The sequence below is a fragment of the Narcine bancroftii genome, chromosome 2, assembly GCF_036971445.1.
Source record: "Narcine bancroftii isolate sNarBan1 chromosome 2, sNarBan1.hap1, whole genome shotgun sequence".
Classification (NCBI taxonomy): domain Eukaryota; kingdom Metazoa; phylum Chordata; class Chondrichthyes; order Torpediniformes; family Narcinidae; genus Narcine; species Narcine bancroftii.
This window is the reverse complement of record NC_091470.1, coordinates 153,966,801-154,517,147: the sequence shown is the minus strand read 5'-3', so window position 1 is coordinate 154,517,147 and position 550,347 is coordinate 153,966,801. Positions and strand designations below refer to the sequence as shown.

At 41.2% G+C, this 550,347-nt stretch overlaps 8 protein-coding genes, 3 long non-coding RNA genes and 1 pseudogene across 25 annotated transcripts; 5 read left to right on the top strand and 7 right to left on the bottom strand.

Annotated features, from left to right (window-relative positions):
• Nucleotides 1-1,405: 1,405 nt before the first annotated feature.
• LOC138752971 (taste receptor type 1 member 3-like) lies at nt 1,406-22,779 on the bottom strand. The gene is made up of 8 exons (XM_069915571.1): nt 22,755-22,779; nt 12,120-12,258; nt 10,927-11,227; nt 7,473-8,252; nt 6,464-6,682; nt 5,546-5,663; nt 4,353-4,462; nt 1,406-1,873 (listed from the first exon to the last, which is right to left on the bottom strand). The coding sequence occupies exons 1-8, from the start codon at nt 22,777-22,779 to the stop codon at nt 1,406-1,408; spliced, it is 2,160 nt and encodes a 719-aa protein (XP_069771672.1).
• Nucleotides 22,780-23,262: 483 nt separating this feature from the next.
• Nucleotides 23,263-23,601, top strand: LOC138752970 (large ribosomal subunit protein eL27-like). The gene has a single exon (XM_069915570.1). The coding sequence runs from the start codon at nt 23,263-23,265 to the stop codon at nt 23,599-23,601; it is 339 nt and encodes a 112-aa protein (XP_069771671.1).
• A 22,012-nt stretch (nt 23,602-45,613) lies between these two features.
• LOC138752969 (taste receptor type 1 member 1-like) lies at nt 45,614-59,782 on the top strand. Its single transcript, XM_069915569.1, has 4 exons — nt 45,614-45,877; nt 48,080-48,832; nt 52,235-52,496; nt 58,833-59,782. Exons 1-4 carry the CDS (start codon nt 45,614-45,616, stop codon nt 59,762-59,764), a joined length of 2,211 nt encoding a protein of 736 aa, XP_069771670.1. The 3' UTR covers nt 59,765-59,782.
• Nucleotides 59,783-69,298: 9,516 nt separating this feature from the next.
• errfi1a (ERBB receptor feedback inhibitor 1a) lies at nt 69,299-79,058 on the bottom strand. 3 transcript variants are annotated; one of them, XM_069918662.1, is made up of 5 exons: nt 78,913-79,058; nt 74,167-74,264; nt 72,835-73,028; nt 71,931-72,016; nt 69,299-71,046 (listed from the first exon to the last, which is right to left on the bottom strand). In XM_069918662.1, exons 3-5 carry the CDS (start codon nt 72,954-72,956, stop codon nt 69,896-69,898), a joined length of 1,359 nt encoding a protein of 452 aa, XP_069774763.1. In that variant the 5' UTR covers nt 72,957-73,028; nt 74,167-74,264; nt 78,913-79,058; the 3' UTR covers nt 69,299-69,895. The 3 variants fall into 3 exon arrangements, with proteins under 3 accessions (XP_069774763.1, XP_069774764.1, XP_069774762.1); XM_069918663.1 differs by having other exon boundaries at nt 74,182-74,264; XM_069918661.1 differs by lacking the exon at nt 74,167-74,264.
• Nucleotides 79,059-127,280: 48,222 nt separating this feature from the next.
• Nucleotides 127,281-239,332, top strand: slc45a1 (solute carrier family 45 member 1). Of its 5 annotated transcripts, XM_069918655.1 has the most exons (12): nt 130,345-130,520; nt 138,439-138,646; nt 174,842-174,962; nt 194,102-194,411; nt 201,179-201,610; nt 208,162-208,254; nt 218,461-218,685; nt 221,485-222,179; nt 225,145-225,298; nt 226,995-227,171; nt 230,604-230,809; nt 231,880-239,332. In XM_069918655.1, exons 5-12 carry the CDS (start codon nt 201,217-201,219, stop codon nt 232,141-232,143), a joined length of 2,208 nt encoding a protein of 735 aa, XP_069774756.1. In that variant the 5' UTR covers nt 130,345-130,520; nt 138,439-138,646; nt 174,842-174,962; nt 194,102-194,411; nt 201,179-201,216; the 3' UTR covers nt 232,144-239,332. The 5 variants fall into 5 exon arrangements, with proteins under 5 accessions (XP_069774755.1, XP_069774757.1, XP_069774756.1 ...); XM_069918653.1 differs by lacking the exon at nt 194,102-194,411; XM_069918657.1 differs by lacking the exon at nt 194,102-194,411 and having other exon boundaries at nt 130,348-130,520; nt 201,179-201,208.
• A 3,729-nt stretch (nt 239,333-243,061) lies between these two features.
• Nucleotides 243,062-246,682, bottom strand: LOC138754417 (parathymosin). Of its 2 annotated transcripts, XM_069918658.1 has the most exons (5): nt 246,469-246,681; nt 245,038-245,112; nt 244,454-244,517; nt 244,161-244,273; nt 243,062-243,861 (listed from the first exon to the last, which is right to left on the bottom strand). In XM_069918658.1, the coding sequence occupies exons 1-5, from the start codon at nt 246,511-246,513 to the stop codon at nt 243,805-243,807; spliced, it is 354 nt and encodes a 117-aa protein (XP_069774759.1). In that variant the 5' UTR covers nt 246,514-246,681; the 3' UTR covers nt 243,062-243,804. The 2 variants fall into 2 exon arrangements, with proteins under 2 accessions (XP_069774759.1, XP_069774760.1); XM_069918659.1 differs by lacking the exon at nt 244,454-244,517 and having other exon boundaries at nt 246,469-246,682.
• Nucleotides 246,683-246,943: 261 nt separating this feature from the next.
• Nucleotides 246,944-472,738, top strand: LOC138754411 (putative oxidoreductase YteT). 8 transcript variants are annotated; one of them, XM_069918645.1, is made up of 14 exons: nt 246,944-247,208; nt 273,625-273,722; nt 285,178-285,262; nt 286,476-286,549; nt 294,241-294,300; nt 304,947-305,054; nt 338,453-338,509; nt 348,250-348,377; nt 352,220-352,274; nt 353,566-353,658; nt 374,086-374,220; nt 374,720-374,821; nt 461,170-461,334; nt 470,328-472,738. In XM_069918645.1, exons 2-14 carry the CDS (start codon nt 273,630-273,632, stop codon nt 470,448-470,450), a joined length of 1,278 nt encoding a protein of 425 aa, XP_069774746.1. In that variant the 5' UTR covers nt 246,944-247,208; nt 273,625-273,629; the 3' UTR covers nt 470,451-472,738. The 8 variants fall into 8 exon arrangements, with proteins under 8 accessions (XP_069774746.1, XP_069774745.1, XP_069774747.1 ...); XM_069918644.1 differs by lacking the exon at nt 246,944-247,208 and adding an exon at nt 266,343-266,582; XM_069918646.1 differs by lacking the exons at nt 246,944-247,208; nt 470,328-472,738 and adding exons at nt 266,343-266,582; nt 459,641-459,866 and having other exon boundaries at nt 461,170-461,254.
• On the bottom strand, nt 246,963-264,479 carry LOC138754413 (uncharacterized). The gene is made up of 4 exons (XR_011351750.1): nt 264,375-264,479; nt 249,051-249,128; nt 248,599-248,846; nt 246,963-248,077 (listed from the first exon to the last, which is right to left on the bottom strand). It is a non-coding gene; the product is annotated as an uncharacterized lncRNA (long non-coding RNA).
• On the top strand, nt 313,785-313,906 carry LOC138755931 (U2 spliceosomal RNA; annotated as a pseudogene).
• LOC138754414 (uncharacterized) lies at nt 319,523-321,368 on the bottom strand. Its single transcript, XR_011351751.1, has 2 exons — nt 321,150-321,368; nt 319,523-319,902 (listed from the first exon to the last, which is right to left on the bottom strand). It is a non-coding gene; the product is annotated as an uncharacterized lncRNA (long non-coding RNA).
• Nucleotides 322,898-331,021, bottom strand: LOC138754412 (uncharacterized). The gene is made up of 2 exons (XR_011351749.1): nt 330,830-331,021; nt 322,898-323,183 (listed from the first exon to the last, which is right to left on the bottom strand). It is a non-coding gene; the product is annotated as an uncharacterized lncRNA (long non-coding RNA).
• odad1 (outer dynein arm docking complex subunit 1) lies at nt 469,807-517,004 on the bottom strand. The gene is made up of 15 exons (XM_069918643.1): nt 516,942-517,004; nt 516,177-516,260; nt 515,097-515,196; nt 511,843-512,032; nt 510,852-510,974; nt 507,930-508,043; nt 506,774-506,841; nt 504,585-504,772; nt 498,622-498,756; nt 498,035-498,117; nt 495,691-495,859; nt 489,723-489,886; nt 486,843-486,946; nt 479,488-479,581; nt 469,807-473,179 (listed from the first exon to the last, which is right to left on the bottom strand). Exons 2-15 carry the CDS (start codon nt 516,238-516,240, stop codon nt 473,111-473,113), a joined length of 1,665 nt encoding a protein of 554 aa, XP_069774744.1. The 5' UTR covers nt 516,241-516,260; nt 516,942-517,004; the 3' UTR covers nt 469,807-473,110.
• Between the last annotated feature and the right edge of the window lie 33,343 nt (nt 517,005-550,347).

Here is a 550,347-nt window from a genome sequence, read left to right as displayed (position 1 = left end):
CATTTTTGCATTCATCCTGTGTATTATTTTAATGTTACCCTCATGATCTGCACTTGGCATAAAACCTAATTACAGTTATTGAAATACATCCAATTGGATGTTAAATGGAAATAAAGCACCTACAGCTCTAATCGATTATTCTGGCAACCTGGATGGCACATTTGTGAGTGAAAGCAATGAGTGGTCAGTCTCTTGACATAGCCATTGATCGAGCAGGTTTCTAGTCTGCTCTCTACCAGGAGGCTGGAAGAAGAAAATAAACAAAGACTCCTAATTAACTTTGCCAAATTAACTTTGGCAAATAGCCAAATGTTGTGTCCTCTGAATGTTTCATTACTTGGATTATAGGTTGAAGACCTGAATTATGTTTTTTTTGTATTCTTTTGTGAAATGTGAGTGTCACTGTCAAGACCACTACTTAATGCTAATCCTTAATCACTCCCATATAGGTATAGGTGGAATTGCTGCTGGACCTATTGCAGTCAATGTGTTGATTTTTTTTTGCCACAGTGGTGTGAAGAGAGGAGCACCAGAGTTTTAATCCAGCAGCAATGAACGAACAGTGATTTCCAACTCCGGGAAATATGTATGTTTGAGGGAGAATTTCCAGTTGATGCATTCCCTTGCAATAACTCCACTTTTTCTAAGGAACAGAGAGATATGAGTGGATTGAAAGGCAATGTCAGAACATGATCAGAATGGATGTTGTGAATTTGGAAACCATAAAGGGATTGGAGGAAGTGTATTTTAGGTAGCTCTGGTTGCTTGAGATTGCATGAGATATCCTGAAATGAAAAAAAAAAGGAAGGGATGTGACAGAAGAGGACCATGTGAAAGTGAGTAAAGACTGGTAACAAGGATGATTTGGGTGAGAACAGGATTGATTGTGAGCACAGAGGGGTGTACTGTACTGATTCAGTCAACAGTGGACCAGAGAGAAAGAATACAGTAAAATTCCCATTATCTGGAATTCAAGCAACCGGCTTCCCCAAGCAATTGGCAAATAAAATTGCAGTCGAAAAATAAGAAAGTTTAAAATTGGTACCCCTAATGGTTAGTTCACCAATCATACAACATGCAATCTCAAGCAACCAGGAAATACATTTATCCAGCATCAAGCAATCACCATAGGTGCCTGATACCAGTGGTTTTACTGTACCTGAATAATAGTGAAATGAGCTAATCATCAGAAGCGGGGGGGGGGGGGGGGGGGGGGTGCGGTATGTAAAGCAAAATTGAGTATGAATTGAGATCAGTCCTTCCTAGCATGCCCCCTGACCCTTCCCCCAACCCACTCTGATGCATTTAGATTGCAAACATTTTGAATTTCATATAAAGAAAGAGCTTGCAGGGGCTCTGAGAGGTAATAAATGAGATGCTGTCATTAAAGAAATTTGCTGGTGAACTAGGACGACATATTGACATCCTCTGTGTTGGAGGAAGGATTCTCTACACACCCCTGACAGTAAGATTCTGTGTTGTACTCTGGTTTAAAGAGGATGATGTAACATTTGGGCAGGAAGTAGGCTACGATGATTCCATACACACTCACAAGACCTGCAAATAGTTGTGTGAAGGAGATGAACTTGTGTCCAGCAGTGGTATAGGCTGGGATGAAGAAGACCCAAGTGGAAAGGTAAATGAGCATGGCAAAAGTAATGCGTCGACTCAGATTATAAGTTTTGGCTGTACTTTTGCCCATGAAAGTACACAGAAAACATGCAAGGGCAAGCAAACCATTATAGCTCAGCAGTATCCCAAAGCCAGTCAAAGAGCCCTCATTACATTCCATGTATATTTCTGTGACCGAAATATTGTAGTTTGCAAAGACAAAGGGAGGGAACATGTACTGCCAAATTCCACACAGAGCAACCTGAAAGAGGAGGAAAAAAAAGATAATCAGACACCTGCCATTTTGCCAGAAGAACCCAGGGAGCCATTGTGAAAGGCAGCTGGCTATTCTAAACAAACCACTCACTTGAAAGGACTTTACCAGCATGGCTGATAAACAACCAGTCAACCCAATTGCGAAAAAGGGCTGCCGAACTCTACACAGCAAGCAGTTTGGCTTGACCAAGAAAGAGTAAATGCTGCAGCACGTTATGGCCAGGAACAGCAGCATCACCAGGCAGATTGTCCCTCCTGCCATTTGGACCATGGGACTTTTGAGATTGAGGGTGAAAATGCCGATTACTAGCAAGATGATGAGGAGACCCATCGTTGTCAGCATGACCAGCAGGATGGCCAGTGTGTTTGTCCATTGGAAAAATGTAATTACTTTCTTTTGACATGTCACACTTTTTGGTGGCGACCATTCATTTTTCTGACATGGTAGGCACTGTCTGTCTGTGGAGGAAAGAAACATTTTTACCAGATTGGAGAGAAACATCTATCACTCATTTTGCCCTTCTTGGTTCAGAATCCTCATTCCTGAGCCTCTACCTTTAGCCAAGAAAATTTTCTGGGTTTGGATAATATGGTGAAAACACAGAAAGGCTGGAGGAACTCAGCAGGTCTTGCAGTGAAGGAGGTAAAGAGGTTTAACCGACATTTCGGGCCTTAGCCTTTCTTCAAGGTGAGGTCTTTACCTTCGATGGAACCCGGCTGGGTTCCTTCAGAATTCTGTGTTTTCACTACATTCACAGCATCTGCAGACTTGTGTTTCACTTGGATAACAACTACGTCTCAGTGATTCAGTGTTGAACAGTCAATGGCCTGAACAGTAGACCTCTTAATTACCAGTTAGGATCTGAATAGTGTGGCCCTGGGCTGTTATGAGCTGTGGTCAGCCTTCAAATAGCTAAGTCATGGGTGGGCAGGTATTAGACATTTGGATCCTGGATCTTCAGGTGCACAATGGTTGATCATTAAAAGATCAGACCCTGGAAGGTGAGGCCTTGAAAATAAATTCAGTGCTGCTCAGTGATTTGCAGGGGAGAGACGTTGATGCATTCCTCAATTCACAGACTACATTTCATCACTTTTTGCCCCCTGGGCCAATCAAACCCATTTCAACTACCTACAGTTTACTCACAAGATCTTGGAGCAGATGTAAGCTCATTGGCCCATCAAGTCTGCTCTGCCATTTTAATGTGCTGATCCATCCTCCCACTCAGCCCTACTCTCCAGCTTTCTCCACGTAATCCTTGATGCCCTGACTAATCAAATGTCTGTCAATCTCTACCTTAAATACACTCAATTACCTTGCTACCACAGCCGCCTATAGCGAAAAATTCCACAGACTCACAATCCTCTGACTAAAGAAATTTTTCCATGCCCTTTTATCCTGAAGTTGTTCCCTCTTGTCCTAGAACCCCGACCAAGGGGAAACATCCTTGCCACATCTACTCTGTCCATGCCTTTTAGCATTCAAAATGCCTCTATGAGGTCCACTCTTGTCCTTCTGTACTCCACAGACTACAGTCCAAGAGCAGACAATCATTCCGTATATGCTAAACGGGGTGGGCAACATCCAGCCTGTACGCCGGATCTGGCCCGCAAATCAAATTTATCCAGCCAGGTGTGTGGCTGACTCCCTCGGTGTGAGGCTCCTTCCCACCCCCCCAACTCTCTCTGCTTTGTAGATCCTCTTCCCCCTTTTGCGGGTAGATCCCCCGCCGTCTTTTTCGGATACACTCTCCCCCCACCCCCCGTGCTAGAGACTTCCCCTCCCCACACTGGAGACTCTTACGCCTCCACCCCCACGGTGGAAACTCCCCCCACCCCCTCCTCTGCCTTCTGCCCACCCCTCCCCCACTGGCACAAGACTCCCTCCCCCATCTGCCTAAATCCTTCTCTCTGTGACATTCCCTCTCTGTGCATGAGAGCCCCCTTCTTTGTGTGACATTCTCCTCGCCCCCCCCCCCTCACTGCTCTCTGTTTTGAGGTTAGTTATTTTGTTTTCATTGTGACTAATTTTTCTTCTTTTTGAACTTTTTTTTTAATTTTGTAATTTTAATGACTAACGTGATTTTTGGTGCATTTCCAGATTTGATGATGCCTTCCCTGACCTGAAATGTATTGTCATATTTATTTATTTATCTATTCATTCCATCTATTTATTTGATTTATGGTAGCATCAGTGTGACCTGCCATTCAACCACTGACACACCATCCATCCCACGCATGGTGAAAGGTTTCCCTCCCCTGTGCTAAACCTTTTATTCCTGGTATAATTCTAGTAAATCTTTTCTGAACCCTCTCCAACACCAGCATGTCTTTTCTTAAATAAGGCACCCAAAACTGGAGACAATACTCCAAATGAGGTCTCATCAATGTTTTATAGAGTCTCATCAATACATCCTTTTCTTGTCTGCTATTGCTCCAGAAATAAATGCCAACATTGCATTCACCTTCTTCACCACCAACTCAACCTGGAGATCAACCTCTAGGGTACCTTGCACAAGGACTCCCAAGTCCATTTGCACCTCAGATATTTTAATTTTCTCCCCATCTACTACTTCTACCAAAATGCATGACCATACACATTACAACATTCTATTTCATCTGCCACCTCTTTGCCCATTCTCCCACTCAGCCCTACTCCCCAGCTTTCTCCACATAATCCTTGATTATCTATCCAAGCCTTTCGTTGTCTTCAGCACTACCTCTCTACCACCTATTTTGTTATGTACAAATTTAGCCATTATCCAAATCATTTGTATTCAATGTAAAAAGAAGGGCCCCCAATACCAACTGCTACAGAATACCACTGGTAACTGATAGCCAACCAGAATTGGCTACTCTCTGCTTCCTGTCAACCGTGCTCATGTCCTTCCTGTAATTCCATGGGCTCTCATCTTGTTTAACAGCCTTATGTGTTGCACTTTGTTGAATGTCTTTTGAAAGTCTAAATACACAGCATCCACTTAATCTCCCCTCCATCTCCTTGTGATCTCTTCAAAAAATTGCAATAGGTTTGTCAGGCACAATTTTCATTTAAGGAAACCATGCTGACTGGGCCTATCTTTTCATGCATCTCCAGGCATTCCATAACCTCATTCTTGATCATTGATTCCCACAGCAATGTTTTTATTGTCCTGTGAGGTTTTTGTTTGACTAGTGAAATGTTAAATGTCACGGGAGGGGGAGGGTATGGAAGGGGATAAATTTGTTCTCAACAGAGGAATGTAGTATGAATTTGAATAAGTTGTAATCAGTGTTGATTGTACTCACTGACAATAATATTGTTGAAAGCTCTTTGAGTCCAAGTCTGGAAAATAATAAATAAAATATTCAAAACAAATTTGATTCCAACAGCTTCCCAGCCACTGATGTCAGTCTGTCCAATAGGCATTTCTGCTGCCTTGCTCCCTCATCTAGGAAAAACACTCTAAAGTTAATTTCATGAACAAGGAATATATAGAGGTGTTTATCGGACATTTGATCTTTGGGTTGATGGTCTTGATACACAATAGTGGCTATATCTCTTTGGGTCCTTCTGACTGGCAAGGCATAGACTTGGTGTCCATCAGAATTTTAGAGATGAACACTAAGTGTCTGTTCCTGAGATTAGAGTTTGGAGACAGAGGGAGACTGCACTTACCATCACTCTGAAATGTTCCAGCTTGGCAATCTGCACACTCATAACAGCAAGAAATATGTTCCTCCACTATTTTCACCTGTCCTGGTCCACAGGAAGTAGAGCAGTTGGAATCAGGAATCTAAAGATGAGAAATAGTAGCATTACTTTCTTAAGATTTGGGTTCCTTTGTTATTGAAGGAATCTGAACAAGGAAAGATGAGCTCATTTGCAAACTCCTTCACTCGTCTACTTCATCTGAACCTTTATGGTATCTCATACAGTATATTCAAATAACTCTTCTGTTAGCTCCATGTCAGTGTATCATCGTCAAAATGTTCTGCTTCTCCTTGCATCTCTCCATGCTTTGAGTACTTCACTAACACTTGTCACAACAAATCCAGCTTGGAGCTGCCTGGCTGTGCGTGCGTGCGTGATGTTTTTCAACTTGAAAAACTTCACTCAAGATTATCTATAACATTGTCAATATTCAAGTTTCTGTCACAACTTTCTCCTGCTGTTCAAGGTTTTAAAGTCTGTAACATAAAATATCCTGTAAAATAAACACATTGTGTGGAGATTAACAGGATGAAGTGAGGAATGTAAATGGAAACGATAGTTTAACTTGAGAATGAAGTTATTGAGACAATTCCCACTGGAGTAGAGAAACCTGAAATTTTTTTAACGGAACAAGCTGTTCCATTTTTTTTATGGAAAGTTGATCCTGAGGACCCACTGGTGTGAAGTTGTATCTGAGAGTAGAGTTGATCCAAATTAGGAGACATTTCTTTATCCAGTAGTTATTAGTATTTGGAATACTTTGTAATAGAGTGATTGAGGCAAAAACCATTGCACCTTTATAGAAGATTAATCTTTAATGCAGCCTTATTGGGGGGGTGGGGTAGAGGGTATGGAAGGTAATTAAGGATTGAGGTACCTTACCTTATTCTGCTGAGTGTTCCAGTCAATCAGAAATGGATTAATTAAAAGCTCTTTATCCTGTGCTCTGTATTCACCAATCACTCTGAATTCTGGAAATGAATGCCTGCCTTTCCATTGCCAATTAATGATGTCATACCCTGTTGGTGGGTTTCCTTCTTTGTCAAAGAAAATGTGTCTATGGTGGAGGGTGAAGTTAACTTCTGCAACTTCTTTAAGGAGCTGGATGGAAATTGAGAGTTATATTCAGTAATAAAAAATACAATTTCAAATATACATAAAATACTGTCTGAAAAGTATTCAGTCTCCAAACTGCACAAGGTGGGGGCTTCCCATGATGAGTTACGATACTTGAGCAAGAGGAGAAGCCTGAGGCCCAGTGAAAGGCAGCCCCTTCGGGAGAACACGAGAGACTTGGTTAATTCCTTGTTCCATTGAATTGAGAGATTTCAGGTTGACACTTGCCATTGAAAAGGAATGTTTCAAGGAAATATTGGTTATGCTACATTTCAAATTAGACCTTTTTCTGCCTTCTGTATGTTAAGTGACATAATTTGATATGCATAGAATTTCTCTGTATCACTCTGGTCAAGAGTGATCTAGATTTAAATTTCAGATATATTGTTAGAGCATATACATGACATCACATTCAACCCTGAGCTTTTTCCTGTGGGCGAAACAGAATCACCACTTATTGGCAGTGCAGAAAAAAAAACTGATTCAATGTACACATGTAAACAAATAAAGAAATGTAAACAAACTGTCCAATACAGAGATAGAGGGGAAAAAAATCAAATCAATTCAAAAGTAAGAGACCTTAAATAAGTCCCTGATTGAGTTTATGTGAGGATTCTGAAGGTAGATCTCTCAGTTATTGTAAAAAAAAATGGCACATTTGCTGAAAAGATGATGTTAGAAATCTAACGCTTTTCTAGTACTGACTATATCCACAGCTAGGACCCAGCTTCTTCGTTACTAATCCCACTGTCTCCCTTCATCATCTGACTCTCACCTGCCATGGGTAAATGTTGCTTTTGTTGCAGGATCTTGAGTCACAATGGAGCAGGCTATGGAGAGCGTGAGCTACAACATACACTGCTGAGTAAACATTAAACGAAATGCGTTGCAAGCTTTCACCAATAACCACAGGTTCTTCTTCACCTGATAGTTGTGTACAATTGTAGCACTTCCTCTTTTCCGTACAGATTTCACCGCTACTACATCTTTGAGACTTCTCTTTGAGCATTTGACTGAGAGCCAGTGCAGTGGAAACATAGAACTCAAACCCAGGGATGGTTCCATTTTTAATGCTTACACCCAGTATGGCTCCGATGCTTGAGATGTTTGGGATGCTGGCAACTGTTTTAGAGTTAACCCAGCTTTCACTGGCAATCCATACTTTCCTTGTCATATTCTGCTTCAGGGTTACTGTCAGCAATGCCTTAGCATAAATATCATTAGAAAACACCACAGTGACATTAACCTGCGAATGAGCAATGAGTGAGATGATAGATTCCATTTTCTTCTGAAGTTCAAAGCCATGTAGCTTCAGAGGAATCAACTCCTCGACTGCAATGCAAATCCCAGTTTTTGAGACCAGTTTTGTGAAGTGAGTCATTGCCCTTTGGCCATATGCATCATCTGTCCCAATCACTGCTAGCCAGTTCCACTGAAATTTTTCCACCATCAAAAGCATGGCTATAGCCTGGGCCTCATCCGTGGGAATTGTTCGGAAAAATGATGGGAAATTCATTCTATCATTAAATAAATTGCTTGAAGCATAATAACTAATCTGTAAAGGAAAGAAGTTTGAACAGGTAAATGAACATAATACATGGAGTTTGAAAGAGGCACTTATTGTGTTACAGTATGAAGGAGCTGAATTAATGGCATCAAAAATAGCATCTTTGTGGCACAAGAGAAGTGATTAAAAACATAGCTGGAGGTAGGTCATCTGATCTGTTGAGCCTGCTCGACAATTCAATGGCAAGATCGAATTGTGGATTCAGCTCTGCATATCTGCCCGTTCTTCATAACTCTTTATTTCCTTATTATTAAACATCTATCTTCTGAGTTTTAAATACATTTAATTATGTAGTCTCTATTGCTTCTTTGGCAGGGAATTGCACAGATTCTGAGAGGAGCAGTTCCTCCTCATCTTGAGACTATGTCCTCTAGTTCTAATCTCATTTGCCAGTGGAAGCAACTTCCATGTTTCTATCTTAAATATTTTTATAACTTTATAGGTTTTTAATAGTTCCCCTTCATTGTTTGAAACTCCAATGAGTATAGACACAGGATCCTTGATCTCTCCTCATAGGCTAAGCCCCTCATTTCTAGAATGAACCTGGTGAACCCCCACTTCACTGCCTTCACAATAAAGTATTGTATAAAGGATGACCCGGAAAATACTGTATATAACGTCATATAGGACAACCCTGGAATTTTCACCTAAAATTTTGTTTTTCGAGCGATATCCTTTGTATATGACGACCCCAAGTCTGGCACTTACCGCTGACTAGTGGGTGCTGTTAAAATCAAATCACGATATTTTATTAACAAATGATCATTTAAAGGTTTAAATTTTATTTGGATATTTTAAAATAAACCACTGTCGAATCCTGCAACAGGCTGTTTAAAGCCTGTTCAGAGCCAACAGTAGTCTGGACAAGGCGGATGGACCCCATGGAGAAACGCTGAGACCTAACAGGGCTTGTGTGAGATTGCATTGGAGCCGGAAGGAAGATGACAGCAGTGTTGAGACTTCGTTGTCAAGGTTAGAATTTTTAGACTAAGTGTATAAGACAACCCTGATTTTTAAGGTGTAAATTTTTTAGTTTTGGGTCATCCGAGACAGCGGCATATATGGTACATCCTTTCTCCATAAAGGAGACCAGAACTGCAAACAGTATTATAGGTACAGTCTCACCAGTCCCCTGTACAATTGTAGTCTTGCATTTAAATTCAATCTCTCTCACAATGAAGGCCAACATTCTATTTGCTTCCCTGATTACCTGCAAACTAACTTTTTGTGATTCATGTATAAACATCCCTAGGCCTCTTTGTGTGCTGCAGTTTTTCACCATTTAAATAATGGTCCAATTTACTAATTTTCCTTCCAAAGTGGATGATGTCACATTCACCAAAGTTCCACTTCTTCTGCCAGGCCCTTGCTCTTCTATATTTATCTGCAGACTCTTTGGGTCAGTAATTACAACCATGCACAATTAAAACCCGTCACTTTGTAAGAAGATGCCCTTACCTAAAATATTTGTCATTAAAATGATGAAATCTATTCCAGAGTTTAAGAAGGAAAATCCCGATTAGCATCTTTTGTTCATCAGGGGTTCCTTCCTAGCACTGGAAAATAGAATGCCAACCTTTGGTCACACTTTGTATTTTCCTAATTGACTGTATGAGTGCAGCTGGGCTGTTTGATCGTAGGGATGATTTGAGCTTTATCCAAGTGTTTCTTTACCAACAAAAATGCTAAATGAAGCCGAGTATTCTTATTTGATGAATTGTTATAATCTGGAATACTTGGACAATGGAACTATACTCAACTTCCTAGAGGATCGGACAAGGAACCTTTGCAAGATTATTGGATTGGTAGTCATGGAAAGACTGTTTCAAATACCAACACAAGCACAATGGGCTGGTGATCATTTATTTTGTACCTTGCTTAACTTATCCGTCCTGGTAAAGTCAGCAGGTACAGTAAAAATACAAAATTCCGGAAATCTGGACTGCCCAAGAATCTGGGCTTCTCGACAACTCTCAGCTGAAATCAGGACCGCCCAAGAGTCCGGACCTCGACAACTCTCAGCTGAAATCAGGACCGCCCAAGACTTCTCGACAACTCTCAACTGAAATCAGGACCGCCCAAGAATCCGGACTTCTCGACAACTCTCAGCTGAAATCTGGACCACCCAAGAATCCGGACCTCGACAACTCTCAGCTTTTGTGTGTGTGCATTGCATGTGAACGTGCATGCATGGCATAAGCACCACAGATGTACTGCCTGAAAATCCAGACTGACCCAATCCCTGAGCAGTCTGGATTTTAGGGATTTTATTGTAGTAATGGCTGACTACCTAAGATAATTGTGCTCCCTTCCTGGTATCTGACTGATTTGTTGAAGTAACTCAGAGTGCAATGATCTGTTGAGATCTTGACCATGTCTGTGCGTTACACTGTCTGCCAAACAAACAAGAAATGCTGTCAGTAATGCTGAAGATTATACTTGGATTATGTGGAACACTGTATCTTAAAATCATTGTATTGATTCCCTGGAAGTGCAGTTCAGATCATTACCTGAACCAAAAACACTGCTTCACTTTGACTTTTCATGCATTATTTTTAATTTATTTTTGTAAGGTGGTTTATATGAATGTTTGTACTATGACGCTGCAACAAAACAATGAATTTGTGACTTGTTCATGACAATAAATTCTGATTTAGATTACCTGTGGAATGAGGAGGAAGCTGAAAAGTCGAGCAGTAATTTTGGAAAGCTCTGAAGTAGAGGGGCCAAGGGTGGCAGACACTCGTGTGTTATAGTTTGTGTAATCACACTTCACTTCAAATGCATCTCCATCTTTCTTAGTTAAGAAGGAAAGGGCTGAGCGCATTGCAACAGAAGACATGAGACAGGTGTTCTGGATATCATATCCCAGCGTCACATTTGGGAGGAGAGTGCTTGAGTTATTGATCTCTTCAATAGCAAACTTCATTGCTTGAATCCAGAGGAAGCCATCGATCTGGAATCTATGAAAAAAAAATGGTTAGAGGAAAAAAAACAAGCAAAAATCAATGGCTGAATTGAACCTCAACAAAGAGGCTTATATTCACAAAATCACTTGGAAGGAAGTGAGGGTGTGAAGAATTAACAGCAGTAGAGATACAGTCAATGACTTAACCTGCCTGGATCTTCCTAACAAATGTAAATAAATTGAGGGTAACATGCTTCTCTACCAATAGAATTCTACCCAACTTTTCCAGCTCTGCAGCCCTTCCATTTTTCCAGATCAAACAAAGTTGGACCAACTCTTGATTTCTCCTCATTCCCAATCATTTCTCCCTTCACAATTCTGCAAGAATCACTGACTGACTTAATCTCTGTCAATGAGATGATTATCCAAAATGTTTATTCCATCTCACATCAAGTTCCACTAACCCCTCACAGGTTTGTTTGATTCCAGCCCATCAAGGCACTGATATTAAATTTTTCACTCTAGTGTATAAATCAAATAATTGTATCTTGCTTCCTGGTGCCTATCATCTCCTCCAGATATAACCCTGAAAGCTTTTTATGCACCATTTCTAAATGTTCTTGATTTCCTTCACACCATGACAAGCAGCTACAAATTCCTCAGTCTTGCTCTAAACTCTGTATTTTTCTTAAACATCACCACCTCCATACCTCTCACATGTCCTTAAAATCCTGGGTGAAGATTTCAGTCACCTAAGATATTAACTCCTTCTGTGGCTTCTTGCACAAATGTTTCTGATACAGTCCCATAAACATGTAGTTACACAACAAACTCTTCAGGAAACAACATTTAAAAAAAATACACTGTACAAGTCTGTATAAGTCATCCCCACAACTGGCTGCCTGGAGTAATTAACTATAAAAGGGGAAAAAAATAGCATGCCTTACCTTTCACACTTAGGAGATTCTGAATTTGTTCCATTAATTCTGTTTGGGTTACTGGAGTAAAGTGGAAAGAGTCCTCCGAGGATGTAGTCCCCATTGGCTTGAAGCCAGCCAAGTGGCTCTCCTTGGGGTTCTGATACAGCTGTTCCACAATGTACATTTGTAAAGAGAAACAAAACCAGCCAGCAATGACAGAGAAGCATGTCAAACTGCAGCTGAGAAAGAGAAGCAAATCAGTGTACTAATCCAGCACTTTCAGTGTCAATGATGCCAACACAAGTCACAGATTTCGCTCACTCAATATTTGCATCAGAAGTCACCACCATAGGGGGAGTCACGTGATGGAGTAGTGGCCGGACGGTGAACTCCAGCCCTCTCCAGAAAAGTCGGGAAAAACAAAGAAAAACACAAAGGCACAGAAATAAAAGTTACAGAAAAGTGAGTATAAAGGTGGAAAGAAGATGGCGACAAAAAAAAGAAAAATCGAAAGCAACGGTAAGAAGAGAGGAAGAGAAGACAAAGGAGGAAAAAGGTGAAGGCCTTACCTGTCCGAAGAGGCCCGCTGCGGAGAGAGAAACCCGCTCCCTCAGGTCGGTAAATAATGGACTACAAAAATGGCTCGCAGAGCCGAGTAAAAGTGCGCAACCGCGCATGCGCGATACTTCGCGCATGCGCGATGCGAATGAAAAAAAACACACCGACGGGAGGGGGGACCAGCTGGGGAGTCGATCTCCACAGCCGGCAACGATAGCTGCAGAACACCTGCAGCAAGAAGAGACCATAGAAGACAATAGAAACAAGAAAGAAGAGGAGGAAAGGGCACCAAAGAAACAACAGATGGCCAACCCAGAGGAAGAAGAAGAGGAAGAGGAAGAGTACAGAGAAATAGAAGAAGAAAAGAAAGGCAAGGTAAAGGATATACTTGCTCTTATTAAAGGATACATGGAGTCATTTAAAGAATGGCAAACACAGGAATTTAAGGATTTAAGAAAAAGAATAAACAACACAGAAGAGAAAATAAATAAAATGGAGATGACCTTAACAGAAATGGGAAAGAAAATGGACAAGATGGAAGAGTGGGCAGTAGCAGCAGAAATGGAGGTAGAAGACTTAAAAAAGAAATTGGAGAAATCTAATAAAAAAAACTAAAGAGACACAAGAACTACTAGCTCAAAAAATAGATACAATGGAAAACCATAACAGAAGAAATAACATAAAGATAGTGGGCCTTAAGGAAGATGAAGAAGGCAAGAATATGAGGGAGTTTATAAAAGAGTGGATCCCTAAGACCCTAGGATGTCCAGAACTACAGCAAGAAATGGAAATAGAAAGGGCACATAGAGTATTGGCCTCTAAACCACAACCACAACAAAAACCAAGATCTATTGTAGTAAAATTCCTAAGATATACTACAAGAGAAAAGGTACTGGAGAAGACAATGGAAAAAGTAAGAGAGGGCAACAAACCACTGGAGTATAAAGGGCAAAAAATCTTCATTTATCCAGATATAAGTTTTGAACTCCTAAAGAAGAGAAAAGAGTTCAATACAGCAAAGGCGATTTTATGGAAGAAAGGGTATAAATTTATACTAAAGCATCCAGCGGCATTGAAAATATTTATTCCAGGACAACAAAACAGACTATTCTCGGATCCAGAAGAAGCACGAAAATTTGCAGAACAATTACAAAAATAGACTGAGGGAGGAAGACGGGTAATGAGAGTTAAAATGATCACGATTGATATGTATGTGGGTAAAGACAAAATAGACTGAGGGATGAAGACGGGTAATGAGAGTAAAAATGATTACGATTGATATGTATGCGGGTAAAGAGGTATAAGAGTGAATAGAGACAATGAGCATACATAAATGTATCTGTACTTAGAGGAAAATATAGATAGTATAGACAAGAATTAATAAGGGAAGGTAATGGAATAGAGAGAATAAGGAGGGAATTAAAAGAGTGACCTTTGTGACATATGAAAAGTGAAATCTTTTCTGGGGGAGGCGGGGTGGGGGGAAATAGCGGTCACTGCAAAATCAGTTGACGCTTGCGAGTGGATTCGCAAATCGAAATGGAGAGGGGAGATGTGGTTGTCCGACAAGGGATAAAGGACAACTCAGGAGGTGAAGGGGAGATTGGGGATAAATAAGATAGAAATAGGAGAATAAGGAAAATGTTGGATGTTGTAGGAATGTTGTCTTATAAAGAGTTGAAAATAAGAAAACAGAAATGGAAAAGGAGGAAAGGTAATGATGGAAAAACGGAAAGAGAAGATAAACAAAATATAAAAGGGCTACGCTGAACTATATGTCTTTAAATATTAATGGAATACATAACCAAATTAAAAGGAAGAAACTACTAAATTTAAATGAATAAATGTATTCCATTAGAAAAAATAACAGATAGGTTAAGGAATAATATTGAAATATTCGAGCAAGTATAGGAGCCTTACATTAAATACAATAGCGAAAACCTACCGGGGACAAACAGTACCTAAGTTGATGGAAGGAGAAGGAAAGAAAAGAATGGACTCAGTAGAATTTCTGGTGTAATTTTGTTGAATGACAACATTGTCTGACTGACTTAATGCAACCTAGATTGTATACCTAAAATGGATGAGGGGGGGTGGGGGGGGTGGTTTGGGAGGAAAGGGGGGGGAGAAAAAGTCACTGTATATGTGTGAAAAAGAAATAGTGTATATCATGGCTAATGTGATTTATGGTGTGAAAAAAAAAATAAATAAAAAAAGTCACCACCATTATGCACAAATTATGGGAACAAATTGCATTTCTGGTTCATTGTCTCTACCCAAATATCATTATCTCAATTTCTTGATCTGCATTCTGATTTTTCTCAACATTTCATTATTTTGGACCATGTGTGTTCCTTCCACATTATTTAATAAAAATGGTTTGCATATTTATGAATAAAGAATGTTATTAATCTGCTGATATTTGACCAATGTTGCATATTTTCTAATAACTACTGTTATGCCTTTTCCTTTTACAATACCTTCCACTTGTCACATTTTATCCATAATATTTTGTTCAGAAATTCAGATGGCATTCTCTTGAGAATGGAAAGCTAAATGGCAGTTAAGGGTATCAATAGGTATCTGAAATAAAAAGGGAACATCTGCAGCTCAGACAGCATTTGTGGAAAGAAAAGCAAAATTAAAATTTTTACTTGAAGACTTTTTGTCAGAATTGGGAAACAGAAAATTCAATTTAGTTTTACTTTCCAGAAAAAGTTGAGGGACATCTAGCAGAACATCTGTCAAGTCCTTGGTACAAAACATGCAGACATACAAACAGACATAGCACACATACAGAAAACAATGCGTGTGAATATGCAAACAATACATGCCTGTATCTCTGATATGGTGGGACCAGGATTGCTGCATGGATAAACTGTAAATGAAGTTATCTGTTTGATAGATTCATGAGAAAGCTACAAAATGCAGAGTTGTAAGGAATGACCAGCAGCTCAAGCCATTCTAGTGGAACTATTTAAAAAGTTGGGCAGTGTTGTAGATGGAAGACTGAAACCAGAACTGACTAGTTCAGATAGAAGCACAGAAAGTGGGTTACTTGAAACTGTAGAAGGTAGAATGTTTGCCATGTGCCCAAATGGAAGATGAGTGCACTGTTCTTCAAGCTTACATTGCATTTCATTTATAATCATGTTGGAAGGCACAAATGGACAGGTCAGAGTAAAAGTGAGTTAAAGAATTAAACCCAGATTGGAGGAAGTGCAAGTGAATCATAGGTCCATCTGTAAATACTGTTGGTCCTCGAGATGGTGGGAAGGGAAGAGGTCAAAGCACAGTGTTGTCTTTCCTGTGATTACATGGGAAGATCTTTTAGGAAGGAGAGTGGCTGGTGGAGATGGAAGACCAGACCAGGGAGTTGCAAAGAGAATAATTTCTTTAAGAATGGTGAAAGGGACGGTTAGCAGAAGATGTAATTAGAGGTGTAATTGCTTAGAGCTAGCAGAAATTATAAAGGATATTGTATTGAACATTGAAAGTGGTGGAGTGGAAGGCAAGAAATCCAAGAGAGAGATTGAGTGCAAGAGTGTGAAAACTAGATGAGATGTGGTCAACCATAGCTGAAAACTTCCCTTGCCTTAAAGTTGATTTGTATCTACACGTATAAGATCAATTGAAGCCTTGATTTTCAAGTCTTTGGTCCTGATGTCATGCAGTATCTCAGTCAATCTGTGATGTGTGCATTAGTGCTGCCTCAACATTCTAACTGCAGAGTAGAACCAAACCCTCATGCATATTCACTGCCACATCTCTTCTTCCTCTTGTGGTTAAAATCTAAAGCCATACTGATCTCTGCCCATCTTGGGCTTCCACAAAATACAGCCTTTCTGCACAAATTCTGAGTCATCTATGAAATTCACAACTCATGACTTAATAGCTGGACACTGAACAGTCCTCAAAAATGCAAGATAAGGAATTAATATGCCATGAAAAAATGTTGAGATGATGTGGGGAGGGGGAAATGGGAGGGAGAAGTTGGGAAGGAGTTAGGGAGAGAAACAGGGTAAAATGTGCTGATAATGTACTATTCAATGCAGATATATCCTTCTCAAGATTAATGCCCAAAAGTGAACACATTAACCATCAGAAAAAAATCCCATAGAATTTCCTTCCCTTGTATTCCAATCATCTTTTGATATAGACCAGCATTCCCTGATTTTTGTTTTATTAATTCGAGGGATTTAGGCTTTCCACGCTGAGCCAGCATTTAATTCCCTATCTCTAATTGACTTTGAGAAGATGGTGGTGAGCTGCCTTCAAGAGCCACTGCAATCCTTGAGGCGTGGACACCTGCACTAAGCTGAGAGGGAGCAAGTTCCAGAATTTTGAAGGAATGACAATAAATCAGAATGGTGTGTGGTTTGGAGAGCAACTTTCAGGTGGTAGTGCTCCCATGCTTTTGGTGTTCTTGACCTTCTAGCTGGTAGAGGTCGTGAGTTTGGAAGGTATTATCTAATGATTCTTCATGAATTGCTGCAGTGCATGCTATATGGGGTATGAACTACAACTCATGTGTCGATAGTGGTGTGTGTGAATAGGAGTGGATTGAATAGCCTGGTATTTCATAGATATTGTACTTCTCAAATATTATTGAAACTGTACTGTTCCAGGCTTTTGGAAAGTATTCTATCACACTCCTTAATTTTGCCTTGGCAGGATTTGGAGGGGCTCTGAGGAGAGTTAATTGCAGTAGTACTCCTAGCTCATGATTGATTTTTATAGCCACATTATGTATATGCCTTCTTCAGTTCAATTTCTGGTCAATATGGTAGCCCTCAAGACATTGTTAATGGGGGAGTCAGTGAAGCTAATATAATTGAAAGTCAGGGGTGATGGCTGAAATTTCTCTTGTTGGATATTGTCATCGCCTGCACATGTGTGAAGCAAATGTCATTTATCACTTGTCAGCCTATGCCTCAATATTGTCCAGATATTGCTACATTTGGTTGTGGAGCGCTTCATTTTCATTATCCAAAAGGTCACTCATCGATGGTGCTGAACTACTGAACATTATGCAATCCTCAGCAAGCATCCCAACCTTTAACCTTACAATTGAGGAAAGGTCATTGATTGTGTAAAGCAGCTAAAGATGGATGGGCCTAGCTCGTACTGGGAAACTCCGGCAGAGATGCCCTGTGAGAGAAGATTGACTAAAAACCATCAGAATCTTCCATTGTGCTAAGTATAATTCCAACCATTGAACGATTTTCTCCCGATTTCTATTTTTCACACAGAGTGGAAATGTGCTGTCGGCAATGGTGGTGAAAGCAGATACAATAGGATCTTTAAAGAGTAAAACACAAAAGTCTTCAGACACCATGATTGAAGTAAAAACAATGCTGGAGAAACTCAGCAGGTTATGCAGTGTACTTTATATAGTAAAGATAAGATACATAACCAATGTTTTGGGCTTGAGCCCTTCATCCTACCTTGATGAAGGGTTCAAGCTCAATGTTGGTTATGTATAGGGATCTACTAAGAGACTGAGAAAAATGGAGGGTTATTCAGTAGTGAAATTCTTGGTAGTTGTTAGAGGAGGTTATTAGGTTGGCACAACACTGTGGGCTGAAAAGCCTACACTATGCTGTACATACTGTTCATGTTCTATGTCTCCAGTTAGCCCGGTCGTCTTGATGCCATACTCAATCAATGCAATCTTGAATTTAAGAGCAGTTACTTTCACTTCACCTCTGGAATTCAGATGTCTTGTCCATGATTGAACCCTAGCTGCCATGAACTCAGGAGCTGAGCAACTGTGGCTGAACCCAAAATGGACTTCTGTGAGCAGATTGTAGCTGAGCAAGTGCTGCTCGATAGCTTCATGAATTTTCCCATCTATCACTTTGCTGATGATTGAGAATAGACTCGTAGGACAGCAATTGGCTGGGTTGGAGGGAGGTCAACTCCATGCAAATTGTTAGATATTTTATTATCATTGTTTTTCAAGGAACTGTGATGTAAAAGAAGTTTATTTTGAACATCTGTGAGCATGGTTCCTGCACCAAGCTGGTGTATTTACATGTTGCATCCTGTTTGCATGCAAGCTCTCGGGGATTGTTAAAACATGCATGCTTTGGAAGTCAAATTGAATGGGGTTAACGCTATCTTGCCATCTGTTTGATAGTGTACACCCAGTTCAAAATTAATATTCATGATACATTTTGTTTCTGTTTTGGAATGTGCATCGTGAACTGAAGCGAATAGCTGGCAGGTGTAATATGCTGGTGAGTTTGGTAGATTTTCTTAGGAAATGAGATCTAGTACAAGAGAGGTAGTGAGGTTAAGATGTCCTTGGTCATCTTCTGACAGATGCCTATCATGATCAAAGCACCCAAATTCACCGAAAAGATCACCAAAGGAAACAGTGTCGAAGTGTACTGGAGCACTGAACAGGAGTTCAAGGGACATGTAAAGCAGAAAAGCCTCTTGAGTGGAGACTATGTCATCATTTCTCCCTTGGAAACTGCCTGTGGTTACACTCAACACTTAGACTGTCACCTGAAGAGATAGAAATAATTTCTAATTGCAACTGATGAGTGTAAGATTCAAGCACATTGAAAAGACACTGATATTTACCTCTGTCAGTAAGACTCAACTTATACCAAGTAAGCTGAAAATGAAACTCAAAGAAATATTCTAAAGGTTCTAAATGCCTGACTATCTATACCCTATTTAAAATCCAAAGTGATTTCTATTCTCATTTAAGTGCAATTTTCTCCCCATTTGCTTTATATTTCTATAGACGATTTTATTGCCATAGTCAATTACTTTGTTCCATCATGCCTCCACCAGATGTGCTGAGTTGGAGATCCTGATCTTCTCTGGGGTCTATGGTTTGCTGAGGTGAAGCTGATGGTATTGCTGATGGAACCGCTGCTTAGTTCTTGATCTGAGCTGCTTCCTCCTTGTGCTTTCTTTTTTCAAGGTTGCTATTTTGTGTTGTATGTTAAACACTTTATTTCTCCAAGATTCCTATTGTGGGGTTGCCAGCAAAGGGGGGGGGGGGGAGTGGGGGTCCATTCTTGCCATTCCCGAACTTACAGAGATGAGAAGTACTGGGCTCTTTGCTCCCCTCACAATTTCTTAGCTGAGGTTTTTTCTATTTCCTTCTCCTTTCATTTAGCCACTCCTGTCTTCAGGCAGAGAACAGCTGGCTGACTGGGAAATTTGTTGTATTTGTCTTTCATCCTCGTATCATCAACTGTTCTTTTACTATTTGGAGAATTATTTATCAATTCTCTTCTTTGCCACCTAGTGCCCTCCTCCACGCTCCCTTGCTGCTACCATTGACTGTTGGCTAGGGATTGGCGACTTGGGCTAGGGAATTTACTGCAACTTCACCTTCATATCATTCATGATGTTCTTGACTGGGGCCTTCATGGGAGAAGTGCATTTACTGTTCTTAACAGAAGATTTATTGCTGTCTCCCTGTCTATTGCCTGTGCATGGTTGAAGGAGCATTTGGAGCAGGCTCTGGCAGTGGTCCATCTCCCCAACACTGGTTGCAACATTTATTCTCTACTCATCTCCTTCTAGTTGGCATTTGGTGTCACATCTAGATTTGTTGCAGGTATAGCATTGTATATTATATTGTGAACACCATGTAGCCACACTGTTCTCCAAAGTCAAAGCTGGAACCTGGCTGATGATACTGGCTGATATTCACTTGAAGTGCCACTTTATATGTTATTTGATTGATTTGATTCCTTCTGATTTTTGTCTTCAAGTACTTGTTCCTGGATTACAGGAACAACAATCTCAATATGTTATTTTTAATACAGTTTCCTGTTTCTTCAACACATCTGTCAAGGAAGATCAAAACACCTGCAACCAGAATATGAAGGCTACACTCCACCCCCTACGTGTTAGGAAGGTGTCTAGAACATCTACCATAAAGAATTATTGTGATACTCCACTCTTCCCACCTCCCCCCCCCCCCCCCCCCCCCCCCCCCCCATCCTGAGACCTGCAGAAACCTCATCCAGCTGCTTTGAAATGCTGGAAATAGGTGTCAGATGGGTCCCTGAGATCCATCACTGCATCAGTAATTAACATCAGTCCTCAGCTTGAAGGAACATCAGGAAGTAGTGGAACCCTCAGCATGTACCCTCATCCTTGAACACAAACAGCTGGGTTCTCATGGGAAAGCAGTGCACTTGATTTTGACAAAATTTTAATATAATTTAAATGTATTCTCACTGCATATTTGGCTTCATATCATAAAAAACGCTGAGGTCAGTTTTAAACATACTGGAAATACGCAGATATTTAGGCAATTACAATATGTCGTTGAGTCACTTTGAAATTGAACTTTGTATAAAACCTCGCATAATACCTGACAAAGAATAGCCTCCTAGGGCTTTTATAATATTAATATATTCTCCAAACTAAGGAATATTCATGGGCAGTGTGTTCTGTGTGCCCTACTGGTGGAACGCATAACATAACTTATAAGAAAATTTTAGGGCTATGTATTATACCACTAAATGTGCCAATCATAATGTATAAAACAAAAATTCATCACTCAATGTCCAAATATATAAATAACAAATTGGGCAACTCTTAAAGAATAAATCATTTACTTATTTACTAATATATATTTGAGCTGGAAGTTTACACTTGTAAAGCCACTCAGTTATTTTAACAGTTGGGCTGAACCAACATAGCTTGTTTGAACCAGAGTTGTAATCATGTTTGACAGTTAGTTTTGCTGTAAAACATTTCTGCAAAATGAAGGAAGTCATTCAGATGGTCCCATAGGAAGTGGAAGAGTTTGGAACAAATTCATGAGTAATATTATCTACGGACAGAGTAAGCGTAGAGTATCTATGGATAGATAAAAGGTACAGTAATATCAAAACAGGTTGACTTAGTTATAACGAGAGATGGAAGAGACACAAACCATAAGTGATTTAATTTTCAGGTTCAAAGTTTGGGTGAATGGAGTTGATTCTTTCACAGACACCTATGTTCTGCAATGCATCCTGTCCATTCAGCCCAACAATCTATACTGGTGGCTGGCCTCTAGGATATCCTATCTCGTGCTCATTCCCTCATTTTGTGCCTACACTATTGGCCTTGACTGACTCTTAAGAGAAATCACCATATTCCTTCCACTTTTAGGCTCAGCAGAAAGAAGTATTTTTCCTGAATTCCCTGTTGGATTCAGTAGAACTCCTATATTTATGTCCTCTAGTCTTGATCTGTCCTGCTAATCTGCATGGTTGCTCTCAGTCATTTCTGTCCCTATTTCTTGTTTTCCATCCCAGAGTTTGTTTTCTTGGAATTTCATTACTGCTTGGGTCTACCTGAATGCAGCAGATATCTCATAGATTAAATGTAACACCTGCAGTGATCCATTATTAGTGTATTTTCAGTTGATTAAACAAGTAGAAAGTCAGTCATTATTGGGAGAGAATACAACTCTTTAGTGTAGCGGCTTGGAGAGCAGCATACAACCTTTTGTGATTTGGGTCCATGATGTGAAGATATACGTCATTGTGTATTAACTGATAATCTCACATTGATAAATGCTTATATGATTGCTTTGTCTTCAGAGCCATTTCAGTGATGGTACAGTGAGGAGGGTTATAAAGGTAAACAAGAAATCTCCGGATGCTGAGGTTTAGTGCAGGACACAAAAGTGCTGGAGAAATTCAGCAGGTCATATAATATCCATGGAAAGTAAATGCCATCCAATGTTTCTGGTTTGTACATCTTCCTGATTTTCAGCAAAAACCTATCATCTGGCAGCCTGTGCTCCTCCCCATGTCTCACCCTGAATACAACAGAATGCATCACACCTGTTGTGACATTGACTAGATATTTCTGCTGTATTGAATCCTCCTGAAGACAATAAATGCTGTTGTTAAGTACACTCACTGAAGAACATGTGCATCAACATGGGTTCAATCTATATTAATGTAATGCCCATCATCTGTACATGTGAGCTGCTTTTCTATTCATAGGACCATAGAACATTACAGCACAGTAAAAGACCCCTTTGGCCCTTTTAGTCTGTGCTGATCAATTTTTCTGCCTAGTCCCACTCTGTGCTGATCAATTTTTCTGCCTAGTCCCACTGACCTGCACCCAATCCATAGCCCTCCATATCTCTCCCATCCGTGTGTCTGTCCAAATTCTTCTTAAATATTAAAATTAAGCCTGCATTCACCACTTCAGATGACAGTTTGTTCCACACTCCTCCCACCACTCACTCTGTGAAGAAGTTCTTCCTAATGTTCCCTCTAAATTTTTCCCCTTTCACCCTTAGCCCATGTCCTTTGGTTTGTATCTCACCTGCCCTCTGTGGAAAAAGCCTACCTACATTTACTCTGTCTAGACCCCTCATAATTTTAAATAATTCTATCAAATCTCCCCTTCTTCTTCTTTTGCACTCCAGGGAATAAAGTCTTAATCTGTTTAACCTTTCCCTTTAATTCAGTTCCTGAAGTCCGTACAACATCCTAATAAATCTCTGCACTCTTTCCATCCTATTGATATTGTTTTTGTACTGTAATTAGGTGACCAAAACTTCACACAATATCCAAATTTGACCTCGTCAATCTGTTGCCATTGAACAGCAGCTGCTGGAATGGGGAAGTTTATAAAACCTGGGAAGGTGGTTCTGCTGCTGGCTGGTCGCTATGCTGGATGCAGAGGTGTCATTGTAAAGAACATTGATGATGGGACTTCTGATCGGCCTTACAGTCATGCCCTTGTTGCTGGTATTGATCGGAACCCTCAAAAAGTGACTGCAAAAATGGGTAAGAAGAAGGTGGCCAAGAGATCCAAAATTAAGTCCTTTGTAAAAGTGTACAATTATAACCACCTGATGCCAACCAGGTACTCAGTTGACATTCCCCTGGATAAGACCATTGTGAACAAAGATATTTTTGGAGATCCTGCTGACTACGCCAAATGTCCTAGGTAAACTTGTACCTCTCACTGTTCATTTTAGATTGGTCATAGTGTTTGAGCTACCAAAAGAAAACAGAGACACACACAGAGAGCACTTCAGTTTATACAAATCTTTATTACTAAATCTAAAGCTGAATTCAAACTACAATATGCAAGCCCTTCCCAATTATACTTATCAATGCCTGGACTGGTCCCAACTGCCGAAGCGAGGCAATGACTACACACTTGCAATAGGTTGTCTGGGCACCGGTAGCAGCTTCTCCACCTCCCCTGACCGGGACATTGGTTGGAGTCTAGAAGTTCTTCTTCTTGCTGAGAGATGTTGCCACCTCTCGGAGAGTCTCAAACTTCAGCAGTGGGACCATGGCTTATATTACCCAAAAACTGTTTACTCATAGCTTATCTCTTTGAATAAATGATTAAATTATCTTCAAGGTCTCCTGACAGTCTGCGACCAACAAAAGACAACTGCATCTCTGGGCCTCATGGTGGCAATTAGATTATGTCTACTGATTCATATGCATCCTGGGCCTCATGGTGTAAATTGGATGTCTTCTTATTCAACTGCATCCCTGGGCCCCATGGTGGAATTTAGATTATGTCTTCTGATTCATCTGTATCTCTGGGCCTCATGGTGGAAATTAGATTATGTCTACTGATTCATATGCATCTCTAGGCCTCATGGTGTAAATTAGATTATGTCTTCTTATTCAATTGCATCTCTGGGCCTCATGGTGTAAATTAGATTACGTCTTCTGATTCAACTGCATCCCTGGGCCCCATGGTGGAATTTAGATTATGTCTTCTGATTCACATGTATACATTCTTGCATAAGCTGGTCTCAATCCTCCATTACACCAAAACTTCACACAATATCCAAATTTGACCTCGCCAATCTGTTATACGCACAACTTTACCACAATATCCAACTCCTTTACTCAATACTTTGATTTATGAAAGCCAATATGCCAAAATCTCTCTTTACAATTCTATCTGTTTGTAACACCACTTACAGGGAATTATGTAACTGTATTCACAAATTCTACCACACTCCTCAGTGCCCTACCATTCACCGTATATGTCCTTTCTTGTTTAGTCCTTTCTTGTTTAGTCCTTCAAAATTGCAACACCTCACATTTGCATGCAGTAAATTCTATCTGCCATTTTTCAGACTAATTTTCCAGCTGGTTCCAATCCCTATGCAAGCTTTGAAAACCTTTTTCACTGTCCACAATACCTCAATTTTAGTGTCATCCTGACTAACCCATTTGACATGCAATCCCCATACGTTTTTAACATTGGGAGTAAAGTAGAGCCCCGAGGAAAGCCCATGCAGACACGGGGAGACCATACTAACTCCTTACAGACAGTGTGAAATTTGAACCCCAGTCCCAATTGCTGGTCCTGTAACAACATTTCCGCTCTCTACGCTAACCGTGATGCCCCAGTCATACCTAAAAAAAAAAGCATGATAGGAAAATGTTATGATGAGTAGCCCAAAATCCATAAAATACACCCAAGTGTTCAGGAAGCAATATCTTCATTGTCCAGTGTAATCAATGATAAACTTTGGCCAAGAATGAGGAGTAGGACACCCAGTGTAGAAATGATCAGTGAGATCATAGGAAACAGGTGTTCATTTTTATGCAACATTCTCCTTTTCACTGTCCATATCTCTTGATTAATCTATGTTCCCCCACCTCCATCTAATTGCTTTCCACAATCCAATCTCCCCTCTTTCCATTTCCCCCTTTCTACATAAGACCCATTTTCTATCCACATCTTTCCCTCAATCTGAATCCTTCCCTCTTTCCGATCTATCTCTAAACCTAATTCAAGAATTTTGTATAATTGAGGTTGGTTCTGTGTTGAAATTTAAATATTATAAACCTGGAAGTAATCACTGGTATTGCATTGTGGCTTAAACCAAAGAACAAAACATTTGGGGATGAAATAGGCACCGAGAATTGCCAAAGAGCTGAGGAGTATGGCGGAGATCTGTACAGCAGGTGCATGATTCTTGTTTACACCTGGGTAGGTTGGGATGAAGCAAATCCAGATCGTAATATAGAAGATCATGGAGACACTAATCTCCCGGGCCAGATTGTAGGTTCGAGGTGGGGTTTGGATCAGAAAGGTACACATAAAGCAGGCTAGTGCCTGCAGGCCACTGTATCCCAACATCAGCCAGAATACTAGCTCTGAATCACTCTTACAGAAGAGAAAAAGGGTATCTTCAGAATCACCCCTGGTCCTCACTAGAAAGTCGCCCTGTGTGCTTAGCCATAGGTAACAAATGGCTCCTTGCCCCCCGAGACTGGCACAGAGGATAAAGTACCTTCCACAGTGTTGGTATGTGTCAAGGAAGTGCTTGCTTAAATGGGTGAGCTCAGTGGTGAGCAGGATCTGTATTGAGTTAATCAGCAGAAGAGAAGTGCAAATGGTGAGGCTGAAAGCAGTTATGGGCTGGCGTGATTTACAGATCAGTTCAGTGGGTTTCCCCAGGAGCAGCAATGAACTGCTGCATGAGAGTGCGAGTGAAATTAGGATGAGTATGTTCCCTCTCCCTCCAGTACCTTCCACGATCGGAGTTCCAGAATTCACCAGGAAAATCAGCAGAACTGTCACGATTAGTGCGAGCTCAAGGATCGTGAACAACAGCAGAGTCACTCCGAGAGGCGAGAACACGGACAGGGATTGTAGAGTTTTCTTCAAACACAAAGGGCTTTTTGGCGGAGACCACTCATCAGATTGGCACCGATAGCAGGTATAGCCACCTGAAACAGCAAAATCAATCAATCTTTGGAGAGCGCGTCGAAAGAACCAAAGACTTGTCGACCCAAACCAAGGCTTCTATTAACTAAAAGACTGGAGCCTATCACAAGTAGGTTGACCAGTCCAGAATGACCTGGTCTGGCTAGGAACAACACTTTAAGACCTGCCAGTAGGTGCAGCTACGCTCTCAGCCAATCACAGTCATCCTACACGACCATCTGTACATATACACATTGGTGATAGAATCTGTGTTATCACAATCTCACAAAAAACATACATCACATGAAGTGAGAGAATTCCTTACATCTTATACCTTCACGAACTGCGAGGCTTCTTAACTAGACTGCAGACTGTGAAGGTGTCATCCTGCATTCAAATCACCTGAGCCCCTTGCTTACATGTGCCCCCAATTTCTGTAATTGATTCTGATTCTTGACTATATTCCAGTCTACTATATCTGTTATTCTATTAACAAACTCAAACTTTAAAAAAAACTCGAAACTATAACTCAGTTCCTGTCACCTGCTACTGTATTTATAAAGAACCTAAAGGATATTCCAGTCTACAAATTACTGCCATTACATTACATTATTTATAAACCTCCATACTCTTGTAGAATTGCAGCTCACTCTTGGTAAATCTCAGTCTATCAATAAGGTTGCAAACTCCTATATTATATTCCCGTTCTAATACACTCCTAGGTGTCAGTCATTTTATTTACTCGTCAGTTAGAATTCTGAGAACAATATAGCAAAAGTCAAACTTTTTAATTAGCCATCAGTTATTCTCCACATTAAAAAGTTCAATCTTCTCAATTAGATACCACCCACAACTCTTCTATTGAGTTCTCTCTATAATATCATCCAATACCAATAAATATAGATTTCTTGTTGTTATTAAAATGTTTCAGAGAATGATGTATTTCAATTCCTTTGCCCTTATGTGGTCTGATGCATGTTAGAAGAGAAGTATTCGGGCTCACCAGATGAGTTCTGGAATGTTCCACTTGGACAATCTTCACATTTAAAACAGCAGGAGTAAGGACTGATGATAATTTTCTTCTGGCCCACACCACAGCTCTTGAAACAGTGCGACAGAGGTATCTGTGAGTACAAGTAGCATGCTGGTTACTTCCTGGTTTGATGGATTCTCTGTGAATTAGTCACTGAGGACCAACAGCAAATGGTTAAGTCTGTATTAGGTACAGGGACACTAACTGAAATCTGTGACAGATTTCCTCCACTGTTTGGATAGTTTTGGTTAAAGAGCCAAGCAACAGTTAAAATAATTGTTGAAATTAGCTCAGAAACTACCACTGGGGTAAATACCCAGTCTTGTCATGGAATCAGATTGCAGGATCCAAATCCAGTGACAGGCAGACCTGGGGAAACAATCCAAAATTTCAGATCTGCATGCAATCAGCATAAAACCCAATCACTGCCATGGACAGAACAATTAAGTTGCAGAAAATAGAATCTTAATGAAGCCAGAAAATCACCTATTACTTGGAAAACATATATAACTGATGCAACAATAACTTCTGATGTGTAACATATTTTATAGAGAAGCACTGAAGTGTCATTACAAACAAATGAAGGTCATGATGGGAGATAAGAAAAACGTTGGCTTAGGACGAGAGCAGGACGAAGCCCTGGAAGAGGTTCAGCTTTGAAGGATGGGAAAAGAGAGGAATATTTCAATCTTCATAGCAAATAATTCAGGATCAGGATTTATTGTCATGAGCAATTCATGAATTTTGTTGATTTTGTGGCAGCATCACAGTGCAAACATTCATATAAACCATCTTACAAAAATTAAATAAAAATAGTGCAATAAAAGTCAAAGTAAGGCATTGTCTTTGGTTCATTGATCATTCAGTAGTCTGATGGCGGTGAGGAAGAAGCTGTCCTTGTGCCACCAAGTGCACATCATTAGGCTCCTCCACCTTTTCCCCAATGGTAGCAGAGTGAAGCCTGGGTGGTGGGTTTCCTCGAGGATAGAGGTTGCTTTCTTAAGACATCACCTCTTGGAGATGACAGCGATGGAGTGAAGTCTGGTGCCCGTGATGTCGCAGGGCGAGTTAACAACCCTCTGGAATTTTTTTCTTGTCCTGAGTGTTGACACCTACGTACCAGACAGTGATGCAACCAGACAGAATGCTCTCCATGGTACACATGTAGAGGTTTTCAAGTGTCTTCGGAGACATACCGAATTTCCTCAAACATCTTGCAAATTATAGCTTCTGGCAAGCCTTTTAGGCTTCAGGACAGATCCTCAGAGATGTTGACACCCAGGAATTTTAAGTTATTGACCCTCTCCTCCACTGAGCCCTCGATGAAGACTGGATCATGTTCTCCTGACTTTCTCCTGAAGTCCACAATCATCTCCTTGGTTTTGCTAATGTTGAGTTCAAAGTTGTTGGTGTGACACCACTCACCGAGCTGATTCCTTGAACTCCTCATACTTGTTGTTGGAAGCGAGAGAGGAAGAAGGGAAGAAGGTGAATTAAGGAAGGTGAATGGCCCATTCTGGGAAATATTGAGCAGTTCAGGCAATGGAGTGCAGGATTCAGTTGTGCATGATATGTTACAGTCAAATCAGGCAATGTCTGAGACACATGGTCAAATTTATGTCGGTCAGACTTGGAGCAAAAATGAAGGTCGAGCCTAATGGTCAGTGTGAACAATGGATTAAAAAAAACAGCTTGCATTTATATAGCAAATGTGCCATAATGAAGGATCCCAATGGAATTAGCAGCAACATCATGAGACAAAAGTGACAGTGAGACAACAACAGAAGATATTAGAATGATGAATAATAAATTTCTTTCAATTTTTAAGGAGGGCCCATAAGATAAAGCAGAGAGATTTGGGGAAGTAGCTGCATAACAACAGATCAGGCACCTGATGGTAATAATGGACTACAGAGAATGGTGGATGGATACTGTTTAGTATGAATGTCACCAAAATTTACCTCATTATTGTCTGTTTTCCACTGAATCTGAGAAGCATTGATTGTCAAGTGATCTTTGTAACTGCCAATAACTGATAGTTGGAGCTGACCCAAGTGCTGTGTCAAGGTAATTACATCATAACTTCTCTGTGTGCTTCCTTCAGCGTTGAATGAAAAGGCAGCGTCATTGATTGTGAAGTTAATTTGCTTCAATTCTTCCAGAAGCTGTCATGAGAAAGTCAGTCAAGAACAGATAATATCAAGAACCTTTGGCCTCGGAAATCCATCAAGCTTGAAAACAGGAACACTTTGCTAAAGCAGTGCACCTCCCACCACCAAACCTTTGGACAGCTGATTTGTTTCTGCTGCTGAGAGGTGCACATCTGTGTGCATTTTCTGCCTCCTATATTGGAGCTCAGGTGGTTCATTATACTTTGGACATGAATGCATTTTTTTAAATTGAGAGATACAGCACAGTAAAAAGCTCTTCTGACCCATGAGCCCGCACTGCCCAAATATACACTCGTGACCAATTAATCTCCTAACCCTGAAAGTCTTTGGATGTGGGACGATACAGGGAGAACCTACAAACACCTTACAGACAGCACCCAGGTTGCTGGCGCTGCAAAACTATTGTGCTAACCATGCCGCCCAAAAGCAGACAACATTTCAGGCCTGAGCCCTTCGTCAGGAACCATCAGGAAGAATGAAAGAGGTCCTTCCTTGAAGAACATTAGTGAGCCCAATTAATATTAACAACATTAAATTTATTGTTCATCTTACTCATGCAAGTTTTCATTTTTAATTCCTTATTTTTATGTAATTACTCCAATTTCAGTTCCTCAGTTGCCATGGTGGGGTTTAAATTCATATCTCTGGATTGTACTCTAGCTGCTGGTCCAGTAACTTACTCATAATGCTACAGGGTTGGAAAATTCCAGATTTAACTCAGCAAGGAAGGTGCCTCAGGAAGCAAGTAGATGAGGAGCAGCAGAAAGTGATGGTGGGCACCTGGGGCCTAGATCCTGCTTCATGAATGTGGCAGTGTTTAAAATAAGATTGTTTAGAAAGGGACTTGATGACCTCTGTCAATTATCATTTTTACCCCTACATTTCTCTTTTTTTTAACAGATGTATGAAATTCAAACAGCAGTTCATTATTTCTCTGAAAAATAAATGCCTTTGGTGGTCATTTTTCAAGCGCAATAAAAACATTAAATTTCTTCATTCAGGCAGATAAAGTGGACTTAGTACATGCACTTTGGTCCTGTCCCAGATTATGATACATCAGTATATTGGTGACTTTTCAGGTATTCAAATTCCCTTTTGCCCCAGACTTTTTGCCTTGGGAGACCTCCTTGGGTTATTGGTGGATAAATACTCTCAAAATTGGATTCAGACAAGTATAATGGTTGGAAGCCAAATTATACTTTGAGGATGGAAGAATTTGGGGATCATCATTTCAGGAGAGGGCCTCAGAAATGGCCCAGTGCCAGCATTTGAACGCACGTCTCACAAACAGTTTGATAAATTGGATATCGATACACAAAAATATGGTAAATATCTAGGTTTCCTGGGGGGTATAGTGGTAGATGTTGTGGTGAAGCATATTAATGAATAGCAGTTTTGTTTTTGTTATTAGAGGTCTAGATAGACACGTGATTATTATATTGATATTTTTGCTGCCATGTTTGTTTATTTTATGGATAAGTTTATGTTTTGTAACTTATGATTTATATAACTTTAACTGACTCAAGGAGAAACTTTTTTTAAAGAATAAAATTTTAATAATTGTAAAAAAAATTCCTTATTCAACATTTATACTCACATTTGACATCCAGAACCTGCAAATCTTCCCCTAGGATATAAAAACTGGAGAAACTCAGTAGGTCAAACGAGGTAACTACATATAGCAAAGATAAAGATACATAACCAACACCAAGGTATGGGCACTTCAAGGTAGTTTGATGAAGGGCTCAAGCCTGAAATGTTGGTTATGTATCTTTGCAATATGAAGTAACCCTGTCTGACCTTCTGACTTTCTTCAGCATTATGTTTTTACATCAATCACAGTGCCTGTAGACTTTCATGTTTAACTTCCCCAAGCGTTAAAGATCCTCATACTTTGACCATTGAGTGCCCTGGTCCTCAACTCTCTCCCCCACCCCCCCCCCCCCCCCCCCACCGGGCCAGGACCAACAACTGTCCTGAGCTGATGGAGTCAACCATCTCTCTGTACCTCATTTCCACTGAATCTAGGACAGAGAGATAAATAAGTCACACCACTAAGGAATCCATGATCATAGGATGTGATCACAGGATCCAGTGGACAGACCCTGTGAACAGGTGGTGCACTTCCAGAAAAAGAAATCAAATCTTCATACTATTTTTGACCCTGGGCATAAACATTAAAACTTTTAGTACCTGCCAGGTGTACCATATTGTTGCAGTTTGGCATCTTCCAGTGTGGCACTTTAGTAGAGTGTGTAATGCATGAGCAATACTGTACACCGCCGTGTACACACTGAAGGTGACCCATCTTACTGACTGATCCAACACAATGGACAGATTATCTGGAGACAGGTGCTGAACATCTCTGAGGAGATGATGTGAAGTGGGATAAGGGCTAAAACAACGCATTCTCTGTTCCCTCGAATCTCTGATGTGGGTGAGATGGTTTAAAATGTAACCCTCGAAACCTGGCATGCTGCCGCTGTTAATGACTGAGCCAATCACTGTGCCAATGCGCTCAATGCCTGGAATATTGTTAACAACATTCAATTTAAGCCAGGCTTCACTTGCAATCCAAACTTTCCTGGTGATGTTCATCTTTACTGCCTCTTTCAACAGTTCCTGAGCAGGTCCCTCACTGGAGAAGAGGATAATAGCATTAAATTTCATTTGACTGATGTGGTCCAGGATCTCCAAAAGTTTTTGGTTGGTGCCAGGCAGGCCGGGGTATGTGGGGATCTTCTCAGTGTAGCCTACACAGATACCTTGGAGTGATGCATATCTCTGGATTAGTTCTATCCCATGTTGGCCATATTCATCATCACTCCCAATTCCAGCAATCCAGTTCCACTTGAACTTCCTGATAATAGAGACAATGGCAATGGCTTGGTTATTATCACTTGGCACTGTTCGTAGAAATGATGGGAAGATCTTCTTGTTGCTTAGTCGAGCACTGGAGGCCCCATAACTAACCTGAAAAAGAAGAGAATCCATGATTGGATCTTTGCACTTTGCATCTTCCTCATTCCAACTGTGTCATGTCACTTTACAAACAAATACAGTTCTGCGCACTTTTCCTTCCTCTTCTTCCGAAGTCAAGATTATTGCACCTTTCCTTACTCTTCACTTTTGTAAACGTAGAATTTAAGGCTATTGTGCTTGATCATTAATTTCAGGTTTGGTCCAGTGCCTGATCTCTCAATATGGAAAAAATGATTTACATTTGAGTGACTAACTAGTTCCATATTTATCCAGCTTCCTTTATGGTTTTCCATAGTATAGTATTGTATTTTTCATGGAACTAAGGCTGCCCGCTTCCTCCAATAACTTGCGCATCTGTGAAGCTAGGTGCAAGGTGTCCAGGGTGAGTCTTCCTGGCCTTTGTTCTCAGGGAACAGTTAGTTCCCCAGAATATAAGATTCCATAACTGGTTAAATTTTGGTTTACTGTGTCTTTTTCTCATTGCTCTGGAATTCCCTGTGATTATCTCCACTTGATATTCTGATATTTCTCCTACTTTTGGTCATGACAGGGCTTTAGGCAGTGATCAGGAAATGAAAACCTGACTGGTATCACTAGTCTCCGCTCCAGGAGATTACTTGACTGTGGTTATATGCTGAAAGTAACTGAAGTATGATTATTATTTTAAAAAAGAAGAGTTGGAGATACAAGGACAACAAGCTCTTCCTGAATATCAGCAAGGCTGAAGAGCTGTGTTATAGGCATCTGGAAGAGCAGCAGAGCTCAATGTCTGGTCTGCATCAACGGTGCTGAGGTAGAGACAGTAGACAGCTTTAAACATGTCCAATGATTTAACCTGGTCCACCCAAAATGATGTAATGACCAAGAAAATGCACTAGTGCCTCTATGACCTTAGAAGCCTGAGGACATTTAGCATGTCACCTGCATCTCTTGACAACTTCTTCTGGTGCACCATTGAAAGCATCTGATCACAGTGCACCACTGCATGGCATGGGATCTGCTCTAGCCAAGACCACAGGAAACTACAGAGGATTGTGAATATGGTTCAGACCATCACACATACCACACCCTTCCCCTCTATTGACTCCATCTATAACTCCTGCTGCTTTAGAAAAGCAGCCAATATTTTAAAAGACTCATCCCATCAGGAATAAGATTCACACTTTTGAGATCACGCACCATCAGATTCAAGAACATTTTCTTTCCCACTGTGAACAGACGCCTGAATGAACATCAAAATAATAAAATTATGCTGCCTTTGCTCTGCACCAATTGATTTCTCTCTGTAGCTCTGCACTCTTGTGCTGTGTCTTACTTGTATGATCCATAAAGATGGATCTACTTACAAAACAATCTCAACCACTGCAGCTTGGGACGTGGCAATAAACAAACTTTTTGATATTGGTTGAAATGAACTGTCTTCACAACAATTGAAACAGAACCTCAGACATATCTGGAAACTGAAGGACAGAAATTCAGTTTTGTGCTATAGCAGAATAGTTGCAGAATTTAGACTGAGCCTAACTTCTTTTCCACAAATTCCCACAGGATTCAAAACTTATTGCTGATTTTATGATGGCTCCAACTAAGATCAAGAGCAAATCATGAAGTGACTTACTTGTGGAAGTAAAAATAAACCAAACAATTTGGCTGTGGTAATTGCCTGTTCCGATGTCCACGGTCCCACCAGTGCTATCACTCGGCTCCTGAACTGTGTGTAATTGCAGAGCACATGAATCCCACTCCCTTTGTCGCGAGATAAGAATAGAAGGCTAGGCCCAATGGAAACCAAAGTCTCGAAACAGTCATCGTGGATTTCATAACCCAAGCGTATGCCCGGCAACAGGGAAGTGGAGTTATTTATTTCGTCGATCGCAAATGCCATTGCCAGAAACATTCCATAACCAAGAAGGTAAAAGCTTAAACAGAGATAAACAAGATATTAGTGGCGTACAGATATTAGCTTTGAAAACATGAGGACAATATTAGCAAAGTAAAAGAGAGAGAATACATGAACAACCAAAACAGACAAATAAAATCCAGGATTTAGAGACATTGGTTGGCATACAGTGCCATGAGCCAACTGCAGCCTGGCAGAAGAGATTAGCTCACATGCCAACTCACCAGGGTTGGGTGATGGGATGAGTATGAGGTTTCTCACCAGTTCTGCTTTAGATGACTTTGATGGAACAACTAATAATGATTATTGTACAAAACTTTCTTCAAATGTTAAAAAAATTTTACAGTATGGTAAAAGCCATTACGGCCATTTAAACCCATGTTGCCCAATTACACTCATTTAACCTAAAACCTCATACATTTTGGAGGGTGAGAGGAAACTGGAGCACCCAGGGAAAAACCGCGTAGGTCATGGAGACAACATACAAACTCTTTACAGACAGCACTGGATTCGAACCCGGGTTACTGGCTCAGGAGTAGCATCTCATTAACTGCTACACTAATTGAGTCATCCTGTTGGATTGTTAACTTGCTTCTGGATGTTGAGGAGCTGATAGCTTAAATATTTCTGTGCAAGCTGTGTCAGAAAGGTGAGGGACTAGAGAACTTCTAGTTATTTGTGGGTTGTGGACGCCTCTGCTAACGTTGGTATTTATTTTGCATCTGATCAACAAGGTCGATGAGTGTCAATCTCATTGGTAGGTCTAAGTTCACATATCAGAAACAGAACAGGCAAGGATCAACATTCATTAATCAGATGGGTTTCTTGGACAATCCAATACTTCCATGATTACCAAACTAAAACTGGCTTTTAAAAATTCCAGACATTTTATTTTAATTTAAATTACCCACATGCCATAATGGGAATGAAATCCTCTGGCTTAATGGACCAGAATTCTAGTCTTCAAACATAACCATTATATTACCATAGCAATCAGAAAATGAAGGCAATTAGCAACAATAAAAAATGTCATGAATGAAGTCCTTTTTGTTGTAGTGAGTAATTAGAGCCTGAAATGCAGTAGTGGAGGTTAGATCAATTTTAGATTTCAAAAGGGAACTGGATGAGTGCTTCAAAGAAAAAAAGAGTATGTTCAGGGCTGTCCACTTTGGGAGTCAGTAAAATCAAAAAAACAGCAGGATTGGGCTGAGGTACAGTGATGGAGAGGACTAAGTACTTGGGAAGAGGCGAACTGCCACACCAGGGGAGATCAGGTAAGCAGAGAATTTAAAGATTATAGTTTCTTACCTGTCACAAGTCACCTTCTCAGGGATGAACCGATGAGTTAGACTAATACTTGTCTTGTGAAAAGGGAATATGGCTCCTATGGTGTAGTCACCGGGCAATAGGTACTGTGCATTGATTCCATGAAGTCCTGGTGCCTCAGTGATAGATTGCCTGCTCAATAGAAAATAGAAAACCAACTGCAAAATGCAGCAAGTCATTTCAATCCACAATAATTATCTCTGTATTAATGGGATATTTTTTCCTGTCTAAACAGAAAATGTTCTGATTTATTTGTGTATATTTTAATCTGTTTTCTTTGTCATCAAATAGTTTGATTACCTTATTTGAGCTTATTTGCATTTCCCACACATGTTGAATGACATTTAAAACCAAACTAGCCATGGAATTTCTGTTTTAAAATAATCCAAGGTCATTGTTTTTTTCTGAACCTAGTTCAAACAAAGGGAAAGGCCAAACTTTGTGTATACAAGTTCATTTTCAAAGACTTGTGCTTGATATAAACATAGGAATGAGGGGACACTTTGGCAAAGATTAAACCTGCCTATCCCAATTCCCGCCTTAACATCAAATCCTTCAATCCACCAAGACCCATAACCCTACTGTCTATCTTACTGTTTCCTTGAATGGCACCTTGAAGATTTCACTGAGCAAGTCAGGGAACTGACTCGACAAATCGGTTAAAAATGAACTCTTCAGCGGATATGAATGTGGACTAGACAAATAGCGCCTTTGGAAGACTACACAAAAGAGTCTGGAAAAACAACCAACTGAAAAACCTCACAAAGATAAGCGTATACAGAGCCGTTGTCATACCCACACTCCTGTTCGGCTCCGAATCATGGGTCCTCTACCGGCACCACCTACGGCTCCTAGAACGCTTCCACCAGCGTTGTCTCCGCTCCATCCTCAACATCCATTGGAGCGCTCACACCCCTAACGTCGAGGTACTCGAGATGGCAGAGGTCGACAGCATCGAGTCCACGCTGCTGAAGATCCAGCTGCGCTGGATGGGTCACGTCTCCAGAATGGAGGACCATCGCCTTCCCAAGATCGTATTATATGGCGAGCTCTCCACTGGCCACCGTGACAGAGGTGCACCAAAGAAAAGGTACAAGAACTGCCTAAAGAAATCTCTTGGTGCCTGCCACATTGACCACCGCCAGTGGGCTGATAACGCCTCAAACCGTGCATCTTGGCGCCTCACAGTTTGGCGGGCAGCAGCCTCCTTTGAAGAAGACCGCAGAGCCCACCTCACTGACAAAAGGCAAAGGAGGAAAAACCCAACACCCAACCCCAACCAACCAATTTTCCCTTGCAACCGCTGCAATCGTGTCTGCCTGTCCCGCATCGGACTGGTCAGCCACAAACGAGCCTGCAGCTGACGTGGACTTTTTACCCCCTCCATAAATCTTCGTCCGCGAAGCCAAGCCAAAGAAAGAAAGATGTATATACCAACTGATGACTCATTGTCTTGGACCAGTGAGTCAAAAACATGTGACTGAGACCCAATCAAAGCTTGAATCAAGAGGTAAAACACGAAAGTCTTCAGACACTGTGGTTGAAGTAAAAACACAATGCTAGAGAAATTCAGCATTTTATATAGCATTTACTTTATAAAAGCTTGAATCAAGATCTTGCTGTGAAATGTTCCCTTAACTCTGTCAAAAAAATATTAATTCTAAATAGAGCCCAATCATTTCAGTAAATAATAATTTACATCGAAGACCAAAAAAAAGTGTCATCTAGCAGCCAAAATAAAAGTTTTTCAATGATCACTCACACGCGGTGTGATACTGAGGAACCAGCAATGGAGGTGAAAAGTAATGATAGCATATACCAGAAGAAACAAAGCAACAAGCTGAAATAGAACCTTGAGGAAACCATTCTGTCCATCATGGCTAGAACAGCTGTTTCAAAGAGTTATTCAATTGGACCACTCATTGCTCCTTTATTACTGTCCTGCAGATTTCTCCTTAGGAACTGTATGAAGATTTGAGGATTTTGGCTGAATAGTTAAGATGAAGTAGTAGAATCAAAGCATGGGTTGTTGATCAGCAGATGTGAGTTTAAAATTCACTGTGGCAGTTACATTTAATTATATATAAGTAAAATATATATTTAAGGTGACATTACTAGATTGTCAGAAAAACATTCAGCCAAAATTTTTCTGACACTATACCACACTTATACAGTTCACACATTTGAAAGGGAGGGCAATGCTGAAAACAAGCATAAGCCTTCAAACAACCCTAAGCAGAAAGGCATTCATTCAGTTCTTCAGCTAACAGCTGGAAGAGCAGAGTCATTTCACAACAACTTGTGTCGTGAGTCGCAACACAAGTAAATGGCAAAAGAGAAGCCAGTGGTAGGGACTCAATGCTTCGGGCCTTACTGTGCTTTGGGGTACCTTGAAAAAGAAATTCACCTTTAGTCTATGATATTGTGGAAATATAATTGATAAGCTATTAAATGTTTCACTGCTAAAATTTATGTTCACGTCTCTGGCATCACAGTCAAGACCAGAATTCCTTCCCTATCCCTAGTTCTCCAGGAAAGAAGGGGTTGGGCCCTCTCTGTCTGCTGGTGTGGGAAGCAGGTTCCATCAACTGCAGCAGACTATGGATCATGGATAAGCCAGTAATTTTTATCATTTTAAGTTCATTGTCAGAGAACGTACGTGACATCACATACGATCCTGAAATTCTTTTTCCTGCAGGCGAGGCAGAATTACCACTTAATGGTAGTGCAAAAAAAAACTGTACTCAATGTAAGTATGTAAACCCATAAAGAAATGTAAATAAACCAGTAGCAGTTGCTTTAGACGCAGAGAAGGCCTTCAACAGAGTAGAATGGAATTATTTGTTCAAAATATTGCAAAAATTCAGTTTACCGGAGAAGTATATTAATTGGATTAAAGCATTATATAAGGGACCGTTAGCGAAAGTGACAGTAAATGGACATGTATCAAAGCAATTTAACTTAAGCAGGTCAACGCGGCAGGGATGCCCACTATCACCATTATTGTTTGCGCTAGCTATAGAACCACTAGCAGAATCGATAAGAATAGATAATAATATAAAAGGAATAAAAATAAAAGACAGGGAATATAAAATCAGTCTATTTGCGGATGATGTGATAGTGTACTTAACAGAACCAGAACTATCAATAAAAGAACTATATAAGAAATTGAAGGAATATGGAGAAGTGTCGGGATACAAGATAAACGTAAATAAAAGTGAAGCAATGCCTATGAACAACGCGGATTTCTCAAAATTTAAGAAGGAATCCCCATTCAGATGGCAAATGCAGGCAATAAGATACCTAGGTGTACAAATAAACAAAAATCTAGTCCAATTATATAAACTCAATTACAATCCACTAATGAAAAAATTACAGGACGATTTAGAGCATTGGAAAGAGCTACCACTAACACTGATAGGAAGGATAAACTGTATTAAAATGAACATTTTTCCAAGGATACTATACTTATTTCAGGCATTGCCAATACAACTGACAGAAAAATTCTTCAAAGAGTTAAAGAAAATAATAAGGAAATTTTTATGGAGAGGGGGGAAACCGAGGATAGCACTAGATAAATTAACAGAATGGTATAAACAAGGAGGCTTACAATTGCCAAACTTCAAAAATTATTATAGAGCCGCACAATTAAGGTACCTATCAGATTTTTATCAAACAAGGGAAAAACCAGACTGGACGAGATTAGAATTAGATAAAATAGGGGAAAAGATACCTGAACACATATTATATAAATGGGACGAAAAATTGGTACAACACAGAACTTCTCCAGTATTACACCATCTCCTCAATATATGGAAGAAGATTCATGTAGAAAGAAATAAAACAAATTATCAATTACCAAAACTAATATTGACACAAAATAAGCTACTCCCTTTTACAATAGACAACCTTTCCTTTAGAAAATGGGAGAAAAAAGGGATCAAAAGAATAGAAAATTGTTTTTCAGGAAGTAGATTCTTATCCTTTGAACAAATGAGAGATAAGTACAATATAACTGGAGATACAGCGCTGGCATATTACCAACTGAGATCCTACTTGAAAGATAAATTAGGAAGCAATTTGAGTTTACCAGAGGGAAGTAACCTTGAATATGTGATTACAGATACAATGTTAATCAAAAGATTTATAACAAATATGTATATTAAACTGCAAGAAAAGGAGAATGAGGAAACAAATGGTAAAACTAAACAAAAATGGGAACAAGATTTAAATATAAAGATAAAAAAGGAAACATGGGAGAAATTATGTTCTGGAACGATGAGAAATACAATAAATACGAGGCTGCGTATGATACAATATAATTGGTTACACAGACTATACATTACACCGCAAAAGTTAAATAAATGGGACCCAACAGTATCTGATAGATGTTTTCGATGTAAAAAAGAAAGGGGAACAACAATTCATGTAATCTGGACATGTGAGAGAGTAGAAAAATTTTGGGATGATCTCAATCAGATATTAAATAAAATAACAGAAAACAATATACCAAAGAATCCAGAGATCTTTCTCCTAAGTAACATAAAAAATAAAGAATTTGGAATTGACTTGGAAGATGCACAAAAAAGATTTGTTAAGATAGCCCTAGCCGTAGCAAAAAAATGTATTATGTCAACCTGGAAATTGGAAGATAATTTGAAAATACAACAATGGTATATAGAAATGAATAAATGTATTCCATTAGAAAAAATAACATATAGTTTAAGAAATAATATTGAAATATTCAAACAAGTATGGGAGCCTTACATTAAATACAATAGCGAAAACCTACCGGGAACAAACATTACCTAAGTTGATGGAAGGAGAAGAAAAGAAAAGAATGGACTCAGTAGAATTTCTGGTGTATTTTTGTTGAATGACAACATTGTCTGACTGGCTTAATGCAACCTAGATTGTATACCTAAAATGGATGAGAGGGGGGGGGTGGGGGGGTGGCTTGGGAGGAGGGAGGGGGGGGGAGAAAAAGTCATTGTATATGTGTGAAAATGAAAAAGTGTATATCATGGCTAACGTGTTTTATGGTGTGAAAAATAAAAAATTTAAAAAAAAAGAAATGTAAATAAACTAACTGCAATGTAGAGAGGAAAAGAAAACTAACAAGTGAGGAAACAAAAGTCCCTGAATGAGACCCTGATTGAGTTTGTTGTTGAAGAGTCTGATGGTGGAGGGGTAGCAGCTGTTCCTGAACCTGGTGGTGCGAGTCTTGTGGCACCGAGACCTCTTTCCTGACGGTAGCAGTGAGAACAAACCATGTGTTGGGTGACGTGGATCCTTGATGATTGCTGCTGATCTTATACGGCAGCGTTCTCTGTAGATAGTCTCAATTATGGTGAGCATTTTGCCTGCGATGTCTGGGCTGTCTCCACTACCCTTTGGAGGGCTTTATATCAGGGGTATTGGTACCCGCATCCCAGACCATGATGCAGCAGGTCAGCACACTTTCCATGACACATTTGTAGAAATTTGCTGGGGTATCCAATGTCATACCAAACCTCCGTAGACACCTGAGGAAGTAGAGGTGCTAATGTGCTTTCTTCACAATGCCATTAATGTGTTGGGTCCAGGAAAGATCCTCTGAGATAGTGACTCCCAAGAAATTAAATTTGCTCATGGTCTCCACCTCTAATCCCCCCAATAACCACTGGATCATACATTTCTGGTTTTCCCTTCCTGAAGTCAGTATTTGGTTTTGGTGACATTGAGTGTGAGGTTGTTGTTGGTGCACACTGCATGTGATAATTTGTCCACATTCTTCTGTTTGCAGAGATTCACACTTCAACCGTGGGTCGGCTGGGGAGTCCGCTCACTGGCTGTGAGCAGATAAAAATCATGTTTCCAAGTGTAATATACCATGTGATTTTCCTCTGACTTTCTGCCTTCCACATAGGAACCAGATGGAGGATGGTTGGGTGGGGTTCTTGGCAGATGTGGGATTTTAATTTGCACCTTAACAAATTTGCACCAAAGAAGCCTGTTAGCCTGAATATGCCTGAGATTGTCTGATCTCAGAACCTCAGGCCTGCTCAGTGTGGTGATATGTAATTACATATCACCACACTCAGAACTTGGAGGGGAGACCTACCTCGGAACACCAGGTGCTGTAGGTTTCTGAGAGCGGCACTGGACAAAGTAGTGACTCTCTATATGCCTTAGCGTAGACAAAAATTAAAGAATTTCATGTATGTTGCATTCTAAATGTAGTATTATGTGACAATAATGGAACCTTTATCTTTTCCATTTTATCTCTTAGTGCATGGAGCCAACTAGAAGTTGGTGTTGGGAATGTTGGTGATGATGTGGAGCCATTTCTGCATCACACTCAACTTGTGTAAACAGTGAATATTATACAAATCCATGCAAACAATCATTTGGCGCTCCAGCCATCCCTCACGCAGCATTCTTTAAAAGTGGAAGTATCAAACATCACCTTCCTCAATACACAGAAATCCCTCCATTCCCTGCAGCAGAATGTACCTCCTTCTGCCCCTATTTGTCTGCACCACAATACTGGGGCCCATCAATGTAGTCTCAGGAGGATGTTCAGGGATATTAAACTCACCAGGAGAGTATGTGATTGGGGGTTTATTTCCAATTCACATTACCCCAGCTGAAGATGTTAATCGATTGGAGGCAGTTGTCCCCGACTGTGAGAAGTAAGTAACAGCTGAATAAATATATATTCTAAGTTCAACTACCCCTGGTTCAAAATGTACTGGGGGTTGTAGGTCAATTGGGTGGGACGAGCCAGTGGGCTGAAATGTCCTGTTACCATTTTGTATGTCTCAAATTTTAATTTAATTTTTTTTAAATTATACTTATAAATTTGAAAAGATATTACATCAAAATGCAAGCACAGACTCTATGTGTATATTGCTAGTGTATGTATGGATACAGGTTCTTTGCATATCAGTCACAGATGTGAGTGTGTAAATTAGTCATTCTCTAAGTTAGGTAACAGCCCAGGCTTAAGGTTTTCTGAGCAGAATGTATGGACCCTATATGCATAAGTCATAGTGTAAGTATAATTGAATCACTGTATGAGTATGTAAGATTACAGAGGTTAGCAACAGCTGTGTAAATAATAAGTTCATACTTAAATTATATTCCACTTGAAACTGCACCCGGCTTTGCTGTTCCAAATCTATCAGCATCATTCCAAATGCGTATCCTTCCCTCTTTAAATTAATTAATACTATTTGCTTCATCTGTTCCTGTTGACCCAGGTTCAACATTCTCATCACCCTTGGTACTGAATTTTCTATTGTATCAATGGCCTCTGGTGAAATTTTCCCCATAAATGAAAGCATCCTTTCTGTATTAACATAATTACATTGTTGATTATGTTAAGGACCTTTGTTTGGTCATCATTTAGCTTCCTATGGTCAAAAGGAAAGACAATCAGTCTCTTTGTCCTTTTCTAATATTTACACCCTCACACTTCGGGCATCAGTATTGTAAACCCTCTCTGCACCTTCTCCATTCTATCAACTATTTTTTTAATATGGGGATCAGAACTGTGTTCAGTGCCCCAGTAGTGGTTTAACCAAACTTAATTGTTAACCTGTGGCAAAACATTTTATGATTGATTTATTTGTGTTCCAAGATCATCCCCAACCTTTGAAGAACAATTAGAAATGGGCAATAAATGCCAACTTAGTCAGTGATGCCCAATTGCTGTGAATTAAAACATTTAAAATATGAAGTTACAGGAATCATCAAGGAAGTTCCAGTCTTCAATTCAAATGAGAAGTGTGGGTGGTTTTCATACATATTAACTAAGAATGAGGTGCATATTAGTCACAGGATTTGGATGGTTTATATGGTGTAATAAATATTTAGGACTGAGTTACTATCAGGATGATTCTCTTGTATAAAATTAAAGGGAACCTGCCAACAAGTTGCTTATTTCAAACCAGAGAATTCTCCAGTTATGGGATCCAACTGTTGACTCCAGAACATAGAACAGCACACAGCAGTGCATTCCAGACACCCACCAAACTCTGTGGGGGTGGGGGGGGGGGGAAGCACCTCTGATGCCCCCTCTAAACTTTCTTCCACTCCCCTGGAATTGACCATTGAGTTTTGACCATTGGAATTGACCATTGACCACAGAACAGCACACAGCAGTGCATTCCAGGCACCCACCAAACTCTGTGGTGGGGGGGCGGGTGGAGAAAAGCACCTCTGATGTCCCCTCTAAACTTTTTTCCACTCCCCTGGAATTGACCATTCAGTTTTGACCATTGGAATTGACCATTGACCGTAGAACAGCACACAGCAGTGCATTCCAGGCACCCACCAAACTCTGTGGTGGGGGGGGGGGGCACCTCTGATGTCCCCTCTAAACTTTCTTCCACTCCCCTGGAATTGACCATTCAGTTTTGACCATTGGAATTGACCATTGACCATAAAACAGCACACAGCACACTCCCCTGGAATTGACCATTGCACCTGAGGAAAAAGGTGCTGGTTGTATATCCTGTCTGTGCATCTCATAATCTTAGACACCTCTATTAATTCATCTTTCATTTACTGTCATTCAAAAGAGAAAAGCCCTAACTTGCTCTACCTTTTTTTGTAAGACTTGTTGTCCAATCCAGGCAGTGCCTTGATCATCTTCTCTGCACCCTTTCTAAACCTTCTACATCCTTGTTACGACGAGGTGAGCAGAACTGAATACAACGCTCCAAATGTGGTCTAACCAGTTTTATCCAGCTGAAACATTAAATCATAAGAAATAGAAGCAGGAGTAGGCCCATCCTGATCTGATGATAGGCTCATCTCTACCTAACTGCCTTTTCCTCATATTCCTTAATTCCTTTAACTAAAAAATCTATCTAACCTTGTACTTCACGACCCTTGAATTCAATCCCCAACTAATAAAGGCACACCATATGCCTTCTTAACCACCTCATCAACCTAAGGAGCAACCATGAGGAATTTATAAGCTAGAATCCCAAGATCCCTCTGTTCCTCCACATTGCTAAGAATCTTGCCACTAACCATGTCCTCTGCTCAAGGTAGAGCAAGTTAGGGCTTTTCTCTTTTGAATGATCAAGTTTGATCTCTCAAAGTGTATCACACTTTTCTGGATTGAACTCCATTTGCTAACATTTCCATCTATAGCATTTTTATTTCTCTCTTTCACACTACCTGAACTTGCTATCAGAATTCCACAGCAAGCTGATGGCTGAATGTTTTCATTGTGGCCTGGAGTTCAATTTTCAGAATTATCAGATTTGAACATTGGTTCGGCAAGTATCAGTCTCACAACAGTGCATTTCCTTGATTAATGAAAGCAGCAGCTGCAGTCCAACTGAATCCTGTTGTTTTGTGCAGGTAAGCATATCCTTGGATTCATGCTGGAAAATCTCAGTGAGGATTGTATCATAACTATCCAACTACTTGAAGCATGGATGACTGGGTCAGATTAAATAGAAGCATTTATTGTTTGGGCAACTTGAGGAAATGTCTGCTAGATAATCTGAGGTTGGTGTGTACTCATGAGAAGTAGATGACTTTAGACCTTTAGTTCCCCAAGCTCTTCAACCATGGCTGCTTTTCTCACCTCATGCCTGTGTTTGTTGGACACATAGGTAGAAATTAATTGCCTGAATTAGTCAATAGCATCACTTTTGTCTACTGCAACCAGTAGGTGAACTGGATAGGTCTTTCTTTTTTCTCTCTTGCAATTTTTGAGTCCCAATGGTTTTTACAAATGGCCAACATCTGAGGATTTGTGATTTGTGAATTTTCCTGCTAGTATCAATTTAACTGAAATAAATAATGTCTCCTTAGGTCAATCTTCAAGACAAAGATATTCATCTATTTCCAAGCTATGAGATTTGCCATTGAAGAAATTAATAACTCAACTGAGCTGCTCCCAGGTGTTTCTCTGGGCTATGATGTAGCTGACAGTTGCTTTGACGTGGTGGACATCCAGGCCATGTTCAGATTCCTGTCAGGCAAGCAAGGAACTGAAGTAGAGATTTTAAGCAATTATACATCCTATCAGCCCAAAGTGATTGCTGTTATTGGGCCAGCGTCAACAGACATAACTATGACTGTTGCTCGAGTGTTGGGTTTCTTCCTTATTCCTCAGGTAAGCTTTATTGTGACTACAGTTAAAATTTGAGCTGAAATAGTTGTAGGTTGTCCAAATCAGTTCAGTTCTCTTAATTACCATCATGTTTCAAAGAGCTGTATTGTCACGGTCTATTTAAAACATCTGCTTTAGTTTGCCCTCTGACCCATCAGTGGTAAAGGCTTTCACAGAGATTCAGGTCCCTTCTGTTCTGAAAATATCTAAACCCTGTGGATTCTCAGACAACCATTAATTATGTTTAAAAAAATAGTTCTTAAATGTTTGCTGACTTTTGGGGGCATGTTAGCCAACTATATCTGAGGGCCAAGATCAGGGATTTCCAGCCAGGGTTAGGTCTGGAAATTATTGATATTCCTCTGCCCAGGGCAAGATCAGCAAGTTCTTCGCCTGGGCAAGAAATAAAACACACTGCTCCTTTGCAATGACAACTGATATGATCAGAAAGTATTTGTGTTATTGTGAAAAAAAAATCATTCCACTTTATGACATCCAATTTCAGTCTATATCACCTCTCATACACCACCACTTCCTTTGTGCTGTCAAACTACTCTTCTGAGATCCCATCTTGAATAAGTTATAATAAACATTTCAAAAATGGAAGTTTCTGTCTTCAACCCTCAGGATAGGTTTCATACCATCACCACTACCTCTCCCTTTTATGGCTTCTGCATTTGGCTGCACCAGGCACACATCTGTTATATCTGTTTGTGTACTTTATATGAACAAGGTAATCAATGTTGATTTCCATCTAACACATTTAATGCTCTGTTAGTCACCTTCCTAACTGCTAAGTTTTGTAAAGTTTAGGTCATCTGAATTGGCAAATTTTTTTACCACTTTTTTGGGCAAAAAAAGGTGGTGGTCGACTTTTACACTGGTCAAACTTTTGACCTTGGTCAGTACCTGTGTCACTCAAGATGTTTAGAGCTTGGATAACTGGTCGGGTGGCCAGGGCATCGGGAGTTCAGATGAGTGGTGACTGGAGTGAGGATCTGCAGTTGAGAGCTCAGAGCAGGTGGCCAGGATGTCAGGAGCTCCAGTGGGCAGGCAGCCAGGTCAAGGGTCCACTATTGGGTGTCGGGATGGGCAGCCTGAGTGCCAGGAGTTTGGATAGGCGGCTAGGGAGACGATCCGCAATTGGGAGCTCAGATGGGCGGGTGACCAGGGCATCGGGAGTTTAGATGGTCAGGCAACTGTGGTGAGGATCTGCGGTTAGGAGCTCAGATGGATGGGTGGCTGGAGCATTGGGAATTCAGATGGGTGGGCAACTGATGCCAAAAATGGGGGGGGGGGGTCAACTTTTACATGGGTCATACAAAAAATACCCGATTTTTGGGCCAAAAATGGGGGGGGGGGGGTGAGGTGAGTCGTGTCAACTATTAAACATTATCAACATTTACACAAATATATATGGTACATCAGGCCCCATTTATTCATTTCCATGTTCTTGATGACCTAGCTTTGTTTGTGGTTGAAATGCTTTCATGGTCTCATCCTCCATAATCCTGAAACTTCCTTAAAGCCTTTTACATCCAAATCTTACCATGCTCAAGTCTTCAGTTCATGTGACTTTCTCCTCACAAGAATCCCTCTTCTTTCCTTCTGCCTTCTATGATTTTCAAGTTGCTCTCATCCTTCCACAGCTTTATTAAAATGCAAACTTTTGTTCACTCCTATTATCTCCTTCTTTGGTATGGCACCATTGTTCTGATAAGACAAAGTTAAAGGTGCAATAACAACTTAATTGTCCGAACCTTGTGTTAGGAATCCCAACATTTTTATCAGAAAGCACCAAATTATACTTTGGCTGGAATGACCCAAGAGAATGTTAATTTACCCTGTATGGAGCATATTTCTCAGTGATGACACTCCTTCAAGCCAAAATTGAGTTGAACATTAAAATCCAAATTGGGACAGCAATACAGCAGTGATCTGTAGCTACACTGCCAGAAGTGCAATCTTTCAAGTCGAGATTCTTCTCTGACAGAGAATAAAGGACTTCTTCCTGGAGTTCCTGGCATTTTTTGTGCAACTGACACCAGGTTCGTACAACAGACCCTTTAGTCCTTCATATTCCTTTCATTGCTGTTTATAGAATCTTGCACAGATTGTCTTGCTATGGGTTGATCCTGTGAATTAACGTTAAAAGATTGGATATGAAATGCTGCATTAGTGCAGGTGTTCTCTCTGTTTCTGTAGATAAGCTACCTGGCATCTGGAGAGATTCTGAGTGATAAAATCCGTTTTCCATCATTTTTCCGGACCATTCCAAATGACAAGAATCAAGTAGAAGCCATGATTCAACTGATCAAAGAATTCCAGTGGAACTGGATTGCTGTTGTTGGCAGTGATAATGAATATGGGCGCAAAGGGGTTACCAAAGTGGTGGAGATGGCCTCGGCGCTGGGAACCTGCATTGCCTATCAGGGTATCATCTCCACTTCCCCCGAGATCATCACCCAAGTGATCAGCAATATTAGGAGCACTGTCAATGTTACTGTTCTCTTTTCTAATGAGTTAATAGCAAGAGAATTTTTCAGTATTGTTGTGGCTCAAAACCTTACTTCGAAAGTGTGGATCATAAGTGAAGCTATTTCATTATCGGAGGACATAACAAAACTACCAAACATTGAGAGTATTGGGACTGTTATCGGCATAGCAGTTAAGGAAGGCAAAATGGCACACTTTACAGAGTTCCTAAACAAACCTCTGAGCCGCGTTACTGCAGCGACCATGGGGCACGGAGACTGTACTGATAGAGGCACCTGCAATCAACAGTGTAGCAAGTGTAATTGGCTGAAGGCTGAGGACTTGAACTTTTCACACATTCTTGAGAAGAGAATTTCCCACAATGTATATGCGGCTGTACACGCTGTTGCCCATGCATTGCACGATCTGCTCCAATGCAATGCAACACACTGTAATAAATCACGAAGCATTCTCCCGTGGCAGGTAGGTGTGAGCCCATTCAGTATCAATTATACAGCAGTATGTGAGCATAAAAATTGTTTGAATCAGGAAAAGCCCTTGAAGGATAATAAATCTGTTCTGGTTTTAACACACTCATCCTATCCACCCTCAATATTCCCTCAACTTTATTTTATTGACAGCATGGTAGAAGCCAATTTCAGCCATTCAAACCCATGCTGCCCAATTACACCCAAATTAACCTACAATCCCATATGTTTTGAAGAGTGGGAGGAAACCGGAGCACCAGAAGAGAACCCACACAGACATGGAGAGAATGTATAAGCTCCTTTCAGACAATGCTGGGTTTGAACCTAGGTCACTGGCACTGTAATGGCTAATCTTATCTCTTTAATCCTGACCCTTATCTTCTCCCATGACTCTCAACCTCATCTGCATCACATACCACTCAATGTCTCCTCATAATTTCCCTTAACCCATTTCATCATCTTATTCCTCACCCCAAATCCTCAACACCCCCAAATTCCCACCTTAGTTTTCAACATCTTTTAACCATATCTGCAAATCCTGACTACCTATTGCATTCCTCAGTGCTATCCATTTTCTAACCTTTGCTCTCAATCCAACCTTCTCCTTACATCTCAGACCCACCTATTGCCCTATTATTTCAGTCTCACTGGTGCATTCTATTATTCATCCCAATCAAAACTAATTCTCCATTCTGCACTCATTACTTGTTGTACCACTTAATATCACCTTTTATAAAAAAAATGGAATAAATTGATGCATTGATAATGGAGAAAGTGAATGTTTAATGTGGTGAATGTTACCAAACTTACCAAATGTTCTTGAAACAGCACTTTACAGAGCAAGTGATGACCGTTCCATCACACTCTTGACTTGTGCCTCTTTCGGGTCAGTGGGCTGGGAAAATAAGCTGAAAAAAGACGTCAGTAGATGAATGGTGACGTATATTAGAATAGCTAGTTCATAATACCCAGTGGGAGTTCATCAGATCAGGTTAAAAACTTTGACTGTGGTTTTCTACTTTCCAGCCCAGAGGTGTTGAAACAATATGTACTCTCTTTTGGTGCCATATCATTCAAAACTTGTAAGAGTTCGCAGTGAATCTATTTAACTCTGATTTTTAAAAATTCAGACTATTACCCTTTAACGAAAGGCTCATGATACGGTATGAGAAGATAAATCGTCTCATCTTTTTCTTAAATTAATCACCCCTTATTTTTAAACAGTGACCTCCTAGTTCTAATTCCTAATTTGAGAGAAATGGCCTCTATAAATCTTCAAGACCATTCAGAATCTTGTATATTTCAATCAAATCAGCCTCAAATTCTTCTGAACTCCAGCTAGCCTGCCAACCTCTCCTTTTAATACAACCCACTCATTCCAGGTATTAATCTTGTAAGCCTTCTCTGAATTGTTTGCAATTCATTAAAATATTTGTTTAAATAAGACCAATGCTGTTCACAGTACCTATCCCCTGTATCACTGAAGCTATACCTCCCTGATTTTTGTATTTAGTGGCACACGAAAGTTGAAGGTATCACTGAAGCTATACCTCCCTGATTTTTGTATTTAGTGGCACACTGTGATTGTGATAAAAACACAAAAATGCTGGAAGAACTCAAATAGAAGGCTCAAGCCTGAAACGTTGGTTATATATCTTAACCTCCTATGGTCATTGCATGACCTGCTGAGTTCATCTGGCATTTTTCTGTTTTTACTTTTGTATTCAATTCCCAGTGTGTTAGCTTTGCTAAATAAGGTGGCCATTCCAAAGGAGGACATGGTTGTAGGTTACCATTTATTTCCATATATATTTAAATGGTATTGCAAAAACAACTAATGCATATATATATATATATATATATATATATATATATGTGTGTGTGTGTGTGTGTGTGTTTTTATACACACACACACACACTCACACACACTCACACACACACACACTCACACACACACACACACTCACACACACACACACTCACACACTCACACACACACACACTCACAAACACACACTCACACACACTCACACACACATTCACACACACACTCACACACACACACACACACACACACTCACACACACACACACACACACACACACACACACACACACTATGATATATGACCATGTCCTTTGGAATGGCCGCCCTAAAATCCTGTACCTGAAAATTAGTATTTAGTGTGCCATACATTCAAACACTCGAAGGATTGAATGCCTTTAATTATTTTGACATTTATTGTCTTAAAAGTCAGCCAATGTCCAATTCAAGTTTAATCAATCAACTTATGCTGACCTGTCACTAAAAAACTTATACTTTGTCGTATTTAAGATAATCTTTATTTAAAACCAAAATTAATTATAATTGGAAAACTGGAAATTCTATAATCAAATATCATCAATCAGATGAAAGAGAAAGGACATCACAAACTAGGTGCTAGGAACTTCAATGCAACACCAATTTTTTTTATCATAATGTAGACAATAACACTAAATAAAACTATAAAACACCCAAAGAGCTTCACAAACTAGAAAGCTCAAAAAAAACTATACCGTTGAATCTTTCTTCTTTTCTTTCTTTTCTTTGGCTTGGCTTCACGGACGAAGATTTATGGAGGGGGTAAAAGTCCATGTCAGCTGCAGGCTCGATTGTGGCTGACAAGTCCGATGCGGGACAGGCAGACACGGTTGCAGCGGTTGCAGGGGAAAATTGGTTGGTTGGGGTTGGGTGTTGGGTTTTTCCTCCTTTGTCTTTTGTCAGTGAGGTGGGCTCTGCGGTCTCTTTCAAAGGAGGTTGCTGCCCGCCGAACTGTGAGGCGCCAAGATGCAAGGTTTGAGGCGATATCAGCCCACTGGCGGTGGTCAATGTGGCAGGCACCAAGAGATTTCTTAACAATAATCTCTAAGTAGAATGGCCAAATCTGACTTTCACCAAGCAACAAGTGAACTCCTCTTCAGATACTAACCCTGTACTCCATCAACCTCAAATGTTAAATTCCAGTTCAAGTCCAATCCCAAAATCCAATTCCATGACCTAGCAATTGATTTTAAGATATGACTTTGAAAAACAAAGACCTTTGGTGGAATCTGCCAAGATAGATATTTCTGCAGTTGAAATTTCAATAGCCACATAATTGATATTATAAAATATGTTTGAAGTTTCAAAAACTTCAATAGCTCATTCAACAAAAAGAGAAGTAACCCAAGAGAACTTAGGCAAAAAAAATCTAAAATCTGATATTAAAATGGAAAACTAGAATTAAATAATTTGAGTCAAATGAGTGTTATTTCCAACTCTAGTTCTGCATGAGAGCATAATTTCAACTGGTTGGATGCCCAACTCCCAATTTTGACCTCATCTATATGTAATAAGTCATTTTAAACTTGTGTCTCAGTTACTCAGCAGATTGAAGACAGTGAAATTTAACCTTCAAGATTACCATCTTTATTTTGATGAGAATGGAGATCCACCAGCTGGCTATGACATTGTTTCATGGGATTGGACAAGAGGTGGAGCCCACTTTAAATCGATTGGTTCATATATGCCAACTACAAGAAAAATCAGCATCAATCCATCCTTGATCCATTGGCATTTGGATGATAACTTGGTGAGAATTCAGTTTGTTCATGCCAGTCAGAAACATTTGCACTTATACAGTATGTTAATAAATGCCTGGCCCCAAGTGTTGATCTTGATTCAGTAGTTACATTTTTACCCCTAAAATAGTAAGGATTCAAGCTCCCTTTCAAAAACATACAAAATAGTGACTGACAACATGGCACTGCACTGAGGTTGTTGGAGATCCCATCTTTTGAATGAGACCATAAAGTGACAAATTGTCTACCCTCTCTGGTGAATCTTAGGGAAGTTCAAGGGAGTTATTGCATCCTTCAGTCAACAACAGTAAAACAGATTATTTACCTCTCAGTTTTTTGTGGGACTTTGCTGTCTGCAAACAAGCTGCTATTTTCCCTATTAAAAAAATTATTGTTAGGAATCCTGAAGTTATGAATGACTCCATAATCATACTTCATGGCAGTCATTCTGAACCTTTTTTGTGGCTATGGTCCCCCTGCTCAAAGTTTATTGGTGAAGCAGTCTAGTTTGGTTTCTCTTTTTTTCTTTGCCTTGGCTTCGCGGACAAAGATTTATGGAGGGGTAATGTCCACGTCAGCTGCAGGCTCGTTTGTGGCTGACAAGTCCGATGCGGGACAGGCAGACACGGTTGCAGTGGTTGCAAGGGAAAATTGGTGGGTTGGGGTTGGGTGTTGAGTTTTTCCTCCTTTGTCTTTTGTCAGTGAGGTGGGCTCTGCGGTCTTCTTCCAAGGAGGTTGCTGCCCGCCGAACTGTGAGGTGCCAAGATGCACAGTTGGAGGCGAGATCAGCCCACTGGTGGTGGTCAATGGGGCAGGCACCAAGAGCTTTCTTTAGGCAGTCCTTGTACCTCTTCTTTGGTGCACCTCTGTCTCGGTGGCCATAGAACACAATCTTGGGAAGGCGATGGTCCTCCATTCTGGAGACGTGACCTACCCAGCGCAGTTGGATCTTCAGCAGCGTGGATTTGATGCTGTCGGTCTCTGCCAGCTTGAGTACTTCAATGTTGGTGATGAAGTCGCTCCAATGAATGTTCTCCTACCGACTAAATAAAAACCATAAATGTATTTATGTTACTTAAGGTGAAAGAAAACAAGGCTTTTATTTAAATGTGCTGCCCCCCCCCCCCCCACCACCAGCGGGGAGGAGGGGTGTGCGGCGTAGGGCTCCCATTGAGAATGGCTGCTCTAGGGTGTGTGGCTCAACAGCAAACTATTTGTTGTGTTGCAAACAAAGTCAATCTGTCAGAAAACTTAGAATCTAAAAAAAACATAGCCGAGACGACAGTCAATGACAGAAAAAGTCAGAAATAGCAGGACAGACAACATTTGTGAAAGAGAAAAAAAGTTAACATTTCAATGGTGACCATCAGAACTGGGTGAACAATTAAATAAATTAGTTTTAAGTTGCTTGTGGGTGGTGGAAAGATGAATAGAACAGAAGGAGTATCTTTGTTACACCTTGAATCAACTGTTTCAAACATTAAGAGTTTTAATTTCAGATTTATAGCATCTACATGTTTTGATTTTCCACTACAGTGAATTATTTTTCTCAAAACTCTAATTACATCATTCATGTAGAAGCAGACCATGTGCCAGTAAATCCTTTATTTTCATTGCTTAAGGGGATCTACCCATGTAAAACCCAGAACATGGAGTCAGCCCATTTTAACTTATACCTACCATTACGATGGTCATCTTTGGCAGCCATCCCACTGCCTCCACAGCCTTTCTTGGCTGCACCCACATCTGCTTTCAGATTCTTCACTTCGTCCCAGGACCCCAGCGGTCTAATTCCTCCATGCAGTCCTGTGGCTTCTGTTCTGACTCATCTTCATTTCTCAACTAATCTATCTCTCCTCAGCAGTCAACTGTGACTTTACTCCCTCACCAATCTTCTCCCCCACCCTTGTGATTCTGTTTGCTCATCGCTCCTGTCTTGTTCCAGCTTCAACCTTCACAAGCTTTCATCCCTTGCAAATCCCACTCCAATCTGCACCCAGATGTACCTGAAAGATCGTTCCATGAATGAAGCCCAATGAGTAACACATGAAGACTTGGATCATGCACATTTCTAAATTTTGCAATAGTGAGCTATTAACAGTGCTCAATTTGCCCATTCTGCACTGCCCCTGAATGCACCGAAATGGTTGCCATTCAATTTCTAGACTATAACCCTGCCACTTTCTGGACTGGAAATAATTCAGACTGACAGTCGCCAGTTATTTTCAACAATTCACGAGAATTTCAGAAGGATTTATAGCTCTGACTAGCAACACTATGACAGTAGGAAGAATGAAATTCTGGAATTTTATGTTTTCCTGGAGTTTCTAAGCATCTCCATATTTTTTGTGCAGATGTTTATAAACTCCAAGAAAACGATAAGGTTTTTGCCATTTTTACAATGATCAAACACAAGACATGCCCTGTTTTCTCCTTCCCACCCTCACCCAATATCATCCCAAAGCATTTTAGCCAGGTCTCTTTGCACAAATTAAGTCTTGTGTTTTTTTGGTACTAGATCCCATTTTGTAATTGTTCAGTGATGTGTGAACCAGGACAGAAGAAAGTCCCAAGAGGGATCTTTCCCTGCTGCTTCAACTGTGAAGATTGTCCTTCTGGAACATTCCTAAATCAAAGTGGTCAGTAAGCATCTTTATCCACTACATCTTAGCTGGTTTTTGTTTCTTTATTTTTCCCTTGATCTCATTGGATTTTAAGGATTACATTATTGGTAGCTTACAAGAAATTCTGTTAAAGATATATTGTTGCTCCACTTTTGTCCTACTGGATCAGTCAAGCTAAAAAGAACTGTGGTATTTATTTATCAATATCTTGTTTCTTTCTCTTGAAGACCACTTCAGGTTAACTTCATTTTTTGAGGGGACATGGTGAGAAGATAGAACCTGGAACATTAAAGCACAGTATAGGCCCTTCGGCCTTTGATGTTGTGCTGACCTATATATTCCTACCAAAAGAAAAACCAACTCTTCTTCCCTCATAACCCTCTATTTTTCTTTCATCCATGTACCTGTCTAAGTCTCTTAAATGCCCCTAATGTTTCAGCCTCCACCACCACTCCTGGAAAGGCATTCCAGGCACCCACAACTCTCTGTGTAAAAACTTGCCCCTGATGTCTCCCCTAAACTTTCCTCCCTTCACTTTGTACAAATGTCCTCCAGTGTTTGCTACTCCCACCCTGGGGAAATAAGTATTGGCTGTCTACCTTATCTATGCCTCTCAGGATCTTGTAGACCCCTATTAAGTCACCTCTCATCCTTCTTCATTCCAAAGAGAAAACTCCTCCCTCTGCTAATCTTGCCTCATAAGATTTATATTCCAATAAAAGAAGGATGGGAGGTTGGATATTAACTTGGCATAGAAATTATTCTACTGAAGCTTTGTATCTAGAACATGTTGTAAAAAACATTTCATAAATGCAATCTGAAAGAAACACACTTTAGGTCTTCCTTAACGCACTAAAACTGGATGACCAGAAAGATAAAAGTCACCTATTTTAAACGTGAGGCCTACAAATTGTTTATTAGTGAATGAGTGCCCTAATAAGTCCAAAAATGACTGCAATGCAAACATAAACATAATTCTGACTGGAAGACTGTAATCCATCATGCTGGCCAAGAATGTGCTGTAGCATAGCAAATATGATGCCAACCTTAAGCATCGCAACTAGCTTCAATGAAGACCTGAATGCTACCTGATTACAGAACAGTCACACACCAACGTTTAATCTGAGAAGAGGCTGTGACCAGGGTGATGGAGGTCCTTATGATGCCTCACATGGCATCAACTGTGAAGATTGTCCCACTGGAACATATTCCTAAATCAAAGTGGTTAGTAAGCATCCTTCTGAATTCCTGGGCACTTGCAAAACCAGGCTATGATACAACCAATCCACAAACCTTACTTAGTGCACCTGTATAGGTTTAATTGCATATCTAATGACATGCCAATTCTCCTCAGACTCCTTAGGAAGTAGAGGTGTTGGCGTGCCTTCTTCACAGTTGACTCAATGTGCTGGCTTCAGGAAAGGTCTTTTGAAATATGGACTCCCAAGACCTCAAAGGTTCTGATCTCCACCTCCATCCTCTTTCTTAAAATTAACAATCAGAGCGGCGTGGTTGGCAGAGTGGTTAGCACAATGCTGTTACAGTGCCAGCATCTGGGGTTTGAATCTGGCGCTGTCTGTAAGGAGTTTGTATGTTCTCGCATGTCTGCGTAGGTTTCCTCTGGGTGCTCCAATTTCCTCCCACCATTCAAATAACATAATGGAGTTGTAGGTCACTTGGGTGTAATTAAGTGACACAGACTCATAGGGCATGTTTAAGTCTCTTATGTCTTATGCTGTATGTCTAAATATTAAATCTAAAACCTCTTTGTCTTGGTGATGTTGGTGATGTTGAGAACAAGATTACTATTCTGGCACCAACCAACTAGGTTCTCCAACTCCATCCTGTATCTGATTCATTATTTCCAGTTGCTTCCTTTTGACCTCTTGCAACAAAAGGTTGAAAATATCTGAAAATTCCAGCTAGTTACTTAAAACATGGGTTTTATGGGCATGACTAGGTACATCTGGTCCATACACTTTCTGAAATTTCATCCTTCTCATGTCAGCCTCAGAGACTGGGAGCACAGAGTCACTGGGGGCCATGTGGCTCATTTCTGAAGTGAGCAGAGGGCACCAAGCTCATGTGGAAGAGCTTGTACCTTGCTTCACCTAATAGGAATATAATGATCCGCAAGCCCAGCCAAAGTTGTCACACTTCTGAGATTCCAAGTTGGTCCAGAATTGTCCCTTTGAGTTAGTAATGGCCTTCTAGAAGTTGTACCTGATCTTTCTGTATGTCGCTGAATCTCCTGTCCTAAATGCAATTTTAGGATCTCTTGGTTCATCTATAGCTTCTGAATAAGATACACCCATATCATATTAGTAGGAAAACAGTAAACTCTAAATGAGTGAAGATGAGGAACTTGAAGAAATTAACAATGACAAAAAATTCTGGTAATTTTTATTAGAACATCTCCTATTGCCCTGCACTTGAGGATTATGAGACATTTCCAAAGATGTAGTGTCAGAGATGTTGTTACAGTAAATCTTAACAAGGTGTTTCCATTGACTGGAGAGTTCAGAACTAAGAGACATACTTCCTGGATAAGAATTTAAATTTTCTGATTCCAAGGCTGATATTGATAGAGTTTATGTGAATAGGTGAGAGAGTGAAGTCGGTATAAAAGTTCACCCATGGTCTTATATAGTCTCGTATAGTTCTCCTGCCTCTATTTCTGTTCTTAATGTATGTTTTATGTCCCCAAGGAGTGTCTGATGGAAATGAGCATCACCCTGCATCTAACCTATGCTATACTAATCCCGAGTATGCCTTTGATAGGAAATCGTGCGCGCACACACACACACACACACACACACACACACACACACACACACACACACACACACACACACACACACACACACACACACACACACACACACACACACACACACACACACACTCACACACAGCTTTACTTTTTATTCAGTCCATGGTATTTCTGGCAGTGTATGATGGAGTCCTTTGTATCAACTCTGATGTATCTGCCCTTGGAGTTTGTTACTGATAACACTAGACAACAAATTTGTTTCCTGAAAAATATTGGGGACTATGACAGACAACATCAAGCTAAACACAAAGATAATTTCAGATTTGCTGTATCACGTAGGAATTTCGAGAAACATTTTAAATGAATTGTTATTGAATTTATTATGTTTAATCACATAATGATGTTGACTTATTGCATGAGTTCAACTGACCTAAAAATGTTTTGCCGCTGATTTTAGTTTGTACTCAGCATCTCATGACAGTATCCAAGAATAGTCAGCCAGTATAAATGGATTTCAGTTTCCCTGATACTTTTCCATGGTCGCAATGTCCTGGTGAAACCTTTCACTATGTTTGTCACTGACTGCACGAAGATCAGCAGAGAAGACGTCCAAGTGCAAATGCAGAAAATAAATTTTCAATGACATGTGGCACTTCATGGTTTTCTATGCTTGAAATAGACTTAAAATATGGCAGGAAATCATAAAAATAGGTTATATCTAAAAAATGGTACTTGATAGGTAAATTTTAAAGTGATTTTTGTGATCAGCAGCCCAAAATCCATAAAATATACCCCAAAGTGTACAGGAAGAAAAATTATTGTTCAATGGAATTAGGGCCCAAAATATTCTTCATTCTAATATCTTAGTTTAATTAACACAGTGTTCATCAGGGTTCAGAACATCTGAGAGACCACCTGTCACTGCAGTGTCCCAGTGCATAGCCAGTTTCTTTTCAGCTGCCATCCTTGAGGATTTATTACATTGACATTCTTTTGCAGATCTCTACTCCTGTGCAGATTGCCTCTCACACCAGTGGTCACCTCCAAAGAGCCATCGCTGCCTAGATCGGGATCTAAAGTATATGGAATGGCATAACCCATTCTCTATATTCCTATTGATTTTGACAAATGGTGGACTTTTGCTGACCATTATCATTGCAATCATCTTTAAACTTAATCACAATACTCCAGTGGTCAGGTCTGCGGGTGGCAGAATGTGTTTTCTCATGCTTGTGTCAATGTTGTGCAGCTTTTCTTGTGTGATTTTCTACATTGATATTCCAAACAAAATATTCTGCCAAATAAGACAGCCATTTTTCACAGTCAGTTTCACCATCTGCCTGTCCTGCATCTTAGTAAGGTCATTTCAAATTGTCTGCATATTCAAGCTGGCCGCCAAGCTGCCGAAGGCCTATGAATATTGGGTGAAGTATAATGGACAGTACATTTTCATCTTTCTAAGTACATTCATCCAAATTATCATTTCAACTGTGTGGCTAATTACCGACCCACCCAAACCTGATAGCCATATCATTGAGAAAGTCATTGTCCTGGACTGCAACACTGGTAACATCATTGCCTTCTCCCTTAGTTTTCTTTACACTGTTTTTCTTACTGTAGCATGTTTTCTCTTTGCTTACATGGGAAGAGACCTCCCAAAAAACTACAATGAAGCCAAGTTCATTGCCTTCAGCATGATGATCTGCTTTGTATATTACATTCTGTACATGACATCAATGGTCACCCCCAATCAGGAGAAGTACACCTCATTCATACAGGCTTTCCTAACCGTCACTAGTGCCTTTAGTATTGCTCTGGGCTACTTCGTTCCAAAATGCTACATCATTTTGTTTATGCCACAGAATAACACCGTGATCTATTTTCAATCCTGCATTCAGGATTACACAAAGAAGCAAAATGAATCAAATTAGATTCCTGAGTTTCTTACTCACCTGATGCTTTATCATTTCATGCTTTGCTTGTATCAGAAAGAATTCTTGCATTTATATCTTAATATTCATTACCAATAAAGGACTTTCAAAAAACTGTAGTTGTAATACTGAAATTTTGGCAGCAAATTTGCATACAGCAATACTCCCACAAAATGGATAAGATCATCTGTTTGCCTGTCATTGCTTATAGATTAAATATTAACCAAGAGGATTTTCTTCCTTTATTTCTAAATGTTGGAATTGCTTCCCTTAAAATCCTGCTGACATTCACAAATTTAGAAATTAACATTAGAATTAATGTTACTCTATATACTCTGGTACCAAATGTTGGTACTGCCTGTTTTCTGAAGCTAAATTCAGGGCCCAAACTCAAATATTTAATCAAGGAGCCAAGTTAATTCTGAGACCAGGTTCTAGGATCATTTACCCTCCAAGCAGGAACCGCTTAATTATACTATAGTTATATTCAAAAATTATGTGAGCCCCAATAGTGAGATGTCTCCTCAGCAGAGAAGTTGATAACTCAAGCAATTAGTAAAAAAGGTTTCAAGGGGAGTTGAGGAAATCCTTTATCTTACAGAGAACTTGTTGTCCAAGTCAAATGTCATGGACACTACGGGCTTGAATGACTACTTTCTGGGCCTTAAACCTCCATGATTTTTTGAAAGACCAAATCCAGGGACTACTTGAGGTTAGGTTATACAATGAAACTTAAAGGCACAATATTACAGGTGTGCACCTACATGGGCCCTATTTACATTGAGATTTATTTATTCTGGCACAATAACCATCTTGCTATAAAAGGGCAGCATGCTCTTTGCTTAATTGGTTGCTTACCTGCTTCTTAAATTCCAATAATTTCATTTATTTAGTTATTAATTTCTTAGGATCTAGTATTGCTGACAATGGTCATCCCAATTTCCCAAAAGGCAGTGGTGAATCGTTTTGTTCAACTGCTGCTTTGGCATTGAATAAGGGTTTCTACTCTACGACGTTTCTGCTGAGAGGGGTCGATGGTCCCAATAAGCATTATTACTGACCATATCCTGCCAAAATTTCAACTTCCACTTAACATAACTGGGAGAAAAATGAATGAGCACCCAATTTCTGGGAGTTAAGTGTGGCACTAGAGTTTCACAGTTGACGTGCAGATGCATTGTTTGCTTTATGATATTGCAGCATCCCCTAGTGTCCAGTATCTGCATCTTTACAATAGAGAGATCTACAAGGAAAGGCCAAGGTGCAAGTTCTGACCACTGTCCACCCAAGTACACAACTCCATAAGCTCCACTGAATATGTAAAACAATTCAGTGATATCTTCACAGATTAGTATATCGATGATCAGCAAATATTTTTATGCTGGTAATTAAGGCGGAGTCTAAAGACCAAAGGTTCAGGGTCCTTCTATTGGGATGACAGCAGAAGGATCATGAAAGAAGCACAGAAGCTGCAGATGCTGGAATCCTGAACAAAGAATTACTGGAGCATTTCAGCATCCATGGGTAGAAATGGTCAGACATCAGGTTAGATATCATCCTCTTCCCTTTAGGCATGATAAAGGATTCAAATCTGAAACATCGACTGACCATTTCTTCCCATGAATGGTGTCTCATCTGCTGAGTTCCTCCACTAATTCTTTGTCTGGGAAGGGTTGTGTGGTTTGGTTATAGATTTTGGAGAAGATCATTGAGTAATTCAGTAAGTATAGAACACTCAATACTTCAGAATTCAAGGAACAGTTCCAAAACAACTGATGAATGATCATTTAAAACTCCATCTCATTTGGTATAACCCAGGACAAAACTTGTTTTGTACAGCAAGGCATGTGGGGTTGTGCAGAGTAACTACGAGATGGAGGTCAGAATGTTGTAGAATTGGGCCTCTAAATAAGAGTTGCATGCCATTCGACACCTCTTACAATGCTCAGGCTTCTCTGCATCTATTCTCAATATTTACATCAAGGTCTGAAAGGATGTGAAGCTCAAAGTTGTACATGCTGTGGGGAATTAGATTGTCAGAGCTACTCTGATGTGTACAGGGATATAGTAAGCATATCCCCATGTATGTTTAATCTTTCTTTTGCTTGGCTTCGCGGACGAAGATTTATGGAGGGGGTAAAAAGTCCACGTCAGCTGCAGGCTCGTTTGTGGCTGACAAGTCCGATGCGGGACAGGCAGACACGATTGCAGCGGTTGCAGGGGAAAATTGGTGGGTTGGGGTTGGGTGTTGGGTTTTTCCTCCTTTGCCTTTTGTCAGTGAGGTAGGCTCTGCGGTCTTCTTCAAAGGAGGTTGCTGCCCGCCAAACTGTGAGGCGCCAAGATGCACGGTTTGATAGGTAGCATAAGAATCACATTTAAACCTCATTCAGATGTAGAAAGGTGAGAGGAAAAAAATGCAAAAATCAGCGACCTATTTTATTAACTTTTGACTCACAATTCTGCCCAAGAATTTCTCTGGACCTTGGTCTTGGGAGGTTCATTGGATCCAGCTGCTTCAGACTGACAACTGCAGTACAGAATTGGATAACTCCCAGTGCATAAACAATCTGGAAGCTGGCTTCGGGAACCAGAGTGAACTGGAACATGTTTAACACCATATTCAATGGGAAATGATAGAGCTCACGACATTGGATCTGTGGTGGCCTCGTATGTAAACATCAAATCTCTGAACTTCCATCATCGTGTGTGACATTAATTTGGGCCACACAATAGAATTTCATTGGAAAAGTGATCGCTAATATTACATTTAGCTTCACGTCCTTTCAGACCTTGATGTAAATATTGAGAATAGATGCAGAGAAGCCTGAGCATTGTAAGAGGTGTCGAATGGCATGCAACTCTTATTTGGAGGCCCAATTCTACAACATTCTGACCTCCATCTCGTAGTTACTCTGCACAACCCCACATGCCTTGCTGTACAAGACAAGTTTTGTCTTGGGTTATATCAAATGAGATGGAGTTTTATATGATCATTCATCAGTTGTTTTGGAACTACTCCTTGAATTCTGAACTTTTATTTTTTACTGTGTACTATGTGAATGCAGAATTTTTTCACATGATACAGTTTCATAAAGACTTTGTTTGTTGTCATAGTGCAGGTACTGGACACTAGGGGATGCTGTGATACCACAGTGCTTTCCAGTTCCCTCCATCAAGCACCCTGGTTCTGTATCTTCATCCCTCACTACAACCACTCTTCAATTCAGTGCTTAGTGCCCAATTCACTTAACTAAGATTCATATATCTCAGATCTCATTTTAATTCCAAGATGGCCCAAGTTATTGAATAAATCTGAAATTTAAAAGAAGATAGTTTCAGAAATATGATATTCAAAAAAAATCTATCATTGTTTATTTAGGGGAGGAAATCTTCCAAATCCAGTTTTGTCTAAATGTGACTCAAATTCATTTGCTCCATCTCTAGCAACACTTTCCTTTTCTCGATCTCTCTGTCTTGATCTGAGACAAACTATTGACAGTCATCTTCTACAAACCCACCAATTCCCACAGCTACCTCGACTACACCTCTTCACAACTTGTCCCCATAAGAATTCTATTCCTTTCTCTCAATTCCTCTGTCTCCCAGATTGAGGACTTTGATGCCAGATCTTTAGAGATGACCTCCTTCAAACAACACTCCTTGTCCTCAACGACCACCCCACCATCCTCCACATCCAATATATATTCCTCCGCCATTTCTACCAACTACTATGTGATCTCACCACCAAACAAATATTTTGCTTTCTGCCTTCTGTAGGGATCGCTCCTTGACTCCCTTGTCCACCTCTCCCTCCCAACCATTTTCCCCCTTTAGCTCCTACCCATCTGACCACAGGATATGCTCCACTTGCACCCATACCTCCTCTCTCACCACCATTCGGTGTCCCAATCAGTCCTTCCAAGTGAACTAACACTTCACTTATGAATATACAGGGGTTATCTATTGCATCCAGTGCTCTCGTGGTGGTCTCCTCTGCAGACTGGGAGATTATTTCATTGAGAACCTCAGCTCTGTCCACTACAATACTGTGGATCTCCCTGTGGCCATCCATTTCAATTCCCCACCCCATTCCCTTGCTGACATGTTTGTCCATGGTCTCATGCACTGCCAGACTGAGACCACCTGCAAATTGGAACACCTCATCTTCTGTCTGGACATCCTCCAATCAAATGGCATTAATATCAACATCTGTTTTCTGTTGAAACACCCCCCCCTCCATCTTTTTTCTTTCTCTCTCCTTTCACTGAGCCAATTTCACTGAACCAAAATCAATTCTCACCTTTCCTCTTAATATATCCAATTAACACCTTTTGTCTTCTGTACTCCTCTTCCTCCCATTTCCCCCCCCCCACCGGTCTTTAATTCAGATGCCCATCTTTTTTTCATTTATACCTGGAGGAAGAGGTCAGGCTCGAAACGTCATTAATATATCTTTATCTTCTATGGATACCGCGAGACTGACAGTTCCTCCAGCATTTCTGTGTTTTGACTACAATCGCAGCATCTGAAGTCTTTTGTGTTTCACTCCACTTGTTGCCTTTCAACTGCTTCCTCTCAGAGGCAGTAAGAGACAGATAATGGAGGCCACTGTCATCTACATATTGTGAATAGATTAAAACATAAATCCCTCTGAATATCCCTGTTTGGAATGTTGCTTTACTTTTTTTGTCTCATTAAATTGAAGGTTACTTTAATGTTAAATATACTGCAGAGAAACACAAACCAGCAGATAGTGGTTGAGTGAACAGAGGCAGGAACGACTCTGTAAGTCAAGCAACATCAATGAAGAGAAATTATCAAATTTTTGGGTCAGTTCCTTTTATCTAGACTGTGCAGATACTCATCACTGAGCACTCTTTGGACATAACAGTACGGAAAATGGAGATTAGGTGATGATATAGAATGATTGGTGATGAAAATAGATTGGAAATTGCCACATTGGAAGAATGGGATAAGAATTTCCATCATGTCGGGGATGACTCTTGTTAGTATTAGTAGCTCATGTGAATGCATCTTTCCTATTTCACATTACAATGTCAAATTATAACAACTCACTGACAGGAGTTAAGCCATACTATTTCTGAATGTAGAAAGCATCAGTTGATCCAGCAACTAGCTTTTCTGAACTTAAATGAATTGAGCCACTTCAACAAAAACAGGTGTGGATAAATGACACAAAAGTGTCGACTCATTCTCTGTTGTTCTATTGTTCGGGCATTTTATCTGAGTGCCTAACCTACATCTCACAACACTGCAAATACATTCAAACTAATCAACTTAAAATCTAAAGTAATTCAATAGTAGCATTTCTAATGGTTAAAAAATATCTTTTCCCTGCAGGCATAAGAGAATGTATGACATCCACAAGGCATGGGTCATATAAATGTTTATAAATGAAGTACATTTGGCTCCCCAGAAATATTTCCAAAACACCTTGGTGAAATGAAATGATCCATTTGTGATAGAAAAAGCTGATTGAGAGAAAACAAATGGGGAATTAAAAGACGTGATCAGTCAAGATTCCTGTGATTATAAACATAAAAATCCAGAGAGTGCTTTGTTATTCATAGATTACTTGGGTTCAGGGTTGAGGAGTTGATTTATAAACAAGTGATTCTGGTTTAATACTTCAGGACCACGAAAGTAGAACAGTCTGAGGATCAGGTAATGCAGGACAAGAACAGAACATGGTAAGAACTTCCATTACTTTTACTATTTCCTTCATAACGGAAACCAGCGTGATCCCATGTTAAAATATCTGAAATGTTAGCTTCCTCCATTCTTTTCTCAAAAACAACCATTTGCAGTTTCCCAAGTGAAAGGGACCCTTCCAGGATATAGGGTATTTTGAAAGTTCACAAGAAATACACTATTACTGAAGCATTTCTATTAGATTGTTAGAATGCAGGTCACAAGAAATTTGTTGGTCTCTCAAACCACTAATTTACATATCTTTTTATCAACTTGTATTTATTGTTTTAAGTCTCTCATTTTTAAATTTTTTTACTAGTTTTGTATGAACTGTGAAAACAAATGGAAAATATCTGCCATTTTTTAAGGCAAGCCACAGACAGAAATCATAAAATATTTCTTTATGTAGTCAGTAGGAGAGAACAGAAGAAGCCAAAGCTAGCAAAACTTCTCAGGGAAGGGGGCCATAAACTTTGAGCAGAGTCCTAAGAGGCCCATAGTCAAAAAAAGGTTGAGAATGTAACACAAGGCGACATCTACTTAGGCAAGGGTTCAAAGGGGAATGTCTGGCTGAATGAATTAATCTGTTATATTCTAAACTCATTGATGGATAAGATAAAGGAAGCTGGAACTGGATGCAAGGAAGGTTTTAGAAACTATTTATCTGGTCATTTCTTTACCATACTGTTATGAACAGTTTGCTCTGCATAAATTGGCTACCATCTTATACCAGCAGCCATATTTCACACTGACTAAAATTCTAACAGCCTGTGGCATTGAATGGTACTATGTACTGTATATGCAATTTTTTTTAAAATTTAGTACGTACTTTCCTGAAAAATAATTCATTCCTTCTATTATGTTCATCTCATGTGTGTGCATTTCAGTCCAAGTTCCTGTACATCTGTATCCACCAAGCAGGGAACAATTGACTCCTGTGTAGCTGGTTTGGTGTGAAGGGCCCACCCCTGCACATCATGTGTAAAACATTGCTCTCGCTTCCAATTAAGCTACAAGAGAACAGAAAGTCTGTAATGTGCCCCAAGGGAGAGACTTTTCAACAATTGCTACAGGTCAAAGTCAGAGCTTGAACAGTGTGTAGGTGCAGTGCTGTTCATGCATTGAATTTTCATTAGCTTGTCACAGTAGCAAGTTTATCACCAAACTGCATTGGGAGAGCAGCTGTATATGGAGAGAAATCAAAATCCCACCAACATATACAACTGAAAAGAAAGACAGCCAAGATTTTTTAAAAAATAAATGTAATAATACTGCACAGATCCACAGAAACATTGTTCTGAGGCTTTTCAACAAATATTATAGAAACAAAATATGATACAGCCAGTGAGTATAAACGAGAATATAAGCCTTCATTTATGTTACATACGGTTAATTAGTTTCTAATATGCAAAACTTCCCAAAAAGTACTGCATGATTCTTCATGTAGGTCCCTAGTCCAATCCTATATCATGTAAACTAGCTTGTAGGTTAGTATCAAGCCTTTTATCACGCTACCCTTTACTCAACCCATTTTAATTTATTATTACAAACATAGTTGCTTATCTCCAAGGTTTCTAATTATGCTCATATTTATTTATGAGGAGGGTGAAGAATATTGTTTTATTTCTGAATCAAATTCCTGTTGAAGTATCCTTCCTTTTCACTGACATTCAGCAGGGAGCTTTGTCAGGACAGAAAGGTCCAACATTCTTCAGTCACTTACTTCCTGAATGGTTTCTCTTTGTCTTCCTTCCTCCTCCCCCAATTCCAGATGATAGAATGATGCCAAGTACAAACTTGGCGAGTCCAAGGCCTGAATCACTAAAGGCCATACACCACCAAAGGTAGGCACCATGTTTCTCCACAAACACATGGCAAGAACTCCTGGAAAGTAGCTATTGTGGAGTGTGGTGGCTATGTCTAAAAATCTAGTACTTGGCCCCGTATAACATGCATACAAGGTCAGAATTTGGCTGTACCAGAACATAGAGCAGCTGAACACAGAAATTACAATGGCTGCACTGACCATGATGGCCAAACCAAACCTCTACTACTTGCACATGATGCATATCTCTCCATCCTTTGACAATTCATGTGTCTATCTAGAAACCTCTCAAACTCCACAACTGCATCTGCTTCCATCACTACCCTGCAGCCAATACCAGGCACCTTCCAATTATTGTAAAAACTTATCCCACTCATCTCCTTTAAACATTTCCCCCTTTCACTTCAAACTCGTGTCCTCTAGTAGGTGACAAGTATCAAGGGAAAAAGATAATCACTATATCTATGCATTTTTTTAATATAAACCTTCATCAGCTCTCCCTTCAGCCTGTAACACTCCAGAAAAAAAAACAACCCAAGTTTGTCCATCACCTCCATTATTATGTTTTGGTTCATCATTTTTTAAAATTTATGTATGCTATATTTTTTTAAAATGATCTTGGTGCACGAGCAAGAATCTTGGTGCACGAGCAAGAATCTTGGTGCACGAGCAAGAATCTTGGTGCACGAGCAAGAATCTTGGTGCACGAGCAAGAATCTTGGTGCACGAGCAAGAATCTTGGTGCACGAGCAAGAATCTTGGTGCACGAGCAAGAATCTTGGTGCACGAGCAAGAATCTTGGTGCACGAGCAAGAATCTTGGTGCACGAGCAAGAATCTTGGTGCACGAGCAAGAATCTTGGTGCACGAGCAAGAATCTTGGTGCACGAGCAAGAATCTTGGTGCACGAGCAAGAATCTTGGTGCACGAGCAAGAATCTTGGTGCACGAGCAAGAATCTTGGTGCACGAGCAAGAATCTTGGTGCACGAGCAAGAATCTTGGTGCACGAGCAAGAATCTTGGTGCACGAGCAAGAATCTTGGTGCACATGAACGTTTTATAACGTGTATGATAATAAACTTGTTATCTCCCCATTGCTCAAACTGTCTCATCCAGGCAGCATCGTGATTAATAAAAATAATCCACTGGCAGAACTCAGTGGGTCGAGCAGCATCAGTAAAAGAATGGTTGGAACCCTACATTAGGAGTTGCTGATGTTCATGAATCACTCCTGCTGAGTTCTCCCAGGAGATTTCCTGTGTTTCCAACATTCTGATAAATGTATTCTGTATTCTTTCCAAAGGCTCCACATCCTTCCTTTCAGGGGTGACCAGAATTGCACAAGTGTGACCAAACTGAAGTTATACATAGCTACAATACTCTTGTACTCAATCCCCTGACTCTCGAAGGAGAGAATGAATGTCATACACATTCTTTACCACCCTATCTACTTGTGTAGCCACCTTTAAGGAGCTCTGGGCCTGGTTCTCAGATCCCTCTGCCCATCAATTCAACTCTGGTACCTTTTGTGATCGCTTTGAATGAGCATCTGGACATAATCTCAAAGGGTAGCTTGTCAAAACCACATTTCAGCAGTCTTGCACCCAACAGGTCCTTAACCACATCAACTCCCACTAAACAGCCAGAGCATCTGCACATTTTTTTTTTGCCAAGTGCAGAACATATTGTGCGTTAAGTTAGAACAGTGGAGAACAGACAAGCTTCCAGTGTTGTTATGTAGTGAATGATTAGACTCTGACAATGCTGAACCCTTCCCACTACCAGCCCTCCTTCCTCCAACCACATCCACTCAACACTTGCAGAAGGTGGAAACGAAACAGCAGCATGGAGATTTCTCATCTTTGAAGTTAAAAAAAAGTTGCTCACTCCATTCCTTCTGAACTTTGGAATTTTTACACCATCATACTACAAATGCTGCAAATTGTTGGGTTGGTAGGGAGTGGGGAAAGAGGCAGAGACATGAACCTATAGCAAATCTGTGCTTAAAAAAAACCATTTAATTCTATCCCTTCACTTGAACATAATACTTTTTTTCACTTAAATAGCCATTAAGTGATACATGACCTTCATTGAGCATCCCTGAGCTGAAATTATACCAAGCACAATTATTTTATGTATACTGCCCAGTAATAAATGCTGCAGTTTCTCAACCACAAGGGATGAGAAAGGTTTTGGCCAGAGAAACTAATCTTGACTTAGTTGTGCTGGTATTACATGTCCATGAAGGACCGAAATAGATACGGCACCTGCTAAAACATCAAACAGCTTTGTGACCATGCCCAATGTCCAGTTCACGGCTCGTTGAGAAGTTCCAAAAGTAGATAAAGTGCAATAAAAACTGAGGCATACTGATGAAAAGATCACAAAACAATTTTACAGCAAAATCTAAACTGGACATCCACTGGTGGTTTGTTCAAGGACCTCTGGATTATAGATAATGGTCAAGTCATATACTCCACATATACTATATGGAATTTCACTGATGAGGGTTTGGGATCTCATTCTACAGTTCGATTTCATTTTCCTGTGGATTCTGCAAACCAGGAGCCTTGCTACTATTGTTTTTTATGCTACTCAAGAAACAAGTTTCTGTTTTACTATCACCGGTTTGGTCAATGCAAATGTCTTGAAGCTCTCCGCCGAGCAATCATTTGATTCCTCAGAGGACGGGACCTCCACAAAACATTTTGGAAATTTGTGAAGATAGGAAGGTCTCTCGGGCAGCAGGTAGTAGTGTGTAGAGCTCACTTTCTTTCCATCTTCAATGATCGGCAAAATGCAGGGTATCCGTGTGGCTGCCCCATCACTTGCCTGCCGCTGGAGGGCTTTGCTGCTGACGTATTTGGGGTCCGGTGCAAAGCTTCGTGTTGGGGGCATCACTCCGTTGAGGTAGGCCGGGATACTTTTGGGGCTTGGAGTGCGCGAATTGCTTCTGGACATTGGTTCCCGTGGAGGGACTTTTGGCGGCTTGTCCTCATCACAGTGCATGGCTGACATCACCTCTGCAGACCATCTCCGGTAGTCGTTTTTCATCGGCCGTGGGGGTATGGGTACTCGAGGGGGGATCTCAGGCTTCACCTCATTGGAATTTGCCGAAGAGCTGGACAGGCAGCTTGTATTTTTCAACATGGCGGGCTTGTTGTAGGATCCAGCTGGGCCGGAATGTGAACGCCGTAACTTACGGCGAGGCCGGGTGGGTTGCTCAGCGACCTCTTTATTTTCCAGGTTGCTATCTTTCACAACTAGGCAACTCTCTGGCAATTTAGTCTGACTGACGCCCTCAGAGTAGGCATAGTTGGTCTGCCCACATCCACGGAAGCTCCTCCTGCTGGGAGCCCCATACCGGAAACTGATTGGCTTGCTCTCCTGCAAGAGTGAGTCAGTTTCAGAGTTTGTAATGGACTCAACCTCACTGTCCACGTCATCAAAGGACACGTCACCAGTGAGAGGCAGCGGGGGAAGTGGCTTCGAGCTTCGATCGCTAGAACATCCAGAATTAATTAGTGCAGTTGATCCCCTCACTGGTGTTTGAAGTGGCGACAGCACAGTGCTATTCACGGAGAGTTTCCTAAACGGAGACAGCAGCTGATCCTTCTCCAGCTGTGCACACGACTCCTCACAATTTTGCATTTGCAGGGGCGGTGGTTGCAGCTTGTGGAAGGATGATCTGAGGCAGTTTCCAAAACAACAGTCTCTGTTCAGTCCAAGTGGCACTGTTTCTTGTCCTGTTTGATGGGAGAGAAGGAGTGTTTATTTTATTTTTTTTTTAAATGTTCAATGACCATCAATTTTCTCCCTCTCCTTCCCTCTTTGCTGAGGTCTGAGTTCTAGAGCCATTGGCCATCTCAGTACCTCACTCAAGGTGACATTTCAAGAACTACCAAGAATTACGGTAATTAAACAAAATTCATGGAATTTCTTGGTAATAATTATGAGCAAGAGAACGTACCTCAGAAACAGGGCTTCACATTGCCTCAGCCCACATGAAATAGTATCATAACAGGTAGGGAAATAGTTTACCAAGCAGAGTTAAGGTAAAGATTCCATTATTGTCACATAATAGTACACTTAGAATGCAACATACTTTATCCAGCACCCCTCACAGAAACCTACAGCACCTGGTGTTCCTTGGCGGACTCCCCTCCAAGTACTGACCAGTCCTGAACCTGCTTAGCTTCCAAGATCGGACAATCGCAGGCGTATTCAGGCTATTATGTGCTGTCACATAGAAACAAAACATAACTGGTAAGGCTAGTGCTTATTTCCCATTCCTGATTGTCATGTATTTTTGAACTTCTAGGCAATTCAAACATTAGTTAAAAGTCAACTTCTCTGAAGTAGTAATAGATTTAGGTTAGACACCCAGACAGAGTTATTTTTTCCTTTGCAAGATGTTGGAGGCTTTCTACAATAATGCAGTTGACAATTAACTGCCGACTCAGTTCAGGGAAACTTGGAAATGGACAATAAAATGCTGGCATTGCCATTGGCTGCCACAATCCATGAACCAATATTTAAATAAACATGGTTCTATTCCATTTTCACAATCAATTTCTTTATAATACCAATTCTCAAACTTTGATGTACTCCTTTGAGAGGAACTACTTACGGTGGGTTGAAGATGCCATATAGGGCTGTTTATGGGGAGCAGCATTCAAAGCACAGGTCATGGCTGTCGTGTCAGCAAAATAGATGCTAAAATTCACAGAAAAATAAATGGTTTGTCAAAGAGTCAGAATAAAAAGTTCATCAGTAGAACACAAAAGTTCAACTCCTTTGATCTCTTCCAATCCTATTCTTCCAAGGCACCAATCCCCACCCCATTTTCCCATTCTGAAGTCCAAGTCTTTTTTTAATATATTTTAAATTTTAATTTAGAAATACAGTATGGTAACAGGCCGTTCCAGCTCAAATATACCCATGTGACCAAATGACACCTGGGATAACTAATGGTATTGATCTGGTTTACCTTTCAATGCTGTTAAGAAATACATCAAGGGTTTGAAAGTCCAAGAGCATCTTCACATACAATTTCCCTCCCCCCTCCCCGTGATCCCAGCAAACATCATTTTACTCAACACAGGAAGACACCATATTGGTGCAGTTCTAAAAAGATCTTAACCTATTGGTCTGAACCTTGACCAGGGTATTTTATGGTGTCAGCACAACTGATATCGCAGTATTATTTATCTTGTTTATTGTATGATCGATGAATCAATTGTAAAGGTCTCCATTTTCCCTGTGGCTGTTCAACCCTTTTTATGAAATCTCATCTTCCCATTCACAGTTCAAGTTGCAACATCTGCAGTGAATTTCAGCCAGCACAAATGTAATCCAAGACAGACCCAATACCAACACACTGGAGTTTTACCCTGACAATTATTCCATGTTTACCGAGAAATCTCAATGCTTTCACAGAGAGGTTTGATGGTAAAAATCGTGCTACATTTTGTCACATTGTCTCCCACATCAGTGAAGGTTCCACTTTCTAAATCAACCATTGGGCAACTCACTTGTCAAAGGTGCTGGATGGATTCCAGCAGGTTTTGTTATTGATGACTCCATGGCTGCCATGCATAAAGCCATTACTCAGCGGACTCCGGATGTCCTGTGCCGCCAGTCCAGCACTCGACATGTTAGCAACTTAAGGAAGGCACAATCCTTTAACGTCTGTGTGCTTTCTTCAAGTTAGCAGAGTCTTGCATTCCTTGAAAAAAATAATTCTTGTATTATTCATCCATTCGTTCTCAATAGCCACTACCAATAGGTTACAATTAGCACCTCACCATATCAAGGTAGATCAGTTGGCAAAACACAGTAGTACTTTTCTCATTAATCAAAGGTTTGTCCTATTGGGGGAGATGTATTAAAACCAAGGACACTTATTCAGCTGAACCAACACGAGAGACAATCTGAAGCAATTTATCTCTGGAGGACATGTTGGTCAATGATAGTATTGGTAAAAATAACCATCACACAATCCTTGTGGAAACAAAGTCCTGTTTTTACACCGAGGGAGGACAGCCTCCATCATGTTATGTGGCATTACAGACGTGCTAAATAGGATTTACGCAGAATAGATCTGGCAGCTATAAACGGAACATTCAGGAGGTGTTACAAACTTCAGCAGCAGCAGAAATGTAGACAACTATAATCTGTAACCTCAGAGTTTGGCACATCCTCACACAACCATTTCTGTCACGCCAGAAGCTCAACCCTGGTTTAATGAGTAGTAATCAAGGGTATTCTGGGAACTACACCACACACACTTAAAAGTAGAACCTTGGACTACATCCCTGTTGAAAAGCAAAAACATCATGCAAGAGAAAATGATCTAACAACCAACAGACAAAGTCTTGCAGGTTTGGGGTTAATTGACCATTGTAAATTGGCCCTCGTATGTAAGTGATTGGTAGAATCTGGAATGTAAATGGAGAATGAATAGAAATGTGGAAAATAATGCCAGGAAATATTAAATGGGATAAGTGTAGGATTTGTACACGATGAACTTTGAGCTGGCAGTGGGTCAAAGGAACCTTTTCCCTTCCTTATAACGCTAAACTCATGAACAAGGCCACAGGATGAAGGAGCAGAATTAAGCCATTCGCCGCAGAGAAATCAAATAGTGGCCAATTTATTTTTTCTCTCAGCCTCATTTCTCCTACCTTCTCCCCATAACCTTTAACAGCCTTACTAATTAAACTTATGAAGCTCCTCTCTAAATACACCCAATGACTTGGCTTCCGCGGTCAACTGTGGCAATGACCAGAATTTCCTAAAGCAGGTAATAATGAAGAGATACACTGATACATCCACAACATCCTTTACTTGTAGGTACTACCAACCTGTGCTGCACTTACAGAACTTTCTATTTACAGGGCTTTGATCTTTTGCATTTTGAGAGGTGGGTTCTTTGTGGACAGATTTCAATAACCATGCTGTGCTGTGTAGAGAAGAGCAAAAACAACCCACTAACTTTTACACATTTAATTGCCCAAAATGTTCTTTCACAGGTGGACATTTGCATCCCAATAAACAACAATATTGGTCATTGAAGAGCTGAGAAAATTCAGAGAATGAAAATAATTATAACATAAATTATTCTGCAGTACAGAAATTGGAAAGCACAGAGAATATGAATTACTGTCAAAGGACTTGAACAGTCAAATATTTAAAAGACCAGAACTCCCAATAAAGTGTGGATCCATGCTGATGTTCAGCATTTTCCCTTTTGATTTTGAATTTGCATGCAAAAATTCTCATCTCGAAATAAAAGAAATACATTGTAGGTTTGAGATGCAGGAAAATGTATTCGTTATCATTTCAATAAAAGGAAGATGATGGATTTTGAGGTCAGGAAAAAGTTCAGCACCGACCACAAAAAAAAGAGAAGAAGATAGGGAGAAAAACAGATCACTATTTTTACAAGATGAAACAAGGGGTTCAATTGTTAACTGGATCACTGATCTCTATATTTAAGTAGTTGAAATAATTAGATGCTAGTTTATGATGCCATGTTTAAGTTTTTCTATATCATCTAATATCCAGTTGTGTGTACCGCAGGCAGGTTTATAAATAAGAGTTTCTGGGAACCTCAATTACTAAAGGACATCCCCTTTCTCAGCCAAGCTATAAATGTCAGAATACCACATTTCAAAAAAAAAATGCAAGTAAGCTTTTGATAGGACAGTGGTTGGCAGATTATGGTGACTCTACTCACCAACTCTTGAGAAGTGATCTCATTTCCTTTTGATCATGAGAAATAAATACACCAACAATAATGAAAATGCCAAGAGGCAGAGGGACATTTGATGAGCAGGTGTTGATAAATAAAATGATGTGGCAATGTAGCTAGAATCAAGATACTTGGAGCATTCATTATGTGAGGTGCACAGTTGGCATGGAGTCTGACAACCAAAACCCTCTGGTCACAGTACCATAAACAGACCAAGTCCAATGCACTGAGCCAGTTTGACAAACCCCATCATGGAACCTCCACAGGAAAATGAAGACCGGTTTAAATTAAAACACAGAATTATGCATTCACCCAGTTGCTCCCCTCCTGCCCAGTGGACATTTTCTCCTCATACACTCAATGATCACAAAGGATAACGGATACTAATTATATATGATCTAAGTCCAGTCCTTTTTTAAAAAAGTTTTCCCAAGTGCTTTGACAGAGATGAAGGTTAATTTTGCTGGATGGAAATGAAATCAGAGACTTGAGCCCTGCTGACCTGAGTATTTCAGTGATTTACCCTTCAAGTCATTGAGAAAGTGTATATTTGGAACCACTGAATATTTCAGGTTCTTAGGCAAGAGGAGGGGTTGAAGTTTCTGCATTCATAAATATACATCAATATAATTTAATCAGACAGAAAAGTGGTGTTGAATTGCAAAAGGCAAAAGCTCTTTGCCCATTAGGGAACATTTTTCACAGTCCTAAAATGACGTGATTGAATGATGGAAAACAGCTCTTTCTGGCCAATCTAATCAATCTCAGTGTTATACTGCAAAGTTATGGTGGACCAGTGAGGGCTTCTGTGGCTGAAGAACACACTGGCGACAGGCTGTTGGCGACACGGGTGAGGAACCCGCATAGACTGCAGTCCAAGGATTCGCACCAGGCGGCGGACTGCTGCAGACAGGCTTAAGAGGTACTAGGTATCAGAATCAGGATGCAAGAGGGTGCCGAGGGCACTGAAGGTTTACCCGATCATGTCAGACTGCCAAGGCCACTATTTACTATCTGTCGCTAGTTGCTCAGAAGTGTAGAGAAGGAACAATGACCATATTAGTGAGAATACTGCCAGAGACAATGCTACTCCAATAAGAATACAATTTTTAGAAATGGAATCCTTTATTGTCATGTGCAGCAAGATACAGTGAAAACTTTGTTTTGCATGCTATCCAAGCAAGTCAACCTCTACAAGCAGGTAGTCCAAGAACAAGAACACTGCATGACAATAAAACAAAAGTCCAAAGGTTGAAGTAATCAGATGCACATTCAGGTATTTCTTAAGAGCCTATCACCTCTTGGAATTACAGTGGAGAGAGACCTGACGTAGGAGAGATGGTAAAACAACCAGTGTCACCAATGAGTTCCTGTTCCACACTTGACAGGTGAAAAGAATCATGCTCGAAAGTGTTCAGGTAGCTTACTTACAAGTGTCAGAACTTACACATTCAATACATCTATGTGGGCAAAGTTCCAAAGGAGAGCAAGCAGCCATCTGTGATCCGAGGACATTAAAAAAATGGGCAAGTGGAAAAGTATACATGACGGAGAATCCCAAAGCTCTATTTATCCCTCTTTAAACTAGCTAAAACACTGCATACTCTCCTCCTGCATACTGTTATCACCAAAACTGACAGAGACTCATGGTATATTTGTAATCCAGACTGAGTGTTTCACCTCACTCAGCAAATTCAGTGGAGCCCAACTGGAAAAGATCTTGAATGCTGACAGCAGCTACTCAGTTTAGAAACATAGTTACAGGCAAAGGACTGCACTTAATTGTAGGTACGAGAAGCTGTCAGCAAGAGATTTAACTTTATTAATTATAGCATCAGAAAAACCCTGAAATATTAATCCTCCCCTCATTTTAAAATACCCTGGACAGAAATTAGTTCAGCCTGGTTTTACTGTGTTTGCATCTGGGTTTGTCTCCATTAATTAAAACATAGGATGAGCCATCAATGAAAAAAAATACTGGTGAAACCAGGTGATCGTTCACACTTGAACGAAAAACAAAGCTTGCAATTTCTTAGTATTGAACATGTTTTTCAGATCTCTATATGCTGGCTAGGCAGTGCTGTTCGATGACTGGTCTTGATAAAGCAATGACAAAATGTAAGTAACAATAACGTCTTAGATTTCTGATGTGGGTGTTGCAGTTTATTGATACTAACAGGAAAAACAAAAGGCACAAACTCAGAGCTGCCAAATATATCCATGAATGAGATTTCTGCTCAAAAACGTTTAACTGACAAAAGGATAGAAATGCAATAATACACTTCAAAAAAGTTAATGGGGAGAAATTGAATGGCAAGCAAAAGAAATTGCAGAGCTCCAGGAAAATGTCAGGAGAGTGGGATTAATTGGACAGTTCAAATATATATCCCACATGTGACGAGTTAAACAATCCCCTTTTATTCTGTCCCATTCTATTATACCGTGGCCAGTTACTGCATTCCCCTTCTCCCAAAGTACACTCATTTATTGCAGAATTCTTTCATTCTAAAACAACCTTTCAATTTTAAATGTTTCCCCAAGGAAATTTGAATTTGTTTTCATTAGATTATTACTCCAGAAGCATAGCCACTACACACGCAAAATGCTGCCAAGTTGGTAAATGTTGATTAGAATCAATGTTCGAGATACACCTTCCAAGACGTGTTAGACAATATCCGGCTCATTTGTGATGCTCCATTCACACCACTGCTGAGATTCCCTGTTGACAAAAATCAATGACTCATTTGGGATATTGGAGAGAGGGGGCACGTGGGCAGTGAGTAACAGGAAGACTATATCCACAGGAAAACAAATGTTTGTAGGATGGTCAGGCTCAATACCGTTGCCAGAACAAATGCTACCTAAATATTCTCCCGTCGAGTCAGCACTGAAACCTTTCCAAGGAGCCCACTGGGAGCACCGTATATGGTTTGTCATCACATTTTAAATTTAATTGTGCCATGTGCTCCAAGCTGCACGTTTCAGGGGATTAGAAAAAAATTGTTACATCTTAAAATTGAATGTACTTGGGTATTTTGGAAAAGATCCAATGAAAGCCCAGTGCAGCCGGCTGAGATTGTATCATTTGTCTCCTGTAAACAAACCGTTTTCAAAAAGCTGCAGGAAAGGGGCAAGTTTCTTTCAATCGTTCATGCACAGGCGACCGGAGAGAAAGCCCATTTAAAAATGCCCCACTCGAAGAGAGAATCTAACCGTGTTATTTCACTAACTTTTAATGAAGCAAATCTGCAGCAATCGCCGAGAGATCTGAACATCCTCTCGACCCAAGAGGGACCCTATCTGCATGGCAGATTGGATCGGGTAGACCATGGGTTATGACTGCAGGCGAGTGAGTGACCAGGTAACAGGTCCAGTCATTTTAATCAGTGTAACCCAGAAACTGACCTCAGATCCAACTTGAATGCAAAGAACGTTAAGGTCGGTAATAAACGACAGAATGGTAATATTCTGATCGAAAAAGCCTCGTCATTCACTTGCACATTTTTTGCCATGAAGTTTTTTTTTGGTTTTGGAAAGAGTTTTGATAACGCACTTGCAAGTGCAGGTTATATATTAAACAGATCGGGAGTAGCACACGGCTAATGATTTCTAGGGCATTTTCTTCATTTGGCAATGCAATAGACACGATGTCGTGTCGAGTTTGGCGGAAAATATTGTAGCTACAACAAAGGAGTTTGAAGTAAATTGATCAGGAGCCGGCAGAATTTAGATAAAGAGTAATAAAATGGCGAGAAAGAATTTTTCAAAGGGGATGCGTGAGCGAGTTGCTCCGACCGAACGTATCTGCAGCGGGGAGGGGGATGAGAGAGGAGACGGTGCTGAGAAATTTACCGACCTCCTGATGAGTTTCACGGGCAGGAAATCCGGCGTCAGTTCTTCACTCGTCCCACTTCAGTGCAGCAGTGAACACATCAACATTCCTGCATACGGCGTGCTATCTCCTTCTCGCTCGAATTAAATGTTTCTCTGTTGCAATCTGCCCCGCAGTTTGCTTAATAAAGGCGGGCGCTGAATTCTGATGTCACATCTGGAAGCCTTCCTTCCTCCCACCCACCCACGGCTTGCAGTCAGCACACTGACTTATCTCTGCCTTAAAGAGGAATGATCTCCAAAGAGGCGAAGGTGCGAGGCAAAAAATTTAATCTGTGACAGCTCGGCCGTCACCTTTGTTTAATACTACACCTGAAAAATCGCTGGGAAGTGAGGAGTCAACTGTTTCATTTAGAATTGAATGTGGTGGGGTCCACCAAAACGGGTTGCAGGAGACTTGTGTAACAACAGCTAGTCCATTAAATGTTTCATCAGCTCGGTCCATTCGGCGGAACGTGTTAATTCACACGGCGGTCGTGCAGAGAAACAGGCAAATCAGCCCCACCATTTTCATTTTTGTTCATCTGCATTTATCCTGTTTGCTCACCCTCGAACCATATTCTTCCATTCCTTTCCTATTAAAGTGTCTGTCCAAGTGCCTCTTAAAGACAGTAACTATATCTGATGCCATCACCTCCGACATCATATTCTAGATATAACCACTCTCCGTAAAAGGCATTTGCCATAAAAGATGACTCTAAAATATGAAAAATTAATCCAAAAAGATTTGAAATCTTCGTGCCTAGTTAAGTGTGTAAACTGACATGTATTTGTGTAAATGTGTACCAATAAATCTGTCCTAGTTGCCATTTTCCACAACCCATTTCCAATGGCTTCTCCTCTATCTTCTCAATCTGACAGTGATAACAAATATAAACCCATCGTCTTATTGTTGTAAGCCTGTGCATAGTGTGTATTTATCTCAATATCTGGACATTGTACCCATGACATTCCTCTTTAGAGTGCAGAAGGATGAGAGGACACTTCATAGAGATCTACAAGATCCTGAGAAGCATAGATAAGGTAAACAGCCAGTGCCTTTTTCCCAGGACAGAAATAGAAAACACCAGGGGGAACATCTCTACAAAGTGAAGGGAAAAAAGTTTAAATTTAGACATAAATACAGCATGATAACAGGCCCATTGGTCCGTGCCACCCAATTTACACCCAATTAACCTAAACCCCCCCCCCCAGTACGTTTCAAATGGTAGGAGGAAACAAGAGTCCCTGGGAAAAACCCATGCAGACATGGGGAGAACGTACAAACAGTGCAGGATTCAAACCCCTGTCCCAATCGCTAGTGCTGTAAAGGCATTGCACTAACCACTACACCAACTGTGCTGCTCCTTTAGGGGAGACAACAGGCACAAGTTTTTTTTAACACAATGGGTTGTGGGTGCCTGGAATGCCTTATTGGGAATGGTGATGAAACATTACAGAGATTTAGGTACGTGGGTGAAAGAAACATAGAGGGTTATGAGTTTGGAAGGGTTTAGTACTTTTTTTGAGTAAGAATATATAGGTTGGCACAACCGAAGGCCCTCTACTGCGCTGTAATGTCCTATGTGTAAATCTATGCATGGTGATATATATGGATATGTGCAGTTATTCAACTGCCAGTGCTTTCAAGTGAAGAATGCCTGTGCCTATCTTTTTATCAAGAGGCACAACTAATTATAAACGTGCAAAAAAAAACTTCCTCCAAACATAGTGAGACTAAACATAGATGAGTCGACCACTTCGTCAAGCACCAGCTTTGTGTCCTTTGGTTGCCAGCTACTTTAATTCCCTACATCATGTCTGTCATCAGCCTCATCCATTGCTAGGGTGACACCAAATGTAAACTTGAGGAACAATGTCTTATATTCCAAATTAAACACAAAAGTCTGCAGATGCTGTGATTGTAATAAAAACACAAAAATGCTGGAGGAACACAGGAGGTAAAGATATATAACGAACATTTCGGGCCTAAGCCCTTCTTCAAGGTTCTTCGTACCTTGAAGAAGCGCAGAGCCCCAAAGCATCAGTTACATAGCTTTACCTCCTATGGGCGTTGCGAAACCTGCTGTGTTCCTCCAGCATTTCTGTGTATTTACTATCGATATCTTATATTCCACATGAGTAGAGGAGAACACAACAGCATGAATGTTGAATTCTGCAAGTTTAGGTAACCCTCACCACTGTTCCCTCTAAGCTGTGCGTGTGTGCATGCGCACGCAAGTTTTGCAAACAGCACCCAAAGGAAATTAATGTGTGCACAAACTGAAAAAATAGTTCAAAGCATAAAATAAAATCTTAACTAAATATGTTACTTCATAGAATGCAATCATACTTGTATTTAAATATGCCAATACAGTTTTATTCGCCATGGGAGATAGGCTGTGCCAGAATTATCTTGAAACAATTTCAAGTTTACATTTGCGCATGCATTCAGTGAGCACATTCTTTTATCACAGGAAAAAAATGTGCACAACATAAGATTTTGTGTGCACACTACTAAAAATTAGAGGGAGCATTGACCCCCCCACCCTAATCCAGTTCCTCTGTTTCCATGTGTCCTTTACCTGCTCCCATTCTACTTCTCGCAAGCTCCAAGTCACTGGTCCTTCTTTCCTGACACTCCACCTCTCCTATCTTCATTTGTCCAGTATCCTTCTCCACCCTTTTTATATTTGCTATCTTTCATCCCACTAGTTTTGGCAAAGGGTCCTGACCAGAAATGTTGACTGACCATTTATATCCATGGATGCTGCCTGACCCACTGAGTCCCTCCCCTCCACTCAAATTTGAATAGTAATATTATTTTCCTATTTAGAAAAGCCTCCAATCCTGGAGACACGATGGTCTCTCTAGCATGGCCCAGATATGCAGAGACCATGGAAGAATGTTTGGTTATATGAGCAGCCATAAAATGGTTTCCTGGATCAGATATGAAAAATGAACATTATGGGTAACCCAACAAGAATCAGAGGGGGGAAACCAATGTTGTTTGTCAGAGTACGTCTTGGAAAACAAACCAAAATTGACATATCCACTTGCACAAAGAAAATTAATCAAACTCGTAAAAACCCAATAGAAATGTTTAATGGGATTATTGGAATTATAAACTGTTGATTTTACCTAATTTACACTTCTTGTTGTGCTTTGCAATGCTGTCAACAGATGAAAAGCATTTCATTGTTACCATCAATTAGTCAGTTATCTGTGTTAAGTTACAATACTTGGATAATATTTCCTTGAAAATGATTTTAAAAGATCTGGTCCTATATCTGCAAAGATATTCTTGTGACCATGGGCATTCCCATCAGCAGCAACATTTCTTGTTGCCCTTGAGAAGGTCATGGTGAGCCACTTCCATCGATGTGTTCAATTTGCTTGCACACAACGTTTGGGGAAGATTGATATCACCTGATCCCTACATCTGCAGACAGTGGAGATCTTGGGCTTTGAAGTATTGCTGAAGAAGCCATTGAAAATTGTTGCTTTGCATCCTGCAGATAGTAAACATTGCCCAGGTGATGTTTTAGTTGTTGAGGGAATACATATGTAAACCAATAGATGAATTGCTGCTCAGTCAGGCATATAACAGGGGTTTCGACAGGTTAAGTTTTAGAACATAGAAATTTACAGCATCGTACAAGCCTTTGATGTTACACCAACCTATCTATTCTTTCAAAAAAAACTAAACCCTTCCTACCTCATAACCTTCTGTTTTTCTTTCATCTGTATGCCTGTCTATTAAATGTCCCTAAATTCCTTAATGTTTCTGCCTCAACTCTTATTTGGCTTGGCTTCGCGGACGAAGATTTATGGATGGGTAATGTCCTCGTCAGCTGCAGGCTCGTTTGTGGCTGACAAGTCCAATGCGGGACAGGCAGACACGGTTGCAGCGGTTGCAAGGGAAAATTGGTTGGTTGGGGTTGGGTGTTGGGTTTTTCCTCCTTTGTCCTTTGTCAGTGAGGTGGGCTCTGCGGTCTTCTTCGAAGAAGGTTGCTGCCCGCCGAACTGTGAGGCGCCAAGATGCACGGTTTGAGGCGATATCAGCCCACTGGCGGTGGTCATTGTGGCAGGCACCAGAGATTTCTTTAGGCAGTCTTTGTTCCTCTTCTTTGGTGCACCTCTGTCTCGGTGGCCAGTGGAGAGCTCGCCATATAACACGAGCCTGGGAAGGCGATGGTCCTTCATTCTGGAGACGTGACCTACCCAGCACAGTTGGATCTTCAGCAGCGTGGATTCGATGCTGACGGCCTCTGCCATCTCGAGTACTTCGATGTTGGTGATGAAGTCGCTCCAATGAATGTTGAGGATGGAGTGGAGACAACGCTGGTGGAAGCATTCTAGGAGCCGTAGGTGATGCCCATGATTCGGAGCCGAACGGGAGTGTGGGTTTGACGACGGCTCTGTATACGCTAATCTTTGTGAGGTTTTTCAATTGGTTGTTTTTCCAGATTCTTTTGTATAGTCTTCCAAAGGCGCTATTTGCCTTGACGAGTCTGTTGTCTATCTCGTTGTCGATCCTTGCATCCGATGAAATGGTGCAGCCGAGATAGGTAAACTGATTGACCGTTTTGAGTTCAGTGTGCCCGATGGAGATGTGGGGAGTGCTGGGAGTCATGGTGGGGAGCTGGCTGATGGAGGACCTCAGTTTTCTTCAGGCTGACTTCCAGGCCAAACATTTTGGCAGTTTCCGCAAAACAGGATGTCAAGCGCTGAAGAGCTGGCTCTGAATGGGCAACTAAAGCGGCATCGTCTGCATAGAGTAGTTCACAGACAAGTTGCTCTTGTGTCTTGGTGTGAGCTTGCAGGCGTCTCAGATTGAAGAGACTGCCATCCGTGCGGTACCGGATGTAAACAGCGTCTTCATTGTTGAGGTCTTTCATGGCTTGTTTCAGCATCATGCTGAAGAAGATTGAAAAGAGGGTTGGTGCGAGAACGCAGCCTTGCTTCACACCATTGTTAATGGAGAAGGGTTCAGAGAGCTCATTGCTATATCTGACCCGACCTTGTTGGTTTTCGTGCAGTTGGATAACCATGTTGAGGAACTTGGGGGGGCATCCGATGCTCTAGTATTTGCCAAAGCCTTTTCCTGCTCACGGTGTCGAAGGCTTTGGTGAGGTCAACAAAGGTGATGTAGAGTCCTTTGTTTTGTTCTCTGCACTTTTCTTGGAGCTGTCTGAGGGCAAAGACCATGTCAGTAGCTCCTCTGTTTGCGCGAAAGCCGCACTGTGATTCTAGGAGAACATTTTCGGCGACACTAGGTATTATTCTATTTAGGAGAATCCTAGCGAAGATTTTGCCTGCAATGGAGAGCAGCGTGATTCCCCTGTAGTTTGTGCAGTCTGATTTCTCGCTTTTGTTTTCGTACAGGGTGATGATGATGGCATCACGAAGGTCGTGAGGCAGCTTTCCTTGGTCCCAGCAGAGCTTGAAAAACTCATGCGGTTTGGCATGCAGAGTTTTGCCACCAGCCTTCCAGACCTCTGGGGGGATTCCATCCATACCTGCTGCTTTGCCACTTTTCAGTTGCTCAATTGCCTTATATGTCTCTTCCTGGGAGAGGACCTCATCCAGCTCTAGCCTTAAGGGCTGTTGAGGGAGCTGGAGGAGGGCGGATTCTTGGACTGAGCGGTTGGCACTGAAAAAAGATTGGAAGTGTTCTGACCATCGTTTGAGGATGGAGATCTTGTCGCTGAGGAGGACTTTGCTGTCTGAGCTGCGCAGCAGGCTTTGGATGGGGTGAGGGGCCGTACACAGCCTTTAGAGCCTCGTAAAAACCCCTGAAGTTGCCAATGTCCGCGCTGAGCTAGGTTCGTTTGGCGAGGCTAGTCCACCACTCATTTTGGATCTCCCGGAGTTTGCGCTGAAGATGGCTGCATGAGTGACGGAAGGCTCGTTTCTTCTCTGGCCAGGACGGCTTTGCAAGGTGAGCCTGGTGGGCAGCTTGCTTCTTTGCCAGCAGCTCCTGGATTTCCTGGTTATTTTCGTCCAACCAGTCCTTGTTTTTCCTGGAGGAAAAGCCCAGTACCTCTTCAGTGGATTGCAGTATGGCAGTCTTCAGCTGATCCCAGAGGGTTTCATGGGACGAGTCCGTGAGGCAGATTGCATCCTCGAGCTTTGCTTTGAGATTTGCCTGGAAGTTTCCTCTCACTTCGTCTGACTGCAAGTTTCCAACATTGAACCTCTTTCTGGGGGCTTTACTGTTCCTGGACTTTGGTTTGAAATGAAGGTTGAGCTTGCAGCGAACAAGCCTGTGGTCAGTGTTGCATTCCGCACTGGGCATGACCCTGGTAGCCTCAACTACAACCCACCTAAAAGACTTACCTCTGATATCTCCCCTAAACTCCCTTCACTTTGTATAGATGTTCCTTGGTGTTTCCTTCTCCTGCTCTGGGGAAGAAAAAGGTGCTGGCTGTCTACCTTATCTATGGACACTTTCAGGTGTCCAATTGCCCTGCTTGTATAGCCGCATATTTTGGCAATATGCGCTGTCGGAAGGCCATGTGAATGCGCAGGAGGCACCTGCGAGGCGAACTTTGTAACCCTCCTCCAGGCGGCTGCATTCAGGATGACAGTCAGCTGGCAAGCACCTGACAACTCCTCTCCCAGCTGGGCCTTCCCCCCAGCGCGGGACGTCAGGGCAGGGGCAGCCAGCGTGGGCTGTCAGTGCGGGGATGTCCCCACACTGATCCTGCTGCCTTGCTCTTTCCCAACAGCCCGATATCAGTCCCCACACTGTGGGGCGGCCGGCGCAGGCTGCAGCGGTTGGGGCAGCCAATGCAGGCTGTAGAGGTTCTGGCGGCCGGCGTGGGCTGTAGAGGATGGGGTGGGCAGCGCGGGCTGTAGCGGTTGCCTCTCAGCATCTCGTAGACCCCTATTAAGTCACCTCTCATCCTTCTTCGCTCCAGAGAGAAAATCCTAATTCTGCTAACCTTGCCTCATAAGACTTATTTTCCAATCCAGGCAGCGACCTATTAAATTTCTTCTGCACCCTCTAGCTAATACTCTATTGACATACAGATTATATAACTGACTATTAGTGCAAGAGAAGTTGATGTATCCAAAAATCAATGTCTTGGGAAGAGTTTATCCATTGATTAGGTATTCCAAAAATGGGAAGTGATTTAATTGACTGAAACATTTTATGATGAGCCCAAGGTTGGATTGCTAAGCTTGAAGTTGTAATCTATAATAAGAAGGTATTGTTCTTATATGTATTAAATTGAACAAAAAAACATCAAAAACATCCATGTCTTTATTTTCGGTGTATCCATTGACCCATATTTCCCATTGGTCATATAATTTCACTTTCTACCCAATTACAGGAACCTTTTTTTGTTCTTTCTTCAGCCTCCAACCTCAGTACTTCTGTCTTTTCTGCAACATAATATTTGCTTGTTTTGTTGTGTTAAAATGGTTGTGTAAGCTGTATCACACTCATCCGGTATATTTGTGAAGTAGAACAAAAATGCATTAAAGACCACACTAATGATGGTTTGTACTGAAACGTACTAAAACAGGGCTTGTGTGGTTCTTTTTGGAAACTGCTTAAAAAACTAGCAACTTCATAGTCATAAGATCACAAGATAAATGAACAAAAGTAGGCCATTCGGCCCATTGAGTCTTCTCTCCAAATCTACCCTGATCTCAATTGTTCTCACATCTAGTTCAAAGTTACGGCCTTTTCCCCATATTCCTTGATACCCTGACTAATTAGATTCCTATCAATCTCCCCCCTTAAACTCCCCCAATAATCTGGCCTCCACAGCTGTACGTGGCAATGAATTCCACAAATCCATAACCCTCTGACCAAAGAAATTTCTCCTCTGTTTTAAATGCGTACTTCCTAATTCTAAGGCTGTGCTCTCTTGTCCTGGATTCACCCACCAAGGAAAACATCTTATTCACATCTACTCTGTCCAATCCTTTCTATGAGATCCCCTCTCATTCTTCTATACGCCAATGAACACAGTCCAAGAGCTGCTAAATGTTCCTCATGTTAGCCCTTGCATTCCAGGAATCATCCTGGTAAATCTTCTCTGTGCTCTCTCCTTTCGTCCTTTCTATGACAAAGGGCCCAAAACTGCACACGATATTCCAAATGAGGTCTCACCAGTACCCCACTACACTAATCCTCTTGAAATTAATACCAACATAGCATTGGCTTTCCTTACTGCCGATCCAACTTGGTGGTTAGCCTTTAGGTTATTCTGCACGAGGACCCCCACCCCCCCCAATCCCTTTGCACTTCCGAATTTTGAATTTTCTCCCCATCCAAATAATAATCTGCCTGTTTATTTCCTCTTCCAAAATATACAACCGTATATTTCTCAACATTGTATCTCATCTGCCATTTCTTTGCCCCCTCTCCTAAACTGCCCAGGTTTTTCTTCAACACTTCCTACTCCACTACCTATCTTGGTGTCATTTACAAATTTCCCCACAAAACCATTCACTCCATAATCTAAATTATCAATATACATGTAAAAAGAAACGGCCCCAACACCGACCCCTGAGGAACATCACTAGTCACAGCAACCAACCAGAACAGGATCCCTTTATTCCCACCCTTTGCTTCCTGCCTCTCAGCCAATGCTCCATGTACTCTAATATCTTTCCTATAATTCCATGGGCTCTCATCTTATTAAGCAGCCGCTTATCGAAGGTCTTTTGTAAATCCCAATACACAACATCCACAGCTTCTCCCTTGTCCATCCTACTTGAGATTTCCTTAAAAAAATTCCATTAGGTTGACCAGGCAAGAAACCATGCTGGCTGGCTTAGACCTATCATGCCATGCACCTCGAGGTATTTCATAACCTCATCCTTGAGGATCAACTCCAATAATTTTTTAACTACTGATGTCAGACTAATAGGCCTATCATTTCCTTTTTTCTGCCCCCCCCCCCACTCCTTTCTTAAACAGCGGAACTACATTTATGACCTTCAATCTTCTGGAAACATTCCAGAGTCTATTGATTTCTGGAAAATCATTTTCAATGCCTCCACAATATCCAAAGCCACCTCCTTCAGAACCCATGGGTGTACCTTATCCTGACTGAGAGATTTGTCTATCATTAGTCCATTCAGCTTACTAAGCATTATCTCTCTAGTAATCCTGACTGTACTTAATTCTATTCCCTGATACCTCTGTCTATCAGGTTTATTGCTATGGTCTTCCTCAGTGAAGACTGATGCAAAATATTCATTTAGTTCCTCCGCCATCTCTTTGTTACCCATTATAATTTCTCCAGCATCATTTTCAATCAGTCCTTTATCTACCCGTGTCTCTCTTTTACTCTTTATATATATGAAAAAAATTCTGTATCCTTTTGTATGTTATTTGCCAACTTCCTTTCATAATTCATCTTTTCTTTCCTAATGACCTTTTTTGTTTCTTTCTGTACATTTGTAAAAGTTTCCCAGTCCTCTGTTTTTCCACTATTTTTTTTACTTCCTTGTATGCCCTCCCTTTTGCTTTTATTCAAGCCCTAACCTCTCTTGTTAGCCACGTTTGTGCCATTTTTTCATTCATAATTTTCTTGGAATATATCTATCCGCCACTTTCTTTATTTCTTGTAGAAATATCATTCAATTCTGCTCTGCTGTCCCTCCATCTAGCTTACTTTTCCAGTCAACTTGGGCCAGTTCCTCTATCATACCACTGTAATTTCCTTTGTTCCACTGAAATATTGACACACCTGATATCACCTTTTCCTTTTCAAATTTGAAACTGAACTCTGTCATGTTATGATCACTACTTCCTAAGCGTTCCATTACCTTTAATTCCATAATCACCTCAGGTTCATTATGTATCACCCAATCCAAAACCACAAGCTGCTCCAAAAGCCATCCCATAAGAATTCTACATATTCTCTCTCCTGAGATCCAGTACCCTCCTGACTTACCCAATTTCTTTTCATGTTAAAATCCCCCATAATTATTTTGACATTTTCTTTCTGACATGTTTTTTCTATCTCCATCTACAACTCGTAGTCCATCTCCCAGATGCTGTTTGGGGGCCTGTGCATAACTGCCAATAGGGCCCTTTTATCCTTGCCATTTCTTTATTCAACCCGTAAAGTTTCCACCCCTTCTGACCCTGTGTCTCTTCTTTCTAGTGATTTAATATCATTGCTTACCATCAAGGCAATGCCACTCCCTCTACCTACCTGCCTATCTTTCCTATATATTGTCATTGCTACTCGGGTTACTGGAAAGAGAGTCTAATATTTTTATTCCATTATTCCATAATCCAAAGAGTATTGTAAATTATCCATATGTGGAGACTATTCTCAATACAATCTATAGCCATCATCTAAATAATGTGTCCTGATGGCTTCATCTTCTCTTCAGTGTCAGTCTTGCAGATGTTGAAAACTTAACGTGGACTTATGCAGAGTAAAACTACTGATGAAGTAACAGGCAGATAAAGGAATCAAATGATTAAATGGGTCATTATGTTTTGCTAATCAAATATACATGTGTTTATGTGTTCTTTGCTATATATGTAAATATTAAGTTGTGTCCTTTTTTCCTTCCTTCTCTCTGTCATGAATTGTCCCACTTTTGAAAATAAGTAGTAGGGGCAGAGGAAGATTCACATTTCTCTACAATGTTGATGACCTTTTCCCACCCTCTCGCTGCCAGAACTTTTATGGATTTTGATAGGAATTCACAGCTGTTTTGAACTGTGGTAAAAGCATGTTTTATTACACTTCAAGCTTTTTGATAACATTCTGCAGCTGTCTTGGATTTCAATTTAAAAAAATATTCAAGTGTGCAGAACTGGGACGGTTGGACCCAGTTATGCACATTTAAAAATGGCAGGATCACATACATCTGGCAGACTGTTCTCATGAAATGAAACAGCATAAGAGTTAAGGCTGAACTTGTGTTGCAAGAGCATTCCTCACTAAAAGTCAAACACCTCTGATTAGATGATTAGTGATTCCTTTAAGAATAGCCCTAACAAAACAGATTGGAACAGTGTGTCCTCACAACATGGAAGGTGTGAGAATGCAACTGGCTTTTGCATTGGGGCGCTCAAAGGCAGGGGAGGGAGTAGACTGGTACAGCTGGTTTAAGGAGAGAAAGCACTGATAGAAACAGAGATAGAGAAGACAAATAATACCAAGAGCAAAAGATTCATAAACAGAGAACAAATGCTAGCAAAAGAAAACAGAGCAATTAGTGAGAAGGAAAAATAGAGGCAAGAAGGAAAATAAGGAATAGATAGGGAAGAAGGAAGTATGGAGATTAAAATAAGGGTATAAAAGGAGTTGGTGAAAAGGCAAAATTAGGTAATACTGTGATTGAGATTGAATCAAATAGAAGCTGAAGGAGAAAGGAAATAAAACAATGAATGGACAAATGGACACAGGTTATGAAAGAAGCCCCAAGGCAGAAGATAGCAAAAATTGCAGAGGATAAATCACCAATCAAAGTTGTATATATGTGTACACATCGTTAATTTCCCAAAACGCAAGAAAATCCAAAAAATACAATAAACAGTTATCAAGTGGCCCTTATAGTTACCTGTGCAGTAAACGATTCTGGGGAGTTTTATATTAGATGGGAAATGTTTTAATTGGGGAAATCAGTCCTTAAAAGAGAGAGATGTAGGAACACAAAATTTTAGTCTGATATTACTGGGCTCCTCTCCAAGATTATGATATTTGTGCACTGGAGGTAATCCTGTCACAGTCCAGAATATTGCCCTTAATATTTGCAACCTGTAAAGTTTGTACTTCATGCATCAAACCTGGAAGTGCATACCTCATTCGCTACATTCGCAGGCAAAGGAAGCAAAGTATTAGTATAGCACAATTTTTAATCTCAGAACATTCAAAGGTGTTTTATATCCAATTAAGTACTTTTGAAGTATAATTGCTGTTGGACGAATAAAGCAACTAGCTTGTGCAGCAAGCTTCGACAAACATATTGTGATCAGAACATTTTTTTTAATGATGATGTGTGAGAATAATTATTGGCTATGACATCAGGGATAATTGTGCTTCTTCCAAATAGTGCCTTGGGAAAATAGCCACCTGGGAGATGAGACAGGTGCTGGGATTAGTGCCCAATCTGAAAGATAATTGTAACACGTCCTCCCTTTTTACTCCATTGGTATATTAATCAGGAGGTTTCTCATTCTAGGGCAACTACTTGAGCCCATAACTTTCTAACTCAGAGACAAGATCGCAACTGAGTAATGTCATGCTATTTTTCATTTAATTTCCTGCCCTATAAAGAGAAAATCTGAAATGAAAAGAGTAGATTAATTAAATGAAAAAGAACCAATGCAAACAATTGAATTGAAACAATGACAGATCTTGTGGATTACGTCAGTCTACTGGAGCACAACAGAGAGCTACAGAGAAAGGAGACCTGCAGTGCAGCACGTTCACTGACCTGCTGCTGCAAGGTTTATTGCTTTATTTGTTTAAAACTGACTAAGAGGCTTTTTATGGTGTGTTCAGTAATGTAAGTTATCAATCCTGCTGGATTGATTTAGATCGGAATCTAACTCTTCTGTACCTTAACCTCCCGTGACTGCAATTTAAACAGGTGCTATGTTTCTTATAATCCACTGGAGGAACTCAGCAAGTTGGGTAGCCTCAGTGGGAGAAGAACAGTCAATTTTTCAGTTTGGAATCCACCATCGAGAGTACAGAGGGGAGATAGAGGACAGGATGGGAGAATAGAACAGGGACCAGTAGGGGATTGGTAAACTAGGATGAAGGATGACTGACTGGTGAAGGCAGTTGATTGGCACGTCCTCTTGTTTCTTTGAGCTCCATTCCCACCCATCCCTCCAAAAAGAACATGCAACTGGACCCCACCACCAGCCACATTTACTCTTCTCTAACATTTCCACATTTTGGAGGGGTTGCTCCCTCCAATACTCTCTTGTCTGCTCTTTCATCACTACCCATCTCTCCATGTCCCCTGATGCTTTCCCCTGCAACCAAAGGACATGCAACACTTACTGTCTCACTACTAAGATGCTCATCCAGATGTGGCAAAGATTCACATGCATCTCCTCCAATCTCATCCACTGTACTCTGTGCTTCCAACGTGACCAGCACTACATTGGTGAGACCACGCACAGATTTGGGAACTGTTTCTTAGAGACTTGAGCTTCTGAAATAGATAAGTCCCCAGACCAGACGGAATATAATCGCAGGATACTACAGGAAACTGCGGCATTGACAGTAATCATTGCATCTTCTCTGTACAATGGGGACACATAAAATACTCTTAGATAGGCAAGATGTAGAAAATGGAGGGTTATAGAGTGTGAGGGAGGGTAGGAGTAGATTGACATGGAGTTGGTTTATATAGGTCGGCTGAAGGGCCCATACCATGCCGTACTGTGCAGCATCTGCTTTCTGTCTGCAATAGCCGTTCTGAGCTTCCAGTTGCATTATGTTTCAACTCCTGGGCCTTCTCCACTGCCAAAGTGTGGTCCAACATGTGAAATGCATTGTATAAATTCAAATCAGACATCCTCTCAAGTTTCTTTGTTGTAAATGGATTAAACCCATGTTCTCTTGTCTTTCCATTACTAAAGTCCCTCAACACTTCAACCATTCAAGTAATTCACGCCCATTAAAAAGTCAGAATTCTTCAATATTATAATCAAATATTCCAGGAATCGTAAGCCACCTAAAAAATATAGATACCTTTGTGATTTCTCATTGAACCTCAATATAATCTGTGGCATCCTGTGGATAGATAAGCCTTGAGCCGGATGAAATATATTCCAGGTTACTACAGGAAACTGAGGCATTGTGCCAATAGGTGCTTTGTGGTGAGTAAGGGATTACTTAAGGTGGTATGCGAATGGGAAAGAAAGGTTGAGAACCACTGGTCTTAACAGGTTCCTGTGCTTTGATGGATAGAGTTCCCTTCTGACTAAGCAGTGTGTACAATATAACAAGCATTGTGTCATCAAAATAACCCTATTAGAGATAGTGCTGCCTGCTCATCCCTCATCAAACATACCTTGACTCAGAGTGGTCCCCTATCTGACCCTGGTGTTGATGTTGATCGGTGGGGGGGGAGTCAGCTGTTCCTCTCTGGAAGATAGATCAGGATATTTTTCAAGATTGGAATTGTCGCCCTCCTTTGCCTTATCCAAAACCACCAAGTTTGAATTGAATTGAATGAGTTGTTTATGGTGAGGTGTACAAAGATACAGTCCAAAGCTTTGATTTTTGTGTTTTCCAGGCAAGTCAACTCAGATAAACAAAATTACAGGGAATAATGTCACAATAAGTTAAATAGTGCGGGGCATAGTGTAACAAATTCATGGTATTTTTTCTTCTTTTTTTCTTTGGCTTGGTGTAAAGACAAATGTACAATTAAACCAGTGGTTTTCAAACTGCCCCTTAAACTTATTCTACCTTAAGCAATCCCTTTGCTGTAAGTGCTCTGTGATTAGTAAGAGATTGCTTAAGGTGGTATGTGAGTGGGAAGGGAAGTTTGAGAACCACTGCTGTAGACACAATTGTTACTGAAATATTTGCTCGAGAAAAATTGTCATTGGCCCATTTCCTTAGGAGTTATGAAATTCTGTACATATCAAGTCTGTTAGGTACGATTAAAACAGTGGTTTTCAATTCTTTTTCTTTCCACTCTATGAAGGTGACATTTCTCTTCCAGTGTGACTTTCCAAATGAAGGCTATTCATTTAAAATAGCCGTTTTCTTGCCATTTTCTCTTGATCAAAGCTGCAATGTGTATGTTGATTTTTTTTTAAATAACTTTATTAATAAAAATATACACAAAGAAAAAAATCAAAAACAGTCCATTACTTTCATTACATTCATAATGTGGTTCAGCATATACATTCTCAGTGTACAGGTCTTATACATTGCAGAACACAGGATGCAAAGCGCCATTGTCACCCATGCGGGACTGTTAACCCTCTTCCTCAGTCATCATGCTCCACAAAATCCCCTGTCAAGCAATGTCCCTCTCCCCATTTACTGCATCTCAGATGAAATGACACAGAATACATCATGGCAGGCAGCCAAACCCTGGTCATTGTTGTCTCAAGACAGAAAATTCTAAAGTGCCCAAGAATAATGAATAATGTAGCAGAAGTTGAATACAATCTGCTGGAGAAACTTAGTAGTTTGAGCATATCGATGGGAGACTTTTGGCTTGATGAAGGGTTTTTCCAGAAACGCTGACCATTGACAATACTCAACCCACTGTGTTCCTCCAGCAGATTGTGTTTGGCTTCAGGTTTCCACATCTGCAGTCTCCCGTGTGTCTCCAATAATAAGAGTTTGGTTGACATGTATGTTTGCAAACTAGTTTGTGACCTTCAACTTTTACTTTCAAATATTCTATATCAGTGTGATATCCTTGGCCATCATTCCCAGCAATGAGGTATTAGTTACCATTTGTCAATTGGGTTGAGCAAGCTTTATCATTTACATGTTGACACAAGATACTCCACAACAGATATGTTGTTCCAACCCCTGTTACAGGAAGAGACGACAGTGCAAACTGAAGCTTAAAGAATCTACACAAAAGGTCCTTGAAAAATGCACCATCGTCACTGCAACTTGAAATCCCTGGTTTGTGACCAAAATTGAGAAGAACCATTTGTGCTGCTATTGAGATTTGAAGTCCATCCATCAAGTGCAAATGGAAGTCCTGCAGAAATGGTAGAGAGAATCAAAATCTATTGCCATGAACATGTCACAAAATTAATTGTTTTGTGGCAGCATCACAGGGCAAACACTTATATAAACCACCTTACAAAATAAATAAAAATAGTGCAAGAAAAAGTCAAAGATAGGCAGTGTCTATAGCTCATTGTTCATTCAGGAATCTGATGGCAGTGGGGATTGTGCTCCTGCACCTTTTTCCTGATGATAGCAAAATGAAGAGGGCATAGCCTTGGTTGAAGGGGGTCCTTGAGGGTAGAGGCTGCTTTAAGATGCGGCTTCTTGTAGATGTCCTCAATGGAGTGAAGACAGGTGACCATGATGTTGCAGGCAGAGTTAACAACCCTCTGGAGTTTTTCTTGTCCTGAGCATTGGCATCTCCGTACCTGATAGTGATGCAACCAGCCAGAATGCTCTCCACGATACACCTGTAGAAGTTTGAGAGTCTTCAGTGGCATACTGAATCTCCTCAAACTCCTCATATATTATAGCCACTGGTGAGCCTTCATCATGATTGCATCAGCATGGAGGCTCCATTACAGATCCTTGGAAATGTTGACAGAAATTTGAAGTTCATGACCCTCTCCACTGCTTGCCCCTCAATGAGGACTGGTTCATGTTCTCCTGATTAGCTCCTGAAATCCAGGATCATCTCCTTGGTTTTGCTAACATTTTGAGTGCAAGGTTTTTGGTGTGACATCTCTCAATTCGGTGATTGATCTCCCTCCTATACACCTTCTCATCGCTGTCCTTGACCCTGCCGACATCTGTGGTGTTATCGGCAAATTTGTAGATAGCATTGGAATTGGACCTTGCCACACAGTCATGGGTGCAGATTCAGTAGACAGCTCCAGCTCACAAATTATCACCTCAAAACACCCAGAAAACCAAAATGGAAGCATGCCTTTATCCATTCCAAGGGCTGTCCCAATGATGAAGAATTTAGCGTTTATTAACCTGAATGTCAATCTGACACTGTCACATTAATCAGGATATTGTAAGAACAGAGATGTGTTCCAAATATTAATGTCAAGTTAAAAGTATGATGCAAATTGATTTTAATACTCAATAATATTTGTTTAAGATACTGTAATGTAAAATCATATACCATAGAATTAATCAACCTAGTAAGTACACTGTAATATCAATCTCCACCATCTAAAAGGAAGCAGCAAATGTGGCTTCTTATTTCACAAATAAAACACAAAAGTTTGCAGACACTGTGGTTGAATTAAAAACACAATGTTGGAGAAACTCAGCAGGTCAAGCACCTAAACTCAATCCCCGTTCCATAATAGTTACTACCATTCTTTTTTTTTCTGATGTTGACCAGCACAGCAACTGCTTCATCTCAGTGACAAAATAAAAGCCAGTACTCAAATCAATATTCCAAATTATATTTTTATCCCTAAGACATGGAAAGTGTCTTACAAATATCAACCAAAGACTCGAGTGCATTCCCTTGGTGCATGCCTTTCCCTGTCCTGGTGCTTCGTTGCATTGCTCCCTTCATGTCTGTTGCATGGCTAGTTGAAGGCCCTTGAAGTTTAATGGAGAAAATCCAGAGTCCTTTATCTTTTCTTCTTTGGCTTGGCTTCGCGGACGAAGATTTATGGAGGGGGTAAAAAGTCCACGTCAGCTGCAGGCTCGTTTGTGGCTGACCAGTCCGATGCGGGACAGGCAGACACGATTGCAGCGGTTGCAAGGGAAAATTGGTTGGTTGGGGTTGGGTGTTGGGTTTTTCCTCCTTTGCCTTTTGTCAGTGAGGTGGGCTCTGCGGTCTTCTTCAAAGGAGGCTGCTGCCCGCCAAACTGTGAGGCGCCAAGATGCACGGTTTGAGGCGTTATCAGCCCACTGGCGGTGGTCAATGTGGCAGGCACCAAGAGATTTCTTTAGACAGTCCTTGTACCTTTTCTTTGGTGCACCTCTGTCACGGTGGCCAGTGGAGAGCTCGCCATATAATACGATCTTGGGAAGGCGATGGTCCTCCATTCTGGAGACGTGACCCATCCAGCGCAGCTGGATCTTCAGCAGCGTGGACTCGATGCTGTCGACCTCTGCCATCTCGAGTACCTCGAGTTGCCCATTCAGAGCCAGCTCTTCAGCGCTTGACGTCCTGCTTTGCGGAAACTGCCAAAATGTTTGGCCTGGAAGTCAGCCTGAAGAAAACTGAGGTCCTCCATCAGCCAGCTCCCCACCATGACTACCAGCCCCCCCACATCTCCATCGGGCACACAAAACTCAAAACGGTCAACCAGTTTACCTATCTCGGCTGCACCATTTCATCAGATGCAAGGAGAGTCCTTTATATAGCAATGATAAAGATACATAACCAATGTTTCCCGCTTGAGCCCTTCATCAAGGTATGAAGGTCTGGCTACTTATTTCCTTTATTTTGTCAGGTTGTTGTTGAGTACATATTTCGTTGCTGATTTCTGAGGAAAAAAAAATTAACACTAGTTTGTTCTACACTGTTTAGTTTCTAAGCTCATTCATACAACAACAAACTGGGCAATCAATGGAACAAAAAGTTCTCTCGCGCTGCATTAATAGTGCAATGCAGCCTGCCAGACAGGTTATGCGACAAAGGTTGAAGAAATAATTGTGGAAGAGTAATCAGTAGTTTATTTGACACAAATTTGTAAAAACTAGATGTTGCTGTCACAGGGTGATTTGGCATGTTATCTCCTACCTTTTCAATTTTACTGCTGTCCTGTGTCATAGGACTTGATTCTTAGTTTTAGTCCTTAGCTAGGTTTCATAATTGCAATGTTATATTCAGAAGCTAAGGGTGTGCATGTTTACAATTACTGTGGAATAGATTAAATCAAAGGATTATATCAGCTGCAGAAGGTGGCAGTGTTGCTGTGAGAGATGGCTGAGAAAATGTTTTTTGTTTTTCCAATCTGTCAGAGTGGATATTTCTGTATCATTACCGTCCACGTGTGGTCATTGAGCAGCAATAATTATTCATACCAAAGCAGAAGGATTGGGCATGGTTACTTTGTCATTAAAATACACCAACTTTATCTGGTGCAAATCCAGGGAATTCAAGCCATTAGTTTTATTGTCAGAGAACATACACGACATCGCATACAACCCTGAGATTCTTTTTACCTGTAGGCAAGGCAGAATTACTACTTATTGGCAGTGCAAAAAAAAACAAACTCAATGTACATATGGAAGCAAATAAAGAAATGTCAACAAATTGTGCAAAACTGAGAGAGAAAAAAAATTAATAAAGTGCAAAAGTAAGAGTCCTTAAATAAAAAAAATCACTGATTGAATTTGTTGTGGAAAAGTCTGGTGATGGAGGGGTAGCAGCTATTCCTGAACCTGGTGGTGCAAGTCTTGTGGCATCTTTAACTCCTTCTTGATAGTAGCAGCAAGAATAGAGAGTGTGCTGAGTGATGTGGATCCTTGATGATTGCTGCTGCTCTCTGATGGTAGTATTCCCTGTAGATGCTCTTGATGGTGGGAAATGTTTTACTTGTGATGTCCTGGGCTGTGTCCACTACCTTTTGAAGGACTCCATGTTCAGGGGCATTCATGTCCCCAGACCAGACTTTGATGCAGCCAGCCGGCACACTTTCTGCCATAAATCTGTAGAAATTTGCCAGGGTTTCCAATGACATACCAAACCTCCACAAATTCCTGAGGAAGCAGAGCCACCAACTTGCTTTCTTCATGATGTCATTAGTGTTTTGTCCAGGAAAGATCCTCTGAGTTAGTGACTCCCAAGAACTTAAATTTGCTCATCCTCTCCACCTCTGATTTCTCAATGATCTCTGGATCGTACACCTCTGGTTTTCCCTTCCTGAAGTCAACAATCAACTCCTTATTTTTGGTGACAAAACCTTGGTTCTCATAGGTCAAAAGGCCCTGTTACCATGCTGTATCTCTAAAAATTAAATTAAAAAGAAATTAAATGTCTAAATATGCAAGTTCCGCACGAACTGGAGTATTTTTCATTTCAAGTTCAAAACCATACAGAAGATCAAAATAAGTTCTCCTAGAATGTTATCTGTAATAAGGAATTTCATTATGCAGAGAAATTATAAAAGTTGGTATAGTTCCCCTAGAGAAGAGATGGTTAATGGATATGTGAGAAAAGTGCTTCATGAAGTGCTCTGAAGTGTTTTTTTTAAATGGCTGCAAAACCTGACTGCATGATAGCACATTTGCATAACAATGTAGGTGGATCTTGACTGAAACAATGATCAAACCTGACAGAGAAAGGAGAGAAAGAAAAAGACATTAGAAGAGGAAGAAAAAGAAAGGGATGTGCAATGTCGAGCTCCCTTTTCTGACTGCCTGTCATAGAACAGTTCATTAGGCAGCAACTAAACTCAATCCCTGTTCCATAATAGTTACTACCATACTTTTTTTTCTGATGTTGACCAGCACAGCAACTGCTTCATCTCAGTGACAAAATAGAAGCCAGTACTCAAATCATAATTCCAAATTATATTCTTATCCCTAAGACATGGAAAGTGCCTTACAAATATCAACCAAAGACTCGAGTGCATTCCCTTGGTGCATGCCTTTCCCTGTCCTGGTGCTTCGTTGCATTGCTTCCTTCATGTCTGTTGCATGGCTAGTTGAAGGCCTTTGAAGTTTAACGGAGAAAATCCAGAATTATATCAGAGGATGTTGTTGTCCATGACACCTTTTGAGCCTCTTTTAACATGTTTCCATAGCCCTAATGGCAACAATCTGACCTAGTGTGGCAGCAAATTGAACTTGCGTGGCAAGACTCTAACCTTGAGCCAGTGTACTCAATTGTTGGGAGCTGATGCTTGTGAAATATTGGAAACTGGACATGGGCCAGTTGATAATAGAATGATGGTTTGGTCTACAGTAGTTGAAGTTGAGGAGGCCACCACTTCTATGCAAGAAAGGATGAGATCTAGATTTCCAGAATTTGTCCGCTATCTTATGAGCCACTAACCTTCTTCTGTATCCTGGCCTATTCATCACATTCTGTTGTCAAAGAAACTTTAGTGAGTGCATTCAGAGCATCTTGCAATCGTAGTGTGCCAGTGGAGAAGTCAATGTTCAGGGTGTGGAATGGGTGTCAGTCAAATAGGCTGGTTTGTACAGAATGGTGGGGAGCATCTTGAGTATTGCAGTAATGTATCCATTAAAAGTAATAATGAGTTCACATTCACCAAAATTCTCAAGAGCTGAAGCTGCAAATCTTTTTTAAACAAACCACCTGTTTAATGTCTGTAGGGAGTTTGTACATTCTCCTCGTGTCTATATGGGTTTCCTCTGGGTTCTCTGGTTTCCTCCAACCCTTCAACTGGGTGGTATGGGCTCATGGGCAGAAAGGGCCTGTCACCATGCTGTATGTCTAAATTAAATAATATATTGATATTTTCAGTGGATGAGAAGTTGGTGCCTGTGATTAGTCTCACTGACTTTACCACATTTTGCAGCCTTCTGCATTGTTTGGAACTGCAGTTTTCAAACCAGGCTGTGATAGAACCAGTGAATACACTTGGAGTATTCAATGACATGCCAAATCTCCTCAGAGTTCTTTGAAAGTAGAGGTGTTGGTGTGCTTTGATAGGTTGGTTTCAGGCGAGATCGTCAGATACTTGGACTCACAGGATCGTGAAGTGCTACTCCACTGTCCTGTCCATGAAGACATTTGATTGGCCCTCAGCCTTCCCTTCATCAAGTCCACAATTAGTTCTTGATCTTGCTAATCTTGATAGCAAGATTGCTGTTCTGGCACCACTCAGCCAAGTTCTTGATCTCCATTCAATTTTCTGACTCACCACTTGACATTCAGCCAACAGTGTTTTCCCCATGTTGATTGATTTACCCTTCTTAACCAGGCATCACCTTTCCTGATTTATACTACGCTCTGCTTTAGAAGTAGAGTTTGTGGGCCTCAAGATAAATCCAAGTTTTTTTGCTGCCCCTTCTGGTTTGTCCAAAGTGAATTTATTTTTTGATTTTCTGAGCCAAGAGGTTTTCTCCATACCATCTTCATCTCATGTTCTTGTCTACCCCTTCTCTATTTTTAGTTTCCCTACCCTAAAATTTTTCAGGATCATGGAATGTGCTGGAATGCTTAATTTCTCTCCTGAGTTATCATTGCAATAGTAATGGCTATTAGCTCAGTCATTTTTACTGTTAATTCATAGATGTGTTGTCCATGCAATGCACATTAAGGAAAGCACCCTTCATTTTTGTCCTTTCACCATTGTCAAGTTAGAGATTGCTGTCCTTTCCTGATGAAGTCTGGTTATCCTTAATTTTTTTTCATTACCCTGTATTAATGTCTCTTCTTTTAAAAAATATATATAAAAAATTTTCCGCACACAAGAACCTTTCATTATTTAGTTTAAAACTTTACTTAAATCCCTAGTTATTTAATTTACATTCATTTGAGAGGTTCATTAGGTGTTTGGTTAACATCTCAACTTCTTTCAATATATACTCTCCATAATGCTCTATCAGTCTGTTATGAGTTTCAAGTCTATGGAATGGGACTTCAACTGCACTGATTCAGGGGGAAACCGTGTTATCTGGCTAACCAACTATTCAGCATTTCACATTGACCCCAGTGTTCCATGTGTCAGTGATCAGTTTGCTTTCCTCTAACCTCTCAAAGCTCAACTAATGCAATACTAATGGACTGTTGCCAATACACCATTCAGTCACCCAGCAGATATGTTGCAATAATTAGCTGGTGAACTGAGACAATCAATTAAATGCATGGTGCAGATCACATGTCATACTCCCTTCAGTATTGAAGTATCTCAGTTAAGAGCAGCCCAGGAACCTCAATGACTAATAACTTACTCACTTATTTGTTTGGATTCCAGCTTCCTTCTTCCTTCCTAGAGCAGGTTTTCTTTATTTTGATTTATTGTCTTTTTTGATAGATTGGGTATAATTCCTTCTTTCTGGTCTCCTCAGAGCCCTGTTCTCATGTTTTAATTGTCTGATATTAAAATGCTGAATGATAGGCCATTGTCCAGATTACCATCTGCTGCTCTAAATTAATTTAAGAATTCACAGATTTTAGACCAGCTACTTTTTTTCCTTTAATCTCTCCTTGGAATTGAATCTCAAGTGACATCCTGCTGACCTCACCTGACAAAAGATCCCACAGGCACATCATCCCCTATCACCATACCTTACCCTTCCCTGTCCCCTACACCTCTCCCTAATCAACTCCCATCTCCCCTCTGAGCTTGCCATTTATTCCCACCCCCCAATCCTCAGACCTTCTCATCTCCAGTGACCTCCATATCCTCCACCTTCTACCCCCTACCTTCACCTCCCCCCCACCTCCAAACCCCCCCCACCCCACCGACCTTCCAAACCCTCCACCTCCCCTGTTCTGACAAGCAAAACATGACTCCTGAGTTGTGCACAGAGTTCCAGAATTTGCATACCCTGAAAGACCCAATTCACTGGGATCCAGGACCCCACCTCCCCTGAAGATGTTAATTCTTGAGGTCTGGATGTCTTTCCATCCTGAAGGTGTTGACTCCCACTGGATACCAACCTAATGTTAAGTTTCGCTGATACTCTGAAGCCTTCATATCTTGAGTATTCTGAATGGCATTTATGCTTCCCAGAAGATTATGATTTCAAGTCACCATCTAAGTTGAAGCCCCAAACAAAATGCTACATTTATTTTACTCCCTCTCCAACACTTTCATTCTCTCTAACTCTCATTCCCTGCTTACAGGATTGAGTATTTCATATTTCACACAACTCTGGTTGAAACTCTCTCCATCTCCCCGATTAGGTGCAATTTGAAGTGAGGCTTTGGTCCTGAAAAGCATTACTCATTTGCCAAGTTGGGTGGGATCAAATAAAACAATCCTGTTGAGAGAAGGATCAATTTCAAATATATTTATGTCAAACTGTCCTCATCATATTTAATGCTTTAATTACTCATTTCCTGCCTTCAGAATTATCTGATTTTTTTTAAAATGGAATTATAATCATGCAATCTGGGAAATAATTGAGTGTTTCAGAATAGCAGCAACATTACTGACTGTTGAATGTTATACAAGTCCCAGGAGGCCATGATCAAAAACAGAACACACTTCAGTGGAGGCAGTAACAGATATAAATATGAAGGAAATATTCAGTCTTTAACTCCTACCAATAATGAGTGATAAAGTGAGATGAGAGAGGGGTCAAATAAAGGGTAGGAGGAATAGGGAATGAGAGACCATGGGATACTTCAGTGGTTCTCAACCTTTTTCTTTCCATTCACACATCAACTCAAGTAATCCCTTACTAACCACGTCTAGAGCATCCTATGCCATAGGATGTGAGTGAAAAGAAAATGATTGAGAACCACTGAAATACTTTCTGTTGCATGTGCAACATTCAATTTAATTTACAGCTCTTCAGTCAACATCTTGCATGCAGCAAGATCTGGACAACATTCACACATGGACTGGTTGGTGCACAATAAAATTTATATCACCCATCATTTACTATCTCCAACAAGATCTAACATTTACACTTGACATAGAGAGATGGAGGTTGTTGAATCTTGCATGACATGAGGGTAACTCTTGATTGAAAGTGTAATTGGCCAGTTGCATAAATAATGAACCTGAAAGAACAAGTCAGGTCTGTATGTCTTGTTGGGCCTGACTCACTCACTTTTCAAAATCTTTTTGCTATCTACTGGACTCATCAAAACTGTGACAAGATACTCTGCACTTGTGTGCTGCTCCTATAACACACAGCACGCCAGCTTATTAATTGTCACCTGGCTCTCCACCCTTGATATTCACTCCATTCATCCTGCTAGGTCTTAGCTGTAGGCATTTCATTTATAAATGCACTGTGGTAACTTTTCATGGCATGTTGGACAAAACCTTGCAATTCTGTGGCCTCTACTATCTGGAAAGACACAGTTAAAGGAGACAAAAGGTGAATGAAACTAATCATTAAATAACAAATACATCTTTAATGCATGCTAGAGCCCAGCATTGTTCAATTTCCAGTTATGTAGTCCAGTCAAGTAATGCAGGAAGGCATTAGTTAATTGAACAAAGAGAAAACATTGGGTGCAATGCAGTATTGCTTATTAATGGTAAAGGTCACAGAGGGTGACTAAATTACAGACTATCCTTAACAATTACATTGAAAAGGCAAAAAAAATAGAAGTGTTGAAAGGCAGGACCCATCAGAGGTATTGTGGCATGTTAAATTCCAAGCCCAGTGCAACTTGTCTGAAATTTCTTGAAATTATGTGGACGGTCTGGTTTTTGAAACTGACATTCTTCAGAAGTGGAACATGCATCAGAGCAAAGATGCTTCTGGGCCAAAAACAATGAAAATATTCATTGATTGTCTGGGTGTATCTGAATTAAAAGAGGATATGCATGTCAGGAACCTACCAATCTGATGCTTTCTTAGGTGTGACCATTATGGAGCAAACTTTTTAGGCTTGTTTGTTCCAACAACTGTTTATTTTTCTTAGTTCATCTCTTGCCCCTCTAAAATTGCTGAATTCTGTGCATTGATCAACTTTGCACTGATGTTCCTAGTCATTTCCCTTACAGGGTAGTGAAACTAACTGGTCTTACTTCCACCAGCCTGGGGAGCTGAAACTTATTACATTGACCTTGATAATATGTTAAATCTTCCAACATTGGAAGATTGAAATGAATTGCCCATCACTAATTACCCCTGGGGAAGTTGTCTGTTTGAATAATAATAAAAATCTATGCAAAAGTTGCTCACTTGTAAGACAAGGAATTCCTGGTTTGAACCAGCCATAATACAGGAAGAGCAATATTTGTCCACAACAAGATAGGTCTAACATGCAGTACAATTTGAAGCTGATGCATGTCTCAGGTGCCCTAGTTTGCAGAGGTGATGGTAGAGTTGAAACCTTGGTGAGTTCCTGCAATGTAAACTGTAATTAATATGCCAACCAGAAATCGTCAGCAGATGTAATGTCAAAGTGTTGTGGTTGTGTGCAAAAGTCTTCTCATTGGTGAAACCTGACATTTTTCATCCAAATGTCTGACAATTTCCTTTTCTTGACAAGGGCATGCAAAGCCTAGTCAGAATCTAAATCAGGGCATCAGTTATATCTGAACAAAGGAATAATATAATCCAAGTGGAACCAGTTTGTTCTGTACATTTGCAGTAAATTTTAAAGGTCAAAATCATGACTTACAGCATTTATCACATCTGCATCTTAGGCTATATCTCTGATCTGAGATGTCTAAACTATTCACAATCTTGGTAATACTCTTGATATTGAACTGCATTTTGAAGTGTCCCCCAATTCTGCTTTGGCCTCAATTTATCTGCTTCTGAAACTTTCATCATTCTCTTGTTATCCCTATGCCAACCAACCCAAGTTGGCTGACCTCATTCCACTTTGGGAACATTTTAAACTTCTATTTTCCTAATTTGAAGTACCCAATTCAATCAGAGCTAGTAAAGAGGTTCTGATTTCTCATCCATACGCAAGGCAGTGCTTCAAGAGGCAGCCAGCATGATAAAGGACCCCCATCATCCTGATCATAACCTCTTCACATTGCTTCCTTCAGGCAGAAGGTACTGAAGCATGAAAATCAGCACCTCCAGGTTCAAGAAGAGTTTCTTTCCAAGAGCTATCAGACTCTTGAACCTCCTCCTGATACACTAATCATAGACCTCTGACAGATTACTGACTGAGAGTCTACCTTGAGAAGTTCCATTGTATGACCACTGACCTTTCATTTTTAATGTTACATTTGTCACAAACTGCATTTTTCTAATACTTTAACCTTAATTATTAACTATCTAGAGAGCCCTAGGACAGGATAACCTTTCATTTCTTCAAGGAAATATGTCTATTCTGTAACTAAATTTTATTTTAAATTTAAACTTATAAAATTAAATTTTAAATTTAGACATTCAGCACAGTAACAGGCTCTTTCTGCCCACGAGCCTGTGGCACCCCCCAAATTACACCCAATTGACCTACAACCCTGGCTTGATTTTGAATGGTGGGAGGAAACTAGAGCCCCCAGGCAAAATCCATACAGACACAAGGAGAACATAAAAATTGCTCAGACAGCATGGGATTCGAACCTAGTCCCAATTGCTGGCACTGAAACAGCATTGTGCTAACCGCTACGCTTAACTGTGCTGCCCTGCAAAGACTTCCTACTGTTTAATTCTTGTTTTACCTATCACATTTTAATTTCATTGTACCATGGCTTGGTCCCTTAACACACTGAATTTAACCATTTAAATATTTTTAAACTCATTTTTCCCCTTTTCTGATCTTTTACACAAAATTTATGAAGCTAGTAACATTGTGATTACTCTTCCCAATCCTCCACCATTGACACTTTATTTTCTACAAATAGATCAAATTCTGCTTTCTTCCTCTTGGGCTGGATCTTCAAAGATAGAGTTTGTGCACATTTCAGGAATTCTCTCTCTTCTTTGTTGTTTACACAATAACCATCCCAATCTTCCACACAACTGAAGATTTCCATTATCATTGCTCTCCAAGTTCATAAATCATTGTTATTTGCCTACAAATTAGCTCAACCACTTTGTCTTGTTGTTTGGTAATATGATCTATGAAATGTGTTCACTTTATTCTAATTCAAACCAGAAATATCTGTCTTTAACCCCCTTAATTATTTCTTTAATCAACTGCCATCCATTCCTTTTTTAATCCATGCTCAATTTTTCTTGAATACAAGAATTCCAAACCCTCTGCACCATCAAATAACCTTGCAATGAGCATTCACTGAAAACTCAGCTACGTCGGCTTCAAATTTGGCTCCCACCCCCTCTCCCCCATCATCACTACTACATTGGAATTCTTTTATTGGTCTCTTTTCATGTGAGAACAGATCCCATTGCTGTAGGAATCCAAAGTTCCCCCTTCTGCATTGCTTTTCTAGTTATGCTTGATCCTACACAAAGACGAGATTGCTCCCACAGAAGACAGATGACTTGGGGGCAGCATGGTAAATGTAATGGTTAGCACCATGCTGCTACAGCACAAGTGACCAGCATCAAGGTTCAAATCCTGCGCTGTTGCAAGGAGTTTGTACATTCTCCCCATGTCTGTGTGGGTTTCCTCTAGTACTCCAGTTCCTCCCACCATTAAAAAAGCATAACAGCGTGTTGGGAAGGGTGTAGGTAAATTAGGTATTATTGAGTGGCACAGACTCATGGGCTGAAAAGGCCAGCTACCATGCTGTATTCATCCTTCAGATCAAAAATGACGTGCAAAGTAAAATGCCCAAAACTAGGCTAAAACTGAACATTAAAATGCATAGGAGAGTCCAAGAGCAAAAATTAAGATCATCTGAAGCAGGAAGTCAAAATACTTGGGGGTTATAAACACAAACACTTGGTTGCTTGGTGACAAATGGATAAGATAGAGAAAACCCCATTTTTATGTTGATCCAGTAATACCAGTATGGCTGTAACTGAAGCAAGGCACAACATCACTTCCAGGTTATGCTGTGCAGGAGTTTTTGGAACTCAAACAAGCTCAGCATGGCCCAGCCAACTACATTCTGCTTCTGAGGAGCATGCCACAAAACAAAAAAAACAAGTAACCTGAAACCATGAGTTGTGTATATTTGGCAGCATGCCTTGACTGCAACCTGCCACACCAGTCCTTTTGTTCAATGTACAGAGTCTGTTGTAAATCAGCCTTGACTGTTCAGCCTTTATCCAGTTTTGTCTCCACTGATAAGCATGCATGAATTTTTCCAGGTGGTGATTCCAATTTATGTTTGCTCTCTGGCAAAGAAGCAACCAAAGCCCTTCAGAAAGCTAAAATTCTTTCATCATCAGTCTACCTCTGGAACCCCAGTCCTTCTTAGTGACACTTGACTTGCAAATTTGCAGGGATCATCTACAGTATCGAGTGCTCCTGTTGTGGTCTCCTCTACATCAGAGAGACTGGGCAATTGCTTCATTGAGCACCTTGGCTCTGTCTGCCACAATAGCATGCATCTCCCAGCAGCCATCCATTTCCCCATCCCCTTGCTAACACGTCTGTCCATTATCTTATGCACTGCCAGACTGAGACCAACCACAAATTGGAGGAACAACTCTTCATCTTCCATCTGGGCACCATCCAGTTGGATGGCATTAACATTGTCCTCCAGTTTCCATATAAACTCCACACCCCTTCTCTCGCTCTCATTCCTTTTGTCTCTTTACAACAGAGCCAAAAGAAAATCTCACTTTTCCTCTTATGTCCAATTAACAACTTTTGTTTGTGGTCTGGAGTCCTCCCCCTCCCATTCTTCCCCCTTTGTCTTTATTGAGACACCTGCCTGCTTTTTGCTTACACCTTGAAGGGCTCAGACTCAAAATATCAGTAATACAACTTCACCTCCTAGGGACGCTGTGAAGCTGACAAAGTTCTACAATCAGCAAATATGTGTTTCACTCCACCCTGAATTCCAGAACAGGAAAGATAAACCATGACACACTTGAATGCATTAGTGTTTTCAAGGAATAGTCACTTCAGTGCATTGGCTAGATTTCATAATTGCACCACTGGATTTTCTACCTAACTCAATCGCTTGGGTATTTGTAGCATCTGTCACACAAGGAATTGTCAGGGATGTGTGTTGACCAATATGGGAAGGTCCCCAATGATCTGTTCCATAGTTATGGAAAAAGCAATATAGTGAGGCAGGTTGAAGGAAATAGAGCAGATGAAGAGGGATGTATCAAAGACTCACAGCTTGGGCATTTGGAAGGGTATCACGGTATAGAGGAATTAGCGGATCACAGTGGAAAGAAGTGACAGATGCAGTTCATAAAATCATAAAATGTTTATAGGGCACAATATCTGTGCAAACTCACAGATCAGTCCCTTTCTTAATAACCCTACAAGATTCTAGATCTTTATAAAAGCCCCGCCCCCCCACCCTGGCGCCCCCCCCGCCCTGGCGCCCCCCCCGCCCTGGCGCCCCCCCCCGCCCTGGCGCCCCCCCCCGCCCTGGCGCCCCCCCCCGCCCTGGCGCCCCCCCCCGCCCTGGCGCCCCCCCCCCGCCCTGGCGCCCCCCCCCCGCCCTGGCGCCCCCCCCCGCCCTGGCGCCCCCCCCCGCCCTGGCGCCCCCCCCCGCCCTGGCGCCCCCCCCCGCCCTGGCGCCCCCCCCCGCCCTGGCGCCCCCCCCCCCCGTCCTGGCGCCCCCCCCCCCCCCCCGTCCTGGCGCCCCCCCCCCCCCGTCCTGGCGCCCCCCCCCCCGTCCTGGCGCCCCCCCCCCCGTCCTGGCGCCCCCCCCCCCCCCCGTCCTGGCGCCCCACCCCCCCCCCGTCCTGGCGCCCCACCCCCCCCCCGTCCTGGCGCCCCACCCCCCCCCCGTCCTGGCGCCCCACCCCCCCCCCGTCCTGGCGCCCCACCCCCCCCCCCCCGTCCTGGCGCCCCACCCCCCCCCCCCGTCCTGGCGCCCCACCCCCCCCCCCGTCCTGGCGCCCCACCCCCCCCCCCGTCCTGGCGCCCCACCCCCCCCCCCGTCCTGGCGCCCCACCCCCCCCCCCGTCCTGGCGCCCCACCCCCCCCCCCGTCCTGGCGCCCCACCCCCCCCCCCCCCCGTCCTGGCGCCCCACCCCCCCCCCCCCGTCCTGGCGCCCCACCCCCCCCCCCCCCCGTCCTGGCGCCCCACCCCCCCCCCCCCCGTCCTGGCGCCCCACCCCCCCCCCCCCCGTCCTGGCGCCCCACCCCCCCCCCCCCCCGTCCTGGCGCCCCACCCCCCCCCCCCCCGTCCTGGCGCCCCACCCCCCCCCCCCGTCCTGGCGCCCCACCCCCCCCCCCCGTCCTGGCGCCCCACCCCCCCCCCGTCCTGGCGCCCCCCCCCCCCCCCCGTCCTGGCGCCCCACCCCCCCCCCCGTCCTGGCGCCCCACCCCCCCCCCGTCCTGGCGCCCCACCCCCCCCCCCGTCCTGGCGCCCCACCCCCCCCCCCGTCCTGGCGCCCCACCCCCCCCCCCCGTCCTGGCGCCCCACCCCCCCCCCCGTCCTGGCGCCCCACCCCCCCCCCCGTCCTGGCGCCCCACCCCCCCCCCCGTCCTGGCGCCCCACCCCCCCCCCCGTCCTGGCGCCCCACCCCCCCCCCCGTCCTGGCGCCCCACCCCCCCCCCCCCGTCCTGGCGCCCCACCCCCCCCCCCCCGTCCTGGCGCCCCACCCCCCCCCCCCGTCCTGGCGCCCCACCCCCCCCCGTCCTGGCGCCCCACCCCCCCCCCCCGTCCTGGCGCCCCACCCCCCCCCCCCCGTCCTGGCGCCCCACCCCCCCCCCCCGTCCTGGCGCCCCACCCCCCCCCCCGTCCTGGCGCCCCACCCCCCCCCGTCCTGGCGCCCCACCCCCCCCCCCCCCCGTCCTGGCGCCCCCCCCCGTCCTGGCGCCCCCCCCCGTCCTGGCGCCCCACCCCCCCCGTCCTGGCGCCCCACCCCCCCGTCCTGGCGCCCCACCCCCCCCGTCCTGGCGCCCCACCCCCCCCGTCCTGGCGCCCCACCCCCCCCCCGTCCTGGCGCCCCACCCCCCCCCGTCCTGGCGCCCCACCCCCCCCCCGTCCTGGCGCCCCACCCCCCCCGTCCTGGCGCCCCACCCCCCCCCCCGTCCTGGCGCCCCACCCCCCCCCGTCCTGGCGCCCCACCCCCCCCCGTCCTGGCGCCCCACCCCCCCCCGTCCTGGCGCCCCACCCCCCCCCCGTCCTGGCGCCCCACCCCCCCCGTCCTGGCGCCCCACCCCCCCCCCGTCCTGGCGCCCCACCCCCCCCGTCCTGGCGCCCCACCCCCGTGAAATTCTCCTTGACTAGCAATGCCACTCCCCCTCCATCTCTCCTCCCATTATATCTGAAACATCAGAACCCAAAACATTGAGCTGCCAGTCCTGCTCCTCCTGCAACCAAGACTCACTAATAGCAATAACATCATAATCCCGCATGCAAATCCACACCCGAAGCTCATCTGCCTTACCGATAATAGATGCATCTGAGATCATTTCTATTATGTACAAACCTCTGCTTTATATTAACACATAGTCCTCTCATAAGCCTTACTGTCCTCCACCTCACTATTACTCTGGTTCCTCTCCCTCTGAAAATCTAGTTTATACACCCTCAGAACAGCACAAGCAAACCAGCCCACAAAGATACTAGTCCCCCTCCAGTTTAGGTGCAAACCGTCCCATCAGGTCCCACCTACCCTGGAACAAAGCCCAATTATCCAGAAAAATGAAGCCCTCCCTCCTGCACCATCTCTTTAGCTGCATTATCTAGCCTCACTTACATGGCACAGGTAGCAATCCTGAGATTGCCACCCTGGAGGTCCTGTACTTCAACTCTGCATCCAACTCCATAAACTATCAAAGCAAGACTTCCTACCCACATCATTGGCCCCTACATGGACCATGACATCTGGCTGCTCACCCTCCCTCCTTAGAATCAGGAGAACTCAATCAAAGATATCTCAGACCCTGGCAACAGGCCAGCCAAGGCACTTAATCTCTCCCATAGAACCTCCTAACTATCAAATCCCCCATCACTACTGCACTCCTCTCTTGCCTACTTCACTTCTGAGCTGAGGGATCAGTCTCAGTGCCAGAGACATGACCACTACAACTTGTCCCTGGTAGGTCATCCCCACCAACAGTGTCCAAAAGTATACCTATTGTTAATGGGAATAGCCACAGGGGTACTCTGCTCCTTCTACCTCTTCCCCTTCCTCCCTTGACAGTCTCCCAGCTGCCTGCCTGCCTCCTGAGTTTCAGGGGTGACTTCCTCCCTCAAACTCCTCTCCATCACTACCTCTACCTCCCAAATGATCCAAAGTTCATCCAACTGTAGCTCCAGTTCCCTAACTCAGTTCATCAGGAGCTGCAGTTGGGTGTACTTCTTGCAGATGTCATCATCTGCAGCAAATGTGTTATCACTGACTTCCCACATCCTTCAGTCAGAACATTGGACTGCCCTAACTGCTGCCTCCATTACCCAATTCCTCAGTTAATTAAAGAAACTTACCACTCTTACCTTACTGAGAGCAATCTCCTCCTCAGCCACTACACAAAGATGCCACTGGAGACAAAGTCACAATGCCCTCTCTCTGAGCCACTCCATCACTGGCCACTTTAACACCAGTCCCTCTTTTTATATGTCCCTAGCTATTATCTCAATTGCTCCCTAGCCCTAATCAATTAACTCAATTGCAGCCTCCTGATTCCAAACTCAAAAAGAAGCAAGGTAAGGGTTCATTATCTTTGCAAACCTCACTTTCTGCTGTGCTGATGTCATGCACCTGCATAGTCTGTCCTTGTCTTTCCCGACTTAAAAAAAAAATTCTCAAATATTGATTTGGGATCCTCTCTTATGCCTTCACAACTTGCTAAAGTGGTGACTAGAATTGAATCAAATACTCCATTCAAGGATAGACTAATGTTTTGTAAAGTTGAGCATGATCTTCCTTCTTTTATAGTTTATCTCTTATTAAAGCTCAGAATTATGTATTAATAACCATATTCTCAGCCTGTTCTCCCTCTTCAAATTATTTGAGGATATGTTCTTTTGCTCTGTGCCCCTTTTATAAAATATTCTAAACTGTCTCTCCTCGTTCTTGCAATCAAAATGCGTTACCTTTACATTTATCTGCCTTACATTCATCTGCTATGTGTCTACCTGTGCTACCAGCCTAAATGTAATCTATCACTATCCTTTTGTCAGTTCATAATGTTGCCAAATTTTGTATCATCCTCAAATTTATAATTTGTGGCTTATACATCAATTTATGTCTTTTGAGGGACTTAAAATTTACCTAACGACACATTCTTCTGCTATCTCCTATTGCGATCCTTTTTAAGGGAAAAGTGTGGACCATGAATGGTCCTACCAATGTGTTCAGACATGGAAATTCTAATTCAAAAGGGGAATGCAACTGAATTTATCTCTAATATATATGCTCTATTCCAAGATCAAACCCCAAAATCTGGACCATAGATCGAGGGAAAGATGAGAACCAAATTTGGGCATTGTAATCAATCCACAATGCTGGTCAGATCTATGTGTAGATAGTATGACTACCTAATTAATTCTAGATATAGACTCATTATAATTTTCTGCACCAAGTATATCTCATAAAAAATAAATAAAAATAAACCAGAATTTTCTGATAGGTGTTTTAGGTGTGGTATAAATGTTGGTACCTTTTTACATTCCACTTGGTTATGTACAAAATTAAGATTCTTTTGGATCAAATTGGGGGACGTTTTGACAACAATTGTGGGGATGAACTTCCCTCTTGACCCGAAATCTGTTTCTTCTGAGGAATTTAGCAGTTATAAATGTTAACTTCTCCAGAAATAAATCTAAATTTATTAAAATTATGTTGTCAATAGCTATGAAATGTATAGCAGTAACATGGAAATCTGATTCCCTACTTCATATTGATCATTGGAACATGTAAATGCAAAGTTGTATTCCCCTTGAAAAAGATTACTGATAGTCTTAGGAATAGATATAGAATGTTCGTTGAAATTTGGCAACCTTATTTAGATTACTTAAATGCCCAGATTAATTAATTAATGTATAAATTATTTTGATATTTGTCAATTAATATACTCCTTATTAGAAATTTAATACTTTTAAAAAGATGTGACTCTGTTGCTTCTGTGGCTTTTTCTTTTCTGTTTTCTTTCTTTTTAATCTCTATCCTTTTCATTCAAATCTGGGGAGGGGGTGCTTGGAGAAGAAGGACTCTCCTTTTATTTATTTCAGAGTTTATGAATTTTTCCTATGATTTTATATTCAATGTATTATTGTTATTATGTTGATTGAGTCCTATTCTGTATTTTCTTAAAACAAATAAAATATTCAAAAAATGTCATAATATTGCCAAATTTTGTAATTTTGTTTCGTCTTTAAATTTATAATTCGTGGTTTATACTCCATTGATATAGATTAAAAATGGGCATCAGCCTTAACACCGATCCATGGTAATACCACTATTTACCATCCTTCAATCTGAAACATAACAATACACCTTGGCTCGTCGTAATCTGTTCTTTACCCAATTTTGTATCCATGTTGTGAATATCCTTTTTTATTCTATCTGCTTCAGCTTTGCTAATAAACCTGCTATGCGACACCTTATAAAAAAATCTTTTGGAAATCCATGAATACTTTGTTGAAAGGATCACTATATCTAATACCTCTTCAAAATATTCTATCAAATTGTGTAATCTCAATTTGGATTTAACAATCTGAATCCTGAAGACTGAAACTTACTTCCACACAATTTGTTGTATCCTGCGGGTCAGGCAGAATTTCTATTTGTCGGTAGTGGTAGAAGATTCACTGTCAAGCACTTAAAATCAACCTTCCTCTGATTATATTTTAAAATTTTGTTTGTTCTTTCTCTTTTTCTGTAGACAATCTAAATATTATGATGTTCAGGAATCTAGGAAAACGGAGGGGTAGTTTAGAACGTAACGAGTAACACTGGCGCAGGGGTTAGGTGGTTCTAATGAAGGAAAATGTAGTAGAACCATAGTTTATTTGGAGGTGACTTGTGAACTTTTCTCATCATATATTCTTCAGTAGGTACAATGAGCTTCCAAACATGGGGTGGCATTGGTGGGGGTGTGGGGGGACGGGGGGGCGGTAAGGGGCACACTTTGGAGTAGATTTACAACTAAAACGTACTTATGTGAAAGGAATGTTGGGGCATTACATCACTTACACATATTATATTTACACATAAAAATACCACACCAGTGTCCCCTCTTGAGAATGTATTTATCTAAATCCAGCTTGCACGTTCATCTTGTTCAATGGCTTCCTCCATACTCATACTTTTTAAAGTGTGTTGGTCTCTGTCATAGTTGTTGCTTTATTGATCTGAAGAATGAAAGATAATATTAATTCACAGTAGATTTTTTTCTCCTTAATAATTTTATGAAATGTGGGCATTTCAAAATATTTGTCATTTTGTTCTTGAGAAGGTGAGCCATTGCCTTAAATCATTGTAGAGGTAGAGAAACTAGATTAACCAAATGGCTTCAAGGCCATCTCCAAATTAACCACATTGTTGTAGGTATGGAGTCACTTATGGGACAGATTATGTAAGAATGACAGATTTCCTCCTCTGAAGACTGTAGCTGCTGGAATCCAGAGCAACAAGAAATTTGCCAGATGAACTCAGCAGGTCAAACTGCATCAGTGGGAGTAAAACACAAAAGTCTGCAGACAGCGTGGTTGAAGTAAAAGCATAATGCTGGAGAAACTTAGCAGGTCAAACAGTTTCCTTTAAATAGCAAAAATAAAATTACATAACCGCCATTTTGGGCTTGAGCCCTTCATCAAGGTATGAAAAAATGTTGGTAGGCATCCGAATAAAAGGGTAAGGGGGAGGCGTGGTCGCAAAGGCAGGAGGTAATAGGTGGAGAAGGGAGAAAGGGGACAGCAGTGAGCAGGGGGAGGAGGGATGGCTGGGTGAATGGAGAGGGAAGGGGACGCAGAGCTGAGGGAAAGAAAATAGGGGGAAGGGAAAGGAGAGCAGGTGAGCAGAAACTGGAAAAGTCTTTGTTAATGCCATCCGGCTGGAGAGTGCCCATACGGAAAATCAAGTGTTGTTTCTCTAATTTATGGGTGGTTTTGGTGAGATAGTGCCGTGGACTGACATGTGAGTGTGGGAGTGGGACGCAGAATTGAAATGTTGGCCACTGGGAGATCACCGTCACTGGTGCGAACAGAGCGAAGGTGCTCAGTCTGCGCCCAGTCTCTCTGATGTAGAGAAGGCCACAAAGGGAGCACCGGATGCAGTAAATCTGTCCTACAGATACACAAGTGAAGTGTTTCTTCACTTGAAAGGCCTCTTTGGGGCCCCAAATCGTGGTGAGGGAGGAAGTGTTGGCGCAAGTGCGGTCACAGGGGAGAGCGCGGGGTCGGGGGAGGGGGGAGGAATTTGGTGGGGAAAGATGAGTCCATGAATGAGTCACAGAGGGAACGGTCCCGATGGAAAGCAGAAAGGGGAAGATGTGTCTGGTACTGGGATTCTGTTGTAAGTGCTTGAAATTCCGGAGGGTAATGTGTTGGATGCAGAGGCTGGTGGGTTGGTAGGTGAGTGGTAGCATCAGTGAGAGAAAAAGAACTGTCAATATTTTGGGGTGAAACTTTTCATCATTATCTTCTCTGATGAACATTAATGAACAGACTTTTTTTTGACAAGAGACTATTTTTTTAAAAATTTCAAGTTACATAGTTAACGTTATTATAGTCCACAGTTGCTCCTCTGTGACTTCAATGTATATTTCTGCAATATAATCAATATTCCATCATCACATAGGTGCCCCTGATTTCATAATTGGTTCTATATCCACTTTAGGAACAAGTTTGTTCAACAAATATCTGCAGCATGTTCTGATTGTCTCTAACAGCAATTATTTCCTGGACATGGGCACTTCCGGCTTTTTCTCCAAGCTCCATAAGATGTTGTTGACTACTGCACAATTGAATTTCCATCATGTTTTTCATCAATATTTGCATTTTGTACTTGCTTATCAGTCTTAATATTCACATCCACAGGACTATTAGTATTTCTTATGTGGCAGAATGTGAATTGTGCACTACTTAATTGAAGTCAGCAAAGCTTGAACAACCTTAGAAAACTTTTCTCTCCAATGCTTCCTTCATATGAACCTTTCAGTTGCGCAGTTTCAGCAGGGATGACATGAGGCATTTAATAAATATTTGATCCAATTTCAGTTCTTGATGTTTTATGAGATATGATGTAAATTGAGATCTATAATCTAATGTTATCTCTTCAAAATATACCTTAGGGCCAGGCATCCGGACCACCCGAGAAATTGGACTTTAAAACTCTCAAACCTTTTAAATTTAGCAAGCTTTTGTGTGCATGCATGCAAGCCCCTTTTCCACTCGCACCCTGTCCCAGGAATTAACTGGGAATTTACTGGGACAGGGTCCAGTGGAAAAGGAACATTGACAATGCCGGCGTCAAATAATTTCAAATCTCTTCCCCTACTCATATCCCCAGTGTGCTGATAAAACCAGTGGAAAAGGGACAGTCACCCATTTCCAGTTGAAGATAGAACACTCCGATCCCTGGGGATGAGTTGTGATCAGTGGAAAAGCAATTAGTGTCCCAGTTAAGGGTGGCCCAGTGGAAACGGCACAAAAGGCTTCCTATCCAGGGACACTGCACAGCCAATTAACTGGGATGCCAGTGGAAAAGGAGCTACAGATGCATGGCAGCATTTTTTTCCTTTAAAACTGCTCATTTTGATAAATGAAGCATGCTGTATTTACTAATGAATAGGCTATCAAAATTTACTTGTTCATTTCTTCTTTATTCCTCCATAAATTTGAATTTTAAAAGCACTACCCAAGAATTCGGAAAATCCAAAAATCCGGACTGACCCAATCCCCGAGTAGTCCATATTTTAAGATTTCTATTCTGGAATATGTTGGAAATATCAGATGCAGTTGTACGTTTTGCTGTTGAGTCACATGAATAACTGATGGGATGGCATCATAATACACGTGACATATATTTAATAGTTGGTATTGGAGACACAAGTTCTGATGTAGGCTCTTGACCTGAAATATTGACCATACCTCTGTTTCCACTAATTCATGAGTCTTGAGAACAGCAAACTTGGCATAAATTAGGGAAGAAAACTGGGACTTCCTCGATTTCTAGAGAATAACCAAATATATTGCCAAATAACCAAATTTTCCAACAAGTGTTTTGAAATTGAATCTGATGTGATATTGAGGTCATCCACATAGTACCTCTATTACTTCCTCTTGTGTCCTGAAAGTTTTCTCAATATTATTTTGACAGAAGAATTTCCATTCTTCCATAACAGGGGAACTCTTAAAAGGGCTGCAGTTTATAGGAGTCCAAAAGCTCTTGCTGAAATCTGACATAAAAATACTCAACTGGATCTGTGGAAAGAGAAACACATAAATTTCCAGAAGGTGACCTATCAGCAAAACTGGAAATGTTAGAAATGAATCACAGTTAACGATACAGAGAAATTGAGGCAACAAAAGTGGATGCTTGCAATATGGTGCAAACCAGAAAGTTTTGATGATGTGAGTGGTGATTGAGCTGCATTACATCAAATATTCTCTGCCCTTGGATTCAATCTTAAAATTGGTAAAATCATCTTCTTTGTGTGCTTGACATTTGCTTTTACAATTTAAAGTAGTACATCGAGCTTAGTGTTCTAAACTTCAGTTGGCTAAATTTTATTCTTGCGTTTCCTTGATATGGGACAGGTGTAAGAATGTAAGAAAGTACTTTGTAACATATGTTTTGGTCTTGTTCCTCCCTTTCCATTTTTTGGGAAGATATCTTTCATACCATATCTTTAGTTCTCAATGTGAATCTGATATCTAATCCTTTAATTATCCTTTTTGGATCAACTAAGAGAACTAATTTGAATTTAACTCTGTCTCAATCCCATGTAGTCTTTTTTGCATCCCTTATTGCTAGATGTTCAATATGGATGAGATGGAAAGATGCTGTTGCTCCTACTTATACTCAATGGATATCTGATTTTCTTGGGGGGAGAATCAGATGTTCTTTTATTATAACAGATTTAAATTTTCTAAGTTTGTGGGGTCCTTTTATTAATTGTTGTAACTTGTAAGATCATTTGGATCTTGCTTTGTGAGTTTGTGGGTTTTTTTTAATGGTACCTGAAGTGAAATTATATGTACTTACCAGATCAGAAGGGAAGGGTTAGAATTTGTAGTAATGGTATAATAGTTACTTTTTAAAATCTTTTTGCAATTGTTTGTGTTTTCTACCTTTTTTTCTGTTTGTCTATAATGATATTGAGTTTATATATAATAGTTTTATTTTTCTTATATATCTTTTTTTCTGTATATTCCTCTTTATATATTTCCTTTGATTAATGGTTTCTACTTGTGTACTATTTCTGTAAAATTCAATAAAAATATTGAAAAGGAAATACTCTCTGCCCCACTCCGGCCACCTTCCCATCCGGGATGTGCCAAAATTGCCTTCTTATATTCAATCTTCCCATTTTCCAGTTAGGCAAACGTTTGTCCAAGGTGATTTATTTGTACTTCTTTCAGTTTAGTATTCTGCAACCAGCATCCATTATGTGGAATTTTCTACACTTGGAAAACGTGAGATTGAATTTACAAAGTTTCCAGTTGCCAGACATTTAATTCACCATCCTATTCCAATTTTGATCTCTATTCCAAATAATTTCAATTTTAACTCAAGAAATGTGGTTTCTTGAGTGGCAAAATTAGCGTAGAGGGCAGCATGGTGAGCCTACAGGGTGGCACGGTTAGCCTACAGGGTGGCATGGTTAGCCTAGTGGTTAGCACAAAGCTATCACAGCGCCAGTGATCCGGGTTTGAATCCAGCGCTGCCTGTAAGGAGTTTGTACATTCTCCTCATGTCTGTGTGGGTTTCCTCTGGGTGCTCCGTTCTCCTCCCACCCTTCAAAATGTGCGGGGATTGTAAGTTAATTGGGGTATTTAAGTGGTACAGGCTCGTGGGCCAGAAGAGCCTGTTACCATGTTGTATATCTAAATTTTTAAAAATTAAACACCATCCCTTTCTTGAACTAAGCACATTACAGTCTTCAAGATATAGCACTGAGTTCAGCATTTTCAGATACCAACCATTCCAGTTCCATTTCTCACATTTATTCTCTCTCTTCTAACATTACAGATTTAATTAATCTATTTACAGCTTCCACAGAGATTTTGTTATTCACTCCCTTTTATCATCATGTGTCATCTGGTGTCACCAGCACTATCTTATTCCTTGAAGAAGGCCTTAGGCTCGAAAAGTTGGTAATACGTCTTTACCTATGGATGCTGCAAGACTGGCTGAGTTCTTCCAGCATTTTTGCATGTTTTTACCACCACCATTGTATCAGGTCTCTGCCCTATCAGAAATTCCCTTTAGATCTCTCTGCCCCTTCCCCCATTTCTCTTAAAAATTATTTGATCTCCGACTGAAATCTTAAACATCTCTTTCTTTAAGGCTGCTATTTGTCCTACTGAACATTTCCTGTTTTTCCTTTTGTTTTACTGCAGTTTGCAGAATTGGCAGAGGAAAGGAGCTGTCATTAAGATCATGGTTGCCACCTTTGACCCCTGGGCAAAGGTGTTACTTTTATAAAATGAGAAGTCACTGTTTTTTGGCAGAGGTTACAACTATTTTTTTTGTTCTGTGATTTGATTGACAGAAACAATTCGCTGCATTCCTCAATGGGTAGGGCTTGAGTGAATGTACGTCAGAGTGTTTGTGTCCTGCACGTGCCAATGCTAGTTTATTTTTACAGCTGCAAATAAATGTCAGCAGCTTGCCCCACCTTTGTGGCAGTATTAAAGGGCAAACCTACAATCAATTTTCTGGACAATAGCCTGGGGTTGGCAATGCTATTGAAGGATGAAAAACAATGCCATATAACCATATAACCGTTTACAGCACGGAAACGGGCCATGTCCCCTTCAAGTCTGTACCGGTTCACTTGAACAACTCCACTAGCTCCTCCGCAAACTCCTGAGGAAGTAGAGGCTTTCTTCATGATGCCATTGGTGTGTTGGTTCCAGGAAAGATCTTCCGAGCTTTCTTAGGTTTTAATGCTATAATCCGAGTAACATCTATAGGCAAAATCAAAGCACGGTGCAACGCCTCACTCATAGCATTTTTCTGAGCTATCTCAGTTGGATGTAGCACTACGATATTTAGGAGGGACCGGCAAGAAAGAAAAGGGGGTGGGGTAGTATTGATGGTGAGAGAAGGGACCGACACGATTGACAGAAAGGATATCAACTCGGAAGATGCGGAATCTATATGGGTAGAACTGAGGAATAGCAAGGGGCGGAAAACGTTAGTGGGGGTGGTATATAGGCCTCCAAATAGTAGTGTAGAGGTGAGGGAAGGCATTAAAAGAGAAATTAGAAAAATGTGCAATAAGGGAACAGCTGTCATCATGGGAGACTTTAATTTGCATATAGATTGGACTAGCCAAATTAGTAAAAATACTGAGGAGGAGGAATTCCTTGAATGTTTACGGGATGGTTATCTAGACCAATATGTCGAGGAACCAACTCGGGAGCAGGCCATTTTAGATTGGGTATTATGCAATGATAAGGGGCTAATCAACAATCTTGTTGTACGAGGCCCTTTGGGTAGGAACGATCACAATATGATCGAATTTTCACTCGACATGGAGAGTGATGAAATTAAAACCGAGACTAAGGTCCTGAATTTAAATAAAGGGAATTATGATGGTATGAGACGGGAGTTGAGTAAGATTGATTGGGTGGTGTTTATGGGGGAGTTGACTGTGGATAAACAATGGAAAGCGTTCACAGATCTAATGGAGAAATTGCAAAAATCGTTTATACCGGTTTGGCATAAAAATAAACCAAAAAAGGTGACTCAACCGTGGATAACAAAGGAAATTAGAGACAGCATTAGGTCCAAAGAGAGAGCATATCAATTGGCCAAAAAAAGTACCACAACCGAAGACTGGGAGCAGTTCGAGATGCACCAAAGGAGGACAAAGGGATTAATCAAGAGAGCAAAAATAAATTACGAAAGTAAGCTTGCGGCAAATATAAAAACCGACTGCAAAAGCTTTTATAAATATGTCAAGAGGAAAAGATTGGTGAAATCCAGAGTAGGTCCTTTGCAGTCGGAATCAGGGGAATATATAATGGGGAATAAGGAAATGGCAGACCAATTAAATTCTTACTTTAGTTCTGTTTTTACAAGAGAGGATACAAATAACCTCCCAAGGATGTTGGGAAACATAGAGACTAGTGCAAGGGAGGAACTGAAAAAAATCAGTATCTCTAAGGACATGGTCTTGGGGAAATTGATGGGATTGAAGGCAGATAAATCCCAAGGGCCTGATAATCTACATCCTAGGGTACTTAAGGAAGTGGCCATTCAGATAGCAGATGCTTTAAGAATTATTTTCCAGAACTCGATAGACTCAGGATCAGTACCCATGGATTGGAGGGTAGCTAATGTTACCCCACTATTCAAAAAGGTGGGTAGAGAAAAAGCGAGGAATTATAGGCCGGTGAGCCTTACATCAGTAGTGGGCAAAATGATGGAATCCATTATTAAGGATGTAATAGTGGAGCATATGACTAGCAGAGAAGGGATCAGACGGAGTCAACATGGATTTACAAAAGGTAAATCGTGCTTGACAAATCTATTGGAATTCTTTGAGATGGTGACAGGTAAAATAGATGGGGGAGAGCCAGTGGATGTGGTGTACCTGGACTTCCAAAAGGCCTTCGATAAGGTCCCACATAAACGACTGGCTTACAAAATCAAGGCTCATGGGATTGGGGGCAAAGTATTGATGTGGATTGAGAACTGGCTGGCAGGTAGAAGACAGAGAGTTGGGATAAATGGCTCGTTTTCTGAGTGGCAGGCGGTGACCAGTGGGGTGCCACAGGGATCTGTACTGGGACCCCAGCTGTTCACAATTTACATTAATGATCTGGATGAGGGGATTGGATGCAATATCTCCAAATTTGCAGATGACACTAAGCTAGGAGGGGTTGTGTGCACGGAAGAGGGGGTCAGGAAGCTCCAGTGTGATCTGGATAAATTGAGGGACTGGGTAGATACATGGCAAATGCACTACAATGTGGATAAATGTGAGGTTATCCACTTTGGTAATACAAACCAGAGGGCAGATTACTATTTGAATGGCAATAGATTAAGAGATGGGGAAGTGCAGAGAGACCTAGGGGTACTTGTACACCAGTCTCTGAAGGCGAGCATGCAGGTACAGCAAGCAGTTAAAAAGGCAAATGGTATGTTGGCCTTCATATCAAGAGGGTTTGAGTATAGGAACAAGGATACCTTACTGCAGCTGTACAGGGCCTTGGTGAGACCACACCTGGAGTATTGTGTGCAGTTTTGGTCACATTATCTAAGGAAGGATGTTCTTGCAACGGAGGGAGTGCAGAGGCGATTCACCAGGCTGATACCTGGAATGGCAGGAATGACTTATGAGGAAAGATTGTGCAAATTGGGATTGTACTCCCTGGAGTTTAGAAGATTGAGAGGGGATCTCATAGAGACATATAAAATTCTGGCAGGACTGGACAGAATGGATGCAGATGGGATGTTTCCAATGATGGGAAAATCCAGAACCCGGGGCCAAGGTTTGAGGATAATAGGCAAACCATTTAGGACTGAGATGAGGAGAAATTTCTTTACCCAGAGGGTGGTGAATCTGTGGAATTCATTGCCACAGAGGGCAGTAGAGGCAGGTTCATTAAATCTATTTAAGAGGGAATTAGATCTATTTCTTCAGTATAAGGGTATTAAAGGTTACGGAGAGAAGGCGGGGACGGGGTACTGAACTTTAAGATCAGCCATGATCTCGTTGAATGGCGGAGCAGGCTCGAAGGGTCGAATGACCTACTCCTGCTCCTATCTTCTATGTTTCTATGTTTACAAGAGCTGGATAATGCAAGCTGGCCTTTTTCACAAAACTTTTACTGACTTCCTTTTGACTTTCATACTTTGGTGTGCCAAATAGTGGAAAGAAACCTATTTTACCTGTAGCATTGGATTTATGCCGTTGGTACCTAACAATGGCAGAGAGGATCACTGGATTATCCCTCTTGCCCAACAACTTGATCTACTGGATAGATCTACTGATCTACCAATATGTATTATTTGTCTGTAGAGAGAATGCAAAATCATTGAGGATCCCTTCCACCCAACACACAGCATCTTTCTCCTGATGGGAAAGAGATAGAGCCAGCATCATCAGGCTGAGGAACGACTTCTTCCCACGGGCAATGTGAATGCTGAACGACCAAAGGAACTGTTCATGTTAACCATCCGAGACTTCCATATTCATTAAACTGTAGCTGCCCACTACTCGAAAGAAGAGACAAACATGTAGTGCAGTCAGGTTAAGCTCTGAGTTTTATTAGGGCTCAGGCCTGACTTTTATACTTTCACTGTTCCCGTCGTGGCCCCCTGGGCTGACATCACAACATGCATAACCAAAGCGGGTTTCTCGTGCGCAGGTACTTTCCTGGATAACAGTGCCCTTCTTCCCCGCATGCTGTCCCTATCTGTTGGCTGTGTTGCAAGGCCAGCACCATTTTGAGGTCGCTGGCCTTTAAGCTGCTCTTGCCATTCACCCACTTGTTGGGGCTAGTGCCACTGCACAGGCTGCTGGCCTTTAGTTGCACTCGCCGCCCGGGGCGCTGGCTTAATCTCCTCCGCAGAGGGCTGCCACAAAATAATATTTCTTTATTTATTTTTATATATGAACACTTGTCCTGCATATGAACTATTTGTCTGTATGTCTGGTTGTGAGTCTGCATGTTTTGCACCAAGGACTGGAGAATGCTGTTTCGTCAGATTGTACTTGTGCAATCAGAGGACAACAAACTTGACTATTGATTGAGCAAAGCATCCACTTGATAGCCAGGGGTAACTTACTGATTTGCTCCAGCAAGTGAGCAATGTCATGTGACATTTCCATGATGCATATTATTGGGTCCTAAGTCCAATGTACTGTACACAGAACTTTATGTTCACTCCTGCCCCTCAGTCAAATACAGTATTATTTTACAAAATCAAACACTTAATTTTATAAATTATATAAAATACATGCACTAACAAATCACACAAAGTCATTAATTTTAGTCAAATACCCCAATTAACCTACAAACTCCATGTGTTCTTGGAGGGTGGGAGAGAGATAGAATCTTACCATATAGATTCTGGCCCATCACACAGCCCCTGAGGCAGCTATGCATAAAAGTGGCCATTGGGAACATTGCAGCCCTGGAAATTGTCATCCATTGCCTGGAGCCTTGTACATTTCTTCTTTGGCTTGGCTTCGCGGACGAAGATTTATGGAGGGGTAAATGTCCATGTCAGCTGCAGGCTTGTTACATAGTGTCTGTGTAACTGTCCCTCGGGAAGCTGCAGCATGGTTTAAATTGAAAGAAAGCCGCCCTCTTCACTGACATATTAAATACTTCCAGTACTGTGTGAGAGACCTAACCTATGTATGTGTGGTTGCGAGACAGTGTTGAATGTACCCAACTGCATTTGGTGCAGTGTCTTTTCCATCGGTGGGGATGGAGGGATTTCACTGTTGTGCAGTGGAGTAAATTTATGTCTGAATGTCTCTGCAGTTGGGTGCTACATATTGATTGTTTTATATTTATGGCCTGCTGCATTGCAGTGATTTTATTGCTGTCAATTTGTTCCAGATTACTACTGCATCTAATGCATCAATGGTCAGATGTCATTCAGTCCTGTTATATTGTATTCATTGGCTTCTGACCGTGTTTATTGGACTCTGATCATATCACTGTTTACATGGAGTCTTTCAAGATGGTTTGTATTATGCAGATTATGGTCTTAAATCCATCTACCTTTAAAAGATTGGCAGCTGCATCTTGTATGTGGAGAGATTTATGACGGTAAAGGTTCAAACTTAATGATTTAATGAGAGGAGGCAAAGCATAATTGACTTTTGCTAAAGAATGATTACACTGGACAACAAAGATTTTACTTCCTGAACATATTTGGGTGTATTTTATGAATTTTGGGCTGCAGATCACCAATATCACTTCAACATATTTTTGTGATTTCCTTTTTTTTGAATATTTTATTTAAAATTTTCCCCATACATGTAGTAGTCAAATTTGACATATTAATACAAATTACAAATAGAAAAACAACCTAAAACTACATACATAATGGTATATAATCTCCCCTCCACCCTCAGAATAGTTAATATGAAAATAAAATATAGTTATATAAATTGAAAGAAAAAAGAAACTTTTAGGATTGAGCAGAAGAATATCATCTAACATACATATTTAAATGAAACCTTTTAATACATTTCAGAGGAGATTCTCGAGGGCCTAGAGGCACAGGAAGTACAACATTTTTAATTTAAACCTAATATTTGAGTATTCAGGCACCAAATTTGTGAAAACACAGCATATGTATTTCTTAAATTATATGTAATTTTTTCTAAAGGAATGCAAACATTGAATTCCTGCATTCCTTCGAGCCATACCCAAATCTGTATATGATTTCCAAGTAACTGCAATACATTTCCTTGCCACGGCTAATGCAATTTTAACAAATTGGTATATTAACAGTTTTAGTTTAGGTCTTGTTCCTTCAATATTTCCTAATAAAAATGAATCTCTTTCACAGAAATACAACACCTATAACTTGTTCCAAAAAGTTCCCCAAGTCAAATCAAAAGGATCTTGGCTTGGAACAGGACCACGTTGCATGTAAAAAAAGTTCCAATATCTTGACTACATCTGAAGCATTAGTCTGATCAGTCTGATTTCAATCTATTCAATTTTTGTGGTGTAAGATATAACTGATATAGAAAATTATACTGAACTAATCTACATCTTACATTAATAGTGTTAATCATACAATCTTTGTTCATCAATTGTGATATTTAAATCTGTTCCCACCTCAGTCTAGATTTATGAACTCCACATTTAGGAGTTCCTAATTGTAATAAAGAAGTAAGTTTCTTAACAATTCCTCTCCTAATAAGAATTCCTATTTCACTACAGCCAGGTAGCAACGTGGTTGGTCCTAATTTCTCTTTCAAATATGCTCTCAATTGGAAATAACAAAAAAAGAGTATTTTTTTATTCCATATTTATTTGTCAATTTTGAAATGTAACTTATTGACCACTTTCATAACAATCTTCAACATGAATAATCCCCTTATGAAACCAAATATCTAAAAATTGATTGACTTTTGAAAAAAGATATAAGGGAATTTTGGGTCAAAGGCATTTTAGGCAATATGTCCTCTTCTACCAATTTCATCGTTTATTTTATTCCATATATTAATCAGATATTTCAACAATGGTGTTTCTTTTTCTCCGTCTATCAATTTTGCATCCCATTTTTATAAGGTGCCTAAACTTTTATCTGGAATTGTCGGGACCCGACACCTGCCATTGTTCGGAATCTTCTGGATCTCTGAATCATTTTGATTTCCATCCCTTTAACCCACCCCCCTAAGTCATGCTGTCGTCTCTCACCCCCCCCGAGTTGTGCTGCCGTCTCTCACCCCCCCCCGAGTTGTGCTGCCGTCTCTCACCCCCCCTGAGTTGTGCTGCCGTCTCTCACCCCCCCCAAGTTGTGATGCCGTCTCTCACCCCCCCGCCCGCCTGAATCATGCTGCTGTCTCTCTGCCCCCTTGCCTGCCTGAGACGCGCTACAAATTATTATTTTTACAGATCCCTTAACTGAGTATCTCTTCAGTATTGAGTATAGTCTCCTTCTGTTAATGGCATAATTTCACTTTTATCCCAATTTGTTTTATAGCCCGAAATTTTCCCATATTCTTCCAGTTTAATATATAATTTTTGTAAATAAGTTTCAGGTTCAGTCAAATATACAAAACACCATCTACAAATAAACTAATTTTATGCTTTTCATGACCAATTCTAAATCCCTTAATTTCCAAATCACTACGAATTGGTTTTGCGAGTGGTTCTATTGCTAAAATAAACAACACTGCAGATAAGAGACATCCGTGTCTGCTTGACCTTGCCAACTGAAACAGTGAAGACACTTGTCCATTAGTTACGACTTTAGCTTTAGGTTTATTATATAGTGCCCTACTCCAATTTACAAGGTCAATTCAAATTCAAATTTATCCACAAATTTATTAAACAGAACCAGGAAGTGTAACGTGTCGTTGAAAATTAATTTTCTGCATTCGCACTTGGACTCCTTCCCTGCTGATCCTGGTGCAGTCAGTGACGAACATGGTGAAAGGTTTCGTCAGGTCATTGTGACTCTGGAAAAGTGGTATCAGGTCAACTGGAATCCCTCAGTGTTGGCTGACTTTTGTTGAACACTGACACAAGAGGCATCAGATGGTGAGTACAAATGAAAATCAGTAGAAAAACATTTTTAGGTCAGTTGAACTCATGCAAAATGTCAGCATCGTTATGCAATGAAACATGCTAAATTCAATAAATAATGTTCCTCCAACTTCCTACATGATGCAGCTAATCTGAAATTATCTTTGTGTTCAGCTTGAAATTGTATCATTATCCCCAATTTTTTTTCAGGAAACAAACCTTTTGAAAAAATTCTTTCCAGTGTAATTCTTGACTGTATTCATAACTCCGCACACTTTTCTGCAAATACTGGTGCCAGTATTCTTAAAATAGAATACTTGGAAGACCTTTACATTGTCTGCTTCCGCACCTAAAGGGGTAATTATCACTTGCAACCTGCACATTGATTGCATTAGGCAATTCAGCAGTAACCACAGCTGTTTGAATTTTAAAATCGTTCAAGTAAATAATTATAGAATACAGAACGGTGCGGCCCTTCACCCCACGATGTCTTGCTAACGTTGAGAACAAGATTGTTCTGGCAACATGCAACCAGATTCTTGATCTTCATCCTGTATTCTGATTCATCATTATCCATAAATCTGCCAATGACTGTAGTGTCAACAGCAAATTTATAGATTGTGTGGAATCGTGAGGGTAGAAGGAGTGGAGCAGAGGACTAAGCTCACAGCCTTAAGGTGCCCTTGCACTGATGGTATTGCCGATCTTCACTAATTAGGTTTGCCGAAGAGGAAATTGAGGATCCAGTTGTAAAGGGAGGAACAGAGTCCCAGATCCCTAAGTTTATAAGCAACTGTGTTGCTAACTTTTACTTATTTTGTGCTCCTTTGCCAGATGGCAACACTGATATGGAAATCATTAGTATACTCTTTCTTTTCTGCATGTGAAGCAGAGCATTTGTGAATGGAAGTTTGAGCAAAAGATGTGACAGAGACTTTTAAATAGAAACTTTGGAGTCAGGAAGTCTTGGATCATTTTCATGTATAATTGTCAAGAAGTATAATCAGGAATGTGCTGGAGAAACACAGGTCACACAGCATCTATAGGACGTAAAGAGTAACCAATTGTTCGGGTTTGAGCTTCATCAAGGTATGAGCAAAAACAGGTAGGTGCTTGAATAAAAAGGTGAGGGTAGAAGAGGAGGGAGAAAGGAGGAGAACAGGCAAACAGGTAAGAGGTCATAGCTGGAAGATTTTTACTCTTCTACCTTCCCACCTGTATCCACCTATGATCTCTTACCTATCAGCTTGTGTTCTACCCTGCTTCCTCCTTCTTTCCCATTCCCTCCCCCCCGCCGCCCCCGCCAGACACCTTTTTATTTAGATGCCTATCAATTTGTAGCTCATACCTTGACAAAGGACTCAGGCCCAAAATGTTGATTACCTCCCATAGATGCTGCATGGCCTGTGTATTATACTTGACCCCAGCATCAGCAAGATTTTCTTGTTTAGGTTCATTCAGGTCCTTGCACACATTCAGTAAAATGGGGACACAGCAGATTGCAGATTCTGGGATCTGTACCAAAAATAAACCGTGCAAAGAACTCAGCAGGTTAAGTTTCATTTGTGGAGGCAAAGAGAAGGTTGAGGCCACTTATTAGGTCTAAGAACATGATAGCCAGAAGTGAAAGGGAGGGTGAGACAGAGGTAGGTGATCGGTGGAACCAAATACGAGAGGGCTGATAAGCCAATAGAACCAGGTAGAGAAGGTGGATTGTAAAAGATAGAATCACTCCCTCTCCTGGCACTTTCCCCTGCAGCTGTAGGAAGTGCAGCACTTGTCCTGAGATTTCCACTCTCACCACCATCCAGGGACCAAAGCTACCCTTCCAGGTGAGATTCAGGTGCATCCTCTTCCAACCTGGACTATTGCATTCTGTGCGAATGATCTGGCCTCCTTTATGATTGGTGAGACCCACGCTTAGAGAGATGCCATTTTGCGGAGTCTCAAATTTTTCTTAGGTAGTTGACAGCCCAATGGTATGAATACTGAATTTTCCAATTTCAGACAAGCCACTTATTCCTATATTCCTTTTCCTCTTCCATCATTCCATTCCGGTGTCACTCCCTTTGTTCATCTTTTCCATCTCTCCTCCCTCCTCCACTTTGTTTCACCTGGCTTTCACTCACCTACCTCACCTGAAGACGAGCACTCAGCAGCACAAGGACAGCTTCTTCCCCTCTACCATTAGATTCCTGAATGAACAATGAACCACATTTTGTCTCTTTCTTTTTGTTGCACTATTTTTATTTATTTTTTTAAGTTGGTTTATATCAATGTTTGCACTGTGACGCTGCCACAAAACAATGAATTCTGTGACATGTTCATGACAATAAATTCTGGTTCTTTTTTCTTCCTGTTCACCTGTGATTCTTCTCCCTTGGTTCACCTTTCCTATCCCCTCATCTGCCTCAAAAAATTCCTCCACCTTTTCCTCTTGTGTTTCCACCTATCACCTCCCAGCCTCTGTCTCAGAATCCCCCCCTCGCCTCCCGTCTGCCCTACCTGGCTCCATCTGCTCGTCATTTCACCCAGCCCTCGTATTATTCCAACAGTTAGCAACCGCCCTCTGTCTCCCCCATCCCTCTTACTTCGATACACTGGCTATCTTCCCTCAATGTTCTCAGTCCCGATGCAGGGTCTTGACCTGAAATGTCAGCCATCCCTTTGCCTTCACAAATGCTGCTACTCCCACTGAGTTCTCCCAGCAGTTTACTTTGTGCTGCAAGAAGAACTAATCATTGACTCTCTGTAACATTGTATACGAACGTAATGCAATATCTTATTGACATAACAATGACTAAATGCTTTATTGCTTAGAGACAGCACAACATTGGAGGATGGACACCTTGGCGCCTGCTGTACTTTTCAACCAGTCACACGCCTAGTATTTCTAAGTAGCACTTAGTAATACAATCAACTATTCCTTGAAGGAATTCTATTGATTGGGTGCAGACTACGTAAGAATAATTTTAATTGCAATTCTTTCTTTGGCTTAGCTTCGCGGACGAAGATTTATGGAGGGGGTAAAAGTCTACATCAGCTGCAGGCTCGATTGTGGCTGACAAGTTCGATGCGGGACAGGCAGACACGGTTGCAGCGGTTGCAGGGGAAAATTGGTTGGTTGGGGTTGGGTGTTGGGTTTTTCCTCCTTTGTCTTTTGTCAGTGAGGTGGGCTCTTCAAAGGAGGTTGCTGCCCGCCGAACTGTGAGGCGCCAAGATGCACGGTTGGAGGCGAGATCAGCCCCCTGGCGGTGGTCAATGGGGCAGGCCCCAAGAGATTTCTTTAGGCAGTCCTTGTACCTCTTCTTTGGTGCACCTCTGTCACGGTGGCCAGTGGAGAGCTCGCCATAGAACACGATCTTGGGAAGGCGATGGTCCTCCATTCTGGAGACGTGACCCACCCAGCGCAGCTGGATCTTCAGCAGCGTAGACTCGATGCTGCCGGCCTCTGCCATCTCGAGTACTTCGATGTTAGGGATGAAGTTGCTCCAATGAATTTTGAGGATGGAGCGGAGACAACGCTGGTGGAAGCGTTCTAGGAGCCGTAGGTGATGCCGGTAGAGGACCCATGATTCGGAGCCGAACAGGAGTGTGGGAATGACAACGGCTCTGTATACGCTAATTAGTGCAGAATCAAATGCATAACATAGAAGAAATTAAAAAATTACAATGATTAATTCTTTAATAACACCAAAGCACAAAAGTACTTACAGGAGATTAAGTTATTTTGAAATAACATCAGTGTTTGTGTGAAAGAATCACAATGTCGCAAACTGCTTGACATAGATTAATCCTTACATCGTAGAAGAATACTGCTCTGCGCATCAAGCCTGCCTCACGTAGCAATCCCATTCCTCCATGAATTTTCCCTGTGATCTATTCTGCCAACACTTCCATCAGTTCTACCCACTATAAAATTATGAGGGGGATAGACAGAGTAAATATAGATTGGCTTTTTCCACTGAGGGCAAGTGAGATACACACCAGAGGACATGGGTTAAGGTGAAAAGGGAAAGGTTTAGGGATAGGGAGAAGTGGGAACTTCTTCAAGAATTTGGACAGGACATGGATTGGAGAAGTATGGAGGGCTATGAACTGGGTACAGGTCAGTAGGACTAGGCAGAAAAATGGTTCAGCACAGACTAGAAGGGCCAAAGAGGCCTGTTACTATGCTATAATGTTCCATGGTTCTATCCTTCCCCCACCCCAGATTCTACCATTTAGGGCAATTTGGAGTACCAATTAACCTACATGATGTACATGACTTTGGGATGTAGGAACAGAGGATATGCAGAGCCTGACCAGCTGAGCATGTCTTCGTGCTCTGCACTTCACAACTCCTACATTCTTTTCACTATATTCTCCAACTGCTCCCATTCACTCATTGGCTAATTGATCTTCTTCCCCATGGTCCCTTGGTTTTACCCAGTGAGAAATGTGACCCCATCCCCCACAATCTCTGCAGCTTAACATGGTTCTTTTGTCTGTTTCCCAGTTCCGACAAAGGGACTTCACTGTGAAGTGTTAGCTCTGTTTCTCTCCCCCATAGTTGGGGTACAGCAGCCTTATCTGCAACACATGGATACACAGATATAATTATACCCCTTCTAAATAAAGGAAATCGGGGCCGCCGCCGTCTACCCTTCGCCCGGACCGGGGCCGGGGCCGCTGCTGCTCTCCCTGTGCCCGGACTGGGGCCGCCGTCTCCCCCTTGCTCCTGCCCGGATCGGGGCCGCCGCCGTCTACCCTTCGCCCGGACCGGGGCCGGGGCCGCCGCTGCTCTTCCTGTGCCCGGACTGGGGCCGCCGCCTCCCACTCCCTGTCCGGACCGGGGCCTCCGTCTGCCTCACTCGACCGAGGCCGGGGCCGCCGTCTCCCCCTTGCTCCTGCCCGGATGGGTCATGTCTCCAGAATGGAGGACCATCGCCTTCCCAAGATCGTATTATATGGCGAGCTCTCCACTGGCCACCGTGACAGAGGTGCACCAAAGAAAAGGTACAAGGACTGCCTAAAGAAATCTCTTGGTGCCTGCCACATTGACCACCGCCAGTGGGCTGATAACGCCTCAAACCGTGCATCTTGGCGCCTCACAGTTTGGCGGGCAGCAGCCTCCTTTGAAGAAGACCGCAGAGCCCACCTCACTGACAAAAGGCAAAGGAGGAAAAACCCAACACCCAACCCCAACCAACCAATTTTCCCTTGCAACCGCTGCAATCGTGTCTGCCTGTCCCGCATCGGACTGGTCAGCCACAAACGAGCCTGCAGCTGACGTGGACTTTTTTACCCCCTCCATAAATCTTCGTCCGCGAAGCCAAGCCAAAGAAATAAAGGAAAAGCAACAATTCATGCCAGCAGTGGAATGGTTGAGATCAATGAGGTGGGTCGTGGTGTAGATGACATTGCTCGTGTATTTTGTGCCTTATCTTTTTATTTTTGGTTTCTTTGAGTTTTTCTTAAGTTCCTTTATAGGTCTGTGGCTTTACCAATAATTTCTTTTGTGTTTGTTTAATTTGTATAATCTTTTGCTTGTGGTATTAGTGTATGGGGGGGAGGGGGAAGAGGGACAGGGGAAAAAAATAGATTCTGAATGTTATATCCCGTTGTTGAGAGAGATTGTGTTGTTTGTTTGTATTTGTGTGAGTCTTTGAAAATCAAAAATAAAATATTTTTAAAAAAGAAGGCTTGCCACTGGCCATACTTCATGAGAAGTTCGAGGAGATTCGGTATGTCACCAAAGACTCTTGCAAATTTCTGCAGGTTTACTATGGAGAGCATTCTAATTGGATGCATCACAGTCTGGTATGGAGGTGCCAATGCACAGGACAGGAGGAAACTACAGAGATTTGTGAACTTGACCATTGCCATCATGGGCGCCAGTCTTCACTTCATCAAGGACATCTACAGGAGGCAGTGCCTTAAGAAAGCAGCCTCTATCCTCAAGGATCCTCTCCTCCCAGGCTATGCCCTCTTCATCTGCTACCTGATGCACTAGCAATTAACTTCAAAGACTAGAAGTTGCCAGAATGATAGGCTTTTAATAGCTTAAAACTGTACGTACCCTCATGATGCTAGGCCCGAGTCCAGAGCACATGCTGGGGGAGGGGTCTGGGCATAACAGACTTTATTAGGGTATTCCAAGGGGAGGAGTCACTGGTACAGGCAGCATGGAGGCAGGCCAGCTATACATACAGAGATGGTAACCAATAGTAATACAGTGGTGTCACCACACTACCATCTGGAAGGAGTCGAGGAGCCTGAAGATGAACACCAAGAGGCACAAGGATAGCTTCTTTCCTCTCCTATCAAATATCTGAATGGGCAATGAACTACAGACACTACCCCTTGTTCTCTTCTTTATGAATATATTTAGTTTGAAATGTAATTTATACCAATATATGCACTGGTAATGCTGACACAAAATGACGAATTCCATGTGATGTTCATAACAATATATTTATGATTCTGAAACTGCATCTAAAAGAAATGACTATGTAGACTCAATTAGGGAAATAAAACCTCTTCTTGCTCTCTCTGCAAAAGGATCTCCATTATCCTGAAAAGACATATTTCCAACCGCCACCTGAAAGGCAGATGAATTGCAGCTGATTTAATTTGTTCTGCAGCTGTGCAATTATTGCCCTCTTTATTCTCCTGACTAACTCAGGTGAAATCAACAGCAAATAAAACGACTTGTTCAAGATAAATGATTTTGGTTGTGAGCACTCAATTTTCATTTTGACTTCTGGTGTAATTGTTGTGTGATATTTTCTATAAGGTGTGAGGCTAGAAATTGTGCCAAATGAAAAAAAAAATCTGCATATGCTCAAAGTCTAAATAACGCACTCAGGAAGAAATCAATATAGTTATCATTTCAGGTCAAAGACCTTTGATCAGAACTGGGGAGAAAACAAGTTGATAGCAAGCTGCAAAGAGATTGGGGGAGGGGGTGGAGAAGACCAAGGAAATATCCTGAAGCAGGTTGCCCAGCTGATAATGGTTGTATCATCAATGGTTGAAGGATGGACTTGTTCCTTTATTCATGAAAACTATCAAATGAGAGCAGTTTGAGAATGAGAATACATCCAAGAGGTTAGAATTGCAAAACGTTGGGCAAATCCAGCAGGCTAAGCTAATGGAGAGAGAAAACTGAGCCAATATCATAGATACTGACCCATTTTAATATTGTGCTGCAGGCTGAGAAAGTTGGAGAATTCCATGTTGACTCCAGAGGACTGCAAAGTGCTCTTCAGACAGTCTCACGTAACCTGTTCCTCAAGGTTATGTGAGACTTTTTAGGGAGTCTGATAGGTCAGAGGGGGAGGAGAATGGAGAATCAAAGTGGTAGGCAACAGGATTGACTCTGTGACCTGAATCCTAATGCCATGCAGTCGCCCAATCTGTGTTTGGTTTCTCCTATATAAAACACTGTGAACTACAAATATAGTACACCAAACTGGTGGATGTGCAAATGAATTTATGCTTCGCTTTGAAGAAGGGTTTGGTCCCTGGATGGTGGGAAGGGAAAAGAAAATGAACCTGTGGTTTGATAGGACTGTGCCTGAGATAAGTTTCAAACGTCAGAGAGTGAACCCCAGAATCTGACAAAGACAATGCAAATGACTGCCACGTTGCTTCAAAATCCCAGAATTACTCCTAACTCACTCAGAATCCCATTCACGCATCAACACTCTGTGCTTGCTGACATGAATTATTTCCAGGTCTGTCAGTCCCTTGTTTTTAAAATGTTACCATTTGTTTTCAATCTATGCAAGCCTCATGCACCTTTATTTTCATGGCAGCAATTCTCTATTTACAAGCCAATAAATCTCTAATCAAAACTTCATGCCATATATGTGAAACCAAAACAATCGGTGTTCAGATTTGATGTTGTATTTTCACCCTCAGAGGTTTCTGACTACATATTCATGCCCATTTTCACCTCTACAATGTCATCAAACTCCAGCTCTGCCCTTGCTCTTCATGGGGTTAGCGCAATGCAGTTACAGCGCCAGCGGCCCGATTTCAAATCCGGCACTGTCTGTAAGGAGATTGTACATTCTCCCCGTGTCTACATGAGTTTCCTCCAGTTGCTCCAGTTTCATTCCACCGGGTTGTAGGTCATTTGTGTGTAATTGGGCTGCACAGGCTCAAAGAATGGAAGGGCCTGTTACCATGCTGTATGCCTAAAATTTTAATAAATAAATCTGCTATTTAAAACTGCATCTGTATCTATGTTATCTTTAGCTTTAACAATTACAATTTTCTGGATGCCCATCATCCCTCTCTAATTTAAGTGTGTGGGAAAAGGCTGTGGCCTGTACCCAAATTCATACCAATTGCATTCACCATTTAGCAATACTTCTATGTTTGTTGAACCACGTTGGCTCCCTTTTTTAAACAAAGCACTTGGGTTAAAATTCTTATCCACCATTTTCAAATCCATCTGCCTCTTTTGATTTTACTTCAATCTTCTAGGACAACTTTTTTTTTCCTAATTAAGATCCCATTTTTCAAAGACATGTCTCAAACTATGAAGTCCCTGCTTTCTGGGACTTTGCTCTTTGCTCTTTCAATGCTTTCCTCCTTTAAAGTTCTCCTTAAAATTTGATGACCAGAAATTAGATAACATAGCTAAGCCAACCAAAATCAATATAACCCAGAATAAATTGTATTTCCAATCATTTCTGACCAATTGCTCTTATTATGGGCCCAGAGGTCCCCAAAGCCCAGCAGCAACAGAAATTCATCAAGACAAATGGTTACTTAAACAAAAGTTGCTTTTAATTATCTTGAAACATGAAAACACGATCAAACTTTTACTTATTGCTATTAATTTAACATAACAACCCCCTTCTAATTCTAAGTGCACGTGTTTGTAATGGGTGTGTAAGCTCAGAAAAGTTCTTTGATTCACAGTCCAATCTCACCTTACTCCTCCAAGTTCACTGGTTGCAGGCAATTCTTGTACTGTGCACAGAATTTAACATTTATGTATTTCACCAGGCTTTGGTGCTTGAAAGGTAAATGGTTACCACTCAGGAAGGTTCTTGTCGATTTTCAGAGAGAGATTTGTTGCTCGTTGGACACAAACTGTTTCCTTCCGATCAACCACTTCAGTGTCTTGCCGAAGAAACTTGCCCCATCAGGGTTTTCCGTATGATAACCTCTTTCTTTCAGGTCACCACAGAGTTCCTTTTTGTTTCCCTTATTTCAAGTGAAACATTATACAGCTAGCCATCTCCTCTTGTATGGACCACAAGGGTTAAACAGGCTGAATTAGAACTCACAACCCGTTTTCAAAATGGGGTTTTTCCACAAGCTTGTCGGCTTGTCCTGTTTCAGTCCCAGCTGCTGCTGCTGAACTGTAGGACTGAATTCTCTCTCTCTCTCTCTCTCTCTCTCTCTCTCTCTCTCAGAGAAAAGCCTTTTTGACTCTCACTGCTTGCAAAACCACATGACCTTCCTAGAACAGCAAAATACAGTCAGACAGACTGCAGCTCCAGACCTAATCTTCCAGTTCGTTCATGTGTTGTTTTCCAAAACAATAATCCATTACTCCATAGCATGTCCAATTAACACCTACTTGTGAAGTCTCTATAGGCATACTTCAAGCCGGGCCTGTCTGGCTTGAGAAGAGCTGTCATTTTAAATGAGATCTGTTTGTATGTGATCTACACTAAAAAAACCTTTCACAGTTTATCTCCTTTAAAACATATCTATATGCAATATAAAATATAACACAATCCATCACACACTAATTCTGAAATTGGACCAGAGCCTCTGCTCAGGCCTGTACCTCATGATATATTTTGCCTTTCAATGTTTGTTTGAAACCTTTTTGAAGTAAATGAGAGTTTCCAAGTCGAGAAAGTGACACTATTTTATTAAGTAAATTATTTAGTTCATGACAGGATACTTCCAAAGGTGGCTTCAATGTTACAGGAGTCTGCTCAAACATTTTCTGAAAGTACTCAAACTGTTCTTAAGCTAGCGAAGAATATTTTGGGCAAATTTAATTACTGAAGAAGTCAGTATAAACTAGAATATGGAACATTACAGCGCAATACTTTGGCACACAGTGTAGATATAAACCTACTCAACAATCTAAACCTTTCCAACCTCCCACCTATAACCCTCTATTTTTCTTGCATTTATATGCCTGACTAAGAATCTTTTAAATGTCCTTGTACCAGCTTTATCACCACCTCTGAAATGTATTCCAGGCACCCACTACATTCTGTGTAAAATACTGATGTCTCCCCTGAATTTTCCTCCCCACACCTTAAACAGAGTCCTCTAATCTTTGCTGCTGTGAAATTGATATAGTACAGAATTATTATGGCACAGAAGGTCACTACTCAGCCAATTTTCTTTGTGTTTGTGATCCATCTGAGGAAATTTTATGGACCTTTTATTTCAGCCAGCTGGGCACAGTGCCCAAGAACCCCTTCTGTTAAGGTAGCCTTCTATACCTTTCCTGGCAGTTTCTGCTTATTGGAGGGTAAGAAGCAAATATCCATTTTTATACATTTATAAGCTTTAACTATATGTATGGGGAGGTGGAGAACCTGCATCTGGACACAGAGATGGGACTATTGGAAATGGTAATGACAGTGTGTGTGTGTGTGTGTGTGTGTGTGTGTGTGTGTGTGTGTGTGTGTGTGTGTGTGTGTGTGTGTGTGTGTGTGTGTGTGTGTGTGTGTGTGTGTGTGTGTGTGTGTGTGTGTGTTGAAATATCTGGAGATCATTCATATTTTTCTGGCCTTGCTCCATTGTCTGAGGGTTCCCCCTCCTGGTACTTTCCTCATTCACCAGCATTTTAATATCTCTCTTTGAAAACCTTGGTGCTCTCTCCATCCTTTCTCTCCTCCGCAGCAGTTACTACTGTCTGGCTACCATGAGGATTATTCCCCGAAGGGTTGAAGCTCTTCCCTCCTTAGCTCAGAATGAAGTTGCCACAGCTGCAGTGGATTGGACAAGCTCCAGAAGGCACACGAGTTAACACTTCCACCATGCCTTTGATGGAACCCATGAACATGGATTTTAGTTTGCTGACAAATTCAAGACTGTTTTTGTGCTAGACGTGAGTATATGAGCACATATAAAGTGAAATAGCATTGTAGTTCCCTAATTCATAGCCTCTACTTCTTTACCTGATTCTCCACCTTTAAGATGCTTCTGAATTCCTGTGGCTTCGACCAAACATCTAGTAAATGTCAAAAACACATTTAACACATCTGTGAAATACCATAGGATATTTCATTGTGTTAAAGATGAGTCAATATAAATAATTGTTAAAGATCTGGGTCATTTATGTATATCATTATTAAATGTAATTATTTTTCAAATGATTGTATTACCTGATGCCTACCTCATGATTACAACTGTAGTCAGGAATTGGGATACTGGTCGGTCTTAGTCATCCTCCTATATGCTACCCATGAGGCCCTTTTTCACTCACATTCAACTGGCAACCTGTAGAAGTCTCAGCCTCAAGACCCATAATACCTGGGATAGGCACCTCATCTTGAATATACAGATGCTCATCAATGTACGATGGGGTTGCATTTCGGCAATCCCATCATAAGTCCAAAAAGAATACCGCACCTACCATTTTTTATAATTACATTTTGAATACCTTTACTCTAAACTATAAAAACCATTAACGTACACAGCTGAAATCACACTGCGCATGAAGAATGTTTGAAGCATTGAACTAAAATTAATTGCTGGATGGTGGGATGTTAAATTGACAGGGTCATCAATTTCACTCATTTGCATGATAGCTACAGAGACTGCAAATGTGGTTGAGTCAGGATCACGAGCAATGCTGCCATCACGCAGCATATTGAGAGAATAGAATACCGCATATTGCAAGCATGGGAACAGAACGGAATTTGAAATTGAAAGTACAGATTTAAACCATCTTAACTTTGAAAAATTGTAAGTAAGACCACCATAAGTAGGAGAGCACCTGTATTCTTGAAGGTTTCTTCACAAAACAATTCACAGCAACAGTCTTCTTTTGCATCTCTGTTAATAAATAGGAATGTGGGGAGATTGGATGAATGGAGGACAAAGATTACTCTGTGAGTCAACATGGACTCAATGATCCAAATGGTCTGCTTCAATGCTGCAGAAAAATATGGATGAAGAATTTACTTTTAATGCTCCATGCCCTACTCACTTGCAGTGGGTGCCAGGAGGCTGATGACTAAGTTCTAAAAACTCCTGAGAGAACAATTCTACTTAAAATACAGTCATTGCAATGGAAACCAAGGATAGAGCATTTCTTCCACCATAGAATAGTTACGGTTCTAGCTATGAGACATTTTTAGTGGTGTTCCAGAGGGGCAGCCAAATCTTTAATATGAAGCATGTTAAAAGTCCAGCAATCTATACCATTTGGTTTGCTTGGTTTGGAGGGAGAGTGCTTTACATTTCAGAGTACATTAGAATATTGAAGAATAGGAAAATAATTTGCATAAATATCAGGGCATCACAAAATGACTAAGTCGTTATCGATTTCTTTCAGAGATAGTGGTTTAAAGAATTTCAAGCACTTTCCTCACCATGAGTTCTTAGGATGAAATGGAAATTTAATAGCTCGATAGTGAAGAGATTGGAGAGCACCAAGTTCCTTGGAATCTGCATAAAAAGTGACATATCTCACTTGTCAGGAAGGTTAAACATCAAGTGCCTTTCCTTAGAAGGCTGAGGCAGGCAAGGCTACTAGCCACCATTCAGCCGGCCAGGAGCTCTATTGAGAACATCCTGGCCAGCTGTATCAGTTGTGTGGTACAGTTGCTACTACCATCAGGGAAGAAATGCAGGAATATGAGAGCCATAACCACCAATCTTCCCAAGGGCTGGGAGACTGCTGAATGGCTATTGAACTGCTAAACAATGTCCCGTGACTTCACTATATATTAATAATATTTATTTTAATACACATATGCATATAGGTTCTGTGTGAATTAAAATTTGTCTGTATGTGTATTTATACTGTTGAACCATGGACCAAAGAGCGCAGTTTCATTGGGTTGTAGTGATAAAATCAGATGATAAATAACATGAAATTGAAAATCTAAAAAGCTGCAGATGCTGAAAGTCTGGTTAAAATACACGTCAAGCAGCATCTATGGATGGAGAAACAGAGTTCATGTTTTCAGTCGATTATGTCTGATGCCCCTGGTTCATTCATTCCTCCATCTCCACAGTGCTCACTCTCTCTCCCTTCCACACAGGAGATGCAACACTTTGTCTTTAATCACCTGTCACCCAATTTTCCAGAGCTCCAGAAAGAGATTCATTTGAGCTTTGATTAATTTAGTGTTGTATAATTATCATTTGTACTCAAGAGTTTAAGTGAGGTTTCTATTCTGTACTGGAGATACTGGAGATTGTCCTCAATCACAATCCAGAGCTTGCAGGCTGTTTCATTCTTTATATCTCCTCTTGCTTTGTTCAAAAGAAGGTCAAAGAAAGCTCAAGACAATTTGTAGGCTTACGGACACAATATTGAGCTCAACATTTGTGGATGATAAACATTTCTGACATTTTTATTTCAGATATTCATCTTCCACCCATCTCTCTCTCTCTCTCTCTCTGGAACAACTCTCAACATTTATGTGTATCCAGACGACTTTGCCTTATCATCTTGTTTGATTTTGTAATATTACACCCTTTTTTACTACCCCAGCTCAGATTGTTCCTTTGGTTATCACCTTACCTTTCCCTTTCTCTACATCAGAAAACTTGTTTTTTGTTCAACATTCCTAGTTCTCATGAAAGTCATTGACCTGAAACATTAATTCTGTTTCATTCTGAAGTGCCACCTTTTCTGATGAATATCTCTTGAATCTTCTGTTTTTATTTTATTCAGTTGGGTTGACCACAAAATAAGCAGTGTAATGCTGGACTGTTGTAGAGTGGATGAGCTATTAAACTATTTTTCCTCACAGGTAAATATGAAATAATACACAGCACTATTTTGTAAAACACCTGAGAAGTTCTAGCTAATATTTACTCTTCAGTCAATGTTACTAAACTAATAATATTATCCTGTGTCTCTTGCTGTATGGAAATTGGTTGCCACATTTCCTGAATTTCAACAATGACTAAACTGGGATTCGTACATTTTGGAACATTTTGAAACTGTATTATTTAGATGCCATGCTTTTTTACATATGTATAAACTCAGGAGAAAATGCAACCACAGAGGAAACAAAACAGAGAAGTATGCTTTTGGCCATGGTAGAATCCACCTCAGATTTGTGGGAAATTTGTCTCTTATTCCAGTCTGAAACAGTGGAAATGGAAGAGAGATTGTGATCATTCGTCACCTAATCAGTGACTGATGCCTTGAGACTTGTTGGTGCCACCAAGTGCTCATCTTACCAGAGGTTAATAATTACATGTCAAACATAACTTAGTTTATATTTAACCAGTCTCCAGTAGCTGAGATAACTAAACAACAGGAAGAGGCATCCACACAACATTAATCCGTTTAGCTTCAGAAAACTCAAGAGTAAACATTTTTTTCAATTAGTTCCCATTCTCCTGATGGTGTTGACTCTCTCTGGGGTTCAGTCCCCTCCTCCCCTGATGTTGCTGACTCTCCCTTGGTTTCAGTCCCCTCCTCCCCTGACAGCACTGAGTCTCCCTGGGGTTAAGTCCACACACCACCACCCCCACCACCCCCCCCCCCCCCCTCTTGTCCTTGCATGGGTTTGGAAAGCACAGGATAAAGGAAATAACAATTTAAGGTTCCTTTTTATTCAGACTACAAAATGAATTTGTAGAAATATTTTTCAGAGTGAGTGCAAGTGCTGCACGAATACTACACACAGGATCGAGTGGTACTAAGGCATCTCCGAAGTAATCCAGTGGCGTATTCTGGCTTTCTGTCGGAGTGACTGCAATGGGATCTGTATCCACAGCTGCCAGTCTACAGCTCAATTGGCACAGAGCCTCAGGCTGTTCAACTGCTCAATTTGGAGTGATTTCTTCTTTTGAATAGAAATCTGGCACCAAAGGCCTGAGTGGAGCCTCCCCACAATTCTGGACCATTGATCACTCCATCCCTGTGCTCTGCTGAGTTTACATTGCCTGTTCTTTTCTATCAATTGATGCAATTCTAAATCATGAGTTCTGTCTGGAACAATGAGGGGGAGGAACATACCCAGTGTAGAATTGGAGACTGGAGACCACAAATCACCGCAACCCCAAACAACATACAACTCACAGGTCATTTGTGGAAGAGGCTGTGCATTCCGTTTCCCAGCGACACAAAGTGAGCCAAGAGAATCTGTTCACAAAGAGAATGTAATCAGAGGGTTTGAATTGGGAATGTGCTACTGAGATTGAGAAGTGGAGTGGAGGCCAGAGGAGGGGAGGTGTTTAATCAGTTGGAAATGTATTAGAACAAACATCTTCTTTCTCTTGTGTATCAGTACCTCAAGTCTGTAACCTACATAGAACCCATCAAAAGAATCGTGAATGAATAAACAAGTACTGAGTTTTTTTTACTGGATTGGTGCTTTAAGGCATCAGCTATATTATTTGTCTTGGCGTTCACATCGACTTCTCCAGTTTCCATTAACCCTCCGCCTCCCCCGTCCCCCACCCCCCATCTTTGTCCCCCTGTCTCTTTACCTGCCTTTCTCTTCCATTATCCCTCTGTCTTCATTCACTGAGCCACAATCAATTCTCATCTTCCCTCTTATCACATCCAATTAACATTTTTTGTCAGTCGGACTGGATTCCTCCCCCTTTCTCTCCCAGTCTTTATTCAGTTGCCTTTAAGGTTTATACCTTAAAGAAGAACCCAGGCTCAAACTTTCAGTAATATATCTTTACCTCCTATGGAAGCTGCGAGACTGGCTGAGTTTCTCCAGCATTTACATTATTTCCCCAGTTCACCCAACTGTGCCTGTAATTTGGCCAATCAGGTCTGATCTGATAGCCTTGAATTGACATAAATGAAGAGGCAGAAGGCTGGGACAGTAAGTTTGCAGATGACATGAAGGTTGGAGGAGTTTTGGATGGAGATGAAGGTTGTCAAAAGTTACAAAAGGATATAGACAGGATGCAGAGATGGGCAGAAAAGTGGCAGATGGATTTCAATCTGGATAAGTGTGAGGTCATGCATTTTGGAAGGACAAACCAGAAGGCTGAGTACAGGGTTAACAGTCGGTTACTTGAGAGTGTGGATGAACAGTGGGACCTTGCAGTCCAAATCCATACATCCCTCAAGGTCGCTGCACAGGTTGATACGATAGATAAGAAGGCCTATGAGATGCTGGGCTTCATTAATAGGGGGATTAAATTCAGGAGTCGAGAGGTCACTTAGAGTATTGTGTTCAGTTCTGGTCACTTCAATATAGAAAGGATATGGAAGCTATGGAGAGGCTGCAGAGGAAATTTACTAGGATGTTGCTTGGACTGGGAAACAATTATGGGGCAAGATTAGCAGAGCTGGGACTTTTCTCTTTGGAGCGTAGAAGGATGAGAGGAGATGATAGAGATCTACAAGATTATGAGAGGCATAGATAGGGTGGACAGCCAGTGCCTGTTTCCCAAGGCAGGATCAGTAAACACCAGAGAACATATGTACAAAGTTAAGGGAGGAAAATTTAGGGGAGACATCAGGAGTACATTTTTTTTCCAGAGAGTTGTGGATGCCTGGAGTGCCTTGCTGGGATAGTGGTGGAGGCTGAAACATTGGGGACACATGGATGAAAGTAAAATAGAGGGTTATGGGGTAGGGTGAGTTTAGTTCTTTTTTTAGGATGGAATATGTGGGTCGGCACAACATAGAGGGCCAAAGGGCTTGTACTGTGCTGCATTGTTCTATGTTCTATGTTCATTGCCTTCTCAGATCTCTTTGGTGAGACATTCAATCCCAAATGTGGTGCTGAGCCATACAGTTCAGGTTACTGTTCAGTCTGTGCTGATTTAGCTGCAGAGACATAGGGATTTATAAATCTGTGATTGATCGAACATTAATCCTTTATCCTGACAGAATGTTGGGAGAGGGGGAGGCCTGAACGCCAGAGAGAATTATTACCTTCAGGAGTCGTATGGGAAAAGAAAATTATAGAGGAAAAACCTTTTGATAAATAGAAGGTAATTCTGCTGTACAATAATCCAGTGATTGTTAGAGAGTAATGCTTCCAGATGGTAACTGTAGGTTTGAATCATACTTCATTCCCTGTTATCATACAGCATGAAGAGAGTAGAAGAGAAAGAGCTCATAACACTGATTACTGTAACATTCTAGGTAATCATTAACCGCTTTTACTGCCAAGAATATATAGAGCAGATATAATTATAAGTCCATAAATAATCCATGCTGTTTGCCATCAGCCAAATTGATTTGTTATAAAAATATCTGGTGCTATCTTAGCTCAGAAGTATATCAGCAAAAGGTGCTTACATCTAGTGCTCTGTCACTTACATTGGCCTTATCAGGATCTCTTTACAGCCAAGTCATGTAAATAATTCTTTTCTCTAGTTCTACATGTCCAAAAATACTGAGTCCTGTTGGGATTTGGGTGGTTCAGTATTGTCAATGGACTGTCTTCACACAAGTAATAACAACTCTACTGGGGTTTGTGTTTCACCCGCATCCACCCCTTCAATATCTCACAGCCAAATGGTCATTTTTCTAGTGTTAGCCCAGGCCAGAGTGTCTGCAGGATATTTAGCAGTGAAAGACTTCATGGTCAATTACAGTGCCCCTTAAAGATGTCCTTAATGGAATGAAGATTGATGCCCATGGCTGAGTTTACAAACCCTCTGTAGCCTTTTCCTGTCCTGTGCTTTGGTTCCTCCATGCCAGACAGCGATGCAACCAGACAGAACGTTCTCTACAGTACACCTGCAGAAATTTGCAAGAATCTTTGGTGACATACCGAATCTCCAGAAACTCTGAACAAAATATAATCGTTGTTGTTCCTTCTTCATGACTTCATCAACAGGAGAGATCTTCAGAAATGTTGCACCCAGGAATTTGAAGGTCTTTACTCTCTTCACTGCTGACGCCTTGATGGGGGCTAGTTTGTGTTCTGGTTTCCCATTCATGAAGTCCACAATCAGTTCTTTAGTTTTGCTAGAGTGTAAGCTTATTGTGACACCACTCAACTAGCTGATCTTTCTCACTCCTGTACGCTTCCTCATTGCCATCTGTGATTCCACCAACTGTGCAAACTTTAATGTTTTACCTGATGATAGATATACACCATAATTATATATAAATTAAGAGGTTGCTTGGTGCAATCCCAATCAGGTTAGATGTTAGAAGTTCATGCCTTCATTGAACTGAAATAGAAAACACTTGGTCAAAATCAAGATGAAATTTGTGAAATTTCTCACCAGACCAAATTGGAAATGTACAGAGGCCACTCACCATATAATATAATATAGATCATTGGGCCAGCTAATACATGTGACTTTGTGTATGAGTGAATACAAATAGAATGAAACACAGCTCCACAATGTTGACAGAGCCACCCCTCAACCCCCCTCCAGCTTTTGTTTGCTGGTGTGCCCTCCCTTCCTTATCCACCTATTATCTCCTGCCCGTGGGACTGTGCTCCTCCTCACCCTCTTACCCTCCTCACCAACATTTTGTTAAAACCATAGAACATTACAACACAGAAAAACAGGCCATTCAACCCTTCAGGTCTGTGCCGACCATTAAAACTACCGAGTTCCACTGACCTACTCTCATTCCATAACCCTCCAGACCACTCCTATCCATGTATTTATCCAATTTATTTTTAAAACTCAAGATTGAATCTGCATTCCCTACATGAGATGGCAGCTCATTCCACACTCCTACCACTCTCTGAGTGAAAAGTGTTCCCCTTTTACCTCTCCCCATCAACCAGTTAGCTGGCACTCTGAACCTCTGTATGTATAAAACTGAGAAACATAATCCTAGTTTTGGAGCACATTACTTGCCTGGCACATCCAAGAATGGCGTTAATTTCCCCACTGCCTAGCTCACACCATTTGGAATGATTAGTGATTTTGGAACCCTGAATGAGAACATTCAGGCAATTTTTGTTTTTATTACAAGTTTCCAGGTCTTTATTCACAATTATTCTTACATTTATTTTTGTATTGGCTGCAGGACTTCTAATATCAGTACTGTTTATAAAAAGAATCGCAGTAATGGTGCTGTGGTCACCGTCCCATGGGACATCTCCTCTGCTTCTCCTTTTTAAACAGGAAATGGTCTTCTTGTTTTCTGGTGCCCCGTGCCAGTCCTCTGCTTCCCTGGAGTATGCAAACCCTCATGGCTGCTGTCAAACACAGGCACCGCCATCTTGGTCCAGACCCCATGGTCATAGGATTTTAAAAGAAACCCGGACCCACAGAGGGCAGGTAGCAGAGACACAGTGCTCCCCTGCAGGGTCCAACTTCCCAGTCCGACTACCATTAGGCCCATACAGGACTTAAACAGCCGATTAAAAGAGTTGAAGGTGGTTTATTTTAAAATCCTACGACTAAGGGGTATGGACCAAGATGGTGGCACCTGTGTTCAATAGCAGCCATGAGGGGTTGCAGACTCCAGGGAAGCAGAGTACTGGCACAGGGTACCAGAAAACGGGGCGACCACCCACTCACCCCCAATTTGAAAAGGACGGAGGAGATGTCCCATGGGACAGAGACCACAGTGGCATACTTTTGGTGACTTGAGGCAAAGAACTCACGCAAGCTGTGGGCTGATGGCAACTGGAGTCAAGGGATTCATACCAGGTTGCGGGCTGTTGGAGTCTGGCTGGAGACTGACTAATGAGGTACCAGGTAGTGGAACCAAGATGTGAGGGGGTGCCAAGGGCATTGAAGGCTTCCTGATTGTGTCGGAGGTTCGAATCTGGAATTTGGGTTGCCGATGGTCTGGACAGGTGTTTGTGTGGTTGGATAGGCTGCGGGAGCACTGAAGGTAATCTATGGACACTCAGTGACACTGGCGGACTCTCTTTTGCTTCTCTTTCTCTGACTATAAGGGCACCGGGTAATTTCTGCTGATGACGAAACTTCATCTGCCTTACAGTAAAAGAAATTTCGTGTAATATCACATTTTCTGTTTTATTACATGACAATAAAAGAATCTGTAATCTCGAATAGTACGCATAGTTGGCGGGCAGCTTTCAATGAGCTGATCTTCTGCAGTGGTCTTGAACCTGGGGTCCCACTCCTTGTTCACCTCTCTGTTTTGTTGAAGTTACTGACTTTTGTTCCCTGTGCATCACTGGTACCTCATTCAAGTCACCAGAGTTAATGTTTGGCTCCTCAGAGTACCAGGAAACTACTCAACCATGGCGGCAATCATTAATTAGCCCAATCTTGCTGTCATTTGGCAGGCACCTTCAGTTATCTTTAGTGGTTTGGAGTGGCTACTGGTTACAGCGGCGCCACTAAAGTTGGTGTCACCTGGTGCGGTAATGCATGGTGTCACCCCCCCCCCCTCCCCGAACCATGGACCGAGTGTACCAAGCATAGAAGGAACAAATGTGTGTTCCTTGTATGTCCAGAGTGGCGGCGGTGGCACTGAGCAGGGACAGAGTGCCCTGACCAGAACGCATTAGAAGGTTCAAAAAGTAAACTAGCATATAATTTTAGCCTTGGAGTTCATTTGATGCATGGAAAAAATGTTTTTACAGGGATATTTTTATTTTAAAAATTTCTTCTGAAACACTGCGCAAAAATTTTATAGACAATCATTTGGATGTCACCCCCTCTGATGGTGTCACCCAGTGCCGTCCGTACCCCCCTAGTGACACCAGTGACTGGTTAATAGCCCCTTCTCTCCCTCAGCTTTGTGACAGTAATTGTTCAAGCATTGTTTTGAATGGTGCTTGGATCCAAAACTGACAAGAATATCTTCTGGAGAGGAGAGAGAATTTTGAGGACAAATTTAAATAAAACTGAAATGGAAGTGTTAAGGCAGTATTTTGAAGTTTCCCTTTAAATTGCCTAGCCCCTTTAAGAGCAATTGGAGTCCTGTGAGTGTGCAGTGTCTGTACTTGCTGTGAACCACAGCCACTGGCAAAGGGCTGGAACTCGAACGGAGGGTGTGCTCTGGAAATGAGGTTTATTAGGGTGGGACTCGCTGCCCCCAGCCTGTCACCAGGCAACAGAGAGACCGGTGAATCAGGCGTAATAAAATCTGTCATGCAGGAAATGAGGTCATGCATTGGAATGTGCCTCTGGCACTCTGTGTGGAGACTGTTTTATTTTTAATCCCCATGCAGCTTTTCTCACTCACACTGCACTCACTGTTACTACCTTTCAACCTTTCCCATTAGCCCATTCAAACTAGCCCACACTTATGAGATACTATTAACCAAGCCAATTTGGATAACTGAGAATAGTCTCCTAAAGTTCCTTCAAGGAACAGTATTCCTCATCTCTAAACCACTTCTGCACTGACTGGGTATTGTTCCAATTTGCCATTGCTCTGTCTGATATCATGGAAATGTACTCTGCATACATTCTTTCCTTTGGTTTTAATATCTCGTCCAGCTCAATTTGATTTCACACTTAAATTTGCTCTACTTTGTGCAAAATCCATTCCCAAAGTGAATCCTTGTAAAGCTATAGTCTGCATTACAGAAGTGGAAACTCTTTAGAAAGGTTAGTTGTGGATCAGGGAAGTTAAAGGTTACGGATTCCGTTCTGTATGTTCTATAAGTGGTGAACATCAAGCAGTTTAACAGGCAAGGGGGCTACAGTTTCCAATGTTTATCAGTTTTTAGTATCAGATTATCTGGAACTAAGTGGAGAGGATTCCAGTCTAATTCCAGTTAGAGATATCAATTTGATACCATTCTTCATCCAACTCTAAATTCCACTTCGCCTCACATCAGGATGCAAGTCCCATCAATGAGCAATAAGGATCAAGTAGTTATCAAAATGGAGAATGGAAACAAAAGCCTAAAGCCATCAAAGCAATACCTCAAAGCTGGTTATGCAAAGATAAACAGATTACTTTGTTCACTCAACATCTATGACCTTGTGATCTTTCATCCACAGCATCTTATTCACATTCCATTGGTTGTCAGAACCTTCCAGTCAGATGCAACCTGAACCTTAATGAAAAATAACCTGGAACGTTCTTCTAGCTCACTCAGTTATCTGTACATTTCCAAGTCATACCTGCAGATAGATATTTGTTGTAAAAAAGTTCAGTTATTTAATCTCCTGGAATAGTTGTTACACAAAGGGTTTCCTTCAGACATACCATTATTCCAGGAAAAGATTACTCACAGGAATCAACTGACACAAACACTAACCGCAAAATGAACTTGGAATCTGCTTGTATGTCTGCTACTGTATCTTGAATAGAGGCACTAAGCCACCAAGACAATTCAAACCATCTTGCTGTATTGGCTCATGGACAAGCACTCAACTTTTATTAAGGGATTCTATCTCTCCAAACTTGTTTCCCAAACAGCTGGATATGAGGGAATCATCGCTGAGATTAAATATTAAGGATAAAACACAATCTGATCACAGGACTGGCAAAGGCAAATAGATGCAGAGTGACAAATTGTTCAGAAATAGTAGGGTACCAGGCAGATGCTAAATATGATGCAGTCCAAAATAGATATTGAATGCTTTTACATAAATGATGCACTAGTTTGAATAAGATAGTTAAGTTGAAGGCAATTTATAAATTTTTTTATTTAGACATACAGCAGGATAACAGGCCATTTCAGCTCATGCCACCCAATTAACCTACACATCCGATAAGCTTTTGAATGGTGGGAGGAAACCAGAGCCCCTGGAGAAAACCCACAAGGGGAGTACAGACAGCGCAGTATCCTTATGGGGCTATACCGTGGTGAAAATCACAGCAACCTGGCTGAAAGGAAGAGAGGATTAGCAAAATAATCCTTGCTACATATGAGGAAAGTAAAGGAAAGGTGAAGGTGGAAGCATAGATCACATTGTGGCACTGGATAGTGATGATGGAACTGATGAGCCAAAGACAGAGTCTAAGTGGATAGAATGAGAAACAATAGAAGAATGATCAAACAGCATTGTCACAGGCCAATTCAGCCCTACGAGTCCATGGTGCCCGATTACACCCCGATACGTTTAACCTACACCCTGCTACGTATTTTTTGAAGGGTGGAAGGAAAAGAGAGCCCCCAGAGAAAACCCATGCAGGCACACGGAGAAGGTACAAACTCCTTACAGACAGGGAATAACAAAATCTCACGCAATCTACCAAAAGATGAAAAAATGTGGAATAGTGGTAATAGTGGGCTTCAATAGAGTGTAGAGAGTGAGGGAGAGAGATTTCTGAAAAATTAACTGGAGCACTCTCTCTAGCATTATTTCCAGCGCACTGATGCAGAAAGTATTAGAACTGGTAGAAAAAAGAGAATGATGATCCTGCCACCAACTTTAAAATAATATGGAAAAGGACAAGATTCAATGAAACATAAAATTACTTAATTGGAACGGGTAAGCTTCAGCGAGTTGAAATGGTATTTTACCCATGGCCCATGTACTGAAGGCCACCCACATATTGGAGGAAAAACAGCTTCGCCAGGTGGCATCAATATTGACTTCTCCAATTTCCGTCTCACTTTCTCTTTCTCTCTCGCTCTCTTTCCCTACCAAACAATGTTCCATAAATGAATTAAAGAAACAATATAATTTCCAAATATATTGTTAAACTCTAGCCCACTGTCCCAAACTTGAAGCTATTTTTAATGGTTTCATATAAGATAATCTTTCAGGTTCTGAACTAGATATATTTTATTTTGCAATAGGATTTGTCATGTGGAGCAATTTGTTTTATACTTATATAACACATCACTTGGGTTCACATTTCAGATTTATTGTCAGAGTATATACATAACTTCACATACAACCCTGAGATCCTTTTTCCTGTGGGCGAGGCAACAGAAGGTACTCAATATATACATGTAAACAAATAAAGAAATGTAAACAGACTGACTATGCAATACAGAGGCAAACACATCAACAAATTGCAAAAGTAAGAGTCCTTAAATGAGTCCCTGATTGAGTTTGTTTTTGAGGAGTCTGATGGTGGAGGGGTAGCAGCTGTTCCTGAACTTGGTAGGGTGAGTCTTGTGGCACCTAGACCTCTTTCCTGATGGTAGCAACGAGAACAGAGTGTGTACTGGGTGATGTGGATCCTCAATGATTGCTGCTGCTCTCCAACGACGACGTTCTCTGTAGATGTTTTTGATGATGGGAAGGGGCTTGCCTGTGATGACCTGGATTGTTTCCAGTACCTTTTGCAGCAGTTTACACTCAGGTGTACTGATGTCCCTTATCCCGAGTATGATGCAGCCGGTCAGCACACTTTCCACCACACATCTGTAGAAATTTTCCAGTGCTTATGATGTCATACCAAATCTCTGCAAACTCTTGAGGAAGTAGAGGCACTGACATACTTTCTTCTTGATAGTATAAGTATGTTGGGTCCAGGAAAATCCTCCAAGATAGTGGCTCCCAAGATCTTAAATTTGCTCACCCTTTCCACCTCTGATTCCCCCATTGATCTCTGTATAGTAAAACCTCTGGTTTTCCCTTCCTGAAGTCAACAATCAACTCCTTGGTTTTGGTAACATTGAATGTGAGGTTGTTGTTGGTACACCATTCAACTATGTTTTCAAAGATGATATCATCTCCTCCCTTACCTTTTTTTTTCAAGGAAATGATCTTTTCTTCAATAAGTGGGTAAAAGCATCAGCAGCTTAGTCTTTCATGCCTCAGTTCCACAGACAACCACTCTGGACAGCAGCATTGTCCCACTCCTGAGCAGCAGTGAAATGGCCAAACCTGGTCCCATGTCATTTTCCTTGCCTCAGTGGATTGATGCTCTGAACGCTATTTGATACACCAGGAGATGTTAGTCAAATAAGATTTCATGTGAGTGGTCATAGGACAACACTGCAACAAAACAATTTGTGGCATTCCAAAAAGCATCATACGGGATAGTACCCTTGGCACCCATTTGCAATCACATCGGAATGCAGTGAGACACTGAAACAATCTGCCCAGAAAAGATAGAGGTTTGTTTTACACTAACCATTTTCATGTTGAAACTTTAAGCACGTCGCAAGAAGAATGTTCTGGAGCACTATTGTCAAGGAAGGCCAGATACACCCCCCCCCCCCCCATTTAAGTGGGGAGATGGACTGAAATCATAAAAAAAATCTTTAATATAGTCGGTAGGAGACAAATTCGGAAGAATCCAACTAAATTTCACAGGGAAGGGGACCCATAAACTTTGAGCAGTCCAAAGGGTGACATAACCAAAAAAAGATTGAGAATGGCTTTCGAGAACATGCAAAAAGCTGTTATATTGTTTGAGGTACAAGAGTTTCAGGTGACTGATGTCTAATAGGATCATAACATTCAAAAGGCCTCTTTCATGCTTAAAGACATTACATTGTTGAAATGTTTATTCAGATTCAACTAATCAAATGATCTCCTGATGACCTCCCATATTCCACATCCATTAATTTCTGGTCATTCAAATTTCTTCTCTTCTACTGGTACCCACGGTTACATCCTGAATTCTCACCTTAAACGTCACCACTTTTCCTTTCTCCTGCTCCCTAACAATTAATTTATTGAGCAGGTTTTGGTCATCTGTCCCAGTATCTTCTAAAGAGGGTCAGTGACAAACTTTGCTTCATAATATTCCTGTAATGTACCTATCGACACTTAGTTATGGAAAGAATGACACATGTATCTAAATTGTTCTTACTGGGGTAGGTGGCGATGCCCTTGATGTGCTGGAGGGCATTTTGATTGTGTTAAGTTCAAATGGTTTATTGACCCCCAAAAAATAAACATGTCACACGTCACTATGATAGAAGATTGGTCAACACCAGTTCACAAATATCTGATTCGAAAAATTTCCACTTTTATGCAGTTCAAAGAACAGAAGTGTAAATTTACTCTTTGCAAATAAACCCCATTCTGGTAAACTCACCAAGGACATAGATGTTTAGATACAGTTCAACAAACTTTTTTGACATTGCTGAATGGATTTCTTGGTATCCTCAAAAGGAGGAGCTAAACAAAGGATTGAGAAACACAAAAGATGTGGATGCTGGAATCTTGAGCAGATAAAGCATTGCTAGAGGAACTCTGCAGGTCAGACAGCATCCAGTAAAAATGGTCAGTCAATATTTGGGGTCTTCCCCTTTAGTGAGACTCAGACAACGTTTCAAAGCAAAGGATCGTTTGCTTAAGATACCAGCACCTGCAATTTCTTTTGTCTCTAAGCAAAGGATTCCTTTTGCTTTGATTCAATGGTCACTGGCTGAATGTTAATCTTGGGTTCCATTTAGCACAGGTTTGATTTGACACCCCCTACCTCTGAGGCAAGCCACAGAATTCATCACAGGGTGTGGAATGTTTATAATTCTGCATCTCAGAAATTCACATTATATTTTACAATATAACTTCAAACTGTCATATTCTTCAGCATATTATTGGGTAGAATCAGAATTTATTGTCATGAACATAATCTCAAAGTTAGTTGATTTGCAGCAGCGTCACGGATGCAAAAGTTACTTTTAAAAAAAAACAAATGAGTGCAAAGAAGACAAAGGAGTGTCTGGGGTTCATGGTCCATTCAGAAATCTGATAGCTGTGAAGAAGAAGCTGTTATTGTACCATTGGGTGTTCGTTTTCAGGGCTCCTGTACGTCCTTCCCAATGGTACCAATGTGAAGAGGGCATGGCCTGGGTGATGAGGTTCCTTGAGACTAAAGGTTGCTTTCTGATGACACCACCTCTTGTAGATGTCCTTGATGGAATGAAGACTGATGCCCATGATAGCGCTGACTGAGTTCACAACTCCCCGTAGTTTTTTCCTATCCTGTGCACCTCCATACCAGACAGTGCATTTGGGATTTACAGAATGCTCTCCTGTAGAAATTTGCAAGGGACTTTGGTGACATACTCCTCAAACTCCTCGCAAAATATAGCTGCTGGCGAGCCCTCTTCATGGTTCAAACGTGTCATGTAGTTAGTCAACCAGTTTACCTATCTTGGCTGCACCATTTCATTGGATGCAAGGATCGACAACGAGATAGACAACGCCAAGGCAAATAGCGCCTTTGGAAGACTACACAAAAGAGTTTGGAAAAACAACCAACTGAAAAACCTCACAAAGATTAGCGTATACAGAGCCGTTGTCATACCCACACTCCTGTTCGGCTCCGAATCATGGGTCCTCTACCGGCATCACCTACGGCTCCTAGAACGCTTCCACCAGCATTGTCTCCGCTCCATCCTCAACATTCATTGGAGCGACTTCATCACCAACATCGAAGTACTCGAGATGGCAGAGGCCGACAGCATCGAATCCACGCTGCTGAAGATCCAACTGCGCTGGGTAGGTCACGTCTCCAGAATGGAGGACCATCGCCTTCCCAAGATTGTGTTATATGGCGAGCTCTCCACTGGCCACCGAGACAGAGGTGCACCAAAGAAGAGGTACAAGGACTGCCTAAAGAAATCTCTTGGTGCCTGCCCCATTGACCACCACCAGTGGGCTGATCTCGCCTCAAACCGTGCATCTTGGCACCTCACAGTTCGGCGGGCAGCAACCTCCTTGGAAGAAGACCGCAGAGCCCACCTCACTGTCAAAAGACAAAGGAGGAAAAACCCAACACCCAACCAACCAATTTTCCCTTACAACCGCTGCAACCATGTCTGCCTGTCCCGCATCGGACTTGTCAGCCACAAACGAGCCTGCAGCTGACGTGGACATTACCCCTCCATAAATCTTCGTCCGCGAAGCCAAGCCAAAGAAGGAAGAAGGATGAAAATCGACTAGTGGTGTCAGTGTTTATATGACTGTTACACATCTTTTAGAAATATTCAGCAATTAACCATTTATTTCTGTGTTCTGTACTTGCTCTGGGAGCACTCAATACAGCACCTGAGGAGTTTAATGGGATATTGTAGAGGGATTTTTTTTCCATTTATACTTACTTGGAAAGTATTTGATGGGACCGTGTAGAGAGATGTTGATGTGTACCAGGCCTAGAAATGTTTGATGCAGGGTTGGCATGGATCCTCTTAAGACTGCTCTACCTGTTACCTTAATCCCCCTGGATATCCTGTGAAATAACAAATGCTGGAAATAGGTCAGACTGTGAATCAATGTTAACATTTTATGAAAAACTGTAAATCCCAAACACACATACTTTGACACATTGGAGCAAATTGATATCCCTGGAAATGCACCAGCAGGGTGGGGTTAGGTAGGTGAGGGTGAGGATACAATCAGTTTGGCGGGCAGCAGCCTCCTTTGAAGAAGACCGCAGAGCCCACCTCACTGACAAAAGGCAAAGGAGGAAAAACCCAACACCCAACCCCAACCAACCAATTTTCCCTTGCAACCGCTGCAATCGTGTCTGCCTGTCCCGCATCGGACTGGTCAGCCACAAACGAGCCTGCAGCTGACGTGGACTTTTTACCCCCTCCATAAATCTTCGTCCTCGAAGCCAAGCCAAAGAAAGAAAAGAAGAATTGTAATGCATTTTTAATGTCCCCATTCTAATTACAGTTTATTTTGCATCCAGTGCCTAATGTGCTGTCCATTAGTTGCATGAATCAACAGGGCCTGCAAAGGTTTTGCTTTGTTAACACCACTACAGCTAATCTGCTGACTGAGAACAAAGCTGCATCTTTCATGCTTATGGGTGTTGGAAGTGCTAATAACAGCAAATAATGTTGTGCATCAGGGAACCATGGCTGAGCACGGGATCATGGGCATGAATGGGAATTTAAAAATAATTATGCATAAATCCTTATTATTATTGGGATAATGCAAAACTGCCTAATCTTAATCTCACATTGCACATTTTTGATCATTATTAAATGATCCCTTCTTGTCTTCTCCTTTGCATATACATCTGCATTACTTGCTGGGGAAAGCATTTAATAATACAGCAGCGTGTAGAAGATGAGCAAGTTGAGGTTAATATATAGATGATAAAGTGCGCAGGTTTTGCAAACAGGACAGACAGGGGCAAGTTAAATGGCATGAAAAGTCTGACAGACTTAACTGCATTTCTTTTAATGCACAAAGTCTGATGAATTCAGGACATGGGATGGGACTGGGATATTTTTAGCCATAACAGAAATGTGGCAGAAAGAATGGCAGGATTTGCAGGCCACCGTCCTGGGTATAGATGTTACAGGCGAGATAGAGTTAGAGGTAGAGGTAAGAGGGGAGGGGGTGTTAGGTTTTTGGTCAGGTAAACCATCACAGGAGTAATTAGGATACAAAAGAGAAACAAAAGAGAGTTCCTTCAGAGACGTCATGTGTGTAATGCGCGTCGAAAGAACCAAAGACTTGTTGATCCAAACCAAGGCTTTTATTAACTAAAAGACTGGAGCATATCACAAGTAGGTCAACCAGTCCAGAATGACCTGGTCTGGCTAGGAGCAATCCTTTAAGACCTGCCAGTAGGTGTGGCTCCGCTCTCAGCCAATCACAGTCATCCTACACTACCATCTCTTACCATTTCTACATATACACATTGGTGATAGAATCTGTCCTATCACATTCACCCCTTCTTTGAGAACTGAACCCAGGGTGAATGGAGGTTAGGGGCTGTACCGGTCAGAGGGTCTGACCATCCGGCGTGACCGCCATGGTGCCAGGATTGGGGTCACTGGAGTCGTGTCATCGGCAGGTCTGTAGGGTACAGCCACTGCTTCGCTCAATTCCCCAACGTCATTGTCGACAGTCTGGCCTGAGCTGGTGGGGTGTTGCTGGTCCCTCTGTTCAAGCACATGACCTGGGGGAGAAGGAATAGGAGGAGGTTGGGTTAAAGGCACTGCTATGTCTGATTCGGCTTGGACTTAGGTCCCTTACCGAGACTGTGTCTTCCCGTCCGTCTGGGTACTCAACATAGGCATAATGCGGGTTTGCATGGAGCAGAGTCACTCAGTCAACCAAGGGATCGTTCTTAGAGTACCGGACGTGGCGTCATAAAAGGACTGGACCAGGAACCGTGAGCCATGCCGGTATGGTCGTACCCGACTCAGATTTCCTCAGGAAAGAGAACATCCTTTCATGGGGGGTGGCTTTGGTCGCGGTGCATAGGAGGGAGCGGATGGAGTCCTCGCTCTCATTGGACGAGAGCTCTGAGGAAGAAGTGTTTGAAATGGAGAGTGGCGATTTGGCTTCACACGAGGCACTGTGTTTGACGGTGGCCATTTTGGAGTGACAGACTGCAGCAAAGTGGCCGCTTTTAAGGCACTTCTGGCACCTGGCTTTTCTCGCCGGGCACTGGGACCTGATGTGCTTGTTCCTCCCCAAGAAATAACACTTTGGGGTTGCATCGGGCAGCGTAGCGGCAGTAGTAGGGTAGAGGGAGGGCATCCTACTTACATCAGAGTGTGGGGTCCAGCCCCGAGAATACATGTCCATACTTAAGACCACAGCCTCCATCGTCTCTGCGATCTGGATCACGTCCTCTAGTTTTTCTCCCCCGTGCTCTAGCAGGCACTGCCTCACCTCATTCAATCGAACCCTGGCCACATAGGCATCCCGAATGAAATCATCTGTGATCTCCGCAGAAGTTCTGTCTGAGAAGGCACAATCCCTGCCCAGTGCCCTTAGTGCATGAATATAAGCTTTACAGGACTCACCGGGCTGATGCCTCCTTGTAGCAAGTTTGTGCCGAGCATAGACCCTGTTCACTGGTCGCTCGTAGAGCCCTTTCAGTACCTTCATGGCTGCGGCGTAAGTGGTCGCGTCCTGGACACTCTGGTAGACTCTTGGAGACACCATAGTCATCAATATTAGTAGTTGATGGCTGTCCTCTATCACGACAGGATCAGAGTATGTTTTGAAGCACCTCACCCAGTGCTTAAAGTCATTCGTGGCTGTAGCTGACTGTGGGTCGATGTCGAGGCATTCCAGCTGTAGCATACGCTCCATCCCTTCAAAATTTATTTTACTTGTGATATGCTCCAGTCTTCTAGTTAATAAAATTGTAATGTGTGTCGAAAGAACCAAAGACGTTGATCAAAACCAAGGTTTTTATTAACTAAAAGACTGGAGCATATCACAAGTAGGTCGACCAGTCCAGAATGACCTGGTCTGGCTTGGAGCAATCCTTTAAGATCTGCCAGTAGGTGTGGCTACACTCTCAGCTAATCACAGTCATCCTACACTACAATCTGTACATATACACATTGATGATAGAATCTGTACTATAACAATGTGTTCGTGCATCCCAACACCTCTTCCAATACAGCCATCTAATGCCACTCTGTAACCTCCTAAACTGCACGGCCCCTCTCCTGTCCAGCAGTGAACTTGAGCTCTAGACTTCCAACCACAGGCCTTCTTGGCCCGTGGTTCTGAACCCCTGAAACAATTAGGAAGCTGGGAGCATCCGAGGATCTTTGAAAGTCCTGCTCACCGTCAGCACCCTCCCGAATCCTGGTCACTGTTCCTGGCTCCCATAAGCCAGTCGCCAGTGGGCTGCCACCTGATGTGAGGCCTTTGCCCATTGAGCCTTACACTAGCATGCTGCTACAGCTTCCTACCCTATAGCATCATCTCCAAGGCTTTTCATTGGTGGAGGAGTGGGGGTGGGTGGGGAATGTGCTCTGGTGCCCTGTGCCAGCCTGTTGCTTCCCTGGACGCCACAATCCATGCAGTCTAAACATGTGCGCCTGACATCCTAGGATCTTCAATGGAAAAACTCTGATCAATCCCGTTCCACAGGCATTTTAAATCTATGTGGGGCCAGCATGTAGGATGACCAGACTGTGGGACCCTGCGGAGGAGCACTGAAAGACCATGTCCCTGCTCCCCACACTTCACTACACTTGATGGTGAAACCTTGTCACAGTGTTTGATCATAATTTGATACCTGTGAGTGTTCCACAAACTTCCCTTACTTTCTGAAAGAGGTTATGTGTTGAGATTAAAATAGGAGAAAACAATTGGAAATTCCTGTCTGCCACCAGCTTTCAATTTCACTTATTCAAAGTGCATCCTTGTCTGTTCCTCAACTCTAAACCCACAAGCAATGCATTTTTCCTCTACTACTTTCTTCTTCATTGTGATGAAACCAAAATCCAGCTCACCTCCTTTGACTTTATATTTCTCAAGTCATGTTTATTGTCATCTGATTGTAGAAGAACAACCCAACCAAACAACATTTTCCAGTCCTCGGTGCAAAACATGCAGACATCAAGCAGACATAGCACACATACAGACAAACAATACACATGCTGGACAAGCATTCATGTATACAAATAAATAATTAAATATTGCTTGATGAATATGAGTTAATGTGAGCAGTTCCTTTGGTCGTTCAGCTTTCTCACTGCCCATGGGAAGAAGCTGTTCCTCAGCCTGGTGGTGCTGGTCTGTATCTCTTTCATGAATGGAAGCAGCTGAAAGATGCTATGTGCAGAGTGGAAGAGGACCTCAGTGATTTTGCGTGCCCTCTTCAGACAATGATCCCTGTAGATCACATCAATGTGAGAGAAGAGGGACTCCATTGATCACCTCTGCCACTCTTACAGTCCTGTGGATTGACCGCCAATCCATTCCTCTGCAGCAACCATACCACACTGTGATGCGGCTGGCCAGGACGTTCTCAATAGAGCTCCAAAAGAAGGTTGGCATAATCACTCCCGGAGGAAGCCAATCCTAATTGTTATCTCTCAATTGAACAGCACTTCCATCTTGTAACAAAGCACATCCTTTGCATTTCGTTCAAGATTCGAAACAATTTAACAATATCACTATTACACCCTGAGGAATCATGTAGCTTCTCAATATTTACAAGGTCATTTATCATTTGTGCACACTATTTCTAAAAAGCTTTTGCCTTGGAGTTTAAAAGGTGAAATAATATCTCCTGACTTAAGTATAAATACTTCCATTGTGCTCTGTTTTTGTGGTTTGCGATGTTGGCTCATTCTATTCATTTCATCCTTTCCGTCACATAACACCCCAGAATCTCCTTCCTGTTGCACCGATAATTGAGATAAAATGTCTTGTTCAGTTGATGCACCCAATCCGCATGAAGCTGTAAAAATCGAATGAAAGGCAGCCAGGTTCACTGGTAATGTGTCCGTCTTTAATCTCAAGTATTCAGACAGCAGGGTGATTCTTAGCACAGAGGCTGGCATCAATCCTTAAATTAATCTGAAGTATAAAAATCAACACAGAAGTATCAATGACTGTCAGCCATGCAGCCACGCCCACTGGATGTCACTGATCTCCAGGTCGGAAACACACTCCTTTTGTCTCAGGGAAAAGACCAGAAGGGCTGAAAATAAGGGATTCAAATTGACAACTGGAAATAATAATTTAAAATTTAAAGTAAATGAATCCATTGGTGTTAATTGGTTAAACAAATTCTCAGAAACACAAAAATGACCATAATAATAATGCATAGATTTCGGTGGTTGCTGGCAAGTTTTAATTGCAAATATTTGCCAAGCCAAATTGCACTTGAGAATGTCGAGCACTGCACTGGAAGACAAGACCATCCAGGGCTTGTCTAAGGGGAGGCAGTCCTGCAGACTCATGACTGACTAGAGTATGTAGATTGGTCCATGTTCCAGGACTTGGCAGCAAAATCCTAACCAGGAGTCGTGGATGAACTAAGAGATATTCAACCTGTTGAAGATCAGATCAGTGGTGTTCAGATCAGACGATTCAAAGACATGAAGGAAGACCAGGAATAATGTCTGGAAGGAAATTACTAATGCAAGAAGACAAATGTGGACTAAGTTGGATTCCCAGATGGTCGCTTGGCAGCTGTGACAGGGCATGCACGCCATCACATCCTAGAAGTCGAAATGAGGTAGTATCATTAACCATGATACATCTCTTCCGGACGAGCTCAATGTCTCTATGTGTGCTTTGAAAGGGAAAACAATAATACACCCTCTCAAATCCCTACATATCCCCTCCTCCATGACTCTGAAGGTAACATTTAAAGAACCTTTAGGAGGGTGAATCCTTGGAATTCTTCAAGCATAGACATTATTTTTGCCTAAAAACCTGTGTGGACCAACTGGCTGGAGTTTGCAGACATTTTCAAACTCTCGCTGCTACGGTTCAGGTCCCCTCCTTCTTAAAAGGACACCTTTTGTAGAAAATGTAGAAAGTGGAGGTGCAAATGGACTTGAGAATTCTGGTACAGAATTTCTTAAAGGTCATCTTGCAGGTTGAATCAGTAGTAAGGAATCCCTTCGGTCCATCAAGTCTGCCCTGCTGTTCCATTATAGCTAATTTACTATCTTCTTCAACCCCATTCTCCTGCCTTATCCTTGTCACCCTTGATTCCCTTCCTAATTAAGAACATCTACTTCTGCTTAAAAATGCCCAATGTCTTGGCCTCCACAGCCATCTGCAATGCCAATTCCATAAATTCCCAACCTTCCAGGTAATGAAATTTCTCCTCATTTCTGTTCTGAAAGGATATTTTTGTATTCTAAGGCTTTGGCCTCTGTTTCAAGACTTCGCCACCACAGAAAACATATCTACTTTATCCTGGTCTTTAAGTATTCGACAGGTTTCAATGAGATCGCTCCTTCATTCTTCTAAAGTCCAGTGAGTCTCAGCCCAGAGCCATCAAACATTCCTCTAAGATAATACTGAGGATCATTTTTTTGTGAACCTCCCCTGAACCTTTTCCAACGCCAATACATCGTTTCTGAGATAAGATTCCCAAAACTGCTCACAATTCCCCATGGTCTGACCAATACCATATAAAGCATCAACATTACGTCCTTGCTTTTATATTCTTGCCCTTCCAAATTGAATGCTGGCCTTGCATTTGTCTTCCTTACCACTAACTCTACATGAAAGTTAACCTTTAGGGAATCTTGTACAAAGACTCCCAAGTCCCTCTTCACTTCTGATTTCTGAACTCATTGCCCAATTAGAAAATAATCTATGCCTTTATTCCTCCCATCAAATACATGATCATACACTTAACTATACTTCTGCCATTTTGTTGTTCAATCTTCTAACCTGTCTGTCCTGCAGATTCAGTGCTTCCTCAACATTATCTGCCCATCCTCCTATCTTAGTTATCATCTGCAAACATGGCCATGAAGCCACCAATTCCAACATCCAAATCATTGACTAAAGTGTGAAAAGAAGCAGTCCCAGCACAAAGCCCTGAGGAACACCATTGGTCACTAGTAAGGAATCCCTTTGGCCCATCAAGTCTGCCCTGCTGTTCCATCATAGCTAATTTACTATCTTCTTCAACCCCATTCTCCTGCCTTATTCTTGTCACCCTTGATTCCCTTCCTAATTAAGAACATCTGCTTTAAAAATGCCCAATGTCTTGGCCTCCACAGCCATCTGCAATGCCAATTCCATAAATTCCCAACCTTCCAGGTAATGAAATTTCTCCTCATGGACAGAAAAGGTGCATTTTATCCCCACTCTCTGCTTCCTGCCACTCAAGCAATCTTCTGTCCATTTCTGTATCTTTCCTGTGAAACTGTGGGCACCTATCTTGCCTATCAGCCTCATGTGTGGCACTTTGTCAAAGGTGCATTCACCATCATCCCTGGCCCATTCTCATAGCTCTCTTCCTTAAGCAGCCTCACCCCAAGACCAACACAGATTGACTGTTCTGTATATCATCTCTCCAAGCAGATCATGACCCCAACGAGACTTCCTGGTTGTATCCATCAGCTCCATACCCTTCACTACCCCCAGCCCAATCTGCCTGGTTTTTTTTTGTTCAGCACTGCTCCCTCATTTTTATCCTCTTCTTTCGTTGCTCAGACCACTTCACAATTCAAGTGTTTTGGTGCTCCATTATCTGTGATCTGGGAGCTGTTGTATATCTGACTCACTACGTGGGAGGACAAATCATCCAGGATGTGCTATTCAACAGATATAGAATTATGATTTTGAGGATAGGAATTGGTTTGAGAAATTGTTTTGAAATATTCAGGTTCAGTTTCATCTTGAATAAACAGCTGATTCACATTAACCAGTTAAGATCTGCTATGTTAAGATTTGCATTGAAATTAAACTCAAGGGTTCCATCTATATCCTGAATGAAAACTGCTTCAGCTAGGTTATGGCAACACCTAAGAAACTGCAAACCTTATGATCAAAAATTTGGAAATAAAATCTATGTCTCAGTGTATAAAGTGCACAGTCTGAGTGAATCACTGGTTTGGTGTTTCATTGCTTGCTGGCCTCGTTATGATTACAGTGGAAAGGAGATGATTACCATCCCCTTCTAGTATGAGGGGTGATATAGAGCAATTGTTGACATTCCTCTGTTTCAGCTGCATAACACAAGCCTTGGTGCTTGTAATGCGCGTCGAAAGAACCAAAGACTTGTTGATCCAAACCAAGGCTTTTATTAACTAAAAGACTGGAGCCTATCACAAGTAGGTCGACCAGTCCAGAATGACCTGGTCTGGCTAGGAGCAATCCTTCAAGACCTGCCAGTAGGTGTGGCTCCACTCTCAGCCAATCACAGTCATCCTACACTACCATCTGCACATATGTACATATACACATTGGTGATAGAATCTGTCCTATCACAGTGTTGTATTGGCCCTTTGCAGGGAAATAGAGAAATATAATCGGCTGCTGAAGAGCACTATCATGGTAAAATACATCTTCTGGTACACACAGAGATCTCTGGTTTTCCAGTGCATAGTGTTGTCCGCTATCAAGTGCTATAAACTAGCACTTGCTGGGTATGTGTTGAAGCTGGGTACTGTTGTTGTAGAGGCTCTACGGGGAAGTTTAGAACCATTACACTCCAATTAGTTGGAATATGTATTAAAACCCTATGAACTCTTTGCTGTGGGGTTGCATATAAACAATAACTAATGGTGTCCTAATGTTAAGGCTGGCAATCCTTCCTCCTCCCACTTATCCCGAAGCAGAACTTCAACCCAAAACTTTTGCCTCCATGGCATTGCTGATTGACCCACTGAGTTTTCCAGAGTTTTGATCCAGATTTCATCTCTGAAGTTAGTACTTTTGTCTTCAAACTAATGTTAAGTAATCAGAATAATTTAACTTGGAGTGAAAATGTTGACTTAAATATTCTGTATATTTAATGTTTTTAAGGAAAGAAGTATATTTTGAAATGAGAAAGGTGGTTTTTAGGACATAGTAACAGAAGATGTTACTGCAAAAATAAGCCCTGCTGCAGCTTTCAGTAAGAAATTAGCTAAAATTGTCTCTCAACTCCAGGTTCCAGCATATCTCCATTTCCCAGAAATCATCTGTTTTGACAATAATTAATCATATACAATATTCTGGGGCAGAAGATCATAAAGATCTTTTGAGTGATAAAATTCCACCTTATCTCAGTTTTAAATGGCTGATCTCTTTTTTCTGACACTGTGGTCTCCAGGATGATACTCTCCAGCCTCGGGAGACCTATATCTTTAAATATGAAAACAGGATCAAACTCTAACTTATTACAATTAACTTAACCTAGCTTAACCCCCTTCTAATTCTAAGTGCACGTGTATGTAATGTGTGTATAGGTTCACAGTCCAATCGCATTTCTCACTCCTCCAAATTCACCAGTATCAGGCAATTCTTATACTATGCACAGAAAATTTAACATTTATGAATCTTCACCAGGTTTTGGTGCTTGAAAGGTAAATTATTACCACTCAGGAAGGTTCTTGTCGGTTTTCAGAGAGAGATCTTTTGCTCATTGAACACAAATTGATTCCTTCCGATCAGCCACTTCAGTGTCTTGCCAAAGAAACTTGCCCCATCAGATGATAACCTCCTTTGTCTTTTGTCAGTGAGGTGGGCTCTGCGGTCTTCTTCAAAGGAGGTTGCTGCCCGCCGAACTGTGAGGCGCCAAGATGCACGGTTTGAGGCGATATCAGCCCACTGGCGGTGGTCAATGTGGCAGGCACCAAGAGATTTCTTTAAGCAGTCCTTGTATCTCTTCTTTGGTGCACCTCTGTCTCGGTGGCCAGTGGAGAGCTTGCCATATATATATATATATATATATATATATATATAAAATATAACATAATCTGACACAATACTTCAAAGGAACTTGATGGTATGGTAGGTAAAAATATCTAAGCTCTTCTACTTAATTACCCTCTAAGTACATTTTATGATTTATACTGAAGGTGTGGATTGATACTTGGAAGTATGATGTGGTAGCGATTAGTGAGACATGGTTGCAGGAGGGATGTGATTGGCAACTGAATATCCCTGGGTTTCGTTGTTTTAGGTGTGATAGAGTCGGAGGGGCAAGAGGAGGTGGGGTTGCATTGCTTGTCAGGGAAAATATTACAGCGGTGCCTAGGAAGGATAGATTAGAGGGCACATCCACGGAGGCTATTTGGGTGGAACTGAGGAGTAGGAAAGGAGAGGTTACACTTGTAGGGGTGTATTATAGACCACCCGGAGGGGACCGAGACCTAGAGGAGCAAATCTGTAGGGAGATAGTAGATATTTAAGCACAGGGTTGTAATTATGGGAGATTTTAATTTTCCACATATAGATTGGGAAACACATTCTGTGAAAGGACTGGATGGGTTAGAGTTTGTAAAATGTGTGCAAGATAGTTTTTTACAACAATATGTAGAGGTGCCGACCAGAGAAGGAGCAGTGTTAGATCTACTGTTGACAAATGGGATGGGTCAAGTGACGGAGGTTAGTGTTGGCGAGCACTTCGGGTCCAGCGATCATAATGCCATCAGCTTCAATGTCATTATGGAAAGAGAGAAGTCAGGGCCAAGGGTTGAGGTTTTTGATTGGGGAAAAGCTAGATTTGAGGAGATGCGAAAGGACTTGCAGGGTGTGCATTGGGACAATTTGTTTTATGGGCAGGATGTAGTAGAGAGATGGAAGTCTTTTAAAGATCAGATTTTGAGAGTGCAAAAGCTTTATGTTCCTGTTAGATTAAAAGGAGGGGCAAAAGGTTTGAGAGAGCCGTGGTTTTCAAGGAATATTGGAAACTTGGTTCGAAGAAAACGGGAGGCGTACATTAGATATAAGAAGCATGGAGTTAAGGAGATGTTTGAAAGATACATTGAATGTAAGAGGAATCTTAAGAGAGGAATTAGGAAAGCTAAAAGAAGGTACGAGGAAACTATGGCAAGCAGGGTGAAAACTAATCCAAAAGAGTTCTACAAATATGTTAATGGTAAAAGGAAAGCTAGAGACAAAATTGGTCCCTTAGAAAATCAGAGCGGAAAATTGAGTGTGGAGCCTAGAGAAATGGGGGAGATATTGAACAGTTTCTTTTCTTCGGTATTCACTAAGGAGAAGGATATTGGGAGATGTGAGATAAAAAAAAGCAAATTGGGTAAATATGGGGAATATAGAGATTACAAAAGGTGTAGTTTTAGGGCTTTTGAAGAATATAAAGGTGGATAAGTCTCCGGGACCAGACGGGATCTTCCCCAGGACATTGAGAGAAGTGAAGGAGGAAATAGCAGAGGCTCTGGCGGTAATTTTCCAAATGTCATTAGATATGGGGATAGTGCCGGAGGATTGGCGCATTGCGCATGTGGTTTCGTTATTTAAAAAGGGTTCAAGGAGGAAGCCTGCCAACTATCGGCCTATAAGTTTGACGTCTGTGGTAGGTAAATTAATGGAGAAAATTCTTAGAGATAGTACTTATAAACATCTGGATAGACAGGGTCTGATCAGGAGCACTCAACATGGATTTGTGGGAGGAAGGTCATGTTTTACCAATCTGATTGAATTTTTTGAAGAGGTGACTAGGAATGTGGATGAGGGTAGCGCAGTGGATGTTGTCTATATGGACTTCAGTAAGGCCTTCGATAAGGTACCATATGGAAGGTTAGTTAGGAAGGTGCAGTCTTTAGGTATAAATTTTGAGATAGTCAAATGGATTGAACATTGGCTGAAAGGGAGAGGCCAGAGAGTGGTAGTGGATAATTGTCTGTCAGGTTGGAGGCCGGTGACCAGTGGTGTGCCTCAAGGATCTGTATTGGGCCCATTGTTGTTCGTTATATACATTAATGATCCAGATGATGGGGTGGTGAATTGGATTAGTAAATATGCAGACGATACTATGATAGGTGGAATAGTGGATAATTAAGAAGGTTTTCAAGGATTGCAGAGGGATTTGGGCTGCTTAGAAAAGTGGGCTGAAAAATGGCAGATGGAATTTAATGCTGATAAGTGTGAGGTGCTTCATTTTGGTAAGAAGAATCAGAACAGGACATACGTGGTAAATGGGAGAGCATTGAGGAATACAGAAGAGCAGAAAGATTTAGGAGTAACGATACATCGTTCCCTGAAGGTAGAAACTCACGTGAATAGGGTGGTGAAGAAGGCTTTTAGTATGCTGGCCTTTATCAATCATTGCATGGAATATAGGAGTTGGGAGGTGATGTTGAGATTGTATAAGACGTTGGTGCGGCCTAATTTGGAGTTCTGTGTGCAGTTCTGGTCGCCTAATTATAGGAAGGATATAAACAGAGTGGAGAGAGTGCAGAGAAGGTTTACCAGAATGTTACCTGGGTTTAAGCATCTAGAGCATAGGGAGAGATTGGACAGATTAGGTCTTTATTTTTTGGAGCGTAGAAGGTTGAGAGGGGATTTGATAGAAGTATTTAAGATTATGAAAGGGATAGACAGAGTGGATGTGGATAGACTATTTCCGTTAAGAGGAGGAAAGATTAAAACAAGAGGACATGAGTTAAGAAATAAGGGGCAGAGGTTTAGAGGTAACATGAGGGGGAACTTCTTTACTCAGAGAGTGGTAGCCGTGTGGAATGAGCTTCCGGGAGAAATAGTGGCGGCGGAGTCAATTGTATTATTTAAGAAAAGGTTGGACAGGTATATGGATGAGAAGAAGATGGAGGGTTATGGGCATTGTACAGGGAGGTGGGACTAGAAAGGGGTGTTTGGTTCGGTGCAGACTAGAAGGGCCTAATGGCCTGTTTCCGTGCTGTAATTGTTATGTTATGTTATATGTTATGACAGTGCGTTTATTGTTTTCTGTTAACCTCAGCAAAACTGCTAAAAAGACCACTCTAACTGAGTGCTCTTTGACTGGAAAATTAGTCAGAGAATGTGCCTTTGGACATTTAGTTGTTTAAGGAATTCATGCATGCACATGTATGTGTGTGTAAGCTTGAGTATATGTGTTACTGAGGGCAGTAAACAATAACAGAAAACAATAAACGCACTGTCATAACATATAACATAACATAACAATTACAGCACGGAAACAGGCCATTAGGCCCTTCTAGTCTGCACCGAACCAAACACCCCTTTCTAGTCCCACCTCCCTGTACAATGCCCATAACCCTCCATCTTCTTCTCATCCATATACCTGTCCAACCTTTTCTTAAATAATGTGCCTTTGGACATTTAGAGAATGTGCCTTTGGACATTTAGTTGTTTAAGGAATTCATGCATGCACATGTATGTGTGTGTAAGCTTGAGTATATGTGTTACTGAGGGCAGGATTAGGCTTGACTATGAGGCACCCTGTGATTGAACAGTCTGCCCACTAACTCACATAAAGAAAGAATTTCCACTTGCAAGAAAACAGACCACATCAACATCGACATCTCAAATTTCCAGTTATCTCCCCCCTTGTTTCTTCACCTACCACCCCACCCCCCACCCATTGCTTTCTCCCATGTCTGGCCCAATTCTTCTCCTTTCCTTGTCTTTTCCCTCCCCCATCCTGTTACATCAACCACACCTTCCTCCAGCTCCCCACTCACTTCCCTTCCTTCCTCCTATCAGAGTGCTTCCTATCAGCCCTCCGCCTCTTCCTCTAATCACCTCCGAGCTTCTTACTTTCTTTTTCCATTTTTTTCCCCCTCTCACCTGCCATTCTGTGCTCCTCCCACCCCTACCCATTTCTTGCTATTCCTGATGAGGGGCATCAGCCCCAAATGCTGACTATCTATTGCCTTTCATGGATGCCACATGACCTGCTGAGTTCCTCCAGCATTTTTGTGTGTTGCTCTAGTTTTCCAACATCTGTTGTCTCTTTTGTTTACTTTACATTTATATTTACGTTCCACAAACCTGAAAGTGTTTTGCAACCACTTAAGAACTTTGAAGTGAGATACTTTCAATCACTAGTTATCAAGCAGCCAGTTGTGTTGGAAAGATCTCTTCATTTCCTACCACTCCTCTGGCCTCTTCTCCCCTGCCCTGTCAGTTGCAAACACGTTTGTGTCTCGATTCATGTACATTTTGTTATGTACACGAAAATATACAGAGTTTTTGCTTTGTTTGCCCTGAAAAGGCACATGAACAGGTTCCACCAATTCAGTCTCTATCAAACAAAAAAAGAGAAACAAAAGAGAGTTCTTTCAGAGACATCATGTGTCCATGCATCTCAACACCTCCTCCAATACAGCCACCTTATGCCACTCAGTAACCTAAACTGCACGGTCCCATCTTGTCCAGCAGTGAACTCAAGCTCTCGACTTCCAAGCTACCCATCTTGGCCCGTGGTTCCGAACCCCTGAAACAATTATGAAACTGGAAGTGTCTGAGGATTTTTTGAAGTCGTGCTCAACATCAGGACCCTCCCGAATCCTGGTCACTGTACCTAGTTCCCAGAAGCCAGTCGCCAGTGGGCTGCAGCCTGATGTGAGGCATTTGCCCATTGAGTCTTACACTGGCATACTGTTGCAGCTTCCTACCCGATAGTATCCTCTCAAAGGGAGAGGAGGGGGTGTGTAAATGTGCTCTGGTGCCCTGCGCCAGCCTGTTGTTTCCCTGGACGCCGCAATCCATATAGTCTGAGGTGTTAAATGTATGAGCCTGACATCCTAGGATCTTTGTGGAAAAACTGCCATCAACCCGTTCCACGGGCATTTTAAACCTCTACTGGGCCATTATGTTGGATGACCAGACAGTGGGACCACATGGAGGTGCGCCGAAAGACCACACTTCACTACACTTGATTGTGAGCCTTGTCAAGGTGATGATTGATCTGCAAAATAGGATGCACTAGATCTTAATAAGGCTTATCATTCTGATTTCAGATTTATTGTCAGAGTACATACATTACACCACATACAATGCTGAGATTCTTTTTCTGAAGGTGAGGCAGAATTACCTCTGATTGGCAATGCAAAAAAAAACGGACTCAACGATCACATGTAAACAAATAAAGAAACATAAACACAATGACTGTGCAATACAGAGAGAAAAAAAATCAATAAAGTGCAAAAGTAAGAGTCTTTAAATAAGTCCCTGATTGAGTTTGTTGTTGAAAAGTATGATGGTGGAGGGGTAGAAGCTGTCCCTGAACCTGGTGAGATGTGCCTTGTGGTACCTATATCACTTTCCTGATCAAGATCAGAATGTGTGCTGGATGGTGTGGATCGTTGATGATTGCTCTTCTCTTTTGCCCTCTCTGAACTTGCATTTTCTGCTCTTCTTTTTCTCCTCTCTGCAATCCCTACCTTCCTCTCCCTGGCATAAATCCTTCACCCTCCTGTTCCCACATTTAAACCCCTTTCATTTACTTAACTTCCTCTCCTTTCTCTCCTCCCCTCACATATTAGCTATTTGGAAGAGAATGTTGGTGGCATGAGTAGTAAGTTTGCAAATGATACCAAAATTGGTGCTGTAGTGAGCAGTAAAGTTTGGCAAAGGCCACTCCACGATCTAGTTCAACAAGAAGTGGGCCAAGTAATGCAGATGGAATTTAACACACACAAGTGCAAAGTGATGCATTTTAGGAAGTCAAATCAGGGCAGGACATATACAGTAAATGGCAGGGCCCTGATGAGTGTTGTACAAAAGAACGACTGAGAGGTACAAGTGCGTAGTTCTCTGAGAGGAAACAAAGTGATAAAGAAAGCATATGACATGCTTGCCTTCATCAGGCATTGAGTTCGAGAGGTAGGATGTCATGTTGCAGGACAAATTACAAGACATTGATAACACTACACCTGGTATCTTGTATGAAATTCTGGACACTATATTTGGCTTGGCTTCGCGGACGAAGATTTATGGAGGGGGTAAATGTCCACGTCAGCTGCGGGCTCGTTTGTGGCTGACAAGTCCGATGCGGGACAGGCAGACACGGTTGCAGCGGTTGCAGGGGTAAATTGGTTGGTTGGGGTTGGGTGTTAGGTTTTTCCTCCTTTGTCTTTTGTCAGTGAGGTGGGCTCTGCGGTCTTCTTCAAAGGAGGTTGCTGCCCGCCGAACTGTGAGGCGCCAAGATGCACGGTTTGAGGCAATAACAGCCCACTGGCGGTGGTCAATGGGGCAGGCACCAAGAAATTTCTTTAAGTAGTCCTTGTACCTCTTCTTTGGTGCACCTCTGACACGATGGCCAGTGGAGAGCTCGCCATAGAACACGATCTTGGGGAGGCGATGGTCCTCCATTCTGGAGACATGACCTACCCAGCGCAGTTGGATCTTCAACAGCGTGGATTCGATGCTGTCGGCCTCAGCCATCTTGAGTACTTCGATGTTAGGGATGAAGTCGCTCCAATGAATGTTGAGGATGGAGCGGAGACAACGCTGGTGGAAGCGTTCAAGGAGCCATAGGTGATGCCGGTAGAGGACCCATGATTTGGAGCCGAACAGGAGTGTGGGTATGACAACGGCTCTGTATACGCTTATCTTTGTGCGGTTTTGCAGTTGGTTGTTTCTCCAGACTCTTTTGTGTAGTCTTCCAAAGGCGCTATTTGCCTTGGCGAGTCAGTTGTCTATCTCGTTGTCGATCCTTGCATCCGATGAAATGGTGCAGCCGAGATAGGTAAACTGGTTGACCGTTTTGAGTTTTGTGTACCCGATGGAGATGTGGGGGGGCTGGTAGTCATGGTGGGGAGCTTGCTGATGGAGGACCTCAGTTTTCTTCAGGCTGACTTCCAGGCCAAACATTTTGGCAGTTTCCGCAAAACAGGACGTCAAGCGCTGAAGAGCTGGCTCTGAATGGGCAACTAAAGCGGCATCGTCTGCAAAGAGTAGTTCACGGACAAGTTGCTCTTGTGTCTTGGTGTGAGCTTTCAGGCACCTCAGATTGAAGAGACTGCCATCCGTGCGGTACCGGATGTAAACAGCGCCTTCATTGTTGAGGTCTTTCATGGCTTGGTTCAGCATCATGCTGAAGAAGATTGAAAAGAGGGTTGGTGTGAGAACGCAGCCTTGCTTCACGCCATTGTTAATGGAGAAGGGTTCGGAGAGCTCATTGCTGTATCTGACCCGACCTTGTTGGTTTTCGTGCAGTTGGATAACCATGTTGAGGAACTTGGGGGGGCATCCGAAATTGATTAAACTCAAGAGGTTGCAGAAAATGTTCACAAGAATGTTCTTGGGTTTTAGGGAGACTGGATAGGTTGGGAATGTTTTCCCCAGAGCATTGGAAGCTGAGGGGTAACTTTATAGAGATTTATAAAATCATGAGAGGCATAGATAAGATGGATTAGCCACAGGGAAGGGGAGTCTAAACTAGAGGGTATAGGTTGAAGGTGAAAGGGATAAGATTTATAGGGCACCTGAGAAGCATGTTTTCCACCTCGTGAGTGGTGGATATATTGAATTAGCTCCCCAAGGAAGGTACAGGCAGGCACAATTACAATGTTTAAAAGGCATTTGGACAGGTATATGGATTGGAAAGATTTGGAAGTATATGGGCCAGTTCAGAGAAATGGGGTTAGCCTTGGTTGGCATGGGCACGTTAGGCTGAAGTGCGATATCACTGCGTGTCTCAAGTGCTCTATTTTCACTCCCCTTTGTTTTTTTAAATTTTTAAAATTTTTCACACTGTGAACCATATCAATCAAATTACATGCAAACATTTCCCTCTTAAATATACACAGAGGCATTTTTTCCCCTTTCTCCCCCCCTACCTTCCCTCCCTCCTTCCCACCCCCCTCCAAACCCATTCTTTGGCTTGGCTTCGCGGACGAAGATTTATGGAGGGGGTAAATGTCCACGTCAGCTGCAGGCTCGTTTGTGGCTGACAAGTCCGATGCGGGACAGGCAGACACGGTTGCAGCGGTTGCAGGGGTAAATTGGTTGGTTGGGGTTGGGTGTTGTGTTTTTCCTCCTTTGCCTTTTGTCAGTGAGGTGGGCTCTGTGGTCTTCTTCAAAGGAGGTTGCTGCGTGCCGAACTGTGAGGCGCCAAGATGCACGGTTTGAGGCGATATCAGCCCACTGGCGGTGGTCAATGTGGCAGGCACCAAGAGATTTCTTTAGGCAGTCCTTGTACCTTTTCTTTGGTGCACCTCTGTCACAGTGGCCAGTGGAGAGCTCGCCATATAACATGATCTTGGGAAGGCGATGGTCCTCCATTCTGGAGACGTGACCCACCCAGCGCAGCTGGATCTTCAGCAGCGTGAACCCATTAAACGTTCAACATATACAATACAATAAAACCATTAAACAATGTCATCACACAATGAAAATAAACAAGAAAATTGTGACATCTACTTTTACACACTGGGTCCATTCATTACGTCTTCTTATCATTTTATCATTTTAGTGGGTGGAGGTTCCATGTACGGTTCCCAAATTTGTTCAAATAATGTGACTTTATTTTTTTAATTATATGTTATTTTTTCCAATGGAATACATTTATTCATTTCTATGTACCATTGCTGTACTCTCAGGCTCTCTTCTGATTTCCAAGTTGACATTATACATTTTTTTGCTACAGCTAAGGCTATCATAATAAATCTTTTTTGTGCTTCATCCAGTTTGAGACTTTTCACTCCCCTTTGTGATAATGATCATGAGTTCATTGTCATACACAAAAGTACAGTCAAATTCCTGTTATCTGGAATTCAAGCAACTGGAAAAAAAATCACAGAAAATCAATGTAAAAAGTACAAAAGTTTAAAATTGGCACCCCCTAGCAGTCAGTTCACCAATCAGGCAACACACACTCTCAAGCATCCGAAAAATTAACTTATCCAGCATTTACCAATCCCAATAAGTGCCAGTATTACAAGTATTATACATACTTGTAATACTGCAGCAGTTCATACTTGCTGCAGTCAGTACTTTTGTAGAAAAAAAACATCAATAGAATACATTAAATTACCCCAGTACAGAAGGAGATCATATGTATAAAAGATAGATAAATAACAAATTTTCATAGTTGGTGCAAGAAAAGTCCAGTTCATAAAATTGTGCAACTGGTATTTTTGTGATCCTCGTATATGATTAGGATAATAAGGGGAGGTTGGAATAAAAGTGTTCTTGAACTTGATTACAATTCCAATTTGTGTAATCTCTCTATTTCACCTTTGGAATCTAGGTATCATTTCTAGTCCGCATAATGATCAAAGATGATGTTGACTGAGTTTGGTGGGTCACGTATGGCCGAAGAGCCCGATTCTGGATGTACAATGTACAATCTGTACTTCCTCCAAAGACTGGTAGGAATTTGAACACGCAACTCCAAAAAAAGAGCTGTCCTGTTGAAAATGGATTAATCTGTAGTTGAGTGAATTTATACATATTTCTAATTTCAAAACACATGTTTGGAATTTTTTTTTCTTCATTGTTGAAGGGATTTTCAATCACCCCAGCAATGATTTTCTGATATAAAAATCCTCCAGAAGAGATCACAGTAGAGCCACAGGTTCAATACATTGACCTTAAATCGAAATGGTCTGAAAAACGACTAATTTTACTGACCCCATTTCCCTGAAACTGAGCACACTTCAAATTCCATTCTTTTGTCTTCATTGATCTCCCATGACCTTAAATACAATCTCACATGGATGTATTGGTAGCACTGAGAGAGATACGGGTATTATCACTCTCAACTTCCCAGTCACAGAACCACTCTTAGCCACTGCACATCTCTGCTTCTTTTCATAGTTTGCTTCTCAATGCAGTGTGAAGGAGGCCACCCAGGAGCAACACTCTACAGTAGCTGGGACAGCTTTGCTTGTATAGTGGTTAAAACCTACTCCAACCCACGATGTTAGTTAAAGAACATTACAACACAGTACAGACCCTGAATCCCATGATGTTGTGCCAGCCTATGGAAACCTACTCCACAACAATCTAATTTTTTTTCCCTATCTCGCAGTCATAACCCTCTATTTTTCTTACATCCATCTGCCTATGTAAGAGTCTTCTGAATGTCCCCGATGTATCAACCTCCACCACTTATAACACTATTATACACAGTGAAACATGAAAATGCTGTTCTGTCAATCGAGCTATTCAACGTTTTGTTCTTTCTGTTACTTTAAACCACAAAGCTGTTTAATACCAAAAATTGCATGGAACAATTTCGTGATTAATTTATCTTTCATAAGGTGAAGAGTTGAGGTGTCAAAAATGAATCTTTGAGGTTGGGTACTAGTCATGACCTGTCAATTTGAGTACCTGTCAATTGGCTGTACTCTCTGTTTCTAAATGCTCAGCAAAGTTAACCATGGGTTTCAGATTTAGCCAACTGTACTTCTCATCAGCCATCCTGACATCCATATGAATAATATGCATCAACCTTCCCCTGTCCTCTTCTGTAGTCACCTCATCCAAAAAATTAGTCTTGTTTTTTTAATCATATGCTAAATTATGTTCTCAAGCAATTTGAGATGTTTGTCACTGTCCTTTAATTATAATTGCTGGTAGTTTCCTGACTTTTGATGTTAAAGTAACAGATCTACACTTCCCTAAATAGCAAATTGGAATGCACCTTTTTCAACTAAAGATACACTCTCATAAATCAAGAGAACTTTCCAAGATGATAGTTAGCACTGATATTAATTCTTGTATACATATCCTAAACACACGATCTTGGGAAGGCGATGGTCTTCCATTCTGGAGACATGACCTACCCAGCGCAGTTGGATCTTCAGCAGCGTGGATTCGATGCTGTCGGCCTCTGCCATCTCGAGTACCTCGATGTTGTTGATGAAGTCGCTCCAATTAATGTTGAGGATGGAGCAGACCACCGCCTTCCCAAGATTGTGTTATATGGCGAGCTCTCCACTGGCCAAGACAGAGGTGCACCAAAGAAGAGGTACAAGGACTGCCTAAAGAAATCTCTTGGTGCCTGCCACATTGACCACCGCCAGTGGACTGATATTGCCTCAAACCGCGCATCTTGGCACCTCACAGTTCGGCGGGCAGCAACCTCCTTTGAAGAAGACCGCAGAGCCCACCTCACTGACAAAAGACAAAGGAGGAAAAACCCAACACCCAACCCAAACCAACCAATTTTCCCTTGAAACCACGGCCACCGTGTCTGCCTGTCCCGCATCGGACTTGTCAGCCACAAACGAGCCTGCAGCTGACGTGGACATTACCCCTCCATTAATCTTCGTCCACGAAGTCAAGCCAAAAAAAAGAATATCCTAAACTCCTGAGATGAAAAAAAGTGTTAAGGATTGATAAGGATTTTGTATCATTTTTTTCTTCGTGACTTTTTTTGGTTTTAGTTAAGTTTTTACTGTCCCTATGGTATCTGACTGTACACTCTTTCTTTACTGTGAATACTTACCATTATTCACTTTTAGCAGGCCACATTACTACAGATCATCCTCATTTTTTTGATAGAATTGTACATTTTCTTGAATTGATTTTGGTTTCCCTTGCTACTTTTTCATATAGATCTTATTTCACTGGACAACAACGTTTTACAAAAGCTTTGCTTCCTGAAAAAATTGGGGATTATCATAGACAACTTCAAGCTGAACCCAAAGATAATTTCAGGTTTACTGTTTTACATAGGAAGTTGGAGAAACGTTAAATGAACGTCTATTGAAGTTAGCAGGTTTAATCGCATAATGATGCTGACACATTGCGTTCGTTCAACTGACCTAAAAATGTTTTTACACTGATTTCCGTTTATACTCATCATCTGATGCCTCTCGGGTTAGTGTCCAACAAAAGGGGTGCAGTGCTGCTGGAGCACTGCTCTGGCACCTCATTGGGTCACTTCGAGGCCACTCCGGCACCTCATGGGGCTACTCAGGGTGGCAGCATGTAAGATGACCCTAGCGTATAATGAACCCCCCCCCCCCCCAACCCCAACTGAGAGCTATTCTCTATTCTGGACATACCTGTTTCTTCCACGATCAGTCATCCTACTTTGTAGTCCTACAGTTTGCTGTTAATTAAACAACAGCAAATACAACATTGTGCCTACCAAAACCAGGTCCAGACGAGACCTCTTTGTTGCCGTTTTTAGTGATTTGCACTGCATCCCTGGCAGCATTGACTGATTCCAGTTGCCCTGATGTCGCTTTTCCATGGTCACAATATCCTGGTGATACCTTTCACCACATTCATCATTTGACTGCTCCAAGATCAGCAGGGAAGACGTCAACGTGTGGATGTAGAAAATAAATCTTGAATGACATGTTGCATTTCATAGTTTATATGCTTGAAGTGGACTTAAAATATGATAGGATATCACAAAAAATAGGTTATATCTATTAAAAAAAGGTACATGATTGGAAAATGTTAAGGTGATTTTTATGATAATCAGCCCAAAAGTATTCAATGTCCAGTGTTATTTGTGATATCATCTTTCATTGTTCACAGTCACAGAATCCCTGATAGCTTTTGTTATTTTTGTTTCATGGTGTCTCCCACTTTGGTCATCCATGGCTTTTGTTTGGAAAGCTGTTGATGTTACTTCTTATTAAATATTTATTGTACATTTCGACTGATCTCTCATCATTTCCACTCATTGATTGATTTGCCTGTTTAACGTGGACAATCTTTTTTTTTAACCAGAAGGACATCAATCTTACTTAAACCTAGAACCATAGTAGCTGCTTAGCCTTCCTCCTTGCTGAACACTACGTGAATTTAATAATATTATGGTCACTGTTGAACAAACATTTATGCAGCATTTGGCTGTTAGCTACATTTTTCACATTACCAAATACAGTGCGACGTGATCTCTTGGAGCTTATACTTTGTGTAGGTTAAAATCTGCCAGTGGAACCACCACTTGTCTAATGTTTCCTTTCTTACAATCTACCATTGCACAATTACTACAACCTGCCATACACAATTTCCAAAGCAACCTTAAACTGTTTTCTACTTCATTTTGTCCATTAAAACTCCACTACTTGTTTAGCTCATGTTAGATCCTTTCATAATTGAAATGACTTCATTTTCAGTCATTGAGGCTCCACCTCCTCTTCCAGTATTTTCCACATCTTTCCTGTAACTTTTGACCTGGTATATTTAGTTCCTGATTCTGGCAGTCTTGCACGTATACTTCAGTGACTTGAACATCATACCAAGCTGAATTATTTCCCTTCATTCCATTTATTGGTTCCTTAAACCCCTTGTGTTTGTATTAAGAATACTTTTTAAAATCACACACCTTTTCTCATTTCTTTTTTTTCTCTCTGTCTTAATTATTTCATGCCCTTTATTTTTATCCATAGTGCCTAAGGCTGAATTTAAGAATTTTAGTCACCTCTCTTCTCTTTTATTAGCTTTAGGGTGATCCTTGCTCTTACTGTAGCTCTTGACCATCTTCCCTTCCTCCCAAGTTACTATTTCAATATCCTTGTAAATCCACCCTTAGAATGCTTTGATCTCCATTCATTCCTTTCCTTCTCTTGTTTCACCTCACTTTCTCTCCTTCTTACCCTTTGCTCTTTGGCAGTACACCCTTCTTCGCCAACCACTCCGTTCCCTCCTCTCCCAATGTCTTCATTTTAGGTTTTTTCCTTGCTTGCTCTGCCTAATGCAAAACACCCCCCCCCCCACCCATCTCTCCTCCCTATCTGCATTTCTTGCAAGCAATCACTCACTCTTCCTACACACTGATGTGAGAATGGGATCATTGTGAACATTGTACTGTGCAACGTGAATCTGCAGATTCAGGATCTCCAAGAAAATGTACCTGGCTATTGGAAGCAGTTCCTGAACACATTTTAATGGATTTTGGGCTGCTGATCGTGAATATCACTATAATATTTTCCTATTGTTGGGCGCTATCGGTATATCCAATAATGACGCAGACAGAAGACTGAGGGGAAATGATAGGCTTTATTGAGCTGGCCTGGGTCCAGGCTAGGAAGATGCTCGGGAAAGAGAGGGGACTCGATCATTATGGCCCAGGGTCACATGGGCGGGACTAAGGGAGGAGCTAAAGCAGGGAGACACCCAGAGGGCGGGCCAGCCAGTGCATATAATCATATCACCACACCTATCATGTACCGTTCTGTAGATATAACCTAGTTTTGTGATTTCCTGTCATATTTTAAGTCTACTTCACGTTTACAAAACCATGAAGTGCAATATGTCATTGAAAATTTATTTTCTGCATTCGCCTTTGCATTTCTTCTCTGCTGATCTTGGTGCAGTCAGTGACGAACATGGTGAAAGGTTTCACCAGGAAATTGTGACCATGCAAAAGCAGTATCAGGGTAACTGGAATCCACCAATGCTGGCCTACTATTGTTGAACACGAGAGGCATCAAGATGCTGAGTACGAACGAATATGAGCAGAAAAACATGTGCCAGCATCCTTATGCGATTAATGCTAAATTCAATCAAACTTCATTTAATGTTTCTCCAACTTCCAACATGATACAGAAAACTTGAAATTATCCTTGTGTTCAGCTTGAATTTTCTATCACAATCCCCCATTGTTTTTCAGGAAGCAACCCTTCTAAAAATCTTTGTTGTCAAGTGTAATTTAAAGACATGAAAGGGTTAATTCAGTTCTGCTATTCACATTTGTGAGGTCCATGATGAAGGGACACAAGTAGGAAGCAGGAGAGGTGCCAGTAAAAGCATAAATCTTATCATAGAGTGGAGTAATAATTATTCTCCCTTGGGGCGGACTTTGAAATTTATGATGGAACTATCATGGTTAGAGAACTGCACAATGTTCTGATGACAGCTGGGAGGATCTGGTGCTGGCACGTGCCAGGGTTACGTTCCATTGACAATTCAGCTAGTAATCAAGGGCTCTGTGTTCTTCAGAGAGGGATAGGTTCAGCTTGGCTCAAAGATGCAGGCAACAGATTAGGAAACATGACACCTAAAAAATAAGAAATCTGAATCCGTTGCAGTTACATAATAGGCCTGTGAGCTTCGTGAATGGGAAAACACAAGGATAAATGATGCAGGTGAAAAGCAGTAGTTTATTCAGATTCAAAATGACCTGGGATCATAAACCTACACAGTACAGGAGTTAATTCTTTGGCCATGCGATATCTCAGATTTTATGGAAGTGACCGAGCATTTTTGTGATAATTACTGAACAAGGTTCAAGTGGGAATTTTAAGTCTTAAGATGTGAATCATGAGACCACAATGTGCTACATGAATGGACCTCTTGCTGCTTTGTGAGACTATTCTGTAACCCTGATACATGTCATGCCTCACTCCTCTGGCTCATCTTTTTTAACTAGTTATGCAGCAAGCAGCTTTGCAAAGATCAATAATTGGACCATCTCAAAACATGCAAGGGTTCAAATGGGTATTTTTAATAGCACGTCAGGTGCAAAAAATACTTGTCTTATATGAAACTTTACCATCCTCTCTGACCTTGCCCTCTCAGAGATGGAATGCTCTGTGCTCATTGGAGGCTTTTGTCCCCCCTTTGCCCACACCTTAATGTTCTATGCCCGCCACAATGCCAAACTTTTCTTTTGTCATCTCTGTCATTGTGCCCATTTCCACAGTCAGGATTCTCCACCCACTCCCCCCTCTTCTCAAGATCTTTCTCCCGTTTTAAGCCTTTTTCCTCCTCTTGGATACCTCATCCTGGGCAGCTGCCCACTCTGGATCTTTTTATTTCCAATTGCTGCCAAGACATCAACTGCCTCAATTTCATTACTCCCCTCTCTTATTTCCAATCTCACCTCTCTGAACACTGCCCGCCACTCTATCTGCAACAATCCCAATAAAAGGATGAAGGGCTCAAGCCTGAAATGTTGGTTATGTATCTTTATCTTTGTTGCATAAAGTGCACTGTTTGACCTGCTGAGTTTCTCCAGCATTGAGTTTATTCTTGTCTTCTACATATCTACAGGACAGAGAAAAGATAAACATACTAAGGACCCCTGTAGATGGCCCTAAAAACTGCATAGCTCTCGCTAATCCTCCGTGAATATTGACAGTTTCAGATAGCCTCCTTTAGACACTGTCACATCCCCTTACACAGCCCCAGGCTCCCCCTATAAATACTGATGTGTTAACAGGCACCATCTGTAATGATTGCAATACCATTAGTCAGCCCCTATAAATAATGACACAGCCCCTGCTATTCCCTGCATATATTGCCATCTTATTGGTCATCTCCTGTAAATAGTAACACCCTGTACCAGGATGTTAGGCTGCATGTTCAGGATATTGTTGGGCTGGATGAGAGGGAGGATGGACTGGGTGAATGTGATGGCAAGTTGGGTAAGGTGCAATGTAATGGACACTGTGCCATATGTGTGTAGAGTTCCAGACAATCATTAAAATACAATGTAAATGTGTAGGAAGACTGAACTGCCAAAATGAGCAAGTTGAAATATTGGAAGGATGAGCTTCAGTTAATCCTTTTCCGATTGGTCTCTTGTTTGAAACCATTGCTTGTGCAATTTATTGGACATTCTTGATGTGACAATTGTTTCATTGCATCTCTGCTTTAGAGTGAAAACATAATTTAAAAAAAATTGAGTCAAATCACAATTTATTGAACACATCACGAGATTTGTTGTTTTGCTTTACAGGTGAAAAAGTTATATATTTTTGAAAAAATAAATAAATTAGTACAAAACAGAAAGTGACGTAGTGTCTGTGGTTCATTGTCCATTCAGAAATCTAATGGCAGATGGGAAGAAGCTGTTTTTGTACCGTTGGGTACCGTTGGAGCCTCATGTTGCTCCATCAGATGGTAGTAGTGTGAAGAGGGTCCTTGAGGATAGAGACACCTCTTGTAGATGTCATTAATGGAGTGAAGATTGATGACCATGATGGCTCTGGCTGAGTTCTGAGTTTCCTGTCCTGTGCATTTGCATCTCCATGCCAGACAGTGATGCAACTAGTCAGAAGGCTCTCCACAGTGCACCTGTAGAAATTTGCAAGAGTATTTGGGGACATACCAAATCTCATCAAACTTCTCATGGCATAGCTGCTGGTGAGCCACCTTGATGATTGCCCCAGGATAGATCTTCAGAGACGTTGACACCCAGGTTTTTGAAATTTGACTGTTGACCTTTCGATAAGGACTGGTTTGTGTTCTCCTAGTTTCCCCTCCACCCCACTCCCCTACCACCACCGGTCCACAATCAGTTCCTTAGTTTTGCCAATGTTAAGTGTAAGGTTGTTGTTGTGAGTATCTAACAGCTGATCCAGCTCCCTCCTGTACGCTTCTTCGTTGTCATCTGTGATGCTGCCAACGTCTGTGGGGTCATCGGCTAATTTGTAGAGGGCATTTGAATTGTGCCTAGCCACACAGACATGGGTGTAGAGCAAGTAGACCAGAGGGCTAAGCACGCATCCTTGAGGTACGTCTGTGCTGATTGTCGGTGAGGAGTTTATTTGTCACTTTGCAGTGAGAAGGATTCTTCTGCGAGCAGAATAACAGGTTATCTCAAATGTTCATACACCCATGCAGAGAACACAATGACAGAGTATAGGATTGCAATGAAAAGAAAGATCAATTAGCACCAAGAAAGGGCAGTATGAGGGCACTGTTAAGGATTCACTGCTGTGGGGAAAAAACTATCTTTAAACTTGCTGATGCATGCTTTCACATACTTAAGTATTCTCCTCGAAGGGAGTCCAGGGTGCAATGGGACCTTCAATAGTTGGCTGTCTTTCTTAGGCAGGAGTCCACACAGAGGAGGGATATTTGTGTTATGCTCATAGCTGCATTCATTACTATCTGTAGCTTCTTCTGATTTTTTTGAATATTTTATTTAAAATATTAAAACCATGATACACACAATCAGAAAAACAAATAATACATATGATCAATAAAAAAGTACGTGTGTATATATAAACACACCACCCCCCTCTTACCCACCCTCCCCCCATTCCAGCACTCCCCCCCACCCTATGCCGCCTATACCCCTTCTCCAACCTCTCCTAACCAACTAACCTAAACCCCAAAGAAGAAAAGGAAGAAAAAATAAAGGAAATATAAACCGCAATAATTAATTACCATGGATTAGAAGAACACCACTACAGCATGGCCGGAGAATTCAAAATTTTAAACCCACATAATCCAAATAAGAGCTCCAAATTTTCCAATTAAAAAAAATTATTATCACGTAAATTATATGTTATTTTATCCAATGGAATACAAGATCTCAATTCCATATGCCATCTACGTAAACTCAAATCAGTTAATTTTTTCCAATTAATTGCAAAACATTTTCTGCTTCTTCTGATCATCACCAGTGATGCTTTGGATCAGGTTGGGTGACTTCACTGCCAGAGTGGGAAGAGTCACAACCTTCATGGCTTTACCTTGAGCAGCAAGGAAAGAAGTGGGAGTCTACTGTTGGGTCCTTGAGACAATACTAGGAACTCGGCCGTGTCATAATAGACATTATGTTTCATTAGAGGTACATGGCAGGACCCTAAGAATAAGAATTGGCACCTGCTAGATGATATCATTGTTCAAAGGCAAGTCAAATTACCCACACCCATGACAGGTATTAATGATCACCGGATTGACTGCAGCCTAATCCACTGTATTATCCTCGCCCCAGAACATCTCCATCAACAATATAATGAATTGCATTTTATAAATGAACTCATATAGAGCAATTTAGGTAAATATACACTATGCAGTGTAAAAGTCTACAGTAAAAAAATTAAACATTTAACAATACATACATTCATGGTGCCTTTATACATATTTTACATAATTGCACAGTAGAAGGATAATATAAGACGCTGTTTACATCCGGTACCCCACGGATGGCAGTCTCTTCAATCTGAGGCGCCTGCAAGCTCACACCAAGACACAAGAGAAACTTGTCCGTGAATTACTCTTTGCAGACGATGCCGCTTTAGTTGCCCATTCAGAGCCAGCTCTTCAGCGCTTGACGTCCTGTTTTGCGGAAACTGCCAAAATGTTTGGCCTGGAAGTCAGCCTGAAGAAAACGGAGGTCCTCCATCAGCCAGCTCCCCACCATGACTACCAGCCCCCCCCCACATCTCCATCGGGCACACAAAACTCAAAACGGTCAACCAGTTTACCTATCTTGGCTGCACCATTTCATCAGATGCAAGGATCGACAACGAGATAGACAACAGACTCACCAAGGCAAATAGCGCCTTTGGAAGACTACACAAAAGAGTCTGGAAAAACAACCAACTGAAAAACCTCACAAAGATAAGCGTATACAGAGCCATTGTCATACCCACACTCCTGTTCAGCTCCGAATCATGGGTCCTCTACCGGCATCACCTATGGCTCCTAGAAAGCTTCCACCAGCGTTGTCTCCGCTCCATCCTCAACATTCATTGGAGCGCTTTCATCCCTAACGTCGAAGTACTCGAGATGGCAGAGGTCGACAGCATCGAGTCCACGCTGCTGAAGATCCAGCTGCACTGGGTGGGTCACGTCTCCAGAATGGAGGACCATCGCCTTCCCAAGATCGTGTTATATGGCGAGCTCTCCACTGGCCACCGTGACAGAGGTGCACCAAAGAAAAGGTACAAGGACTGCCTAAAGAAATCTCTTGGTGCCTGCCACATTGACCACCGCCAGTGGGCTGATATCGCCTCCAACCGTGCATCTTAGTGCCTCACAGTTCGGCGGGCAGCAACCTCCTTTGAAGAAGACCGCAGAGCCCACCTCACTGACAAAAGGCAAAGGAGGAAAAACCCAATACCTAACCCCAACCAACCAATTTTCCCCTGCAACCGCTGCAACCGTGTCTGCCTGTCCCGCATCGGACTTGTCAGCCACAAACGAGCCTGCAGCTGACGTGGACATTTACCCCCTCCATAAATCTTCGTCCGCGAAGCCAAGCCAAAGAAGAAAGATATGAATGTACAATATGTAAATACACCACATTAAAATTGAGAGGATTCATGCTTTGACCCTTTTAATTTGCTGTTTGACGATCATATACTTTCTGTAAATCACCCAGATTTACAGTAGAATCTTTTAATTTGGAGATTCTGTGCTCCACATATTTTATACCTCACTGGGAAGGAGGTAGAGGAGAATTGGGGGGCATTTAAAGGTGAGATTTTGAGGGTGCAGAATCCTTATGTTCCTGTTAGGATAAAAGGCAGGACCAAAAGTTTGTGAGAGCCATGGTTTTCAAGGGAGATTAGGAAGTTAGTTCGAGATAAAAGGGAGGCCTACGTTAAATACAGGAAGCAAGGTATGGACGAGATGCTTGGAAAATACATGGATTGTAAAAAGAAGCTTAAAAAGGAAATTAGGATAGCGAAAAGAAGGTACAAGGTGACTATTGCGGACAGGGTGAAAGTAAATCTGAAGTTTTTACAAATATGTGAATAGCAAAAGGAGAGTGAAGGATGGAGTTGGTCCACTGGAGAATCAGATCAGACAAATGTGTGCAGAGCCGAATGAGATGGGGGTTATATTGAATGAGTTCTTCTCATCAGTATTCACCAGGGAGAAGGATATGGAATTGTGTAGGATAAGTGAGGCAAAATGGGAAATTTTGGAAAACAGAGGTATTAGGAAAGAGGGGGTGTTGGAAATTTTGAGGCATATAAAGGAGGATAAATCTCTGGGTCCCGACGGGATTTTCCCCAGGACCTTGAGGGAAGTCAAGGAGGAAATAGTGGAGGCTCTGACAGGGATTTTTCACTGGAGGCGTGGTGATTGGCGTATTGCAAACATGGTTCCTCTGTTTAAAAAGGGCTCCAGGTGTAGGCCCAGCAATTATCAGCCAGTAAGTTTGACATCAGTGATTGGTAAACTAATGGAAAGTATTCTTAGAGATAACATGTATAAGTATCTAGAGGGGCACGGATTGATCAGGGACACCCTACATGGGTTTGTGATGGGGAAGGTCATGTTTGACAAATCTTGTTGAATTTTTTGAGGAATTGATTAGGAAGGTTGATGAGGGTAGAGCAGTAGATGTAGTCTATATGGATTTCAGTAAAGTCTTCGATAAGGTTCCACATGGAAGGGTGGTGAGGAAGGTTCAGGTGCTGGGGATTAATGATGAGATAGTCAGATGGGTTCAACGGTGGCTAGAAGATAGGCGCCAGAGAATCATGGAGGATAACTGTCTGACAGGATGGAGGCCAGTGACGAGCAGTATGCCTCAGGGATCGGTGTTGGGTCCCTTGTTGTTCATAGTTTACATTAATGATTTGGATGATGGAGTGGTAAATTGGGTTAGTAAATATGCAGAGTTGTGCATAGTGAGGATCCTTCACTACTGAAGGATTTGGACGGCTTAGAAAAGTGGGCTGAAAGGTGGCAGACGGAGTTTAATGTAGATAAGTGTGAAGTGCTTTATTTTGGGAAGAATAATCAAAACAGGACATATGCAATGAAGGGGAGGGTGTTGAGGAATGCAGAGGAACAGAGAGATCTTGGAATAATGGTTCAGCATTCTTTGAAATTGGATTCTCGTGCAGATAGGGTGGTGAAGAAGGCTTTTGGTATGCTGGTCTTTATAAATCAAAGCATAGAATATTGGAGCTGGGAGTTGATGTTGAGACTGTTCAAGGCATTGGTGAGCCCAAATATGGAATATTATGTGTAGTTCTGGTCCCCAAATTATAAGAAGGATATCAATAAGGTAGAGTGCAGAGAAGATTTACTAAAACGTTGCCTGGATTGCAGTATCTAGAATACAAAAAAAGATTGAATAGACTGGGTCTTCATTCATTGGAGCATAGGAGGTTGAGGGGGGATTTGATAGAGGTATTTAAAATTATGAGGGGGATAGACAAAGTAGCTGTAAATAGGCTCTTCCCCTTGAGGGTAGGTGAGATTGGAATGAGGGGTCAGAAGTTAAGGGTTAGGGGGAAAAAGTTTAGAAGTAACATGAGAGAAAGTTTCTTCACTCAGAGAGTGGTAGCTGAGTGGAATGATCTTCCGGAAGAGGTGGTTGCAGCAGGGTCAATCTTGTCATTTAAGAGAAGATTGGATGAGTGCATGGAAGTGAGGGGATTGGAGGGTTATGGACAGAGAGCAGGTCAGTGGGACTAGTGGAGTTCACTTAAATCAATGCGGACTAGAGGGGCCGAGATGGCCTGTTTCCATACTGTAATTGTTATATGGTTATATAGATCCAACTCTCAATTTTTGGATGTTTTACACCCCTGGAAAATAGTATCATCAAATGACCTTTAATTTTTTTTTCTGAATTTCAGGAGGTGCTGAGAATGACCTCAATGTTAGTCATTGACTTAAAGGAAGTGACTCTTTTTCAAGTTTAACATGAAATGCATCACTCCCATTTTTGTATATAGGGTGGTTAGCCGGGAATGACTCGCAGAGCAAATTACTTTCCTGGAGCCGGGGTGAGTCAGTCTGTTAGTGAGATGCAACTCCATTCTCATGGCTCCATCTAGTGCTCATACTTTTTGGTACACATTTTTATTCTATACATCAGAGGTACCAAAACCACAGCTTGTGAGCCACATGCGGCTTTGACCTGAATGTGCAGTTCACAGAAATGCATTGGCTAAGTAGTGTTTGTGGGCGTGGCTTGCGATTCCATGATTGTGGTGCATGTGGCTGTGTTTCAGGCAGTGAAATGAGCAGAGTGTAAGTGCAGTCCAGGCCTCCCGCCCATCCAAGCTCACTACGCCCCAGCCACCCTTGCATCCGAGCTCCTGTCCATCTGAGTTCCCGATGCCCTGTCCATCGTCGTTCACCTAGGCCCTGTCCATCCACCTATCCAAATTCTACCCTCCTATCCGAGCTCCTTATGCCTCAAACGCAGACTCTCACTTAGGCCCAGCTGCCCGTTCATCTGAGCTCCCAATGCCCCAAATGACAAGGTGCTTCCCATGGTCAAAAGTAGTATGCGTGTAATTGTCAACCCCCTAAATTTTACCCTAAAAATTGATCTACAAAATTCGATTATTACATGCATATATGTGATATGTGTAGTTATTGAAAGTAATACAAATTAGGAGTTTAAAAACTATATACATGAAGAAATATTATTATGTACACATATTTAATGTTTATATATTTTGAAACAAAATGTGCACGTAAGAGTAAAAATATATATGTAATATATCGAACATCTGAAGTTTATCGTATATCACTTACAGACAAAACTGTTCTACTGATGATGCTGTAGCCTTGTCCATCCAATCCATCCTTCCTGACTCACTCTAGAGAATGACGACTCATTGACCTTGACAATCATTCCCCAGAGGCTGGTGGACAAGCTGTCCACACAAGAACTCAACACCTTTCTCTATAACTGGATTCTGGACTTCCCAATGGAAAGACCACACACTGTCTGGGTTGGCATCACACTGAACACTGGCACACCTCAGGCTGTGTGCTCATCTCGCTCCTGTTCACGCTACTGACTGACAGATCTAGTCCAACAAAGTCATCAAGTTTTCAGATGACACAACTGTAGATGGCCTCATCAGGATCAATGATGACTCACACTACAGAAAGAGGTAGAAATTCTTGTGAGATTTCAATGAGTTCCAAGGTGAACTAGACAAAGTAGGCGATCGTGGACTTCAAGAGGACCAGGAATGACCACCCTCCACTATACATTAATAGCTCAGTAGCGGAAAGAGTAGGGAGCACCAAGTTTCTTGGAGTCCACTTAAGAAGTGACTTATCCTGGACACACAAGATCTCACTTGTCAGGAAAGCACAATAGTGACTGCAGTTCATGAGAAGACTAAAGCAGGCAACTTTCGACAGTTGCACAGTTGCTGTAGAGCGGGGTTCAATCCACAGGACTCTAAAAGCAGGAAAAGAGGATCACCTGGGTTTCCATCCCTAATATTGACGAGAGCTGCTGGGATCATCATCTGAAGAGAGTGCGCAAATTTGTTGAGGACCACTACCACCCCACACACAGCATCTTTTGGTTACTCCTGTCAGGAAAGAGATACCCGAGTATCCAAGCCAGAACCACCAAGCTGAAAAACAGCTTCTTCCCACAGGTAGTGAGATGGCTGAACTACTCACACTAACCCTCTGAGACATTACTATTTATTTATTTTTATATATGTATCATTTGTCTGTATTATATTCTAGGTCTGGTTGTGTGTTTGCACGTATTTCACCATGGTCTGGAAAACATTTTCATTGAGTTGTACTTGTACAATTGGATGATAATAAACTTAAACAATCTTCTCCTCATAACCTTTGATGACCTGCGTAATAATGAACCTATTGATCTCTCCCTTAAATACACCCAATAACCTGGCCTCCACAACCACCTGTGGCAATTCCACAGATTTACCACCTGCTGACTAAAGAAATTCCTCCACATCTCTGTTCTAAGTGGATGCCATTCATTCCTGAAGTTGTGCCTTTGTCCTAGACTCTCCCACCATGAGAAACAACATTTCTATATCTACATTTCCCGTGCCTTTCAACATTCAAACTGCTTCAATGAGATCCTCCATCATTCTCCTAAATTCCAGAGAGTACCGACCAAGAGCTGTCAAACGCCCCTCATATTGATAACTCGTTCATCCCCAGAATCATCCTTATGAACCTCCTCTGAACCCTCTCCAGCATCAATGCAATCTTTCTTAAATGCGGAGCCCAAAACTGCTCACAATACTCCAACTGAGGTCTCATCATTGCTTTATGAAGCCTCAACATCACATCCCTGCTCTGTTACAGAGTTCTGTGTTGTGTATTGGCCTATGTGTTGTGTGGTTTTATGTTAAAAAGTGATAGTTTGCCTTAGAGAGCCAAGGTGAAGGTGGACTTCTGAGAGAGTAGTAGATGGACTGAGCATGTGCAGAAAATGATCTAAAGATTTCTGGAGTTGGATGGTGCTGTGGAGTGGAAGAAGGCCCAGAGCAGAAGTCATGGTCTGGAGGACAGTTTAGAATGTTGGGATTTCAAAAAGGATGAACATTCCGAAGGCAGCCAGAAGGATCCGGACCAAGCCAGTGGTTCCTCTCTCTGCAAGCAACACAAGAAGGCAACTACAAATTTTGTGCTCTCTCTCTCTCTCTCAAAAATCTTTTGGCTTCAGTTCACCAAACAAACTGAATTTCATTTATGATCTTTGCTTCAGTTGAGATCGAAGTTTTGTGAGTCTTGTGTGTTTCGTGTCTAAGTTTTTCTGTGGGCTAGTTGGAAATATTACTTAGACTTTAATTACCTATGTTATATTTAGGCTGGGGAATTTATTAGTTTTACACTGTTATAGAAATTTGGATAGTAACCAGTGGGCATTGTTATAAAAGGGGAGGGATTTTGAATTAAAGTTTGAAGGTGAATTTTTGTTAATAAAGTAATTGTTATCTTTACCCCTTTGTGATATGCCTTCTTTGTGGTTGCTAGTTTGATCTTGTAACACTCTTATATTCTTTTCAACTTGAAATGAAATGCCAGCATTGCTTTTTCCACCACCAACTCAACATGCAAGTTTATCTTCAGGCTATCCTGCACAATGAATCTCAGGTCCATTTGCATCTGGGTACTTTCAATTTTCTCCCCATTGAGAAAATAGTCTGCCTTTTTACCAAAGTGCATGGCCGTACACTTGCCAACATTGTCTTTCATTTCCCACTTCTCTGCCCATTCTCTTAATCTGTCTTCGTTCTTCTGCACAGCCCTAGGTGCTGTTCCACCTAACTTTGTATTATCTGCAAACTTAGCCACAAACCCATTAATTCCATAATCTAAATTATTAATGTACAACATAAAAAGAAATGGCACAACACTGATCCATGTGGAACACCACAAGCAAGAGGCAGCCAACCAGAATATGATCCCTGTAGTCCGACACTCTTCTTCCTGCCAATTAGCAAATGCTCTATCCACATTGATACTGCCTGTTTCCTATTACATAGCCTTATGTGCGGCATCTTGTCAAAGATCTTCTAGAAATCTAAATAAACAACATCCTTTCCTTTCTCTTAGCCTGCTTATCATTTCTGCAAAGAATTCCAATAGGTTTGTCAACCAAGATTTTCCCTAAAGGAAACCATGCTTACTTTGTTTTATCTTGTCATGTGCCTGCAAGTACTCTGTTACCTTATCCTTGACAATAAATTCCAACATCTTCCCAACCACTGATGTTAGGCTAACCGTGGGGTACATTTGCAATTTTCCAGTCCTTTAGGACATGCCAGAATCTATTGATTCCTGAAAGATCATTACCAATGTTTCCACAGTCTCTACTGCTACTTCTTTCAGAACCCAAAGGTGAATCCATCTGGTCCGGGAGACATCCACCCTTTCACCATTCAGCTTTCTGAGCATCTTCTCCCTTAAAATAGTAACTTCCCTGATACTCTTTGATATCCGGTACACTGCTAATGTCTTCCACAGTGAAGACTGATGCAAAATACTCATTTAGTTCCTCTACCATCTCCTTGTCACCCATTATTACTTCTCTAGCTTCATTTTATAGTCGTCTTATATCTATTCTCACCTCACTTTCACACTTTATATACGCGAAGAACCTTTTTGTATCTTCTTTGATATTATTTACTTTCATACTTCATCTTCTCCCTCCTTATGAGATTTTTATCTATCTATATATATAAATATATATATATATATATATATATATATATATATACATATATAAATAAAAAATAAAAATATTGGAAAGAGAAAACTTTCCAAACTCCTATCTTCCCATTACTTTGTTTCTTTGTATGCCCTCTCTTTTGCTTTTACATTGGTCCTCTGTCCTTGTTCTGCCTATGGGGAAGTGCAGTGAAGGTGCAAAAAATGGAGGAGATATCAGTACAGGTTTTATCAATGACAGTAGAAGGGAATGACCGTTTATTAGAGAGTTTGGATGTCCTAGAATGGAAGGTCCTCATCCAGGATACAGATGTGGCAGAGGTGGAGGAATTAGGAGGAAAGGACAACGTTCTCACATAGTTTCCTCCCACCCTTCAAAAACGTACTAGGGTTGTAAGTCAATTGGGTGTAATTGGGCAGCATGGGGTCGTGGGCCAAAAAGGCATGTTACCATCCTGTATGTTCAAATTTAAAATTTTAAAAATAGATGACTATTTATAGTTTTGTTCCCTGAGATGGAGACAGTGAAGTACAGGAAGGGGAGAGAGGTGTCAGCTACAGTTCAGGTAAATTTAAGGGCCAGATGGAAGTTGGCAGAGAAGTTAGTAAAATTTTTGAGTTTTGCATGGGTGCAAGAGGTAACTTCATTGTAGTTGTTGATATAACAGAGGAAGAATTGAGGAGAGGTGTCTGAGTGAGATTTGAACAGCGATTGTTCCACATACCTTACAAATGGGCAGGCATAGCTGGTAACCATCTGTTTTCCCATGGCTATCCCCTGGGCTAGTTCTGGACATTGGTGTTCAGCATCTGAGTGACAAAGCCTGCCTTTAATAGGAAACTGGATCAGGACTAGGCCAATCAACCCCTTAATCTTCCATTCAATTATGTTATCATTAATACCAGATTGCATAATTTTCCAGTGAATTTGGAGGATTTTGTGAGGACAGCAATGGTTCCAAGTTTGTTACATTATACCTGGTCCAGTGAGAAGGGTTCTTTTGTGAGTAGTCTAGCAGGTCACCTGTATAGAATTGTAGGGCAAGAACACTATTAAACAGCAAAGGGTTACAATGAGAAAAATCAATGAGTACATATGAAGGGTAGCTTGCAAGCACTCATTCAGTAGAGTGGAGGATACTGAAGATTTAGAAGAAGAGGGTGATAGGAATGGAAGACAAAGGGAGAAAGGAAGTGTTCAGAGTTGAAGGATGTGGGAAAAGAAGTAGCAATGGGAAGGTGACGCAAAGCCAAGGAAGGCAGACAGCAAGGGAGATGAAAGGGCTGGAGGAGAGAACTTGAATGCAGGGCTGAACTGTTTCTTGCTAGTTCTTTGACCTTCTCCAGCCTTTCTATTTAGGCACCTGCCTGCTTTTTACTCATACCTTGAAGAAGGGCTCAGGCCTGAAACATTGAACATATCTTTACCTCCTATGGATGCTGCGAGCCCTGCTGAGCTCCTCCAACATGTTTGTTTTTACTATAATGACAGCATTTACAGACTTTCCAGTTTCACATATCTTTTTCCTCTCCCTTGCCTTACTCACCTTCCTTCTCTCTCCTGCCCTCTGTTCTTTTTCTCTCTCCTTCTGTACCTCTTTCTCCCTCCCTCCCTCCCTCCCTCCCTCCCTCCCTCCCTCTGTCTCTTTTCTCTCTCTTCTCCCTCTGTCCCTTTTTCTCTCTCTCTCTCCCTCCATCCCTCTGTCCCTTTTCTCTCTCTCCCTCTGTCCCTTTATCTCTCCCTTTCTCTTTTTCTCTCTCTCCCTCTGTCTTTCTTTCTCTCTCTCTCTCTCCCTCCATCCCTCTTTTCTCTCTCCCTCTGTCCCTTTTTTCTCTATCCCTTTTTTTCTCTCTCTCTCTTCCTCTGTCCCATTTTCTCTCTTTTTCATTGATGGCCTTTTACCTGTTTCAATTTCAGGAGCTTTATATACCGCCGTTTGCTGTGATTGGCAGAGTTGGGGATTTATTATCCACCCACAAACTTTGTAACATGGGAGCTTTAGGTTCGAGTTCTGCTCCCCTATTGGCCAGTGATGTGCACCTGCCTTCTGTGTTGGTGCTCCTCCTGAGTGCCGGACTGCGCTACCTCCAGCCCTGACTCGCTGCACTGCCGTGGTATCATGCGTGAGGGAAGAAAGGATTAAATGCAGGAAGCATGAAGAAGGAGGAGGAGGAGGGGTAGAGCTGCCCACGCCGGGAACAGGATGCAAGTAACGGCCTAGTTGGAGGTAATTACAGTCCTTGTCACGCTGAGCTTTTGTACATAGGCTGCTGTAAAAGATGAGCAGGACCCAGGAAGGAGGATGAAGACGCTGTCACAGTGCATCTCGTCTGCCTGTGTGTCACATGCCGAGAGCTGAGATAGAAAAAGGATGAATGCATATTGCTGACGGACTGGGCTTTTTTTTATTCATTTTAAGCATCTTGTGGTCGCTTTTGATTAAAAGCAAATAAGCTTGGAACAAAGAGAGAGTTGGGTAAACAGTTCAATCTTTGTTATTCATAAAGATTGTAGGTTATAATTTTTTAATCCACTTTTGTAATGAAACATTTAAAATAAGCAGTGCGTATTCATGATGTTGATCACATGTGAGAGATGTGCCAGGTGAAAGAGATTGCATTAGAGGGAGTGATGTTGGACCATATTTGAATCAAAGCTCTGATAGTTTTGGAGCCGAGTGGCTCTGACAAAGTACAAACAGTCTGAGAATAGGAATGGAAGGGCAATAGCAAAGACAGGAAGTGATTAGATCCAGGTGTGAAATGCTGCTGTGGAAGAGATGAGAATTTGCACTAATTATTACAGGAAGGATAGATTCTTTTAAAGGTAAAAGGGCAATTGCTGATTCTATTGTGAATTCTTAGTGGCCATATGTATTTGAAAGGCATCGTGTCCCTGGAAGAGAGAGCTGATCCATCATAGGCCCACTCGCCTGCCTCCAATATCCTTCACAAACAGATCTCGTCGCAATGTGTCAGCTCTTCCCTGGCCATTCAGCTGAGGAAGCTGCTAATATTTCAGACCTAAAACACTGTGCTAGTAGAATCCCATGTAGCATTATATTGCTATGTGGATCAATTAAGAGATAGAAAATGTTTAAAACCGTATCAGTCACAAAAGAAACAGCCGTTTGTCATTTAAAGCATCATTAACTTTCGTAATGTCCCTAAATAGAATGTATTTAATCCCTTGTGTACATGACTTTGTGTGAAGATATGATTGTAAATACCTGACTGTGGACAATATTGTATATTTGAGAAAATGTCCACATTAACTTTGTGAATCTGTGAAGAGTTTGTGTGAATGAGAGATTTGGCTTTGTCTATTAGACTATAGACATTTTTTGGGTGGTAAAACACAGGATTCTCTTGATTCTGTGGTGATTGAAAAAAACGCACAAATGCTGGAGAAACTCAGCAGGTCAAACAGTGCCTTTATGTAGCAAAGGTAAAGATACATCACCAACATTTCAGGCTTGAACCCTTCATCAAGGTGTGGGGGAACATTTTTCGGGCACTCAGTGGGTGCTGCTTATAGCATTACCACCAATGCGAGGTAACAAGAACCTCCTTGGACTACCTTTCTTATTATTGTTATATACTCCCATCATTATCATTTAACCTCGAGCCTATGTGTTTCACCGATGTGTCTCAACACCAGTAAACAGCACAATACATAAAAGTGCTGGAGGAGCTCTGCAGGTCATGAGACAGCCATAGAAAGCAGAAGATAGTTGATGTTTCAGCCCTGAGCCCTTCTTCAAGGAGTGCCAAAATCAGGTAGACACCTGAATGAAAAGATGTGGAGGGGGTGGGGGAGAGAAAGGGGAGAAGGGAAAGGAACGCAGGCTTACAGATTGGAAGGTGAAGAAGAGAAAGACCTGAGAAGTGATAGGGAGAGAGGGCAGAGGGCGAAGAAAGATAGCTTTCTGATACTGGTTGAGTCCCCCTTATCCAAATACCCAAAATCCAAAACTTTTTTTGTCCATGGTCCCACAAGGTACATAATAGGGTTCAGAAATCCTGATCGGAGAATGGGATGTAGCAGACATAAGTAGTGCATTATTGAGTGTAGATTCTTCAATATATGTCTACTTCAGTTAACGTGAGCATATGTATATATTTGTATTGTAATGTAAATGCATGTGTCTTTAAATCTGAGTGAATAATTGCATTTTTTTTAATGGTGTTCCAAAATCTGAAACATTTCTGGTCCCAGATATTTTGGAGAAGGGGTACTCTACCTGCATTATATAAAAAAAAAACCATGAAAGCAATTTTTGTAGGAGGTGGCCCTTGTAGTTATTAATGATCTATGACTTTTTGTGGGACATTCTTGATTTACTTTGTTATTCATAAAGATTGTAGGTTATAATTTTTTAATCCACTTTTGTAATGAAACATTTAAAATAAGCAGTGCGTATTCATGATGTTGATCACATGTGAGAGATGTGCCAGGTGAAAGAGATTGCATTAGAGGGAGTGATGTTGGACCATATTTGAACCAAAGCTGTGATAGTTTTGGAGCCGAGTGGCTCTGACAAAGTACAACCTGGCTATTGGTGACCTGGCTATTGGTGAGTGGATTACAGATTTCTGATGATTGAGTGTAGACTGATTGTGCATTAACCAGCCAGAATAAATCTTCATATTTTTTTGTGAACAGGTCATATGATGGCAATTTTCAACATTGTTGGGTAAATGACAGTGTTGTAAAGGTACTGGATTGGGGTACATCTTCATTATGACATCTTGAATATTTCCAGTCCCATGCTTTTAATAGCATGGCCTTTGTCATGGGGGGATTTTAAGAGGGAAGCTAGTTTGGAAGCTGGTCTAAACACCTCCCCGTGTGGATTCTCAACTTCCTGTCGGGGAGACCTCGGGCAGTCTGGATCGGTAACAGCACCTCCAAGACCATCATGCTTGGGGGGGGGAAATCTAAGATGGCGGTGAGGTGCTTGTAAGGTGATCCAAGAGGTCTCGAAGGAAAAGAGGATGGATATAATAAGATCTCCTAAAATAAAAAGACCCAAAAAAAGAAAGAAGACAACCAATAATATGAATAGAAGAAAGAGTGAGAAGAAAAAGAAAAAAGATGGAAAAAAGAATGAAGAAACAGGATGGAGGAAAAAGACTCACCACATGGTAGAGAGGCTGACCAGGGGCTTAACAAGACATAACATAACATAACAATTTACAGCACGGAAACAGGCCATTAGGCCCTTCTAGTCCGCACCGAACCAAACACCCCACTCTAGTCCCACCTCCCTGCACAATGCCCATTACCCTCCATCTTCTTCTCATCCATATACCTGTCCAACCTTTTCTTAAATAATACAATTGACTCCGCCGCCACTATTTCTCCCGGAAGCTCATTCCACACGGCTACCACTCTCTGAGTAAAGAAGTTCCCCCTCATGTTACCTCTAAACCTCTGCCCCTAATTCTTAACTCATGTCCTCTTGTTTTAATCTTTCCTCCTCTTAACGGAAATAGTCTATCCACATCCACTCTGTCTATCCCTTTCATAATCTTAAATACTTCTATCAAATCCCCTCTCAACCTTCTACGCTCCAAAGAATAAAGACCTAATCTGTCCAATCTCTCCCTATAGTCTAGATGCTTAAACCCAGGTAACATTCTGGTAAACCTTCTCTGCACTCTCTCCACTCTGTTTATATCCTTCCTATAATTAGGCGACCAGAACTGCACACAGAACTCCAAATTAGGCCGCACCAACGACTTATACAGTCTCAACATCACCTCCCAACTCCTATATTCCATGCAATGATTGATAAAGGCCAGCATACTAAAAGCCTTCTTCACCACCCTATTCACGTGAGTTTCTACCTTCAGGGAACGATGTACCGTTACTCCTAAATCTTTCTGCTCTTCTGTATTCATCAATGCTCTCCCATTTACCACGTATGTCCTGTTCTGATTCTTCTTACCAAAATGAAGCACCTCACACTTATCAGCATTAAATTCCATCTGCCATTTTTCAGCCCACTTTTCTAAGCAGCCCAAATCCCTCTGCAATCCTTGAAAACCTTCTTCATTATCCACTATTCCACCTATCCTAGTATCGTCTGCATATTTACTAATCCAATTTACCACCCCATCATCTAGATCATTAATGTATATAACGAACAACAATGGACGTCGGTGGCTTCAGCAACAATGGAGCCCTAAAGCTTTCTGAGGGAACAAGACTTGCCTGGGAGGGAGAAAAAGGATGGCCCCCTATAAGGGGGCCAGGAGAAGGACGTGACCGAAGCAGTGAAAACACTGTCAGGCGTGGGAGATTTGGAGGCCCGAGGTCATGGGGGCTGAGCTGAGGCTGTCGGGCATAGATGGTTTGTGGACCTGGGGTCATGGGAACTGAGCCAAGGAGGAGCTGATGGTGACAGGAGCACTGTAGGCCGCAGACGTTCATGGGGGCCAAGCCAAGGAGGAGCTGATGGTGACGTGGGCAGCGACGGGAGCGCTGTCAGGTGCAGGAGATTCAGGGACCTAAGGTCGGAGAGATCGTCAAGGCAGTGATGCTGGTAGCCGTGGGACTGCTGTCGGGCACAGACGTTTCAGGGCCTGAGGTCGGGGGAGCAGAGCCATGCAGGAGTGGATGGCAATGCTGGCAGCAGAAATAAAAAGTAAAGGAGTAAAAAGTAAACCTGGTAAGGCCGCTCCAACCAGCAGGCACAAAGAGGTTGAGTCTGAGGCATCAGAGGGGTCGAGGGCTTAGGGGACTCCAGGAGCAATGCATCCAGAGGGGATTCAGTGGGAATGTAACATGGCTGGGAAGCCTAAAGTCGGAAAGCGAGGTGGAGGAGGAGGAAGAAGAGGAAGGGGAAGAACGAATGAGTAAAAGAAGGACAATACAAGGAGGGGAAATACAGAGAAAGGGGGCAGTGGGATGTATTGAGAGCATCCTGTGCAACTGCCTCACCATCTGGCTTGGAAGCTGTACCTACTTCTTGGAAGCTGTACCTCCTTGGACTGCAAGTCTCTTCAGAGGATAGTGAAGTCAACGGAAATGATTATCAGGGGTTCTCTTCCTACCATGAAGGACATCTACAACACTCGATGCAGGTGAAAGGCAATAAACGTGAAGGACTCCACACACCCCTCTCATAAATTGTTCTCCTTTCTTCCATCTGGTAGGAGGTACTGCAGCACAAGGGCCCTTACATCCGGCTGTTTTCCCCTCCCCTCAAGCCATCAGACTCCTGAACTCCCAGAACATAGGATACCGTGGACCTTTACTGTATACGTCTTAATATTTTAATATTACATCATGTTTAACTTCTATTCTAACATACTTATGTAAATATGATCTGGTTTTTATCATGTGAGCATGGTATGAATGATAAATAAAGGTGACTTGACTTGGATCATGTAGCTGAATTTTCATGTAAATTCTTGGGTCCTGTGCCTGACATAATTCCTGGAGGACAGAATGGTTGAAGGCCCCTCAAAACAAGCAATTTTTTTTGTGCTATTTACAAATTGCAGATCTATCCATTTTCTAGGCCCATGTATGTATGTGCACGAGTCCGTGTGTCTGCATAAGTGTGTGTGCAAGCACTCTGCATGAAAGGGAAAATTAATGTGCCTATACCTGAGTGAATGTGAATGTCTATATAAATCAGTTGTTAGAGCTTTCAAAGTCCCTGTGATAGGGAGTGAGGCCAGTGAGCAGACTGATTTCCCCTCTTCCTCCTTCCCATCTCAATTATTCTACTCCTCGCTCTGTCTCTCCACACGGTCTTCTGCAACCCTAAACATTTACTCTACTCTCTCTTCACTGCTGTTTTTCCTCTTCTTCCCCCATTGTCCTTCATTTGAACATTGGTTTCTGGAGAGGATTATGAGACAGGATCTAACTGGATTTTGATAGGGGATGACTTATTGAGGATAGTCAACATGGTTTTGTGTGTGAGAAATCATGTCTGATGATTTTGATTGAGTTTTTTGAAGAGGTAACCAAGAAGATTGAGGACAAGGCAGTAGACGTTGGACTTTGACAAGGTTTCAAAGGTTAGATCGCATGGATACAAGATGTCCTAGCCTTTTGGATATAAAGTTGGGTTGATGGTAGAAGTCAGAGGGAGGTAGTGAAGAATTGTTTTTTATATATTGGAGTCCCTGTGACTAGCAATATGTCCTAGCAATTGGTGTCTGCCCCACTTTGTCATGTACATTAATGATTTGAATGAGAATGTAGTTGGCGCAGTTAGTAAATTTGCAGAGGTCAGCAAAATTGGTGGTATAGTGGACAGCTATCTTGGGTTACAGCAGAATTTACATCAATTAGGGAAGTGGGCCAAGGAATAGCAGATGGAATTTAAGTCTGACAAGTGCGGGGCATTGCATTTTTATTAGATAAAATGGGACAGGACTTGCACAGTAAATGCCAGAGCTCTGCAGGTATTGTAGAGAAACCTATAGGAGTACAGAGAGAACTCCGGGTACAGTTACAGAGCTCCCTGAAAATGATGATGCAGGGTAGTGACATAGGATACTTGTTTTCATCAGTCAGGGCACTGAATGCAAGAGTTAGGATGTCAATACAAATGTACAAGACATTGACGAGAATGCACAGAGCATAGTGTGTAGTTCTGGTTGCCTCGTTATCGAAAGGATAGAATAGTACAACGCAGGAATGGACTCTTCAACTGAGAAGACATCACAGTTGTAAAAGATGTAAATTTTTTTATTTCTTTCTCTCTATTAGACTTTCCCAGCTTCTCCTTGACTGCATTTACACAATTCACTTGAGCAACCCTTGGTTGTATCAAGTTCCACAATGTAATTATGGTTTAAAGAATTCCCTGTTGGATTTATGACTAATTTTTGCCTTTTTTCTTTTCCAGAGAACAGTGGCTCTCTCGGTAACTTCGTGAGGGGAGAGGGAAGGAAAATAATCCATGAACAGCCAAAATGGAGCAAGCTTGTTATGTAAATAATTCCATCTTTGGTCTTTACTCTGCAGGAAGAAGTCAATCAGAGGAAAGAGACCAAGGTGATGCCATGAGTTCTCCGAATCCGACCACACCCAGCGATGCCCTCTTCCCAAACCCAACTTCTCAAGAAAACTGGTTTTCCTCAACCTGCGTTTTCCCTCATTCCACTGTCCAACATATCAGTCACCGAGCCAACAATTACAAGCGGAATCCCAAGAGAAGAAAGTTGATCCGGCCTTCCCCTCCTCCCCCTCCCAATACTCCAATACCCATTGAGCTCCTTGATTTCAGTGAAATCCCACTGCGACACTCCTTCTGGAAACTGCTTTTCAATGGATGCATTCTCTTTGGGATCGAGTTCAGCTATGCAATGGAAACAGCCTATGTCACCCCTGTCCTCCTCCAGATGGGTCTACCAGATGAATTGTATGGCATGGTTTGGTTCATCAGTCCCATTTTAGGTACAGTACATTCCCCTGTATATATCTTGAGCATAACATATGTAGCTACACATGGGAGGACTTGGGCCACCTATTGCATTAACCATCAAGTGAGCAGCATGTGTCTCTTGCATTTCTGGATCTACATATAAAGGAGAAATTGTGGAGTAAAAACATACGGAGGTGGCCAATCTTTTAATTTTTAATTTAGACATACAGCACAGTAACAGGCTATTTTGGCACACGAGTCCATGCCACCCAATCAACTTACACCCCTGGTACGTACTCATGGGCTGAAATAGCCTGTTACTGTTAAAAATTAAAAGGTTGGCCACCTCTGCAGCACTTTATAACATTCGGAAAGTGGCCCATCACATGGTCACAAGGAAGAGCCAGAGGTCCATTTTATTCTCTCAGTGTTTGAATTCCTAATTTCCGTTCTTCTATTCTTTCTTGTTTTTTGTTTGATTAGACCGTATTTGTACTGCAAAAGATCAGACCACTTTTTCTCGAACACTAACTGATTATTTATTAATCTCTATATTTTGCATTTATTATCACTTTCTTTGTTGTATATTATTGCATCTGGCATATGTTTGGCTGCAGTAAGTATGAATTTCAGTGCACATGTACTTGTGTGTATGGCAACAAACGAAATAATTGTACTTTTTTCTAATCACATTATCACTCAGCCCAACTGGTCAATGGAAATTTTTATGCTCTGCATCAGTCTATTCACCCCTTTCATTTCATTCGATTAGCATAAGCATTTATTCTCGGAAACTTCTCAAGTGCTATGATGTGTATGAACGTTACAATGGAACAACCTTCACAGCATTCCCAGCAAAGTTGTAAATGCTTGAGAACTTTCACTGCCTTTACAAATGCTCGAGTATCTCCTTCATCTCTGATACCGCGGTGCCACTCGACTCTGGCTGAGTCCACTGCTGGTATGCTAAGTCTTACTCCCTCTCCCTAGCTCCCGACAGAATCCTTTATGGAACCATTTCCAGTTACGCATTTGGAAGGGAAGGAATTATCCTGAGAACAACAGTTCTTATCAATGTGATCTAATGTGATGGTTTGAATCAGTTCAATTAATGTTTAGTTCTCTGACTCCTATTAATGAAGTCAATATTTTTTTTAAATCTAATTAGGTAACTGGTCTCCAATCCCATATGCCTTAACCTTCCGAATAATTTACCTTGTGGGACCTTATCAAAAGCTTTATTGAAAACCATCAACTGTCTTGCTCTCATTTACCCTCTTCAAAAAGCTCTTATCAAGCTCATGAGATTCTATTTCCCCCCAAACACAAATCCTCCTCACCTGCAGTTTCCCTATAATTGATGTTGGACTAACCGGTTTACAGTTACCTGGATTATTCTTGCACCATACCTTAAATTATGTCACCATTCTTGCTGTCCTCTGGAACTTCTCCTGTCCCCAGCAATTCCTACCAATGAACCTTCCTGCCTTCTCCTGCACCAGGAGATTTATCCGCCTTGATATGAACTAAGACTGTTCACACAATTTCATGACTGATGCAGACATGCTCTGGACTGTCTTTAGTTCCTTCCTCCCTTCCCACACTGGATTATATGGGTCCTCTGTATACACATTCACAAAATATTAATATAAAATCTTCCCCTATCTCCTCTGGCTGAACATATAGTTGCCAATCCTGTTCCTCAAGGGGAGCAACTATTTCTCTCATGACCTCTTTTGTTCTTAATGTACATAAACAGTTATTTGGATTCTCCTTTACACTATCTGCCAAAGCCATCTCAAAAACTTATTTTTGCCATCCTTGACTCCCTTTTCACAATGCTGTTACATTCCTTGTATTGCTCAAGTGATTACCTCAAAATTATCTGGCTCTAACTGATGCATGACTTCTTTCTGATCTGTGCCTTTATATCTTCTGTTTATGAGGGTACCTTTGCCATTTCTGCCCTTGACCTTACTGGACCTTCCTTATCATACACTTAAATGACTTCCATTTGGCAGTCATGTTCTTATTCTCTAACATTAGTGTCCAGTCAAGTATTGCTAACTGCTGCCCAATAAAATTGGCCTTGCTCCATTTTAGGATTCCAACTTGAGGACCACTGTTATCCTTTTCCATAACATCTCAAAGCTAGTAGAATGTGATCACTGGTTTCAAAATGTCACCCTACTGATAGCCCAGTTACCTGACCATTTAATTCCCCAGTACAAGATTCCATATTGCCCCTTTCCAACCAAGCCTATCCACAACTTTCTGTGGAAAGTTCTCTGGACACATTTATCAAAGTTCACTCCATCCAGTCCCTAACACTTAGACATTTCCAGTCTTATGTTCGGGAAGTTGAAATCAGCTACAATACTGGCTTTGCTATTTTCTCAGACCTCAGCAATACTGCTTATTGAATCCTCTTGGTCTCAATGGGTGGCATGGTTCGCATAGTGGTTAACGCAACGTTGTTACAGTGCCCAGAACTGGGGTTTAAATCCAGTGCTGTCCATAAGGAGTTTGTACATTCCATGTCTGTGTGGATTTCCTCTGGGTGCTCTGGTTTCCTCCAACTGTTCAAAACATAAAACATATCGGGTTGAAGAGTAATTGGGTGGCACAGACTCTGGACCGAAAGAACCTTTTATGCTGCATGTCTTTTTTTTAAAAAAAACCAAGGTGACTACAGTACTCATTTTCCGATCCTGTTTTCCAACCTCAAAGCCTCAAACAATAGCTTTCTGACAATATTCTCTCTACAAGCCACTGTGATGACATCTTTTTGACTAATGTTCCAACCCACTCCCCACCTCTCTTCCTGCCGATCCTATCACATGTGTAACTTCAGTATTTTAAAATAAGGATTACCCATCGTACCTCGATGTTTGGCCTCCATCATCTGCTTTAATGCATTTTCTTTGACTTCCTCATTATTCTTCATTTTTTAAAATCCCTCTCTTTTGGATCCCAACACCCTAGCAGACCAGTTTAAAGCAAAGGATGGTTAAAACAAATCGAAAATACAGTACTGGAAACACTTGGCAGGTCAGGCAGCACATAAGAGAAGAGAAACAGTTAACTTTTCATGTCTGGGACCCTTAATCAGAACTGGGAATAGAAATCAGGTTAGTTTTCAGTAGCAGAAAAATAGAGTAAGGAATGGGTTGTGCAAATTTAAAAAAAACTTTAATACAGTGCTACCAGATGACGTGATAGGGTTATGAAGGAGCAATGAAAAGCAGGCATTCCTTTCTTTGCTCTCAGACGTCATTTTTAGCTCAGGTTTTCCTTTTTAATATAGTCTGGCCTGCAGGCCATGATTCACAACCTCATCACTAGTAACATATTACACAGACAATCTAACCTTATTACGAGAATAACTCTTAAGAAACACTCAGCTGATCAGGTAGCACATGGAGAAAGAAGTAGCAAATATTGCCAAAGGATCTTTGATCTGGAATATAACACCTCCCCTGCACAACCTCCCATCCCCTCCCCCGCACAATCTCCCCTTCTCTACACATCCTCACTCTCCCCCACACATCCCCACCCTCTCTCTCTCACACATCCCCACCCTCTCTCTCTCACACATCCCCACCCTCTCTCTCTCACACATCCCCACCCTCTCTCTCTCACACATCCCCACCCTCTCTCTCTCACACATCCCCACCCTCTCTCTCTCACACATCCCCACCCTCTCTCTCACACATCCCCACCCTCTCTCTCACACACATCCCCACCCTCTCTCTCTCACACATCCCCACCCTCTCTCTCTCACACATCCCCACCCTCTCTCACACATCCCCACCCTCTCTCACACATCCCCACCCTCTCTCACACATCCCCACCCTCTCTCTCTCACACATCCCCACCCTCTCTCTCTCACACATCCCCACCCTCTCTCTCTCACACATCCCCACCCTCTCTCTCTCACACATCCCCACCCTCTCTCACACATCCCCACCCTCTCTCACACATCCCCACCCTCTCTCTCACACATCCCCACCCTCTCTCTCACACATCCCCACCCTCTCTCTCACACATCCCCACCCTCTCTCTCACACATCCCCACTCTCTCTCTCTCACACATCCCCACCCTCTCTCTCACACATCCCCACCCTCTCTCTCACACATCCCCACCCTCTCTCTCACACATCCCCACCCTCTCTCTCACACATCCCCACCCTCTCTCTCACACATCCCCACCCTCTCTCTCACACATCCCCACCCTCTCTCACGCACGCCCTCCCTCTCTCACGCACGCCCGCCCCCACTCCGCGCGCCCGCCCCCCACTCCGCGCGCCCGCCCCCACTCCGCGCGCCCCGCCCCCACCCCGCGCGCCCGCCCCCACCCCGCGCGCCCCGCCCCCCACCCCGCGCGCCCGACCCCCACCCCCGCGCGCCCGCCCCCACCCCGCGCGCCCGCCCCCACCCCGCGCGCCCGCCCCCCACCCCGCGCGCCCGCCCCCACCCCGCGCGCCCGCCCCCACCCCGCGCGCCCGCCCCCACCCCGCGCGCCCGCCCCCACCCCGCGCGCCCGCCCCCACCCCGCGCGCCCGCCCCCACCCCGCGCGCCCGCCCCCACCCCGCGCGCCCGCCCCCACCCCGCGCGCCCGCCCCCACCCCGCGCGCCCGCCCCCACCCCGCGCGCCCGCCCCCACCCCCGCGCGCCCGCCCCCACCCCGCGCGCCCGCCCCCACCCCCGCGCGCCCGCCCCCACCCCGCGCGCCCGCCCCCACCCCGCGCGCCCGCCCCCACCCCGCGCGCCCGCCCCCACCCCGCGCGCCCGCCCCCCACCCCGCGCGCCCGCCCCCACCCCGCGCGCCCGCCCCCACCCCGCGCGCCCGCCCCCACCCCGCGCGCCCGCCCCCACCCCGCGCGCCCGCCCCCACCCCGCGCGCCCGCCCCCACCCCGCGCGCCCGCCCCCACCCCGCGCGCCCGCCCCCACCCCGCGCGCCCGCCCCCACCCCGCGCGCCCGCCCCCACCCCGCGCGCCCGCCCCCACCCCGCGCGCCCGCCCCCACCCCGCGCGCCCGCCCCCACCCCGCGCGCCCGCCCCCACCCCGCGCGCCCGCCCCCACCCCGCGCGCCCGCCCCCACCCCGCGCGCCCGCCCCCACCCCGCGCGCCCGCCCCCACCCCGCGCGCCCGCCCCCACCCCGCGCGCCCGCCCCCACCCCGCGCGCCCGCCCCCACCCCGCGCGCCCGCCCCCACCCCGCGCGCCCGCCCCCACCCCGCGCGCCCGCCCCCACCCCGCGCGCCCGCCCCCACCCCCGCGCGCCCGCCCCCCACCCCGCGCGCCCCGCCCCCACCCCGCGCGCCCGCCCCCACCCCGCGCGCCCGCCCCCACCCCGCGCGCCCGCCCCCACCCCCGCGCGCCCGCCCCCACCCCGCGCGCCCGCCCCCACCCCGCGCGCCCGCCCCCACCCCGCGCGCCCGCCCCCACCCCGCGCGCCCGCCCCCACCCCGCGCGCCCGCCCCCACCCCGCGCGCCCGCCCCCACCCCGCGCGCCCGCCCCCACCCCGCGCGCCCGCCCCCACCCCGCGCGCCCGCCCCCACCCCGCGCGCCCGCCCCCACCCCGCGCGCCCGCCCCCACCCCGCGCGCCCGCCCCCACCCCGCGCGCCCGCCCCCACCCCGCGCGCCCGCCCCCACCCCGCGCGCCCGCCCCCACCCCGCGCGCCCGCCCCCACCCCGCGCGCCCGCCCCCACCCCGCGCGCCCCGCCCCCACCCCGCGCGCCCGCCCCCACCCCGCGCGCCCGCCCCCACCCCGCGCGCCCGCCCCCACCCCCGCGCGCCCGCCCCCACCCCGCGCGCCCGCCCCCACCCCGCGCGCCCGCCCCCACCCCGCGCGCCCGCCCCCCACCCCGCGCGCCCGCCCCCACCCCGCGCGCCCGCCCCCACCCCGCGCGCCCGCCCCCACCCCGCGCGCCCGCCCCCCACCCCGCGCGCCCGCCCCCACCCCGCGCGCCCGCCCCCACCCCGCGCGCCCGCCCCCACCCCGCGCGCCCGCCCCCACCCCGCGCGCCCGCCCCCACCCCGCGCGCCCGCCCCCCGCCCCCCGCAGTCTCACAGTAGATTTTTCAGACATGGAAGGAAACTGCAGTCCTTGGAGGAAAGCAGTCCTGTCCAGTCAGAATCAAACGTGGATCACTAAATATCTGGCAGTGTTATTATACCTTCAGGGGTATTTGTGAGAGATGAGCAGCTGTTATTACACAATTTTAAGAGGCTGTGTTGCAATGCTGTTGGGAGTATTTGCAGGGATGGGCTGTTGTGTGTAACTCTGGGAGGTTCTGTTGGGGGTTGTCTACATTTAACTACAACATTCTATACAATTGTACTGACAATAACCACACCAGCAGTGCGAGTATAAGACAGCTTTAATAAACTAATATATACGCGAAGAGGTCTTGTCTCTCTGCAAGACAAACCTGGAAGGCTAGACTGTAGCTCTGGACTGCTTTATAGACAAGGTCACCTCATGACATATCACCACAGGGTGATTCACTTTTATCACATTGTGAGCCCATTGTAGAATTTTACCTGAGGGGGTGCATTATTTGTGATTGCAGGTTTCCTCGTTCAACCACTTTTGGGTGCCTGGAGTGATGGTTGCTCCTCTCGTTTTGGCCGACGCAGACCCTTCATACTTGTGTTGGCGATAGGTGAGTTACGGATTGATAACATTTCAGTCCCAAGATAAAGCTGACAATTGAACTGGGGTTCTGAAGCAACTATGAAATATATGAACCTTCCCTGAAATGCAAGGTTCAAGACTCGGGGACATTAGACATGCAGAATAACTGTTAGGAGAGTAGATGGACATTGCAGAACTGGTTCATTCAGAAGCAAATGTGGTTGTCGAATGATTCAGAGGCCTCAGCTGCATTCTTAACTTTCTGCCATTAATTGTGGTCTTAGGCAGTACCAAGTCTGAGTTAATTGGTTACAATCGTATGGTTAAAAACGTATGGTTCTCTGCCATCTCCACCTCAGCACTGTCGATACTGACAGAGACATGAGCTGCATTCTGCTTCCTAAACTCAATGATCAGTTCCTTCATTTTGATGATATTGAGGGAGAGGCTTTTCTCCTTGTACTGACAATAACCACACCAGCAGTGCGAGTATAAGACAGGTTTAATAAACTAATATGTGCACTAAGAGGTCTTGTCTCTCTGCAAGACAAACCTGGAAGGCTAGACTGTAGCTCTACACTGCTTTATAGACAAGGTCACCGGGGTGACCCCTGGTGACCTAGTGGTGTAATTGCATATCACCACATTCACCCCCCCTTAAAAAAATTATTATTCCCCCTGCCCTCCTTCTCTTGTTTGTAAGTTCATAAGTCCAAAATTTTTTGTGCCTTCGTTGCCTTCTGGACCTCCTTGGTAGTGGTATAGGGGTGGGGAGTGCAGACTGCCTTTCAGCCTTTCTTGGTGGAGATGTGGGAGGGGAAGTATTAGATGGCCGTGTGGGCTGGGGATCCTCTTGTATGGGATTAGGTCCTGCCATCAAGTCTAGGGTGGTGATATTTTGTGTGTACTCGCCTGATTCATGCGTTGGGAAGCAAGTCTGGCGTGTCCTTCCATCTGATAGTACTCGGCGTCATATTCATCTCCTGAAGACTGTGTCCTCTGCTCTGTAGCATTTGTCCAAGATGGCCGGCTGCACATGGCATTCTTCTTCTGTTTGTCTGTGGAGAAAGAAGAGCTTTCCCGCCTCTCATTAGCTTGAGAATGGGGCTTGGCTGTGGCCTTGGGGCTTCTGCAGACTTTTGCATAATGCCCACGTTTTCCACAGTTGAAACAGACAATTTCTCTGGCAGGGCAGAGGGCTCTGGGGTGCTTTATTTGTCCACAGAAAAAGCACTTGGGACCCTCAAGGTGCTGCTGCTGCTGTGAATTCCTGTGAGGCAGCAGAATTTTCTTTTCGTGGGGCTAGAGAGTCCAGCAGTGTGACGTTTGTCCCAGCCCCAAGGTCCTGTGAGTACTCCTCCAATCCTTTCCTAGTGCCTTCTAAAGCTTCTGCAATAGTCTTTGCCTGATCTAGCCCCACCATTCCTTTCTCCAGCAATCGATGTCTCGTTTCAGTGGACCTTATGCCCGCAACAATTCTGTCCCTAATAAGGTCTTCCACATACTCCTGAGCTGATACTGCTTTAAAGTTGCAGCCTCTCGCCAGGTCTTTCAGAGAGAGTATAAAGTCTCTGGCAGACGCCCTTACTTGTTGTGACCTGGTCATGAGCCTGTACCGGGAGTGGAGTTCGCTATGCCCCTTACTGTAATGCCTCTGTAAAGTGCTCATTACCTTGTGGTAGGACCTGGCATCCTGTATAAGGGAGTAAGGGTGGTCTTCCAGCTGCGCTAACAGCAGCATTAATAGCTCTTTATCCGATGCTTCAGCACCCTCCACGTAATTCAGAAAGCATCTCTGCCAGCGGCCGAAGTGTGCCGGCTCCAGGATTTCTGGTGTCGAGCTCCAGCTTGTCTGGTTACAGCACATGGCTAAGCTGCAGTCTCTGGTACCTTAGATAATGTGGGGGAACCCTGGGGATCGTTCCCAGTCTCCACGTGGTCTCTGGGTCTAGGTGTAACAAGGGTGGACCCTGGGATACTGGGAGCTGTTAGTAGAGCTCTATGGGGCTTGTGTCTGCTGGAGGAGTAACCTGGGTGTGAGAAACAGAAGTACCTTCACAGAATTTGCTCGAGAGACAAAAATTGAGAACAAAAAACATTTATTATACAACAATGCAAAGTTGGGTGCTTCCCCTTACCCTGGGAATACACACACATACTGGGGCTCACCCAACTTTTATACAGTTCATTTCAGTGTAGAGGTACCCTCCCCCCCCCCCTAACATTCTTCTGCCTCCTGGATAAGTTTGGCATTAGGCAATCCTGTCTGCCTACCTGCTGTTTCTGTGAACTTGGACCTGTCTGTGTCCCATCATGTCATTGTCCTTATTCACCTGCCTTTGTCCTTATTCACACCTTCCCAACCCTCAGGGTTGCTAATTCTGTCTTACTAATTACATATGCGGAACTTGCTGACTCTCTCTAAGGCTAGAAGACCCTTATCTTATTCAGACTAACTTTATACTTCCTACATTCTATTATCTACCCTTATCCTATTCATGCTGGCTTTATTCATTACACATATTTTCATATTAGTTTTACTCATCTCTCACAATCCTCACTTTTCTTTTAGCTATGCTTCGTGAATTCTCAACTGGATTGTATTACTTGTAAACTTGGTCTTTTTCCCAGCGAGTCAGTAAACGAACTGCAGTCTCAGCATCATCAGACAGAATTTGGGAAACATATATCCTTTGGGTTATAAGTGATCTGACGAGGGGTCCGTTGAATTAAATACTGCACACAAGTCTTTAGGCAGGGGAGCACCATAATGCCCAGAATAGTGAGTCCAGCTGCTATAAGGGCTGTGGGTATCAGAGTCCAGTTACCAATAAAAAGTCTAGTCCATCCGATTTTCGAGCTCCTGAAGAAGTGTCTTTAACTGCCTGACCGTTGTGAGCATTGTCATTAACCAGTCTTTCACAAACGCTGCCTTCAGCAGCCAACGAGTAATCGAGAGCCAGGTGGTTTTGTTGAACTGTGGCTCGTATCTGTCGTCTTTCTTCAGCCCATAAATTCAGGGCCATCACTGTTCGGTGATGATCTCCAAGGCTGGAGTCTGATTAAACGATTTAAATGCCAAGCAGCTGTGGTTCTGGAGCAGCTTAAGTCGTTTACAACTGGAACTCCCCCTTACAGTGGTGGTTCTTAACATTCCGAATGTCTGTGTGACCCAAAGATGATTTACAGGAGACCAAGTTGGGGAGGGATGTTTCTTGTCACTTAACCTGTGAGTTGCAGCTTGGTCTGCGAACATTAGCATAAGTATCACTGAACCTGTGAGTTGCAGCCTGTCTGTGAACATTAGCATATGTATTCACTCCATCTCTGCTACATGTACAATCCTGACTAACATTCTGTCTTATTTGTGCTATCTCTTTAAAACTCCTCTTTTTAATACCTGTAGAGGCTGAAATACAAATCAAATCTACTCCCCTAGGGCCGTTCTGTTCCCCTGGTCCATGTTGGGATCCTATGTTAACCCATACTAAATAAGGTACCCCACTATGACTATACTCTATACCTGCATCCTGTCTGCATTGAACTGCTCTTAAAATGTCCCTCCTTTTTACAATGGGAGCAAACTAATGCTCCTGTTTCCCAATTCCTACCGGGATTACCACGAGGTCCCGGGAACGGTCGTCGTCCCTGGAATTTCCCTCTACCCTTGCCTCTGCTCTGGTCTCTACTCTCCCACTCCCGGAGGTCCTCCCAATGTCCAGGAGCTGGCACACAGCCCCTACCCTTTCCTTGCTGTCCCTCCACGACTTCCTTGACTGCCTGCATCAAAATCTTAGCCTTTCCTTTCTATTTATTGGGCATTCTCTCTTAAAATTACACACCTCCGTACTAGTCAGGGGCACATTTACGAAACCGAGACCCCCTCCCATGGGAACTTCCCGTAAAGGTCTCATCCAGTTAATTTCTGGCTTATCCTCTCCTTTATAATGTCTAGATTCCTGCTCTCCGGGAAATGAATCAAAGGGTTCTGCCCTTCCCTCCCGGAGGGTCTCACACTGTTTTGAATCAAAGTCTCCTCCCTCTCTTGTCAATTGAGGTGGTAATCTAGTACTTTGTGAAGGGGTCATCATACCACCCCTACTTTCTTCTCCTTTCTTTAGCTGTGGGGGAGGAGGGGAAGGTGAAGAAGGGTAGAGCATAGGAGAGAGGGGAAAGATAGGAGCCGGCATAGGAGCATAAGGTGGAGGAAGGGAATGTAACACATCCCATCCTTGTGTTTCAGGGACAAAATGTTCCTCATCCTTCTTGTCCTTGCATTCCTTTTTATTCAAAACCAGTTGATCAACTGATCCACTGAGCCAGCAGGCTGCATATTCTCTGCTCTCAATATTATCTCTTTGATTTTGATAGAGCCAGATGTTCAATGCCTGACACATCCAGTCCTCATCGGATCCGAACTTTGGCCAATATACCGAATTCCCTTTTATTGGGTTTTTAATTTCATACCAGACAGCAATACCTGACCATGGTCTGTTTATCTTTCCTGCGGGTTCTCCCCGCACCCCAATCAGATAGCATTAATCCTAACGGACTTTGTTTAGTTATCTGATCGTCCCGTCCTTCCTTAGGACTATTTCCCTTGCTACTCACACCTCCCTTACTAACAGGTAAGTAAAATTCCTCTTACTGGGATCCAGTAGCTATTCCTAGCGCGCTTCCTTAACGTCCTCCCGTCATTTGTTCTCAATGCCTCTTCTTGGATATCACTCGCTTCATCCACTGACAAGTCACCCGTCGTCCATGAGTCCAGCTGAATCAGCCGGGGTGCATCTACCCTTGTCGTCGGGCACTCTGTCAGTGGAGGGAGTGGGATCCCAGACGAGCCCCCATTTGTGAGAAACAGAAGTACCTTCACAGAATTTGCTCGAGTCAAAAATTGAGAACAAAGAACATTTATTATACATCAGTGCAAAGTTGGGTGCTTCCCCTTACCCTGGGAATACACACACATACTGGGGCTCACCCAACTTTTATGCAGTTCATTTCAGTGTAGAGGTACCCTCCCCCCCCCCCAACATTCTTCTGCCTCCTGGATAAGTTCGGCATTAGGCAATCCTGTCTGCTTACGTGCTGTTTCTGTGAACTTGGAGGACCAGGGGGTATCCTGTCTGTTTCCCATCATGTCATTGTTGTCCTGATTCACCTGCCTTTGTCCTTATTCACACCTTCCCAACCCTCAGGGCTTACTAACTCTTATATGCAGAACTTGCTAATTCTGTCTAAGGCTTACTAATTACATATGCGGAACATGCTGACTCTCTCTCTCTAGGCTAGAAGACCCTTATCTTATTCAGACTAATGCTTTACTTCCTACATTCTATTATTTACCCTTATCCTATTCATACTGGCTTTATTCATTACACATATTTTCATATTAGTTTTACTCATCTCTCACATGGGTGCTTGGGGCTGTTGGCTGAGTCTCTGGCTTTGGGACATTTGCAGCGGGCTTAGGGGGGATCCCAGCAGTAGTATTAGGTCTCCGTGGTTCTGGGGAAACTGCTGCTGGGGGAGTGACAGTAGCAGTGTCTGCTTTCCCTAGCTCTGGAGTGGTCAGGAATTCTGCACATACGTGGGGATCGGGAGAACACCTTGTGGAGATCCTTCCACCTGTGCTTGTCGTGGCCCCTTTCTGATCAGACCGGGGTTTAGGATTGGTGGTGCCTGTACCAGCAAACCCACGGGCAGGCAGGGCTTTTGGCCGTTTCTTACCTGCCCTATCGTACTTCTGTGGTCTTCCCCACATTCCACCATGATTCCAGTACAGCGGTCCCTCGCCGTCTCTATCCTTGGATGCACGTGCGTGCTGGTCATCCCCGGATTCCATTCCTCAGAAAGAGTCTCCAGGTGGTCGGGAATGCGCGTTGGACCAGAAGCAGCTTCCATCCTAGTAGCCATAATATTAGTTTATTAAATTGTACTGACAATAGCCACACTAGCAGTGCGAGTATAAGACAGCTTTAATAAACTAATATGTACACTAAGAGGTCTTATCTCTCTGCAAGATGAACCTGGAAGGCTATATTGTAGCTCTAGGCTGCTTTACATAAAAGACCTCAACAATGAAGACGCTGTTTACATCCGGTACCGCACGGATGGCAGTCTCTTCAATCAGAGGCGCCTGCAAGCTCACACCAAGACACAAGAGCAACTTGTCCGTGAACTACTCTTTGCAGACGATGCCGCTTTAGTTGCCCATTCAGAGCCAGCTCTTCAGCGCTTGACGTCCTGTTTTGCGGAAACTGCCAAAATGTTTGGCCTGGAAGTCAGCCTGAAGAAAACTGAGGTCCTCCATCAGCCAGCTCCCCACCATGACTCCCAGCCCTCCCACATCTCCATCGGGCACACTGAACTCAAAACGGTCAACCAGTTTACCTATCTCGGCTGCACCATTTCATCGGATGCAAGGATCGACAACGAGATAGACAACAGACTCGCCAAGGCAAATAGCGCCTTTGGAAGACTACACAAAAGAGTCTGGAAAAACATCCAACTGAAAAACCTCACAAAGATTGATGTATACAGAGCTGTTGTCATACCCACACTCCTGTTCGGCTCCGAATCATGGGTCCTCTACCGGCATCACCTACGGCTCCTAGAATGCTTCCACCAGCGTTGTCTCCGCTCCATCCTCAACATTCATTGGAGCGACTTCATCACCAACATCGAACTACTCAAGATGGCAGAGGCCGTCAGCATCGAATCCACGCTGCTGAAGATCCAACTGCACTGGGTAGGTCACGTCTCCAGAATGGAGGACCATCGCCTTCCCAAGATCGTGTTATATGGCGAGCTCTCCACTGGCCACCGAGACGAGGTGCACCAAAGAAGAGGTACAAGGACTGCCTAAAGAAATCTCTTGGTGCCTGCCACATTGACCACCTCCAGTGGGCTGATCTCGCCTCCAACCGTGCATCTTGGCGCCTCACAGTTTGGCGGGCAGCAACCTCCTTTGAAGAAGACCGCAGAGCCCACCTCACTGACAAAAGACAAAGGAGGAAAAACCCAACACTCAACCCCAACCCACCAATTTTCCCTTGCAACCGCTGCAACTGTGTCTGCCTGTCCCGCATCGGACTTGTCAGCCACAAACGAGCCTGCAGCTGACGTGGACATTACCCCTCCATAAATCTTCGTCTGCAAAGCCAAGCCAAAGAAGAAAAACATACAAGGTCACCGGGGTGACCCCTGGTGGCTTAGTGGTCTAATTACATATTACCACAGTCCTGACACCAGGTCACCAGGCTCTCCTTTCTGCACTCTGTCTCATCTGTGTTTAGTGTCACCTGCAAGCTTGTACATGAAGTTAAAGCAGTACTTAGTCACACAGTCATGATTGTATAAGAAGCATGGTCAAAGGTTGAGCATGCGGCTTTATTGGGCACCAGTGTTGAGGATTATCATGAAGGAAGTGTGATCACAGATCATCACTGATTGAGGTCTGCAAGTCAGGAAGATGATCCATTTGTGGAGGGCTGTGCTGATACCTGGGTGCATGCATTTGGAAATTAGTTTGTTTTTGACTGTGATGTTGAAAGCAGGTCAATAGATAGGAGTTTTATGTAAGCGTGCTTGTCGTTCAGGTGAGAGAGAACTGAGTGTAGGGTTGGGAAATGGAGTCTGCCATGGACCTGCAACGACGGTAGGCAAATTGTAGTGGATCAAGTTCCTATGAACCATGACAAGTCCCTCAAAACATTTCATGGTGATGGCTGTCAGACCCACCGGACAGTAGTCATTAATGCACATTATTCTGGGTTTTTCTGCTTGCCACACAATTGTCTTCTTAAAGCAGATGGGAACCAGACTGCAGCAAGGAGAGGTTGGAGATGTCCATGAATACTCCCGCCAACTGGTCTTATCACATTTTGAGGGGTTACGAGCCCAGGAGAATCCAAAGACCACCAGCAACAGAAATTCACCAAGACATTGGTTTTACTAAAACAAAAGTTGCTTTTAATTATCTTCAAACATAATAATAAGATCAATTTTTTACTTATTACTATTAACCTAATTTAACCCCCTTCTAATTCTAAGTGTATGTGTTCAGGAAAGTTCTTTGTTTCACTGTCCAATCATTCATTTTTCACTTCTTTAATTTCACTGTGTTAGAAATTAAAGTACCTTTAAAGAAATTGCTCGAGACAAAAATTCAGAACAAAGAACATTTATTACTACAACAATGCAAAGTTGGGTGCTTCCCCTTACCCTGGGAATACACACATATACTGGGGCTCACCCAACTTTTATACAGTTGATTTCAGTATAGGAATACCCTCCCCCTTACATTCTTCTGCCTCCTGCTGGAGAGGTTTGGCATTAGGCAATCCTGCCTGCCTACGTGCAATTTCAGTATACTTGGAGGACCAGGGGGTATCCTGTCGGTGTCCCTTCATGTTATTGTCCTTATTCACACCTTCCTGATTCTCAGGGCTACAGTCTCTTGATATGCAGAGTTGGCTCATCCTGTCTAGGGTTGGCTAATTTAATATGTATAAATCTGTGTAAGGTTAGCTAATTAGATATGTAGGACTTGGTACTTCTGTCCAGGGCTAGGAGACCCTTATCTGATCCAGACTACCTCAACTTCCTACATTCTATTGTTCCTTACCATTCCTTATCTTAGTCTTATGGTCTTGTCACAAAGACTAGAAGATTCTTATGTTAATCGTGCTGACTCTGCTTTCCTGCATCCTAATCCCCAAGTTCATCCTGTTTGTACTGGTTACAGCCATTAACTGATGTATGAATTTTAGTTTCCTTCATGTTCATAATTTTAGATCAGTTTTCCCATCTCTCACAACTGGTATCAGGCAATTTTCATTCTGTGGATAGAATTTAACATTTTTGATCTTCACCAGGCTCTGATGTTTTAACTTAAATAGTTACCACTCAAGAAGGTCTTTGTTGGTTTCAGAGATATTCATTGTTTGTTGGACGGACACACACACACACACACACACACACACACACACACACACACACACACACACAAACTTGCCCCCTCTTGGGTTACACACACACACACAAACTTGCCCCCTCTTGGGTTACACACACACACAAACTTGCCCCCTCTTGGGTTACACACACACACACACACACACACACACACACACACACACACACACACACACACACACACACACACACACACACACAAACTTGCCCCCTCTTGGGTTTTCTTCCAGGTCACCAGAGTTCTTTTTTTCCCCCTTTTCCAGGAGAAACACATTAACCAGCCATTTCCTCTTGTAATTGACTACAAGGGTTGAGAATAGGCTGAACTCAGAACTCAAAACCCATCTTCAAAATGGGGTCTTATCACCTGAGTGCCAGGCGTGCAGCCTCCAGCACCAACTCCTGCTGCAAATCTGACTGTTTCCCTCTCTCTCCCTCAAGAATTATACGTTTTTTCCCTCTCTCTTGTTTGCAAAACCATATGATCCCTTTTAGAACAGCAAACTTCAACCTATCTTGCATTGCATCGCTGGCACCGGAATAATTTTCAGAGCCTGGACATCTGTTCATTTGAAACAATAGTCCATTTATTCCATTACATCAGTCCAATTAACACTTACTTGTGAAGTCCTTTCCAAATGTAGTTCCATTGTCTCTGAAAAGTCACTACAGACTTATAGGCTCCACCTTAGGCATAGCTCTTGCATTTTAAATGAGATGTCTTTTGTGAAATGTTAATATCTGCTTGTCAAGTGTTACTGAGGTGTCTGTTTGTAAAGTGACCCTAAACTAATACCTAAACTAAATCCCCACAATCTATATCTTTTAAAGACATATTTTATCATAATTTTATTAATCCAATCTGTAACAGGTCTTGCTTCAGGACTCCATCTAGGCCATCCACTGTTCAGTGCCTGTCTATTGTGGTATTTTCTCTCAACTTGGTTTCACTGGGAAGTTCCTGAAATCCAGATGCACTAAGCTGAGGGCTTGGGCCCAAAACATTGAATATATTATCATTACCTCCGATGGATGCTGCGGGGCCTGCTGGGTTTCAGTTTTTCTTCATTTTTACTGCACTAAGATGAAGTTCCTGATGTCTATAATCTTGCACTTATTATAGTTGCCTTATTGAAATTGCTAAATACCCTCTCCTCAAACATTACATATGTGGCTCAGACTAAAAATGCAATTTAAGCTCATCCACTTCCTTTCAATGTGGGTTTGATTGCTTCGCTGTGTTGCTTTGTTCCAGGTGCACTCATTGGCCTTTCACTTCTACTCAATGGAAGGGACTTGGGTCTTGCTATTGCTGACTCAGTCACTAACCACAAGTGGGGCATCATCCTGACGATTTGTGGTGTGATACTGATGGACTTCAGTGCTGACTCAGCAGACAATCCAACCCATGCCTACATGATGGATGTCTGCTGTCCTGAGGATCAGGACCGAGGCCTGAATATCCATGCACTCTTGGCAGGTTCGTCACCATTCAGTAATATTTCTGTCACTGATTCACAATCTTGAAGAACTAGTCAGATTCTGGGTCTGCTGACAATTAATCCTTGTACGACATTTCCTTTCTTGCATTTTCAATTAACACTGTGCTTTCTCTTCCGTTCATCCAGTTTTAGTAGGTGTTTTAAAATTGCAGCACCCAGGTAGCCCTCGTGGGCCGTGGGTGCGATTACTGGGCCGTGGGTGCGATTACTGGGCCGTGGGTGCGATTACTGGGCCGTGGGTGCGATTACTGGGCCGTGGGTGCGATTACTGGGCCGTGGGTGCGATTACTGGGCCGTGGGTGCAGCATGCACCTTTCCAATTGCAGCCAGACCTACCTGATAAATTGCCAAACTGGCGATTTGGGGGAATCCTGCAATGATGTGGTGAGTGACATATTAAGGATTCACTAGAAGTACCGGCTGTCATTTACCACCACCCCCCCCCCCCCACCGCCGTCAGTCCCCTCCTCCCCACCTCAGCGACGTGCCACTGCTGTGAATGGGGAGGGAGAGGAGTGGTTGCTGCCACGACATTTTGATCCGGTTTGCGGCGACGGCTCAATGTGGGAGAATGGGAGCAATGTCCGTCTCTTCTGTCAGTGCAAGAACAGTTCCAGAGGCTTGAGGGATTGTGGCCCATTGCTCCCGCACTTCCACATTGAGCCATTGCTGTAAACCCAAGCGACATTCATGGCAGCGGCTCATCATGGCCACCCCCACCCCTCCCCATTCATGACAGCAGCACATTGGATCTGTCTTCATCAGGGAAGATACAGGTAAAGGTCAGATAGGGGGTAGAGGTCCTGCGGTATCGAAGGAATTGATAGAAATTCCATCGGTAATGGAGGAATTATAGAAATCCAGATTCAGAAGCGTGTGGTCTTGAGTAAATTGAAAGGACTGATAGGTCCCCAAGGCCTGATGGACTGTATCCCAGGGTGCTTTAGGAGGTTGCTCTTGAAATTGTGGGCGCATTGGTCAACATTTTCCAGTGTTCTATAGATTCAGGAGTGGTGCCTTGGATTGGAGGGTGGCTAACGTGCTGCTTTTTAAGAAGGGAAGGAGAGAGAAAGCAGACAATTACAGATCGGTTAGCCTAACATCAGTAGTGGGGAAGGTATTAGAATCTATTATAAAAGAAAAAAATAACAGAACAGGTAGCCAGAAATAATAATACCATTACAAGTCAGCATGGATTAGTCAATCATGCTTGACTAATCTTCGGAAATTTTTTGAGGATGTGACGAGGAGGGTGGTCGTGGATGAGCCACTGGATGTGGTATACTTGGACTTTTCAGAAGGCTTTTGATAAGGTCCTGCACAGGAGATTAGTAGGCAGAATCAGAGAGCACGGTATTGGAGGTAGGGTGATGACTTGGATCGAAAATTGGTTTTCAGACAGGAAACAAAGAGTAGGGATTAATGGGTTACTTTCGGGATGGCAGGATGTGACAAGTGGGGTCCTACAGGGCTCGGTTCTGGGTCCTCAGTTGTTTATCATATAAATGATTTAGATAAGGGGATTATAAATAACATTAGCAAATTTGCAGATGTGAAGTGTGAGGAGAATGTCCGGAAAATGCAGGGGAACTTGGTTAGGTTAGGTGAGTAGGCAAATGCATGGAAGATGCAGTTTAATGTGGATAAATGTGAGGTTATACACTTTGGTGGTAGGAACAGGAAAGCAGATTATTATTTAAATAAAGTCAAGTTAGGGAAGTGCAACATGATCTAGGTGTACTTGTACACCTAAAAGCTAGCAAGGTGTGAAAAAGGCAAACGGCATGTTGGCTTTCATAAAAAGGGGAATAGAGTATCAGAGTAAAGATGTCTTTCTGCAGTTGTACAGGGCCCTGGTGAGACCACACCTGGAGCATTGTGTCTAGTTCTGGTCTCCTAATTTGAGGAAGGACATTCTTGTTATTGAGGGAGTGTGGCGTAGATTCACAAGGTTAGTTCCCTGGATGGTGGGATTGACATATGCTGAAAGGTTGGATAAACTGGGGTTGTATACGTTGGAATTTAGAAGGATGAGGGGAGATATGATTAAGGTATATAAAATTATTAAGAGATTGGACATGATATGTTGGGGGAGTCTAGGACTACAGGCCCTTTAGGACAGAGATGAGAAAAAAAAAATTACCCAGAGAGTTGTTGGTCTGTGGAATGCTTTGCTGCAGAGAGTGGTAGAGGCAGGTTTCTGGGTAAGTTCAAGAGGGGGCTAGATAAGGTTCTTGTGGACAGGGGAATTAAGGGTTATGGGGAGAAGGCAGAGACAGGGTACTGATAGTGGAAGATCAGCCATGATCTAAATGAATGGTGGTGCAAGTGAGTTGGGCCGAAAGGCCTACTCTAGCACCTATTGTCTATTATCATGGCAACAACAATCTCCCCCTGATCGCTGCCCCCTCCCCCACTCCCCCGTTTGCAGCAGTGGCACTTCATCCAGGGATTTCCCTGTGAGGCATGCACGCAAGCGCTGACATCCCCAGAGGTAACCAGATCAGCCATTCCCCTTTTCAATTTGCTGAAGCAGGACACCCAGGTAAGTTTTGTTAGGTTCCCAGACCACCAGGGACCAGGTTGGATTCTGACCTGGTTGACCCAGTTGGACCTTTTCAAATCGCCATATACCTGGGTCACTAACCATGTAAATTACCCAGTTAACCCCATTTTACATGGCAATTTGGAAGGGCGTGTTGCTGCCCTACACTCACCACGAATAGAACAAGTCATTTTACTTTGCTGCATTATGCTTCTCTTTTAAATCTATCCAGGTCTGGGAGGTGGGTTCGGATACGTCGTTGGTGGAATCAAGTGGGATCAGATGAATTTTGGAAAAGCTTTAGGAGGTCAGCTCCGGGTTGTCTACATTTTCACAGCAATAACATTATCTGTCACTGCTGTCCTGACATTGACAAGTATCCCAGAAAAGCCACTGAATGCACAGGGCAAAAAGAAAAGAGTAATGAAGAGCCCCAGCCTTGCTCTACCTCCCTCTCCTCCAATGGCTCTCGATGAGGACAGGGACCAGACCACCAGCCAGGGTGTCACACGAATTTACAACGGCATGACCAGCCCTATTTCTCCACTGAGCCCTCTCACCCCCAAGTATGGAAGTTTGATGAGCCGCGACAACTCTCTGACTGGAATTAATGAGTTTGCTTCATCATATGGAACTTCCTATATTGACACGGTCCTGATTGATTGTTACACGGGAGCCAATGACCAATATCTCAGCATGCCCAGGCACCCCCTCAGCTCCAGTCTTCCCCGAATACCTGATGTGGCAGAAAATGAGGAAATCGATCCTTCAATGATAGGTGAGAACCCCGAGAGCCTGCAGGTTGATGTCACGAGAAATTCAGCATCAGGAATTCTCAAAAGACCAGAGACCTTGATCATTCCGAACAGTTACCTGACAAATGGCGGAGACAGCAATCGGAGAAGGACCGTGACTTTCAGTCAACAGGTACAGATAAATCAGTGGAGTTTGGATGGGGATATGGGAAAGGGGGGTCAGCTTTAGGGTGTGGAGGGCGCTCAGCCCAGTGAGGTGGCAAATAGTGGAGTGATCCAAGCACAGTGAGGAGTGCAGTTATTTTGCATTCCAGCTCTATAATCGTCCATTGGCTTTTTGGTGGGATCATGTTTAGACATCAGAAGACTGTGGTCCTGATAGTCCTGTTTTTGTCTGGGCACTTGAATTTGGTATTACAGGCTAAAATGTTTATGAGATTGAGCATTCTCAGTGTTGGACTGATTGCTCTTGGTCAAAGGAGCATTATTCCAGTTTTAGATCCCTGGAACATTATAATTCTTGTACATGATTCAAGAGCTGTATTACATGAAAGCTTGGCTAATTATTGTGTTACAGTTACATTGCCAAGCCTGAAATCTTCTGTAATTTAATCAGCCATCAGATTATGTTTGAAACATCTGCATCAACAATATTCAACACTTAACAAAACAGCTGCAAGTGTGAATGTCAATTATATTTTTGATAGTTGTACTGTAGGCATGGTTCAGAATACTTTGAATCTATTGTTATGAGCCCAGAGGACTCCAAAACCCAGCAGCAATAGAAATTCACCAAGACAAATGGTTACTTAAATAAAAGTTTATTTTAATTAACTTAACCTAACCTAACCCCCTTCTAATTCTAAGTGCGCGTGTATGTAATGTGTATGCAAGTTCAGAAAAGTTCTTTGATTCACAGCCCCATCTTACTTCTCACTCCTCCAAGTTCACCAGTATCAGACAATTCTCATACTATGCACAGAATTTAACATTTATGAATCTTCACCAGGCTTTGGTTCTTGAAAGGTAAATGGTCAGGAAGGTTCTTGTCAGTTTTTAGAGAGAGATTTGTTGCTCGTTGGATACCCACATCTGATTCCTTCCAATCAGTCTGTTTTAAGAGAGCGATTTGTTGCTCGTTGGACAGCCATGTCAGGGGCTTGCTGAAGAAACTTGCCCCATTAGGGTTTTCCAGATGATAGCCTGTTTCTTTCAGGTCACCACAGAGATCCTTTTTGTTTCCCTTATTTCAAGTGAAGCATCATGCAGCCAGCCATCTGCTCTTGTATGAACCACAAAGGCTTTGACCAGGCTGAACTAATAACTCACAACCCGTCTTCAAAATGGGGTTTTTCCACAAGCTTGCCAGCTTGTCCCCAACTGCTGCTGCTGAACTGTAGAACTATAGAATTGAATTCTCTCTCTCTCTCTCAGAGAAAACCACATGACCCTCTTAGAACAGCCAACGACACTCAGACTGCATCTGAGACTAATAGACAATAGGAGCTGGAGTAGGCCCTTCGGCCCGTCGAGCCAGCACTGCCATTTTACAGATCATGGCTGATCACTACCATCAGTACCCCTTTCCAGCCTTATCCCCATAACCCTTAACTCCTTTGCCCACTAGAGTCTTATCTAACTCTCTTTTGAACATAATCAGTGAATCTGCCTCTACCACCCTCTGTGGCAGAGCATTCCACAGATTCACACTTCTCTGGGTAATCTTCCGAGTTTGTTCATCTGTCGCTTTCCAAAACAATAATCCATTACTCCACAGCATGTCCAATTAACATCTACTTGTGAAGTCCTCATAGGAATTCTTCAAAGTTTTTGCAAAGGCATTCGGAGCCTGCACTGTCTGGCTTGAGCAGAGCTCTGGCATTTTAGATGAGATCTGTTTTGTTTTGAAGTGTTTGAATATGAGCTACACTAAAAAAAACCTGCCACAATTTATCTCCCTTAAAAACATCTATGTAGAATATAACCTAATTCATTACACTATGTTAAGTATAATGTCACTGTGGCACATACACAGCGCAAGTTTAGATCACAGTTCAATATTAAACACCACAGATCTAGTGTGTATATGGGAAAGAGATGCACAGTTAACTGGAGACAGGAAGCATCAAGGGTACAGAATACTGTTTATCAGTCTCACAGCCTGTGTGTAGAAGCTATTCCCCACCCCAGTTCTGATTTTGATGCTCCTGTGCCGCCTTTGTGATGGTAGTGGATTGAAAATACTGTGCGGTGGATAATTCTTTGAGCCCTTTTTAAACAAAAGATTGATCCAATGATCCTCTGTATAAACCCAGTCTGATGTTTTGCAGCTACTATACCTCCCACTGAAGGAGCCAGACTGGACATTCTCAATTGCAAAAGATTGTTAAGATAGGGGGTCAATAGCCTTGAGCTCCTTGGGAAATGCAGGCACTGCTACACCTTCCTGTCAAAATGAGAATGTGTTTAAGCATCTAGAGTATAGGGAGAGATTGGACAGATTAGGTCTTTATTCTTTGGAGCGTAGAAGGTTGAGAGGGGATTTGATAGAAGTATTTAAGATTATGAAAGGGATAGACAGAGTGGATGTGGATAGACTATTTCCGTTAAGAGGAGGAAAGATTAAAACAAGAGGACATGAGTTAAGAATTAAGGGGCAGAGGTTTAGAGGTAACATGAGGGGGAACTTCTTTACTCAGAGAGTGGTAGCCGTGTGGAATGATCTTCCGGGAGAAATAGTGGCGGCGGAGTCAATTGTATTATTTAAGAAAAGGTTGGACAGGTATATGGATGAGAAGAAGATGGAGGGTTATGGGCATTGTGCAGGGAGGTGGGACTAGAAAGGGGTGTTTGGTTCGGTGCGGACTAGAAGGGCCTAATGGCCTGTTTCTGTGCTGTAATTGTTATGTTGTGTCTGGTCCAGAATAGGTATTCTTTCTTGTATGTATGCCAAGGAACTTTGGACACGATGGAACCATTGATGTGAGAATGGTCGACCTTTGTTCTTCTGAAGTAATCAGAGGAGGAGGTGGGGGTATAAGACCTAAAGATGCAGAGATACAGGATGAACTGATCTTCTGCACTGTCGAGAAGCTGATATGGTCAGATTGTAATGACTGGGCTTAATCTTGTTACAGGTTGCGAACATCTTGCTGAATGGAGTAAAATATGAGACCAACTTGAATAGCTCAGGAGAATTATCCGAGAGGCCTCTCTCCACATCTGTCTTGTTCTCATCGATTTGTCAGATGCCAAAACCATTGCGGAATCTGTGTGTCAATCACTTCTTAGGTATGACTATCTGTTCAGGTGATAGAAGAGATTACTCAAAAAAGCTGAATTCTGGAGTGATCAGTGCTGCATGCAACACTAATCATAAAGTAATCTGACCCCACAAAAACAGCCTCCTGCACTTTTGTAACACCACTTTTTTTCTTGCACTATGGCAACTGCAAATGTTTACTTTCTACCTATCTTATTTTTATCTCTTTTAATATAGTTTGATGTGCACTATTGCAGGTTTTTTTAAAAACTGCAGCAAGTAAGAATATTTGCGTATAATGTATAGGACAATAAAATATTTATTGACAACATGAGAAATAGAGGCCTGTCGAGCCTGCTCAACCATTCAGTGAGATCATGGCTGATCTGATGACAGGCTCATCTCCACCTACCTGCTTTTTCCCACATATCCATTAATTCCCCTACTATGTAAAAATCTCTCCAACCTTATCTTAAATATTTACTGCGGTCGCCTCCACTGCTTCAATGGGCACAGATTCACCACCCTCTGGGAAAAGCAGTTCCTCCTCATCTCTGCCCAAAATCTACTACCCTGAATCATGAGGCTATGTTCCTGAGTTCTAGTTGCCTCCACCGATGGAAACAACTTCCCTACCTCTATCTTATCTATGCCTTTCACGCTGCAATCGCTTTCCATTTAAATCATAATCTGATCTTCCATTTTTCCTTCTGAAGTGGATCACCTTACATTTACCAACATTGTACTCCATCTGCCAGACCTTTGCCCACTCAGTTAACCTATCTATTTCTTTCTGCAGACTCTCCCTCTCCTCTACACAATTTGCTTTAATTCGTATTATGGATTATAGTCTTTAGGAACATAGGTAAATCTGTCATCAGTGGGAACTAAGAGACAACTTGCTTGACGACTGTCATCACTGAAGCAATCGTCTGATCCCCCACTCTCCCCCCCACCCCCATCCTATCACAAAGGATTACTCAGGCCATTAACGCGGGGTTCACCAATTCTTGAGTGTTTCATCAATCCCATTGCATCCATCATAAAATCCATCATGATGTTTGGTGATGATTAAACAATTCTAAATTCCATTAACAATTCCTCAGAAATTGAAGCAGCCCAGTAAGGTCTGGTCAAGATGTAGCCATGAGCTGATCATTTGAAAGTAATAGTTTGGCCAGGCAATGATCATCTCCAACCAGAGCTTTATATTCAACTCCATTACCATTGCTGAGTTCCTCACTATTGATATCTTGGCTATTACCATTGACCAGAAAGTTCAGTGGGCCAGCCATATAAATATTATGGTTACAGCAGCAGGTTAGGTTGAATGTTCTTCTCTGTTACCTATGACCACAGCAGACCAAAGTTCATTGTCATCTGATTGCACGAGAATAACCCAACGAAACAGCGTTCTTCAGTCCTCCGTGCCAATCACGCAGACACATAACTAGTATTCAGTTAACACATAACTAGTATTCACATAACACCTATGCAGTATTCATATATACAGATAGATAGCTAAATTAGTGAATAAATATTATTTTGTGCCTATGAGAGTCTTGGATAGTTAGTGTGAACCGTTCCTTTCATTTCGCATTCTCGCTGACCATGGGAAGAAGCTATTCCTCAGGCCTGGTGGTGCTGATATTGCATGATTCTGCATCTGGTCCTCAGCCCTTTTCATGGGCTTCTTGTTTCTCCCATTCTGCTTTGTTTCTGCAGGCTGGCTGTCCTTTGAAGGCGTCCTGCTGTTCTACACAGATTTCATGGGGGAGGTGGTATATGGAGGGGATCCAAAGGCACCTCTCAACTCGGAGGCATTTCAGAAGTACAACACAGGAGTGAGCGTGGGCTGCTGGGGAATGTGTATCTATGCATTCAGTGCTGCATTGTATTCAGGTAGGGGACTAAATCTGGTGCATGGGACACGACTCCACCTAGACACCAGCCCTGATACTAACAACCAATCTGGTCAAATGTAAGGTGTGCCATTTGTTCCTCCAAGTGACTTACAGCTTCACACTTTGGGACTGCATTTCTGACAACTTTCATCATGTAATTGTGCATCTCATATCCCAACCATTACCACCAGTGGTTAGTTAATCACCCCCATGCTCTTTCCTTCCCATCATCTTTCTCCAACCCCTAACACTCATGATACCTAGCCTAATTCCCAGCCTCAAACTTTGTGATAACCTCTGCTAGCTCTCCAACAACAAAATGTGTAATTGCTATTGGAAAAAGTCATTTCTGCAGATTGACTCAAGCTTCATTTGTGATAGAATCTGGCTGTACATCTTAGAAGCAATAAAGAATTGCCAGTTCCAATTCAGTACAACGTCCTTGGTGACAGCAAGTCATGTGTCCATCTGTTGCAAAAATGCAATTAATGGGCAAGGTGTTCAATATTGGGACATTGAATTTTGTTAATAATCTGGTTTCTGCTGCAGGAGGCCTATTGAAAGCAAGTCATGAGCATTTTGATGAGGCTATATGGGGAATTAGTGACACCTCATTTGGAGTACTGTGTTCAGTTTTGGGGCCCTTAACTTAAAAGAGATGTAATGATGTTGGAGAAAGTACAGAGAAGATTTCTGGAATGCAAGTGTTAACGTTTAGCGGCTCTTGGACTCTATTCATTAGAGTATTAAAAAAATGAGAGGGTATCTCATAGAAATATTTTGAATGCTAAAAGGATTGGACAGAATAGATGTGAATAAGATGTTTCCATTGGTGAGTGAATCCAGAACAAGAGGGCACAGTCTTAGAATTGGAAGGTACCCATTTAAAACAGAGATGAAGAGGGTTTGTGGAATTCATTGGCACATACATCTGTGGAGATGCAATCATTGGGGGAGTTAATGGAGAGATTGATAGGTATCTAATTAGTCAGGGTATCAAGGAGTATCTGGAAAATGTGGAAAAAGCTGAAACTTGGAACTAGATGTGAGAACAGCTTAGCTCAGGGTGGATTTGCAGAGCAGTCTCAATGGGCTAAATGGCCTACATCTGTTCCTTTATCTTGTGATTTTGGAATGAGAAATTCATGACTACACAGTCATAAACTTAATTTATTGCATACAAGTTCTATGTTGATGGATTGAATAGTGTGGTTCATAAACCAGAATGTTTAATTCTGTGCAATAATATAAACAAAAATAAAAGATCCACATGCTATCATTTTTCATTGTATTGGTAAAACAAAAAGAAATGTGTGTCAATGCTGTGCACAAGATGGCCATGTTCATGATAATAGAATAGCCATATTTGTCAGATGTGCAACAGCCATGTTTGGCATAGGCTGGGAGGCCAAGTATGTTGAGGGCAAACTGTGCCTGTTCTAGGCAGGATGGTCATATTTGTTTTGTATACTTGTTATGATGCCAATTTTGCAACAAGCATGGTTTCTATGTACAGGTATATTAAGAATTGGGTATCCATAGGTGAAGTGTTGCTTGGTTTATAAAAATGATCTTAATGTTACAACATAGACCAGCAGCAATAGAAATTCACCAAGATAATGGCATCTTCAAAACAATAATTTTTATTAAAAACTATTTATAATATAAATCTGACTTAAATTTAAACTTACCCCAACTATAGAGTGATAGAGTATGCGTAAATGTGTGTGTGGATTTTGTAAACCATTACAGCTTGGGCACAATTCTGAAAAGTCAGTTTCAAAGTTCAGTATTAGAAATCTTCTGTTGAAACTCAGAATGTTTAAACTGATGTTCAGAGGTAGTAGTAGCGTAAGTGAGAACAGTACCGAGTCATCAGACTTCTCAAATTCTTGTCGAGGTGTTTTCAGAGAACTGTTCCTACATACGAATGATTTTTCATTCCCAGGCAATTTTTCAGACCCAGGCAATTGTCAGATGAAATAATGATCAAAATGGTCATGATCCAAAGATGAGAATGATCTCGCTTTCTTTACCCAGATATGGGTCAGTCAAAAGTGATCATAACAATCGCCACAGTATCACTGCCCTCTCTTGACAAGGAGAAGCAACAGAAGTGACCATCTTTCCCAAAGTCACTTTGATTCTGTCTTCTGGTGATTCGAGTTGATGATACTAAAGGCTGCTTTTTGAAATGGCTTAAATCGCATGACTTGTTTGACCACATACTGATTTTTAGTTTCAATTTCCCAAAAGCATGCCTTCTGTTTAACCAGGTGTCTCTTTGAGTAAACATTCATTGTTTCAGGTCTTCAACTGAGAATAATAACACTGCTTTGGATGTAGGTGCCTTTGCATCTAGGTTTCAAAATGTTATTATGAAATCTGTGAGTGCTTGCATCCCTGTTTCAACCCCCAAAGTAACTTCACTAAAAAATAAATTGTAAAATAAAAATAAAAGATAACAGAAGCCTACAACATGAAACTAACTCAAGCTTTGGTATTTCACTGAGAATTTGTTTTTAAAAAAAGTGGACAACTGGATTTGTGAAGGCAGTTTCATCGACATACTTTCTTTAATTATGACCACTATCCAAGATATAAAAAACCTTTCTCAGTCATTTTCTGTTAAAACAGTGTATTGCCACAATTAGTGTGTAATTCCGATTTCAGATTTTTAAAATTATTGTAATATTTTCAAATGGTGAGGTTTCCCTGAGAGCAGAGTAACTCCATTGGTCAGTCAAGACAGAGTCCAATTTCTGTGGAGAGGTTGTGAAACCCATTTATTGAGATGAGAGAAAACAAGATCTGATTGTCAGCAAAATTGAACCACCACTTCTTTCAAAAGCAGCAATTCTTGTCAAAATGTGGAACTGAACGAGTTTTATTCTTTCAGAAAATGCCTGAATCTGGAATTTTGGTCCTGGAATTCACAACTCCGACCTTAATCTTGTATCTTATTAGCCACAGGTTATGTCCAGTGTGGAACTAAGTTGTGCAGCACACTCTATTGAAATTGCAGTCAACTCTTGCCACCTGAAATTCCAGCACCCAACTTGGTAACATCCAACACGGCATCCAGTTGGTCAATCGTCAAGACTTCAGCATTCCAGTGTGACATAGCACACTCCCACACTTCACACCAGGGCACACAAAATCCTCGAGCATTGCACAAGCTCTTGATAAAAAGACTTCTGTCTTAAAACATTAACTCATTTTTTTTTCCTCTCCACCACTTCTCTCTTCACAATTTCTGTATTTTTTTTTACAGATTTCTCATTTTACACTATTTTAATTTTCTCCAACCATCTCATTTGGAACACCCAACATCTAAAATGACCTCTGAAAATATGACCAATGTAGCCTTGACTGTGAGCACTGGCAGCATGTATCTAGTGTTCTATCACTTTTTTCTTTCTTTCCACAGCACTGTTGGAGAAGCTTGAAGAGTACTTCAGTATCCGAACTCTCTACTTCTTTGGCTATCTGTCCTTTGGAATTGGCACTGGTATTGCCACTCTGTCCAGGAATGCCTATGTTCTTTTATCACTTTGTGTTACATACGGGGTCCTGTTTTCTTCCCTGTGCACTCTGCCCTACTCGCTGCTGTGTGAATACTACCAGAGCAAAAAGGTATAAACTCATAACACAACATACAATAATTTAAAGCAAAAGTCAAGAATTATTAACACAACTGCTTCCAAAAGCTTTGGGAACAGCCTTTGAGTTACTTCTGTTTCTTCTTGTTTTCCAATATTGAGATACAGGAAATTGACCCAAGAGTTTTAATTACTAAACCTTGCTCGAATTCATCATGTATCTTATCAAAGCCTAATCTTGGGAGATGCTGAGATGTTTAATTAGAGAGTGATCTCTTGTGGTATTAAATATTGTTGGTACATTAAAACATTATAGTGAGTTTGTGGGATACTCTGTAGAGAGGGGGATAATTTGAAAATTAATTTAGGAGCTCGACAACCTGAAGAATTTGTGATGCTGACGAAAAGGTTCATGTTACTTTGCCTCGATCTGTATATGCCCTGAATGAGTTTCATGGGCCAGAGTTTGAACATCACCTTTGTTCTTTTTGAACTGTTGCCGAAGCAATGCAGAGAGCTTCGTATGCAGCAGCCCACTGCAGTACTTAGCGTGACATTTTTACAGCGCTGGCAACCCAGGTACAAATCCACCACTGTCTGTGTGGGTTTCTCTCACCCTTCAAAATGTATGGGGCTGTAGGTTAATTTGGGTGTAATTGGGCAGCATGGATTTACCCTGATCTAATCCTAACCTGTGCTGTGTAAATCTGGGAGTGGAGGGGTATTGTCTCAAACCAAAATGGATATTTAGTTCATATCACTTTGATTCACTCTTGACTTTGATTGACTTTTTTTGCCTCTTTTTAAAAAATTTAGATGTATAGCACGGTAACAGGCCATTTTGGCACTATGAGTCCGTGCCGTCAAATTTACACCTCGTTAACCTGCACCTCCAGTATCTTTTGAATGGTGGGAGGAAACCAGAGAACCCCGGAGAAAACCCGCACAGACACGGGGAAGAACATACAAACTCCTTATAGACAGCATGAGATTTGAACCTCAGTCTGGTCCTGGTCGCTGTAAAGGCGTTGCACCTCTTGTTTGGTTATATTTTTTCCACTGATGTTCTGTAATGACTGATGTTGTTCACATATTTTTGTCTAGTTTGTAGGACCACATGCGAATGGGACTAAACGAGGGATGGGTGTGGACATTTCACTCCTGAGCTGCCAATACTTCCTTGCACAGATCATCATTTCCGTTGTGATGGGCCCACTAACGTCAGTGGTTGGTAGTGCCAGAGGGGTGATGTACTTTGCCAGCCTGACCTCTTTCATCGGGTGCTTGTACTCTTCTCTGTTTGTGGTTTACGAAATCCCTCCTGAGGACGAATGTGAGGAACATGCTCCTCTCCTCGTGGATACCTGACAGTAAAACGTCCTCCTGCAAGCCAATCAAGAACTTGCTCCTAAATATCAGCTGAAGTTTCACATTTTTTCCAAAATCTCCTCAATTTAAATCTTTATTCACCAAAAAGAATAGAAGCAATGGACGACTTACTCTTTTATTGATGCCAATCCCACTGGAATATAAATGCATAAATATGTATGTAAGACAAAAGCTATGAAAAATAATTCATTAATGCCAGTGATATGCATGGGTTACAAGTAATATGCCTGCACTCAGACTCCTATAACAGTCAGTCTGGGGCTCTGGATGTAGACTGTGACTATATAAGAGGTATCCTATTACCAAGAGGCAGTAAACCAAGAATTGAAGTGATTGTGCATCCCTATTGGGTTTCCAGCTGTTAAGGACTACTCAACCACATTGGTTCTCTCCCAAATCAATGCTCTCTCCCAATGTTGGAAAGAGCTGGGACAATGATTGAATTGGGAGTGTGAAATAGTTTCAGTTGGAACAATCTACTTTAATACTGCCCTCATTAACTCCTGGCCCATGGTTTATTGAACCTTAATTATACTGTGTGAGATTCCTCATCCTGTGTAAGGTAAAGAATTAGTTCACTTCAACTCTGAGAGACACCCAGTAAAGTAACAGGGGGATAAATTCAGATCACAGTGATAATGGCCCCTGATATGCCAAGTGATGCAGAATATTTCCATTGCTGGTGCTCAGTTAACTAATTTTGACTTGTTGGCAATGATGACTATAGTTCATCGCAATCTGAGTCAGGGACTGCTTCAAGGTCACTATCCAGTGCCTGATGCTGTACAATGGGTCTGCTTGGAAATTGATTGCGGTCAGGTTAATGGTGCTTTGTGGCACCAAACAGGTTATTAACATCTTGCCGTTCCACAAGATGCTTTGCTAATCCTGATACTGAGTGGTGTGTGGAGGAGGTCATCGCATAATTTACTCAGGAGAGGGGTTCACAGGGATTTACTCCCCCCACTTTTCTTTGATGTTGGAGGAATCTAAAGTTTAAATAAGTTGTGTTAATTTTTAAACTAGATATCACGTAATGTGCATGTGATATTAAGGTGGTGGCTTTGTGCACTTGTATTGTACATCTCAGGGTAGATATACAAGAAGTTTGATACAAAGCAAACCTCCTTCATATATTCCCAAATCAAGAGCAGATGTAAAACTGTCCATCTGAGGTAAGTAATAGGATTAATTATGATCTCCTTAATTCAACCCGTTTTTTGTCTGAGGTTAAAGAATAAACTCCTTTATCTCAGACAAGCTTCATTTAATGTTCCAGTGTAATTGTGGCACCCAACCCTGGGTAAAAATTTTTACAAACAATTTAAGTTAGTTTGTGAACTCATATTTGTTAAATATCCTTATTATGGCTAGTCTTTTTCTATTAATAGTACTCACTAATAATGTGGGAAAATCTCATCCAGATGTTTCTTGGGATCAATGGATTTGAGACCAAAATGAGGCATCAACATTCCTTGAGACCAAAACATAAAATGTAGCAGGATCAGGAGGACAGTCAGAAAGATCATTGTTGATTTAATTTTGGTCTCAATGCCATTTACCCATTCTTTCTCTGTATTCTTTTCCTTAAATATATTTAATGATATTGTTCCCACAGGTCTCTGGGGTAGAGAATTCAAAAGATTTGTTACCCTCAGAGAATAAGTTTCTTCTTCTCGCCATCTTAAAAGAATAGTTTTGTTTTCCCATGTAATATTCCATCTGCTAACTTCCTGCTCCATTCACTTAACCTTTCTACAGCCTTTTATTGGCCAAATTGAAGCTTGCATGCATAGAACAAAGGTCATCGCTTCACAAAGTACACCGCTTCTCTTGAATGACCTGCAATCAATTGCTCTATAAATGCAAATCTTTCACAGAACAATAGGGGCATTTAAGAGACTCTTAGATGGCACATGGATGAAAGAAAAATAGAGGGTTATGAGGTAGGGAAAGTTCAGTTTCATTTTAGATATATATCTATAGGTGGGCACCACATCAGGGGCTGAAGGGCCTGCATTGTGCTGTAATGTTTCTATGAATATGCTTCCCTGTCCTGCAGGAGCAGGGAATGAAATCTGGGTTGCTTGGATTGGGTGGTCCCTCAATACTTACTGTATCTCAGTAGAACTTTGTTAGTGTGATAAGGGGAGAAGGAAGACCTCACATTCTTTATTAAATGATTGGGTAAGTATGAAAGCATGATCACTGAGAGAAGGGATAAAACATATACTCAAAGTACTCAGCAGGTAATCAGAAAGTTCAGATGGAAGGCCATTGACCTTAACATTAGATTTATTGATTTTTCTCACCACAGCTTCTGGTTAACTAGCTGAGTATTTCCAAATAACCATATAACAATTACAGCACGGAAACAGGCCAATTTGGCCCTTCTAGTCCGCACTGATCCAAGTACCCTCCTCTAATCCCACATACCAGCACTCTACCCATATCCCTCCATCCCCCTCCCATCCATATACTTATCCAATTCTTTCTTAAATGACAGAATTGACCCTGCTTCCACCACCTTTCCCGGAAGCCCATTCCACACAGTAACCACTCTCTGAGTAAAGAAGATCCCCCTCATGTTACTCCTAAACCTTTGCCCGTCAACTCTCAACCCATGACCTCTTGTATCCCTCTCTCCTACTCACAATGGGGAAAAACCTTTCCACATCAATTCTATCTATCCCTCTCATTATCTTAAACACCTCTATCAAATCCCCTCTCAGCCTTCTACGTTCCAAGGAATAAAGACCTAATTTGCTGAATCTCTCCTTGTATTCCAGATGCTGAAACCCAGGCAACATTTTTGTATATCTCTACACTCTCTATCTTGTTAATACCCTTCCTATAAATTGGTGACCAGAACTGCACACAGTCCTCTAAATTTGGCCTCACCAATGCCTTGTACAGTTTCATCATTACTTCCCAACTCCTATATTCTATGCACTGATTTATATAGGCAACCATACTAAAGGCCTTCTTCACCACCCTATCCACTCCTACCTTCAGGGAACAATGCACTGTTATTCCTAGATCTTTCTGCTCCACTGCATTCTTCAAGGCCCTCCCATTTACCACATATGTCTTGCTTTGATTATTCTTTCCAAAATGAAGCACCTCACACTTATCAGCATTAAACTCCATCTGCCATCTTTCTGCCCACTCTAAGCAGTTTAAATCCCTCTGCAATCTTTGAAAACCCTCTTCATCATCCATAATACCCCCTATTTTAGTATAATCTGCATATTTACTAATCTAATTTACTGCTCCATCCTCCAGATCATTAATATATATGACAAACAGCAATGGTCCCGATACTGAACCCTGAGGTACACCGCTTGTCACTGGCCTCCATCCTGACAAACAATTATCTACTACTACTCTCTGGCACCTTCCTTCCAGCCACTGTTGAATCCATTTGACTATCTCCAAATTAATACCCAAGGACTTGGCCTTCCTAACTAACCTCCCATGCGGAACCTTATCAAAGGCCTTACTGACAACATCCACTGCTCTACCCTCATCAACATTCCTAGTTACCTCTTCAAAAAATTCAACAAGATTGGTCAAACACGACCTTCCACGCACAAATCTGTGTTGCGTGTCCCTGATCAGACCCTGTCCCTCCATATACTTACATATACTATCTCGAAGAACGCTTTCCATCAAAGGAACCACATGCGCAACACGCCAATCCTCCGGCAATATACCTGTCTCTAATGACATTTGAAAAATCACTGCCAGAGACTCCGCTATTTCCTCACTAACCTCTCAAGGTCCTAGGGAAAATCCTGTCAGGACCTGGAGACTTATTCACCTCTTTAAGTTTCAAAAGCTCCAGTACTACCTCTTTCTTAATCACTATAATCTCCATATTTACCCCCTTTGCTTCCTTTACCCTGCACAGTTCAATATCCTTCTCAGTAAATACTGAGGAAAATAAATTGTTCAAGACTTCCCCCACCTCTTTTGGCTCCACACACATTTGTCCTTTCTGATTCTCTATTGAACCAATTTTATATCTCACTTTTGATATTTACATATTTGTAGAAACCCTTTGGATTTATTTTCACTCTGCTTGCTTTAGCCACTTCATACCTTTTAGCTTTTTAAATTTCTTTCTTAAGATTCTTTTCACATTCAATATAAAACCCAAACATCTTTTTTCCCTGTTCCTTATATTTATTGTAGTACTCCCTCTTTTTCGAACCAAGTTTCCAATATCCCTTGAGAACCATGGCTCTCTCTCAAACTTTTGACCTGACCTTTCAACCTAACAGGTATATAAACATATTGTTCTCTTAAAACCTCGCCTTTAAAAGACCCTCCATTTCTCTATTGCATCCTTCCCAGAAAACAAATTGTCCCAATCCACCCCTTGTAAATCCTTTTGTATCTCCTCAAACCTAACTTTTCCCCACTCAAAAACCTCAACTCTGGGCCCAGACCTATCCTTTTCCATAATTACCTTGAAGCTAATGGCACTCTGATCACTGGAACTGAAGTGCTCCCCCCACACATACCTCTGTCACCTGACCCATCTCATTCCCCAACAGTCAATCCAGCACAGCTGGATTGAGCACAGCTCCCTCTCCAGTTGGTACCTCCACGTATTGATGTAAAAACCTATCCTGCACACATTTTACAAACTCCAACCTATCCAGCCCTTTCACGGAATGGGTTTCCCAATCAATATTCGAAAAATTTAAACCCCCCACAATCACTACCCTGTGCTTATTACAAATATCTGCTATCTCCCTACAATTTGTTCTTCTAATTCGCATTCCCCTTTCGATGGTCTATAATACACACCTATAATTGTAACTTCCCCTTTCCCTTTCCTCAATTAGCCTCCCTGGACGAGCCTTCTATTCTATTGCACCTAAGCACCGCTGTAATATTTTCTCTAACAAGTAGTGCAACCTCACCCCCTCTTGAGCCCCCCCCCCCCTGATTCTATCACACCTAAAGCAACTAAATCCAGGAATATTTAGCTGCCAGTCACATCCCTCCTGTAACCATGTTTCACTAATCACTACCACGTCATACGTCCAAGTGTCAATCCATACCTTCAGCTCATTCACCTTCCTTACAATGCTCCTAGCATTAAAATATATGCATTTTAGAGATTTCCCACTTTTTACTTCCTGTATGCCCCCATCTTTACCAACGGTTCTCATGATCTTTTGCAATCCACCTCTGTCCATCTTTGTATAGAGCATCCCCCCTTTTCTATCACCTGCCTTTCCCCCATCAAATACTGTCTACAATCTTTCTCTGATTGCACTCTAACCTTCTCCTTGCTGTTCTCCTTCATTTGGTTCCCTCCCCCACCCCCTCCCCCACCATTCTAGTTTAAAGTCTCCTGAGTCACCCTAGCAAACGTCTCTGCCAAATTCCTGGTCTCTCTGGGGTTCACATGCAACCTGTCCTTTTTGTACAGGTCACACCTACCCCAAAAATGGTCCCAGTGATCCACAAACTTGAATCCCTGCCCTTTGCTCCAGCCCTTCAGCCACGCGTTCATCCTCCATCTCATTCTATTCCTGCTCTCACTGTAGCATGGCACAGGCAGTAATCCCGAGTTTACTCCCTTTGCGGTCCTTTTTAACTCTCTACCTAACTCCCTGTACTCACTTTTCAGGACCTCTTCTCTCTTCCTCCCTATGTCGTTGGTACCTACATGTACCATGACTTCTGACTCAGCTCCCTTCTCCTTTAGGATGTCCTGAACTGGAGCAACATCCTGGACCTTGGCACCAGGGAGGCAAACCAGGGAGGTTCTCCTTGCTCTGTCCACAGAATCCCCTCTCTGTATTTCTGACTATAGAGTCCCCTATGACTATTGCCCTCTTCCTTTCCCTACCCTTCTGTGCCTCAGAGGCCAACCCAGTGCCAGAGGCACTGCCACTGATGCTTTCCCCAGCTGGGCTGTTTCCCCCAACAGTACCCAAAGAGGAGTACTTGTTGCTGAGGGCCACAGCCACAGGGGACCTCTCTACCACCTTACTATTCCTCTTCCCTCTCCTAACCGTCACCCACCTGTCCTCCCGTGGCCCTGGCGTGACCACCTGGCTGTAACTCCTATCTATGACGACCTCACTCTCCCTGACCAGAGCGAGGTCATTGAGCTGCAGCTCTAGTTCCCTAACACAGTTCCTGAGGAGCTGCAGCTCAACACATCTGGTGCAGATATGGACGTCAGGGATCTAGAAGACTCCATGACTTCTCACATCTGACACAGAGAACAGCACTTTTTAATTTCACACTGCCAGAATTCACAGTGATTGGTTTTTGTATTCCAAAGATAGTCGGTTTACCAAATGATATTGTCTGATTGTGTGGAAGGAGTGAAGCCATTGAAGGAATTGGAACAATTAACTAAGAGCAAAAATATCTTTCAATAGATTAGTCTCCTGGTTTGAGTAAGGAAACAATTGTTTATATATGTATTAATCTTTACTCTTACTGAAAGAACCTACTGCTCTTGTAAATGAAAGGACCTTGGATTTTAAAAATGAGATTAAATAGGTCCTTGTATGCTCTTTGACATTTATTTAATCACATTGTGTTACGTTGATCAGGAATGATCCAAGTTCAGTCACGGTGAGCTGATCTCAGTCGGTTCTCTAGCTACAAGTCGTCTCAGTACCTTCAAGATAATGGCACAGGTTTTTGCTCCAGACGATGGGAAAGTGAAGGACTTGGAATGAGAACATGAACAGGTTTGGATGTGGTGCTTATTACAGCTAACTGGTTTGACCTGCCTTAACTGCTTCACTGCACAATCTGAATCTGTTCGTTCAGCCTCGAGCAGGTTAAGGAGTTTTGTTGTTTTTGCATGGAGACTTGCAGATTCTGTGGAGTTTGAAATATTTCCTCTTTAGTAATAACAATGTTCAACAGCAGAGGGAGGCACAGGCACACCAGCGTGGCCATCATCCACCTGCTCCTCAGACCATCATCCCAAATAACCAACAGACGAGGTTGTGATTTACAAGCTGCACACGGTGATGGTAAACAGATGTCATTACCAATTTACCAAAAGGGAGGTGGGAAAAAGAGAAAGAAGGAAGTGAAACTTGATCAGTCATAGGTTATAACATCTGTTTTTTCAAACCTCAATGGCTTGCATTAAACCCTAATCTATTTCCTTTGATAATTACTGCCAATAATTACTTTGTAATATCTGGGGCAGCAGTAATCCTTCTTCAATAAGGGGATGCCCCTTGATCCTCAGCAATGATGGTTTCAATTTGTGTCGGACTCCACTTGCAAAGAACTATCAGACCATGGATGAGGGACCCAGTTTCCTGAAATGACTGGAGAAACTGAGCAAATTCCTTAGAGCGGGGAAGATTAACTATATTTTAAAAAATGATGAAAGGCATGGGGTGGGTGAGAATGAGGATCTGCACTTTCAGACGTGAGAATGGAGCTCCACAAAGTTGGCGGCACCAGAGAAAGAGATGAAATGGAGAACAAAGCATAACTGAAGTTCTCTTGGAGAGAATTCATGGATGAATAGTTGCTCCAATTTGTCAAATTCTAATTAGAACCTTCCACAGATTACTGTTGAATTCATTTGTCAAGAATCACCATTGGTAATTATCAGTCCCCTGTCTGATGCACCTCCCTCTGCCGAGAATAATTGGACACAGTTGTAAATTTAGCACATTTTCTCACGTTGACAAACTCCTCTGTGAAAACGTTGCTCTGAAAGCAGTTTTCTGATTCAAGAGGCAGATTTAGCAGATCTGCACCCTCCAACTTCAAGATGAGTTGACACTAACTCCGGTATACAGCCATGAGATCTTCCATCAAGTTGCACATGATTGAGAGTAGATTCATTTGCTGGTAATATTTGTTCTGCTTTTAATGGGCAAGGATAAACCTCAATTTCCACTGTTACAAATGTAAATGCTGCTTTGTTTTAAGTCCATCCCTTGAGGTTGAGGATCAGAATTCATCATGAACATGTCATGGAATTCATTGTTTTGCAGAAGCATCACAGTGCAAACATTTAAATAAAACCATATTGCAAAATGCAAAAAAAGGCAAAGTACTATCGATAGTTCATTGTTTATTTCATAAATCTGATGGCAGAGGGGACAAAGCCGTCCTTGTGAAACTGAGTGCTCATCTTCAGGCTCCCATACCTTTTCCTGATGGTAGTAAGAGGGCATGGCCTTGGCATGGAGATAGGCTGCTTCCTTAAGATACTGATTGCAGATGCCCTTGATGTCGCAGGCCAAATTAACAACCCTATGGAGAATTTTTCTTACCCTGAGCGTAGGATGACTTACTCTGTGGGTTCTGAGCTCTAAGGATTTGCACTCAATAGATGAGGTAGGTGGCTTTTGGGATTATGTAGTGGTTGCATTTGACCATATCCCGTGCTTCCCTGCCATTTCTAAGTAGCCTTTGGCTAGGGATTTGCATGAGCCAGTGGATATGTAACAATTTTTACCTGGGAATATTAAATATCGAGTCTGCAATCTGTGCCCCTGAAGTTGGCTGAGTACACAGTACCTCTTTGTGTTCCCTTCCGCAAAGTTTTTGACTTCATCCCAAATCCTTCTTTTCCACTTTGCGCGGCGAGGTTCCCAGCAGTTGGAAAATCTTGTGAAATCTAAAATACATCATGTTCTCGTTCAGAGAACTGAACTAGTAATAATTGTCAGGATTTTGCTTCACTAATCACTTGGTCAGCTCTTGCAGTTTGGATCCCAGTGCAGATGATTTGGGTTTGTCATAAATGCTCAGTGGTGTCTCCAGTTTTATTATTTTCAGCATTATCCTTCAGGATCATGATCATATATTTGAATAGCTTAAGAGAATTTTGGGCAGCAGTTAGATAAGGGTCAGGGAGGATTGCAAAACACGTTTTTCAATAATTTACTTGCTTCATGGTTGCCACCTACTGACTGACTTCAGCTCTTCAAAAAAAACCAGATTAACTAAATAGTGAAATCTTAATGCAAATCTTTGTCAGGGCCTCGCATGAAGATAATGACTTACTGGAATTCAAGGCTCAATTTATGCCAAAATTGTAGGGAAATGTGAATTCTATCTTCCAGAGTCCTCAGTACACAGGGAGAATGCTTGACCTACTACCTATTTCCTGGCATCAGTTTCATTTAAATTACTCATCTAATGCCAAACCTGTTAGTGGGTATGAACAAGGACTTTCCTCGAAAATCCTTTGCCCTGGAGCAATAAAAATCTTATTTACAACTTGGCTCGATATTTTAAAATTAATTTTCAGGATCTAAGTGTTCACTGCCAGTCTTGGATGCGCCAGGTTGCTTGGAAGGTATAGGAAGAATAGTCAACCACATTTGGTGTACAGCCATCAGATCAAACCAGGTATGAGTGACAGAAAGCCCACTTATCCATGATCATTTTTACAATCTGCAGACTTGTCTACATCACTGATACGCTGCACTTTCTTCCAAATCCGTAACCTTCATCACTAGTCCAATGTTAGCAATAGTCCAAACACTCACTGATCACAAGGGCATTCAATAGTTGCCACACCAGCTATATTGCAAGTGCCTCATGTATAGTTTGTCAACACTAAATTTTGGTCAAAATGTCTATTTTTCCTTTCCTGAACACACAACTGGTGGGTTTGATCCAATTCAAGCTCTAATACTATTGGATAATAGTTGTAACATTTTTAAATGAAAAATCTCTGGGTGGCTAATTATATGCTTACAAACCATTACCAGTCTTACAATGTTAATCAAGAAAGAGGCACCAAGATCCTACAAGAAACATTAAACAAATTGCATGGAGCAATTGTCAGGTTAAATGTGAACAGCACATCAGGTAGAATCTCCTGTTATTTTGATTTTTAGTTAGCACAGTAATTCAGCCCACTAAGAATGTTTTGACTTTGTTAACCCAATGTTGAAAACTATCAGTGAACAGCTTCCTTAGATTTATCCTACAAGGGTCCACAATTATCACCAGCAATTAGCACAATGCAGTTAGAGCAGCAACTGGGGTTCAGATCCAATACTGTAAGGAATTTGTACATTCTCCATGTCTGCATGGGTTTCATCCTATCCTTGATAACATTCTAGGGTTGCATATTAATTGGGTGGCACAGGCTCATGGGCCAAAAGGGCTTGTTACCATGCTCTGTCTAAATTTAAAATGAAATTGCAAGTTGTGCTAATTCAGGGAGAGAATTGTCTTTTGTTTTCCCTTAGTCAAGGTTAAGACTGATAAGTGAACCAAAAAAAACTTCAAAGATTCAAAATCAGGATTATCAACTTTCTAATTGATCGCTGTTACAATGTTGGGAAATGACTACTCAGATAATGAAAATACAATTGGAAAAGAGATCTAATGCAGCCACTATATTAGAAGGGAAAAATTGAGTGTATTGAAAAAGAAAATATTTGTCCAAGGCAGAATTGACAACAGCTCCAATCTCTTCAAATTTGAGCTTTGTGTCCTCTGATCCAGGACCAGTTCTTAACTAGATTTGCATCCTCTTGTGTTACTCAAGACCAGAAACAAAAGCAACTCCCAATTGGGTTATTGTATTTCAGGTCACTTTTACAAAATCCCATTAAGCATGGACATACAATTATTATTCTATTGAAATGTTACTAAATAGTGCACCCACTTTTCTCCCACTACAAGTCATGGCACTGGAAGCAGTTTCCACTTCCTTTTTGAAATGGCAGAAATTCTGCTCCATTACTGTTCTCAGCCAGCCACACATTCCTCCAGATTTTAATACTGGCCAAATGATGGGCATTTCATTTCCCTACCTATTTTTCTTTGTGAGTAGATGGAGGGGAGAGCAGTTGAGATAGCAAAGCAGGAAGGATGTTTCTATTGGTATGCACTATGAATAATCATTAAAAACACATAAAAAACCCAGATTTATTTATAGTACTTAACCAGAATATACAAAGTAGTGGTCAAGCATGAACTAATGAGGTATACAAATTTAAACCTTGTTTAATATTGAAAATGACTAATTTAACCAATTCTTTAAACCGTGGGTTTTTAAAGCATATGCCACAATGAGTTCAAAATTTACAAATTGACCTGTCAATTTTCACTAGAAATGTACTGCACCACAAACAGCAAAAAACTGTGGAGCTTGAATAAGATATTTTTCCTTGTTTTTGTATTTTTGTACAGAATAGAAGACCAATTTTATTTCTCTCCCCCCCCCCCCCCCACCCAAGTTAGCAAGACCTCTATCTTTGGCCTTCAATGCATATGAACCTCTACCCTAAGCACAATTTACAAAAAGAAAAAAAGGGCAGTAATTATTCTTTTCTTGAAATAAGAACATGGTCAACAAATTGTAAAGCGTGTGCTTCTAAAATGTACAAATTCAAGTTCTAAACCCATTTTGAAACAGACCCAAAACTTATTACAGCATTCAAACCTATTGGTATTACAAATGTGGTTGTACAAAGACCATTTAATAAATAACTTCATAAAAAACATTCCCCAGAGCAATGCCTTGGACAGGTGTTTCAGTAACCAGTTGTACAGTACAATATAAAAACCCACTCTTCAAATGTACATAAAAAGCACACTCTCTACATTGCAAACTTGACCACACCATCAAGATATAAAATTTAAAGGAAGGAATGTCTAAGCTTCTGCAGACTCCCCATTTTCTGACTTTTGCCTCTTGCTTTCAACTTCACCCTGAAGGGAAACAAAGAAATTAAGAGCAATGTAAATTTTAAAACACTCAAGGTGCACCCTAATGAGCAACACGCCCTTCTACTGAGCTTATTCCATTTACTTATATTAAAAGCATTTTGAAAGGCCCAGCAGAGCTACAACTCCCATATCATACATGTATGACCAAAAAGCTTGACAACTTAAGGATCAGCCATTGGAAAAATTGACATATTGCAGAACACATTCCAACTCATGAAAAATTCAGGGCACCACTGAAATTCTACATTTTATGAATATCAATGCCAAAAGATTATACAAACCTGTTCATTTGCAGGACGCTTTGCTGCATGGCCATCTGCATCATCTCCTTCCCCTTCAGCACCTTCTTCCTCATCACCATCCTCTTCGCCTTCCCCCTCACCCTCACCTTCAGCTAGAAGAAGAAATTGACTGCATAAAACCCACACAGAATTTGGAGGATTGCAAATGGAGTCACTCATCCAAAATATTTCCAGACACTTTAACAGACTGCATAATAAACATTAAAGCCACACCATTTTAAGACCAATTAATAAATACAGCTTATATCCAAAAGTTTCCCCTCAATACATACCATCTTCATCTTCCTCTACTTCCTCTGCATTTTTAGCAACATGATCAGCCCCATTCTCCTCCTCCTGTCACAAATAAGGAATACTAATGAAAATCTGAACTGTTTCAGAAGCCCACTGCTTGGCCAGGTGACGGTGTAAATCTGTTTGGCTCTAATGCAGAAACAGCAAATCAAGTCACTATTGAAAGACACTCACTTTATGCAAAACATCTCAATTTGTGATGAACAAGTCACAAAATTTGTTTTACTGAAACATCACAGTGCAAACCCATTACCCATCTCACAAAAATAGACCTCAATTATGCCATCTTTATCAGGCCCTGACAGTATCATAATACACACCAACTGGATGACCAATTGCCCCATTAGATGTGCAAAAATGTTTGCTACTTTGAAACACTCAATTCTTTATTAAGCTGAAACCTGTTGGGAGAGGGATGTTGAGGGAAGTCTATGGCTAGAGACAGGGATGTATTTAAATTAAATCCAACTGAATGGTGTAAACAGTGCTTGCTTCTCCAATGAATAAAATGTGAAATTTTCGTCGTGCCCATTTTACTCCAGCCCCCTACTTTAACACCTACTGTTCCATTCTCTGGGGTATCTCCGCTCCCATTTTCTTTCTTTTCAGCTTCCTCCACAACTTTTTCTTTCGGGTCCTGCAAATCCACAGGGAAAATAAAAATCAGATGCAAAATCTTGTCCAACATTTTTTTTTTAAATCCCCAAAACAAGGCTCCGAAATAGCCCATTCGACTCAACGTCCGCGGTCACTGTACTACGAATCCCATTGGCACCGCGGACATTTGACTTCAGCCACAGCCGAGGTTGCAGCTCCATTTCTTTGCAAAGCCACCGATGCCGTGGGTAAACACGAAGTCCAAGTGGCAATCACAGGGAGAAGACACCGTCCTGAGGGCGGCGTTGGTTGGAAAGGGTGCAGGATCTCCACCGGACCAAGCTTTCAAACCTCGCGGCGCACTACTCTTGAAAGGATTCAACGTGGTGGTTTTAAGAGGAAGTAAAACTATTTGCAAACCTCGCTGCCGAATTAAAGCAGCTCCAAAGCACTGCAAGAGGAATCAACGTTGGTCCCGCTGCTCCGCAAGACATTGCACATGTCCGCCGATAAACGAGGGAAAAGGATGTTGCAATGGCGCAGCGGCATGCGGGCGCCCGGATCTTCGGCACACTCCCCGGCTCGCCACTCGGGTCCCAAATGGGCGCGCATGCGCTCTCACCCCACCCACTCCCGCGCGCAGAAAGGTCAGGCTCCACCCCCACCCCCTTGGCGCGAGCGAGCCCGGGGACTTGGCGCGCTCCCCTCTCGGCGGCGGTCCGCGCACGCGCCCTCCCCCCCACCTCACGTCGAAAACAAAACAACGGCAGCAAAGAGCGGGAAGCGGCAGTGAGCTCCTCCCGACCGACTTTCTCTCACCACACCCCCCCCCCTCCCCGTGAGGAGAACCGGCGTCGGTAAGGAGCGGAGGAGGGATCACCCGGCGGGAGAAGGGGGGATGCTGAGGGAGAGAGAGAGTGGGCGACCGTCCGAAACGATCCGGCCGGGGTGGAGCGGGCGCCGTGACCCCGAGAGAATGGATGGCCCACCTGCTGGGTCGAGGCCGGGACCCCGGACACCTCGCGGAAAGTTCCCCCAGGAGCTCGGCGAGACGCGACGCTCCGTCTCCCTCTCCCTCCCACATGAAAGAGGTGGCGGGAACGCACCTGGTGTTGACATCCTCCACCCCCCCCTCCCCTCCAGCCATCCTCCACCCCCCCTCCCCTCCAGCCATCCTCCACTCCCCCTCCCTCCACCCGCCCCCCACCCAATTAACTTTACAACTTTTAATAAAAAAACCCACCCCTCGGTCCCTCAAAATACCGACGCTGAATCACCCCCTTTAATGCGCGCCCACACAAAGGGAAATTTGAGATAACAAAGGAAACACGAGGAAGGTGAAACATCCAACATGTAGCGCATTTTCCTGTTTACGTTTAGGTTAAAACCCCCTCACCTTGGTTTTCACATCTTTGGTGGTGTCCACTACTGTATCGGCCATTCTCAGCGGATTTCAGATAGATGAAGATGGTTTGGGGTTAAAAAAAAATTAAGCAGGTAAAGTCCGATTTATCCCGTAGCGGTAGATGTTTTCGTTCCCCCCCCCACCTTCTCGCGATAGATCTCCTCAGTCGAACACACGGTGCGAGGAGGAATGAGGCGCCGCTCGCCGCGCTCACTCTCTTAATACCTCCGATCCCGGCCGCTCGGACCCACCCTCCCCGGCTCCCATTGGACCGTTCCTCTGCCTATTTATAGGGCACCGCCTCCCCTGCCGCCGATAGGAGATATGCAAATATGCCTTCACGGGATTGGTTTCGTGGCTCTTTTAAAATTCGAGCCTTCGTCGCGCGGATTGGCTGCATGCAAATTGTTATTTTTTTTCTCTTTCCCCCCCCTTCTCTCTCCCCCTCCCCCCCTCTTTTGCAGATTGAGCGGACGCCCCCCCCCTCGATCATTCTTATTGGCTCGCGTCGATGTCGCTCCAAGCCCAAATGCGATGATTTGAGGCTTGCCTGTAGCGCCTCCGCAGATGTCAATCACCAACCGCGGGAGCTTCCAATTGGAAAATACGTCGTACCCCCGCCTACACGCAGACCTGGCTTTAATCACGTCTCGATCTTCCCTTCTACTGGTCCACTGTCCGTCAATTCTTCAAACTCTGCCTTGTAATTGGCCGTCGTTTCATTCGCAATGGTAATCCCTCATCATGGCTATTTTCTGATTAATCTTATTGGTTCCCTTCTAAAGGTCATTTACTTCTCGCCACTGTCCAGATGATGGGGAGTTTATTTTACAACTCGCTTCCTGTTGGAATTGGTTTCTCTCTCTTGACCTTTTTACAATGTTCCCACCACGATGACCAAGTCGGTCAACTGCTGGATATACAACAGGAAAGTCTGCAGACACGGTAGTGAAGTAAAACACAATGCTGGCGAAACACAGCTGGTCAAATAGTACTTTGTGTAAGAAAGATACCAACGTTTCCATTCAGGCATCGCTCACGCCCGAAATGTCGGTTATGTATCTTTACTGTTTGACCTGCTGAGTTTCTCCAGCATTGTGTTTCCAACTACTGGATGTTTGTATTTGAGCACCTCAACAAGGCTGGCGACCTCAATGCAAGAAATTGTTCACAGCTCATGTTGACAATCACTTAAAATGAAAGACAGGAACGCCAAATGGGGTTGCAAACGATAAACGCATGCTGAAGGACGAGGGATACAAATATATTTTGTTTTCAAATACCCCACCATTTCTCCCAACTTACCTGTTGGGAGAACGAAATCAACATAGAGAGCGACCCTCTAAATCTGCAATTTTATCCTTTTTTTAAAAAAAATTACTGCGTTTTTATTTCTAATCGTGAAACTAATGGTTGGAGCATTTCCTTGTTCAAACTAAATTCGATGTTTCAGACAGGATTGGCGAAGTGTTGTTAGACTTGGGTGAAACTCACCTTGTCGATTTCCTCCACACTTTCCGCCCGCTGCGGGATAGGTCCCCTGCATTCGAGCGCCAAATTATAACAAAATGGAAACTTATCTTGACTGAGCGAGTCTTGACTTGAATCACAACGCGAAGGCAGTTTCAACAGACGCCGTTTTCACATTTAAAAAAAAGTTAATAGGCATCAATTAATCTGATATTCCCATTAAAAAGGGTAAGCTTTTAACAATTGACCAAACCGTGACCTTTTAACTCAACACACCATACCTTTTTAATGTTAATTCCACAATTTAACATACTTTATGAATTATTTGAAAGGAAGTTCGAAGTACTTAGTTTTGCTATTGTGTGATATATTTTTGTGATTGGAGAAAATAGTTAACCTGCTAAATCCTTGTTACCTGTTGTACCAACATGTTTTACCTGGCAATCACTGACTCCATAGCGTCTTGTGTGACATTTTTCCCGCCTTTGGCAATCTGCCACATACTCACTAAAATTTATGAACATAGTTTCCAACCGTCACGCAAATCGAAACTGTTGCAACACAGCCTAAACGAGAGCAAATAGGGAGTCTACTTACCACACTCTAGTATTAAATTGGCCGAGTATGATTTAATAACAAGTCGTTACTTACGGCAGAGTAAATTGTTAATTGACTTTCTTTCACAAGCCGAGTAATAGCGAATGTAGACATCGTTCCCACTTTTCCATTTTAAACATTTTTTTGTCTTAACTAACAATCTCAGAATTTGAATTCAATAATTTTATTGAAATCAACTCATTCAACTCTCCTTTGCAGAACTTGTGGACCTTCTATGCTCCCTTTAGTCTTCTTCCCACATCGTGACGAATGTGGTCTTTGCTTGGATCACCTCAGCCTTCCTAGAAAATTTTCCAAAATTAGATTCTAATCAGTCTGATATTGCAGTAGGATCATGAGACAAAACACCTATTCATGTAATATCTTTTAGTTTGATACTCGAGGAAGCCAAAAACCATGCACATTCTCAGATTTGCTTTAGAATCAAAAAAAACCAAACAAAGGAAGAAAAACATGGTAAGGTTTTGCAGCAAATTTCTACCTACCTAAAATGGTCCCTGACAATTTATTTAGATTCACATGTTAATTATTGTTCCTCTGCAGCAATCGAGTGTGTCTGTTCTCTGTGGATGGAGTAAATAAAATACAAGATGAAAAATTATAACATTGAAAAATCCTGTACACCTTGCAGAGATGAGATGGCAGCTCCCAGACTCTTTCCTGTCATCTGGATGATGACTCCACCAATGATAATCATGGCACTGTTTTCCATACCATCATACATCTCATTTCTGCAGGATCTCTTCCTTCCAACTTGATAGTTTCCCAACCCCGAACAGGCTGTTTTTCCTGCCTGTTCTTGCCCATCTGAACATTGTGCCTTTCCTGTTCCCACTCGTCCGTTCCCTTCCCATTTACATCCGGGACATGTTGCATGCTCTCCACCATTTTAACTCCCAGTCCAAATGAAGGGTTCCATCTGAGATCCACCAGCAGTTTGTTTTTGCTCCAGATTATAGCAACTGTAAACTTTTTTGTGTCTCCTATATCCTTCAGAATCTGTATCATTGGCTTTGTGTTCTTCTACAAAAAATTAATTACTTCCTCAAAGCATATCCCAACCTGATTATTTTTAATATATTGTATAAATAAATTGCTGCATTGGTTAAAGGTGTTACCTTCCAATTGAGAGTAGTACATGACCCCCAAAAATGATAAACTTTTCCAATTTACAGGAAATATTTTTTTTCTGTTGTACTTACCGTCATTTTTTTAAACTATTTTGATATGCGGAGGTTTCCTGGTGATGTCCATTTTTAAGCAATATTTTCCTCTAATTTCACATGCTAATGAACAATTTTTCTACATGGAAAATAAGTTCAGTATGTCTCAGCATTATAACAGTAATGATATCTTCATGAACTTTGAGTTAAGATAGGCAAGTGATCATCATTATGTGAAAAGAATATGGTCTGTCTCAATTCAGTTCTAAAGAACTACCACCTTACAAACATAATTACTCCTAACTTGGTTCTGATTGAGAATCTTGTTTCAAAAGGTTGGTGTAAGGAATGAAAAAATATTACACTGTAGCGGCCCACGCATGAAGATGCAGACCGGCCCACAGAATGGCCGACAAATGCAACAACTGTGCGGCCTGGGGAGTGGGGGAATGACATTGGCTATCGTTCCAGGTGACCTCCTGCATGGCAGAAAGACTGTGAACTGTGGCGGGAATGCTGGCCAATCTCAGGCCGGCGCTCTGATGACTTGGTGCCCTGACATCAGCGCCTGGAGCTCATATAAATGCGACAACCAGACAATAAATCAGAATGATTTCAAGGCTTTGGTTTGCGTGTCGTTCTCTCCACATCTGCATAGCACGAACGCTACAACACTATGTTATGTAGGAGCTCTTTGTTGAGGTTAAGACAATCGGGACTGAGAAGTGAGAGTTTTGTTCTGCATTGGGCAATACAGTATCAGACCAAAGAATAAAGGCACAGCAAGGAGAGATTTTCATTTTGGCTTAAGATTGTTAGGTTATAAAATACCCAAATGGAAAATGAGAACAAAAATCTTTTTTAAATGAAAGTACACATATTTGACAGAAGTAGAATTGGTAGAAACAGGTATGCATTATGATAGATTAATTTAATAAACAGAAGCTAGGCCAAACAGGATTTTGGAAAATTATCATCTCAGTATATTCCACATGGCACAAGTCCATTTGCAAAAAAGGTGGACTTGGGTTGATTCCAAATTTGATGGTATTCTGAGTTAATCTTGAGAATAAATATTAATTGTTTCCCTTTCCCCATGCTCATGATTATAATGTTCCTATGGACTCTGGAATTTCCTACCATAAGTACTATCTACTCATCTTTCTCCTCATTGACCAAACTTTAGCTCCTTTTCAACTGGCAGGAACACTGTCCGAACGACTGCATCAAATGACATCATTTTATGCCGGGGATTAACCTCCTCGACCCCTACTCATATCCACAGTGTTTGTTGATAAAACCAGTGGAAAAGGGACAGCAGAAAGTCACCTGTTTCCAGTGGAAGATAGAACACTCCAATCCCCGGGGATGAGTTGTGATCAGTGGAAAAGCAATTAAATTTAAGGGTGGCCCAGTGGAAACAGCACAAAGGGCTTCCTATCCCAGAACACTGTACAGCCAATTAACTGGGATGCCAGTAGAAAAGGGGCTTTTTACTGTTTTACATTTCTCTAATATATATGGCATCTAATTTTGTTTGATAATGCTCCTTAAAGAGTTTCAGGAAAGTTTGCAACATTAAGGTCCATATATAAAACTAGTAGATAAGATACTAGATTATTGTTCAGATGATAAGGTGTGTTAGCACTTCTTTCCCTCTATTGTTTCACATGCTGACAGCAGTTATTGTGTTAAGGATTATACAAATGTAGTCCAACCAAACTTCTCCGGAAGCCAAACTTCATGAGAAAATGGACAAGGAGCACAGAGACCAAATAGAGAAGGATAAAAAATAGTTCAAGTGTAGGTCAGACACTTGAATACTATGTTTCATGGTTGCACTTGTCTTCATTTTTACAGTAAGGAGGGACTAAAATAATTGTTTTTTTGGTTAATTTTGCACCTGACTTAATAATTATTAATGAAACTGTAGCGTACATACTGATGCAAAGTGTGGAAAGAAGACATGCACACGAGTCAAAGTCGAAAACAGATTTATTGCACTGACTGCTTATTCTCTCCCTGCTGCTGACAAAAGGAGTGACATCACGGCAGCGCCAATCTCTGACTGGGCAGCATTCCCGCTGTTGCTCTTTGTTTCCTGCCGTGCAAGGGTTTACCTGGGATGGTCATTGGCCTCGGTGGGGTCTGCGCAGTCGCCATGTCGTCAGCCATTATGTGTGCTGGGTTGTGACCCAGTTAGCGGGCTGCTGCCCAACCCCACACCCCCCTGAACCGGCAATCAGAGCACTGTTTGCCACTTATGGTGGCCTACCTCTGTGTTGCGGGGCCTGTGTAGAGTTAGCTGATGCCCAGATGTGCTGATTTGAAGCAGTTGATAGTGAAAGGTTCTTCCTTACTGCTGATATACAGCATACATGTCGACCTGTTGTGTCTGATTACTTTACACAGCCCCTCATACAGCCATTTCGGAGGAGTTCAGTGTGCCCCCCAAACGAAAACGTACTCACACGTCTCTAAGTCTTTGGGGACTTAGGCTTTGACCTGGCCATGCAGCAGAGGCTGTGGATATGTTAGAGTGTCCAGTTTTTCTCTCAGCTTAGTCAATGAGGCTGTGGGTTCCTCTGGGTCCTTGGCGGCGGCCAAGAACTCCCCCGGTATCACTAACGATGTGCCATATGCTGAGGTGTTAAAGACCTCTTTGGCGCAGTGCGGATCTCCAGGTGGACCCAGGGTGACTCGATTACCCAGTTCAGCCCCTTGAACTGAGCCATCGAGGCTGCCTTTAGGTGCCTGTGAAACTACTCCACCAACCCATTGGCCTGAGGGTGGTAAGCCATGGGTTCCCAGAAACATGGCTAACACCACCCAGAGGCCCTGTTTTGGAGATCATACACCCCAGGACTCTGAACCTCGACACCCACGTATTAATCAGGACTCGGTGGCAAGTGGGACTGCCTCCAGCCACCTCGTGGAGCGGTCATTCATGGTAAGGAGATATCTCACCCCACAGGAGACCAGCAACAGCCTTGTTGCCGGCTGTGTGTGGAGCCTAGCATTCTGCTCCACAAGGCACTGTTTTCTTTCTTCGCTCTTCAGAGCACGTCCGCCTGGGCTGCAACTTTCCAGGGGTCGCTGAAGTCCTTGTCGGTGAGCAAGAGTTGGATATCCTCGGGAAGCTGCTCCAGCAAAATCTGCTTGAAGAGCAGGCAAGGCCTGTGTCCCTCAGCAAGGGCAAGAATCTCGCTCATGAGGGTGGATGGGGTATTGTCTCCCCAAAATGTCCATATACAACAATCGGGCAGCGCATTCGCACCATGAGAGCTCAAAGGTGCGAGTTAATAGCTCCTTGAGGGCATTGTATTTGTCTTGCTCCAGAGGCTGCCATAGGAAGTTGATGACCCTTGCTGCTATCTCCTGGTTGAGCGAGCTCACCACATAGTAGTAGCGTCTGTTGTCAGTGCTGATCTGTCGAAAGTGGAAATGGGCCTCAGCCTGTTCGAACTACACATGTGGCTGCAACACCCAGAAAGTTGGCAACTTCAACGAAATTGCGTGAAGAGCTGCTTGATCCATCATTTTCGGGTCCAACTACCAGTTGGACCTGCCGGGGTCACCAATGTAGCATGCACACCTCCGTGAAGTGTGCAAATAAGATACATGCACGAGGAGTCGAAGTTGAAGACTGATTTATTGCAATGACAGCTCTGCTTATATTCTCTCCCCGCTGCTGACGACAGGGTGACATCACGGCAGCGCTGATCTCCAATTGGACAGCGTTCCAACTATTGCTCATTGTTTCCTGCTGTGCAGGCAGTCACCTGGGATGAAGGTCATTGGCCCCTGCAGGGACTGCACGGTCGCTGCATTCGTCGGCCATTTTGTGTGCTGGGTCATGACAATATATGGCCACTACAATATATGTATCTGAACCATCAGTTATTCTCAATAGTATGCTGTATGTAGAAATATTGTGGAATTTTCATTTTCTTTAACTCTGATAATTGCAATAATTGGTCCTTTGCTAAAATGTTTTTTTTACATAAAATAATTAAGATTGTGGGGATTATTTTCCCCTAGGAATGAAAACTGGCATCAAGAGGCAGCATTGTTAATATTACTAACTGTCTGGGTGTCTCACCATAGTTTGGAGTTTTCGTTCTAATTGCTGATTATTATAAGAACATAAAAGCAAGATTTGACTAAGTGAGGCATTAAGAAAGATCAATAAAGCTAAAGTCGTAACTGGTGTGAAAGAAATTAGTTGTGATCCTTGGAGGCCAATCATTATCAGCTCTGGAATTTGCAATTTTATAGATCTAACCATTTATGGTGAATTCAACAAGCATGTATGTGTCATAAGAGCAGAAAAGGGGACATTTGCAGACAGATGCAGGGTGCTTTGTTCTCTTTTGCAATATTTAGCTGAGGTTGATAAGTAGCAAGGAATATTCTCGCAATTACTCGGTCTAACAAAATGATCTAATCATGACCCTTTGATGTTGAATAATATTGTCAACATCAAATCTCACATCAATGACCTTGGTTGTTTGGGGTGAGTTTTATCAAATACTTGAAATTTAATTGGTCAAAACTTAATTATTGTGGTCAGAAGATCAGTTAAGAAACTGGGAATTCTGCTGCATATTACCCATTTCTTTTCACACTTGTTAGGACAATGAAAGAATATTCTTCAACTTGATGGATGAGTGTAGTATCAACAGTAAGCTCAATAATAGCTAAGGCAAAGAACCCTGCTTGATGGACACCAATTCACTACTTTAAACATTCTTGACTTCACAACTCAGCATACTGCAGGACCTAGATCAGTTGGAAAGTTGGGCAGATAGAATTTAATCCAGATAAATTTCAGGTCTTGCACTTTAAAAGGTCAAATTTGGTTAGACAAATGGAGTAAATGGTAGGGATCTTAATAGCACCTATTAAGACTTGAGGTGTAAGCTCATAGCTCCCTGAAATGGCCACAGAGGTGGACAGGGTCAACAAAAAGAATTTTCTCATAGGCTGAGGCTTTGAATGGAAGAGTTCGGGCTTCATGCCCATAAACATGGATTGGACAGCACCCAAAGAGTATTGTGTACTGTTCTGGATGCCATTCTACAGGAACAATGTGGCAAAAATAGAAAGAATGGAGGACTGATTATAAAGAGAGATTGGAGTTGATTCTCACTGGAACAGAGGAGGCTGGGGGGTGACCTGAAAGAGATTTATAAAATTCTTTTTTTCAGGGCATGGGATCTAGAAGAAAATGAATAGAGGAATACAAGCCTAATGTGTATATGGGCACCACTGATGCTGAAAGGGCCTATTTCTGTGTTGTATGTCTCTATGATTCCATGACAAAGACATTAGATCCGCATACGTGCCACCATTTTATCACTCCATTGATAACACTGATTTGGAATTACACTTTGGCCCCTTTTCCATGGCTTGGAATTTCCTTCCCCAACATCACTATGTGAATACCAGTGACCTCTACTTTTCTTGAATGAATATCAAACGATCATAAAATCAAAGATCATTTACAGCACCAAAGAAGGCTATTCAGCCCATTGGTTGACAAAGGGTTTGTACTTAATTCCACTTTCCAGTACCATGTCCAAAAGTCCCACAGATCACAGCTTTTCATGCACACCTCTGAGATTTTTTTAACTGTACTGAGGGTTACCATCCCTACCCTCCTTTAAGGCAGCAGAATTTGCTCAGCTTCCCTCTAATGCTCTTACCACTTACTTAAAATCTTTGGCCTCTGTTTTTTTTTAATCCCCTCTGCTCAAGGGACGAAGTAATTTCTGTTTATTTCAAAATGTATGGGATAAGTTCAAAGTTAATACTGAAAATTTGTACCATTCATGAATTTACTGTTTACAAAACTTTTCACATAATGACTAATTCACTGTTTTAACAATGGGACTCCACTGTTGAAGACAGTCCAATTATCTACTTTCCCATTCAGCGGTTATCTCTGATTATCCAGTACACAACGACCTCCTTATGCAATATTGTAACACATTTCTTCTTCATGACAATTGGACTCTTCTGATGTAAATCTATTTTTGTCCCAATTTTTACAATCGGAACATTTGATTATTAAATGGGAAGACATGTTAATATAAAGGGTATGGAAACAGTAAAACACTTTTTTGTTGTAGTGCTACTATTTGTTGACTGGAAAACTAATGTTCTAGGTTTACTTTAATCTCTCACTGATACTTTTTACATTTTCATTAAAGCATGTCACATTACACATTTATTTTGATGATACCCAGCTGTGCTCGGACACAAAACTAAAATGCTGACCCATCCATGGCCAACTCAAACTCAACCTGAACATGTGTACTTTTAACCTATTCTACACTTGAAGGAACCCAACAATCTCCATAGAGGTATTTATCTGTTTAAGATGAACCATCAGGTATTGTTGAGAACAGGGATGGCACAGTGTAGTGGTTAGCGCTATGCTGTTACAGCGCCAGTGACCCGGTTCAAATCCAGCGCTGTTGGTAAGGAGTTTGTACATTCTACTCATGTCTGCTCTGGTTTCCTGCCACCGTTCAAAATGTACAGGGTTGTAGGTTGATTGGATGTAAGTGGGAGGCATGGGCTCAAAAGGGCCTGTTACCATGGTCGATGTCTAAATTGTAAAACTAAGCCAATCATTAATTAAATTCTGACCCGATCCAGCATATCACAGCTTGTCGTGACCCAACCCCAAATGATTTATCAGAACATACACCTGAACCATGGATATAGTCCAGTTTAAGTTGGATAGTCAAGCTCTAACTCAGCCTTACCTTGTAGCATTTTTACATTTGGGATATAAGGAGGAAATTTACTTCAGCTGAGGAGGCTAGAACTCGATTTGTTGCCATATACAAGTAATTTCATTTTCATTAAACAGTAATTTTACTTAAAAAGCACTTAATTGATTATAAAGCACTTCTACAGTATCCAGAGATCATGTAGAACACTGCAATTATTTGTTTTTTTACATTATCTTAAGATTATAACTGTAATCATACATGTTGATAATCATCTGCTATTCTCTGTTCACTGACCTTCATTTTTATTTCTGTTGAAAACACATTATTAAGTATTTTTAGAACAACATCCATTTATGTTATCTACAAGTGTACATAGTTATTATTCTATTCACTCATTCATTTGTTAAGATTATGATACACTTTGACCCCTGTGGGATTCACTGACAACCAGTTTTGACTTGGTGACTTCAGTGCAGTTGTAAATTTAGCAGATTGGGAATCAACAATCACACTGCTTCATGGTGAGATATATTTAGTTACTAATTTGTTGGTCTGATACAACTTTGTACAATCCAGTTGTAACACATTACTGTATAGCAGAAAAATGTTTACAAGTAATGCTGATCTTGTAAAATGCCAAAATCTGTAGCCAATGTGTTAGGGTTAGGGTTAGCTCCTAATGCCCCGACTGCAGATTCTCACCTAGGCCTTGTCCACCTGCCCATCCAAGCTCCTGATGCCCTTACCGCCATCCCATCTGAGCTCCTGACATCTCGACTGCGAACTCTCGCCTAGCCCACCCACCTACCTGAGCTCTCAATGCCCTGAACGCTGACTTACCACCCAGTCCTAGCCAGCCTCACGCCCATCCAAGCTCCTGACACTGTTTGACACAGGTACTTACCACAGTCAAAAGTAGTATGCATGTAATAGTCGACTCACTAAATTTTATCCGAAAATTTGTTCCACAAAAGTATGTGTCCTTTTGATTATTGAAACTAATGCAAATTAGCAGTTTAAACACTACATGCAGTACATGAATAAATATTATGTATATGTATTTTTTAACATTTATATATAATTTTTGTAACAAAATGTGCATGTGAGAGTAAAAAGGTGCATGTAATATTTTTTCATGTCTTGCAGCTCTCAAGCATCTGAAGTTTATCATATAGGGCTATTATTAAACAAGTTTGACTCCCCTGATCTAATCGAATAATAACTTTTGAATTAAAACTTGGAGCTTGTAAAATTTTATGAGGCAATACAAAAAAAATCAAGAATTTAATAATTTCATAAAGCAACCCTATGTCTAAATAAAACTGTTGGAAAATTTTGTCAATTTTGGTGAGGAGAGTTCACTCATACTTGAGCATTCCTACAATTATGAATTTTTGAAAGAACTGATTACTCATAGAAATCCATTTCTAATGCATGCAAATATTAGGTTCATTTCCCAGTTTCCTTAAACTGGACTCAGTTATGGATTATTGGAGACATTTAGTATAATGGATTGATAACTCTTGAGTTGAAATTTTTCAAATGACTAGTGGTAAAACTGCACCTCGTATCAGATTAATTGTAGATACTAATTGTTGTTGCTGCTGGCAACTTTAATCACGCCAACCTGAAAACGGTCTTACCACAGTTTCAATAGCATGTGAACTTCCCCACCAGAGGGGAGAACACTTGGATCAGTGGTACAGCAATGTCCCTGGTGCATTCAAGGCTGCTCCCTGCTTCCATCTTGATTACTTGGATCACACATCTGTCCTTCTAACCCCAGCATGCAGACCACTGGCAAAGTAAGTGAGGTCAATTCACAGTGAGATCAGGATGTGGCTGGGGGAGGGAATAGCAGCACTGCAAAACTGCTTTGAGACCATGGACTGGAGCTGTTTCAGGGAGGTGGCCACCTACAATGGTCATGTACACGAGCTCAGTGACTGGCTACATCAGCAAGTGTATTGAGGATGTTACCGAGATCAAATGCTTTACAATCAGGGCTAACCAGAAGCCAAGGATAGGTGCAGAGGCTTGGGTCCTTCTCAGAGCTCCTGATGGCATTAAGATTAGCCAGGGCTGACTCTCCCGTGCAATGCGAAAGGTAAAGCGGGGGTATACACAGAAGGTCCACAGACAGCTGTGCAACATGGGCCACATGAAGCACATGCGACAAGGGGATCAAGACTATTACGGATCACAAGTCAACCTTGCAAATTAAGGAAAATGATGCCTCCCTTCCAGACAGACTGAACACCTTCTATGCACAGTTTGATGAGAAGAACCGGATGGCACCAAATGAAGCTCTGTGCCACCCTGATGAACTGGCCCCTCGCATAGCCGTGGCTGAAGTGAGGAGCTCTATTGAAGGTGAACCCACACAAAGCAGCGTAACCAGACAATATACCTGGTCAATACTGAAGGACTGCGCAGACTGATTGACGGAGATCTTCACGGACATCTTCAACATCTCATTGCAGCAGTCCATCAATACCACAAGTTTCAAGACAGCCACCACCATCACCCAAGAGGGTGAAATTAACAAGCCTGTAGCACTGACCTCCACCCTTATGAAATGCTTCCAGCATCTGGTGATGAACACATCAAAGCACACCTCTGAGAGATGTTGGATCCATTTCAATTTGCCTATAGAAGAAACCCACAGATGATGCTATAGCCTTGTCGCTTTACTCCATCCTGGAGAACGACACCTCATATGCCAGGCTGCTTTTTATTGACCTCAGCTTGACGCTTAATACAATATTTGCCCAGAGGCTGGTGGAGAAGCTGTTCTTTCTGTAATTGGATCCTGGACTTCCTCATGGAAAGACCACAGTCTGTCCAAGTCAGTAGCAGAATATCGAACACCGTCATGCTGAGCACTGGCGCACCTCAGGGCTGTGTGTTAATGCTACTGACCCACGACTGCATCGTCAAATTCAGTTCCAACAGTGTCATCAAGTGTGCAGATGACACAACAGTAGTTGGCCTCATCATCAACAACAACACTACAAAAAAAGGTGGGAAATCTTGTGCAACAACCTGAGTCTCAACATGGACAAGGAGATGATTGTGGACTTTAGAAGGACCAGGGATGACCATCCTCTACTACACATCCACAACTCTAGTAGAGAGCACAAAATTCCTTGGAGTTGTGGACACTCAACATCCCCTCACTTGTCAGGAAGGTGTAACAGTAACTGCACTTCCTGAGAAGACTGAAGCAGGCAAGGTTACCAGCCTCAATTATGTCGACCTTCAAAAGGGGCTCTCTCAAAAGTGTCCTGGCCAGCTACATCACAGTGTTGCAGAGAAATGAATTGGAGGTCAATCCACAGGACCATAAAAGTGGCAGAGAGGATCACTTCCTCCTTCGACGTGATTTACCAGGATCATTGTCTGAAGAGGGCACGCAAAATTATTGAGAACTCCTTCTACCTTGCACACAACATCTTTCAGCTGCTCTCATCGGGGAAGAGATACAGGAGGATCAGAGCCAGCACCACCAGGCTGAGGAACCGCTTCTTCCTACGTGCAGTGAGAAAGCTGAACGACCAGAGGAACTGCTCACATATATTTAAATATATATAATATGTATTATATGTGTGTATCTGTGTTATGCCTGTTGGTGCGTTTGCAATTTTCTTTGCACTGAAGGGAGGAGAACGCTAATTTGTCAGGTTGTACTTACACAATCATATGGCAATAAACTTGACTTGACTTGATCTATAGTTTCAAATTTCTTGGTTTGTGCTGAAGAGTTAATATCAAGCTCTTAGTTTGTGTGTATCTGCAAATATTGTGCAAGAGCAGAGCTTGGTTAAGTCAGTCAAAAATCTTGTTGGTGCTCATAGCCCAAGCTTGTTGATAATCTTTTGGGCAGGCTAATGGAATAACTTGCCCATTAAATTATTAAGAGACAAGAGACAGTCAGTTTCTTCAGGGAAGGAAGGAGTGAAAATTAGTGGTGAACGCTTTGCCAACCTTTGACAATTAATTTCTATTGGAAGAAATTCCATTTCAAATCATGATTCTCCTGATGAAATAACACTAAAAATAATTTCTATTTTATTAAAATAGTTTCACCTAATTACCTTGAATGGCAAGAGACAGATGTTGGGTATTACTAGAATAATTCTATTTCTTTTTGCATTGGAACGCAAGGCAATTAAATGCTGTGACTAAATTAGGTTTAAATTAAATTGTTCTTTTTGTATCACTTAATACTCTGGTTGCTGTAAACTGTGGCATAGCTTATTGACCTACATAGTTTAGATTTTTAAGTTACATTGAAACAATATGAATTTTTAATACCTCTACAATATTTATGTGTATTGTATGATTTTTTTGAGGAGTAGGCTTTTAGTTTAGTTGATTTTTCCTATATTTTTATGATCCTTAATTTTACTCTTGCAATTCTGCTTATCAATAAAAGCATTAGCATCTAAGCCCCTGCCCCATATTTTTCTATCTTTTTGACTTTTTGCCTTTCTCCACATGCTACTACCACAACCTAATTGTCCACCTTATACTGTACTATTAACTTTCTACCCATACCTTTGTACCTCTCAGCTTCCTTCCCCACACTCTTGTCCTTAAAAATAATTCTCTGCATTTACTTTGCAATCTCCCCAGCAGTGCCTCAGTACTTGATCACCTTTGCTCATACCCTTGTCACAACTTATCACTCATGATCCTTAACTTTTCCTGTCTACTTTCCAACCTTTTATCATTTACCCAAGCCCTCCTGTCTCTTTTTTTAATAATTCTTTATTTATCGCACTATGAACCATAACAACCAATATATTTACATATGCATTTCTTTAAATATTCACAGTGACATTTTCTCTTTTTTTCCCCCATCCCTCCCTTCCCCCTTCCCACCACCCTCCAAAAACAGTAAATATGGGACATATAAAATACAATAAAACAATATTTTTATACAAAAGGAATACAAACAAAAAAGACGTATCATCTACTTATTCAAATTAAATCTGATCGTGTTTATCTTCTTATCATTTTAGGTGGTGGTGGTCCGAGGCCTGCTCTTTCTGTTATGATCCATGTATGGTTCCCAGAATTTTTAAATCATTGTAACTTTGTCTTTTAAACAATATGTGATTTTTTTTTTCCCAAAAGGATACACTTAAACTTGGTTATATATTCTGTTAATGTTTATAGTCATATGGTCCAACCTGGCCATCTTATATCTTTATTTTCACTTTTCTGCCTCTTCACCACCTCCATCCCTTTTTTCCATTACTGTTTTTTAAGTTTTCCTTTTTAATCCCAATATATGACAATGCACTTAAGACATGAAATACATGTTCAACAATCCCCACAAACATTAACCCTTTAACCCCAAATGAACCTTCCTTCCTTGGATTTCCCCTTGTTCCTTGACGGCAACCACAACTCCCCTTTCATTCGGTTTGCAGTGACCATTAATTTCCCCCCCAGCCCCCCCCAGAGAACACTATTTTCCTATACTTATGACAAAGCTCTTTCTCTTTTTTTTCCCTTCTTCCCTTTCTCTTATCCATCTTAAAATCTTTATATATATACATTATCTTTACTTTATATTTTTACATATTTTTGTATATTTTCTTGCTGGTCATCCTTCTTGTCACTCCTCCTCTTCTCTTCTCCTGTCCTGCAAATGTTCAGCAAATTCTTGGGCTTTCTTTGGGTCCGAGAACAGTTTATTCCGTTCCCCAGCAATGAATACTTTGAGTACTGCTGGATGTCTTGATATAAAATTATATCCTTTCTTCCATAAGATTGTTTTCACCGTGTTGAATTCCTTCCTCTTCTTTAAAAGTTCGAAGCTTATGTCTGGGTAAAATAATATTTTTTGTCCCTTATATTCCAACGGCTTATTGTCTTCTCTAACCTTCTTTCTTGGCTGCTCCAGTATGTTTTCTCTTGTCGTATATCTCAGAAATTTTACCAATATGGATCTCGGTTTCGGTCCTAGCGCTCTATGCGCCCTTTCAATTTCTATTTCTTCATGTGAATCTGTATTTCCCAGCACCTTTGGGATCCATCCTTTTATAAATTCCTTCATATCTGACCCTTCTTTGCCTTCTTTCAGGCCCACTATTTTTATTTTGATTCTGGCTTTCATCCCTGGTGATTGGAGGATACAGAAAACCAGGCAGAATGTGCTACCAAAAGGAATTTACAAGGGATATAAAATTCACAGAAAATATATTTGATACACACCAATGGCATCATGAAGAAAGCCTCTATTTCCTCAGGAGATTGCGGAGGAGCTAGTGGAGTTGTTCAAGTGAACCAGTACGGACTTGAAGGGCCGACATGGCCTGTTTCCGTGCTGTAAACGGTTATATGGTTATATGTTGTTTCGCCTACTGTAGTTTTCCAATACGTCCATTTTTTGTGACAATAAATCGTGTCTCTTTAATTTTTTTTCACTCTCTTCCAAATTCCCTCTTAAATCATTTATCTCCATTTCTACGGCAGCTTTTCGTTCCTCCACATTTTCTGCTCTTTTCCCAATTTCAGTCATGACCAACTCTAAGCTTTGCATTCTGTCTTCAGCTCTTTTCATTTTCTTTTGATTGAACTAAATTCTAGTGATAGCCATTCTTTTAATGACCTCATTTGTTCTTTGAAAAAGGCTTTATCTAAACTGTCCTTTTATTTTACCTTCTTTTTTTCCTTTGAAATTCTTGGTCTTCCTCCTCTTCTTCTGTGTTTGTATCTATGTCTGTGTCATCTTCTTCTCTTCTCTAAATCTATTTATCTTCATCCTTCACTGGTGAGCTGCTTCTGTATCCTTGGTGGGCCTCCAGCTGCTGTGTCTCCTGTTGTTGGTCCTCCTGCTGCAGGTCGACTCATTGTTGGGCCTCCCGCTGCAGGTCGACCCGCTGCTGGGTCTCCTGCCATAGGTCATCCCCCTGTCGGTCGCCCTGTTGCCACTGTGGGAGGCCAGGTCGTTGGGTGCATTAAAGGCTATCTGAATAGTCAGAGTATCAAAGGTTATGGGAAGAAGGAAGGGGAGTAGTGATGAGTGGGAGAATGGATCAGCTCATGATGGGATGGCAGAGCTTACTTGATGGGCTGAATAGCCTCCTTCTGCTCCTACATCCTATGGTCTTATTTGCAAGTCAAGAACAGGAGGAGCCCATTCAGTCTTGGACCTGTTCCGACAGTCAAAAATGTAGTTAGGCGACCAGAACTGCACATGATACTCCCACCAATGTCTTATACCTATATATCCCTAGTTCTAAAATTAGCTACAATGCACTCTGTGCTAAAATCAACGTGCCCAACTCCCGTGCTGACATGTCTGTCCATGGCCTCAGGCCCAGCCAAACCAAGGTCCCCCATAAATGGGAGGAACAACATCTAATTTTCCAACTGGACGGCATTAACATCAACTTTTCCGACTTGCCAATCCCCGTTCTCCCTCTCTTCCTCATCCCTCCGTCTGCTTTCCTCCGGCTCTCCACCCCCTTCTCCATTTACAGAGCCAACCCCCCCTGCCCTGTTTGCAAGTGTGCCCTCCCTCCCTTATCCACCTATTACCTCCTGCCTGTGTCCACCGCCCTCCCTACTCCCTCCCCCCACCATTTTAATCAGGCACCTGCCTTAATTTTGCTCATACCTTGATGAAGGGCTCAGGCCTGAAACCTTGGTGATGAATCTTTATCTTTGCTATATAAAGTACACTATTTGACCTGCTGAGTTTCTCCAGTGTTGTACTTTCAGTTAATTGTCCATTCAGTGTCTTGGGCCATCCCAACAACCATACTATGATAAATAATGTTTCATAAGTTGTGACTTGTTACAAGTCTAAAACGTGTTACTTCCATGACTAGAAGAGGAGGAGAGTGAGTCCCTCCTTTTGCTTTCGGGCTGATATACATACCATTGACGTACACCTGACTGTACTCAGAGGTGACCAAATGTGGGAATGTTGTTTGTCTGCTGGGAGCGATCACTTTGCCTTCGACCCTGACATTGCTACACACAAGAAAGGTCACTTCAATGAAAAAGAAAAGAACACTTTAGAGGCTGCATTTGAGTTGAGTTAGCATCTAAATCTCGACTGGCTAGAATTAGCAGCTGTTCAATATCGAGCTGGCCTGTACTGTGCTATAGATTTGTGTGTTCTGTATGACTTCTTTCACTTACTTTGCCTTCCATCTCCCAAATTACCTTGGAGAAGGGCTTGGGCCTGAAACATCGGTTAGATATCTTTATCTCCTACGGACGCTGCGAGACCTGCTGAGTTCCTCCACCATTTTTGTGTTATTATACTTTAATACACATGGACTAATTTAAAATTTTCAAGTCTTACATTTGCAAGATCTGCTCAGAGAGAAAAGCCGACATCTTTGGGATGGGATCTGAGTGTAAAGTTCTGGCAAGGGACGTAAATGGGAAGTGTTGAGGGAAATAAGGTTTTGTGGTTAGGAGTCAATCAGGAAAGCAAGGGAGGCCCAAGTATCCTTTTGGGAGGAGTCAAAAAATTGTTAAAGAAAATGTAAAGTTTACTTGTGTGCACTATTCCCTCTAAGTTGTGTTTGAGTGTGTGCGTGCGTACACAGGTTTTGCAGCAAGTGCACAAAGGAAAATAATATGCACACAAAAGGTGAGTTAGCTCAAATAATCTAGTGATTAGTAATTACACTTTGTAGAATGCAGTCATATTTGTATATTAAAACATGCCAATACAGTTTTATGAGCTTTGAGCTGTGCTAAAATGATCTTAAAACAATTTTAAGTTGACATTTGCACAAGCATTCAATGCGCACATACCTTTGTCACAGGAAAAAAAGTTGCATGTTTTTTGCACAAAATGAAGGACTAAAAATTAGAGGGAACATTGCTTGCATGGACAGTTTCATGTCCCGGATTCACATTCTGACAACTTCCCCAGACTCATGGGACAATATTTTCCTATTGCCTTCAAAATTGGCAGAGTTAAATAAATGAGGAAAGCAAAGCCATATGGGTCAGTTAAATCTACAAGCCAAGGATACCACCGTCATTGGTTCTCTTTCAAGGTAGGGTTTATCAAAACTTCTAATTGTGAAACCCAATCACCTTTTTTAGACTTATTCATGAGGTGTTGCTTGCTGTGTATTATCTAGCTGAACTCTCATTCTCTTTGACATCACCTTGCCTTCCTCTCTTCTTCATTTCCACTGACTTGCTAACATTGAATTTCACTTAATACTTTATTCCACAATTTTAGTATTATTTTGGATCACTACATCTATTCATTGCAATGTGAATTGTCCACAAATGTGGGTAATTCTCCCTCATCTCTTAAATCCACATTGTGCTCCCTTCCAATGAACTACCATGTACAATTTTCCTACAGCAATAAGAATAAGATTCTTTTATTGTCATGTATGCAAAATACTCAAAAAATTTTCCTTAGTTTGCCCTGTAAAGAAAGGCACACAAAAAAAATTCCACAATGATCAGAATATTTTGCAGTGAGGCTGAGGGATTTACTGCTCAAGCATAAGGAGTTGTAGATGTAAGAAATGCGATTATGTCATTTTATTAAAATTTTACAAAGTTTTAAATACTGTATATGCAAACAAAATAATTGGTGTTAGATATTGGGTTAATAAGTGCTACTGCACTGTTTGTCTGCCTCCCTCTTCACCATAACATGCCAAGTCCATGGAATTAAACCAATGACCTCGGTCAATATTATATAGGGCTACTAGACCAGCAACCTATGGTTTTATTTTGGAAGATTTGCGATTGAATTTTAAATCTGGAAAGCTGGGAAACTCGTGGCGGTCTCTTGTTGGTTTGATAGGATAATGTGCACTGTTAAGATGCCGCCACTAGTTGTCTCAGTTGCACAGAATTGCTCAGTATGACAGTAACTCCCCATGACTTTACGTGAGCTCTCCTGTTTTAAAATTGTGCATTGTGTAGTTGTGCAGTTGAATTGTCCCTTTTAATTACTGAGTCGAGTTGCTCCCTCTCTTTCCTGCCCCCCCCCCCCCTCCTATAATGACCCCTGCTCAGTTTCACGCCACGAGCCCTTAATCACCAGCATTACTGCAGTCGAAGTTGGGTGGGAAAAGGCCCACAGGACTGTCAGCAGGTAAGCTAAAATGGCAGATTGGAGTTGGGTCGGAACTTTCCCTCGGGATTGACCTCCATGGCCAGTATTTAGGGCTCTCTGCTCCTTCACCGAAGACGTTGGTTCTGTTCACAATGCGATACCGGGTGTCAAGATCAAAAAAATGCACGGGAAGGATCAAGTTTTAGAAGCCGAGTTACATTTTGCTGTGTTTAAAGAGGCGGTGAAAAAACTAACCCATGGCATTCTGTTCAATACGGGGCGGGAAGAACCCAGCGCCTCGTTTTATACATTAATTTATTTACCTGTGAATAATAAAACGATATTCGTGCTCGGTGCAGTGCATCACATCTGAGTTGGATTTTAATCCTTATTTCATATCTGTCAGCGAATAACAATCAGTCGTAACATGCCTGCCCTATTTTCTGCCTTAATCTAAAGGTTTTGCAGCCATTTATAGCACCCATACTGATTTGGTCCTTTAGATTAATTACTTTAGCATCCAGAAAGCCTGCCTCCTTATTCGCTAAACGAGTCACCTGAAGGAGTGTGGTGAAACAATAAAGTCTGCAGACGCTGTGATTGGAGAAACTTGGCAGGGTCCCAGAGTGTACATGTGAGGTAAAGACGTAAAACCAATATTTTGGGCTTGAGCCTTGGTCAAGGTATGACGAATTTAATTTTAATTGCCTGTCCCATGCACTGCCAAAATTAGAGCACCTACAAATTTGGAAGAACGGTATCTGGGGGTTTGTCTGGGCACCCTCCAAACAGATGACATTAACGTCAACTTCTCTGGTTTCTATTAGTCCTCCACTCTCTCTCATTCCCTATCCCTCTGTCTCCTTTCCTCTAGCTCCCCACCACATCCCTATGTCTCCTTCAGTTCTGCATTCATAGAGCCACCCTCTCTCTCCTGTCACCCTATGGCCTCTTGACCTGGCCTGTGTTTCTTCCCTTGCCCTTTCTTCCTTCCTCTTCCTACTTTATTCAGGTGCCTGCCTGCATTTTGCTCATACCCTAACAAAGGGCTTAGGCCCGAAACATTAGATATCTTTGTCTCCTATGGATGTTGAGGGACCTCAGAGTTTCTCCAGCATGTATGTGTATATTTCCCCGAGCGAAATTCCTTTTTTTTGCTTTATAGATCATTCATTGTCTAAAAAAACATTTGATTTAAATTAAGTTTTTACCATTTCTACCAATGGGAAGAAAAGATGTATTGATTCATGGTTTTTTTTCCCCCTAAAGTGCTACCAAGCGATTTATGTGGAAATCCATTGTGATGAAACATTATGTGGGATCAGTTTAGTTGAGATAAGAAGAAGCAAGGGTAATAACTATCTGGTGGAAGCAGTATATGGACCCCAAGAACAGTAATACATGAACAATACATGAAGAAGTAGTGGAGGCTTGTAAGAAAGGCACTACAATAATTATTATTTTTTTCTTTGGCTTGGCTTCGCGGACAAAGATTTATGGAGGGGGTAAAAAATCCACATCAGCTGCAGGCTCGTTTGTGGCTGACAAGTCCGATGCGGGACAGGCAGACACGGTTGCAGCGGTTGCAGGGGAAAATTGGTTGGTTGGGGTTGGGTGTTGGGTTTTTCCTCCTTTGCCTTTTGTCAGTGAGGTGGGCTCTGCGGTCTTCTTCAAAGGAGGTTGCTGCCCGCCAAACTGTGAGGCGCCAAGATGCACGGTTTGAGGCGTTATCAGCCCACTGGCGGTGGTCAATGTGGCAGGCACCAAGAGATTTCTTTAGGCAGTCCTTGTACCTTTTCTTTGGTGCACCTCTGTCACGGTGGCCAGTGGAGAGCTCGCCATATAACACGATCTTGGGAAGGCGATTGTCCTCCATTCTGGAGACGTGACCCATCCAGCGCAGCTGGATCTTCAGCAGCGTGGACTCGATGCTGTCGACCTCTGCCATCTCGAGTACTTCGACGTTAGGGATGAAAGCGCTCCAATGGATGTTGAGGATGGAGCGGAGACAACGCTGGTGGAAGCGTTCTAGGAGCCGTAGGTGGTGCCGGTAGAGGACCCATGATTCGGAGCCGAACAGGAGTGTGGGTATGACAACGGCTCTGTATACGCTTATCTTTGTGAGGTTTTTCAGTTGGTTGTTTTTCCAGACTCTTTTGTGTAGTCTTCCAAAGGCGCTATTTGCCTTGGCGAGTCTGTTGTCTATCTCATTGTTGATCCTTGCATCTGATGAAATGGTGCAGCTGAGATAGGTAAACTGGTTGACTGTTTTGAGTTTTGTGTGCCCGATGGAGATGTGGGGGGGCTGGTAGTCATGGTGGGGAGCTGGCTGATGGAGGACCTCAGTTTTCTTCAGGCTGACTTCCAGGCCAAACATTTTGGCAGTTTCTGCAAATTATAGGCAATAACTAAATTGATTGGATACATCAAATTGGCAACTATAGACGAGGCTGAGTTCATAGTGTATATCTGGGTTGACTTCTTGGAGCAATACATTGAGAACCAACCTGGGAACAGTTTAGATGTTATTATGTAATAATACAGGATTAACTCATCTTTATAGTCAACGATTTTCCAGGAAAAAGGAAATGGCTTGCTCAAATTCCAAATTTGTGGGTGGGAAATTTGAGTTTGAAACACCTGTCCTAAATCTAATATAAAAGCAATTACTTGGCATGATGGCAAAGTGGATAAAGGAAGTGGATTGAAGAGTAAAACGATAGATAATCAGTGACAGATGCAAAGAAAGACAGATGCTCAATGAGTAGGATGCACTATTGGTAGCTAACTAAGAAGTTAAGCGTGGTAGACAATTGAAAGAAAAGGTAAGCTATGTCACTGTATGTACACATGACAATAAATAAAGAATGTGAGACATATAAGCAGGAGTCAGCATTTTAATCCCTTAATCAGCCATGAACAGGAGACCAAGGTCATTAATTTGGTATCATTTTCCATCACTGTCCCATATCCCTGATTCCCTTAATGGGTAGAAATCTATGTTTTCAATAAATGAGCTTCCACAGCTTTTCAGGAAGGAGAATTCCAAAGGGTTACCACCCCTTGGGTGAAGACATTTCAGCTGGGCCATGCTAAGTGGCCTAACCAATTATCCAGCTGTGCCTCCTGATCAGAGACTCCTCAGTGAAGGGAAGCACCCTTCTTACTTTGTATTTATTGTTCTTTAAAATTGTTGTAAATATTGATGAGGTTTCTTCTTCTTCTTTGAACTCTGAAGAACACAATCCCAGTATAATCACTTTCTCCTTGTGTGGCAAACCTGGTATCCTTGGAACCAGTCAAATAAACCTTTTCTTCACTCTCTCTATTGCAGTAACTGTACACAACATACTACATGTAACTTAAATAAGACGTTCGTATTCAAACCCTTTCATAAAAGGTAGTACAGTACCATTTGCCCTCTATTACATGCTTCCATTTTCAGTTCATTTTGCATTTGTGTGGGACTGTCAATTAAAAAGATTTTTTTAATATTTATTTTTTCCCCCAAAAATTACACATGGTGACATTTTAAATATACAATAAAGTTTTTCTCACAAACACACAGAAACAAACAGTCCCTCCCTCCCTCCTCCCCTTCCATACATACAGACCAGTTCACTGTCACAGCTTAAATATATTGGGCATTATGCTGCTCATGAAGGCCACTCCTGTTATCCTGATTAATTTTTCTGCCATTTCTTGCCAAAATTGCCTCACTTTCACGCACAATCACAGGGCATGTAAAAAAAAAAAGTTCCTTTCTCAGTCCACAACCGAGAAACAGCTCTGAAATTTTAGCTTTTGATCTGTGTAACTTTTGTGGGGTAAGATATAATTGGTGTAAAAAAACTGAACCAGTCCATATCTTGCATTTATAATTGATGTCATGCTGTCCTTACACCAATCTGACTCGCTTCTTTCTGAAATCACCACACCCAAGTCCAAATCTCATCTTTCCCTTGACCTCTGCATCCCTGGTTTTGCACTTCCACTCTGGAGAGCATAGTACATTTTTGTGATTAAATTTGGATGTATTCCCCATCCAAATCATTCGTTCAGTTTCACTAATTTCAGGTTGGGTCAACCTTGGTCCCTATCTTTCTCTTAAGAATGATCTAAGTTGGAAAAAAAAACAGAAGAAGGTCCCACTGGCCACTCTGTATTTGTGTTTTAATTGTTCAAAGGACATCAGAGTTCCTTCTGTGTAATAGTGCTTAATATATCTTATACCTTTGTTATACCACAAATTTAATATTCTGTTGCCCATGTTCATAGGCAATAACACATTTTTACACAATGGTGCTTTTATTGATATCCCTACTTTTTTTCCTATACATTAATTAATTTCTTGCCATATGTAATAGAATGAGGTTATCTCTCTTCAGTGATTTGAACTGCTTTCACCTCCTCCATTGAGCACATTCCCATTTGAACCCAAGATGGAAGGGGGGGGAGGGGTTGTCTTCAGTGAAGAAGGCTGCGAGAATAAATTCGGATCCGGCCCTCCCCTGTATAAGAGGATGAAACTGGGGAGTTAATGGGAAATGGAGAAATGGCAGGGATTCCAAAGAATATTTAGTCTTTATGATAGAAACAGGTTTATTTAATGCCTGCAACAAGAGCTTTATCATTCAAATTTTACAGCCAATGATCAAAAGCTCCTTTGAAGATTTTTTAAAAAGTTTTTAAAGATCTCATGGGAGAAAATTTGCAAGCTATTGAGAGAATTACAGACCTTGAGGTCTTGGTGGAGAGGTTAAAATCAAAGATGCTCCAGGCACAGAACTGGAGGGCCTCAATATCTTGGTGGATCAGGAAGGATTAAAGAGAAATAAAGGGACTAGGCCATGGTCACAATCAGATCAGGTTATTCAGGCCATTTGGTTAGATACCCACATCTATTGAACATGTCTGTATAAAAGTGTTTAAGTCAATTTCCAGAGGGCTGGTCTCCATATTTTCCCACAATCTAATAGGATTCATATTGGTCAAATGAACTGCTGTGATTTTGTATGGCACTGAGCTTTGAATATTATAATGTCACTTCTGCAAATGAGTGTTGACTATTCTGATGAATACTGTGAATGGTTGAGACCCTTCGAGATCAGAGTGGGAGTTATTTGTCAAAGAGTACCCAGTTTCTGCTCGGCTTTTCAGCTGATTCCATTCTGGGCAAGTTGACCCTTAATGGAGATGTATTTCTTGATGTCAATAATATCCTCTTGTATGATATACAGTATATTGCCAATTATGTGTTAATAGTGTGCCCCAGTCATTATAAACATTCCACTTCCTGTCTGGACAGAGACAGAGTATTTCCTGGATTTGCTAGAGATTTTTCCATTATTAGGCTGCTCTTTTCCAGTCAATTCACCCAAATGTTTTCATCTATATAGATGTGGCATTGCTACTCTGATACTTTTCTTATTTGTGACCTTCAAAAGAAAAATTTGAACAGCATTAAAGCTAGGTCTAATTTTATCCAGGCAGGCTGTCTGATTAGTTATTCCACTGTAATCTCAGGTAATATGGCATCATAACTGACATCAACTCATTTGAATAAAACATGCAACTTTCTTGGAATGCTGGTAGAGGATGGGAAAGTAGGTTCAAATAGCATAACAATTTCCCATCACTATTATTCTTTAATTGAATTAATTGCTGTAATAATTTAATGATTTAAGGTTACCAATTTGAAATATATTTGGTAAGGTTAAAGGTATAAATGAATTATAAACCCATGATATCTTATTTTTCTCTGATATTGTTACACACAATTGCTGATTGAGGAATAAAAAAAGGTTTTAATTCAAATAGTCTGGAACTTGCTATCTGAGAGGAAGCTGGAGGATACTTGAAATAATACTTATGAAGCTACGAAACGACAGCCAGGAAATAGGATTTGATGAAAAGAATTGTTTTGACTGGATTGAACATGATAGGCTAACTGTCATTGTTAATTAAAATGATCAGATTATACAATGTCATTACAGTGAACTGCAATGATATTTTTATTTACTAAATATCTAATGCATATAAGCCAGAATGCCTGTTTGAAAACTTTGTTACATTTTGCTATCCAAGGAAGAAAACGTACTTAATGCTTTCCATCATCTCCCTGACGTGAGACTTGTGGATGATGGTCTGGCTTTGGGGAGTTAGGAACTGAGTTACTTGCTGCAAGATTCCTAGCCATGTTGTGTACATGGCTACTTCATTTTAATTTCTGGTTAAAGCTAACTGCCAGGAGACTTGTAGTGAGACAAGTGACACTATTGAATGTCAGGGGGTAATAGTTGGATATTTTGTTGGATATTGTTAATGCCTTGCGCTTGTGTGGTGCAAATGTTACAAGCCACCCAATGGCCCGGGCCTGGATATGGTTAATATTTGCTTGACTGAAAGTATGTATCTATAATTAAGTGTAGTGATGAACAGCGATATGCAGCCTATGTCTGTAATATACTTCCATAATTTTCATTCATGTGAGTGGGTCTCACTTGTCCGTCAGCCTCTCATGTTGAATACAATCACCAGTGATGAGGCTTCTTCTTGGTTCACTGTAAGAGAGAGGCAATGAAATTCACTTTGGCTCCACATGCTATATTTTTAAGTAATAATTTTTACTGATAAGAATAAAAAGCTAAAACTAATTACAATTGGGAATCATTTTATATTATTAAATTTTATGTATATGTTTCACTTGGTAAGAAAAGTTTAAAAATAAAGGAGTGGAGTATAGTAATTTATAGCATGCAGCAGATTTTGATTGAAAAAAGATGTTTAATGACAGATAAGGTGGTTCTTTGAATACTTTAATTCTGCACTCAATTTGGAGTTTTTATTGTGATGTTAGGGAATGGTGCAAAGTAAATGTGAGATAGAAGAAAAAAATAAAGATCAAAACATTCCTGTTCAGACCTGACGTAAGCTTAAGGAAAAGTTGTCTTCCCACTTTATTAACTGAACCTAGGTTTGTTTGCTGAGATCTGATATTACAGGTTAGCTGTTTGAAACATATTCTTCACTGACCTCCTGTTGTATGCCTAACTTTGTTTGTATTTGGTCTTTTCTACAGTAGCCATGCCTCTTCCTGTGAATGTGCTTGTAATTGGGGCTGGGAACCGGGGACAGATTTACTCATTCTTTGCTAAGGATTTTCCAGAGAGAATGAAGGTAGGTCTTGGAATCTTTTTTTTAAAAAAAAAGTCTTTGCTAATAATTATTTACAGTGTGTCACCGAGGCATTAAAATACAGAGGTATTCATTAATTGCAACAAATAGATTTTAATCTAGTTAAATGAGAGATCATCTTTTTTGAAGTTATAAACAACAGAGCCTTCTAAATTGTAATAAGCTTCCAGCAGTGGAGGTAAATTTTAGAAATCTGTGTATATTAAAATATCACATTGATAAAGTAAACAATAAAAGACTAAAGAATGTCGGCCTCTACATCTAGAGCACCAGAATACATGGCAGTTCTGCAGCAGTTATCCAGTTCTAGTTCTTCCATACTTGGAATAATGTTCACACCAGACCTTTGGAATGATAAATTGGATAAAATGCAGCATAATTTTACTCAAGTAATTATTTTCATTATCAATGTAGGTGTCACTGGTAAGGTCAGTATTTAATGTGTACCCTTAATTGGCCTTTAGAAAGTAGTGGCAAGCTGTAACTTTGAACCACTACAATCCTAGCATGAAGATTCTTCTACTGTACAATTGGTTAAGTATTGCAGGATTTTGACCAGTACCAATAAAGGAATGACAAGCTACTTGCAGATGGAGACATGGTATTCACATCCGCTTGCCCTTCTTGTCCTTGTTGTTGCATCCATAGAAAACACATATACTTCAAAGTAATATTTAACATGGAATTGTAATTCTTTTGAGGGAGAAAGAAGATTTGAAGTTGTTGGAGTTGCTTTCCTCGTGACAAAATTTCTCTGCTCCTTTGTCATTGCTGTTGACTCAAAAGTAATCTTTCCTTAATGGCAAACCGTAAACCGTCTCCTCTAACTAGAATCTAGTGCTGATGGAAATGGCCTATCCAGGGAGGTGGGATGCTATGGCAGATTGTTGATTGTCCAATTTACAGGGTAGCAGTCTCAATTTTGACATAGATGTTTGTGAGGAAGATTTGAAGGTTTGTATGTCATTTGAAAACTTATTTTCTATATATGTTTTCATGGATACCTTCCTTTATCAATTTCTCTTGCTATATTTCCTTTCATTTTAGGTTTGTTAGTAGACTCTCTTAGAAACTAATTTATACACCAGTTTGCAGATTTTATCAACCAGAAGAATATAGAATTAGCTTTTTTTTGGATTTGAAAGGCTTAAAGAAGCTGAAATTGGAAAAAGCAATAGAAATTCATCAACCTTATTAAACATGATATTGAATTGAAAAGTTTCACATAAACTTGCTTGTTTTGCTTTTACTGTATTTGAACCACCTCCCCACAAAATATCAATTATGCCTCAAATTATTTTTAATCTCCTCTTCTACCTTTATTACTACTTTCTGTGTTCACTTTTCCACCATTTTAAGGTCACTATTTTCACCTTTTTATGCTTGGCAACAAGGTGCAATTGGCCTGTGGAAGCCCTAACTATAATGAATTTTGACAGAACAAGAAACAAATGAAAGTTACTGTGAATCTCTATTGGGAAAAATACCTTGTAAAACAAAGATTTAAGACTGTTGCAAAATCAGAATGTTGCCTGTTTGTGCATTCACTTGGAGAGTGAGGTGTTTGGTTGAATTCCTGCTCTAAGGCTAATGTAGTCCAAAATTAAATACTTTTTTTTAAAAGGACAGATAATAAAATATATTCATTTCTTTTAAATATTCAACATGCCTGCATTCATGAAGCCCATGTGCCCCACTACCTTCAAAGATTTATGCATACACACACTTCTGATAATGCATCATCCTGGCTCTTCTGCTATATCACATCAAATTCCAGCTGCCTGCTCAGTCTCCAAGCTATGTATGCCCAGACCAAAATGTCATCTTTTGAGCTATTTGCAAGTCTTGCATGTCCGATTGTCTCAGCATCATCTCCCAGTCTGAAAAATAACAACTCTACTCTGCCCCAGAGCCAATGTCTCATCTGTGCTGTCACTAGGCCCTTTACACTGCCCTTGAAAGACTGTAATTAACCGCCTTTTTTACCATTTCACTTATCTGTGAGAACGTGACAAAACCGAGATGGGGGTGCATTTTGATTTTGGTGTGTTTCACATCAGCTCCTATGTAAAAGGCTTATCTCGCGCCTCCTTTTTCATTGAAATTCCAAGTCCCTATGTAAAAGGTTGCACTGAACCAGCTTTTCTTGGATCAATGTGAACATTCCAATCCAACGGACCTGGTTTTAAATAAGGGTCGGCGACATGGCCAGTTCAGTGGGATTTCACAGACTGCTCACCCTTCTTTTTCCCCAGATGTTCATTTTGTGCGCTTAATAATGAGTTGAGTCAGCGGCTGAAGTAAACCAAATAAAAGACTTTACTGATCATAACCAAACATGATAAAAGGTTAGGGAGAGAGAGAACCCATAGTGTGGCATCTGCTCCCGACTAGTTCTTGATTCAACTAACGTGCCTTCGTGGGGCTCGCACATGCCCAGTGCGCTGTTGCGAGTACGGTGGCTGCAATGTGATTGCATCAGATGGAAGTAGCTGTCTACATCCCCTTTCTTGAGCTACCCCTCGCATGACATACCAAACTTACAGACACACCAAGCGCGTGTTTTGTAATAACCCTCTGCTGATGTGAAGGCTTGGTTAGCCTTCACAGCAGGGCACCTTGTCCTGATTGTCTCTACTGTCCATGGTCTCAAGGGCATCGTCCATCTATCTCTTCTCCTGTGGTTACTGGGTTGGGGGGGGTGGGGGAGGTGAGGTGGGGTGTGGTGGGGTGTGGTGGTGCTCTGATCTGGGTTCATGTTCCAAAACCAAAAATTCCGATTTGTCTGGATTGGTTTGAGATGGGAGTGGCTCTCTTACTGGGAGGATGTGTTATCTGTTCCTCCTGTATATTCTCCCCCTTGAATGAACCAGGTATGACCTGGGTTCCTGGCAGCTCATTTCCTCTATACCCTAGTGGTCATACTTTGTGGAGTCTGCATCCTTACAAGTGGCTCTTTGGCCAATGGGATGATTGGCCGGCTGGTTTTGTCATTGACATCTTGAAGGTTCTTTGGTTGGGGCTCCAGAAGACTCCTTGCCACTGGTAGGGTAGTCCTGGTCTGCCTCAACATTAACCATTGCACCAATGAGCCCAGGGTAGTGTCGCAAGGGATGTTTCTTAAGTTGAGTAGGCTGAAGAAGACATCTATTTTTTTTCTGTGGGTCTTTTCCATTTGCTCTTTCAGCCAGCCCATTTGATTATGGGTACTTTGGGCTGCTAGTAATGTGGATGCAGTCTCATGATGTTGCAAAGTCATGGAACCTCTGGCTAGAGGATTGTCTGCCATTGTCCAAGAAAAGTGTATGAGGTGCCCCATCCACCAAAAAGTGCCGTTTTAGTTTGGTGATGACGGCCGCAGAGGTTGCATCCTGAAGCAGGTCTATCTCGAACCAGCCTGAATATGAGTCCATTAGTATAGGTACTGTTGGCTCTGCCATTCAAAGATGTAGCCATGGTTGACTATGGTAGGTCAGGTACTGGATGCAACTACGGTGGTTCTTTTTGCTGGTGTGGCTTCGTATTGTTGCACACCGAGGACTGAACCTCGGCATCTATGTTCTCTGTCATACCTGGCCAGAAGACAATGCCCCTCATTCTGCGTTTCATTGCTTCTGTGCCAGGGTAATGTAGTATTTCTGGAGCCTGAGCATCATATGCTGCCACTGTATGAATTTGGCTTGTTTATTATGGTCACCAGAGGTAAGTGTTCGGTTTCTATGGTCTATGCCATAGACATAATCATTGAATTTCAAGCAAGCAAAAACCACTGCCGGTAGTTTTTTACAATCTGAGCATACCTCGTATGCATACGTCTGTAAGTGACCTGGACTTCTGTTCTGCAGGCATGCTGCCCCTAGACCATACTGTGAGGCAGGTGTTATCACCGGTCCACATACATCGTAAGCGAGGACTGAAGGGCAAGATGTGTGTTTCTTTAGGGCATAAAAGGCATTTTGTTGTTGTTCGTTCCAGGTCAATTCGACGTCTCTCTGTCTGAGTGGGACTGTTAATTCACTGGAGTTGGGGATGAACGCCCAGGAAGTTCACCATGCCCAGGAACTGTTGTAGATCAGCCATATCCGCTGACACCAGCATTTCATTTTGGACAGGTCTGCCTGCAGGCCCTTCCTGGTGAACATGTGCCCCACATTGCTGACTTGGTTTAGATGGAACCTGCACTTGCGGAGTTGAGCTGCAGGTTTACCTTCTGTACCCATTTGAGCACCTTCTTTAGGTTGGCATTGTGCTCTTCTAGTGTCCTGCCACCTTTAGTTTGCCATAGACTATGATGGCACAGGGGTACCCGATTTATATAAAAAAAAATTGTTCCATAGATCTTTGGAATACCTCGCTGGCTGAATTGATGCCAAGTGGCATCCTCAGGAACCTGTATTGACCAAATGCGGTGCTGAATGTGGTCAGTAGCGATGAATGGTAGTCGAGCGAGACCTGCCAGAATGAGTTCTTCGCATCCAGGACTGAGAATACCGTTGCACCGGCCATCTATGCAGCAATGGCCTCTGATGCACATGGGGTGATGTGGTCTTTTTAGGGCCATATTGAGGTCTCACAGAATTATACAAATTTAGATTTCCTGCCCGTCTTTTGTTTTGGCAGCTGTCATGGAGGATACCATTCAGTTGGTTCCGAGACTGGAGTGATGATGCCCAAGTCCTACATTCTGTCCAGCCTGGCACTGATTTTATCCTTCATTGCCACTGGGATGTGGTGCGCTGGCTGGACTATGGGTCTTACCTTGTGTCACCAGCAGCTTCCCTAGCACATCTTGAAAAGTTCACCGTACTCAGAAAAGAGCTCCTATTAAAAATCATCCTCGGATGGGCTGATCTGATGGACCTCTGTTGAGCACTCACACACTGAGGCCTAGAAGAAGTATGGCGTCTTCACTGACCACGAAGAAGGTTAGCACGTGGAGCCTTCCTTGTACGAAACACTGCAGTCATGCTGTGCTGCCTCCATAAACCACCAAGCTCGTAGCCTTGCTGCATGGTTTGACTTGTTCCATCTTTCTCAGCTGGTTGAATGACATTGCATTTGGCCCCAATGTCAACTTTTAACTCTGCCATCTTGCCACTGACTTCCATGGACACAAAGACCTTGTTGTTACCTCTGATCTGGGTTTATGTTTTGTTGCTTTCCGTCCTAGTGGTGAGGCCGTCATTGTAGTATTCATCGTCTGTGTTGCTCCCTCTCTGCTCCAATTCCAAATGGATCTGCAGCATCTGCTGAAGTGGTTCCATTTGCCACAGTTCCTGAATGCTGGCCAAATGCTGGACACATCTCCCTTCTCAGTATATGGTCTCTGCAATTGCTGCATCCTGTCCTGGGTGTGGGGTGGCCTTCCTGGCTTGGTTGGTTCTTCCTTCTAACCTCCAACCACTGTCTGCTCGTTGGTCCCGCCTGTGGCCTGCTGTTATGGAGAAGCTAGCTTTTTACTGTTTTCCTTGGTAGTTTCATATGCCAAGATAGTTGCAGTGGCCTTTGCTTGTGTCAGTTCGTTATCTCGCAGGAGTGCCTTCCGCATATTATCGATGCAAATTCTACAGACCATTCTGTCTTTAATTAGTTTGTCGCAAAGCTGGCCGAAATTACAGGTTTTCACCCTGATTTTTAAATCGCTGATGTATGAGTGCATCGACTCACAGGCTTTTGGTCTCTCATGTTGAATTTGTGCCTTTCCATGGTCACATTTCTCTGAATTTATGCTTTAAACATTCGGGGTCCTCTCTTGACTCATCTGGGCTGGTAATGAGGTTTCAGTTGCACACTTCTCCTGCGTACACAAATGTCTTCTCCCTTTCAACGGCTTCCGGGCCTGCCAATTTTAACAGAATGTACACCTTGGTATGGGTAGGCTTGTTGCTATGTGCTGATGCTATGAAAATGTTGTATTCCTATTCAAAGATACGCCACTTTCTGCCATATTTCCATCAAACATGAGTGGGTCAGGCTGCCTGAATCCATCCACCATTATGACGACCATGCAAAATGTGGTTGTGGTTACTCACTGTGACTGATCTACGATTGAAAGACTTCAGGCTTCGGACATTCTTGATCGCACTCCTGACACCAAGTTCATTATTGTGTACTTAATAATGAGTCGAGTTGGTAGATGAGGTAAACCAAATAAATGACTTTACTGAACACAACCAATGATAAACAGGGGAGGGAGAGAGAGAGAGAGAGAGAGAGAGAGAGAGAGAGAGAGCCATAGTGTGGTATCTGCTCCCTGCTCATTCTTGATTCAACTAACGCAAGGTACTAGCGCACGCACGGTGCGCTGTGGTGAGAATGATGACTGCAATGCGGTTGCATTGGGTGCAGAGCAGCCGATGGGAGCGGCTGTCTATACCAGGCAACCAGACCAACTGGTTGTACTTGTGGAGAGAGCAACAGTTAAAATTGTGGTTTGCTGTGTTTTTTTTTCAAAATAAAAACAAATGACAAATGGTTCTTAGCAATGACAGAAGCAGGGAAGAGGATAAAAGGAATAAAAAGGCAAAGGTTACAGGGAGTATTGATTATGATTAAAAAAACACAAGGGTAGAGAGCAGACAAATAGCAGTTGAGTAATAAATGGAAACTGGAATGTGGTTATTTAAGATTCTTGAAATAGTGGTTTGACCTCTGAGTCTATAGAAATTCCCACCCAAAAGATGAGGTGCTGCTTCTTCGAGCTTCTTTTAGGTTTTGAAATAGCATTGGTGGCTCAGGTTAGTTTAAGTGAGATTTTGTTGTTAAGTGTTTGGAAACTTGTTGGAAACCATTCCCTTTTCAAGACACCGCTCAAGGAAAATAGGATGAATTGCTTCCTTCCCCTACATCCCCTGTTCTGAAAAATTTAAGATCAATAAGTCCAATCTAGACAATGTTAAAGATATATAACTGGAAAGGAAACATTAACTTTATGTTTTAATGGGTATAGGTATTGTGTTTCTCTATATAGGTACAAAGATGTGAAAAGGGATGCAACAAATACTACCAATTCCATTTGGGAAAATTTATCTGCCTTTCTGTAGCCTGCAAATGATATGGGCAACTAATCTTAACACAAAACCTTACTTGATCTGTATCTTTGATATTTGAACATAAAACCTCAATCTTCTATCAAGTGCAATCTCTTTGGTTTTTTTTTGTGTTCTTTACCCTCACCTGTCCCCCAACTGTTTCAAAATTAGAACCAGATTCAGAATTTATTATCATGACAGAAGAATTTAAAGTGGAGGGTGATGTGGGAGGCAGGGTCTAAAGGTCGGCATGACATTGTGGGCCGAAGGGCCTGAACTGTTCCGTACTTTTCTATGTTTTATCAAACAAAGTTAGTGATGTGAATCTATTGATCCACACTGCAAAAGGTTTGTGTACCTGAGAAAAAGTTCGCTTTCTGGTGAGCGTGATTAGAGATGTCCAACCAGGAGAAATACTTTCAAGAGGTTAGCAAATTAAATTAGTGTGAAAGTAATAATAAACATTTTGGGTTTAAAAACTGTCAATAATCTATAGAGACTTTTAATGCTGCAGCATTGGAGGCCATAGAATAGAATTTCTCCTCTACTTTATGCTACACCTTTGGATCTATCTCTGACAAAGCTTGTTTGCATTAAGAGATATTGAGATTTAAAAAAAAACAAAGACAATATCTTGTGCTGGTTAGCCAAGAAATGGGTCCAATGACAGTCATTTAATTCCTTGGTTGCTGTGATGAGATTCAATCTCCTGTTTTCAGTTAAACAAGAAAGTCTGCAGACGTTGTAGTTTAATACACAAAAGTGATGGAGAAACTCAGCAGGTCATGCAGCGCTCATAGGAAGCAAAGATAGAGAGCCACCGTTTTTGATTATTCTTTACTTTGGATAGTGCCAAGTAACCAGACCTCTATGTTATTGTTGTTGTACCTATATGTATGTATTACACAAGAATTTACATCATCCTGAATACTCTGCAGGCTCGAATCTTGTGTGTTTGATATACAAATATAAATATGTTTCAATTTGTAATTTTACACAAGGCCAGCTATAAAATCAGGATTATTTTATACAACTCCATTCTATGGGGTTTTTTAAAAAGAATGTACACCACAACATTGAATTGATGAGTCATGGAATGTTACAGCATAGTACAGGCTCTTCAGCCCATGATATTGTGCCAACCTATATAAACCTATTCAACAATCAATATTCCCTACCTCACACCTATAATCCTCAATTTTTCTTGCATTCCTGTGCCTGTCTAAGAGTCTTACATGATACTATTGTAGCAACCTCCACCACCACCCCGGCAATGCATTCCACTACTCTTTTTTAAAAAACACCCCTTAACGTCCTCCCCTCACTTCTTGTATTTACTACTGTCACCCCAGGAAAAACCTTCTGGCTGTCCACCCTATCTTTGCCTCTCGTCATCTTGTAAACTTCTAAGTCACCTCTTCACTCCAAAGAGAAAATCCCTTGCTCTGTTCACCTTGCTTTGTAAGACACGTTCCTGAATCCAGGAAAAATCCTGGTAAATCTCCTCAGCACCCTCTCTATATCCACATGTGGAAAGCTTCCACATCCTTCCTGTAATGAGGCAACCAGATCTGAACACAATATTCCAAGTGTGATCGAACCATTTTTATAGAGCTGCAATTGTGTCCATTATCAGGGGTATCCAATAAATTTTCATTTATGTAAACCAGGGAGTTGGAAAGGGGAATATTAGCCATGGTTCTACGCTAGTGATTCTGAGAATAATTATAGCATTGCAGTTTTTTTGCTTGCAAAAATCATGATTCACCTCAGGATTGTATTGGATTTATGGTGGATTATGTTTTTAAAAATTATATGGGAATCTCTTTTTCAAGTAATTGTTTAATAACACCCTTTTTTATTCAATTAAAAATAACTCACTGAACTTTTTAATGGTATTAGAAAAATGCAGTTCATCTAATTATGAAAAGAAAAAAATCTGAAAATTTTGTGGAGGGAAATTCTTGACACTTTTAAATAAAAATGCTGACTTTCTATCTGAACGCAATAGTGAATTTTGCAGTGCATCTTCAAGATTCTTATTTTACTTGAGACTTAGCATTCAACTTTGTATTTTTATCTTCTTGATATGAGGAATTTCAACATTATCAACAAAGTGCAAAATTTGAATTTTTTTGTCAATGACTAAAATATAGTTTGACATTTTATTTTAAAGTTTATGCAAAGAATACTCATGTTGTGAAAATTCGCTTGCAATTATGTATTCATGCAACTGGCAGTTCCCATGTGAGATGGCTGAGAATATACTACAGATGATTTTAACATTTTCAGATAATTGGCATACAACCACTTTTTTGAATAGGGTGTCATATTGGCAGTTTTCAAGTCATCTGGCAGTTCTCCAGAATCCAAGGATTCACTAACTCTATTGCCATTTTATTTAGAATCCTAGCCTGCAAGATGGACCAGGGAAGCTGTTATCCTGTAGCTCCATTACTGTGCTAAATACTAGTTATGAAGTGGCACTGATGGTATTTAATTAATTTTTCAGTGTTAATAGTATATTTGCAACCAAAAATACTGATGTAAAGAATCTGTAACTCCTCTGCCATTTCTTTATTCCCATAACTGTTCTCAAAGCCTCTTTTTTTTTTAGGAGGCTAGTGTTCAATTGGATGTCACTTTAATTTTATAGGTGGGGAGGAAGCTGATGCTCTAAGAAAGAGAAGCATTCTTTATGGCAGTCTATGCTCGTGAGGACAAATATTTAGAAACTGAGATTTAGTTCTGCTTGTCTGATATACCAATATATGTATTTGTTTTTGGTGAATACAGTTTAAGTTTTCGGAGAATATGCAGCATGGTTCAAACCCATAAGAAATAAACCAATTAACTGCAGTGTTTATTCTCCACTTGAAGCTCCTTAAACCTTATCCATTCAATTATGGGCATAACTCTCTCGCCCCTTCTTCCTTGCCTACTGACTTAGATTCTCCTTAAGTGAAACTGTATTAGTCTGCTTTAATTACTTACTGTAATATTGAAACTTGGCAATTTGATGAAGATTTTTTTTCCACATTCCCTTAATAATTTATTGGTAAGTGGTTTGAGTTGATAAGATCTAATTTGCTCTCCTAATTCCTTTCTTCTGCTTTACTCCCCCCCCCCCCCCCCACAAATGGAACGACTTTGGCTGGATTGGTGCTCAAATAGTATTGTCTAAGAGGATAGCAACAGTTCATTAGTGTCATTAGTGAATGATTCTTGTGTTGTCACATCATGCAAGGATGGGAAGCACAAATTTTTTGTTAAGTGCTCTTGAAAAGATGCAAATATTTTCTGAAGGGGAATTGACCACTGAATCCAACAACAATAAAATATTGTTAACATAGTGAGTACAAACAATTACAATGATGGTACAGACTCTGGAATGGGCCTCTTCTATTGTTAATATGAACCTTGAAACCCAAGTGGAAGAGAGAGGCTCTGTATTGCACAGAATGAGTAAGTCATAAAGTTCCAAATGATCTAGTATTGGGAAAAGGTGGAAAGGATATAACTGCTTTGCATACCAAGATGAAAAAGTAAAATGATTTCACATGTGAAAAACAAGAAGCTGGAAACACTCAGGGGGTAGTCAACGTTTCGGGTGAGGACTGACCATTTCTACTCATGGATGCTGTCTGACTCGCTGAGTTCCTCCAGCTTTCCTTTATACAGTTAAGATTTTAAGTTTTGGTGTTTCTCAATTGATCTTGCTTATCTGACCAAGATTAGTCAAAGCTGAAACCAATCCCAACTACCAATAAATTTACTGCCATGCTGTTTTTTCCTATTTCCATCAATCACATTTACTTTGTTAACATTACTTAATTTCCAACTATCCAATTGATGGTTGAACCTCTGATCACCAGCTTCTTAAGCTGCACAAGATGGTTCAAAATGCAAAATGTTATGACAATATTTGGTTGTGTGTAACTTCATCCTGAAAGCCAGAAGAAAATGAACCTATTGAGCAAGTTTCCCCATTCGTCTTGGTTGATTTTATTTTACTTTTACCTACAGTTTGTACAAATTTATTTATTTCATTTCCTCTCCATGTTAACAGACTTTTGTTCTCTTGGGGTATGCATTCCTGCCATCACATTGGTGAACCTTCACTGTACACCATTTATGACACATGTTCTATTCTCTTTCTTTGGCTTTTTCTATTTTTTAACCTGCTGTCACTGTAGTTGATGTATATTTCTTTCCTTACCCTCTCTTTTCAACTTAACTCTTTATTCATCCACGATATCTCGTATTTGAGTTTAGTTTTTCAATATTACTGATTATTATTCAATATTATGCAATATTTCTATTGAAGTTCAGTTAGCTGTAACATTTATTATTTCAGCACTTTCTTATTTTTATCTGAATTAAATTGTTCTATTACTGTGCTCCAGGTTGTAGGAGTGGCAGACTCCAGCCAAGTTGCCAGACACAATTTTCAGATGAAGTACTCAATAGAAGATTGTAACGTCTTTGATGGTGAGTTGCTTTATTGAGCCGCTTTCACTATGGAATTGCTGTTGATGTGTATAACCCTGAATGTATATACATAAAACATTGTTATAAAACTGGAACTATTAAATATAATGAAAAGGTTAGACAGTATTTATGAAGAAAGAAACCTATTTGCATCAAAACAGGGTTAATTCCAAAGTAGAAATATTAAGACTTTAGCAGAATTAAAATATTACCAACAAGATTGAATGTTTGAGATATAGTTTGTCTGGAGAATTTGATAAACTGTTAGAACTGTCACTGTAAAGGCCACAACATCAGTAATTCCATGTAGTAATTTGTGCTCTAAGTTCATCACCTTTATTCTTAATACTTTTTGCATTAAACACATTTCAACCCATCCTTCTGACTGTATTTATGCCAGTAAGTGGAACTACTGAGCTTCCCTGGTAAAGAGCCAGTGTGGACATGGGGAGTCAAATAACCTCTTGTGTTTTTACCATTCCTTGGTTTGATGGTATTGCACTGGCATTCAAGAAGCAGTTACTCGCTTGGAGATGTCTTCATTATCCTCATCAGAAGATTGTGCTAGAAGTGAGTGACTTTACCCAAGAGAATAATTTGCAATGCTGTTCATCATCATATTCTGCTCTTTCAGTCATTGCTGCCTCTTCCATCTCTAATATAGAAGACCTTAGTAGGTTGATAATGATATGAGAAAAGAGTTTCATTCATAACTTGTGTTTCGCTTTGCTCTGGCTTGGGTACATGGGGACTGTTGACAGAGACAAGCCATAGTCGGGTAAAACCTTGTGTAATTGGGGGTTCTTCCTGTGATGAGTTAATTGACCTTCTTTTAGATACTGTGAGAAATTAATATTCATTTTAGAACCCCAAGATGCCGTGAAGAAAACAGTCAAAATCTGATGCTGAAGGATATTCAGTTCCGTTTGCTCATAAGTGTATGTGGGCAAGTAAAATCGGGCATGGAACTACATGCCACCATAGTATAGCTTTGTATGCGAGGAGTGAGGACTTGAGGAAGTCATAAGAGCAATCGTTATCTTTCTAGACAGATCCTTCCAAAGATCAATCAAAAAAATAGTTATGAATAAAAATACCTGGTGTGGAATAAAAAACTGAGAATATTCAAATAAAACTGTTTTAAATGCCAAAAGTTTAATGAGATCTGATTCTCATCAATCATTTTTGTTAAATCTCTTCTATTTACTGGAAGATTGGAGGAGAGCTGCAGCACAGGAGAAGTTTGCTGATGCAGTGATCATAGCCACACCTGACAGACTGCACAAGGTACACAAGTAGGATTATTTCCACTGGTTACTGTAAACTGTCGAAAGAACACGTGCTACAAAGCAGAATGGCCTGTTGGCTAAAGAATAGCATGAGGTAATAAAGGTACCACCAGAAATGTTCGTTATGTTTGTAGGGTGCACTGATGTTCTCAGAACAGTGTAGAAACAGGGTGTGATGAGCCCAGAGGACCCCAAAACCTAGCAATAATAGAAATTCACCAAAACAAATGGTTACTTAAACAAAAGTTGCTTTTAATTTTCTTTGAACATAAAAATAGGATCAAACTTTAACTTTATTACTAGTAACTTAACTTAACCCCCATCTAATTCTAAGCACATGTGTATGTAATGTGTATATATTCAGGAAAGTTCTTTGATTCACAGTCCAATCTCATTTCTCACTCCTCCAAGTTCACCGGTATCCAGCAATTTTTATACTGTGCACCCAATTTAACATATATTAATTTTCACCAGGCTCCAATGCTTAAAGTTAAATTGTTACCGATCAGGAAGGTTCTTGTTGGTTTCAGGGAGAGATATTTGTTGACTCGTTGGACACACACAAACTGATTTCCTCCAGTCAGTCACTTCATTGTCTTGCTGATGAAACTTGGCCTTTCATGGGTTTTCCAAATGACAAGAGTTCCTCTTGTTTCCCTTATTTCAAGAGAAACACTCTAGCCAGCCATTTCCTCTTGTAAGGACTACAAGTGTTTTGAACAGGCTGAACTCTGAATTCACAACCCGTCTTCAAATTGGAGGTTTCAACAGCTTGCCATGTTGCAGCCTCTAAAAGCTACTGCAGAACTGACTTCTATCTCTCTCAAAGAGAAGAATCGTATTTTCTTTCCTCTTCACTGCTTGTAAAAACCAGAACTCCTCCAAAGGCTCCAAATCCAATCCTTGAAAGATCTTTATCAGCTCTTGAGCCCAGACTTTGTTCCATTTGCACCAACTTCCTTCCAAAGCAGTTCCATGTCTTTTACAAAGCCACTGGTTCCTGAATGTCAAGCTTCACCAAAGCTCTTGCATTTTAAATGAGATGTGTTTTGTTACTCTGTTTGAGAAATGACCTACATATTTTTTTTTTTTTTTAATTTTTTATTTTTCACACCATAAATCACAATAGCCATGATATACACTTTTTCTTTTCCACACATTTACAGTGACTTTTTCTCCCTCCCCCCTCCCTCCTCCCAAGCCACCCCCCCATCCCCCCCCCCCTCATCCATTTTAGTTATACAATCTAGGTTGCATTAATTCAGTTAGACAATGTTGTCATTCAACAAAAATACACCAGAAATTCTACTGAGTCCATTCTTTTCTTTTCTTCTCCTTCCATCAACTTAGGTAATGTTTGTTCCCGGTAGGTTTTCGCTATTGTATTTAATGTAAGGCTCCCATACTTGTTCGAATATTTCAATATTATTTCTTAAACTATATGTTATTTTTTCTAATGGAATACATTTATTCATTTCTATATACCATTGTTGTATTTTCAAATTATCTTCCAATTTCCAGGTTGACATAATACATTTTTTTGCTACAGCTAGGGCTATCTTAACAAATCTTTTTTGTGCATCCTCCAAATCAATTCCAAATTCTTTATTTTTTATGTTACTTAGGAGAAAGATCTCTGGATTCTTTGGTATATTGTTTTCTGTTATTTTATTTAATATCTGATTGAGATCATCCCAAAATTTTTCTACTCTCTCACATGTCCAGATTGCATGAATTGTTGTTCCCCTTTCTTTTTTACATCGAAAACATCTATCAGATACTGTTGGGTCCCATTTATTTAACTTTTGCGGTGTAATGTATAGTCTGTGTAACCAATTATATTGTATCATACGCAGCCTCGTATTTATTGTATTTCTCATCGTTCCAGAGCATAACTTCTCCCATGTTTCCTTTTTTATCTTTATATTTAAATCTTGTTCCCATTTTTGTTTAGTTTTACCATTTGTTTCCTCATTTTCCTTTTCTTGCAGTTTAATATACATATTTTTTATAAATCTTTTGATTAACATTGTATCTGTAATCACATATTCAAGGTTACTTCCCTCTGGTAAACTCAAGTTGCTTCCTAATTTATCTTTCAAGTAGGATCTCAGTTGGTAATATGCCAGCGCTGTATCTCCCGTTATATTGTACTTATCTCTCATTTGTTCAAAGGATAAGAATCTACTTCCTGAAAAACAATTTTCTATTCTTTTAATCCCTTTTTTTTCCCATTTTCTAAAGGCAAGGTTGTCTATTGTAAAAGGGAGTAGCTTATTTTGCGTCAATATTAGTTTTGGTATTTGGTAATTTATTTTATTTCTTTCTACATGAATCTTCTTCCATATATTGAGGAGATGGTGTAATACTGGAGAAGTTCTATGTTGTACCAATTTTTCGTCCCATTTATATAATATGTGTTCAGGTATCTTTTCCCCTATTTTATCTAATTCTAGTCTCGTCCAGTCTGGTTTTTCCCTTGTTTGATAAAAATCTGATAGGTACCTTAATTGTGCGGCTCTATAATAATTTTTGAAGTTTGGCAATTGTAAGCCTCCTTGTTTATACCATTCTGTTAATTTGTCTAGTGCTATCCTCGGTTTCCCCCCTCTCCATAAAAATCTCCTTATTATTTTCTTTAACTCTTTGAAGAATTTTTCTGTCAGTTGTATTGGCAATGCCTGAAATAAGTATAGTATCCTTGGAAAAATGTTCATTTTAATACAGTTTATCCTTCCTATCAGTGTTAGTGGTAGCTCTTTCCAATGCTCTAAATCGTCCTGTAATTTTTTCATTAGTGGATTGTAATTGAGTTTATATAATTGGCCTAGATTTTTGTTTATTTGCACACCTAGGTATCTTATTGCCTGCGTTTGCCATCTGAATGGGGATTCCTCCTTAAATTTTGAGAAATCCGCGTTATTCATAGGCATTGCTTCACTTTTATTTACGTTTATCTTGTATCCCGACACTTCTCCATATTCCTTCAATTTCTTATATAGTTCTTTTATTGATAGTTCTGGTTCTGTTAAGTACACTATCACATCATCCGCAAACAGACTGATTTTATATTCCCTGTCTTTTATTTTTATTCCTTTTATATTATTATCTCTTCTTATCGATTCTGCTAGTGGTTCTATAGCTAGCGCAAACAATAATGGTGATAGTGGGCATCCCTGCCGCGTTGACCTGCTTAAGTTAAATTGCTTTGATACATGTCCATTTACTGTCACTTTCGCTAACGGTCCCTTATATAATGCTTTAATCCAATTAATATACTTCTCCGGTAAACTGAATTTTTGCAATACTTTGAACAAGTAATTCCATTCTACTCTGTCGAAGGCCTTCTCTGCGTCTAAAGCAACTGCTACTGCCGGTGCTTTATTTCCTTCTACTGCATGAATTAAGTTAATAAATTTACAAATATTGTCTGTTGTGCGTCTTTTTTTGATAAATCCAGTTTGGTCTAAATTTACCATTTTCGGTACCTGTTCTGCTAATCTGTTCGCTAATAGTTTAGCTATTATCTTATAATCTGTGTTTAGCAGAGATATTGGTCTATATGACGCTGGTGAGAGTGGATCTTTCCCTTGTTTTAGTATCACTGTAATTATTGCTGTTTTACATGAATCTGGTAAGTTTTGTGTCTCATCAATCTGGTTGATTACATCCAGGAGGGGCGGTATTATTAGGTCTTTAAATGTTTTGTAGAATTCTATTGGGAGTCCATCCTCTCCTGGTGTCTTATTATTTGGTAAATTTTTTATTATCTCTTGTATTTCTACTGTTCCAAATGGTTCTGTTAATTTATTTTGTTCCTCTATTTGTAGTTTTGGTAGTTCAATTTTAGTCAAAAATTCATCTATTTTCCCTTCTTTCCCTTCGTTTTCGGTTCGGTATAATTGTTCATAGAATTCTCTGAAGTTTTCCTTAATTTCTTTTGGATTATATGTAATTTGTTTGTCTTTTTTCCTTGTTGCCAATACCATTTTCTTAGTTTGCTCTGTCTTAAGCTGCCATGCTAGGATTTTGTGTGTTTTTTCCCCTAGTTCATAATATTTCTGTTTTGTCTTCATTATATTCTTCTCCACCTTATATGTTTGTAATGTTTCATATTTTATTTTTTTATCCACCAATTCTCTTCTTTTGGTTGTATCTTCCTTTATTGCTAATTTTTTTTCTATGTTTATTATTTCCCTTTCCAACTGCTCTGTTTCCTGATTATAGTCCTTCTTCATCTTGGTTGCATAACTTATTATTTGCCCTCTAATGAATGCTTTCATTGCGTCCCATAGTATAAACTTATCTTCCACTGATTCCGTATTTACTTCAAAGTACATTTTTAATTGTTTTTCAATAAATTCTCTAAAATCCTGTCTTTTAAGTAGCATGGGGTTTAATCTCCATCTATACATTCTTGGAGGGATGTCTTCTAGCTCTATTGCCAATAACAGGGGTGAGTGGTCCGATAATAGTCTAGCTTTATATTCCGTTTTCCTAACTCTCCCTTGTATGTGGGCTGATAACAGGAATAGGTCTATCCTTGAGTATGTTTTATGTCTAGTCGAGTAGTATGAGTATTCCTTTTCTTTTGGGTTTTGTTTCCTCCATATGTCCACAAGTTTCATTTCTTGCATTGATTTAATTATAAATTTGGTTACTTTGTTCTTCCTGTTAATTTTTTTCCCCGTTTTATCCATATTTGGATCCAAATTCAGATTGAAATCCCCTCCTATTAGTATGTTCCCTTGCGTATTAGCTACCTTCAAAAAGATATCTTGCATAAACTTTTGATCTTCTTCGTTAGGTGAATATATATTAAGTAGATTCCAAAGCTCTGAATATATCTGACATTTTATCATAACATATCTCCCTGCTGGATCTATTATTTCCTCTTCTATTTTAAATGGCACATTTTTGCTAATTAATATAGCCACTCCTCTTGCTTTTGAATTATACGATGCTGCTGTTACATGTCCTACCCAATCTCTCTTTAATTTCTTGTGCTCCAATTCAGTTAAATGTGTTTCTTGGACAAATGCTATATCTATTTTTTCCTTTTTCAGTAAATTTAGTAGTTTCTTCCTTTTAATTTGGTTATGTATTCCATTAATATTTAGAGTCATATAGTTCAGCGTAGCCATTTTATATTTTGTTTATCTTCTCTTTCCGTTTTTCCATCATTACCTTTCCTCCTTTTCCATTTCTGTTTTCTTATTTTCAACTCTTTACCAGACAACATTCCTACAACATCCAACATTTTCCTTATTCTCCTATTTCTATCTTCTTTATTCCCAATCTCCCCTTCCCCTCCTGAGTTGCCCTTTATCCCTTGTCGGACAACCACATCTCCCCTCTCCATTTGGATTTGCGAATCCACTCGCAAGCGTCAACTGATTTTGCAGTGACCGCTCTTTTCCCCCCACCCAGCCCCCCCCAGAAAAGATTTCGTTTTTTATATGTCACAAAGGTCACTCTTTTAGTTCCCTCCTTATTCTCTCTATTCCATTACCTTCCCTTATTAATTCTTGTCTATACTCTCTATGTTTTCCTCTAATTACAGATACTTTCACATATGCCCATTGTCTCTATTCACTCTTATACCTCTTTACCCGCATACATATCAATCGTGGTCATTTTTACCCTCCTTACCCGTCTTCATCCCTCAGTCTATTTTTGTCTTTACCCACATACATATCAATCGTGATAATTTTTGCTCTCATTACCCGTCTTCATCCCTCAGTCTATTTTTGTAATTGTTCTGCAAATTTTCGTGCTTCTTCTGGATCCGAGAATAGTCTGTTTTGTTGTCCTGGAATAAATATTTTCAATACCGCAGGATGCTTCAGTGTAAATTTATATCCTTTCTTCCATAAAATCGCTTTTGCTGCATTGAACTCTTTTCTCTTCTTTAGGAGTTCAAAGCTTATATCTGGATAAATGAAGATTTTTTGCCCTTTATACTCCAGTGGTTTGTTGCCCTCTCTTACTTTTTCCATTGTCTTCTCCAGTACCTTTTCTCTTGTAGTATATCTTAGGAATTTTACTACAATAGATCTTGGTTTTTGTTGTGGTTGTGGTTTAGGGGCCAATGCTCTATGTGCCCTTTCTATTTCCATTTCTTGCTGTAGTTCTGGACATCCTAGGGCCTTAGGGATCCATTCTTTTATAAACTCCCTCATATTCTTGCCTTCTACATCTTCCTTAAGGCCCACTATCTTTATGTTATTTCTTCTGTTATAATTTTCCATTATATCTATTTTTTGGGCTAGTAATTCTTGTGTCTCTTTAGTTTTTTTATTAGATTCCTCCAATTTCTTTTTTAAGTCTTCTACCTCCATTTCTGCTGCTATTGCCCGTTCTTCCATCTTGTCCATTTTTTTCCCCATTTCTGTTAAGGTCATATCCATTTTATTTATTTTCTTTTCTGTGTTGTTTATTCTTCTTCTTAAATCATTGAATTCCTGTGTTTGCCATTCTTTAAATGACTCCATGTATCCTCTAACAAGAGCAAGTACCTCCTTTACCTTGCCTTTCTTTTCTTCTTCTATTTCCCTGTACTCTTCCTCTTCCTCTTCTTCTTCCTCTAGGTTGACCATCTGTTGTTCCTTTGCTGCCCTTTCCTCCTCTTCTTTCTTGTTTCCATTGTCTTCTGTGGTCTCTTCTTGCTGCAGGTGTTCTGCAGCTGTCGTTGCCGGCTGTGGAGATCGACTCCCCAGCTGGTCCCCCCTCCCGTCGGTGTGTTTTTTTTCATGCGCATCGCGCATGCGCGAGGAGTCGCGCATGCGCGGTTGCGCACTTTTACTCGGCTCTGTGAGCCATTGTTGTAGTTCTCTTTCTACCGACCTGAGGTAGTGGGGTCTTCTCTCCACAGCGGGCCTCTTCGGACAGGTAAGGCCTTCACCTTTTTCCTCCGTTGTCTTCTCTTCCTCTCTTCTTTCCGTTGATTTTGATTTTTCTCCTTTTGTCTCCATCTTCTTTCCACCTTTATATTCACTTTTCTTTAACTTGTATTTCTGTGCCTTTGTATTTTCACTTGTTTTTCCCGACTTTTCTGGAGAGGGCTGGAGTTCACCGTCCGGCCACTACTCCATCACGTGACTCCCAGAAATGACCTACATTGAACCCCCACTATCTATCTCTTTTAAAGACATATTTATATATAATATAAAATACAACCTGTAACACAGGGGCTAGGGGAAGGAAAGATGTATTTAGTTAAGGCATCGAGCTGGAGGTTTCAGGAACATCGGTGAATGCTCTATTGAGTACAGAGGTTGAAGATGAAGTGAAGTGAAATATTTGTTGCTGACTTCCAGCATCTGCAGTACTTTGCTTTTGCCATTTGTAGATATTCTCTTCTTAATCTTTGCATATTGAGAACAATTGTTGCATTAGATTTGAAATACTATCAGTGATTCTGCTAACTTAATTTAGACTAAGTATTATAAGTGACCCACATGGCTCTTACTTATTGATTGAGCCAGCTGTCAATAGAAAGATGTTTTAGCTATACACTAATGGCAACAGGAGCTTGAACATTGGACAGATTGAAATTGGTTTCAGTTTCCCATGTTGTCTATGCCTCAAACTTGCAGTAGCAGTGTTTTAATTTAATATAGTTTGCATCTTAAATTATTGTTTAAGTGAAATCCTTTTGCTGAAATATTGTATCATTTAAACTGACAGGAACCAGCTGTGGCATTTGCAGAAAAGGGCTACCACATCCTGCTGGAGAAACCGATGGCTGTAGGTCTTTACTATTTTATTACTAGAGGCTTGTATTCATGATGCATAAAATGTAGTTGTTTAGATAAAACAGAAAATGTAGCAGTTTAAATGTCCAATCTCAATCCAGATCTAAATTTTTATATATGGGAAATTTTAAAGTCAAATGATTGTGTCAATCATTGGTTCTGCTCCAAGAATTAATTGCACACAAACAAGTCCTCCAATAACTTTCATGTAATGATTTCTGATCTCAGCCAAGGGTGCGAGAGGAAGCTTCATTCATTATTAAATATCTACCACCTCCCAGCAGGAACTGAAAACAGTTTTGCAAAGAGCTGGGCAGGTGTCACCCTTGTCTTTATACTTGGAATCGGAAGCATGTTGTAAAGAGACTCAAAGTAAATGCATGGGGCAGACCATTTAGATTTAGAAATGAGTGTGAGCCACATTTATTCATTTATATAATTGTCAGCAGGTGACTGATGATTGAAATGTTTTTTAAAAAAAATTGCCAAACAAATCAAATGCACATGCAGGTGACTGGAGCAATATAAGGGGCAACAAACAGTGATAAAACATAGTTACGACAAAAAATGGAAAATGAAAAGAAATTTACACAGGATGTTAAAATTCATGCAAAGTATTTTTTAAGTTTAGGAAGAAGAGCATGATTAGGAGCCCATAAAATGTTTATTGTAAATGAAAATAAGGAAATGGTGGACATGTTGAATGATTATTTTGTGCCATTATTTTTGTTAGAAGACAAAGATAGCACAAGAGATCCATTAAAACCTATCCAGAGAAAGTAATAGCATTAAAGGGTGACAAATCTTCAAAGGCAGATGGTTTCTATCTTGGGATTTTAAAGAAAAAACATTACAAATAAAATCTTCTGAAATATTGTCAAATTGGGAATCTTGAATTTCGCAAAATGCACAACTTTTCAAAGAAGACTAGAAACAAAAACTGAGGAATGAGACTAATTAATTTAACATCTGGAAATTACTAGATCTTGCGATTAAAGAGAGAGTTGTAAATCTCTTTGAAATTTTTGGTTGATCAGAAAAAGCCTGAACAGATTTAGATGGGTCAGGCCTGCAGAACATGTTCAAAAACTTTCGAAGCATACGTAGTGCAGAGGAAAATTTCTTCGTATTATTTAGAAAACATTTGATTATCCCACATTGGGGGAAAAAAAGAAAGTTGAGGTTGATGGAATTGAAGGAAAAACCCACACTTGGAGATTGAATGAAGATCAGGAAATTGAATAAATGATTAGCTTTGCATGATATGTCTACTGATATTCAGTATAGGTCTATGTTCTTTCTGTAACTATTCAACCTGTTTATAAATTATTTTTAGATGAGAGAAATTGTATTTGATAATGACAGAAGGATGGGTGGAATAGGAAGCCAGTGGTAGATGAGCTTTCAAAAAGCTTTGGATAAGGTACCACACAGGAGATTATGAACAAAAATGGTGGACGTGGAAATGGAGATAGTATGCCAGCATGAACGGACAAAGTAGGAATTTTCAGTTTTGTGATGTGGATAAGGAAACCAGTTGTAGTATTCCAAAGTCACTTTCAAGCTCTTTATCAAATTATTTCATATTATGCTCACTTTTCCTTAATTAATCCCTTTTACAAGAGATTACAAGTGAAAAATAAATTTATACTATGGGACGCAATGAAAACATTCATCAGAGGACAGATAATAAGTTATGTAACTAAGATGAAGAAGGACTACAATCGAGAAATAGAACAGTTGGAAAGGGAAATAACATACAGAAAAAGAATTAGCAATAAAGGAAGATACAACTAAAAGAAGAGAATTGACAGACAAGAAAATAAAATATGAAACACTACAAACGTATAAGGTGGAGAAGAACATAATGAAGACAAAACAGAAATATTGTGAGCTAGGAGAAAAAACGCACAAAATACTAGCGTGGCAGCTTAAGACAGAACAAACTAAAAGAACGGTATTGGCATCAAGGAAAAAGGACAAACAAGTTACATATAACCCAACAGAGATCAATGAAAACTTCAGGGAATTCTACAAACAATTGTATCAAACTGAAAACAAAGGGAAAGAAGAAAAAATAGATGAATTTCTAACTAAAATTGAACTACCGAAATTACAAACAGAGGAGCAAAATAAATTAATAAAACCATTTGAAATCGAAGAAATACAGGAGATATTAAAAAAACTACCGAACAATAAAACACCGGGAGAGGATGGACTCCCAATAGAATTCTATAAAACATTCAAAGACATTAATTCCTCCTCTCCTGGAAGTAATGAACCAGATTGAAAAAACACAAAACATACCAGATTCATGCAAAACAGCAATAATTACAGTAATACCAAAGACGGGGAAAGATCCACTAACACCAGCATCGTATAGACCAATATCTCTACTTAACACAGATTTTAAGATAGTAGCTAAACTATTAGCAAACAGATTGGCTGACTGTGTACCAAAATAGTAAAACTTGATCAAACTGGATTTATTAAAAAAAGACGAACAACGGACAATATCTGTAAGTTCATTAACTTAATCCATGCAGTACAAGGAAACAAAACTCCAACAGTAGCGGTTGCTTTAGACGCAGAGAAAGCCTTTGACAGAGTAGAATGGAATTATTTATTCAAAGTACTACAAAAATTCAACCTACCAGAGAAATATATTAATTGGATTAAAGCATTATATAAGGGACCATTGGCGAAAGTGACAGTAAATGGATATATATCAAACCAATTTAAATTAAGCAGATCAACAAGGCAAGGATGTCCACTATCTCCCTCACTGTTCGCATTAGCTATAGAACCACTAGCAGAACTGATAAGAACAGAAAATAAAATACGAAGGATAAAAATAAAAGAGAAGGAATATAAAATCAGTCTATTTGCAGATGACGTTATAATATACTTAACAGAACCAGAAATATCAATAAAAGAATTACATAAGAAATTGAAGGAATATGGAGAATGATCGGGGTACAAGATCAACGCAAATAAAAGTGAGGCAATGCTGATGAATAATGTGGATTTCACAAAGTTTAAGGAAGAATTACCATTTAGATGGCAAACACAAGCAATTCGATACCTAGGTATACAACTAAATAATAATCTCGGCCATCTATATAAACTAAATTATCAGCCATTAATGAAAAAATTACAAGACGACTTAGAGCACTGGAAAGACTTACCACTAACACTGATAAGAAGGATAAACTGTATTAAAATGAACATCTTTCCAAGGATACAATACCTATTTCAATCATTACCAATTCACCTAACAGAGAAATTCTTCAAGGAGCTAAAGAAAATAATAAGGAAATTCTTATGGAAAGGGGGGAAACTGAGGATAGCACGAGATGAATTAACAGAATGATACAAACAAGGAGGCTTACAACTACCAAACTTTAAGAATTATTATAGAGCAGCACAATGAAGATACCTATCAGATTTTTATCAAACAAGGGAAAAACCAGATTGGACCAGATTAGAGCTAGATAAAATAGGGGAGAAGATACCTGAGCATATACTATATAAGTGGGATGAAAAATTGGTGCAACGTAGGAATTCACCAGTACTGCACCATCTGCTCAACATTTGGAAGAAGAGTCACGTAGAAAGGAATAAAACAAATTATCAACTACCAAAATTAATATTGACACAAAATCAACTAATCCCTTTCACAATAAATAACCTTTCCTTCAGAGAATGGGAGAGAAAAGGGATCAAAAGAATAGAAAATTGTTTTTCGGGAAATAAATTATTATCTTTTGAACAAATGAAGGACAAATATAATATAACTCACGATACAAGGTTTGCATACTACCAACTGAAAACCTACTTGAAGGACAAATTGGGAAACAGTCTGAGGTTACCAGAAGGAAGCAATTTTGAATATGTGATTACAGACACAATGATAATTAAAAAATTTATAACAAACATGTACATCAAACTGCAAGAAAAGGAGAATGAGGAAACAAACTGTAAACCTAAACAAAAATGGGAACAAGATCTAAACATAAAGATAAAGAATGAAACATGGGAAAAGCTATGCTCCAGAACCATGAGAAATACAATAAACACGAGGTTATGCATGATACAATATAATTGGTTATACAGGCTATACATCACACCCCAAAAGTTAAATAAATGGGACCCAACAGTATCAGACAGATGTTTTCACTATAAAAAGGAAACGGGAACAACAATACATGCAATTTGGACATGTGAGAAAGTGGAAAAATTTTGGGAAGATCTAAACCAGGTATTAAATAAAATCACAAAAAGCAATATACCAAAAAACCCAGAGATCTTCCTTCTAAGTAATATAAGAAATAAAGAATTTGGACTCGATTTGGATGGAGCACAGAAAAGATTTATTATGATAGCCCTAGCTGTAGCAAAAAAATGTATTTTGTCAACCTGGAAATTAGAAGACAACTTAAGAATACAACAATGGAACATAGAAATAAATAAATGTATTCCATTAGAAAAAATAACATATAATTTAAGAAATAACATCACAATATTCGAACAAATATGGGAACCATACATGAAATACAATAGAGAAATCCTACCATGAACCTCCACCACCTAAAATGACAGAAGGGGAAGACAACAAAATGAACTGACTCAGTATATAAAAGTAAAAGATAAAAATTTCTTGTTTATTTTATTAAGTGACAACATTGTTTAACGGATTTAATGTATTTTATAGATTGAACTTTGAAAAAATGGGAAGGGGAGAGGGAGGGAGGGAGGGAAGGGAGGGGGGAAAAAGGGGAGAAAATGACACTATATATTCAAGAGAAAAATGTCTGTATGTATTTTGGTCAATATGGTTTATTGTGTAAAAAATAAAAAATTTTAAAAATTTTTTAATACCTTTTACATTGCATCTAAATACATATAATGAATAGAATGAAACTGTTGCTCCACTTTGGAGACTCCCAGATTATGGGTACAATCTTAAAAATTAGAGTCCGATTCCTTTTAGAACTGATGTAAATTACATAAATAGAATGGATTAAAAACTGGAAAGACAACATATGGGTCAAAATCATTTGTTAATTCTAACTTTGATAATGATAAGCATGCAATGAACTGGAATTCACTGTCTGCATTGTTGAGATGGCTGGCTCCACCCTCACCTACCCCAATATAAACCCTGATTTTCCCACCTTAACTCAAATTCATCTGAGGACCATTGTGTTTACCAGCCATTGATTGTAAGCTATTCTTTGGCTTGGCTTCGCGGACGAAGATTTATGGAGGGGGTAAAAAGTCCACGTCAGCTGCAGGCTCGTTTGTGGCTGACAAGTCCGATGCGGGACAGGCAGACACGATTGCAGCGGTTGCAAGGGAAAATTGGTTGGTTGGGGTTTGGTGTTGGGTTTTTCCTCCTTTGCCTTTTGTCAGTGAGGTGGGCTCTGCGGTCTTCTTCAAAGGAGGTTGCTGCCCGCCAAACTGTGAGGCGCCAAGATGCACGGTTTGAGGCGTTATCAGCCCACTGGCGGTGGTCAATGTGGCAGGCACCAAGAGATTTCTTTAGGCAGTCCTTGTACCTTTTCTTTGGTGCACCTCTGTCACGGTGGCCAGTGGAGAGCTCGCCATATAACACGATCTTGGGAAGGCGATGGTCCTCCATTCTGGAGACATGACCCATCCAGCGCAGCTGGATCTTCAGCAGCGTGGACTCGATGCTGTCGACCTCTGCCATCTCGAGTACTTCGACGTTAGGGGTGTAAGCGCTCCAATGGATGTTGAGGATGGAGCGGAGACAACGCTGGTGGAAGCGTTCTAGGAGCAGTAGGTGGTGCCGGTAGAGGACCCATGATTTGGAGCCGAACAGGAGTGTGGGTATGACAACGGCTCTGTATACGCTTATCTTTGTGAGGTTTTTCAGTTGGTTGTTTTTCCAGACTCTTTTGTGTAGTCTTCCAAAGGCGCTATTTGCCTTGGCGAGTCTGTTGTCTATCTCAATGTCGATCCTTGCATCTGATGAAATGGTGCAGCCGAGATAGGTAAACTGGTTGACTGTTTTGAGTTTTGTGTGCCCGATGGAGATGTGGGGGGGCTGGTAGTCATGGTGGGGAGCTGGCTGATGGAGGACCTCAGTTTTCTTCAGGCTGACTTCCAGGCCAAACATTTTGGCAGTTTCCGCAAAGCAGGACGTCAAGCGCTGAAGAGCTGGCTCTGAATGGGCAACTAAAGCGGCATCATCTGCAAAGAGTAGTTCACGGACAAGTTTCTCTTGTGTCTTGGTGTGAGCTTGCAGGCGCCTCAGATTGAAGAGACTGCCATCCGTGCGGTACCGGATGTAAACAGCGTCTTCAAAGCTATTAAAAGCATGTTTATACTCATCACTTGTCTTTGTGTGCAATCAGGCGCATTACAAAGCGTTTGTTCGTATGTTAACTGGTGTTGAAGGGATGCAGGAAGAAGATTGGAATGTGGAATAAGTTAGCAGTCAGCTATAATCAGCTGGACATGGTGGGGTAATGGGTTTATTCTCAGTACAATAATCAGCCACACATGTATTCCAGAAAGACCTAAAATAAGCATTAGCATCAGAGACTCATCCAACACCTCATAAATGGGATTGGGGATATTGAACAGTGATTGTGGTGTCAAGTTTTTCTTAAAAGTCATATTAGGCACTCGTTCAAAAGATGACTGAAGATAATTTAAATACTCTTATTGAAGACGATCATGCTAACAACATATTCCATTTACATAGTGCTTTTAATATAGCACAGCATTTCAAAGCACTTCGTTGTTTTTTAATCTGTTTGATAATACTCCAATCTTGAATGATGATGAATGACTTGAGAAATTTGGTTGATTTTTCTTTCAAAATAATACCTTGGTGGAGCCAGAAAGATTTTTAAAAGGCAATTCCAAGTGCTGTGGCATTGGCATGTATTAGTTTCCATTTTCCAACACTCTCCCCTTTCTCAATCTCTCTGTCTCCCTCTCAGGAGACAGACTTTCTACAGACATTTTCTATAAACCCACCAACTCCCACAGTTACCTCGATTACACCTATTCAAACCCTGTCCCCCTTAAGCATTCTATTCCTTTCTCTCAATTCCTCCGTCTCCATTGCATCTTGTCCCAGGATAAGGCCTTCGATTCCAGATCATCTGAGATCTCCTCCTCTTTCAAGAAATGTGGCTTCCCCTCAACTGCCATCAACTCAGTCCTTACCTGCATTTCCTATATTTTCTGCACATCTACCCTGAACCCCTCCATTTCAAGACACAACAATGACAAGATTCCCCTTCTGCTCATTTCCACATCCAACATATTTTTGCAATTTCCACCACCTCCAATGATATCCCATCACCTCTTCCTCTCTCCGCTTTCTGCAGGGACTGCTCCCTCCGTGACTCCTCCCTCTGTGACTCCCTCTTCCACTCATTCCCTCCCACTAATTGCCCTCTTGATATATATCCCTGTGACTGTAGGAAATGCTACACTTGCACCTACACCTCTGCCACCATTTGGGGCCCCAAATAGTCTTTAAATGAATCAGCTCTTCACTTGTGAATCTACAGGGATCATCTACTGTGTCCAATGCTCCCATTGTGCCCTCTTATACTTTGGAGAGACTGGGTGAAGATTGGGAGATCGTTTTGTGAGCACTTTTGCTCTGCCCATTGTAATAATGGGGACCACTCAGTTGCCAACCATTTCAATTTCACACTGACGTATCTGGCCATGGCCTAATGGACTACCTAACACAGGCCACCTGCAATTGGAGAAATGATGCCTAATATTCCATCTGGGCATGCTCCAACCAGATGGGATTAACATGGACCTCCAGTTTCTGTTAGGCCCTTCTCCTGTCTGTCTGTCTCTTTCCCTATTCCCTTCACTATATCAAGTTGAAGTGACGTTTCTGGCATCTGCATTATTATTTACTGAAACGATTCACAGGTTATTTCTCCTTATCCACTTTAGGTCAGATGCCAATTTAACTTGCTGCTCTATCTGAACAGAAAGGATATCCCAGAGCTTTGCTGGAGAATGTTGTTCCTTATTGTCCATAATCCATCAATCTTATTTCATCGTGTGCTATATCGTTAGCCATTCAATCCTTCCTGTTACCAATCATTCAAACACCGACACATCTGAATATTTTAATTTTGTTACATATCTCTGATATAATTAATCTTTATTCCTTAAAATTGAAATGCCTAAAGAGCCAGCATGTGAAATCCCCTTAAAACTACTGGGAGCCTGTTTACTTGTCAAGTCAAAGCATGATTGAAATTCACTCCAGACCACCTAAATAACTGAGCACAGCCCAATGTTTCCACTTGTGCTCCTCAGATGCTTGTTCTTTTGGTCTGCTGAAGCACTGAGATGTTTATTGTACAGAATATTCTGTTTGGATCTGTTGCCAAATAAATTGTATTATATTTTTGTTCTACTTAATTCAGATAATTTATGGATAAATCTTTGCTTCCACTAAATGATTTCAAACACTCTTTCAGATATCATGGTCTATAGCTTTTCTTCTAATCCTAAAGTTATTCCAACTTGTTAAAGTAAGACAAGACTGTTTTTGTTGAATTACTGAAGCAATTTTGCCTGACTGATCCTGTCATGCTAAACACCACATGTTTGATTGGCAGATCTGAAACTAAACAAACATAGCTAAAATCAAAAGGAACAGATGGGTGGGAGTTGCCAAGCCCATCCTCCTATATTCCCTGATGGCCAGCTCAAGGGCAAAGTGGAATAAAACTGGGTGTTTGCAATTAGTGTACCATCTGGAGAAAAAAAAGCATGTGAAATGGATAATAATGTAAATGCTTTCATTCTTTACAAGTGTTTGAAATTTTATAGTAAACTGGTGGGAATCATAAAGGCAATATTTACCAGTCCCTATTTCTATTATTGAGAAATATTATGGCCAAGAATTAGTTGGAAAATCAAACAGTATCTCTAATATTACACTGGCCAAGAAACTCTGCACTTAATCAATGCCTAACATTTTTTCCCCCGGAATAATTTTATCATGTGAATAAAAAAAATGATTGAAGATAAAATTGGATTAACAAATGTAGTGTAATTTGACTTCATATATTTGCTGCCCAGTTTTTAAATTATTTCATATATATACTTTATGGTTTTGGTAAGGAGGCTAAAAGCTTATATTATAAGAGGTGGAATATTATACAATGCATTGCTCCATTGTATATCTGGAGCCATTGCTTTTCAAACCCTGAATCCATGTAAATAGGCATAATCCTGGGATTTGCTGCTTTAACTTGGCAGATGTTTTTAAATATCTGGCTGTAATCAAAACTGATAAAACAACTGGCTTCCACTTCATTTTGTGTTTATGGTAGCTTGCTGTGTGTAGTAAGAAGTATGAACTGTCTGTTATGTGAGTGGTAGAGATTTGTTCATAAAATGCACACACAAGCCAAGGTGATTTTTCTAATATTTGAGTCAATCACAATTAAAAGATAGAATTAATGGAGTAGGGATGTATGGGGTAAATTAGAGAAGAAAAGAGTGGAGAAAGGATGAAAAGAAGAGAAGCTGAATAGGAATTGAAGAAACTACAGAAACTGTGACTGGGAAAGAGACACATAAACAGAAAGGGAGAGGAGAATTGAGGGGAAACAAACTTGGTAGACATCTAATGGAGTGGAGGCTGAGAACTGAAGTACTGAATAATTTGGTAATGGGAGAGCAAAATGTACTGAGTCGTTGTCGTAAAATAGAAAAATTAGGAATATATGGAGCTCTAGATGGTATGTGCAACCAATAAAGGAGGGAGAAAATAATTGATGACCCATGGATGGGATAGAAAAATGTAGAATGTGGGTGAGGAGAACGTCAGGAGGATCTTTCTCTGGAAACATGTGTTCTTGCATGCTGTTAGCCATAGGACTGACCACAATTCAGTGAGATTTGTATTATATGCAAGTTAATCTCCAATCACTATGGTACAAGCGGGGGAGGGGGGGGGGCTGGCACAATGACTGTGAGCTATTATACAAATAAGATTCAACATGGAAATTCTGCATTAAAGGAAGTTGGCTCATTGAATCCAATCAATGAGCCAAAATTGTAAATGGCTTCCTCTATATTGCTTTTTAAATCTTATGCAGGTCCTTAAACAAATCATTAAACAAGAAGGTCTGCAGATATTGGGTCTAGTGCAATTAAACATTCCGGGTAGCTTGTCATCAATTTTCTGACAGGTTGTTGCAGCTATGAGTCGCCATATAAAATTTTACAATGGCTCTCCAACTAAGAATATGAATAAATACAAGAATAGGCCTTTTGCTTTTCCTACACACACTGCTCTATTCAGTAAGATCATGGCTGATCTTTTATGTCTATTGCTCTTTCCTGTATTTTTAAAGAAAAGTTGTTATATGATTGCACAGGTACAACCTGACAAAACAACATTCTCTGGTCTATGTACTAAACAGATCTATTTATTAAGCCCTTCAAATTACATGTGCCATCACCTTCATTTGAAATATTCACCTTATGTTATTTAGCAGTATTTTTTGTCACCCTTCTCCAATGTCTAACTTATGAGGATGCAGGCTTCTGTTGGAATAGCATTTCTCAAATAACTCCATTGATCTTATTTTCCCTGTTAACCAGGTAACTATTGATGATTGCAAGGAAATCGTTGCTGCGAGCAAGAAGCACAATGTGATTCTTTCGGTTTGCCATGTCCTAAGATACTCACCAGTGGTTTTAAAAGTAAAGGTATGTTTACTGAAAAGCGAAATTCAGTGGCACTTATTTGTGTGGAAAAAAAAGACCAGCCTTTGTATTATTTTTCAGTCAGACAAGATTTTTTTTGCCCTTTGTTTTCTGTTACAACATCAGCTGTAAGTAATTCAATATTCATCTATGTATAAAGCAGAAGGTCTCAATTTCCCAGTGGATGTAGAGCAGAAACAAGTTGAAATAACTAGTGAAGAAAAGCATTTATAGCAAGATGTTAAAAGGGATTGAAGTACTTTGTGTTTTCTGGCTATAAAGTTTACATTGAAGAAGCTGAGACCCTGCTTTGCAACTTAAGCAATCTCAAAGTTAAAACACACATCAGTATGATGAAAGGTATTCTTCTGAGGCAGACATAGAATTTTTTTGCAGTTGCTTATCTATGATGTGCCTCATAATAAAAGTTGGAGAAAAAACAAAGACACGTTTACTTTGTGAGGTAGTATCTTTTGGGTGACAAACGGATAAAGTTTCCAGTCCAAAAACACATGATTGTGAAAATCCTGAGCTGGTCAAGCAACACCAGTGAGGAGAGGAATGGAGCTTACAGTTATGGTTAAGGATCTAGCATCATATCTGGACATATTTTAAGTTTCTGAAAGGAAGAGGGGAAGAAATCATAATGTGCAGACAAAAGTTGAAAATTAAATAAAAACTGTAGTTGCTGATAATTTATTGTTAAAACAGAACCTTGGGACAGGTAATGGACATGGAAAGAGAAACAGAATTAACTAAGTTCACCAGAACATAGTTTTAAAATGTAGTGGAGGTGGGGCAGGAGAAATAGATTGGATAAAGGGAACACTTGTACAGGCTGAGTCTAGAGTTTACAGGAGAATAATTTGTAGAAATTTTCTGGTAAATAGGTTTGAGAGTGGTAATGCAAACAAAGCAGGCCCAGCATGTTCTACAACCATGTACATCACGTTTTATTTTACGTTGGGGTCTTTCTGCCCCTTTCATCCCATTAACTGGATGATTTTTACAGATTTATAAGGGCAACCCTGGCCTCACCCTATCATAGGTGTTCTCTTTGTCCTATCCATCCATCCATACCACCTTCTCCACAACTTGTTTCTCACTCTTTCCCCAGCTGTGACAAAGGGGCTTCTACCAGTATGTTAACTTAGGTTCTCTCTTCCTGCATATGCTCTTTGACTTGCAAAATGTTTTCTGGTTTTATCACAGACATAAGTTCTCAAGGTAACAATTAAAATGTATATAGATAGATAGAAGAGATAAAAATATAAACAAATGGGAACCAAAGAAAATTGAAATGACCTAAAAGTGAATATTAAATCTTGAGGATACAATGTATTCAGATGCAAGATGCTGTGCCTTTCCTTGAGGTTAAGTTGGGTATTGTTGGAACAATATAGGTGATTGAAATCAGAGAGGTTAGAGTGGGAGTGGAGCAGAGATCTAAAGTTAGAGTTGACTGGAAGCTCAGGGTCAGGATGTCGAGGATCTTCGATCGCAATTGGAAATGGCTGGATATTCTAAGGAAGGGCAAAGATATGGCAAATGGGATGACGAGGAAACAACCAAAGGGAAGTAATTTCACCACAAGGACTGCAGTGGTCAAGAAGATACTTTTCCAGGATTTTGGGTATAGGCATGGAATGTTAATTTTTTTCAGTGGAGCTGATATCCCTTGATTGATTGAAAAAAATGAGATGGGTCTAGATGAATTGTAGGTAAAGACAATGGATTTGTTATTTGAAGTAGTTGAACTTGTGTTGGGTCTAAAAAAGTAAAGGTTCCCTTATTGTCACATAATACTACATTTAGAATGTAACATGCATGAAATTCTTTAACTTTTGTCTACCGTAAAGCAGACAGAGAGTCGCCACTTTGTCCAGCATCCCTCCCAGAAATCTACAGCACCTGGTGTTCCTAGACAGTCTCCCATCCAAGTACTGACCAGGCCTGAGACTGCTTTGCTTCCGAGATCAGACAATCTCAGGCGTATAGAGGCTATTATTGAGTTCTATAAATATAAGTAAATGAGGACTAAAAGGTCAATTTGGGAGTAGGGAAGAAAGAACAGATTAAAAATGGGCATTCAGTTTACATTTGATCTTCCTGATGTGCAGAAGACTATCAGAGGAGCATTGCATATAGCATTTTAAATACAAAAGAAGTACATTAGTTTCATTTGGAAAGATTGATTAGAACCCATGATGGGAGGGGAAAGAATGAGCAGGTGTTGCATCTCATCTCTTGCACTATGATGGGGGATGGTGCAGAAGAAAGGAGAGAGTATATAGAAGGTCATCTAAATGGTCACCAGAAACTAAAATTGAAGAAAAGATTATTATGCATGATGTCATTGCAGTGAAAGTACTGGAAATGTTAGAAAATGGCCATATAGACCAGCAGCTATAGGGTTGGGAGCAAGAATGCAGGTATACAGATTGGTTGTGGGCCTTATCTGTCTTCTTTGGCTTGGCTTCGCGGACGAAGATTTATGGAGGGGGTAAATGTCCACGTCAGCTGCAGGCTCGTTTGTGGCTGACAAGTCCGATGCGGGACAGGCAGATACGGTTGCAGCGGTTGCAGGGGAAAATTGGTTGGTTGGGGTTGGGTGTTGGGTTTTTCCTCCTTTGTCTTTTGTCAGTGAGGTGGGCTCTGCGGTCTTCTTCAAAGGAGGTTGCTGCCCGCCGAACTGTGAAGCGCCAAGATGCACGGTTAGAGGCGATATCAGCCCACTGGCGGTGGTCAATGTGGCAGGCAGCAAGAGATTTCTTTAGGAAGTCCTTGTACCTCTTCTTTGGTGCACCTCTATCACGGTGGCCAGTGGAGAGCTCGCCATATAACATGATCTTGGGAAGGTGATGGTCCTCCATTTTGGAGACGTGACCCACCCAGCGCAGCTGGATCTTCAGCAGCGTGGACTCGATGCTGTTGGCCTCTGCCATCTCGAGTACTTCGACGTTAGGGATGAAGGCACTCCAATGATTGTTGAGGATGGAGCGGAGACAACGCTGGTGGAAGCATTCTAGGAGTCGTAGGAGCCGATAGAGGACCCATGATTCGGAACCGAACAGGAGTGTGGGTATGGCAACGGCTCTGTATACGCTTATCTTTGTGAGGTTTTTCAGTTGGTTGTTTTTCCAGACTCTTTTGTGTAGTCTTCCAAAGGCGCTATTTGCCTTGGCGAGTCTGTTGTCTATCTCGTTGTCGATCCTTGCATCTGATGAAATGGTGCAGCCGAGATAGGTAAACTGGTTGACGATTTGAGTTTTGTGTGCCCGATGGAGATGTGGGGGTGCTGGTAGTCATGGTGGGGAGCTGGCTGATGGAGGACCTCAGTTTTCTTCAGGCTGACTTCCAGGCCAAATATTTTGTCAGTTTCCGCAAAACAGGACGTCAAGCGCTGAAGAGCTGGCTCTGAATGGGAAACTAAAGCGGCATCGTCTGCAAAGAGTAGTTCACGGACAAGTTTCTCTTGTGTCTTGGTGTGAGCTTGCAGACGCCTCAGATTGAAGAGACTGCCATCCGTGCGGTACCGGATGTAAACAGCGTCTTCATTGTTTAGGTCTTTCATGGCTTGGTTCAGCATCATGCTGAAGAAGATTGAAAAGAGGGGTGGTGCAAGAACACAGCCTTGCTTCACGCCATTGTTAATGGAAAAGGGTTCAGAGAGCTCATTGCTGTATCTGACCCGACCTTGTTGGTTTTCGTGCAGTTGGATAACCTTGTTGAGGAACTTTGGGGGGCATAACCAACTGTTTCAGGCTTGAGTCCTTCATTAAAGTATATCTACCAATTCATGCCTTTAGGAGGTGAGAGAAAACAGACATGCAGAGGATACACATGGTGATAATGCAAACTCTACATGGACAGCACTCAAAGTCAGGATTGAAATAGCATCTCTCATGGTAAGGCAGCAGTTCTATGAGCATTTAAGCTGACAATCTGTGCAATTCTGAGCTCAGAGGCTTTGCTGTTCATTTCTTGGTCTTGCTGGGATCATGCCAATTTGCCAGACCTGGGATAGAATTTAAGCAATCTGGGTAACCTTTTGGATACTTCAGTACTGAATTCAAAGATAATATTGCCAAAGACTGAAAATGCAGGCCAGACAACATGCTGAGCTGTTATGCCATATGTTAGAGATTCCATTCCAGCATTGGACACAATTGGATTTGTAAGTGTTATACAATGCAGTGGCATACTGTAAAGCATGAATTAAGGGTTCCCTGCAAAGGTTGGGAATTGGAGTTGAATTAGTGATAAATAAACTTGAAAAAGATTAATTGCTATTCAGACTGAAGAACTGTCATTTCTGATTCTGAAAATATCAGTTTGGGAGCTCCAGATATAGGCCCTTGGAATTTTGCTTTCTTAGAGTTGATTTTGGGTGCTGCAAGTGTTTGCCTATAAATTTAGTTTGCATACAGACGTGCTGCATTATGATTGGCTGACAGCTTTGGTGGTTCAGATGTAGAATTCTGGCGTGCCATGCAAGAGACATGGGTTCACTGCTGTCCAATACAAAATGCTCATAGAACTGCTGCCTTACCATGAGAGATGCTATTTCAATCCTGACTTTGGGTCCTGTCCATGTAGAGTTTGCATTGTCTCCCTGTGACTCCATGTGTATCCTCTGCATGTCTGTTTTCTCTCACCTCCTAAAGGCATGAATTGGTAGATATACTTTAATGAAGGGCTCAAGCCCGAAACAGTTGGTTATGTATCTTTGTCTTTGCTTTATAAAGTACATCTGCAGTGTTTTACTGGGTTGGTAGATTAATATAGGCCACTGTAAATTGCCCCTGGTAGGTAGGTTAGTGTTAGAATCCGTAGAAGTTGAAGTGAATTTTGGAAAATAAAATATGGAATTAATGTAAAACAAATGGGTGATGCTCAGTGCAGACGGTGAGCCAAACCGTCTGCTTCTGTGCTGACTCGATAATTGAAAATCTACCCAAGTATTTTTTAATATATTATTGATAACTGACAGTATTTGGGAGCATGTGTGGTATGCAGGGACTAAATTGGCTGAATACCCCAGGTTAGGGAGGAAACAACAAACCTTTGGAGATTGTGAAATTTTGATGCACAAGTTGTTACTTGGTGTCCTTGTTTACTGAAGGCAAACATGCAGATACAGTGAACAGTTAGGGCAAATGGTAGTTTTGAGTATAGAGAAAGGATCTCTTGCTTCAATTATCCAAAGACTACATCTTGAAAATTGTGTGAAGTTTTGAAAGATATACCTACTATAAACAAAAGAGTCCAATAAAGACTCACAAGATTGATTCCTGGGTTGGCTGAACTGTGAGATCCTAATGCACTATCTTGAAGAAGAGGGGAGAGTGCCAGGGCACTGGTTAACTTTGTCCCTCAAAGCCAAAGCCAAAGGCTTTCAGGTGGTAAGACCTGCAGCACAGTTTGTGCAAATTTGCTGCTGCATTTCCACATGTTACATTTTATTGCATGTGGCACTCTGATGTGCCATGAGTGTGATGGGAATTCTATGAAATTGCCTGCAAATATATCTTTATGGTAAGCCAACTGATAACAACAGTACTTGGAGAAAGTACAGGCTACCTTCATCCTAGAATCCAGAGGATTCCTTAACTTTAGGAAATGATAGCTAGAGTTTGGGCTACAATATTATCTATCAATAGAAATAGCAGATGTATACATTTCACTTTCCATAGCAGCGTGCATTAGCTTCAAGAAGATGGAAAGAATTGCAGTAAAATCCCCAATATCCGAAATTCAAGCAACCAGCAACCCTACTATCTGGCAATGAAAATGAGCAAATCAATAAATTGAAATAAATAAAAATGTAAATAAAAGTTTAAAATTGTAAATGTCCTCCAAATCAACACATAACCCCTTGGTGAAAATGGGTGCAACCATTCAGCCAGCGCAGCACCCTGGTTGTGCCCCGCCTGCAGCAGCTTTTTGAATAAAGTTGTGTTTGAATAAAATGGCGCGACCCAGGATGAAGAGCCTGCTGATGCCGCTGGGAGCGACTCTCCCAAAGTGTTTCTGTATGCCTACTTTGTAAGATTATTCATTAGTGTTGATGTGTTAGTAAGGCTTTATCTGTAATCTTGGGGGAGGGGATTAATTATGATGGTGGCATTTTTGCATAGTGGTTAATGCAATGCTGTTACAGTGCCAGTGACCGGGGTTCAAATTTAAATTTTGTAAATTACAGCAATTACTTGATTGTGAACTTTACAAAATTAAGGATGACAATACTCATTTTTTTCAAATTATTTTACATTTTGCACTGTCTTTTGTCTTCAAATTTGGTATTCTTAATGCAGGTGTATTAGGCATTGTTAGAGTGAGTCTCAGTTAACCAAGAATAACGCATATCCAGCATTTGTAATTCCCGTAGGATCTGAGTACCGGGGGGTTTTACTATATTTCATTCTCTTTGCTGACTTTCATACGTATGCAGATCTACATAACTTCAATTTGTACCTGCATGTCACAGAGCTGGTTTGACTTTCTTCAGCACAAACATTTTTAGAATTTGCACATTGTACAATAATGTAGAACAGCTGCTGACTGAGGATAGCCAAATTGGCATATGACATACTAAAGACTTTTGCTGCTGGATTAGGAAGCTTGATATTTCACATACATTTGAACTGCAAAGTACTGAGGAGTGCTGCATAGTTTGTGTACCTTTCCCTTTGACGACAAACAGGTAGTTTTGGATTTGCTCAATGAGGAACGACTTTTCTGAATAACAAAGGAAATACTGTTTCTTCAATCCAAATCTTAGCTTTAAAATTGTAGGGAATGTAATTGCTTCCAGCTGTCTTATTACTTCCCCAAAGCATTGAATATAGAATCAAATATCAGAACTGTTTGTTTGACTGAACTGCTGGATAATTTGAAAATTAAAAACCAAATTAGGTAAAGTAGGAAGGAGTTCGTAAATATGTGCTAATTGCAGAAATGGACATCCTTGCCATTTAACACTATGGGGAAGAAAAAAAATTCAACATTCTGCTTCAGATACTATAAATGTTTTCCTTTCTTATTTCACATCCTGAATTGATATCTGGTATTCTGTGGGAAACCAGAAGTCTATTTTCCAGAAATCTGCTTTCATGAATGCAGAGGAAAATTTGCATTTACGTATTGCCTTTTTATAACCTTGGATCTTCGCAAAGAGCTTAAAATGACTGAAGTGTTTGTGTAGTTACATCTGCAACATAGCAAAACAGACCAATAATTTTGCAGTTAGGTTCCACAGAGAACAATTGCCATAATTACCAGTCCCTGGGGCTGTGTTGTAGTCTGTAACGGTGTTTCACTTTGTTGCAAACATCTCTCTCTCTCACACACACACACACACACACACACACACACACACACACACACACACACACACACACACACACACACACACACACACGGAAGTGTTTTTTAAAGGGTGCCTTGAAGTGTTATACATTTGAATTAATAATTTTGAGTAGGAATAATTTGCTATCTGTTCATGGATGTCTTGGCTATAATTATCTAGAATTCCCAGCTTGAGTACCAATTCTGCTGGGCTACTAGTTTGGAAGGCCATAGGGGCTTAAATTGATGAGCACTCAACACAAGATCTTAAATATCAGAAATCTTTTATAATTTTTTTATAGCCAGTCAGTTAAAACCAAAATCATATGTTGTCTTGCTGTATATATTTTCATTATTAGAGTTTGCAAACAAGCTGATTTAGCAGACAAAATTATTCAAACGTAATAATATTTTACACAACAGTTCAACAGATTTAATAGTAGTTAAATGCTGAGCAGAAGTCTCATGTGCTGGAATTAGCAGGTTAGACAGCAACTATGGAGATAGAAAGTGAAATAACGTTTCAGGTCATCATTGATAGTACTTGGTCCTTGGTTATGGGAAGGGGATAGGATCTTTTTCTATCCCAATTTAAGTGAAGATTTGTTGAGAAGAAGGAGATAATTTAATTCAGTTAAGAAAATTCTATGTGATGAAGGTTACAAGTTTGTCCTTTGATACCCTGGGACTTTGAAGATTTTTGTTCTGGGACAACAGATCAGATTCTTTTCAAATTTTGTTCAAGCAGAAGAATATGCTTGGATTCTTCCTGAAGCTCATCCTTTAGTAATTACTAAGGACTTGATGAAATGAACTATCCTTTTTTTCTTTATTTTAATTTCATAATTGAGATGGAAGAATTTGGCAAAGATTTTTTTCTTTTATGCCTTTTTCTTTTGATTTTTGATTACAATCTTAATTATGATTAACTAATTAATTGATTTAACTTTTATTAGCCAAGTGATTAAAGCTTATATATTGAATGTACCAAAGGAGTTGGGAGGAGTTGATTTTTGCAGGATTATGTGTGTTTGTGACTTTGGTTACAACCCATAAAATGGAAGGAATTAGTGTTTTATTAGACAACACTTATTGTGAGGGATTTTTCCTATACTGTTATAGGTATAAACTTGTACACTTTTTTTTTCCTTTTTCCTTTTTGGATTGCTAGAAGTGCATACGGATCCACAGATTTTTGTTGGATTTGGAGGAGACGCAGGACAAGATGAGGGAGAGGGATTGATAAATATATTTGATCTAGATGAGTGAGGTAAATAAGTTTGTAAATTTTAATGTCAATGGGATAAAGGGAACAATAAAAAGAGAGTTGAAATAGATTAAGAAATTTGGAGTTGATGTAACTTCAAGAAATGCATTTAACTGATCGCTTCTCAGCCTTTTGGCTAAGATCAAGTGTAGTGTCTGTTCTTATCAGTTTAATATCTGATACGTTCCTTATCTAGGGACCAAAAAAAAGAAATGCATTTAACTGAAAAATAACATTTGAAATAAAAAGGGATTGAGTGGGATATGTAATGCCATCTTCATTTAATTCTAAAGCAAGAAGGGTGGCAATTTTGATTAAAAAGAACTTCCAGTTAAGATACAGACCCTGCAGTTAGATATGTAATCTTCACTAGATTAGAAAATAGAATGAATAATTTATTACTTAAATTAATTAATATGGATCAGACAGGGTTTGTAAAAAAAAAAAGCAATCTTCAGAAAATGTAGCTAGACTGTTTCATATAATTTATCTAGTGCAAAAAGGGTGATTTAAGTGTTGCAGTGACTTTCAATGCAGAAAAGGTGATTGATTGATAGATTAGATTGGGATTTTTTTTGTTTAAAGTTTTAGAAAAGTTTGGATTTGGATTGAACTTTTTAAATTGGATTAGAGCATTACATAATAGCCCTAAAGCTAAAGTAGTAACAAATGGACAAGTGTCTATGCCATTTAAGTTATCGAGATCAAGTAGACAAGATTGTTGTTTGTCACCACCCTTATTTATTTTAGCCATTGAACCACTTGCCCAGGTGATCCATTCTGACTTTCAAATTAAGAGCTTTAGGATGGCCCAGGAGGAACATAAAATTAATTTATTTGCAGATGATGTTTTAATATACTTAACTGATCATAAGTCATCTTTATGAAGATTGTATGCCCAATTGGAAGAATATGGAAAAGTTTTGGGTTGTGGCAGCCTTTTGCAGCTCCCCCACAGGGCCTCACAAAATGAAGGACGAACGCAATGATCCAGCAGGCTGCACAAGACCTGCAGCGCTGCCCTCCAAGTGGCCACAACCAAAAGAGCTTAACTGGCCTATCAGGGGAAGCAGATCACAAACACACCAATTAGTGCCGAGAGGACTTTTTGACCACGCCCTTCATCTTGAGAATAAAAGCCCAATAAAGTTAAGTGTTAACTACACTCAACTGGGTTCGTGTTGTTCTTCCTGGGAACAGCGGTTTCTTTCTGAGCTAACCTGCATGCAGCTATAACCTCTCCTGCACTATAGGCTCTGCAGAGCCATAGCTTGTAACAGCTAGCTACAGTGGTGACCCCGATAGTCCAGATGGCATCTGTACCCAGCGATGGAGGCAGACTCTTCAATCAAAATGCAGTCATTGTAACCCCGATGGACAAGACAATATCTGGACCCAGCGATGGAGGCAGACTCTTCAATCACATGCTGACATTGAAGCTGCTGAGCTTCTGGGCAGTGCAGCCCAAAGTGTGGTTCTGGCAAATTGAGGCACACTTTGCCCAGAGAAAGTGGACTCCCTGCTGGCCAAGAGGGAAACAGCCTTCACACTCCGCATGATGCCACGCTGGAACTGCAGCACATGGGCAGGCAACAACAGCAAAGACCCAACCACTGACCAACCGAACGACCAGCCACAAGGACAACAGACACCGCTAGTGAGCAATACTGTCAATATCGTCAGCAGTGGGGTGCAGAGACCTGAAAATGTCTCTCCCCCTGCACATTCCTGGCAAACGTTAAAACCAGCCCATATGGACATTACAGAGTCAATTAACCACCCTCTCCCCTGCAAAAGATGCCAGCCTTCCAAGAATAACAACATTCTGATCACTGGTTCTGGGCGGGGAGGGGGGGTTCGTGTGGTGGCCCTTTGCAGCTCCCCCACAGGGCCTCACAAAATGAAGGTCAAACACGACAATCCATCAGGCTGCATAAGGCCTGCAGCGCTGCCCTCCAATTGGCCACAACCAAAAGAGCTTAACTGGCCTATCAGGGAAAGTGAATCACAAACACACCAATTAGTGCTGAGAGGGCTTTTTGACCACGCCACTCATCTTGAGAATAAAAGTAGGGCTGTGAGCCCAATAAAGCTCAGTATCAACTACACTCAACTGGGGTTCGTGTCGTTCTTTCTGGGAACAGCATGTTCTTTCTGAGCTAACCTGCATACAGCTGTAACCTCTCCTGGTTCTGCAGAGCCATAGCTTGTAGCAGCTAGCTACAGGGTTATAAAGTAAACTGGGATAAAAGTGAAATTATGCCATTGACAGTAGGTAATTATATTCAGTGCCAGATAGATACGCAGTATAAATGGCTAAAACAAGGAATATGTACAGGTAGTAAGTTGAAGAATTTATATAAATTGAATTATTTGTCTTTGACTTAAAAAGATTGAGGAAGATTTTTTTAATGGGTAAATTTACCTATAACTTTAGTTGGAAGGGTGAATTGTATAAAGATGAATATATTTCCAAGGATACAATATCTTTTTCAGATATTACCAATATTAATGCCTCAAAAAATTTCAAGAATTAATTAAATAAACAAATAAGGAAATTTCTTTGGAAAGGTAAAATGGCAAGAGTTTCTATTGAGAAGCTAATGTGGAAATAGGAATTGGGAGGATTACAGCTTCCTAATTTTAGAAATTATTATCGAGTGGCACAGATGAGATTTCTTGCTTCTTTTTTAAAAAAAATATAAAACCAGTATGGGTTAATATAGAACTGAATAAAATAAGAAAGAAGAAAGTAGAATAATTTATATATGTGGGAATCAAAACTGTTTGCTGATAAAGAGACATCATTATTGAAATATTTGCTTAATGGTTGGAATAAAATAGGTCATGATATTGGTGGAGGGTCCATATCACCTAAAATGTTATTGATTAAAGGGATGTAAATGTTGAAGATTCTTATGAAAAAGGTCAATTAATGTCATTTAAGCATTGAGAAACAAATATGCTATACCACTCTTATGTTATTTTCAGTTAAGAGCATAGTTGAAAGAGAAGTTAGGATCGACATTGTTTCTGTCTAGTTATACTTAGGTAGAATTTCTTATTAGGGGTGGATTGTTAAAAAATTTACTTCTTTGATATATTCATTGTCACAAGCAGGAAATTTTAAACTAGGATTACATAGGTCTAGACAGAGATGGGAAACAGATTTGAATATTATAATATAAATAAATGTGGGAAAATGTATGTAGGATTTGTATAACTAATGCTATCAATGTAAGATATAGATTAGTTCTAAACAATTTTTTACATCAATTATATCTTACACCACAGAAGTTGTATAGATTTTTTTCCCAAATTTTATTTATTAATCAAAATAAGTCAAACCATCAAAATACAAGTAAATACATAATAGAAGTTGAATAGATTGAAATCAGGTTTATCAGATCAAAGTTTTAGGTGTGGTGAGATGCAGGATCGTTTATATATTCAACGTGATCTTGTCCCGACGTGAGACCTTTTTGAGTGGCTTTACGTAACTTTCTAGAACAAGTTACAGAAATTGCTTTTCCGCTAAGTCCTGAATTATTTTTATTAGAAAATATTGAAGGTACAAGTCCTAAATTGAAACTATCAATTTGTAGCGTTCACAGTATGTGGGCATGGAGAAGAACAACATGCACACCAAACCCTTGAAGTTGAGTCTAATTTATTGCATTGATTATTGCATTTACACGGGCCCCAGGCTTTGATGTCAGGGCCCCGCGTCACTGGAGCACCAGCCTGTGATTGGCCGGGATTCCCGCCACAGTTCCCTCTCTTCCCACCGTACAGGAGGTTACATGGGACAATGGCCAGTGTTATCCCCAGGTCTGCATGGTCGATGCGTTTGTCGGCCGGTCCGTGTCTCCGATCGCGGGCTGCTACATGATGACCACCCCCCCCCCCCCCCCCCCGCCAGAACCGGCGTTTGGGCCATTATCCGCTGACTTGGATGGTCTGCCCTTGTGTCACGGGGGTGGAATGGAGACCAACTGGTCGCAGTCCAGATAGGCTAGTTTCAGGCAGTCAATGTTAAAACCTCCTCCTTAGTGCAAAAGTGGAGCCGTTGTCCCTGATGACCCTGTAGGGTCCCTCATAGGGTCATTGTAGGGGTAGACGGTATACACCCCTTTGCACAAACACAGGCTGACAAATCTTTAAGTTTTTGGGGATGTTATGTTTGGCCTGGCCTTGTGGTGGGGGTTGCCGTGGGACCAGGAACCATAGTTTTTGCCGTAAGTTCTCAAGGGTGGCTATGGGATACTCTGGGCATTTGTCTGGGGCTAGGAACTCCCGCAGAATGATGAAGGGTGCATTGTAGACCATCTCTGCTGCCAAGGTGTTGAAGGCTTCCTTTGGCGTGGTGCGAATCCCCAGCAGGACCCAAGGCAGTTCATTCACCCAGTTGGGACCTTTGAGCCGGGCTAGCAAGGCTGCCTTCAGGTGCCTGTGAAACCGCTCCGCCAACCCATTGGCCTGAGGGTGATACGCCGTAGTGTGGTGGAGCTGTGTCTCCAGGAAGTTAGCCAGCACTGCCCAGAGGTGAATTGTGCCCCTCTGTCTGAGGTTAGGTGCTCTGGGACCCCGAATCTGGACACCCATGTGCCCTTTCACAGATTTCTGTGGTGGTATCAGCCAGCGAGACCTCCTCAGGCCACTTCATGGAGCAGTGAACCATGGTCAAAAAGTATCTCTCCCCACGGGTAACTGATAGTAGCCCCACAATGTCAATATGTATGTGGCTGAACCTGTGCCATGCTGGTTCAAAGGTTTGTGTGGGCGCATTTGTGTGAGCACTTTGGAGGACTGGCAGTTCATTGCAGATTTTGGCCCACTGGCTGACCTGCTTACGGAGGGCGTGTCAGACAAACCTGCTAGCCACCATCTTGACTGTGGCCTGGATTGCACGATGTGCCAGGTTGTGTATGGTGTCGAAAACCTGGCACCTCCACACAGCCAGGACAATATGGCGAGGGCTGCCAGTGGAGACATCGCACAGCAGTGTCAGGTTACCTGGGTTGAAAGGGACATCTTCCACCCTGAGACTGGAGACAGTTGTCCTAAACATGGGGATCTGCTGTCCTCTAGCGAGGGCCATGTAGTCGACTTCCTGGGACATGGCGTGTACTGAATCGATTACGGGGATTGACAGAGTGTCGACTACCACATTGCTTTTCCCTGCATTGTGCTGTGTGTCTGTGGTATTAACTTGCCTCTCCACTGGTCTTGGTCTCAGAGGCGGCTGTTCGTGGGGCCTGCTGATGTGGTCTACAACAGCGATCGAGTCCTTCTTCACTCTCGAGAGCACTCCTCCTGGGCTGCATTCCTCCAAGGGTTGCTGAAGTTTTCATCCATGAGCAAGCATCAGTTATCCTCGGACAGTTGCTCCAGAAATATCTGCTCAAAAAGCAGACAGGGTTTGTGGCCCTCAGTCAAAGCAGGCATCTCGCTCATTAGGGCGGACTGGGTCCTGTCCCCTAATGTCCATATGCAGCAATTGGGCAGCACATTCAAGGTGGGAGAGCCCAAAAATGCAGGTTAACAGGTCTTTGAGGGCTGCGCATTTGCCTTGCTCCTCCGGAGGCTGCCGTAGGAAGTCTATGACCCTTGTCGTTGTGTCTTGATTCGAGTGCTCATGACATAGAAGTAGCGGATGTCGGTGGCAGCGATGTGTCAAAGCTGGAACTGAGCCTCGGCCTGCTCGAACCATGTGGCTGTGACACCCAAAACATTGGGAGCCGTTGACTCCGCCTGGTCCATCATTTTCGGGTCCAATTGCTGGAGGGTGGCAATGGGGAAACGGCGCGTGTTGGGCACTACCAGTTTCCCCAGTAATCACAAGGTCAAAGACTGGGGAATGAGAAGCTTTATTGTACATAAGACTTGAGCTGGCCCGGATCCAAGCTCGGGAAGGGCAGGGAAGGGAGAGGTGGCCCGACCTTTATGGCCTGGGGCCCAGGGGAGGAGTCCAGGTGAGAGTGTCATCAGAGGGTGGGCCAGCCCGAGCCTTTACCGGCCAATTAGTACATACAATCCATACCATTACAGCGCGAAAAGACTCGGCAGCCGTCTTGCCACGATTCAACTTCTAATTTAGCGCCATCATTATCAGAGGAGGAAGAAGGGTAGCCATCTTGCCATGCCATGAGATCGATGCCATCTTGCCTGCTGGCACATCAGGAAGGAGGGGGCTGCTTGAACGGAGTCTCCAGGGTCCTCGCATTGATGGTTCTGGACCAAGACAGATCACATCAACTCAGCAACTCTACAGTGATTGCTTAATTGACACTGGCTGTACAGAAACTTTCGTAGACGCTCAGACTATTCAGGAATACAAACTTCAATGGTATCCTTCCAATTATCATATATTTTTAGTGTCTCATTCGCACTCTTCATATCCAAGAACATTGTACTGTACATTTGTCTTTTGAAGGGGGGGACAGTTTTATAAACTTTGGTGTATGTGCTTAAGGATTTGTGTGCTCTGGTACCGATGGGTTTTAACTTCTTGTGTCAACTTAAAAGTGTGACCTTGGAGTATTCTGGTCCCCTCCTTCTCATAACGGCTCGGAACGGAGTGCCATTAAAATCTGAACCCATGTGCAGCCTCTCCATATTTAATACCTACCCGCACACCCCTCTTCCCAAATCGGATTATAGCCGATCGTTCTGTGCTGCTGATCAGGAGTTCATAAAATCAGAGACTCAACGCTTGCTTAATGAGAAAATCATTGAATTTAGCACTAGCCCATGGAGAACACAAGTGGTGGCAGTAAAAGGGGAAAATAAGTCCAGGCTAGTAATTGACTATAGCCAAACAATAATTTCACACTCCTGGAGGCATACCCCCTTCCTCAAATTTGGGACATGGTGAAGGATATTGTGCAGTATTGGGTCTGTTTGACCATCAACCTGAAGGCTGCCTATCACCAGCTGCCAATCCATTCCGAGGACCACCCCTATATTGCTTTTGAGGCAAACAGCCGTCTCTGTCAATTTCCGGAGGGTCCTTTTCGGTATTACCAATGGGGTTTCTATCTTCCAGTGGCAGATGAACAGGATGGCGAATGAGTACAGGTTGAAGGCTATACCTCTATAACATCACCATCTATGGCCATACCTTGGAGGATCATAATGCCAACCTTCAGAGCTTTCTCCACGTGGCGAAAGCCCTGAACCTCACTTATAACTCCAGTAAGTGTGTCCTGGGCTACGTGGTAGAGAATGGTATTATTGGCCCTGACTTCGATAGGATGTCCCACCTGTTAGAGCTCCTTATTCCAAGGACCTTGACAGTTTTGAGGAGAGGCCTGGGGTTTTTCTCATATTACACCCAGTGGGTCCCTCATTATGCTGATAAGGTTCGCCCCCTTTTAAAATCCACTACTTTTCCCCTCTCAGCTGAAACCCAAACACTTTTACCTATGTCTGAAGCTACATTGCAAAAGCCACCATGCACACGATGGACAAGAACGTACCTTTCCAAGTGGAAAGTGATGCTTCAGACGTGGCACTGGCCGTACTCTTAACCAGCAGGTAGGCCGGTGGCATTTTTTCTCCCAGACCCTAAAAGGCCATGAGCTCCAGAATCCCTCTGTGGAGAAAGAGGCTCAAGCCATTGTGGAGGCCATCAGGCACTGAAGGCACTATCTGGCTGATGGGAAATTTACATTCCTCACTGTCCAGTGTTCTGTCACATTTCTGTTCAATAACGTCAAGAGGGGAAAAATTAAAAATGACAAAATTGCTAGGAGGAGGATAAAACTCTCCACCTACAATTATGACATAGCCTGTCAGCCAGGTGCCTTTAATGAGCCTCCAGATGCCTTATCCAGAGGAAACTGCACCTCAGCACATGCTGGCCAACTGCAGTCTCTACATAATGAGTTCTGCCATACAGTGGTTATCCGCATGGCTCACTTTGTCAAGATACAGAATCTGCCCTACTCAATGGAAGATATCAGGGAAATGACCAGGTCTGTGTGGAGTGCAAGCAGCACTTCTACTGCCCCACAAAGGCGCACCTGATAAAGTTATCCCAGCCCCTCGAATGGCTCAGTGTCAATTTTAGGGGACCACTCCCCTCCGCGAATGAGAACACATTCTTTCTCTCCATCAATGATGAGATCTCACGCTTTCTATTCGCTATCCCTTGTCCAGACACCTCCACCTCTTCGGTTATCAAGGCCCTAGATTCTATTTTTGCCTGGTTCGGGTATCCCGGCTATATCTATAGTGACCCGGGCTCATTATTTATGAGTGAGGAGCTACATCAGTACCTGCTGGGAAGGGGCATTGGATACACCAGGACTACAAACTACAACCCCCAGGGGAGCTGTAATGTTGAAAAAGAAAATGTCACAGTCTGGAAAACCGTCAAATTGGCCCCCAAGTCAAGAGGCCTTCCAGACCCGAGCTGGCAGGATGTCCTACCCATGGCACTCCACTCCATACGATTACTACTCTGTATAGCAACCAATGCAGCTCTTCATGAGCTTTTCCTCAATTTTGAATGGAGATTGTTATCGGGAACCACATTCCCAACCTGTTTCGCCACACTGGTCCTCCTAAGAAAGCACGTGAGGAGAAGTAAAACCGACACCATGATAGAGAGGGTAAGACTGCTCCATTCCAATCCCACATATGCCTACATGGAGAATCCAGATGGCAGTGAAGACACTGTCTCTATCAGGGAACTGGCACCTGCTGGAACAGAGACCAACAAGTTCTAGAACATTTTCTCACCACCTCCAAATCAGGGCCTCAGGAGATTCTGTTCAGGAGGAAGAGTCATCCCCCTGTGTAATAGAACCGGAGACCTTACCACCCACCATGCCTCCCCTAAGAAGGGACAAGGGGACCAAGGGCCACCAGTGCTGTAGCGCTCCTCCAGGATTTCCAGACCCCCGGATTGTTTAAATCTGTAAATAATTGTACATATTTTGATTTATTTATTTTTTTTGCTGAGTCTGTATTCTCTGTCTTCATCCACAGGCCCTAATTTTGCAGGAAAGGGTGAATGCAGTGAACTGAGATTCACTGGTGATGGGTTGTACAGATGGCTGTTCCTACCCCAAGGCTTCACCCCCATCTACCCATATATAACCCCAAATTTTCCACCTAAACCCAGAGCCCTACTGAAGACCCTTGTAAGACTACTCTTTGTTATAAGCTAATAAAAGTGTGTGTTTTCTCTCCAGTCGTGAAAGCTTTTATTCACACTACACACATTCAAGATTTTATTCAAGGTTATTTGTGTACATTTTGGTTTGACTATGTAGAAATAACAGAATTTTATATAGAGTCCCCTCATTCAGGCACCATAATGTTTGGAACATTTGGCTTCACAGGCATTTGTGATTACTCAGGTATGTTTAATTGCTTCATTGTTGCAGGTATAAGAGATATAAGCTCAATTCTAAGCTTTTGATCACCTTTGGAGTCTGTAGTTGCTGTTTTTCAACATGATGACCAGAGTTTTGCCAATGAAAGTCAAAGAAGTTATTTTGAGGCTGAAAAACAAGAATAAAATTGTAAGATACATTGCCTAAACTTTAGGAACATCATTAAGAAGGAAGAGTGTACTGGTGAGCTCAGATTTGCAAAGGCACTGGTATTCTAAGGAAGATCTCCACTGCTGATGACAAAAGAATTCTCATCATAATGAAGAAAAATCCCAACACTTGTCCGACAGATCAAAAACTTTCTTCAGGAGGCAGATGTGAATGTGTCGTTGACTACTGTCTTCAGAAGACTTCATGAATAGAAATACAGAGGCTTCCCTGCAATTGCAAACTATGGCAAAGGTGGCAGGCTTTGGATCTTGGGCAATTCTTTTAGGCCTCCACTCTTTGGTAGGTCACTGAGGAGTGCAGAGGAGCAAATAGACCTGGGGGTACAGGTAGATTGTTCCGTGAAGGTGGTGTCGCAAGTGGACAGGGTTATAAAGAAAGCTTTTGGCATCTTGGCCTTTATGATTCAAAGTATGGATTATAGGATTTGGGATGTTATGTTGAAGTTATATAAGACATTGGTGAGGCCATATTTGGAGTATTGTGTGCAGTTCTGGTCACCTAACTACAGGAAGGATACCAATAAGATTGGAAGAGTGCAGAGAAGATTTACTAGGATGTTTTCGGGTCTTCAGGAGTTGAGTTACGGAGAAAGGAACAAAGGAGAATAAGGGGAGATTTGATAGAGGTTTACAAAATTATGAGGAGTATAGACAGAGTAAATGTGAACAGGCTCTTTCCACTGAGATTAGGAGTGATAAATACAGGAGGACATGGCTTTAGGGTGAAAAGGGAAAAATTTAGGGGGAACTTCTTCACTCAGAGAGTGGTGGGAGTATAGAATGAGCTGCCATCTCATGTGGTGTGTGCAGACTCGATCTTGAGTTTTACGAATAAATTGGACAGATACATGGATGGGAGAGGTTATTTGGATTAGCTGAACAATGGTCAGCACAGACTAGAAAGGCCGAATGGCCTGTGTTCTGTACTGAAGCATTCTATGGTTCTAGCCATCACTGAAATAGGTTAATCTTGGTCTCATCTGTCCACAAGACCTTTTTTCCAGAATTTTGCAGCCTCTTTTAAATACCTCTTGACAAACTGTAATCTGGCCATCCTTTCTGTGGCTAACTACTAGTTTGCACCTTGCAGTGACCTACAGTGCCCTCCAAAGATTATGGAGGGCATTGTAGGTCAGCACAACATCATGGGTTGAAGGGCCTGTACTGTGCTGTAATGTTGTATGTTCTAACATGAGTACTATCAAGATGCAGATTCTGAGTAGCTGGGCCTGTGCTCTTCTCTCCATATTGTAATATTGTAATGACTTATTGAACAAACAGGAAGTAAAGCCAGAGTTGATATGCATGCATTAAATGGATTCTTTTAGCCTCACTTTTCTCTTTTTTGAATAAACAAGCCAAAGCTGTGTGAACACTGTGTGTGCACATTAATTGTAACATTTTTGTTCCTGCCCCAGCTGAGATCGGTCAACTGAACGTAGATCACAGATTGTGAACAAATGCTACATACATAAATGCCTTCCAAGTATGACGAGCAATTTCCCAAGGCTTGATATTAACATTTAAGGAGAAGTTGGATATGTATATGGATGGGAAAGGAATGGAGTGTTACGGGTTGAGTGTAGGTCAGTGGTGTTAGGTGGGAGAAAGTGTTTGGCATGGACTAGAAGGGCCAAATGGCCCTGTTTCCATGCTGGAATTGTTATATTGTTATCTCCTAAGTCATTGGGAATCCCAAGAAAAGGAGACAACAATTCTTTGATGTACCACATGTACAGAATTATATCATGTTTAAGAATTGAAGTTTGAATATGTGGTGCCTAAAATGGAAATGTTAAATTTTAGTGGAGATTAACATTCAAATGTAGAGAGTTCACCCTGAGGACAAGTTGATACTCCAGTTTGCCTGCTCCTCTTATTTATCCAACTGCTTCCTATAATTCAGAAACAAACCAGTTGCATCTGATATGATCAGATTATTCATTTAGTGTTTATCATTTTCATTCTTTTGATTCTGTTTCTGTGTGTTCGTAATTTTAGTCAAAAGTTGTTGTAACTAAGCAAAATAATAGCACAAAATATTATAGAGTATCTTGAAGTCTATCACAGAATGAGCTGCTGTGTTTTTGAATAACTGAGAATAGTTACGTTGAGGCTTATTGCTGTTCAAACTTGTCGACTTTGTAAAAGCTATTCTTGGCAGGATATACAGAGGTTGTAACTATGATGCCATTACAGGCAAAGCTTATAAGAGTTTGAAATAGATTAAATGGTGCTTTATAGAACTACAGTCTCCTCACACTGGGTACCACAAATAAACACAACTTTTCTACCATGTTATTTGCTATCGAGTTAATAAAATATTCTTTTCTGTCAATCACACTTTTCCTTACCAATATTTGTATCAGGTTGCTGGTATTTAGTTTTTAAAAAAAATTGTACTTTTCAGTTCTTTCTTAAAATACTTCAAGAATGTCTCAGGGCAAAGTTACTTTTCAACACTGGACAATTACTTTAAATGGAGTCTATGTATAAGAAACTTTTAATCTTTATCATTCTTATATTTTTTGAGCTTCCCTTTTGAATTATGCTATTTTCAGCTATGTGGTAATGTTGTTCCATAATCTGACTACTCATTGGGTATGGAAATTAATAAATAATAATCATTTATTTAAATTTTCTGAATTAAGCTATCCTTGTTTCCTATCACTACATCTTCATGTTATAACTGTGATTCTTCCCAGGTGTCACTTTTTCACTAATGGTTTTGACCAAAGCAAGCAATTTCTATTTGAATAATATTCCCATGTAATGGAAGAGATGTAAAGTGTACAGAAAATGTTTACTATGTGCTCATTTAAACAAGAATATTCAATTGCAAAGGACTGTGCTGATTACAAGCAAGGCTGCACTAATCTATGATTTACCTCCAAAATAAATTATCAGCAAAGACTTGACATTCAGACTCAAAATGAAAAAAATAACCAGTTTGGTCACATAATGCATGGCATCTTATACTAATGTAAACTAATCTTTAAGAGCAAGGGAAGAAGGCCAATGACAATCTAAGTTGATTGGAGTACCATTTTTTTAGATCACTCAGAAAATGCAGCACTGTTGTAAACTTAAATATGATATTTATTGTCATGTATATGAGTACAATTACAGATGTTTCAAAAGTGTAGATCACACAGGTCAAACTCAGGCCCGCGGGCCAAATTTGGCCCGTGATATAATTATATTTGGCCCGCTGGCCGCCGCGCCAGTATAGCGCATGCACAGCTAATACTACAAATCCCAGAATGCTTTGCAAATGCGTTGGCGCCGGCCTGTCAGCCCGCTAATCGCCCCCACCTCCTCTCTTTACTTTCATTGGCATCTGTGACCTGTCGCCCAACTCACATGTAATAAACCCCTTACGGAAAATGGCCAAACGAAAGACAGAAAACAGGACCTTTCAAGGCAGACTATATGTTCATCATTTTAAAAGACAAACCTGTTTGTCATTGAAGAAAGTTGTTATTTTTTTGACTTGTTGGCTTGTGAAAAAAAATACATTTAAAAGGAGCTTAAAGGCTATAGAGAAATATTATTTATTGAATATTTTATTTCTCATTTGTTAATGCTTCTTCTGGAAAGAGTTTAACCAAAACTATTATTAAACATTTATTTTAATAAGAAAAAGTTTAACATTACATATGTTGAAAGAAGAGAAAACATGCAGATGTTGTTGAAAATTTTCAATAAATATTTAATTTGGCCCACGACTTAGTCCAAGTTTTTAATTTTGGCCCTCTGTGAATTTGAGTTTGACACCCCTGGTGTAGATAAATGACAAGGGTGATGGGACCCTTGATGATGTTGGCTACCTTCTTGAGGCAGCACCTTAACTAGATATCTCTAATGGATGGGAGGTGGGGACCCATGATAGACTCGGCAAGATTTGCAACCTCCTGCAGTCTTGTACATTCCCGTGGATGACTAAGAATTTGAAGGTTCTAACCCTCTCCACTGCCATCCCACCAATTATGAGGGATGTGTGGTCCATCAGCCCCTTCTTTCTAAAGTCCACTCTTGGTTTTTCTGAAATTGAGAACAAAATTGTCATTCTGGTACCACACAACCAGATTCTTGATCTCTGTTCTATATTCTGACTCATTTGAACAAACCAAAAGAAAAAGTGGAGAGCTTTGGAAATACTTCTGCACAAAATTATTCTTTCAAAAGAAAAGTGCGCTGTTTTAAATTAGATAGGCAATCCCACGGCATTGATTTTTTCTAACAGTCCAAAAAGATGTTGAAAGTTTAATAAATACTAGAATGCTCAAGCAGCATCTGAGAAGAGAGAAATAAGTTTAATTTTGATGACCGAAATAAGCACAAAATGTATTCTAAGTTAAGGGGATGGTGGGGGGGGGGGCAGAAAGAGAGAACAAATGAAATGTTTCTGATGGGGGAGAGTCCAAGAGAGACCAAATGACACACACACACACGCAGCAAACAATGCTGATTGAGTGAGGTTGGCGAAGATTTTTCCTTCATGCTCTCTTTTGAAATGTAAATGGCAGAAAGTGAATGCAAATCAAAGAGATAGTACAGAAAAAGCTAGAGAATATACACGTTCTCTCACACCCCCTGGTGGTGGACCCATGTGTGGCACATCTGAAAGTAGCATTTATTTATCTCAGGGGTGTCAAACTCAAATTCACAGAGGGCCAAAATTAAAAACTTGGACTAAGTCGAGGGCCAAACTAAATATTTATTGAAAATTTTCAACAACATCTGCATGTTTTCTCTTCTTTCAACATATGTAATGTTAAACTTTTTCTTATTAAAATAAATGTTTAATAATAGTTTTGGATAAACTCTTTCCAGAAGCATTAACAAATGAGAAATAAAATATTCAATAAATAATATTTCTCCTTAGAGGATTTGTCAAATGTTGCTAGTGCGCTGTCGAATAGTAAAATCTGAGGGCTATTGAGAATGTGGGAGAATAACATGATTCCTGAAACAATCAAATGGGTGACTGATTGTGGGCATGAACTCTAGCAGGGTTATTTGCCATGCCCTTTTTCCATTGGTACAGATATCCTTTGATTTACACACTTTTCAAATTTTTTGCCTAATGAGCTTGTATCCAGGTGCAGGACCATTTTTAACCAGGAATATATTTATCACTGTGACATGAAACTATTGGAAGATCATTTTATCCTGAGATTAAAGTTCATAATCCTTACTCAGGCCTGTGTGCGGGACGGTGGGGTTTGCGGGCGATCGGGTTGGACAACGACAGTGTGGGGGCATCGGCTCTCGCTGCAGGACGGCATCTCGGCGGATCAGCGGCCCCATCACCGTGAGTCGCGGGTCGGCCTGCGGCAGGGAGGGGGAGTGGGCAACGGTCCTGGCAAGGTCAGGCCCGAGGCCTCCGGTTCCGGGAGCTGGGAAGCGGCCTTGGCTTCCCCTGACACCGGCCAGGCCCCAAAACCAGAGTCCACGGTGAGACCCTGCAACGTAAACAGAGGAGGTGGGGGCGATTAGCGGGCTGACGCCAATGCATTCTGGGATTTATAGTATTAGCTCTGCATGCGCTATACTGGCGCGGCGGCCAGCGGGCCACCTCTAATACATTTTTGAAATGATCTTGCGGGCCAAATATAATTATATCGCGGGCCAAATTTGGCCCGCGGGCCAGAGTTTGACATGTGTGATTTATCTGGTATAAATTGAAACATTTTATACCAGAACTGAGTTAGACGGTCACACGCTCAAGTGAGCATCTAATCTGGATGGCCTTTCAGTGAAGTACTAATAAGAACTAACTGTAAAAGGGATGAGAACATTCTCCATGTTTTGTCCAAAATTCATTAATGTAAGTGAAGCAAATAAACTGTTTATTGATTTTGTTGCATTTTTGCAACTGAGTGCAGATTCACAACTGTATTAGCCAGCAGCATTTTAAGACACAGATGCTATAAACTTTTAGAACTATGATTGCAATGTTCTTGATTTGTGGCATTTCTGGCCAAAGCCTTTGGAGTTGTTTTTTTTAATCCTGCATAGTTTTGTTCTGAATGAAGTAAAGTTGTGCTAATTTCACTTTTATATGCAGTACTTCTCAGTGTGTGCATTTATCTTGTTTTTTTTTCTAAATTGACAAGGATAGTTTATTTTCATATAATGAACAGGATGCAGCAGTTATCAGGAACTGAAACAGAAAAGACATAAAATTATGCACATATTGAATTAAGATAAAGAGATACTTCAAAATGAACTTTAAACAAAGTGTCTTGTGATCACAGAAAATGTTTTGCATGATGCATATGTATGTTAAATTTTACCAGCAGTCATTTTTACATAAGCTGTTTCGTACTGCAGATGAATCGTTAAAGAACAAACTTATATGTGATCCTGAGACAGTTTGCAGAAGGTTAACTATTTATAAAATACACTCTTGTTACAGTACAATTATGTAGGATAGATATGAAAATTTATTTAACTTTAACGATACAGTAGAGTAGAAGACCCTTTCTGGACCATGAAACTCCTGCTGCCCAAATCAACCCAATTCACCTACCAATTTGTACGTTTTGGAGGATGGAGGAAACCGAAGCACCTGGAGAATATCCACACAGGTCACAGTAAAAGTATACAAACTCCTTACAAACAGCGGCGGATTCAAACCTGGGTCATTGGTGCTGCGTTAGTGGTGCTGCCTCATTATAGCAGGTCCTCAACGTTGTAAGTGAGATTAATAGGTAGATAATCTTTTCTTTTGTTAAGGTTAGGAGACAAATAAACTCTTACTATTACAGGTAGTCCGTCCTCAACTTATGACCATAATTTGGACCGAAGGATTGGCCTTAACTCAGATTGGACATGTCAGATTCGCCCCACTGTGCATGTCTTAACGAGGTCTTAAAGCAGTTTTTTAGAATGTCAACATGTGTACAAAACAGTACCTTTAATAAAGATAACTCAACATATGAACTTCTACTAAATAATAAAGTCATTGGACTTGGGTGTCGGGCTGGGGCGGGAGTGGGGTCCTCAGGCTACCGCAAGGAGCAGGGACTGGGCTGCTGCAGGGAGCGGGGGCTTTGGGTTCATGCCAGGAGCAGGGACCAATGGATACAGTACTTTTAATACAAAATATGTATTTATACAGTAGTTTAAATAAAGGTTTTTAAAACATAATTCAGTTATATGAGTGGGTGGACGTAACTCATGTAGGTCAGCAGTCGAGGACTATCTGTATCTGAATAGTTCCACGAGAATTGTGACGGTGTTTTGGTGATGGTGCATCTGACATGTAATCCAGGATCTGAACAAACAGCCAGTTGCATGAATGCATAATCTATCAAGACAACTGTATTGTTCAGTTAATAATATGAAATTCAAAATGAAACATACTAATTATTGATAAAGGTGATCATAAACACCACTAGATTGCTATGTACCCATCTGGTCTGTGGTGGATCTGAAGTCACATGTTGTGGTTGACTTTTGAATGTCTTCTAAATTGGTCCAGCAGGCAGTCCAGCACGTCAAGGGCCACATTGAAACAAAGAGAGAATAAAACCAGATCTGGGCATCAAATTCAGATATAGCAAAATTGCTTACCTCAGTTGAAACAAAGTCCTACTCATAATATCTGGGGATTTGTTTCCAAACTGGGAGAACTCTTTCAAAGATTAGTCAAACAACAGCCCAATGTGTCTTCATCACAAATTTATACCAGGCAAAATGCCAGTCTTCTCCACAATGCCTGGATACATTCTATATCATTTTTAGACAGACACCAGAGGAGGTATCACAGCTAGAGGGAGGAAGTAGCTCAGGGCGTCCTCAGTATGTGTCACGAAATCTCCTGGCGTCCAGCCAAGCATGCGCATGGAAAGCTGCTCCTCATTCTCCCTTGGCAAACAAATTTATGTTTCTTGAGTTGATCACATTTGGAAGGAGCAAATGCATAGACTGTACTATGGATGGGAGTAATCTGCAGTCTCTGGAGGATGGATTGGGATCTTCATCCTGTAAATGAATTAACTGGACCAATCGCATAACACAGTAAGACAAAAATGGATAGGAGGCTGTGTATTCTGTAGCCCCAATAACAACTACAAGATTTTCATTGTGTCTTGGTACACATAGCAAGAAACAATTCAATTCAATGCATTCAGAATAGAATGTCTCTCACTACAGTAATCATTGATTCTATCCACCAGCACTAAGTCCAATCTACAAAATGCCCTGCAATTATTTGCCTGGGCTATTCAATCAGCTTTTCCTAAATGTGCAGCATTGAATATCAATAAGGGTAAGGGCTTCAGTTGCATGGGAACTTGCTATCTACATGTTCCCCTGCAAGATTCACACCATCCTGTCTTGGAAATATATCATTGTCCCTTCACTATTACTGGGGCTTAATCCTGAACTTCGTCCAACAGTATTGCAGGAATTTTTTTGGTGAAGGTCTGCAATGTTTCTCAGTTGGTGGCTTAACACTGCTTTCTGAAGGGAATTATGGATAGCCAATAATATTGAAATTGCAAGTGATACTCATATCCACAAAAAATGAATCATTTAAAAAAAAAAGTACATCTCCAGCAAGATGGAGTTTGGTTTAACAACATCTGAAAGGGGGAAACTTCAACACAATGGAAAGAATCAAGTAATGTATTATTTGCATACTTTTGAAGATGTTGAGTCCTTGCCTAGACAAAAATATTTCCAAAATGCCTCAGGATATTTTTCTATGTGAAAAGTATTGTGCAAATGAAAATCTTTGCTAACATAGATTAGGAACCAACCCTGCAACTTTCCTGGTCTGGATGGCTTGTAGTATACCAGGTAATAGATTTAAACTCCACACTATCAAAGGGGTTTTGCTCAATTTAACTAAAAAACAGGAGAAGGTTTATAAAACCCAAAAATAGGCGTGTTGCACACACGATGCCCAAATCTATATATAGGTTGAATCATTAATTTTTAAATAGCTACTGGAATGTTTTTATTTGTCATATATATAAAACGGATTCCTGCTAGGAACAAACATGGAAAGGGATAAGAACTTAGAAATAAAATAACAAGAAGAGCTACTCTTCTAAAGGCTTGATTGTAGTTTGAGACAGACAGACTTATCAGGCTGTCATCAAACTCAGCTGGCCAGTGATTTCACTGAACACCCTTACCTTAGCCCAGGGGTGTCAAACTCAAATTCACGGAGGGCCAAAATTAAAAACTTGGACTAAGTCGAGGGCCGAACTAAATATTTATTGAAAATTTTCAACAACATCTGCATGTTTTCTCTTCTTTCAACATATGTAATGTTAAACTTTTTCTTATTAAAATAAATGTTTAATAGTAGTTTTGGATAAACTCTTTCCAGAAGCATTAACAAATGAGAAATAAAATATTCAATAAATAATATTTATCTATAGAGGATTTGTCAAATGTTGCTAGTGTGCTGTCGAATAGTAAAATCTGAGGGCTATTGAGAATGTGGGAGAATAGCATGATTCCTGAAACAATCAAATGGGTGACTGATTATGGGCATGAACTCTAGCAGGGTTATTTGCCATGCCCTTTTTCCATTGGTACAGATATCCTTTGATTGACACACTTTTCAAGTTTTATGCCTAATGAGCTGGTATCCAGGTGCAGGATCATTTTTAACCAGGAATATATTTATCACTGTGACATGAAACTATTGAAAGATCGTTTTATCCTGAGATTAAAGTTCATAATCCTTACTCAGGCCTGTGTGCGGGAGGGCGGGGTTTGCGGGTGATCGGGTTGGACAACGACAGTGCGGGGGCATCGGCTCTCGCTGCAGGGCGGCATCTCGGCGGATCAGTGGCCCTGTCACCGTGAGTCGCGGATCGGCCTGCAGCAGGGAGGGGGAGTGGGCAACGGTCCTGGCGAGGTCAGGCCTAAGGCCTCCGGTTCCGGGAGCTGGGAAGCGGCCTTGGCTTCCCCTGACACCGGCCAGGCCCCAAAACCAGAGTCCACGGTGAGACCCTGCAAAGTAAACAGAGGAGGTGGGGGCGATTAGCAGGCTGACGCCAATGCATTCTGGGATTTGTTGTATTACTGTGCATGGGCGGCCAGCGGGCCACCTCTAATACATTTTTGAAATGATCTTGCGGGCCAAATATAATTATATCACGGGCCAAATTTGGCCCGCGGGCCAGAGTTTGACATGTGTGCCTTAGCCAGTTCAATAACAGTCTTCAATTTGTCATCTTATGCATCTCATTATTTGTATTTTGTCCATCTGTACTGTCTTCATATTCTGGTTAGCTTCAGGACTAAACTAGCTCTGCAGTGCATGGATTCATGTTTCAAGTTTATGTCACATTATTTGTGGTACCAGGTGATTATTTTGCCACAATGCTATCGATCTTCTTCCTGCATTTTGTCTCATTATTTTATATTAAGCACCATATTAATATTTATGGTATAGATAGAGTAAATACTGATGTTAGATGAGATACAAACCAGAGGACATGGGTTAAGGGTGAAATGGGAGAAGACTAGGGGATCATTATGGGGAATTTCTTCTCCCAGAGATGGGTGGGAGTATGGAACAAATTGCCAGCTGAAGAGAATGCGGGTTCAATTTTAACATTTAAGAACATTTTTGATAGTTACATTAATGGGAGGGATACAGAGGTATATGGAATGGGTGCAGGTCAGTGGGGCTAGGCAGATTAATGGTTCAGTACAGACTAGAAGTGCCAAGGGCCTGTTTTCTGTGCTGCAATGTTCTTTGGTGCTAGTGTTTTGCAACATTGCAACTTAACATTCCAAGACCTCATGAAAATGCAGTGATTTGTGAATGCATCTCAGGCCATCACAAAAACTAGCCTACCTTCTATCAACTCGATAAATACCTCCTGCTGCTTTGGAAAGATGCCAGCATATCAAAGGACTAATCTCACTCTGGTCAGGCACTCATCTCTCCCTTCTGATTGGCAAAAGGTGAATGTACTTGAAAACAAAATCTCCAGATTCAAGAACAGTGTCTACTTTTGGTGTTATCAGACTTCTAAATGGATCTATCACTGGTTAAAAAAAATCACGCCTTTAACTTTACTTTTGTGCATTTTGTTTTCTTAACACTATGCCCTGCACTATTTGACTTACTGTTGTAAGACAACTGGTGTATATTTGTTTATTATTTCACTCTCTGAGATATGAGTTGACTTGCCTGGAAAGCATTCAAAACAATGTTTTGATACTGTATCTTGGTACATGCGGCAATAAACAAATCAATTCAATTATTCTTCTCAACTTCCTATTCCTAAAGGAAGAAATTCCAAGCCTATTCAACTGTTATTTATAATTTAAACCCTCCAGTCCCATCAACATCCTCATGAAATCTGATGACTTTATAATTGTAAATTTTTGTTATAATTGTAAATATAATTTTTCCATTTGGCCACTCTCCAAACAGAGGGCATTAATGACTTTTCTGGTTTCTGCTAACCTGCTCTCCTTTCCCTCTCCTTTCCCTTTCCACTGTAAACTCACCACCCCTTCCCTCTCTATTCACCTAGCCATCTCTCCTTCCCTTGCTTGTTGCTATGCCCTCCCTCCCTTCTTCACTTATTACCTCCTGCCTTTTTGACCACGCCTCCCCCTTACCCTTCTATTCAGACGCCTGCTGACATTTTTCTAACCTTGATGAAGGGCTCAAGTCTGAAATATCGGTTATTTTGTTTTATCTTTGCTATATTTTTGACCTGCTGAATTTCTCCAGCATTGTGTTTTTACTTCAACCATGGTGTAGGCAGACTTTCATGTTTTACTTATAATTGTAAATATCCTTCTCTATACTGATTCTAGTCACTTCTATACATTCTAGCTGTGATCACACTTCAACACTTGTGTATAGCTTTTAATATTGAGTCTCTACAAAATTGTTATCAAATACAAATGGACTCAAAGCCACGGAAGAAAATTTGGGTAAATTTTGTGCAAGTGGTTCCTTATTGGAGAATAGATAAGCAAAGATCTCCCATTCCTCCAATCTACTAAGAATCCTGCCATTAACCTTGTCTTCCTAAGTTTACCATTTCATACTTATCTGAATTGAATTACATCTGCCACTTCTCCACCTATCTCTGCACCCTGTCTCTATCTTATTGTAGCCTACAACAACTCTTTACTATTCACGAACACCTCTAATCTTCGTGTCATCTGAAAACTTACTAACCCACCTTATCCAAGTTATTTATAAAGATCACAAAGAGCAGGGGTCCCAGAACGGATCCCTGCAGAACTCCACTAGTAATTGATCTCCAGTCAGAATACGTTCCATATATTACCACCCTCTGCCTTCTATGAGCCAGTAAAATTCCTTATCCATGCAGCTAAATTTCTGTTTCCTATGCCTCTTGACTTTCTGGATGAGCCTACCATGGGAAACCTAGCCAAAAGCCATACACTGCATCCACCATTCTTTTTTCATCCATCTGTACTGTCATCTCAAAAATTCAATTATGTTTGTGAGCCACAGCCTTCCCCTCATAAAGCCATGTTGACTATCCCAAGTAAGACAATGTTTCTTCAAATGCTCACAAATCCTATCCATAGAAATCGTCTACAATAGTTTGCCTACTGCTGACGTGAGTCACTGGTTTATAGTTCCTTAGATTTTCCCACTAACCTTTCATTTACCACCCTCCAATCCTTTGGTACGACTCCTGTGGCCAAGAACATTCGTCGCCAATGTTGCAGCAGTCTCTACCCTCACTTCCCATCCTAACCTGGGCACTTCCTGACCAGCCCTGTGGGCTTTCTGTATTGATGTTTTTCAGAAACTCAAAGATAAGATGTTCGATAAGATGTGTTTTTTAAAAATCTCAAAATGTACTTCAGTCATAAAATAATTAAATGCAATACAGAATACTGAAGTCAAGATTTTTATATTATTCCTATTAGTATAATATATATTTATATACAATCCTTCAGCAAATTGTTCATGGGATTTTAACACAAAGTCAACTATAATGGACCCCTGAAGAAGGATTCAGACTCAAAACACCGACTGCCTTTTATCCTCCGTGACCTGCAGAGTTTGTTTCTCCTCCTATGATTGCCTCTGTTGTCTTGGATTGGTAACCATCTTATACTTGTGTCTTTCCTGATGGACTCAACAAAGACTCATGCTTTCAGCATTCTTTCCTAGAGTTAGGATTTCTTCCTTTGGCTCACTTTTTCTTTCTGAATATCTTCATGGATGAAGAACCTCTTAATCCTTGTAGTGATTCATACTCACCTATGTTTTGGAGAATTGAAGTGGAGCTTCACAATTCTCAAGTGGCTCAATCTTTCTTGAAATGCTCAAAGCTTCCTAGAGTCAATGGAGTTGTGTTTAGCTTCCATATGCCTTTGCACACCATGTGATCAGAGGACATTAAATGTGATTTTTGGTGTATTAAAGAGTGAGTTTTTTTGAATGCGAAAAATTGATTTTTCATTGGAATGAACAGATTGTCACACTGGTCCATCAGTAGTTTATGAAGATTATTCAGAATTAACAGCAGTAGATCAGCCTTAAAATAGGCAGCCTTTTATTCTTTCAAGCTGGTGATTACACATCAATAAGCTTAGGCAGAATGTTTTTGTGCATTATATCTTCTATGAGGAGATGGCCCACCATTTTTCTGATGATGAAGCTGTTTCCTTGCATTGCATCATGACCATATTGATTGCCTCTGAAGCCACCATTGCAGCTTAACTAACAATGCTTTTCCAGTTTGCTGAACTCCAGGGAATGAAGCAAGTTGACTTGGATCGTTTTGAGTTAGCCTTGCATCTTAATCGACCCTATGGTCATGTTTTTGATGTGGTCTTCAAACCATTTTAACAAAAAAAAATCACGATCTAGTCATATCAAAAACTAATTTCTTTATTTTAGCATGGTCATAGCAGATATGAACTGCAGCAATTGTTCAGGACTGAGGTACCAGCCTTAATCAGCTCCAGCAGCTCAGTTCCACTGTGGGGAATGGACAGTGTGGTTGGAAAAGATCACTGATCGAGTTTTTAATCTTCCTGTTGACATTTGTTTATTTCTGGAGCTGTGGAGTTCTATTCTTTACACTGCTTCTGGATTTCTGGACCATGCTCTTCATGGTGTTGCTCCAGTGTTTCTGAAGTTGAAGTACCCTCTCTGGACAAAGTAAACTCAGAGAGGACATGAGGACAAATGAGAGTTAGAAAGAAATCAGGAGAAGATGAGAGTTGATGGCCAAAACAAGTAGACACTTTCAAGCAAAAGTGACCCATGTGAGAAAGGAAAACAGGGCAGAGGATTGCATGGTCAAGATCAGAGGAAAATAACTGAATTTTTTGTAGCTGAAGGATTTAATAAGACTTCATAGAATTTTTGAATTAATTAATAGATTTTGGCCAGATTGTTCATTGAACTCCAGGTATATCAGGCATTTAAGGATTGGTATGGGTCTGCCAATATCAGGAATGCAAAGCTTTTAATGTACTGTCTAGTATGAAAACAACAAAATACAAACTGGTTGGTTTTTTTTCAGTGCTATATGTTATACATGGACTTTGAGAAATTTCATTTCACCTTTTGTGGAAATCCCCTTTGGTTACAATAATAGTAATGTTTATGATCTTCCTGTGCGCTCAATGGATTTTGATAATGCAAGTTAAGTTGATTAATTTGGTTGTTTGTATCTGACTTTCTGATACTTGTGATTATGATTGCCTAACGATAAAAAAATTGCACATTGGAGGTTTAAGTGATCAGTAGTAATTTAATCTCAAACAGATCTGCAACAAAAATGTAATGGCGGACAGAAAGACCTGAAGATTGCTTTTGTGTTTCATTTCTGTGTGTGCTAAACCAGGCTATTTCCTGTGAAAGCCCAGAGCTCATTTGAGTGACAAGATTATTTCTGGGTAGTCTGTTTAGTCTCTTAGTTCTTAGCTCTGCCCACAGAACCGCCCTCTTGCTTTTTTAAAAGTGGAATTTTCCATCATGTTCACAACACAGAGAATAAAGGGAAAAAGAAAGTCAAAGTCTGACTCAGATGTCAACAATGATGTAGAGGGGATTCATGAGCTGTGGTGTAGGGGCTTGTATGAATTTTGGAGTCTAATTTGCATGCTAGGTTTTGATTGGATATTGCTGCATGTGATATCATTGGAAAACTGGGTGCTGATTGCAAGATGCAAATCACTGAATGATGTCATGGTCTATTTATGCAGGAGCTGCTAAGCCAGGGAGTGATAGGAGAAGTGGTCCACATCCAACATCTGGAACCTGTGAGTATTACTTAGTTCTTCATTAAAGGCTTGGTAGGTTTTTTTCTTCGTCAATTAAAGGGACAGACATTCTTAATGAATTTAGTAGCTTGCTCAATGTATATCAGTGACAGAAATCTAAAAGCTTAACAGGATTCAAGGTAATAGACATTAAGAAAAAAATAATATAAGAATACTATTTTATTTTTAAATACCTACCTACAAGATGCTAGAATTTTTTAATTGGAGGTTTAAAAAGCAAAATTTAAAAAAAAATCTCTTCCTTTTATCTTTATCTTTTGCCGTGATTATTCTTTTCTACCTGCTCCAACCTGCTTGCCCTGTACCTTTCACCAAACAACCAGTTTGTTTTGTGATATTAATCTGTCTTGAGAACTGGATACTGAAATTATTGCAAGAGCTGGACAGCTTTAGAGAACCAATTGTGAGATGAAACTGAATGTTGGCTGCACCTGAACTTTGACTGTTAGTCATCTTGCCATGAGCTATTGAAAGGTGAAAGATAACCTGGTGCAAATAACAGTAAGAAATTTATGTACAAAAATATTTTCAGTTTTGCATCTCTTTTAAGAGGCAAAGTGGAGCACCTAATAGCCTGGGATTATCTGATCTTGGAAATTAAGCAGGCACAGGACTGGTCAGTACCTGGAGGGGAGACCACCTTAGAACTGCAAGTGAGGGGTGCTGGGCAAAGTGGCACGCTCGCTCTTTCTGCCTGACAGAAGACAAAAATTAAAGAATTTCATGTATGTTACATCCATGTGACAATAATGGAACCTTTACCTTTACTCTCTTACGATTTAAATGTATGTTGACAATATTTTAGAAAACAGGACCAACTTTTATTTGAAAATGACAGTCTTTGGAATCCATCTACCACAAAATAAAATACCTTCAGAGAATAATGTATTCAATATTAATTCCAAAACTTATTTTAAAGATAAACACAAATATACTAATCTTCCTGTTCTTTCCCATCAAAATGTAAAGGATAATAAATGTTTTTGGAAGTCAATAACCTTATTTAAAAGAATCTAAATCATGACTAACAAAAGGAGACCATTTATTCTTCAGAAAATTGCATAAAGAATCAAAATAGGTTTGCTTGATAGCATATTGAGGCTTTTAGAAATTTGAACAGTTTATAACCAAAAATGTACGTGAATTGTCAGTAAAAAGAATTTATGCTACATTGGGACCATTTAAGAGACTCAGACAGACACATGGATGAAAGAAAGGGGGTTATGGGGTAGGGATAGTTTAGTTATTTTTTAGGAAGGGATATATGGTTTGGCACAACATTGAGGGCTGAAGGGCCTATGCTGTACTATGTTATTTGATTCTTGAATTGTTGTTTTCAATTTGAATCAATACTGATTGGATTTTTGGGGCAATGGAAGTGGATGTGTAATTCCACCTCTCCCCAGCTGAACAATTAAATACCCGAAACTTAATGATTGCTAGGTTTTTAAAATTATTTCTGATAAAATTTTAAGGAGTTTTAACAGTCATAATGAGAGGTTATAAGGCTCAAGCTACAAAAAAAGACCACAGTTTAAAAGAGAATACTGATTGGATTTTGTTTCCTGATTCTGAACATTATATATGTGTTATTTTAATTTATTACTGCAGTTTTCAACAGCTTCTTTTTGACAAGGTAATAATCAGATTTCTATTTCATTTCATCAAATTATGAAAAACAAAACAGAATTATGAAGTACACATCAAATAAAGCTCATCTCCTGTGGGTTGGCATTGGGATAGGTCTACATAGATATCCTGCTCTTTTCCTTTCTGGTAGGTATATGGGGGTACATTTGGCTGTTATTTAATTCAGAGCTCTTGAGACTCAAGGCTTTCGCTGATATAAAGCAAGTATGTTTGAGTGATTTCTCAATATTAGTCTCAGGGCATTTCATTACTTAAAGTAAATTAAAAAAAACATCTAAATGTTATGATGGTAAAATTGTTTTATTTCCCTTAAAATTTAAAATATTTATCAGGATGACTACATCAAATCAATGGTTTCATGATGAGATTTGATTTTCTATTTTAATTTCAAAGTGCACATTATTATAGATCTTCTTGAAATCAAATTGCTGATTGTTTCTTTCCATACAGAGCTATTTCAGTGAATTGTTTCACAGGTTTGTGTATTAACAAATAAATACATATGAATAAAGCTTGTTTAATGTGTGGTCTTATTGCAAAACCCTGCTGAGAAATGAGCACTGAAAATTTAGAAATCTCATTAAAAAAAATCTTGTATGTTCAGATTATGATTGAATGTATAGTATCCTGATAAGACTTCACCTGGAATATTGTGTACAGTTGTGTTCTTGCTTCAAAAGGAAGGATATATATTTGATTATGAGAGTGTGATAAATATTTACCACACAAATGTCAAACTCTGGCCCGCGGGCCAAATATATAATTATATTTGGCCCGCAAGATCATATCAAAAATGTTTTAGAGGTGGCCCGCTGGCCGCCGCGCCAGTATAGCGCATGCACAGTAACCGCTGTGTCCCAGGGTGAGAGAGAGAGAGAAAAATCCTGGTTCTTGAAAAGTAGTGGTGGGTGGTTTTATAAACACGCTGTCGTGTCCCCCCGCCCACCCCCCCACTGCAGTGCGGCCTGGCCGGTGTCAGGGGAAGCCAAGGCCACTTCCCAGCGCCCGGAACCTCAGTGGCATAGCGTTTCTTGGAGCTGCAGATGGAGTCGGGACGCCGGAGGGAAGATTGGGGCTTCCCACCGGGCGATGGGGGCGCCGGCCGCTGGCCGCCCTGCGCCTTCCCGCCAGACTAACGGTGGGTGCCCGGAGTACACGTGGAGAGCGAGGCTGGTCGGGCAGGTAGGGTGGAACCCCCCGCCAATCTCGGGAGTGGCGTGGGCTGGATCAGGATTAGCCGCGCTCACCTGCTCCTCCACCGCTGACCGGGATCCCAGCGTGGTCCTGAGCGCGGAGACTGCCCTGGAAAGGTCCTGGGACACCGGCACGGAAAGAAGAGCAGGGTCCATAGAACATTAGAGATCAGAAACAGGCCCTTCGGCCCTTTGACTCTACCTCGTGAAAACCCAACACTGGAGAAACTCAGCGGGTTAAACCGTATCCTTTATCCAGCAGAGAGGTACCTGACAATGTTTGGCCCTTGATCCCCTTCATCAATGTATGAGCGAAAGTCTGTGGTTCTCGTAAAAACACCAGAAGGGAGAAACTCAGCAGGTCAAAGGGGGTCTGGGAGAAACTCAGCAGGTCAAGGGGGGTCCGGCAGAAACTCAGCAGGTCAAGGGGGGTCCAGCAGAAACTCAGCAGGTCAAGGGAGGTCCGGGAGAAACTCAGCAGGTCAAGGGGGGTCCGGCAGAAACTCAGGGGGGGCCTGACCTCGCCAGCACCGTTGCCCACTCCCCCTCCCTGCCGCAGGCCGACCTGCAACTCACGGTGACGGGGCCGCTGATCCGCCGAGATGCCACCCTGCAGCGAGAGCCGATGCCCCCGCACTGTCGTTGTCCAACCCGATCGCCCGCAAACCCCGCCCTCCCGCACACAGGCCTGAGTAAGTATTACGAACTTTAATCTCAGGGTAAAACGATTTCCAATAATTTCATGTCACAGTGATAAATATATTCCTGGTTAAAAATGGCCCTGCACCTGGATACAAGCTCATTAGGCATAAAACTTGAAAAGTGTGTAAATCAAAGGATATCTGTACCAATGGAAAAAGGGCATGGCAAATAACCCTGCTAGAGTTCATGCCCACAATCAGTCACCCATTTGATTGTTTCAGGAATCATGTTATTCTCCCACATTCTCAATAGCCCTCAGATTTTACTATTCGACAGCACACTAGCAACATTTGACAAATCCTCTATAGATAAATATTATTTATTGAATATTTTATTTCTCATTTGTTAATGCTTCTGGATAGAGTTTATCCAAAACTACTATTAAACATTTATTTTAATAAGAAAAAGTTTAACATTACATATGTTGAAAGAAGAGAAAACATGCAGATGTTGTTGAAAATTTTCAATAAATATTTAGTTCGGCCCTCAACTTAGTCCAAGTTTTTAATTTTGGCCCTCCGTGAATTTGAGTTTGACACCCCTGATTTACCAAATTGATCCCTGACACAAGCCCTACGCTCTCAGGTTTTTTAGAAAAATGAGAGATAATCTTATCAAACACACAACTTGACAGGAAAGGTTCAGGAATTATGATTTCATTGGCTGGGGTGTCTATGCTGTTTGGGAATAAAATGATTCTGATTTTTAGTATTTTCCTGTTTATTCTCAAAGACAATCACATTTTTCTCAAATTTGTCCAAAAATCAGCTTTTGCCAATATCTGGTTCACTCCTTGTTAACTCATCAGAGTCCAAGTTGCTTCACCCCCTTTCCATTCACCTGGGTTTCAGTTTCCATACTCCCTCTTCACTCACTGGAGCCTGATTTCTTGTGCTCCTTTTAAACTTACTGAGTTTACAAGAAAATGTATTATGATCCTGAGTAACATCTTAGAAGAGAAATGAATTAAACTATAGGTGCAATAAACTGCAGATGCTAGATTCTAAAGCATAAAACAAAATGCTAGTGGAACTCTGCAAGTCAGGCAACATCTGTGGAGAGAGAGATAATTAACATTTGGGATCAAAACTCTAATGTAGGGTCTCAATCTGGCTTGTCCTTCTTAGACATTACCTGACATCCTGAGTTCCTTCAGCAGTATTCGTCTCATCAAGAGTGTGTTGGAGTAATAAACATAACACCTAACAGTCATAAAAATTAGCTAGTCTGGCACCACCAAAGTTCATAATGTACCAAATTATCAGAATTTTAATGTGTGAAAATGTGTGCTGATTATAAATAGTATAGTAGTGATACTTTTTCTGATAGTGGTTGATCTAGAAAAGTTTTGTTCGATATTTGAAAAAGTCCCTGTTGATCTTCAAGTAGTGCCATAGAATCTTTCTAATCTCCCTAATATCAGGTCAACTTAGTTTCTAACTCGTAGAAAGACAACACTGTAATTCACATCATGTCAAGGTAGTTCATATAACAGTCCCATCTGTGGAGTTCCAACCATTTGAACCCAAGTGAAGGGTCACAGATGCGGCTTCATGGTTGATCTTCATTTGAACTGTCACAGCAGTCCAAAAGTAGCCGTGTGTGTTATAGGTCATTAGGAGATCTCTGGATTAGTGGGTAGGGGTTCCTGATTTAATTTGTAGAGCTTGAATAGGACAGATTGCTATGACAATCCTTTTCAAATGTCCTTGTGAAGATCTTTAATGATATGATAAAATGTTTCACATTGATCCTTCTTGAACAAAATAGAATCCTAAGAAGTCAAATTGGCTGATGATAAAAAGGTAAGAGGGATAGCAAATTGTGAGGAGGGCCCAGGGTCTCAAAGATAAGTGGGCAAAAATTCGGCAGATGGAGCATTAAGTGGGGAAAGGTGATATTATCCAAAAGTATGAAGAATAGATAACCAGAATATTGTTCAAATGGAAAGCAACTACAAAATGTTTTGTGCAGATGGATTTGGGTATCATATATGAAAGCCAGAAAGTTACTGGGCAGGTGCCATAAGTAATTAAAAGGTATAGTCAATTGAGTGTAAAAATAGTGGTCTTGCTGTACAGGATGTTGCTGAGGCTACAAATGGAGCATCTGCTTAGTTTTTTTTTTCAAGGATGGATTAGAGTTGGTTCAGAGAAAATTTACTACAGTTGATTCTTGGTATAAAGGAGTTAGAATCATTGAAAATTGCAAGGTAAAATTGAACAGATTGAGGCTCAAGGAGTTTTGAAGAATGGGAATTTATCTTAAGGAAACAAAAATGTTTCGAAGTATGCAAAAGATGGAATTTCTTTTTTTGAATATTTTATTTTTGCTTTTTAAAAAAAAATACATAGTAACATTTTAAATACACAATATATTAAACTTCTTCTTTCAAACACAACAAAGCAATCCCTCCCTCCCCCTCCCCTCCACACATACAGATCCTTTCACCGTCAGAGTTTACATATATTTTAATCTGTTTAAGTACAATTGGCAAAACTAAATTTTTGTATGTATAATAGTTACTTTTACAGCCATTTTGTTTCTCCTTTTTATTACTGTATCTGGGCTCCAGGTGTGGCTGCCAGACCTTTACAAAAGTGCCGTGTTTGTTCTTTAAGTTGTGTGTGATTTTTTTTTTCCATAGGGGGTATACAGCTGTTCATTTCTGCAGCCCTTCATGCTATAAGTAGGGGGGGGGGGGGTCAGACTTCCAAGTGATTGCAATACATTTTTTCGCGGCCACCAGTCCTATTTTTATAAATGAGATTTGATATTTGATCAATTTGTCACTTATTTCCATGAAATTACCTAATAGATAACAGGCTTCTCCTGTTATCCTGGTTAATTTTTCTGTGATTTCTTGTCAAAATGGCCTCATTTTCACGTACAACCACGTGGCATGTAGAAAAGTTCCTGTCTCAATCCCACATCTGAAACACATCTTTGAAATTTCGGCTTTTGATCTGTAACTTGTGAGGTAAGATATAATTGGTGCAAAAAAATTATACCGAACCAATCCATACCTTGTATTTATAATTCACGTCATGCTGTCCTTTCACCAATCTGACCAGCTTCTTTCTGAAATCACCACACCTAAGTCCAACTCCCATCTTTCCCTTGACCTCTGCAACCCTGGTTTTGCACTTTTACTCTGGAGAGCATAGTACATTTTTGTTATAAATTTGGATGTATTCCCCATCCAAACCATTATTTCAATACTTTCAGATGGGGTCAACATTGGTCCCCATCTTTCTCTTAAGAATGATCTAAGCTGAAGAAGATAGAAGGTCCTATTGGCCACTCTGTATTTGTGTTTTAATTACTCATTAATTATATGCCTTTGTCATACCACAAATTTAATATTTATTGGCTATGTTCACATTTTTTACACAATGGGGCTTTTATTGAGATCCCTACATATTTTTCTTTATATTCATTAATTTATTACCACATTTTAATCATATGTAATAGATTGGGGTTAGCTGTCTTTTTCTTTAGTGATTTGACACTTCCATTTATCGATAAAGTCCTTTCCTTCCCTCTCCTTCACTGAGAGTATACCCATTTAAAACCAAGACGAGGGTTGTCTTCAGTGAAGAAGACTGTGCAGCTAGGTAATATTTTTTGAAATCTGGGAGTCTAAAGTCCTCCCAGCCCATAGTCCCATGTCAGTTTTTCCAATGCAATTCTTAGTACATTATTATTCCATAAGAACTGCCTAATATGGTTGTTTAGTAGCTTAAAGTTTAGATAATGGAATAGGCAGTGATGGAAAAAGGTATTACAGTCTTGGCATCACTTTCATTTTGACGCAATTAATCCTTTACTCTAAAGTAATTGATAAGTCTCTCCATTTCTGTAGGTCTCTTTCTATCTTCCCAAGAAGTGGAATATAATTTACTTTGTAGACATTTTGCAAGTTATTGTCAGTTGCTATTTCAAGATATTTTATTCCATCCGCCTTGCATTTAAATTTTCTTCCTTTTTGGTATCTTTCATATTCACAATTTGTTCATGGCATTATCTCTCTTTTATCCTGATATTCTTCCATATTTTTCTAGTATTCCTTGTAATTTTTCCAAAGATTTAGCCAGTTCTGATAGGTACAATAGCACGTCATCGGCGAATAGACTGATTTCGTGTTCTTCTTGCCTGACTTTGAAGCCCTTTATATCCGTACCCCTTCTTATTATCTCTCTAATGGCTTTTCTCTTGTGGAGCTGTTTGGACTAGGGACCACAAGTTAAGAACAAGGGGTGTTTCACATTTAAGGCAGATGAGGAAAGATATTTTTGACTTTGTGAATGTTTGGAACACCATCCCAGAAAATTTTGGAGGCTGAGTCATTGCATTTATACAACTGTAGTAGGCTTATTGATGGACTGCAGAGGACTTGAGGTTACTGGACATGCCAGCAAAGTGAAGTTGACCCAAGTTTAGATCAGCCATGATTTTATTTAAAGACAGAACAGTTCAAAGTCTAAGCTCATGGCCATGATTATTTCATGTGCTCCTAAGAACTGGTATGTTTTTGCAGTGAAGGGTATTTTTTTTTGTCCCCATACTTTTGTTCTCTTTCTTCAAAAGATACTAAGTTTCATAGTTATTTACAGATATCTGGAACTTCACCTAAATGAGTATTTTGCAACCAGAAGCCTCAATATTAATTGTTGATTAACAACTTAATGCAGTTTACTCCCAGTTATATAACATTCATGGAGAATGGGGATGCCGGAAATATTTTTTTGGGAAAAAAACAGTGTGATACATCATGCACTAGTATTCTAAGCAAAAAACTCTTAAGTTGCTGATCTATATGTCATCTTCCCTTTTTAAATAATATTTTACACTTCAGTTCTGTATTTTAAGACTAATCTGTATGAAGATGAAATACAGAAAAAAATAATCCAATCCCATCAAGGCACTCCCATCACGTGAAGTGCCAAATTTTCAAAGCTGCTAATAAGCCTAAAACCACACTAACATAAATAAACTAATAAAAATTGTTATCACATTTATTCTCATTTGACAGAGTGAATTGATGGGAGAAATACAATACAGTTAATGAAGTAATTGGTATGAACTGCCATTTGTAAACACAAGGGACAAAGGGCTGCAGGAGGATGGAGAAAAATTCAAATAAACCTTTTTGAAAAATATGCATGAAATTGATTCATGTTTTTAGAATATTTTGCCAGTTGCCTGTGCATTCCAAGCACAGAAATGCCAGGTAAGTAAGAGTTTGCCATAGAAAAGTTAGATGCATTGTTCAGATGAAGCTCATGTGAAGTTTTAACTCCAATGACATGCTGTCAAAAGTCACCAATTTGATGTTGACTGTAAATCAGATTTGGAATCCCATTGTTCTATCTTATTTGTCTTTGCCTTTTTCATTATGAGACAAAGTGCTTGTGAATGGTTTTCAACATTTTTTTTACCTACTTCTTTTCCATAATCACACTTCCTTTCCTTTCCATTATGCATTTAGCAACTCATATTTTCCCTCTTGGTTTACTTCTTTATCCTTTTAATCATTGTAAATTTTCTTTCCTTTTATGGTCAGCTCACTTGTTGGTTATCATATTGAGCAATTCCCAGTGCACTTATGTACTAGTGGAATTCTCACGAATGTAACCAACAGGAAAGCATAAATGTTAATTATAACCAACAGGAAAGGCATAAATGTTAATTGTAAACAGAGACCATGACTTCATTCATCTTTTCTAATCTGCTTTCCATAAGTTAATACATAAAATTTCCTGTAGCCTTGTTCATGGGGCACATTTAGTGAAAAAAAATGTAGAATAGAATTGTACTTTCTAATTTGTACTCGAAGGCTAGTTATCCTATATTTTTCTTTCAGCTGTTTGGAAGAGCTATCTAATTGAATATGCTGGAATCTAGTCACTTTTGAAGTGTTTTTCAAAATCCTGGAAATGTTCACTTTTTAGTTGGAACTTTGAAGTTGTGGATTATTTTACCTTTCAGTTTGACTGCTTTCTGTTTTTTTAAAGTGTGATCATCAGATCTGATTGGGGTGACTATTAATCACACAACATTACATTTGATTAGCATAGATCCATTTTAAAAAACTACTAACAGCGTTCATTTAGTTCAGTACTACAATTTTTTAAATAAAATGAGTGAACACCTTTATTTTCTGTATTCTAGGTTGGTTTTTATCACTTTGCTCACTCATTTGTGCGAGGGAATTGGAGAAATGAGAAGGAGAGTACCTTCTCACTCATGGCTAAATCTTGCCACGACATTGACATCATCAACAGTTTGGTGGGAAAAAGGTGAAATAATTATAAAACAATATATTTAAAGAAAGTTATATTGCTGTTCACACAATATGAAAAAATATAACCTGTAAGTTCTCAGATTCTATCGCTGTGCAAAAGTACCTCTCTCCCCCACCTTACCTCCTAGCTCATATTTAGGATGTGTTTCTGTTGCTGGTCATTACTGAAACATAGCTGCTGCGGGTGGGGTTGGGTGGGGAGGGGGGGGGGTGAAGGAATTACAGGGCTGAACTTTGGTCGAGAACAGCATCAAGCAATCTGATGTTTTTAATGAAACAGCTTGCCAACAGTGAGTAAACAAAGTCAGATGTGATGAATGATCAGTTCCTGTGAACATTAATTCATGGTGGGAACACTGAATCTGCCTAAATGCAGTATCTGCGGAATAAAGTTATCGAGTGCAGAAAGAAACCAAATTTTCCCTCATAATAACAGCAAGAATCCAGGACTTGGCTGCTTTCTATTTTGTTCTAAAGTGAGGTCATCAGATCTGATTCCGGTTCCTATCAATCACATCATGTTACATGGAGTTAACAAAATTCCACTAAAAAGCTACAAACTTATTTCTTGAAACTTGCATGGAATATAAGCTCCAAGAAAAGCTGCTTGAGTTCTAGTTGTAGTGTTGTGGCATTAAAGTGGCTGGATTTTTCTATTTTACTGTGTATGCTATTTACATTCATTTAACAACAATAAGTAAAATATTTGTAATAAATAAGTAAACTAACAATGACTAGATAGCAGCTTTTGGAATCTGTATAATTTATCACTTGTTCATTTTCCAGGATAGGAATATGCTGGGATGGCAAGCATTTCTTTCTTTGGCTTGGCTTCGCGGACGAAGATTTATGGAGGGGGTAAAAAGTCCACGTCAGCTGCAGGCTCGTTTGTGGCTGACAAGTCCGATGCGGGACAGGCAGACACGATTGCAGCGGTTGCAGGGGAAAATTGGTGGGTTGGGGTTGGGTGTTGGGTTTTTCCTCCTTTGCCTTTTGTCAGTGAGGTGGGCTCTGCGGTCTTCTTCAAAGGAGGTTGCTGCCCGCCAAACTGTGAGGCGCCAAGATGCACGGTTTGAGGCGATATCAGCCCACTGGCGGTGGTCAATGTGGCAGGCACCAAGAGATTTCTTTAGGCAGTCCTTGTACCTTTTCTTTGATGCACCTCTGTCACGGTGGCCAGTGGAGAGCTCGCCATATAACACGATCTTGGGAAGGTGATGGTCCTCCATTCTGGAGACGTGACCCATCCAGCGCAGCTGGATCTTCAGCAGTGTGGACTCGATGCTGTCGACCTCTGCCATCTCGAGTACTTCGACGTTAGGGATGTAAGCGCTCCAATGGATGTTGAGGATGGAGCGGAGACAACGCTGGTGGAAGCGTTCTAGGAGCCGTAGGTGGTGCCGGTAGAGGACCCATGATTCGGAGCCGAACAGGAGTGTGGGTATGACAACGGCTCTGTATACGCTTATCTTTGTGAGGTTTTTCAGTTGGTTGTTTTTCCAGACTCTTTTGTGTAGTCATCCAAAGGCGCTATTTGCCTTGGCGAGTCTGTTGTCTATCTCATTGTCGATCCTTGCATCTGATGAAATGGTGCAGCCGAGATAGGTAAACTGGTTGACCGTTTTGAGTTTTGTGTGCCCGATGGAGATGTGGGGGGGCTAGTAATCATGGTGGGGAGCTGGCTGATGGAGGACCTCAGTTTTCTTCAGGCTTACTTCCAGGCCAAACATTTTGGCAGTTTCCGCAAAGCAGGACGTCAAGCGCTGAAGAGCTGGCTCTGAATGGGCAACTAAAGCGGCATCGTCTGCAAAGAGTAGTTCACGGACAAGTTTCTCTTGTGTCTTGGTGTGAGCTTGCAGGCGCCTCAGATTGAAGAGACTGCCATCCGTGCGGTACCGGATGTAAACAGCGTCTTCATTGTTGGGGTCTTTCATGGCTTGGTTCAGCATCATGCTGAAGAAGATTGAAAAGAAGGTTGGTGCCAGAACACAGCCTTGCTTCACGCCATTGTTAATGGAGAAGGGTTCAGAGAGCTCATTGCTGTATCTGACCCGACCTTGTTGGTTTTCGTGCAGTTGGATAATCATGTTGAGGAACTTTGGGGGACATCCGATGCGCTCTAGTATTTGCCAAAGCCCTTTCCTGCTCACGGTGTCGAAGGCTTTGGTGAGGTCAACAAAGGTGATGTAGAGTCCTTTGTTTTGTTCTCTGCATTTTTCTTGGAGCTGTCTGAGGGCAAAGACCATGTCAGTAGTTCCTCTGACAAGCATTTATTGTCATCCCTAATAGCACTTTGTTCATGTTCTTGAAACACTGCATTCCTTTTGCTGAAGGCATTGCCACAAAACTTGTTGGTCAGGAAGTTCAGATCCAGTGATGATGGAGAAACATATCTTCACAAATATATCTTCACATTAATGTGTGCCTTGAAGGGTTCTTGGAAATGGTGGTGTTTCCACAAGACTGCAGACCTTGTCCTGATGGAAGCTGACAGACCTGCTGGACAAGAAATTTGGTTAATTTTAAAGGTGGTATGAACTTCAACCACAGTAAAGCAGTGCTGGAGGGAATGAATGCCGAGGACCATGGTAGGATACCAATAAAGAAGGATTCTTTGACCTGGACAATGCTTAGCTTTCTGATGGCTGTAGGGAGGAAACTGTCTTTAAACCAGCTTTAAGGTGTGAGCTTTCACACTTTCAATCCTTCTTTCTCCCTGATGTGAAGAAGAAGTCAGTGTGTCTGGGGTGTAATGGGTCTTTCATTATGTTGGCTGGCTTCTCTAGACAGCAGGAGATGTGCATGGAGCCCATGGAGGGGAGAGAAGCTTCTGCTGTTACACTGAGCTTCATGTTTGTTGCTTTTGATTTTGAGCAGAGCAGCTGCCGTACCATGTTGTGATGCTTTAAGTAAATATGTCTTTGATGATGCCCCTGTAGAAGTTGTTGAGGGACAGGGGTCATATGCCAAACTCCCATGGTGTACTAAGAAAGTTGAGGTGCTTGTCCCAGGTTAAGTAATAGGAGAAATTTATTCCTAAGAACTTGAAGTTATTGACTCTTTCAGCTTCAGCACCATTAATATGGACAGGGGTGTGATCTCTGCCCCCTTTTCCTGAAGTCAGTGATCATCTTATTTTTCTTACTGGCATTGAACTAGAGGTTGTTATCTTGGCACCATGCTATTGGACTTGCAATCTTTCTCCTGTATTCCAATTCATTGTTATTTGATACTACAGTAGTGTTGTTGGAAAATTTGAAAATGGAGTTGGAGGGTAATTTACAGTAACTAATAGCCGATCAGTATGGATGCAGAATGTGGGGGGGGGGGGGGGGGGTGAGAGGCAGCAACACTTATCACACTTTTACAGGCCAGACTGTTAATAGATGGCAAATGGACCAGTTGAGCTTTTCATCCATTGCACAAAAGTGCTAGAAAATCTCAGTAGGCCTCACCTTAGGCAAAGGTGGTGTGTAGAATTTGATAAGCGAAGAGAGCAGCAGTCAATGCAGTGCAAGTACCTGAGATCCTTGTGGGCGCCGAATTGGGAGGCAATAGCTTTGCATAAATATTATGGTCCTACTAGTTATTTGTTATTACCAAAAATGTTTCAATGAATATATATTAAATATATATAAAATTGTTAGTCATGCCCACATCTCATGAATGAATAATGGAAAAACAATTCAAACTGCCTTGATGGAATTTGAACTAATGTTTATCTGGATTATCAGACCCCCACTGAAAATCATACCAACCTGCATAGATGTGTGGTGTGCAAATACAATATCACATTTCTGCAGTCCCTTTAATCAGACCTCTTATTTTCCTCTTAAGGTGCATCAAGGTTTCATCATTTGGATCTCTCTCACATTTTACTGAAGAAAATAAGGTTAGTGGTAATTTTAAAGTATTATTATCAAGTAGCACATTTCTTTTTCTCATATTCTGGATTTAAAGCTTGATAAACACCAAGATTTACAGCGGGACAGGAGCCATTTAGCATGTGTTTGTGGCTACATTTCTCAAGTCATCCCATGGCTTCATGTTTTTTTCCGCTTGAAATGTACATATTGAATGGAATAGAATGTTCCAGGAATAGGAAGGTTCCAGTTAGCTGATTTCACGAGAATAATAATTAGGGCAGTTCACAAAACAGTAATTAAACTTTGGTAATGCAATCAGTTGATAAAAGAATAATCTGGCAAGCTTTTTCATTGTGTATCAATGAAAGCAAAAGGGAAATTTGACTGAATTATCAATATTTGTTGTACTTTATATAACTTGTGTATATAATCAGAAATTATCTTACCACGTACTGTACGGCATTTGTACCTCAACCAAGATCGAATATCAGATTGGTACACACATTGTTAGCTGTGAACTTTGTAAAAATTCATAATGATTTAGTCATTAGAGTGTTAATTTTAGAGTCTGGTGTGGGGAATGCAGGTCATGTATTCCTTCCATTTGAAGTACAAATAGAGTCTCGGGGCCAGGGAAGTGGCCTAGAAAAGGACATTGATTTACCTTTCCTACCAGTGGAATTACAGATATTGTACGGAGACATAATTGGTTCCTCCCTAGCTTTGAGATGGGTGTGTGATGAGGATTTTTTTTCCCCGAAAGGAGAAAGATCGTTAGTTAGACATGTTAATTTTGAATAGGGATATGATGAGGGATTTTGTTGCAGACACATTTCAAGGCCCAGCCAGGGATTGGTCAGACACTTGAGCAAGAGCAGTGAGTGGTACAGGTGGGAATGGACATTAAGAGTTCACACGCATCCTTTAAATTTCACAGCAAAGGATCAGATAAGATCGAGTTAACTCTCCTGTTAATGCTTTTTCTGAATGATTTCTATATCATTTTCAAATGAATTTGCTCACAAGTTTTGCATATTGTTTAACTTCATTGCCTCTGTGAGAGCCTGTAACATAAGCAAAGAGAACCATATTAAAGTTAATTAACTCCCTATGCACAAACTATAGGATTTTATATAAAATTAGCCCATTGTGCATGAAAACTATGAGAGAAATCTTCCAGGCTACATTGCAACATTGTTCATTGTATTTCAGTATTCTAGCATTGCAGTTATATCTAAGTATTAATGATTTTTTTTGTATTTTTATGCAAGTGAAGGCAAATGCATTTATAAACTTAACCATTTTCCTTCTCTCCAGCCTCAAGGTGCTGCAAGCCGATGCTTGAATTGTTCTGTGGAACAGACTTGTCCCTACTCTGCCAAGAAGTTTTACCTAGAAGGTGTCAAGAATGTGAGATAATTTAAAAACAAATGAGCATATTAAAAGATACTGAACTAGAACTCTTCCTCTATTCAAGATACTGAAAGCCTGCTGGATTTGTAGGGTGATAGGGAGAGGTGACAAGGGCAGGGATAAAATCAAATTTTACTTTTTAAATAAGAACTTCTGTGTAGAGCTGGATTTGAGAGCAACTTATGGGTTAGATGCACTGAAAAAAATTCCACTTCAAAAAAACCATTCCTAGCCTGCTGACTTTTGCTTTCAGCCCAAGCACGTGTGTCTGAATCTGAGGTATTCATTCTGCAGCAGCAAGCTTCTAATTTCTACACATTAGGCACCGCACCAGAGGTTCCTGGATTTTTGTCCGCAAATGTAAGATGAGAGCACAGTGGCACTGGAAAAGGTTGAAAATGTGACAGACAAACCTGACATTAAGTCCTGCATTCTTGCAGCAAATTGCTTGTGAGTCCATGCAAGATTCTATTAACAGATGTTTTGGGGGTGGTGGGAGAATTGTTCAGGAAGCCACAAAGTAAATTTTATAAAATTTGTGATTCAATTTGTAAATTATTGAGGTGACCAATTGTAAGCTGCCCTTTGCAGGACTCAGTCATTGCATTAATTGAAGGAAAACAGTCTGATAAAAATCACAGCCTCAGGAATAGCACCAAGCTTCTACTCATTTATCTTCAACCTGCAACAGGGAGGAGAGATGCATCTCTTAATTAGGATATAAAGAGATAGAATAGACTTTTTTTTATCACATCTGAAAAATCTGATGACTCAGAAGGTGAGGTTTTGTATCAACAGGTGGCAAAATATTTCCAGCCTACGGGAACAAGATCTGCCAACTCCTGTGTCCCTGATTGTTTCAATGCACCACTGGAGACATTCACAAATAAGTGTTAATCACCTGCCTTGTGTGCCAGGGTGGCCAAACCGCAGCTCGCGAGTCACATGTGACTCTGACATGTATGGCAGAAATATGTTGGCTGGAAGAGAATCTGGCGCTCCCAAAGCCACCCTGGTACACTATGAATCCCTGCAACCAGACTAGGGGTCCCCAGGATGGTCACAGCTCAGGCTGCTTGCCAAGGAGAGGAAGGAGGAAGTTGCTACTTGAAGAACGGTCCGTGCAGAGGAGCAGAGTGAGCACCGCACACTGGAATTGGGTTCTTGCTTGGGCTGGTCACAACACTGCAAAGCGCAGCAAATATGGGGTGTGCAGTGGGATCCGGCAAAGCTGAGGATTCTCTGCAGGGAATGGCCACAGAGGTCGATAAGCCGGGGCTGGCCCAGGAGAGCACTGATGAGGCATGGCCTGCCCCAGAGTTAGGGTGTCTATCCAGGCACCGACAGGGGGGGAAGCAAGTTGACTCCAGTGTGGAGGAGAAGCTGGAAGGGATCCCTAATGAAGACCACATTAGGTGCCAAACCTGGACAGATCTGGAGCTGGCAGCAGCAGTGAAGTTCCTGTCAGTGTCCACAGGCAAGCCCTGGTCCTACCAGATGGAGAGTCAGCACCAGGCAGCGCAGAGGTTAGTCCACTCCATACCCCACCCTGCCAGCAACAAGGAAGAGGGGAGTAAAAGGTGGGATGGGGAGGAGTAGAGCTGTGGTCCCCTGGCCTCGCCCTACTGCAGGAAGCAGCTTTGTATTGGGTCGCTGCCTGCATTGTGCACTTGGCTGTGGACGCTGCAATGGTACAGGTATCTTCAGAGACCAGTGGAAACAGCATTCCCAAAAAGGAAACAGGATCAGGAGTCGTCCAACCAGCCCATCAAGCCTGCTTCCACATTCAGTGAAATCATAGGTGATCTGGCCATGGACCCAGCCCCATCTTTTCCCTATAATCCTTAGTTCCCCTACGATGTAAAAATCTATAATACTGTATCTTAAATATAGTTAATGAGAAAGTCTACTGCTTCCTTGGGCAGAGATTTCCAAAGAAAATCATCAGGATTTTGAAAATATTTGGTAGGTATATGTGTACTTTTTGATTATTGAAACTAACACAAATTAGCAGTTTAAATACTACATACATAAATATTATTAAATACACATATTTCTTAATATTTATTTTTAAATTGTAATAAAATATGCAGGTAAGAGTAAAAACATGTATGTAATACTTTTTTATGTTTTGTGGCTGTCAAACATCTGATATTTATCGCATGTGGCTCTTGAGTTTAGCACATTTGGCCAGCCTTGTTATACGCCATCAAAATGAATGTCCTGCAAAAGTTTTATCAACACTTAATTGTAATGTGCTCTATCAAAATAACCATATAACCACTTACAGCATAGAACAGGCCAGTTCGGACTAGTAGTGAATGAACACTTGTTTTTCCAGCTCCCATAGTCCTCATATAAGTATGTGTGATGCAAGACACCCTTAGATCACCCAGGCATGTTCATCATGAAGGACTTCCTCAAGATGTTTTGAGACCAAAAAAGTTAATTTTGCACATGTGCACAGGATTCGTGGGCAGCTTCCATTTGTCCTTGGATAGTCTTTCTTCCCTGATTCTTTAACATGTTCAAGAAGACTTGCTGGCTGGCTGCTTGAAGGCATTGAATTGATAGAGCAACACTAGATTTAGGCCAGGGACCCCCCCCTCCCCCCACAAACATTTAAACCATCGACCTCTTCATAGAATACTTGATCCCTCATTGACCCCAAAGCAAGGAATCCCGGCGCGGGAAGGGGGGATAGCAGCGCTGGATGGTGTTTTGGTGGGGGGGGGGGGTAACCAAAGGACACACATTTTGTTTCTATGCTAAGTCCATTCTCACGTTCACTCTCAAAGCCGAAGCCAAATACAACATGGTGGCCACCAAGGTCCGCTTTCGTGAGAGGATGGCCATCACTTCCATAGGTGCTCATTTCTGTTGATCTGCCCCTGCTTTCCACCATAAAAGTTCAATCTACCCCCTCCCCCCCCCCAACTCCTCTGGTGTTACTGACCCCCTTTCAACGTCCTGGCATTTATTGACCCCTTGGATAGTCTCATCGACCCCAGGAATCGATATCAACCACTTTGGAAACTCCTGATTTAGACTAACAGGAAACATAAACTGAGGGCACAGAACCTCTTTGAAGGAGGAATGTTACCTGGCATTGCAATAGAGACATTATACATCACTAAAGTTCACAGGTAGCTTCAGGAAATCAATTTGTATCTTAAAATACACACTTATTTTCTGCCATTACTCACCCAATATAGATTCTTGCAGTCACTCACCCTGGTTTTCAGTGTCAATCCATGTCTCTGTAATCTACCCAAGTTGAAAGGTTATTTGCCAAACACTAACCAAAACATACAAGTGGTTATCTGAAAGTGGCCTCAGAGAATAATATTTATTTGAGTAAAAATAACAAAGTTAACATTCTAACATTATACAAGAGGTAATGTGCATACCTTTTTTTTTCTCAAGAAGTCCTGCTTCAGCAGAAATAATGGGAGTCTGTTGAGTTTCCTGCACTGAAGGCTGATAATGTTCATGGCTAATGCCCTTTGTATTTTGGGCACTAAGGAATAGGATGGACATAATTTCATTATAATCCCTACCTTCATGTTAATTTAATTTGATGTTTTGTGACAGTAGTCATTCCTTTCATAGGTAAAAATATCACAGCAAAGGCCTTCAACATACCATTCATGCTCAAAACAGATTCTGCCATTCTCTCTGTAAATATACAGCCTCCCTTGCTGTTGATCCAAAAGTAGCCAGTAATTCAGCAGCCTGAGGGGTGAGCTTCTTTGCCTGGCTGAAAACAGCTTTTTCTTGGTCACTTGTAATGTGTGAATAAACATGTTAATTCTTCCCCCCCACCTCTGATTCTTGTCTGAGGCATTGAGTCGCAAGTATCCGAGCTTGTGAGATCTGGACATGAGTACTTAGGCAGTACCCTCGGAGTAAGTGACTTTTGAGAAGGAGGAGGAGAAGCTGTTTTGATCTTAGTGGTGGTCTCTTCAGTGATGAATTGAAACTGTGAATGGAAATGCTGAGCAGATGGAAGAAGTGCATGAAATTGCATAAAGATGAGGTGACTTGTCAGTGGTGGCCAAATAGATGAGGATATTAGAGGAAAGCTGGATAAATGGACCAACTATGAGGGGTTGCCTGAAGGGGTTTAAAGTGCGTCATTGTGGAGCTGAATATGATGAAATTGCTGAATTGTTTTTACTCTGAATTAAGGATTTGAGCAAAAGGGACTTCTCATCGCTTCATTGACACCACTTTGCCATGCCTTCTTTGTTTTGGGGTTGCTGGCTAGATCGAGCTTTTTCCTTGATAACCAATGAGATTTGAATTCATTTTGGTGAGAATATATTTGAACATTTTTGTTTCTTTTGGAATTAAATTTAAAACTTTTTTAAACTATTATTTGTTTTTTATTATTATCAGTAATATTTGTCTTTGTTTAATGTCCTGGCAGATTGGAAGACAGAAAATGTAATACTACTGTTTTAAAAAGGGAGGTAGACAAAATATCTTAACATCCATGGTTGGGGAAATGTAATAAATTAAGGAGAATAGTGAGTCTTTGGAGCAAAATTGTGACATCATGGACTTCTAGACCAAGTTCTCTGAAGATATAATATGGATGTGGCATATATGGTTTCCAGAAGGTATTTGATAAGGTGCCGCACAAAAGACGTGGATGAGGTAAAGATGCACAGAGTTGGGAGCAATGTATTAGCCTAGGTGTAGAATTGGTTAACAAAGTGAAGGCAGAGAGTTGGGATAAATAGCTGTTTCTTTGATTGGTAGTCATTGATTAATGGTGTGCTGAAGAGATTAGTGCTGGGTCCACAACTGGGACCAAGTGTAGGGTGTCTAAGTTTGCTGATGACATTAAATTGAATGGAAAAACAAATAATGCAGAGTGGCTATTCTCAACGGGAGGCCACAGACTGAATCATAATTTTTAAAATGTTTTTTTTTTATGGTGAGGAGTATGGAATAAACAAACTAAACTGCTTCACAGGGAAGGGATCCATAAACTTTGAGCAGAGTCCTAAGGGGATCAAAGCCAAAATAAAGGTTAAGAATGGCTGGTGTAAAGGACACAGTTTTCTCTTATTAAACTTAATGTACGACAACACATTTAAAACATAAAGTACCCCTGCGGTTCCCACACCCACTAATACCTTAACCCCAAAAGTTCCCTCCCTCTTTGAATTGCCCCTTATCCCTTGCTGGGCAACCACAACTCCCCTTTTCATTCGGATTGCGATCTTGCTCCCAGCGTCAACTGATTTTGGAGTGATGGTTCTTCCCTTTCCCCCCCCCCCCAGAAAACATTTTTTTTAAACACTTATAACAAAGCTCTCTTTTTTTTCCCACCCTTACTTTCTTCTTTCCCTTCTGTTTTCCCTCTTTAGTTCTTTTACATATTTTTTTTCTTTGGCTTGGCTTCGCGGACGAAGATTTATGGAGGGGGTAAAAAGTCCACGTCAGCTGCAGGCTCGTTTGTGGCTGACAAGTCCGATGCGGGACAGGCAGACACGATTGCAGCGGTTGCAGGGGAAAATTGGTTGGTTGGGGTTGGGTGTTGGGTTTTTCCTCCTTTGCCTTTTGTCAGTGAGGTGGGCTCTGCGGTCTTCTTCAAAGGAGGTTGCTGCCTGCCAAACTGTGAGGCGCCAAGATGCACGGTTTGAGGCGTTATCAGCCCACTGGCGGTGGTCAATGTGGCAGGCACCAAGAGATTTCTTTAGGCAGTCCTTGTACCTTTTCTTTGGTGCACCTCTGTCACGGTGGCCAGTGGAGAGCTCGCCATATAACACGATCTTGGGAAGGCGATGGTCCTCCATTCTGGAGACGTGACCCATCCAGCGCAGCTGGATCTTCAGCAGCGTGGACTCGATGCTGTCGACCTCTGCCATCTCGAGTACTTCGACGTTAGGGGTGTAAGCGCTCCAATGGATGTTGAGGATGGAGCGGAGACAACGCTGGTGGAAGCGTTCTAGGAGCCGTAGGTGGTGCCGGTAGAGGACCCATGATTCGGAGCCGAACAGGAGTGTGGGTATGACAACGGCTCTGTATACGCTTATCTTTGTGAGGTTTTTCAGTTGGTTGTTTTTCCAGACTCTTTTGTGTAGTCTTCCAAAGGCGCTATTTGCCTTGGCGAGTCTGTTGTCTATCTCATTGTCGATCCTTGCATCTGATGAAATGGTGCAGCCGAGATAGGTAAACTGGTTGACCGTTTTGAGTTTTGTGTGCCCGATGGAGATGTGGGGGGGCTGGTAATCATGGTGGGGAGCTGGCTGATGGAGGACCTCAGTTTTCTTCAGGCAGACTTCCAGGCCAAACATTTTGGCAGTTTCCGCAAAGCAGGACGTCAAGCGCTGAAGAGCTGGCTCTGAATGGGCAACTTAAGCGGCATCGTCTGCAAAGAGTAGTTCACGGACAAGTTTCTCTTGTGTCTTGGTGTGAGCTTGCAGGCGCCTCAGATTGAAGAGATTGCCATCCGTGCGGTACCGGATGTAAACAGCGTCTTCATTGTTGGGGTCTTTCATGGCTTGGTTCAGCATCATGCTGAAGAAGATTGAAAAGAGGGTTGGTGCCAGAACACAGCCTTGCTTCACGCCATTGTTAATGGAGAAGGGTTCAGAGAGCTCATTGCTGTATCTGACCCGACCTTGTTGGTTTTCGTGCAGTTGGATAATCATGTTGAGGAACTTTGGGGGACATCTACATATACATATACAATAAAGTACATATACATGTACTTTATTGCTGTTCTTCATTCTTATAACTTTCAGACCAAAACATTGCTCCATTCTTCTCATGCACTTGAAAGTAAAAAGTCATCCACCTATATTCTGCTTAAGCCCTATGTCTTATTGTTTGGGATTCATTTTTTCTTCAGCTGTGAATAGAAATAACACTGTAGAATGAAAATATTTTCTTCCCCAATCTGAGAAAAGTTAACATCCCAGGCAAAGCATGAAATCTGTGAATTGTTAGCCCCTTTCACACTTGCACGTTGTCCAGGGAATTAACGGCCAATCAGCCTAAAAAGTGTGAAAGGAAAATCTTCTCAAAACCGGCTGAGATGATGTCACCTCACACCAGGGATAGACGGTCTCGACCCCTCGTACAATCAATCAGGCAAGTGTAGAACTGACCCAAGGAACACAAAGAAAGAAAAGATTAAAGTGAAGGTAAAAACTTTGCCATGGGGAAAGTAGCATCAGGAGAGAGAGAGAGGAAATAAATACCAATAGGGGACAATTTTTAAACAGTGTGGGAAAGTTGGTAGAGCTATAGCACACAATTTATAAAGACCGTGGGGAAAAAGTGATGGCAGACCTGACTTCCCAGAATGCAATGTTGCAGAGAAACCCCTCCATAACTGCTCTGTGCATGCAGCCATGCATACAGCCCATTCTCTGCCACACAGCATTCTAGGAGGGCATCACTTTTCCCCATTGTATTTATATACTGTGCACGATAGCACGACGAACTCTCCCATGCTGTTTAAATTGTGCATGATAACGCTATCAACTTTTTTTTATATATAATTTTTTTATTTTTCACACTGTGAACCATATCAACCAAAATATGTACAAGTGTATCTCATTAAATTTACACAGTGGTCTTTTTTGGCCACCTCTCTCCCCTCTACCCACCCCCCTCCAATACCCATAATTATTCAACATATACAATAAAACCATAAAACAATATTTTCACACAAAGGAAAATAAACAAGAAAAATGTGTCATCTATTTATTACACACTGAATCTAATCATTTTGTCTTATCATTTTCATTCTCATTTGAGGGGATGGAGGTCGTAGGCAAGCTCTCTCTGATATGTTCCATGTATGATTCCCAAATATGTTCAAACATTGTGACTTTATTTTTTAAATTATACGTTATTTTTTCCAATGGAATACATTTATTATTTCCATTTTCCAAGTTGACATTATATATTTTTTTGCTATCACCAAGGCTATCGTAATGAATTTTTTTTGCACTTTATCGAATTTGAGCCCTAATTCCCTACTTCTTATGTTACTTAAAAGAAATATCTCTTGGTTTTTTTGATATGTTATTTTTTGTAATTTTATTTAGTATCTGATTTAATTCTTCCCAAAACATATTTACTTTCGTACATGCCCAAGTTGCATGTAATGCTGTTCCAATTTCCTTCTTGCAGCAAAAACGTCTATCTGATAATGCTGAATCCCATTTTTTTAAATTTTTGAGGAGTAATATATACCCTGTGTAACCAATTATGTTGTATCATGCATAACTTTGTGTTTATTGTATTCTTCATAGTTCCAGAACTTAACTTTTCCCATACTTCATTTTTTAATCTTTGTTTGGATCCTTTTCCCACTTCTGCATAGGTTTAGTTTATTTCATTTTCCTTATCTTACAGCTTAATGTACATGTTGGTTATAAATCTTTTGATTATCATTGTGTCTGTAATCATGTATTCAAAGCTGCTTCCTTCAGGTAATCTCAAGCTGTTTCCCAATTTATCCTTTAAATATGCTTTCAATTGATGAGCTGCAAACATTGTACCATGAGTTATTCCATATTTGTACTTCAAATGTTCATAAATTATTTCCCAAAACACAATTCTCTGTTCTTTTGATTTCTTTTCTCTCCCATTCTCTAAAGGAAAGGTTGTCTATTGTAAAAGGGATTAGCGGATTTTGCGTCAGTAGTAATTTTGATATTTGATAATTTGTTTTTTTTCCTTTCTAAGTGGATCTTCTTTCATATATTAAGTAAATGATGCAGTACTGGTGAGTTTTTATATTGCACCAGCTTTTAATCCCTCTTATAAAGTATATGTTCCGGTACCTTTTCCCCTATTTTATCTACCTCTATCTTAGTCCAGTCTGGTTTTTCCCTTGTCTGGTAAAAATCTGTTAAATACCTCAATTGTGCAGCTCTATAATAATTTCTAAAATTTGGTAACTGTAAACCATGTTGATTATACCTTGCTGTTAATTTATCTACCGCTACCCTTGGATTCCTCCCTTTCCACAAGAATTTCCTTATTATTCTCTTTAGTTCCTTAAAGAATTGGTAACATTTGAAATAAGTATTGTAACCTTGGGAACACGTTCATTTTAATGCAGTTTACCCTCCCTATCAACATTAGCGGTAATTCTTTCCAATGTTCTAAGTCTTCCTGCAATTTCTTTATTAGTGGCTGATAATTTAGTTTGTACAAGTGGCTTAAGTTATTATCTAACCTGATCCCTAGGTATCGGATTGCTTGTGCTTGCCATTTAAATGGTGATTCTTTTTTAAATTCTGTATAGTCTGCGTTACTCATTGGCATCACTTCACTTTTATTTGCATTTTTATCTTGTACTCAGATATTTCTCCATATTCCTTCAATTTCTTATGTAATTCTTTTACTGATACCTCTGGTTCTGTTAGGTATACTATGATGTCATCTACAAATAAGGTGATTTTATACTCCTTCTCCTTTATTTTCTATTCTTATCAGTTCTGCCAAAGGTTCTAATCCTAAGGCGAACAATGAGGGGCATAGTGGACATCCCTGTCAAGTTGACCTACTTAATTTACCGTTACCTTCGCCAACGGTCCATTATACAATGCTTTAATCCAATTTATATATTTTTCTGGTAGATTGAATTTCTGTAATACTTTAAATAAGTAATTCCACTCTACTCTGTCAAAGGCTTTTCCTGCGCCTAGAGCAACAGCCACTGTTGTTTTCTTATTTCCTTGAACTGCGTGAATTAGATTAATAAGTTTACAGACATTATCCACTGTTCGTCTTTTCTTAATAAATCCAGTTTGAGCTTGTTTTACTATTTTAGGTACACAATCAGCCAATCTGTTTGCTAATAATTTCACAATTATCTTATAGTCTGAGCTAAGTAGAGATATTGGTCTATATGTTTCTGGTGTTAGTGGATCCTTCCCGGTCTTTGGTATTACTGTAATTATTGCTGTCTTACATGAATCTGGCAAGTTTTGTGTTTCTTCTATCTGGTTCATTACTTCCAGGAGAGGAAGAATTAATAACTCTTTAAATGTTTTATAAAATTCTATTGGAAATCCATCCTCTCCTGATGTTTTATTGTTCGGTAGCTTTTTTAATATATCCTGTACTTCCTCTATTTGTTTTGTTCCTCTTCTTGCAATTTCGACAGTTCAATTTTAGCTAAAAATTCCTCTATTTTATCATCTTTCCCCTCATTCTCAGTTTGATACAATTGTTCATAAAATTCCTTAAAATTTTCATTAATCTCTGTTGGATTATATGTAATTTGTTTGTCTTTTTTCTTTGATGCCAGTATCGTTCTTTTAGCTTGTTCTGTTTTAAGTTGCCAGGCTAATATTTTGTGGGGGTTTTTTTTCTCCCAGTTCGTAATACTTTTGCTTTGTTTTCATTATGTTTTTCTCCACCTTGTACGTTTGTAATGTTTTGTATTTAATTTTTTTATCCACCAATTCTCTCCTTTTCGTTATATCAACCCTTTTTATTAATTCCTTTGCTGTATTTACTATCTCCCTTTCCAACTGCTCTATTTCCCGATTGTAATCCTTTTTCATCTTAGTCACATAACTTATTATCTGCCCTCCAATGAAGGCTTTCATTGTGTCCCATCATATAAATTTGTCTTTCACTGATCATGTGTTTATTTCAAAATATGTTTTAATTTGGCATTCAATAAACTCCCTAAATTCCTGTCTTTTAAGTAGCATGGTGGGATGTCTTCATGTTCTATTGCTAATAATAGGGGCGAATGATAGTAGTCCAGCTTTGTATTCAGTTTTCCTAACTCTCCCTTGAATATAGGCTGACAACAAAAACATATCAATCCTTGAGTAAGTTTTGTGCCTACTCGAATAATATGAAAATTCCTTCTCTCTTGGCTGTTGCCTCCTCCATATATCCATAAGTTTCATTTCCTGCATTGATTTAACATAAATTTGACTACTTTATTCTTTTTACTTTTGTCCAGTTTTATTTAACATTGGGTCCAAATTAAGGTTAAAATTCCCTTCTATCAATATATTTCCTTGTGTGTCTGCAATCTTCAAAACCTACACCTCTAGCTTTTGAATTATAAGATGCTGCCATTATGTGTCCTACCCAGTCTCTCTTCAGTTTGTTATGTTTCAGTTAGATGCATTTCTTGCACAAATGCTATATCTATTTTTTTCTTCTTCAATAAATTTAATAGCCTCTTCCTTTTAATTTGGTTATGTATTCCATGAATGTTTATAGTCGTATAGTTCAGCATGGCCATCTTATATCTTGCATACATCTCTTTTCCATTTCTTTGCCACCTCCATCCCCCTTTTCCCCATTTTCATCTCTTAGTTTTTTCTAATTACACTTAATATACGACAACATATTTAAGACATAAAGTACCCTCGCAGTTCCCACATCCACTAATACCTTAACCCCAAAAGTTCCCCCCCTCTCTGAGTTGCCCCTTATCCCTTGCCGGGCAACCACAACTCCCCTTTTCATTTGGTTTGCGATCTTGTTCACAGCGTCAACTGATTTTGCAGTGATGGTTATTCCCCCTCCACCCAGCCCTCTCCAGAAAACACTTTTTTTTAATACATATAACAAAGCTCTCTCTTTTTTATCCTTACTCCCTTCCTTCCCTTCTCTTTTCCCTCTTTAGTTCTTTACATATACATTGTTTTTCCATCTTTATATATACTTTATCGCCATTCTTCATTCTTGTTGCATCTCTTCTTCTGTCCTGCAAACGTTCTGCAAATTCTTGCGGATCCGAGAACAGTCTGTTTTGCTCCCCGGGTAAAAATATTTTTGGCACGGCTGGATGTCTTAATATGAATTTGTTACCTTTTTTCAATAAAGTTGATTTCGCTGTATTAAATTCCTTCCTCCACTTTAAGAGTTCAAAACTTGTGTCTGGGTAAAAAAAATATATTTTGACCATTGTAATTCCAATGGTTTATTCTCTAATTTTATTCCTTGCCCATTCCAGTATATTTTCTCTTGTCGTATATCTCAAAAAATTTTACTAAGATGTATCTTGGTTTTTGATGTGCCTGTGGTCTCGGAGCTATTGCTCTGTGTGCCCTTTCTATTTCTATTTCTTCCTGCATTTCTGTCATTCCCAGGACCTTCGGGATCCATCCTTTTATAAATTCCTTCATGTCTGTGCCTTCTTCACCCTATTTCAGGGCCACTATTTTTATGTTGTTTCGTCTACTATAATTTTCCAAAACATCAATTTTCTGAGATAATTTTGACACAAATTGACACAATTTTCTTGTGTCTCTTTAATTTTTTTTGTCATTTTCTTCCAATTTTTCTCTTGTCATTCACTTCCATTTCTACAGCCGTTTCCCACTCTTCCACACACTCTACTCTTTTCCCTATTTCATAGAAACATAAAAGATAGGAGCAGGAGTAGGTCATTCGACCCTTCGAGCCTACTCCGCCATTCAACGAGATCATGGCTGATCTTAAAGTTCAGTACCCCGTCCCCACCTTCTCTCCGTAACCTTTAATACCCTTATACTGAAGAAATATATCTAATTCCCTCTTAAATAGATTTAATGAACCTGCCTCTACTGCCCTCTGTGGCAATGAATTCCATAGATTCACCACCCTCTGGGTAAAGAAATTCCTCATATCGGTCCTAAATTGTTTGCTATTATCCTCAAACCATGGCCCCGGGTTCTGGATTTTCCCATCATTGGAAACATTCCATCTGCATCCATTCTGTCCAGTCCTGCCAGAATTTTATATGTCTCTATGAGATCCCCTCTCAATCTTCTAAACTCCAGCGAGTACAATCCCAAATTGCGCAATCTTTCCTCATAAGTCATTCCTGCCATTCCAGGTATCAGCCTGGTGAATCGCCTCTGCACTCCCTCCATTGCAAGAACATCCTTCCTTAAATAAGGTGACCAAAACTGCACACAATACTCCAGGTGGGGTCTCACCAAGGCCCTGTACAGCTGCAGTAAGGTATCCTTGTTCCTATACTCAAACCCTCTTGATATGAAGGCCAACATACCATTTGCCTTTTTAACCGTCTGCTGTACCTGCATGCTCGCCTTCAGAGACTGGTGTACAAGTACCCCTAGGTCTTTCTGCACTTCCCCATCTCTTAATCTATTGCCATTCAAATAGTAATCTGCCCTCCGGTTTGTATTACCAAAGTGGATAACCTCACATTTATCCACATTGTAGTGCATTTGCCATGTATCTGCCCAGTCCCTCAATTTATCCAAATCACACTGGAGCTTCCTGACCCCCTCTTCCGTGCACACAACCCCTCCTAGCTTAGTGTCATCTGCAAATTTGGAGATATTGCATCCAATCCCCCTCATCCAGATCATTAATGTAAATTGTGAACAGCTGGGGTCCCAGTACAGATCCCTGTGGCACCCCACTGGTCACCGCCTGCCACTCAGAAAACGAGCCATTTATCCCAACTCTCTGTCTTCTACCTGCCAGCCAGTTCTCAATCCATATCAATACTTTGCCCCCAATCCCATGAGCCTTGATTTTGTAAGCCAGTCATTTATGCGGGACCTTATCGAAGGCCTTTTGGAAGTCCAGGTACACCATATCCACTGGCTCTCCCCCATCTATTTTACCTGTCATCATCTCAAAGAATTCCAATAGATTTACCTTTTATAAATCCATGTTGACTCCGTCCAATCCCTTCTCTGCTAGTCATATGCTCCGCTATTACATCCTTAATAATGGATTCTATGATTTTGCCCACTACTGATGTAAGGCTCACCAGCCTATAATTCCCCGCTTTTTCTCTACCCCCCTTTTTAAATAGTGGGGTAACATTAGCTACCCTCCAATCCATGGGTACTGATCCTGAGTCTATCGAGTTCTGGAAAATAATTCTTAAAGCATCTGCTATCTGAATGGCCACTTCCTTAAGTACCCTAGGATGTAGATTATCAGGCCCTTGGGATTTATCTGCCTTCAATCCCATCAATTTCCCCAAGACCATGTCCTTAGAGATACTGATTTCTTTCAGTTCCTCCCTTGCATTAGTCTCTATATTTCCCAACATCCGTGGGAGGTTATTTGTATCCTCTCTTGTAAAAACAGAACTAAAGTAAGAATTTAATTGGTCTGCCATTTCCTTATTCCCCATTATATATTCCCCTGATTCCGACTGCGAAGGACCTACTCTGGATTTCACCAATCTTTTCTTCTTGACATATTTATTAAAGCTTTTGCAGTCGGTTTTTATATTTGCCGCAAGCTTATTTTCGTAATTTATTTTTGCTCTCTTGATTAATCCCTTTGTCCTCCTTTGGTGCATCTTGAACTGCTCCCAGTCTTCGGTTGTGGTACTTTTTTTGGCCAGTTGGTATGCTCTCTCTTTGGACCTAATGCTGTCTCTAATTTCCCTTGTTATCCACGGTTGAGTCATCTTTTTTGGTTTATTTTTATGCCAAACCGGTATAAACGATTTTTGCAATTTCTCCATTAGATCTGTGAATGCTTTCCATTGTCTATCCACAGTCAACTCCCCCATAAACACCACCCAATCAATCTTACTCAACTCCCGTCTCATACCATCATAATTCCCTTTACTTAAATTCAGGACCTTAGTCTCGGTTTTAATTTCATCACTCTCCATGTCGAGTGAGAATTCGATCATATTGTGATCGCTCCTACCCAAAGGGCCTCGTACAACAAGATTGTTGATTAGCCCCTTATCATTGCATAATACCCAATCTAAAATGGCCTGCTCCCGAGTTGGTTCCTCGACATATTGGTCTAGATAACCATCCCGTAAACATTCAAGGAATTCCTCCTCCTCAGTATTTTTACTAATTTGGCTAGTCCAATCTATATGCAAATTAAAGTCTCCCATGATGACAGCTGTTCCCTTATTGCACACTTTTCTAATTTCTCTTTTAATGCCTTCCCTCACCTCTACACTACTATTTGGAGGCCTATATACCACCCCCACTAACGTTTTCCGCCCCTTGCTATTCCTCAGTTCTACCCATATAGATTCCACATCTTCCGAGTTGATATCCTTTCTGTCAATCGTGTCGGTCCCTTCTCTCACCATCAATACTACCCCACCCCCTTTTCTTTCTTGCCGGTCCCTCCTAAATATCGTATATCCCGGGATGTTAAGTTCCCGGGCTTGCCCACCCTGCAGCCATGTTTCTGTAATCCCAATCAAATCATATTTGTTTATCTCAATTTCCACAGCTAATTCATCTACCTTGTTCCGAATGCTTCTTGCATTAAGATATAAAGCCTTCAGATTTGCTTTTTTCACCCTCCTTGCTTTTTCTGATTTTTTACTTTCGCTGCCTAACCTAACTTTTCCTGTTTTGTCTTTTCTGTCCTTTGCCCTATCATACAGGTTCCCACACCCCTGCCAAATTAGTTTAAACCACACCCGACGGCTGTACCAAACCTAGCTGCCAATATATTGACCCCTTTTGGATTTAGGTGTAACCCATCCTTCTTGTAGAAGTCATGCCTTCCCCAAAAGAGATCCCAGTGATCCAAGAAGCCAAACCCTGTCCTTTACACCAGCCCCTCAGCCACACATTCATTTCTGTCATGTTCTAACCTTTGCATTTTATCTTCTCTTCTTTTCATTCTCCTTTTAATTACATTAAACTCTAATGACAACCATTCCTTTAGTGATCTCATTTGTTCTTCAAAAAAGACTTTATCTATATTCTGTTCATCAGTTTTACCTTTTATTTCTCTTTGTCCATCAATTTTACCTTCTATTTTTCTGTGAAGATCATGGTCTTCCTCTTCTTCTGTGTCTGTATCTGTGTTTGTCTCTTCTTCTTCTTTGTGTCTGTGTCTCTTCTGTTTTTCCTGATGAGCTGTTTGTATCTCTTTGTCGGGCCTCTTCTTGCTGGGCTTCTTGTTGCTGTTCCACACCTCTTGGGCTGCTCATCTGTTGTGCTTCTTGACGTTGGTCTTCTTGTCGATCTTCCTTCCGTCTGTCTTCCACGTCTGTTTCGTCGCACCCTCTTCTGCTGTCTTCCTTATCCTCCAGCTGAGAGCTCTGGTGTCGGGCATCCCTCCGCTGCTCGGTCTGTGACAGCCCACTCCTCTGCTGAGCCCCCCTCCTGTTGGTGTCCTCTTTCTCCTCTGATTGCGCACTTTTGTTTGGCTCTGAGAGCCATTTTTGTAGTGTACCGGCTGGTGGGTCCCGACTCTGTAGGGCAGGTACTGACCTCAAGGGTCGGGCGCTGCTCGTCACCATAGTGTCCTGTTCCTTCCTGCAGGTAAGGCCTTCTTCCTTCTCCGGTGACTTTTTAACTTTTTTTCCAGCTGTTCTTACTTTCTCCTTCTTGGAAGCCATCTTCTTTCTCTTCTCTATCTTTATCTTCTATTTCTTGTACTTTATTTCTGTTATGCTTTGCTTTTTCCTGACTTTTTTTTTTCTATTTTCCTGGAGAGGCCTGGTTTTCCTGACTGGCCACTACTCCATCACGTGACTCCTCCAATGCTATTAACTTTTCCATGCTGTTTAAAAATTGTCTGCTATTGCTATTTATTGCTCAAACTTTCTTACTGTCCCTTATAAATGTTTATAAAGGTCAGCACTTCAGCAGCAGGGGCTGAAGGGCCCTCTGTGCTGTACATAAAGCTTAATTATGTTCTAATTAGGCATGATTAATTTTGTTCAAATAGTTTGTTAATTTTGTTCATAATGCATTGATCAGGATTTAGGGCAGGTCCACTAGTAGACGGTAGAACAGTTCTAACCCCGGGGATGCAAGTGTGAACGTGTGCAGTGTCCCTGTTAGGAGTGGTCAAGTGTGAATAGCAAAAATGCCATTCCTATCCCGGGATACTTAATGGCCGATTTAGTGGGATGCAAGTGTAAAAGGGGCTCTTGATTTCTATGGCTAGGTACCTTGCCAGATAGTGCCTCTTCTCCCTCAGGAGGTTAATCATATCAAGCAAATGATAGGGCAGGCCTGTGGAATTAGAATTTGAATTAACATATGAATGCAACAAATTCAAGGTACAAAGTGGCAAGTGAGTTGCATTCTTTTTGACTCATAAGGGTCATGAGTCTCCCTTCTTGACCTAGTGCAGCTAACTGATGGGCTGGAACAGATTGTTTGGCACAGGTTGACCTCTGGTACTTGACCCAAGTAGACATTCTTTGCATGTGGTTCTTGATACAGAGTGTTAGCAAGCTATTCTATCCTGTTGAGGCCACACAACTGAGTCAAACCCTATCCTCTACTTTCATTGGTAATGATTAAGAGTAGAGCCCCTGCCTATATTTTTATATCTCCAGACCACTTAAAGTGCTCTTGTATTAGCTTTCTGAGATCAGCTAGATCAGCGCAGAACAAAAATGTAAAACCTTCCTTGACTGTGTGGTTCAATGAGTTAAAATCCACTGAATGTAGATTTATCATCATGAGTAGGAGTGGCTATTAGTGACCTGGTACAGGTGTTCAAAACCATCCTCAACCTTAATAAAAGTATCTCTTTTTTAATGTTCTTTTTTTTAAACTTGTACAGCTAGCCAGCAGAGTCACAACTACATGGGTGACTAACTGCAGTGTAACAAAAGCACACAAATAAATCTACTTTGTCAGACTAATAATATAAAGGTCAGACAATTAAGGACTTTGTTCAAAGTTTTTACAGGCTTCACAAATGTGGCCATCTGCTCATTAAAGTTGTGCAGGCCTCTTAATACTGCATGAATGACAAATGGACATTAGAAAGAAAACTAAATAGGAGAGCAAAAGGCTGGGGCTTGAACAGAGTAGCACAAAAGCCCATGCCTTCTGCCAGGAGAGCAAGGGGATGCTCATCATGCAGCTGCTGAGCATGACTGATCTGTCTGTGCCAGTATAAGAGGACATCTGGTTAAGCTCAGGCAGTCAGCAATGAACCTGCCTCTTTAGTACTGCATTGTAGCAGCCTGGCACGATCTCCACCAGGTGGACTGCAGCTTAAATAGCAAACCCGATAGGACAGAAATGCCAAAAATGAAACTAGATGATCCAATTAGCAGGGCTCCAAACTTTGTTTAAAAACAATTTTGCATTCTTGTGTCAGATAACATATTGTATTAAATCACTTTTAATGCAGGATCATTGGGCCAGTCAGCTTTCTTTATTCACTCTTTTCATAGATTCAACAAATGAAACAATACCTTGTGTGGTTGGCAGCAGTAAGAGGGTCTGTATCTGCCGAAAACCAAACCCTTATAGCCAGTGTAAATGTATCATATTCTGTACTCTAAATGAGACTGTTCCTGTTGTGTCCACATGAAGAGTCTTTTATTAGAAATTTAAATCCCCATTTAAGTAGCCTGGATCTGGGCCTGGGTCTTTTTTGCATCAGTGAACTTTATCCAAAGTACAAGCCTTATTCATAAAGACTGCATGCTGGAGAGAATTCTGCAATTCAAGCAGGTTTCTGACAGATGGATCATTAATTTTAAATGTTTTTGTTATCTTTTATTATTGTCTTCCAAAATTATTGTGTCTACGAGAAAGGCTGTTGTTTTACTTCTTGAGTTTTATTTTTATTTTTGCTTGTGGTTTATTATGGGCAATTATGGCTATTCCTTTAGGAGTTTCAAATGCTGTGCACAATTGAATGCAGTTTTTCTGTGGTGATACTAATGACCTGCATATGTCATTGGAATTTTGTATTCACATGTGGTGTGTAGTTGCAAAGCAACCAACGTGGGTGCAGTGTTGCTGGAGCTCACTGGAGCGCTGCTCTGGCACCTCATGGGGTGGCTCCAGCACCTCCTTGTTGCCATTTTTGCTGAGCTCCAGCACCAAAAAAAATCTGCATCCCTGGTAACCAGTAGATCACACATTTTCCATCCATGTGTTTGCAGTCCTGATTGGGTTTGATACTGGGTTTAATACCAGGAGCACCAATTAAATGATTTGCTGTGTCAAGCTTCTTGACTGTTGTTGCAACTCCTTAAACAAATCGTAGTGGTTTGTCACATTTCTGACTTGAGCCTCATGGACAGTGGAAAGGCTATGAAGGGTTGGGTCAAGAGGCAAGCCACTTGTCAGAGTTCCCAGCCACTGATTTTGATCTTGTAGCCTTTTTTTTATATAAATTAATTTAATTCTGGTCAAACAAGTATCAAGAATTTACCATTGCAATACATAAAATAAAATTTAAAAAATCAATGATACAGGTTGTCCATATTTCCAAACAGCCTCTACCCCCTCCCCTCCACACAAAACCCAAAGATAGAAAATTGAAAGAAAGAAAAATAGAGTGAATAAAAGAGATAGAAAGAGGAAAAGAGAAAAAGAAAGTGTCGGGATCTGTTTCAAAAGGTCTAATTCTTTTTCTTGCCTGGATCTCAAATAAGGGAAAGAACAAGGATGTAAAACTCAGGAATAGAATAAATATCTTAAATATTCAATACTGCATTGTGAAAATATGACTACCATACCTCCAAAAACATTAGAATACTTCCTCCTTAAATTATAAGCTATCTTCTCCAGAAAGGCACAACTATGCATTTGCTCATTCCATTGGGCTATGTCCAGAGGGGAAGTCAGACTTCTAAGTAACTGCAATAATTTCATGGCCACTGCCAATGGAATTTTAAGAAATTCTAAATGGTACTTGGACAGCCTCATTTTAGATCTTATGTCCACAATATTACCTAGGATAAACAATTTTGGATTTTGTGGCAATTGTTTCCCAATAATCTGGTCAAATAAAATTCTTAAATCTTCCCAAAATGGTTTTACTTTTGAGCATGACCATGTGGAATGTATAAAGATTCCTGTTTCTTCCTTGCATATAAAACATATATCAGATGTATTAGAATTTATACAACTTCTACAGAACTTCTGCACCAATCTATTATCTTACATTAATTGTATTGTTCATGCAGTCCTGACATAAGTCAGACCATGTCTGATTCCCATCTTTGTTTTGATTTATATAATCCCTGCTTAGGAGGCCTAATTGAAGTAAGGAATACATTATTGATGTAAACTTCCTTGTGTTCCCTTTTACGAATCATGAATCTCCATTTCACTGCACTCTGGTAACATCATGGTCGGTCCTAATTCATCAGTTATTTCAGAAAAAAAGCTCTTAATTAAAAGTAGCAGGAGATTGTATTATGAAGAATATATTTATTTTTTTAACTGTTCAAATGACATTACTTGCTCTTGCATTTTGCAAACTTCCACATATCTGATCCCTTTATGGGACCGTGTACAAATTTAGTATCCCATTTATATAATAAGATCTTCTACTCTCTCTCCAGCTTTGTGCAGTTCAATTTCCATCCATGAAGGTTTGTCTCTTCTGTCAAAGAGAAGAAGTGACAAATTTCATCTGGGCTGTCATTTGATCTTGTTGATGGTGGGAGTTGTGGCATTTATGGTGCTGACAAGAAGGAAATGGCTATTAAACATTCTGCTTGTTCTTATTGTGCAGGGTAATAAAGGATGGCCTATCTCAACTATCTGTGAAGGGGCTGATGTTGATATTGAGTCGGTTACGAAGGCACTTCGCAAAGGACCATATGGGAGATGTGTGTATGAATGTGATAATGATGTTGTCACCCATCAGGTAATAGCATTAACGTACTTTAACTTGAAATTTACAAGTGGTACAAGAATATAACTATTGCTCTTTACTTTTTACATATTTCAAATCTATGCCCTCCATGGTTCATTAAAAAAAATCATTAAAACTTGTGCAATGGAGCAAATTCATTGTGTCGTTAGTGCTTGTGCCATTCATTTTCATCTCTTCTCTATCCTTTAATATTTTGTTCATTTGAATGTTTCAAGAGTTGTCATCAAGAATTGTAATCCACTGCACCACTGAAGGCAAAGTATTTCACTTGCAAAGGTTTCTTACTGACCTAAGAATAACAGCTATCTTATACCATATGAATAAACTATTCTTTTAAATGAAGTACACCAGCTCTGTACTTCATAATGTAACTGAAGCAATGGAATTTAAAAAAAAACACAATTGGAAAGAATTGAAACTAAACCACATTGGTCATTTTTTTTGTAGTTTGAAGTTTACTGTGTTCTCACTAAGTGAATCTTTCTGCCAGGTTGTGAATATGGAGTTTGAGGGGGGAGTGACTGCAGCTTTCACTATGGTGGCCTTCACTGAAAAATTATGTACCAGGAAAATAACAATTTATGGAACGAAGGTAGGAGACAGAACCTACAATTATAAACATGTTAATAAACACGAGCTGACCAATTTTTTTTGCCAAAATTAATTGTCTTTTCGCAAAGTAAATGGAAGCTCATACCATACTCAGAGATAAGATGGGCTTTCCCCAGAATTATTTTTTTCATTTTACATTGCTTGCACTCAACAAATATTAGATTACTTTTTTTATTCCATGAGGGAGGCCAATGAGGCAACGAGACCACATAAAATGTCTTTTTATCATTTCAGTGGGAGCATGATCCCAAAATAAAATCTTTATTTTCTCCTTTGGAAGTACATAGTGGTCAATATTCATTGAGACGCAGCCATTGAGACGTTAGCTGATACAGCTAACACCTCTTCAATGTTTTGTTTTGGATTCTGCCTGGCAATGATACCAGCAAGTGCCCACAGATGCTTTGATTAGGGAGTGGGTTTAAGGCGACTCAAAGGCCAGCTGGCCTTTTTTGTAATGCCAGGAGAAATATGATGGATACAAAATATTTTAAAAAAAATGTTTTGCCATTTTGTCATTGGTAGTTGGAACCATTATTGGAGTATTTGTGTTGCATGCTCCAGCTATGTAAAAGTAAATGGCGTTTTGTCCTCTAAGCTCCAATTTGCAAAGAAAGACACCTCCCTAAAAATGTACCACCAGTTAGTGGTACTAAATGTGTGAGAGATTTTTTAAAAATATACCAATGAATTAATTGTTATGTATTTTGGAGACAATGCAGTGCATTGAACGACTTGATTTATTCTGTCTTTATACTATTCAGTAGCAGGCTTTTGATAAAGTACAAGTAAGCATATCTTCAGGTTTAACAGGGCTATAAATTTGACCTGTTTATATCAATAAAGTTGTCTATGTGGACAGTGTTTTACTTAACTGACTTGTCAATAAATAATGCCTTTATCATATGGTATGACAAACTTGAGCCGTATTTTATTGTCATAGCAGATTTGATTACTTTCCTCACTTCAACCCATCCCCTAAGCATTTATCCTCAAAATGTAACCTGTGTACTGACAAAAATTTGTCACTGTTGTGCATTAAATCTTAACAAGCTGTATGGTCTTTGTTGTGGCAATTTTAGTAAAGACATTAACTGGATTAAATGATCGAATGTTGTTATCAGCAGAAATGAACTAAGTTAAGTATTCCCTTTGTGTTGTAAGCTCATTGTTACATTGATGTATTAATTTTCTTGGAAGCATTTGAGGATTTATCCGAAATCAGCCCAAGGAATTTCTTTCCATATTAAGGCAGTGCAATCACATTTGTCATCTAAAATAATCCATATTTCAGTGTTTGGTCAAAAATGAACCAAACCTATTCTTTCAGGAGTTTTCCATTTCTTGAGCACAAATAGCAGCATATTTTTCCATTGTTATATTTACTCGTTTAAACAATCGAACTTACAGATCATAGATCCTTGAAACCATGCATCAATAAAGCTATGTGTAACCAAGTGCCTCTCCCTGTGTAAACTGAACCTGAGTTGGACCTGCTTATTTTTATTACTTGAAACAATGGAGCCGGCACTAGACCTTACAAGAACAAAATGAATATTTTTGGACAAACATCCCTTTATTATATGACACATGAGAGAGATCTGAGCTGATTGCTACACAGGTAATCACCATTAGTTCCCTCGATTACACATATCGAAACAATCACCTGAATTTGCAGAGTATGAAAAAATGAAAGTTTATTGTCAGAGGTGCAATGTACAGGTGCACCGAAATTCTCACTTGCTGTAGCCACACAGGTATATAAGATACGCTAAAAATAGTGTCAATTAAAGTAACCACAATTTGCCATGAAACAGAAAACACATTAAAAAAGATGAAAGGATAGATTATTCACAGTTACAGTTCAAAGTTATGTTTCCATCATTCAGAGAGGTCTTTTCGTAGTCCCAGCGAAATGTATGTTCAGGATATGGGTAGTGAAGGGATGTTCAAGAGTCTGGAGAAATGCAGTTCTTGAACCTAGGGATGCTAGACTTGATGGATTTGCCTAGGTTTTCCACGTTTTATATTATATGTTATGTATTTCATTTTATGACAAGCCCATTTTATGGGCCTACTCCTTGAGTAGCAGATATCTACAGAAGCAGACTATAAAAACCTGTATGCCAGGAGGAGTCATATCATTCTCATATGTAGTCCAGCAAGACATCTCATTCATGGCATACCTAGAGCAGCAAGTAAGACCTAGTACAGAGTTACAGAGAGAGATCAGTTGGCATGGAGCAAAGGCAACATAATTTGACTATTGTGAGTTTCATTCAGGAGTTTGTTAATGGCAGGAATGAATATCCTTGAATCTGGTCATGTGTGTGATCTCACACTCCTGTATCATCTTACTGACTGGATAGGTGGTGAAGAGTGTGTAGCTGGGGTGGGATGTCTTTTAATATATTGACTGCTATTCCAAAACAGCAGGAAGTATAGATAGAATTGGAAGAGGGGAGAGTGATATGTGCCACATACCCAGCCCTCTGCAGTTTCACGCAATCTTGGGCAAAACATTTCCTGTACCACACAGCGATACTTCTGAAAAGATATGTAGAAATTGTAAGGGATGTAGGTTTTATGATAAATTTACTCAGGCTTTTGAGGAAGGAGAAGGACTGATCCTCGTGCTATACAGCAAATTATCCATTGAATCCAATATTTCTTGTCTACTTTTCCCTGATAGGAATTCTGAGTCCTGGCCAAATAGCTTTAAAAAAATCATTGGAGATTGAAACTATTTAATATCCTTAATGATTTCAGTGACTTGCAAGCCTCCAGAGAGAAAATTGCAGTCGAAGTGAGGAGACCCCTATCCAAGGTGAACCCACACAAGGCGGTGGAACTAGACAACATACATAGTCAGGTACTGAAGGACTGCGCAGGCCAATTTACGGAGGTCTTCACGGACATCTTCAACACTTAACTGCAGCAGTCCATCGTTCCTGCAGGGTTCAAGGCAGCTACCATCATCCTGGTACCCAAGAAGGCAGCAATAACAGGCCTTAATGACAACTGACCTCCACCATTATGAAATGCTTTGAGAGTTTGGTGATGGAATGCATCAAAGCACACTCAAAGATGCTGGACCCATTTCAATTCACCTTTACAAGAAACTGTTTCACAGATGATGTTATAGCCTTGTTTCTTCACTCTGTCCTGGTCCACCTGGAGAATGACACCTCATATGCCAGACTGCAGTTGATTGACTTCAGCTCGCCCTTCAATACGATAATTCCCCAGAGGCTGGTGGAGAAGTTGTCCTTGCTTGGATTCAACACCCCTCTCTGTAACTGGATCCTGGACTTCCTAACAGAAAGACCACAGTCTATTCAGGTCGGAAGCACCGTCACGCTGAGCACTGGGGGCCTCAGGACTGTATGCTCAGCCCGCCCCTGTTCACACTACTGACCCATGACTGCATCGCCAGATCCAGTTCCAACTGTGTCATCAAGTTTGCAGATGACTCAACAGTAGTTGGCCCCATCAACACCTGTATTGTTTTGAAGGGTTCATGGGGAGCAGCAGAAAGTAAGCTCCAAGACTTGGATCACAATCACCAATGATCTTTATTAAATCAGCCTACAGAACAGTGCAACAACTCTCCCACTATACACACTCATCCAAGCACTTGTGCTAACTTACACCCAAACTGTGGAATCCACCAGGGAAGGAAAGGGCTCAGTACAGTGGGAGACAAGAGAGAAGATTTTCCTGAGTGCTAGACCCTGTGGGAATATGCTTTCTGCGGAGATTTCAGTCTCCCACTCTGGGGAATACGGAGGACTGTGGGTCTGCTCTGGTATCTCCATATACCAGGATACCCTGGCGAGCCTTAGGGAGCACAGTGTCCTGTTACTTGTGATCCTCACAGACGAAGTCTACTGTAGTGACCATGATCCAGGCAGGGAGCAGGAGAGTAGCCACATGGAAGGGAGGAAGAGAACAAGAAAACTTAAATATGCCCCTCTCTGCTGAGCAGAGGCCAATGAGGCATCTGAATTTCCCACTCTGCAGAGCAGGGGCCAGCTTGTGGGCAGATATGCACTTGATTGGCTGGTTGCTGGTTAGCGAGGTGTGGCTTTTGGTGAAAGGAGATCACTGATTGGCCATTCCACCCCCTCGAATCAAAAGCCATAGTGGGCTGATACAGCTGTGTGGGAACCACACGAAATTGATGGCAACGTCTTCCTAGTTTCCCCTCCCTACCAAAGTTGCTCGTTTGAGTGCCAATGGGTGAAGTGCAGGGGGGACAGACTAAAAGCTCCTACCTGGCTTCTCTGAGCCCAGGAGTGGCGAGTGTTCTTCTCGCTGCCCATCAGAGCTATTGATACAGCAATTCTCTGACATCACTGATCATTTGATGGAGGCACCTATGATGTACCTTGCTGGTGACTTGCAGCACTGTTGGTTGCTCTTCTTCTGCCTCATTTTTGGGCAGCCATGCTGGTCCAGCACCATGTAGTTGGGGCCCATAGAGAGAGAGAGAAAGAGGGAGGGAGAGAGAGAGAGAGGGACGGAGAGAGAGAGAGGGAGAGAGAGGGAGGGAGAGAGAGAGAGAGGGAGAGAGAGAAAGATAAAAAGAGAGAGAGAGGGAAAAAGAAAAGGGTTGGGGGGGCTGGGTGCAGGGTAGGCACACATACACATTAACTGGGGAGAGCCTATAAACAGGTCAAAGATAAGATACGATCAAACATTAAAAGGCGCAAGCAAGTGTGCAATGTTCAAAGCCAAAAGTCCATACATAATCAGTTCAAGTATTTACACAAAAAAGTTCCAAGCTGCCGAGTGCTGGCTGGACCCCGTGCTACATTTTCGGCTTTCCTTGATGACTGCTGTAACTGGTGCATCCAAACCCAACCGGTCTCTTTAGGCTTGTGGATGAGGGCCACCTCATAGGAGTGGTGTGAGGGCAGTGGGGCAGGGGAGAGGTTCCCTGGACTGTTGGGCATGAATTTAAGTGGTTCACTGTGTCCTGCAGCACACTGAGCCAACTTTTAAATGTGTGGTCAGGTCTGAGCACATGAATTTTTTCTTTAAGGAGGCCGTTCATCCATTCTGTAAGGCCTGATGCTTGGGGGTGGTAGGTTATGGGCAACAGCCATGAGATCTCCACCTCAAAGGCCCAAGACTAAATCTTTGTACCTGTAAAATGAGAGCCTTGGTCTAACTGAACCTCCCATGGGGTACCATAGATGGAGGAGAGATGCTGCAGACCCTGAATGGTGATGTCCTGGTTTGCCTTGGTGCAAGGCACTACAACCAGGACACCTGAATATGTATCGACCATAGTCAGAACATAGGTTTTTGTTTGTTGGTGGGGAGGGGCCGAAGTACTCTGATTGCCAGAGCTGGCCTGCTCCTTTGCCATGTCAGATGTGCCCCAGGCCACCCCCCTTTGTCTTACCTGCTGGCGTTGGGCAGTTATCCACAGCCATTTGTGCCTGGGTCTGGGTGAGGCGGATGCTGGAGGTTCCTGCCCAGCAGTGTGTGGCTTAGGCACCTAAGTGACTGCTCCTACAGTGGACCCAGGTGTCAAGAGCATCAGGGTCAATGCTGGTGGTGTTGGTGGAAGCTGTGCAGATTTGTACCATTTTGTCAATGGCAGCATTGTGGGCAGCCTCTACAGTATGCTGATTCGTGTGGGCATCCACATGGTGTACTGTGATGGTTCTTTGGTTGGCCTGTTCCCAAATAAACTGCCATTGGTGCTGGCCCCAAAGTGGACAGTTATGGTTCTCCCACCCCATTTCATGCCAGGGAGGCATTCAGACTGCTATCCTGTTAGCCACGGCCCAAGAATTGAAATGGGTGGCCACTGGAAGTTCCATAATGTTGCAGCCGACAGAGCTCAAGTGCTCCAGCAGTGAGTGGAATTTTTCCCACACTGCCATGGTGATCTGGCTCTGGAGGGAGCTTCTGTCAGCCATTTCCTGGGGGTGTACCTGCAGCACGTTATTGATCATGTGCTATGTGAACAGAGTTCCCAGGGAAATGGCTTCCCGCTGAGAGAGGTGGATACAGGGGTCCCCCTCGTCCCACAGCCGCTGCACCTTGCTTTCAATTCTTCTTAGAATGAAATTATTCACATATGATTACAAAATGAGCTGATTAACATCCAGACTTGAGTTGATGAGTGACAAATAATATTTGTGACATTTATGTATTAGTCAAAGACTTTCCTTAACAATGAGTTCAAACAATTTATTCTTGATATATCCCCACTATAATGTCCAGCACCAATTACTTTGGGGGTCACCATTGATCAGAATCCGAACTAAACCAAGTGCTTCAATACATGGTTATAGGAATGGATGGGAAGTTAGGTATTTTTCATGATAGCAATTTGCTTTTTGACAAGTTAGGTATGATGGAATAATCTTCATCTGCTTTGATGGGAGTAGTCCAACAACACCCAAAATGCTTGGTACTATTTTTCAAGGCACAACTTCCAGCTGATTGGTAATCCATATATATACATTCAAAATCTGCTCCCTCAACCACTGGATGCAACTTGCATTATATTCAAAATTCCCTGCAATACTTGCAAAGCTACCAAACTGTTGAGTTCCATCAACTGGGAAAGTGAAGGAAGCAAATGCAGGGGAGCACTTTCAACTCAATTCCCCTTCAAGTTCACTCCATTTTGATATGGACAAATATCACTCTTTCTCCTTTGTTACAGGTCAAAATCCTGAAACTTCCGATCAAACAATATTGTAGAATACCTTCACGACTTATAATCAATCAAGAATAAAAGTCAGTACTCAAGAACAATATAGAATGGACGGTGACCCTTTGCCTTCTCAGTTATACAAACATTCCAGGCAAGAATTTATTAAGAAGGAACACTCTGCTTATTCCTTCCTTAACCTACATGTACTAAAGTAAGAATTAGGACCTCAGTTTAGTCAGTATAGAACTTGAACGTACATGACTTACCGATGGAACCATCACAACAGTTGTTAACCACGTCTAATAATATTTTAATTTCAAAATTCAAAATAGTAAATTGTACTCTTTTTTTGATCTTTGTTGGACAAATTAGATTCATTGGCTAAATGGCATTGGAAACAATCCTAACAGATTACCAAAAAAGTTCAATTTCCACCTCATGTGTATTTCACCATGATCAGTTCTATATTCAATAACTTAATGTCATGCTGGAAAGTGAGATTTAACAGCAAGTCCTTTTTACATTTTTTTTATCAGATCCACTCAATTTGTTTTTCAAGAACTGTTTCTATGACCTCATTCTTTCTTTTGCAGTTAAAAAAATAGCTTTCATATTCAGTGACAACAATTTGCCTCTAACAGAATGGCCTCCAAGGCAATCTGTCAGTCTCATCTTGACATCTGTATACACACTCTTTTCATCATTAGCTTTACTCAGTTAGCAATTTTTTGCCTTTTGCCTTTTTTTGCCATTGTACTGTATTTGACCATTTGTATTTTCCTCCACATATTTTTGTTTCAAAATAACTTTATTTAAAAACAGCAAAGAAAACTTTGCCCATCTTGTCCAGATCTCCTCCAGCTTCCATCATGTTCACAAGGCATAAAAGACCTCGAGCATATTTTTTAAGTTTAAATCATGTCTAACTTGAATCTCCTATGGTACATTGTTCATGTTGAGCCATATAGAAATGAAAGACACAGACATTCTGTCATCACAACTTCCTGTTCCTGTTCCAGCTGGATGGAGTTAGAAAACAATGTTTGAAAACATGCACATAAAAAAAGGAGGAAGACTTGCACAGCAGCTTGTCACATCTCGCAGAAATATTTCCATTTAAGCCACACCTGAGGGTCTTGAATGGGGTCTATGAGATGATACTTCAGTACAACACTGAGCAATGTGTTGTGCTGGCAGATATATTATCCTTTGATTAGCCAAGAAATTATACATCTCCTTGTGGTTGGCATTCATCCCACAGCAGCACTTTTTTTAAAATTTTTTTATTTTTCACACTATAAACCACATTGATCAAGATACATACATTTTCCTTTTCAAATATATACAGTGTCATTTTCTTCCCCCCCCCCTCTTCCCATCCCACCCTCCCTACCTCCCCTCCCATTCATTTAAAGTTCAGAATCTAAGATAAATTAAACCCGTCAAACAATGTTGTCACTCAATAAAAATAAACAAGAAATTCCACTGAGTCAATTCTTTTCATTCCCTTCTCCTTCTGTCATTTTAGGTGGTAGATGTCCCCGGTAGGTTTTCTCTATTGTGTTTCATGTATGGCTCCCATATTTGTTCAAATATTGTAATATTATTTCTTAAATTATATGTTATTTTTTCTAATGGAATACATTTATTCATTTCTATATACCATTGTTGTATTCTCAAGTTATCTTCTAATTTCCAGGCTGACATAATACATTTTTTTGCTACAGCTAGGGCTATCCTAACAAATCTTTTTTGTGCACCATCCAAGTCAAGTCCAAATTCTTTGTTTTTTATATTACTTAGGAGGAAGATCTCTGGGTTTTTTGGTATATTGCTTTTTGTGATTTTATTTAATATCTGGTGTTGATCTTCCCAAAATTTTTCTACTTTCTCACATGTCCAGATTGCATGAATTGTTGTTCCCATTTCCTTTTTACAGCGAAAACATCTGTCAGATACTGTTGAGTCCCATTTATTTAACTTTTGAGGTGTAATATATAGCCCCACAGGAGCACTTGAAAGTAAACGGAGTTCTCTAAAAATGTGTTGTCCAACCAGGCTATATACCTCAACAAATCTCCTCCCAATACTTTTAAGTTTATTTAATTACTGGGGGTGGGGGGGGGGGGCTGCTGTGTATTTGAACCATAGGCTCTGATAACTTACAAAAAATATTACAGCTGTGGTCCTGGTCTTCATATTGCCCTCCCACAAAACTCCTCTGCAGATGGCAGGGAGGCTATAGATCATGAATGGTCACTGGTACTGTGCCTTTAACGAATCTAGGGACTCAGGGAAGAAGTGATCTCACCTCTACTGTTCTCAAGAATTTGCTACCATAGAGTGTGTTCCTTTTATCTGCTGCTACAGGTGGCCAGCTTTGACCTCCTAAAAGTCTTTGACTCCATCAATAGCTGGGCACTATGTTGTCTCCTTTTCCTATTTAGCTCATGACAGAAGTTCATGTCCATCCTAAATGGCATGCAGACCGTCATCATAATCAATAGATGCCCAACAGCCCCATCTGAGTGAAACCAATATCAAGTTTGCAACTTCTCAATCTGTTTTACCACAGTGCTGCTGTACCCTACTGCCAGCCAATCTGCTGTGCGTGTCGAGCTAATATGTAGAATGAATGGAAAACTGCTGAGACTACATCATTTCTCCTCTGGAATTAAGGTCGCCCTGCATTGAATCAGTGAGCTGCAGTGTTCTGACACCAATTGTGTCCATGCATGTTTACAGCCAGAGCTCCAGGTCATTCTTGTTCATTGAAACTTTCATGAGGCCTTACATTTAGTATCTGCAAAATACAGGTCCTTCACCAACCTGCCTATGAGGCACAACATCACTATCCTTAAATAATGGTCCATGAGCAGACCCTAGAAAATATGGACTGATTTCCAAACTTCAGGAACTAGTTCTTAACAAATGCAACTATTGCTGATTTTCTTCAGTTTGCAACCACATCCTTCAGCTCTCTGAAAATTAATATGATATGAATATCAAAACTCAGGGTTAACCAGGGAGTAGTGATTCCTGTCTTCCTAAATGCTTCTGAACATTAGAAGAGATACCACTAATGTTGCCTTGCAAAATTCTCCAAATCTATTTGCGGAAGAGGTGAATAATTTCTCCCGTGCTAAAATAAGGACATTGTGGCTGTAATTACACTTAGTTGGTGGTGATGGGAGGAGTCACGTGATGGAGTAGTGGCCGGTAGGAGAATACCAGCCCTCTCCAGAAAAGAAGGAAAAAAGTAAAGAAAAAGCAAAGCCACAGACACACAAACCACAACAAATTAAAAATAAAGGTGTGGAGAAAATGGCACCAAAGAATGAAAAGCTAAAAACAACGGGAAAAAGAGAAGGAAAGACATCAGAAGAGAAAGGTGAAGGCCTTACCTGTATGAAGAAGCAGGGACCTGCTGTGGAGAGAGGAGCCCACTCCCTGAGGTCAGTGGAAACCCCGAAGGGTCGCGACCTACCGAGCACAGGACTACAAGGATGGCTCACGGAGCCAAACAGAAGTGCGCAACCGCGCATGCGCGACGCTCACTACAAAGACAACATCGATGGGAGGGGGGGACCAGCTGAGGAGTGGCTCTCCACAGCTTGAACAGATGAGAATGACCAGACAGCAGGGTTCCCAGCAGGAAGACACAGAAAATAATGGGAACGAGAAGGAGAGTGAAAAAAGGAAACCAGAGACACAGCAGATGACCAGCCAAGAGGAAGAGGACCAACATCAAGACACCATTAATAAAAACAAAAATACCCAGCAAACTGAGATAAACAGCCCAACAAGAAAGTGAGAAGAGTCAGAGGGAGAGGACAAGATCCTGGAGTGGACTCAGAGGAAGAGGAGGGAGAACATCAAGCTCTACACAGAGAAATAGAAGATAAAGGGAAGGGACTGTAGATAGATAGGAAATTTTTTGAAGAATATATGGAAGCAGTAAAAGAATAGCAGACATGAGAATTTAATGAAATAAAAAGAAGAATAAAAGATACAGAGGAAAAAGTGAGAAGAAATAGGGAAAAGAGTAGACATGGAAGAACGAGAAACAGCCATAGAAATGGAGGTGGACGACTTAAAAAGGAATTTGGAAGAGTCTGATAAAAAAGTTAAAGAAACACAGGAGCTGTTAGCTCAGAAGATGGATATAATGGAAAACTATAATAGGAGAAACAATATAAAGATAGTGGGCCTTAAGGAAAATGAAGAAAGCAAAGATATTAAAGAATTTATAAAAGAATGGATCCCCAGGGTCTGAGGAATGCCAGAATTGCAGGAAGGAATGGAAATAGAAAGGGCACACAGAACATTAACCCCCTAAACCACAGCTACAACAAAAACCAAGATCCATTCTAGTCAAATTCCTGAGATATACAACAAGAGAAAATATATTGGAAGAGGCAATGAAAAAAATAAGAGAAGACAAAAAGCCACTGGAATACAAAGGTCAAAATTTTTTTTTCTACCCAGACATAAGTTTTGAGCTCCTGAAGAAGAGGAAGGAGTTTAACGCAGCAAAATCGATCCTATGGAAAAATGGCTACAAATTTATGTTAAGATATCCAGCGGTGCTTAAAATAGTTATCCTGGGGCAGCAAAGCAGACTGTTCTAGGATCCGGAGAAAGCACGAGAACTTGCAGAACGCCTGCAAAACAGACAGAGAGATGAAAAAATGTAACAAGAACAAGAATTGATGACAAACTACATATAAAGAAGAATAAAGTATAAGTAAGAACTAAGAAGGGGAAGAAAGGGAAGGAAGGAAGTAAGGGGGGAATTAAGAGAGTGAGCTTTGTTATATGTGAAGATAAAAGTCTTTTCAGGAGGGGGCTGGGTGGGGGAGAATAACAGTCACTGCGAAATCAGTTGACGCTTGCGAGCATTTTCACAATCCAAATGGAGAGGGGAGATGTGGTTGCCCGACAAGGGACAAAGGGCAACTCAGACAGGGGACTTTAGGGGTTAAGGGAATTTTAGATGTGGGAGTAGTGGAAATATTTTATGTTTTAGAAGTGTTGTCTTACAGTGTGTTCAAAAAAAGAAAACAGAAATGGATAAGAAGGGAAGGTGGTGATGAGGAAGTGGAAAGGAAAGGTAAACAAAGTATGAAATGGCCATGTTGAACTATATGACTTTAAATATTAACGGAATACATAACCAAATCAAAAGGAAAAGGCTGTTAAATTTACTGAAGAAAGAAAAAATTGATATAGCATTCGTGCAAGAAACACATCTAACTGAAGTGGAACACAAGAAATTAAGGAGAGATTGGGTAGGGCAAGTAACGGCAGCATCATATAATTCAAAAGCCGAAGGAGTAGCTATATTAATCAATAAAAATGTACCAATCAAAATAGAAGAGGAAATAATAGATCCAGCAGGGTGATATGTAATGATAAAATGTCAGATATATTCAGAATTTTGGAATTTGCTCAATGTATACGCACCTAATGAAGAAGATTAAAAATTTATGCAAGATATCTTTTTGAAGATTGCAGATACGCAGGGGAATATACTGATGGGAGGGGACTTTAACCTTAATTTGGACTCTGGAAAAAAAGACTAGCAGAAAGAAAAAAGTAACCAAATTTATGGTTAAATCAATGCAGGAAATGCAACTTTTGGATATATGGAGGAGACAACACCCAAAGGAGAAGGAATATTCATATTATTCAGGTTGACAAAAACATACTCAAGGATAGACCTGTTCGACATAATACATTTTTTTGCTACGGCTAGGGCTATCTTAACAAATCTTTTTTGTGCATCCTCCAAATCAATTCCAAATTCTTTGTTTGTTATGTTACTTAGGAGAAAGATCTCTGGATTCTTTGGTATATTGTTTTCTGTTATTTTATTTAATATCTGATTGAGATCATCCCAAAATTTTTCTACTCTCTCACATGTCCAGATTGCATGAATTGTTGTTCCCACTTCTTTTTTACATCGAAAACATCTATCAGATACTGTTGGGTCCCATTTATTTAACTTTTGCGGTGTAATGTATAGTCTGTGTAACCAATTATATTGTATCATAGGTAGCCTCGTATTTATTGTATTTCTCATCGTTCCAGAACATAATTTCTCCCATGTTTCCTTTTTTATCTTTATATTTAAATCTTGTTCCCATTTTTGTTTAGTTTTACCATTTGTTTCCTCATTCTCCTTTTCTTGCAGTTTAATGTACATATTTGTTATAAATCTTTTGATTAACATTGTATCTGTAATCACATATTCAAGGTTACTTCCCTCTGGTAAACTCAAATTGCTTCCTAATTTATCTTTCAAGTAGGATCTCAGTTGGTAATATGCCAGCGCTGTATCTCCAGTTATATTGTATTATGTATTATGTCAACCTGGAAATTGGAAGATAATTTGAAAATACAACTATGGTATATAGAAATGAATAAATGTATTCCATTAGAAAAAATAACATATAGTTTAAGAAATAATATTGAAATATTCGAACAAGTATGGGAGCCTTACATTAAATACAATAGCGAAAACCTACCGGGGACAAACATTACCTAAGTTGATGGAAGGAGAAGGAAAGAAAAGAATGGACTCAGTAGAATTTCTGGTGTATTTTTGTTGAATGACAACATTGTCTGACTGGCTTAATGCAACCTAGATTGTATACCTAAAATGGATGAGAGGGGGGGGTGGGGGGGTGGCTTGGGAGGAGGGGGGGGGGGGAGAAAAAGTCACTGTATATGTGTGAAAAAGAAAAAGTGTATATCATGGCTAATGTGATTTATGGTGTGAAAAATAAAAAATTTAAAAAAAAAAGGATAGACCTGTTCCTGTTGTCAGCCCACATTCAAGGGAGAGTTAGGAAAACCGAATATAAAGCTAGATTGTTATCGGATCACTCACCCCTGTTATTGGCAATAACATCCCACCGAGAACGTATAGATGAAGATTAAACTCCATGCTACTAAAAAGACAGGATTTTAGAGAATTCATTGAGCAACAAATTAAAATGTACTTTGAAATAAATACGGAATCAGTGAAAGATAAGTTTATACTATGGGATGCAATGAAAGCGTTCATCAGAGGGCAGATAATAAGTTATGTAACTAAGATGAAGGACTACAATCGGGAAATAGAACAGTTGGAAAGGGAAATAGCAAGTACAGAAAAAGAATTAGCAATAAAGGAAGATATAACTAAAAGAAGAGAATTTGCAGACAAAAAAAAATATGAAACACTACAAACATATAAGTTGGAGAAGAACATAAGACAAAACAGTAGTATTATGAGCTAGGAGAAAAAATGCACAAAATACTAGCTTGGCAGCTTAAGACAGAACAAACTAAAAGAACGGTATTGGCATCAAGGAAAAAGTCAAACAAATTACATATAGCCCAACGGAGATCAACGAAAACTTCAGGGAATTCTATGAGCAACTATATCAAACTGAGAATGAAAGGAAAGAAGACAAAATAGACGAATTTCTAGCTAAAATTGAACTACTGAAATTGCAAGCAGAGGAGCAAAATAAATTAATAAAACCATTTGAAATAGAGGAAATACAGGATATATTAAAAAAACGCCAGGAGAGGATGGACTCCCAATAGAATTCTATAAAACATTTAAAGACTTATTAATTCCTCCTCTCCTGGAAGTAATGAACCAGACTGAAGAAACACAAAACATGCCAGATTCATGCAAAACAGCAATAATTACAGTAATACCAAATACAGGGAAAGATCCACTAACACCAGCATCGTATAGACCACTATCTCTACTTAACACAGATTATAAGTTAACAGCTAAACTATTAGCAAATAGATTGGCCGACTGTGTACCAAAATAGTAAAACTTGATCAAACTGGATTTATTTAAAAAAGACGAACAATGGACAATATCTGTAAGTTCATTAACTTAATCCATGCAGTGCAAGGAAACAAGACGCCAACAGTGGCGGTTGCTTTAGACACAGAGAAAGTCTTTGACAGAGTAGAATGGAATTATTTATTCAAAGTACTACAGAGGTTCAATCTACCAGAGAAATATATTAATTGGATTAAAGCATTATATAAGGGACCATTGGCAAAGGTGTCAGTAAATGGATATATATCAAACCAATTTAAATTAAGCAGATCAATTAGGCAGGGATGTCTACTATCTCCCTCACTGTTCGCGTTAGCTATAGAACCACTGGCAGAACTGATAAGAACAGAAAATAAAATAAGAGGGATAAAAATAAAAGAGAAGGAATATAAAATCAGTCTATTTGCAGATGACATCATAGTATACTTAACAGAACCAGAAATATCAATAAAAGAATTACTTAAGAAATTGAAGGAATATGGAGAAGTATCGGGGTACAAGATCAACTCAAATAAAAGTGAGGCAATGCCAATGATTGTGGATTTCACAAAGTTTAAGAAAGAATCACCATTTAGATGGCAAACACAAGCAATTCGATACAACTAAATAATAATCTCGGCCATCTATACAAACTAAATTATCAGCCATTAATGAAGAAATTACAAGACGACTTAGAGCATTGAAAAGACTTAACACTAACACTGATAGGAAGGGTAAACTGTATTAAAATGAATATCTTCCCAAGGATACAATACCTATTTCAATCATTACCAATTCACCTAACAGAGAAATTCTTCAAGGAGCTAAAGAAAATAATAAGGAAATTCTTATGGAAAGGGGGTAAACTGAGGATAGCGCTAGATAAATTAACAGAATGGTACAAACAAGGGGCCTTAAAGCTACCAAACTCTAAGAATTATTATAAAGCAGCACAATTAAGATACCTATCAGATTTTTATCAAACAAGGGAAAAACCAGATTAGACCAGATTAGAGCTAGATAAAATAGGGGAGAAGGTACCTGAACATACTATATAAGTGGGATGAAAAGTTGGTGCAACATAGGAATTCACCAGTACTGCATCATCTGCTCAACATTTGGAAGAAGATTCATGTAGAAAGGAATAAAATAAATTATCAACTACCAAAATTAATATTGATGCAAAATCAACTAATCCCTTTCACAATAGATAACCTTTCCTTTAAAGAATGGGAGAGAAAAGGAATCAAAAGAATAGAAAATTGTTTTTCCGGAAAATAAATGATTATCTTTTGAACAAATGAAGTACAAATATGGTATAACTCACAGTACAATGTTTGCATACCACCAACTGAAAACCTACTTGAAGGACAAATTGGGAAGCAGGCTGAGGTTACCAGAAGGAAGCAGCTTTGAATATGTGATTACAGACACAATGATAATTAAAAGATTTATAACAAACATGTACATCAAACTGCAAGAAAAGGAGAACGAGGAAACAAGCTGTAAACCTAAACAAAAATGGGAACAAGATCTAAACATAAAGATAAAAAATGAAAAATGGGAAAAGCTATGCTTCAGAACTATGAGAAATACAATAAACACGAGGTTACGCATGATATAATATAATTAGTTACACAGGCTATACATCTCGCCCCAAAAGTTAAATAAATGGGATCCAACATTATCAGATAGATGTTTTCGCTGTAAGAAGGAAACAGGAACAACAGTACATGCAATTTGGGCATGTGAGAAAGTGGAAAAGTTTTGGGAAGATCTAAATCAGGTATTAAATAAAATCACAAAAAGCAACATACCAAAAAATCCAGAGATCTTTCTTCTAAGTAATATAAGAAGTAAAGAACTTGGACTGGATTTAGATGGAGCACAAAAAAGATTTATTATGATAGCCTTAGCTGTAGCAAAAAAATGTATAATGTCAACCTGGAAATTAGAAGATAGCCTGAGAATACAGCAATGGTACATAGAAATGAATAAATGTATTCCATTGGAAAAAATAACATATAATTTAAGAAATAACATCACAGTATTTGAACAAATTTGGGAACCGTACATGGAACACAATAGAGAAATTCTACCGCGGACCTCCACCGCCTAAAATGACAGAAGGAGAAGAAGACGAAATGAACTGAGCCAGTATGTAAAAGTAGATGACACAAATTTCTTGTTTATTTTCATTGTGTGACCACGTTGTTTAACGGGTTTAATGTATCATATAGGTTGAACGTTGAGTGAGTGGGGAGGTGGGGGGTGAGGGAGGGAGGGAAAGGAGGGGGGAAAAAGGGGAGAAAATAACACTGTGTAGATTCAAGAGGGAAATGTCTGTGTGTATTTTGGTCATTATGGTTCATAGTGTGAAAAATTTTAAAAATTTTAAAAAAAACTTAGTGGTGATGGGCAGGGTTTTGGTGATGGGAATTGCTCATGTGTTGTGGAAATTGGGTTGACTTGTGTAGCACTTAGAATTGTTGCTAAGAACACAAACCACTTTGTTAACCTCTCAACTTTCTGATGCGGCTGGATTAATGCAACACAATTAATGGCACATTTATTTGCTCTACCAACTATAGATTCTCCATTGATACAAAGAACTGATCATGCACCTTGTTATATGAAATAGCATTATTTCAATCACCTATAAAAATGTAATTACATGACCTCACAGCTGATGTGGTGTGTGAGAACTGAAATAACTGAATGAGATATGTTGTGGGCTCAATTATCGTACCTCAATTATCGTACCTCATAGATTCCCCCACTATCTGAAAGTAGAGCATTCCTATGAAACCTTTTGTAAGCCGAAATGGCTTAAAGCAAAGAAGCAATTACCATTAATTTATATGGCAACATTTTTTGAGGGTTCGTGGACCCAAAAAATAGCCATCCAAATCATACAAATAACACATAAAATCTAAAATAACACTAACAGCAGGAATAATATGATAAATACACAACCTATATAAATGTCTTTATTTCATTCTCCACGATCAAAATGCTTAATTACATCCAGTTTTACACTAAGCGTAACATCCCTTACAAGCTCTCCTCGACTTTTCTGATACCTTGGGGCATATCTTGCCAACAGATGCGCAAAATAAATCGAGATAAAGCACAGATGCTTACAGACACAGTTCAAAGCTATGGCGGCTTGATGCTGAGTGTGGTTCCCAGGGAAGAAACTTGGCGGTGTCTCTCTGCTCGGGGTGCACACTGTCTCGATCACGGCTCACTGAAAATCAAATGCTGAATATTATTTTCCCTTTTCACCTTTTTTCTTAAAAGCAAAAATCTTCTTCAGACTCTTCTGATTAGCGAAAACGGGTACTAATGTAAGTCTTTCATGAAAGCAAAGTGGCGTAAAGTGAATTTTGAAAAATCAAGGGATACTTGTATACAACTGTTGGAATTTGTGCTGGTGTGTAGATGGGGCCTTTGCTATATGCCCATGAACAATTAGAACTTTGTTATTTATGGTGAGTGGTTCCCTGAGAGCTTGAACATGCAGCTATATGAAATGTGCAAAGGGATAATTCAAAATACCTCTAGGATAAGATGAGGAGAAAGTTCAAAGTTTACACAGTAGTAATATGTTTTCCTGTGCTTCAATTACAGTGGTTTACTATCTGAGGGAATTCATGCAATCTCTATTTGTTTTAATGTGAACTCTTCCACATTGCTTAAACATGTAGTGAGTTCCATGCATAGCTTCTGCTCTTTGGACTAATGTTCATGACAATAAGCTTCATGTCATGCTACCAAACAGGAAATTTACCCAAGAACGGCTATGTTCATGTGAAAGCACAGAGCACAGCACCACCAAATGGCCAAGAGTAGAATTGACTGTTTCCATTTGCCCTATTAAATAGCTTTCACTTCTCATGTCAATAATATATAAATGAATTCATACATTTTCTGCTGAACCCTTGACTTCAGATAGCTGTAAAGTTGTATTTTTTTCCCTTGAGGTTAAGCTCATCTTTGTTCTCCTGGTCATTCTTATCAAAATTGCACTTTATTTTTCTTGGTGGAGAAAAAAAGCATCTTCACAGGCATGAATTTATGGAGGACTTCAGAGAAGCCTATACACTGTGGCTCCTTTTCATTTCGATTGACTGGAAATTGACAGGTTATCAGTGAGGAACTGCTTATCTTTTTGGGGTGGGGCCCTTGAGAGATTCAGCATTGATCTTTTTTTAAAAATTTGCTTATTTTTCACATTATGAACCATATTAACCAAAATACTCACAAACATTTCCCTCTTGAATATACACGGTGTCATTTTCTCCCCTTTTTCCCCCTTCCCTCTCTCCTTTCCACCCCCTCCCTCCGCATTAAACATTCAACATATACAATAAACCCATTAAACAATGTCATCACACAATGAAAATAAACAAGAAAATTGTGTCATCTACTTTTACACACTGGGTCAGTTCATTTCGTCTTCTCATTCTGTCATTTTAGGGGGTGGAGGTCTGCGGTAGGCCCTCTGTTGTGTTCCATGCGTAACCTTGTGTTTATTGTATTTCTCATAGTTCCGGAGCATAGCTTTTCTCATTTTTCATTTTTTATCTTTATGTTTAGATCTTGTTCCCACTTTTGTTTGGATTTACAGCTTATTTCATCATTCTCTTTCTCTTGCAGCTTGATGTACATGTTTGTTATAAATCTTTTAATTATCATTGTGTCTGTAATCACATATTCAAAGCTGCTTCCTTCTGGTAACCTCAGCCTGCTTCCCAATTTGTCCTTCAAGTAGGTTTTCAGTTGGTGGTATGCAAACATTGTACTATGAGTTATACCATATTTGTACTTCATTTGTTCAAAAGATAATAAATTATTTCCCAAAAAACAATTTTCTATTCTTTTGATCCCTTTTCTTTCCCATTCTCTAAAGGAAAGGTTATTTATTGTGAAGGGGATTAGTTGATTTTGCGTCAATAATAATTTTGGTAATTGGTAATTTGTTTTTTTTCCTTTCTACGTGAATCTTCTTCCAAATGTTGAGCAGATGGTGCATACTGGTGAACTTCTATGTTGCACCAGCTTTTCATCCCACTTATAAAGTATATGTAGCATTGATCTTCTTGAAGCATTACAAATTGTAGAATCCCTCTGTCATTAACTGAGATTAACTCAGCAAAGTCAAATGATGGAATCTTGCTTGAACCTTGAGTCTGTCCAGCTTCACTATTTTCTCATTCCAGCATCACACTCCTTGCATGAATCTTGTTGTTTTAGCTACTCGATTAATAAATTGACTGGGTTATTGTGACATCCCATTAAAGTGTTTGTTCTGGATTGACTTTTAAATTTGTGCCTTTCACAATAATATTATGACTACAATCAACATCTATGAAACTGGAGAGACATAGGAGTATGCAGATGCTGGAATCGAACTACTGGAGGAATTCAGTGGGTCGAGCAGAATTAGTGGGAGAAAAAGAATGGCCAGGATCACGTCTTGATGAATGGTTCTGGCCCAAAACATCCATTCTTTTTCTCCCACAGATGGTGCTCATCCCATTGAAGTTGTCAGCATTTTATGTATGAAACAGTTTTTGTACTGGTATCATAAAGTGAATAAAGGTGACTGTTTAGACTGCTCAGACTCAGATTAGCAAAACTGGATGGATGAAAATTAGATTTAACAGGACTAAGTCTGTTGCCTTGGTAGCAAGGGATAAAGGAGTTTAATTACAGTTCATGTTAGTCTCTGTGCCGTCTGTCTAAAGTACCTTCACACCTGTTATTCAGCAAGGATATTGGAGTTGGAAATTTTGCTTTGATGTAATAGGACTGCAATTGTTGGAATGAGGCTTTGGAATAAGGATTTTTCCCCCAAGAACTATTTTGTGTAAAAGCATATATGTTCCCTAGAAGGATCAATTTTTGAAGATAATTTAGAGATTTTTGCATGAAATCACCTCAGTTTTAGAGCCTGGGTGGGGGGTGGGGTGATATTTGTGTGTCATTTACATGATATTTGGAGAAAAATAACTGGATTTTAGAATAAATTGAATTTTCCCCAGTGTCTGCCAAAAGAAGTTTGTCAAATTGACCCGAGGCCATTCAAACATATTCCTAGAGGCATATTGCTTTTGGTTAACCCAAGCTCTTTATTTAATCTTACTAAAACATCCTTCTTTCTCACTCATATATGTATTTTGAATTCTCTTAAATATATAATTTCCTTAGCTATTCTGCAGTAGAATGAACCAATGTTAGTTTTGCTTCAGTGAGAGTGGGGGAGAGTTGTTGAGAAAAAAACCCATTTAAGACCACTAGCCATGCCACATCAGTGTATTGGTATATTTTTCAGAGCAATGTTTCCATTCTAATCATTTCCTTGCAAGAGCTTAATTTCAGTTTAGTTAAATTCAGTTTGTTTACAGTTCTTTGTTTGTTAACATGTTTTACACTTTGTACAGTTTATTTTTTTGCACTACCAGTTAGTGGTAATTCTGTCACGCCTGCAGGAAAAAAAATCTGTATTCTATATGATGTCATGTATGTACTCTGACAATAAATTTGAAATCTGAAATGATCATAGGTGACAAGGCTCCACCACAGTTTGACAATACTATCTACCAAGATTACAAAATACTGAGACAGCAGACTGTGGAAAGAGTCCCCAAGGTTCATTCAGTTTCAGATTCACTTTATTGTCATTGTCTAATTAAACTAGCAGCGAAACACTCAAAAATCTCAGTACACAGTTGCGATAGCTGCCTATCAATACAGTACTACATGATTAGTTACTAGAGTTTATTCATGGTACAGTAAATCAGGTTGCAACAAGATGTTAAAATGTCCACCATTTAGATGGAGAACAACGCTTCCCCTAATCTCTGATATGCCGCGGATTACACATGCTGTCAACCTATGCCAGGTTCAGCAACTTCCCAATGAACCAGGTGCTATGTTAGGGAGAGTATACACTGTGCAGTCACAGTTCACAGAACTTAAAGAACTCTGGCATCGGCTATCACGAGGCCCAGAACAAAGCAATCTCCAGACCTCCTATTAGTCATCACAAGGCCCAGGGCAAAGCATTTCTGAGTCTTTCAATTCCAACATGACTCTACAGCTCCTGATCGCACCTGGACCCCTCACCGGCTCTGCTACACCACCTTCGGTCCTCCTCCTTTGATACCAGGAACCCCAGCAATAGCCCGAAGAAGTCACGACACAAGTAGCTCAACCCCTTTGCTAGGCTGCAGCTGAAACTCAATTTTCTGCAGCAATCGAGTCCTTCACGAATCTGCAGCATCTGCACGAATTGGCTCCTGTTTGGCACTCTCCCCTGCATCACACGACTCACTGTAGTCCAACTTCATCAAAATAAAAGGTAAGTACGGCTCCAATATCTATGTTTCATTTGCAGCAATCGTTGCTGAGGAAAGCTGCAGAAACCTGGTCCATGCCACCATCTTTGTCTGTCATTGTAAAATTTGCTTCATATCAGTTGCTCATGGAGAAGACTAAATAGCTATTTAAGGAATTCTTAGACCTCGAAGCTACTAAGTATGTATATTTATATTTTAAAAATGCGTTGTTTCCTTGAATGTGAGGTGAAAACATATTGCTGTTACTTGGAAAGTTCATCAGAAACTGGATTAATTGAACAAGATATTGATTAAAGTTTGCTCTCCTTCCTACTCTTGCAACTGAACTTTGTACCTCGATCTAATATGCCTACTAGATAAAGGACTGACTTTGGTCAAGTTAATGCTGGACAGTTTCTTCATAATCTGACCTGAACAACTGCCAGGATGAAAACAACTTTTTTTTTAAAAGCAGCAATTCTTGTAAAACTGAATAGTTTGGCAATGTTTTAACACCCAAAATCAATGAATTAAAGAGATTTTTGTTCTTGCCAGAGTTGTGTTGATTCTCCACCCAGGATCAGCACAGCTGCCTCTATGAAAAAATGGCACCTAAGTCTGAGGTGAAATGTTTCACCAAGACATCTGCTTCTGGGTTCAGCTAATTGGAGGTTAACCTATTAAAGAAAGCCTAATCCTAACTAAAAAATAATTACTTTTCTTCCATCATTGATCCAGCCCTTTTCTCTCAGGAAATGAAACTCTAGTGTCATAGTTTCAATTAATTGAAGCCAATTTTTTTTTTGCTATTAATATAAATATTTTACCCATTATCATAACTTGTGCAGCTGTGTGTGACCTTTCTTTAAATTCTTTATTTACTTATTTAATGCCAACATTTTAGAATGTTGTGATTTTTCTCCCCCTTGTTGCTCTTGTAGATTGCTATTGTTCATGTATTAGTTCGGATAGTTCAAAATGTAGCCTGAGATGTTCTCAGTCAGAACATTGAACAAAGAAGCACAGTATAGGTCCTCTGTCCACAATGTTCTGCTGACCTATATAAACCGATTCCATCATCAATCTAAACCTTTCCAAACTCGCACTCCATAATCCATTATTTTTCTTACATGCACGTGCCTGTAAAAGAGTCTTTTAAATGTATTTATTGTACTTGCTTTTGCCATTGCCATTGGCAGTTCATTCCAGTACTCACCTCTGACATCTCCCCTAAACTTTCTTCCTATCAATATTTGTGATTCAAGAAGGAACACCACCTGATCTTCCCCATCTTGAATTTAGGGTTGTCTAATCAAGTTTTAGTAACATAAAGCGATCCCAGACAATAGACTTAACCTGGGACACACACTCTATGTGTGTCTTAGACAATAGACTTAACCTGGGACACACACTCTATGTGTGTCTTAGACAATAGACTCAACCTGGGACACACACTCTATGTGTGTCTTAGACAATAGACTCAACCTGGGACACACACTCTATGTGTGTCTTAGACAACAGACTCAACCTGGGACACACACTCTCTGTGCTTCACCATCAAACTGATTCACATCACTATATCAAAATATCATTATTTCTAGATTACTTTTGGTCCACCTTGTCATGTTGACCATGATACTATTTATAGTAATCACACTTGCCTGCATTGCACCTGTATTCCTTTTAAGTACCTATTCAAATACCTTTTAAACTCTAATTGGATCTGCCTCTACTACATCTTTTTTTTCTTGTGGCTTCCTGTGTCACATAGGAAGTCCTCCTAAGCATACACTGTTTAAATCCTACTCATTATCAATTTTACATGGGTGATGGCTACAAAATCAGTTTCTGTGTGGAAACCTGGACAATATGGGAGGTTCCAGAAAAAGAGATGGAGGGGGAGATAACTGATAAATTTCCGAGATTGTTAGTTGCATCTCTGAGAATATAACATTGTTTTTTGAATTCAGCAGGTTTCCATCACAATTCCAGGGTCATGATTGCAGTACAAGGTTGACTAGACTATCCATCCATAACATGATGGGGCTCAAATTCTGTGGAACATCAAATGGCTCCATAACTGTTTTAACTGACATGCATTTCAAGATTGGGCATTCAGTTCAGAAAATAAGTTAAAACTAAAAAAAAATTGGTGTTTACAGAGCTTCCTGATGTTGAAGTGGCTGTTATTGAAGTGTTGAGATTCATCCTCTTATTTCTGTAACCATTTGTAAGTGTGGGATGCTGGCTGTGTCTAATTCACAGAAAGGGGAACACTGCTGTTAGTTTTGCTTTACTCTGGGTGATGTTCTGTTTTACAAATAGAACAAAAATTCCAAAATACTTAGCTTTGAGTATTTTAATCCAGTTATTTTGAACCGCTAAATTAAATACACACCTATCAGCTCGTCCTAAAAATCAGAAAGAAAGGGATTGTTGTCGCACATTGCATGCCATTAGAATATCCTAAACCACTACGAAGGGAACTAAATTATTTTTTATCGCATATTTAATATGCAAAGTTACCCTCCGATTGCAAACTAATCTATAAAATAATGTCATGAAATATTTTCATCAATTTGAAAGAGCAGCTGAAGCCTCATTTTAATGTCTCAATCAAGAAATAGCTCCAATAGTACAATCCCTCAATACCTCATTTGGAGTTTAAGATGATTCTAGTCTCAGGTCGATGGAGTGGAGTCCTAGTTAGGAGTTTCAGAGGCATGAGTGTTACCCACTGACATAAAAGGTCATATTGGCGGCAATATTGCTGGTGCTCTGGGCGGCAAGCACAACCAAAGGTCACCAGCCTGCATAGTAGCACTGGCCCCAACAACTGAACTGGCAAGTGAACGGAAGAGCAGCTTAATGGCCAGCAACCCCAAAATTGCACTGGCCTTGCAGCACAGCCAACAGACAGAGACAACCTGCAGGGAAGGGTATTGTTATACAGGAATGTACCTGTGTGTAGGAAACCCTCTTTTGTTATGTATGCTGTGACATCAGCCAAGGGGGGCCACGGTGGGAACAGTGCAAATATAAAAGTCAGGCCTGATCCCTAATAAAACTCAGAGCTTAACCTGACTACACTAGGTGTGTGTGTCTTCCTTCGAGTAGTGCACGGCTACAATAAATAAATATTCACATTTGCAATTAGTTGATGTTTCAATATTGCAGACTGCAGACAGGTTTTTTTTTGTGGTCCTGGAGTAGTTTATGATTAGAATAGCATGGGAGATTCAAGAGTCTGCTAAATGGTTTTTTTTGTGGGGGAAGTGGGAACTGTTCTTGAACATAGAGGTGCTAGACTTTAGGGCTCTGCTGAATGTAACAGTGACAAGGGTTATGGGGGATTCTTTGTGGTATTGGCAACCTTCTTGAGGCAGCATCTCACTGACATTGGACACAGGGGTCAGTCAGTGCCATCATGGGCTTGCCACTTTCTACAGCCTTCTGCATTCCTGGGCACTCAAGTTTTCAAACTAGGTCATAACACAACTAATCAGCATACTTCCAACAGTACACATCTGGAAGTTCAATATTCAATGACATGCCAAGTCTCCTCAAATTTCTTAGTAAGTAGACATTGGTGTGACTTCTTCATGGTTGGGACATGAACTGGCTGTAGAAGGGGTCTTTGTTATGTGGACTTCCAGGAACTTGAAGGCACTAACCCTTTTCACAGCCATCCTGTCAATGAAGACAGATACATCGACCCTTCACCTCCCCTTCCTAAAGCTTACAATAAGCTCCTTGGTCTTGCTGACATTGAGAGCAAGTTTGCTAGTCTGGCACCACACAATCAGATTCTCAATCTCCATCCTATATTCTGGCTCATTATTACATGCTACTCAGCCAACAACTATGGTGCTGTCAGCAAATTTATAGATTGTGTTGGAGCTGATCTTGGCTCTGCAATTGTGAGTTTAGAGGGAATAGAGCAGGTGACTATGCGTGGAGTCTTTTGGTTTTGATTTTTTGTCTCAAAGACTTCAATTCTATCATTTGGGGGGGTACCATGAAACACTCTCCTCATATTTGGTAGTATACAGAAATTCATCTCCATCCTTGTGTTTCTTGCATGATTTTATACAAGCCATGATCCAAACTAATAGCCTGCATACAAATGTGGCCATTTCAGGGAGATGAATATTAAACAGGGATGCATCATTTCCTCTACACCTTTCATCATTCTTATGTGACAGAGTATATAGAAATGTTTTGGGGAGATAAATTGGGAAAGGTTTGTTGGAGTAGGTTACATACAAACATTTTAAAACAGATCTTATTTAAAGTACTGGAGCTCTGCCCCATGGTAGACATATCGGCTCCACAGTTTTGAAAGAGCTTTGAAGAGTGCTCAAGAGACTTCACTAATGGATTGTTGTTTACAAAAGGCAACAGGTGAAAGATCTTGTCTGAGCCGCCTTCTGTCTGGAGATGTTCCAAGAGGGTCATGTCTTTTTGCAAGCAGAAAGAGTCAAACAGGCTTTCTCTCAGAGAGAGAGACATACAGAGATCACTTACACAGTGTTACAGCCATCAGAAGTAGCTGGGACTGGAACAGGACAAGTTGGCAAGCTTGTGGAAAGCCCCCTATTTTGGAAAATGGCCTGGTCAAAGCCCTTGTGGTTCATTCAAGAGGAGAGGACTGGCTGACTAATGTTTCACTTGGAATAAGAGAAACAAGAAGGAACTCTGTGGTGACCTGAAAGAAAGGTTATAATCTGGAGAACCCTGACGGTGCAAATTTCTTCAGCAAGACACTGAAGTGGCTGTTGGAAGTAAAAGGAACAACAAATAACTCTCTGAAAACCTAAAAGAACCTCTTGAGCAGTAATCATTTACCTTTCAAGCACCAACGCCTGGTGAACTTTATAAATGTTAAATTCTGTGCACAGTAAAGAATGGCCTGCAACCAATGAACTTTGAGGAATGAGAATTGAGATTGGATTGTGAATCAAATAACTTTTCTGAACTTACACACACATTGCATACATGTGCGCTTAGAATTAGAAGGGGGTTAAGTTAGGTTAAGTAAGTCAATAGTGATAAATTAAAGTTTGATTCTATTTTCATGTTTAAGGATAATTAAAAGCAACTTTTGTTTAAGTAACCATTTGCCTTGGTGAATATCTATTGCTGCTGGATTTTTGGGTCCTATGGGCTCGTAACACTTATCTCCATGCTGTTACCCATGTTCAACAACTCTCTTGGGTAGCAAAACTAATCTTCAACCAATGGCGACCTCACCTCCAGAAGCATAGTCATCAGTCATTGAGGTGCAGAATGTAGAGGCTGCTAGTATTTGCATATACTCAGCGGTTGAGCTCTCAGCCATCATTGACTTATTCACTGAAGCATACAGTACAAGAAGTTGGGTCTTTACACTCAACATCCACAAGACAAAGGTCCTCATTCAACCTCCACCTGTGCAACACTGCCCTTTCTTAATAAAGATTTGTAGTAGGGGGCGAGACTGATGTTAGTAATGAAATTCACCATGCCAGTAAAGCTTGAGAAAAATTGTACTTGATCAAGATCTCAGTCCTAGCACATGAATTATGTTCTGTGGATAGTGGTAATTCCTGTCCATTTATGGGCAGCAGAGACAAAGATTACCTAGAGCAAGCATCTCAAGGCAATGGAGAGATACCATCCATGATAACTCCAGAAAATCCTCTGAGTTCACTAAGAGGTAAGAAGACATGTATCACCATCTGCCAGGCTGACATTCCAGCAAACGTTGTTTGCATACTTGATACAAGACTCCCAAAACAGATGTTATTCATAACTTCATGGGAAAAGATTTTACACAGAAAATCTAAGGCAAAGAAAAAAAAAAATCAAGGATGTTCTCAAATATCTTTGAAAACTCTCACATCTCCTCTGATATTTTGAGAATCTCTATCCCATGACTTCACAACATGACAAAGGATCATTCAAAATGGCTTTGAGATCCTGGAGTGCATCCATCAGGAGTACCTACAAGCTCCATGATAAACAACAGGGGTGCACCACCTCATAAACTCACCACACCAGGTATCTCCATTTCCACCAGGAATCTACAGACCCAGCTTTGGCATCATTAGTCACTTCAGAACCCACAAGAAAATAAAGTGGAGTGGAAGTAAGTTATTCCTGATCTTAGGTGGCAGAAAAAGAGGAAGATAACATACAGCTATTTGGAATTGCATTTGAACTATATTTCCCATAGAATTAGTTTTTTCAGAATCGAAAACTTAAATGTATTTATTCTATCAAGCCACAATGCTGGATGTCAGCCTGGGAGATGATGATATATGTTTTCTTACCTTTCAGTGACTGAAAATGCTTAAATGTTTTTATTTTTTCCAGTAAACAAATACTTAAACCTCTTTTTAAAAAAAAAGCAGTGGACTCTTAGTGTCAGAGAAAGTGGTGGTGTATGAAAGCATGTTAAAAGTACATCCTGTTAGAACATTTTTGAATTAAAATGAAGTATTGCAATGGAAAGTTGGTGTAAACTTCACCGTGCTGACTTTAGGCTCTGCTACTGATGAAATGAAGGGAATGGCCAGAGATGAAGGAGAAAAGGTATCTGTTTAGAGGTTAGGACAGCATTAGGGTGTTGAGCGATTTGAAGATAAAAACCAAGATTATGAGATGGATTAACTGGAAAACCTCCCTGGAGGTTAGGGCAGGAGGTGTGCACTAGGAATATAAAGCCTTTTTTGGGGGGGGGGGGGATAGGATAAAATAAATATAGTGAAATAAGTCAGCCAATCAACCTAAGCCTTCCACAATGCTAATTAAACAATGCCATCAATCTGTTGATTGATTGATTATTGGTGCTTAGCTGTTAATCCAGCACAGTCTTGGTGCAGTATTGTAATTACTTTGGTTAATAAACAGTACAGCAAAAGCTTTTAAAAAGCTTTTAGTGCTTGTGCCAGTAAATGTGCACTACTGCACTTGTTTGGGGTCCTTAGCAGAATCGAATCATTCACTGTTAAACCAGAATTGATTCCGCATTGAACGGAAACCTCCAGTTCCGGTTTAGAAACAAATGTTTTTTTTTAAACTTGTTTCTTCTAAGATGACAGGCTGTTTTTTGGCTCCTGCTTTAAAATCATTTGGAAATGCATGTCAAGTGTTAGATGGCATTTCTGCCTTTTGGAGTGTTAACTTTGAGCTAGTTTGAATGTCCAATCATGAGTTGTTTAAATAAGGCTTTGACTCGAACAAGGAAAGCAGTTGAAGACAGCAAGCTTTATCCACCATAGTTTCAGGAAATAGTCACTGTATTAATATGCAAGTTTCAAGGTTCATGCAAACTTCCTCTTTGAATTATCTTCACTTAATACTCTTTTCTAAGTAACTTTTTGTACTTGGTAATTTCAGTCCAGATGGAAAATCCTCGAGGCTCGCTCACTTCTCCTTTGCTCAACCTTTCTTTTTCAACCTTGTAAATTCTGCCTCACAGTCAAATTCTCCACCCACAACAGGATCTCAGCTTCCACTAACCAGTTTAACTATTTCCTCACTGATGTTTTTATATTTCACCCAACTTTTACATCTGGCTTTTTCTTTCCTTCCTATGAATAATCATCTTCTTAAACCTCTTTGCCCCATCCCCTCCACCCTTAATTTCAATAACAATCTCTGTGTCTTGTTTCGATGATTGAGAGAGTTTGTGTTGCTAATCCATATGGGAGCTCTGCTATTTTCTTCTCTATGACACCACATTTTGTACATAATGTATTTGGACAGATAAATTTGTTCAGAGTAATCTATGGATCTCGACAATCATGAACAAGGAGAATAAGAATGGCCATTTCAAATAATACAGAAAATTTAAAGGATGATCTAAAGAAATAATGCACTATTGCCATCATTAATGTTAATTGTTCAAGGAGCTACCTTTCTAACGTTGCCAAACTTTCCCATTTAAAACCTTATTTCTGTTCTTTATAAGCCAATTGTTTTATGATTTCTAGTCACTACCTAACCAATATCATTTCTGAAATCCTGAGATACATTTACTCTCAAGATTTGATTCCTTTAATTGTTATGTAATAATACAAAAAATTGTAACATTCAAGAAATTTCCTTTTGCAAACCAAGAGTCACTATTAGCATTGCCAAATGCCCCTTAACAGTAAGAGAAAGCGAAACAAAAGACAGTCCCTCCAGAGACACTTGAGTGGATTCACCTCTAGCACTCCTCTTTGGCTTGGCTTCGCAGACGAAGATTTATGGAGGCGTAAATGTCCACGTCAGCTGCAGGCTCGTTTATGGCTGACAAGTCCGATGCGGGACAGGCAGTCGCGGTTGCAGGGGAAAATTGGTTGGTTGGGGTTGGGGGTTGGGTTTTTCCTCCTTTGTCTTTTGTCAGTGAGGTGGGCTCTGCAGTCTTCTTCAAAGGAGGTTGCTGCCCGCCGAACTGTGAGGCACCAAGATGCACGGTTTGAGGCGAGATCAGCCCACTGGCGGTGGTCAATGGGGCAGGCACCAAGAGATTTCTTTAGGCAGTCCTTGTACCTCTTCTTTGGTGCACCTCTGTCACGGTGGCCAGTGGAGAGCTCACCATATAACACAATCTTGCGAAGGCGATGGTCCTCCATTCTGGAGACGTGACCTACCCAGCGCAGTTGGATCTTCAGCAGCGTGGATTCGATGCTGTCGGCCTCTGCCATCTCGAGTACTTCGATGTTAGGGATGAAGTCGCTCCAATGAATGTTGAGGATGGAGCGGAGACAATGCTGGTGGAAGCGTTCTAGGAGCCGTAGGTGATGCCGGTAGAGGACCCATGATTTGGAGCTAAACAGGAGTGTGGGTATGACTACGGCTCTGTATACGCTAATCTTTGTGAGGTTTTTCAGTTGGTTGTTTTTCCAGACTTTTTTGTGTAGTCTTCCAAAGGCGCTATTTGCCTTGGTGAGTCTGTTGTCTATCTCGTTGTCGATCCTTGCATCCGATGAAATGGTCCCCTGTTCAATCCATTGTTAACCTGAGTTCCAGATCTAAACCTCTGATATGATCAGGAAGCTTTCAGAGCCCAAGGGCCGCCTTGCCTTTGGCACCCTTTCGCATCCCGGTTTTGATGCCTGGTTCCCATGAGCAAGTCTTCTTTAGCCCACAGCAAGAGTTCATAGGTGAGGAATCATTTTCCATATAATTGCCAAAAGGTACTATATTTTTGGCCCTTGAACCATCTCCATTATTTCTATTGCTCTTCATGTTTCACATCATATTAGGAATGTTCAGAAGGGCTGAAGCAATTGTTATCAGCAATTACCCTTATTCCATTTTATGTCCACTCTATTAGCTGGCAACACTTCCTGCTCTTGCCCCACAAAAGTGTTTTTTCTTGAATTACTGTCCCATTTTTTTTCAGTCCTGTCTCAATTATTCTAAGCCCCCTGTTAAATATTAATCGTAAGGACAAAATTTAATGGGATTATCAGTCTTGTGTATTTCTCTGCAAGTCAAGCAACTCCCTGACTTGAAAATAAGTTGACACCCTTCAACCCTGCTAAGTTGTACTAGCAAACCGCCCTACAAGGATATTGGATCCTCTCCAGTTCAGGTGTAACCTGTCCTACTTGAACGGATCCGACATGCCCTGTGAAGAGAGCCCAGTGATCCAAATGTCTGAAGCCCTGTCTCCTGCACAAGCTCCTTAGCCACTCATTAAACTGCACAATCTTCCTGTTTCCTGACTCATTGGTAAATTCTTCTTTGGCTTGGCTTCGCGGACGAAGATTTATGGAGGGGGTAAAAAGTCCACGTCAGCTGCAGGCTCGTTTGTGGCTGACAAGTCCGATGCGGGACAGGCAGACACGATTGCAGCGGTTGCAAGGGAAAATTGGTTGGTTGGGGTTGGGTGTTGGGTTTTTCCTCCTTTGCCTTTTGTCAGTGAGGTGGGCTCTGCGGTCTTCTTGAAAGGAGGTTGCTGCCCGCCAAACTGTGAGGCGCCAAGATGCACGGTTTGAGGCGTTATCAGCCCACTGGCGGTGGTCAATGTGGCAGGCACCAAGAGATTTCTTTAGGCAGTCCTTGTACCTTTTCTTTGGTGCACCTCTGTCACGGTGGCCAGTGGAGAGCTCGCCATATAACACGATCTTGGGAAGGCGATGGTCCTCCATTCTGGAGACGTGACCCATCCAGCGCAGCTGGATCTTCAGCAGCGTGGACTCGATGCTGTCGACCTCTGCCATCTCGAGTACTTCGACGTTAGGGGTGTAAGCGCTCCAATGGATGTTGAGGATGGAGCGGAGACAACGCTGGTGGAAGCGTTCTAGGAGCCGTAGGTGGTGCCGGTAGAGGACCCATGATTCGGAGCCGAACAGGAGTGTGGGTATGACAACGGCTCTGTATACGCTTATCTTTGTGAGGTTTTTCAGTTGGTTGTTTTTCCAGACTCTTTTGTGTAGTCTTCCAAAGGCGCTATTTGCCTTGGCGAGTCTGTTGTCTATCTCATTGTCGATCCTTGCATCTGATGAAATGGTGCAGCCGAGATAGGTAAACTGGTTGACCGTTTTGAGTTTTGTGTGCCCGATGGAGATGTGGTGGGGCTGGTAGTCATGGTGGGGAGCTGGCTGATGGAGGACCTCAGTTTTCTTCAGGCTGACTTCCAAGCCAAACATTTTGGCAGTTTCCACAAAGCAGGATGTCAAGTGCTGAAGAGCTGGCTCTGAATGGGCAACTAAAGCGGCATCATCTGCAAAGAGTAGAAGGGTAGACGGCGGCGGCCCCGATACGGGCAGGAGCAAGGGGGAGACGGCGGCCCCGGCCTCGGTCGTGTGAGGCAGGCGGAGGCCCCGGTCCGGGCAGGGAGTGGGAGGCGGCGGCCCCAGTCCAGGCACAGGGAGAGCAGCAGCGGCCCCGGCCCCGGTCCGGGCGAAGGGTAGACGGCGGCGGCCCCGATACGGGCAGGAGCAAGGGGGAGACGGCGGCCCCGGCCTCGGTCGTGTGAGGCAGGCGGAGGCCCCGATACGGGCAGAGAGTTGGAGGCGGTGGCCCCAGTCCAGGCACAGGGAGAGCAGCAGCGGCCCCGGCCCCGTTCCGGGCGAAGGGTAGACGGCGGCGGCCCCGATACGGGCAGGAGCAAGGGGGAGACGGCGGCCCCGGCCTCGGTCGAGTGAGGCAGGCGGAGGCCCCGGTCCGGACAGGGAGTGCGAGGCGGCGGCCCCAGTCCGGGCACAGGGAGAGCAGCAGCGGCCCTGGCCCCGGTCCGGGCGAAGGGTAGACATTGGCAAATAGCACAGGTATAATTATCCTGAGATTACAACTTTACCTAGCTCCCTGAACTCATTCTGCAGGATCAAATTTCCCTTCCTAACTAAAAATGATCTCCCCTCTCAGAATGTACTGTACTCTCTTAGAGACATCCTGGATGCTGGCATTAAGGAGACAATACACCATCCTGGAGTCTCTCTTACTGGCAGAGAAACATCCGTCTGACACCTGACCATGCTGTCTCCGACCACTGTTGTTCTACCTGACTTCACTCCTCCTTTCCAAGTCTCAGAGCCAGTCATGATGCCAATGATGTGGCCACTACTGCCACTACTGCTACCCTCTGATAGGCCAAGTGGTATACTTGTTACTGAGGGATTTGGCCGCGGGGAACTCTTCACTGTTTGCCTTCTCCTTTTACTCTTCCCAGTGGTCATTCTACTGCCTGCAGTATGACCATATTACTGTAGCTGCAATCTATGATCTTCCCTGCTTGTCAGATAATCCTGAGTTCATCAAACTTCAGCTCCAATTCCCTAATACATTCATCGAGGAGCTGTAGTTTTGGAGGTACTTTCTGCAGATGCAGACCCCAAGGACAGTGGAAGACTCCTTGATGCCCCACAACTTGCAGGAGGAGCAAATTTCTGTTCTGACTGACATCCCACTGCAGTGAGGGAAGCTGTACTGTCAAAAAAGCTGAAAGTCCTTGCCTGTTCTCACCTCACCTTCCTCTTAGCCCTCTTGCCAAAGGCTCAACTATGGGTTTACCCTGAATCACAATCACTCCCAAAATGGCTGCTCTTCTATACTTGATCTTTTATTGGCTGCTGAGCTTCCAAAGAGCCAATCACATCTCATCTTAGAAATGTGTTGCATGACAGAATATGTAGCCTATTCTCTTGAATTAGCCAAATCTATTTTGGGTTAAAGATTTTAAAGACAGCACGCTAGTAAAATAACATATTGCATTGGTGTTGCAGAGAAGTGCAGTTGGATAATCTAATCCCCTGAGGAAGAGTTGAATGTGCTTCCTGAATTGCTGATAATTGTCTTTCAAGCATTGAAGATAAACTCCTGTGCTTGCTGGGAAATATTTTAGTCATCGCTAGAAAGATAAAGTCTTTTGTTTTTCTCTCTTGAGCCATAAAGTTGGTTAAAAAGGCAGAGCTATCAACATTTCCACTCAGATAACCAGCATTCAAAACATGAAACACAGATCCATGTTTTGAATAGAAAATATGATCTTGTTATTCAAAGCAGTAAAGCCCACAATACATTTGATTTGTTTCAAAGATGTTCAATAAAATAAATTTTTGTTTTTCTCTTTTATCCCTTGCTTGTTGTGTTACATAAAGTTGAGTAATATCATGCAAATGACTACTTCTAAAAACTGAGCTTTGCTCCATTGAGCATCATAGCAAATCAAGGCTGATCATGCATTAATATCTTCACACAACACTTTCTTACAGTTCTCAATGAATGCCATTGAGAACCAGGATCGTATATTTCCATGCTTACAAGTTTCCTAATTGAGAGTAGTTCAGCATTTATGTATTTCTTTGGGTTGTGAGTATTGATGGCAAGATCAGCAATGTTGGTAAGCAGCTTTCTTAAATAATTCTAGAATTTTGATTCAGTACTGGGTCTGCTGTCCTCTTCCTTCTTGATTGTACATGATGCGTGTTTGGGGTTGCTGTCAGAGTTGCTAGTTGAATAACTGCAGTAAATTTCCATACTATAATACATAGAATTTACACTGTAGCCAAGGTATACGGGTAATGATGGGAGTGAGTATTTAGTGGATAAGGTGGCAGCCAGCAGCCAGCTTTATTGTGGATGTTCTTGAGCACTGTTGGAGAGGCTTTCATTCCTGACCTATGCTTTGTTGATGGTCTTGTTTATCAGGAGGTGAATCATTTGCTTGAGGGTACTCAGCAAGTGATTTACCTATTCCTTAGTAGCTTCTGAGCTGTTCTTCAGCAGCACCTTGAACTATTTGAAATTAAATATTGTTGAACACACACACGCGCGTGAAGTTAGGATTTAACATTCACTGTTTATAAACAGGCATTTCTGAGTTGCAAGGTAAAAATTAACAGAAAAGCTGCTGTTCCTGCCTTTTCCTACTTGTTTAAAGTTGGCTGTAATTTCATTAATTTGAAACAAACATGTAAATAGTCATTTCTGAATTCCCATTCAGAAAGTGGCCTGAGGAAATCCACATGTGCAGCAAACTGATAATAGGTTTTATTTTACACTTTAACTGAACTAGGGGAAGTGGAGAAAAGGACTGGGCAAATATGAGTATCAGTGCAGAGATATCACCACATTCATTTTGGATCTGTTTGACCAGAACTAAAAATGATCTTGCAATTCAAGCACGATTAACAGTTAGGAATAGGGAATACATTGTATTTTAGTAGGAGTAGATTGGACCCAATAATCCACCAGTATTAAAGAATATCTGCCTTCTTTGAGTTACCTCTATCCTTATTGGTGTCTCTCAGTTTTGTTTCTGGTTAATCATTTAAAGACAGTATTAAAACTATTTGTTTTTAGTAATGTCTTGAAATGGTTAAACAGAAGCAACTAGGACCATGTGTGTGTACACTGAGCTTATAAAGTTCTGCTGCAGTAACAAAAAGAAGTTGAATTTATTCTGGTCACACCAGTGCTATCATTCAGAGATAATCAGAATTGAATGTTTAAAAAGATAGAAATTTATCCTTAGACATTGGTGCTAAATTGATGTAAGAATATCAATCATGTATCCTAACACATTCCATTGAATTATTGTGAAATGGGCACTGATAACTTAGCACACATTTAGTGTGAGTGATCAACAAAACAATTCTATCTTAAATACATATAAAATCTAACTGAGAACATCAGCCCCTTCAATAAACTGAGTTTTATCGTGGTTTTGTGCAATGTGTTGTGGCATTCCCCTTCCACGTGTCCTATTTGATATGTGATATAGTGACTTTTGGTTAGGCATTTATACACAGAGGATCACAACAAAAGCAAATTATGTTCTTGTTTTGGTGATGTCACTGGAAGAAGAGGTTACCTTATGATAACTCTTCATCGTGTATCCCACAAACTTCCCAAAGTCATTCATGTACAATGAGCAGGTTGCTATGATGCCATTGTGGCCATTAAATTGGATCTTTTTGGCATTCGTTGATGAAAGAATGCAAACAACAATTATCTTCCTGTCTCAACACTGTCAGATCTTCAGTCTTACTGGCCAAGATAAATGGTATGCTTCATTTTAATATTGTTGATTGGTGAGTCCAAACAAAAAGTATAAGTGAGCTAAATATTAAAATATCCTTACTTCTGCTTGCAGTGTATTGTTGGTTTGCACAGTTACCCTGCAGTAACATTGAATGATTCCTTCCTTTTGGCAGATGACATGGATAGCAGATGAGCTACATAGTCCTGCTGGGAGAAAATTATCATGGTTAAATGGGCATAAAATTTACATTCTTAAGTTAGAACCATAGAGAGATACAGCATGGAAAGATTTTGTGCAAACTATTGATCATCCATTTTTACATTAACTTTACCCTAACCCATTTTATTGTCCACACGTCTACATCCATTTCTCCTTTTCCTCTATGATTTATCTGCATACTATGGATAATTTACAGTGGCAATTAACTTATCAAACTGCAGGTCTTTAGGATGAGGGAACAGCACTGGAGGACAAGATTGACCAGGGTCATTGGAAATGTGAGGCGGTATTTCTTCTAGGTGCACCATCTGTTCAAGTTCATGTTTATTGTCACATGTACCAAGAAGCAATGATGGAGGTTGTTCTGGAAGCAGATCAGTGCACATCTCCTAGTAAGAAAAGAACAGTAGTTCAGAGATACAGTGAGAGATCAGGGTACAAAGCAAAGGACAATATATTTTTACTATTTTGAGGCTCATTGAGAAGACTGATAATGAAGGGAAAGAAACTGTACTGAACTTCATGGTACATGATCTCATATTTTTGAATCTTCTTCCTTACAGGAGGGTGCAGAGAATGTGGCCAGAATGAGATGAGCCTTTTAATATGTTGGTTCCTTTTCCAAGGCAATGGGAGTACAAAAAATAGAGTTGGCATGTGGAGGTGGGTGTTTATGATGACCTGAACCATCTTTACGATTTTTTGCGGTTTCTTGTGGTCTTGGGTGGAGTAGGGATGTGCCACACAGTGATAAACCCTAATAGGATGCATCTGTAGAAGTTGTTATCAGATGCAGGCAACGTGCCAAATTTTCTCAGACTTTTGAGGAAGAAAAGGTGCTGGTATGCTTCCTTTGCCATTGCGATGACGTGAGTAGAATGGGACAAATTTCTTGAGATGTTTACTCATAACAACTTATTGCTGTCTACTACTTCTGCCTCAGCACTGTTGATATGGTTTGGGGAGTGATCTCTGTCCCTCATCCAGGTGTTTATAACTAGCTCCTTGGTCTTGCTGATATCGAGCGAGAAGTTGTTGTCCCGTATCCAAGCCACATGTCCCTCCATACTCTGCCTTGTCACTGTTAGAGATCCTGTCTGTGATGGTGGTGTCATCCTCACATTTATAAGTGGAGTTGGAACTGTGTTTGGACTAGCAGTTTTGGGTGTACGGGAACTCTAATAGGAAGTGGTGTTCCACTGCTGAGGATGATCATGGAGGAGGTGCTATCACCAATCCTCACTGATAGCAGTCGGCAGAATAGAATGTTATCGATGCAATTGCAGAGAGGGATCCTGAGACCAAGGTCATGAATCCTGGGGAGAAGTTTGTTTGTAAATTTTGTATTGAAAGTGGAGCTGTACCCAATAAATATTCATCTGGCATAGGGACCCTTGTTCAAGTTTTTCAGGGCTGAGTGTAGGACCAGGGAGAAGGCATCTGCAGTGGACCTGTTTCGATGCTGTGTGAACTGGAATGGGTCGAGGGTGTCTGTTAGGCTGGCATTAATGTGAATCGTGACCAACCTCTTGAAGTACTTCATGATGGTAGATGTCAGAGCCACCAGTTGATTAGTCATTTAGGCCCATCACTATATTCTTCTTCCACACCGAGATGCCAGTGAGCTTCTTGAAAAAGGTGAGTAATTCAGCCTGTTGGAGAGAGAGAGAGTGAAGATGTCTGTTTATACATCTACCAGTTGGTCTGCACAAGCACAGTGGAAAGGTCCAGGGACTCGTTCTGGCCAAGGCGCTTTCTGTGGGTTCATTCTCTGGAAGGCTGATCTGACATCTGTTGCGGTGACTGTGGATATGGGTATGATCAAGGTAGGAGAGGTATGTTCCACTGGCTCACTGGTCTCCTGCTTTTTTAAAATATTTTTTTATTTTTCACACTGTGAACCATATCAACCAAAATATATACAAACATTTCTTATTAAGTATACACAGTAGCATTTTCTCCCTTTTTCCCCGCTACCCTCCCTCCCCCTTTCCCACCCCCTTTCAAAATCAATAAATATTCAACATATACAATACAATAAAACCATTAAACAATGTCTTCACACAATGAAAAATAAACAAGAAAAATGTCTCATCTACTTTTACACACTGAATCAAGTCGTTTTGTCATTTTATCATTTAGGGGGTGGAGGTCCGAGGCAAGCCCTCTCTGTTATGTTCCATGTATGGTTCCCAAATTTGTTCAGATAATGTGACGTTATTTTTTAAATTATATGTTATTTTTTCCATTGGAATACATTTATTCATTTCCTTGTACCATTGCTGTATTCTCAGGCTCTCTTCCATTTTCCAAGTTGACTTTATACATTTTTTTGCTACTGCTAATACTATCATAATGAATCTTTTTTGCGCTTTATCCAATTTGAGGCCTAATTCCTTACTTCTTATGTTACTTAGAAGAAAGATCTCTGGATTTTTTGGAATGTTATTTTTTGTGATTTTTTTTAATATCTGATTTAGATCTTCCCAAACATTTTCACTTTTGTACATGCCCAAATTGCATGTACTGTTGTTCCCATTTCCTTCTTACAGTGAGAACATCTATCTGATAATGTTGGATCCCATTCTTTTAACTTTTGAGGCATGACATATAACCTGTGTAACCAATTATACTGTATCATGCGTAACCTTGTGTTCTACATAGTTCCAGAACATAACTTTTCCCATGCTTCATTTTTTATCTTTATGTTTAAATCCTTTTCCACTTTTGTTTAGGTTTATAGCTTATTTCATTATTTTCCTTATCTTGCAGCTTAATGTACATGTTCATTATAAATCTTTTAATTATCATTGTGTCTGTAATCACATATTCAAAGCTGCTTCCTTCTGGTAATCTGTCTATTTCCCAATTTATCCTTTAAATAAGCTTTCAGTTGATGAAATGGAAATGTTGTACCATGAGTTATTCCATATTTGTACTTCAACTGTTCAAATGTTAATAAATTATTTCCCAAAAAACAATTTTCTATTCTTTTGATTCCTTTTCTCTCCCATTCTCTAAAGGAAAGGTTATCTATTGTAAAAGGGATTAGTGGGTTTTGTGTCAATAACAATTTTGGTATTTGATAATTCATTTTTTTCCTTTCTAAGTGGATCTTCTTCCATATATTAAGTAAATGATGCAATAACGGTGAGCTTTTATATTGCACCAGCTTTTCATCCCACTTATAAAGTATATGTTCCGGTACCTTCTCCCCTATTTTGTCTAGTTCTATCTTAGTCCAGTCTGGTTTTTCCCTTGTCTGGTAAAAATCTGATAAATACCTTAATTGTGCGGCTCTATAATAATTTTTAAAGTTTGGTGAATGGAAACCACCTTGGTTATACCTCTCTGTTAATTTATCTAACACTACCCTTGGATTCCTCCCTTTCCACAAGAATTTCCTTATTATTCTCTTTAGTTCCTTAAAGAATTTTTCTGTTAAAAGAATTGGTAACGTTTGAAATAAGTATTGTATCCCTTGGGAACACGTTCATTTTAATGCAGTTTACCCTCCCTATCAACATTAGTGGTAATTCTTTCCAATGTTCAAAGTCTTCCTGCCATTTCTTTATTAGTGGCTGATAATTCAGTTTGTACAAGTGGCTTAAGTTATTATCTATTCTGATCCCTAGGTATCAGATTGCTTGTGCTTGCCATTTAAATGGTGATTCTTTTTTAAATTCTGTATAGTCTGCATTACTCATTGGCATCACTTCACTTTTATTTGCATTGATCTTGTACCCTGATATTTCTCCATAGTCCTTCAATTTCTTATGTAATTCTTTTATTGATATTTCTGGTTCTGTTAGGTATACTATGATGTCATCTTGAAATAAGTTGATTTTATACTCCTTCTCCTTTATTTTTATCCCTTTTATTTTATTTTCTGTTCTTATCAGTTCTGCCAATGGTTCTATTGCTAACGCGAACAATGAGGGGGATAATGGACATCCCTGTCTAATTGATCTACTTAATTTAAATTGGCTCGATATATATCCATTGCTTTAATCCAATTAATATATTTTTCTGGTAGATTGAACCTCTGTAATACTTAAAGTATTAAATAGTTCCACTCTACTCCGTCAAAGGCTTTTTCTGCGTCTAAAGCAACAGCCACTATTGGCTTCTCATTTCCTTGAACTGCATGAATTAGATTAATAAGTTTACAGACATTATCCGCTGTTTGTCTTTTCTTAATAAATCCAGTTTGATCTTGTTTTACTATTTTTGGTACACGATCGGCCAATTTGTTTGCTAATAATTTCGCAATTAACTTATAATCGAGTTAAGTAGAGATATTGGTCTATATGATGTGGTGTTAATGGATCCTTCCCTGTCTATGATATTAATGTAATTATTGCTTCTTACATGAATTGGTAAGTTTTGTGTTTCTTCTATCTGGTTCATTACTTCCAGGAGAGGAGGAATTAGTAACTCTTTTAATGTTTTATAGAATTCTATTGGGAATCCATCCTCTCCTGGCGTTTTATTGTTCGGCAGCTTTTTTAAAATATCCTGTACTTCCTCTATTTCAAATGGTTTTATCAGTTTGTTTTGTTCCTCCTTGCAATTTCGGCAGTTCAATTTTAGCTAAAAACGCTTCTACTTTATCATCTTTCCCCTCATTCTCAGTTTGGTATAATTGTTCATAAAATTCCTTGAAGTTTTCTTTAATCTCTATTGGGTTATATATAATTTGTTTGTCCTTTTTCCTTGATGCCAGTATCGTTCTTTTAGCTTGTTCTGTTTTAAGTTGCTAATATTTTATGTGTTTTTTCTCCCAGTTCGTAATACTTTTGCTTTGTTTTCATTATGCTCTTCTCCACCTTGTACATTTGTAATGTTTCATATTTTTTTATCCACCAATTTGCTCTTTTTCATTATATCATCCTTTTTTTTTCTCTTTGGCTTGGCTTCGCGGACGAAGATTTATGGAGGGGGTAAAAAGTCCACGTCAGCTGCAGGCTCGTTTGTGGCTGACCAGTCCGATGCGGGACAGGCAGACACGATTGCAGCGGTTGCAAGGGAAAATTGGTTGGTTGGGGTTGGGTGTTGGGTTTTTCCTCCTTTGCCTTTTGTCAGTGAGGTGGGCTCTGCGGTCTTCTTCAAAGGAGGCTGCTGCCCGCCAAACTGTGAGGCGCCAAGATGCACGGTTTGAGGCGTTATCAGCCCACTGGCGGTGGTCAATGTGGCAGGCACCAAGAGATTTCTTTAGGCAGTCCTTGTACCTTTTCTTTGGTGCACCTCTGTCACGGTGGCCAGTGGAGAGCTCGCCATATAATACGATCTTGGGAAGGCGATGGTCCTCCATTCTGGAGACGTGACCCATCCAGCGCAGCTGGATCTTCAGCAGCGTGGACTCGATGCTGTCGACCTCTGCCATCTCGAGTACCTCGACGTTAGGGGTGTGAGCGCTCCAATGGATGTTGAGGATGGAGCGGAGACAACGCTGGTGGAAGCGTTCTAGGAGCCGTAGGTGGTGCCGGTAGAGGACCCATGATTCGGAGCCGAACAGGAGTGTGTGTATGAAAACGGTCAACCAGTTTACCTATCTCGGCTGCACCATTTCATCAGATGCAAGGATCGACAATGAGATAGACAACAGACTCGCCAAGGCAAATAGCGCCTTTGGAAGACTACACAAAAGAGTCTGGAAAAACAACCAACTGAAAAAAAATCATCCCTTTTTACTAATTCCTTTTCTGTACTTACTATTTCCCTTTCCAACTGCTCTATTTCCCGATTGTAGTCCTTTTTCAACTTAGTTACACAACTTATTATCTGTCCTCTAATGAAGGCTTTCATTGCGTCCCATAATATAAATTTGTCTTTCACTGATTCCGTGTTTATTTATTGAATGCCAAATTAAAACATATTTTGAAATATTAAATTTTAAAATAAAATAAAATTTAAAAAACTCTCTAAATTCCTGCCTTTTTAAGTAGCATGGAGTTTAACCTCCATCTATATGTTTTTGGTGGGAAGTCCTCCAGTTCTATTGCTAATAACAGGGGTGAATGATCTGATAGTAGTCTAGCTTTACACTCAGTTTTCCTAACTCTCCTTTGAATATGGGCTGACAACAAAAACTTATCAATCCTTGAGTATGTTTTATGCCTACTCGAATAATATGAATATTCCTTTTCTCTTGGGTGCTGCCTCCTCCATATATCCATAAGTTTCATTTCCTGCATTGATTTAACCATAAATTTGGCTACTTTATTTTTTTGCTTGTCTTTTGTCCAGTTTTATCCAACATTGGATCCAAATTAAGGTTAAAATCCCCTCCTATCAATATTAGGTGCATATATATTGAGCAAATTCCAAAATTCTGAGTATATCTGACACTTTATCATTACATACCTTCCTGCTGGATCTATTATTTCCTCCTCTATTTTGATTGGTACATTTTTATTAATTAATTTGGCTACACCTCTAAGTTTTGAATTATATGATGCTGCCGTTATGTGCCCTACCTAATCTCTCGTGTTCCACTTCAGTTAGATGTGTTTCCTGCACAAATGCTATATCTATTTTTTTCTTTTTTCAGTTAATTTAATAGCCTCTTCCTTTTAATTTGGTTTTGCATTTCATTAATATTTATAGTCATATAGTTCAATGTGGCCATCTCATATCCTGTTTACACCTCATTTCTGCTTCCTCACCACCTCCATCCCCCTTTTCCCCATTTTCATCTCAAAGTTTTCCCTTTTTAAACTCATTGTATGACAACACATTTAAAATATAAAATACTCCAACAATTCCCACACCCAATATACTGGTCTCCTGCTTGAAGTAAACATAGAATTAATTGAGCTCATCGAGAGGAATGTGCTTTAGTTTGCTATTTTGCCCAATTTTACTTAGTGCACTCTTAGTGTCCATTTGGGATTAAAGTCTAGTTTTGTCATGCCTCTTTGCATTGCTGATGACCTTGCACAAGTTGTACTTGGCTTCCTGATATGGGGCAGGATAACCTGACTTGTATGCCACATTCCTGTCTTCAGTAGCAAGTGCACCTCACCATTCAGCCATGGTTTCCAGTTGGGCAGCATGTGGTTTGTCCTCTTGGTACACAGTCTTCTAAGTGCTTGTTGATGAAATCAATGATGGCAGTGATGTATTTATTAAGGTTGGTTGCTGCGTCCTTGAGTCTTCTGATGAAGGTACTTATGCAGGATGTTATCTGTTGCTTCAGTCAGGTCCTAATGTCTCAACTTTTGGTTGGAGTAGCATTGACTGGTGGTCTGATTTGCCAAGTGCTGCTGTAGGATGGAGAGAAGTAATTGAGGATGTTGGAGCAATTGATGGGGCAGATGATGGGTTGGAGGAATTTGGTAGTGAACTCTTGAGGTTGGTGTGAGTGATATCTTTGGCTATGAAGAATACAGCTTTGGTGGGGTGTTTTGGTTCAAGGCTGTTGATGGAGGTGAATAACTCATCCAGCGCTAGTTGTATGTTTGCTTGGGCTAAGTTGTAAACTGGTTTCAGTATCATTGATGTAAATTCCTGCAGCAAATAAGCCCTTCATGGTTTAATATTCCAGGTCTGGGGTGCAGCAATTCTCCACAACCACTATGTCAGAATACCACATGGTGTTAATGAGGAAGCACACGTCCAACTTCTGTTTTTCTTGAGGACATTGTGAGATCCATCTTGTAGATTGAAAAGCCCTCTTTTTAACCAGCACAGTCAGAGGTGGAAGATGTGCCACTGTTACCTTAAGTCAGCATTTCCCAAACTGGGTTCCGCAGAAAGGCATAGAAGAATGGGTAGTAAGAACTAAAACTTGTAAAAACTGTTTTAATTAAATTTAAATTACTTTATGCCTATGTTTCTAAACAGTTACCTCGACACTAACAAAACAAAATGACATCTTGAGGCCTGACGTCAGCGCAGACCATTTTCAACCAATGAGACTCTGATTTCCCGCTTACTTGCTCGCTCCCTCCCTCCCACCACTTACTGAGATTGATGTGGGAATTGGTGATAGAGTCCAAGTGGAATGATGCTGGTCAGGACCATGAGCTGCATCATTAGAGGTGTCAGGGGCTGCAGTATGTTTGCAGTTGGCATCACTGGTGGAGGCGATGGTGGCGCCAGCACCTGGTCAGCAGGGACGGGGTTTAGTGATGGAGGTGTTGGAAGCTCGGGCCTGTGGCAGCAGGGGCCGAGACGCAAACCTATGTTGGAGGAATCAGGAGCTCCACCTGCAGGCAGCTAGGGCCGAGGTGGATACCCACATCAGAGGTTTTGGGAGATTCAGCCTGTGGGCTGCTGGGGTCAGTGATGGTGGGCATTTGGGGGTCTGTGAGGTTGGTGATATTTGTATTTGCAATTTGGTTAATATTCAGTTGAAACAAAATAATCAAATTCTGAAGAAATGGGATTTTGCAAGCACTGCCTCAGATTGCTTACTGCTAAGAAAAATGATTTAAATTAGACGCAACCACTCTCGAACCGGTTGGCCTATGCTACATAACTACATGGTTCCACGATTTCCAAGTGCTCGCCAAAAGTTTGGGAAGCTCTGCCTTAAATTGTCACTGAGCATCCATAGAATTTTATCTTTCTGGAAGATTTCCTTTTAATTATTCACTTTTCTGAAAGCATGTGTAAACTGCAAGATTAAAAATATAGTGTTTGAAATGCATGAGCTTGATATTCATGTATTTTTCGCTGTCATTTAAGTGGATTGTATCATGAACTAACAAAGAGAGGAGGTGCTCCAATACAGAACAAGAGGATTTGATAGAACTTGTGATTATCCACTTTTTATTTTACATAATATGCAAACTGGATATCTTTTTTTGCCACATCTTGGGTTTTTTAACAATGGGTGTTTGACATTTTTCATGTTTATACAGGTTTTTACATTTAGATTTTAAATTTGGTTGTACAGCACAGTTACAGGCTCTTCCAGTCCATGCCCATGCCCTCCAAATACACCAATCAACCTACATACATTTTGAACAGTGGGAGGAAACCCAGAGCACCCAGAGGAAAGAAAAAACCCTCGATAGGGAGAACACACAAATTCAAACTCTTTTTGAACCTGTATCACTGGCTCTCTAGTAGCATTACACAAACCTCAATGCTAATCGAGTATGGTATTTACGTACAGCATATTCGCAAAGCAGTAATTGAGCAAACATTTACTCTTTTTCAATCTTTTTATTGGTTTTAACATACACAAATTACATATGATAATAATGATAAAGTAAATTTATATCAAATTACAAATACTAAATAAGTGAACAAAGTAAATATGAACATGTTGTTAAAATTGAAAAAAAGGGAAAAAAGAAGCATTCATTCTAAATAGGAGCACTGTGCCAATTAAAAATGTCAGAGAATAGGAAAATTATTTGATTGTCCTAAATCATTTTAATTCTTGGTAATCTTCAGTGCTCTTGATTTGCACTTTTACATGGTCTGTGTCAAGAGAATCTGAAATGAGCAGATTTCACAACCACTGTTCACTTCCTAAATAAATACTTGTACTGTCATGTTGGAGCAAACAGCTTGACCCTGTTAGCTCTGCTGCCTGTCGGGGGAGTGGCAACACACTTATGATTAATGACAATTGGCTGGAAAGGGTTCTTTAGTAACCCAATGAGCCTGCACGACTGCTATTACCATGGCAACCAAAGGAGGGAAAATAAGGAATGAGATTGCATTTAGATTAAACCTCAGTCTGGTGTCATGGCAACATTCAGAAAAGAAAAAGGACTCCAACAAGCCTTTGGGGCTCACTATAATCGGTAGAAGGGTGTCAGATTTCAATCCTATAGTTTCAACGTACATGAGATTCTAGGATAGCTTTTAGAAATGTTTTATTAAATGCAGCTGGAGTATTTCATGACTGTTGAACCTATTGCATGTGATTGCAAAGATAAATTCAGAAAATGGATGTGGTATCTATCTGAAGGCTCAACTGTTCAAAGCAGTTTGTTGCTGAGCAATACAACCCAGATAGCCTCAATTTAAATACCTTCGCAGGGTTACTCCAAGCAGGGTGTGTTGAGAATCATGGACTTACTGTTCTCCTACCAATTAAGGAACTTGAAAATCTGAGAGAGGAGGAGTTTGTTCCACTGGTGTGGGAGACATAAACTTGTTCTGTTTTTAAAAAAAAATGAAGTAGAAAATGTTGGAAACATTCAGTGGGACATAGAGAAGTAGAATTAAAGTTTGAAATTAAACAGAACCTTATTGTTGTGAGTTTTGAAATCTGTCATGAACTTCTTGGAACTTAAAAAAAACAGTTGGCTGTACAGTCCTATGAGCCTGAACTACAATATGGCTGATTCTGTGCCTCAGATTCATTTTTCTGTTACCAGAGTCACAGGAAAAGGCCCTTTGGCCCACCTGACCTCATTATCTACGAACCTAGTGCCATTTGTCTGAGATTAACTGTGGGCTTGTCTGTAGTGGTGGTAGACAGTGGAAATAGGGTATGGGCTCACCTTCTCCATGCCATCATAGTATGCATTGGGTTCTGAGCAGGGAGCAGTGAGCAGCACAATGACAACTGTGACGTGAACTGGTACTTGCTTGTAGCACTGCTTGGCATTTCTTCCTCCCACAGCGTCTGTCTGGGGTCAGTGCTGAGACCGATGTGTGGGAGGTGGCAGTGCTGCTTACAGAGAGTGAGAGGAGTGACTTTGGTGGCAGGGGCCAGCAAGAATATGGAGAGTCTGATGGCCCACGACTAGGACAGATACGGGACGATGACTGGAGCGATGATTGTGCCAGGTTTCTATTTGGAAGCCGTTGTTATTTTTGATTTCAATTTTAAATTCAGTTTGCCTGTGATGTTAATACCACTGATAGAGTTAAATGCTGCCATCATCATGTTGAAACTTGTTATAGTTTTCTGTGAATCATAAATGGTGCTAGAATGTTGCGACATTTTATGCGAGCTGCTTGAGAAGAAATGATCTGAGCTGAAACAGGCCTGACCATCTCTACCCATAAATGCTGCTTGACTCATTAAGTTCCTCCAGCATCTCATTGCTTATTCCAGTCTATTTCTCATTGTCCTCCAACAAGGAATAATTTTCTGTTCATATTGTTTACTAATTTAGTCTTACTGGGCAACTGTCTCAGTTAATGGCAATGATAGAAGTCAAAATGTTTTGAAAAATCACCTTTATGTTGCTGTGATGATACAACCACTGGACTGTTGGTGCCTGTTTGCACTCATGCCTACTGCAGGAAGTAAACCTGGGAGACTGGCTTCACCTACACTCTGCCAATCATTGGCCCACATAAAGGCTCACACCGCCCCCGGGCAGGAGCAGAGCACACGGAGCCAGAAAGGATATGGACCCTGGTGTGCAAGTTTTAAGATAGTGAAAGCCTATAGTATTTGTTGAACTCACCAAAGCCTTCGACACCGTGAGCAGGAAAGAGCTTTGGCAAATACTAGAGCGCCTCGGATGCCCCCCAAAGTTCCTCAACATGGTTATCCAACTGCATGAAAACCAACAAGGTCGGGTCAGATACAGCAATGAGCTCTCTGAACCCTTCTCCATTAACAATGGCGTGAAGCAAGGCTGCGTTCTCGCACCAACCCTCTTTTCAATCTTCTTCAGCATGATGCTGAAACAAGCCATGAAACACCTCAACAATGAAGACGTTGTTTACATCCGGTACCGCACGGATGGCAGTCTCTTCAATCTGAGGCGCCTGAAAGCTCACACCAAGACACAACAGCAACTTATCCGTGAACTACTCTTTGCAGACGATGCCACTTTAGTTGCCCATTCAGAGCCAGCTCTTCAGTGCTTGACATCCTGTTTTGCGGAAACTGCCAAAATGTGTGGCCTGGAAGTCAACCTGAAGAAAACTGAGGTCCTCTATCAGCCAGCTCCCCACCATGACTACCAGCCCTCCCACATCTCCATCAGGCACACAAAACTCAAAACGGTCAACCAGTTTACCTGTCTCGGCTGCACCATTTCATCGGATGCAAGGATCGACAACGAGATAGACAACAGACTCTCCAAGGCAAATAGCGCCTTTGGAAGACTACACAAAAAAGTCTGGAAAAACAACCAACTGAAAAACCTCACAAAGATTAGCGTATACAGAGCTGTTGTCATACCCACACTCCTGTTTGGCTCCGAATCATGGGTCCTCTACCGGCATCACCTACGGCTCCTAGAACGCTTCCATCAGCGTTGTCTCCACTCCATCCTCAACATTCATTGGAGCGACTTCATCCCTAACATCGAAGTACTCGAGATGGCAGAGGCCGACAGCATCGAATCCACGCTGCTGAAGATCCAACTGCGCTGGGTAGATCACGTCTCCAAGATTGTGTTATATGGCGAGCTCTCCACTGGCCACCGTGACAGAGGTGCACCAAAGAAGAGGTACAAGGACTGCCTAAAGAAATCTCTTGGTGCCTGCCACATTGACCACCGCCAGTGGGCTGATATCGCCTCAAACCGTGCATCTTGGCGCCTCACGGCTCGGCAGGCAGCAACCTTCTTTGAAGAAGACCGCAGAGCCCACCTCACTGACAAAAGACAAAGGAGGAAAAACCCAACACCCAACCCCAACCAACCAATTTTCCCTTGCAGCCGCTGCAACCGTGTCTGCCTGTCCCGCATCGGACTTGTCAGCCACAAACGAGCCTGCAGCTGACGTGGACATTACCCCTCCATAAATCTTCGTCCGCAAAGCCAAGTCAAAGAAGAAAGAAGAAAGCCTATAGTAGAGCCTTTCACTGTTTGTGCCTATTTGTTTGCACTGCAGCGCACCACAGCAGTAAGCATTTCAGGTCTTTCTTCTATAAAGACTCCATTACATCCACTGTTTCCCTCTCTCTTTTGTATTTGCTCCAATGATCAGACTTTCCACACAGGTTCCTTTGAAGTGATGCTCTTCATCCGGAACTGTGGCTTCACCTCTATTTTATTAAAGAGAACCCATGAGCACATCTCATCTATTTTACATACCACTGCTGTCAACTGATCCCCTGGTGGACAGAGCAAGAACAGGTCCTCACTTTGGGTACTTGATTCCAGGCCATAGAAGTGATCCTAAGCTGCCATCAGACTGCCATTTTAATTTTCCATTCCACTCTCACTCTGGCCTATTTGTCTGCAACCCCCCTCTACCATTACAAGGCCCATTAGAAACTTGAAGGTCAACATCTCATCTTTATCTGGTCACATTGCAATCTTCCAGGCTCAATTTTGAACTCTCTAACTTTAGATAATTTCTCCTGAGATTTATATTGGAACTGGTTATTTCTATCTTTCATCTATTTATGCTTTCAGTGTTTTTCTTTCTCAACTATTATAGACTGGTCATTGGGTATGTCTCATCATCCCGCTGTAAGCAACACAGCAGTATATCAGAGATATCCCATTAGAATTCAGAATATGTTGGCATATAAGATGGTGCTTGAATCTTAAAAATGTCAACTCAAAACCAAGGGTTGTCTTGTACTTCAAGTATAAAATCCCAACCTTAATTGAGAAGGTTTAATTGGACCCGGGGGAAGGGTTCATCCGCCCAGTCTAACTGCCATTGGCTCTGAAGAAGCTTTAAATAGCCTTTTAATGGAGCCAACAGTGCTTTATTTTAAAATATACTGATAACATTTAAAGCTTTATTGGGTAATTTGCTTTTAAAATATTGTGACAGCATCACTCCACTGCTCAGTGAGGTAGTCTTATTTATCGAGTATAGCTCAAAACCAACATTTTGTCGAAATTCTGGGGGGCGTTTTATACGCGTGTCATCTTGTACACCAGTATATATAATAACTAAAAATGCTTTGAAGAGCCTTGTGGATCGTGAAAATTGTGAGGTTGGAACTTCTTCATTCCTGACAGTCAGAAAGACTCACTTGACTGTTTGAGTTATATTGCTGTGCTCATGAGAGACTGCGTTGATGAAATAACAATTCGGTTACTCTTCTCCATTCTCTATGTGGTGTAACAAACTGCATCTGTGTTATAAGGAGAAGGATGCATCACAGGTCATCAGGAACAGCTTCATTGGATTATTGTGAACAAGAAACTATGAACTCAGCAGCACTTTTTTTACTCTGGCAATGCAGCTTCTTGTTTCTTTGTCAACTTCCACTTTGTCTTATGACTCTACAACTTGTGTAAAGAAAGGTCCAATGCAGAATTTATAGTTAGCCAAAAGCATCCAGGAGTTGTAAAAAGGCCTTCAAGTCTGTTTTATCTCACACTTTTTGTTCTTTGTCCCCAACTGGATGGAGAATTTTCCATTTATGTTATAGTTGAGATAGACTTCTGCTGATGCAGCAAGTGCATCTTCTGCATTATTCAGGAGTTCCTTTCCTGTTACTAAAATTATTTAGTACATTTTAATGCCTGGAAGTTTTGTATTTTTGTTGGCAGCTGATACTGTCCTATTTTAAAACCTATGGCATTGAAACAATCCAAAGTGAGTATTATCAATCCAAAGTGAGTATTATCAAAGTGAGTATTCAAAGAGTCCTTTGAGTCTTTGTCCAACTTAATCTGCCTGTGAAAATTGCATAACAAGGGTATGGAGGTCTGTTGCCTTGGAAAAATCAGAGGAGGTGTGGTGATATGTAATTACACCACTCGGTCACCAGGGGTCATCCTGGTGGCCTTGTATATAAAGCAGTCCAGAGCTACAGTCTAGCCTTCCAGGTTTGTCTTGCAGAGATAAGACCTCTTAGTGTACATATGTTTTTAAAGCTGTCTTCTACTCACACTGCTGGTGTGGTTATTGTCAGTACAATTTAATAAACTAATATGTACACTAAGAGGTCTTGTCTCTCTGCAAGACAAACCTGGAAGGCTAGACTGTAGCTCTGGACTGCTTTATGTACAACGTTGCTGGGATGACCCCTGGTGACCGAGTGGAGTAATGGCATATCACCACAGGAGGATATTTTACTTCACTCCTACTGCTTCTCATTCAAACCTAATTTATCTCTGACCCTTGGATTCTCTTTCCAACATGGGTCTGATAAAAAATCTCTGTTGTACCAATTGCCCAATGTTGCTTAAATTCATAATCCTGCACCATGCTCTCTTTCCTTCCATTTACTAATATATCAAAAGGTTCAATAGATTTCAGACTTAAAAACATACAAACTGCATATGGTCATGTGGTCACCATCTTGTGCAAATAGTACATGTGTACAATTCCTTGTTCTCTTTTTACCACTTGGTTTCAGACTGCTTGGATTGGCTATGGTTTTGTTTTGCTTTCAAACTGTTGGCAGACCTCCTTTGATTCCACAATTACAGCAGAGGCTTTATCTGTGATCATTAGCCAAGATCTTTCGTTTCAGTGATTGCACCTTTTTAACTAAGATGGAGTGGAGATCAGTGACATCCTGCTAACACTCTGGGCCTTTATTGTGTGATATTCCAAATCCTATGCTTGCCTGCCTGTTATTTCATTATCTAGACAATAACAAATGTCGGATTTAAGTTCATTTTATTTATCGTTGAGCAGCCTCCTTTGAGTATGTTCACCTCAGATTTCACAAACTATGTCTCAGCACTCTCCCATGGGGACCAATCACCCATTCCAGTTGCTGTTGGCTCTGTACATGGCCTATTAAAAGAGTCAATGGTTGTTTATTTTAAAATCCTGTGACCATGGAGTCTGGCACAAGATGGCAGCGCCTCTGTTCAGCAGTGGCAACGAGGGGAATCAGAGAACTGGTGCAGGGCATCAGAAAATGGGGAGACCACCCTGTTTGAGAAAGAGAGGCAGAGGAGATGACCCACGTGACAGTGACCTTGGCAGTGAACCAGAGATGGGATCTGAGGCTAAAAAAACACAGAGTGTCGGACTCTGGCTTTACCTTACTCTTAATTTAGTCTATGTGTGGTCTGAGTCCAGCGTGTTCTTTGAATGAAGTGATAGGAGAAGGTATTCGGTTCAACAGTCAATTTATTACACAGCACAAGAATAAAACTTAACAGAGCTCTGGGTCAGTCGTTAGTTCATAGGTCACCTGCACAGTGAGCTATTCCCCAAGACTGACCCCTATTGTCCAGTTGGCTCAGTTTATATAGATCAACCTTATCATACAGAACAAAAGTTGGCTTCCTTTGCTAGATTTCATTATCATACAGAACAAAAGTTGTCTTCCTTTGCTAGATCTTTTTTCAAAAGGGTTATCACAAGTCATCTCCTGTTTTGCAGATATCTGGGGTGTAGCGCTCCCATCTTAATCCTCCAGGCCAGACTATCCTGTTGATTGGATCAGAAATTAATTCATCCCCAGATATTTCTAATCACCATTCTGTTCCTGTCTGGCCAATTTCTGCTGTTCTCTTTAACACCTCCTCATGCCTTAATCTTCCTCCTTGACTGGTTTTCCATTCCCTTTGTTTCTTGCAGGCCATTCTTTGTTCTGGTCTGGCCTGTGTCTCCTGTGCTACTCACCACCTCCTTCAGTTTGAGCATTCCTCCTAAATCGTTTTATGCATTTCCTCTCCCTGTAGTTTGGGAGCAGACAATTTTGCTCAGCCAACTTTGCTCCATGCTGTGATTGCCACTTAATCACATTCCTCTTTTTCCCTGACCCATGCAGTACATATAAACTTATTAATGAATCATTTCTTTCATAATGTTTTAACCCCTAGATTCCAACAGTCCCCCTTTTGGTCTCATGAAAATGAGACCAACCACCAGTTAACTTATGGGACCAAGACCTCAGGACTTTTTTCAAGGACCGGCATCTCCAACCCCTTGTTAAACTTAACCTCACAAACTTGGCCATTATGAACACACTTCAGTCCAGTGGGGGCCCCAACACAGTGTTCAGGAACGTCAGTCCAATCCGCAAAGTACTGTTTCGGTTCATTATGGGCCTCCCAGGCTGACCACAAACACTTTGTACAGTTGTTTCCTTCTCCAGATGCTTCAAGGGCTAGGAACAACATCACCCATAGTCCCCACATAGTGTCCATCACAGCCCCCTAAATTCTGTTGACTTCAGTATAGAAATATCACTTCAAATACTGAAATACAGTCACCGTAATCCAATAGTCTCTTTAAAGGGACGTGTTAAGTGTTCTTAGTCCGTGGTTTCTTCACAGAGTCCCAGTCATCTCCGTTCGAATCTGTTCCAGTGTCCGTGTTGGTGGGTCCGTTGCTGCACACTGACTCCAATGATACCACGTCTCGCCTTTTCCCTGTAGTCGAACCGCGTGGGACGTCCTCTCCACCACTCTGTAGGGTCCTGTCCACCTGCGCTCCGACCACTTTCTTTTGATGACCTTTAGCAGAACCCACTCCGCGACTGAAGGTATCGGTGTTTCCTCTTTTCTATTGGGACTTGTGACCTGTTGTGAAAAATCTGACACCAGAGCCGTTAGTTTATCATAATAAAGCTTGCATCCCATTGAACTTACCTCATTCTTCGTAGTCTGAATTCTGGCTCCCGGTCCCGGAAACTGGGGCCCCATTTGTAGTTCATATGGAGTAAATCCTGTCACAGAACTTACCGAACTCATTATTGACATTAATGCCAGGGGCAACGCATCCACCCAATTTAGTTTGGTCCGTGCCTGTACTTTCCCGATCTTACCTTTTATTGTTTGGTTCATCCTCTCCACTTTCCCTTGGGATTGTGGATGGTACACCGTTCCAAAGGCATGTTTCAATCCCAACATTGCTTCTACCTCCTGTAGATCGTTATTCTTAAAATGACTTCCATTATCAGACCTAATTTTTCTAGGAAATCCGTGTCTCGGAATATACTGGTTGATCAGGAATTTACATACCGTCCTTGCATCTTCTCTTTTGGCAGGGATTTCCTCCGGCCACCCTGTGAACACATCTACTGCTACTAAGAGGTATCGATAGCCACTTACCCTCTCAATCATGTCCGTATAATCAAGTACGATTTCCTGCCCTGGTAACTTAGGTAACGGGAACTGTCCTTCACGTGGCTTTACAGTCGCCTTGACATTGAAAGTTATACATACCTCACACTCTCTAATATGATTCTCCACCAACGCCGGCAGGAAGGGGTGCCACCAATGCATCAAGTACCTTTTCATCTGTTTCTTTCCACAGCGTGTTAGCCCATGCGCCTCCTCGAGGAGGGGTTTCATGAGTCCAGATGGTAAAACTGGCCTCCCGTCTATCGATCTCCATAGTCCTTGATCCTCGGTTGCCCCCCTTTCCTCCCATACCATCCTTTCCTGAGGTGATGCCTTTGCTTGTTCCTGTATTATCACTTCTACCCTACACGGTGGTAATAAGTCATGTGCTGTTCTGTCTGCCTGTATCATAATAAACTGAGGGCCGTATCCTCTACCGGCACCACCTACGGCTCCTAGAACGCTTCCACCAGCGTTGTCTCCGCTCCATCCTCAACATCCATTGGAGCGCTCACACCCCTAACGTCGAGGTACTCGAGATGGCAGAGGTCGACAGCATCGAGTCCACGCTGCTGAAGATCCAGCTGCGCTGGATGGGTCACGTCTCCAGAATGGAGGACCATCGCCTTCCCAAGATCGTATTATATGGCGAGCTCTCCACTGGCCACCGTGACAGAGGTGCACCAAAGAAAAGGTACAAGGACTGCCTAAAGAAATCTCTTGGTGCCTGCCACATTGACCACCGCCAGTGGGCTGATAACGCCTCAAACCGTGCATCTTGGCGCCTCACAGTTTGGCGGGCAGCAGCCTCCTTTGAAGAAGACCGCAGAGCCCACCTCACTGACAAAAGGCAAAGGAGGAAAAACCCAACACCCAACCCCAACCAACCAATTTTCCCTTGCAACCGCTGCAATCGTGTCTGCCTGTCCCGCATCGGACTGGTCAGCCACAAACGAGCCTGCAGCTGACGTGGACTTTTTACCCCCTCCATAAATCTTCGTCCGCGAAGCCAAGCCAAAGAAGATTATCACTTCTACCCTACACGGTGGTAATAAGTCATGTGCTGTTCTGTCTGCCTGTATCATAATAAACTGAGGGCCGTATCCTGCTGCCCTTTTAGCGGCCATGTCCGCTTCCTGATTTCTGTTCTATCATGTCCTTTACATTTAAGAACTGCTAATGCCCTTGGTTTCAGGAGGGCCTCAGCCAGTTTCCTAACGTCCTTCTCGTGTTTAATTGGGGTCATTGCTGCTGTTAAAAACCCACTTCTAATCCATTGACTAATGCTCAACCTGTATCGTCCCTACCACATATGCCGAGTCTGTATGTATATATTGACCTCCTTCCCTTCTGCCCATTCTAATGCTGCTATCATTCCCTGTAGTTCTGTGAGTTGTGCTGACTCCTTTCCTCTCACTGTCCCTGTAATGATTTCTTCAAATCCTCCTGTAGTTTTTCGTACCACCGCATAGGAGCTTTCAATCCATCTATGGGGTGTCTGTAACACCACCCATCTGTAAACAAGGTTTCATCTGGTTTTCTTAAGGGTGTAGCCTGTAAGTCAGGTCTTATTTTAATATCCTTTACTACCCTCTTCTCACAACAGTGTGGTTCTCCCTCTCCCATATTGTCTGCCATATTAATGCCTTCATGGGTAAACGTAACATTTGGAGCATTCAGGATCTTTTCTAGTCTCGTCTGCCTTAGCGAAGTCATTGTAAATGCTGTCGAGCTCACAAATGCTACAATACTATGTGTTGTTAGTACCGTTAGGCCATGTCCCATTACTATGTGTGTCACCTTTTGTAGAATCTTTGCTACTCCCGCTGCATGTCTCGTACATGGTGGGTGTCTGTCTTCCGTCGGGTCTAGTGTGATACTCACATACATGAGCACACATCTTCCACCCCCTTTTTTCTGAAAAAGAACACCATCAATTGTGTGCGCTTTTTCAGAAACATCCAGAAAGAAAGGTAGTTTATAATTTGGAATCGCCAAATCTATAGCTGTTGTAAGAGCTTGCTTCAATAGAATAAAACTCATCTCAGCCTGTGCAGTCCAATCAAGTGTAGCTCCCAGATTCCTCATCCCCTGCTCATTCACCAAAGTTTGCAGTGGATGTGTCAACTCACCATACGATGGGATAAACTGCCTACTATAACCTGACAAACCCAAAAACGAAAGCATTTCCTTAACTGTCTTTGGTTTTGGATGATGTAGTATCGCTGTTCGATGTGCAGGGGAAATCCCTGTGCCTTTCGCTGAGACCATTCTACCTAAAAAGATGACCACCTGTCTGCAGCATTGCAACTTTAAGCGAGAGACTTTAAAGCCTGCCTTGAACAGCTGCACTAGCAGGAGACAGGTGGCCTCCAAACAGGAAGTATGATCAGGTGCTGCTAATAGGATGTCATCTACATACTGGATCAGAACTACCCCACCTGGCAGTGCTAGCCCCCCCAGCTGTTCTTTCAACACCTGATTGAAAATCCCTGGAGATAAGATAAAGCCCTGCGGAAGCCTAGTATACCGCAACTTTCTACCTCTATACGTGAACGAACACATCTCTTAATGGTTCTGCCAGCAGCAAGCAAAAGAAAACATTCGCTAAATCTATGCAAGAGAACCACTTGTGGTTAGGGGTTAAAGCAGTCATGGCAGTATATGGGTTTGGTACTGAAACTGTGGGTGTTCTCACAATACCATTGATGCGCCTTAAGTCAATTTGCCTGTGTCTTGTTTAGGAACAGGTAAGATGGGTGTATTCCAACTCGAACACGAATGTTCCAACACCCCTGAATACATAAGGCCATCAATGGTATCTGCCAAACCTTCCTCAGCTTCAGGTTTGTGGGGATACTGCATCTGCCAAATTGGGGTGTAATCTGACAGTTCGAAGGTTATGGGATCAACCTGCTGACAAAAACCCACATCTGCTGATCCCACTGACCACAGGTTCTCAGGGAGAGAATCTAGCATAGGGGCCGAGTCGGGGTGATCCATCTTCTCTCTACCATGAAAGCATTCAATATGTCTATGCTCAAGGAGGACTCGATCATATGTCGGGGACAAAATCCTGTTTGCCTGACCAGATGAGGAGAACTGCACTGTCGGTATTTGGGTATCGGACCAGTCACCTAGGGACAACAAGTTCCGACACCTCAGTCCCAAATCTTTTGCCTGGTGAGTAGTGCCAATTGCAAGGGTGACTTGAGGAATGGCCTCACCTGCCATCTCATACCATTCCAGCTGTTCAGATGTCAGTGCCACCGTAGCGGCCACTCCCTCCTTTCCTACCACTATGTAGTCCGAATTATTTTCCCATAGCATGCCCTCTACCTCTTCATAAAAGGCATGCTGATACATTTCATCCCCATCCCTATCGTAAAAGAGGGTCATATGGGGGGGGTCCGAGGGAGGGGTATACGGGTGTAACGTCTAGATCCACGGCTTCCATTGATTATAAAGCTTTAGCAGCCCTCCCTTCTGTGGGTCCTCTGGTTCCAACAGCCCCCAGTAAATGTCAGCCCTTTGTCCCTCAGACGCGGATCCTCCAGCTGCCGCCAACAACATCTGAGAACCGGAATGAAGTGTAGTTAATGAACAGTTCATAGAATATCCATTTGGAAAGGTGACCTCTATTCCGCTGGGTCCACAAAGGATCGATGCTCCGCACCTGACCAACAGGTCTCTGCCCAAAAGATTGGTAGGGCACCTGGCTGACAAAATGTATTGATGTGTAAAAGTCTGTCCCGCCACAGAAGTGACTAGTGGTGTAGAAAACGGCAGATTTTCTGGTGTACCCGATAACCCTATCAGCTGGACGCTAGAGGATGATGTTTTATCTTGAAACTCAGTGCCAGTGAGTGTTGAAAGTCTGGCTCCCGTATCCACTAAAAAGGATACTTCCATGTCCATTACTTTAATCTGCAGGAAAGGGTCTGCCAACCTAGCCTGCTCGTGGGTGCTCGGGCTCCGTCATTGTGGGCAATATTGCTCCTCCTCTGTCAGCAAAGGGAATTGTCTCTTCGGAGCTAGAGCCACATAGGGTGCCTGATGTACCGGGGGTGGCACTAACGATCTCTGAGGCTGGACCCAATGCTCATTTTGTGGTGGTCCATATCCCCTTCCCCCAATGTCCCGAGGATCCCAAGCTAGGGGGCAGTCTCTCTTCCAGTGTCCTGGCTGATCACATACAAAACATACGGCTGGTTGCATTCGTGGAGCACCCCGACTTCTCTCTCTTACTCGGAATCCCCCCATTGGACCTCCCGTTCTGCCCACATAGGTGGGACCCGGTGCCCAATATGGGGCCGGGTGCCAACTCATACTATTCCCTTGTGGTTGCTGCGGTGGCTGCTGAATCATCTGGTTCTTTGAGGAATTATTTTTTGCCTTGTTTGCCTTTTTCCTAGCCTCTTCCAATTGAAGCTTAAGGAGTTGCACTTGTGCCGACTCCATAGTTTGTTTGTCCTCCTTTTGCTTAGCCCTGTAACGTTTCATGTGATGGGTCAAATGTTTTTCCCATTGCTCATTCGAGCAGCCAGGAATATCAGGGTTATTCTCTAACGCTTCCCTAACTACAGCTGGCAGTCCGCTCGTTACTGCATCCCTAAAAAGTGTAGTCTGCAAGGGATCTGTGGCTGGGTGTACTCCTGCTTTATCTGTCCAACTCTCCTTACACTGACTCAAAAAGGTCAAGATCTCCTCATCCTCTGACTCCTTTTGTCTATTGTGAGGAGTGGGGGTGGTGTGATCCTCTGGCATTCCTACCGAGAAGGCATTCTCAAGTGTCTGTTCTTGCTCTCTCTCATTTGTTTTTTCCAGTTGCATACTAGTTTCCCTTACTTTACATACATCATTCTGTATTTCCTTTGTTAACTCCTTCATTTCCTCCACCCTTTCCTGCATAACTCTCTTAAGTCTCTCCTTCGCCTCCTGGAGTTCGTGACTGCTAATTCAGTGACATTCACTATTCCCTCATTTATCTGCATCACTGGCATCTGTGGAATCGGATAAGGTAGTGGCAATGTCTCTGGTAACTTTGGATATAGCGGGGCTGACGGCTTAACCTCCCCCGTTTTCTCCTTTGTGATATGGGATCCCTTTTTAATATCATGTTGAAGGTTCGCTTCCACAGCCATGCAAGCCAATGTCATATTGTGTAAATCTGCCCTTCTCTGTTCCTTCACTTCTTTCTGTTGTTTAAGCCTTCTTCTATTCCATATAGATCCTTGTCCCTTTGCCTCATGTTCCTTTACCTCCTTGGCTGCTTCCCTCTCTGCTTCTCCTAAGTACAGTACCAGCCGGATTTTTTCAAACCCTCGTGGTACCTTCCCCTGACTCTGTAGCTCTTTCCATATCTGTTCGTACCGTGCCATAGCCTGTACCTCCTCTCCCTTCGGTAATCCTCCCAGTAATTGATTCCTTGTTTTTTCCCACTGTCGGTTTACAGATGGGGGAACTCCTCTGTCTTCCCCGAGCTCTTGCCCTACATCCCTATTTACTCCTTCCATCTCTGTTCCGATTTTTAACCCTTTAGCCTTCGTACTTCACTGGGTCTCTCCCCTGGTAGGATTTTGACACCCTTCCCACGTTATTATAAACACCAGCGGCACACTGTACACAATCCTTAAACAAATTCTTATTATAAAATATTATGATACACTATACGATTCTTAAACAGATACTTATACACTATAGAAACAAATAACTATAACTCAATACACCTTATACAAATACTTATTATACACTACTATGGTACACGATCCTTAATCAAATACTTATTACACACTATAGAAACAAATAACTATCACAATACACCTTATTCTAATTGGCCAAGTGTCTAAACCTATCTCTCGAGATCGCTACGAGGGGACTCCAACCCCGTTCTACTAGGGGGACTCTAACCCCCTTTTTTCTACAGGGGACTCCAACTCCGTTCTACTAGGGGGACTCCAACCCCCTTTTTTCTACAGGGGACTCCAACCCCGTTCTACTAGGGGGACTCCAACCCCCTTTTTTGTGCAGGGAACTCTAACCCCCGCTCCTTACGGGGGACTCTAACCCCCGTTTCTTTTATTCTTTGGCTTTAACTAGGGCTTTTGCAGAGTAGTGACAACACACAATTTTATCGTTGCCAATAGCAGAACTTCGTTAAAACAGGCGTCTGCTTACCTCCCTTTGTAGAATGGTCACTTGTTGTTATCACCACACCACAATCGACCGGTGTTTCGTATCTTTTTCTTCCGTCACTTCTCCATCTTCATCACGTCGTGGTCACCAAATTGTCGAACTCTGGCTTTACCTTACTCTTAATTTAGTCTATGTGTGGTCTGAGTCCAGCGTGTTCTTTGAATGAAGTGATAGGAGAAGGTATTCGGTTCAACAGTCAATTTATTACACAGCAGAAGAATAAAACTTAACAGAGCTCTGGGTCAGTCGTTAGTTCATAGGTCACCTGCACAGTGAGCTATTCCCCAAGACTGACCCCTATTGTCCAGTTGGCTCAGTTTATATAGATCAACCTTATCATACAGAACAAAAGTTGGCTTCCTTTGCTAGATTTCATTATCATACAGAACAAAAGTTGTCTTCCTTTGCTAGATCTTTTTTCAAAAGGGTTATCACAAGTCATCTCCTGTTTTGCAGATATCTGGGGTGTAGCGCTCCCATCTTAATCCTCCAGGCCAGACTATCCTGTTGATTTGATCAGAAATTAATTCATCCCCAGATATTTCTAATCACCATTCTGTTCCTGTCTGGCCAATTTCTGCTGTTCTCTTTAACACCTCTTCATGCCTTAATCTTCCTCCTTGACTGGTTTTCCATTCCCTTTGTTTCTTGCAGGCCATTCTTTGTTCTGGTCTGGCCTGTGTCTCCTGTGCTACTCAACACCTCCTTTAGTTTGAGCATTCCTCCTAAATCGTTTTATGCATTTCCTCTCCCTGTATTTGGGAGCAGACAATTTTGCTCAGCCAACTTTGCTCCATGCTGTGATTGCCGCTTAATCACATTCCTCTTTTTCCCTGACCCATGCAGTACATATAAACTTATTAATTAATCATTTCTTTCATAATGTTTTAACCCCTAGATTCCAACAACAGGAGGCTGGCTGTTAGTGATTCAAGGCAAGGTACCCACATAGGATACAAGCTGCTGATATCTACAGTCCAAGGACTCACACTAGCTGTGGACTGCTGGAGAACTGGCTCAAGACTGGTAAAAGAGGTCACAGGTATCGGAACCGGGATGCAAGAGGGTGCTGAAGGCTTCCTGATCATGTCAGAGGTGTGCTTCTGGACTTTGGGTTGCTGATGGTTCAGACTGAAGGCTGTGTGGCTGCAGAGTCTGCAAGGCTGGAGATGAAACCATGGACACTCAGTGACCCTGGGGGACTCTCATTTGCTTTTCTTTCTCTGGCTGTAAGGGGCGCTGGCTATTTTTGCTAATAGCAAATTTTTATTTGCCTTATGGTAAAGGAAATTTCTTGTAATATTACATTTTCAGTTTTATTACATGGCAATAAAATCATCTTGAATCTGTGACAAAATCTCAAGCTATCGTCATCTTGGACAAGGAGCCTGACTCAAAATGTTGATTGTCCATTTCTCTCCATGGGTGCTGCCTGACCTGCTGTGTCCCTCGAGCTTCTCATTGCTCAAGATTCCAGTATCCATCACACTGAAATTAGGATAAACGCTGTTCAACACTTTAATCGCTTCTATCTTCTATCTTTGTTTGGCTAAGGCTATAATAGTTTTCAAGATACCTTTATTGTCACAAACAAAATATACAAAATTTGTTAATTTGTTTGTGTAAGGGCACACGAAGAAGTGCCACTTGCCCAATGCCCCCACCAATAAGAGAAAGAAAAGCAAGAGAGTCCCTGGAAGACACTTCCCATTTCTATACTGACATGTCTGCCTATGGCCTCGTGCACTGGCAGGTTAAGGCCACACATAAATTGGAGGAACAATTTATTCTTGGCAGTCTACAACCAGACAGCATCAATGTCAACTTTTCCAGTTTCCAGTAGGTACCATCATTGTCACGTAATACTACATTTAGAATGTAACATACATGACATTCTTTAACTTTTGTTTACCGTAAGACAGAGAGAATCGCCACTTTGTTCAGCGCCCCTCACAGAAACCTACAGCACCTGGTCTTCCTAGGTGGCCTCCCCTCCAAGTATTGACTCGGCCTGAGTCTGCTTACCTTCCAAGATCAGACAATCTCAGGCATATTCAGGCTATTAGGCTTCAGTAACCCTCTCCCAGTTTTCATTCCCCAGCTTCTTGCTTTCCCTTCTCTGTCTTGTATCTTTCCTCCTCTTTTCCCTTCCCAACCACCTCACCGACTTGTCAACCACACCTTTGTTCCTCCAGCTTCCCACCCCTTTCCCTTCCTTCATCTTTCTCAGCCCTCTGACCTTTCACCCAATCACATCTTAGTTCCTTTTCTTTTGCCTCTCACCTGTATTCACCTATCACCTGTGGCCTTCCACTTACCCCCACCCTCTAATTCGGGCCACTGTCTATTCTTGATAAAGGGTTCTGGCCTAAAGCATTAACTGTGTATTTCTTTCTATGGATGCTGCCTGACCTGCTGCGTTCCTCCAGAACTTTGTGCATTATTTTAATTTTTCAGCATCTGCAAGCTTGTTTTCCCCTTCAGGGACACTATGTGTCCATGCATTCACCTCTTGAGCTCCTATAATCTTTGCAGCCACGTGGCCTTCTGTTCATTCCTGCACTGAACCTAATCTGCTAATTCTGAACCTCCAATACGATTAGGAAACAATTAAAATCAGAAGCACTTCTTGTCATTGGCACCCTCACGAATCCAGGCCTCTGATACCTGGTTCTCACAATCCTTTCTCCAGCCGCCTGCAGCGTAGTCTGAGAGCTTCAGCCTTCAAGGTGTCCTCCATCTTAGGCATGGATCTCCGGGAGTCTGCTAATGTTAAAAACAACACTACTGGCCTCTTCTACAGGCTGTTTCAAAGCTGTATGGGACTGTCAGCATATTGCCCGAGCAATAGGAACTCCACTCCCTCCCCTGGAGAAGCGCTGTGTCTCCACTTCCTATTCTCCCAGGCCCGCAACAGCAACAGTGCTGACATTTTATTAACAGGTTGATATTATTACCTAATGAGAACAAAATGAATAACTGCTTCATTTTGGAATGCTATTTGCATTAAAAATTCATTCTTTTCACACATTCAGTCTTTTTTGCAATAGCACTTATGAAGGAATCCAAAGGGCCAATTCTGCCTTTCTTGTCTTATTTGCATCTGAATCTGACACATACTTTGGTGATTGGGTGTTATTTTGTGATGAAAATTTACTTGTAGGCTGTAACACCTTGAATTGGGTTCAGCCTTATCAGCAACCACAACTAGATCATAATTTCCTCTAAATTCACACAGAGCTTTAAGAACGTTTAACTGTCAGATTCTGATTCACATAAGGTGACCAAAAACAGCAATTTATGTCAGTAGCCATGATTGAGTAGAACTTTACATGTGAGAGAGTGCATTTGAAAACAAAAGGGAGGCTGCCTCACAATGTACAATAGTTGAAGTACCCTGAGGAAACCTTGTGATGGATTTTTTTCCCTTCCAAGCAGATACTTTTGGTAAAGTGTGAAACATTTTCACTTTGTTAGAGCCTTTTACAACACAGAAAAGAAAGGGAAGTTAGGTTGTCAGCAAACAATGTGCTGCTGGAGGAATTCAGCAGATCAAATAGCATTCATGCATAGAAACGTTTTTTTTAGATACAGCACAGTAACAGGCCTTTCCAGCCCACAAGCCCATGCTGCCCATTTACACCCATGTGACCAATTAACCTACAAACCCTTGTATATGTCTTTGAAACGTAGGAAGAAACCAACACGGTCACAGGGAGATCTTTATTGACAGCTGACATTTCAAAACTGTTGAACTAATGCCTTCATTATGTTGATTATGGGTCAGTCAGAAGGTACTTTCAAGCAGGGAAACACCTGTCTGTAAAGACTTGCCTCTCTGAATGTGCTGTGGACGGCTCCGAGGCACCGATTCCAACTCTTCTCGGGTGGAGCGCTGTACAGCCACTGCAAGCAGCTGGTTAGGGGCAGGCTGATGACACCATAGCCCGTGACACGACCCATCTCCCCACTCAACCTTCTCCTTCCAAGACCCCCTCAAGGCAGGTGCTGTCAGGCAGCAGGAGCTGGAAGGGCAACGGAGGCTGTCAGGCAGTGGGAGCCGGCGTTGCAGCAGGAACGATCAGGCAGCGGGGGGCAGCAGGAGCCGGCAGGAACTGTTGAGGGACAGCCGATGCAGGCTGTGACAGCCTCACCGGCCTGCTTCGGTGGTCTCTGGGACAAAACACGGCAGAGCAATGGCTGTCTTCCCTACCCATAATCCCTCATGCAGCTGGAACTGTTTTGGGAAACAGAGCAGTTCCAGCTGCGTGGGGGATTATGGGTAGGGAAAACAGCCATTGCTCTGCTGCGTATTTATGATGGGTGGCGCTACGGCACCAATTGCACCGCCTCCAACGGATCCAGAGAGCGCTACAAGGCACTGCTCAATATGAATATGACATAGGAGCAGCCTTTTAGGGCTGCTGCCTGAAAGGTAAGTTTTAAGTTTTCGATCTGCTCTTGTAGCCGGCCTCCAGGCAGAGACCTGACATGAAATGGCCTATTATGGGTTGGGACCCTTTGTCAAGACTAAAGTATAAAGGGGGAAATAAACTGGAGAATGGGGCAAGAGGTGATAGAGTACAGGTACTCCCCGACTTACGACCATAATTCGGACTGAAGAATCGGTCATTTCTGGGAATGGACGTATGTCGGAATTGCGTACTTACCTTGTTAGTCGACCTGCCGGGGTTCACAGGCTTGATTCTTGTGAGCACGCACAAGTCTTCACAGTGAGTTCACATATTGGAGTTCGGTTAGCACATGTGTGAGAGTTAAGCACTCTTAACGATATTGTATTTGCACTCTTAACACTCACTCATATGCCAACCGAACTCCAATACATGAACAATGCATGTGCCAACTGAAGATTCGCGCATGCGCACAGGAATCAAGATGGCTGCGCACAGCCTACTAACCCTAGTTCGCTGACTAACGAGGTAAATATGCATATTTTGGTTCTTACATGCCCTGTATCCCTGTTATAGTTTGTAAAATACAACATAAATTGTGTAAATTTTATATTTTTTATTTGGCTAATTTTTGGTCGTATGTGCAGATGGACATGTGGCCTATGTCACAAGTCAGGGAATACCTGTATTGAATAGAAGGTATGAGAAGTGGAGAGACAGATTGAGAGAGAAAACACTGGGAAAGGCAGGTGAAACAAAAGGAGAAAGGTAAATACAGGAGTAGGTAAAGAAAAAAAGGGAAAAGTTCAATATGATAACCTAAAATTGGAAAAATGTAATTTTTACCATTAGTTTTAAGTCCAAGGTGAGTATGATGTAAACAAGAATATGACGTGCTGATTTGCTCTTCTAATTAAGTTTTGGCCTCACCCTAACAATGGATGAGGCTGAGGATAGTCATGTCTGTGCAGGAAAGGTTGTGGGTGTTGAAATGGTTGGCTGCAGGAAGTGTAAGTTTATACCCATATACAGAGGGCAGGTGTTCAGTGAAGGAGTCACTCAATCTGTATTTGGTGTTACTAATGTAGAGGTGGTTACGCCAGATAAACTGAATGCAGTAGATTAGGTTGAATGGCATTTATGTAAACCTCTGCCTCACTTGGAAGGTCTGTTTGTGGCTCTGGATAGAAGTGGGGAGAGGGGGAGATGTCAGGACATATTTTGCATTTTCTGCTAATTAGGGAGGCTTGGAGAGACTTATCTTTGTGAAAAGCGGATAGGATGGGGAGGAATAAATGGTGTTAGGATCACATTGAAGTTGGCAGAAGTGATAGAGGATAATGTGTCTGATGTGGAGGCTGGTGGATGGAATGTGAGGTCCAAAGGGACTCAGTTTTTGTTTTGTCTGGGGTGGGGAGGGGGGGCTAATGAGGGCGTAGTACAAGAAATTGAAGAGACATGGGTATGGGCTTTATCAATGAGAGTCAGGGGAATCCACATTTGTCAAAGAAAGAGGACATTTTGGATGCCCAGGAATGGAAGTCTTCATCCTTGGCACAGATGTGGTAGAGGCAGAGGAATTGGAAAAGAGGGATAGTGTATTTGCAAGAGACAGAGTGGGAATAGGTATAATACAGATAGCTGTGGGATGCGGTGGATTTGTAAGAGAAGTCCATGAATAGTTTGTTCCTTGAGATGGAGACAGAGAGGTACAGGAAAGGGAGAGATGTGCCAGAAGCAGTGCAGGTAAATTTAAGGGCACGGTGGAAGTTGGCAGTGAAATTATTGGATTCTTCTCAGATGCAAAAGGTAGTGCCAATGCAGTCATCAATGTAGTGGAGGAAAAGTTGAGGCAGTGGTACCTGAGTTGAAATAGAACAAGGATTACTCCATGTACCTGACAAAACAGCAGGCTTAGCACCCTGGAGAAACTGGGAGAAATGGAATGAAAAGTAGTAAAGTGTGAGAACAAGTTCTGCCAAATGGAGGAGTGTATTAGTAGATGGGGACTGAATGGGCCTGTATTCCAGAAGGAAGCAAGGTCCCAAAATGAAGAGAAGGTGGTGGAAAAATGAAATTCTTCAGAGGTGGAGCATGAGTGGTGTTCCAGTTGTAGATGAGTAGGGACTGGTTGAAGGGAGACAGATAATGTTGATATACAATGAGATCATTTCAGTGGGGCAGGAGCAGGCAGAAACAAAGGGTCTGTCAGGGCAGTTGTGTTTGTGAATTTAGGGTAGCACTGCACCAATGCCTGCTCCATGGCTGGGGCTCACCAAACAACAACCACCTTCAGACCACACCGACATCGAGTCTTGTTAAAGGCTTCCAACCCAAAATGCTGACTGACCATTTCAATAAGGTTGCAACTGATCCTCTATCTCCTGTCCACTTTCTCATTCAATTCCTATTTCTCCTGATTCTTGTAGTGCTTTAAATTCTGTCCTTTCAAGAAAGTCATTAATGTAGATATTTGAGGGCCACAATTAATTCTTGAGGCACCACGCTTGTAACATATATGAAAGGTATTTAAACAAATAGAGTGCCCTCCACAATGTTTGGGACAAAGACACATTTTTAATTCATGTGTGATTGGAGTGCACATTCTAGATTTTATTCAAGGTTATTTGTATAGATTTTGGTTTGACCATGCAGAAATGACAGCACTTTTTATACATAGTCCCCTCATTTCAGGGCACCATAATATTTGGGACAGAGCAATGATATGTATATTAATCAAGTTTAGTACAGGTACTTTGTTGCATGCAATGACTGCTTGAAGTCTATGATCCATAGACATCACCAGATGCTAAGTGTATTCTCTGGTAAAGCTCTGCCAGGCCTCTACTGCAGTTATCTTCAGCTTCTACTTGTTTTGGTAGAGTCATGGGGGATCATCACAAGGCAGACGAACTGGCCCTGCTTGTAAGCCACGCGGCGGGGCAGCCGGCCAAAATGGCGCCATCGGGGGATTCCTTTCCTTCCAGCTCGGAGCTCAGAATCCCGCGCTTGGGGACCACGTGATACCGGGTGACGTCAGCACCCTCCAATGCAGTTCTTAGCCAGGTCCGGGCTGGGAGTATAAGTGCAGCCCAGCAGCCTGCAATAAACTAGTCTGCTCACTGAGCTCAACCCTTCTGGTTGCGTTTGCTATTGCAGGAGCAGTGTAGCCGCCGCTACAGTGTATTACTAATCAACCACAAACAGACAGAGAATTGTGATTAATAGGCTTTAATCACCTTAAAGTGTCAACACAGCTTGCATGTTGCTGGCCCAGTTCCAAGTCAGGTACTGAGGGAGAGGTTTGGGCATAACAGTCTTTATGGGGATATCTGGGAGGGAGGAGTCACAGGTTCAGGGGGTGGCCAGCCCATACAGTATCTACCTACATAAATATATATAGTGGTAGAACCACATTCACCCCTCCTTTTTAAACAAAGTCTGGAGGGGTGGTGTGGTTTAGTGTTCATTGCAGCTGTGCAATAAAGTCCATTACAGATTCAGCCTTTGTCCGTCGCTGCAACCATCACAGGGTCTGCTGTGGCACAGCTCTCTGCTTCTGGGCAGTGTCTTGTGCAATGTGTGGTGCCTCTGCTGCTGGGGTGGGTGGGGGGGGGGGGGTGGTGGTGTTGATACCGTGGTGCTGTTCAGGTTGGTTGGAGTTTTGGCCACGAATTCAGATGCTGGTAGTGGGGCCGGTTGGTCAGGGTTACCGGGGAGGGGATTGGCTGAGGGGTTTCCGGAATGTGCCAGGTCCCGGATGGAGACAGTGTCCTGTTGACCATCCTGATACTCCACGTCGGTATATTGGGGGTTGGTGTGGAGGAGGTGAACCTTCTTGACCAGAGGGTCAGTTTTGTGGTGTCTGATGTCCCTTCAAAGTAGCATGGGCCCAGGGTTCGTCAGCAGGACAGTAGTGTGGTTCTGGGGAAGGAAAAGAGGCTTTCATGTGGTGTTGCATTCGAGGCTGTACAGAGAAGGGACCTAGTATCATGGAGCGCGTCAGGGAGTGTGCCTTGCAACCGGGAGGTGGGCAGTAATTTCAGTTTAAGGGTGAGGAGGACCACCTTCCAAATGGTGGCATTTTCTCTCTCTACCTGTCCATCCCCTGGGAGTTATAGCTTGTGGTCCTGGTCATTGCTACGACCTTAGCCAACAGGTCCTGGCGCAGCTCCTTGCTCATAAAGGAGGACCCCTGGCCACCATGGACAGTGCGAAGTTATCACATAGTGCTTTTATGACTGTGGCCGTGGTCATATCTGGGCAGGGGATGGCGAAGAGGAAGCGGGAGTATTCATCCACGATGTTTAGGAAGTATACATTCTTGTTGGTGGATGGGAGAGGTCTCTTAAAGTCCTTGCTCAGCCACTTTAAGGGTTTTGTCTGGCTGGAATAACTTGGGTTTGCACTCGGTGCAGACCGGCAGTTGCGTGTCAACTCACTGATGTCTTTTTTCCAAGTAGGGGAGATTGTGGACTCTAACAAAGTGGTAGAGCCTGGTGACTCCGGGGTGGCAGAGGTTGTTGTAGAGGTCTTGGAGACAATCCATATGCACGTTGGGGCATGTCTTCTGGGACAAGGCATTGGGAGGCTCGTTGAGCTTCCTGGGCAGGTACAAGATCTTGTAATTGTAGGTGGTTGGCTCAATTCTCCACCTCAGGATCTTGTCAATCTTAATTTTTCCCTGCTGTTTGTTGTTGAACATAAAAGCAACTGCACGTTGGCCAGTCAGCAGGGTGAATGGTTTTCTGGTCAGGTAGTGCCTCCAATGGTACACAGCTTCCACTATGGCTTGGGCCTCCTTCTTGATGGCTGAGTGCCAGAGCTCATGGCCCTGGAAGGTTCTGGAAAAAAAATACCATCGGTCTACCTGTCTGGTTGAGCATGGCGGCCAGTGCGAAGTTGAATGCGTTACTCTCCACCCGGTAGGGAATAGGTTCATCTACAGCATGCATCGTCACCTTGGCAATGTCACCCTTGATGCATGTGAATGCCATTCGGGCTTCTGCTGACTGGTGAAAAGTGGTGCAGACTTTGTCCGTGTAATTGGGGACCCATTGGGCATAGTAGGAAAAGAAGCCCCAGCACCTGTCAGGGCCTTGAGGGTCTGGGGTAATGGGAGTTACAACAGGGGGTGCATGACGCCATTCTCCACCATGCAACCCAGGATGGTCAGTCATGAAGTGATTCTAGGTCAGATTGAAGCTTTTGGCCATCTGGAGAAACTTGTGGAGGTTGGGATCATGGTCCTGATGATCACGGCCAGAGATGGTCACATTGTCCAAGTAGGGGAATGTGGTCTTGAGTCCTTAGTCGTCAACTATGAGGTCCATCTCCCTCTTGAAGACAGAGACCCTGTTGGTGACTCCAAAAGGGATGCAGAGGAAGTGGTAGAGTGGCAGTGTGTGGGCTGTCCTTACCCAAGGAGGATGGCTTGTTGCATTCATGTCAAAGACACTATAAGGAAGTGTATTGCACTATCACATTGTAGAGAAAGAAGCGACTGCCATCATTGAGGCAGTGCGCAAATGGAGCCACTACCTGGCATGGCACCACTTTAGCTTGGTTTCTGATCAGAAGTCAGTGGCCTTTGTTTGACAGTAAAAAGCATACAATGATAAAGAACGCAAAGATTCAAGAATGGCGGTTGGAACTTGCAGCATTTAGTTACACAATAAAGTACTATCCTGGGAAAAAGAATGTGGTCGCTGACACATTTAGTACACTTGTTCAGCCTTTACTACCCCCACACTTGCTGATGTTCACAGTGGACTTTGTCAACCAGGAATAACTTGGCTGCTGCATTTTGTTAGAGCAAAGAATCTCCCCTTTTCTACAGAAGATGTCAAGAAGGCGTGCTTCATGCAGGGTCTGTGATGAAATAAATCCTCAGTTCTACCACCCACCAGGAGGGACACTTAATCAAAGCATTAAGACCTATGGAACGGCTAAGTATTGATTTTAAAGGACCTTTGCCTACAGCTTCACATAACCCATATTTACTTATAGTAGGTGATGAATACTATGTTTCCCCTTTGCCTTTCCATGTCCTAATATGCATACTACAACAGAGATCAGATGCCTGGATCTGTAATTTGGCCTACGTGGGATGCCAAATTGTATTCACACTGATTGAGGCACCATTCGTGGCTAAAGATCTGAAAGATTATCTCTCCAGAAGGGGGTTGCCACGTACCCCATACCACCCAATCGGGAAAGGACAGGTAAAGAGGTTCAACGGTATCATATGGAAGGCAGTTAGTTTGGCCCTTAGATCATGTAATCAGCCTGAAAAGCATTGGGAACTGGTGCTTCCTGAGGGACTACACTTCCAAGATTGCTGTTGTGTACAGCATCAAATACTACATCCCATGAACACTCATCCCATGGAAATATACTGCCCTTCTGGCTAATGACCCCTGGACCCAAAATACTTAGAAAGTTTGTGAGGAGTAACAAGAATGAACCACTTGTAGAACTTGACAATAATTCAACATATACAAACATCAGGTATCCACATATAGTTGATCCTGGTTGCGTTTCATATTTAATTGTTCCGAGCTGCTACCGCTCCTCAGGTCACCTGACCACTCTTGTTCCAATCAGCTTCTACCTGCTGCTTTGTGTCTTTTTAAATTCTAACTGCTGCTGTCCTATTATCTTTATCTTCATACTTTTTAGATTGTATACAGTTTAGAAGAATTAGTTAAAATTCACTTATGTGGAATGTGTTGTATGAGCTAAGCAGTTTTTATTTCTTATTTTAAGACTGTAAAGCAGCCACCAAGTTTTTCATTCTCACAACATTAACCTAAATATTAATATTAACACATATCCATTACATGTGGAGCTCAGGGGCAAATAAAAGAGAAAAAAAATGTCTTTGACCCAAACATTATGCAGGGCATTGTATCTTGAGAGTGGTTATTTGTCACATAAGAAACCTGAATTTAATTGTTGGTGACGTGTATTTGGCTGTTGATTCTGGACTTGAAAACCTAGAAAATGTGAATGGCTGATGAGCCAACCTTGAATACTCTATAGGCCCTTTCAGGTGGCCTAAACACCTCATTGTAAAGCCACATATTCTCCCCCCATGCGGCTAAGGAAGTACTCACCTGAATGCTCCAAAAGCGCCTCCAAGGCACTGACACCAACCCTCCTCCGGGAGGGATAATCAGCGGAGTGCCGGGCTCTGCCGAGGCACCTGAACGTGCAGTCGCTGTAAGTGGCTGCCTGGGGGCGGGCTGATGACTCTATCAGCCGGCGACCCAACTCCCCGCTCCCTGACAGCCGCCTCCGCACCTTTGTCTGACAGCTGCCCTCGCCCCACTGCCTGACAGCCGCTCCCGCCCCGCTGCCTGTCAGCCAGCCCCAGCCCCACTACTTGACAGCTAACAGCCGTCCTCACCTCACTGCCTGACAGACCCTGCCCTACTGGGGAGGGAAGGTCGGTGGGAGCCATCGGGGCAGGGGGGGGGCCGTAAGGGTAGGAGCGGCCAGCAGGGGAACGTCGGGGCAGGGGCAGTCGGCAGAGGACGTTGGTGCAGGGGCAGTCTTCCCTACCCACAATCCCTCACGTAGTTGGATTTGTGTGAGAAACACAAAGCAGTTCCACTTGCGTGGGGAATTATGGGTAGGGAACACAACTATTGCTATGCCGCATATTTATGGCGGGTGGTGTTGTGGCACCATTTGCCCCACCTCCATCAGATTCAGAAGCGCTATGAGGTGCCTCTGGATATGAATAGGCCCTTTCAGATAGACTAGGCAATGCTGCAAGCAGCCTTTTAGGGCTGCCACCTGAAAGGTGAGTCTGCAGGTTAAAATCTGCTCCTGCCGCTGCCCTCAAGGTGGAGGGTCCACCTGAAAGGGCCTTGTATCTCATCATGTTAAAAACTAATAGGAGTAGGAAAGACTGTGATTGTTGCTGTGGAATTGATCTTTTGTACAGAGGATCTAAGTAGTCAGAAGGTGGCAACTGCAGGACAGTGCATCTTTAATTATGGGGCAATGCACATTTAATTGGGATGTGGAATAAAAATCACACCTTTCCATTTTCTCTTCCATTAATTTTGGGTCAAAAACTGCTGGAAAGTTTTAGCTAAAGGTTAAGTATGAGAATCTATATCAATCGAATCAGGATTTCATCCTTGATTGGCAATTGTTCCTGGAGATTGGGGGGATCATGATGAATAGATTCTCTTTAGTAAGTTAAAACAGCTTAGATGCTGTGTGACCTGCTGAGTTTCTCCAGCGCATTTGTGTATGCACTCAACACCAGCATTTGCAGATTTTTTTTGTTTAATACTTGTGTATCTCCATCCTACCACTTGGTGGCAGAGAACATTAGTGCATTTTATGTTGGTTTTGACAGAAAGTTTTGGAGCAGCGAGCTTTATGTGAACAAAACCTTCTATTTGAAGATTATTCAAGAGCTACATTTATACCAGTGTAAAAAATTATAGCTTCTTGAAAACTACTGCCAGAGTTTTAGAATTGTTTGTCTTCTTTCCACTGATTAATACTTTATCTCAATGTAATTAAAGGAGTTTTTTTTGGATGAACAGCTTTATCAATATAGTGGAGAAAAAGAAACAGCAAGAGATTTTCTGCAGGTGGGATGAAAAGCTGGTGCAACATGGGAGTTCACCAGTACTGCACCATCTGCTCAACATTTGGAAGAAGATTCACATAGAAAGGAAAAAAACAAATTATCAACTACCAAAATTAATATTGACGCAAAATCAACTAATCCCCTTCACAATAGATAAACTTTCCTTTAGAGAATGGGAGAGAAAAAGGATAAAAAGAATAGAAAATTGTTTTTTGGGAAATAAATTATTATCTTTTGAACAAATGAAGTGCAAATATGGTATAACTCACAGTACAATGTTTGCATACCACCAACTGAAAACCTACTTGAAGGACAAATTGGGAAGCAGGCTGAGGTTACCAGAAGGAAGAAATTTTGAATATGTGATTACAGACACAATGATAATTAAAAGATTTATAACAAACATGTACATCAAACTGCAAGAAAAAGAGAATGAGGAAACAAGCTGTAAACCCAAACAAAAATGGGAACAAGATCTAAACATGAAGATAAAGAATGAAACATGGGAAAAGCTATGCTCCGGAACTATGAGAAATACGATAAACACGAGGTTACGCATGATACAATATAATTGGTTACACAGGCTATACACCACGCCCCAAAAGTTAAATAAATGGGATCCAACATTATCAGACAGATGTTTTTGCTGTAAGAAGGAAACGGGAACAACAGTACATACAATTTGGGCATGTGAGAAAGTGGAAAAGTTTTGGGAAGATCTATATCAGGTATTAAATAAAATCACTAAAAGCACCATACCAAAAAATCCAGAGATCTTTCTTCTAAGTAATATAAGAAGTAAAGAACTTGGACTCGATTTGGATGGAGCACAAAAAAGATTTATTATGATAGCCTTAGCTGTAGCAAAAAAATGTATTATGTCAACCTGGAAATTAGAAGATAGCCTTGAGAATACAGCAATGGTACATAGAAATGAATAAATGTATTCCATTGGAAAAAAATAACATATAATTTAAGAAATAACATCACAGTATTCGAACAAATTTGGGAACCGTACATGAAACACAATAGAGAAGTCCTACCGCGGGCCTCCACCCCCTAAAATGACAGAAGTAGAAGAAGACGAAATGAACTGACCCAGTGTGTAAAAGTAGATGACACAAATTTCTTGTTTATTTTCATTGTGTGATGACATTGTTTAATGGTTTAATGTATCATATATGTTGAACGTTGAGTGGGTGGGGAGGGGGGTGAAGGAGGTGGGGGGGGGGAAGGGGAGAAAATGATACTTTGTATATTCTAGAGGGAAATGTTTGTGTGTATTTTGGTCAGTATGGTTCATAGTGTGAAAAATAAAAATTAAAAAAAAAGATTTTCTGCAGCATTTTAGCATTACTATTACTTCATTTTAATATGGGTGATTAAAATATACTATCAGTCACTGCTCCTTCCTCTTCAACATGTCTTCTTGTGCCAATGTCAAGCAGCTTAAGCATCAAGCGGAACAGATCCCTAGCCATATCAGGCAGAGAATGATTCTTTGAGCTTGTTGCCTCTGACCCCTAGTGGAGTATCCCTTGAAATGTTCCAGCTATGACCTGATAATCATATCAGAGCCAACTTTGAGTATTTTATATCTTATCATATTAAAAATGAATAGAAGTAGGAGCAACACTGTGATTGTTTGCTGCAGAATCGATCTTTTTTAAAGGATCTTTCTTTTCTTTGGCTTGGCTTCGCGGACGAAGATTTATGGAGGGGTAATGTCCACGTCAGCTGCAGGCTCATTTGTGGCTGACAAGTCCGATGCAGGACAGGCAGACACGGTTGCAGCAGTTGCAAGGGAAAATTGGTTGGTTGGGGTTGGGTGTTGGGTTTTTCCTCCTTTGTCTTTTGACAGTGAGGTGGGCTTGTCAAGTCTGAGGAGTTCATGTGTGATGAGGGCAGACCGACGTTCAGGTCGGTGGCTGTCAGCCTTGTCTAGCATGGTTCTGATGTTCCAGCATGCTAGCTTGAGTTTGTGAGCATCTTTTGAGGGGGAGGACGTGGACCTGTCCTCGGGCCTGCGCAAAGGAGCTTTTAGGTGGAGTGCAGTGTGCGCAGTACTGGCCCCACCCTTTACACCCATGGTTCATGTGCCGTGGGCAAGCAAGCTGGGACGTGGCAGCGAGGTCCTTGGGTCGTAGGTTTTATATCGGAGTGGCCTTCTCCTATGCAGGTTTCTTACCCGAGCTGGAGGATCTAAATAGTCAGAAAATGGCAACTGTGGGACAGTGCATCTTTAATTGTGAAGTGTAATAAAGATCAATTGCTGCTGACTATGTGAGTTTATCAGCTTAATCGATGAACCGTAAGCATTTAGAAGAACTAGCTTCTAAGTCTGCTCCCTATTAGAATGAGTAATCCCAGCATCAGAAATCGTGCAGGTTGGCTGACCTCAGTGCCTGGACTAAGGAGTCAGGCAGGTGTCTCCTCTTCACTGCCAGATGGTCGTGCATTTGTAAAGTTTTCAATCTTTTTCAGAATCAGTGTTCTTCATAGTGGAAAACCCTAAAGGCACTCACTATGGAGGCTCATATCAGAACAGGTTTTGAGCATCTTTTGCAACAGTTATGAAATAATTGAAAGAATTGGGCATTAAAATCTTGAATACCTTGAAGAAAAGCTCAGCCCTGAAACATTGTTACATATCTTTACCTCCTATGAACACTGTGAGACCTGCTGTGTTCCTCCAGTATTTTTTTGTTTTTACATGAATATCCACCTCTTCATTGCAACAAAGTTCCCTGCCAAGACTGCCATCTCTTTCAGATCACCAGTTGAAGTTACCACTTCTTTTCTTACACTTACTTATCTTATTGCTCATTGGATGTGTCACCTGGTAGGCCAAGGGTGTCATTTTACTGGCATTCTTCTTTGGCTTGGCTTCGTGGACGAAGATTTATGGAGGGGGTAAAAGTCCACGTCAGCTGCAGGCTCGTTTGTGGCTGACAAGTCCGATGCGGGACAGGCAGACACGGTTGCAGCGGTTGCAGGGGAAAATTGGTTGGTTGGGGTTGGGTGTTGGGTTTTTCCTCCTTTGCCTTTTGTCAGTGAGGTGGGCTCTGCGGTCTTCTTCAAAGGAGGTTGCTGCCCGCCAAACTGTGAGGCGCCAAGATGCACGGTTTGAGGCGATATCAGCCCACTGGTGGTGGTCATTGTGGCAGGCACCAAGAGATTTCTTTAGGCAGTCCTTGTACCTTTTCTTTGGTGCACTTCTGTCACGGTGGCCAGTGGAGAGCTCGCCATATAACACGATCTTGGGAAGGTGATGGTCCTCCATTCTGGAGACGTGACCCACCCAGCGCAGCTGGATTTTCAGCAGCATGGACTCGATGCTGTCGACCTCTGCCATCTCGAGTACTTCGACGTTAGGGATGAAAGCGCTCCAATGGATGTTGAGGATGGAGCGGAGACAACGCTGGTGGAAGCGTTCTAGGAGCCGTAGGTGATGCCGGTAGAGGACCCATGATTCGGAGCCGAACAGGAGTGTGGGTATGACAACGGCTCTGTATACGCTTATCTTTGTGAGTTTTTTCAGTTGGTTGTTTTTCCAGACTCTTTTGTGTAGTCTTCCAAAGGCGCTATTTGCCTTGGCGAGTCTGTTGTCTATCTCATTGTCGATCCTTGCATCTGATGAAATGGTGCAGCCGAGATAGGTAAACTGGTTGACTGTTTTGAGTTTTGTGTGCCCGATGGAGATGTGGGGGGGCTGGTAGTCATGGTGGGGAGCTGGCTGATGGAGGACCTCAGTTTTCTTCAGGCAGACTTCCAGGCCAAACATTTTGGCAGTTTCCGCAAAGCAGGGCATCAAGCGCTGAAGAGCTGGCTCTGAATGGGCAACTAAAGCGGCATCGTCTGCAAAGAGTAGTTCACGGACAAGTTTCTCTTGTGTCTTGGTGTGAGCTTGCAGGCGCCTCAGATTGAAGAGACTGCCATCCGTGCGGTACCGGATGTAAACAGCGTCTTCATTGTTGAGGTCTTTCATGGCTTGGTTCAGCATCATGCTGAAGAAGATTGAAAAGAGGGTTGGTGCGAGAACACAGCCTTGCTTCACGCCATTGTTAATGGAGAAGGGTTCAGAGAGCTCATTGCTGTATCTGACCCGACCTTGTTGGTTTTCGTGCAGTTGGATAATCATGTTGAGGAACTTTGGGGGACATCCGATGCGCTCAAGTATTTGCCAAAGCCCTTTCCTGCTCACGGTGTCGAAGGCTTTGGTGAGGTCAACAAAGGTGATGTAGAGTCCTTTGTTTTGTTCTCTGCACTTTTCTTGGAGCTGTCTGAGGGCAAAGACCATGTCAGTAGTTCCTCTGTTTGCGCGAAAGCCGCACTGTGATTCTGGGAGAATATTCTCGGCGACACTAGGTATTATTCTATTTAGTAGAATCCTAGCGAAGATTTTGCCTGCAATGGAGAGCAGCGTGATTCCCCTGTAGTTTGAGCAGTCTGATTTCTCGCCTTTGTTTTTGTACAGGATGATGATGGTGGCATCACGAAGGTCCTGAGACAGTTTTCCTTGGTCCCAACAAAGCTTGAAAAACTCATGCAGTTTGGCATGCAGAGTTTTGCCGCCAGCCTTCCAGACCTCTGGGGGGGATTCCATCCATACCTGCTGCTTTGCCACTTTTCAGTTGTTCGATTGCCTTATATGTCTCATCCTGGGTGAGGACCTCATCCAGCTCTAGCCTTAGGGGCTGTTGAGGGAGCTGGAGCAGGGCGGAATCTTGGACTGAGCGGTTGGCACTGAAAAGAGATTGGAAGTGTTCTGACCATCGGTAAAGGTTACCAATAGGTAAAGGTTGAATATATCGTAGATGTCTACACACTTTACTCTGGTCATTCCAGTCTTACTCTCAAGCACCTACTTTTGTTGAGCGCATTAAGTTCTTGCTTGTCACTGACAGGACTCTTCTGTCCTTTTAAAATTCTTTGTTGCTTTCTTAAGGTGCGGCAAAGCAGCTGTAGCCTGCATGACCCCATGTCCTTGCTTATCACTTGTACTGTTTATTGCCTAATGATGGTAATTCTGCCAGGGCAAAAATGAAAATATGCTGACATAGAGGTGGGGTGAGTGAAATTCGTACTATGAGGGATTCATATTATGGGAGGATGAGTGCTTTGAGAATCATGTTACATGAAATTAGGAGGGGTGGGGAAGGGGGAAAGACTTACTCTGATACACTATCACCAATTGAAGAATTTTAGTGCAAGAGTGAAAGCAAATAATAAATCACTAAGAAAAATAGAAGAATTTTGAGGATGATCTGAAAACTGGCTAACAGCTCAAGGACAGAGCTCCTTTGCTGCTAGAAACACAGTTGTTCGTGCTGAATGTTTCTGCTATTAAAAGGAAGAACATTTATGCCTCAGTTGACAGATTATGCTGAACACACAATCGGGTGTGTTTTCCTGACTACACAATTGTTTGTCAATGTTTTATTTCTAAATACAAAGTACTATAAATGGAGTTGGCAGCTGAATACTCTCTATGGTGGATGTCTTTCTCAGTCTCCAAAATAGTTCTGATATTGTACACTTGGGACATATGATAGCTTTATTTGCATATTTGCCTGGTTTGATTTTAGCTACATTTTCCTTTATCCCTTGTTTGAAATACTGCTGCTTGCTTGGAGTTCAAGATTTAGATTATTTTATTGTTATGTAATAAAACAAAAAAATGTGACATTTCTTTTAGTCTACTGTAAGGCAAACAAAGATTCACTATCAACAAAAATTGTCAGTGCCATTACAGCCAGAGAAAAAGAAGCAAAAGAGAGTCCCCCAGGGTCACTGAGTGTCAATGGATTCACCTCCAGTGTCGCAGCCTCTGCAACCACAGAGCCTTCAGTTTAAACCAGAAGCTCACCTCTGACATGATCAGGAAGCCTCCAGCACCCACTCGCATCCTGATTCCAATACTTGGCACTATCCTCAGCCAGTCTCCAGCAGTTGAACTGCAGTTGCCAGCAGCCTTGCCTCAAGTCACCAACAGCAAGCCTCCTGTGCGTTCTTCACAGAGCCCTGTACCGGTCCACCGCCAAGGTTGCCGCCTTGTGGGTCATCTTCCTGCTTCTCTTTCTCAAACGGTGGTGGGGGGGGGGGGGGCTGTTCTCCCCGTTTTCTGGTGCCCTGCTCTCGTCGTCTGCTTCTGCAGCATCTGCAACCCCTCAAGGCCGCAGTCAGTCATAGGCTTTGCCAGACCCTGCAGTTGCGGCATTTTAAAGTAAACCACTGTGGGCTCTCTTTAAAGCCTGTACAGTGCTGTCAGCAGTTGGACTGGGAGGTAGGACCCTGTGGGAGAGCGCTTCATCTCCACTCCTGCAAGTCCGCTCCATGAAGACCGGGGAGCAGAGCGGATTACACAAATGTTGAATAGACTTCATTATCTCCAGGGTGCCACTTTTCAAATATGGATTCAGACAATGAAGATGATCAAAAGTTGTGAAGGGTGCTAGAAAATTCATTGCTTGTTTCCACCTTACAATCGAACATTATCTGATACATTATCAAATACATTATCTGAAATTCATGCAGACCAAAAGAAGGCTTCAACATTGTACATGATGGATGTGCTTACTAAAATGGGCTTTGGGAAGGAAATCAGAATTGGATTTGGCTGTCCTACAAAAATGTCCATAGTGCAGTTCAAATCAATGGATGGGAAACAGATAGCTTGTCCCATCAAGCCTAGAGTCAGGCCAGGTTGCCCACTGTCTCCTGCCTTGCTTGTGTGTTTCCTAGAGCCTTTTGCAGAAGCCACAAGAAGGATAATTTTGCCAGTCAGTGGGGCACCCAAGTCAATGCTTCCCTGATGACCACCATCTTCTGCTCTAGGGTTAATAGGCCTAACTCCCTGAAGATGCTGGGATCTAGTTCGGATTGACAGAGGCATATAACAAAAATTGGTTAGAGCAGTTAGCCAAGATTCACCAATAAATGGGACTGCAGCACTCCCTCTCCATAACAGTTTTGAGGTGCTCTTGGTGCTATTGTACTTGGCATAGGTATGGCTCATTTCCTGCACCTCTGCCCTGGACATCACCCAAACCATGATCCGTGGACCCGATCCAGGATGGAATGTGTCCAACAGGTGGCAATAGGCAAGTCACTTGACAATGAAGACAAGGGTGACTCATTTGGGCCCCCAACCTGAGACCACTTTCATGTGTGGCTGCATCAGAATTGTAAGAAAGAATTAAATTTCTGGTCATTTTGGTGCAATTCTCTGCAGTTATATCCTCTAGTGAAGTAAAAAGCATCAAGATTTTGTTTTCAAGTTTCTAGCTGGAAGACATCATGGGAGTGAAGCACTGATGTTGCAGCGGGTAATTCAAGAGGAGAGAGTAACGAGTCGCCGTTGAGAGGAAGTTTAAACAAAACTGTTTACAGACATGCGCAACCTTTTAAAAAAACCCACGTCACACACCCCAGTGAAGTCACTACTTCATGATGTCATGGCATTCGGCAGCCGGTTCACTGGAACTTGCAGCGCTGCTACAACAGCAGGGACTTGAGAGTAGACAGCTCAAAAAAAAGTCATGCAAAATTTAGCTTCTGTGTGTGTGGCGGGTGGGGGGGGGGGGTGCCAGTGTGAGAGAGGCAATGCTAATAAAGGTATGGTACCATCTTTCCTGGGTATATGTGTGTATGAGTGTTGCCATTTAATTTAAATTTTAACATTTAGACACACAGCACAGTGACAGGCCCTTTCGGCCCATGAGCCCTGTGCTGCCCACCTGATTGACCTACACCCCAAATGTTTTTGAAGAGTGGGAGGAATCTGAAGCACCTGGAGGAAACCCACGTAGATAAGGGGAGAGCATGCAACTCGGGATTTGAACCCCGGTCGCTAGTGCTGAAACAGCATTATGCTAACCGTTACACTAACCGTGCTGCCCATATATTATGTATCTATAACCCCAGATCAGTGTTTACTGAGTGGGATTTACTGTTACAGCATTGTGAATATTGTGATCAATATTGTGAATATAAATATTTGTAAATATTGTTCATTTTAATGAGAAGAAAATCAGCCCAATTCCACTCCTATGGTTTAAATATAGTTCTGTCAATGAGACTGCCTGCATACTCTGTTCCAGCCATTGGATATTTGAGTCATTTTTTCATAGTGTTATGATTCTATCATGAATGTATTTTATTTCTTGATGCAAAATTCAGAACTAGTTTGCTACTAGTATGGTACTCATTTCACTTTCTGTTTCTCTGAAACTGTTAATCCTGGTGCCACAACGAGTATATCAATTTTCGTTTGCCTGAATCATGATGTAAATTATGTCATTGGACATGATCCTGGGATCCCATCACAGTGAGTCTAAAACAACCGAGAGCGTGAAGGGAATTGAGTGCCTCAGTACCATTTTACTGATCAGAGATCAATGGGGATGGGAATGGGGGTCTCAAGAGGGAAGGATGAGGCACTTGTTATTGTGATGTGGAGCCAGGCTTGGAACAGATGGTGCTATGGGAGTTCATCTGTGTTTAAACTGTGCTGGGAACTGACAAATGCAAATTAGTTATTTGCACAAGAAACAGCTAAGAGAATAGACAAACCTAGCAACAGCAGGAAAATTTAAGGTAGAGCAAGAAATGTTACAGGCTCAATAAGTTTTGAAAAAGAATTAAATACTGTTGTACAATTAATTCCTGCTTATATCTATTTTAGGTTTAACAACTTAATCCATGTGAATGTACAAAATGTCAATCTTGTCCATTTTAAATTTATTTTTTGATAGTCGCATAGCTTCTTGTTCAGGCAACAAGTACCAGAACCAGGGGCAGATACAGCATGGCTTAGATGTACAGCAAAGTTCCCTACAATTGGCATTTAGGTCCTCTAAAAAAGAGCAAAAGAATACAAAAAATTTAAAAGCGAATTTTGATCCCGATGGAGTTCCTTTTATTTTACTTCACAGTGTTTTGATACAGTGGAATTTAAATTGCTCTCTTCACACATTTTTCTGCTCATTTACATAAAGATTAAAAAAATCATGTACATGCTCACCAAAATTCTTATATGTTGTCCCACACTGTATTTTGGATGATACGGTTGTCCTCATTTTTTTTCTATTCTAGCCATGCTTATTTCTTTGTGCCACCCCAATACTGAGTAGCATGAGCTGGGAATAGATAGTCCATCCCTGACCACTCTTCCTCCTGGAAAATAAGATAACTTCTCTGACATTTAACAAGTATAGAACTGTAGAAGCATAAAACATTACAACACAGAAAACGGGCTCTTTGGTCCTTCTAGTCTGTACTGAACTATTACTCTACCTTGTCCCACTGGTTTGCACCCATTCCATATTCCTCCATACTTCTCCCATCCATGTACCTGTCAATATTTTTCTCAAATGTTGAAATTGTGCCCTCATTCACTACTTCAGCTTGCAGCTTGTTCCATGCTACTGTCTATGTGAAGAAATTCCCCCTAATGTTCCCCTAAACTTCTCCCTTTTCACCCATAACCCTTTTTCTGGTTTGTATCTCACTAACATCAGTGGGCTACTTGTATTTTATCTACCACCATAATTTTGAATACAAGATTATTTGCAGTATTTTTCATATAATTTTATAGATTTTTAATGATACCTCAAGAGAGAGATGGTTAATCCATTTTGGTGAAATACATCAGAATGGTTCAACCTAAATTTGATTTTTCCTCTGAGAGCGTGGTTTGGACATGTATGATGGTTGGCCCACCTGGAATGAGCTCTCAGGAGAAACTATAAAAGCAGGCACAAAAAACAGCATTCAAAAGGCATTTAGACAGATTTATAGATGAGGGATTTGGGATGATGTGGACTGTGCAGGCAAATTAGATAAGCCCAGAATACCATATTGGTGACATGGACTAGTTGGGCCACAGGGCCTGTTCTATGCTGTATGACTCTATGATGTCATGTTCAAGTGATAGTTAGACCAGGCACTTAAATAGGCAACGCATGATAGGATACAGACTTAATGACAGCAAGTAGGATTAGTGTAGATGAGCATGTCACAGCACAAAAACAGGCCCATTGGACCATTGCATCAACGCCAATCATCGTGCATGTCCAGTCTAATCCCATTTGCCTGCATTAATTCCACATTCCGCTACACCTTGCTCATTCCAATAACTGACCTAATCCCTCTGAAAAGTTGTTAGTTACTGCCTCGACCATATCCTCTGGCAGCTGATTTCTGATAGCAGCTACTCTTTGGCGTGAAAAAATTACCACTTTGATCTCCTTTAAGCCTCTTTCTCTCAACTTAAGCCTACGCATAGAAATGTAATTCATGACGCTAAGATTTGACTCAACCTTTAGACCTCGTGCCTTAATCCCAGATGTCCAAGCAGCAGAATGTGTTCCTTCCTGTGGATTCTATCATTTTCCCTATCTTGAAAACTATAATCAAGTTAATCTTCTGAATTCCAGAAAATTCAACTCTTATTTGTCAAGTTACTCCTTGTAATTCAACCTGTAGTCCAGGATTTAGACTGATAAGTCTGCACACCAGACCCTTTATAGCCAAAGTATCATTTCTTGGTTGGAGCAAAACCAGTGCTTTGTATATTTATAACATAACCTCCAGGACATTATACCTGCATCCTCCAGGTATAAAGGCCAGCGATCTATTAATCTTTTTCTTTTAAAAATATTTTTATTGATAGTTTACTATAAAAAGATGAACAATACAGTTATAAAGTGTGCTACAAGATTAGAAAAAAAGTTACAACAATGATCATAAGTACAAATTCCAGAGCACACTCAAGATAATAAAATAGTACATAACAAAAGTCGAAGAAGTTTGTGTATCCAATCTTTTTTAGATTTATATATTGACCAAGATCTTACTTCATTTGAACAATTATCTGTTAAATTTACAATACCTAGACATTACTTTTATCGTTATTTATAGATTAGGAGCTTCTTAAATTCTTTGAAGCTTCCCCAAGACTTAGATCTTAATCTTATTTGGGAAGTACAGTAAAATTCCAATTAACCAAACTGGTTGGGACCAGGCCGATGTAGGATAAAAGAGTTTTTCAGATAATTGGTGAATCACTTCTAGCGGTGTTTAAAAAACCTTCTCTTGTTGGATGTTGTTGTTTAAGCATTAAAATAATGTTTAATTCTCACCAAGAAAATGCTGGCCGCTGCTGATTACCGACACTTCCTCTCCGAAGCCCTGGTCCAGCCGGGAGCCCGATGTCCCCGCTCCTTCCCGGGAGCCCGACGTCCTCGCTTCAGCCAGGAGGCCACTCTCCTTGATGATGCCAGGACAAGGGATTCTTCTGACCACTTTCAGCTGGGAGACAATGATGTGCAATTTGAGATGGAGAATTGGAGAGAAAAGTCGATAGGGGAAGGTAAAGGAGAAATGGAAAGGGAGTTATCTGAACAATCAGGAGATTTTTTTTCAACCTGTGTGGTCAATTTGGTTCTGAAAAATTTTGGATAATTGAGGATTTCTGATTTGTTTCAGTTGGCATCATTTATTCAAATTTTTTTAAAAAATCAAATAAATGAGGATTTTGGAGAATCTAATTTTGGATAATCAAAGTTGTACTGTATATAATTTTAAACCAAATCATAAAGGATTGCTTTCAGCCTTTATGAATTACTTTTAAGATCTAGGGATAGTTCCCTGGGTGGTATTAATAAAATATGGGAACAAGACTTTCAACAACCATTTGCTGAAACTACATGGGATTCTATTTTGAAATATATTCATTTATTTTCTCTTTGTGCTAGACATTTATTAATACAATTTAAAGTAGTCAATCAGGCCATAAGTGTTTTATTGCAATAGTATGAAACTTTTCCAAAGTTCAGTTAGTAACATTTTATCTGAACATCTCTAAATGTGATAAATGCATAACTGAGGAAGGTACTTTGTATCATATGGTTTCCTTATGCCCTTCTCTCTTTAATAATTTCTGGCAAGGGGATATTTTGCACTTTATGGTTAGTTCTTGATATTAATTTGACTCCTAGCCCTTTTTTCGCTATCTTTGCAGTGAGTGGGCCAATGGATTTAACCATGTAGTGGCTTTTGCATTCCTAATTGCTAGAAAGGCCATTTTGCTGAAATGGGAAGATGCTGTCCCTCCCACTCATACTCAGTGGTTGTTGGATGTGATGGCATGTCTGTCTCTAGAAAAAATTAGATGTTTTACTACTGCAATGAATTTTAATTTTCTTTTACTTTGGGGTTCTTTTCTCAATTATTTTCAAAATTCGTAGATTAATTATGTTTGGTCTTTTTTTTCTCATTACCCCATTGTTGTTGTTATTAAGTAATGGATTCCTTAACTTGGCCAGCAGCACCTATAGGGTGGGACTAGATTTTTAGTTTAGAAATTTTTTTTTTCTTTCCCTCCTTTTCTTCCAATTTAATAACATGGGCTCATATGTACCTTGTTTACTGTTAGTTGATATTTGTAATTTGATATTTGCACATGTAATTTGCACATGTTAAAACTAATAAAAAGATTGAAAAAGTAGTACATAACAAAGGAGAAACAAAAAAGAAATACATTTCAAAACTCCTTCTTCTAATAATCTTTTTAATTATTTTCTGTAGCTACACCTGTCATTTTACTTGAACTATTATTCACTTTATTCTTTTTATGTATGTTACCTCACATTTTCCACTTTGTTGTTTTGAAGGGTGAGCTCTCAAGTGAGGGCCAACATCCAGTGAAAGTTTTTGATTTCCTTACGGAGACAGAGAAAGAATACCCCTTGGATTATTCAATGCTGCAGCAAACCCAGCTGAGAGGACATGGTGGAGCTGACTACTTCCTGATGGACAGCTTTATACAGGCTATTGCTGTAAGTCATTGAATAATTATTAAAAATCACATCACTGCATTCTCTGAAGTGTTTTATTGCAATAGTATGAAAGTTCAGCTTCATTTATTAAATTGAAATTTAAAACTCTTGAGTGGCATCTGACGTTGACAATCCAACACTGCAGAAAGCAGTGCTGAATTTTTGGAGATGATACCCTTTCGCTGAGTTTAAACTAAGCCCTATTCTGGTGGTTCGGAAGAAGACCACTGAATTTTCCTGGCCAACATTCCTGAACCAACAAACCATTCTAATTGCTTGAGATCTTGTTTTGCTGGCAAGACAATTTTAACTCTGAAGGTGGTCATTATAGCAGTGCTTTAGGATATTATATTATGTGTGACTCTCCCTTCCTTTTAGAAAGGCACTGATTGATCATGAACAATCTGTGTGGATTTATTAAGGGGTATTCATGTCTAATCAGTTATTAAATTTTTTGAGGAGTGTGGAGAGTCCATGAGGAGAATGTCCTTGATGTATTTTGAAAGCATTTTAGCAAGACTGTTGACAGAGTTTCATGCTGCAGGCTCATTAAAAATGGGAAGCCCCTGGGATCCATTAAATCCAAAAGTGATTCAGTGCCAGCAAGTACAGCCAATAACTGATGGGTGTTTTTGTGACTGGAAACTGCCACAGGGCTCAGTTCTTGGTCCTTACATTTAGTAAAATGTATTATTGATTGAGACAAATTCAAGGATATCTATATCATAAAGTTGTTTGCAGATGACATAAAAAGTGACCATGTGGAGGAAAACTTTAAATTTAAATTTTAAAATTAGCCATATAGCACGATAACACCCCCTTTTGGCCCACGAGCCTGTGTCGCCCAATTACACCCAATTGATTTACAATCCCTAGTATGTTTTGAACAGTGGGAGGAAACCAGAGGCCCCGGGGAAAACCCACGCAGACACAGAGAAAATGTACAAACTCCTTACAGACAGCACAGGATTTGAACCCTGGTCCTGATTGCTGGCTCTGTAACAGTGTTGCACTAAATATTATGCTAACTGTCCTGCTCTTTGGAAGGTGTAGCTGGTCTGGTTATGTGGGAAGAACAATGGCAAATGATGTGTGAATTAATTCATTTCAGCCAGTAAAGGTACTGGGACAGATTAATTAAATGGTTAAGAAGATAGATCCATTATTTTCTATTATTGTCTCGGCATAGAGGATAATAGGAAAATTATGCCAAAATTTGATGTAATATGGGTCATAATATGAAGACTGTGCAGTTCTGGCCACTACATGCAGGGAGAAGATTTACAAGTCTATTGTCAGGAGAGGAAAATGAGGAAAGATTGGATCAGCTGATGATGTTTTCTTCGAACAGGAAGATACTCTGTGTGTGTGAAATAATGAGGGACCAAGATCATTTAAACTGGAAGGACATATCCCTATCAGAGGGCTAACAAAAAAAAACAGGGGCATTAATTTAAAGACATTGATAGAAAGATTATAAAGAGATCTGAAGAAATTCTGTTTAGCCCATTGGATCATAGATATCTGGAATTCATTGTCTGAAAAGATGGTAAAGGCAGAAATACCTAATTGATGAACTGTTTGCTGCGGGGCTATGAACTTGGCATTGAGTTGTGCTGCCCTTTTTTGATGGCGATGGTTCACAACAGATCAAAATGCCATTGTCCTAATATTTCCATGATTTTAAACAGTCTACAGTGTTGAGTGCTTAGTGACAACTACACTATTTATTCCAGTCACCCAACTGCATTATGTTGTCCTTTCTGTGGTTCATGGGTCCTCAGTAGCTGCTACATAGTGTAGATATAAAGAATATGTATGCTACATTATTTAATTTCATACCTTGATGAAGGACTCAAGCCCAAATCTTCATTACGTATTTTTGTTATATCGAGTACACTGACCTGCTGAGTTTCTCCAATATTGTGTTTTGTAGTGAAAAATCAAATTTGATGGAAAATCAGGAATTTATAACAAGTTACGTGAATTTTTCAATTTTCCTTTTGGGTTCTCCAAGTATTTGACATGCAGTACTAACATATGGAGGAACCCAGACAGGTACAAATGTGTCCCAATTTTCATTAATTCATGCTAAAGCAGGTATTCACAATTTGTGAAGCTTTTTGCAGTATTATTTTCCAGCCATTGGGATCAGGGACTGGGAAAATCCACATTCAAGTCCCTTGAGGTAATGCTCTCTCTCAAGCCCTTTACCACTCCCCCATCACATCTCCCACCAGTTCGCAGCTTGAGACCCTTGCAGCCACCCCACTAACTAATGATATACCAACCATACTTTGCCCCATTTTAATCTGCCTAAGTCAGTACCTCTCCGTTTCTGTGCCCTTGTGTCAGGTATGCTCCATTGAAGTTGCTGAATGATCAGATACTGGCATGTCAAACACACAGTGCTGGAGAGACTCAGCAGATAACTCTGTGTTTGCTACATAAAGGACACTAAACTGCTGAGTCTCTCCAGCATTGTGTGCTTTTACTTCAAACACGGTGTTGACACAATTCTGTGTCTTACCCCAAATACTGTCATTTTACAAAATATATATTTTTTGGTAAGGAAAATGTCAGCACCTCCTGCTCTTCTGTGATGCTGCACCACCATCTGGTGGTTTCCAGACATCAGTGCAGGTACTGATTCCCCCAACTTTCATTTTGACTTTGGAAGCCTTGAATTTTTATATCTGGATTGAACAGTTAGTTTGTTCACTTCCCTTAAGTTTGACATTTTCCATATGCCCTGTCAGCTGAAGACAGACATAAGTTAGTTGTATTCCATTAAGGATACCCAGGACAATGAAAGAATTCCATGCCAGCACTTTAGTACTTATCAAATCTTTAAATGGAAGCAAAAATGCCATGAATCATTGGCTGGTCCAGACAAACATTGTTGCCTGGCAAATTATTAGAGAAAATACTATCAGAAGACTCCACACAATCACAACCTATAACGTAGACTGGTTGGAATCAGTAAAGGTGACTATGAAATTGCTGGATTGCTGCAAGATAAAGCACTTGGTTCATTTTTGGGCTGAAGGGAAGGGAATGAGTTGTTTCCACCCTGGTCTAGTCCATAAATAACTCAAAGCTCACAACTTTAAAGTTAACTCTTACTTATCCTTTTTTGGTGCTTACCTTATGTTATATTCCTCAGTAAGTTAGTTTTTAATGAAGGGAGCATGATGAAGGATTTTGGTAATGATACAAATATTGCATATGTAATTAATTGTAATGAAACTAGCATACAATCAGGAGAAGTATGGGAAAAGATATGTAGGGAGGGCATATAGGAAGATAAATACACAATTCAGGGGAAGGGGTGAATCTTGGATTCTGTTGCTAAAGGAGGAGGAAACAAGAAGTGGGAAGGATGGAGAGAGAGGAGGAGAACAGTGCAGGAGATGGGTAGATAAAGAGGAAGAGGTGGCACAGAGGATTTCTTTTTGGCGGTGAATGAAGAGTTAAATGAGCACTTACCTGTGCGAAGTTTGATGATGATTATTTGAGCAGATAGATTGTCATAGAACTCAGGGAGGGTTCTAAATCAGGCATCAATTATTTGGAAATGCTAGCGGGATTTCTAGCACTAAAGTCTTTCTGTGCGAGGGAAGCTGACATTCATGTACTGATGAGGTTAGATAACACTTCAACTGTGGCCTATCAATAATACAGGAGGTCTTAAATCTCCTTTCTGGTGCATTCAGAGGAGCACTTAGGTTACTGCCGCCTACCTGCCGGGTCGGAGTTGGTTAATCAACGTGAGATCCCATCCGCACATGCACAGCTGTTCCTTTACAGAACGGAAGGGAGAAGCCACTGAACTTAACTGAGCTAAATTATACATATTCCCATGTATAATCATAAATGTCCTCCCCTGCTCTGATGGCGTAGGAAACCTGCTCACCTTGGCCGTCACTAGTTCCTCCATTTTGTCGCTGATCAAGGCCTTTGCTCTCTGGCAGGCCTTACTCTCGGGTGCTTGTCATGCAGAGACCACGCCCTTCTTCAGGCTTTCTCTGGTTATTCTCACCTATCGAGTGGGCGGCTTCGCTCCATGACGTGTTGCGTTTGGCTCAGGTCCTACCTGTTCTTGTGCGGGGTACTCCCCCTCGCTGCCATTCAACATACTGAGGTCCAATCATCTCATGCATTTCACCTCATGCAGTGGCATAATGGTATAACTGCTTGCTTTTTGAGACCCTGACTTTCATGAAGTCAGGTCGGTACACCAAAACTTGGACCGCACCTTCAGCAAAGGTATATCTCTGTCACCTGATATCACCCCCAATGGAAGTGGATCGGCATCGCTGCTATCATTTGCAAACCCCAACTTCAATGAAGCTAGGTCAGTGGAGCCAGCCTCAGGCCCCACCTTCAATGAAGGTAAGCCACTGCCGCCTGGTCCCACCCCCAACGGAGGTAGATCGGCCTTGCAGCTTCTCAGCTGGGACACTGCACCCCAGCAGGCCCGCTGGATTTTTGGCACTAACGAAGTGCTACGGGGGCTCTTCTTGGAGGCCTTACTCCTCAGGCTCTTGCCGCCTTGCCTCTGCCCCAGCCCCTCATCGGGACCCAGGAACCTCCTGCCGGTTGTCCTGGACCTTTCCTAGTATATCTCCACCTCCAGAGGGTTACATCAGGGCCTCCCCTCATTGGGACTTGGGAACCTCCCACCAGCAGTCCTGGAATTTTTACCGCTCACCTCCTTCTCCGGAGGGCTTGTTTGGGGTTTGATTCCACTCCAGCATTCTCCCTCAGGGCTCTGCACCTGCAGGCCCACTGATTCAGTGCTTTTTACTCCCGCGCTAAAAACACGTGCTGCTCCTTGCAAGTCAACAGATGTAGTGGCTGCGCATGCGCGGATGGGACCTCACATTGGTGAACCAACATACATTATGAAGAAGAATAGAACATGGGTCATCTGTGAACTGTGTTAAACGTTGCTTAAACCACAACTTGAATATTGAGTACTGTCGTATTCATTACATTGTAGGGAGCATATGATGTCACTCGAGAGGAAAGAAAATTACTCATGACAGTGTGTGGGCCAGAGAAGTTGAGTCAAGACAAAAGATAGGCAAGGATAATCTCTGGAATTGTTGGCTGAAGGGGGTGTGCAAAATCATTGAGGCTGTGGGGAGGTATAATCAAGGTGAATAAGATTGTGATAAGCCAAGGAAGGGTTGTTCTTTATCCTTTGGCAGATAAACTATTAGCCAGAGACATAGATTTCTAACATGTATGTAGATCAATTCAAGGACATTTTCTACATTCTAAAAGTGGCAAAGAAATCAACATGCAAGTTTATAAGGATTGGAGACTGCACATTTAGAGCAGAGTTAGTTAATTATTGATATGCAAGGCTTTGCAAATGATTCACTGGATCATTGGCGTCTCCTTACCCCACCATCATCATCATCTACTGGGATGGTTGGCTGAAGCAGGTGCACAAAATCATTGAGGACCCCTTCCACCCTGCACTCAGCATCTTTCAGCTGATTCTATTGGGAAAGAGTTACAGGGGTATCAGAGCCAGCACCTCCAGGCTGAGGAACAGCTTCTTCCTGTGAGCAATGAGAATGCTGAAAGACCAAAGGAACTCCTCACATTAACTCTCATATTCATGAACCAATGCTTATTAATTTTTTTGTATCGATGAATATTTGTCCTGCATATGTATTGTTTGTCTGTATGTGAGTTATGTCTGATTGTGTGTCTGCATGTTTTGCATCGAGGACTGGAGAATGCTGTTTCATCGGATTGTACTTGTACAATCCAGATGAGAATAAATTTGACTTTATACTGAGAATTGGAAATTATTATTAGGTTTGACTTTGAATAGCATGGACACAATGGGCTGAAATAATCTCCTTCAATGCTGCAATTTTCTGTGAGGGCACTCTAATGAATATCTCATCTAAACAAATTGCATTTCTCTATCCCCAGTCCCTCTCTCTATTCACACTCCCTTTCTTCATCCCCACTCTCTTTCTCTATCTTTCACTCCCTTTCTCCATCTCCCACTTCCTTTCTTTCCTTATTCTTCCTCAATCCACAACTCTTTCTCCACACATCTCTTTTCTCCCTACCCCTTGTCCTCTTCCAATTTCCTTTCTCCCACCACCCACCCTCTCACTTGCTTTCTCTTTTCACACTCTACTCTTCTACTGCCCTCCCCATTCTCTCCTCCCCACTCATTTATTCTCACATTCTCATTTCACGACTCTCTCGCCAACTTTGTCCTCCACTCTTTCTCCCCACTCTCTCTTTCCCCAAAATTTCCTCCCACGCACCCCTCGAATCCCCAAATGTCCAGTCTGATTGATTACCCTCACCTCCACTCTGTTGCCTCTCTCACTACTTTTTTTTTCTTCCTACACCCCCTCTCTCTCTGCACCACATTTCTTCCCTCACTGCCAAAGCTAAGCATTCCTCTTGTATTGTTTGGGAATATTGGTATTCTATCATTGTTGGTCGATGCCATGGAAAACAGAATTTGTTACAATTTTTAATAGCTTAACAACCTAAACATAAGTTGTAATGTGTAAAGTAATAAATCTGTGATTTTGTGTTAAATGCAATAATAATGATCAGTGAAAATAATGAAACCTTTTTTAAAAGATTTGTTAATAAATTGATCAAAATGTTTGTATTTATTTTTTTCATAATTTTTTACGTTTTCAGTAGTTACTCTTGACTCACAACTCAGTATTTTTCCTTGTGACCTTAAAAGCTCTTGTTTACATAAAAGATAGTAACACACCAAATTATGTAATTAACTTAAAATTTCAGAATCAGGATTTATTGTCATAAACAAGTCATGAAATTTGCTGTTTTGTGGCAGCGTCATAGAGCAAACATTCATATTATAACCATCTTACAACAATCAATATTAAAAAAAATAGTGCACGGAAAGTAAGGCAGTATCTTTGGTTCTTCGATTATTCAGGAATCTCATGACAGCGAGGAAGAAACTGTCGTTGTGCCACTGAGTGCTTATCTTTAGGCTCCTGTACCTTTTTCCCAATGTTAACAGAGTGAATAGGGCAAGGCCTGGGTGGTGAGGATAGAGGCTGCTTTTTTTAAGACACTGCCTCATGTAGATGTCTTCGATGGAGTGAAATTGGATGCTTGTGATGTCACAGGCCGAGTTAACAACCCTCTGGAGATTTTCCTTGACCTGAGATTTAGCGCCTCCATACCAGAGAGTGATGCAACTAGCCAGAATGCTCTCCACAGTAGACCTGTAGAAGTTTACAAGAGTCTTCGGTAACATACCAAATATCCTCAGACACCTCACCAGCCTTCTTTGTGATTGCATCAACCTGGAGACTCCAGGACAGATCCTCGGAGATGTTGACACCCAGGAGTTTGAAGTTGTTGGCCCTCTTCACTACTGAGTTCTCGATGAGGACTGGGTTGTGTTCCCATGACTTCCTCCTCAAGACCACAGTCATCTCCTTGGTTTGGTAACATTGGTTGTTGGTGTGACATCTCTTAACAAGCTGATCTTTCTCCCTCCTGTATGATTCTTTATTGCTGTTTGTGATTCTGCCAACAACTGTGGTGTCATCAGCAAATTTGCAGATTGCATTGGAGTAGTGCCTGGTCACACAGTCATGGGTGTATAATGAGTAGAGCAGTGGGATAATTACGCATCCTTGGGGTGCGCCTGTATTGATAATCAGTGATGATGAGACGGTGTTTCCAATTCGTACTCACTGTGGTCTTCCGATGAGAAAATTGAGGATCCAGATGCAAAGGGGGGGGAGGGGGGGAGGGTACAGAGACCCCGAGTTTGTAGCTTCTTGACCAGCACTGAGGTAATAATGGTACTGAAGACTTAGTGTTAGTCGATGAAGAACAGCTGTATGTGTGAATTGTTTTAGAGGTGATCCGAGCTGAGTGGAGAGCCAGTGATACTGCATCTGCTGTAGAGCAATTGTGTCGATATGCGAATTGCAATGGGTCCAGATCTTTGCTTAGGTATGTGTTAATTCTGGCCATGACCAGCCTCTCAAAGCCCTTCATCACAGTAGAAGTTAGTGCTACTGGCAAAAGCTCACACTGCTTTTCTTGGGAACCAGGATGATCGATGCCCTTTAGAAGCTGGTGGGAACCTCTGATTGCAGCAGTGAGAGTTTGAAAATGTCCATGAACACTCTGGCTAGTTTGTTGGCGCAGATTTTCAGTACCCTGCCAGGTACGCCATCAGGGACTGACACCTTGAGAGGGTTCACCCTCTTGAATGATGTTCATTAGCTTTAATTAGTTTCATTAGCTTTGACAGGGTACCACAGAGAGTGGATTACTACAGTGCTAAATTGTGTATTGTTACGAGCCCAGAGGACCCCAAAACCCAGTAACAATAGATATTCACCAGGACAAATGGTTACTTAAACAAAAGTTGCTTTTAATTATCATTAAACATGAAAACAGAATCAAACTTTAACTTATCACTATTGACTTAACTAACCTAATTTAACCCCCTTCTAATTCTAAGCGCACATGTATGTAATGTGTGTTTAAGTTCAGAAAAGTTATTTGATTCCCAGTCCAATCTCACTTCTCATTCCTCCAAATTCACTGGTTGCAGGCAATTCTTGTACTGTACACAGGCAGAATTTCTAATTACCAGCAACTGTGAACTGTAAATAACTGACTCTGCAAGTTCACAGGTATAACTATTCAATAATAGATAATGAGCAAAGTATGAGTCTTCAAATGAGACTCTGAATGAGTCTGTTGATCAGGAGTCTGATATTCCTGTATACTTCCAGCTCAGTCCAAGATGTCACGAAGCCTTTGCACATTCTTTGTCTGAGTTGATAAAGTAGGAAACTCTGAATCTGGATGTTTATGAATCAACAGTAGAAAAGCTTCTTGCATTTTGCACACTGCCTTGTGACAGTTTGCTGAGGGCAACATGCTCCCCTGGAATCTTCCAATGCATTACTTTCATTTTTGCCTTTGTCCCACAGGAGAATAATCCATCAATGATCAAGACAGGACCTGAAGAAACTCTGGCTAGCCACCTGCTAGTGTTTGATGCAGAGTGTGCACGAAGAGAAAATCGCATCGTCTACTGTGATCAGATAGAATAATCAACAACTGTGATTGCCTCAACAAGTGGAAGAAAGTTGTGAAGGCTTTTCAGGAATTCGAACTTCCACTACAGAGCTTTACATTCCAGGTGTAGATTTCCAGTCATCTCTTATGAGTTCTATTCTTGAAGTTCATTTCCCAGATACTTAATTTTACAACCTTTTTTAATTGATTACACAGTAGAAATGAATCAGTTATTAAAATGCTCATACAGTATATATTGAAGCTAATACAAAAGATAGTTTGTGGACAATAGTCCATGGTGTTCGTTCTTATTAGTAGCATTATCGAGCAGACTCTGAACTCTGTCACCTGACTTAAATTCAGAAATCAGCTGAAAAAGACGGGTCAATTCAATAAATGGTGAGCACAAATGAGGCCAGGAGTAAATTAGCTGTTGGTAAAAGGAGTAACTGAATCAGGACCCAGTTCAATCTTATTTGCCATTGCCAAGTTACACCCATCTGAAAAGACGGAAAGGATCAGGGTTGCTTGACTTTTGTCAGTTTGAACAGTACCTGGATTCTGCCCTGAAGCAGATCACTGAACAACAGCTAAAAACAAGAAAATCTACTACTGACCAAATGTAACTACAAGTAATTTAACTTTTTCTTTGCACAAAGTACGAATTTATGCAATAGCAGTTAGATTAATTATTAAATATAAATTAGAGTTGTCCATTGTGACTTGAAAATTTGCTAAATCAAGAAGTGAACTTTTATTTCCCAATTCACCCAGGAATGCTGTGACTCTCAATAGGATTGGTAGTAAAACTCAGCTAGAAAGAGCTTCCATGGAATCTGAGTGGGAAAATGTCTGAATGCAGTCAGTCTACATCATCAGCAGTGTGATAGAAGATTTCATCGACAATTCCTTCAAGCTGTGCGCAACTCGCTAATAATCTGCTGACTGATACCCAGAGTATGGCTCACTAGAACCACTAGTTACAGCTGAGCCCCAGAGATGTGGCAAAGTGATAGCCTTAGATATCAAAGCAGCATTTGACTGATTATAGCATTAGAAGGTATGGTTAAACTGAAGTAATTGGGAATCCAGGGATTCCCCATGCCTGAAACGAACCTTGCATAAAAGAATGTTGCAATATTAAGATCAGTCATCACAGTCCCCAGGACACCTGGCAGAAGTTTCTCAGGGAATTGGGGATTTTTGTTGATGATTGTTTAATTCTGTTCGCAATTCCTCAGGAAGTGAAACAATTTATGCCTGAACATAGCAAGACAACAATATTCACCATCAGCTGATAAATTACAAGTTACACTTGTGCCACAAATGTTCAATAATTGAAATCCTTATGATCTTCTGTTGGCAGTCAGCATGGCCAACATAGCATCCTGGGAGACACCAAAGGCCAGAAACTCTATTGGACCTGCCACGAGAATACTGTGGTGACAAGAGCAGATCAGAGGTGAGGTTCCCTGTACCAAGAGACTAGCCTCCTGTACCAAAGCCTTTCCATCATCTACAAAGTTTGACAAAATATTTTCCACTTGCTTGGATGAGTATAACTCCAACAATATTCAGGATGTTTAATACCTTCTAAGACAGCAACTTTCTTAATTGGTATGCCAACTACCATGCTGGGTATATGTTCCCTTCATGATTGGCCCATGCTGGGTGCTCTGTGTACCATCCATGACCTTACTACCAGGAAGAAGAGCTCCAGACCGTCTGGATTTCACCACCTGGACATTCTCGACAAATTGTGCACCATCCTGCTGAGAAATATATTGGTGTTTCTTCATCATCTACTTCCTGGAACTGCCGCTACTTTAGCATTGTGGGAGTACCTTCATTTGACAGACAAGATAGCTCGCCACCACCATTATCAGATTAGATTAGAAAAAGTGAATAATTTAAAAAATCACTCAATTTCTGTAATCATCTTAGCTTTCTATTTATGACAGCAATCTTGCTAAAAGACATCATGGTACTGTTGGCCAAAGTAAAGTTCAAACTGCAAATACCACCCTCCTTTTATCACTTCCGAATAGCTCCAGATCCCCTCCCAAACACAGATGAATTTCTATAGTAAAACCCCTGATATCTGGTAGATGTCAGATAAGTGAGTTTCCAGTTGCTTGAGACTGCGTTTTGTGTGAATGGAGAACAAATGACGAGGAACGCCAATACACAATTATAGATGTTCCCGGACTGAAGCACATTCTTTTTGAATTCAATGAACAATACACCACTCACAATTCTTGTGTGAATTACTTAAATACACATTGTTGTTTTAATCTTGCAAAATAAAAACATAAGAATTGAATTGACATTGTTACATTAATTATCTCTGGTGTTGATTGTTCTTGTGATCATTAAAGTTAATTGATATCTTGAGTTTCTGATTGAGCTTTTACAATCTGCATGGAAAACCAAACTCAGGACCATCATGACTCCAGGTGAATCCACGTTTGTCTGTGCTGAATACTGTAGGGGGCAATGATTCGCTGAATACTAATTTTGGAATTACAATTCTACTTAAAAGAAATGCAATGCACGTTCAACATAGTGACAATGTATTAAAAATAGAAGACAAATAAATCGTATAGATAAGGTGACCTATATAAGCAATATGGTAAATCACCCAAGCACAATCATCTTGTGAACTTCTCAGTTGACGACTAGTCCTTCATAGGTTTCAGGACCTTTGAAGGGAGCAGTCAAATTGAACGCTTTTCTTCAACGCCTTTGCTTCCTTCTTTATCACCTAAAAATAATGAGAAATTAAATGACTGAAATTATTCTGAAGAAATTGGGTGACCATTAAACCTGGATAGGCAAACATATGATTATGGGAAAAAAAATCATCTAAACGCAAAACTCTTGAAATGCAAAGTGATCTGCTACATGATGCTCAAAATGTATAGCAAGAAATCAGGGATGTTAACAATATGTTCCTATTTATTGAAAGGAAATTGTATTAAAAAAAAGTCAGGAGATTTGCCCCTGTAATATAGTCATCGGGGAGACCACATCTGATCAACTGCATGATATTAATCTTCTTATGGAAGGATACAAATGCTTTGGAAGCACTTCATGGTTTATTAGACTGTACCTGAAATGTGTCAATTGTTTCAAGAGTAAACATTGAACATGCTCGGCTTGAATCCACTGAAGTTTAGAAGAATAAGAGCGGAACCTGATTGAAGTCCACAGGAACCTGAGGAGTCTTGACAGAATAGATGTGATAAGGATGTTTCTTCTCGAAGGATGACTGGGGGATCACTGTTTAACAACTAAGGTGTCACCCGTTTAAGGCAGAGCTGATATTTTATATTGCTCTCTAGTTATAGAATAAAGGTACCTTGACTGAGAGAATAATATTGACCTGGACATTGAGGAGAAATCGCTTGTTCTTTAGAATTATGTTTTTTTCCCCCATCTATTGAGAAGGCAGTCGGTTTTACACACAGTTTTGCTGGAGTATCAATCTAGACAGAAGCTCAGAAATCTAGACCATGATTTGAACCTACAACAACTACAATAGTATATATAAAGTGCCTTTGATGAAGAGGAATGACCAAGATGCTTCTCACAACATTATTCATGGATCCTCCAGAGTCTCTCCAGCTTCCCATCATAAAACAGCATTTGAAACTGAGCCAAATAAGACAGGACCAAAAGCTTGTTCAAATAGGTTGGGTTTACAAAGCATTTAAAGTTAAAAAAGGAGTGATGAGGAAATTCAGGGGAATGTATTCTAGAGTTTAGGGCCTAATCAATGAGCATAGGAAGAATGTACAGTAAAACCCCCAGTATCCACTGCCTATGAGGACTGGTAGATGCCAGATAAGTGAATTTGCTTGAGATTGTATGTTGTCTGATTGGTGAACTAACCATTAGGGATGCCAATTTTAAACTAGTAATTTTTTACTTATTTATTTTCTGCAATTATTTTGTTGGCTGCTTGAGGCTGCCAGTTGCTTGAATTCTGGAGAACAGGGATTTTACTGTACATATACTGGCAGGATAGGACTGAAAAAAGATTACAGAGAAGAGAACAGTAAGGGGTTAAAGTGATGAGAAAATAAGATGAGAATTTTTAAATAATGTTTCTCTTAATTGGAGCTTTCAGTGGATGGTGGGTGGCGGATGAATGGAACTTGATATTAGTTGGACATTGGTATTAACAGAAAGGTGGAGTAGTTTACGGAACTAACAAAGTTACAAATGAAATTGCTGCGGAACTGAATAGTACAGAGGTGAGATAGTGTTAAATATGACCCAAATAATGGTTTAATCTCAGTTGCCCATTTTCTCATTATTTACTCACAGGAAATGTTTACCTGTTTAGGTCTGTGTGTCAGACCAGTCGTTTTGTAGCAGGTTGGAAGAGCAAAACTAACTTTCTACCTTAGATGAGAATACTACCACTGAATTCTGACCACCACCTTTAACAAACAGATAGCTTCAATTCAGTTATAGACCTGTATGCTGATAGTTTGATTCATAGTTCCGGGGAATTTGTGGTATGCAAGTTTGTGCTTTTAATATATTATTTTTGTGCATTTTTCTCCTTGCGAGTGTTAATTAAGTTATTGTCCATCATGGTCAAGGTCACTGGAGGAGGTAAAAAGCTACAACAGCATGTGAAAGAATTGAAATTTTGCAGACTGATCAACAATCAAAATGAAAGAAGATTGAGATAAGGAAAATCGTATGAGGATATTGAGGTTGCTGAAGAGATGGGTAAGGTGCAATGATTTTTACTGAATAGCTGAAAGCCTAGAGTTTGATCCATTAGTGCCCATTTTTCATCCTCAAATTATGAATGGAAATGACAGATAAGATTGCACAGGGTGAAATCATACCCATTTTGAAGCTGGCTTAGGTACTTCCATGTACAATTTACCAAGATATTTCTGGTGCTTCTGAAGTGTCCATCATGACCAGACAACTTGTGCCCTGTATTTCTCCCCAACCCCACCAGGTGACATAAATGAGATTTTAGATACAAATTTGAAAGTCACAAGAAACACAATGCTCTTAACTTATCAATCATTTTTTTAAGGGTCTCATTCAGACATTGATGACTTGCACACAGCATGTGCCAACTTCACTTTTCACTACACAGTATACATGAAAGTTCATTGCTCTTTGTTTCATTATTGTTTGAAGTTTTGATACCACGGACTTCAGGCTCATGGTTCAATCTCTACCTCTTTTGATCATCCCACAGCTTGTGTTGTGGGACCACTCATGACATAGGATTTGATCAGGTCAGTTAAGATTCCAGATTTTCATTTTATTGTCAAAATACATACATGGCATACAACCCTGAGATTCTTTTTTTCTGCAGGCAAGGCAGAATTACCACTTATTTGTAGTGCAAAAAAAAACTACTCAACATACACATGTAAACAAAGAAATAAATGCAAACAAACTGACTGCACAATACAGAGAGAAAAAAAATCAATATAGGGTAAAAGAGTTCTTAAATTAGTCCCTGATTTGAGTTTGTTGTTCAAGAATCTGATGGAGGCGGGATAGCAGTTGTTCCACTGTGGTGCGAGTCTTGGGTGCCTAAACTATTTCCTGATGGCATCAGCAAGAACAGAGCATGTGCTGGGTGATGTGGATCCTTGATGATTTCTGCTGCTCTCCAACGGCAGTGTTCCCAGTAGATGTTCTCGATGGTGTGGAGGGTTTTGCCTGTGACGTCATGGGCTATGTCCACTGCCTTTTGCAGGGCTTTATGCTCAGGGGTATTGGTGTCTCCATGCCAGACCATGATGCAACCAGTCAGCACATTTACCACCATACATCTGTAGAAATTTGCCAGGGTTTCCGATATCCTACCAAACTTCCATAAACTCCTGAGGAAGTTGAAGCACTGACATGCTTACTTAATGATGCCATTAGTGCATTGGGTCCAGGAAAGATCCTCCGAGATAGTGACTCCCAAGAACATAAATTTGTTCACCCTTTCCACCTCTGATTCCCCCAATGATCACTGGATCATACACCTCTGGTTTTCCCTTTATTGAAGTCAATAACCAGTTCCTTGGTTTTGATGTCATTGACTGCAAGGTGGTTGTTGGTGCACGATTCAGCCAAGTTTTCAATCTCCCTTCTATACGTTGACTCAACGCCCCTTTTTGAACAACCCATTACAGTGGTATCATCAGAGAATTTGTACCAAGCCACACAGTCATAGGTGAATAGCAAGTAGAGCAGGGTGGGGGGGGGGGAGGAGGTGATGGGGCTAAGAACACAGTCCTGTGGTACTAATACTAATGGAGATTGTGGAGAAAATGTTATTACGAATTCTTATTGATTGTGGTCTCGAGGTGAGGAAATCCAGTGGGGTCTTGAGTCCCAGTCTTGGAGTTTGCTGACCAATTTTGAGGGAATGTTGGTGTTGAATTCTGAACTGTAGTCACCACGGATGGCTTAGCAGTTAGAGCAATGCTGTTACAGCACCAACAATCGGGACTGGGGTTTGAACCCCACGCTGTCTGGTAAGGAGTTGGAACGTTCTTCCCATGTCTGCATAGGTTTTTCCTGGGGTTCTGGTTTCCTCCCGCCATTCAAAAACGTACCAGGATTGTAGGTTAATCGGATGTAATTGGGCAGCATGGGCTCGTGGGTTGAAATGGCCTGCATATCTAAAAAAAAGCATCATAATGTATGCATCTTTGCTGTCCAAATGGATCCATGTTGCTGCACAGACAGGAGCTGGTATGCTTCAGCACCAGCCCGCCAAACCATTCATCATTGTTGATGTTGATAGTTATTTCACACATTTTTTGGGAACTGGTATGTTTGAAACAGGTGGGCACCATGCCCTGCTGGAGTGAGATATTGAATACTTTGGCAAGTTGGTTTGCAAAGGTTTTTAATACTCATTCTGGCATTCAGTCTAGATGCTTTCCTTGAATTCACTCTCCCACATGTCATCTTTGAATACGGATAGGAGAGGATCATCAGGGGACATGGGGGTGTGTATTTTTTTATTTAATGATGGTTTTTATGTAATGGTGGTTCTTCCTTGTTCTTATGGTCGAATCAGACATAGAAGGAATAGAATTCATCTGGGAGTGAAGCTTTGCTGTCTCCTACTGTAATGGATTTGGTTTTGTAGCAGGTTTTGTCACCTAGCCCTGCCACACTTTTCGGATATCTTTCGTTTTTTCCTATTTTCGTCTGGAAATTCCACTTTGCCTGGGAGATGGCTTTCCAAAAGTCATACCTGCTCCTTCTGGATCTCTGGACTTAAATGCCTGTGATCTGGCTCTCAGCAGATTCCGGATTTCATTGTTCATCCTGTTAGCAACACAGGAGGAGATTGTTTTGTCATCTTTCATTTTTTTCCCCCACCTTGTGGCATTTTCTATTGCTTCTCTTTCTTGATAGCCAAGGGGAAAAGACATGGCATGTGGGAGATTTCATGAAGCTTCTACTGGGAATTGTTCAGGTACCATTTTAGAGCTTTTCAAAGGTGTAAACAATCAAGGCACTAGTGACGTATGTTTTAGTTAATTTCACGATTCAGTTGATTGTAAATACCATGCAAATATATCCCCAGCCTTCAAGTTCACTGGACTCATGAGCATGCCAACAGTGGCATCCTCTTCCAGAATCATTAATTAAACTGTTTATGAGACACAGTGAAAAGCTTTGTTTTGCATGCTATTCAGGCAAGTTAACACACACCTAGGTACAGCAGGTTTATAATAATAAAACAAAAGCACAGGCAGGATAGAGAAAAAAAGATATAGAAAGGCAAACTGCACAGTTCAGAAAAAAGCACATTTAAAACAGTGCAGGGGCACCCTCTGCACTTAATAGCTTGAATATGCCTGAGATTGTCTGATCTCAGAAGCAAAGCAGGCTCATCACCTAGGAACACCAGATACTGTAGGTTTCTGTGAGGGGTGCTGGACAAAGTGGTGTCTCTCTGCCTTACAGTAGACACAAGTTAAAGAATTTTGTATATTACATTCTAAATGTAGTATTACATGACAATAATGGAACCTTTATATTTTTTTACCTATGAAAGATCCATCATCCCTAAGTTACTTTCAGTTGGGCATGTCATTTCTATTCTCAACACGAGATTTCCAAAAAGGTGTTTTATATTTTGAGCAAACAATCAGAAATAGAGAAAATGAGCAGCATTAATGGGATGCTGAGTTTCTCCAGCTTTTATGACAATAGACAATAGACAATAGGAGCTGGAGTAGGCCATTTGGCCCGTCGGGCCAGCACCGCCATTTTAGATCATGGCTGATCATTACCATCAGTACCCCTTTCATTGTTAGCTCAGGATTCCAGTATCTGCAGTTTTTGTGTTTCTCTACTTTATATTTTAAGTTTGGTAATCTCAGGAAGAGATTATCAAGTGGTCAAAAGAAAAGATTTGACTCATGAAGAAATCCTGACTGACTCCGCGGTATCTCCTGCCCATGATTGCTCAAAGTGGAGAAGCAGCATTCGGGTTGATAGTGAAAAACTTTAGTCTATGCATCAGGAGTACCAGAAGCCTGGTCTAACCGGCGAAAGTGATGAATCAGCTCATGAACTTCTCTATCATCTACATCATCAAGCATCTTCGGTTTCATCTGTGGAGGTATCTATTGTTCCTTTCTTAGCCTCATCAACCATCTCAGACCCATGAGTGGAAGCAAGTCATCCTTTATCCCAAGGACTGCCTATGAAGGAAACGATATGTTCAATGGACCAAAGTGAAAATAACGAAATCTAGTTCATACCAGTATAGACCTTAAAATGATGATCGGACAACTTCTTCGGGTGAATCTGAGGGATGTAATTTTCTAGCTGGATGACATAAAAAGTCATATGGATAACCCTCCAGAAAATTATATGTTGTCTTCACTTAGATCTGACAAAGAGTCAACACCCGTAGGAATGATAAGTTTGGAAAATAGGTCGAGTAAACTTTAACATTGAAGGAAGAAGGCAATAAAATTAACAGTAAAACTCAGCACTAATCAGTTCAAAGGAAGGGGAGAAGGCACAGAATTGGTTGCACTGAATTAGCACACATCTTACTCCTTTCATTATTCTTTGGCGAAGCTCGCTCTGAGTCAGGGGCCTCTCCTCCTCATCAGTCGCTGGAGAGTCCACATCACTGTCATAATCATTTCTAGGAATGAAAAATTGTTGTTAAAAATAATTTACATTTTGATCCAAATATCACCAGCACAAAAAACTATCAGGAATGAAATCCAACTGTAAACGTTTTTGGATCTAATACTCTCCCCAGATCATTTTCTCTTTTTCCCAAAGAAGTGACTGGTTGGAGAAAAGGTTCCATGTCAATGAGAGAATGGCAATTCTCTGAAGATTAATGGAAACAAGACACACTACTTCCTCCCTTATTCCCACACCTTCACATCACATGCAATACTTCAAATACACACATTCAATAGCAGTACAAAGAAAAGAACTGATGTGCAGAGAACATTGTGCATTGAAAGTGGTGTCATAGATAGGATGGTAAAGTGGCCATATGGAATGGTTGCAGTACACAAAAGTGGTGGGAAAACTCTGTAGGTCACATGGCATATTAAAGTAAAGGGTAACCAATATTATCAGGCCTGAGCCCTTCAAGAACTGAGTTAAAAAGCAGATAGGCATCTTATTAAAAATATGGAGAGAGGAGGGGGGTCAGGGGGAGTAGTACTGGTTAACTCATTGGATATAAGTGAATAGAAGAGAAAAAGCCGAAAATAAATAACAGAGGGAGGTGTTCTCTTAATAGAAAGGAAAGGGAAAGGGGTGGGGAGCAGGAGGAAAGGAGTGAGAGGGATGGGAAAAGAGTGACTTTGGAGAGAGTTTTTATGGAAACTGGAGGTCGATGTTAATACCATCTGGTTGGAAACTGCCCAGACTCCAGCATCTACAGACTTTCCAGTTTAACGCCATATGGCATACTGCCTTCACTGGGTAGAGCATTGAGTATGGAAGTAAGAGAGTCATGTGGCAGCTATATAAAATTGGTGGGGACTCACTGGCAATACTGTGTGCAGTTCTGGTCACCCAAGTAAAGGAAGGATGCTAATGCTTTGGAGAGGGTACAGAAAACATTTACCAAGCTGTGGCCTATTTAGAGGATATAAGCTATAGGGAAAGGTTGTTTTCTCTGGAGTGCCAGGGGCTGAGGGGGAGTTTGAAAAATTAAGAGAGGCATTGATGGAATAGACAGTCAGAATATTTTCCCCATTGTATATGTGCCATACACTGAACCTGAGCACATTCATTTAAGTTGAAGGGAGATGTGTGGAGCAATCTTTTTTACATAAAAGTAGTGGGTGTTTGGAACAGGCTGCTAGTAGTGGTGGAAGCAAATGCAATGGTAACATTTAAAATGCTTTTAGGCAGACACATAAACATGAAAGGAAAGGATTATATATCTATTATATGCAAGTAGTGCCTTAGTTTAATTTGGACAGTTTATAGAGATTAAGACCATATATAGAGATTGTGTAGCATCTTATTATTGGAATATTAAAATGTGATTTATAACATTAGATTTCACTGAATTACACCAGAATAGTTTTCAATCTCCACATGTAACTTTGAGTAGATATTTCCTCCTCTGACAATCTGGAAGGTATATTCGGGTGTGCTTGCCTACATTTTGCTTAAGCCTGAAACATTGGTTATGTTTTTTTCAATCTTTGCTATATAAAGTACACTATTTAACCTGCTGAGTCTCTCCAGCATTCTGTTTTTACTGTGTGATAGTACAGATTCTATCACCAATGTATATATGTACAGATTGTAGTGTAGGATGACTGTGATTGGCTGAGAGTGTAGCCACACCAACTGGCAGGTCTTAAAGGATTGCTCCTAGCCAGACCAGGTCATTCTGGACTGGTCAACCTACTTGTGATATGCTCCAGTCTTGTAGTTAATAAAAGCCTTGGTTTGGATCAACAAGTCTTTGGTTCTTTCGACGCGCTCTACAATTTTATTAACTAAAATGTTTTGAAGGGATGGAGCGTATGCTATGGCTGAAATGCCTCAACATCGACCCACAGTCAGCTACAGCCCCAAATTACTTTAAGCACTGGGTGAGATGCTTCGAAACATACTTACAGTTCTCTGACCCTGCCATGATAGAGGACAGCCATCGACTACTAATATTGATGACTATGGTGTCCCCGAGAGTCTACCAGAGTGTCCAGGACATGACCACTTACGCCGCAGCCATGAAGGTGCTAAAAGGGCTCTATGAGCGACCGATGAACAGTGTCTATGCTAGGTACAAACTTGCTACAAGGAGGCAACAGCCCGGTGAGTCCTGTAGAGCTTATATTCAGACACTAAGGGCAATGGACAGGGACAGACAGTTCTGCCTGCACAGACAGAACTGTTGCGGAGAGCACAGACGATCTCATTCGGGATGCCTATGTGGCTGGGGTTCGATCAAATGAGGTGAGCAAGAAAACCTAGAGGACGTGATCCAGATCGTAGAGACGATGGAGGCTGTGGTCTTAAGTATGGACATGTACTCTCGGGGCTGGACCCCACGCTCTGATGTGAGTGGGATGCCCTCCCTCTACCCTACCACTGCCACTACACTGCCCGATACAACCCCAAAGTGTTATTTCTGCGGGAGGAACAAGCACAGCAGGTCCCAGTGCCCGGCGAGAAAACCCAGGTGCCAGAAGTGCCTTAAAAATGGCCACTTTGCTGTAATCTGTCACTCCAAAATAGCCACCGTCAAACACAGTGCCTTGTGTGAAGCCCAATCGCCACTCTCCATTTCAAACACTTCTTCCTCAAAGCTCTCGTCCAATGAGAGCAAGGACACCACTGCACGGCAGCGCCTGACATCACGTGGCAGACGCCGAGCTTGGAAAGTACAACCCACCTCACCGCAATGACATTCACCCTACCTCACAAAGCAACATCTGACCAGGCCCCAGACCCAACCTCAACGGCCGCCGCCGCCACTGACCAGGGACCCGCCACTGCCGACCAGGGACCCACCGCTGCTGCCGACAACCAGGGACCCATCGCCGCTGCCGACCAGGGACCCGCCGCCGATAGCAAGCAGCGACCCCCAACACTTACTGTTGGCTGGCCGACACCCCAGCAGGCTGCAGGCAACAACATCAACTCCTCGACTCTGTCTCTTCAGGCCCAACTATTTGCGTGACATCATCATGCACACGTTGCGTGACATCATCACTCAGGACTCCACTGTCCCCATTACAAGTCTCTGCATCAGTAACCCTCAACCAGGACTTCCCCCAACCCCTCACAAAAGCAATGGAACTGATTAAAGTGCATGGACACTATACCAATTGCTTATTTGACTCGGGGTCAACTGACAGTTTTATCCGCCCAGACCTGGCCCACCGTTGCGGTCTGGCTATTCTCCCCACTGCATAGAGAATTTCATTGGCGACCAGATCACACTCGACTGGGGTAAAGGGGTACTGCGTGGTGACCCTGAAAGTCTAGGGCATCACATTCACAGACTTCAAACTATTAGTCCTTCCCCAATTGTGCTCCCCTGCACTGCTGGGACTGGATTTTCAGTGCCAGTTTTAAACCATTTCCCTGCATTTTGGGGAGCCTCATGCTCCACTTTCTGTCTGTAACCACTCCACCCCGGAAGCCTCCTGCCAGCGGCAGCCCAAGCCACCCACCCCTGCACCCCAGGGCCTCATCTGTAGTCTCTCCACCCTCCAAGTTGCTCCGCCAGCGCTTTTCGCAAACCTCACCCCTGGCTGGTAGCCTGTGGCCACCAAAAGCCGGCAATATAGTTATGAACACTGGAAATTTATCACAAGCAAGATATGCAGACTGCTGGACGAGGGCATTATCGAACCTAGCTCGAGTCCATGGAGGCCCCAGGTGGTGGTTGTTAAAAACGTGGAGAAGCTGCAGATGGTGGTTGACTACAACCAGACAATCAACCGCTTCACGCTTCTGGATGCGTACCCCCTTCCACGGATCATGGATGTGGTGAATCAGATCATCCAATACCATGTTTTTTCCACCGTTGACTTACGTTTGGCCTATCATCAGCTCCCAATCCGCCGAGAAGACCGATCTTTCATGTCCTTCGAAGAGAATGGGCGGCTGTATCAATTCCTCAGGGTACCCTTTGGGGTCACAAATGGCGTCGTGGTCTTCCAGCGGGAAATGGACCGGATGGTGGACCAGAACGAGCTGACTGCTACTTTCCCGTATCTGGACAATGTCACCATCTGCGGCCATGACACAGAGGATCACGATGCCAACCTTGAGAAATTTTTTCAAACTGCAATTCGACTGAACTTGACCTACAATTTCGACAAGTGTGTCTTCCGGACCACTCGGCTCGCAATTCTGGGCTGTGTGATGGAGAACAGGGTGGTCATACCATACCCTGATCGCATGCGTCCCCTCATAGACTTGCCCACCCCCACCCCCCCCACACCCAGAAGTTACTCAGATGCTGACTAGGCTTTTTCTCTTACTATGCCCAATGGGTTCCACACTATGCCGACAAGGCACAGCCACTCATCAAGACCATCGCCTTCCCCTGTCAACCGAAGCCAGAGCGGCCTTCGACCACATCGAATCGGACATTGCTGCTGCAACGCTGCACGCCATTGACGAGTCCATTCCGTTCCAAGTCAAAAGCGATGCGTCCGACTTTGCACTGGAAGCCACTTTGAACCAGGCTGGCCAGCCAGTAGTCTTCCTCTCCAGAACCCTCCAGGGTCCTGAGAGCCGACACGCCTCTGTCGAGAAGGAGGCCAAGGCCATAGTCGAAGCAGTACGTCGTTGGAGACACTATCTCACTGGCAGGCGTTTTACGTTGCTGACTGACCAACGCGCGGTCTCCTTCATGTTTAGCAATACCCAGCGAGGTTAGATCAAGAATGACAAAATCGCCAGGTGGAGAATCGAGCTCTCCACTTTTAATTATGACATACTGTATCGGCCTGGTAAACTCAATGACCCACCAGATGCGCTCTCCAGGGGGACTTGTGCCAACATACAACTGGACAGGCTGCAGAGACTCCACGAGGAGCTCTGTCATCCAGGGGTCACTAGGTTTGAGCACTTTGTCAAAGCTCGCAACCTGCCCTACACGGTCGAGGAGATTCGCTCCATGACCCGAGCCTGCCCGGTGTGCGCTGAGTGCAAGCCCCACTTCTGCCGCCCGGAGAACGCCCACATCATCAAAGCCACCCGCCCCTTTGAGCATCTTAGCATAGACTTCAAGGGGCCCCTATCGCCAACCAACCGTAACACCTACATCCTTACGGCCATCAACGAGTACTCCTGCTTCGCATTTGCTGTGCCCTGCTCAGACATGATAGCCTCCTCAGTCATAGAGACCCTGCACAGCATCTTCGCCATCTTCGGGTACCCCAGTTACATCCACAGTGACAGGGGGACCTCATTTATGAGCACAGAGCTGCGGCAGTACCTTCTGGAGGATGGTATTGCTTCAAGCAGGACCACCAGCTATAACCCACGCGGTAATGGGCAAGTCGAAAGAGAAAATGCCACCATCTGGAAAGTGGTTATGCTTGCCCTTCAGTCCAAAGGTCTCCCCACCTCTCACTGGCAGGATGTGCTCACTCCATCCGCTCCCTCCCACCGTGATCAATGCCACCCCCCATGAAAGGATGTTCTCTTTCCTGAGGAAATCTGAATTGGGAACAACCATACTGGCGTGGCTCATGGTTCCTGGACCGGTCCTCCTATGACACCACATCTGGTACTCAAAGAATGACCTCTTGGTTGACCGAGTGACTCTGCTCCATGCAAACCCGCATTATGCTTACGTTGAGTACCTGATGAGCGGGAGGACACAGTCTCGGTAAGGAACCTAGCCCAAGCAGGATCAGGCGCAGCAGTGCCTTTAACCCAACCTCCCCCTATTCCTTCTTCCCCAGATCATGTGCTTGAACAGAGGGACCAGCACCACCCCACCAGCTCAGACCAGTCTGTTGACAACGGCGTTGGGGAATTGAGCGAAGCAGTGGCCGCACCCTACAGGTCTGCCGGCAACACGACTCCAGCGACCCCAATCCCGGCACCATGGCAGTCACACCGGATGGTTAGGCCCCCTGACCAGTACAGCCCCTAACCTCCATCCACCCCGGGGTCAGTTCTCAAAGAAGGGGTGAATGTGATAGTACAGATTCTATCACCAATGTGTATATGTACAGATGGTAGTGTAGGATGACTTTTGATTGGCTGAGAGCGTAGCTGCACCTACTGGCAGGTCTTAAAGGGTTGTTCCTGGCCAGACCAGGTCATTCTGGTCTGGTTGACCTACATGTGATATGCTCCAGTCTTTTAGTAAATAAAAGCCTTGGTTTGGATCAACAAGTCTTTGGTTCTTTCGACGTGCTCTACATACTGGAAAGCACTGCAACAGATCTGTGTTAAGCTTTAATGTTAAACTATATTTCCTTTATAAAAATGTTTTAGTAAAGAAAATTATTGAGTTAAAATATTTGTGTCTGTATTCTCACAAAATTAGCTGTGGGTTGGTACAGAGTCACACACAGGTCACTGCACATTTATAGAGAACCATTGTTTTCTGAGAAGAGTGTTCATACTCAGAGTTGAAGTGTCTTGGGCAGACAGAGCTAATGGATTTCAAGTGGATCTAAATTATTCAAGAACTGCTGAGGAAGTCATCTGCTTTTAATCAAAGCCACTTAAGCCAATTAAACAGAGATGAGGTTAGAGGTTGTTATGGATATGGAATGCTTTTGAAAAAGGAACAGAATTTTGATAGAAATAATACCAAGTGGTTTCCAAGAATTGGTGGTGATGTAAAGGTCACATGATTTGGAGAAATATATACCAAATTCAGACATTTTGAATTCAATTTTGGACGAGTTCAGAAGTCAAAACTCCTGAGACACAAGGATTGAAACCTTGTGAAAGGGAGGTTGAGTTAGAATAACCAGAATAAGTGCTGTTGTTACTCATGGGAAAAGGGGAACACAGAATTAGTGGCTTTTTAAAATAAGGAAGACCATTTTGTTGTCTCTTTGGAAAAGAGGACATATTTCTACTGGGTCTATTTTTATGTGGACACTTCGTTTAACCCTTGTCTGGTTTGTGACTTCATCGTGGAAGAAGATAACTACATTTGTTTAACCCTTGTCTGGATTTGTGAATTCATCGTGGAAGAAAATAGCCACTGTGAGTAAAAGAGGCCTGAAGTTATAATGTTTAAAAGTGCTTTATAATTATTTCTGAACTAAGAATTTAAGACCTTTAAGCAAGACTAAAATGATCCTGAACTTTTAAAGATGAATTTACCATTCTCTGATGAAATTTTCATTGCTGTTCCTGTATCAGTGCTAACAAAGTCCCTTTAGTTCCAAAAATAATTGAAAGGGTTGTTAGTTAGTAACAGTACAAACCCTGTTGTCGGAGGTTCAATGTAGATAGGCTGGGTGGGTTTCGCCAAACGCTGCCCCATCAGCAACATTGCAGTTTTCTGTGGGTCATATGGCTTGTCATAATCCTGGAGTAAATAAAATATAAAACAGTGAATAATTTTGCCTCAAAATTTCACTCATGAAGCTTTGATAAAATTTGAGATGAATTTAATTGATCTGTTAAAACTTAATGTGAGCCAGTCCAGGATGATGATTATGCAGAATTAAAGAGCCATTTCACATGTCAGAAGCTAGTTTTTTTTTCCAGTTTATCTAATTATAAGAAGAAAAATATCCATATTATTTGCAATTATGATATGCCATATTACCCCATTTTCGATATACTAGTTACATAGACTGACAGCTGTATTTTCAAATTTTGTCTTATTTTATCAGAAGCCACCAGCTATTTGTGGGGAATAGGGATGCAAATAGCCCCCCCGTGCCTTGGCCTCGTGCCCTTCCTTAATGTGTGAATCCAGACAGTGCAGTTAGATATTGAATATAGAAGATGCTTAACTGACTCAGTCATCGTCCACATACATGCTTTTTCCAAATAAAATGGCAGAGTCAGTGATTTGAAACAAAAATTATCACCAATTCCACTGTTCCATCTGCAACCTAACCTATACTGCATAACTCATCAGAGACTGGAGGTTAAACCAAAGTTCTGGCCAGTTTGGCATAGTGATGTGTCACATGATTGCTAATGCACAGAACCACTCACTCTAGGCAGGGGTGTGTGTGAAACTTCATGTTACATGACAAAAAAAAAAGGTTCCATTGGAATGTGCGAAACATGGCAACCAATTTGTACTCAACACACTCCCATAGATAGCACAGAGATAAATGATTTTATTGATGTTGACTAGTGATTGCAAATTATCCAAAACATTGGGGCAAGGACTCACCTATTCTTCAACTGAACAGCGAGATGCAGTATTTTACGCTCACCTGAGAGGGATTTAATTTCAGATGTATTTCTGAGTACATGCACGACATCACATACAAGCCTGGCATTCCTTTTTCTTGTGGGTGTGGCAGAATTGCCACTAATTGGTAGTGCAAAAAAAAACTGTACACAGCATAAACATGTAAACAAATAAAATAACACTAAAGTAATAACAAATGTAAACAAACTGACTGTGCAATACAGAGAGAACAAAGAAAAAAATCAATAAAGTGCACAAGAAAGAGTCCTTAAATGTGTCTCTGATTGTTTGTCATTGAGGAGTCTGATGGTAGCAGCTGTTCCTGAACCTGGTGGTGCAAGAATTGTGGCACCTATACCTCTTTTTTGATGGCAACAGCAAGAACAGAGCGTGTGCTGGGTTGTGTGGGTCTTTGATGATTGCTGCTGCCCTCCGATGGCAACATTCCCTGTAGATGTACTCAATAGTGGGAAAGTTTTGCTTGCGATGTCCTAGGCTATGTTCACTATCTTTTGGGGGGCTTTAAGCTCAGGTATACCCATACCAGACCATGATGCAGCCAGTCGGCAGATTTTCCACTACACCTCTAGAAATTTGCCAGTGTTTCTGGTGTCAAACCAAACCTCCACAAACTCCTAAGGAAGTAGAGGTGCTGACGTGCTTTCTTCACGGTGCCATTGGTGTGTTGGGTCCAGGAAAGATTTTCCAAGATAATGACTCCCAAAAACCTAAATTTGCACACCCTCTCTACCTCTGATCCTCGAATGATCATTGGACTGTCTTTAGGACGGAGATGAGAAAACATTTTTTTACCCAGAGAAGTGTGAATCTGTGGAATGCTCTGCCACAGAGGGTGGTAGAGGCAGATTCACTGATTATGTTCAAAAGAGAGTTAGATAAGACTCTAGTGGGCAAAGGAGTTAAGGGTTATGGGGATAAGGCTGGAAAGGGGTACTGATGGTAGTGATCAGCCATGATCTGTAAAATGGCGGTGCTGGCTCGACGGGCCGAAGGGCCTACTCCAGCTCCTATTGTCTATTATCTCTAGCTTTCCTGAAGTCAACAATCAGCTCCTTAGTTTTGGTGACATTGAGTGCAAGGTTGTTGTTGATGCACCATTCAGCCAAATTTTCAATCTTCCTCCTGTATGCTGACTCATCCCCTTCCTTTATACAACCTACCACTGCAGTATCACCAGGAAATTTGTAGATGGTGTTATTGTCGTACCGAGCTACACAATTGTAGGTGTAAAATGAGTAAAGCAGAGGTGCACAGCCTTGTGGTGCTCTGGTACTGATGAAGATTGTGGAGGAGACATACTTACTAATCTTCATTGATTGTGTTCTGGAGGTGAGGAAATCCATGATCCAATTACACCGTGGGGTGTTAACTCCTAGGTCTTGGAGTTTGCTGATCAATTTTGAGATGATGATGGTGTGAGATGGTGTGAACTGGAATGGATCCGTATCACTGCTCAGACAGGAGCTGATATGCTTCATGACCAGCCTTTCAAAACACTTCATTACTGTTGATGTGAGTACTTACCGGTCGATAGTAATTAAGGATCAAATGGGTGCTACTGGTTAACATCTCACCTGAAAGATGGCAGCTTCAACATTAGGGCACTCCCTTGGTCCTGAACATGGAGTGTCAATCTGCATTGTAAGCTCATATCTTTGATGGGTCATAAACCTACAACCTTCTGTCTTGGAGGTGAGAAATGTATAAAAATGAATGAAATCAATCTTGCTGCAAATAGGAATGTCCTTCTGCATGGAATTCAAAAACCTTTATGGACATTGACCCTCAGTGCATGTCACAAACCAGCTATGCCTTTATTGTGACCCAGAAGATATCCTGTGGTGTCAGGATCACTTTGTAACTTTCTACTCAATAAACTTAATGTGTTAAGAAATGGATGCAAAGGTACCTTGGATGAAAGATAGGATTGGATGGATAATAACTCATTGGTACGCTGTTCAATGAGGCCCAGATACTGCATCACATTGTTATCTCGAATTCCACATGCAGATCCCAACATTTCATCCAAAATCGATTGATCACAGTTTATTTTATTAAACAGTGATTCAGTTCCTGCAAATGACATACAATTAAAATAGATTTGAATGAAATTTAATAAAATTTATATTACTTCCTTTGCCTCTTATGTTTATTGATATTTATAAATAAATGCTCATTTTTGCACAAAGGACCATTCTCCATGAGTGGTTATAGAAAACAAGTTTTTGACCATAAACAGAAAAAAATTCACAGCACATCTCAAATCCACCCATTATACACAATTACGTGTTTGTGGATAATGCTCAGGAGCAGAAAATTTGACCAATTTTGTCATTCCTAGCCCAGGTGAGCAAAGATCAATTGTCCATTCTTTTAAATTTTGAGTCATGGCCTTTATAGTGAGGCTAGCCAAAATACCAGTTTAGTGGATGCACTATCAGGTAGAATACGCATCCATGAGCCAAACAGAACTTATGGTGTAAATCCATAACTTGTTTCAGAATCCCAATAACATAGGAAACAGAATACTCAGTGCCAAGGCTCTCCACTCAACAATAGATGTGTTGAGTGACTTCAAGTTGCTTTCTGTTGGAGGTTTTGGTAGTGACATCATGTCTCACTTTACACTCTTGTCTCATAAGTTGCCATATAATTATCAAGTGAGATCAGGCCACAGGAGAAATTGAATGAAAAAAGGTGACGAGGCATCTAATTCACCTAACTTCTGGTAGTCGTGTCACAAAACATTAATGCTTTTGTTGATGAATCTGTATTAATGAGATTTAACACAGCCATACATGAAGTACTAACATCGAAGTACTCGAGATGGCAGAGGCCGACAGCATCGAATCCACGCTGCTGAAGATCCAACAGCGCTGGGTAGGCCACGTCTCCAGAATGGAGGACCATCGCCTTTCCAAGATCGTGTTATGTGGCGAGCTCTCCACTGGCCACCGTGACAGAGGTGCACTAAAGAAGAGGTACAAGGACTGCCTAAAGAAATCTCTTCATGCCTGCCACATTGACCACCGCCAGTGGGCTGATATCCCCTCAAACCATGCATCTTGGTGCCTCACAGTTCGGCGGACAGCAATCTCCTTTGAAGAAGACTGCAGAGCCCACCTCACTGACAAAAGACAAAGGAGGAAAAACCCAACACCCAACCTCAACCAACGAATTTTCCCTTGCAACTGCTGCAACTGTGTCTGCCTATCCCGCATCGGACTTGTCAGCCTGCAGCTAACGTGGACATTACCCCTCCATAAATCTTCGTCCGCAAAGCCAAGCCAAAGAAAGACATGAAGTGAAGAAACCTTCAAATATTATAGCTTGGGGAATCAGTTCATGCCTTTGTTTTTCATTTTGTTGCAATTAGAGGTTTTTAAAAAAAAATTATTTTTCAGTTTTTCCAAAACACGCATCGTATCATATCTTTTTAATGTATTTACACTTTCTTTAAGAATAATTCACTTCTCAGCTTACTTGTAATTTCCTTCCCTCCCCATAACTTTGAAAATTAAACAAATAAAACTATTAAAGTGACAAAAAATGGTAAAAAGATAAGAAAAATTCAGTGTACTGCCACTCTTTGAGGCACTTCACTGCTGTTGTCTTTATGTATTTTGTTAGTTTTTTAGAACTGTGGGCTATTGTTATAGCTGTGCACCAAAGTGCTCGAGATAAGGTTGCCAAATTTTGGCAAAAGTATTGGATTTATTTCTTAAATTATGTTATTTTCTCCATGGCCATGCAGTTGTGCATCTCCAAGGACCATCAAGTGATGAGCAGGGGGGCAATTAGGGTTTTATATAAAAATGCTTAATTTAATGGAAAAGTTTTACATTGGTAAAAATGTGGTCATGCATGGTTCATACAAAATAAAGGTAAGATTTTATACAGTTACAATCAGTACCAGTATAGCCAATTGAGCTCCCTCACTGTTAGGAGAGAAGTATGAAATTTGTACCTTACAATCATGGTGACATTGGCCTTTCAGGCAGCATGTCACAGGAAGGTTGGTGCAAGCGTCATTTACCTTTCTCCAACCATTCACCCTGCAACCAATGGAAAAAAAATTTCTACCCTGTGTATTCACGGGACTTGGCTTCGCTAATTATTGAAACACTAATCATCAGATAACCAGATCATCTAAGATGATCTCCTCTAAAACTTCATCAACTTGGTCCTCACCAATGTATCCTACAATACCCATACATCTACCCTGGCCCCCTCTGCCCCCAGATTCACCAGGCTTTGCATCCAACATATCATTGCCATTTCCGCCACCATCAGACACATCTTCCCTTCTCCTTCCCTCTCCACCTTCTGTGGGAACTGCTCACTCGGACTCATTCATCCACTCCTCTATTCCCATCAATTGCTCCTTTGGCACCTACCCCTCTAGCCACCACAGGAGCTGCACTTGCCCCCACACCTCCTCCCTTCAGGGCCCTAAACAGTCATTCCAAGTGAAGCAACACTTTTACTGGTGAATTTGCAGGGGTCATCCAGTTCTCCTGTTGTGGTCTCCTTTACATTGGAGACTGGACACAAACTGAGAGATTGCTTCGTTGAGCACCTCAGTTCTGTATACTCAATAGAGCAGATCTCCCAGTGGCCATCCATTTCAATTTCCAGCACATTTCCCTTGCTGACATGTCTGTCAAGGTTTCATGCATTGCCAGACTGAGACCACCAGTAAATTGGAGGAACAACACCTTATAATCTACCTGGATGCCCTCCAACCGGATGGCATAAAAAATTGCTTCTCTGATTTCTGTTAGCCCCCCTTCCTGCGACCTTCTATCCCTTTGACTCCTTTCCTTCAGCTCTGTCCCTCTCTCTCTTTGTCCTTCAGTCTCTTTCCCCCAGCTCTCCATTCACAAAGCCAAACCCCTCCTCACCCAATCAATTCTCTCCTTTCTTCCTCCATTAACATAGAACATTACAGTGCAGTAAAGGCTCTTCAGCCCTCGATGTGGAAACCTATATATTCCCACTAAAAATGCTAAACCCTTCTTACCTCATAACACTCTATTTTTCTTTCATCCATTAAATGCCCCTAAAGTTTCAGCCTTCACCACCGCCCTTGGCAAGGCATTCCAGGCACCCACAACTATGTAAAAAAAAAAGTGCCTCCCCAATTAACACTTTAGTCTGCTGGTCTGTGCTCCTCCCCTGCCCTTTCTTTCCTTCCCACCAGACTTTTAATTAGGGCACTTGCCTGCTTTTTACTCGTACCTTGAATAAGAGCCCAGGCTCCAAATGTTGGTTATATATCTTTACATCCTACAGATGCTGCAAGACCTGTTGAGTTCCTCCAGCATTTGTGTTTTTGCTAGTGACTTGGTCACAGATGGCTCCCTCTACTGGAAGGCTGGCATGTTTCAGATTTAAGAACTTCAGCAGCAATAAATATTGAAATCATAGCACACTCCTATGCTGATGAGATGTCCAGGGGAGTGTGGGGGAACAAGAAAACAAATCCATTACATCATCTTTGCACCTCTCTCTAGTTCTCCCGTTCTCTTGATTTCCTGAGGCCTACTTGAAATATTCATGTGTCCACAAGCCAAAGGACTGACAACTGGTCAAAGGAAAAAATGTTGATATCATCCATGAATAGTGGCCTTAACTTGAATGGTCGCTTCCCCCATCACAACTCTTCACCAACTTTCATCCCATCAATCTTCATGCTGACAAGTATATGCAACACAAGGCTGATAGAGATTTTCCTTTGTTACGAACTTGCAACCCTTTTAATTATTTTTGGGACTAAAGGGACTTTGTTAGCACTAACACAGGAACAGCATGGTAAATTCAAATTAATCGTTTTTTCTATTAAACTATTGATAATATTTCTTACTTATCACTAAACTTAACTCTAAATTTAATCCCAATATGTGCAAATATAAATGTGAGTATAATAAAGTCTCATTCTGAAAAGTCAACTTTTAAAACTTCAGCATCATTTTAGTCTTGCTTTGAAGGTCTTAAAGTCTCAGTTCAGAAATAATTACAAAGCGCTTTTAAACATCATATCTTCAGGCCTCTTTACTCACAATTTTACCCTCTTCAAAGAGACTGGGAATGTGGCTATTCCATGATGAATTCACAAATCCAGATAAGGATTAAATGAAGTGGCCATACAAAAATACACCCAGTAGAATTATGTCCTCTTTTCCAAAGAGACAGTGAAGTGGTCTTCCTTATTTCAAAAATCATTAATTCTGTGTTCCCCTTTTCCCAGAAGTAACACACACAACAGCACCTATTCTGGTTACTGCAACTCAACCCTGCCTTTCACAAGGTTTCACCCCTGTGTGTCATAGGAGTCTTGACTTTTGTAAACTCCAAACTGAACTGAACTAAAAAGGTTTAAATTCAATAATATATTTCTCCAAACCATGTGACAGTTGCATCATCAATGAGATCATTCTTAATTCCTAGAAAACGTGATCAGTTATTGGAATTCTAAACACTACCACTCACATGGCTATGAGTTTCATTTCTCTTGTTCAAGGGATTTAGTTTAAAAACAGAAACTTCCTTCAGCAGTTCTTATTAAATACTTAGATACGTTTTTAATAAAGCAAACATCCCATTGTTCTTGAATAATTAAGGCCCACTTCAAATTCATTAGCTCTGTCTTTCCAAGACGCTGCAACTCCGAGAATGAACTCTCTTCTCTGAGTACAATGATGTATCTGTAAATGTGCTGTGACCTATGTGTGACCCTGTACCAGCCCACAACTAACTTACTAAAAACACATATCAAGATAAAATATAGTTTTAACATTAAATTAAAGATTAACACAAATCCATTACACCTTCCAGATGCAATGTTGGCCTGGTTACGTAGATCATCCTGTTAGCAATAGCCTTGTACAGAATTTTATAGTCTTGTTTACAATAACTTTTTCCTTTTGATAGTCATCTCACTGATATTTTTTTTCTAAGCTTAATTCTGAATGTGCACCAATTCAAGAGAGTTCATTTGTTCCAAACAAGGTAAAATAGTCCCTCGTGGTTTAGATCTTAAGGAGAGTCTACATCTTCTGGGAGAGATGAGAGGCTGGGTAAAGTCTTCAGTTTTCAGTCAGTAATGTGCTTAAACTTTGCTGTAAGTTTGCTTTGCTGTCATTTTTAATGAACCTTATCTTGTGCCAGGGTACGCACAAGAATATGTATTTGATTGAATTAAAAAATTTAGACCCACAGCACGGTACAGGCCATTTTGGCCCACAGGTCTGTGCTGCCTAATTTACACCTCATTAACCTACACCCCCAGTTCGTTTTGAAAAGTGGGAGGAAATCAGAGAAAACCCATGCAAACAAGGGAAAAATACAAACTCTTTACAGTCCCTGGTCCAGTCCCGATCATCAGCTCTGTAAAGGCATTGTACTAAACGCTATGCCAACCATGCCGCCCTGGAAGAAACAATATATGGCTTTGGTGCCTGTCCAACCCCACCAATCAATGCCTGCAACTGATCTCTTATCTTCACAATCCTTTTGGGAATACAAAAGTAGAGAAAGATGTACAGGCTGATTGAACTGTGTAACTGGCCTTAACTCATGGCCATATTTCTCCCAGCCATTATGGGGCAAGGCAGCAAGGAAAGAATAATGTATGATGGATGAGGCTTATGGGTTCCTGTGATCCCTCAGTCGAAAATGGGTGGGGCCATTAACACCCAATTTCCTCTGGATGCAACCAGAGAACTTGAGCTTCAGTCTCAAATAGTTGAACAGAGCAAGCTTTGAATTCTGCACTCTTTGACTTGGGCAATACTATTTCCAAGCTCATCAATAATTAACAAGTATGCAATAAATACAAATATTGAAGGTATATTTATTCAGGAAGTAACAAATACCAGTTTTAAGTTCATCCAATATTTTTCGGCCTTCTGTGAGCCTGCTCTCGTACAACTCACACTGTTGGCTCATTTTTTCATGCTGAGTTTCAATATTCTTCAGAGCATGTTTATGATCTTGTTCCAGTTGTATCTCCTGCAATTTGAAGGCTTCAATTTGCCCTTGGATCTGGAGAATATTTGAAACAAGTTAATAGGAGGATGAAGAACATCAGGATTTCAAGAGAGATGGACAGAAAAAGTACTGCACACCATCTTGAACTGTGACTCATTCAAGATTAACCTTTACAGGAATAAATGAGTACTTAGATAATGTCTTTCCTGATCTCAAGCCGCCCCAAGAACTTAAAAGTCAATTAAGTACTTTTGAAATTAGAAATAACAATAGAAAATGCTGGAAATGCTCAGCACATTAGATAGCATGTAGGAGAGAGAAAAATAGGAAAATATCTCAGCCTGATAACCTTTCAGATGCTGCCTGACCTGTGAAATGTTTTCAGCATTCTCTGCTTTTAATTCAGATTTCTTGCATCTGCAGCTCTTTGATTTTCAAAGACTTTTAAAAATGTTTTTACTGGTGTTTTGTTGGACTGGTTACTTGTGCCCAAAAAAGATTTCTCAAAAAAGCAACAAGCAAGTGGCCAAACCTGATTTTAATTATATTGGTTGAAGCTGGTTTAAGTTTGCAATTACATCAATAGCTGGAACAGGTTCATTTTAGTATCAACATTTGTATTATTCTTGGGAGACAGAATGGATTTTCTTGGAGCAAAAATCGAATAGATGAAATGATTGGATGGCATAATAATGCAGAGTTAGTACCATCATGATACATTTCTAGGGGCAAGATTCATCTGCATCTGGAGAGGGGAGAACAAATTTGGTTACATTTTTTATGGAGGAAACTAAGTGTGTTTCAGAGGATATTGTGATTAATGTTGTCAACATGAACTTCAATAAGGCCTTTGACAAGGATCCACATGAAGTCCAGAGTAATCTGGCAAACTGAATCTGAAAATGCTTTGTTGGTAAGAACTAGAGAAAGTTGTTAAGATTGGAGGCCTGTGACTAGTGAAGTATTGCAGGATCCTTTGTCTGTATTTTCTAGATGATTGATCTAGATCTGAATGTAGAAAGTATGATATGTAATTTCACAGTGAAAAAATTGGTGGCATTGATAGGTGGGGAGACCATGACTAAAAAAGTAATTTAGCATGAGAGTAAGGTGGGCGGAGAAATGGCAGATGGAATTTAATCCTGAGTTGATTCATTTCAGAGAACCAATGAGGTGAGGTTAACACAATGAATAGCAGGACCCAAAGAACTATTGATGTATTCCTTGATTGCCCAAGGATTCCTGAAGATAGTTGCACCGGCAAATGGCTTACTTATATTCTATGCTCTGGCTAACAAAGACAAGAGGAGGTTGTGATAAAACAATATAAACGCAAGTTAGAAGAAGCACTGGTCACCATACTTTTGGAAGGACGGGATTGTACTGTGGAGAACACAGAATAGTTTCACTGCATGCTGTCTGGGATGGATCGCTTCAGCTAGCAGGAGTAAATGGATAGACTCAATTTATATTCCTTGGAGCAGAGAAGGCTGAATTGTATACCTGATTAAGGTATACAAAATTATGAGGGGTAGAGATTGAGTAGTTAGAAACTTCTCCTCAGCAAGGGTGTCTATAACCAAATAACACACATTTAAGATAAGGGATAGGAGATTTAATGAGGATTTGAGAAAGAATTTTTTCACTTGGAGGGTGGTTGAATACAACCCTGAGTGTATGATGGAGAACTGGAAAATGGGATTTAATAGCTGGCAAGGGCACAGTGGGCCAAATTACCTCTTTCTGTTCTATATGACTCATGTTACTTCTTGACCTCAGGGGCCATATATGTGGGGTTTTCTTATAGTCTCTGTGAGTTTACCCAGCTGCTCTGGTTTTCTCCTACATCCAAAGACATCTTATTATGTGAATTAATGACTAAATTTCCTCTTGGCACTGTGTTGAAATCAAAGATGGTAACCTCTCCTCATTTCCTTTTTCAGATTCAGATAACAGAAACCCTTATCTCCTTCAATCTACAATGATCATAGATTAGATTTATACAAGTTGGCACAATACTATTATCTGAATGACCTGTCTGTGCCATGTTCTATGTACCACATCCAGCACTGAAGCCCCAAGGATGGTCTAATAATATTAAATTCCCCTTTTCTCTTTCTATATTTTACAAGTAAAAGGGTGTCCAGCATTGATGGTCTCTCCCTTTTAACCAGAGTTTCTGAAAAACACTAATCAGTTATTTAAAGAACTGTGTTATGGTAGACTTACATTAGCGATCTCCTCCTGCATTTTCTCAATGTCACTGTTCTGCTCATTGATGTAATTAAATAGTGCAAAGTTACGGTCTTCAACTATCGGAGAAAAGACATATTTTAATGTGGAAAGTAGAATCAGGAAAGGTACACTCTAATCTCTGCAGTTAATGAACTAATAAAACCTTGATCTTTCACAGTACCATTTCCATATTATTGAACAAGCCAGTGCTGCCAAGTTGGGTCTTTGACCTGAAAAGTAAAGTGATTCTCTTCTATAGATATTGCCTAATATCTTGTGTACCTCTAAGATCTTAAATTTTCATTTCAATTATATAATTTTAAAGCATTTCCTGTAACAATAGCATTGCCTGCCAAACATTAAGCAAGATGAAAGGATTAGCTTGCAATTCACCGAAAACAAATAATTTTCATTGGCATCAAAATAAATAGAATGTACAGTCATTCCCTGAGTGACTGGTATTATTCGCATTGCCACAAAATCCATTTCCCACTTGGTGTTTTCTCCAACCCCACCTCCATCCTTTGTTCTGAATTTGCTATTTAACTAAAACTAATGAAAGGCTAAAAGTATTTCCTTACCTTCAACAAACATTGTGACCATTGCATCCAAGTTGTCCTCCCCAGTAACTGCTTGGATCTGCTGAAAAACAGTCTCATATATCTCCACAGCCTCCTCCTTTGGGTCCTTCCTTTTCTTTGCTGGATCATCCTGTTCTGTAAGAGAGTGTTATAAGAGAGCATGTGTCACAGTTCTGTGGTACTGCAGTTCTCAATTCCCACTAAGTCCATTCGCAATAATTATTTCTACTCACATAAGGGAACAAGATCACAGCTCAAAAACAGGCCAGTAGAAGTAATGCTGTGGTATTCCATTTACATAGAATTCCAAACTTTTTGCAGATGATCAATTAACTATGGCCTGTTCTGAGCTCCAAGATGTTCACTTGAGGTTGCCATCTGTGAACAATTTTCTTGGTTCTATAACTTCATATGTATTCCAGCTAGAACAGGTGTGTCACTGTAACCTTTCTACTGGGTTTGGGAAACAAAATCTCATCAGCACAGTTTGAGAAATCAAATTCAATTTTTAAAAATTGCAAACCTATTGGATTGTTTAAAAATCCATCTCATTCACAAATTATTTTTAGAAATAGAAACAGCAATTTGTACTTTATTTGATCCAATGCTTCACCAATATTTTTATTTCCTATCTGAAGTGTGCTATTGGGACCCTCAGTTGTATTATAATCTGAATAGGGCAGTTAGGGGTATAGAGTAACCATTGGTTTTCCCATTGTCACCAACATCCTGAGACTGAGTTATAACTATATAACCAATACAGCATGGAAACAGGCCAATTTGGCCCCTCTAGTCCACACTGATCCAAGTACTCTCCTCTAATCCCACTTACCAGCACTCTGCCCATATCCCTCCATCCCCCTCCCATCCATATACTTATCCAACTATTTCTTAAATGACAAAATTGACCCTGCCTCCACCACCTTTCCCTGAAGCCCATTCCACACAGTTACAACTCTCTGAGTAAAGACATGACCTCTTGTATCCATCTCTCCTACTCTCAATGGGAAAAGCCTTTCCACATCAACTCTATCCCTCTCATTATCTTAAACACCTCTATCAAATCCCCTCTCAGCCTTCTACATTCCAAGGAATAAAGACTTAATTTGCTCAATCTTTCCTTATATCCCAGATGCTAAAACCCAGGCAATATTTTTGTAAATCTTCTCTGCACTCTCTCTATCTTGTTAATATCCTTCCTATAAATCGGTGACCAGAACTGCACACAGTACTCTAAATTTGGCCTCACCAATGTCTTGTACAATTTCATCATTACCTCCCAACTCCTATATTCTATGCACTGATTTATATAGGCAAGCATACTAAAGGCCTTCTTCACCACCCTATCCACATGCACTCCTACCTTCAGGGAACAATGCACTGTTATTCCTAGATCTTTCTGCTCCACTGCATTCTTCAATGCCCTACCATTTATCACATTTGTCTTGCTTTGATTATACTTTCCAAAATGAAGCACCTCACACTTACTAGCATTAAACTCCATCTGCCATCTTTCTGCCCACTCCTCTAAGCAGTTTAAATCCCTCTGCAATCCTTTGAAAACCCTCTTCATCATCCACAATTCCCCCCATTTTAGTATCATCTGCATATTTACTAATCCAATTTACCACCCCCATCCTCCAGATCATTAATATATATAACAAACAACAATGGTCCCAATACCGAACCTTGAGGTACACCGCTTGTCACCTGACTCCATTCTGACAAACAATTATCTACTACTAGTCTCTGGCACCTTCCTTCCAGACACTGTTGAATCCATTTGACCATCTCCAAATTAATACCCAAGGATTTAGCCTTCCTAACTAACTTCCCATGCGGAACCTTATCGAAATCCTTACTGAAGTCCATGTAGACAACATCCACCGCTTTACCCTCATCAACATTCCTAGTCACCTCTTCAAAAAATTCAACAAGATTGGTCAAACACGACTTTCCACGCACAAATCCATGTTGAGTGTCCCTGATCAGACCCTGTCCCTCCATATATTTATATATACTATCTCTAAGAATGCTTTCCATCAATTTACCTACCACAGATGTCAAACGTACAGGCCGATAATTGCTAGGCTTGTTCCTCAAACCCTTTTTAAACAAAGGAACCACATGCGCAACACACCAATCCTACGGCACTATACCCATCTCTAATGACATTTGAAAAATCACTGCCAGAGCCTCCGCTATTTCCTCACTAACTTCTCTCAAAGTCCTGGGGAAAATCCTGTCAGGACCTGGAGATTTATCCACCTTTATATATTTCAAAAGCTCCAGTACTACCTCTTTCTTAATCACTATATTCTTTCTTTCTTTCTTTGGCTTGGCTTCACGGATGAAGATTTATGGAGGGGTATGTCCACGTCTGCTGCAGGCTCGTTGGTGACTGACAAGTCCGATGTGGGACAGGCAGGCACGGTTGCAAGGGAAAATTGGTTGGTTGGGGTTGGGTGTTGGGTTTTTCCTCCTTTGTCTTTTGTCAGTGAGGTGGGCTCTGCGGTCTTCTTCAAAGGAGGTTGCTGCCCGGCGAACTGTGAGGTGCCAAGATGTACAGTTTGAGGCGATATCAACCCACTGGCGGTGGTCAATGTGGCAAGCACCAAGAGATTTCTTTAGGCAGTCCTTGTACCTCTTCTTTGGTGCACCTCTGTCACGGTGGCCAGTGGAGAGCTCGCCATATAACACGATCTTGGGAAGGCGATGGTCCTCCATTCTGGAGATGTGACCTACCCAGCGCAGTTGGATCTTCAGCAGCGTGGATTCAATGCTTGTGGACTCTGCCAGCTCGAGTACTTCGATGTTAGGGATGAAGTCGCTCCAATGAATGTTGAGGATGGAGCAGAGACAGCGTTGATGGAAGCGTTCTAGGAGCCTTAGGTGATGCCGGTAGAGGACCCACGATTCAGAGCCGAACAGGAGCGTGGGTATGACAACGGCTCTATACATGCTGATCTTTGTGTGTTTCTTCAGGTGGTTGTTTTTCCAGACTCTTTTGTGTAGTCTTCCAAAGGCACTATTTGCCTTGGAGAGTCTGTTGTCTATCTCTTTGTCGATCCTTGCATCCAATGAAATGGGTGCAGCCGAGGTAGGTAAACTGGTTGACCGTTTTGAGTTCTGTGTGCCCGATAGAGATGTGGTGGGGGGGGGGGCTGGTAGTCATGGTGGCTGGCTGATGGAGGACCTCAGTTTTCTTCAGGCTGACTTCCAGGCCAAACATTTTGGCAGTTTCCGCAAAACAGGACATCATGCGCTGGAGAGCTGGCTCTGAATGGGCAACTAAAGTGGCATCATCTGCAAAGAGTAGTTCATGGACAAGTTGCTCTTGTGTCTTGGTGTGAGCTTGCAGGCGCCTCAGATTGAAGAGACTGCCATCCGTGCGGTACCGGATGTAAACACCGTCTTCATTGTTGAGGTCTTTCATGGCTTGTTTCAGCATCATGCTGAAGAAGATAGCAAAGAGGGTTGGTGCGAGGACGCAGCCTTGCTTCACGCCATTGTCAATGGAGAAGGGTTCGGAGAGCTCATTGCTGTATCTGACCCGACCTTGTTGGTTTTTGTGCAGTTGGATAACCATGTTGAGGAACTTGGGGGTGGGGGGGGGCATTCGAGGTGCTCTAGTATTTGCCAAAGCCCTTTCCTGCTCACGGTGTCAAAGGCTTTGGTGAGGTTGGTGAGGTCAACAAAGGTGATGTAGAGTCCTTTGTTTTGTTCTCTGCACTTTTCTTGGAGCTGTCTGAGGGCAAAGACCATGTCAGTAGTTCCTCTGTTTGCGTGAAAGCCACACTGTGATTCTGGGAGGACATTTTCGGCGACACTAGGTATTAGTCTATTAAGGAGAATCCTAGCGAAGATTTTGCCTGCAATGGAGAGCAGCGTGATTCCCCTGTAGTTTGAGCAGTCTGATTTCTCGCCTTTGTTTTCACTATAATTTCCATATTTACCTCCTTTGCTTACTTTACCCTGCACAGTTCAATATCCTTCTCCTCAGTAAATACTGGGGAAAAGAAATTGTTCAAGACCTCCCACATCTCTTTTGGCTCCACACACATTTGTCCTTTCTGATTCTCTATTGGACCAATTTTATCTCTCTCTTTCCTTTTGCTATTTACATATTTGTAGAAACCCTTTGGATTTATTTTCACTCTGATTGCTATAGTCACCTCATATCTTCTTTTAGCTTTTCTAATTTCTTTCTTAAGATTATTTTTACATTCAATATAGAACCCAAACATCTCCTTTTTCCCGTTTCTTATATCTATTGTAGTACTCCCTCTTTTTTCGAACCAAGTTTCCAATATCCCTTGAGAACCATGGCTCTCTCAAACTTTTGACCTGACCTTTCAACCTAACAGGTTTATAAAGATTTTGTACTCTTAAAACCTCTCCTTTAAAAGACTCTCCATTTCTCTATTACATCCTTCCCAGAAAACAAATTGTCCCAATCCACCCCTTGTAAATCCTTTCGTATCTCCTCAAACCTAACTTTTCCCCACTCAAAAACCTCAACTCTGGGCCCAGACCTATCCTTTTCCATATTTACCTTGAAGCTAATGGCGCTCTGATCATTGGAGCGAAGTGCTCCCCCCACACACACCTCTGTCACCTGACCCATCTCATTCCCCAACAGTCAATCCAACACAGCTCCCTCTCTTGTTGGTACCTTCACATATTGATATAAAAAGCTAACCTGCACACATTTTACAAACTCCAACCCATCCAGCCCTTTCACGGAATGGGTTTCCCAATCAATATTCGGAAAATTTAAACTCCCCACAATCACTACCCTGTGCTTATTACAAATATCTGCTATCTCCCTACAATTTGTTCTAATTCGCGTTCCTATAATTGTAACTTCCCCTTTCCCATTCCTCAATTCCACCCAAATAGCCTCCTTGGATGAGCCTTCTATTCTATTGCACCTAAGCACCGCTGTAATATTTTCCCTAACAAGTAGTGCAACCCCACCCCCACGCGACCCCCCCCCCCCCCCAGTTCTATCACACCTAAAGCAACTAAATCCAGGAATATTTAGCTGTCAGTCACATCCTTCCTGTATCCACGTTTCACTAATCGCTACCACGTCATACTTCCAAGTGTCAGTCCATACCTTCAGCTCATCCATCTTCCTTACAATGCTCCTAGCATTAAAATATATGCATTTTAGAGATTTCCCACTTTTTATTTCCTGTATGCCCCTATCTTTACCAACAGCTCTCTTCTAATCTTTTGCAATCAACCTCTGTCCATCTTTGTATAGAGCATCCCCCTTTTCTATTACCTGCATTTCCTCCCCTCAAACACTGTCTACAAGCTTTCTCTGATTGCACTCTAACCTTCTCCTTGCTGTTCTCCTTCATTTGGTTCCCTCCCCCCAGCCATTCTAGTTAAAATCTCCTGAGTAACCCTAGCAAACGTCCCCACCAGAATCCTGGTCCCCGTGGGGTTAAAATGCAATCCGTACTTTTTGTACAGGTCTCACCTACACCAAAAATGGTCCCAGTGATCCACAAACTTGAATCCTTGCCCTTTGCTCCACCCCTTCATCCTCCATCTCATTCAATTCCTGCTCTCACTGTCGTGTGGCACAGGCAGTAATCCCGAGATTACTCCCTTTGCGGTCCTTCTTTTAAACTCTCTACCTAACTCCCTGTATTCACTTTTCAGGACCTCTTTCTTCCTCACTATGTCATTGATACCTACATGTACCACGACTTCTGTCTCATCTCCCTCCCCTTTAGGATGTCTTGGACTCGAGCAGCAACATCCTGGACCCTGGCACCAGGGAGGCAAACCACCATCCGTTCTCCTTGCTCTGTCCACAGAATCCCCTGTCTGTACTCCTGACTATCAAGTCCCCTATGACTATGACTATGAGTTATAAAAATGTTTGTCTCATGCAGGCAGTTAATGATTAACTTGTTGCTTTTGTTGGCAAGGCTTTTTTTTACCTTGCTTGCAGGTGTCATGTAAAGTGTCATTTTCACCAGAGCGTTCTTGAGCTTTAGTTCCCATGAACTCTTTCAGCTTCTTGTCATGGTCAATGACTCGCTGGAGTTCTTTCATCTCGGCTGTGTGCAGAGCTAGGTCCTTCTCTGCCTTTTCCTTCAATTGTAGCATCTTTGTCTGTGCCTCATCCCTATAAGCAAACAAGCCACAGTTACTTGGCACCACCTTAACAAGAGGGAAATATTCTCTCTGATCTGTGTTGTGAGTCGTCTCGACAAAATCAATCTCGGGAGTTTGATCCACTGACAAGACCAGTACTCGTGGCTGTATTTCTTTCAGGAAGTATTGGAGAGCTCTATTTTAAACTGCTTCAAACCAATGCTTTGTTTGGATTGTTGATGTTACTTAATGGTTTGTTGAGCAGCTTCATAGTTAACCACATGCTTTTCTCATGATGAATACTAAATTAATGTACCAAAGGGTGTGTCACAACCAGGTCAGATTCTATTCACATCTAATGGCAATCAGGAATCACAAGGTAGCGTTCAGGACTAAGGACCTGTCCATTTGTTTTTCCTGATTCAGCTTCAGCCTCAGCATGTCAGTAATCAAGAGCATTTAATTCAGTACAGACTATGATCTAAGACTGCATTGATCCATATGCCACATCTACTGACTATTTTAATTGGCTGAAATTGCAGAAGATTAATTGCAAATACTTTTGTCCTTTTATTTTAGTTTCCTTGATACTAGATTGAAACACTGCAGTCTACATAACTCAGGTGCCACAAAATACAGAGAAACTCAGCAGCACACATAAAAAGCAAGGACCATCAAGTTATACAGCACTGAAATAGGCTATACACCCCATACTACCCTCGCTGACCAGAAATGTCCCACCTGCCTGTGTTTGGCCAATAGCCCCCTAAACCGATGGTTTTCAACCTTTTTTTCCCACTCACATACCACCTTAATCCCTCACTAACCACAGAGCACCTATGGCATAGGTGATCTGTGGTTCATAAGGGATTATTTAAGATGGTATTGAGTGGGAAAAAAAGAACCACTACCCCAAATCTATCCTATCCATTTATCCATCTAAATCAATGGTTTGCAATCTTTTTTTTCCCACTCACATATCACCTTAAGTAATCCCTTACAAACCACAGTGTACAAATAGTATAGGATAAGTTCCTGTTAAATCTTTCCCCCTCACTTAAACTTATGTCCCCACTTCACAATTCCTCTACTCTGGGTAAAAGGCTCTATGTGTTCACCCGATCTACTCCTCTCATGATTTTGTACACCTCTATGAGATCACCCCTCATCCTCCTGTATTCCAAGGAAAAAAGTCCTAACCTGCTCAAACTCTCCCTTTCAGTCAGGCTCATGAGTCCTGGAAACATCCTTGTAAATCTCTGCACCTTCTGCAGCCTGACATCTTTCCTATAGCATGGTGATCAAAAGTGAGAATTATACTCCAAATGTGGCCTCACCAACATCTTATACAACTGCAAATTGGTCACTAATTTCTATGTGCAAGATTCTAATGTGCTGAAAGCTTTTTTGACCATCCTATCTCCCTGTCATGGATGCCACTTTCAAGGTTCTACATACCTGCTCTCCTTGATCCCTCTGCTCTACTGCATTTCCCATTTCCCCAACAATCACTGTGTTCGTCCAACCCATGTTGGATTTTCAAAATGCAAAACCTCACATTTCTCTGCATCAACCATTCTGCCCAAGCAGTCAAGATACTCCTGCAATTTTTGGTGGCTGTCTTCACTATCTAAGATATGGGAGGGATTAATGGAATGCAGCAGAAGTCTAAAAATCTGGATTTTCAGATTCTTGGGTAGTACTTTTAAAATTCAAATTTAAAGAGGAATAAAGAAGAGATGAACAGGGTTTGTAAATTCCTATGGCATATATATAGTAAATGGAAAGAGGAGGATAGCATTGTCACATTTCAATGATGGCTTGTGCATCTGTGGCGCATGTCAGCACACAAAAGGCCGCTAAATTTTGAAAGTTTTCAAAGTCTAGATTCACGAGTGATCTAATTTTCTGGCATCCAGATTTTTGGACCTACTGTATTTACAATCAGATACCTTAAAGCCATTTAGACTTGATTTTGACAAGGTGAAATGAGCTGAAAAGGGGTGTCTCTGGCATGCAGTGTCATTATCACCTGGCATCATAGGCTGCAGTTGCCATGTCAATCACAGAACCAATTTCCTTTCCAGTCTCAAGAAGCTCCTAATCAAAGTGAGAGAGGGACATCAAATGTCCAGGATTAGATGATGCAGCAGAGATTTTAATAAATCAAATTTTGTTCATGGACAGTAATTTCAACAGCTTCACAGTTCCTTCAGTTAATAAGCGATCAACAAGCAAGAAGAGGACATTCAGCTCCAGAAACTCGCACTATTTAGCCAGAACTTGCACTTCAATGTGAGAGGATAATTGAGCTCCTTTCCAAAGACTCCCAACTCCAGGTTTGGATCCTGGTACTATCCATACTGATTTTATCAAAAGAATGTTGGAGTGGTCTGATGTTGCATTGTCTCTCTGCACAGCATATCAGCTGTTTGTTCCCACAGCACACAGCCAAGTCTGGGATCTCATTCTGTGAAATGGATGGAGAAGCCAGAGATGGTGTTTAAATAATCTCTGGCAAATTGGGAAAACGGATTTGTCAATGTGGACTCACTCAGGGAAACAAAGACAGTGATATCTGGCAGAATGTGCAATTTCTCTTCGACCACAATGTTAAGGCTTCGTGAATTTAAAGCGAAAATGAGTTGGGATTGGCGGTAAATGGTAATCTCTTGAGTGCCATTGAAGAGCACATTGAAAAACAAGGTATTGTGGTGGCTCACTTACCAGCAAGCAAACTGGCTCCAAAAATGGAGGATGTGCTGTAGAAAATGCTGGAAATTAACCTGCACCCAACACAGGTTTATATCTCGGCTAATTACATCACTGATGATGTCACTTCCAGTCCATGTGACAGAAGCAGTGATGTATACAAGCCCATGGAAGCCGGAGGTGTCAGTCTTGCACTAGACTCCAGTGTGTACATCAACTTGACAATGTGCACATCAACATCTATAGTAGCTCAGTATAGAATACTTTGCTACAGTTACACCAATTGTAGCTTGCTTTAGGAGGTGTTGTTTTGATGAGAGATTCAGCATGCACACTGACAAGAGTTGACATCTGTGAAGCTGGCTTTGGGCTATAGTTACTTTCAACCCAGAGAAACATGAGGTACATTTCCCACAAGAGAGTGTGATTGATTTATATATATCAAAGCTTGACAAACAATTGATTTTAAACCTTACTTTTTCCAGCTTTCTGTGGAGCCGCTCAAATCTAGAGCGCTCAACATGCAGTGTGTCAATTTGTTCCCTCAGCTGTCCATTTCTCATGAGCTGAGAATTGAATTTCCTCTGTGCCTGTAAATGAGGAAGAGAAATTGTGGTGAATGTCTGCCAAGCTGCCTCTCTCCCCTCTGACGAGCCTTGCTGTACTAACATTGGCTGTCCATTATCTCTACTGTTACGGACACTCCCCTTGGATATAACTGTATATGCATCTATTGTCTTTCATTATTGTACCATGAGTTTCTGCTAATAAAAGCCATGATTATTGTTTGACCACATCGTCTTTGTCTACTTCATCAACTGGCTGTTTTGGCTGTTAGAGTATCTCAAGACCAAACATGGTATCCATGTATCGCTTGCTTCAGTCTTTCCTAGCAGCTGTCATTTTGATTAAGGGTCCCATTCCAAGTGGAAATTGATGCCTCAGATTGTGCCTTGGCAGGAATCCTTAATCAAAAGGATAGCTGCTAGGAAAGACTGAAGCAAATGATACATAGATACCATACATTAGCTGTACCATGAGCTACAACCTCCAGGGCAATGGGCAGGTTGAAAGGGCTAATGCTAGAAACCAAAAAGGAAACATCCAGGAGTGCTGGAACCCCAAAGGAAAGAAAAAGGCGAACTCCTGAAAAATGCTACTTCTGTGATAAGAGCTGGCACAGACAGAAGTACCTGGCTCGATTTGCTACCTGCAGCTATTGTGGGAAACTCGGCCACTTTGCTAAAGCGTGTAAGGCGAAAAGTACTCCCACAGTAAGAAGAAGAAAAGAAGCACCAAGAAAAAGCATCCTGGAGCTGCAGGAATGGAAAACAACTGTGAAAAGGGGGAATCTTCAGACGAGCAGGCTGAATCGACTTCAAGTGACGGCGAGGTGAGATCCCCTGTGATAGCTTAATTGACTCCAAAACTTGGGGATGTTACGGATTAGAATGGTCAACTATGAAGGGGGAGGTGAATGGTGAGACTCTTGATTGTCTAATAGACTCATGGAGTGCTGACAGCTACATCCACAAAAGAGTTGCCAGAGCCTTAAATTTGCGGAGATATCCAGCGAACCGAAAGATATCGATAGCCTGTAGTGAACTTACAAAAACTGTACAGGACAAGTGTAAAGTTACTTTAAATTTGCAGGGACATTGCCTGGCTGATGTGAGGCTCTTTATTATGCTGGAGCTTTGCACCCCTGTGGTACTGGGGTTAGATATTCAATCTCAGAACAGTGTAATGTTAAATTTTGGTGGGCCACTACCCACCCATACCATCCCCTGCGCTATTTACTGTGGTCTGTCCACATTAAAGATCAAAGTTCCCTCCCTTTTCAGTGATTTATCCCCCAATTGTCGGCCGATTGCCACTAAGAGCCATTCTTACAGCAAGGAGGATCATGAGTTTATCAAAGCTGAGACCCAGAGATTGCTTGCTAGATACTGGTGTATTTTGGCTGTTAGAGTATCTCAAGGCCAAACATAGTATCTATGTATCACTTGCTTCAGTCTTTCCTAGCAGCTGTCCTTTTGATTTTAACCTTTCTTCTGCCGGGGGAAGACTGTGGTGAATGTCTGCCAAGCTGCCTGTCTCCCCTCTAGTGAGCCTTGCTGTACTAACATTGGCTGTTCAATATCTCTACTCTTAAGGACATTCCCCTTGGATAACTGTATATGCATCTATTGTCTTTCATTATTGTACCATGAATTTCTGCCAATAAAAGCCATGATTATTGTTTGACCACATCATCTTTGTCTACCTCATCAACTGGCACTTCAGTAATCTCTGTCAATTATGAGAGTAAAGTTACCAACTTTGTTGGAAGTTCCCACCAGGATCTATCACATCCACTCAATGGCCAATTTGTATGTTGCCTCAGTTTCCTGCAGGCTAACTTTGCCATGCTCTAATTTCCCATTCTAAATTAAAAATCCCTGGAAATGGGTGGTCCCAGTTGATGGATAAAAATATTAATAATCTTAGACCTCCCTTAATGGAGATTACAGGATGCAGGTAGATAAACATCTCACAGAAGGAATATTCTTAATTTGAATATGATAATAAGGCAGAAAGTCCCATATTTAATTATTTTTAGTTTAATCCTATTTGTCTTTTTCTTGCATGATTTTATTTATTTTGTAAGGTGATTTATATAAATGTTTGCATTATGATACTGTCTCAAAACAACAAATTTTGTGACATGTTCATGGCAATAAGCTCTGATTACTTTGTTTCCAGTCCATAGGAAACCCAGAAACTCGAGGTGTGATAGTGACTGAATGAGAACAACAAATGTGCCTTTCATTTAAAAAAAAATCACAAAATGGTTAAATGGCCCCTGGTTCCTCAATGTCTCTGTGCAGATTGAACAACATTGAACAAGATCTTTTGTTAACTGATCTGAAGAATACAGTAAAGTTCAAAATGAATAAGCCAAGGTAATTTGGATTCACTGTTCAATGTTCATCTCCAGATTTATCCATTACTTTTCTCCAATTATCCCTGGTAACACAGCTATCATACATGTGCAGTTCTGTAAACATTCATGACTAGGTCAAGCATGAAAGTACAAATTTGCTGAACTGAAGCTCAATTAGATGCAACCAAGAGTAAAGTGAAAAAGAACAGAGAGCAAGAGATTCAATTTGGGAACTTAAAATTAGACTTTTTGCTAACCATATTAGAATTTAGCAACTTCTGTTATTTTTGACCTCAACAATTTCTGTCATCTTTTATATTTATGTCAGCATTATTTCCTTATGGTCATTCGAATTATGGTTGTTACATCACAGAAAGAAGCGATTTGGCCCAAAGAGTCTGCGCTGGTTTCTTGAAGAGCATTCAGATTACTGGCATTTGCCCATTTCTTGGACACCGCTGAAAATTCTTACCCTGTCAAGACGGTCCTCCATGATCCCAATGTTTTTCTTCAATTGTTCATTCATTGCTTTAACATTAACACCTTTACTCAATCCCTTCTTCTGCTCAAAGATTTTTTGCTCCAAGACCTTTATCTGCATTAAGAGCATGTAAACCACATGAAATCTACAACAGTAATTTGTTGATAAAATAACAATTCCAGCATTGATCTACACATGCAGGCACACACCCATAAATAATTAAATTTCCATGTATGCAGATACAATGTATACTATGCCCAAGGAAACAGTAGCAGAAGAAGCTGCCTCATTAAATATATTCAAATCAAAGTTAGATACATTTTTTGCATAGTCAGGGAATTAAGGGTTATGGGGAAAAGGTACAGTAGGTAGGTGGAGCCGAGTCCACAGCCAGATCAACCATGATCTTATTAAATGGTGGAGCAAGCACTACAGGCCTGTTGGCTGACTCTTTCAATTCTTAAGTTGTTATGACACACACACACACACCTGCATGTTTCACACTTACACATACACAAATAAACATACAACTCTCATAAAACCACTGAATTTTAGGCTATGTTTCTGTGTCCACAGCTATCACAAAGTCAGGATATTGCATTGTCGGAAGGTTTACTAATTGTTCAACCAAACTCAGTGGGTCAAGAGAATCATTTAGGAAGACTGGCGTGTTCCTGAGCACCAATTTTAAAATGACCTGGCTTTGATCATATACGAGGCAAGTAAAGTGTGTCAAATTCTTTCACCTTACTGATTAATCTAGTGACTGTGTAACTGAGCCACAGAGTTTATCCATGTTTATCCATGATTTTATCTGAAAATGGCACATGCATTCACTTGAGCAAGGGCAGGATATGTTTAGAACAAGTAAAATATTCTCTGATCATTACAATCAAATAAATGTCCCAGCCCAGGCATTCTGGCTCAGATTACATTTCCACCAGAAATGGCATTTCCCTCCTATTGATGCCCACATCTTCACCTCTGCCTCCAAATCATGAATTGTTTGCTTCTCATTGGTAATTTGTTCCTCCAGCTTCTCCTGGTAGTTCAGGCTGTTCTGAATACTTTCTGTGTTCTCCTGGTCCTGCTGTTGGTTGTGTTTGCTCTCTAAAAGCCGCAGGTTTAACATTAACTCCTCACGATCCTTTTTCATTTTATCAATGTCTGCCCTAGCAAAGACAAAAGGATCAGGAGTCACAGGCCTTGCAAATCAGCAACTCAAAGAAACTAAGTCTGTTGAAGAGTTACACAAAGATGCACTTAATAACCTTACCCAGTGCAGACAGTACCTAAATTACAGAATCTCTGACTAGCAGAGATCCAACTTTGATTAAATTCTCCCATGTCAAAAATAAATTTGACTGTTGTTCATCCTTTTAAAGAAAAGAAACATCACTGCCACCTAAAAAGGACTCTGATTTTTTTCTTCCAAACTAGAAACTGAGTGATTTATTCCCTATCAATATTCCAAAACAGTACAAGTTCAGACAGAGGTGGGAAACAGATCTGAATATTGAATTGATGAACAAATATGGGCAGATTTGTATAGGATTGTATGATCAATGCTATCAATGTAAGATATAGACTAGTGCAATAAGTTTTTACATCAGTTATATCTTACACCACAGAAATTGAAGAGATGAAATCAGATTTATCAGATCAATGTTTTAGATGAGGTGAAGATATAGGAAATTTTTTGCATTCAACTTGGTCTTGTCCTAATGTTAGGTCCTTTGGGCAGATCTATGGAATTTTTTTGAACAAGTTACAGTAATTGTTTTCCACAAAGTCTGGATTTATTTTTATTAGGGAATATTGAAGGAACAAGACCTAAATTAAAATTCTCAATATCTCAGTTGGAATTTGTTAAACTCGTGTTAGTGATGGCGAGGAAATGTATTGCAGTTACTTGGAAGTCTGATATATCTTTGGATATGCCAAGATGGCATGCAGAAATTCAAAATTGTATTCTGTTAGAAAAAAATTACATATGGTTTGAGAAATAAATATGCTATGTTTTTGCAAATTTGGCCCCCAAATATTCAAATATTAGGATTCTCCTCTGAATGGTAATGAAGAATTTTTTTGATTTATGTTAAATTACACCTCTCTGCACAATCCAAAAACTTTCTCTTTTCTCTCTTTTTGTGCTTATATAACTATAATGTAACTTAACATAAAATTTTTAATGTGGGAGGGGATTTTGGGATGGGGTGAAACCATCATGTATGTAATTTTCAATTTGAAATGTATTATTATATTAATTTTGATTACAGCATGTATGGAAATTTTTAAATAAAATATCTTTTTTTAAAAATCATAAACAGTAGAAGTCTGAAAATCTAGACTGGTCAGGGATTGGGTCGGTCTGGATTTTTGAATTTTCCAGATTCTCGGGCAGAACTTTTAAAATTCAAATTTAAGGAGGAATTAAGAAAAAACGATTGGGTAAATTTTGATTAAATGCAGCAAGCTTCTTTTATCAAACTGAGCAGTTTTAAAGAAAAATAAAGAAGTTGTTTGTTGCTGCTGTGCATCTGTGGGATTTAAGCACACAAAAGCTTGCTAAATTTAAAATGTTTGAGAGTCTTTGAAGAAATTCTCAGCTGGTCCAGATTTCTAGCATCCGATTTTCAGATTTCTCTTTTATAGTAAAAACACAAACCTCGAGGAATTTAGCAGGTAAAATAGTGTATTTCATAGATCAAAAATGAAGCCTCAAGCCCGAAACATTGGTTATACATCTTTATCTTTGTTATATTAAGTTCACTGTTTGACCTGCTGATTTTCTCCAGCTTTGTGTTTTTACTTCAATCACGGTGTCTGAAGACCTTTATGTTTTACAAAAGAATAGAGTAGTCATAGAACACCACACAGTAATCAAGTGAACCCTTTGAGTAGCATAGAGGATATTGCAGAGCACTCAGAAGAAAATAAGGAGGGAATATGAAAAATTGAATATTGGATGGCAATGAAGTTATCATGTTTTGTAAGTTTGCAGATTGCACCAGTGTTGGTGGTATAGTAGACAGCGAAGAAGGTATCTAAGATTTTAAAAAAACAGGATCTAGATGAACTGGGAATGTGGACCAAGAAATTGCAGATGGAATTTAACTCAGAAAAGTGCGAAATGTTGCAGTTTGTAAGGTTAAACCAAGGCAAGATGTCCATGGTGAGTGATAGGGCCTTGGGATGTAAAAATAAACTTGGGGTACAGGTAAAGATTTCAATGAAAGTGGGATGCAGGTGAACAGGAAGTTGAAGGTGGTGTTTAGCATGCTTGCTTTATCGGTCAGTGCCTCTTTCCATGCTGTAGAAACAGCATCTCATTCCATGCTGCAGAACTTTATGAGGCTATGACCATGTGATTTTAGTCATGAGTATGGAAATCGCCCCTGCCATTGTTAGCCCACATAAACGAGAAATGGAAGCATTGACTTCTCACAAAAAAAATTGGTGTATCTTCCCCAGATCTACAACAATCTAAAGCCTTCCCAGAGGAATTCAAAATACGAACATCAGTTAAATATGGAGTCAGAAGTAGTTACTTGACTAAACTCAGCAAAACAATTTTGGAGGGTATTTTAAACTGGGCATTCAATTAATCACTAAATAATCATTAACCTTATACTTCAAGTAATATTTGCAACCTATATGCTCTCAAGGCAATTTGTTTTTCCAAGTTGATAAATCAGATTGTAATATTTACATTTTTATTGCTTTTGGGAGAAATTGTTTGTTTCTGACAAATGGCATATTTTGTTTATGTTTCTTTGGAATAGAACCCTTGAGTAATGCTGTTTTGATACAAAAGTATGATAAAAAGCAAAACTTCCTTTATGATATACTCCTGCAATAGCACTAATCTTTTACTGCCATATTTCATATCACTGATCTTCATCTTTGTTCTCTTTCTCTCCACTTACCTTAATGTTCAGTAAAATCCCTCATTTTGTTCCAGCCCCACCCCACCTCCACCTCCTGTCCTTCAATAGTGATTTCTCTGGCATTTTTCTCAGGAGGTTAAATAATTGAAAGTTTTTCTTTACTTATTAGTCACACTGTGTCAACACAGACAATTTCTATCAAAACAGTATTTCTATTTAAGCACATAAATGCAATTGATAGACCCATCAATTTGCTCGATGTGGGATTAAGAGTGAAATGCAACCATCTTTGGTTATCAGAAGATATTAATTCCATACAATGTACAGGTATCCTAGTGTAACTTACAACTGCTTCCTAAGAAGCTCTTGTGATTCGAGGGTATAGGCCTGGCGATCTCCCTCCATAATTCGAAACTGATGCTGTAGTTTTGCCAACTCACTTTCAGCTGCAAGGAAAAATGAATGGGATCTTTGAAAACAGGTCGAGGATGCACAAGGAAAAAACTTACCTCTATCTGGTATCCCCATTGCCCAAAATACAGTAGGATCCCCATTATCTGGAATTCAATCAATAGGAAACCCAAACAACTGGCAAAAAATTGAGGAAATAAATAAAAATTAAAATAAATAAAATTTTATATCAAAGTTTTAAATTGTAAAAGTGAATGTTTTCCAAAGCAGCACTCAAACCCCTTGGTAAAGATGGTGTGATGGATTATATCATATTTTATGTAACAATGGAAGCAAACATTCAGCCAGCAGAGCGCCCTGGTCATGCCCTGCCGCAGCAGCTGTTTGAATACAGTTTGAGTAAAGTTGTGTTTCAATAAATTGGCATTACCTAGGGTCGAAAACCCAGCTAAGTGTCTCCCTGTCCCTGCCTAATAATCTTTATTTGTATTAGGTAGATTAATAAAGCTTTATCTCTAAACTTAGGGGAGGGTGGGTTAATTATGATGGCCGCATCAATGATATTGATGCTATATGGTTTGATAATGCCAGGAGAGAAAATAAATGGGGGGCACGATTAGCGTAGCAGCGAGCACAATGCTGTTACAACACCAGCAATTGGGGTTCAAATTTAAATTTTGTAAGTTACAGGAATTACCTGATTAAAGTGAACTTTACATATTTAAATACTACAATATTGGTTGTTTTCAAATTACTTTACATTTTGCACTGTCTTTTGTCTTTTAAACTGTGTATTCTTAATGCAGATATATTAGGCATTGTTATAGTGTGTCTCAATCAACCCAAAAATTCACTGATGTGGCATCCACAATCCTTCTAGGTGCCAGATAATGGGGATTCCACTGGATTTATCAAAATGGTTATGATTTTAACATTAGTCTTTGCTGCATCATTTACATCAAGCAAACTATGTAGATACAGATATATATTTTTATTGGGAAAATAAATTTCCTACCAAGCCCTTCCATGTCTCCCTCGCTCCCATTGGAACAGTTACTCAATGCACTCCTTCGAGGCATAGTGTTCTTCCAGCTTCTCCCTGAAATGTAAAAATATTTTGGAATATGGTAGTGAGAACGTTGAACTACTAAAGGAACTGATCACACTGAAACATATTCACGAAACAATATTTATGTATTTATTTGCATATATGAATACTTGTCCTGCACCATATGTATTCTTTGTATATGTGTTATGTCTGGTCATGTGTCTGCGTGTTTTGCACCGAGCACCGAGAATGCTGTTTCGTCGGGTTGTGCTTGTGCAAACTTGACTTTTTGGCCATGGTAGTTATACAGAAGCAATGCGTGACAAACTATATCCAAAACTTTTGTCCTAGTCTTGGATTCAGAATCGTGGAGCATTGGAGAAAATAACACCACCATAACAAAAATTAGCAAGAATTGGCATAGATTCTCGCCAAAGCTTTATTTGAATGTTCTAAATTCTTGGGAAGCTTTTCAAATTAACAAGCCCCAGTAAGAAATAGGACTTTCTGTTCTATTTGCCATAATCGCAGTTGAAATATGCTTGATTATAATGCAAGAATCTTAGCAATAACATGGGTTAATGGAGACTCAGTTAGAAATGCTTATTAGATTTAGATCAGAACCATAGCACGCTACAGCACAGAAAACTCTCGTCTGTGCCGACCATCATGTCCCAGATTATTGTAACAAGTTTGCAAGTCAAAAGCCTATAAGAAAATATTACTTCCTACCTGATATACAGGTTCCTCAAAGGCTGGAACCAACTATGTCCCGGGATCAGCAGGAAATGTTGTTAGCAACAGTCTCTGCGGCTGGAAGCATCAGCCAATCCACAGAGGCTACACTTACTAGTGTGGAACTAGATACAACGTGTTGCGGTGGCTACCGAGGTAGCAATGCATGACGCCTTTGTTGTGCAGTCCTGTCGAGTTTTCAATTAAAGTTGCAAGTAGCTGAAAGGGAATGTGTAACCGCTGCAACAATCTGCTGAAGGAACTCAGCAGGTCGAGCAACAACAGTAGGAGAAATAGAACGGTCAATATTTCGAAGCGGAACCCTTTATCAAGATACCAAGATGTCTTTTGTCTCGCACTGATGCTCAACCCACGGAGTTCCTCCAATACCTGCAGATTCTAGCGTGTCGCTTGTGACTGTTGTCACTGCGGGAAAAGTTGGAAATTTGAGCAGGGTGAAGAATAATACTTTAAAAATGGGAAATGCATACGTTATACACATAAATGGATAAAGATGGAAATGCAGTTTTCTTTCCAATTACATTAGTGTTAAAGTCACAACATTAAGGGCTGCACCAAATTTCAATAAGATCACGTTCCGTCTTTTGCCACAATGTTATTTTTCTGAATTAAAAACCAATGTATTCATATTTTTAATATCTAGAACCACCACAGTCCACTACAGATCAACAACTCTGTAGAGGAGAGAGTGGAGAGCACTAAGTTCCTTGGAGTTTACTTAACGAGTGACCTATTGTGGACACAACATCTTCTCACTTATCAGGAAGGTGCAACAGAGATTGCATTTCCTGAGAAGGCTGGAGCAGAAAAGGCTACCGGCCACCATTATCTCAGCCTTCTACGGAGCTCTATTGAGAGCATCCTGACCGGCTGCATCACAGGGTGGTATGCTTGCTGCAGAGCATTGGATCGGAGACAATCCACAGGACCATAGTGACAGAGCGGATCACTGGAGTCTCCCTCCCCGTCGTCGATGTGATTGTGGTGAAACCACTATTGTATATATTTTCCATATGTAAATGTCATGAACTTTCCTGGTTGACCCTGTTCTCACTGGGTAGATTGTGACTCCTTCCCCTTCCCCAAAAAAGCTGTCATCCCACAAGCCTGCCCCCAGTTTGAGTCCAGGTCAGTGTGAGTGACCAACACTCAGTCTTGGCAATTTCAGTCTCTGTGCAATTGATGGTGCATCAATTTTATTTGCAAGAATTTTTCAGAACATGGACAAGTACATGAAGTTGGATCACATGGAAATCGACCTGAAGCAGCTGACAAATTTGCGCTCTGGCGCCACTGCTTTGAAAAGTTCCTCACAGCCTCTACAGCAGGTATCCAGGATGATGAGGACGCTCCATCTGCTGTACTCATACATCGGGCACCAGGTCTACCAGATGGTCCAGGACTGCCAGACATATGGGGCTGCAATGGACATCCTGAAGGACCAGTATAAAGTTCAAGTGAATGAAGTCTATGTGTCCACGCACTCATCTTACACAGGCAGCAATTGGGGAAAACATTCAACAACTTCATCAGAGCTCTGCAGGATCTCGTGATGGAGTGCAATTGCCAGGCTGTGAGGGAAGAATAGCACACACAGCTGCTGATCAAAGACACCTGGGTAACAGGCATCCGCTTTGACTATGTGAGGCAGAGGCTACTCGAACAGAGACAATTGAGTCTATCTCAGACCATTTAACTGGCAAAGACTCTCAAGTAGCCATTCACAATACTGAATTATTCTCCAATGAACATGTGGCTGCCTCGTGTGGCTGCCTCGTGGAGCCTTCATCTTGAGGGGCAGCATCGCAAGCTTCCTCCTGCTCTGAACTGACCACCGCTGCCATTAGCAAGCACCCAAAGTGTTATTTCTGCGCCCGCGGAAATGCTGCCCTGCCAGGGATGCCATCTGCTCCAACTGCGGGAAGAAGGGACACTTCACAAAGGTTTGTAAGTCCAAAACAATCCCCATGCACACACGCCATGGAGACCGCCACCTGTGATTATGTTGCTTCTGCCTTCTTCCCCTTCTCTTCCGGCAAACTATGATGGTGTCGCGTGCACACTATGTGGAGGGCACCATCTTACTGGACCACCAACAGCCAATGGAACTCCCCAGGCAATGAGCTGATGATGGCATCAGTAACCCTCAATCAGGACAGACCCCATCAACTCTCCATGTCCATGATGGACATCCAGGTAAATGGTAGCCCCGCTGCTTGCCTAATCGACAGTGGAAGTACTGCAACCTTCATTCACCTGGACACTGTACAGCACTACTCCCTTGAGGTGAAGGAAGCCACAATATCTCCATGGCATCCAAATCTCACTCATCAGAGATTCCTGGCATTTGCACAGTAACACTGACTGTCCAGTGCATAGTATTCCAGGACATTAAATTCTTCATACTGCCACAGCTCTGCGCACCCATCCTACTGGGTTTAGACTTCCAGTGTAACATGAAGTGTCACCATGGAGTACGACAGGCCCCATCCTCCCCTCACCATGTGGCTGACTGTCAGCCCCAAACCCAATCTCCACATCCGACATGTGGTCCCTCCACGCTCCGGATCTCTTCCCCACCCCTATTCGCCATATCACCCCTGACTGTAAGCCCATCACCACTAAAAGTGGGCAATATAGCCCCGGGGACAGAGCATTTATTGTCAGAAGTGAGATGCCTCCTCATTAAGGGGGTGATAGAACAGAGTACGAGCCCCTGGAGAGCACAGGTAGTGGCAGTGAAGAGTGGTGAGAAACACCATCGATTACCCGGCTGGATGCATAACCCCTGCCCCACATAACCAACATGGCGAACCAGATTGCACAGTTCAAGGTGTTCTCCACCATAGACCTTGAGTCCACATATCACCAGCCCCCCATTCCTCAGCAGACCTTCAGTATACTGACTTCGTGGTGGATGGCCAGCTTTATCACTTCCTGAGGGTCCCCTTTGGAATCATGAATGGAGTTTCAGTCTTTCAGAGGGAACTGGATCGGATGATGGATGAACGTGGGCTGCAGGCCACTTTCCCATAACTCGACAATGTCACCATCTGCGGCCACAACCAGCAGGATCATGACAGAAGACTCTTGAAATTCCTCCACACCACAAAACAAAATCTGATGTAAAACAGGGAAATGTGTCTTCAGCACACATCGCTTGGCTATACTAAGATCCATTGTGGACAATGGAGTCATCAGCCCCGACCCCATGCACCCCCTGCTAGAACTCCAGCCCTCTCTACTGCTTCAAGACCTTAACCATATACCCACTTACAGTACAGAACAGGCCAGTTCGGCCCTACTACTCCATGCCGTAACAAATCCTCACCCTCCTAGTCCCACTGACCAGCACCTGGTCCATACCCCTCCAGTCCTCTCCTATCTATGTAACTATCCAGTCTTTCCTTAAATGTAACCAATGATCCCGCCTCGACCACGTCTTTCGGAAACTCATTCCACATCCCTACCACCCTTTGCGTAAAGAAATTTCCCTTCATGTTCCCGTTATAATTTTCCCCCTTCAATCTTAAACCATGCCCTCTAGTTTGAATCTCCCCCACTCTTAATTGAAAAAGCCTATCCATGTTTACTCTGTCTGTCCCTTTTAAAATCTTAAGCACCTCTATCAAGTCCCCTCTCAATCTTCTACGCTCCAGAGAAAAAAGCCCCAGTCTGCACAACCTTTCCCTGTAACTCAAACCTTGAAATCCTGTAAACATTCTCGTGAACCTTCTCTGCACTTTCTCTATTTTGTTTATATCTTTCCTATAATTTGGTGACCAAAACTGTACACAGTACTCCAAATTTGGCCTCACCAATGCCTTGTACAATTTCATCATAACCTCCCTACTCTTGAATTCAAATCTCCGATTTATGAAGGCCAACATTCCAAATGCCTTCTTCACCACACCATCTTCCTGAGTATCAGCCTTGAGGGTACTATTTACCATAACTCCTAAATCCCTTTGTTGCTCTGCACATCTCAATAGCCTACCTTGAAAAGGTGCTTGCATTTTTTCTCTTATTATGCTCACTGGGTCCCCAGCTTCGTGGAGAAGGCCTGATCCTTCATCAGGGCCACCATTTTCCTAGTCATCAGAAGCCTGCGAGGGATTCAACCATATTAAAACTGACATCGCAAAGTTGGAGAGGGATGTATCCGACTTTGCCCTGGCTGCCACAATTAACCACGAGCCCTCCAGGGCCCCGAGATCCGGCACTCCTCATCGTTTTTTAAATATTTTTTTTATTTTTCACACTGTGAACCATATCAACCAAAACGTTTCTCATTAAATATACACAGTGGCATTTTCTCCCTTTTTTTCCCCCCTACCCTCCCTCCCCCCTTCCCACCCCCCTCCAAAACCAATAAATATTCAACATATACAATAAAATAAAACCATTAAACAATGTCTTCACACAATGAAAAATAAACAAGAAAACTGCGTCATCTACTTTTACACGCTGGATCAAGCTGTTTTATCTTATCATTTTAAGGGGTGGAGGTCCGAGGCAAGCCCTCTGTGTTATATTCCATGTATGGTTCCCAAATTTGTTCAAATAATGTGACTTTATTTTTAAATTATATGGTTTTTTTTTACAATAGAATACATTTATTCATTTCCTTGTACCATTACTGTATTCTCAGGCTCTCTTCAATTTTCCAAGTTGACATTATACATTTTTTTGCTACTGCTAAGGCTATCATAATGAATCTTTTTTGCACTTTATCCAATTTGAGGCCTATTTCCTTACTTTTTATGTTACTTAGAAGAAAGATCTCTGGATTTTTTGGTATGTTATTTTCTGTGATTTTTTAAAATATCTGATTTAGATCTTCCCAAACATTTTCACTTTTGTACATGCCCAAATTGCATGTACTGTTGTTCCCATTTCCTTCTTACAGTGAGAACATCTATCTGATAATGTTGGATCCCTTTTTAACTTTTGAGGCATGATATATACCCTGTGTAACCAATTATACTGTTTCATGCGTAACCTTGTCTTCTTCATAGTTCCAGAACATAACTTTTCCCATGCTTCATTTTTTATCTTTATATTTAAATCCTTTTCCCACTTTTGTTTAGGTTTATAGCATATTTCATCATTTTCCTTATCTTGCAGCTTAACGTACATGTTCGTTATAAATCTTTTAATTATCATTGTGTCTGTAATCACATATTCAAAGCTGCTTCCTTCTGGTAATCTCAGTCTGTTTCCCAATTTATCCTTTAAATAAGCTTTCAGTTGATGAAATGGAAACATTGTACCATGAGTTATTCCATATTTGTACTTCAACTGTTCAAATGTTAATAAATTATTTCCCAAAAAACAATTTTCTATTCTTTTGATTCCTTTTCTCTCCCATTCTCTAAAGGAAAGGTTGTCTATTGTAAAAGGGATTAATAGGTTTTGTGTCAATAACAATTTTGGTATTTGGTAATTTGTTTATTTCCTTTCTACGTGAATCTTCTTCCAAATATTGAGCAGATGGTGCAGTACTGGTGAACTTCTATGTTGCACCAGCTTTTCATCCGACTTATAAAGTATATGTTCTGGTACCTTCTCCCCTATTTTATCTAGTTCTTAGTCTAGTCTGGTTTTTCCCTTGTCTGGTGAAAATCTGATAAATACCTTAATTGTGCAGCTCTATAATAATTTTTAAAGTTTGGTAACTGCAAACCACCTTGGTTATACCTCTCTGTTAATTTATCTAACGTTACCCTCAGTTTCCCCCCTTTCCACAAGAATTTCCTTATTATTCTTTTTAGTTCATTAAAGAATTTCTCTGCTGAGGGAATTGGCAATGATTGAAATAAGTATTGTATCCTTGGGAAGACATTAATTTTAATGCAACTTACCCTCCCTATCAACATTAGCGGTAATTCTTTCCATTGTTCTAAGTCTTCCTGCAATTTCTTTATTAGTGACTAATAATTTAGTTTGTACAAATGGCTTAAGTTATTATCTAACCAGATCCCTAGGTATCAGATTGCTTGTGCTTGCCATTTAAATGGTGATTCTTTTTAAAATTCTGTATAGTCTGCATTACTCATTGGCATCACGTCACTTTTATTTGCACTCCTCCATCGTTGAAGCAGTATGGCACTGGAGACATTATCTCGCTGGCAAGCATTTTACCCTGCTGACTGACCAATGGGCAGTCACCTTTATGTTTAATAATCAGAAGTGGGGTAAAATCAAAAATGATAAAATCCTGAGATGGAGAATCAAGATCTCCATCTACAATTACGATATACTGTACTGGCCCGGAAAATTCAACAAGCCCTCAGAAGCCCTGGCTCGAGGACACGCCAATGCACAGATGGATTGCCTGCAGGCACTGCACAATGACTTCTGCCACCCCGGGATCACCTGTTTTTTCACTTTGTCAAGGCCCTACTTCATCGAGGACATCAGGACACTGGCCAGAAATTTCCAGGTCTGCACGGAGTGCAAAGCACGCTTCTACCAACCTGACTGGTCCTACCTGATCAAGGCCACTCATCCTTTGAACATCTCAGCATGGACTTCAAAGGATCCCTACCCTCCACGAACCACAACGTGTACTTCATCAACATCATCTTTGTCATCTCCTGCCTGGACATGACTGCAGCTACCATCATAAAGGCTCTGAACAATCTGTTCATAATTTTTGGATATTCCTGCTACATCCACAGTGATAGGGATCCGTCCTTCATGAGCAACGAGCTGCATCAATAGTTACTGTCAAAGGTCATTGCATCTAGCCGGATCACCAGCTATAACCCCAAAGGGAATGGCCAGGTGGAATGGGAGAACAGCGCAGTTTGGAAGGCAGTACTGCTGGCCTTAAAGTCCAAGGTCCTTCCCATTCCCCCATTGGAAAGAGGTTCTCCCAGAGGCGCTCCATGCTATCCAGTCCCTCGTGTGTATGGACACCAACGAGACACCTCATGATAGTCTGTTTACATTCCCTAGGAAATCAGCATCAGGGACCACTTTATCTACCTGGGTGATGTCCCCAGGGCCAGTATTACTCCATAGGCATGAGGACACATAAGTTTGACCTTCTGATCGAAAAGGTACAGCTGCTCCATGCGAACCCACAGCCTGCTTATGTGACATTCCTGGATGGGTGTGAAGATACAGGGTCTATCCGAGACCTGGAACATGCGGGAGCATCTGGACTCCCCCCCCCCCCACCCAACCAACTGACAGCATCCCCCCCCCCAACTCTCCAGATTCCACTTTCCCAACACTCACCACTCCTGCCAAGATGATGGTTGATGCACACATCCCTAACCCAACCCCTCTGACCCAGCCAAGCACTCCGGCCAAACTAGCTTAAATCAGTGGAGACTTCCACGGAACCCCAGACAGGGACTTGCTGGTCACAAGGCCAAAGAAGACTGCCAGACAGACTGAACTTATGAGGGGTGTGGTGATACACCACCGGCCTTCTGCAGGGGCAACCTCTGTACCTGCAGGAGCGCAAGGGGACAGGACAACACCTGGCCAGCTGTCAATCAGTCACCCTGAATGGATCAAGCCCCACCCGGTCAAGTGTCAATCACCCTCTGGGATACAAGCCTGCGCCAGCCTCCCGAGGCCTCACTCAGAGTTGCTGCAGCCACAGCCAGCCTGGCTCTATGGAAGTCTTTGTGGATTAAAGCCTGTTGTACAGTCTTTATCTTTGTGTATGTATGATTCTGGCTAACAGTGCACCACAAGGGGTGGGTAACCACACCCCTGAGATGTTCTTTCTAAAAAGAGGGGCTGAATGTGGTGAAACTGCTATTGTATATATTTGCCATATGGAAATGTCATGACTTTTCCTGGTTGACCTTGCTCTCACTGGCTGGCTCGTGACTCCTCCCCCTTTCTTCCCCATAAAGGCTGTCACACCACAAGCCTTCCCCAAGTTTGAATCCGGGTCAGAGTGAGTGACCAACACAGGGATGCTGTCCATCTCTTGCAAATAAAAGCCTTCAGTCTCGGCAACATCAGACTTTTGTTAAATTGATCGTGCTTCAGTGATCTTCTGGGATCATTTTCTCAAGAGATTGCTCAGAATCAATGTGTATCCCTTTACCCTGCACATAGCATCTTTCAACTGCTCCTGTTGGGAAAGAGATACAGGCCTAAAGCATTGGTGAAACAATGTAAAGTACACTGCCCAATTCAGTTTCTCCAGCATTGTTTTTTTTAATTAATCCGTGATGACTGCAGAGTTTCATGTTTTACAGGAGGATCAGAGCCAGCACCACCAGGTAGGTGTGTGTGTGTGTGTGTGAGAGAGAGAGAGAGAGAGAGAGAGAGAGAGAGATGAAAGCTATTTCTTATAAATAGGCACACAAACACACCGAGAGCAGTTCAGTTTATGCAAATGTTTATTACAAATTCAAAAGCTGATTTCAAACTACAATATGCAAGCCCTTCCCAACTAATCTTATCAACGGCTGGACTGGTCCCAACTGCCAAAGTGAGGCAACGACCGCACACTTGTAGTTGGTTGTCGGGGTGCTGGGTAGCAGCTTCTCCACCTCCCCCGACCGGGACATTGGCTGGACTCTAGAAGTTCTTCTTCTTGCTGAGAGATGTTGCCACCTCTCGGAGAGTCTCAAACTTCAGCAGTGGGACCATGGCTTACATTACCCAAAAACTGCTTACCTAAGCACCTATTCCCAGCACAGAAAGAAAGATAAGCGAGCAAGCTAGCATGCTTAGGCTTCTATCGAATAACATAATTTTCAGATTATCACTTTGAATACAATGGTTTATTTTGCATCAAGTCTAGGTCTTGACGGGAGGAGTCACGTGATGGAGTAGTGGCCGGACGGTGAACTCCAGCCCTCTCCAGAAAAGTCGGGAAAAACAAGAAAAAATACAAAGGCACAGAAATACAAGTTAAAGAAAAGTGAGTATAAAGGTGGAAAGAAGATGGAGACAAAAGGAGAAAAATCAAAATCAACGGAAAGAAGAGAGGAAGAGAAGACAACGGAGGAAAAAGGTGAAGGCCTTACCTGTCCGAAGAGGCCCGCTGTGGAGAGAAAACCCCACTACCTCAGGTCGGTAGAAAGAGAACTACAACAATGGCTCACAGAGCCGAGTAAAAATGCGCAACCGCGCATGCGCGACTCCTCGCGCATGCGCGATGCGCATACAAAAAAACACACCGACGGGAGGGGGGACCAGCTGGGGAGTCGATCTCCACAGCCGGCAACGACAGCTGCAGAACACCTGCAGCAAGAAGAGAACACAGAAGACAATGGAAACAAGAAAGAAGAGGAGGAAAGGGCATCAAAGAAACAACAGATGGCCAACCCAGAGGAAGAAGAAGAGGAAGAGTATGGTGAAATAGAAGAAGAAAAGAGAGGCAAGGTAAAGGAGGTACTTGCTCTTGTTAGAGGATACATGGAGTCATTTAAAGAATGGCAAACACAGGAATTCAATGATTTAAGAAGAAGAATAAACAACACAGAAAAGAAAATAAATAAAATGGATATGACCTTAACAGAAATGGGGAAAAAAATGGACAAGATGGAAGAACGGGCAATAGCAGCAGAAATGGAGGTAGAAGACTTAAAAAAGAAATTGGAGGAATCTAATAAAAAAACTAAAGAGACACAAGAATTACTAGCCCAAAAAATAGATATAATGGAAAATTATAACAGAAGAAATAACATAAAGATAGTGGGCCTCAAGGAAGATGTAGAAGGCAAGAATATGAGGGAGTTTATAAAAGAATGGATCCCTAAGGCCCTAGGATGTCCAGAACTACAGCAAGAAATGGAAATAGAAAGGGCACATAGAGCATTGGCCCCTAAACCACAACCACAACAAAAACCAAGATCTATTGTAGTAAAATTCCTAAGATATACTACAAGAGAAAAGGTACTGGAGAAGACAATGGAAAAAGTAAGAGAGGGCAACAAACCACTGGAGTATAAAGGGCAAAAAATCTTCATTTATCCAGATATAAGCTTTGAACTCCTAAAGAAGAGAAAAGAGTTCAATGCAGCAAAAGCGATTTTATGGAAGAAAGGATATAAATTTACACTGAAGCATCCTGCGGTATTGAAAATATTTATCCCAGGACAACAAAACAGACTATTCTCGGATCCAGAAGAAGCACGAAAATTTGCAGAACAATTACAAAAATAGACTGAGGGATGAAGACGGGTAATGAGAGCAAAAATTATCACGATTGATATGTATGTGGGTAAAGACAAAAATAGACTGAGGGATGAAGACGGGTAAGGAGGGTAAAAATGACCACGATTGATATGTATGCGGGTAAAGAGGTATAAGAGTGAATAGAGACAATGGGCATATGTGAAAATATCTGTAATTAGAGGAAAACATAGAAAGTATAGACAAGAATTAACAAGAGAAGGTAATGGAATAGAGAGAATAAGGAGGGAACTAAAAGAGTGACCTTTGTGACATATAAAAAACGAAATCTTTTCTGGGGGGGGCTGGGTGGGGGGAAAAGAGCGGTCACTGCAAAATCAGTTGACGCTTGCGAGTGGATTCGCAAATCCAAATGGAGAGGGGAGATGTGGTTGTCCGACAAGGGATAAAGGGCAACTCAGGAGGGGAAGGGGAGATTGGGGATAAAGAAGATAGAAATAGGAGAATAAGGAAAATGTTGGATGTTGTAGGAATGTTGTCTGGTAAAGAGTTGAAAATAAGAAAACAGAAATGGAAAAGGAGGAAAGGTAATGATGGAAAAACGGAAAGAGAAGATAAACAAAATATAAAATGGCTACGCTGAACTATATGACTCTAAATATTAATGGAATACATAACCAAATTAAAAGGAAGAAACTACTAAATTTACTGAAAAAGGAAAAAATAGATATAGCATTTGTCCAAGAAACACATTTAACTGAATTGGAGCACAAGAAATTAAAGAGAGATTGGGTAGGACATGTAACAGCAGCATCGTATAATTCAAAAGCAAGAGGTGTGGCTATATTAATTAGCAAAAATGTGCCATTTAAAATAGAAGAGGAAATAATAGATCCAGCAGGGAGATATGTTATGATAAAATGTCAGATATACTCAGAGCTTTGGAATCTACTTAATATATATTCACCTAACGAAGAAGATCAAAAGTTTATGCAAGATATCTTTTTGAAGGTAGCTAATACGCAAGGGAACATACTAATAGGAGGGGATTTCAATCTGAATTTGGATCCAAATATGGATAAAAAGGGGAAAAAAATTAACAGGAAGAACAAAGTAACCAAATTTATAAATAAATCAATGCAAGAAATGAAACTTGTGGACATATGGAGGAAACAAAACCCAAAAGAAAAGGAATACTCATACTACTCGACTAGACATAAAACATACGCAAGGATAGACCTATTCCTGTTATCAGCCCACATACAAGGGAGAGTTAGGAAAACGGAATATAAAGCTAGACTATTATCGGACCACTCACCCCTGTTATTGGCAATAGAGCTAGAAGACATCCCTCCAAGAATGTATAGATGGAGACTAAACCCCATGCTACTTAAAAGACAGGATTTTAGAGAATTTATTGAAAAACAATTAAAAATGTACTTTGAAGTAAATACGGAATCAGTGGAAGATAAGTTTATACTATGGGACGCAATGAAAGCATTCATTAGAGGGCAAATAATAAGTTATGCAACCAAGATGAAGAAGGACTATAATCAGGAAACAGAGCAGTTGGAAAGGGAAATAATAAACATAGAAAAAAAATTAGCAATAAAGGAAGATACAACCAAAAGAAGAGAATTGGCGGATAAAAAAATAAAATATGAAACATTACAAACATATAAGGTGGAGAAGAATATAATGAAGACAAAACAGAAATATTATGAACTAGGGGAAAAAATACACAAAATCCTAGCATGGCAGCTTAAGACAGAGCAAACTAAGAAAATGGTCTTGGCAACAAGGAAAAAAGACAAACAAATTACATATAATCCAAAAGAAATTAAGGAAAACTTTAGAGAATTCTATGAACAATTATACCGAACCGAAAACGAAGGGAAAGAAGGGAAAATAGATGAATTTTTGACTAAAATTGAACTACCAAAACTACAAATAGAGGAACAAAATAAATTAACAGAACCATTTGGAACAGTAGAAATACAAGAGATAATAAAAAATTTACCAAATAATAAGACACCAGGAGAGGATGGACTCCCAATAGAATTCTACAAAACATTTAAAGACCTAATAATACCGCCCCTCCTGGATGTAATCAACCAGATTGATGAGACACAAAACTTACCAGATTCATGTAAAACAGCAATAATTACAGTGATACTAAAACAAGGGAAAGATCCACTCTCACCAGCGTCATATAGACCAATATCTTTGCTAAACACAGATTATAAGATAATAGCTAAACTATTAGCGAACAGATTAGCAGAACAGGTACCGAAAATGGTAAATTTAGACCAAACTGGATTTATCAAAAAAAGACGCACAACAGACAATATTTGTAAATTTATTAACTTAATTCATGCAGTAGAAGGAAATAAAGCACCGGCAGTAGCAGTTGCTTTAGACGCAGAGAAGGCCTTCGACAGAGTAGAATGGAATTACTTGTTCAAAGTATTGCAAAAATTCAGTTTACCAGAGAAGTATATTAATTGGATTAAAGCATTATATAAGGGACCGTTAGCGAAAGTGACAGTAAATGGACATGTATCAAAGCAATTTAACTTAAGCAGGTCAACGCGGCAGGGATGCCCACTATCACCATTATTGTTTGCGCTAGCTATAGAACCACTAGCAGAATCGATAAGAAGAGATAATAATATAAAAGGAATAAAAATAAAAGACAGGGAATATAAAATCAGTCTGTTTGCGGATGATGTGATAGTGTACTTAACAGAACCAGAACTAGCAATAAAAGAACTATATAAGAAATTGAAGGAATATGGAGAAGTGTCGGGATACAAGATAAACGTAAATAAAAGTGAAGCAATGCCTATGAATAACGCGGATTTCTCAAAATTTAAGGAGGAATCCCCATTCAGATGGCAAACGCAGGCAATAAGATACCTAGGTGTGCAAATAAACAAAAATCTAGGCCAATTATATAAACTCAATTACAATCCACTAATGAAAAATTTACAGGACGATTTAGAGCATTGGAAAGAGCTACCACTAACACTGATAGGAAGGATAAACTGTATTAAAATGAACATTTTTCCAAGGATACTATACTTATTTCAGGCATTGCCAATACAACTGACAGAAAAATTCTTCAAAGAGTTAAAGAAAATAATAAGGAGATTTTTATGGAGAGGGGGGAAACCGAGGATAGCACTAGACAAATTAACAGAATGGTATAAACAAGGAGGCTTACAATTGCCAAACTTCAAAAATTATTATAGAGCCGCACAATTAAGGTACCTATCAGATTTTTATCAAACAAGGGAAAAACCAGACTGGACGAGACTAGAATTAGATAAAATAGGGGAAAAGATACCTGAACACATATTATATAAATGGGACGAAAAATTGGTACAACATAGAACTTCTCCAGTATTACACCATCTCCTCAATATATGGAAGAAGATTCATGTAGAAAGAAATAAAATAAATTACCAAATACCAAAACTAATATTGACGCAAAATAAGCTACTCCCTTTTACAATAGACAACCTTGCCTTTAGAAAATGGGAAAAAAAAGGGATTAAAAGAATAGAAAATTGTTTTTCAGGAAGTAGATTCTTATCCTTTGAACAAATGAGAGATAAGTACAATATAACGGGAGATACAGCGCTGGCATATTACCAACTGAGATCCTACTTGAAAGATAAATTAGGAAGCAACTTGAGTTTACCAGAGGGAAGTAACCTTGAATATGTGATTACAGATACAATGTTAATCAAAAGATTTATAAAAAATATGTATATTAAACTGCAAGAAAAGGAAAATGAGGAAACAAATGGTAAAACTAAACAAAAATGGGAACAAGATTTAAATATAAAGATAAAAAAGGAAACATGGGAGAAGTTATGCTCTGGAACGATGAGAAATACAATAAATACGAGGCTGCGTATGATACAATATAATTGGTTACAAAGACTATACATTACACCGCAAAAGTTAAATAAATGGGACCCAACAGTATCGGATAGATGTTTTCGATGTAAAAAAGAAAGGGGAACAACAATTCATGCAATCTGGACATGTGAGAGAGTAGAAAAATTTTGGGATGATCTCAATCAGATATTAAATAAAATAACAGAAAACAATATACCAAAGAATCCAGAGATCTTTCTCCTAAGTAACATAAAAAATAAAGAATTTGGAATTGACTTGGAGGATGCACAAAAAAGATTTGTTAAGATAGCCCTAGCTGTAGCAAAAAAATGTATTATGTCAACCTGGAAATTGGAAGATAATTTGAAAATACAACAATGGTATATAGAAATGAATAAATGTATTCCATTAGAAAAAATAACATATAGTTTAAGAAATAATATTGAAATATTCGAACAAGTATGGGAGCCTTACATTAAATACAATAGCGAAAACCTACCGGGAACAAACATTACCTAAGTTGATGGAAGGAGAAGAGAAGAAAAGAATGGACTCAGTAGAATTTCTGGTGTATTTTTGTTGAATGACAACATTGTCTAACTGAATTAATGCAACCTAGATTGTATAACTAAAATGGATGAGAGGGGGGGGGGATGGGGGGGTGGCTTGGGAGGAGGGAGGGGGGAGGGAGAAAAAGTCACTGTAAATGTGTGGAAAAGAAAAAGTGTATATCATGGCTATTGTGATTTATGGTGTGAAAAATAAAAAATTAAAAAAAAAAAAAAAAAAAAAAGTCTAGGTCTTGACCAAGACAAGCAGGAAGATTAAATGTTCTTGGTACACAGATGTCCTTTCGTCAGATAACTGCATCTCTGGCCCCTCGGTGGAATTTGCTTATCTCTGCTGATTCTAAAAAACAAGCAGGTTCTCAGCCTTGTAGAAGCAAAGGCTGCAAAAGTAAAAAACACAGTTTAAATCTTCCATGACAGAGTGTATATGTGATTGTACCCAAACCTTTGTCAGAGCAATTCTTCTACCCAAATTCTTCTGCTCTCCCAAAAGATTCTCTCTCCCAAAAGCAATGATTCTCAATGGATGTTTCCACAATTATTGAATAGCCTCTGGTATTTTTACTGAGTAACCTTTGTCTTAAATAGACTGTATCAGTCTGGATTACACCATTGTGACATGTCAATAAATGTGGCCTTCAGGGAATGTGTAAGAAGGGTAGAAATCTATTGGAGCTAGCTTTGCCATTTATTTTGCTGTGACACATTTTATTTCATTTCTCTATCTGTCGCATATTATTTAAAGTATTAGTTCCTTCAAAAACATCGCTTTCTAAACTTCATAATGATTTCATCCTTTTTGTTATAAATTATGGTAGCATTGCTGGTGGTGCGGACCTGGGAGAGGTGCTCCAAGGGGATAAACCATCTTGTTTTAAAGCTGATGGCTTTGTACATGCTTTAAATGGCCTGTTAAAGGAGTTGATGGTGTTGTATTTTAAAGTCCTGCAACTACAGGGTCTGTGCCCAAGATGGTAGCTATGCTTGGTGGCAGTTACAGACTCCAGGAGAGCAGCAAACCAGCACAGGACTCCCGAAATGGGTATCAACACTAGGATCTGAGATGGTGGTCAGGGCAAGAATGGCTCTCAAAGGGCCTCGAGAGCTGAAAGCTTTCTGATTGTGTAGGAGGTTTGTATCTGGAGCTCAGGTTGCTTTTCTTTTCTTTTCCAATCTTTTTATTATTATTATAATTTATAAACACATACAGTTCAGAGAGATATGAAAAATACATAGTAAATAACGAATTAATACAGAGATATTAAACAATAATACTGCAGAATAAAAATATATCATTAAAAAAATTTTTTTGATCAGTTTAGAGTATGAACTATCTCTAAAAAAAATGATATAATTAATAAAAATATATTAAAAAAAGAGAGAAAAAAAAAACCCAAAAAGGAAGAAAAAACAAATCTGAATTAAAAACTTTAAAAAAAAACCTACCGATAGCTAAATCACGCCGATCACTCCGATCTCATCTAACAGGGAATGGCCAGGTGGAATGGGAGAATGATTATCATACATAATCATAAAAAGAAAACAGAGCCAGATCAACTCACCACAAATGAAAATATTGAATAAATGGTCACCAGGTTAACTCAAACTTAGAAGGGGATTCATAGACAGAGTTTCTAATTTTCTCTAAATTTAAACATAGTATAGTTTGGGTAAACCATTGGAAAACAGTGGGAGGATTAACCTCTTTCCAATTCAATAGTATAGATCTTCTAACCATTAGTGTAAGAAAAGCAATCATACGATCCGCAGGAAGAGATAAATAAGTCAAATCTATCATAGGTAATCCAAAAATTGCAGTAATGGGATGTGGTTGTAAATCAATATTCAAAACGGTAGATATAATGGAAAAAATTTCCTTCCAATAATTCTGTAAAGAGGGACAGGACCAAAACATATGTGTAAGGGAAGCTATTTCCAATTGACATTTATCACATATAGGATCGATATGAAAATAAAAACGATGGAGTTTATCTTTAGACATATGAGCTCTATGAACAACTTTAAACTGTATCAGTGAATGTTTTGCACATAGAGGAGTTTACTAGTCGCAGAATTTTATTCCAATTTTCATTGGAAATATGAAGGTTGAGTTCTCTTTCCCAATCATTTTTAAACTTTCCAAAAGTCCTAGAATTTATTTTTGTAATTATATTATATAATTTAGATATCACACCTTTTGGAGGGAATTTTGAATATAGTATATCCTCTAAAACAGTCGTAGTCTCCCGATTGGGAAAAGAGGGTAAAGTCGAAACTAAGAAACTCCTAATCTGCAAATATCGAAAGAAATGAGATCTAGGTAAATCATATTTCATGGATAATTGTTCAAATGACATGAAAGAGTTATCCAAGAATAAATCCGAAAAGCATGTTATACCTTTAACTTTCCAGAGTAAATAAGCTTGATCAATTAGAGAGGGATGAAAAAAGAAATTTAGTACAATAGGGGTTTCCAAGATAAAATGACTTAGGCCAAAAAATCTCCGGAATTGAAACCATATACGTAGTGTATGTTTAGCCATTGGATTATCAATTAGTTTATATAGTTTAGTAAGAGTAAAAGGGAGAGCAGCTCCCAAAATAGAACTAATTGAGAAATTTTGTACCAGTTTAATTTCTAAATTTACCCAATGGGGATTTAGAGATAATTCTGAATAATTCAACCAATACCTTAAGTAACTAATATTAATTGCCCAATAATAAATTCTAAAGTTGGGTAATGCCAATCCTCCCTCCAGTTTAGATTTCTGTAAATATTTTTTTCCCAATCTAGGATTCTTGTTTTGCCAGATATATGAAGACAATTTAGAATTGACCTTATCAAAAAAAGATTTAGGAACAAAAATAGGTATAGCTTGGAATATATATAAAAATTTAGGTAAGATCATCATCTTAATAGCATTAACTCGACCTATCATAGATAGGGATAATGGTGACCAATTGGTAAGTAAACTACCGATCAGGTCCAATAGAGGGAAAAAATTAGCCCTAAACAAATCTTTATATTTTTTAGTAATCTTAATCCCTAAATATATAAAATAGTCTCTGGCTATTTTAAAAGGCAAACTATCATAAATAGGAACCCATCCATTAAAAGGGAATAATTCACTTTTATTTAAGTTCAGTTTATATCCCGAAAAATTACTAAATTGGGCTAATAAAGATAAAACTGCAGGAATAGAATTTTCAGGATTGGAAATATATAGCAATAAATCATCTGCATATAGCGATACTTTATGAATATCCCTGCAACGAATAACACCAGTAATATTGGGTGCTTCTCTGATAGCAATTGCCAAAGGTTCTAAAGCTAAGTTAAATAATAAAGGGCTAAGGGGGCACCCTTGCCTGGTGCCCCGAAATAATCGAAAATATGGCGATCTTTGGGTATTAGTAAAAACCGAAGCAACTGGGGAATTATAAAGAAGTTTAATCCAAGATATAAATATTGGACTAAAATTAAATTTTTCAAGAACTGTAAATAAATAAGGCCATTCTACTCTATCGAAGGCCTTCTCAGCATCTAATGAAATAACACATTCTGAGGACTTATGTGAAAGGGTGTAAAAAATATTCATCAATCTTCTAATATTAAAGGAGGAATAATGATTTTTAATGAATCCAGTCTGGTCTTCAGAGATAATATATGGTAGTATCTTCTCTAGCCTTGTCGTTAGAATTTTAGAGAAGATCTTAGAATCAACATTCAACAAAGAAATAGGTCTATAAGAAGAACATTCGGTCGGGTCTTTATTTTTTTTCAAGATTAGAGAAATCGTAGCTCTGTAAAATGATTGTGGTAGTTTACCCAATGTGATAGATTCATCAAACATCTTAATAAGCCAGGGAGAGAGACTAGAAGAAAAAGCTTTATAAAATTCCACAGAATATCCATCAGGACCTGGTGCTTTCCCCGAGTTCAGTGAGGAAATAGTATTATTGATCTCAAAATCTGTAATGGGTTTACTTAATTCTAAGTTATCTTTTTTTTTATAATTTTTTATTTTTCACACCATAAATCACATTAACCATGATACACATTTTTTTCCTTTACAATGTCATTTTCTCCCCTCCCTCCCTCCTCCCCTCCCACCCTCCCCACCTCCCCCCTCCCGTCCATTTAAGGTATAAAATCTAGGATACATTAAACCAGTCAGACAATGTTGTCATTCAATAAAAATACACCAGAAATTCCACTGAGTCCATTCTTTTAATTTCCTTTTCCTTCCGTTAACTTAGGTAGTGATTGTCCCCGGTAGGTTTTCGCTATTGTGTTTAATATAAGGCTCCCATATTTGTTCGAATATTTCAATATTATTTCTTAAACTATATGTTATTTTTTCTAATGGAATACATTTATTCATTTCTATATACCATTGTTGTATTTTCAAATTATCTTCCAATTTCCAGGTTGACATAATACATTTTTTTGCTACGGCTAGAGCTATCTTAACAAATCTTTTTTGTGCATCCTCCAAATCAATTCCAAATTCTTTGTTTTTTATGTTACTTAGGAGAAAGATCTCTGGATTCTTTGGTATATTGTTTTCTGTTATTTTATTTAATATCTGATTGAGATCTTCCCAAAATTTTTCTACTTTTTCACATGTCCAGATTGCATGAATTGTTGTTCCCATTTCTTTTTTACATCGAAAACATCTATCAGATACTGTTGGGTCCCATTTATTTAACTTTTGAGGTGTAATGTATAGCCTGTGTATCCAGTTATATTGTATCATACGTAACCTCGTATTTATTGTATTTCTCATCGTTCCAGAGCATAACTTCTCCCATGTTTCCTTTTTTATCTTTATATTTAAATCCTGTTCCCATTTTTGTTTAGTTTTACCATTTATTTCCTCATTCTCCTTTTCTTGCAGTTTAATATACATATTTGTTATAAATCTTTTGATTATCATTGTATCTGTAATCACATATTCAAAGTTACTTCCCTCTGGCAAACTCAAACTGCTTCCTAATTTATTCTTCAAGTAGGATCTCAATTGGTAATATGCCAGTGCTGTATCTTGAGTTATATTGTATTTATCTTTCATTTGTTCAAAGGATAATAATCTATTTCCTGAAAAACAATTTTCTATTCTTATAATCCCTTTTTTCTCCCATTCTCTAAAGGAAAGGTTATCTATTGTAAAAGGGAGTAACTTGTTTTGCGTCAATATTAGTTTTGGTAATTGATAATTTGTTTTATTTCTTTCTACATGAATCTTCTTCCAAATATTGAGTAGATGATGTAATACTGGAGAACTTCTATGTTGTACCAATTTTTCATCCCATTTATATACTATGTGTTCAGGTGTCTTTTCCCCTATTTTATCTAATTCTAATCTAGTCCAATCTGGCTTTTCCCTTGTTTGATAAAAATCTGATAGGTATCTTAATTGTGTGGCTCTATAATAATTTTTAAAGTTTGGCAGTTGTAAGCCTCCTTGTTTATACCATTCTGTTAATTTATCTAGTGCTATCCTCGGTTTCCCCCCTTTCCATAAAAATTTCCTTATTATTTTCTTTAACTCCTTGAAGAATTTCTCTGTCAGTTGTATTGGCAATGCCTGAAATAGGTATAATATCCTTGGAAAAATGTTCATTTTAATACAGTTTATCCTTCCTATTAGTGTTAATGGTAAATCTTTCCAATGCTCTAAATCATCCTGTAATTTTTTCATTAGTGGATAATAACTGAGTTTATATAGTTGGCCGAGATTTTTGTTTATTTGTACACCTAGGTATCTTATTGCTTGCATTTGCCATCTAAATGGTGATTCTTTCTTAAATTTTGAGAAATCCGCATCATTCATAGGCATTGCTTCACTTTTATTTACGTTGATCTTGTAACCCGACACTTCTCCATATTCCTTCAATTTCTTATATAATTATTTTATTGATAGTTCTGGTTCTGTTAAGTATACTATAACATCATCCGCAAATAAACTGATTTTATATTCCTTGTCTTTTATTTTTATCCCTTCTATATTATTTTCTGTTCTTATCAATTCTGCTAGTGGTTCTATAGCTAATGCAAACAATAAAGGTGATAGTGGGCATTCCTGTCGTGTTGACCTGCTTAAGTTAAATTGCTTTGATACATGTCCATTTACTGTCACTTTCGCTAATGGTCCCTTATATAATGCTTTAATCCAATTAATATACTTCTCCGGTAAACTGAATTTTTGCAATACTTTGAACAAATAATTCCATTCTACTCTGTTAAAGGCCTTCTCTGCGTCTAAAGCAACTGCTACTGTTGGTGCTTTATTCCCTTCTACTGCATGAATTGTTAATAAATTTACAAATATTGTCTGTTGTGCGTCTTTTTTTGATAAATCCAGTTTGGTCTAGATTTACCATTTTCGGTACATACTCTGCTAATCTGTTTGCTAATAATTTAGCTATTATCTTATAATCAGTGTTAAGTAAAGATATTGGTCTATATGACGCTGGTGTGAGTGGATCTTTCCCTTGCTTTAGTATTACTGTAATTATTGCTGTTTTACATGAATCTGGTAAGCTTTGCGTTTTATCAATCTGGTTGATTACTTCCAGGAGGGGCGGAATTAATGTCTTTAAATGTTTTATAGAATTCTATTGGGAATCCATCCTCTCCTGGTGTCTTATTATTTGGTAATTTTTTTATTATCTCTTGTATTTCTACTATTCCAAATGGCTCTGTTAATTTATTTTGTTCCTCTATTTGTAGTTTTGGTAGTTCAATTTTAGTTAGAAATTCATCTATTTTCCCTTCTTTCCCTTCGTTTTCAGTTCGGTATAATTGTTCATAGAATTCTCTAAAGTTTTCCTTAATTTCTTTTGGATTATATGTAATTTGTTTGTCTTTTTTCCTTGATGCCAATACCATTTTCTTAGCTTGTTCTGTCTTAAGCTGCCATGCTAGGATTTTGTGCATTTTTTCACCTAGTTCATAATATTTCTGTTTTGTCTTCATTATATTTTTCTCCACCTTTTATGTTTGTAGTGTTTCATATTTTATTTTTTTATCCGCCAATTCTCTTCTTTTAGTGATATCTTCCTTCATTACTAATTCTTTTTCTATATTTACTATTTCCCTTTCCAACTGCTCTGTTTCCTGATTATAGTCCTTCTTCATCTTGGTTACATAACTTATTATTTGCCCTCTAATGAATGCTTTCATTGCATCCCATAGTATAAACTTATCTTCCACTGATTCCGTATTTATTTCAAAATACATTTTAATTTGTTTTTCAATAAATTCTCTAAAATCCTGCCTTTTAAGTAACATGGGGTTTAATCTCCATCTATACATTCTTGGAGGGATGTCCTCTAACTTTACTGTCAATATTAAGGGTGAATGGTCCGATAGTATTCTAGCTTTATATTCTGTTTTTTTTACTCTATCTTGCATACGAGCTGATAACAAAAATAGGTCTATTCTTGAGTATGTTTTATGTCTAGCCGAGTAATATGAATATTCCTTTTCCTTTGGGTGTTGTTTCCTCCATATATCCAAAAGTTGCATTTCTTCCATCGATTTAATTATAAATTTGGTTACTTTGTTCTTTCTGTTAATTTTTTTCCCAGTTTTGTCCATATTTGAATCCAAATTCAGGTTGAAATCCCCTCCTATTAATATGTTCCCTTGCGTATCTGCTATCTTCAAAAAGATATCTTGCATAAACTTTTGATCTTCCTCGTTAGGTGAATATACATTGAGTAGATTCCAAAACTCCGAATATATCTGACATTTTATCATTACATATCTCCCTGCTGGATCTATTATTTCCTCTTCTATTTTAAATGGCACATTTTTACTAATTAATATAGCTACTCCTCTTGCTTTTGAATTAATTTCTAAGTTATCTTGAGGTAATACTTTTGGGAGTTTCAAATGTTCTAAAAAATTAAACATATTACTAAGGTCTTGAGGGGATTCTGAACTATATAAGGATGTATAAAAATTTTGGAAAGATTGATTTATCTCTTCCTGGTTAACAGTCAGTTCTCCGTTCTGTTTGCGAATCTCCACAATTTGGCGTCTAACTGAAATATTCTTCAGTTGATTAGCCAACAGTTTACCCGATTTCTCACTATGCGAGCTCAGGTTGCTGATAGATCGAGGTGTCTGTGCGCTGCAAAAGCAGAAGGAGCGCTGGAGGCGAATCCACGGATACTCAGTGTCTCTGAAGGGACTCTATTTTATTTCTCTTCCTCTGTTACTGTAAGGGATGCCAGGCAACACAAATGGCAACTCTGTCTGCTTTATGGCAGACAGAAGGCAATTTCTTGTAATATTACATGGCAATAATGTTGAATCTTATAGTTTCCAGGGCATACTCTTGGAAGCTTTTTGTGTGGAGAACTTATTCTCTGAGGAGGAGTAGGGAGTTTTTTCAGGGAAATAACTCCTTTTGATCTAAAATGCAGATGCCAAATTATTATCTTTACACTTTCAGCCTTTATATTCCAAAAGCCATGGGTGCCAAGATAATTCTACTTTATAAATTCCCCTTAGCACATCTTATCAGTGAAAGTGAGAGAACTGGCGATATACTTGCAGAGAAAGAAACAAATTCAATTTATATATTACAATCCTTTATTTATCAATTATCAATACTTTATCATTTGAAACAAATAAACATGTTTGTAAACTAGTTTGATATATATGCAGCTCTATTAAAGTTAAAATATATCACAATCTACATTAGTCAAGAGATGCTCTTCAGTATCTGAAAAGGTGATTTTAAAGGTATAATGAAAATTATAGATTTTAAAATGTGAATGTAAAAATCAGTGTTTTTAATCACTGATGTTTTATGTAGTTTTGAAATATTCTCTCATCCGTGGAAGGTACTGCCATGATTTGGCTTCAGTTCCACGCCTATACTCTGGTACCCAACCTAGGGCACTATTCTGCTTGTTTGGGATCTGAAGCCAAAACTTTCCTTCTTTTCCTGTCCTATATTCCAAAAATAAACAGGATAAAGCTTCTTATTCTCATTATTAATGAAGTCAGCATGTGAAGGCTTATTCTTACTGTGTCGTTGTGGTTATTCCTCATAGTCATGGATGATGGCCTTCATTCTGTCGATCCACAGAGCAAAGGTGTCTGTGCGTGTATTTGTTTAACATGTACGTAATGCTGCATTCCAAGCACACAATACTTCACAAATCAACCAACTAATTCCAAAGGCATGGAAACTGTGTAGAGGAATATTCTGTTCTTTTTTTCAAAGTTTATAGATTCATTGAAACTGCTGAAAATTCTTCCTACTGTTTCAATCAACTGAAGTTCCTTTACAGAAAGCTAACAGGATAGTTGGGTTGTTCAGAATTGAGAGTGTCTTGAAACTTCAAACTTAGGACACATATCAATCAAATCAAAAAATCTCAAAACATTTATTTAATAATCCTAAATTTTAGGAAGTAACTGAGCAGTATAATATTTCTTACTTGCCAGTAATGTTCACAGAACTAAAAGTATTTCTGAAAATTTGAGTTTTTAAACTATATTTTTAGAAGCTTAAATGCCCTTTAACATGTTGAACGAGGATTTTTCAACCACTATGAGCATCACGTCACTTGTCACTGTTCAACCACTTCTGGGCGTCTGACTTGTACCTGGCAATGAGAAAACAAATCACCATATTATTAATGTCAACATTAATCCATTTTGCCCTCACTTCTGAGCAGAATTTATCCCTCAAATATCATCACTGGCAGATGATCAGGTCATGATTACATTGCATGCAACTTTCAATTTGGGCCAAAGGGCCTGTGTTAATGTTGTAAAATGCCACAACTCTAATTTACCTCCATTTCTGTGTTCACCTTGTCTAAGTTTGGTCGCCAGACACCTGACCCAAAATTCTCAATGAATGGAGGATTTTTGTCCAAGTTGTATCTTCCTTTTCTCTTCCCCAGTGCTTTGTCAAAATTTGGTTCTGTAGTTATATCTGGAGGATAGGGTTGGGAAAGAAAATAAGTTGACCCAATAAGGGCTTCAGCACAGAATCCATAAAATTGTGAAGTAAGTTCAGCAAGGTGGAATTTTGCTCCCAGGTATATGAGGTTATGTCGGTGATATGAATAAATGTTGAAATGCTATGACTAGGAATCACTGAAGTCGTCCAAAAGCACTTTTTATTCCAATTGATGTAATGACTCCAGCCACACTTGCATGCTAGTAGCACTGGTGATAAAAAGTAGAAGGTTTCCCATTTTTTGAATGAAAGCTCCACTTTTCCGCACTAAGTAAAATGTTAACTGGCTCCCGCTTCCCACTTTCCCCAAACGTGATTGGTGCCATCACAGTCACCTTCTCTTATAGTGTTGAGACTATACTAGGGACTGCAAGGGATTCCTGGCCATCATTTGGGCAGGGCAGCTGACATGTAAAGCCAAGATTCTACATAACTGTATATCCGCATGGACACCTTTGTAATCTTTGCTTGCTCCCTCACATGAGGAGTCACACACCTCAATTTGAAAACAACTGTACTAGAGGATTATGGATCTTTCTCCATGTATCTAGTTGAGGCACATTGATTGCACAAAAGCTCCAATTTCTGATCAAACTTGGAGACAATCGAAAGTTATTTTACCTGTTTAAAAACACCTGTAACTATTGTCTGAACGTGGTATGTAAGCTGATATTTTAATCAGCTTATTGTCATTAATACTGCACCAAGGTCAAGTTCTAACAAGAGGCAAAAAAGACAAAACCTGTTGACAATAAAACATTTTGATATATAACGTCACATTCTCTTGCATTCTATTGTAACACTTGTTTGAAAAGAAAAGTATTAAATATTTTCTGCTTGTTAAAGTTAAGTGGTCACGTACCTGTATGAGGAAACCTGAAATGTTCTTCATCAATCGAGTCCCATTTGCGTGGATTGCCAGTGTCTGAATGCCTGAAGAGGAGAAGGCCAGATTTTTAAATGAGCCTATTCTGTTCATTTCCTGGGTGCAGGTACCTCTGGTAAAGGTGCAGTTTGTGATGTATCTGTCATTGCACTTGGAAGATTCCAAGTCATCTGCTTGGACTGCTGCAGGCCATGCTATTAAGGAACTCCTGCAATACACTGGTAGAGGTATTCTAGGATTTTAGAGCAATGCACAAAACTCTATTTCCTCAGGAGGTTTGGTTTGACACCAGAAATCCTGGCAAATTTCTGCAGAAGTGTGGTGGAAAGTGTGCTGACTGGCTGCATCACGCTCTGGTATGGGAACACCAATACCTCCGAAAGGTAGTGGGCACAGCCCAGGAAATCACAGGCAAAACCCTCCCTCTGTTGAGTACAACCAGAGGGAACACTGCCATCAGAGAGCAGAAGTAATAATCAAAGGACCCCCACCACCCAGCACACACACACTGTTCTTGCTGCTGCCATCAGGAAAAAGATATAGGTGCCACAAGACTCACATCCCTGGGTTCAGGAATAGCTGCTACCCCTCCACCATCAGTCTCTTCAATGACAAACTCAATCAGAGAAGACTCATTAAGGACTCTTATTTGTGCTCTTTATTGATTTTCATTTTTATTCTCTCTCTATTGCACAGTTTGTTTCCATTCATTATCTGTTTACAATCCTTAATTTATATGTATACGCTGTGTACAGTGTTTTTTTTTGCACAACCAATTAGTGGTAATTCTGCCTTGGCCACAGGAAAAAGAACTTCAAGGTTGTATGTGATGTCATGTTTGTACTTTGACAATAAATCTATAAAGTGCTGGAGAAACTCAGCAGGTCATGCAACATCTGTAGGAAGCTACAAGTATGAATACAAAGCATATCCTGACAAAGGGCTCAGGCTCGAAACGTTGGTTACTTTTTGCTTCTTATAGATGCTGATTGACCTGCTTTTTCTTGCACTTTTGTGCATTGCGGCACAATCACAGCATCTGCAGATTTTCCTGTTCAACTTCATTCTTGAATTTTAGAGCAGTTACGATGAACAAATTTTTAAAAATCCTTATGATGCGTTTTTTGGAAAGAACTTGTTTCCATATGCCTGCTGTTCATATTCTTCGTGGTGAGGAAGTGATGATGGAAAAGCCACAATGAATTGTTTCATTTTGTTCTGAAGGCTCCCATGGGTAGTGGGTTTGTAAGTTATGGATGGAATGAATATTAAATGGATGCTTCATCCGTCTTGTGTGTTGTTGGAGCTGTGGTGTTGAACATGTTTCTGCATGTGGGGAAGAATTTGGGAAGTTGGGAGACAAGTCACTTATTCACAATATCTGGCCACTAAAGACCGAAGAGCAATAGAGTTCATATGGTTTCTGACAGTGTTTGTGCTGGAGTTTGTTATCATTAATTTTATGTTAATTGAAAACCACAGGAAAGTTGTTGGAAGCGAAGCCTGCCCAGGTCTTGCTGTCAGCATACACACATTGCTGAAAATATGCAAGGAAGCGATGAATGTAAATAAAAGTGTATTCTTACCAAACAACACAACTTAAAGATGGAAGGTAATGGTGGACTTTGGCCATTTTTAACTTTTCATAATATGTACTCAGGACTGGATTCCATGGGTGAACCTTTACAGTATGAACAAACTGATGGTTGGGTATAAAAAATAATCCTGGAAAACTGGGACACGGAGTATTAGTGCTTAATGATAGTCTCACAAAACTGGGACATGGAGTCTAAAGGGTCAAAGTAATTGAGCACAGGACATGGCCTGTTGAAGTCTTGCAGCAATGTCTCTGGTCTCCATTCATTAACAATGACTGGAGTCTGTGCTGCATATCTTGGGGATTATGAATGGTAGAATATCTGAGCATCGACTTTAGGAGTGCTTCCCTTTAGCAAATGAAGCTGAGAAGGACACGGTGTCGAGAAAGTTTATGCTCTATTTAACCTATACTGTATCTGAATTGAGAAAGCTAATGGATAACTGAAATGGAACTTTTTCAAGGGTTCTCGTTCCATTCAAATGTAAAGTTCAACACAAGAAAGCTCAATACATACCTGTATCTCTCTCTCCAACAGTATACAACAATAATAATGATGACTATCAGGAGGAGCAGAGCACCTGCTAACACACCGAAAAGTACACCATAGAATCCGGATGTCCTTATGAATGTTTCACAATTTTTCCCTGTAAACTGGTAAAATGTGTTCTGAAAACATCTGCCAAAAGAAGGAAAAGTTGATGAGATGACCAATTGTAGATGAGAAGTCCAATAAACAAAGTACCATCTTAAGAACTCACCAGGAACATCCAAAGCCAGCAACTGAGTAAATGGATAAATCAGTGATTCTGAGAAAAGCCGCATGAACATTTACAAATTAGAAGCATGAGATGCACACTGACATCTTCCCCATCTAATAACATCACAGCTGATCTGATTGTAGTTGCAGCTCCACATTCCATTCCACTGAAGGCAACCTTTCATCTCTGCTTGTCAAAAATTTATCTACTTCTGCCATAAATATATTCAAAGACTCTGATTTTCACCAACCAACCTTTGATGAAGAGAATCTGAAAGACAGAAAACTCACTGAGAGAAATAATTTGATCTCAGCTCAGCCTTGAATGGACAAACCCCTAATTTTAAAGAGTGATCTAGATTGTCCCATGAGGCAAAACAACTTATCCACAACCACCATGTTAAAAACCTCTCATGATCTTTCAATTGTCTAGTCTCACTATTATAAACTCCAATACATTCAGACCGAAAATGTACAACATTTCCTCACTGTATCTACCCATTGAAGGTATCAGTCTAATACACTGGTTTGAATGTGTTAATCCATTTTGCCCTCACTTCTGAGCAGAATTTATCCCTCAAATATCATCACTGAAGCAGATGATCAGGTCATGATTACATTGCATGCAACTTTCAATTTGGGCCAAAGGGCCTGTGTAATTGTTGTAAAATGCCACAACTCTAATTTACCTCCATTTCTGTGTTCTGTAATAGAGATGAATACTGTTCACTGTACTCAACAACTGGCTCATCAGTTCCCTATATAACTAAAGCACAACCTTTCTATTGCTGCATCCAGTTCTCCTAGCAGTAAATAGTAAGTTACCTTTCCAAATCAAACTGTACCTTTACACTAACCTCCTGCAAACCATACAGTAGATCACCACTCTGCATTCTCACCACTGAGATAACATATGCCTTTTTAACATTTCTTTTGACTCTTCCTCACTCAATTTCAAATTTTTCTACATTATACATTTGCCAGATCTTACCCACTCAATGAGCATAATGAATGAAATTTCTTGTCATATACACAAGTACAAGATGAAACAAAAGTCTTCCTGCTTTAGCAAGATAAAACAGACAGTAATATAAAAGAGGGGTAAAATAAAATAATTTTAAAAATCCCTTTGCAGCCTCTTCACACCTTATTTGTGTCATCAGCAAATTTAAGAAGCACACCTTCACTGCCTTCATCCAGTGAAGAGCTGATGCTCCAGCACTGAACCCTATGATAATGAGAAAAAGACACATTTGTGTCTACTCTCTGTCACTTGTTAGGCAGCCGATTTTCAGTCCAGTCTAATATTATCTCCTAAATCATGAGCTTAAACTTTCTACGTGATACCTGATCTCGTGGAATTCAAAGTATAATATTTAGTTTAGGTGTTTTAGTGCTTAAATAAAGGTCATTTTTAGCCAGTGTGTGCTACCTTGCAAAGAGCTCCAGTGAATTTGTCAACTGTGATTTCCTTTCCACCAAGCTGTGTTAAATTTACCTGATTACCTTAAATTTTTAAATTGTCCTGCTAATAATAATTTCTAACATTTTTCCTATGATGAATGTTAACTAACTAACCATATAACCATTTACGGAGTGGAAACAGGCCATGTTGGCCTTTCGAGTCCGCACCGGTTCACTAGAACAACTCCACTAGCTCAAACCTCCCGCTCTCTGCCAATAACCCTCCAATCCCCTCACCTCCATGTACACATCCAACCTTTTCTCAGGGCTTCTTTTCAATTTGGAGGAAGCAGCTGATTGGAGAAAGAGAGGTCAGGTGACCTGGGGAGCAGCAGCAGCAGCACCAGTTATGTGAAGGTTATTCAAGGCAACCTATATTCATAGCTTGGAAGATACAATGGCAGATGTACGATGCATCTTATCAGCAAGTTTGAAGACCAGTTTCCCTTCTTTCTGTTTCCCACTTTTTTGAATAAATGAGTTAGATTTGATATTTTCCAACCAAATGGCACCTTCCTCAAATGAAGGAAATTTTGTAAAATTAAACCAACTTATGTACTGAACAAACACTACACTTTCAGAGAGGCAGTGCTGGGGGGGGTCACTGCCTTGTCATATGGGTAGTAGTAGCACCCAGAAACATTGTGCTGTTAGGCAGACTGTACTGAGGGAATATAATGTCAATTAATGTCCCTTAATAGGGAATGCTGGACTGTCAGTGGATAGTACTGAGGGGTACTGAAATATTGGAAGAAGAGGGAAGTTACTTGATAAATTGCCTGGTGAATGTAATTTCATAGCGCTAATTGAGGAAGTTAAAGAAAATTTTCCCATGAATCCTGCTAACATTGGTGATTCAATCAACATTACCAACATAGAGAAAGAGTTAATGTCTCAGGTTAATATTATGAAGATAACATAATTCCATAGAACTGCTATACTGTAGATACCTTGCATCGGCTGTGACCCCATTGGGTCTTCCAGAGAATTGGAAATCATATTTGATAAATCTATGACATTCTTTGTGGCTGTACCTAAAAGAGGGGCAATAGTGGATATGGATTCCCAGAAGATTGTCAATAAGGTCTTACAGGTTGTTGAAATTATAATAAAGCACATGGAATTGGAGTAATTTTGTAATGTGTAATGTTCAATAGAGTTTTCTATGTGCAGTCTGAAATGCTGAGTATTTTCAGCATTTTTTGCTTTGTTTTAGATTTCCAGCATCCACAATATCTTTTTATATTTTCAAACAGATCCAGCAGTAATTTATGAAGGCACTTAATTTTTTGGCCTTTATTTAAAGATGATTTGAGTACAAGAATAGGAAAGTCTGAGAACATTTATGTGGGAAATTGTGAGATGTGAGAAATTTGTGGCAACACGGTTGACGTAGCGGTTAGCGCAATGCCTTTACAGCAGCAGTGATCAAGACCGGGGTCCAAATCCCATGCTGTTTGTACATTCTCCCCATGGGTTTTCCCTGGGGGCTCTGGTTTCCTCCCACCTTTCGAACCATACTGGGAGTGTAGGTTAATTGGGTGTAAATTGGGAGGCACGGACTCGTGGGCTAAAATGGCCTATTACCATGCTGAATATCTAATATAAAAATTAAAATTATGTGCAAATTTAATCTCTTTGCCATCAGAAGCATATGCTTGCTATAGAGGAAGCAAAGTGAATATGCAGCCAGATAAATGTGGGGTGGCCAGATGATCATACATGTCACCTACAGTTTTGTTCTCTAGAATTCAGAAGAAAGACAAGGAACTTTGTTGAAATATACAAAATTCTCAGTGGATTCAATGGCGTAGAAAAGGGGAAAGTGTTTTAAGGAATTAAGAAATAGGGATCGTTGTCTCAAAGAAGGAGGTAAGCCAATGAAGACTGAGGTGTAGAGCATCTCAACCTTTTTTCAGCTATGACACCTCCTAAGATTCTGCTCAAAGCCTATGGGTCCCCTTCCTTGTGAAGCAGTCAGGTTTTGGTTTCTGCAACCGACTACTTAAAAAACATAAAAATATTTATGTTATGTGAGGTCAAAAGAAAACAAGGTGTTTATTTAAATGTGTTGTGGCCCACAGGGTGGGGGAATATGGTGGGGCTACAGTAGAGCCCCTGTTGAAAATGACTGGTGTAGAGAACTGTGTCAACATCATTTCCATATCATTATTTGGAAATGTTTTATTGCAGAGCTGTGAAGATTCAGTCACTGATGAAATTAAAACCAAAATTCAAAAGGTTTCTGGATATTAAAAGAATTAGGTAGGAAATGTTGATGAGGTAGGAAAATGGTATTGCATAGAAGTTGAGTGGTGGAACAAGATCAAGGGGCCAAATGAATGACTCATGTTTCTCTTTTAATTTTGTACTTTTTTGAAATTTAGAAATATAGCACAGTAACAGGCCCTTATGGCCCACAACCCCATACTGCCCAAATACACCCAATTAAACTACGAAACCTGTATGCCTTTGGAACATGGGAAGAAACTGGAGGACCCGGGAAAAACCCATGATGAGATGGGGAGAATGTACAAACTGCTTACAGACAGCAACAATTCAAACTCCGGTCACTGGTGCTATAATAGCTAACAGCTATACCAACTGCACTAACTGCTTTCTATCCACATTATTAATAACCACTCATGATTCTCTTCTCAGGTTGCCAATTAAATAGAAAATTCTGATCTCGAGATATCCAAATTCTGCTCACTCTTTGGTTATTCAGGCTGGAAAATGCACACATTTTACAATTGATCAATGTTTGAGACATTCATTGGCTTTATAGATTCATGAAGACATCTGTTCACTCTTTGGTCTTTACTGGAACAGGGGTTTTCATCTGATGCTGATGGAAAAACATACTATTCAAACTGTACCATAGAAAGAGGCAATACTCAAGAGAGTAGAGCAAAGCAAAAGAGAAATGTTACTTACTCACACTTGGTATCATTCACTTCATTGTAGCAGTGTCCTTTCCTGTGACAGAAGTCAGGGATCCTTTTGCAGGGTCCTTCGCAGAAACAATAATTCTGATTGCTGCAGTTGATTGTGTAATTATAAAATTGGATCTCACATGTAAAATTCAAGTCTGTGATATCTAAGAAAATTAATAGGTATGTAAAATGAAAATGTCAGGAGTTTGGACATTAAGAATATTTGACATATATAGTTGCTCTTTTGGATAAATAGTCATTAACCAGCTCATTAATGAGGGTCACGTCTCCAGAATGGAGGACCATTGCCTTCCCAAGATCGTGTTATATGGCGAGCTCTCCACTGGCCACCGTGACAGAGGTGCACCAAAGAAGAGGTACAAGGACTGCCCAAAGAAATCTCTTGGTGCCTGCCACATTGACCACCGCCAGTGGGCTGATATCGCCTCAAACCGTGCATCTTGGCGCCTCACAGTTCGGCGGGCAGCAACCTCCTTTGAAGAAGACCGCAGAGCCCACCTCATTGACAAAAGACAAAGGAGGAAAAACGCAACACCCAACACCAACCAACCAATTTTCCCCTGCAACCGCTGCAACCGTGTCTGCCTGTCCCGCATCGGACTTGTCAGCCACAAACGAGCCTGCAGCTGATGCGGACATTTACCCCCTCCATAAATCTTCATCCGCGAAGCCAAGCCAAAGAAGAAGAAAGAATGAGGAAATCAGAGGCCATGGAGCAGAGGATCAACTTGTTTGAGAAGAGTAGATAGAAAGCCCAAGTAGATAAAGGTTAGTTGAAGCCTAGACCTTTTTGGTTCTGAGCTCAGAGCTGGTTCCAAGAACAGTGCCTAACTCGACTGATCATTCCTCATGTATGAACTGTCAGTGACCACCAGATGGCCTTTGTGGGCAGTTCTGGAAATGTACTGACTTGTATTGTTGGGCAAGGAACTTTAGGAACAATGGAAAACAAAAGAATGTCAGTGTATGAGTTATATATACAGAACATTTCAGTCAATGTAGTACTCACTTTTGATTGTTGGGACTGGAGTATAAATGTGAGTGAGCGCCACTTTGTCAGCATCCAACTTGTCTTTGAGGCTATCCAGAGAAGCTGTATTATTTACAATAGTAAGCAATGATTGTT

What these genes read in the sequence shown, in the direction of transcription:
- LOC138752971 (XM_069915571.1), bottom strand. Translation starts at nt 22,779, where the DNA reads ATGGAGGGCTATGGATTGGGTGCAG. An exon ending in GGAACACTCAGCAGAATAAG is followed by an intron (nt 5,664 to 6,463) that starts GTAAGGTACCTC and finishes TCTCATCTTTAG; the next exon opens with ATTCCTGATTCCAACTGCTC. An exon ending in TGGAACATTTCAGAGTGATG is followed by an intron (nt 4,463 to 5,545) that starts GTAAGTGCAGTC and finishes GCATTTTGGTAG; the next exon opens with AAGTAGTAGATGGGGAGAAA.
- LOC138752970 (XM_069915570.1), top strand. Translation starts at nt 23,263, where the DNA reads ATGGGGAAGTTTATAAAACCTGGGAAGGTGGTTCTGCTGCTGGCTGGT.
- LOC138752969 (XM_069915569.1), top strand. Translation starts at nt 45,614, where the DNA reads ATGAGATTTGCCATTGAAGAAATTAATAACTCAACTGAGCTGCTCCCA. An exon ending in GTTTCTTCCTTATTCCTCAG is followed by an intron (nt 45,878 to 48,079) that starts GTAAGCTTTATT and finishes CTGTTTCTGTAG; the next exon opens with ATAAGCTACCTGGCATCTGG. An exon ending in GAAACATTTGCACTTATACA is followed by an intron (nt 52,497 to 58,832) that starts GTATGTTAATAA and finishes ATTCTTTTGCAG; the next exon opens with ATCTCTACTCCTGTGCAGAT.
- errfi1a (XM_069918662.1), bottom strand. Translation starts at nt 72,956, where the DNA reads ATGTCGAGTGCTGGACTGGCGGCACAGGACATCCGGAGTCCGCTGAGT. An exon ending in CCATCCAGCACCTTTGACAA is followed by an intron (nt 72,017 to 72,834) that starts GTGAGTTGCCCA and finishes TGTGAATTTTAG; the next exon opens with CATCTATTTTGCTGACACGA. An exon ending in TATGGCATCTTCAACCCACC is followed by an intron (nt 71,047 to 71,930) that starts GTAAGTAGTTCC and finishes CCCATCAAACAG; the next exon opens with GACAAGAAACAGTGCCACTT.
- slc45a1 (XM_069918654.1), top strand. Translation starts at nt 174,926, where the DNA reads ATGTACAATGTACAATCTGTACTTCCTCCAAAGACTG. An exon ending in GTTCATCAGTCCCATTTTAG is followed by an intron (nt 201,611 to 208,161) that starts GTACAGTACATT and finishes TTGTGATTGCAG; the next exon opens with GTTTCCTCGTTCAACCACTT. An exon ending in CCGTGACTTTCAGTCAACAG is followed by an intron (nt 222,180 to 225,144) that starts GTACAGATAAAT and finishes ATCTTGTTACAG; the next exon opens with GTTGCGAACATCTTGCTGAA.
- LOC138754417 (XM_069918658.1), bottom strand. Translation starts at nt 246,513, where the DNA reads ATGGCCGATACAGTAGTGGACACCACCAAAGATGTGAAAACCAAG. An exon ending in ATACCCCAGAGAATGGAACA is followed by an intron (nt 244,518 to 245,037) that starts GTAGGTGTTAAA and finishes TATTTGTGACAG; the next exon opens with GAGGAGGAGAATGGGGCTGA. An exon ending in AGCGTCCTGCAAATGAACAG is followed by an intron (nt 243,862 to 244,160) that starts GTTTGTATAATC and finishes GTTTCCCTTCAG; the next exon opens with GGTGAAGTTGAAAGCAAGAG.
- LOC138754411 (XM_069918645.1), top strand. Translation starts at nt 273,630, where the DNA reads ATGCCTCTTCCTGTGAATGTGCTTGTAATTGGGGCTGGGAACCGGGGA. An exon ending in TGCTGGAGAAACCGATGGCT is followed by an intron (nt 294,301 to 304,946) that starts GTAGGTCTTTAC and finishes CCTGTTAACCAG; the next exon opens with GTAACTATTGATGATTGCAA. An exon ending in ATGATGTTGTCACCCATCAG is followed by an intron (nt 374,221 to 374,719) that starts GTAATAGCATTA and finishes TCTTTCTGCCAG; the next exon opens with GTTGTGAATATGGAGTTTGA.
- odad1 (XM_069918643.1), bottom strand. Translation starts at nt 516,240, where the DNA reads ATGCCTCGAAGGAGTGCATTGAGTAACTGTTCCAATGGGAGCGAGGGA. An exon ending in TCCACAGAAAGCTGGAAAAA is followed by an intron (nt 506,842 to 507,929) that starts GTAAGGTTTAAA and finishes CACTTTGATTAG; the next exon opens with GAGCTTCTTGAGACTGGAAA. An exon ending in ATTGAACCTCCGACAACAGG is followed by an intron (nt 479,582 to 486,842) that starts GTTTGTACTGTT and finishes TTTCATTCCTAG; the next exon opens with AAATGATTATGACAGTGATG.